This window comes from Symphalangus syndactylus, chromosome 17, assembly GCF_028878055.3.
Source record: "Symphalangus syndactylus isolate Jambi chromosome 17, NHGRI_mSymSyn1-v2.1_pri, whole genome shotgun sequence".
NCBI classification, from domain to species: Eukaryota; Metazoa; Chordata; class Mammalia; order Primates; family Hylobatidae; genus Symphalangus; species Symphalangus syndactylus.
Window position 1 is genome coordinate 68610360 of NC_072439.2, and position 463114 is coordinate 69073473.

At 36.6% G+C, this 463114-nt stretch overlaps 2 protein-coding genes, 1 long non-coding RNA gene and 1 pseudogene across 16 annotated transcripts; 2 read left to right on the top strand and 2 right to left on the bottom strand.

Annotated features, from left to right (window-relative positions):
* The first annotated feature begins 58054 nt into the window (after positions 1-58054).
* LOC134732837 (peptidyl-prolyl cis-trans isomerase A-like) lies at positions 58055-58820 on the top strand (annotated as a pseudogene).
* Positions 58821-95125: 36305 nt separating this feature from the next.
* Positions 95126-365542, bottom strand: ZBBX (zinc finger B-box domain containing). Of its 11 annotated transcripts, none has more exons than XR_010116494.1 (21): positions 364878-365024; positions 357698-357814; positions 353327-353440; positions 350851-350941; positions 345641-345689; positions 344839-344948; positions 341822-341917; positions 325042-325200; positions 319274-319448; positions 313446-313566; positions 306767-306876; positions 306284-306384; positions 304715-304794; positions 302903-303045; positions 294297-294604; positions 287749-287902; positions 271694-271951; positions 228810-228879; positions 112351-112429; positions 99552-99632; positions 95126-95297 (listed from the first exon to the last, which is right to left on the bottom strand). XR_010116494.1 is itself a non-coding variant. In XM_063620433.1 (19 exons), the coding sequence occupies exons 2-18, from the start codon at positions 357763-357765 to the stop codon at positions 228815-228817; spliced, it is 2202 nt and encodes a 733-aa protein (XP_063476503.1). In that variant the 5' UTR covers positions 357766-357814; positions 364878-365024; the 3' UTR covers positions 105648-105680; positions 228810-228814. The 11 variants fall into 11 exon arrangements, 7 of the variants coding, with proteins under 7 accessions (XP_063476503.1, XP_063476504.1, XP_063476501.1 ...); XR_010116496.1 differs by lacking the exons at positions 95126-95297; positions 99552-99632 and adding exons at positions 105648-105680; positions 110471-110519; XR_010116495.1 differs by lacking the exon at positions 112351-112429 and having other exon boundaries at positions 95127-95297.
* Positions 365539-459352, top strand: LOC134732958 (uncharacterized). 3 transcript variants are annotated; one of them, XR_010116499.1, is made up of 6 exons: positions 365539-365744; positions 384512-384594; positions 453870-453988; positions 456248-456429; positions 457868-457929; positions 459189-459352. It is a non-coding gene; the product is annotated as an uncharacterized lncRNA (long non-coding RNA). The 3 variants fall into 3 exon arrangements; XR_010116500.1 differs by lacking the exon at positions 459189-459352 and having other exon boundaries at positions 365544-365744; positions 457868-458004; XR_010116498.1 differs by lacking the exons at positions 453870-453988; positions 456248-456429; positions 457868-457929; positions 459189-459352 and adding an exon at positions 395083-395334 and having other exon boundaries at positions 365550-365744.
* Positions 428522-460941, bottom strand: SERPINI2 (serpin family I member 2). 2 transcript variants are annotated; one of them, XM_063620436.1, is made up of 9 exons: positions 460549-460941; positions 458388-458644; positions 453847-454077; positions 452271-452465; positions 451998-452190; positions 439764-439861; positions 436171-436257; positions 433276-433365; positions 428522-428761 (listed from the first exon to the last, which is right to left on the bottom strand). In XM_063620436.1, the coding sequence occupies exons 1-9, from the start codon at positions 460566-460568 to the stop codon at positions 428685-428687; spliced, it is 1248 nt and encodes a 415-aa protein (XP_063476506.1). In that variant the 5' UTR covers positions 460569-460941; the 3' UTR covers positions 428522-428684. The 2 variants fall into 2 exon arrangements, with proteins under 2 accessions (XP_063476506.1, XP_063476507.1); XM_063620437.1 differs by lacking the exon at positions 428522-428761 and adding an exon at positions 431564-431767.
* Between the last annotated feature and the right edge of the window lie 2173 nt (positions 460942-463114).

A 463114-nucleotide genomic window follows, 5' to 3' on the forward strand; every position in this document is an offset into this window, starting at 1 on the left:
AATAGGCTGAAGGTTGAGTTGATCATGAATGGCCAATAATTTAATCAATCATGCCTACATAATGAAGCTTCCACAACAAACCAAAAGAACAAGGTTTGGACAGCTTCTGGGTTACTGAAGACATTGACAGGGGCACATGTGAAGAAGGCATGGAAGCTCCAAAGTCCTTCCTCATATCTAGCCCTATGTATCTTTTCATCTGGCTATTCTGTTGTATCATTTAAAATAACCTTTGCAATAAATTGGCATTACTAAGTAAAGTGTTCTCTTGAGTTCTGTGAACTGAACTGCTCTAACAAATTATTGAACCTTGGGAATGGGGTCATGGGAACCTCAGGTTTGTAGCCAAGTAAGACAAAAATTGTGGGTAGCCCTGAAACCTACTACTTGTGATTGACATTCAAAGTGGGACTCAGTCTTGTGAGAGAAATATACAGATATCAGATAGAACTGTGCTTATATATTGTGTGTTGTGCACATTTATACAGATATATAAAAAACAGATAAAACTGATCACAACAGTTTTATCTATAGATGAGACTGAGAATTGAGAGAACTTTGATGTTATATATCGTTGTGCTGTTTAAATTTTTATTACAAACATCTATTGATTTTATAATTTATAAAAGATAAAGCTTTAGGCAAAAAAAAAAAAAATCAGATCCACCCATTCTAAAAGGGAAAGACTCAATACTCAGTGATAACTTTTGCCATAACTTTGTCTAGACCTCATCAATGTTAGCTCAAAGATATATTAATCAATATTGATCTCATTATTTTGCATTCTGAACTATTATTATGGACTTGATATTTTGTAGTTTAAAATAAGCCTTTAGTTCTGAAATTTTGCCTATGCCTTAATTTCAATTACAGTTAATTAATGAATAAAATATATACATTTCATAGGCTAGAAAACACTCAGAAAAGAATTATGGTGTTGTACAGTAATTCAGAAAATATATATAATTTTATATTTACCTGAATAAGTATTGTGAAAATTAAACTGTCAATATTCCAAATTGTCCAATAAATGGAGTGGCATAATGTTCCAATTCTACCTGTTATTTTTATTTTTAAATTAAACGATGTAAATTAAATTTTCAGATAAAGTTTTCTTTAAATTCTCAATTTATTTATGTAAAAATATCTTGGATGAAAGAGTCCCTGTGGAAATTTACATAAATGATCATATCTTTAGGCTGAAAGCAATATAAGGGATGATATAGTTTAGGTATTAATCCCCTCCAAATCTCATGTTGAATCAGATCTCCAGTGTCTGACATGGGGCCAACCTACTGAATGGTGCTGGGTCATGGGGGAAGATCCCTCATGAATGGCTTGGTACTGCCCCACAGCTCTCTTAGTTCATGATAGAACTGATTCTTAAAAATGGCCTGGCATCTTCTTCCCTCTCTCTTGCTCTGTTTCTCTCTCACTGTGTGATATGCTGGCTCTCCACAGCTTTTTGCTGTGAGTAAAAGCTTTTTGAAGCCCTCACCAGAAGCAGATGCTGGAGTCATACTTCTTGTACAGCCTGCAGAACCATAAGCCAAATAAACCTCTTTTCTTTATAAATTACCTTGTCTTAGGAATTCCTTTATAGAAATGCAGAACAGACTAATACAAGGGGTAAATTACAACTTTTCGATTTTATGAAATTTTGAGATTATAATTCAAATCATATTAATATTGCAGGTAAAGCTACTACATAGCCCATAGATGATCAGCAGTAATTTAATACAAAAATATAAAATTGTATTTAGTGACAATGGCCTATATTTCAGCATGAGAATAATTAAAGGAATTGAATAATGAACTTGGGATTTGGGAAGACATGGACCAGGGCTGAAGTTCTAGCTTTATCAGCTAGAAATTTTTGAGCCCATTTTTCCTCATGAGAAATTACTTTATAGCTTGATCTGTCATTGAAGGTGTTTAGTTATGTAATAGATGCTCAGTGCAAAATACATGCAGTACTTATTCAGTAATTAAAGTCATGGTAGTAACAGTTTTAAAAATACTTAATAAACATATGAAAAATGTAAATTTGGCTTACAGTTTCATGAAAAATGAGTTCTGCTTCATTCCTCCTTTTTAGCAAGATGCTTACATCTCTTTGATACATTTCTGGTGTTTTTACTAAGGGTATACCATTATACTTAATTGGTTTTACAAGTACTAAATAATGCCTATTAGGACATCATTTTGTTGATGAGGTAAGTTGAAATTTTAATGTGGCCTTAATCACCTTCTTCTTAGAAAGTTTTCCCAAATCCTTTAGCTTTGTTGCGGTGACACTAGGTAATTAGTAGGAAAGAAGATGGGGAGGTGTATATTGATACCAATTAACCCTGGCTTTTGGTGAATTTAGTAGTTCCATAGAAAATCTAGAAAATAAGAGTAGCCAATTTAAAGAGCAAAATCTTTCCAAATTCCAGGATATTTTAAATTGAATTATTAATTCATCTTATAAATAGTTACTGAGACTTATGTTTTCTTCTTAGAATTTCTGTTTAATGGGAAAGTAAAGTGTTACCTAAATAAATATAATTACAATTTTTTATAAATGCTAGAAAACAAATCTTGAAGTTCTATGTGAGAGTAAAATGGGTCAATTCTATGTGAGTAAAATGGGTGAGTAAAATGGGTGAATTCTATGTGAGAGTAAAATGGGTGAGTTCAGGAAAAGGCTTTCCAGAGTAACTTCTATTTAAGCTGAGATCTGGAGGGAGATTAGCCAGGAGAAGGGTATGGAGAGCATTCCAGATAAAGAAAATAGCACATGCAAAGTCCCTGCTGTGGGAAAGATTTTGGCTCTGGATAAATTTTGGGAAGACTAGCAAGTTAGGAGTGTGGCAAGAAAAGAGGCTGAAGATAGTGGCACAGTAAAGGACATACAAGGATGGTAAATAGGGTATTCAGTAAAATGGAAAGCCGTTGGAGAATTTTAAGTAGAAAGAGTAATAGTATCTAATGATTTAAATTTGAAATATAACACTCTAGCTGCTCTGTGGAAAAATGGTAATAAAATGGCAAGAGTAGAGGCAGGAAACCGTTTTTGGAGGCTGTTGCAGTAATCTAAGCAAAAGATGACTTAGTCTTTTTCTCTTTAAGAGTTAATACATCTTTACATGAATGAATGCTCTTTTTTGGCCCACAGCACCAGAATAAATGCCAAACTAATAAGACCTTGGACGGGCTTCTGAAAACCTCCTCCTCCTCCTCCTCCTCCTCCAGCTTCTCCAGCTGTGTCTTGAGCAGTGAAGAATTTAAGGATGTTCTTCTGTATCCCTATCTTTAGTTCAAAGAACTTTCCTCTTTTTTTTTTTTTTTTTTTTGAGATGGAGTTTCAGTCTTGTTGCCCAGGCTAGAATGCAATGGTGCAATCTCGGCTCCCTGCAACCTCTGCCTCTCAGGTTCAACCTCTGCCTCTCGGGTTCTCTTGTCTCAGCCTCCTGAGTAGCTGGAATTACAGGTGTCCACCGCCACGCCTGGCTAATTTTTTGTATTTTTAGTAGAGATGGGGTTTCACCATGTTGACCAGGCTGGTCTTGAACTCCTGACCTCAAGTGATCCACCCACCTAGGCCTCCCAGAGTGCTGGGATTACAGGCATGAGCTACCAAGCCCTGCCAGAACTTTACTTTTTAGAGTGGGAATAAAGCAAAAAAGGAAAACAAAACAAAACAAAACAAACAAACAAAAAACCTGCATCTTGAGCCACATTCACAGATAGAGATATATACCTCTGTGAATGTGTTCTAATGAAAAGTTATTGCTTTTTTATATTGTGATCTCAAGGTGTTCATTTCAGTTATACTTAAAATGCAAGATGTCTCATCCTGTTCTCTTTTACCTCTATTGATATATATTTTTAGAAGATGTAGGCTCTAGTTTTGGTTCTTTACCTGAATCATACGACAAAATCTTTTGGGGTTTTCACTTTAGTTAGTAATGTGAAATATAGATTTTAGTATTGTTTATTATTTTTGTGACACTGGAATTGCCATTTAAGTCCTCTAAGGCCTCCCTTCCCTCATTTGCGATAGGAAGATAATATCTACCTTTGAAGATTCTTCTGAGGAACATCACACACACACACACACACACACACACACACGTGTGATCAACTCATAACATCAGATCCTCAAAATTTAGTATCTGCCAATATTGTTTTAAATAAAAACAGTATATTTTCTCCTGCCTTGGAAGAATGTTTGTGAAATCACTTTGAGATACCAATATTTTAGATTAACATTTCATTCATTCATTTGTTCATTCAATCATCTTACATTTAACTAGTCATCAGTTAGTCGGGATGCAATACATATGAAGCATGCATTGTGAGAGATGCATTGTGTTAGGCTCTGTGGAAAAAAAATGGAAGTCAATCACCTCCAGAGCCTCAACCTAGCAAAGTTTGCAAAATGAAGATATTAGAAATGAAGATGAAGAATTGGGCATTTCCTCTCTGGAGCAATCAGTGGTAGCCACTTAGAAGAAATGAGTACTAGAGATAGACGGTAGAATACAGATATTCCAGCCAAAGGAAAAGGTCCAAAGAAAAGTGAAAGGGCTGTTTGTTACCAGTAGGTTATGTTTTGGAAGGCAGAAAAGAGGCAAATAGCAGCCTATTTTATATCTTACATAAAAGAAAAGTTATAATCAGAAACAAATCCTTACAATCATGTTTCCATATAATTCTTTATCTATTAAGCATTAAATGAATTAAAAGCCTTTCTCATTTTTTGTAGATGTTTCTTAAAATTAACTGCATTAGATGACTGGTAAAGGTGTCACTACTTAGGATCATACCCTACAAATAAGTTAGGATGCCTCAATACAATCTGTCTGTTCTATTTTGGTGTTATGGAGAAATCATTCATTATATCCTCAAGTCTATCCTCTTGAAAGACACACTTGGCCCAGTACAATGGCTCCTTAACACACTCCAGATTAACCCTGAAGAAATGAATTGGGTTTCCCCAAGACAGCTCTGTCTCATTGCTTACCCTAAATGAAGTATGAGGAATGTAAAGCAGCACGCTGCCTCTTGATTCTCCCTTTGCTAATATGGCATATAAATTCTCATGGCTCTGTGCCACAGTGTTAGAGGAAGAGCTTTGATATTCTAGGGTTCTCAAGACTATGCCAGCTCTTTGTGTTTTGTTGAATTGTTACTCAACTTCAAAAAGATAGTTTATGATATGATTATGAGTTAAATTATCATCACCATTGCCACCCTGTCTATCCTTTCATAGATATATAAAAAAAAAAAACGTTTAAGTCATCCTTTCTATGAGAAGTCAGAGGAGCACAGGGAAAATGCAGCTCATTGGAGCCATTTGAACAATGACTGTAAAAATAACATCTGCTCCTTGTTTTCATGCTAAATGTATTTTTTAATTCACTGCAGGGGACACCATTGGCAACAGTCAGTGTAATTTATCTAAGTCTTTCATATGGCATATTTTATGCAGGAACAGAAATATATTTGCTTTCTAAAGAGCATCAAGAGTAAATGTTAAGGGATTCTTTTTAATATTGTAGGATTATGAGCAGGTATTGAAGCAATCCATTGTGAATGTGTAACTATCCATCATTGCCATCATTAAATGAAATTGCCTCTGCCATATAAAAAGGGGCTTATATGAATGTGAGGGATATCTGTGGGTATGGATGTACATAGGTACATGTGGACATTAGTTGGTTGTAATATATAAGAAACATTAAAGACACTGCCTGATATAAAAGGAACCATTTAAAAATCTAAAATTCAACAAATACATGGGATATAAAGTTTGGATGTGAAAAAATGATTCATTTTATATCGAACTCATGCAAAAGAAGTCTACTCACTTTTTTCTTAGCTCAGTGAAGTTTACCAATAGAAGAGGAAGAGTTTTCAGAGATGTTTCTATTTCACTAGAATTTTAGGCTTTTTTTTTTAGCTTCTCAAGCCCCTCTATTCAACTATTTTTATGTGATCTTTTTTTCAACACAAAATCTCCTAAAGGAAACCTTTCTCTTTACAGTGACATGAACATTAACGTCAAATCTAAATGACTCATTTTCTCTTGTTCTACAATGTCTTTTTTACTTTTCACTATCAACTAAACTCTACCTATCTTTTATTATTCAGTTCATGAATCAAATGACTCATTCGTTTCTTCACTGACACAAACAATATACATTAAGTAATTACTATATTCCAGGTGTTGAGACTTGAAGAACAAACTTTTCTTGGCAGTTAAGCATAACAAAGAGAAAGAACTATTAATAGTAAAAGTTAAGCTACAAAAGCATAAGGAAGAAAGGCTGGCTAGAGAAGACAAATAGTGTGACAGGAATGACTGGAATGGGGCTTTCAAATTAGTTACATGAGGATCAGAAACACATGTTTGTTATTTTTAATTTGTGATCATATTTTTTTGTTAATTTCCCTGTTGTTAATCCTATACGTTTGAAAACTGTCATTGTTTTGATTAGTATTACACATAAATGTAGTTTATGTATGTAAAGTTACAGGCAAGCAAAAAGAAAAATGGCAAAAATCAACCAAGGAAAGCCACTGTTAGTTAACACTGTAGAAGATATTATTTTCCATGCATGTACTTGTATATATGTACATACTTGGTTGTTTTACAGACACAATATCCTATTTTCCAAACTTTTTAAACCTGTATTTTTTTTTTTTTTTTTTTTTTTGAGACAGAGTCTCGCTCTGTTGCCCAGGCTGGAGTGCAGTGGCACGATCTCGGCTCACTGTAAGCTCCGCCTCCCGAGTTCATGCCATTCTCCTGCCTCAGCCTCCCGAGTAGCTGGGACTACAGGTGCCCGCCAACACGCCCGGCTAATTTTTTTGTATTTTTAGTAGAGACGGGGTTTCACCGTGTTAGCCAGGATGGTCTCGATCTCCTGACCTTGTGATCCGCCCGCCTCGGCCTCCCAAAGTGCTGGGATTACAGGCTTGAGCCACTGCGCCCGGCCTAAACCTGTATTTTTTAATTTAACATTTTGTACCTAGTTTACAATATGATTAAGTAGTCTTTTATATCTGGTCCTTGTATTAGTCTGTTTTCATACTGCTATGAAGACACTACCTGAGACTGGGTAATTTATAAAGGAAAGAGATTTAATTGATTCACAGTTCTGCATGGCTGGGAAGGCTTCAAGAAACATACATTATGGCAGAAGGCAAAAGGGAAGCAAGGAATGTCTTACATGGTGGCAGTAGAGAGGGAGTGAATGAAGGGGGAACTGCCAGCACTTTTAAAATCATCAGCTCCTGCGAGAACTCACTCACTATGAGAACAGAATGAGGGAAACAGTCCTCATGATACAAACACCTCCCACCAGGTCTGTCCCCCAACATGTGGGGATTACAATTCAAGATGAGATTTGGGTGGGGCCATAGAGTCACCCATATCATGCCACCTTTGGCCCCTCCCAAATCTCACATCTTTCTCACAGTTCAAAACCAATCATGGCTTCCCAACAATCCCCCAAAGTCTTAACTCATTTCATCATTAACTCAAAAGTCCAAGTCCAAAGTCTCATCTGAGACAAGACAAGTCACTTCTTCAGCCTATGAGCCTGTGAAATTAAAAGCAAGTTAGTTACTTCCAATATACAGTGGAGGTACAGGCATGCATAAATGTTTATATTCCAAGTGGGAGAAATTGGCCAAAATGAAGGGGCTATAGGCCCAGTGCAAGTAAAAACCACAGCAAGGAAGTAATTAAATCTTAAAACCCCAAAATCTCTTTTGACTCCATGTCTCACATCTAGTGCACCCTGATGTAAGGGGTGGGCTCCCACAGGCTTGGGCAGCTCTGCCCCTGTGGCTATGCAGGATACAGTACCAGCCATTGTTTTCACTAGCTGGCATTGAATGCCTGTGGCTTTTCCAGGTGTATGGTGCAAGCTGTTTATGGATCTACCTTTCTGGCATTTGGAGGACAGTGGCTCTCTTCTCACAGCTCCACTAGGCAGTGCCCCTAGTGGGGACTCTGTGTGGAGTCTCCAACCCTAACATTTCTCTTCCTCACTGCCTTAGCAGAGGTTCTACATGAGGGCTCTCCACCCCTGAAGCAGACATCTGCCTGGACATCCAGGCATTTCCCTGCATCCTCTGAAATCTAGGTACAGGTCCCCAAACCTCAATTATTGCCTTCTGCAAATCTGCAGGTCCAACACCATGTGGAAGCCACCATGGCTTGGGACTTTCACCCTTTGAAGCAACAGTCAGAGCTATACCTTGGCCCATTTTAGCCATGGCTGGAGCTAAGCAACTGGGATGCAAGGCACCAAATCTGCAAAGCTGTGCAGAGCAGTGGGGCCCTGGGCCTAGTTCACAAAACCATTTTTCTTCCTAGGCCTCAGGACCTATGATGGGAGGAGTGCTGTAAAGGTCTCTGACATGCCCTGGAGACATTTTCTCCATTATCTTGGCTATTAACATTCAATTCCTCATTACTTATGCAAATTTTTGCAACCAGCTTGAATTTCTCCTAAGAAAATGGGTTTTTTCTTTTCTACCACAGGTTCAGGCTGCAAATTTTCCAGACCATTATGCTCTGCTTCCCTTTTAAACCATAAGTTGCAATTTCAAACCATCTCTTTGTTAATGCATATAACTGAACACTTTCCAAATTACCCAGGTCACCTCTTGAATGCTTTGCTGCTTAGAAATTTCTTCAGCCAGATACCCTAAATCGTCTCTCCTCTCTCAAGTTCAAAGTTCCATAGATCTCTAGGGCAGAGGCAAAATGCCACCAGTCACTCTGATAAAGCATAGCATGAGTTACTTTTACTTCAGTTCACAGTAGGTTCCTCATCTCCATCTGAGACCGCCTGAGCCTGGATTTCACTGTGCATATCACTATCAGCATGTTGGTCAAAACCATTCAACAAGTCTCTAGGAAGTTCCAAACTTTCTCACATCTTCCTGTCTTCTTCTGAGCTCTCCAAACGCTTTGAATCTCTGCCTGTTACCACTTCCACAGTTGCTTAAATATTTTCAGATTATCTTTATAGCAGTACCCCACTCTGCTGGTACCAATTCTCTGCGTTAATCCATTTTCACACTGCTATAAAGATACTACCTGAGACTGGGTAATTTCCAAAGGAAAGAGGTTTAATTGACTCACAGTGTCCCATGGCTGGGGATGCCTCAGGAAATTTACAGTCATGACGGAAGGTGAAGGGGAAGCAAGGCATGTCTTACATGGTGGAAGCAGAGAGAGAGCAAGCAAAGGGTGAACCACCAAACACTTTTAAAACCATCAGATCTTAAGAGAACTCACTCAATAGCACAAGAAAAGGGGAAACCATTCCCATGATCCAATGACCTCCTACCTGGTCCCTCCCCCGATGCATGGGGATTACAATTTGAGATGAGATTTGGGTGGGGATGCAGAGTCAAACCACATTAGCCATGTTACCTTTTAAGAAATTGATATTTTAAAGTAGTGTGTCCCATTCCCCTTTAAAAATAATATACAACACAAATATTTATGCACAAATAATGTATAGCTTAAAGAGGTATAATCCCTAATAATATCAATTCTTGAATTCCTACATAAAACCCATGATTGCCCAATACCATTCTTAGTGATTGCTCAATATTCTGCAGACACACACACATATGTACATATGTTCATACACACATACTGTACTTGACTTTTATGAGGCCACATATTTGTATACTTTACATATGGATATAACATATTTATACATATTTATGGTGAATAGAAACCCTCAAATAACACTGAAACTGGATTAAATGCACCTGCCTTTTCAACTCAGTTGCTAAGAATCTCAGAGCCATATTGAATGGCCTCAAATTGCAAATTTATGGTGTTAGAATCTCACAAGTCCACTCTTTTCACTAGCTTTAAACAGAAGATATTACCTTAGGTTCACATGGATGGGTTTCATAAAGTTGGTGAAATCCCTGAAATTCTACGTATATACATTCTCAAAAAAGGTCTAAAACTTTAATAAGATTCTCAAAGGGGTATATAACTACCCATCATTAAGAAATAGAAATTTAGAGTGAGGTACAGTGGTGCACACCTGTAGTCCCAGCTACTTGGGAGGCTGAAGTAGGAGGATCACTTGATCCCAGGAGTTCAAGGCTGTAGTGCACTATGGCCAAACCTATGAATAGCCACTACACTCTAGTCTGAGCAACATAGCAAGACCCCATCTCAGTAATAATAATAATAATAGAGCTTTAGTTGGTCTCTGTTCTGGCTGCATTGCTAATTGCTTTATTTTACATTATCTTCAATTTTGGAACCTAACGTAAATATATCAGAGAAGAAATAAAATTCACATTTTAAATAAATTAGTTAAATGTTTAGAGTAAACTGTCATATTACAAACTTTTTTTATTTTCTATATAACATATTATTTCCATTTGAAATGGTAACTAAAATTTCAGATCTCCCTAATTTCTTACCAGTATCAAGCCACTGATATTTAAATATTGGCATGTTTGTTACACTATCTCTAGATTCTTTCCACCCATAATTGCATGGAAAATCCTGTGTAGTTTATTCGGTATTCATGGCAATGAGGAGCTGCTGAAATAATTGTAATACTCAGCATTCACTTAACTATACTCAATAATTTTAAAATTAGACTTAATTGGCTGGGATCCAGTAGCACTTATTAAAGAAGCTGATTATGCTTATGATCTGTATTATGTTTTCAATTTAATTATTTATTTATTTAATGGTTGACATAATTTTATCAAGGAATATGGTCTCAGTTCAATAGGTTTCTAGAAATAACAGAGTGAGGTTATAATGCTCTTCTGTAATCTCAAACTCCACTTTGTATACCTAATTGCCTGTTTTCTGTACTCTGGTCACTAAAGTAGTTTCAATCATAGTGTTTCTGTCTCTGGTGTTTTTTTCCCTACTATTCTTTGCTAAAAATTATTTTTGTTTTCAAAATAGGACAGCATCAGGTATTTATATCTTCATTTATTTGAGCTTAGACCAAAATATCTGCTGTTGTACCACAGTAGTCCCTGTTTCTCCATCTTCATTTTTCCATTGAGTTTACTCTTTTTGACATTCAGAGAGAAAAAGCTTTAGCATAGTTATGTAATGAGAAATATATTTCCAGATAAAGTTTAAATTCTATATTGAGATTTCCAGGCACTAAAACCTTCCCCTACTACCTTCCCATTTATCATTCTACATGACAAATTCTTAGAAATACAGTTAAAAAAACATTTCAGATATTTGGAGTGGTTTCAACAAACCCCACATTGGGTAGATAAGTTTAAGAAAGAAAAAAAAAGATAAAGATAGGATTAAGAAAGCTCAAACTAATGGCTTCCTTAAACTAAAACCATATGTCTCAATGAGAAATATTGGTCACATACACAGATAGCCCTCAGTTAAGAGGCATTGAAGGCACGCAATCAGCGAAATAGAGCTGGACTGGTCAGAGAGATGGTAGAAGTTAGAGGAGGATGAAAAGAGCGAACAAAATGAGCAACATATAGTAGAGATGCCATATGGGATGAAGAGCAATAAAAAAAGATAAGCAGCAGGGACAGGGAAGAGAACCATTTGAGATGCACAAGTATACAATACCAGGAAATAAACTGCTGATGGCAGAAAGAGAATCTAGGTCAAGGCCTTATATTGATACTTATAATTGTACTTGATACTTGTGCTTGAGTATTCTTTAGGCATTTTTTTTTTTTTTTTTTTTTTTTTTTTTTTGAGACGGAGTCTTGCTCTATCACCCAGGCTGGAGTGCAGTGGCCCGATCTCGGCTCACTGCAAGCTCCGCCTCCCGGGTTCACGCCATTCTCCTGCCTCAGCCTCTCCGAGTAGCTGGGACTACAGGCGCCCGCCACCACGCCCGGCTAATTTTTTTGTATTTTTAGTAGAGACGGGGTTTCACTGTGGTCTCGATCTCCTGACCTCGTGATCCGCCCGCCTCGGCCTCCCAAAGTGCTGGGATTACAAGCGTGAGCCACCGCGCCCGGCCTCTTTAGGCATTTTTTACTTGTGGTGCAAAGTACCAGAGCTTGCATGAATCAGCCTTAGGTCTGCTGATCTTACTTTATATTGCTTAGGTTAGAGCCCCAGAGCAAGAAGGTTTTTCTGTTTCAAATATCGTACCTACTGAAAATCAAGAAGTGTGAAATACTAAACAAATGACTCTAACTTCCAGTTCCGTGTCAGAAATGAAGATTCCATCAACACGGGTTCGCTGGGGGAGCTGAGGATAATCCATGCTCTCTAACTTCACATTAAGTCTGTTAAAGTTCTTTGGGCAAAATTAGACACACATACTTTTTTCTTCGGTCCTAGTTTGTTTTGTTTTAATCAGCATAATACCCAAAGGAAAAAAGTGTGAAAAATGACAAAATTAGAGATAATGGGGATACCTAGAATAAAACAGGTGTCTTTGTAATGAAAACTTTTAGAAAATATTGTTTTATGTGTCAATAAAATACAATTTTCAATGTAATGGATAGCTCTGTAGAAACTAGAAATTACCAAAATTTCCAAAACAAAAAATTTAAAATTTGAATAAAACCCAATGTTAAAAGAAAATCTTTAGATAAGTTAAATTTAGCAAAGTTTATTTGAGCAAAGAAATGATTCATGAAATGGCCAGCACCCTGAACCAGTAAAAGTTCAGACAACTCCACCCAGCAATGTAGGTAGGTATTTTAAGACAAAAAAGAAAAGTGACATACCATAATAGCCTGATTGGTTACAGCTCTACCTTTGCCTTATTTAGACACATATGAGAAGTTTGCAGTCTGTAGTTGGCTGAATTTCAACTACTGTGATTGACCAACAAGAACACTTAAAACCTCAAGCTAAGTTGCAGTTTGTTCACATATTGTTATTTTATAGTTTGCTATGTAAAGAGGCTGTTTTAGACCTAATTTAACTTAAATTTAACGCCAGTAACAAGGAAGGAAATTGAGAAAGTCACTGAAGGATTATTCTTTAAAACTTGTTCTGTGTTTAGAAGGTTTTATCCATAAATGCTCCTAAATAATGAGTTTTCAAAATGAATGAATTTTCAAATATTCAAAATATTTTGAATTTGAAAATATTCAAAAATGCAAATAATGAATTTTCAAATATGAGCTTTCAAGAACATAGAAATAGCTCAAAACCTATTCTATTCTGCTCATATAGCATACACAATAGATTATAAGAACTAACAGTTGTAGCACAGAAAAGTAAGTTACAGACAGGATAATTTTAGGCACAAAATGTGAAACTAAAACAAAAATTAGAAAACATCAATGGGTATGAAATTTCAGTTATATAAGATAAGTGGGATATAGAAATCTGCTGTATAACGTTGTACCTACAGTTAACAATACTATCCAGTCTACTTAAACTTTTGTTGAAAGTAAAGCTCATGTTAAGCATTCTTACCACGATAGAAACAAAGCAGAAAGCAGCATTCAATAGTGCATTTTAAAAGTCACTATTATCATGCAACTTTTATGTGATGAATAAAACTGTAAAGAAAATTTTAGGAAATGTAATACTATAACTCATCACATCAAATAGTAATACAAATATATTAATAACAAAAATAATGTGAACAGTTGAAAGACATCAAGGAATCATTTAACCAATTTTAATATTATTGCTGAAAAAATAATGTTAATTAGAATTTGAAGGAAACATCTGTTATTATTAACTTTTTTCCTACTCATTAATTTGTGATACCTTCTTTATTACTTATTATTACATATCAGAGATTATATTTTGGTGATATAGACTTTTTTACTCATTAATTTGTCCTTCCTTAAATAAGATATTGTTATAGATGCATATAGTATACATATTTGGAAAAGGTGTTTATTTTTTAGGCATTTCATATAATTGGAAGTATAATTTTTATTATGATGATTTAGGAAAAATATCCTAAGTTTTTATTTGCTTCTTTCTTAAAACAATATCTTTTGGAGACTTTGGTGTGTGTGTGTGTGTGTGTGTGTGTGTGTACAACATTGAATAAAAGTATGTATTTAAAAATTCCTAGAATTAATTTTAGAGTACTAAATATTTCTTTCTAGGAATATAGTATTGCATAGTATTAAAAATTGTTTTCAGACCTTAAAATGGTTTGGTATTTGATTTTCTATTAGTTATACTTTTTTACTTCTAGGTATTTTAAATGTTTTTCCTATTAGTGGCATTTCTTTGGCACAGCATTTTAAAAAATTGGAATAAAATTTTCTACTGAATAGGTTTTAAATATCCATATTTTGTCTGGCCCTTTTACATTCTACTTTGCTTTTAATTCACATTAAAAAATATTATGATTTCTTATTTATTTCATTTTTTAAATCATCCACTAATCTGGCGTTTGTTGGTGTATAGTGAGGGATCTAAACTGATTTTCTAAAAATCTAATTTGTTATCAGTTATCCCGCTATTTATATATAAAAATATATATAATATATATAATATACTATTTACATATATATTGATGCAAACTGGAAAGTAAATATAACAAAACAGAATGGATGACTGTCTTAATCAAAAAGGTATTAAAATGAAATAACCACAGTTCATAAATAAAACATTTCAAATATACAGTACAAAAAGAGAATGACTAAATTATTGTAGCTAGACTAGACAGGAGAGAGCTGCCAACAAAGGCAGGGTAGTCAGAGAGAGCATCAATGAGGTCAGCTGCTCAGGTTTGCCAGTCATTGAACAAGAGACTGATGATCAAAGAAGAATACAGTTTATCAATTTATTAAACAAATAAGACTAGTGAAATAATCAGAAATATATAAATGGCTACATTTTACGTTAAAAGTGATACAAAATATCGACTTGCATTGTGGTTATGATAGAATAGTTTGTACTCAGCTAACATTCCTAAAAAGAAAAAGCAAAAAAATCATTAAAATTTTACAGGCCGAGCGCGGTGGCTCATGCTTGTAATCCCAGCACTTTGGGAGGCCGAGGCAGGCAGATCACGAGGTCAGGAGATCGAGACCACGGTGAAACCCCATCTCTACTAAAAATACAAAAAAAATCAGCTGGGTGTGGTGGCGGGCGCCTGTAGTCCCAGCTACTCGGAGAGGCTGAGGCAGGAGAATGGCGTGAACCCGGGAGGCGGAGCTTGCAGTGAGCCGAGATTGCGCCACTGCACTCCAGCCTGGGCGACAGAGCGAGACTCCATCTCAAAAAAAAAAAAAAAAAAAAAAAATTTTTTACAAATTTTGTTGGAATGCATCAGAAATTGATAAAGCAACTATGGCTTAAGATGAAGCTTACTGAGATGATCTCCATTTTTTGCCTCATCTTTCCCCTGAGGACAATGGTTAATTATTGGAAGATAGCAGGAGATCAAGAGCTAGACAACAAGTTTCTACTAAGATTAGAATAGACTACAGAGCTATCAGTATCACTAACTCACACAGCCAGAAAGAAAAAAAAAAAAAAGAAATCTATGGTGCTATGGGAGCCTGGATTTGAAGTGATAGAATCCAGAGAGAAGACAGACTTAGAGAAGTCAGCTCAACATTGGGCATTGGTTCTTCCCACAAGACATTTATGGAGTAAGATGCACAAGACGAGGATAAAAAGGGGCAAGGTAACTAAAAATCAATGCACAACTGTTATGCTGCATTGCTTGGGAATCAGAAGTTATATTTCAGGTCCTAGCAATGAGGGTATATCTTAAGAAACCCCCAACTCTTAGTTTGAAACCTTTGAGAGCTGTAAACTAGGAGTGGGAAAAATTAGAGAATAATCATTACAAAGATGGTCATATATTCTGGCTCTACGTCCTCACCCAAATCTCATCTTGAATAGTAATCCAAATTGTAATCACCACATGTTGGGGGAGGGAGCTCACTGGAGGTGATTAGATCATGAGGGTGGTTGCCCCATGCTGTTCTCATGAAAATGAGTGAGTTCTCATGAGATCTGATGGTTTTATAAGGTGTTTTTCCCTCTTTGCTGGGCACTCATTCTCTCTCCTGCTGCCCTGTGAAGAGTTGCCTTCAGCCTTGATTGTAAGTCTCCTGAGGCCTCTTGAGCCAGGTGGAACTGTGAGTAAATTAAACCTCTTTTCTTTGTAAATTACCCAGTCTTGGGTATTTCTTCTCAGCAGTGTGACAACAGACTAATACAGATTGTAACTCAGCCCAGAGTCAATTCAGACTAGAGCCAATTCAGTCTCTGATTGAATTGAAGTGCTCTGCTCCTCTGCTTCCTGCTGGAGAACAGGGTAAACCTGCTCTGCAGGAAGATGGCATTATTTAAAGTATATTCAATGTTTTATACAGATGGCTATTAATTTAAGCCAAAGTTGACAAGCATACCTAAGAATACCTAAGAATAAGACTAAAAGAAAATACAAAAAAAGAAACCATAAGTGACAAAGGTTTTGAAATTTTAGTCATGAACTTTAAAATAACTGTAACTAAGATCATTTTAAAAATGGAAAGTTTTACCAGAGAACTAGAATCAATAAAAAAGAAAAAAGTGGAATTTCTAGAATTGTAGTGATTGAGCTTAGGAACTGAATAAGTTGGATAGTGCTAAAAATAAGACTAGTGTGTGGGACTATATGAGTTCATGGAATATATCCAAATTTAAACATGAAGAGGAAAGAGAAAGGGTGAACAGTACACAAAGATTGTAAGGTCTTGTAAGGTCTACCATAAATGCAACTTTATTCACAGAAGGAGAAGAGATAAATAATAGGGCAAAAGCAATTTTTGAGGAGACAATGGGCCTAAAATTTCATAACTGATAAAATATACTAATCTACAGATACAGAAAGTTCTAAGAACTCCAAGCAATATAAATATAAAGAAAATTCATTTAGCTACATTATAACATAACTGACCAAGGAGAATAAGGAGAGTAAACAATGTGTTTTTAAATCTTAAAAATATTGAGAGAAACAAGACACATTACAGCCAAAGGGGCAGCAACAAGACTGAAAGCTTACTTTGCAAGAGAAATGATGAAAACCAAAAGATATTAAGTTGATGCTTTTAATGTGCTGGGGGAAAACAAAAACAAATATTACGAGCCTCACATTCTACAGCTACCAAAAATATTCTTTAAAAGTGAAAGCAATTTGAAGACATTCCAGTGCAAACATAAACTGAGAAAATATGTTGTCAGCTAGACCCACACTGAAGACAAATCACAGTAAAGAGAAGTCTTTGGATGGGAAGAAAATGATACCAGAAATGTGAAACGTAATGAAGGTCAATAAAAGGGTAAATATGTGGTAAATAAATAAAATATGTCTGATTTTCTATTTGTAGATATTTTATACATGGTATGATAAAAATTGTAAATTCATATTTGCAAGAAAAACAGGAAATAAACCAGTATCACCACACATTGCAATACAGGTTTGGTGAAGTTACACAGATGATGCAAGGGAGACAAGAGAAGGGCTTGTCTTAATCAATATCTATTGATTAAATGTTTTAATCCCTATGTAGATTCAAATGGTAACTATGCACCCAATCAATTCTTGCTTGTAGCCGCCCTAGGAGCAGATGTTAGAATTTTGTTTATATGAATTTAGGTACAAACTAAAAAGTCGTTTACTCTTTCTGTCACTTTTAAGGAGGACTGAAGGTTATTGTGATTGAGTCAAACAAGCCTCAACTTGCAGTCTTTTAAATCCAACTCCCAATGTCTAATGCTGAGCAGGCAAAATCTCTCAATACTGTGTGTCAAATGTCAAGAATAAGAAAAAATAATACACTCAAAATTACTTTTTCCTTTAACATGAGTCACAGGGGAATTCCAAACAATTATACTTTTTTTTGATATTAATCTTCCTATTCAGATATCTATTAAATACAAGAAAAACACTACTAAAATTGAAATTATATTCCAGCCATGTACATTCTCTGTTCTATAGAGCATGTGTCCTAAATCTTTTTATTGTTTCTTGTCCTGAAGAATTGAAGTTGGCAATCTAGAATGCACAAAATAATTTCTCTTGATGATAACCCTTAATCATAAAACAATAATTATCACCAGTGTTGTTACTTTTTGTTTCAATCAAGGCTCAACTTAAAAAATATTTAATGTTAAATAAATGTAGTAATGTAATAAATCACTACATGTTTACCATAACCATTAATGCAACAAATATATATAAATTAAAAACAATATTCCTCCACATTCTATGTTATTACACTGACATGTATCCTTTTACACCTTTATCTATGCTCACTCAAAAATATTTACACATATGTAAAATCCTGTAATTTTCTCTTTCAAACGTGGGGTTATACAGAGTAAGCTGTCAAAGATTTCTACATGCACACTTGCACCCAGAATCTTCCATATTGCATCTGGCTGTAATTTGATGATCTCTTTATTCCTTTCACCAAAAGTTTCAAACTCTCTTTTGAATTTTAAATCTTCACTAGTCATCTAAAGGGAAAATATACAAGTTCATACTTGTCAGCATTTATTTAATGAAAACAAGTTGAGATTTTATCCCATATTTACTGGAGGACAATCAATACTTTTAAACAGAACACCAACATGATTTCATCTGTGTCTTACTGGGATATATTTGTTAGAAAGGGGATAATCTAGGCCAGGCACGGTGGCTCACGCCTGTAATCCCAGCACTTTGGGAGGCCGAGGCGGACGGATCACGAGGTCAGGAGATCGAGACCATGGTGAAACCCCATCTCTACTAAAAAGACAAAAAATTAGCTGGGTGCGGTAGTGGGCACCTGTTGTCCCAGCTACTCGGGAGGCTGAGGGAGGAGAATGGCGTGAACCAGGGAGGCTGAGCTTGCAGTGAGCAGAGAGCTCGCCACTGCACTCCAGCCTGGGCGACAGAGCAAGACTCTGTCTCAAAAAAAAAAAAAAGAAAGAAAAAGAAAAAAAGAAAGACTAGAGGAAGAAAGATGAGACATTAATATGGCAACATTGAGTGACAAGTCATGATATGGTGAAGGCCAGGCCAAGTAGGGTAAAAGCTATGGGAAGGAAGAACAGAGATGGCAGATATTTTCAGAGAAGGAAATATGAAGGACAAATACGAGTGTTTTAGATTCTCAGTTTAGAGTTTATAGTGATAAAGTTCAACAGGCTAAAGAATACAGAAAGGGGATTGGTTTTGAAGTGGAAATTGAGGTCCTGTGTATGTTGTATTTGAGCGTCTATGGAGCATCCCAGTGAATAGTGACTTACGAGGAAATGCAAAATTGTATAATTATCTCTTCTTCTCCAACACTTAACATTTTAGCTTAAAGATTTTCCAATTTTGCTTTATATTCTTCACAATTTTGGTTTATGGCTGAAGACAAATTTTACAGAGTAATATCAACAAAATTTACATTTTTAAATTGTTGGACATTCGGACAGCTTCCAAGATTTTTTATCATAGTAAGAAACCAACGAATATCTTAATATGTATAACATTTTCTTCTTTTAATTACTTTCTCAGATTATATATTCCCAGAGGTTTTATTTACCCAAATCATAAGAATATTGAAAGTCATTGTTCAAAATGTTTTTAAAAAAACTTTTATACATATGTGTGTGTGTGTATACATGTATATATGTGTGTGAATGCATAGTGCATACATAGTGTAAATATATGTACATATATGCAATACATAGTGAATGTGCATATATGTATACACACACACACATGAATATACACAGTTGGCTCTATATATCCTGGGTCCCGCACCTATGGATTCAATCAATCACCAATTGAAAATACTAGAAAAAAATGGCATCTGCACTCAAAATGTACAGTTTTTTTGTCATTATTCCCTTAACAATATAGTATAACAACTATTAACATAGCATTTACATTGTATTAGATATTATAAGTAATCTAGAGATGATTTAGAGTATACAGGAAGATATGTGTAGGTTATATGAAAATACTATACCACTTTATGGATTTTGGTATCTATAAGAGGTCCTGGAACCAATCTCCCGCTGCCCCCACCTCTCTCTCATTCTCTCTCTCTTTCTTTCTGTCTCTATAAATATACTCTTTTTCTCTCTCTACACACACACATACATATACACATACACACACATATATACACATACACATATGTATATGCATTTGAAATGCTTAAAATATAAATATATAGGTAATTATATCTATAGGTATATATAACTTTTAAAAATACTAAATATTAAATATTAAATACTGATGCTTTATTCTGCAGCATAAAGCAGGTCTCCAAATAACTATGCACACACAGATATATGTTCCAGGACCACATAGATTCCAAGAAAAAAAATGTAATGAAGCATTTCAAGATTCCTTTTTACTAATTTATAGCTCCTCTTGCAAAATGATGAATAAAGAGAAAACAAGTGCAAAACAGCAGTTTACCTACTTCAGCTACTGAGTGCCGTATGTTCCCCTTTCCCTCTGCATGGACTTCCTCAGAGGCAAATTAACAAAATCACAGGTGCCTTCTGGAAAAAGTGATTAGACTATTCAGAACTCCCTTGTGTTCTCTTAAAGGCAGTTTAAAGTTAACTGAACATTCCACTGTGTTGTCAGATTTACAATTGATTCATTTCCAGTGTGCAACATATTCGACAGACTGCTGGAAAACAGATACCCCTTTCACTCGGCATATGATTCTGAAGAAAAGCTATAAGAAGAAAACACATCAGCTGCAGCAAGAACATTACAATTCCAGTGGCTGGTTTCAAAAATGGTTTCTAATGTGATATACACTGAAAATAAGGGACTGGAATAAAATGATATTTGTCTCATATCACACTAATACTGTACATACTTCTACCAATTTCTTTTCATTCTTCTAAGTTGGAATTAAAATCACCTCACTAGAGATTTTTTTCTGATCTCCTTAAGTGGCTTCCAGATTCACTTCTTATTATTCAAGCCATTTCAGTCATTGGTGGCATAAGACACTATGTAATTATATATGCATTTTTGCTTACTTGTTATTTTTCTGTAATTCCCACCATCCATAATCTCCTTGAGAGGAGAAGCTGTGTCGATTTCTTATGCAAAATATTTCCAGTTCTGAACCAAGTATCTGACACATAGTAGGTATTTTTTAAATATCTGGTTAATGAATAAACTAAGTGAATAAAACCTTAAGTAAAACTCACAAGAACCAACCCCAGATTAGAAAACATCGTCCATTTGACAGTAGTAGTTTTTGGCTACCTAAGTGAAGAATATCTGTTTATCTGAAAATATTTCAATATAGACATTCATATAGTAGTTGTTTTCAAGAACGGCATCTACTCTTAAACTGAAAAGAACCTTAGAATCAAAGGTGATAATTCTATCTTAAACAACAATTACAAGACATGGCAACTTGAACCTACATCTTATGAGAATAGGTGTCTACTGTAAAACTCAATCAGAGTGATGGATATGAAGATACATGACATGAATATAGATGCTGAAAGTCAACATAAAATATATCATCTGTAATCTTTTCTGTGTTCAATTAGTGTTAACACTTATTAATTGCCTAATAAATGTAATGCTCTGTTCTAGTCATTTGTAATACAATTGCATGACAAAATTTCCATTAAATATATTAGTATGATAAGTATAAATAATGATAAATACTTTGAGAAAGATGGCCTAATGAAGATAAACAGGTATTGAGAAAGGAGAGGTTTTTTTAAGATACGGAGTAACCAAGAAAGACCTTATTGAAGAGGTACCATTTGAACTAGGTCCTGAAAGATAATGAGGCAGCCCTGTCAAGTTCTGGTGGAAGAGTGTCCCAGGCACAGAAAAGGTACAAAGGCCAACTGTGGAAATAGGTTATCATACTAATAATTAGTCTTGTTGAGAGATGATAAAAAATTAAAAACGTAATTAACTAATCACCACTAACTTACTAATAAACATCACATTTATCTTTTGCCACTACTGCCCTAGAATATTTTACTTCAGTAGTTCTGCCTTTTGCTATAGCAATGTTTGCATTAAAAACAAAGGACTGCTAGATAATCCCAACTGAAATTTCAAGTGGAGTCAAATAAAAGTTCCATAGCTAAACATTTTATATCTTTACATCTGAAAGAAACCTGAAAAGGTCATGCAATCTCTATGACTCAAATATCTGAACAGCATCAAATAAAATTTATCACATTTTATGACTTTTCCAATGTAGTTTGAATGAAATCACATTTGACCAAGGTTAGAGATTCTTGTGCTAGAGCCACAATCATTATTTTGTATCAAAATCAAACCATGGGATGTTCAATTAGGACTTCTGTCCTTACTGTAGCTTTTTACATTTTATTATTCTTAAAAAAGATCTTAAACACCAAGGGTTAATGTTACATAACTATTGGGGGGATTTTATTCACCAAATAAGATAAATAATTCAGCAAATAGTGCTAATTTAATTATTCAAATTTGTATCTCTCTCATGCCTTAAATGATACTTGCAACCTACAAAGAACGTAGAACATATACCAACAGTTCTCCTAAAACAAAATAATTTCTTTTTGCCTGTATTATGCTTACAATAAAGAATTTTGCTGAATTATTAGGCTATTTTTTCTTGCTTTAAAAATATACAGTAGCCTTGGGCTCCAGGTCTTATCAGCCATTGGTCAAGAACCTGATTAGAATTTTGCATCAAAAATAGACAAGAGAACATGATACAACTCTTTATCCTCCAGAGATAAAACATAGAAGGATTATTCAGATGAAGTTGTAAAGTAACAATTTTTTCTGAGAGTACTTTTGAAAAGAAGGAGGGAAGAGGTCCTTAGGTAGGTTAGCACTAGCTCTGTGCCAATGTCTGTGCCAGGCTCTGAGCATAGAGGTGGGATCCAGTACTTGCCAGTCATTCCCTTCACTACCATTATTTGATTTTAAAATTAATTTTACTATGTTAAGAGGAGGTCAGCTCTTATGGCACCTGTAGAACGATGTATGTCATAGCTAAAAGGTATACTTTTTGTTAACCACAGAAGTAGCAGTATAGGGTAACAGAAGAACTTTGAGCAGAAACTTGGTGTATTAGCTCTGGCTGCCCTAACAAAATACCACAGCATGGGTGGCTTAAATAACAAATTTTTTTTTCTCACAGTTGTGGAGGCTAGCAGTTCAAGATGAAGGTGCCGGGAGGGTTGGTTTATTGTGAGCTCTTTCTTCTTGGTTTGCAGATGGCCGCCTTCTCTCTGTGTCCTCACATGGCTTTTCTTCTGTGCATTTTACTTCTGATGTTCATATAAGGATTTTAGTCCTTTGGGATTAGGACCCCACTCATGATTTTGTTTAACCTTAATTACCTCCTCAAAAGCCCTGTCTTCAAATACAGTGACATTGGAGGTTAGTGTTTCAATATACAAATTTTTGGCGTGTGGGACAAAATTAATTTCACAACGTTGAGAGACCTTGGTGTCATCTCTTGGTTATAATACTATCTTGCTTGGAAGATCTTTCCCTCTTTATGCCTCTTGTTTTTTCTTTCTTTACTTTTTTTTTTTCCATGTGTAAAATGAAGTTGAAGTACATGATCTCCATATATCTGACAAAAGAAACCTGGCTTTTTCTCCAAGAAAACAAATTTAATGACCACTATTTCAAGTAATAAATAAGACAAAAATGACTCCTTGCAGAACTTGAGTACTAGAATGGTTTATAATTATTAACTAATATTTAGTGTTTATTTTATTCTATTAAATTGTCTCCTAAATTGTCTTAATCCACAGAGGAATACAAACTAAAAGGTTGTATTAAAAGACACTCTATGAGCCTGTAATCGACTTCTCTCACTCTCAAAAACCAACATCTTAAATAATGCATCATAAAGTAAAACTAGCAATGCATTCTAAGATCCAGCCTATTTAAACATTTCAGACGCATTATTTGTTGACATGATGGTTCATCGTAAAACATTAATATGGTAAATGCCTAGGGAATTTATAAATGCATACACATCAAAATGTTAATTAATTAAAATGAATTAAATTTAGTAAAACTATTATTATCCATGCCTGGCAATTTAGGCAAAGAAAGAATTAGGTCCTGTTCACACTGCTGCTTGATGAGTAGAACACTGGATTAATTATCAAGAATCACAGACAGATTGTTGTTGTTTACAAATATTACTTAGAACGTCAGATTTCTGGGCACAATAGATATGAACTTCAGCTATAATGTTAAGGTAGCAGGTGATTAAGCATGATTAGAAGTCAGGCTTCATCTGCAATCCAGGGTTCACATGAAAGCACAGTACATATTTTCTAGCATGAAGTAAGGTAGGAATGGAGGCAGAAATAAGATTAAGATTCAGAGACAGGAAAGGAGATACACAGAAAATGAATCAAAGAGCTGCCAAACCCATTTCCATCACTCCTTTTGACTACAAATGCAGCAGCTGTCTTCTTGGGATGTTTGAAATGTGCTCCTTCAGCCTCTGTCAAAGAACATTAGGTACCATAATTTTGCTAATATATGCTCATGACTTTGCTGCCTGAACTTAAGTAGCACATTCCAGTCTATAATTTCAACTAAGAGCAAAATGAACAAGAGCCCCACAGACTCAATCCTTACCCTTTAGAAGCTCGTAATTGGAAAAAGTGGCCATAATGAAGAGCCCAAAAGAGGAAAATGTAATTAACCAGGAGCTGTGTATAGTGTCTAATTTGATTTTCTTGGCTTGTTAGCTCAGCTGGTTGGAGTGTGGTGTTAATAACGTCAAGACTGCAAGTTCAATTGCCATATGGGCCAGTTAGTTTCATTCAATTCTATGGCTACGGACCAAATGAGTTCTATTGGTCACAAGAGGAAATAGATAAGAGAGGGTGGATTGGAGAAAATCTATTAATACCACTGTCAAACAAACTCAAAACACTACTGTCAAGGGCAGGGTTGCAGTGAAGACTGCATTTTAATTATTTAAAATTGAGAAAATGTAAAATTCTGAGAGGTGAAAATTGAGACAAAAATTTAGACTTTCTGAACCCTGTAATTAGTGTCCTTTATCAAATCAGGAGAAGTTTGCTTGATAAATATATTTTAGTTGCTTCTTAACTGAGTTCTCAGACATCTAAATTCTAATGTGACTGGGAATATGGATTTCAGCTGAAGTGGATTAGGTATGTAAGATGAGAGAGATTCACAACAGAGAGAGAAATAGTCTTTAGGGCTGACTGGGGAGGAAAGCAGAAATAAGGAAAATAAGGTTGGCAATAGAAACACAACGTTAAAGAATAGGAAATTGCTTTGTCATTTACTCAATCTGAAATAGGTCCAGTGTCTGGACAGACTCACCCAATCTTATGATTGGGCTCTAATCCCCTCTTAGAACTGTGATCTATTTTAAGTTAAGCAAAGGTGAAGTCCTAAACAAACCCTGGCATAAACCAATTACAAAAGATTGCAAAGTACATCTACATAACTACCTTAGCCCAGGGGAAAATGTGCAGGCAATTCCTCTTTATCCTAAGATCTTAAAACCACAGACACACATCTACAACTGAGTGCTATCATACTTAACACATATGTAACATGCAATAGTCACTTTGCTATATGAAACCAACATGTCTGGAACTGTTTTATAATACTCCCAGAGAAATATGAGAGAAAAAGTTTGACCTAAATTAATTTGCTAGCAAATCCTTATCATAATGACACAGCTGATAATCTGGAGTATGAGTATTGAATAAATCAGCTCTGGGGAGAGGAGCAGTTTCTTTAAGAACCAAGAGCAAGTATGCAGCACCGTTTGCAGGTCACCTGTTCCCCCTTTAACCCACAAATCTGACTTCTCCCCTCTTTCTATCTTACTTCAGCCACAAGGAAAATCATTCATATCTTTGGTCTTTCCATTCTTAAGCAAAACAAGACCTTTCTGGCACGTTTTGTGAGAATCCCAGATAAAAGTCATATTTGTAAAGTTCTACAACTTGCCTGAAAGTTCTGAGGACTCTTAAATTTCCTGGTGGGAAGCAGGGAAAAAACCAAGTACAACTTCCCTCCTCAGTCTCTCCCAATAAATGCACCAGTAAGCAACATTTGATAGAAAATTAAAGACATAATTCTCTATTTGACATTATATGAGTAAAAACAACTGGCATACTATTAGGTTTCTTTTGAATGGTGATTCATTCTAGAATTCAGCCCCAAACTTTCTTGTACTCTCCTCTTTAAACGTTTTCTTTCATAATAAATAGCAGAGACTAAAGTGTTTCTATTGTGAAGTGTGAGAGTGAAGAGATATACAATTAACTAGTGGTCTACTCAGTTACAGGAAAAATGCCTGACCAGCATTGTTATCTTGCAATAATGGGGCCATTTATGTGCGTCACATTTTCATTTTCAGCTCTGTGTTCATTTAAATTATTTTCATTTGAATTCCCAATCTTAACTTTTTCCCCTACACATGCCTGGCTAATCAAAATGCTTGATTTATTAATATTGCAAAGAGTTACAGCACTTTATTAATAAACTAAATTTCAGCAACTAGATCTAGTAAGGCAATTACAAATACTACAGCCAGCTAGAATGATATTTTAAGTGTCTTAGAAATGTCAGATGAAAACTGTTGTTATACCAGACAAGCACCAATGACAGTTAACTGTAGTGTTCTCATGCCCCCTATTGGTTACTTACTTGAGAATCGCATTGAAGCTAAGTCATTTTGCAGCCGGAGAAAAAATGTCCAATGTTTTCACTTGAATCTGGTTTAGATCATAAACTAAAAGGTATTTACACACACACACACACACACACACACACACACACACACACACAGACGAATGTATCCCTCTGGTTTCATGTTTGAATTGAAGCTAAAAAAAAAAGTGAGATTTAAAGAGAGGGTGAATTTTGCATTGGGTGTGAAAAACTCCCACATCCACTTACACTCAGAATTGGTGGTGCCCTCCATGTACTAAGTATTTTCTCATGAGATTTTAACATTTTGGTATAGCACAAAGAGCATGAACTTTTAAACTATATAGTCCTGAGTTCGAACCAAGTGAATTTATCTTCCTTATCAATCATATTAAACCATATAAACATGGAAAGTTATGTTTTTGTCTTGAAAATGATTTGAGTTATAATTCTTATTACACATGGTTGGTTTGAAGATTAAAAGATAAATGATTTGTCTGAAAGTGCCTACTAAGTATATGTTAAATGCTAAGTAAATGTTCGTTTTTTTTTTTACAACTCTCTGATGTAAACATTATCTATATCTCATTTTTTAGATAGAATAATTGAGGTTCAGGCAGATAGAAAAAAGCGGCCAAGCTTTTGCAGCTAGTGAATGATAATGCTGGCATCAAAACCCAGAACATTTTGCCTCTAATGCAAACACATTTTGTGATATTGTTTATGCAACTTTATTATAACTCAGTGTTACAAAATCAGGTCTATATAAGCTACTGTACCTTGATTTACATCTTATAAAATTTAATAAGCAAAATGCAGAAAAAGAAGGAGTGGTCTTATTTAAAAGGTGTCCTGAACAATATTCTAACAAAGATTTGACTTTTGAAAAATAAAATCAGAGTATTCTCAAAATAATCACTGACTAATGCTAAAATATTATTTGACAACAGTTTACTCTCTTTGTGAACATAATATACTATCTCTTTGCATTTTGCTACTACTTCTCCTATTAGAAATACCAGCTTCCAGGAAGATCTCATGGGTTTTTATATCTGCTCTATAAATGAATGAAAAGTTCTTACAGATTTTGATTACCACATGGATGTCTATAAGCAGAATTAAATATTAATGTAAGTATAGATGTTTAATTATCAAGTAGAATTGATAATATTCTCAACACAAGACACCTAAAATAATTTTATTTTATACTCAGAAATTAACTGTCATCATTTATTAATTGGTCAGACTTTTTTTTTTTTTTTTGACGGAGTCTCGCTCTGTCGCCCAGGCTGGAGTGCAGTGTGGTCAGACTTTTAAAATAATATAATTAGAAATAAATTTGTGTTTTCCACCAGTGATTTAGGTTGCAAATTATTCAAAGTTACTGAATCATGTCCAGATTTCTAATTGTTATAATAATTCTGTTATAACAGAAGAGGAGCCACATATGTGAGTCATTAAATACACACTTGTTTCTATTTTAGGGTAATGTGGAAAAGCCTAGGGACTTAAATGTCTGCCCACTCGTGTAATTTCCTGGGTAGATCATAAATCAACGTTAATAAGGCCAAAGTATCCATTTTTGATGGATCTGGAATTTGTACATATATATTTAATAATGAATCAGTGTAGGTCATTTCTTTATCAGCAAAGACATGTGCCATTATAATTGTACTAATCGTAGTGTAAAGTGCTAAGTTAAGGTCATACAAGTCAATTAAGCTTTGTTGAATGGGATAAACTAAAACAAATAATTATATACTGGTACTACAATGATGCGTTGGATACAGAGTTACATCATTCTTCTAAGTCCATTTCTTGATCTATTCATTAATAAGTATTTACTGGTAAAAGACAACTAGGTGTAAATCTGTTTAACTACTTGCTAACTAACAGGCATACGGCAAGTACCTCATAGCTTCAAATCTCTCTTATCTTTAAATTAGTGATAAAAAATGCCCAACTTCACAAGATTGCTGTAGAATTCAAAATACAGTAAAAGTGGCATTTAATATCTCTGCAGTAAATATTATCTCAGTCTAAACACCTCTCTATAAAGGGTTTCTTGAACCATAAATTACTGGACAAGAATACGTTTTACATCCTTTCTAAATCTAACCTTTGATAGTACTACAAATTCACCATGCCTAAATGTCAGAACTAGATATTGGGGTATTGTTCCAGATTCTTCTTTGCAATGGATGTTTCTAGAATAAAATGTGTATCAACCTTATTCCATAATTTTAATCAAAGTAGTGTGTGGAAACAGATAATGTTTCTTAAAAAACTTTTATATTAAGTTCAGGGGTACAAGTGCAAGTTTGTTACATAGGTAAACTTGTGTCATGGGGGTTTGTTGTATAGATTATTTCGTCACCCAGGTATTAAGCCTAGTACCCATTGTTTTTCTTGATCCTCTCCCTCTTCCCAACCTTCACCCTCCAAAAGGCCCTAGTGTGTGTTTTTCCCCTCTATGTGTCCATGTGTACTCATCATTTATCTCTCACTTATAAGTGAGAAAGTCTGGTGTTTGATTTTCTGTTTCTGTGTTAGTTTGCTAGGGATAAGGGCCTCCAGCTCCATCCAAGTCCCTGCAAAGGACATGATTTCATTCTATTTTATCACTGCGTAGTATTCCATGGTCTACATTACTACATTTTCCTTAGTCTATCATTGATAAGTATTTAGATTGATTCCATGTCTTTGCTATTGTGAATACTACTGCAATGAACATACACATGCATGTGTCTTTATAATAGAATGATTTATATTCCTTTGGGTATATACCTAGTAATGGGGTTGCTGGGTCAAATGGTATTTCTGTCTTTAGGTGTTTGAGGAATCACCATAGTGTCTTCCACAATGGTTGAACTAATTTACACTCCCACTAGCAGTGTAGAAGTGTTCTTTGTTCTCCACAATCTTGCTAGTGTCTATTATTTTATTGACTTTTTAATAATAGCCATTCTGACTACTGTGAGATGGTATCTCACTGTCATTTTGACTTCATTTCTCTAATGATCAGTGATGTTGAGATTTTTCATGATTGTTGGCTGCATGCATGTCTTCTTCACAAAGAGTCTGTTCATGTCCTTTGCCCACTTTTTAATGGGGTTGTTTTTTATTTAAATTTGTTTAAGTTCCTTATAGATGCTGGATATTTGTCAGATGGATAGACTGCAAAAATTTTCTCTCATTCTGTAGGTAGTCTGTTTATTCTGTAGATAGTTTCTTTTGCTGTGCAGAAGCTCTTTAGTTTAATTGGATCCCATTTGTCAATTTTTTCTTTTGTTGCAATTGCTTTTGGTGTCTTTGTCATGAAATCTTTCCCCATACATATGTCCTGAATTGTACTGCTTAGGTTGTCTTTCAGGGTTTTTATAGTTTTGGGTTTTACATTTAAGTCTTTAATCCACCTTGAGTTAATTTTTGTATATGGTGTAAGAAAGGGGTCCAGTTTCAATCTTCTGCATATGGCTAACCAGTTATCCCAGCACCATTTATTGAAGAGGGAATCCTTTCCCCATTGCTTGGTTTTGTCAGGTTTGTCAAAGATTAGATATTTGTAAGTATGTGGTCTCATTTCCAGATTTTCTATTCTGTTCCATTGCCTTATGTGTCCATTTTGGACCAGTACCATGCTGTTTTGGTTACTGTAGCCCTACAGTATAGTTTGAAGTTGGATAGCTTAGTGCCTCCAGCTTTGTTCTTTTTGCTTAGGATTGCCTTGGCTATTTGGGCTCTTTTTTGGTTCCATATGAATTTTAAAATAGTTTGGAAACAGATAATGTCTTACAAGAAAAAAAAAAAAAAAAACAGCCAAGGCTTTAGCTTCAATTCAACTATTCTGGTCTACTTACAAGAAATTTTCCATATATGTATCTTTTTTTTTTTTTTTGAGACAGGGTCTCACTTTGTCACTCAGGTTGGAGTATGATGGCATCATCTCTGCTAACTGCAGCCTCTTCCTCCTGGGCTCAAGTGATGGTCTCACCTTACCCTCCTGAGTTGCTGGTACTACAAGCTCATACACCTATGCCCAGCTAATTTTTGGTAGGGAAGAAATTTCACCATGTTGCTCAGGCTGACCTTGAATGCCTACCTCAAGTGATCAGCCTGCCTCAGCCTCCCAAAGTGGTGAGATTACAGGCGTGAGCCACAGTGCCCAGCCCATATGTGTATCTCAAAATGTTTCATAACAGTGCATAAACAATAGGAAAGGAAAAAATGTAAATGAAAAACATGTAGTGTTGTTTGAAAATGCCCCCTTCATGCAGTAACCTTGAAATAAATTTTGGTTCATGCCTAAATCTGATAAAAAGAAAACAAATCTCTAATAAATGTAAAAATGAAAGCAGACCAAGCACCATGACTTACGCCTGTAATCTAAGCACTTTGAGAGTCTGAGACCAGCAGATGGCTTGAGCCCATTTGTTTAAGACCAGCCTGGGCAACATGGTGAAATCCCATCTCTACAAAAATACAAAACATTAGCTGGAGGTAGTGGAATGCACCTGTAGTCCCAGGTACTCAGGAGGCTGAGGTGGGAGGATCACCTGAGCCTGGGAGGTTGAGGCCGCTGTGAGCCATGATTTCATCTGGGTGAAGGAGTGAGACCCTGCCTCAAAATTAATTAATTAATTAATTAAAATTAAAAAGTAAAGAAAGTGGACAGTAATACCATAAAACTGAGAATGTTCTACTCACAAAAATCATCCTATAAATAGTTGTTTCCAAGATGCTGCATTTTCCTCACTGAAAGCTGTATCTTATTTATTTATTTATTTTTACAGACATATAAGCAGTGCAAGTGCTAATGATTGTAGAGATAGAAAGAAATAGATAGAAAGAGATAGATAGAAAGAAAAGAGTGTTATACAACTTTTAAACCTTGTAGGAGTCTTAATTTTGAGGGTGCTTAGGCTGCATTGAAGAACTCTGGAAATAGTTTTGACAGAAGTTTCTTCTTTGTGTCTTCTAGATCAAGGAGGCCAAAACTTGTTAGATTTCTGATTGTACAGCATTCAAATGTCCTGAAAAATTCTCAGGAAATGACCCTCCTTAAAGTTGCTTTACTGAGGGTCAACTGAAGTAAAGAAGAAGTGTCTTGAATGTCAATTCCTTTAGTTGGGCCCACCTCTTAGTGGCAAAATGGCTGTGATAGGCTGGCAGCAGGGATGAGGAAAAGAAGAGGAAAAATAGACAAAGATAAAAAGAGTTCCTCTATATTAATGTTTTAAGGACATTGAGGATACTGCCCATATACTTTCAATCTTATTAAGACCTCAGCCTCAGCCTTTCCTACAAATTTGCCTTTTTGTCTTCTGTTTGCTACAAGTTGAAAAAAAAAAAAAAACACACCAAAACCAGCTATCAGAGGCAGGAGGAAAAGCAGCAGCATAAATGTACAGATTCCTTCAACAAACAATTAGAAAGCATATGCTGCAGTTTCTTCAAAAAGGGTAAGAGGAAAATGAATGAGTGGAGCTCAGAGACTAGGATAATCAGTCAATATCATGTTATTTTAGGTATATCCACCTAACAAAATATATTATTTTGGTGATGTCAATAAATATTCAAGATTCTTACTGTAAAATATCCGTTTCAAGATTAAATTTGAAATGACATCTTCCTCATCTGTTAAAATTAGACCTTAAATAAATACTATGTACAGTCAAATGAGGGTAAAATCAAAATGCTCTGATTTACATACTAGGAAGTAGAGATTAATTGCAACTAGTGGAAGAGATGGAGAAAGCGGGTATGGCTATTAGAGTCATTTGGAGATTTTACCAGGTATATACACGTTCCCTGGAGACGTTAGGAATCACTACCATAGTAGACCATTATCTATCCCTCAGACATGTCAGAGGAAAAACTACATTGAGCACCACAGATCCTGATCATCCATCCAAATAACTTTTAGTTTAAAAGATAGAATGATACATATCTATAGCAATAGCATCTGAATTACTTTACCAGAATGCTGTACAGTTTGCTATAATTCTGTAAGCATCTACGATTAGCCTGCCACTGCCTTCAGCAGCTACTTATGTCTTATTTACAAATATCTTATTTAATATTATCCAGAAGAAAGAACAATAGTAGGACAAAACCTCTTTATCAGGTGACAAAATGGAGTCTTAGAGAATTAGAATAGTTTATTCAAGTCCACACAGCTTGTAAAAATCAGAGAAGAATTAGGACCCAGATGTGTTTAACATCAAATTTTACACATTATTACCACAGAGGACTTCCCATCCTGGGCATTGTTTGTCAATTTGATCCAAGGATGTGGTCAGAATGAGACTTAATGTTCTTTATAACAGTGCATGGAAATATACTCACTTATTTCCTCTCCTTATTTTAAATATCTCTCAATTAATTAGGATTCACATTACTTCCCTACATGTAATTTTTCTCAACTCTGCAGTAATTTTAGTCACTTGCCCTGTTTCATAACAAAGCACAATGTTCTTGAAAGATCTGCATTCTTTATTAACAGGATGTTATGAGAAAACATCCCCTAAGTTGGAATGTACTTTATGAAGGCAATCGTCATACTGACTTTCAATGATTTTAGTTTCATCATTCTCATAATAAGTTTCTCTATACCTATAAAAGCAAGTATCCGCTTAATTTCCCAAGTTCTATTATGTGATTGCAATGTATGCAGTGCAAAAAGCTAGGTAGACAATGTGTTACAAAATAAAGCGAAAAAGGAGAGAGAGAGGTTCACACTGGTAAAGATCGGTGTTTCCAAATTCTAAAAGAAAAATGACTAGTCTCTGCAAACATTTATTTTTTCTAGCAGACATACTTTAGCCATGAAATCTCAAGTCTATATTTAACTATAAAGGTTTTTTTTATATACATCAAGTTCAAAGAGAACAATCTGTGCCTGGCACTGCAGATTTGAAAACATTCCAATATGATATTAAATGATAATGATCAAATCCTAAGAGCATACTCAACCTAAATAACTAGTTGAATTACATGTGGTTTCCTTTTTAAAATATGATATGCCGCATACTTTTTATACCTGGTCCTCCACCCAACTACCACATTGCATCTAGCTATCTGAAATAAAATATTTAAGTCTTTATGTCTACTTATCCTAATAATGAAAGGTAATTCCGTTGGTATTTTGCATGTTAATTCTGACAATCTCCAAATAGAATTATACAAAATTCAAATTAAATACATTTAAATTAAAGAATAAGACATTTTAATCTTTTAAAAAATTTAGGAGCCCCAGAATGTTATCTGGCATATTCATGTTATAACAGAAATATAACAGGATTATTTCCCGAAATGGAGGCTAAATTTTCTGGGAGCAAAGCTTTTAATCAAGCTTACTGTATTCATACAAAGAGATTTCTGAGAGAGAAAGGAGGCAGCATTTTTATTACTAAAATAAATGACTTTTTCTTAGTTATAAAATTGATTAATGGAATTTTATTTGAGAAACCTGGCCATTATTAAAGAATATAAGAATTAAATCTCAATGGTGGTTGTACAACATTATGAACGTATTCATTGCCACTAAATTGTTCACTATAAAATAGTTAATTTTATGTTATGTGAATTTAATTTCAATTTTTAAAAGTGAATAAATGTTATGTTTAATTTTGAAAAATGAGGTAACTTTACATAGACATATTATATTATTGTTGAGTTAAAAGAAAGTTTCAGGGCTGTGTATCTCATATATACTTTCTGTGTATAGACAACCACAAACCTTCACACACTTGAGTCTTCCTTATTGACAGAGTTTATGTTTCAACTTTTGGTGTGCAGAGTTAAGAGGATCCCTTCCTCAGCCCAGTAGAGAGACACGATTGATATATTTAAATTATAGACATTCTCATTCTCCTTAATAATGATTGAGAAGCAAGTTTGTTTGTAGGCTTCTAGGAAAGCTTTTCCTTACTAGTAAAAGGAGACACATAAAAAGAAAAGCCTTTTTCTTCCTTGCTGGATTCTGTGATATCTGTTTGTGGCACTTGGAACTGTTTCAATCATTCTGCGGCCATGAAGGGAGACGTTGTACCATGCTAAAGAAAGCATAGTGTTAAAGGCATTACTGTGCCATTCACTTAACTTCCAATCTACTGGAAAATGCTAAATCTAGATCTTTCTTATGTGAATTAGTAAATTTTTCTCAATGTCAAAGACAGTTTAATTTGGGTATTTTATTACTTGTAGCTGAAAACTTCCTCCTATTCGATACAGTGCAATTCTAATTTCCTTTTTTTTTGCATATGGGAAAATCATGGTATGAAAACTATCTGATTAAACATTACACAGTTTTATATGTATATAAAAATACATATCTCGGTCAACTGGTATTTCTGGTTCTAGATCCTTGAGGAATCGCCATACTGTCTTCCACAATGGTTGAACTAATTTACACTCCCACCAACAGTGTAAAAGCATTTCTATTTGTCCACATCCTCTCCAGCATCTGTTGGTTCCTGACGTTTTAATGATCACCATTCTAACTGGTGTGAGATGGTATCTCATTGTGGTTTTGATTTTCATTTCTCTAATGACCAGTGATGATGAGCTTTTTCTCATATGTTTGTTGGCCACATATATGTCTTCTTTTGAGAAGTGTCTGTTCACATCCTTCACCCACCTTTTGATGGGTTTTTTTTTTTTTTTCTCGTAAATTTGTTCCTTGTAGATTCTGGATATTAGCCCTTTGTCCGATGGATAGATTGCAGAAAGTTTCTCCCTTTCTGTAGGTTGCCTGTTCATTCTGATAATAGTTTCTTCTGCTGTGCAGAAGCTCTTTGGTTTAATTACATCTAATTTGTCAATTCTGGCTTTTGTTACCATTGCTTTTGATGTTTTAGTCATGACGTCTTTGCCCATGCCTATGTCCTGAATGGTATTGCCTATGTTTTCTGCTGGGGTTTTTATGGTTTTAGGTCTTACGTTTAAATATTTAATCCATCTTGAGTTATATACCCAAAGGATGATAAATCATTCTACTATAAAGACACATGCACACTTAGGTTTATTTCAGCACTGCTCACAATAGCAAAGACTTAGAACCAACCCAAATGTTCATGAATGACAGACTGGATAAAGAAAATGTGGCACATATACACCATGGAATTCTGTGCAGCCATAAAAAAGGATGAGTCCATGTCCTTTGCGGGAACGTGGATGAAGCTGGAAACCATCATTCACAGCAAACTGACGCAGGAACAGAAAACTAAACACCACATATTCTCACTCATAAGTGGGAGCTGAACAATGAGAACACATGGACACAGGGAGGGGAACATCATGCACGGGGTCCTGTTGGGGGGTTGAGGGCTATGGGAGGGATAGCATTAGGAGAAGTACCTAATGCAGATGATGGGTTGCTGGATGCAGCAAACCACCATGGCACATGTATACCTACGTAACAAACCTACACATTCTGCACATGTATCCCAGAACTTAAAATTACATAAAAAAAGTTTTCCTGATAATTTAAAACAAACTTGTTGTGGCTTCTGAATTGCAGAGCATTCCAGAGTAGCCATAGCTAGTAATGAAAGGGAGCCTTCTGCCATATACACTTTAAATTTTGTATTTGTACATGAATTATGTATGCTAAAAGAAATAATAATTACATAAAGCAAATATATATATATGGAGATATGCTAAAAATTTCTTAAAGATTACACACATCATTTGGTAATGACAGCCTAATGAATGAGAGAAGGTATAAGGAAAAGGACATCACTTATTAATTCATAGAATTCTTGTTTGAATTTGTTTTACAGTAAATGTATTTTACTTATTCGGATTTAATAATAGATGTGACATGGTTTCGCTGTGTCCCCACCCAAATCTCATCTTTAATTGTAGCTTCCGTAATTCCCATATGTCATGGGAGGGGCCTGATAGGAGGTAATTGAATCATGGGGGCATGTTCTCCCCATGACGTTTTTGTGATAGCGAATAAGTTTCATAAGATATGATGGTTTTCTAAAGGGCAGCTCCCCCACACAAGCTCTCTCTTTGCCTTCCACCATGTAAAATGTGACTTTGCTCTTCCTTTGCCTTTGCCATGATTGTGAGGCCTCCCCATCCCTGTGGAACTGTGAGTCAATTAAACCTCTTTCTTTTATAAGTTACCCAGTCTTGGGTATGCCTTTATTAGCAGGGTGAGAATGAACTAATACAAGATGAAAAAAGAAAAAGTATATATTAACTACCATTCATAATAGGGGAAAATGGCATACTCATGTTTTGGGAGATAAATATGCGTTTATTAGAATTTTTACATTTTTTCAAAAATTTTGTTCACCTTCTGTACTAATTAAGACTTTCTTGATTGCAAATAAGTATATCTTTCTCAAAGTAACCAATCCAAGATGGGTAGGATTAGAGCTTACTTTGTAAAATACTAAAACCAGGAACAAATAGAGTCAGCCCTCTTCGTTTTCTTATCTCGTCATGTTGCTTCTCTGCTGATACTGGCCCATCCCCATGGAAAGGGTAACTGGCAATTCTGATCAACTCCAATACCAATTTGAAATGTCTTGTAAGCTTGGGTGATGTGCCCATCACTTTGACCAATCTTGGTGACAGGGAGTAAGGCAAAATTACTGCCCTAACTTATATTTTGGGCCTTCTTATATCTAAGACACTTTCAACAGACCTGGCTCTTGGATTGTCACTGTGAGGAGAAGACTGCTTACACGTCATCTGCCATAGGGAGTGGTAGTTCTCTGGCACTTCCCCATGCCTACCATGGGCCAGAGAGTGTGAGAGTAATTTTCCTGTATTCATTGGTTAATCATCCTGATAAACTTCCCATTTTAGTTATTATGAATGCCAAAATCAAGGTCTTAGGATTTAAAATAATTTGTCAAAATCACAAAGATAAGAGACAAAGCCAGGATTTGAACAAATGTCTATATTTCACTACAGTCTGGGATATCTTCAGCAAGCCACTCAAACCACTCAGAATAAGAATTGGCTTTTAAAAAATGTTAATCACATACAGTTCATTATAATTGTCTTTCTGCATTAAATGACAGAAGTCATATGTATATAAATAAAGAGTTTTTCATGAGAACTGGAATAGCAGCTACACTGGCTGCACTTAGGGACAACTCAATGAAGAAACTCTCCGGGCCTCAGAGGGTTTTTCAATGGATATCTTTGGGAGAAATATGCGTTCATTCTGATCTGAAAATGTTCCCATTTTCCAGACGTCTAGGTGAAGCTGAGAGAGCCTAATTAATTGCCTAAAGTCACATAAGAAGTTCAGCTGAGGTCTGGTACCAAGTGTCTGATTTTTTCCCTGAACCAAGCAGTTATCTTCCTGTGACACAGGAAGACCATTTACCATGACTGGGGCCTCTGGTGCTGAGCTGCTGGCACAAGGGATAAAATCCCACATATTGGGAGAGCTTTACAAAGTGCATTTTCCCCCTCACATTAACTTCAGACATGTGATAAGGGAAGCATTAGTATCCATATCTAAACAAGCAAGGTGAAAAGATCAGCCCAAGTTCTCGCTGCTGGTTTGAGACTGAGTCAAAACGAACACAGATATCCTGCACTAGGGCTGCTTATGTTGGAGAAATCACATCCAATGGGAGGAAAGGACCCAACAGCCCTGAAGTAGCCCAAACATAACTTTCCCAGATAGAGCAGTGGTTTGGAAACATTCCTGCTGTTTTTAATTATTAGATTTGAAAAGCACATTTTTCCCAATTTGCTATTAACTTTTAATTTAAGCATTTTATCTTTTTCCCTTTACAATGAAGGTCAAATTCAAACTCCATAAAGGTGAATTAAGCACTTCTTATTTCTTAGGCACTTTTACATACCGTGTGCCAGTTAACCCTCTTAATAATTCCATGGTACCAGAACCATGAAATGGAAACATGAAGGTTGAGTTCCTTTTTGTTTCCAATAAACCTAGGTCACTGGGGTTGACATGGTTCACAGTATAAATATTTACTAATCTGTAATGTTATGGGATTTAAACACAGATCTCAAACTACAAACAGAAAGGGAATAGGTACAGTGTTAAGGAGCTCAAATAATTTAGATACGTGTCTCACCAATTTAAAACATAAACTACCCATTTCCCCATCAAGAAAAGTTGTGCACTGTAAATCATATGAAGTTTCTAGCGATGCCCTTATATAATTTATAATAGAGTACTTACAATACACCAGGCATGGTTCCAATACATGTATATCTATGAATTTACTTAGTCATCACTGCAATCCTATGATATAGGTATTAATGTTTTATATATGAAGAAACTGAATCATGATCACAGAGAATTTAGGTAACTTGCATGAAGTCCCCACAGCTAGTAATAGTAGAACTAGTATTCAAACCCAGGTTTAAGAACAAAGCCTTTCATAACGACTCTTTACTACTTTTCTATGTAGAAAATGTGGTAAACATATAACAACATAATAGCCCCAAATTGCTTTTTGTATTCCTTTTTTTTTTCTGTACTAGTTTTCCCTTACTTCAGTGTTTCATAGTGCAGCTGAAGAAATTATCATTCTAAAACACAGATCTAAACGCAAGACTTAATTGTGTAAAAGTAATTTAATGGCTCTTATAACTAACTCCTTAATATGTAAACAGTTCCTTTCACAATCTGACCCAGTATACCTGTCTTGCTACATCCCTTTGAGAGGTGGTGCTATTCACTATCCCAGAAGCAAATTAAGGAAGTAAATGATACAAGCCCAGTAAATTGAGAACCTATTTGTTCCAATGCTGGGCTGAGAACTTGCAGATCTGAAGATATTCCAGCTCTAAAACTTCACTTTGATTTTGTTACAGGGAAAGACACACAGCCTTTCTGTTTTCTCCACCACGGCAAAGATTTGCTGTTTCTATCTAGTGCAGTTTAGACTCCTAATGATTTTCAAATACATTTAGATTAACTCTCAAAATTAACCAGACCCAGTCACCCAGTTGCTGATAAGTTTTTGTGTTGTAAATTTCCAAAACGGCAGTGTGTGTGTGTGTGTATGTGTGCGTGCGCACATGTGTGTGTATACCTGTGTATTTGTGTTTGAAACAGTGAATCCAATAACTGGAATGCTTACCACATTCCCAGCACACTGCTAAGGCTTCACTTACTGTATTCCTTCACAGCAACCCAATAAAGTATCATTATTCTGATTTTATGAATAAAAAAAAGTAAAGCTCTGAGTTTCTGAGATAATACAGAGAAGACAAAAATGTTACATGCCAAAGACTTAAAAATGTTCACAGTCTTTAAATTATACACAGGTTCGTTAGTGATGACTAAAAGTGTCAAATGATGTTGTTAGCAACTAATAGTTTCCCAGAGACTTTCGGTCACCTCAAACAAACATTCTTATCACAAAATTTGGTAATGTAATATTAAAGCAGCAAGACAATACTCAAACAAAAGGCATCTAAAGATGCTGAGGTAAACATCTGTATTTTAAGCAAGCTTGAGATTTGCCATTAATAATTGACAGAGCAAGTAATTTTACTGTTTAATAATTTAATTTAGAGTGCATTTCTGTTTTTAGGTTTTTCTATTTTGTCAAACAGTTCTGTAGTCTTTTAACGACTTCCATTAAAACTATTTCTGTGCACATAATAGGCAGAGGGTTTTTCAAAATGTGCAAAGTAAAGCACCCCTCTACCTGTTATTTAAGCCGGTATGTTCTAAAGCACCTCTCATTCTCTTTGATGCTACACTGCAGTGTATCTCATAGAACAACCTTTTAAAAACCTTCAGTTTCTTTGGTCAGAGATTAGAGCATTTGATGTCATATATAAACAATAAAATCCTTTTTATCTCAGTGGTATTTCATTATACTTTGTGACTTAGAAACAAAACGGGCTTATATCAAGCCAAGACACATCTTAAAGATTGCTATGATAATGCTAATATGCCCTTTAAAATTGAGGCCAGCTGGGAAATTGAAAGGGTGACAAGTGGAACCAACTTGCATCAAACTGGCATGACACCAGACATTGGCATGGCCTACATGACAGCTGCAGCATCTGGGGAGAGCTTGATAAGAAAATCCTGTTATAATGCGGAGCTGGTTTCCCTTAAATTATATCTTATACAATTTCATAGGTGCTATATTTTATTTTAGAACAAAATGCATTCCTTTTTGAAACAGAAATACTCTTGTCCTTAAGCAAATGTGAAGGAAGTGGTATTTGGCTGTCCTTTGGCAAAGGGAAAAACCCATGTATATTTAATTAGCCCCTTTACCTGAGGGATTTTCGTTATGAGAACAGAGTGTGAGACCATAACTTTGAGTAGCAATGTAAATGCTATCAGGGCATTCAAAGCAAAGAGTTCAACAAAAGAGCTGCTGTCTGTGTCAGTTGTAACAACACACTGAGAGCTCTTGGGCAGCAAATGGATGAAGCAGAACCTGATCTCAGTTTCATTCCCAATTGAGTGTTGTCTTTGGACAGAAAATCAAGAGGATAACTACCCAGGTGTTCCAGTTTATTGAGCATGACAAGGAGGCCCTCTGCCATCCTAACTAAATTGCAGGGGGAAATACTCTAAGCAAAGACTGCTGTCCTGTCATCTTAGCCTACAGCATCAGCCTGTGGATTTGAGATGAAGGACGTGGTTCCTGTTTAGCCTATTTTCCAGGGGACATAAAGGACAAATTGTCTGTTCTCTATTCTTCATTCATTCAATACATTCTTATCAAACAAACACTTTATGACAGTCATTGTGTTTCTGTGATTTGTGCTTCTAAGATATAAAAATAATGTGATATAGACCCTTCCTCAGCTCACAGACTAATAAAAAGACACCTGTATAAACAAACAATTGAAAACTGGCATGAGAGCATAAGAAATGTACAAAGAATTATTACCATCACAGCCCCTCTTGGCTTTCCTGCCATGTGGAAAAATGCGTACTCTAATTTTTGAAGATTTCAAATCTCTTTCCAAATTTCAGAGTGAGTGACTTTTCCTTAAAAGCATGCAAGCAACTATGGTCTGTGACTCTCTTTAATTTTGACGGATCCTCTAGAAACATTAAGATTTGATCTATCACTTCTATAAAACAGTCCAAACTCAGAAATTAGGAGCCATGCAACTAAAAGAGGAAATAAAAAAGAGCCTGGAAAACTTCTACTCAGTGACATGACATATTTTATAAATTTTTAAAATTACAAATTAAGTCATAAAAGAGAAGTCATACTGTTGAGAACACATCAATTTATGTTAGCTTTCTTAAATATTTTCTGAAATAAGGTGGAGCATACAAAAAAATCAATGGTTACAGGGTTAAGGTATGATCATTGCACTCGTGGAAAAATGATAAATAAGGAAAAGAATGTAATAGGAAAGAAAGGTTAAAAATGAATTTTTAGATACGGTGTATGATATTGGCAACAAATTATCAGCTTCTAGCAGCAGTTTACCCCAAAACCAGAATTGATACTAATTTCTGATACAAATAATAGCATTTAACAATGACAATATCATAGACATATTATCATTCAAAGAACTATAAGTGTACAAAGCTGGTGTCATGTTGGTCATTTAGTATAATGTCCCAGTGAGGATCCCAAAAATTATAGCCTCAGAGGTGAGTGTCACCTTCTCCTCTTGGCTCTGCTTCTTCCCCTCTACTGTCTTGGCAAAGATGCAAAATTTCAAACAAGGTTCCCTATCTGCTCTACATCCTCCATTTTTAAAAAGTTTAATGATGCTTACCCAACTAACTAGTTGATCCAAAAATACAGTACAGCAATTAGAACCAACTCAGAAAGAAAAACTGCTGTCCATCTGCTGGCCTCCACCACCACCTGAAAGGAAGCCCCTCTGCATTGTAGCTATTATACTCAAAGGATAAAGGAGCATTTTCTAGACACTTTGCTAAAAAGCCTGATATTTAAACCTATTTCACAGATGACTAACTAGGAATACTCCCCTATAAAGTATTCATCATCTACTGCAGAAATTTATTCATTTTAGTATGTCATAAAGGTATTGCAATTAGACATTTTTCTTTTACTAATATTTCCTGTTTTTATACTGTGGACTTGAAAAAAAAGAAACAGCCTTATAGAAAGAGAAATAGAGAGGCTTCTTGCCATCTCAATATTTATAAATTCCTGACTGTTAAATTCTGCTTCCGACTTTAATTAAGGCATCTTCTAGATTGCATATTTTGTCAGCTAGCTTGGACATCCCAGCTCGGCCACGAGTGGGTCATAATGCGTCCCAGGGCTTGCATTAAATTGCATGCTGAGAAAATGAAATTCTTGGCACCTGAAGTTTTTCTCTGCCCTCACCATTCTCATTTTTTCTTTGTTATTTTTATTTTTATTAAAGAATCGTCTTGTTATACCACCAATGGGACTTTTACATTGGAACAGCAAAGGAAGTACCTATAAGATAATGCACACTGGCTAAGCATGAAAAAAGCATCAGCTGAGTTAGGGATATTATCCTGATCCCTCACTGTGACTTAGTCTCATTCATTCTTTTGTCCTGAGCCAATTACACCCTGCCTGAGCTTATGACCAACTTGCTCTCTTGACCAAGCTCAATGCATATTGCATGACTCCAACCAATTTTAGCTGGTTGTGTCCCCAGGCAGAATCACATATTATTTGTTCCTTTGGATGAATGGCCATTCAGCAATCATTACCCAGTGCTTTAGTAGTGCCCGAGGACAGGAATTACATCCAGAAATAAGTATGGACATCCCACACGCTGCCAGCTGTTTATTCACTACATGATTACAACACTGCATGCTCCAATCTACCATGCCAATTCTAAAAGAGTTTAGTCATTTTAATAAGAAAAAAAAGAAAAAAACGCTGGTTTAATGATTGTTAGCTAGCTAGCTAGAGATTAGAGATTATAGATTTTATATATATTTAAGTCCCAGTGTGGCATTATTTGTTGCCTAATCAACAGCCATTCCCAATTATTCTCTCTAATGGGCCCAAATTCTTTTCTGTGATCAAGTAGCTATGACCTTATGAGAATTCAAGGTTTCCCAAGATCCTGGACAGGAATGTGATTGGTTCATGTCAGTCATGGTGACGTTTGCCTTGATTATGAGTATTTGAGTCATGGGCACCATATTAGTCCAATCTCACACTGCTGTGAAGAGATACCCGAGACTGGGTAATTTTTAAAGGAAAGAAGTTTAATTCACTCACAGTTCACCATGGCTGGCAAGGCTTCAGGAAAATTACAATCATGGTGGCAGAGGAAACAAACACATCCTTCCTCATATGGCAGCAGGAAGGAGAAGTTCAAGCAGGGGAAATGCCAGACACTCATAAAATGATCAGATCTCATGAGAACTCACTCATTATCCTGAGAACAGTGTGGGGGAACCACCACCATGATTCAGTTATCTCTACCTGGTTCTGCCCTTGACATGTGGGGATTATTACAATTCAAGATGAGATTTGGTTGAGGACACAGCCAAACCATATCATTTCACCCCTAGCTCCTCCAAAACCTCGTATCATCACATTTCAAAATACAGTCATGCCTTTCTGAGTGTCTCCCAAAGTCTTAGCTCATTCCAGAATTAATCCAAAAGTCCAAGGTCAAAATCTCACCTGAGACAAGCTAAGTTCCTTCTGCCTATGAGCCTGTAAAATCAAAAGCAAGTTAGTTACTTCCTTCATACGATGGGGATACAAGCATTGGGTAGATACACCCATTCCAAATAGGAGAAATTGGCCAAAACAAAGAGGCTACAGGCCCCATGCAAGTCCAAAATCCAACAGGGCAGTAACTAAACCTTAAAGTTCCCAAAATGATCTCCTTTGACTCCATGTCTCACATCCAGGGCACGCTCGTGTAAATGGTGGGCTCCCACGGCCTTAGGCAGCCCTGCCCCTGTGGCTTTGCAGAGTACAGGCTCCAGACCCAGCTGCTTTCATGGCTAGCATTGAATGTCTGCAGGTTTTTCAGGTGCATGGTGCAAGCTCTCAGTGGATCTACTACAATTCTGGGGCCTGGAGGATGGTGGCCCTCTTCTTACAACTCCATTAGGCAGTGCCGCAGTGGGAACTCTGTGTGGGGGCTCCAATCCCACATTTCCCTTCCACACTGCCCTAGCAGAGGTTCTCCATGAGGGCTCCACCCCTGCAGTAGACTTCTGACTAGACATCAAGGCATTTTCATACATCCTCTGAAATCTAGGCAAAGGTTCCCAAACCTCAATTCTTGACTTCTGCATACCCACAGAACCAAACCATATGGAAGCTGCCAATGCTTCAGGCTTGCACCCTCTGAAGTGATGTCCTAAGCTGTACCTTGGCCCCTTTTAGCCATGGCTGGAGCAGCTGGGACACAGGGCACCAAGTCCCTAGGCTGCACACAGCAGGGGAATCCTGGTCCCACCCCACGAAACCATGTTTCCCTCCTAGGCTTCCAGGCCAGAGATGGGAGGGACTGCCGTGAAGACCTCTGACAAGCCCTCAAGACATTTTCCCAATGGTCTTGGTGATTAACATTCAGTTCCACATTACTTACACAAATTTCTGCAGCTGGTTTGAATTTCTCTCAGAAAATGAGATTTTCATTTCTATCATATCATCAGCCTGCAAATTTTCCAAACTTTAATGCTCCAATTCCTCTTGAATGCTTTGCTGCTTAGAAATTTCTTCCATCAGATGCCCCAAGTCATTTTTCCCCAAGTTCAAAATTCCACCAATCTCTAGGGCAGGGGCAAAATGCCACCAGTCTCTTTGCATAGCAAGAGTGATATTTACTCCAATTTCCAACAAGTTCCTCATCTCCATCTGAGACCACCTCAGCCTGGTCTTCATTGTCCTTATCACTATCAGCATTTTGGTCAAAGCCATTCAACAAGTCTCTAGGAAGTTCCAAGTTTCCCATATTTTCCTGTCTTCTTCTGAGCCCTCCATACTATTCTAACCTCTGCCTGTTTCCAAGTTCCAAAGTTGCTTCCACATTTTCAGGTATGCTCATAGCAGTCCCCCACTATCTTGGTACCAATTTACTGTATTAATTCATTCTCATGCCGCTATAAAGACATTCCCAACACTAGGAAATTTATAAAGGAAAGAGGTTTAATTGACTCACAGTTCTGCAGGGTTTTGGAGGCCTCAGGAAACTTACAATCATGAAAGAAGGGGAAGCAAACACATCCTTCCTCATATGGCAGCAGGAAGGAAAAGTACAAGCAAGAGAAATGCCAAATGCTTATAAAACCATCAGCTCTCATGAGTACTCACTCACTATCACAAGAACTGCATAAACGAACTGCCGCCATAATTCCATAGTCTCCACCTGGTCCCATCCTGGACACATGGGGATTATTACAATTAAAGATGAGACTTGGATGGGGACACTGCCAAACCTTATCAAGCACATAACACAATTCTGGTTAATTGAAGCTGAGGGCTCTGCTGTGGGGTTTTTGAGAAAGAGTTCCTGGTTGAGAAGATGAGCTGTATAGAAAGAAAAGTTTCTCTTCTAAGTATATGTCATCCAGTCTTCATGGGATGCCTGGAAGCACTTCACCCATTATCTAATCATAAGGAGAAGCTTACTGACACACTGATAAGGGAGAGTGGAAAATATGGATACTGCCAGCACTAGGATCCCTGATGAGGTCCTTGAACTGCTGAGTTAACCAACCATGGATTCTGCTGACCTCTGATTTTCTTATTACATAAGACGATAGATGGCCTATTTTGAGTCACTTTTAGTGGGATTTTCCATTACTTGCAGCTAGAAGCATCCTAACAGGCATAGCCTACATTTCTAATTTACACTACATTTTATTCTTTGATATAGAGTCTATTCCCCTTCAAATCTCATGTCAAAAATGGATCCCAAATGTTGGAGGTGGGGTCAGCTGAGTGGGAGGTATTTGAGTCATGAGAGTAGATCGCTGATGAATTGCTCAGTGCCATCCTCAAAGCAATGCATGAGTTCTCAGGCTATTAATTACTGTAGGATCTGATTTGCTAAAAAAGAGCCTAACACCTCTTCCTCCTCTCTTTCTTCCTCTCTGTCACACACGTGGCATGCTTGCTTCCCTTCCCTTTCACCATGAGTGAAATCTTCCTGAGGCACCACAGAAGCAGATGATGGCACCATGCTTCTTGTCCAGCTTGTGGAACTGTGGGCCAAATAAATCTTTTTTCTTTACTCAGCATCAGGTATTCCTTTGTAGCAATGCAAAACAGACAAATACATTTTCCTATTTTCAAAATCCAATCATTCTCATGGTAATGAGAGTAAATTTGATCAATTGCCTACTCCTCTAAATTTTATTAAAGAAACACTATGTTTATATCTCCTCTCATATTATGACAGCTAGAATTTTTTAAAAATCTTATTCATGATAGTATTTTATGAAATCAGAGTATGAAAAATAGAATAAATCACTAGGGAAAATGCAATAACTGTGTCAGAAAAAATTATCAAAATAAGCCATTTAAACAAGAATATCTGAAAAAATTGCTAAAGAAAAATATCCTAGAGGGGTCAGAGAAGTCATAATTACAAAGAACAGCAAGGTGAGAATATCATAATAGCTAGAACATAAAAGGTGCTCTGATACTGAAATGGGGAACTGAGAAGGATTAGCTACATACTTTATTGGTCTTCATGTAAAGTGAAAAGCTTGGACCTCTTGTTCAAAACTTAAGAGTTTTAAGACAGAGACAGTGGGGCGCTAAACCAATGTGGTCTTAAAAGTACCCTCAGAAAGGGTGGGTCCTGAGCAACTGCATGTGTTGCATACCCATGAAGCCAGCCTGACATCCAAGAATTATGATTTTTCCAGTCCACATATAAAGATTGGAATGGAGTGGACATGGTAATGAGGCTATTGATACAAAGTGAGGCTGGGTCCCAATAAGACCTCCCTGGACAGAGTTTAATTTCAGTCCAGAGCAAAACCTAAAGAGATTGTGGGAAGAAACCATTCTAGAGTTAACCCTACAATACACCTCTTCATATTTCAGATGAAAATAATAATACAGAATATTATTTAAATAACAGGGAAATGCTTAATGTATAATTTTTTTTTTTTTTGAGACTGAGTCTTACCCCAGGCTGGAGTGCAGTGGTGCAATCTTGGCTCACTGCAACCTCCCCCTCCCCGTTCAAGCGATTCACCTGCCTCAACCTCCCAAGTAACTGGGACTACAGGCACATGCCACCATGTCCGGCTAAATTTTGTATCTTTAGTAGAGATGGAGTTTCATCATATTGACCAGGCTGGTCTCGAACTCTTGAACTCCAGTGATCTGTCCACCTCAGCCTGCCAAAGTTCTGGGATTATGGGTGTGAGCCACTGTGCCCGGCCTTAATGTATAATGTTTACAAAGATAGTTGTACATAAAATTATGCACATATAGATGTACATATGGGGTATATATATAGACTTAAATGAAGTACTTCAAAATATATCATGTGTATTACTGGATGCTATAGTAAAGTACCACAAACTGAGAGGCTTAAATAATAGAAATTATTGTCTCACACTTCTGGAAGCCAGAAGTCCAAAGTCAATGTACTGGGAAGGTTGGTTTCTTCTGATGGCTGTGAGAGAAGGATCTGTTTCTGGTATCTCTCTTTGGCTTGTAGAAGGCTGTCTTCATGTTCACATGGCATTTTCCCTATATGCATGCCTCTTTCTAATTATCTTTTCAAAGATAAGGACACCAGTTGTGATATTAGGGCCAATCCACTGACCTCATCTAACCTTGATTATCTCTGTAAAGACTATCTCCAAATAAGGTCACATTCTAAGGTACTGGGGTTTAGGAATTTAACATATAAATTCTGGTGTGGGAGAGGAAATAATTTAGCCCATATAATAGGTTAACTCTATGGTGGAATATCATATTTTCTTTATATATTTTCATAGTTTCTACAGCTCAATCAGTTTTATAATCAGAAAAAATAGGAAAATATGAGTTTAATAATACTCTAAATTATAGGCTAAAGAAAATGACAATAATGAGATACTGTACTGATAGAAGAGTCTTGGGAAAATAACATTTGAGGCATAAGAAAAGTCTGTATCGTGCAGGAAAAATCATACTTGCTCTGCCTACATAAGTAGAACCTCAAAGTAAAGGATTTTTACTGAAATAATGTCACACCCTTAAAAATAAAGGTCCCAACTCCCAACCTTTACCATTTCCCACACAACTTCCCTTCCTATAATATTGATTTAGGATTCCAGGTCTACACACAAAACTACACCAAACACTCATCCATTCCAGTTTCAGCAACCCAAACTAAGTGCATCCAACAAATTCTAAGGGACAGCCTCAAACTCTGTTTAGACTAAAACTGACAGGACCCACATCCATTCAGAATTATATCTTATTCTTTACTATGTTTTACTAGTCTGATAAACCTATATTTTCACAGAACTTTTTCACTTTGGAGCTATAGATTCGTAATAACTACTCTGCACGATTGTTGCAAAAACAATATCAATTATCATTATTTCCATGTTTTATTCATCCTGTCAAATTCATTTTTATTCAGAACCCACAATGTGAACAAGACAATACAGGATGTATTTGTTTATGAGGTTTTGAGTGAGGCAACCTGTGACTATATTCAAGGCAGTGGCTCAAAAGTTAGGGAAACTGGCCGGGCGCTGTGGCTCACACTTGTAATCCCAGCACATTGGGAGGCCAAGGCAGGAGGATCACGAGGTCAGGAGATCGAGACCATGGTGAAACCCCATCTCTACTAAAAATACAAAAAATTAGCTAGGCGTGGTGGTGGGCGCCTGTAGTCCCAGCTACTAGGAGAGGCTGAGGTAGGAGAATGGCGTGAACCCGGGAGGTGGAGCTTACAGTGAGCCGAGATGGCACCACTGCACTCCAGCCTGGGTGACAGAGTGAGACTCCGTCTCAAAAAAAAAAAAAAAAAGTTAGGGAAACTAAGTAAGTTTTACTCTATTCCATTTATACAAACTCAATACCTCAATCCCCTGTTGACCATGTGGAATCTTAAGGAAACCAACAACATGACCCAAGAACATAAGATACTCTGTCAGCTCACTATTATAAGCCCTAGGAAGAATTAAGCACACACACGTAAATATACCAGATATATGAAGTTTCAACCAATATCAAGATCACTAAAAAGCATTTTGGATACATTTCAAAGGAAGTAACAAGAATATGTTAACCATCAAAATCAAAACACTTAGCCATCACTAAAATTTCATAAGACAAATTGGAGCTGCCAAAATCTAGAAATTTCATTCACTTCATGGATGAATATAGTGTTTGCATTCCTGCTTCACTTAACAACAAAAATATAGATGGAAATTATAAACACAAAGTTAGACTCTTCTAAGAGCTTAATTGCTCAGCATTATGATTTTCTAGATATTATATATTTTAGCTGACAACAACAGTTTACTTGAAATTGTAATTTGTAATACAAAGCAGCAATTATAGTTTTAGGTATCATATATTAAATCATATCCTGACAAATGGCAGACTTATTTGTTTGCCATCATGAAAGATTATGTTTGCTTATTATGATTTTTTTACAAATATGAGAATAGGAGAGACAATGTATATTCTTCATAGCAATGTGGTAATAAAGAGGTTGAGGTGCCTCCTATATAGATTTTCAATACTTATAAAGTCAGAAAATGCTATTGTCTTTAGAGTCTGAAGTTGGCTGACATATTCATTTTGAATCAATATAATTTACTTTTCAATGAGGTTTAAGTGGCTACCATGTATAAAGCACTGTTAAATATTCTGCATGACTTAAAAATACACAGTCAGTCTCCATTCTTCAATAAAATCATAATCTAAGAGCATGAATAAGATACAAGGAATTTACATGACCAGATAATATAATTGGTATGCAATTGATGCAAATAAATAAGAAGATTTAAATGATGGCGAGCACTTCTCCATACAGTGCGATTGAGAAAACCTTCACACAGTCCTAGGTGACACTGATCTTCAACTCCTAACAAATGGAATATTTTTAGCCAATTCATAGGGGGAGCAAAGTACAAAAGTGTTTGAGAAAACACCAGAATTATACTTGAACTAGAAGGAAAGGAGGCTAAAAATTAGGAAAACCAAAATCACAGGATAGGAAAATAGGAGAGAAAGTGAAAGGCCAAGGAATGGCCAAAGCAAAGGTAGACATACACACACACACACAAAATGTGTCTAGCCTGAGCACTCTTCGTTCTAGTATTTGGTATATTTGCATCTTGGTTTTCAAGGGAGACTGGGGCTGGTCGGAAGAAGTACTGTTGACAATTACTTATGCCTTATGTTTTTTGAAAAACAAGGAATCTACATGCAAATACCCAAAACTTCTCCACACATATCTTCCTCAGAAGCACACAGATTTCTGAAATTTAAAAACTGTGATTGCTTTATTCTCTAATAAAAACATTCCATAACAAAACAACATTTTATTGGTCATCTTGGTGAAAATCAATATACTAGTCATTTGTTTTTAGAAATGGGATTTTGATCTATATTATAAACGAGATAATAATTGAAATAGCATAAGTTAAAACATCTGCTCACTTTTATTAGCTCTGATTTTAGAGAGAAAATCTTACATCTAATCTTCTAGACTTAAAATAAGATTTTCAGAATTTTAATTATGTCCTCTGTCTCTCTCTCACACACACACACACAGAGAGAGAGAGAGAGAGAGAGAGAGAGAGAGAGAGAGGAAGTACTGCTGTTACCATTAATTTGTTTAAGAGTTGAACAGGGCTTAAGAAAATAAAGAGGTTGAGCCCTATTGCCAAGATGGCCGAATAGGAACAGCTCCGGTCTACAGCTCCCAGCATGAGCGGCACAGAAGACGGGTGATTTCTGCATTTCCATTTGAGGTACTGGGTTCATCTCACTAGGGAGTGCCAAACAGTGGGTGCAGGACAGTTGGTGCAGCGCACTGTGCATGAGCCGAAGCAGGGCAAGGCATTGCCTCACTCGGGAAGTGCAAGGGGTCAGGGAGTTCGCTCTCCTAATCAAAGAAAGGGGTAACAGATGGCACCTGGAAAATCGGGTCAGTCCCACCCTAATACTGCGCTTTTCCAATGGGCTTGGAAAACGGCACACCAGGAGATTGTGTCCCGCACCTGGCTCGGAGGGTCCTATGCCCACGGAATCTCGCTGATTGCTAGCACAGCAGTCTGAGATCAAACTGCAGGGTGGCAGCGAGGCTGGGGGAGGGGCACCCGCCATTGCCAAGGCTTGCTTAGGTAAACAAAGCAGCCAGGAAGCTCGAACTGGGTGGAGCCCACCACAGCTCAAGGAGTCCTGCCTGCCTCTGTAGGCTTCACCTCTGGGGGCAGGGCACAGACAAACAAAAATTCAGCAGGAAACTCTGCAGACTTAAATGTCCCTGACAGCTTTGAAGAGAGTAGTGGTTCTCCCAACATGCAGCTGGAGATCTGAGAACGGAGAGACTGCCTCCTAAAGTGGGTCCCTGACCCCCAAGCAGCCTAACTGGGGGGCACCCCCCAGTAGGGATAGACTGACACCTCACTCGGCCAGGTACTCCTCTGAGACAAAACTTCCAGAGGAACTATCAGACAGCTGAATTTGTGGTCTCACAAAAATCCGCTGTTCTGCAGCCACCGCTGCTGACACTCAGCCAAACAGGGTCTGGAGTGGACCTCTAGCAAACTCCAACAGACCTGCAGCTGAGGGTCCTGTCTGGTAGAAGGAAAACTAACAAACAGAAAGGACATCCACACCAAAAACCCATCTGTACATCACCATCATCAAAGACCAAAAGTAGATAAAACCACCAAGATGGGGAAAAAACAGAGCAGAAAAACTGGAAACTCTAAAAAGGAGAGCACCTCTCCTCCTCCAAAGAAACGCAGTTCCTCACCAGCAACGGAACAAAGCTGGATGGAGAATGACTTGACGAGTTGAGAGAAGAAGGCATCAGATGATCAAACTACTCTGAGCTACGGGAGGAAATTCAAAACAATAGAAAAGAAGTTAAAAACTTTGAAAAAAAATTAGATGAATGGATAACTAGAATAACCAGTGGAGAGAAGGGCTTAAAGGAGCTGACGGAGCTGAAAGCCAAGTTTCGAGAACTATTCGAAGATTGCAGAAGCCTCGGGAGCCGATGCGATCAATTGGAAGAAAGGGTATCAGTGATGGAAGATGAAATGAATGAAATGAAGTGAGAAGGGAAGTTTAGAGAAAAGAGAATAAAAAGAAATGAACAAAGCCTCCAAGAAATTTGGGACTATGTGAAAAGACCAAATCTACATCTGATTGGTGTACCTGAAAATGACAGGGAGAATGGAACCAAGTTGGAAAACACTCTGCAAGATATTATCCAGAACTTCCCCAATCTAGCAAGGCAGGCCAACATTCAGATTCAGGAAATACAGAGAACACCACAAAGATACTCCTTGAGAAGAGCAACTCCAAGACACATAATTGTCAGATTCAGCAAAGTTGAAATGAAGGAAAAAATGTTAAAGGCGGCCAGAGAGAAAGGTCGGGTTACCCACAAAAGGAAGCCCATCAGACTAACAGCTGATCTCTCGGCAGAAACTCTACAAGCCAGAAGAGAGTGGGGGCCGATATTCAACATTATTAAAGCAAGGAATTTTCAACCCAGAATTTCATATCCAGCCAAACTAAGCTTCATAAGTGAAGGAGAAATAAAATACTTTACAGACAAGCAAATGCTGAGAGATTTTGTTACCACCAGGCCTGCCCTAAAAGAGCTCCTGAAAGAAGCACTAAACATGGAAAGGAACAACTGCTACCAGCCACTGCAAAAACATGCCAAATTGTAAAGACCATCGACGCTAGGAAGAAACTGCATCAACTAATGAGCAAAATAACCAACTAACATCATAATGACAGGATCAGATTCACACATAACAATATTAACTTTAAATGTAAATGGGCTAAATGCTCCAATTAAAAGACACAGACTGGCAAACTGGATAAGGAGTCAAGACCCATCAGTGTGCTGTATTCAGGAAACCCATCTCATGTGCAGAGACACACATAGACTCAAAATAAAGGAATGGAGGAAGATCTATCAAGCAAATGGAAAACAAAAAAAGCAGGGGTTGCAATCCTAGTCTCTGATAAAATAGACTTTAAACCAATAAAGATCAAAAGAGACAAAGAAGGCCATTACATAATGGTAAAGGGATCAATTCAACAAGAAGAGCTAACTATCCTAAATATATATGCACACAACACAGGAGCACCCAGATTCATAAAACAAGTCCTGAGTGACCTACAAAGGGACTTAAACTCCCACACAGTAATAATGGGAGATTTTAACACCCCACTGTCAACGTTAGACAGATCAACCTGACAGAAAGTTAACAAGGATATCCAGGAATTGAACTCAGCTCTGCACAAAGTGGACCTAATAGACATCTACAGAACTCTCCACTCCAAATCAACAGAATATACATTTTTTTCAGCACCACACCACACCTATTCCAAAATTGACCACATAGTTGGAAGTAAAGCTCTCCTCAGCAAATGTAAAACAACAGAAATTATAACAAACTGTCTCTCAGACCACAGTGCAATCAAACTAGAACTCAGGATTAAGAAACTCACTCAAAACTGCTCAACTACATGGAAACTGAACAACCTGCTCCTGAATGACTACTGGGTACATAATGATATGAAGGCAGAAATAAAGATGTTCTTTGAAACCAACGAGAACAAAGACACAACATACCAGAATCTCTGGGACACATTCAAAGCAGTGTGTAGAGGGAAATTTATAGCACTAAACGCCCACAAGAGAAAGCAGGAAAGATCCAAAATTGACAACCTAACATCACAATTAAAAGAACTAGAAAAGCAAGAGCAAACACATTCAAAAGCTAGCAGAAGGCAAGAAATAACAAAATCAGAGCAGAACTAAAGGAAATAGAGACACAAAAAACCCTTCAAAAAATTAATGAATCCAGGAGCTGGTTTTTTGAAAAGATCAACAAAATTGATAGACTGCTTGCAAGACTAATAAAGAAGAAAAGAGAGAAGAATCAAATAGATGCAATAAAAAATGAAAAAGGAGTTATCACCACTGATCTCACAGAAATACAATCTACCATCAGAGAATACTACAAACACCTCTACGCAAACAAACTAGAAAATCTAGAAGAAATGGATAAATTCCTCGACAAATACACTCTCCCAAGACTGAACCAGGAAGAAGTTGAATCTCTGAATGGACCAATAACAGGCTCTGAAATTGTGGCAATAATCAATAGCTTACCAACCAAAAAGAGTCCAGGACCTGATGGATTCACAGCCGAATTCTAGCAGAGGTACAAGGAGGAACTGGTACCATTCCTTCTGAAACTATTCCAATCAATAGAAAAAGAGGGAATCCTCCCTAACACATTTGATGAGGCCAGCATCATCCTGATACCAAAGCCTGGCAGAGACATAACCAAAAAAAGAGAATTTCAGACCAATATCCTTGATGAACATTGATGCAAAAATCCTCAATAAAATACTGGCAAACCGAATCTAGCCGCACATCAAAAAGCTTATACACCATGATCAAGTGGGCTTCATCCCTGGGATGCAAGGCTGTTTCAACATATGCAAATCAATAAATGTAATCCAGCATATAAACAGAACCAAAGACAAAAACCACATGATTATCTCAACAGATGCAGAAAAGGCTTTTGACAAAATTCAACAACTTTTCATGCTAAAAACTCTCAATAAATTAGGTATTGATGGGAAGTATCTCAAAATAATAAGAGCTATCTATGACAAACCCACAGCCAATATCATACTGAATGGGCAAAAACTGGAAGCATTTCCTTTGAAAACTGGCACAAGACAGGGATGCCCTCTCTCACCACTCCTATTCAACATAGTGTTGGAAGTTCTGGCCAGGGCAATCAGGCAGGAGAAGGAAATAAAGGGTATTCAGTTAGGAAAAGAGGAAGTCAAACTGTCCCTGTTTGCAGATGACATGCTTGTATATCTAGAAAACCCCATTGTCTCAGCCCAAAATCTCCTCAAGCTGATAAGCAACTTCAGCAAAGTCTCAGGATACAAAATCAATGTACAAAAATCACAAGCATTCTTGTACACCAATCACAGACAAACAGAGAGCCAAATCATGAGTGAACTCCCATTCACAATTGCTTCAAAGACAATAAAATACCTAGGAATCCAACTTACAAGGGACGTGAAGGACCTCTTCAAGGATAACTACAAACCACTGCTCAGTGAAATAAAAGAGGTTACAAACAAACGGAAGAACATTCCATGCTCATGGGTTGGAAGAATCAATATCGTGAAAATGGCCATACTGCCCAAGGTAATTTATAGATTCAATGCCATCCCCATCAAGCTACCAATGACTTTCTTCACAGAATTGGAAAAAACTACTTTAAAGTTCATATGGAACCAAAAAAGAGCCCGCATTGCCAAGTCAATCCTAAGCCAAAAGAACAAAACTGGAGGCATCACGCTACCTGACTTCAAACTATACTACAAGGCTACAGTAACCAAAACAGCATGGTACTGGTAACACAACAGAGACATAGATCAATGGAACAGAACAGAGCCCTCAGAAATAATGCTGCATATCTACAACTATCTGATCTTTGACAAACCTGACAAAAACAAGCAATGGGGAAAGGATTCCCTATTTAATACATGGTGCTGGGAAAACTGGCTAGCCATATGGAGAAAGCTAAAACTGGATCCCTTCCTTACACCTTATATAAAAATTAATTCAAGATGGATTAAAGACTTACATGTTAGACCTAAAACCATAAAAACCCTAGAAGAAAGCCTAGGCAATACCATTCAGGACATAGGCATGGGCAAGGACTTCATGTCTAAACACCAAAAGCAATGGCAACAAAAGCCAAAATTGATAAATGGGATCTAATTAAACTAAAGAGCTTCTGCACAGCAAAAGAAACTACCATCAGAGTGAACAGGCAACCTACAGAATGGGAGAAAATTTTCACAACTTACTCATCTGACAAAGGGCTAATATCCAGAATCTACAATGAACTCAAACAAATTTACAAGAAAAAAACAAACAACCCCATGAAAAAGTGGGCAAAGGACATGAACAGACACTTCTCAAAAGAAGACATTTATGCAGCCAAAAAACACATGAAAAAATGCTCATCATCACTGCCATCAGAGAAATGCAAATCAAAACCACAATGAGATACCATCTCACACCAGTTAGAATGGCCATCATTAAAAAGTCAGGAAACAACAGGTGCTGGAGAGGATGTGGAGAAATAGGAACACTTTTACACTCTTGGTGGGACTGTAAACTAGTTCAACCATTGTGGAAGTCAGCGTGGTGATTCCTCAGGGATCTAGAACTAGAAATATCATTTGACCCAGCCATCCCATTACTGGGTATATACCCAAAGGACTATAAATCACGCTGCTATAAAGACACATGCACACGTATGTTTGTTGCGGCACTATTCACAATAGCAAAGACTTGGAACCAACCCAAATGTCCAACAACAATAGACTGGATTAAGAAAATGTGGCACATATACAGCATGGAATACTATGCAGCCATAAAAAATGATGAGTTCATGTCGTTTGTAGGGACATGGATGAAACTGGAAAACATCATTCTTAGTAAACTATCGCAAGGACCAAAAAACCAAACACTGCATGTTCTCACTCATAGGTGAGAATTGAACAATGAGAACTCATGGACACAGGAAGGGGAACATCACACTCCGGGGCCTGTTCTGGGTTGTGGGGAGGGGGGAGGGACAGCATTAGGAGATATACCTAATGCTAAATGATGAGTTAATGGGTGCAGCAAACCAACACAGCACATGGATACATGTGTAACAAACCTGTACATTGTGCACATGTACCCTAAAACCTAAAGTATAATTAAAAAAAAAAAAAAAAAAGAAAAAAGAAATTTAACACAGACCGGGCACGGTGGCTCACGCCTGTAATCCCAGCACTTTGGGAGGCCAAGACGGGCGGATCACGAGGTCAGGAGATCAAGACCATCCTGGCTAACACGGTGAAACCCCGTCTCTACTAAAAATACAAAAAATTAGCCAGGCATCGGGGCAGGCGCCTGTAGTCCCAGCTACTTGAGAGGCTGAGGCAGGAGAATGGCATGAACCTGGGAGGTGGAGTTTGCAGTGAGCTGAGATCGCACCACTGCACTCCACCTGGGGGACAGAATGAGACTCCGTCTCAAAAAAACCAAAAAAAAAAAAAAAAAAAAAGAAATTTAACACAAATAAAGTAAGCAGTTAAGTTACAATGAAGGATACAAAATATTCACACTTCTCTACTGTACTACCTTTAAATCAATATGACAAAGTCATTTTGTCTTTATGCAAACAATTAACTTGATATTTTCATACAGTAACAGAAAAAATGGGCTTTGCAGACGCCGCTGCCGCCAGGAGCCCTCTACTATCAGCTATTGTCAACCCCACCGTGTTCTTCGACATCGCTGTTGACGGTGAGCCCTTGGGTGGCATCCCCTTCGGGCTGTTTGCAGACAAGATGCCAAAGACACCAGAAAACTTTCATGCTCTAAGCACTGGAGAAAAAGGATTTGGTTATAAGGGTTCCTCCTTTCACAGAATTATTCCAGGGGTTATGTGTCAGCGTGGTGACTTCATAGATCATAATGGCACTGGTGGCAATTCCATCTAAGGGGAGAAATTTGATGACAAGAACTTCATCCTAAAGCATGCAGGTCCTGGCATCTTGTCCATGGCAAATGCTGGACCCAACACAAACAGTTTCCAGTGTTTCATCTGCAGTGCCGAGGCTGAGTGGTTGGATGGCAAGCATGTGGGCTTTGGCAAGGTGAAAGAAGGCAAAAATATCGTCGAGGCCATGGAGCGCGCTGGGTCCAGGAATGGCAAGACCAGCAAGAAGATCACCATTGCTGACTGTGGGCAACTCTAATATGTTTGACTTGTGTATGATATTTTATCTTAACCACCAGACCATTCCTTTTGTAGCTCAGGAGAGCACCTCTCCACCCCATTTGCTCCCAGTATCCTGGAATCTTTGTGCTCTCGCTGCAGTTCCCTTTGGGTGCCATGTTTTCCTTGTTCCCTTCCATGTCTAGCTGGATTGCAAAGTTAAGTTTATGACTATGAAATAAAAACTAAATAACAATAAAAAAGAGCAGAAGAAATGATTGGTAATTGACTAGGGACTTTAGAAAAATGTTTAAACTCTGTAACATTTCATTCTTTATCTTGCATTCTTATTAGATATCACTTCTACCAGATACCATTAACAGAATTAAGGATAAAAAGCATATGATCCTATATTCCTAATACTCTTTATACCAAATTAGTTACTTAGAAAGAGCTCTATGACCTTGGGAAGTTATATAAGTTTTCTCAGCCTTGGTTTTCCTATTTGCAAAAAAAATAGCAATACTATTTAAATGAGCCATTCCATGTATCATTGCATGATTCTGAATTTCCATATTTTATCTTCCTTCTATGAAAAATGACAATCTCAGTTGCTCCTTTTAGTATCAGATTGTGCCATTTTGTACATTATGATAATTAAAGTAATGATCAGAGACTAGATTTTCAAGTGCACATTTTGGTGTGAATACATTTCTCAGTCGTCCCCTTCTGGCTTGGTAGGATGCACCAGCCCACTCATGCCAGCCACTGAGGTTAGGATGCATTCTGCCTGTGAAGATCCCAGATTTTCACATCACATTGGCTTTATCAGCTTCCACAGCTGCTGGAGAGTGCAAGGTCCTAAGAGGCTCTAAGAGACACTTAGACACCTGTCAAACCAGGTGCACTGGGACAGCAACTGCCCACTAAACATCCAGGCTGGCATGCAGCCAACTCCTTCTCTACCCTAATAATTTTTTTTAAAGGCCAACATAATCACATTTAAATAACACAACACTTTCCCATACAGAAATTTTTACAGGCACTGAAAAGAGAGAAAAGTGTGCTTTTTAAAAAATCTGAAGCAAAGTTAGGACAGAATCCAGAAATGAAGCTTACTCAGCCTGTTCTGAAATGTAACCTGCTTGTTAATCATTAATGAGACGTTAAATTTATGAAACCTTGAAGTGAAACACAAGACTAAGATTTTGGCATCAGGTTTCATTTGAATCAACTTTCTGGAGAAAAAAAACAGCTCAGTAAGTTGAACTGCAGGCTGCAGGGGCTACCCCAGGGCATCAGTGTTGTTCTGTAAAATCACACTATATCATCAGCACACATGTGCACAAGGGAGAAAACACATTAGACTGTAAGATAATCGTCAAGCAGAGAAAATAAAATATGCCCTCAGGCGTCCCATTTGTAATTCCCTTGAATCCATGTTCACAAGGCTTTCTTTTCTATACAATTTGACAAGTTAATGCAAACCACTTTATGTAGTCACTACAAGGCCCCAAATCCCTGAAGTTTTGTAGGGATAATTTATGGTCAGCTAAAGCAAATGCCTTAGAGAGGTCAATAGAAATTGCTTCTATCACACAGTCTTCATCTATTGCATTGGAGATAGTGTGGGTACCGTATCCTGGGTGATTGGTTTGCTGTGAAGCCTGACAAGAAAGGAGTCAGCAAGTCCTTTGGCTGTAGATAGTTTGAAATGTATACGTGTACATTTTTTTTAACAGGTAGAGCCAAAATAGCTTTCTGCTGAATCAAACCTCTTAATTTCCTTTTTGTGGAGGTGAACTATACTGGCAATGTCTTCAGACTTGAATGAGGGGAAGACCTCAGAACGGAGATATTTTCTTTGCTATTACCAGAATTGGCAAGTGAAGAAATGCAGGCTCTTCATAGATACTGTATTACAATTTAGTATTCACCAGGAAATAACTCCAAATTTTCCAGTGCATAAATGAATCTCTCTCGTAAAAATCCACATTAATCCCTCTGAGTGCATTTATTTGTTTGAAGGCAAATCCCTCACCACCATCACCAAAAGACATTGGTAAAAAAGATAATGACATTAAGAATCTGGTGTTTGTCAGTCTTACTGTTTTAAATCTTTACCGTTGAAATGGTTACAGTTAAGTATTTTAAAATATTTTTCACATATATGTATGTGTGAATAAGGTATATATATATATTAGGAATGATCTCTATTCTCAGAAAAAATTCCAGATGTTTCCAGAGATTAATTTCCTAGTTTTTTTATATATGTATATATTTCATATATATAAAAAATATATTATTAAATTAAAGAGCAGGCAGATCACAAAGTATTTCTCAAAGAACAATATAACATTTTTAAATTTTATTTTTTATTTGTTCATTTTAATCTGAGTGTTTCTCTCTTTGACTCTGTAGTACCTCTGGTCTACCAGCACAGGAGAATAGAAAGTAGGGTGGCCTACCATTCAAGAAAGAGTACTGGATAGGTTCTCTAACTTATCCAAAGCATATAACAATCTTGTCTTCTACACATCTATCATGTATAGATTCTATCATGTATATTTGCTCTCAAATAAGGGGAAAGATTTTTGTAATAGTCAATGTTTGGTCATGAAAATAGAAGCTATTTTATTATTCTAAGTATGAAGGATTTCAATAGAAGAAACTAAAAGTTTTACAAAACCATTGTATGGATCAGAGAGTAAAGAAAGGGAAGCTCTCACCAATATTTCCAGCCTATGGCACTAAAGTAGATGGTTCTTAAAAATTCCTCCAGAAGTCACTGAAATCTCAAGAACTGCTGAGTGGCTTCCACTGACTATTTGAATCTGCAATACCAAGGAGAACAATTCTCCAGAAGTCACCATGAGCTATCTAAGCTATACAAAGCCTAAAGCAGGTGAGATGTAGGATGTTGTCAGCAAGCTGCTGTGAACTTCTTGTCTGTTATCTATCCACACCCTTGGCTTCAAAGGCTTCTCAAGAATAATTCTCTTTTTTCTTCTACCTTCCAAATCTCAATTTAGTTCATCTCATTGGCAGACTGTGACCTAAACTATGGGGAAAAGATAGATTGAAGAAATGCATATTCAGGCTTTCTTTCTGTAATAGAAGTTAATAGTGATTAATTTTATAATACCCTAATCAGATGTGTGTTACAACTGAAAAATATCAGCAATGCAACTTTAAAAACTTTATTAAAACAAATCACATTTGTGTATGATTAATAAAATGGTAGGCAGTCACTTAAGTCATGGCTTTCATCTTTACAAGAGGAAAAAGCCGAACCAACTGAAAATATCCCACTTTTCTTGGACTCTTCAGAGAAGTGAGGTCACTAGGAAAATTACTCCCTCAAAATCTGAAAAGACAGGTGAATCTGAAGAATTACAGCTGGATTTGCTTATCTGGAGCAGAAGCCATGGAAGCCATAAGCCCATAGGAACACATAAATGGTAATTCTGATGAGTAACTACAGGCAGAGTGAAGACTTGTGTGATGGGAGAAACACCTGAGGATGCAGTCTTGAGGGGCCCCACACTTCCATGAGGGCCTCACCATGTTGTCCAGTAAAGAGCTGGGAAAGTTCCTTTCATGAACCTTACTGGGGGCAAGGAAGAATAATCACTGTGAAACATACCAAGCAGGCCGGGCATGGTGGCTCACGCCTATAATCCCAGTACTTTGGGAGACCGAGCAGGTGGATCATTTGAGGTCAGGAGTTCGAGACCAGCCTGACCTATGCAGTGAAACCCCATCTCTACTAAAAATAAAAATAAAAATAAAAATAAATTAGCCAGGCATGGTAGTGGATGCCTGTAGTCCCAGCTACTGGGGAGGCTGAGAGAGGAGAATTGCTTGAACCTGGAAAGCAGAAGTTGCAGTGAGCCAAGATCATGCCACTGCACTCCATCCTGAGCGACAGAGCAAGACTCCATCACAATAAAATAAAATTTTATATATATACATATATACATACACACACACACACACACACACACACACACGTATATATATAGAGAGAGAGAGAAAGAGAGAGAGAGAGCACATTCTTCCTAAAGGGCTTTATAATCTAAAAACAAAAAAGACTTTACCAGAGCCTTTTCCCACTTGGCGGAAGGGCATAGTTTTCCCACCACAGTCCCTTCTAGCCTTCCTATTTCACCCAAGGAAGGAAAATAAAAGCTAAGACATGTTTGTGAAAGTTAAAGTTCAGAGATACCTATTTCCTAAAACACTGAGATTAAATCATAAAATGCTGAAGCATGTCCCCCCCCTCCACGATTTAGCACCACACCAACAGAGGATATAAACAAAGGATTATAGCTGAAAGAGTTGCAAGATCCAGACTCTTAGGAGGAGCAGTTAAGGAATTCCAAAGTCAACAGGAGATACGAAAATAGGACACAAGAGGAATTTGAAACCCCTGGCACCTATAAATGCAGCAAACATTAAGCGCAGCCTAAATTCTGATCAGAATAACATAAAGTCTCATGTTAAAAGCCAATTAGGCCAGACACACTGGCTCACATCTTTAATCTCCACAACGCAGGAGACTGAGGCTGGGAGAACACTTGAGGCTGAGAGTTCCAGACCAGCCTGCAGCCTGGGCAACATAGTGAAACCCTCTCTCTAAAATAAATAAATAAATAAAATAAATTTGCCAGGCATGATGGCATGTGTCTATAGTCAGGTACTTAGGAGGCTGAGGCAGGAGGATCAATTGAGTCCAGAGATTTGCGGATGTAGTGAGCTATGGTTGTGCCACTACACTCCAGCCTGGAACACTAAGTGAGACCCTGTCTCAAGGAAAATAAAAGCCAATTTATCTCAGTTTCTCTTACTTGATACATTATGCCTGGCCTTCATCAAAAATATTAAAAGACATGCTAAAAGGCAAAAAAAAAATAGTTTGAAAAGACAAAGCTAGCATCAGAATCAAACTCAGAAATAACACAATTTTGGAATTATGAGAGAATTTAAAATAACTATGATTAATATGTAATTCCTCTAATGGAAATGAAAGCAATGTGAAGAAACAGAAGGGTAATGTAAGGCTCATTGTAGACTGGTCATGCCATAAGAAAGAATCAGTGATATTGAATATAGGTCAATAGAAGCTTCCCAAACTACAAAGAGAAGAAATAAAGGAAGGGAGGAAGAGAGAGAGAAAGAGAGAAAAGAGATTTCAAGACTAGTAGGACAATTTCAGAGGTGTAACATAAATGTAGTTGGAATACCAGAAGGAGAAGAGAGAATGGAGAAGAATAAATATTTAAAGTAATAATGACTGAGAACTTTCCAAAATTAAAAAAAGACACTAAAACCTCTTGGTTGCTTCCAGTTCGGGACAATTATTAATAAAACTGCTATACAGTTTCACATTCTAGTTTTTGTGTGGATATCAGTTTCTACCATGTTCTGTTTTGTAAGAAATTGCCCAAATGTTTTCCAAAATGGTTGAAGATAATTGAGATATTTATATATTATATAATGTATAGTTATTTTGTTTTTATATTGTAAGTCATCTGGAATTTTATTTACATATTCAGGGTGTGTACACATGCACAACTTTATTACAGATTTTTAAATATCTGATCGATTCTTACTTTATTGTATCAACCATATTAAATAGTCTTCCTCACTTCCAACTTTTTAATTTTAAAATTTTGGTATGTGTAGACACAGTCCCAGGTGTGACTTATTTTGCCAGTACATTTGTTTTATAGATCAAAACGGAGTTTTAATCAGAATTTCCCCTTTTATATAAATAAGATGAGATGGTTTCTTCTACATTCCAAGTCTACTGTGTTTGCTTTTTCATTTCATTTGAAATTTATGGAAGTTAACATAGTATCTTTTCCTTCCTTCAATCACCCTCCAGTTTCATAGATATTTTGGTAAACTCTATAGCGGATTTAATTCTACGAGATGTCAAGAATTCTTTCAGGATAGCCCCAGTATCCATAATTTCTTCTCGACAATTTACGCCAAATTTTACCATCTTTAACTTTTCTCTCACCACCTCAAGCATCTAGAAGTTTTCTTCATATATTAAAAAAAAAGAAGTGCCATGTAGTTTTCTTATAGCAGGAAAGCTATAGGAAATACTATATCCTTCAGAAGCAGACAATTAGCTCACCCAACTTTATTCATAACAAGAAGATAAATAGTATGAACATCAATTTTATTCCTCACTAAAGTTGTAGCTTAGAGAGATATAAATAATAATATGTTGTTTTTATATAGTAGACACCTATAGTATTTCCAACTAAATATCTTATGAAATGAACAGCGAAATATTATTAGGCTCATAAATAAATGTGCCAGAGAGAATGATAAATGAAACTGGGAAATGTACACCATTTACAATATCAAAGCAATGTGCCAGGTATTCATCATTAAGACAATGTGGATTATGATAAAGCTGAACAACAAAATGTTTAAATAATCACTCAAAACAACTATAAGAGATGACATTTGAAATGTACACATGAAGACTGCTGTAAGAAAATTATAGAAGGAAATTATCACTTCAGGCTAAGGTCATCAAGAGGAGGGCCAAGAATTTGAATTTGAGCTTATTCTTGTATAACATTAAATTTATACAGAAGCCAAAGTAAACAAGGAAGTGGAAATAAAGAAAAATGATGGCTATATACAAGATTTATTTACAAAAAACAACACAATATGATAGATGTAGAAATGGAGTCAGATGATAAAAATCATATATAAGTGGTGGAAGTAACTGGTTATAATAGCTCCAAACAAAGTCACTTAAGTAGATAAATGGGTATTAGGAAATTTAAAACAAAAAAATACAGAAGCAACTTGAAAAAGATTAAAAGCTTGACAATCATTAATAATTTTAAGAAGGGAGGGGGGAGGGACAGCATTAGGAGATATACCTAATGCTAAGTGACGAGTTAATGGGTGCAGTACACCAATATGGCACATGTATACATATGTAAAAAACCTGCACATTGTGCACATGTATCCTAAAACTTAAAGTATAATAATAATAAAATTTAAAAAAAGAAAATAATTTTAAGAATTCCAAGCAAAATCTTCAATGAATTTTCTTATTTTTTATACAACCCTTGCAGTTTCAGTGGGACTGTGTTGCCCATAAGAAGCGGAGGCTACATCAATTATTCCTTAGCTAATATTCTTCTTCTCTATTATTTCAGAAATTGATTTCTATAGAATTGCATTAATAATTCTATCTATCAGTTCAGTAAGGAATCAAAACTCTAACTCCAGTTTCACCTAGAATAGTATTTCACTTTAATTAAAATACTAGAGCAGCAAGCAGATTTTATAGTTTCACACATCTGGCTATTTCAAAGCTAGATTGTTCTTTGCATATTGCTTTTGGACACTTTGAATAGCATCCTTTTCCAAAGGAAACTTGTTTTCTCAAGTTTCTGTAATTGGTATTTTGAATCACAGGATGTAGAACTCTCAAACCCAATATTGGAAATTCAGCTCTCTAAACTGGTATTGACTTTTGTTGTAATCCTACAGTGTAGAAAGCTTGCTGAAATTACCTCATGAGGACAGTACTTTGAGAATCTGAGCATAACTTTATTTTTCTTCATTTACTGTATTTTTCCAAAGAAATTATGCATTTAATTTAATAATATCTCAGCACCATTCACATATATTCAACAATTTTCAACAACACGCATGCAGACAAGAAAAGCATAAAATATATTGACTCTTGGACACGCATTGCTTTTTACCAGTTTAAAGAAGTAAATTATCAGTTCAAATTAATATGTACAATTGCTTAGAACACAATATAGTGTATACCATAAGTCATCACAATGGGCTATATCTCATATTATATTAAAAAAAAGTTTATCTTTAAATCACTCTATATTTTAAAATATTACCAATTACATTAAATTGGAAATATACAGTGAGATTGATTGATTGTAGGGGATGTTCAACATTAGTAACGAATGTTTGAATAGTGTTTGTTTTTACATACAATTTTCAAAGTATTTCCCGCATCAGAAAATTCGCAACAAGTTCTTCAGCTGTTTTGTGTACAGGTGATATCTCCATCTTAAACAATATTACTGAAGAAAGACACTATTTTTAGTCCTGATTCTCTTCTACCATCAAAATTATAGACTTTAAAATATCATAGAGATATATATCTTTTAAACCCAGAATCGCTCAGACCACTTATTTCGATAGAATATTTTATCTTTTCTTATAAGAAGCAAAGTTCAAATCTACTTGGGTTTATCTGAATAGAATCAAGGCATCTGGACCTCAATGGCCCTGGAAATACCACAAAAAAGTAAATTTTACAGCATATACATGAAAAGATAGAACTATTGTCTAGGGGTTTCTTTAAAGTAGAAAACATCATGTTCTTTGTTAGCATCAGATACTGCCATAAGTGTGTCAAATAGTCATTATATGTTTTGTGATTTATCTATATTTTTATTGATAGCCTCAAAATATAACTCCTTAATTTCTAGTGAAGGCAGAAAGGTCTGAATAGGAATATAAGCCAGATAAAAAACAAAACAACAACAAAAAACACTAATCATTCTCTGCATGCATCTGTATTAAATCTCCTGAATACAGTGAAGCAAATAATCATAATACATTATAATAAATAAGCAATCCATCACCTGTTTATTGTTATTATTTATAAAATGCTAAAAATTAAATCACTCTCAGCATAAACATTAGTGAAATTTTATAAAGGCAAAAACCATTTCAGAACTCTCATATATTTTTGGTTGGAGTGTAAAATGGCATAATTACATTGCAAGATAGTTTGACAGGTTTTTATAAGGCTAAATAAACACCTGATTGACTAGTATATTTAAAATGAGATCATCTTAGTGTATTTAAACTATTTCTCGATAAAGTTAATTTTAAAAGTTTAAATTCAATTTTTCAAATAGATTTTGGTTTCTTTTCTTTTCTTTTTTTTTGTTTTTTGTTTTTTGCTTTTTTCTTTTGAGACGGAGTCTCTCTCTGTCGCCCAGGCTAGAGTGCAGTGGCGCAACCTCGGCTCACTGCAAGCTCCGCCTCCCGGGTTCACGCCATTCTCCCGCCTCAGCTTCCAGAGTAGCTGGGACTATAGGCGCCTGCCACCACGCCCGGCTAATTTTTTGTAATTTTAGTAGAGACGGGGTTTCACAATTCACAGGATGGTCTCGATCTCCTGACCTTGTGATCCGCCTGCCTCGGCCCCCCAAAGTGCTGGAATTACAGGCGTGAGCCACCGCACCTGGCCAGATTTTGGTTTCTAACAACTATTTTCCAATAAATAGTTTAGGAGAGCTGGTTGATTTCAAGTTTGGAATATCTCATAGGACCAGAAAATAAGAAAAGTTCAAAAAGAAAGAAAGAGATAAAGAAGGAAGGGAGGAAGAAAGAAAAAAAAGAAAGAGGAATAAAAAACAACCTGAAATATTTCATGGTAAAAGTTTGAATTTAAGCAAGAAAATAAATATCATTTTGAATACAGCCCAAATAATTTTTTAAGATTGACTCCATGTTGAAATAAATAAACAATAGACAAATAAGTGGGCTATATGTGGCAGCTCTTTCCTACAGAAGAATTCCAATTTATAAATATAAAAGGAACAGGGGAAATAAAAAATATTTATTAGACTATCACTGTAATAATTGTCATAGGCACTATAAAGTGGTAAACTCTAAAACAAGATAACAAAAATGTAAGATATTTGCATAGCCCAAATATAATAGAAACCAGATATTTGCATAGTCCTAAATTCTGTCTTCAAAATATTTACTAATTCCAAAGGGAAAATTTGTGTTTATAGCTAAGAATTCTGGCGGAGACCATCCTAGCCAAAGAATCAAGAATAACATCGTTGGGATAAAGAGATTCCAACATCATATGCCTTCTTATGTGATACACTGAGAAAAGCATCTCACCTCTGTAATATCCTTCCCAATAATGAATAACTTCCATCTAAATGCAGTAAATCATAAAACAAGCACAAATTGAAGAGCATTCTATGTAATAACTGACCAGTACTCTTCAAAAATATCAAGGTCGTGAAAGACAGGGAAAAGCTAAGGAACTGCCAGAGATCAGAAAAGACGAATGAGACATGACAACTAAATGCAGGAATCTGAATTGGATCCTGGAACAGAACAGAGGTATTAGAAGAACTGATGAAATCTGAATAAATTTTGTACTTCAGTTAATAGTATTGTTCCAAGGCTAATTTCCTAGTTTTGTTAAATTTTCTATGGTTATGTTAAGAAGTTGACATAAGGACAAGCTGGGCGAGAACATAAGAAAATTCTCTATATTATTTTTGCAACTCTTCTGAAAGACTAAAATTACCTCCAAGTATTTGTTTAAAAGTTTAAAGTATTATTGATGATATTTTATGTTTCCAAAAATATGCAGAGAACTGGATCCCAAGCAGTGTTGGAATTTTTATCTTTGAGTCAAAAATTAATCAAATTAAAATTATAAACTGAATTATTGCTCTATGCTAAGCACAGACCCAATTTCCCATGGAAAGGAAGTAAAACACCCAAATTTAAAGAATATTCTACTAAAGTCCATTCATTCAAAAGTTATCAAACATTTACTATGAAAAAGTACTAGGTGAAAATATATATAGCAAAGCTAGTTTAAAACATTAACAAGTACAATAGGACTTGCTGTGTCCCATGTATGTCATTAAAAAATAGCCATAAAAATATTTTTTCCTATAATGTTTTCCTGTTGCTTTAAGAAAACTGGTTTTTAAGTTTATATAAAATTGTTATTAAAATCATTGTTTTACTCTAAACAAATGCTTGGCCATATACATAGTGAATTATTATTATTATTCTCACCAATTTATACTACTTGAAAGAATTTCCACTTGCTAGGAATTAATTTTTAGAAATACCTTGACATTTTATGTAGCTTTAGTTAGAAAACATCAACCTGACAAAAATAATAACTGCAGAAGAAAAAAAAAGTAGGGCAAAGGTGAGTGCTATTAGCTCTTTTAAAATCAATAAACTTGAAGTGTCACGGAAACTCAACTGCTTCTTTTAAGTGCTTTTTTCTAAGTGTATTTCTTGTATGTAATAGATAATTGGATTTTATTTTTTAATCCAAACTTACAGTCTCTGTCTTTCAATAGAGGATTTCAGACCATTTGTATTTAGTATAACAACTAATCTATTTCTTTCAAGTAAAAGTATTTTATCCTTTTTTGTTATTTCTTCTTTTTAAATGTTTACTTTTATGACTTCTTGAATGTTGAGTTCTTTGCCAATGAAACGTGAATACAACAACAACAACAACAAATAAAATGAAAAACCACTTTGTATCTATACACAGCTATTTTTAAAATTTTGAGCAATAAGAAGGCTTGAATTAAACAGCTTGGAATTTTACTTTTTGATTTGTTCAAAACAAAAGCATCCTCACTGCAGTGTCCCATTATGCTGTTTACTCTATTATCAAACAAAAGAAATAACACCCTATGTTATGTACCCTGGGAATAAGTTGAATTTGTTCATGTCTTTGAGCAGAGTAAAACAGAAGCAGCTATGTCTCTGTATAATGCCATCCGTGTTAATATCTCTAAAGTTTCTTCAATAACTCTAAAGCAAATTACCAAGGAAGATGGTAACTGCCGTTTTTCTACATTGGACAATAATTTGAATCTACTGGTTTCTCTCAGTCCATCTGTTACTGGTTGAAGGTGCCCAGGTTCTTGGCATCTTGAACAAAGAATTGGACAACACTCACAAAAAAAAAAAAAAGCCAGGAGAGTGAAGCAACAAAAGCAGAGATTTAAGATTTTCTTTTTGAAAATGAAAGTACTTTCCATAGTGTGGGAGTGGGCCCAAGCATAGGGGCTCAAGAGTCCTGGTTACAGAATTTTCTGGGGTTTCAATACTCTCTCGAGGTTTCTCATTGGTTACTTGCTGTATGCCCTATGTAAATGAAGAGAATGAAGTCAAGTTACAAAGTCATTTACTTAGTAGGTGCCCTATGTAAATGGAGAGGATGTTGCTTGGTGCCTGTGGCCTACGTAAATGGAGAGGATGTAACATGGTGCATGTGGCCTTTGTAAATGGAGAGGATGAAGTGAAGTTGCAAAGCCATTCACATTTATGTCATTGCTGAAGTGTTTCCATTTGATTTCGTTCTAGTAAGTCAGCATGAACCAGACTCATGTTGCCTGCCTCCAGACCCTATTCTCCTGCATCACATCCACTTCCTGAGTTTAGTGCATTATGTGCTGCTGATGCAGTCACAAAAGCCTGACTACTTTTAGGGCTCCTGTTTGAAATTTTAGATTGTCAACCTCTTCAAAATTGTCATTTGTGTGTGTTAGTGTTAGCAGCCACATTTGACTAGGAAAAAATTCTCAGTACTCTGTAAAGACAGGTCTCTGTAATAACATCTGTTTTTTCTGGTTTGGTAAAAAAAGAAGCTTCATGCTTCATTATTTCTCGATTTCATGCTTTGGTACCAAAGACTCTGCCAACATTTCTGAATCAAATTTATACACTGCTCAGAAAGGATCCAACTTTATTGAAAGCAGAGCTTACCCAAATCACTTTTTCAAGTTTTGTCTAGAAATCATAATATGAAGATCTTCCCTACCACATGAAAGTGTATCATTAAACTATTATCAGAAATAGTATTGCAATGGGAGAAAAGGGGAACCCACTTTCAAAGCAATTTGAAACAGAGGGATTGATTCATGACCTAATTTTCTTAGTAGATATTTAGTAAGATCTTATATAATTCAAAGTGAAATTATTAAATCAAATTTCTGAAATCATTTGAGACATTGAGAAATCATAAGATTATTGGCTATATTGCTCTAATGTATTAAATATTGCAGGCAAACAGTTATGTGAAATTCCCAAAGCTCAAAAAAATTTTTTTCTGATAGGTTGATATGTAGGGTGACAAAGCAGTGTCCATTTCTCCCCAAGTGAAAATACATAGAACTTATAAATGCTGAAGAAATTTTACTTCTGTTCAAACAAAATTAAAATTGAAATATGGATTTACAATCATTTTCTTCTTGATCTAGAAAGTCCCAAGACTTTCTAAACATAATGTCATTGGCTTACAGCCAAAGAGAATTGTTTAACATAAATTCATGGCTGAGAATTAAAACCCAATGTCCATTAGCACAAGTCTCTTCGTCTAGCAAAGTGGGCCATGTGAAATTTGGGGGACATTTTTTCCCTATATATGTAAGGGTTTACAACAGTGCTTGTTATAATCAAAATGCCAAGTTAAAATTTATGTGATTTCAAAAATGCTAGATAAAAGATTGGTAAAGAATTTTGACTCTCTGTGTCACTTTCTCCAACGCCAGGTGTCTCAATCTTCCCTGATACCTCTAAGGAATGTGAGTTCTCTAATCTTACGTAGGAATTAGTTTCCAGTCAATCACAGGTATTGCAAATCTTGATTTATTTATACTGGAATGACAAAGTAGTCAGTGGAAGAAGAAACAGGCCTAGAGTAACCCAGAAGTTACTCAAATACACAAACTTGGATATACATACTTATACAATTTTTTAAAACTCTGCCTTCTCTTTTAATTTAGACAAGCCACATCAGAACACCTGTATTTTAATCATTTCTCTTTTTATTTGCTACTCCCTTAGGGTCATATTTCTCTCCTACCATGCAACTGCCTCCATGTTGTCTCACCATGGTCTAAAAGTTCGTATCAAATTACACTCATAGGTCTATACCTTTGTTACCACATGATTAAGGAAATGAAGAATAATTTGCTGTCTTCTTCATTTAACGCCTGCGTAATCCTTAATAATGGTAACCATAAAGCTACTTGATTTTCTTCCCTAAAGCTCTTGATCTTCTGTATAAACAGTGATTCTATTTATTTGTAATATATATTCAAATTCAAACGTTATTAAAATTTTAAAAATAAATGAAAGTATGCTTTAAGTAACTTATTGTCATTTTATCTGATAGACAATTTGTATTAAATCAAACTGCCCATTTTTTTCACTTAAATATTTTATTCTGTTTTGTGCAAACTATAAGTCTACTTTTTAAAGTAATTCACATTGTATGAATATTATTATATTACATGAACATATTCATGCTGTCTTAGTCCAGTCAGGGCATAAAATTGGTCGCAACAGATGCCATACAATTGGTCGCTTATAGGCAGCAGAAATTTATTTCTCACTGTTCTGGAGGGTAGGAAGTAGAAAATCAAGGCAGATTTGGTACCTTGTGAGGGCCTGTTCTCTGGCTGATACATGGCACCTTCCGGCTGTGTCCTCACAAGAGGCAAACTGGCTCTCTGGCATCTTTTTTATAAGGGCAGTAATCCTAATCATGAGGGTTTTGTCCTTAGGACAAAATCAACTCCCAAAGGCCTTGCCACTTAATTTCATCACATTGAAGGCTAGGATTTCAATATATGAATTTTGGAGGGACACATTCAGACCATAGCACATGCCAATATACAATGTTGTTAAATTATGCTCCTGACCATTTTACTGACCCCAAATTCCATATTCTCTTCATGCTAAATAACAATATCTTTATTATTGTAATTTACTTTTGAGTAGAATTAATGTTTAGGTTTTGGCTTGTTTTCACAGTTTGAATTTAATTTTATTCAAAGAATTCCCATTGTACTTTCCTTGAAAAGTGAGAGAAATCTAATTCTTTGTATTTCTTTTATACCCTACCTGTACAATGGAAAATATATTTTAGTTTTGTTATGAGAATTTTTTAAGTCAAACCTTTTTATTTTACTATTTACCATGACAGATATGTCACTGTTTTTTAAAATTTATAATTTTAATTGGATGTATTTTCTTATTTCTCTTAGAAAAAGTTAACCTCCATCAATAGAAAAAGAGAGAATCCTCCCTAACACATTTTATGAGGCCAGCATCATCCTGGTACCAAAGCCTGGCAGAGACACAACCAAAAAAGAGAATTTCAGACCAATATCCTTGATGAACATTGATGCAAAAATCCTCAATAAAATACTGGCAAACCGGATCCAGCAGCACTTCAAAAAGCTTATCCACCATGATCAAGTGGGCTTCATCCCTGGGATGCAAGGCTGGTTCAACACACGTAAATCAATAAATGTAATCCAGCATATAAACAGAACCAAAGACAAAAACCACATGATTATCTCAATAGATGCAGAAAAGGCCTTTGACAAAATTCAACAACCCTCCATGCTAAAAACTCTCAATAAATTAGGTATTGATGGGACATACCTGAAAATAATAAGAGCTATCTATGACAAACCCACAGCCAATATCATACTGAATGGGCAAAAACTGGAAGCATTTCCTTTGAAAACTGGCACAAGATAGGGATGCCCTCTCTCACCACTCCTATTCAACATAGTGTTGGAAGTTCTGGCCAGGGCAATCAGGCAGGAGAAGGAAATAAAGGGTATTCAATTAGGAAAAGAGGAAGTCAAACTGTCCCTGTTTGCAGGTGACATGATTGTATATCTAGAAAACCCCACTGTCTCAGCCCAAAATCTCCTCAAGCTGATAAGCAACTTCAGCAAAGTCTCAAGATACAAAATCAATGTACAAAAATCACAAGCATTCTTGTACACCAATCACAGACAAACAGAGAGCCAAATCATGAGTGAATTCCCATTCACAATTGCTTCAAAGACAATAAAATACCTAGGAATCCAACTTACAAGGGATGTGAAGGACTTCTTCAAGGAGAACTACAAACCACTGCTCAATGAAATAAAAGAGGATACAAACAAATGGAAGAACATTCCATGCTCATGGGTAGGAAGAATCAATATTGTGAAAATGGCCATACTGCCCAAGGTAATTTATAGATTCAATGCCGTCCCCATCAAGCTACCAATGACTTTCTTCACAGAATTGGAAAAAACTACTTTAAAGTTCATATGGAACCAAAAAAGAGCCCGCATCACCAAGTCAATCCTAAGCCAAAAGAACAAAGCTGGAGGCATCACGCTACCTGACTTCAAACTATACTACAAGGCTACAGTAACCAAAACAGCATGCTACTGGTACCAAAACAGAGATACAGATCAATGGAACAGAACAGAGCCCTCAGAAATAATGCCGCATATCTACAACTATCTGATCTTTGACAAACCTGACAAAAACAAGCAATGGGGAAAGGATTCCCTATTTAATACATGGTGCTGGGAAAACTGGCTAGCCATATGTAGAAAGCTGAAACTGGATCCCTTCCTTAAACCTTATACAAAAATTAATTCAAGATGGATTAAAGACTTACATGTTATACCTAAAACCATAAAAACCCTAGAAGAAAACCTAGGCAATACCATTCAGGATATAGGCATGGGCAAAGACTTCATGTTTAAAACATCAAAAGCAATGGCAACAAAAGCCAAAATTGACAAATGGGATCTAATTAAACTAAAGAGCTTCTGCACAGCAAAAGAAACTACCATCAGAGTGAACAGGCAACCTACAAAATGGGAGAAAATGTTCCCAACCTACTCATCTGACAAAGGGCTAATATCCAGAATCTACAATGAACTCAAACAAATTTACAAGAAAGAAACAAACAACCCCATCAAAAAGTGGGCAAAGGACATGAACAAACACTTCTCAAAAGAAGACATTTATGCAGCCAAAAAACACATGAAGAAATGCTCCCCATCACTGGCCATCAGAGAAATGCAAATCAAAACCACAATGAGATACCATCTCACACCAGTTAGAATGGCCATCATTAAAAAGTCAGGAAACAACAGGTGCTGGAGAGGATGTGGAGAAATAGGAACACTTTTACACTCTTGGTGGGACTGTAAACTAGTTCACCCATTGTGGAAGTCAGTGTGGCGATTCCTCAGGGATCTAGAACTAGAAATATCATTTGACCCAGCCATCCCATTACTGGGTATATACCCAAAGGACTATAAATCATGCCGCTATAAAGACACATCCACACATATGTTTACTGTGGCACTATTCACAATAGCAAAGACTTGGAACCAACCCAAATGTCCAACAACAATAGACTGGATTAAGAAAATGTGGCACATATATACCATGGAATACTATGCAGCCATAAAAAATCATGAATTCATGTCCTTTGTAGGGACATGGATGAAACTGGAAACCATCATTCTCAGTAAACTATCACAAGGACAAAAAACCAAACACCACATGTTCTCATTCATAGTGGGAATTGAACAATGAGAACTCATGGACACAGGAAGGGAAACATCACACTCTGGGGACTGTTGTGGGGTGGGGGGAGGGGGGAGGGACAGCATTAGGAGACATACCTAATGCTAAATGACGAGTTAATGGGTGCAGCACACCAACATGGCACATGGATACATATGTAATGAACCTGCACATCGTGCACATGTACCCTAAAACTTAAAGTATAATAATAATAAAAATAAAATAAAATAAAATAAAATAAAACAAAATAAAATAAAATAAAGAAAAAGTTAACCTCCTATATTTATGTATACTTTTTAAAGTAATTTCACTTGCATTATTTCATTTGATATTGACAGTGAACCGATAATAGAGTGGACCAGTCCTTCACTTGATCAACCCTTCCCTCTGCATCCCCCAACTCTCCAACTTAAAATTGATGTCACAAAATCAAGGATACTAAGAAGTTTGTTTTATGGGTATGCAGCTTCTAAAAGAGGAGATAAAACTAATGTTTATCCTCTTGAGATAGAATATTCCCTCCCTCATGCCCTTTGTTATTCTGTGGGAAAAGAGAAGGAATAGGGTTCTTTTTTTTTTTTTTTTTTCAGACAGTCTTGCTCTGTTGCCCAGGCTGGAGTGCAGTGGCGCAATCTCGGCTCACTGCAAGCTCCGCCTCCTGGGTTCACGCCATTCTCCTGCCTCAGCCTCTCCAAGTAGCTGGGACTACAGGCGCCCGCCACCACGCCCAGCTAATTTTTTTGTATTTTTAGTAGAGACGGGGTTTCACCGTGGTCTCGATCTCCTGACCTCATGATCCGCCCGCCTCAGCCTCCCAAAGCACTGGGATTACAAGCGTGAGCCACCGCGCCCGGCCGGGTTCTTTTATTCATTAATTGACTCAGCATATCAAATACTTCCCCAGAGTGAATAAATTAATTACTCTTGATATCTATTAAAAATCTACCAGTACTACAAATTAAGGAACTAGAAGGGCCATAAGATGCATTTTTAAAGTTTTAAAATTCTAATATATTTCATACATAAAGTCAAAATCCTTACTTTTCCTCTTCTCTGGAAGATAAAAACTATTTTGCATTTAAATTATCAAAATTAGGTCAAATCTTTATTTCCCCAGCCTACATATGTGATTTAGTTAAGATAATGTTTCCGCAAGAAACATTTCATCCTCTAGATACTTTATCTGATTGAAAATATTTTATTGATTCTTAAACTATACAAAACCATTGAAGACCAAGTCCAGAAGATCATTCTAAGAAGATTTTTTGAAGTCTCTGCTATCAGGCTGCATTTACATTTTGATTCTTTGGTATTTAATAATATTTTGCATTAATATATAGCTAATTCTTGGAGGTTATTTTTGTTGGTTAGAGAATGAGAGGTTTGTTCTATTGACTGGCTGAGTTGTTTTGGAAGTGGAATGAACAGACGACTTTTATCCTATCATTTTCACTTATTATTGACAGGCTGCAGAGGTCAACAAACTTTTTCTGTAAAGTCAGTAGTAGGCTTTGAGAACGGAAAGGGAAAATCAACAATATTATGTAAGTACTTATACAATCATTTAAATGTAACCATGTATTTACAAATGTAAACACCATTCTTAGCTTTCAGATACAAACAGTAAGCTGAACTTGGCCCACAGTCACAGTTGGCTGGCCCCTGCCTTAGTCAACTGAGTAAATCTCTCTGACCCCAGTTTTCTAATATGTAAAATAAAAGGATGAATAAGGACCCTCTGAAAGGAAGGTGGGAATTTGAAAGGAGCAGGAGATTAAATACTGCTTCCACAGATTAATAGCTAACCTATTCTCAATAAAGACTCCTGAATTCTCCCAAATTCTCCTTGTTACTAAATCCAGGGCTTGCTTCCACTTCCAGTCTGATCTCTAGGCAGGTTTGTTTTTGTTGTTGTTGTTGTCGTTTTGTTTGTTTGTTTCTTTTTAGACAGGGGTCTTGCTGTGTCATCCAGGCTAGAGTGCAGTTTCACATAGTTCACGTCAGCCTCAAACTTCACATGATCATCCTACTTCGGCCTCCTAAGTAGCTGAGACTACAGACACATGCCAACCTGCCTGGCTAACTTTTGTAGTTTATTTTTTGTCGACATGAGGTCTCACTGTGTTGCTCAGGCTGGTCTCAAACTTCTGGCCTCAAGCTCTAGGCAGCTTCTCAGTCCACTGATACACCTTTTTATCCTTTAAGAGCATTCCTGGCCGGGCGCAGTGGCTCATGCCTGTAATCCCAGCACTTTGGGAGGCCGAGGCGGGCGGATCACGAGGTCAGGAGATCGAGACCATCCTGGCTAACACGGTGAAACCCCGCCTCTACTAAAAATACAAAAAATTAGCCGGGCGTAGTGGCGGGCACCTGTAGTCTCAGCTGCTCAGGAGGCTGAGGCAGGAGAATGGCGTGAACCCGGGAGGCGGAGCTTGCAGTGAGCCGAGATGGCGCCACTGCACTCCAGCCTGCGCTAAAGAGCCAGACTCCGTCTCAAAAAAAAAAAAAAAAAAAAAAAAAAAAAGAGCATTCCTTTTGTGGAGTCTAAGTCACTTTCTTCTATATCCATAGAAACCCATTTACACACCCCACCGTAGGCCCCTCTTCCGATACCCAGCCCTTAAATAGTGGTGTTTCTCCATGTTACTTTCATCCCAGAGCCTCTCTACAGTCCCTCCTTCCTTAACAATCTTACCTACTTCTCACAGCAACAGTCATCATCCTTATGTCTACTGGTGACTTCTAAGTTTTGTTCCTCTGTCCGGGTGCCAGGCACTGGACCACCAAGATGTCCCAACAGGCTATCAAGTTTTGCTTAGGACTGAAATTGTTTCTATTTCTGCCTCCCAAATTACTTCCCACTACTTTCTCAAGTTGAAAACTTTTCTCCTTTATTCAATCACCCCTTAACCATTTGGCTTCTTTACTCCTGATAGCTAGTTAATTACTGTATTAGTCTGTTCTCATGCTGCTAATAAAGACATACCCAAGACTGGGTAATTTATAAAGGAAAGAGGTTTAATTTACTCACAGTTCCACGTGGCTGGGGAGGCCTCACAATCATGGCTGAGGGTGAATGAGGAGCAAAGTCACATCTTACACAGCAGCAGGCAAGAGAGTGTGTGCAGGGGAACTCCCATTTATAAAACCATCGAATCTCGTGAGACTTAATCACTACCATGAGAACAGTATGTGGGAAACCACCCCCATGATTCAATTATCTCCACCTGGCCCCATCCTTGGCATGTGGGGGTTATTACAATTCAAGGTGAGATTTGGATGGAGACACAACCAAATGATATCAATCACCAAATCTGGGGACTCTTCTTCCTGATTATTACTCCATCTCAAGGTTCTTGGATCAGGACACATCTTCATTGGAGCTGCAGCTTGAATTTTAATTAATACAGTTAGATTTACAGTCTCTTTTTAATTTCCTGTAAAATTAGCTCTGCAGTTAAAAGACATTAGTGAAATTTTCTTCAGGCTTCTCATATATATTGTAGAAAGAGCATTTTTGTTTATTTTTCCATATTATTTGATATGTCAAGTTTCCTGAAACAGAATCTCTGTATTCATTTTCTTATCATTGAAAAGTATATTTCATTTATTGCACATAAATTATTGCCACCCTTTTCACCCTATAATACCCTTTTATTCTCTTTAACTATGTACTTATTTACTTATTCAAGGAGGCTCAATCTGAGTGGTCTCCATAAATTAACTTAGTCCTTAGGAAAATTCACAATTTTTGCCACTGCAAACTTTGGAAATTAAGCTTCTCCCACCACTGCCCTCCTTTTACAGGCTGTCATTTTAAGTTCTTTCACCAGCCTGTATGACACAGGCACAGGAACTCCAAACAAGTATCCATGCAAAGTTCTTCCAAAAATCTCTAGTCCTGCACTGACAATAACAAGAAGCAGGTCCGAATTGGAGTTTTAGAAGAAAAGCATTTTCTGTTTGAATGCACTTTCACTTGAGGCTGAGTACAGAAAGAGGACCTCATCCCATTTCCCAGAGCACTCGCTACTCCTAAAAATTCTCTTTAAAGAAATCTCTTCTGGTCTGAACTTCTAGGCTTCTGTAATACAGGCTGAATATGGGCTAATGATGATTCAAGATCCAACTTATTAGCTTTTAGTAAATCTCATGGGGATGCCATGACCTTTGGAACTTTGTGTCTCCCTCTTATAGAGACGCAGTAAAGCATCTTCATATGACACAGAAGACTTACGTCATTTTAGTCAGAAACATAGTGTTGTAATTGCAGTTATGTTGAAGTTCGCGTATCTGTAGAAGAGTGTGTGTGCCCGCTCAGTAGCCAGACATTTGACTGTAGGTACTTGCTATCAACTCAGTTGCCTCCCGCTTTAAACTCACCCATCTAGGCTGAGGCTTGGGCTGGAACTCTGCAAACTATTTCTCTTTGGACTGCTGGCTTTCTGTCAGGCTCTGACAATGGAGAGCACTGAAGGAAGACATGAAGCAATAGCAGCCGTTGATTGCAGGCTTCAGCTTCTTTGCTATTCTCAGAACCAGCCTCACTGCAAAATCTCTAACAGCACCATCAGCCAGCAGTACTCCTCCTCAAAGGTCTGAGGTCAAGCTCCACTGGAATCTTCCTCTAAAACTAGGTTCTAAGAATTACAGTCTGTTTCCTGGGGGTGACAGTTGCTTCCTGCTATTATTACCCTCATGTTCCCTTTTCACCCTTTCAGCTCTCCATACCTATGTTTCTATAGTTCCTTCTATAAAAGTTCTTTGTTGAAATGTCCAGTGTGGTTTTTATTTTCCTGTCACAACCTTGGCTGATAGAAAGAAAAGGATAGACTTTAGTTTAATTAAGGTTGTAAGCAGATTACTAATGGAAAATATCAAAACCATAGTAGATATTTTGAAAGTAAAGAAGCTCAGAGCAATAATCATAATTTCAAAAATAAGCTACACTGTTGAGTGTCTGTGATGTCCAGCGTTGTAATAAGAACTTTATTAAATCCTCACAAAACCCTTGCAAAGTACCATCACTATCTCCACTTCATAGGTGAAGAAACTGAGGATCAGAGAGTTAAGTGACTTGCACAAAATCACAAAGCAAGTATGTGGCGGAGTGAATATGAAAACCCTATATTATGTGATTCCAAATTATTCCACTCTGCCTCTCATTAGATGGATAGGCAGAAGGGCTATGAATGTGCTTAGTAAATAATACCACATAGCTAAATAGGATGGAAGACTAAAGATAAATGTCAATTTAAAAGGTTTGCTTCAGAATAATAATAAAGGAGGAGAGAGGGGCTTTGGAAGGTGAGAGATATGTTTATGATCTTGATGGTGGTGATAGTTTGAAAGGTGTATACATTTCCTCAAACTCACTGAGATGTATACATTAAATACGCACAGCTTTTTATATGTTAATTACACTTAAATAGTTTAAATAAATGATTTTGCTTCTATGACAGTATGTATATATAACACGTTTGGAAAAAGCAAAAAAATGTACCAGTGGAGACTGTGAGAATAGAATTCTGAAAATGCAAGGAAAACACTTGAGATCAAAGGGACATATCCTATTTGGGACATCTATTTGAGTCAATTTGAACAAGTAATTTTGATTTTAATATTGGCTACCTCTGGCAAATTCACTTTAAGTCATATATTCACGTTACATTAGAAATAATTTAATTTTTAGGTGATTTCTCCAACTATTTAGAGCTCCAACTATTTGGTCAAAAGAGCTGAATTAATCAAGAGAGAAATGTAATTCCTAACCTGAGATCTAGGATTTGAAACTTGGACGCAGAATTTGGGCATCAGTTGTGGTGACAATAGTAGGAGAACCAAACAGGATAATGGTTATCAAAAATAATGGCTGTGGAAGAGCCATTGTAGGGCCATTGGAAGTGGAAAGAATCAGAGCATTTTCCAGAATTGTCACTGCATTGGATGGCAGTATGTTTGACATTTAAGGACTTGGTTATTCCATTGTCTACTGTGCTTCACAAGATGTGATATAATAGGAGTTATTTTCGAGTCTAGATAAAGCCTGTTATACTGTCACACATCCTGTACTCTGGCTGTATTTGACCTTGCCCCTAAGTATCTGATGCATCATGGGCTCACTGTAAGCACTCTCTAAATAGGATGCTATTACCAAATCCTCCATCTGAAAAACTTTTACTCATCCTAAATGCCAATTCAAATTGTATCTGTTTGATGAAACAGTTTTAGGAGCTATCAAAGAAGTTAATGACTCACTTCTGTGATTCCCTAGCATGTTATCTAAGTCTCTCTTATTCTGCTTACTTCTGTGTGCATGCTCAATTATTCCTATATCTTCTTCCAACATCTCAGCTATGGACAGAAAATTTGTTTTTTTTTTTCACTTTCTAAAACCATTTAAAATGGTGGCTTAAAATAGGTGCAAAATAAGGCAGGTGCAGTGGCTCACACCTGTAATACTAGCACTTTGGGAGACTGAGGCAGGAGGATCCTTTGAGCTCAGGAGTTCAAGACAAGCCTCAGCAACATAGAGAGACCTCTGTCTTTAAGAAAAAAAAATAAAGGCCGGGCGCGGTGGCTCACGCTTGTAATCCCAGCACTTTGGAAGGCCGAGGCCGGCGGATCACGAGGTCAGGAGATTGAGACCACGGTGAAACCCCGTCTCTACTAAAAATACAAAAAAAAATTAGCCGGGCGTGGTGGCGGGCGCCTGTAGTCCCAGCTACTCAGAGAGGCTGAGGCAGGAGAATGGCGTGAACCCGGGAGGCGGAGCTTGCAGTGAGCCGAGATCGCGCCACTGCACTCCAGCCTGGGTGACAGAGCGAGACTCTGTCTCAAAAGAAAAAAAAAGAAAAATTAGGGGATGTGGCGGCATGTGCCTATGGTCCCAGCTATTCAGAAGGCTGAGGTGGGAGGACTGCTTGAGCTGGGGTGGGGGGAGGCTGCAGTGAGCTGTGATCATGCCACTGCACTCCAGCCTGGGTGACAGAACCAGATCCTGTCTCCAAAATGAAATAAAATAAAAGCCCAAAATAAGGTAGAACTTTTCCTTCACCAACAGTTATTGAGCAAATTAATAAGAAAAATTAATGTTAATTAAATACACAAATATAAGTTGATTATTTGATGAGGAAGAACAAACTATTCTACTGTCAAGTAAACATAAAGTTAAATACAAAGGAGTATGAATAATCACCAAAACCAGAAACAATTACTCTAAATGTCATAATTTTATAGTTTTAAAATATATCAATTAAAGCAGTGCTATACATTAATGATTTCTGGTAAATTAAACAACTTAGATATTCAGCCATGCTGTTTAATTACCTGTGTTCTTAAGTGTTACCAATTATCTATCCTTTTTATATAGAAAAAATATGGCTGTAAGTCAGTAATGCATTACTCTGGACACGAAAAGTGGGTAATTAGTGAAGAAGATAAAAATGTTTCTTTTTGGATGAGCAAAGTGGCATTCTGCAGCACCTAGAGTATGGACTGAGAAATAAAACTGAGTAAATCTAATAAGTTAGATTAAAAGTCTCTTGCACTAGCGAATTCTATAAATTAATAACAAAAAATGTAGGCTAATATATACTTGGAGATGGGGGTAGACAGTGTAGGAAACCAAACAATTCTCAACTAAATGTAGTTTATATGTATGACTTTTGCAACAACTAAATATCCTTTCTTCCAAGTTTTTAACAATATTATGGAATGCCAGTGTTCTTGTTACTCCCAGTAACTAATGTATGGAAACCATGAAGTTTGTTCAGTGATTCTTCCTCAGTTAATTCTTCTTTAATTTTGAATAATTTGGCCCTATTCACATATTTTAGTTAGCAATATTTCCCCTTTTCTTGAAAGCTTAGATTATAAAGTTTATCAAACACAAAGAAAATAGGCTGAATAATTAACTTTTTTTGACATTTACAAATAAAAATAAGCTTTAAACTACCAACCCTTTCTTCCTCTTTGTTCTCCTGCGTCCTAAATCTTTTGGCTTCTAATTTAGCAGTAAGAAATTTGTGAGATTAAAGGTTTTCCTTTCATAATAATGATGTATGAGTGAAGAGGCAAATATTCTGACAACTAGTTATTAAGTTGATGTTTAGCTAGAAACTATGAAGTTCTCAGATGCAATTAAACTCTTACCTTGCAATCTTGTCCAATGATGCATCCATACACGAAGCTTTTGTTGAGCATCTAAAAAGCTTAAGAGCCAGTCGCTGCCAGAAAGGAGCAGCATGGTAGTGCAAAAAGAGACAGAGTGGTAAAAAGCACCAAATGTTGGCTGAAGAGAATGAAGTGGTAGAATCGTTTACCCTCTCCCAGGATGTTTGTTTTAGCATCTAAACATAGGAGTATTAGCATAACTTTTACAGGGTGTTTTGTGGGGGTTAAAGATGATAGTATTTGTAAAACACTTTATTTGGCAGATATTGTAACATCATAGTAGCCATTTCCTCCTGGGCATTCTACCTGTCCCAGCTTTCTATGGAGTTAGGTGTGGCCACATGCTTATGTTCTGGCCAATGATGTTAAGCAGAAATACTGTGTATGATTTATGGAAAATGTCCTTTCAAGAGGTATACTTACATTTTCCTAACATGTTAAGTGATACACTGTTAACTGTTAATGTAAACATATTGAATAAGTTCAAGCAGCCTCTTGGATCATCAGGTTGCTCATGAGGGAGAGCAGAACAACAAAATGGAAAGAATCTAGTTCTCCATAGGCATGAGATTGCCAAACCATCCCAGTGGATGGATCCCTTATATGTTGGATGGATCCCCTACTTCTGGACCCCTTATATGTTTAAGAATTAAAAAAAACCTTTATTTTTATATTTGCATGCTTTTATATGCTCATTTCTTTGTCCCTATATGTTCAGCATAACCTAATCTGAATTGATGCAACTGACTACTATTATTTCAGGGTGATATTAAAAGAACAGAAATTGAAGGCATGGAGAACAGATATGAGACTCCTACTCTTTTTTTTTTTTTTTTTTTTTTTTTTTTTTGAGACGGAGTCTTGCTCTGTCACCCAGGCTGGAGTGCAGTGGCGCAATCTCGGCTCACTGCAAGCTCCGCCTCCCGGGTTCACGCCATTCTCCTGCCTCAGCCTCTCCGAGTAGCTGGGACTACAGGCGCCCGCCACCACGCCCGGCTAATTTTTTTGTATTTTTAGTAGAGACGGGGTTTCACCGTGGTCTCGATCTCCTGACCTCGTGATCCACCCGCCTCAGCCTCCCAAAGTGCTGGGATTACAGGCGTGAGCCACCGCGCCCGGCTCGAGACTCCTACTCTTGTTGGAAATACCTAACCTAAATACTTAAATAAATAAATAAATAAATAAATAAATAAATAAATAGATAACCTAAGTCTGCAAATTGTAACAGTGGCAGTGGAATTAGAAGGTATGTAGCAAATGAAAAAAATATTGAAAAGTGAGAAGAGACCCACATTTCCCTTTAAAGAGGCTAAAATGATGATATGGAGCAACATATAACTGAGATTTTATCCAGAGTGTCAGGAAATATATGGTAATATTAATCAGAATAGGGAATTAACATTAATGAAGCTGTTGTGGAAGAAAATAATAAGTTTGATTTTAGACATTTTGAGTTTGGTGCCCTGGCACACTATCTTGGGGAAATGTAAAGCAAATATTACAACAGTCTTATACTTCTGCCTGCTGTGAACATAGCTTCTAGTGGGTTTATTATAATTTTTCCTTAATTTATTCAAAAGATTTTCTTAAGCATCTACTTTATACCAGATACTGTTTGCGGCCTTTGGTATTCAGCAGTGGATAATACAAAGTCCTTGTCTTTATTCTAATAAAGAACACATTTTATCCTCTTCTAGGACATGAAAAAGGTAACTTCGCTCTACAGATTTCTTCCGTGTTATGATAGCACAGTAATTGAATTGATACCTTAGCATTATCCAGTATCTTAGCCAAAACTTTACTTTTTAATGTAATTTCATTTTATTGTATTATACAATAAAAGAGCTAGCTGCTTAACCTTGAAATTTTCAAAATGAAAGAGTAATAGAAATAAGGTATAGAACAGAAACTAAAGGAAAACAGTCTTACGCATTCCACTGATTCTAAGCAATAATTTTCTGAGTAAAATCTGGAGCAGCACTTTGAAATTGTAGACATTAATAAAGCCCATTTCTTCCCCTTGCCAGCAATTTGGAGAGTATACCTGTATTATTGCAAGCATAAATTCAGCTACAGAACCATGTAAACAGCTCTATTAATATTTATTACCTTCTTTCTTTGTTTCATGAGGCTTCAGCAAAGGTCCTTATTTTGGTCATGGGAAAAATACTAAAAGTATATAATTCTGAGATTACTGAAAAGCCAATGATTATTCTTCAGTAAGATGCACATGTTTATATGGATTTTATTAATCACCTCTAACAATTTTTACATTCTTTAACTATTTCAGCTATACAGAATTCTTCAAACTGAGAATCACTAATATTATTTTGCTGAAATTGTACAACAGAAATATTAAACTATAGTTTAGGACTAGCTTCTGACTAGATAAATGGTTTTGAACCAAGTCATAAACTTCAGATGACTGAGCAGCTCAGTTCTAAAATACTTATGTCTGGCATTAAATGTTCCATAAAAATACCAACTTTGGTTTCCCGAACTCTTCTAACATTTTAAAGGTTTACATACCAGTTGCTTTGGGGAGCTTTCAGCAAACTTTTTTTGGTAATGATCTAAGTTGCTTATTTCACACACAAAGCACAGGTCATCAGGTTCACTTATATTAATATAATACTATCTCACTATTAAGTTGCCTGTCTTGGGTTTGAACAATTAGGAGCAAGTTTAAGATGAATGGACTCTATTCACTGATTTAGATCGGCAAGAAATCTCATCATCTGTGGAAGGACATCATATAAGTTTGCATTACATTATATAATTGTAATTGCAATACCTGCCATTTATAGGACAAACAGCTACAGTCACAGACATAACTAAGAACTTCATTCTTAAAAATCTAAAAATCTTATTCATTATATAATATTTTATATTACTTATGCAAATAAGGATGTGGAACCTATTTTTACTTAAATATGTTTTCTGGGATACATAATTTAGGTTATAATGATCCTTTATATCTACTTGATATGTCCATTCAGCAGTTAGAGGCTTTAAAGCAAGTGTATAAATTATGCATAAGCAATATCGACTTTTAAAAAACTTCAAAATGTAGGATCACAAGTCAAAAATCATTAATTTGTGTATATGTTTGCTTAAGATTGATTTGCTTTATAATAATTTACTGAATTTGAGGGGGCATGATTATGATAAAATAGTCTGTATTTTGTGAAGTCTGAATAATAGATCAGGCTTGAGTCATGAGGGTAATTAACACATAAGACACTGAATGAAGGGCTGGTAACTTTTGTTCAAGTCTCAGCTTTGCCGTTTACTAGCTAAATGACCTTGAGCAATCTTTCAATAATTAGGGGCACCGGTTTTCTTCTTTGAAAATACATTTCTGCCTATATCCAGGAAAAATATAGGATTCACATGTGATAATTTATATCAAAGCACCTTAATTTTACTCAGATGAAAAAAATAAATGCTTAATATTGGTGGTGTGTTGTCACTACTGCTTTGTGGATCGCTGGAGAGTGATTATATACCATGTGTTCCAAGAAGGACAGTAAAGCTCATCTCTACTCATTGCTCTGTAAACTGAATCTCCTCATCCATGACATCTCATCCTACTTATCTTCTGTTCACACATTCCTGGCCTGTCTTTATAGTACTTGTCAGGAAGATGACAAGTAAGTCAACTTCCATGGATCCTAACAGTGATTCTGCTCCAAAACTTCAGTTCTAAGGTTTGGGGTGGCATATCTGAAGCTGTTTTCTGGAATATATTCTCTAGAAGCCTATCAAGGAAATTAGAAATAGACTTAAAAACTGAGATGGGTTTACAACCCAGCTGTGATTCACCGTATCCGTTTTGTCTTTTGCTATTCTCCTCATATTGCTGCTAGAAGTTCCCTTTTATTGCCATCATTTTTTGATATATATCTGTGCTTGTGTTAATCGTGAAGGAAAAGTTAAGACGTCCATAAATTCTAAATATATTCTCTTCATTAGTTGTCTCACTACTTCTGCTTAAAAGAAAAATAACTTCAAGAGAATTGTCCAACATTGTTAAAGAACATTTAGTTAACATTATATTTATTAAGTATGTCATATGTACCTCATAAAGATGTACAAACATTAATATTATGTACCAATAACATTTTTAATTAAAAAATGGCTTTGGCCCGTTTTTTTTTCATCTTTGTTGTTGAGAAAATATCAGAATTTCAGTTCTTATACAAACTTTCAGATCTTAGATTTCTTCAAGGTATTCCTATCCAGGATTTTTCTGAAGGATGTGTTTATCAACTGATTGTTTAACAAGAAATCAATAACATCTATAGAAATAGTCAAATCATTTTTTAATTTATTTTTATTGTTTTGTAATCGTATATCACTTAACTGTCATTTTTTTCTACCTTAATTTTTTTCTACTCAGCTCCTCCACTCTCTTCCTGAACCAAGAGCTCTCGTGTGTGTGTGTGTGTGTGTGTGTGTGTGTGTGTGTGTGTGTGTTTGTGTGTGTGTTTAAACAGCAGACATATATTTCTCAGTTCTGGAGGCTGAGAAGTCTAAGATCGAGATGCTGGCAGATTTAGTTCCCGAGGGCGCTCTTTCTGGCACAGATGGCCACCTTCTCACTGTGTCCTCACATGGCAGAGAAAGAAAGAGAGAGAGAGAGATACAGAGAGAGAGATTGAGAGAGAGAAAAAAACACACACACTCTGGTGTCTCTTTTCTAATAAGGGACACTAGTCCCGTCCCCGGGCCCCACCCTCATAATCTCATCTAAACCTAATCACTTCCCAAAGGTTCCACCTTGAAATATCATCACATTGGGTATTAGGGCTTCAAAATATGAGTTTTGGGTGGACACAAACATTCAGTTCAACAGCTCTTTTAATTCATTCCAGTGCCTATACCTTTATCATGTTCCTTAGGCCTTTAATGCAAGATGGCAGTAACCATTTTAAAAAAATTAATGAAAGTGCACAATACATAAAACATTTTTTCTTTATTAGCACTAAAATAATTTGGGAATGCTGAAGGATAATAAAAGACTGGTTTGTGAATTATTTAAGATATTTCTATTTAAACATATGAATGTATTCTTTAAGCATATTTATGTTCCTTACGTATTTGTTTCAAGGAAAATCCAAAAATATTCATTCAATATTTTTATAACATAGCTTTGGAACATTTAATATTTTATGGGGCTGTACTGCTTAGGGAATAAAACGGATATAGCAAAACTGCAAAATATGACCCTTGCCATTTGAAATGTGCAATATAAATGGAGATAATACACAAGCAGACACATTCACTCACATAAGATACAGGAACTATGACTTTTAGTTACTACTTCCTAACGTGATGCCCAAAAAATAGTAAATATTCAGTAATGATTTTGAATTGAGTAAATACATAAACGTCACAAAAGAGTGGGGTTAACTGTGTGGGATCTACAAAGAAAGAAAAAGGAAAATGTTAGTTATAGCAATTAAAGCCACAAAATGCTACATGCAGAAGGTGAAACACTCAATTTTAAAGGCAGATAGTCTTTGTCTAGGTGCAAAAAGGCAAAATGCATTTCAAGTGAAAAGTGCTTCAGAATCTTGGGAGATGGCAAAGTGTTCCTATCCCATTTGTATCAGTCAATGAAGTTTTACCCCACCCCAAATAATTATTTATGATAAAAAAGGTGAGGAGCCATTGGAATATTTTATGAAAAGCAATTATATGTTGTAAAAACCAAGAATAGTGACTGATTTAAAAGATTGTTGACAATGCTCATCTTATCACGAGACTAACAGCCTTGTTGTTTCGGACTTTATTCTTTCCATAGAGAAGGAAGGAAAGAAGAAAGAGAGGAAGAAAAAGTTATTAAAGTTTATGAAATCTTTTTTCTAGTGATCTTAGTCACAAGTGTGGCATCTGAAGGGGAAAAATAAATTATATTTAGAGATGTTTTAGAACTGTCAAAAAAAGATATAAACTACATTGTGAAGCAGATGTTATAATTCTGTATTATGTGATGGTGATGAAATCACTATTTTCCCTTCAAAATGGAACATTTCAAAAAATGTTTATTGGGGGAATTTCTGTGAGGCACTATCCTGTATAGAAATCAAAATAGTTAAGTCAAAGTTTCTGTGCCTACATTCCCTCTACTGACCAGCTGACCCACACGCTTTTAAAAAAAAAAATAAACGTTGTGCCTATATCTAAGAGACAGAATCGTTTCCTCAAGTTTTTCCTAAAATGACCCATATGACATTTTGGTACAATACAAATAATATAACCCCATAGAAAGCCAGTCAGAGCCACAAAGGACAGTCATGTTTTCTGTTACATACTCTTTTTTTGAAATTGGAAGTGTGATTGGCATCATATGCTATGATCCATATGATATGTATTCCTCCAGAGACATGTTCAACAATAGCTAGAAAGCAAATACCTAAAGAAAACTATGTACAAATGTCTTAGTTGGTCCTTTTCTCAATGTAAACACGAAAGCATTGCTGCTTAAAAAGAAGCATTTTTATGTTGTGTAAAGTTGGTACCATCTGAGAGTAAAATATAGTGCCCATAAAAACTCAGTAATTATCCTTATCTCAATTTCCTCCAGCAGTCATGAAAAATAATATTGCTTGAGATAATCCATGTCACAATCACAGCAGGATATCCAGGTGCTCACTTTTCACTTTCTCTGTCATAGCAGAACATTAATAATATAAGATAAATAATTCTTAAATGTTGATATGCCTCTAATGTAAGTCAGGTATAGATGAAGCTTACTCTCTTCTCATTCACAACAAAAGCACTTTAAATCTCCCATGAGAAAAAATTGCAAATAATTTATGTAGACATTTCATCCTTAAGTAGAACATAACTCCCTACTCTAAGTCTATACTGTGCATAGTGACTTTCACCCAGAAAGGACAGTATTAAGAAGGAAAAAGATGTAGTAACTTTATAGTAGAGAAACTTGCAAGTTATCTTTGCCACGTAATTAACGTTTTTATCAACAGTACCCTTGACATGATGGAATCAGAGTGGCACTTTCCCTCTGTGGTCTTTCTCTCAAAAACGTACACTCTAACTATGAGAAAAAAAAAAAAAAAACACATTAGAAAATTCCCAAGTGAGGGACAGTCTGCAAAATACCTGACTAATACCCTTCAAAACTGTCAAGGTCGTTAAAAACAAAGAACACCTGGCAAACTGTCACAATCAAGATGAGCCTAAGGAGACGTGACTAACGAATCTAATGTGCTAACCAGGATTGTATCCTGAAATAGAAAAAGGACATTTGTGAAAAACTGAGGAAATCTGAATATAGTACAGACTTCAGTTAAAGATTTTGCATCAGTATTTGTTCATTGCTTGTAACAGATACATCGTATTACTAAGATGTTAACAATAGGGGAAGCTGAGTGTGTGGTATATGAGAATTCTTGTACTCTCTTTGCAATAATTTTGTATGTCTACATAAGACTGTTGTAAAATTAAAAGTTTATTTTAAAATTAGGTATAGTTTATCTTAAGCCCATACTAATTATGACAAAAGACCTGGAGACAGGCATATGAGGGATGTGTTCTTTGAATATCCAAAGATTAGGTTACTTGGGAATATATACTGCTTAAGGAATCATCAGTATATTCAAATGAGAATTTCAGGATAAGATTCACAATTTGGGAGTGATAATTAAACCAGAAGTAAAGATTAGAGTTATAGAATTTGAAATATTGAGAATAGAGAAGAATTAGGGATAAATGAGATAATAAGGAAGTTCAATGAGCAAAGAAAAGAGAATGAATGACATAGTCTGGGAATTGCACTCATTGGGCCAGCAGAAGAAAGAAGAGAGACTGAAGAATTTCAGAAAAGAAGGAAAGAAAGGCATGCTAGAATAATATATAGGCACAGAAGTAAAGACAAGAAGAATGCTAATCAGGATCACGAGCTGAATAATCAAGGAGTTATGTTAAGGATCATGAAAAGCTGCTAATTCAAAAGTCATTGCTATATTCAAAAGACTGGTAGAGAGGACACTTGATGCAAAGGGCTGAAAAGTGAAGAGAAAATAGAAAAGATTAGGCAGTAATTTAGTGAAGTAGTGTCTTAGTTAGGACCACTATAAAAACAACAACAACAAATACAAAAACACTATATCCTGGGGTGGGGGAAGAGGGAATTTGGGAGGCTTAAACAGCAAACATTTATTTATTATGATTCTAGAAGCTGGGAGGTCTAAGTTCAAGGTGACAGTTGACTCTGTGTAAGGTGAAGGCCCTCTTCCTGGTTTACAGATAGGCCCTTTCTTGCTGTATTCTCACATGAAGAAGAAGCGAGATCTATCTCATGTTTCTTTTTCTCTTTATAAAGGCATTAACTCCATCTTGAGGGTCCCACCTTCATAAACTAACCTAACCCTAATTACCCCCCAAAGGCCTCACTTCCAAATCCCATTATGTAGGGTATTAAATCTTCAAAATTTGAATTTTACAGGTACACATTCAGTCCATAGTACATTGTGAGAGTTTTGTCAATAATAACTTGAATTTTTCTATGCGCACTGTACCATGGACCAGCTGCATCAATGTCACCTGGGAGCCTGATACAAATGTGGAAATTCAGACCCATCTTATACATCTGTGGTCAGGATCCGCATTTTAGCAAGATCCCCTGCTGATCCGAATGCACTTCAAAGGCTGAGAAACATTGGATTATATTATTATTTCAAGAATTTGGCAATACCAAGATGGGGGAAAATAATAGTTTAAGTAAGAACGGCATTTTAAGATTTTTTTTTTTTTTTTTTTTTACTGGAAGAAAGGGCACATGAGTATATATACAGGTGAGAAGAAGCAGAAACAAGTGAGGAAGCAGACATATAAAGAAATGAATACTGGGCTTAAAATAAGGCTTATGATATTGCTCATCATAACTGTCCTTTTCCATCTTTATTCATCATATCACGACCTGTGACTTTGCTATTTACAGTAACTGAAACTGGGGATTCTGAGGGAAAGGGGGGATCCACCAAATCTTTTGACAGGTCATCCAGGATCTGTTAATTCCCTTTAGCTTTGGTTTCCCTTCCACTCTCCTAAAAATGAGAACACTGAACAAGAATCTGTATAAGGAATTAAAGTTCAATAAAAAAGTTTTCTAACTTCGATGGCACTTAGTTAGCATTAACTAAAGAAGCATAAAAAAGACAGCTATTCTGTTTGAACTCTCCTTATAGAATGTACTTTATGGACTGACTTTCCCAATTAATTGTAATCTTTTATGAGTCCCCCAAGAGATACACAGAACTGTCCTAATCCGCTAATTAGGAGGCCAGCAATGTACTGCTAGGCTTTTTGGAGTACATTCCCTGAGGAAGTGTTACTACCAAGTGTTTCTCTTGGGATGGTCTGTAAATAATTTTTAATGAACAAGATATTATTCTTAATGATCTTCTGGAGACTTGACAAGCACTAAGATACTTTAAGAAAAAGCACATTTCCATCAATAGCCATTGATATGCCATTGGTTTGACTTAGAAAAAGGAGCAAGAATCTTTGCATCAACAATTGAGAAACCAAAGTTATCAGCTTAATTCTATGGCTGTGCCCTTTTATTTTCTTTAAGATACAATGTTCTCATCTGTAAAATGGGAAAATGAAACTAACATGAATTAGCAAGTTGGAAACTCTGGAATTAGATGTGGCCCACATGGGTATTTGCTATTGTTTGCATGTTTATGTCTAGCGTAGCACACAGGCCAGTTTAGTTGGCCGTATAAGATTTGCTTTGTAAGCTCTATAGCACTGTTTAAATATAAGGCCTTATTATTAGCACTGTTGCTAATCTGCTCAAAATAAACTAATAAGAGTCAGCTCCAGGAAATTTATTCTAGAAGCAAACTCATTGTGTGGAATCAGTAATATTGTCCCTATATTTTCAGCAGAGTTTAAAAAGAAACATCTGAGCCAAAAAAAGAGTCAGAAGCTCCCTCTGCAATGGAACTTACATACACTGTGATTTTGAGTATTCAAAATTGAATATATATATACACATATATGTATATATGGATAAGGAAATAAGTTTAGATTGTGCTACCCCCAAAAAATGTTCATCACCAGAATAGTGAAAAAGATAAAATGACCCAAATCTTTAGCATAAGAGAATCAGTTTGGTAAATTATGTCTCTCCCACAAAATGAATTTTTATGTAGCCCTTGAAGTTATATTTATAAAGAAAACTTCATGACATAAGCAAAGAAAAAATAAGATTAAAAATTGTAATTTGTGCTATATGATTTCAACTTGTTAAAATAATAATTCAGAAGAAGCTGGTACAAAATGTGCCAAGCTTTTAAAACCTTTGTATCCTTACCTTTAAAGTGTTATAATAACATATTTTTCAGGGCTACTGAGAGAACCAAATGAACCAGAAAGCCAATACAGCACAGAGGATGTATCCTCAGAGCCCTAACAGGAAACAGATGGCACACTCAAATTGGACAATCAGAGACAATTTGATAAAGGAACTATTTACCAAAGTGTGGCAAGGGTACAGAAAAACATAAAAGAAAGAATAATGCAGGACTAATAAAAATTGGGGTATGATTATCTACCCTGGATATGAAGGGGCAGTTAGTTAATCCCAGAAGCAGAGAGCTCTCTGTGAAAAGGATTGGTTCACAGAAAGCTCTGATCTTCTGTCCAGAATGGAAGTCAGGCTATAGCAACCCAGCAGAAAGGAAGTCAGGGGTGTAAAGACTCCAGTAATACTCTATCCCTTCTTTCCATATAAGTCTGCCTATCAGAGTAGAAAGTAGGATGGAGAATGGTGGAAGGAGGCCTGGTGGGATCAATGAGTTATTCTACCCAGTTGATCTCCTTTGTCCTTTTGCTTCCACTCTTGTCCTTCCACCAGAAAACATGTATCCACAACACAGGGATCATACTAAGTTCTATCAGGTAATTTATCTGTAGACGAGATCCAAACTGAAAGTTAAGGTATATGAATGGTTACATTGAAAAAAAATGAACAAAAAAGGCAATTTCATATTTGAAATACATGTCCATCCCTGGAATAAAGGAAGGGTTCCAATATAATCAATGTGCAACCAGTTGTTTGGGGAAGATAAAAAAGCTTAGCAAACAAGCGATAATGAGATTTGAGGAAGGGAAAAATGTGAAATACCTTGACTCTCCCAACAGAGTTGGCATGGCACGGCTGAGTCACTTGCCTAAGGCCACAGGTCCTGTTACACAGCTCTATCCACTGGGCACTCCCAGTTTTCAGATTCCAATAACCATTCTTTTTTCTTATTTCTTCAGCCCCAGTAATGACATGAACCATCTCTTGTGAGTTCTCAAATGCCCTGTGCAGATGACATTAAATAGACTTTTAATCAAACTCCTCTCAAATTACCTAATTTGAGTTTAACATCTGATTATCTTTTACAGTGCTAACTGATAGAATAATTGGAATCATCACTTGCCTCAGGAAAGAGTGTCAAAATGCAATTCTGGGATTGAGTTGCTTGTATGTTCAAGGAGTGAAGGGATATTCTTTCTGGTAGAAGGAAATGAATAATGAATAATCCATGGCAGGTGGTAGTATGGATAATAATTCAAATTACCACTAGTGGTGGCTTTATGTCTTGGTCTGCTTAGGCTGCCATAATAAAATACCACAAGCTGGGTGGTTTAAACAACAGAAATTAATTTTCTTACAGTTCTTGAGGCTTGGAAGTCCAAGACCAAGATGTCAGCACGGTCAGTTTCCAGTGAAGCTCTCTTCCTGGTTTGCAGACAGCCACCTTCTCACTGCGTGCTCACATGACCTTTCCTTGGTGGTATGCACAGAAGGAGAGAGAACTCTGGTTTCTCTTCCTCTTCTTATAAGGACATTAGACCTATGGATTAAGGACTTTATGGCCTCATTTAACTTTACTCACTGCCTCACAGGATCTATCTGTAAACACAGTCACAGGCCCTATCCTCCAATACAGTTAGGACTTCAATATATGGAACAGGGGTGGTGGGGGAGCACATTCAATCTGTAACTTTTGGAATGAAGTGCACAGTGAATGCAAGAAGTAATGAAATCAAATATCTGTGGCTCTGAGTTGCTACTGCAACAACAATAACCAAAATATTGATTACAAAGATGCCAATGATGATGTTATGATCTAACTTTTGAACTCCTGGAAAATGTATAAGAGATAACAGAGAACTTGAGATGTCTGACTGTCCAACAGAGAATGAAAGTGGACAATTGGAAAGCTTCTTCACGAGCTTTGAAAAGCCCTTTATTTCCTATAGTTGGGAAGCTGACATGGCTGAGAACCAAGCCCAATGCCTGATTATAATTGCTTTTTTATTATAATCTTGTGAATATTAAATGTGGTAATACGTGCGAAGATTGTATTATCATCTGGAAAACAATATAGGCTGTTCTTGATAACTATTAGCTACTATTATCATGTATATGAAATGTACAGTGGGTATAACATCACAACAATTTTGCCATTGATAAGTTATGGTAGAAAATGTCTCGTACCATTGCTATAGTAAAAATGCAACTTTTAATATAAATTATTAATATATTGAAAATTGGTAGAAATATTGAACTCTAAAAATTTAGTCAAGACATTTTGTCTTCTTAAGTCTACTATTAAAAATAAACTTAAAATAGGTGGCCATTAAAATTATGTATATTGATAAAGAAAGATGATTATGAAGTACTGTTTGGGAGGAAAAATGCAAGTTGCACATTTGCAATGATAATATGATTACATTTATATAAATATATAGGTATACAGAGAAGGAGTGAGAGATTGTACATATCTGCATCTATATGTAGAAAATAGTCTCGACCCTTTTCAAAACATGCAGCCAACAATCATATGAAAAAAAGCTCAACATCACTGGTTATTAGAGAAATGCAAATCAAAACCACAATGACATATCTCACAGCAGTCAGAATGGTTATTATTAAAAAGGCAAAAAATAACAGATGCTGGCAAGGTTGTGGAGAAAAAGGAACACTTACACGCTGTTGGTGGGAGTGTAAATTAGTTCAACCATTATGGGAGACAGTGTGGCAATTCCTCAAAGATGTAAAGACAGAATCACCATTTGATCCAGCAATCCCATTACTAGGCATGAAGCCAAATGAGTATAAATTGTTCTGTTATAAAGATATATGCATGCTCATATTCATTGCAGCACTATTCACAATAGCAAAGACATGAAATCAACTCAAATGCCCGTCAGTGGTAGATTGGATAAAGAAAATGTGTGACATATACACCATGGAATGCTATGAAACCTTAAAAAGAAATGAGATTATGTCCTTTGCAGGGACATGGATGGAGCTAGAAGCCATTATCCTCAGCTAACTAACACAGGAACAGAAAACCAAATACCACATGTTCTCGCTTATAAGTAGGATCCAAATGATCAGAACACATGGACACATAGAGGGGAACAACACACACTAAGGCCTATCAGAGGGTGGAGAGTGAGAGGAGGGAGAGAATCAAGAAAAATTACTCATGGGGACTAGACTTATAACCTGGGTTACCAAGTAATCTGTCCAAAAAAAAAAAAAAGAAACCATGACACAAGTTTACCTATGTAACAAAAATAAAAGTTTTTTTAAAAGAAAATCATCTAGAAAAATGCACTGTAAATTTTAATTATGTCTATCTCTGGGGATTAAATTAAGAAATATTTGTATTTTGTTTGATATATTTCTGTACTCTTTAAATACATTGAAACAATTATGGTTTATGTGCATAAAAACATATGATTTCTTCTGTTGTAGAATAGGTACATTTTTATTTAGCACAAAACTCTGAAAATCAAAGTGAGCAGATAACTGAGCTGATATGTGCACAGTGTATTATACTTTGATATTTCTATTGTTTAAAAAATAGTTTTTATATATAACCTACCAAAAGTTTTGTAAATACTAAAAGACCCAGAAGTATTATATTCCAAGACCTTTATTTTAATTAATCCTCAAAACACATCCTATCTGTTTGGTTGGTTCTTGTCAACAATTTTTCAGAGTTCTAGGTAAACAGAATAATAATATTGACTAACAGAAAGATCTTTGTCCATGGAATGTTCTTTACAGGATGGCTCTGGCTTAGGATCCCTTATAGTCAATAAAACTAGAATAAATAAATAAAACTAGAATAAAACTAGCTTCATAAATAAAGCTTTGCTCCATGGACAATGTTACATAAGCTGTGGCATAAAATGGAGATAACTAAAATTCTCCTGCTGTGTGAGGGAATAATCTCTCATTTGAAGACATGTCAACTCTTGGCCAGGAAGAGCACGTCCACTGCAGGAGGAAGAACTTAGGGAACTGCCTTTAATGCCCCAGACAACTGCCCATTTTCCTTCAACAAACCAATGGCCTTTAATAACAGGGGAGAATTTTGATTCATGTGAGTCAGATTTAAGGATATAATCTTTTGTATTAGCTCAAAAACAGAGTAAACAAAAGAAGAAAACAACAAAATTACATGCTTATTAATGCATTTCTCCAAATAATAGTGATTTTAAAATGCAAAAGTTAATGAATATTTATGTAGAACTTACCATGTACCAGGTGCTTTCCCTATGTTATTTTGCTCTACTATCTACCATGCGAGGTATATAGAAACACTCTCATTTTCAAATAAAATTAGTAAGACACGAAGAGATTTTTTTACGTGCAAACTTACCCAGCTACTAAGTGAGGGATCTGGCATTTCAACCTAGATCCATCTCCTTACCACCTACTACTACATATGAGGAATTTAAGTCTTTGACATTCTTTCCATGGGTTGAATTCAAGAACCAGTTCTCTACTTTAGAACCTGATGTGAAATTCCAAGTGTATTAGAAAGCATTACTTTCTATATTTGCAGCCCTGAATCTATCCCCCTCTAAGCCTTATATATCCAACAAATAACTTAATTGCCTTTGGTTAGATGTCCAGAGCTAAGGTCTGAGACTCAGATGAAATGATTCTCCATCTAATAAAAGTTTCTTTGAATGGCACTCAGGACCCACTCTTGAAAAGTCACTTCTAATTACACTTTGACATTTGTTTTGCTTCACAACAAAGAAAGAAATAAATAAACCCAATGACTTTTAATAAAATGGATATGAGTTTTGCCCTGGGAGTAGGTCAAAATTGAAAGAAGTCATCTATAAAGCTTTTGAAAGAGTTTGAATGGAATTACTTCATTTTTTTTCATCTAAAACTAAAGCGATACTTCTGTGCTCCATAGGCAGAAATATTTATTCTTTTTTGACATATGATCCAGGGATTTTTAATGCTTCTCTAGAAAAATGAATTCTAGAGAGGCTAAGATGATGAATAATTACAAATAACAGAGTTCTCTTCTTTTGATGTTATTCCCAGTTACTTTTTATTTTGAATAAATGAATATTCCTGTGAAAGAAGGGCAGTTGAGGAGTAGGTGCAGGTAGAAGTGTGTCGTGTTATACAACCCTAGGATTCATCAGCAGGTGGGCATCATGACATGAAACCAAAACTCAGGTGAATAGATGGCATCCCCCCAAAAGCAAGGTCATTTGGGCCACACATTTATAATTACACTCACCATATATACTTCACATAAGAAAAAAGATAATTCTTTTGTTGCTCCATGATTTTCACTATTTTTCCAGCATTCACAGAGTCCCTTGGTGAAAGAAAAAAAAGTCAAAATATCACAAATGACAGAAAATTAAAGCAGAGGTGAAAAAAATATATAAACGCCGGATGAAGTAGTCTAGATCCTTTAACAAGAACTGTTTCTATGACAAAAGTAATTGTTTTTGCTGATGTTGTTGTTTTCACATGAATTAATAGTGTTAATAGTGCCAGTCATTTCATTCAGAACAAGCTAATTTGTTTATTGATATGGTTCTTTTAGTGAAAAGTGGTAAGAGAAGAAGTTCCTGGTTTCATAACTTCCTACCCCAAGGGTATGATGGAATGCATTCACATGCTGTAAATTATTTTAGAAAGATCAAAGTAATTGACTCAATTAGCTATGATAGCATGTATGACTTGCTTTTATAAATTGAGGAAGAAAGTGTCTCTGCACTTCAGAAGCTGAGCAGAGCACTATTGGGGCAGATACACAAGTGTCTTCCCTGTAGTAATCTACCTTTTATAGTTTTTTCCTTGTATAGATCCTTAAAGTGTGGTATTTTCTCCAAATTGTTTTTATCACAATCCATTCTAAATTTGCGCCAAGTTGAAAAATGATGAAGAAATACACGTTGCTCATATTTGTCAAATTAATATAAGTAAAGTTATATAGATGTGAAGTTATGTGTGTGCATACACACACATATATGCAGAAAGGGATAGAGAAAGAGAGAGAGAAAGACTGAATCTTGTTCAGTGCTTTTCTTGGTAAATCAAAGAAAATTCAGGCCACACTTCTCTCAGGCAATGTGGTCAATCTCTCAACATGCCTTTTTCTGTATTCCCTGATTTTCCTGCTGCCTCAGTCCCTATTTGGAAATAAAATTAGCTACTACTGAACGTAAATATCAGCAACCAGATAATCAGGCTTTCCCACTGCTTTTCTGGGGACCCATCTTAGACCAGAAATGCAAGAAAAAAATTGATACACATGCTGAAATAAAGTTTCTATGTGAGTTGTCTGGTTTGAAGAGAGCAAGTGAAGAGACCATAGAGATTGAGGATAATGGGAGAAAATGATGGAACAGGTATTTTATTATAAAAGTCTGAATAATGCTATTTATTTTTTATGAAAATTAAACAATCTAGAAGCCTTCGCGTTTCTAATATACTAGTCAAATCAGACTCTCCTCTCTCTTTCAAAATCACTCCATTCTCCCTAAGTATTTTTTGTTGAAATTCAGGGAGTCTAAGACTGATTTATCTTACTCCCATAGTCTATTTCTTCCTCAGTTATCACAACCCAGTGAAGGATATAACCATTGACTCAGACAACCAAAGGATCTAGAAATTTCTAAATACCCTTTGATTCTTCTTTCTTCCTCACATGTAACATTCAGTCACCAGCTAAGTCCTGTGTGTCTAGTTCCTCCATGGCTCTTCATATTTCTCCTTTCAGCCCCCACTGCGTAATCTGTCTTTCAGCCCTTACCACTTCTCACCTGGACTAAAACAACAGCCCCTGAACATGTATCTCTGTATCTTTGCAATCTCTCTTTCCCTTGGTTGCAAGAATAATTTTTCTAAAATCATATTCTGTTACTTTCTTTAAAATAATGTAGAAGTATTAGAGCACTCTCTCCCTAAAGTACAGATTGTCTTATATGGTATGAATTATCTTCTGGGCTCTGGCTATCCTCACAGGCTCCATTGCTCGAGGGAAAATATCACTGTAAATTGGCTTATCTTTGTAGCAAACATACACTGTAAAGAAAAGTTGATTCTATATATGTGAATCTTAGCCCTCTTTCATAGGTTGTATGAAACAGATTTTGAGACTGTAAGATTTTCACACAGGAGGTACTAGGGATGGAGAAACAACATGTATGAAGGATGAATTTAGCAGGAGGAGAGGTTGAATTATAATGCTATCACAATAGAGCCTTAGCCAATCCTACAGAGAGTTTTGTCCTTCAAAGATTTCATACTAAGGTGAGAGGTCAAGTTTAGATCCCCCTACATGGACCAGTCATTGGAATATTGGCTGCACTGGGGAGAGTTATGGCCTGGGTAAAGCAGTTTTCTTCCAACGAAGGTAATTCATGGAAAATAATTCAGCTTTAAGTCATCAGCTGTCCATACTCCCAACAGCTAAAAAATGAGTGCCTAGGTCCCAAAGGGGCACCTGGGTGGAGCATCCCAGTGATTACAACTTTTACCAGAATGTGTTTATTTCAGCAGTCATTGTTATTTAAACTTATTCCTAACAGGATATTAATGAGAGCCAAATTCTAAATTTAAAAAATTAGGATACATGATAAAGATGATTATCCTAAAGCTTTATATAGCTTGACAATGATTTCCAAAATAAACATTAAGAAAATAAAAGTGTAAATTGAAGAAACAATATATTCATGTTCAGCTGTGTTGACCTCTGGATGTCGCTTGTTAAATAGGTAAATTATTTCCTAATTTCCTCTTTTGGTAGGATTTCTATAAATGTAGAATAAAAACTTGGACTTTCAAAAGGTAATTGAGAAATCGGAACATCTTCATTCTTTGGTCGATCTCATTACGGTTACATAACCCCGTTATTGCGCTCCACAAGATATTTTCTGAGTTAGTTAATGTTACTTTTAAGTTACAAAAATTAGCCTGGGCAATACAATGAGACCTCTTCTCTGGAAAAAATAAACAAAAATCTGCTGGGTGTTGTGACATGCACCTGTGATACTAGCTACTTGGGAAACCGAAGTGGAAGGATCACTTGAACCCAGGGCGTTGAGGCTGCAGTAAGCTCTAATTGTGCCACCACACTCCAGCCTGGGCAACAGAGCAAGACTCGGTCCAATAATAATAATAATAATTAAAATAAATAAATTACAGAAATTGATCAATATTTTAAAGGTAATTTTTATTTTCTGTGCTGAAGTATTAGCTGAAAATTAACAAATAAATATGACATATTGATAGTTATTAACTATTATAATAATTAACATTATATTATTATTATACCCATTGAAGTAAATGCAATTAGAATTTAGGTAGATTTATTCACCATTCATATAACTTAAGCTAAACAGACTTACAAAGAATGCAGAGAATTGTCCCTAGATGATTGTGCAAAAGACAGCGTGAATGAGGGAAGCCCCCTCACACACACACCATGCTCTTACAAAGAGGAAATGCATAGTTAGTCCCCAGTACTATAAGTGACATAGAAAGTAAAGACTGCTTAGAGTCTCTATGTAAAGACAGTTACTAATGAAAATGAGTGCTATAAAACTGCAGCAAAGGAATTTCAGAAAGCAGAATTTGTGCAGATTTTCTAAAGGTCTGTCATCAGAGCTGACACGATATTCTCTAATTTTTTTAAATAAGGGCAAAAAAATACCTTAAAAAATTTTCAACCTATTCTAACACTCACAGTCAAACATACATTTTTACCACAATATTTAACTTATATTTGTCCATCCCTCATTAGCCTATATTTCCATCCTTTTATTGTCTGCTGACTTCTTCCTCACAGTGTATAAATACCGTAAAATCCTTCTCAGATAAAGAAGCCTTCCTTACTCTTTTGTCTCTACGTGCCTTTCTTAACCAAGATCTTCAAAAGAGTAGTCCACAATTGATAGACTCACTTGTTCTCTTCCTATTCACTCATTACATTATTAAAATCAGGATCTCATTCCACGTACTTAGTATAGCCATTCAGACAAAAGTCACCAGTGACAACCTAACTTGTAAATCCAATGAGCTTTTCTACACGTTCATCTTATTTTACCTCTCTAGGGAATTCAACACTATGAATGTACATATAAACACACTTATTCACATCCAGGCACACATAATATATGTGTTTTGGAAAGAATATATAACAATGAAACTTTTAAATTAAATGTAATATTTGAGTAATGAGCATGTTTTACTTTTGTAATTTAAAAAAATTTAAAAGCACCCCAAACAGATTTTAAACCCTGGGGAAAATGTTATAACCTCATGTTCTGCTGTGAGGACTGAGCTATTTTATTACTGTATTTAGTTTGAGCTTGACCTCCACATCTTTCACAATTAGATCAAACTTTCAAAGAAAGCTGCACCACAGTCAGTGATGAAAAAAGAGAAAGGCACTCGATTTGATGTTATATACCCAGAAGTTCTTATTCACTCTATGGATCACTGACCGAAGGCCACAAAATTTCCAATTTGAAACCATGAATGAGAAGAAAAGTTAGCCGCTGACTGGAGCACCTTCGTCCTGATTCACAGCAGCCCCTGCCTCTCGGGTTTGATGTGCCTCAGCAATGTTATTTTGGGTTAGTTACTAGGCAACTACATCTGTGAGTCATAGGAGAGCACTCGGCAGCACCATCATCTGTGTCATCTTTCAATAGATTTCACACAATAGCTAAACACTAGTCACCTTTTTCTCACAAAGGCCCATGTCAGAAATCAGGACGGGAACCTGGGCTGCGTAGGATGGTTTTATACTGTAGGACTCATAATCAGCTTCCATGTAATTTCAGAAATAAACACCATTACAATTTTTTAAATAAATGGCTTACTAAAAGGGAGTCAATAATAAGGAGTATAAAGTAAAAATAAATATCATTCCCTAAGGTGGGATGGTCAATAAATAAGACACCTCTGGAAGATTTATTATCTCTCTCAAGTCTCCTCCAGGTTACAGCTCGAGCAATCCATTACTGTTTTCAGTGTACTAAAATAGACAGCTAGATTCTTCTCTTCTCAGTGTTCAGGACAACATACCCTATAATCTGGTGGAGACAAAAGCCTTCTCTCTATTACTTTTAAGGGACTCAATTATTCTTTTGGCTTAAAATTTTGTTCCATCCCAAAATATAAAAGTTACTAGAGACTAGGGTGTGCACCTGAGATGAAGCAGGTGGATAATGAAGGAAATAAATACAGGTTCTTCACAAGCAAATATTCAACTACACACTGAACTCTTCTGATCAATATCCCTCATATACGTGAATATCAACATTTCAAAGTTTACCTAATTCTGCTCTTCTTTCCAGATCACTTTTTTGTTCACTGAGGGTATCTGCCACCATCTAACCACTCAGGCTGAAAATAACCCTGATCTCCTCCCTCTGCCTTCATCAGGGCCAGCTTCATGGGCATGTAACTTATGCACTCACACAAGACTCCATTCACTGAAGGACCTCATACTTCATTAAAAACTTAATAATTTATAAACAATGTGTCCTGTGTTTTCATTTTGCAATAGACTCCAAAATTATGTAGCCTGCTCTGCCTTACATTTTTCATGTCAAATTAGCCATTAATTCTGTCCATTCTACCTACTAAACTAACCTAAAAACCTATCAATACTGTATCTCACTTTCATGGTTTAGGCCTTCAGCCTCCTAATAATGAAATCTGATTTTGGAAACGATTTTAAGGAACCTGTCTCATTGGCAGTAAACAGGGTCATGAGTAGGAGTTAGTAGAGAAGAGTTGTAAAAGAATATTCCAGGCAGCAGCAACAGCAGTGGACCATTCTGAAGTGGGAAAGAGGATGGTAGGTGGATAGAGTGAGGTGTAGAAATCCTAGATGTCCTCTGTTTATTCTTGCTCCACTTCTCTGAGTCTGCCCCTACGTGTTATCCAAGCCTAGGACTTCTGGTTATTATTTCTCACACCTGGCCCAGTGCACATTTGGATCTAACATGAGATTTTATTACTGTTGTTTTTAATCTGTTGCACTGTCTCTTACAAACAGTTCATCAGGTATCCTCAGGATCGCTCTGTCTAAACACTTTACTGTTAGGCCTACCTTATCCTCTATAGTAGAGGCTGGAGGTTGGACAGTTTCATTTCTTAGCACTTTTATATACATTCTCTGTAATATGATCCAACCACAACAACCTATGTGTCTCTGTACCTTTGAACAGGGTGCTCTCTTGGCCTATAACTCCTTACCTACTCAATTACCCAGAAGAAAAACCAGCACATTTCCAGCAATCTTTTCAGATAAATTTTATCACCATTTCTTGGAAAGGCTGAAGCTCTGGATAGTATTATCCTCTTCCTCCTCATCTTCATGTAGCTGCTTTGCTTGTTTCTACAATAGAACAAGTCACATGTGTTGGATGTTTAAGGGAAGGAAAGAAAAGAGAGAAGGGGCTGGGCGTGGTGGCTCATGCCTGTAATTCCAGCACTTTGGGAGGCCGAGGCTGGCGGATCATGAGATCAAGAGATTGAGACCATCCTGGCCAACATGGTGAAATCCTGTCTCTACTACAAATACAAAAATTAGCCGGATGTGGTGGTGCGCACCTGTAGTCCCAGCTACTTGGGGGAGCTGAGGCAGGAGAATCACTTGAACCTGGGAAGTGGAGGTTTCAGTGAGCCGAGATTGTGCCGCTGCACTCCAATCTAGCGACAGGGCAAAGACTATGTCTCAAAAATAAATAAATAAATAAATAAATAAATAAATAAATAAATAAATATATAAAATAAGAGAAGGATGAAACAACAGTTCTGGACTCGTCAGGAAAAAGTCTACAAATTAGCAAGTGAGGGCATTTGAAACAAAAACACGAAAGTCACCAAAGACGGCTCACCTACTTCTTAATTTTCTCTACATTTTTTCACCTCTGGAAATCACTAAGGTTTCCTTAAATGGGTTGGTGCCAGTTTGAACTGTGCCAGCTTTCTCAAGACAACAGCCTGAATGCTTTCCTTTCAGCCCTATGAGAGGTAATAAACCAGAAGTCAGTGAGCTCATCTACCCTAGCCTCCTGCATTCCTATATGCTCTCTGCATGCATAAAGGAAGTCTCAGTGTTATCCCTTCCTTTCCCACTGGAAACAGTGCATTGGCATTTATGCCGGTTCACTGATTCTAAAGGGTCAGGATAAGAAAGCCACAACTTCCTCCAATTACCTAGAATAGCTGAACTCAGCAGACACTGGAAGACTCCCTCCACAAACCCTTTTTCAAGCAGCTGCTGTAATCTAGCCATCTATTTATGTACAAAAGACTAAGTTATTTTCAGAAAAACAAAAACAATACAGGTTACACATGAAAGATCTCTCTATTCCTTACCCCTTCCAAGTAAACTAATTCCAACTAGATAAGCTGCTCTGGAATCAGGAATTCAGATGTATGATCAAATAACATCAAAATAATATGTTATAAATTTACTCACTGAGTCAATACATGAATACTTTATTTCTAATCACATTGAAATGCATAAGAAAAATAATTTCACATTATTTCCACATTTATTTCATAATATAATATATATGAGAATGTTCATAAAATTCCAAAAAATAATATTGGGAAGAAAAGACAGGGTAATTACTTCTCCCTATTTAATTTTTACTCTGAATTTATAAATATAAAATATTAATACATCTGGCATGTTAACATTCAATGTCAGTAACAACATTACCAGACTTCTGTTATGTCGGTGTTCTTTTAATTTCTAATTCACTTTCAAATTATTTTTATTTTATTATCTCTACTCAGTTTAAATTTTTGATTTTCATTTCCTGTTTTCAATTTGTTTCTTCTGCCAGACTTTATTATTATACAATTTATAAACCATGGCATTCTGTGGCTGATAAGTAAGTACAGCCAGAAGCCAGTTTTATTTTTCAGAAATGAAGTAATACACTTATTACAAAAAAAAGACCTTAATCATACTTTCCTTTATTTTTATGGTCATACCACTTTTGACAACGCAAAGTGTGTTAAAATGCAACTGCAGTATCATATACCATTAATGATTTAATATTAGAAATGTATTCCAAAGAAACAGAAATACTTTCATCAAGTGCAACTGCTTTTGAAATTTCCTTGACATTTAACATGTGCTAGTGTTAGGAGAACTTTGGGGTGTCACCTTTCTGGCCGCAAACCTGTGGCCAGTGGCACCTTTGCTCGAGTTTTGCTCCAAACCACTGGGCTCATTCTGCCCACTGGGCCTGGCAGGCTGTGCTAACTCACCTTACCTGCCTGGATCCCACACCTCCAAGGGAGATTGCAAGTCTGGCTTTGAGCAGCAAAGGGTTGTGACCCAGCATGGGGTCAGGCCACTGTGCAGTCAGACAAGCCAGCTGCTGCTATGAGGCAGGCAGCTCCAGGTGCTAGCATGGGCGCTGGCTCTCTGCAAAGCTGCAGCTGGACCAGGCCCACCACAAGCAGCTTCCCTGGCTGGCACCGGGGAATTCAGTGACACCTGGTAACTTGGAGATGTCAGCAACTGCAGGGTCCCAAAGAGGGAGTCACAACCCTGGCTGGGGGAGCTCCCAGGTCTAAGCTTCCTGAAGGGCCACAGTTCTTTTCTCCTTCTCTTCACCTGCAATGTGATGAGCAAGGGGCATGTTTTTTTTTTTTTTTTTTTTTTTTTTTTTTGAGACGGAGTCTCGCTCTGTCGCCCAGGCTGGAGTGCAGTGGCGCGATCTCGGCTCACTGAAAGCTCCACCTCCCGGGTTCACGCCATTCTCCTGCCTCAGCCTCCCAAGCAGCTGGGACTACAGGCGCCCGCCACCACGCCCGGCTAATTTTTTTTTTTGTATTTTTAGTAGAGACGGGGTTTCACCGTGGTCTTGATCTCCTGACCTCGTGATCCGCCCGCCTTGGCCTCCCAAAGTGCTGGGATTACAAGCGTGAGCCACCCTGTTTATGTTTCAGCTGTCTTAGCCTGGCGACAGGGCCTAAATTCTTGTGCTGCGACCAGGAAGAATGAGGAACACAGACAAGTGGAAGGTGAGTAAGATGAAGAGGAGCTTTATTGAGTGATAGAAGAGCTCAGAGGAAACCTGCAGGGGGGTAGCTCCTTTCTGCAGCAAGGGTGAGCTGATGAGGCAAATCGTCCTGACAAGTGTTCAGCTACCAGCAGAGAAGGTGGCTCCTCTCTGCGGCTTGTCCTCCCGACATCTTCAACTATCAGTGGAGAGGGCAGCTCCTCTCTACAGCTGGTCATTGGTTGTCTGTTCTGCTCTAGCTGAGCCAGGGACTTTTATGGGTCTCTTAAGTGAAGAAGTGCTTGCCGATTGGTCCATGGGCGGTGGAAAAGGCACCAGGTTTCCACTCGGACTGTGGGACTGCTGCCTTCAGGACCTCCCTGGTCTGAAGATGAGGACTCACTGGGGACTGTCCCCTTCCACCCAAGAGCCTGTCTGTCTCCTGCCATCGTCCATGGCGCCCAGGCTGCTTGCACCAAGGGGCACCTGCAAGTCAGCACCCCCACTGTCTTTCCCGCCATCCTTATTGGAGCCCAGAGTTTGGAGGGGGGCTGAGGTGGCAGAGGGCTAGTGTGTCAGCACTGCCCGGAGTTTGCACACACCCCGCCAGGCTGTGTCAGCCTGGAGCTCAGCCCTAACCCTGTTTGGAGATCGGAGTGGGCATGGGGAGCAGGAAGAGGCCAGATGGTGGGAGCAGACATCCCTGATCCTGTAGGGGAAGAGGGAATCTTTCCAGGCTCCCAAGAGTGCAGAGTGCAGAGACCCCTGGCAGTTCCAGCCATGCTTCCCTGAAGCAGCAAGAGCAAAGACGCTGCAAGCTCCCTCCGTGGCCTCCGTGCCCAGGGGCAGCCCAGGGCTCCCCTTTGCCCAGCTCGTGACCCTGTCAGTAGCGGGGGCGCCTCTGGGAGTGAATCCTGAACCCTGGCCTGGCTGTCAGGAGTGTCAGACTCGGTGATCAGCCTGATGCAGGGACGGGGTCCCAGGCGCCCTGCGCAGAGCCACCTCCCAAAGCAAAGGAACTCAGTGCCCTTGGTGGGGTGAGCCCGGAGCCCGCACCACTCCCACTTCCTGCCCCGGGCCCTCAAAGCATAGACCCAGCTCTGTGCCCTGGGCCTCTCTTTGTCCGACCACACTCCCCGGCTGGTGGGCAGCTCTGCGTGGCCCCATGGCAGCAGCTCCCAGGGCGGCGGGCTCTGGGGGCTCCCGCTTGTCCCTGGATCCCGCCAGCTCCATGGAGTGCAGCACTGCCCCTGGCCCAGCTGTGCCTCCTCCCCGCACCCTCCCTGTAGGGTGGTGAGTGATAGTAGTGACGTGGATTCACGGTCTGGAGCAATGAAGGCTCTCGGCCTGGGAGCAGGCTTCAGCCTGCTGCGGGAGGATGGCCAGCTGCACAGTAGGCCACCTCAGGGACGTGGCACACAGGGGACCCACCGCTGCCACTGCCACTCTCACAGACCCTCCTGCCACCACCGCCCGCGCCTCCCCGCCACTGCCATCACCAGTAACTTCTGTGAAGACAATGTGCACACTAGTTTTAATGGCATCATTAATTCAGGATGATTGAAATAAGCACCACACCATGCTCAGCATATAATAGTGTATGCCTTATACTAACTCCTGTCCTTATCCATGTGGGGCAGCATAATGTCTATATTATCTAAATTCTCCTAAAATTAATAAAATAACTCAGTTAATGATAGCTTAAATTATTTATAGAAAAGCTAACTCTCATATAGATAACTTGCAAAGTTAGATTTAAAGAACTGAGATGTAAAATTTTATCTTTTTTTCTACTTTGTACTTTCATGAAGAAAAATGACTTCAGTAACACTGCACTAATTTCCTTATTACTAGTGTTCTTTAAAGCTCATCCACAGCGCCCAAAACTCCAAAGCGTATTCATTTTGCCTTTTTTTTTTTTTTACAAACAGAATGCTTAACTTAATTCTAAAGTATAAAGAAATAAAGTGATGGTAGTACTAAAAAATATAGCAATAATAATGTCAATAAGATAGCAATTAACATTTATATAGAATTAAGTATGTGCCAGACATTGATCTAATCCTTTTACAGGTATTAACACATTCACTTGGCACCATAGATACTTATAGAGTTTCCTGATCAAATTTCACTCTTTAAGGAACAATTAAAAACTCACCACAGAAGGTCTGCTATTTCTTCCACAATCTCACCACAAAAATCAATGCCTGCAATCAAGATTTCAAATGGTTCTGCAGTTTTACAAGTATTGCTCATCACGTTGCACCTGTTAGAATGCCCATTCTCAACAAGCCAAAAGATTACAAGTATTGACAAGGATGAGGAAAAAAGGAAACCCTTGCACACTGTTAATGGGAATATAAATTAGTACAACCATTATGGAAAGCAGTATGGAGGTTTTCAAAAAATTTAAAGTAGAACTGACATATGACCCAGCAATCCAACTACTAGTTATGCATCCAAAGAAATGAAATCAGTATATAGAGAGATACTGGCACTACCATGGTCATTGTCACATTATTCATAATAGACAAATATGAAAATGACTCATAGTTATTACCACATTATTCGCAATAGACAAATATGAAAGCAACCTAAGTGTCTATCAACAGATAAATGAATAGCAGTGCATATACACAAAATGGAATACTATTCCATCATAATAAAAGAAGAAAATCCTCTCATTTATGACAACATGAATGAACCTGGAGGATATCATGTTAAGTGAAATTAGCCAGGCACAGAAAGAAAAATATCACATGATTTCACTTATATGTGGAATCTAAAAAAGTTGATCTTTTAGAAGTAGAGAGGAGAATGGCAATTATCAGGGGCTGGAAATTGTTGGGAGGGTGGGGATGTTGGGAAGATATTGGTCAAAGAATATAAAATTTCAGTTAGATAGAAGGAATGAGTTCAATATATCTTTTATACAACATAGTGACTATATTTAATGATATACTGTATTCTTGAAAAATGCTGAGAGAATGGATATAAAGTATTCTCACCACAGAAATGATAAATATGTGAGGTAATACATATGTTAATTAGCTAGATCTTATCATTGCAAAATGTATATATACTGTAAGACATCATAGTGTACATGGTAAATACATATAATTTTATCTGTCAATTTTTTTAAATGAAAGGTATCTCTCTGTGGCCAAATACAGCTATTTCCCATTAGACATGGCTAACTCTACTCAGTTTTACCCTCATCCGCACTATGCACCACACCCCATGCAGACACAGTTCTCCTGAGAACATTTACTTTCACTAGGACAGTTACTTCTCTCAGATACCTCTGCCCCTGTGTTGGAACTGCGGGCTCCCTTAGAACATTAGCAGTGGAAAGTTACATAAGACTACATGAACTGCCAGAATTCATATGTTGAATTTGTGTCTAATTATATCTACACATATATTATTCTGGACATAGGGTTTATTTTATTAAAGGTTAAGAAATATTGCACAGTATAGTGGCAAAATGGGTAAAATTCTTTTCTCCTGCCTTCTTTGTAGTCCCTTAGCAGAAAGCCAAAGTATGGTAGCTTGTACCCCAATATTTTACAGGGTATTGATACAAAAAAGTCTTTTCGGTTTCTGTGTATATTTTCCCTCCTTCCCGCAGATCATAAATATTAGCATAGGCAACCCTTAGATGACAGTCAAATTTGAGAAAAAACCTTTGCTCTTCTCCTAGAAGCTCCTCCTTCTGAAGCTAAAAGTTTCTTTATTTGGCCAGATTTGCAGATTTATTCCCTCTCCCCTTAGGGTTATTTCTCAGGAAGTTTCCAGGTCCTTTGGAAAACATCATCCCAGAAGAACTATCTCATCAGTTCACAGTATATGATCACACATCTTCAGCCAAGAGGTAGCTGTGAATTAGGTCTCAGTTAATTTCATTGTATCCAAATATTTATTACTCATTATTATAAGAATGGTTTTCTCAAAGCCAGTTAGAATCTATGCCTACAAATTAAGAGTTATTTAATTTGACATTTAACCACTCTCCCTGGCATGAACTATGGAGCTCACCAAATATGCCTTCTGCTCCCCATTATTTCCTTGTTCTCTTGCATTTAAGCTCAGTTGTTCAATTACTTCTGGACAATGCCTATGAGTAGAAGCAAAGGCATAGAGGAGTTATGCACAACCTTCTAGATTCTCTTTACCTGCCATTAATTGAAGTACTATGGTACAGGTAAAAGATAGTAGAATTTGCATCAGAATAGAAACCTGATTTGTAGGATTTGCTGATTTCCATGGTGTAAATACTCCCAACATGTCCCATGTCAAGCTATTCATGTGAAATTACAAAATGGAGAGGTGGGACGATCCACAAAGAATTGGTTCTCATCAACCACTATACACCATCTCTAGCACACCACTGTAAGCTCCAAAAGAAGAGGACATACGTATAATTTACAGACAGAGGCAGAAAATATTGCCTTGTGTAATTGAAGTACATAATATTCAATGTATGCTTGGTTGAGCTCGGACATCTACATATGTAACACTGTCTAAGGAATTAAGATGGTATGAAAATGCGTTACATTTAGACAGGGAATCTATTAAGGAGGTGTTTCATAAATTCATTTAAGGATGACAGGTAATCCCACATCCTGCCAAAGTAACCAGTGTAAACTCAGATTCAACCAACATTTTCCTGAATGAACGTTATACACCAAGAAGAATGTTAGTTATTTTTACACATGTTGCCCCATTTCACCGCAAACTCCTTTATCTTAGTTCTATTTTGCAGATGAGAAAAATGAAGTGTATGCAATTAGCAAGAAATGAAAGGAAAATTTGAATCCAAGCACTCTGACTTCAAGCTCAACGTGATGATTCTGGATCATATGGCATAGTCTCCAAAATAAATAAATAAAAGTAACTAGAAGAAATAAAGCTTTATTCTGCTTAAGAATCTCATAACTTCCTGAAGACAAACATGGCCAAAGAGGCTAGAGGTCACAAAAAGGTAATTAAATATTTGAGGTATTTTATTTCTTTCTCTAAATTCAGTGAAGTCAGTAAATATTTCAGAAGCTACTACATGCCGCATGAGGAAGTTGACTCTCAATAGACAATATTTATTTTTAATTATAGATACCTCTAGCTTGAAGAATGATTTTTCTAGTCATTGCAGTTTAATAGAAACATCTCTTTTAAAAATATAAATTTGTTCCATGTTCATTCTAAATTCATGGGATGCTAATTATACTGCCCGACAGAAAGGAGATTTCCTTAGCAAATATCAAATATAGGTAATCTTGCAAGATATATGTCCCATTACAATCTAATAATCTGTAGGGCTATTTATACAACATCTTATCTCTTTAAGATGTTTCTGTTGTATACATAATCCGAAAAGTGATAATATCCAGAATACTTTAACAAAATAGATTTTCAGATGTTCGAAAATTTGGAAGCCAGTTCCTAGAATTACTCTGGCCCACCAAAGGTCTCTTTTTTCCTATATATCCCATTAGCAGTAACTAAAGTTTAACAATAGCTAACTATAAAGACATGCTAAAAGTTAATTTAAATTTAATTAACTTAATTTATTTTTAAGTTAAACATAGCCAATTCACAGAATTAAACTGACAACTGAATTAAATTTTCTGGAAGAATAGCTGATTTTATTCACCCCTGGTATTAGAGACATTTTCACAATGTCTACCAAGAGCATCATTTTACAATTTGCAGAAGTGCCCTAAACTAGTTTCATTTTCAAATGCAAACAGATGAAGTTTTCCTATTCCCCAAACTTTTTAACTTCAGCACACCAAATAGAAAATTAGTCTCACATATAGGCAAGAAGACAGAATGAGCAGTGGAAACTTCATTAAATTGTTCTTTTTAAAGTTCTTCAAGGTAAAGATTATACAAGCCTGCCTGAAAGTAGGATGACTTGATATTAAGTTGAAACTGAATTTAACAAAAGAATGTAAAAATCCCTTTGCCATCTATTCAGAGTTTATATCAGATGTTGCTTCTGAATTATCTCTTCCAAAATTTTTTCAGGCTTTAAGGACTCCAACCTACGATCCCTTTCAAAAGATTACTGTCATAACCAAATATTTTTTTTTGAATGGCCACTTACTTTCTGTTTACATGTTTCCAATAGGGACTTCCTCAGGTTGAAAAACAACTCACCTAGAACAAAACTGATATTCAGCCTCTTAGATCCCTGATCAAATACATCTTAACATCTCTCCATCTTGAGCAGAAGGTTTTACTCTTTAAATAACTTTTAATAATAGCAAATGCCATCAGAGCAACAATTCTGCTATTGTCAAGCTACCCTAAGAGGGTATATATGAATGAGAACATAATCTAATTTCCAAATAGAGTTGAAGGCTTGAGATTATTAAAAATACGAGGATTAACAATCAAGAGTTTTTTTATTTTTGGTCTCGATTTTGGCATCATTTATTCCCTGAGCTTATCTAATGTATTCATCTTTCTAAGACTCAGAGAGTTCCCCGACATACAAAATAAGAAGGTTGAATTGAAATTTCTTTCATACCTGAAATGCTAGTAGTTAAAAAAAAAACGATAAAGGGGAAACAAATGATTTATCTAGGAGTGAATTAGACCAAAGAATTCTAATCCATTTGTTAACTGAGAAAGAGCACCAGCTACCAACCTACTCCTCAACCATGCACCCTTCATGAATACATTTTATTCACTCTCACCAAACCCACAGTAACCCTCACATTCAGTAGAAAGGACCAATAAGTGGACAAATCACCATACTGTGGAGGAAAATCTCATGTACTAACCAAACTAGTTCATCATAATCATAAATATAATAAACAAATATAGATCACTGGACATTTGAAGAGACTCAGTATCATGTTAGAAAAAGACCAGGATGAGCAAACAAAATTCATGACACTGAAGGAAACAAGGCTAATCTAGAAGTGGAGGAAATTTTCATAAATTCTAGTTTAATAATTTTAAAGATGTTACAGAAAATAGTCTATTAATGAAAATATAAACTTTTAAAAAGAATGTTATATAACAGAAGTAATTCATTAAAACAGAGAAAGAAGTATTTTCTCCTTCTCATTTACCTCCCTGCCCTACCCAATAATTCCTTTCTACCTAGTTTTGAATATTTGATAAAAGTGTCTTAAATCCCTTACTGGATAGCAATCTCCTGTTGGTACGTTTTGTTAAACATTCTTTTCACTCATCTATAACCTCCAATTCCAGCAAGTGGAAAAAGTTTAATCTATAATAGGAAATATTTATTGAATAATAATTAAATAATTTAAGGAAAAATTTTAGAGCCAAAAAGACACAAGTGTTCAGACTTATTAAACATACCCATTATCAAACACAGTAAGTGGTGGGTTAGAAAAGATTATACGAGGAAATATTTTGGTAGAGATTCATAGTTTATAATTCAAAATATAAAAAGGTATTTTAATAATTAATAAATTATTGGCTATATCATGAACAACATTCAGAATGATAAATAAAATCAATTTGTCACTAAGAACTTATCTCAAAAAAATTATCAGGCATATATGAGAGCATTTTCAGGCATGTAGTAAAATTATAAAATTTCCTGTAACAATAAATTGCTCAAATATATATTCCAGAATAAAGAACAAGAAACCCATATATAGACATGACATGAGATACAAAAATTAGTGGCAATATGACATCAAAGATATGTATAAAGTTTTATTTCTTTGATTTTTTTTCTGATCAGCAGGTTCTGTTGGAACAATACTTAGACTATTATTTTAAAGAAAAATAATAACACAAGAATATTTTATCCATCTAATCATCCTACTAGAGTGAAAAATATGTATATAATCATAACATTACAAGTAATATGTTGAAGTTTTCTATTTTCAGAATTTCTTTACACATGAAGGACATAATAATTCATTCAAATTATAGAACACAATGTCACGTCCACAGCTTTGACCAACTAAAAAATAATAATATAACAAAAGTTAGAATAGGAAGCAGAAGAGTTAAAAAAGATGGTAGATGTGTTCGTTACTTTATGTTTCAAAATAGGAGTCAATAAGGACTATCTAAATTAGACAAATCAAGAAATAAAGATTTAGAAAAATTTGGTAAACAACCTCAAAAAAACTAAAACTAAAAATACATACATCAAGAATCATGCTCATGGATAGGAAGAATCAATATCATGAAAATGCTGTCCCCATCAAGCTACCATTGACTTTCTTCACAGAATTAGAAAAAAATACTTTAAATTTCATATGGAACCAAAAAATAGCCTGTATAACAAAGAAAATCCTAAGCAAAAATAACTAAGCTAGAGGCATCACACTACCTGACTTCAAACTATACTACAAGGCTACAGTAACCAAAACAGCATGGGACTGGTAGCAAAACAGATATATACACCAATGGAATGGAACAGAGGCCTCAAAAATAATGCCACACATCTACAACCATTTGATCTTTGACAAACCTGACACAAACAAACAATGGAGAAATGATTCCCTATTTAATAAGTGGCGCTGGGAAAACAGCCTAGCTATATGCAGAAAAATGAAGCTGAACCCCTTCCCTACACCTTATACAAAAATTAACTCAAGATGCATTAAAGACTTAAACATAAGACCTACAACCATAAAAATCCTAGAAGAAAACCTAGGCAATACCATTTAGGATATAGGCATGGGCAAAGACGTCATGACTAAAACACCAAAAGCAACGGCAAAAAAAGCCAAAATTGACAAATGGGATCTAATTAAACTAAAGAGTTTCTGCACAGCAAAAGAAACTCATTAGAGTGAACAGGCAACCTACAGAATGGGAGAAAAATTTTGCAATCTATCTGACATAGGGCTAATATCCAGAATCTACAAGGAACTTAAACAAATTTACAAGAAAGAAAGAAACAACCTCATCAAAAAGTGGGCGTAGAATATGAAGAGACACCTCTCAAAAGAAGACATTTATGCAGCCAACAAACATGTGAAAAAAAGCTCATCATCGTTGGTCATTAGAGAAATTCAAATTAAAACCACAATGAGGTACCATCTCACGCCAGTTAGAATGGTGATAATTAAAAAGTCAGGAAATAAGAGATGCTGGAGAGGATGTGGAGAAACAGGAAAGCTTTTACACTGTTGGTGAGAGTGTAAATTAGTTCAACCATTGTGGAAGACAGTGTGGTGATTCCTCAGGGATCTAGAACCAGAAATACCATTTGACCCAGCAATCTCATTACTGGGTATATACCCAAAGGATTATAAATCATTCTCCTATAAAGACACATCCATACATATGTTTATTGCAGCACTATTCACAATAGCAAAGACTTGGAACCAACCCAAATGTCCATCAGTGATAGACTGGATAATGAAAATGTGGCACATATACACTATGGGATACTATGCAGTCATAAAAAGGATGAGTTCATGTTCTTTGCAGGGACATAGATGGGGCTGGAAACCATCATACTCAGCAAACTAAGGCAGGAACAGAAAACTAAACACCTCATGTTCTCATTCATAAGTGGGATTTGAACAATGAGAACACAAGGACAGAGGGAGGGGAACATCACAAACTGGCGCTTGTTGGGGGGTGGGGGACTATGGGAGGGATAGCATTAAGAGAAATACCTAATGTAGATGATAGGTTGATGGGTGCATCAAACCATCATGACACGTGTATACCTATGTAACAAAATGGCACATTCTGCACACGTATCCCAGAACATAAACTGTAATTTAAAAATAAATAAATAAACAAACAAATAAAAAAAATCATGTACTCAAGAGGAGTATGGTATATAATCGAAAGATACCAAATTTCTCATATTTCATGGTGAAGAGTCAATAGATGAGATCAAAGTTGATCAATCACAGTGCATGTCTATTATCAAATTAATGATAATCACTAGAAGCACTCAGTTCAGAAATTCTTGAAAATAGTTGCATCTGAAAACTTGGGAGAGGAAGTATGAATGGGAAAGTGGGGAGTATGATCACTCTTATTTACCCACTTTTAAACTGTTTGGTATTTCTTTAACATACTTTATTTCACAGTGTATTTTGAGTAAATGAATATCCATGATAGGAGAAATCTAACATGATTTTGATAATCTTAATAGCTTATATTAGTGAATTACTTAGAGTTTATAAAAATACTTTCAATGAATTATTTTATTCATGCCTAACAATTTTTAAGAAAGTTTTTATTATGTACAATTGAAGAAGAAATGATTGATTAGAGGGAAAAAAATGGACTTGCCCAAAGTCACACAGCTATTAACTAACATGCTGAAGCATGAATCCAGGTCTCTCCTACTGTCAACATTTTTTTTCCATTCTAATTTGAATCAGGCTAACCACCATTTGAATGAATTGTTTTATTTTAGTTGTTTTGTTTTGTTTTCAAATTTACAACATAATTTATTGTAACTCTTTCTTATTTGTGTTCCCTCAGAATCAAATTCCGGGGCAATGACTCAAGTACAAGTAGTTTATTAGAAAGGAGATTCCAGAAAGCAGCAGTGCTGGTAGGGAACTGAGACAGAGAAGGAAAACAAGAAAATAAATGATGTGTTATCAAGCAAGTTATTACTGTGGAAAACTAGAGAGGATTTTTTGAGAGGCTTAGGAAAGAGTGAAATACCCACTTAAGACTTCCTCCACCTCAGGGGCAAACTAACTTTCTTCATTCTTTGGTTTGGTGCCCTTAGTGAGGGAGGTTAGGTTGGAGACAAAACTTGGCCATTTTCTTTAGACCCTTCTTGCAGAACAGGTTTCAGTGACTTCAGGTGGAAGCTGGGGTTGCATGCATAGAAATGGTAGTGAGAAGGGCATATTGGTGGGACATTGACAGGATTGACTACAAATCCCCAACTAAATTGTAGCATTCCTTATAAGCAGAATTCATACTTTGCTCTTTATTTTTACCACCTGTTATGGAACTGACTTTGAGTAAATATATCATATTTCATTCGGTTTAGAATATCCAAGCATTGTGAACACATGACTGGTTTAGCATGCAATCTCATTTTAGAAAAAGCGAAGTTTTGTACATATTCTGCCACCAAATAAAAAAATTTTACTTATAGCATTGATTCCCCAAGTGCTGATTTACAGACCAGTGCTGACCTAGAAACAATTATTTAACAATCTATGGCAAATAAGAAAACATGATAAATTTCAAACTTTTGTGAGATATGTAATTGTTGGATTAAAGAACTGTGATTTGAAATTATCTCTATTCTGTATTTTTCATAATAAAGTATTATTTGTCTTATGAAACTATAGCATGAATAAATTATGCTCTATTTTCCCCTTTCTATGCCTATGTGTTCCCTTTATTTTCACTTTATATCTTTGGTAATTTTGCGCAGGTGATCAGATGTTGTGATCAATTGCTAATTAAAATCACACTACTTTACAATATAAAAACATGTAAAATCACTGAACTATAAGCTACTTCTTAATAGCATTTGGTGGATCCAAATTACCCCATGAGTGATTTTCCAAACTTAAAATAGCCTTAATATAATAGATGTGATTTAACAAGGCAAATAAATTTACTAGCACCTCTAAAAACAATAAATGTCATACTTGTTTACTCATAAAGAAACAAAAAAATGAACATCTGCTTAGCTATGCTAAGATTACATGGTTAACAAAGTAATTCTGTTTACTTTGTGATTATCTTTACTTCCATACCATGTAAATAAAATATTTCATTTCAAACATGTTACATACACATCTATCGAGGGAATGATTTACAAAATAGGGCATACATTTCTTTGAGGAAAAATTATCTTTATTATGTAGTCTTACTTAAAACGTTCATATGTGCAATATAAGATTAAAATAGCCATATTTTCTAAGTATAATAAAACCATTAATGACTGTAGTTTTGTCAACATTTATCAATCTTCCTGTAGATAGTTAAATTCTTATTTAGTTTATTTTTATTCATTAAATGATGAATAACGTTTAAATAACTTGGCTGAACAATTTGGAAAAGTTATTAATAACAATTTGTGTAATATTTGGGAATCTGGCAGAGCCATTTCTAGGTAAGTGATGAAGCCAGGACCATCCACAGATGTAGGCAAGTCACACCATGAGGCTCTGGCCAAACACACACAGGTAGATTTAGGTTAACGTAACAAACAAAAATAAATTTTGAAAGAAGAAGATCACCACAGGGTAATATATAGCTTAGGAATATGTCTTAAAAGGCAGGAAAAAAGAAGCCCAATTTTGTGTTTGTAAAGGGACATACTCAAAATCTCCTTTTCATTTATTGTTAATATTCTTGATTTACTACTAAACATTCAATCCAGGTTTTGTCATCTTTTAGCAAATGTTTCATAACTTGTCTGATGTGCCTTCTTTCTATATTTTCTATGTCTCTATAACTTAACCACAAGGCAGTGAGGAGATATTTTTGTCAGGCAGAGCTTTAAGGGCATATGATGACTTGGCATCACTTCTGTTTGTCTTTCAAATATCTACAGATATCCTTTTCTTTATACCTCGTATTTGCTATGAACTCACTGAGTAACATCAATGACTGAGAACAGTCACTGAATTGTGTCTAAGCCACTTCCATATAATAATGTTAATGTACAAATTGACATGTGGCCTTATTTGTATGGGGGTGTAGAGTCCACTATTGTTATTATTCTTACACTAATTGGCAAAGTCATCTAAAAGATTTAATTATCTTTCTAATACATACCTTACTGCAAAGATAAAAAATTTAGAGACTATTTAGTTGTAAAATAATGGATTTTTAAACCCACAAAAAAGTACTTGAATAAATAGATATTTCTTATGAATATTCTAATAAGAAATTATGCTAATAGCAATTGCTAAAGCTAAAAATGGTTGATAAGATTAATTACTTATATGCCATGAGCAACATGAGACAAAAATAGACGATTCTTCAATCTTTAATTCTCAACTATCTTATTGATATATTCTTGATGAGAAAGGAAATAAAGATTAACCTTCTAAAGTTTAGAAAATTATTTATTTTAAGAAGAAGCAATTAAATAATTTTTAATATGTGTATAAATGTATGGTTTATCTGTAACAAGTGCTATATGATCTATGAGATGCTTTTGTGGAAAATCATGAGTTGGTTGTAAGCCATAAACATTAAGAAGAAACAGGGGACTTTACTAGATATCAAGATTAATTATAAAGCTGATTTAATATATAAGGTATTGTTGCAAAGATAGATAAATAGACTAACAGAACAGAAAAAAGCGGTTCAGAAACAGACTCACACTTGATACTTGGTTGATGATAAAGACAACACTTGATTGACTAGGCAATAGCAAAGAATGACCTTTTCAAAAGATGGCATTGGGCCAAACGTATATACACATGTAATAAAAAATAAAATTGGCTCCTGCTTTTGAACACACATAAAAATTAATTCCAGGTAGATTGCCATTCTAAATATAATAGATGAAACATTAAATCTTCCTTAAGTTAGCATTTAAGAATATTTTCATGAAATGAACTGGGAGCAGGCAAGATTCTCTTTCTTTATTATCATCATAATGGACAAAATTGAAATTATACTATATTAAATCAGAACTTTTCATGTAAATACACTATTAAAGAAAATGCAAGCCACAAAGTGGAAGAAAATATTTGCAACACATGAAATCAACAAAGGGCTTGTATCTAGCATATATATTGGAAAAAATCTTCAATAAGTCAATAAGAAAAGACAGGTAATAAAATAAAATGGACAAGAGACTTGAACAGGCATTTCAAAAAAGAAGATATTTAAATGACCAATCAGCATATGAAAATGTGATTGACATCACTATTCATCATGAATATGCAAATTAAAATCACAACTACATATACACCAGACTACATCTACATCAAAATGGCTAAAATTTAAAGCAGACAATGATACTCAAAGGTTAGTGTTGCTATACCTGTCATATATTGCTTGTGAGAGGAGTAAGAGAAAACTGAATTCTTAAAACCACTATATAAAATTGTTTGGTAGGGGGTGGTTCCAAGATGGCCAAATAGGAACATCTCCAATCTACAGCTTCCAGTGTGAGTGACGAAGAAGACGGGTGATTTCTGCATTTCCAACTGAGGTACCAGGTTCATCTCACTGGGGCTTGTGGGACAGTGGGTGCAGGACAGTGGGTGCAGTGCACCGAGCATGAGCTGAAGCAGAGCGAGGCATTGCCTCACCCAGGGAGCACAAGGGGTCAGGGAATTCCCTTTCCTAGCCAAGGGAAGCTGTGACAGATGGCACCTGGAAATCGGGTCACTCCCACCCTAATACTGTGCTTTGGTCTTAGCAAACTGCACACCAGGAGATTATATCCTGCGCCTGGCTTGGAGGGTCCCACACCCATGGAGCCTCACTCATTGCTAGCACAGCAGTCTGAGATTGAACTGCAAGGCGGCAGCAAGGCTCAGGGAAGGGGTGCCTGCCATTGCTGATGCCTAAGTAGGTAAACAAAGTGGCCGGGAAGCTCGAACTGGGTGGAGTCCACCGCAGCTCGAGGAGGCCTGCCTGCCTCTGTAGACTCCACCTCTGAGGGCAGGGAATAGCCAAGCAAAAGGCAGCAGAAACCTCTGCAGACTTAAATGTCCCTGTGTGACAGCTTTGAAGAGAGTAGTGCTTCTCCCAGCACACAGCTTGAGATCTGAGAACGGACAGACTGCCTCCTCAAGTAGGTCCCTGACCCCCGAGTAGCCTAACTGGGAGGCATCCCCCAATAGGGGCAGACTGACACCTCACACGGCTGGGTATCCCTCTGAGACAAAACTTCCAGAGGAACGATCAGGCAGTAACATTTGCTGTTCAGCAATATTCGCTGTTCTGCAGCCTCCACTGCTGATACCCAGGCAAACACGGTCTGGAGTGGACCTCCAGCAAATACCAACAGACCTGCAGCTGAGGGTCCTGACTGTTACAAGGAAAACTAACAAACAGAAAGGACATCCACACCAAAACCCCATCTGTATGTCACCATCATCAAAGACTAAAGGTAGATAAAGCCACAAAGATGGGGAAAAAACAGAGCAGAAAGGTGAAAATTCTAAAAATCAGAGGACCTCTCCCCCTCCAAAGGAACACAGCTCCTCACCAGCAATGGAACAAAGCTGGACAGAGAATGACTTTGACGAGTTGAGAGAAGAAGGTGTCAGACGATCAAATTTCTCCAAGCTAAAGGAGGAAGTTCAAACCCATTGCAAAGAAGCTAAAAATCTTGAAAAAAGATTAGACGAGTGGCTAACTAGGATAATCAGTGTAGAGAAGTCCTTAAATGACCTGATGGAGTGGAAAACCATGGCACAAGAACTACATGAAGAATGCACAAGCTTCAGTAGCCAATTCAATCAACTGGAAGAAAGGGTGTCAGTGCTTGAAGATCAAATGAATGAAATGAAGTGAGAAGAGGAGTTTAGAGTAAAAAGAGTAAAAAGAAATGAACAAAGGCTCCAAGAAATATGGGACTATGTGAAAAGGCAAAATCTATGTCTGATTGGTGTACCTGAAATTGACAGGGAGAATAGAACCAAGTTGGAAAATACTCTGCAGGATATTATCCAGGAGAACTTCCCCAACCTACCAAAGGAGGCCAACATTCAAATTCAGGAAATACAGAGAATGCCACAAAGATACTCCTTGAGAAGAGCAACTCCAAGACACATAATCATCAGATTCACCAAAGTTGAAATGAAGGAAAAAATGTTAAGGGCAGCCAGAGAGAAATGTCAGGTTACCAACAAAGGGAAGCCCATCAGACTAACAGCTGATCTCTTGGCAGGAACTCTACAAGCCAGAAGAGAGTGGGGGCCAATATTCAACATTCTTAAAGAAAAGAATTTTCAACCCAGAATTTCATATCCAGCCAACCTAAGCTTCGTAAGTGAAGGAGAAATAAAATACTTTACAGACAAGCAAATGCTGAGAGATTTTGTCACCACCAGGCCTGCCCTAAAAGAGCTCCTGAAGGAAGCACTAAACATGGAAAGGAACAACTGCTACCAGCCACTGCAAAAACATGCCAAATTGTAAAGACCATCGATGCTAGGAAGAAACTGCATCAACTAATGAGCAAAATAACCAGCTAACATCATAATGACAGGATCGAATTCACACATAACAATATTAACCTTAAATGTAAATGGGCTAAATGCTCCAATTAAGAGACACAGACTGGAAAATAGGATAAGGAGTCAAGACCCATCAGTGTGCCGTATTCAGGAGACCCATCTCACATGCAGAGACACACATAGGCTCAAAATAAAGGGATGGAGGAAGATCTACCAAGCAAATGGAAAACAAAAAAAGGCAGGGGTTGCAATCCTAGTCTCTGATAAAACAGACTTTAAACCAACAATGATCAAAAGAGACAAAGAAGGCCATTACATAATGGTAAAGAGATCAATCGAACAAGAAGAGCTAACTATCCTAAATATATATGCACCCAATACAGGAGCACCCAGATTCATAAAGCAAGTCTTTAGAGACCTACAAAGAGACTTAGACTCCCACACAATAATAATGGGAGATTTTAACACCTCACTGTCAACATTAGACAGATCAATGAGACAGAAAGCTAATAAAGATATCCAGGAATTGAACTCAGCTCTGCACCAAGTGGACCTAATAGACATCTACAGAACTCTCCACCCCAAATCAACAGATTATACATTCTTCTCAGCACCATATCCCACTTATTCCAAAATTGACCAATAGTTGGAAGTAAAGCACTCCTCAGCAAATGTAAAAGAATAAAAATTATAACAAACTGTCTCTCAGACCACAGTGCAATCAAAGTAGAACTCAGCATTAAGAAACAGGGCGACAGAGCAAGACTCCGAATCAAAAAAAAAAAAAAAAGAAACTCACTCAAAACCACTCAACTACATGGAAACTGAACAACCTGCTCCTGAATGACTACTGGGTACATAACGAAATGAAGGGAGAAATAAAGATGTTCTTTGAAACCAATAAGAACAATGGATTAAACTGGAAAACATCATTCTCAGTAAACTATCGCAAGGACAAAAAACCAAACACCGCATGTTCTCACTCATAGGTGGGAATTGAGCAATGAGAACTCATGGACACAGGAAGGGGAACATCACACTCCAGGGACTGTTGTGGGGTGGGGGGAGGGGGGAGGGACAGCATTAGGAGATATACCTAATGCTAAATGACAAGTTAATGGGTACAGGAAATCAACATGGCACATGGATACATATGTAACAAACCTGCACATTGTGCACATGTACCCTAAAACCTAAATTATAAAAAGAAAAAAAAAAGAACAAAGACACAACATATCAGAATCCCTGGGACACATTTAAAGCAGTGTGTAGAGGGAAATTTATAGCACTAAATGCCCACAAGAGAAAGCAGGAAAGATCTAAAATCAACACCCTAACATCACAATTAAAAGAACTAGAGAAGCAAGAGCAAACACATTCAAAAGCTAGCAGAAGGCAAGAAATAACTAAGATCAGAGCAGAACTGAAGGAGATAGAGACACAAAAAGTCCTTCAAAAAAATCAATGAATCCAAGAGGTGGTTTTTTGAAAAAAACAACAAAATTGATAGACCACTAGCAAGACTAATAAAGAAGAGAGAAGATTCAAATAGACACAATAAAAAATGAAAAAGGGGATATCACCACCGATCCCACAGAAATACAAACTACCATCAGAGAATACTCTAAACAACTCTATGCAAATAAACTAGAAAATCTAGAAGAAATGGATAAATTCCTTGACACATACACCCTCCTAAGATTAAACCAGGAAGAAGTTGAATCCCTGAATAGACCAATAACAGGCTCTGAAATTGAGGCAATAATTGATAGCCTACCAACCAAAAAATGTCCAGGACCGGACGGATTCACAGCTGAATTCTACCAGAGGTACAAGGAGGAGCTGGCACCTTACCTTCTGAAACTATTCCAATCAATAAAAAAAGAGGGAATCCTTCCTAACTCATTTTATGAGGCCAGCATCATCCTGATACCAAAGCCTGGCAGAGACACAACCAAAAAGTAGAATTTTAGACCCATATGCCTAATGAACATCAATGCAAAAATCCTCAAGAAAATACTGGCAAACCAAATCCAGCAGCACATCAAAAAGCCCATCCACCATGATCAAGTGGGATTCATCCCTGGGATGCAAGGCTGGTTCAACATATGCAAATCAATAAACGTAATCCAACATATAAACAGAACCAAAGACAACAATCACATGATTATCTCAATAGATGCAGAAAAGGCCTTTGATAAAATTCAACAGCCCTTCATGCTAAAAACTCTCAATAAATTAGGTATTGATGGGACATATCCAAAAATAATCAGAGCTATTTATGACAAACCCACAGCCAATATCATACTGAATGGACAAAAACTGGAAGCATTCCCTTTGAAAACTGGCACAAGACAGGGATGCCCTCTCTCACCACTCCTATTCAACATAGTGTTGGAAGTTCTGGCCAGGGAAATCAGGCAGGAGAAAGAAATAAATGGTATTCGATTAGGAAAAGAGGAAGTCAAATTGTCCCTGTTTGCAGATGACATGATTGTATATCTAGAAAACCCCATCATCTCAGCCCCAAATCTCCTTAAGCTGATAAGCAACTTCAGCAAAGTCTTAGTATACAACATCAGTGTGCAAAAATCACAAGCATTCTTATACACCAATCACAGACAAACAGAGAGCCAAATCATGAGTGAACTCCCATTCACAATTGCTTCAAAGACAATAAAATACCTAGGAATCCAACTTAGGGATGTGAAGGACCTCTTCAAGGAGAACAACAAACCACTGCTCAGTGAAATAAAAGAGGATACAAACAAATGGAAGAACATTCCATGCTCATGGGCAGGAAGAATCAATATCATGAAAATGACCATACTGCCTAAGGTAATTTACAGATTCAATGCCATCCCCATCAAGCTACCAATGACTTTCTTCACAGAATTGGAAAAAATACTACTTTAAAGTTCATATGGAACCAAAAAAGAGCCCGCATCACCAAGTCAATCCTAAGCCAAAAGAACAAAGCTGGAGGCATCACACTACCTGACTTCAAACTATACTACAAGGCTACAGTAACCAAAACAGCATGGTACTGGTACCAAAACAGAGATGCAGACCAATGGAACAGAACAGAGCCCTCAGAAATAATGCCACACATCTACAACCATCTGATCTTTGACAAACCTGATAAAAACAAGAAATGGGGAAAGGATTCCCTATTTAATAAATGGTGCTGGGAAAACTGGCTAGCCATATGTAGAAAGCTGAAACTAGATCCCTTCCTTACACCTTATACAAAAATTAATTCAAGATGGATTAAAGACTTACATGCTAGACCTAAAACCATAAAAATCCTAGAAGAAAATCTAGGCAATATCATTCAGGACACAGGCATGGGCAAGGACTTCATGTCTAAAGTACCAAAAGCAATGGCAACAAAAGCCAAAATTGACAAATGGGATCTAATTAAACTAAAGAGCTTCTGCATAGCAAAAGAAACTACCATCAGAGTGAACAGGCAATCTACAGAATGGGAGAAAATTTTTGCAATCTACTCATCTGACAAAGGGCTAATATCCAGAATCTACAATGAACTCAAACAAATTTACAAGAAGAAAACAAACAATCCCATCAAAGGATATGAACAAAGGATTTATGGGCAAAGGATATGAACAGACACTTCTCAAAAGAAGACATTTATGCAGCCAACAGACACATGAAAAAATGCTCATCATCACTGACCATCAGGGAAATGCAAATCAAAACTACAATGAGATACCATCTCACACAAGTTAGAATGGCCATCATTAAAAAGTCAGGAAACAATAGGTGCTGGAGAGGATGTGGAGAAATGGGAACGCTTTTACAATGTTGGTAGGACTCTAAACTAGTTCAACCATTGTGGAAGACAGTGTGGTGATTCCTCAAGGATCTAGAACTAGAAATACCATTTGACCCAGCCATCCCATTACTGGGTATATACCCAAAGGATTATAAATCATGCTGCTATAAAGACACATGCACATTTATGTTTATTGCAGTACTATTCACAATAGCAAAGACTTGGAACCAACCCATATGTCCAACAACGATAGACTGGATTAAGAAAATGTAGCACATATACACCATGGAATACTATGCAGCCATAAAAAGTGATAAGTTCATGTCCTTTGTAGGGACATGGATGAAGCTGGAAACCATCATTCTCAGCAAACTATCACAAGGACAAAAAACCAAACACCGCATGTTCTCGCTCATAGGTAGGAAATGAACAATGAGAACACTTGGACAGAGGAAGGGGAATATCACACACTGGGGCCTGTCCTGGGGTGGGGGGAGAGGGGAGGGATAGCATTAGGAGATATACCTAATGTAAATGACGAGTTAATGGGTGCAGCATACCAACATGGCACATGTATACGTATGTAACAAACCTGCACGTTATGCACATGTATGTACCCTATAACTTAAAGTATAATAAAAAATAATAATAATAATGTCAAAGGGAAAAGTCCAATTAAAAAAGATAAAATCTGAAAAAAAATAAAGTAAAATTGTTTGGTAATATTGACTAAAACTTAACATACACAAACCCAGGGACCAAAAATTCCATTCGAAACTAAATATCCAAAATTGTGTGTGTGTTTGTGTGTGTTCACGTGTGTAACAATCCAAGTGTTCTCCAACTGAAAAACAAATTATGCCATATTCATACAGTAAAATACAACAATGAAAATATATGAACTGCTATATGAAACCACATGGATAAATATAACAGCCATAATGCTGAACAAAAAGCTAGATATAAAATGCATACATAAAGATTTCATTTATATAAAGTTATATGAAATTATAGTATTATAACTCAGGATATTTTTTCTTTTGCCTTGTTTTGCTTTGTTTTGTTTAAGGAGGAGAGGGAAGGAAAGTTATTAGGTATCAGTAATGTTCTTTATTTTTACTTTATTAGTGGTTACATATATATGATTATATTATAACTCATCGAACCGTACACTTAACATTTTATGTTTTTTTATTGCGCTTTGTATGTCAACAATAAAATTCATTTAAAAAAATAGAGCCTTTGACTTTTCTGTCTCTGGTCAAAATATGGCAACAGGGACAGTATTTACCCTTCTATTTGAAATGCATGAAAACAGACAAAATAAGTGAAACAACAATTTTCAAGGCACCACACATCAGGCAATGAAGTACTATGATCCCTGAAAGAGAGCAAATAAGGTGAGCCCTACAATTGGCACAACTTACTAACTGAACAGAGCTTCCAAAAAGGGAGAATGCAGCAGATGCCCTGAGTTGAAGAGTTGAATGTGTGGGGAAACCAAAATGGCTATAACTGATATCCAGAGTACCAGAGAGGAGAGAGCAATACCAAAACAGAACCACAGATATCTGTAAAGGATTACACTATAGTATTCAATAGAGTATGGAACAGAGTGTAGTATTTAATAGAGTATGCAAAGAAACTAAGGCCAGAAAGAGAATCATCTGTGAAGATTGGGGTTTGGTCAGGCATGGTGGCTCACACCTGTAACCCCAGCACATTGGGAGGCAGAGGTGGGCAGATCACTTGAGGTCAGGAGTTCGAGACCAGCTTGGCCAACATGGCAAAACTCCAACTCTACTAAAAGTACAAAAAAATTAGCCCAGAATGGTGGTGTACACCTGTAATCCCAGCTCCTCAGGAGGCCGAGCAGGAGAATTGCTTGAACCTGGGAGGAAGAGGTTGTGGTGAGTGGAGATCCTGTCTGCCACTGAACTCCAGCCTGGGCAACAAAATGAGACTCTGTCTCAAAAAAAAAAAAAAAAAAAAAGAAGAAGAAGAAGAAGATTGAGGTTAACAAGGTGCTCAAGAAGACCCTGGGAATAATGCCTGTTTCCACCAGTCAGAATGGAAACTCTCAGGATTCATAGGATATTGCTGCGATGTTCAAGAGTCTTGCCTCAGTAGTGGGAATAGTTATACTTAAAGTTAACGCAATTTTGATCCTTAAGTATTAAAATTAAGATTTAAAATAATCAAACTGTTTATAAGTAACTTAAGATAATTCAAGAACAAATCTCAAAAAAAGATTTAGGAATATAATAATACAATACCCAGGAACCAACAAGGTAAAATTTAAAAAGTTTGGCATCCAATTAAAGATTATCAGGCATGCCAAGAAGTAGTAATGCAACCCATAATGGGGAGAACTGAATGTAATCAATTGAAACTATTTAGAACTGATCCATATGTGAGAATTAGCACACAAGGATACTAATGAAAACAATTATTACTATAAAAACATGTGTCAACAGTTCAATGGAGATATAAAATACATAGAAAAGACTCAAATTGTACTTAAATAGATGAGAATGACAATATCTGAGATGAAAAATATAGTGGATGGGATGGGATCAAGATATATTAGACATGGGATAGAAGGTATTAAGGAACTTGAAAACAGAGCAATAGAAACTATCCAAAATGAACGGCAAAAAGGAAGAGCATCAATGGCCTGTGGGAGACAACTTCAAGACTCATAAAATATGTGTAATTGGAGTACCCAAAAAGGGCAAGAATAGAGAAACAAAATATGAAAAGAAATAAAGACCGACACTTTTCCAACTTTGACAAAACCTATAAACTCGCAGATACAAGAAGCTCAATGATCCCCTAGCACAAGAAGTATGAAGAAAACTGCAAGGCATATCGGACTCAAATTGTTCAAAACCAGATAAAGAGAATATCTAAAAAGTAGTCATAAAAATAAGACATGTAATTTAGCAATCTCGCTGCCGAATATTTAGCCAAAAGATTTGAAATCAGTAATGTCAAAGAGATGTCAGCACTCCTGTGTTGATTATAGTATACTGTTCACAATAGCCAAGATGTGTAATCAACCTAAGTGTATATCAACAGATGAATGGATAAAGACAACGTGATATGTATACACAACAGAACACCATTCAGCTTTAAAGAAATTTTGTCACTGGCAAAAACATAGATGAAATTGGAGAACATTATGCTAAGTGAAATAAGCCAGGCACAGAAACACAAATACTGCATGAGAGAACAGATAAATAGTTAAAATTTAAAATACTTGAACTCAAAGAAGCAGAATAGAATTGTGGTTAACACAGGCTAGGGGTGGGAGGAAATGGGGAGATGACAGTGAAAAGGGATCATTAGACAGGAGGCATAAGGGTTTATTTTTTCTTTGAGGTATATTGCACAACATGGTGAATATAGCAAACAATACTATATCATACATTTTATTTCAAAATTGATAAAATTTCAAATTTTCTCACCACAAAAACATGGCAAGTATTTGAGTGATGAATAGGTTAATTAGTTTGATTTCATTATTCAAGATTATATTTATAAATCAAAGCATTACTTTGTGTGTGTATATATATATACACAACTTAATTTATCAATTTACAATTTCAAAAATTATTTTAAAACACATGCATATTCACCAAAACAAAGATAAGAATGGTAGCATATTACTTCTTATAAACAATGTAAGCAAAAAGATACTGGAACAATATCTTTAAAATACCAAAAGAAAAAAATTTTCAAGCTAGAGTTATATAAGAGTAAAAATAACTTTCAGAAAAGAGGGCAAAATCGACAAAGGAATTTTTTGAGGGAGTGAAGAAAATATTCTGAATAGATAATGTTTACAGTTATATCATTTTGTGACTATACTAAAATCCATTGAATTGTACACTTTAAAAGTGTGGCCTTTATGGTATATGAATTGTAGTGAGTTGGTAATGACTCCCCAAAAGATATAGCCAAGTCCCAACTCTGATATTTGTGAACATGACATTATTTGGAAATAAGACTTTTGCAGATGTAACTAAGTTAAGCATCTCATGATGAGAGCATTCTCAGTTGAGAGTGTGCCTTGCATCCAAAGACTGGTGTTTTCATATGATAAAGGAAAGAAAGATTTGAGACACTTGTATGCCCAAGGTAGAAGGCCATATGAAGAAGATGGAGGCGGAGACTAGAGTTACAGTGCAATAAGCCAACAAATGCCAAGGGACGTTCAGCAGCCAAGAGAAGCTAGGAGGGAGACAGGAAACAGATTTTCCCTTAGAACCTACAGAGGAACCAAACCTGTTCACAATTCATTATGAACTTCTGACATCCAAAATTATGACAGCATAAATTCTGTTTTTTTGTTTTTTGTTTGTTTTTTGAGATGAAGTTTCACTCTTGTTGCCCAGGCTGGAATACAGGTATGATCTCAGCTCACTGCAACCTCCATCTCCTGAGTTCAAGGATTCTCTTGCCTCAGCCTCCCAAGTAGCTGGGATTATGGGAGACTGCAACCATGCCCAGCTAATTTTTTGTATTTTTAGTAGAGATGGGGTCTCACCACATTGGCCAGGCTGGTCTTGAACTCCTGACTTCAGGTGAACCACTCATCTCAGCCTCCCAAAGTGCTGGGATTACAGGCATGAGCCACCAACCCCGGCCAATTCTGGTTGTTTTAAGCAATAGTTTGTGGTAATTTATTACGGCAGTCCTAGGAAGCTAATATATCACTTAGATATCAATTTAAAATATTATGTTTAATAAAATTATCCAAGTAAAATAACAGTATAATGGGATTGGATTATAACATATAAAAGTAAATGTATGAGAACAATACCACAAGGTCTATAAGGGAGAAACGGAAGTATACTAGAATAGATTCTTTAAAAGTTCCATGTCCTTTCTGGAACCTCAGATTATGACCTTATTTGAAAATTGGATTATTAAAGTTTTAATTACTTAAGATAAGATGAGATCATATTAAAATAGAGTATAGCCTTAACACTATATGACTGATGACTTTATAAGCAGAAAAGATATACAAGGACAGACGTATTGGAAGAATGTCATATGACAACAGAGAATGGAAGGATGCAGCTACAGAACAGGAAACAGCAAGCATCTAGGGCCATCACCAGAAGCTAGAAGGAAGCAAGGAAGGATTTGACCCAGAGTGTCAGAGGAAGCATAGCCCTACTGACAATCTGATTTTAGAATCCTAGCCTTTAGAAATGCAAGAAAAGAAATTTCTATGTGTTAAGACAGTTTATGGTACTTTTGTTAGAAAGTCCCTAGAAAACGAAATACAGTTCTTATACTAGATGTGAAATGATATAATATCACCTGAAAGTAGACTGTGGTAAGTTAAAGATGCATTCTATAAACTTTAAACCTCCCTCAGAAAAGAAAAGCATTTGATAAAAATTTAACATTTATTCCTGTTAAAAACCCTCGGAAAACTAAGAAGGGAACAAAAACATTCTCAGTCTAATAAAGGTCATACATGATAAACCTACTGCTTTCATCACGCTCATGGGTGAAAGACTAAAAACTTTCCCCCTAAGATCAGAGACAAGTAAAATATGCCTGCTATTACTGCTTCTATATTTTTATTTTTCAACTTTTACTTTAAGTTATTGTAATCAACATTATACTGGACAGTCTGGCCAGTGGCATAGGGGGATAAAAAAGCCCCCTACTTACATAATAAAGGAAGTATTGAAAATATCCTTATTCACAGACAATAAGATCATGTATGCAGAAAACTGATAAAAACTATAACAAAAAAGCTACTCAAACTAACAAGTGGGTTTAGCAACTTAGCAAAGTTCGTTGGGTTTCTTGGTTGTAGACACAAGATGAATATACACAGATTAGGTGCATTTCTTTATACAAACATCAATTGGAAACTGAGGATCAAAAAAGAAAAAATATTTAAAATAGCACCATAATTTGAAATACTTAGGGATAAATATGAAAAAACATGTTAAAGATCTGTATACTGAAAACTACAAAATGTTGCTGAGAGAAATTTTAAAAGACCTAAGTAAATGGAGAAATATACCTCATCATGGGGTATATATTAATATTAATAACAACTATACTCAATATTAAAGTCAATTCTTCTCAAATTGACTATAGGTTCAATATAGTACCAATCAAAATTATAACAGACTTTTTATAGAAATTGACAAGCTGATTCTAAAATTCACATAAAAATTTAAAGTACCTAGAATAGTCAAAATAAATTTGGAAAAAAGAAGTTGAAGAACAATCATTACTTGATTTCAGGACTTATCAAAAGAATACAGGAATCAAGAAGTTCCAGATATTGCCATTATGAAAAACAGTATGGAGATATCTCAAAAAATTAAAGATCGAACTACCATAAGCTGCAAAAATCCAACTTATATAGCCTAATAAAATAAAATCAGTGCCTTGAAAAGATATCTGCACCCACATTCACTGCAACGTTATTAACAATAGCCAAGATACAGAAACAACCTAAATGTCTATTGACAGATGAATAGCTAAGGAAAATATTATACACACGCATACACATGCACGCACACATACATACATATACACACAATTAAATATTATTCTGACATAAAAAGAAGGAAGTCTTGCCAGTTGTAACAACATGGATGAACCTGAACGACCTACGTTAGGTGAAATAAGCCAGACACAAAAGGACAAGTACTATATAATATAACTTATATTTGAAATCTTAAGCAAAAGTCGGCCGGCTGGGTGGCTCACGCCTGTAATTCCAGTACTTTGGGAGGCCGGGGCAGGCGGATCACGAGGTCAGGAGATCGAGACCATCCTGGCTAACACGGTGAAACCCCGCCTCTACTAAAAATACAAAAAATTAGCCAGCCATGGTGGCGGGCGCCTGTAGTCCCAGCTACTTGGGAGGCTGAGGCAAGAGAATGGCGTGAACCCGGGAAGCAGAGCTTGCAGTGAGCTGAGATCGCATCACTGCACTCCAGCCTGGGCAACAGAGCGAGACTCTGTCTCAAAAAAAAAAAAAAAAAGCAAAAGTCAAACTTCCGTAGAAGCAGAGAGTATAACGGTGGTTGCCACGGGCTGGAAAGATATTGGTCAAAAGGTACAAAGTTTCATTTAGATGGGATAAGTCTGGAGATCTACTATATAGCATGGTGACTATAGTTAATACTACCAGTGTATGCCTGAAATTTGCTGAGAGTAGATTTTAAATATTCTCACACACACACACGGTAACCATGTGAGGTAATGGATGTGTTAATTAACTTGACTGTGATAATCATTTCATTATATATATAATATAGATACTGATTTCTGAAAAAAATGAAAGTCAGTTCAGTGGAGAAAGAATAGGTTTTTTCAATAAATCATGAATTTGATATGCACATGCAAAAAATTCAATTTAATTCATACATTACACCATGTAAAAATTAACAAAATTGACCAAATCTCTAGATACGAAATTATGAAAATAAAACCATAAAATTCTAAAAGAAAGAGAAAATCATGATAAATTTGGGTTAGATATCACAAGCATAAAATATAAAAGGAAATAATTGATAAATTTTATTTTAACAAAATTAAAAACTTTTGCTCTTCAAAAGATACTTTTTTTTTTTTTTTGAGACAGAGTCTCGCTCTGTTGCCCAGGCTGGAGTGCAGTGGCGCGATCTCGGCTCACTGCAAGCTCCTCCTCCCGGGTTCACGCCATTCTCCTGCCTCAGCCTCTCCGAGTAGCTGGGACTACAGGCACCCGCCACCACGCCCGGCTAATTTTTTTGTATTTTTAGTAGAGACGGGGTTTCACCGTGGTCTCGATCTCCTGACCTCGTGATCTGTCCGCCTCGGCCTCCCAAAGTGCTGGGATTACAAGCGTGAGCCACCGCGCCGGGCTCAAAAGATACTTTTAAGAGATGGAAATGACAGTCCATAGAGAGAGAAACAATAATTTCAAAACGACTTTTAAATACATATGAATAACTTTAAAAACTCAATCTTAAGAAATGACAATCTTTTTAAAGAATAAAAAATGTAAATGAACATCTCAGTAAAGAAGATATATCGGCAAATAAGCATATGAAAAAATGCTCAAAATCATTAATAATTTGGGAACTGCAAATTCAAATTATAATGAAATGTCACTACAAACCTATTAAAATGACTAACATTAAAAACACTGGCAAATATGTGAAGAAAATGAAATTCTCATACACGGCTCATGAGAATGTTACTCACTACACCCGCTTTGGAAAAGAGTTTGGCTTCTCAAAAAGTTAAACCTATACCTACTTCATGAACCAGCCATTCTCTTTTTTTTATTTTTGGCATTTATTTACCGAAGAGAAAGAAACTATATGTCTATGCAAACTATACAAAAACTTACACACAAATGTTCATAGCAGCTTTACTTGTAAAAATTCAAACTGCAAAAAAAAAAAATGCCCAAAACAGGTAAAAGGATAAACAAACTCTAGTATATTCACATCATGGAATATAGCTCAATGATAAAAAGTAATGAACTACTAATACATACTACAAGATAGACTTGCTAAGTGGAAAAAAAATACAAATGAGACGAATGCATACTAGAGTATGCCATTTATATGATATTCTAGAAGATGCAAACATTCGTAATAATAGAAAACAGATAAGCAATTGCCTAGTTGGGGAGGGAGGAGAAAGAAGGGATTATAAGGAGCATAATGAAAACTTTAGTGGTGATCAATATGTTTACTCTCTATTGTGGTGATGGTTTCATGGATGTATACATATGTCAAAACATTAAATTGTGTAATTTAAACATGAACACTATAATGTATGTCATTATGCCTCAATTTTAAAAAGACTTTCTTAGTTATATCTATGTAAATCTGCATCTATATTCTCTAGGGTTGATTTGTTTATCTGGGCTATTGCCTGCTTCTTTATATGACCATATGTTCTGAGACTATATATTCAGTTGCCGAAAATAATTTCCTATTTGTAGCTGTACTCTTCTTCAACCAGTTATAAGTAGCTTCCTTCCTCAATCAGAGCTACTACTCATTCAAAATATTGTGCTCCTATCCAATAGATGTACCTTAAATATTTGAATTGAGAATGTTATTGGACCCTTCAGTCTCTATTCTTGAATTCTATACCAGCTACTCTTGCCCATCAATGGGAATAAATTGTTCATTCTAAGAGACAGTCTGAGTAACAGAAAAAATATCACATCAGGCAGACAAAATTCCGCATTTCCTCGGCTCAATTTATTAAGTAAACATGGACAGCCCTTTAACTGCTCTGATATTCAGTTGCCTATTGGAAAAATTAGGACATCAATTTCTGTTAGAACTATTGCAGATGCAGATGATTTGTTAGGAACACTTTCAGTTTAAACAGCCACAACACTGTATATCACCATCAATTTAAAATTGAACTTTTTAATAAGTCAAAATCATACAAACAATTATTTTAGGAATAACTTAAAATAGACATCAATTATGTGAAGGTCCATGGAAAATGCTTTCTATTTAGGAAACCTCTTTCTTTTATTAAAAGACTATAATTTCTCTTAATGTTTATTTTTGTGCTTCTTTCAGTGAAATTATATAGGAGACATATGCATTTTAATTTTTAATTTTTGTGGAATATACATGCATTGAAAAAATATTGACTAAGAATTTTTCCCTGGTAACATTTCTAAAAACCACTATTCTGCCAAAAAACACACACACATATTTAGCAAACATTTTCAGTTGATATCCATAGATTTTATAGCATTTTGGACAGCACAGGACCTTGGAGATCATGCTGTTTCAGCCTTCTCATTTTAATGTAGAGAAAAAGCCTGAATCCCAGAGGACTAAAATGACAAATCAGAGGTACTCTGCTATATGGCAGAATTTGGCGTGATGTCCTAATATAGAGAGAATTCATAGAGCAATGAAAACCCCTATTCGTCCTGAAGACATGTTCAGATAAAGATATTTAATTTTCCTCCCCTCTAAAATAAAAAAACTGCCTCACAGAAATGATCAAATTAGAATTGTTTCCATGGCCATATTTGACTATTCAATAGAGATTCATATTTGAAATATATGATCTATTGTTAGATCTGGCCAAAAATTTCCTAAATGCATCTTTTCACTGTTGTCTTTGTAAATAGTTTAAATCCCATGCATTGGTATCTATGAGAACAGAGAGATATCACCCACATCAATCCAATACAGGCAGATAATCTTTTAAACTAATACCATACCATTGTATCCAATACTTTTTCATGTATTTCCTGGAAGCTATTAGTAATTACAGTATTTTATTCTGTCATATTGAAAAAAAGCATTTAATACAAACACTAAATATGTTAATGTGCTGTAAAATACTAGGAATGATAGCTAGTTCGATTTTTCCAAGATATACTCATATATTTCTGATTAATGACTCTAACCTGACTAGTATTTAATGTCTTATGAGATGACCAGAGATAAAGTAATCATGGATAACCATTAATTGCTCTGTTGCTTTCAAGACCCTTAGAAAAAATCAAGTTACTTGGATCACTGCTTCTCATAAATTTTGTTAAGCCAAAATAGTCGTGCACAAATTCAGTACCTAATGCATGGTCAATTTTTTAAAACACAAATGGCACTACTGTCCATCACATGTCGGGTAGTCCAGCAGACATTTTGTCTTTATTTTTCTGTGCAAATGTAAATGCCACAAAGATCTCAGTATTTGCCTGAAAAGCAGAGCCTTGTCTGTTTCTGTCAAGTTCCACAACAGAAAATCTTTTGATATAGTGAAAAAGGGGAAATAGTCTCCTCCTAAATTGCTTTGAAGATATCTGCTCTATTATGCCTGATGTAATTTGTGATATTCACCGTGAGGTCCACTGTAATGAGACAACAACGTTGTTGAATTATTAAGCAAACATGCCGCATGACAACTGTATTCTGAGCCTACAAAAAGCTTGGATTGCAAAATCATCTCAAACTTAAAAATAATCAACATAATTATCTTTTCAAAAGAGTAAATAGATTTTGTTTTACTCTATCTTTTTAAGTTCAGGGGTCCATGTGCAGGTTTGTTACATAGGTAAACTCGTATCATGGGGGCTTGTTGTACATGTTTCACCACCCAGATATTAAGCCTAGTATCCATTAGTTATTTTTCCTGATCCTCTCCGTCCTCCCACCCTCCAACCTCTGATAGGCCTCAGCGTGTGTTGTTCCCCTCTATGTATCCGTGTGTTATTATCATTTAGCTCCCATTTATAAGTGAGAACATGTGGTATTTGGTTTTCTGTTTCTGTGTTAGTTTGCTAAGAATAATGGCCTCCAGCTCTATTCAAGTTCCTGCAAAGGACATGATCTCGTTCTTTGCAAAGGCTACAGAGTATTCCATGGTATATATGTACCACCAATTCTTTATTCAGTCTATCATTGATAAGCATGTAGGTTGATTTTATGTCTTTGCTCTTGTGAATAGTGCTGCAATGAACAATGCATGCATGTATCTTAATAATAGAATCACTTATATTCCTTTGGGTATATACCCAGTAATGCGATTGCTGGGTCAAATGATATTTCTGTCTTTAGGTCTTTGTGGAATCACCACATTGTCTTCCACAACGTTTGAACTAATTTACACTTCTACCAATAGTGTGAAATTGTTCCTTTTTATCCACAACCTTGCCAGCATCTATTATTTTTTGACTTTTTAATAACATCCATTCTGACTCTTGTGTGATGGTGTCTCATTTTGATTTTGATTTGCGTTTATTGCTCTAATGATCCCTGATGTTGAGCCTTTTCTCATATGATTGTTGGACGCATGTATATCTTCTTTAGAAAAGTGTCTTTTTCATGCCATTTTCCCACATTTTATTGTTTTTTTTTTCCTTTTAAATTTGTTTGAGTTCCTTGTAAATGCTGGATATTAGACCTTTGTCAGATTCATAGTTTGCAAAACTTGTCTTCCCATTGTGTAGGTTACCTTTACAAGATTAAATATATTTTAGATTCACATAGTTTTACCAGTGTACAAAAAAGTTTTGTCTTTTTGAAAAGCAATTATACCAATTTCCCAACTCAATTCCCACCCTCAATTCTACAACATAGTATTCTATTTTTCTTCCACCACAGCAGAAAGATCTTTTCATATGTCCTTTCTGTTTAAAACCTAAGATCAGTGAGGGCAGATATGTCTGGCTTAGTCACTTATGAATAAACAAGAAGACAAATGAATCCATGGAGCATGGCTAAATTGATGTTTTAGTAATATGCATTTTATTACAAAGCTAAACTAGACATAAATGTGTGTGCATGTGTGTGTATTTAATTATAAATCACACCTTCACTTTGTAGATGAGAAAATTAAAATACAAAAGCCTAATGTGGTTAATTCTAGTTCATTCTGGTGAAAATGGTCGCCTTCTTAGTACCATTTCCATTAAGTAGCTATTATGCAATCACCTCCCTAATCATCACTAAGAAACTCAAAAAGAGGAATGAGCTTGGTTTCTTTTTTGCAGATTCAAAAATAGAAATCTGAAAGTAGTAATATGTGAAAGGAACATAATCAATAAACAACAGAGAAATGAAGAACACATTTTACAGTGATAAAATGCTATTCATTCTCCAAACACTAGCATCATTCCTACTAATTGATGGAAACTTTTTGCAGAGTTCCAACACTGCATGAAATCCCATTATATTTGTTTTCTGTAGAACCAATATGACAATCATACACTTTCTGCCACATATTGTTACTTAATATGTTTCTTCAGAAACTGTAAGCTGCTTCAGGGTAGAAGCAATGAATTTTATTTACTGGAATATTACTCTCTCTCAACCCACTAGAGTTTAAAACAATGCTAAGTTTGTAGTTGGCATTGAAGAAATTTTCATTGATTAAATTAATTAATAAATGGACTGCACTGGGTTGAGCTAGGCCAAAATTAAATACAAAATACCAGAATAGATTTAGTGGAAGAAGAGCTATTAAAAATGAGAATAAGCTTTATATTTTGCTGTTATGATTCAAACAAACTAAGCTAATTAATTATAATTAGGCAGAAAAGTCTATATCTACTCCAAACTCTATTTTCCTTCCTGTTTTTTCTTTATCAATATTATATAAATAAAAGCTCTGCCTCTTGACTTCAGCAAATTTATGGGTACGTTATTTAATCCTCTCCATATTTCTAAAATTCATACTTACACAATTCTCACAGCAAAAAACTTTTATACAAAGTTTCTTAAGAACTCATCTGGTTTATTTTAAGTTAAATATAAAAAAGCCTAAGGTATTAGACATAAGATAAACTCCATCTCTATAAAAGAGCAAGACATGTTGATTTCTGCATTTCTTTGCATAGAAGAGTAATCTTAAATCAAAATACATGCGGGACCAAGGAGAATTTTTTTATCATCCCCCACCACCCCCTATAAGTTACTGAATCTTATTGTAAGTCACTGGACCTTATTTTGTTGTAGTCATAAGTCCATTTAAGAATCTATTGAAAATTATAGATTTTCTTCATAGCGAAATGCACCTACATACCCAAGTTTTGCTACAATTTGGAAGCATATTCTGATATCTCTGAAGCTCAAGTTAAGCTTCTTCCTTATTCCTTTGGAAAGTCATTCATTTGTAATTGCCAAATATGTGTGGCTCAACATGTTTCTGTCTGAGGCTGACTTGGTCTTATTTTGAAACTTTTCTTTGTTTTCCTTCCCTGTTCCTGTTCCTCCCTGGAAAGCCCTTCTATTTTTTTTTTTTTTTTTTTTTTTTTGAGACGGAGTCTTGCTCTGTCGCCCAGGCTGAAGTGCAGTGGCACGATCTCGGCTCACTGCAAGCTCCGCCTCCCGGGTTCACGCCATTCTCCTGCCCCAGCCTCCCGCGTAGCTGGGACTACAGGCGCCCGCCGTCACTTCTTTAGCATTGCTTTAAGGCTGTATGTCTCTGTTCCCACTCGCCAAAATCCTTTCTTCCTTCCGTCTTTACTCATGATACCTCACGACCCAGGTGCATAACTTCTTATTAACGATAACAAACAAATCATTTACCTTTGAAACGTCAATCTCTTATTAACCTTCATTTCCAGATAGTTACTGGTGAATGGACAAATGCCAACTATCAAAGGTCCCTGGATGCAGAGTCCTAAAATATCCCATGCAGCACAGCCAGTTTCCACTGACCACCCTTAATGTTCTGAAGGGGATATATATTGAATAACAAGGGCCCCAACTTTAGTAGAAAACATTAGAAATGGGAGAAAGAATCAGCCATAGATTCTCCTCATTTCAGAAGTTTTTTTTTTTAAAATGGCAGGGTTTTCTTGAAGTCACTGAGAAAAACATTCATGCCTTTATATTACTGCTTTTTCCCTGCCAGCAAAATGAATCATGAAAGAAAATTAATTGCTGCACCATCAATGTCTAAACCCATCTGTTTTATTGCACTTATTTTACTATTGGAAAGCTCATATTTAAAAAAAAAAGCTTATATTAAAACATAATGAAGATCTCCTGGTGTTAAAATGTTCCTGCGTTTGCTATAAAATAATTTGTCATTACTCTAAGATTAATTTGCTTAATTTCCCCAAACCTCTGCCTCTCAGATTAAAGGAAAATGATAGGTTTGAGCTTTTAAAATATTATGCTTCAATTGTCTTCTATGTTAATTTTATTGATAAATAAACATGGGAATTTTCATGATAAGAAAAGAATCTTAATTCACTTATACAGAGAAGTGAAACTGGAACTGGTTTCAAGCAGAGGGAAATTGGCATCATCCATCTCTTTATGTAAACTGCACAGAAAAATACATAGCCACTTTTGTTTTGGGACACTTAAGTTCTAGATTGATAGAATAATAACTGGAAAAAGACATTTGATATGTCCGTTCAGTACTCATGTTTCAGCTTCTTCATCTGCAAGGTGGAAATATTTGAGGATCTTCCGACTCAATGAGTAGTGTGCAGATTAGTACCATAGGCATAACCTGAGTGCTGGGATTTCAGGCCCAGACCCTTCCAAGACTTGCAGATTCAGAACAGACCTTGATACAAGATCCACAGGTGATTTTAATGTACATTCAAGTTTGACAAGCACTAGTCAAGATGGTTTCACCAAGATTTAAGGGAAATTATACTTAAGAAAAAAAAAAAAAGGAAACCCTTCTTCTGCATTTTAAATCTCCCACCTAATTTTCTGAAGTAATTACAAACTTCATTGTCTGCTTACAGGAAAACACATGTGATCGCTTATGAGTTCCGTTGAGAAATCAAAGACACAGTTTTACAAACAAAATTTTATGTAAAAAAGTAAAGAGGAAAAAATCTGTCCACTTGTTTTTTATGATAGGAGAAGATACAAATAGATTGACTTCCCCAGAACGATAATAAGAAAATTTGCGCCGGGCGCGGTGGCTCACGCCTGTAATCCCAGCACTTTGGGAGGCCGAGGCAGGCAGATCACGAGGTCAGGAGATCGAGACCATCCTGGCTAATACGGTGAAACCCCATCTCTACTAAAAATACAAAATTTAGCCAGGCGTGGTGGCGGGCGCCTGTAGTCCCAGCTACTCGGGAGGCTGAGGCAGGAGAATGGTGTGAACCTGGGAGGCAGAGGTTGCAGTGAGCCGAGATTGCGCCACTGCCTCCAGCCTGGGTGACGGAGCAAGACTCCGTCTAAAAAAAAAAAAAAAAAGAAAAATTTGCTTAAGAGCACAATGTTGAGAATAAGATACAGAAGCAATGAAGCAGAGCATTGACAGGTAACAAGAAAACAAGCACAGTATAGGAAGAATGTTTATTGTAATGCCTGGGAATATGCAGCACTGGTGAGAATCTCAAAATTGATTTTCCTTTCTTCTGAGGCAATAGTGACTTGAGAAGAAAAACAAATAAAAAGGAAGAAAATATCCACAGTCTAAGTTGGACTAAGTACCAGAAACAGCACTACTTGGCAATTGTGTTGCAAGCATAATAATATAAGGACAATGTCCTTTGAAGGATGAAATATTTTCCTTCCACTTGCTGACTCTCTGAAATGTCTATAGGGCTATAAAAGATGTTGTTAATAATGGAGCAGATGCATCTGAATTGGTCAGAGAAAACGTCCCACTACATGTAGCTTGGAAAATTTCAGTTATTTTTTGTCAATATTTTAAATAGAAAAATTCAGTTGAATGCTGTGGTTTGGTTACTAATTCTTTAATATAAGTGTTTTTTATTAATTCTTTAGCTATGTACAGCCTTTGGGCCTCTGAAAAAATAATACTTCCAGAAGCAACCAAAGTGAAAGAAAAAAGCATCCTTGCCAAAGCAAAGGAAAGGGATGCTTTCTATAGGCAGTATTAATTTTCTCTGTCAACAAATATGTTTGTGATAGATGGATGCAAAATACCTTGTCCCAGGATTGCATGCAGATTTTTGCTTCATTTGCCTAAGAAGTTTGGTAAACGTGTTTATACACACACACACACACACACACACACACACACATCAGCAATCTGAGCAAATAAAAAACCTTGGAGAAAGTTCTAAGAAAAGGAAAGTACAAAAGACTAGCTCTGCTACATGTAGGTCAGGCTTTTCCCAAGTAGAGACATAAGCAGCACCTCAAAAATAGCAATGAAAATGTTTAAACTACATAAGAGATGTTTTGGGAATATGGACTGGGAATGTCTAACAAGCCTCTAACATCCCCAGGGGCAATTTCTTAAAAAAATCAATGCTTCATTTTCTAATAAGTTTAGTAACTTTTTGGAAGTCTTTTTAAGAACTGGTACAGGTCATTTGCATAAGTAGAGGATTCTAAGCAGTACGTCTAATAGAATGAGCACCAGGGTTCTATAAGGAGGTTATTCTGAAGAGTGTTTAAAGGGCATAATAGTGAAAACTGCATATGTTAGCCTCTTGGAACAATGAAATTGGAACCATTTTACTCAAATCATTGGTATAGACCCTGGAAACCAATTATCGAAAATATATAAACATGAAACAACAATGCTTTCTTGTAAGCAGGAAATCTTCATTAAGTCTTTTGGCATTGATTACATTCACATGATTCATTTTGAACTCTTCTTAGTAATGTGAATTTAATGCATAATTTCTATGTAATGACTTTTTTTAATTACCACATAATCACGGGTGAAAAAACTGTCTTCCATTTGGTCCATTTTATGAGGTTAAGCAAATAAATCTATAAAATAATTTATTCTGCTAGTTGCTTGGAAACTGTATTGTTGATATGACAACCATGGCACAATAAATCAAATCACTACTTTCTTTCACTTGCATGTAGAAGTCATATATTTTCAAAAGAAAAGAAGTCCTCTTGCTTTTCCCTATGCTACAGTGACATCTACAGAAGGGAATGAAGAAAAATTGAGAGGAAAAATCTTTCTTACTTTCTTTTTTAAGAATACTCTAACATAAAGTGCACTAAAACTCTCGGCTTTCAGAAATAGGTTCAATGTTTCCTATATAGAATATTTTATAAATATATTTAAAATCTCAGAAGGCCTAATTTATAGAAGTTTATAACTTGTGCTTCCTAGAGATCTAGGTAATAACAACTTTGCAAATACATTTTGTCATGATAATTCCAAAAAGAAGTAATTATTGCCTTCATGAAGTTCAGTGAATACTTGTAGTTAGAGGATCAGCACTTGCAGTTACCTATAAATATTCCTTTATCTCTCTAGCTTCTTTTAAAGTGCTCCATCATACATTTTGCCACCCATTGCTGTATATTGCTACAGATGTTTTAAAATTTTTCTACCAATAATATAATTTTAACAAGTGAGTCTTTGTCCTTGGAAGTGGAAGATAATATGAGTTTCACACTAAGCATGCCGATAGTTGTACCAGATCAATTATAAATGAGACATTTTATTTCTAATTCACCAAATATCCATCTCTTCTCTGACAACAGATTGACTTGAAAGAAAAAAGATCTTAATTCCCATGTTCTAGTGTCCGTAAGTTATTCTGCCTGCACCTCATTAAAAAGAACAAGAATAGAAATTATCCTCCTTTTTTTGTCAGGGTCACAATCACAATGGAGACTTTTAAGAGAAAAATGTCATTTTTAGTAGAAACTATTAAAACATCTCCCTTTCCCACAGGGCTTCAACGTGTTCCACAATGACAGATCTCAGCATGACTTCTAAAAGGTAGTAAAGTTATGCAAAGCAGCATGACAGAGTTTTTATATGCATGGAAGGGAATTATTCAAAGATGATGCCAGGGATACTTTCTCATTGACTGTATTTCATTTAAAAACCAAATCAAGGGGCAAGGGGATGATGCCATTATCATCAGCAGCATCAGCAGCATCAGCAGCAGCATCATGTTATATATGGCAGGGAATGTAACTGAATGTTATGGCAGTGATTATTACTCTAAAAACAGAATAGGGTAGTGAGGAGGCTGGTAACTTTGGCATAATCAATTGAGAAATAAAAAAATTAGTTCAAGAAAACAAATTAAATTAATTCAACTGACACTTACAAAACACCTGCTATGTACTGAACCCTGGGTTCACTGGCAGAGGTACAAAGGAAAAAGAAAATGGTGACATTAAACATTAAAAGACATAAAAATTATTCTAAGACATGGTGATATCCTAGAGGACTCAATGCAGATTTGTCCTAAAGAGAGAGAGAAAGAACATTTTTCCTCCACAAAAAAAGCATTTTTTTCTGTGCTTTGTATTTTGTATTTAGCTTTGTAGAAACACATGTAATTCTTAGGAACAGATAGGCTTCATGTTGTTTTATTATTTTAAATGTATAGAATTGGTATTTCTTAGAAAGGATATTGCTTCACCAAAGCAACGTCCTTGGTTTTCTGTCCCTGGCATCACACATTTTAAAAGGGCAAGATTCAATGTCAGAGGCTCTTTCTTTTGAAGAAAATCCCTTAATTCTGCCTTCATCTAAGAGGCAATATGCTCATTTCAGTAAACCCTTCTGGAGTATTCTGAACAATACAGAAAGAAGTCCCACTTTGACATGGCCTCACCACTGCACATTTAGCATTGGTCACAGCAAACATCCCAATGTTTGAAAGACAGTACTAATGAAACTATTAAACAAAGCAAGAATGACAGAATGTGAATAAGTATTGAAGCTGAGGATGAATACATGCGGGATCCATTAAACTATAGCATACATTAGACACTTAAAATTTCTAGAGGACTGTTAACTTCACAAAAACGACTAAGATTCTGATTCTATGATAATTGATCTACCTCACTATTCACTACAAAATTTAAAACACGTTTATAATTAACTTGTACCATTTCTTTTTCTAAGATCACTAGATATTAAATCCAAACTGTAATTCTATATCCAGGTCACACCTGAAAAAAGGAGCTGGTAAATCATGTAGAAATTAGGAATTATCTGTGTGATTGAACTTCTTTTCCAATGACTATCCAACATAACATAGAAAATGGGCTCTAGCACATAGCTGGGAGCATAGGTGTGAGGAAGGTCTAGAACTAGGATAATTCAATAGATATGACCCCACAGGAAATAAACAAAATCAAAATTTTAAACTTAAAATCTTTCCAAAACCTACCCATGCCTGCTTTTTCCTTATTGGCTGTATATAGACTCCTTATTTCCTCACTTCTGTCTCTTCTTGCCTGACCTGCCAATTTGTCACACCAGTTGATCAAGTCCTCTGACCTTTGAACTTGCTATTTCCTTTCTAGTTTATGATCTTAACCTGAATCTTTGCTACATGTTTAGATTTGCACTTGCATATGGGGAGCCCCTGGGACCTCCTTCTCTGAACTGCCTCCTCTTTCATTTCTCTGATGTAAGACCCTGCATTCTGGACTTGCTCCAGTCCTGGCCAAGAACACAGTGGTAGGGCTCTGACAAGTGGCATTATCTTTCCTGAGCACTGCATAAATCAGAAATGTGAACTAATACTGGAGATCTGAATTGTTTTCCTACACTGTCCCTGCACCTTGTTAATTTATCTGACAAGGTCAGCAAACCTCTCTGAATATCAGATCCTCACTTGTGACCCCCAAAAATCAATTTTACTATATATTATACATATTCTAAGCATAAGAGAAGAGCTTTGAAAAAACACAAAAGTAAATATGAGTTAGCAACAAAAGACATCACGTAGAAAGCCACTGTTGAATTCCTACAGAGTTTCTATCAGGTTTGTGGAACAGTCATGGTCTTTGACCTCACTTAGTTATTCTTCAGTTAGACAATTTAAATACATAAGTACAATGTGATGGAGTGCAGTTATAACAAAACAATAGCATATTTAGGCATTCAGATACCATAGCTTGGATTCTGAAATTCATTCATACAGTTATCCAACAAACAGTTATTCAATGCTGATGATCTGCCAGGAACTGTATCCTAGGCATCTGGGATAAGCAGGTGAGCCTGACAGTCAGGGGCACTGCCTTCCTGGAGCTTACTTTCTCTCACTGAGGAGTGGAAAACTGGCTGTGATAAAATGAACATCAGATGAATAACTTAAAGATAATCACTATAAAGGAAAATTATAAGAAGCTATAAGGCTAGAATAAGTGGACCTGATTTTGTCTGAGATAACCTACAAAGACTTTCTAAGGAAAGTGACACTTTTGCTAAGATTTGAAAGGTGAGCAAGATTTAATTAGGTAGGGAGAATAATTGTAGACAAGTTATTTTCCTGGCAGGGGATATCAGCCTGTACAAATGCACTGAAGGAACAATAGGCCTTTGAGGAACTTAAAGAAGACCGCTGTGGCTCGAACACCAAAGACAAAGAGTGTGTCTCATGGTAATTACATATTCCCAGTTGAGATGGCTACAAAAATGATTGAGTGATCAAAGAATCACTGTTTGTGTATAACTTGTGATTGTCTGTATATAGTTACTAAATGTTTTTCGTATCACTACTATTCTAAAATTTAGCTATATGTAGGTCAATTTATATCACCTAAAAACTTGTCTATCAGCAAAATAATTTATTTTCTCATTATGTTATTGATTTTCAAAATCACCTTGAAGTGACTGAAGAATATTTCACCTTGTTTATCACTTTATAATAAGTTACATGTTCTCTAGTTATCAGTACTCTACACTGTCCACTTATTTCCCATAGGCTCCTTGATTTATTGAAAAGAGTTACAGCATTTTAGTTAGTGAAGTAAAATTTATCTTTTTGCAGACAAGTGACCCAATTATAATAGTAACGATAATTCATTGTTTACTTTGTGTTTAGAATAGTGATGTTATCTGAGTACCTTTCTCAACCCAAAACTATAATCCACATTTTCCAAGAGCCTATTTGGTGCTTTTTCCAGCACACCATGCTTCTCTCTCCATCATTAACCTTCATTAAATATTCACTTAGTATTAGTAGAGCTGGACTACCTACAAGACCTAGATGTCAGAGATGGGTCAGAGTGGTGGGAAAAGTTATAAAAATTATAGGGAAAGATGCAAATGTTATTGGAAGGCCAAAAGATTTTGCAAAAGCTTCAGAAGAGGATTTAGCTGAAGGCAGTTAAATTATCTTAAGAGCAAGGGTTAGATAACAAGGGAATGTAAAGGAACTTATCTAGATAAATTCGTTTACTCCTGTCTCCAGAAACCAACCTTTGATCATTCATGCACAATATTGCTCTCTACTCAGGGGGTTGACAATGTTTATTACCCACAAATTGTGTTTGCTCTAAGCCTTTGTCATTAAATCTGTACTAAATAAATGCAAGCGGCCGGGCATGGTGGCTCACGCTTGTAATCCCAGCACTTTGGGAGGCTGAGGCGGGTGGATCACAAGATCAGGAGATCGAGACCATGATGAAACTCCATCTCTACTAAAAATACAAAAATATTAGCTGGGTGTGGTGGTGGGCACCTGTAGTCCCAGCTACTCGGAGAGGCTGAGGCAGGAGAATGGCGTGAACCCAGGAGGCAGAGCTTGCAGTGAGCCGAGATCACGCCACTGCACTCCAGCCTGGGCAACAGAGCGAGACTCCGTCTCAAAAATAAAATAAAATAAAAATAAAAATAAATGCGAGCATTACCAGCTTATCGGTGCTGCACTCTCTCGGCAGCTGCCGGACTCTCTCAATGGCAGTGCGGAGCCGTGTGGTCTCCTAGCCGTGCTGCCAGGCAAAATACCTGTGTCAGTGTACTTCTTTCATCTGTCACTCAGCCAGAGTGTGCAGGACAGACTCGGCACCTAGGAATTTATTTAGCGCCTACTTGTGTGAATTTCAAGTACAAAGTAGAGGCCCACAAGTATGGGGCTTATTCATGAGGGAGACTCCTCGGGGCAGGGCAGCTGGCTCTTTTGTTCTGCAGTTAGCAATACCAAACAGAGATGTTCTGAGACAAATAAAATGCATCCTCTGAAAAATAAAACTGAGCTGCACTATGGCTGTGAGGATCCCAGGAGCCTTTACAAGAAATATATTCTTATTGAAAAGACAAGAAAAAAAAATCATTATTCAGGACTGAATATTTATTCAGTAAATCTAACATTCATGCATATTTCAGACTAGGTTTGCCACAAGAATTTAGGAGAACATAAGTCAAGGTAAATGATTCCTCCAAACAACTCCCCTCTCTGTAAGGAAAACAGAACTGTGGTTATAACTGGTGACATTATTTTTAATTTTAGTTTTAGTTGACAAGTAATAATTGTGTATATCTGCTATGGTTTGAATGTCCCCTCCAAAACTCATTTTGAAATTTAATTGCCATTGTATAGAGAGGTGGGAACTTTAAGAGGTGATTAAGTCATGGGGACATTGCCCTTACAAATGGATTAAGGCCATTACTGTGGGAGTAAGCTAGGTATTGCAATTATTTAGTTATGAACAGGAAAAGTTTAGCACAAATTTTGTCTGTATTTCACACACTCTCACCCTGTCACCCTTCCATATCCTGTGATGTTTTCCACCATGTTACGATGCAGGAAATAAAGGCCCTCGCCAGATGTAGCCCCTAGATCTTGAACTTCCCATCCTTCAGAATCATGTGCCAAATAAAGCTCTTTGCTTTATAATTTATCCAGTCTGTTGTGTTCACTTATGACAAAAAGTAAGACAATATTTTTGGGGTATAATGTTTTGAAGTGTGTATACATTGTTGAAAGACTAAAGCTAAACATATCCATCACCTACAAAATTATCATTTTTTTTGTAGTGAGATTATTTTTGCTTTGTGATATAAGGCAAAGATAGGAAGAAAGTCAGTGCCTCCGATCTCTGTAACAAAAGAAAACAATATCCCACTTGACCTAGAAATGGAGGGGCATATTTATTTGGCAAAAAAGTATGATTTTCATTGAGTAAAAATGTGTCTTATATGTGTTGCACAATGTCATGTCTGAATTGTCATTTGTGCTTCGGATGTAATCATAAAATCAGAAATACAATTTCAACAAGACAGAACACCAAACATGAAGAATTTTCTGTTTCAACTATATGACACACTCTAGAAAGAAGATGAAAATGGACTATAAAATTGTCATTACACCTACAAGAAGCACTTGAAGGGAGAGAAGGTGTTTTTTTTTTCTTTCTTAAAGCAGGTGATGTGCCCTAACACTGTAGATTTAACTGACAAGTAAACAACTTACTTTCCTTTTCTGTGCTAATTAACTACACATCAACTGAAAACTAGCTATTTATTTATTTATTTATTTGTTTATTTATTTTGGAGATGGAGTCTCACTCAGTAGCCCAGTCTGAAGTGCAGTGGCGTGATCTCGGCTCACTGCAGCCTCTGCCTCCTGGGTCCCAGTTCAAGCAATTCTCCTGACTCAGCCTCCCAAGTAGCTGCGATTAAAGGCATGCACCACCATGCCCAGCTAATTTTTGTACTTTTAGTAGAGAAGGGAATTTCACCATGTTGGCCAGGCTGGTCTTTAACTCCTGACCTCATGATCCGCCAGCCTCAGCCTCCCAAAGTGCTGGGATTACAGGTGTGAGCCACTGCACCCAGCCAAAAACTAGTTATTTTAATGAAGTTCTTCCTAAATCTTATGCTTACTGAATCACCTATATAATGACTATTCTACGATCCCGTTTGCATTTTTTCAAACATACCATACTACACATACTTCTATTCATTCATTCATTTTTCAACCAATATATTAGAATAGCATTCAGTAGGCAGTAGAGACACAGTTCTCATAGAGCTTAGAATCTAGAGTAGAATTTCAAGGAGAATTCTATCTAGAGATATCAAATGAATTAAGTAATCATGGAAATACATGTCAAATTGCATCTATGGCAAGCATTTCTAAGCATTAAAATGAAAGATTTTGAGAAAAGAGATTGACTTTCTCAATGAGGCAAGGAGAAATCTTCAGCTTGTACAAGGGCAGAGGATGAAACGTTCCTGGCAGAAGAAGACATCCAGTACAAACACCCTAAGAAGGGAAAACTAAGGGAAATTATGAAAGATGGAGAAGTCAGAAAGGTTGAAAAGAAAAGAGGCAAGGTGAGTTTAGTCACAGATGAGAATGGAGAAGATAGTAGGAGACCAAACTGTTTTGTAAGCCATGTTAACAGAATGAATTTACCCTACGAGAAGCAAGGAAATGACCAGATTTTCACTTTCAAAACTTATCTCCATATACACTATAAATTATATGTAGAACAGAATAGATGCAAGATGAACAACTGTGGCTTGGAGTAGTATGGTTCTTCCCATGATGGAAGAACGGAAACTTTAATGAAATTGTATTCTGGTGACTTAAAAATTTCTGTATCATATTACTCTCAACTAGTAAACTGTGAACTTTTAGGAATTCTTGAAATTTTTCTGAGCCACCACCAGCTTCCCATCTCCTTATCTTCATACATTGGAACTCTCAGCCCAAATAGCTGGCTGCTTTGAGCAGAAATTTTTCTCCTGCTGTTCCCCTTAAATAATCTCAGCTAAAATCATGTAATTCAAACTGGGGATTCTATAACTGCTTTTGCCCACTTTGTAATTTCGCTGTCAGACCTTTTTCATTAAGTGTCCTTAATTCTTCAAGTGAACTGAAATTAAATCATTCTTACATGAAAAGTTGTGGAAATGTGCTTTAAACAATCACGAAATCTGCTTATTACTAATTTCCAAATACTGCTATACATACTAATATACATTCATTTAAAAGTTCTAACCAGTCAAAAGAAAAATGAGAAAAATAAGCATAATAGATAATATGATAAAAGTGAAGTGATAGACCGGGCATGGTGGTGGCTCATGCCTATAATCCCAGCACTTTAGGAGACCGAGGTGGGTGGATCACGAGGTCAGGAGTTTGAGACCATCCTGGCCAACATGGTGAAACCCCATCTCTAATAAAAATACAAAAATTAGCTGGGCGTGGTGGTGTGTGCCTGTAATCCCAGCTACCTGGGAGTCTGAGGGAGGAGAACCACTTGAACCTGGGAGGCGGAGGTTGCAGTGAGCTGAGATTGTGCCACTGTGCTCCAGCCTGGCGACAGAGCTAGACAGTGTCTAAAAAAAAAAAAAAAAAAAAAAAAAAAGTAAAGTGATAAAGTAGCTGTTGGTTTGCTGTGGGACACTTTAAAATATTCCTTTATAGTAAAATAAAACAGTCAACTCCTTGTCAGTCCCCTATTACAGGGATTTTAATGTTTTCCTCTAAAGTTTAAATGCCTAGAAGTCACTGTTTTTGCCCAACTAGTTGACTCATAAGGTTAATCGGTAACTTAGGAATACACAACCTTAAAAATGTTTCTCAACCCAAATTTTGTTCTTAAACTGTTACTGGAAAATATAAAAAGGAAAGAGAGAGTTGAGTCTCATTATTTGTTAAAATTAGCAAAATTTTATTTGTAGAGCTTCTTGGCCCTGAAATAACTGCACGTTTCCAAAGTTAGTCCTCACTCTGTATCCCTATCTGGTTCTGTGGCCTTAGACAGGCAGAGATCCATGGTGTCCCCATGGGAATGCTGGCCCTTCTATATCAAAGAAGCATCATACAGAATAAAAGGTCCCTCAATGTGACACTCGGAAAGTCTGCATGTTGGTTGACTCTCAGGCAAAAACCATCTTGTAATGCATGTGATTTGAATTTCCAGTGTCACCAATTATTTTTCTCTAGTTCCATTTACTTGGCATTCCAATGTTTCCAGTGTAGGTATGAAAAAAATAAGAACAATTAATTTTTACTCTCTCATACTGATGGTAGACTTTTCTACCTGGGAACTGTGTTTGTTCTTGTCATCTGTGTGATATGGAAGTGCAAAATTTTCTTAAAGTGGTACCATGGAAAATAATAGGTTACCCTTTTCTATGAGCTTTATTTGCTTATTTTCCTTGTTCGAAAATATATATTTTAATTTTAATAATTTTAAAAATGTATAGCACATAATTTATTAAATATTTAAGTATCATGTATTTATGTATATATTTATATCTATATTAACACATGCCAAATATACCCACAAAGGCAGATTCTAGCAGTACAAAATTACCCCCACCTTCTCCCAGCAAAAAGTGAATGTCAAACAATGTTCGTGTCACGAGAGAGTCTAACAAAAAATTTATTATATTTCTATGAGTTACAATTGTCATTAAGATCAAACCATTAGCATGTAGAATTTACAAGCTGTATATGTTTTTATGTGAGACAAAAGTATCTCACCAGAATATTTCAAATGCATACACTCTTGAACAATGTTTTGTAATTCATTTACTTAGGAAATCACAGCTCAGATGCAGCATCTGGTTTTCAGTGAGTTCTGGCTTTTTCCCCATTTTTCCATCTGGATTGACTGAGGTACAAGTCAATCAAGTGTGGAGCCATAGGTCTCACAGCAAGATAGAATCTGGTCCAGGAACAAAGTCCAAGAGTTCTCCTTGCAAGCACTGTAGACATAAGTCTTCTTTATATAGAAACATTATTTTATTAATTCTATTTTTAAGGCATAGATGACTGCAATCCTGCTACTGTTAAAGTTGTACATTTGACTAAAGATTGCAGTCATAATAGCCATCATTTTAGAGCATCTGTTATACCACGCGTCCAAGTTAGCAGTTTTAATATTCAGCAGCATGGCTTTATTTGGTAAGCATACCTACTGTTTGGAAGAACTTGCTATGTAATCTAACACTAAAAAAGAGTGACCAGCAAAATATATTCTTCACAAATCAAAAAGCACAGGATTTTGAGAAAGATGGCTTAAACTTAAGACTCAATTTTGCCACTACCTTGCTCTGTGATCTGAGCAGCATCTTGAACCCCTCCAGGCTTGTTCAACATTGATAAAATCGGTAAAAATAATACTACATAAATACTGCATAAATAAAGTAGTGTTATGGGAGAATAAAATTTAGATGGTAGTGTGTTAATATGAAAATATTTTAAATATCATATACAGACAATGACGTTCATTAGATTGGATTAACTTTATGATGTTGCTGAAAATAGATTAGATAAAAAATCATTGGCCAGTGATTGTAACAAGTTGTTACCTGGATGGTTACATGTGGGGTTAGTATTAGGCCAAGAATATATGCATTAAAAATTCAGTGTGTGTGGTGCTTTTTTTATGCATCTGTGGCAGAGAAAGCATTGCATACCAGACAGTTTACAGGTTTTCCTGCATGTCCTAGTCTTCTTGCATTTAAATGGGCCTTTGAGACGAGTTCTGCAAAAAGGGCTTTCAGTAGACATAGCCTTTGACATTTCCAGATGGAAGCATTTAAGATCTGGAACTTCATGTTTCAGGAATGTTTTCCCTTTCTATACTGGTTACCTATTGTTACATTAAAAATTACCCCAAAATCTAGCAACTTAAAATAACACACATTATCTCCCAGTTTCTCTAGGTGATTAATCCCCCTGAAACTGGGTCCTCTACTTCAGAGCCTTTCAAAAGGCTGCAATAAAGGCGTCAGATGGAGCTGGCATCTCATCTAAAAGTTTAACTGGTAATGGATTTACTTCTTATACACTTACATTGTTGTTGGCTAGGTTCAGTTTCTTTAGGGTTGTTGCATAGAGAGTCTCAGATCCTTGCTGGCCATTAGCTAGAGGCCACCCTTAGTTTCTTGTTGCATCAGACTTTCAACATAATGGCTTCCTTCATCAAAGCCAATAAGGGAGGAAGTCGGCCAATAAGACTGAAGCCACAGCATTTTGCAACCCAAGAACAAACATGGCCTTCAATGTTGTAGTCTGTAGGTTAGAGGCAAGTTAATTGAGGGAAGGGAATTGCTAAGGCCATGAGTACCAGGCAATGAATTTTCTAGTGGACTACCTTAGAAGCTGCCTGCAACATCCACCAAAATTTTGTCTAAAAGATGAAATAATCACTGTCAGCTTGACTCCTGAATGACTATGTGGAGCAGAGCCTCCACTCACCTGTGCTGGATACATAGCACAGAGATGTTAGAGTTACATTGTCATCATGACTAATATAACATATATTCAATTTGAACCTTACGGCAAGGATCATTAAATTAGGCAGTAAACTATTCCAAAATACAGCTAAGAGACTAAATTCATAGAGATGAGGTAGTTCATTCCAAGGTAATAAATTAAGTTATAGCAAAATGCATATTCAGAATGTGAGCTTAAAACTAGCGTCACTTTCTTTTTTATTTTTCTCTAATAATGTGTTTGTTAGAATTCCTTTCTCTCCACTATACTGTCACTATGGTTATTTTAAATAGTTTTTAAAAGACATATAGCATTTTTGTTATCTTTCAGAAAACTCCTCCCTTGGCTGTGCTTGCCTAAATAATGAAATGCAAATTTACAGTACAAAGTAATTGTTTTGTAATTCTGTTTCTGATTTGCCCAAGAAAAGTTAGTTGGTGTATCCTCTCCATAGTCCGGAAGTCCATGGCCTATGGGCTTCCACCTTATATCTCTTAACCTTATATACCTCTTAACATCTAATATTACTGAGATAGAGCTTTGTTTATATCTTCCTTTCATCTGGATACTAAACCCCTTGTATTCAGAGGACCTAACTCCTCTTTGTACTCCCAGAAAAAAAGACATAATTCATAAAATGCTGTTTATCTAATCAATACAATATATAGAATACCATAACTTGGATATTTTGGAAGTTACATATCAAGTTCTAACATCAGAATGCACTTTTAACTAAATTTGAAAATAGCAACCTGTGTTGTTAGATCAATCCATGGAGAAAGTAAAAGCTACTTGAGAAACTAGGAAAGATCAAAATAAGTTTTGTTGACTGAAATTTCCTATTGAAGTGCCCTGGTATTTAGTGGATTTCATATAAATTGTTCAGATTTCTTTTCCTCTCAGATGAATCCCCCAATAAAATTGTATTGCTCCTGTAGGATTTACAAATTTTTACTTGCTGATAGTAATAATGATAATGGTACCACAACCTGACATTTATTCAGCACCTACCATGTGCCAGGCATTGTTCTAAGACTATAAAATGTGTTATTTCATTTAATCCCTACTAAATATATGAAGTAACATTATTTACTCCCCTTTATCTCCGGCTTAGAAAAATGAAGAAAATTGCTCAAGGTCAGACTGCTGGTAAAGGCTGAGCAGCACCCTGAGCCAAGTGTGTTTGACAGTAAAACCAATGTTCTTAATCCCATTCTGTGTGGTCGCCACTGCAACATGCAGACCCAAACATCACCTCCACCCATGCATGTTCCTTCTTTCTGATCTAACCTCTGCGTTGAATCAGCAATTCTACCTAACCTAAGTACATTTTTCACACTTAAGCTACATATTCTAAAACAATGTAGTAAAGTATATAAAATTATGATTCTCCAGAATATTCCAAAATTAAAATTTTCATGCCTGATCCTTCTCTCAAGCCACTATCCTAAGCAAGCCCATGTCTTAGTCTGTCTGTGCTACTGTAACTTCACATACCACAAACTATGTAATTTATAAAGAACAGGAATTTATGTCTCATAGTTCTGAAGGCTAAGAAGTCCAAGATCAAGGTGCTGGCAACTGCTGAGGACTGTTCTCTGCTTCCAGGATGCTGCTTTGAAATTCTTTGTCCTCACATGGCAGAAAGTAGAATCTGCCAGAGCCTTGATCTTGGAGTTCCTGGCCTCCAGAGCTGTGAGAAATAAATTTCTGTTATTTACAAGCTACCCATTTTTGGTATTTTGTTATAGCAGCCCAAATGGACTAAGACAGATGTGTTAATAAATACAAACACATTTCCTTCCTAACCATATGTTTTTTTTTCTCATGTATTCCTGTTGTGGCTAGGCAGAGGGCTAAATAAGTAAAAGTGACCTATTGTGGCACTTGAGGGTTATTATTCACCCTCAGTGAGAAAGTAAAGTTGCCTCGTAGGGCTAATCTGGTATGTTAATCTGTTTTTAAGCAGAATCAGAGCAGTAAGAATATTCAATGGCCACCAGCTGGCAGGTAAGAATTTATCCTGCCCTTAAAACTTCCAGCTAAAGAGATCATTTGTGTCCTTCAATATCCTTTAAGGTAAAAATGCTACTTATATAAATGGCTAAATTTTAAATCCATAACTTCCTTTTCAATGTTTAGCGTTTTAGCAAAAGTGTAATATTATGCTCACAATTCCAATGTAACATTCTTTCATAAATGATATACAAATGTAATAATAAAAGCAACAAGCAATAATAATGGCTAACATTTAATGAGTGTTTATTGTTTGCCAGGAACCATACAAAGGACTTCACATGTATTATCTAATTTAATCTACATAATGTATTCTTAAGATAGGCAACCTTACTAGCCCAGTTTTTCAGACAGAGGAATCCAAGCTGAGGGAAGTTAGATAACTTGCCCAAAACAAAAAAATACAGCTCATGGATAAAATTATGATCCAATCACTGGCTCTCAGATTCCAGTCCCTAGTACTAAGTTGCTGTGCAATACCCCTTTCCAAATAAAATATACACTTAAATTTCATGACATTTCCAAAAATATTAGAGCCAGACTAATTTTATGAACTCAGAGATCACATGTTAGAAAGAGACTAGAGATCTCCTAATTGGCCTCCTGCCTTCTCTATTGCACATCTATAGTTATTGGCAACCAGAAGCCAGAATGATCCCTTCACATATAAGCCTGATCATGCCAGTCCTTTGGTTCAAATACTCTCACTTCTTCTTCAGAGTAAAAGTCAAAGTCCTTACAGTGTCACACAAAGCTTTGTGCAGGCTGCTGCCCACCTCCTACACTCCCTCTAATCTCATCTTCTACCTCCCCCCTCCTTCACACCACAGAGAAAGACTGGCCTCTTTGTTGTCCAGAGAACATTGTTCCTCCTCAGGTTGAATTTGCTGTTCCCTCCTTGTGATCACCTGATTTGATATTTCAACTTTTTGAGGCTTTTGCTCAAATATGACTTTCTCAATGAGACCTTCTCTGACCCTCTGTTTAAATTATAACCCACCTATGACTTTTCTTGGCACTCACCGTACCCTCTATTGGATTTCACTTATTATCTATCTCTCTCCACAATAACTAAGATCCGTGAAAGAAAAGATTTTGTGTATTTCGTTTGCTGTTAAATCTGTAGGGCCTTGAACAGTGGCACATAGTAGGTGTTACATAAATACTTAAAGACATAAAGGAGAAAAACTGAGCGAATGGTGCTAATAAGGCTAAAATGCACACCGTGATACCACTACTGACTACATTCTATTAGCAAACTGAGAAATCGATATACATTTGAACTGCAAATTGGAGATTTCATCTATAAATCTATGCAAAATTGAACAGAGACTAAGCTCAAAGTAATTTTAAATAAAAAGGGCAGGAAGATCTCACAAACCCACATTTTTAATTATTAACAGGACAAATTGAAAGTTTACACAAGAATAAAGACACAGGATGAGCCACACAGATACCTCAAATATGAAGTGCTGCAAAAAGAGTAACTAATAAAGTTACTAACACAAAATGTCATATTCAGAAAAATCAAGATTACAATGTCCTGGCTTCATTGTTCCTGTCAACTGAGAAGTGTAGGAAATGAAGTAAAATGTAACCAGTGACACCAATGAACAGAGTGACAAGAAGACAGAGGAATAATAGCTCCACAGTAATGACTCATGCACATTTTAATTCATCTTTACTTTTTACCAGTTTCACGTTAAAACCTGATGGAGAAAAATGAGGCAGTAAAGTAAAGCCACACAACACCTTTAGGAGCTTTTAATATGAACATCAGAGAAATCAAGTCAGAAAGAAGAGAGTGATCCTTAAAGAATTTTGAACAGTCATTAATTCCTTACAGTGCCAGAACTGGCAAGGAAGGCAAACAAAAATGTGACCTGGGGTTGTGAAAAGATTTTTGAAGAAGCTTCATTTTCCCAAACACTCATAGATTTGCTTTTGAACTATCTTTCCTTGGCATCCAAACTAGCCAAACTTTGTAAACTCAGCTCTCTCACCAGATGGAATGTTCTCAAGTTCCTCTCTAATGCTATCTTCTCCAAGTGTAGTTGAAAAAGGCAAATAAATAAATAAATATATATATAAAAATAAATAAAGCAAAAGCTCGGCAGAGGGAACCATTCTTTTTATTTTGGCAGTGATACGCAGCTCCTTGGCAGGCGGCACTGTTAGTTAACATTGTTAGCACTTTGGAATTGTCTGACTTTTGTCATGTGTTTAAGCTGATTAGCCCCCTGGGTGACTTTGGTTTCCAAGGCAGCATTTCTTTTGACAGCTTGCTGAGGGTACAGATGTCTGGACAACAGATAAAGTTCTTAACCCTTATTTCTCATTTGGTTTCCGCTCAACTATTTTAATAGTGCCTGCAGACTTACAAACAGAAGGCGATGGTTTATAAGGTTTTAAGATGTTCACTTAGGGGCTAACCCACTATCGGCTATGGCAAACTTACATCAGGAGCAGCACTTGTGACTCCTCCTTCACTCTCTAACTCCTTTCACATATTGAACTTTGTAGATTGTATCTTTGCAATCTTAAATTAGCTAGAGCCATTTCATTTTCATTGCTACTATCCTTTCCCCAGTTCTATTATTAATGCCTAAGAATGAAACTAGCTTTCTACCTCATTCCTCATGATAGGATCTCATTTTCAGCTTTATATTTCATTATTTCCTTCGATATGGCCAGTGTTCCATCCAAACTAGGATTCTTTTTACTTCCTGGTTATGCCCATGAATTCCAGGCTCTGTGCCTTTGTTCGTGATCTATCCTCCTGATATATTTTTACCTAATCCATTATTCAAAATCTATGTTATAGCCACTATTTTTTGAGAGATCGTAGATAATTTGGGGTTCTAGTACCAGAGCAGCTAGCAATCCAAAAATGAAGGGGAGCTAGACAGGGGTGTTTTTGGCGTGCCTTTCACTGGATAGATACTCCATTTACCTGGCAGATAGCCTAATGCCTGATTAGTTGTCTGGCCTGTGATCCAGGGCCCCTCATACAGAAAACTTGTTTATACTGTCAGATGCCCTTGTAGCTCCTATCTGACCCATGTCCGGTTTACACATGCCTGACCATCTCTCTGGCATTCCAAACCCAACCTGCTGTTCTCTCTGGCATCCCGGGTGAAAATCTTGGCCTGGGACAGCCCCTAGTCCCTGAGATGGAAGGCACAAATGCCATAAAGTACCACAATAGTAAACAAGTTCAAAGATTTTTACCTGTAGATCTGGGCAGGAAGGGTGAAATGAGCACAGTTCTTTATCTCTGGGTCACGTGAGGTCAGAATGAATAGTCAGGCAGAGAAAGAGAGATGAGCACGTGGCAGCTAGTAGTACATATAAGGAAATGTGGTGTGGGTCACTTCTAGTTCACAGGCAAATTCCTGAGTGGTCCATTTAAAGGAAGCAGTGAGAAGGCCAGAAGCCTAGTCTGCCAGGCAGGAGAGATGCCTCTGAGGTTTTATCTCTGACCACTTGCATGAGCCATTTGCCTGTGGTTTAGAACTAGAAGCTGTGTCAAGGGTAACTGAGCCCTATGTCTGGTATGAGAAAGGTAAACTTGTATTCAAAGTGGATGCTAAGGTAACATAAAATTACAAGAATTCACTGAGCACTACTAGCCATCATGATATACCTGATTTATCTTAATGATTCTACCATTTTTAACAAATAACGCCTAGGTGTGTTTTTCAAACACCTTAAGTTATTTCCAAAATATAATCTCCATAAAATCGACCTTATACTCTGCTAACAAAATTCATCTTCCTGGAAAACAAATGCTGATTGTCCATAAAATCATTCAAATAGGCTATATTAAACTCTTTTTTTCCATAATGCTTGTGGTGGCTTTGTTTTCCTGATTGAGCGATGGCTGATACAATATGCAAATTTAAAAGCACATGTTCTTTGACCCTATTATTTTTCTTCTTGTATTCCTTGTATCTATTATAAACAATATTAACCCACATACATGAAGAAAGTAAATAGTATTGATCAATGTTTCATTGTAATAGGAAAAACAAGATAACATTGAAATATCCATCAATAATGAGGTAGTACTATGCAACAATAAAAAATATGTCTACATCTATCAGTGATATTGAAAGTCTATGAGTCTGCATCAGTCAATGACATTGAAGTTTTGTCAATATATGTTGTAAGTGAGAAATAGCAAATTTCCAAAAATACATAAGTGTGTGAAACAACACATAATAAAAACAAACGCATTGAAAAAAGTCTAGAAGAATTTTCTGTAAATTGTTACTTCTTGAGAAGGATGTGTGTTTGAGTGATGGGATGAAATAACTCTTTCTTTTTACTCACTTTACCAATGTATTGTTTAACTTTTTTCAGAGAGAATGCATTCACATGCTATGTACTTATTTTAAACAACATACAGAATGGCAAATATTGATCTCATAGTGGATTGCATAATGGTGACCTGATGTGTTACTGTTTATGTTTATCTTTAGCTTCATAACCACATCAGAGCAAACAGCTTGAGGAGTCTGTTAGAATGCTAATGTAATTTTTAAAAGCGCTGTCAAAAATAGAAAGATCTTCTCAAGCAGTGTTGGTCAGAGTCCTGAACAGGGTATAATCTTCAATTTAGGGTATCATATTTCATGAGAGAAATTAATAACGACTGTGGCTCTGCAGTATAATCAGGGTATAGAATCCATGTGATATTAAGCACTTTAAATACTGAGGATATTCACAATGAACCAGAAAAGAATATGTCATTTAGGAAGATGTTAGCTTGAAAGCAGCAGACTGCTTGCTTAAAAAAAAAAAAGTCTAATATAACAAGATAGCCCGTGGTAAGCACTTTCAGGGTAACTCAGCCAGCTCTCTATGATTATCTTATATTTTCCTCTCATAATTGCAAAATGACCTCGAGAATCATATGCTTTCATGGAAATACCAAAGGCTGAGATGAAGGGTGGAAAAGATCATTTATCCTGCATCACTGGTCAGGTGTCATCAAGCATAACTTCCACCTGTCTACTTGTCAGTCGCTGTGGAGAGAAAATGGCCACACGGCAACACCATATGAACTAATAACCTCTAAAAGCCATTCCAACTCTAAGAGTATCTCCACAAATGAGCCTAATCCACACAAGAAGCAACAATCCAACACTGTTAGAGAAGTAGAGTACAACCAAATTAAAAACAAAAATTAAAGTCCAAAACTTAAAGTCAGGTTATCTAGCTGGTTTAAAAAAAAAAGCAGGTTGTGTACAGGTTGTGTACAGTCATGGAATCAAAATATTATACCTATTTCCTAAGCCACCTGTAATACCAGTGGTGTTTTATTCAAGGTAGAGAAAACATTAATCATTTCATATGGTTGCAAATGTCACTTGGAAAAATAAAATTGCTGAGGACTTTCCATGTAAGTTTTTTGATATGCCAGTCTAAATGTACTGTTACTATAACCTGAGATATAAAATATGTCCTCATAGGAAAAAAAATTTCTGTGTGTTTTGTAAGAACACTTACCCTAAAAAATGGTAAATGTATAATGCACTATTGCTAACTATTGTTACAATGCTGCACAGCAGATTGTTAGAACAAATTCATCTTGCTATTATTTTAAATTATAATCTTTAACATTCAGTACCATATTCTCAGATTCTGTTGTTTCTCTATGTGCTCAGTCAATTCCTTTCTGTCATCATTACCTACTAAGTCGCCTCACTATATGGAGCACTTCATTATTTTCAATTCATATCCACTGAGAAGATGGATTTAGGAGCCAGGTAGTGATTATACCAGAGTAATTTATAAAGGTCTTCTTAGAATTTGTCCATCTTGCATGTGCTAGTGACCAGCCCACTGAGTTTTACATTACTCACTATTATTAAACCTGCAGGGATGTTTCACAAGGCTTCAGCCTTAATAACAATAAAAAGGCAAATGGAGGCACCTATTTATTACACCTCAACATCTAGTTTATTCACTAAGCAATAAGTACTGGCCATTACATTGAGTCACTATCCTTCACCTTACCAAACTCCCAAGACTATCTAATCATTTCTTCATTATTTGCTTATTAATTTTAAATCTAATCATTAGATTTACACTGCACTATTACCACTTCTTAAATCTAAAATGTTGTATTTATTTATTTTCATTCTTTCTATTGCTGTATGCATTATCTGTCACCTGTAAATTAACATGCACTTTCTAACACATTCTTTATGAAGTGACCAGCTTTCTGATTTAATAAAAAAACCACATCTGTCCCTCAGACATTAACACTAATCAACAGCTAGCCTATGACAATTGGTTTGACTTAAATGAAGTGTCTGAGTGATATATGGAGGAGAATATGTTGGGATGAAAACCATTTCTTCTATACCTAATTTAAAGCCTGCTAACAAAATATGCTTCATATTATAATTTTAATTATATTTTTAAATTAAATGGATTTTATTCATTTTTACAGCCTTTATCCAAAATGCTATATTGTTGAATATATCTTTATTCTTGAGTTTTCATTATGAAGTGAAGATTGGGTTCGTGGCATGCAATAATTTCTGATACCAACCACCCAGAAACAGGTCAAACTCTACAGGTTAAGAGAACAATCTTCCACATTGCCCTTATTTCAGACACCAGATGCAAGTTTTGGGGTCCCCAAGCCATTTTCACTTGTAATCTGTCAGCTACAAATTCAGGGGTTCCCACTACCCCCTTAGTTTCAATAATTCACTAGAACAAAACAGAGAACACAATAAAACATTATACTTAATGATTAAGGTTATACTATTGCAAAAGGATAGAAATCAGAACGGGGAGACATGCATAGAGTGAGGTCTTAGAGGGTTCTAAACACAAAGCTTTTATTGTCTCCAGAGATGCATTAACCACTTAGCACATGAAGTGTGATAATATGCAGAGTACTGCCATCCAAGGAAGTTCACCTGAGCTTGGTGTTCAGATTTTTATTGGGATTTTATTACATAAGCATAATTGATTGAATCATTGGCCACCTGGTTGAACTCAACCCCTACCGCCCTAACTCTCCCCAGATGTTAGGCTGGTAGCATGTGGGTCAAAGTCTCAACTCTCTAATCACGTGTTTGGGCTTTCTAGTATGGACAGTTCTTATCCGACTTCATCTAAATCGCATAAACTATCTAGGAGTCCACCTTGAATTATCTAATTGCCTAAACTATTAGGTATTGTTCAGAAAGCACACCAGGAATAACAAAGACATTCCTATCACTAAGAAAATTCTAAGAATCTAGAAATTACTACTCAACTGGCAACAAAATCCAGCAAAATTTTGTATTACAAGAGTTTGGAGGTTACTTCTCAGAAACCAGAGAGAGAGTCCAGCCAAATTCTTGACAAGAAAGGGCAAAAAATTAAATATATATGTAGAGATTTTGTTATGCACATATTTCTCTATTTTACATGAAATTCAAAATTTCTTAGACACATAGAGGAAAGTGTCCTCATAGTACACTAAATGTAGTAAAATAGACTTGATGTTCAACACTCATCACTTTTTCTTATATCACCCATTTCCCAGTAGTCAATAGCTCAGTTTGAAGTCATCCTCACTAGTTTAACAAAAATTCTGGACAGAAATATAGTTATACTTAACCATCATCAGGCTGCATTTTAACCCACTTCCTTGTTGCTGAAAGCCACATAGAACCAGATGCAGATCATTACATTCCCATTGTTCCTATAGATAGAATTTCTGAGGTTAGGGTCATAAGAATTTTGTTTAAGAATTGATTTGCATCCCCATTGTTCCTACAGATATATTATCTAACATTAGAATATTAAGGCTTTTGTTTAAGAATTACTTAAGATGTTTTTCAGATCCCAAATTTCAGCAAAATAGTTGACACCAGAAGAACCAAATCAGCATGAGAATAGAGTTTATTTCCCTGTCTCATGACATCACCCTGTACTCTTTGGCCAATCAATAACTTTATACTTTGACCCACTCCAAAACCCTTTAAAACACTAGCCCCATACTCTTCAGGGAGATGGAGTTGAGATTTCCTCTTGTCTCTTTGTTCAGCGGCTCTATGATTAAACCTCTTTTTCTGCTGCAACTTGGTGTCTCAGTGTATTGATTTGATGCACATATCAGGCAACATATCTATTATGTTTGCAAGTTGGAAGAGGGTAAAAATAAAGGAGGTTTGTGTATAACATGCATTCATTAGCTGGAAAAGCGGCAGAGCAGGGCAAAATATTAGCCCAGCATACATATACCTGCAAAGAGTTCTTTTCCACTGACTTAGTCAAACCTAACTCTTCTCAGGACTTATGTTTTGATAAACTATGCAGGTTTTCCTTACTGTAACAATAGACTATGTTTTAATCCTGTTTATGGAACACACCTCTACCTTCTTTTTTTACTTTTGATTTTTATTCAATGTATTTTCTTCTGGCTTTATGTAAACATTTGAAACATGCCTATCCTAGACATAATAGCCCCCTTCTCCTGCCAAAATAGTCCCCCCAAAACACCATCAAATAACTACAAAAAATTGATCAAATACAAAATATATAGTTTATATAAAATATATTTGTCTTTATTTTTTCAGAAACATTATAGAGCTATGGTTTTTCATGCAATGTATTGTTCCCTAAAAGTATACCCTACAATTTGGAGAGAGCTATCAGTAATTTTATGATCTATATAATGAAAGCCATGGAGATTAGCTTATTTAGACAAATGCTCTTAATAGCTTAGCTGGGTGAACTAACAAGAGTGTTATTCTCTATAATTACAGGGATAGGAAAAACAAAGAGGCATCAAATAATTTATTTGCTGTTTCATTGAATATTCATATTTTGAAATAAACCAAAATACTTTAAGGTTTATACAACTCTAATATTAGACAACCTATAAAAAGTATTAAGAGTGAAGTAAGGCATATTAAGCTGACATTTCTATTGAAATACAATCACTTGAAGAGAAGTAACTCACAAATCTGCATAATTTTTCTTGAAAACTGAAACCCAACTTTTGAAAAAGTCAGCAAGATAAAGACTCTTATCTGAGTGACTATGAGACACATGATTCACACACACAAACACACACACACAGGCACACACACACCCTTGTCAGGCAAATGGAAATGCATTAATGTGGTTCTTTAAGTTATACTTTATATTTGCTAGTCATCACCAATTTAGATGTCTAAGGCCATTTCATTTATTGAATTATTTAAATAAATCCATTTTAAATAGTCATTTATGTTTGGGTCAAATCCCAAGCTGAAGTGATCCTCCACGCTCTCCTTTGAGAATGATGACTTTCATCTACTACAAACAGACTTGTTGGTGGCATATAATGAGAATAAGAATATATTACATTCAGAAATGTTTTTACTTCATGAACTCTCTATTTCACGTTGTTTTTGCTTTCTCATCCCAAAGTGGATCTTATGGCAATTTGTACATACAAATTAATAGAATACTGTGGTTCCTTAATAAATTATAGAATTTTGCTAAAGGAAGAAAATTATGTAGATATGGTCAACATAACTGAAATTATAGAACAAATCTATTTCAGGAAGAGAAAACTCATCATCCAAAATACACAGTGGCTAAAGGGAATTATGACTTTCCAAAGAGACACATTTCAGTTAGCATATGAAATTTAAGTTGGTGATTCTTATCTAACACAGGAGAATTTTAATCCATATTCAAAAGTGAATTTCACTTGCAAACACCATTGTATATTCAACTCTTGCAAATTGTAATTGTTTTTTAAATAGTCAAAAATATACTTCTTGAGAATTACCTGATGTAATATGCAACAATTACCTTTATATTAGGTTTTAATTAGTTTATAGCATTTTCTTCAAAATTATCAGTCGTAAAGAAAAGGCTTCAGCAAAGATTAAACCTAAAAATAGTTGCATTCACATTTACTCAGAAATATGGAAAAATAATTCATTTATGTTTTTCATTCGTCTATATCCAGATGGTTTTCTTGACCTCATTTCCTATGTTGTCTCTAAAGCAATATATCTGAATATTTCCTGATGTTTTATTTAATTTTTACAACACAAAGCTTTCAGTGGTGAACACAGATAGGTAATTATCTAAAAGATATCATTGCATTTGCTTGCCAAAGTCATTTTTCAGAGGTGCTTTGTTGTTACAAATGATAGCCCATTGGAACACTATTCTCTTTTAATTAAAGAGCAGTCTGATTTCTGTGAGACTTCATGATAAGCTTAAGTTAAATAAGACCAGATTTCAAAACTTAACGGCTAAACTGGCAGAAAATATCTAAAACTCTAGAAGATTAAAAATTGTGCCCAGAGTGAAGGGACCAGTTTTGTGGACCCTAAAATTTATACAATTTGTGAGAGGTGGAGTTCTAAGAAAATACAATATAACAAATACATAATTAGGTCAAGGAAGGGGTCAATGAGCGTCCTTAAAACTATATTCTTTAGCTTTACGGTAAACTTACTCTGACCGCCCATTAAAAACATACCTAATATGTTTGTTTTGAAACAGGTAAAATCACTGAATCTATTAATATATTAAATCTTCTATCATATTTCAACAGATAGAAAATTAAGAATTACAACCATTTCTTTTTTTTTTTTTTTTTTTTTTTTTGAGACGGAGTCTTGCTCTGTCGCCCAGGCTGGAGTGCAGTGGCGCAATCTCGGCTCACTGCAAGCTCCGCCTCCCGGGTTCACGCCATTCTCCTGCCTCAGCCTCTCTGAGTAGCTGGGACTACAGGTGCCCGCCACCACGCCCGGCTAATTTTTTGTATTTTTAGTAGAGACGGGGTTTCACTGTGGTCTCGATCTCCTGACCTCGTGATCCGCCCGCTTCGGCCTCCCAAAGTGCTGGGATTACAAGCGTGAGCCACCGCGCCCGGCTGAATTACAACCATTTCTAAGATGAAAAATATGCTAAGTGCTGACAGAGGCCATGTTGAAAAATAAAATTTTATTATGAACCAAAAATCTCCAACTATCATCTCCTCCTTTCAAATCCTTAGGTAAGGGAAGACCAAATAGCAATTTTTAATTTTTGTTGTTGCTTTGTTTTAAAACTAGTCAAGGAAATTAAAATCCACTGGTCCTTCCAAGTGTCAGTAAGTCTATAATCGTACAGTAAAATCTGAGGTAGGCCAGGTGTGGTGACTCACGCCTGTAATCCCAGCATTTTGGGAGGCCAAGGTGGGTGGATCACAAGGTCAAGAGTTTGAGACCAGCCCGGCCAATATGGTGAAACCCCATCTGTACTAAAAAACACAAAAATTAGCCAGGCATGGTGGCATGCTCCTGTAGCCCCAGCTACTCAGGAGGCTGAGGCAGGAGAATCACCTGACCCGGGAAGCAGAGGTTGCAGTGAGCTGAGATCGCACCACTGCACTCCAGCCTGTGTGACAAAGTGAGACTCTGTCAAAAAAAAAAAAAATCTGACGTTACACAAATTTTGAAGTTGTAAAGAAAAAAAGGACTTGTCCCGGAGCTAATTAAACTTAGAGTCAAATTATGATTCTGCTTTTTATTACCTCTATTACCTGGGATATAATTTAATCTTCTTTAAGTTCAGTTGTCTCATCTGTAGAGGGCTCTAAGATCTGTCAACATTCTCCATTTACCTGATTTTTTTCTTAATAACAAAGACTGGAGAATTCCAGGGGGAATATGTTGGAACTATGTGTCCTTTTTCTAATTGTTCAGTAAGTAAGTCCTCTAAAGCCTCCAGTTTCTCTTTACTTAGTGGCTATTGTTCTATCCAAATTGGCTTATCTGTTAACCATTTTAAAAGTATAGGTTCTGGAGACTTAACAACTGCCGCCATCAAAAATGATATCCTAAACCTTGGCAGGAACTTTGTCTTTCCACTTGAAGCAGTGCCTTCAAACCTTGCAAATTTTTTCCTAGTCTCATACCAGGGACATGCCCGATTTCATGAATCATATGTTGAATTTGAGGGCTGTATAATTGCTCTGGAATTAGAACTTGTGCTCTCCATTGTTGTAATAAATCTCTTCCCCATAAATTTATAGGTACAGAAGTTACAATTGGTTGAACGGTCCCAGGTTGTCCATCAGGCCCTTCACAATACAAAATATAACTACTTTGATATACTTCAGGGGCTTTACCAACTCCAACTATGTTAAATTGAGCAGGTTGAATTGACCATGTGGAAGGCTAATGCTGTAGAGAAATAATTGAAATGTTCACTCCTGTATCTAATAAACCTTTAAATTTCTTTCCCTGAATAGTTATTTCACAGATAGGACGTTTTTCAGTAATTTGATTCACCCAATAAGCTGCTTTGCCTTATTTGTGCTTCGAAATCCTCCTGTTCGTTTAGTTTCACTTTTCCCCATTTCCACATACAGCACAATCAGGAGCTGTGCTGTATGCTCTCCTGGCTCTGCTTTCCAGGGAACAGAAGGAGATATAACAATTTGAATTTCCCCATTGTAATCTGAATCAATAACTCCTGTATGTACTTGCACTCCTTTTAAATTTAAACTAGACCTACCTAGAAGTAATCCTACCATCCCCACTGGCAAGGGTCTACAGACTCCTGTTGGCACTTTTTGTAGGGGTTCCCCAGGCAGAAGGCTCACAGCTTTTGTGCAGCATAAATCTACTGTGGCACTACCAGCTGTGGTGGGGGACAGGCCTGGGACGGGCCCCTCATGGTGTTTCCCGAAATCGGGGTCCCATCTTTATCAAACTTAGAATGACACTGATTAGCCCAATGTTTTCCTTTTTTGCATTTTGGACATATTCCAGATTCAGCAGTTTTCTTTTTTCCCCCAACTGGCAGCCTGACTCGCCGATTTTTTTTTACAGTCTTTTTTAGTGTGACCATGCTTCCCACAGTTAAAACAAGCTCCAGGAAACAGAGTAAATCCTTTACCCACTTTCAGTCCTGCCATGGCTTGTGCCAACAAAGTAGCATTATGCAGATTACCTCCAATACCATCACAGGCCTTGACATAATCAACTAAATGCACTTTCCCCCTAATAGGTGGCAGAGCAAACTGGCACTCGGTATTAGCATTGTCAAAAGCTAGTAACCGCAACACTCTATCCTGAGCAGCCAAATCTGCAATCACCTTTTTAAGAGACTCCTGTAACCGAGCTATAAAATCTGCATACGGTTCTTTTGGTCCCTGCTTTACAGCACTAAAGGAAGGGTATTGCTCTCCTCCTGAAGTGATTTTTTCCTAAGCTCTAACACACACTCCTCTAAGCTCTTCTATGGCATCATCCTGCATGACCACTTCTGCATCTAAACCAGCCCAGTCACCAACCCCCAAAAGTTGGTCTGCAGTTATATTAATTTGAGGTTGGGCCTGGACATTGCAAGCAGCCTGAATGGAAGCTTCATCTGCCCACCAAGTTTTAAATTGTAAGAACTGAGCAGGAGTCAGGCAAGCTTGAGTAAGAGCATCCCAGTCAGTAGGAATCATCTGACTGGAAACAGCAACATTCTTTAACAGTCCCATTACAAAAGGAGAACCTGGTCCATATTGATTAATAGCTTGTTTAAATTCTTCGAGTAATTTAAAAGGAAAAGGCTCAAATGTAGCTATATTATTTCCCTGTTGATCTGGGGGGGTGTATCCTAACAGGGAACTGCTATGCCTCTGTATCACCCTCTCATCTAGCTTGCTGAATTCCTGTCTGAATAGAACTGAGAGTGGTCACTCTAGGGGCTGCCCAAACAGTCACTGGGGCCACTACTTTTCACCCAGTGTTCTCTGGAAAAGAAAGATCTGGAGGGTCAGCCACTCTTTTTCTTCAAAATAATGACAGAGTGCAGAAGGGTAGGGACAAACCTCTCCCTCCTTTGCTGCTTTAGCTTTAGCTGGCAAACAAACCTGCTCTGTCACCTCTTCTGTTACTTCATTATACTCTCCTTCCTCCTCATCATCAGTGTGAAAAGGTTCCAAGGTGGAACCAACCAGAGCCCACACTTGTCCCACTGTTACCCTAATGTTTCCAAGCTCCCCTTCTTACTCACCACAGGGATTGCTTAAGAGTACTCGGGTGTCCTCCAGCATAGTTCCACGTTCTCCAACCATTGCTCTGGCGACCCTTTGACCCGGGTTCAAGCCCCACGTATGGGCACCACTTGCCAAGACCAGCTCAATCAGGGAGACCCTAACCCAGCGGCACTAGAGGAATTAAAGACACACACATAGAAATATAGAGTGTGGAGTGGGAATCAGGAGCTGACAGCCTTCAGAGCTGAGAGCCACGAACAGAGTTTTACCCACATATTTATTGACAGGAAGCCAGTGATAAGCATTGTTCCTATAGATTATAATTTAACTAAAATGGGAAACTGGCCAGGCGCGGTGGCTCATGCTTGTAATTCCAGCACTTTGGGAGGCCGAGGCGGGTGGATCACGAGGTCAGGAGATCGAGACCACAGTGAAACCCCGTCTCTACTAAAAATACAAAAAAAAAAATTAGCCAGGTGTGGTGGTGGGCACCTGTAGTCCCAGCTACTTGGAGATGCTGAGGCAGGAGAATGGCATGAACCTGGGAGGCGGAGCTTGCAGTGAGCTGAGATCGCGCCACTGCACTCCAGCCTGGGCGACAGAGTGAGACTCCGTCTCAAAAAAGAAAAAAAAAAAAAACGGGAAACTAAGGGATGGGCTCTGGCTAGTAATCCGCAGCAGGAACATGTCCATAAGGCACAGATCGCTCACGCTATTGTTTGTGGTTCAGGAACACCTTAAGCGGTTTTCCACCCCCGGTGGGCCAGGTGTTCCTTGCCCTTGTTCTCGTAAACCAACAACCTTCAGCATGGGCATCATAGCCATCATGAGCATGTCACAGTGCTGCAGAGATTATTTTTTATGGCCAGAGCTGGGGACCTGTTTATGGCCAGAGTTAGGGGCCTGTTCCCAACAAAAAAGGAAAGTCTGAGGAAACATGAGAACTGATTCTTGGACTTATTTTTAATCTACAGTAAAGACGATTCTGTGTTGTAAAAAGGATACATCTATAGACTAATGAAAATGAATGACGAGTTCAGAAATAGACCATTTTTCTTGCAATTCTATGTTTAATTGATTATCAACAAACACGTGAAGAAATTCAGCGAAAGGGATTGTCTTTTCAACAAATGGTACTAAAAACAAATTGAATATCCATAGGAGAAACATAAATAACTTTCATTTATGCATATGTAAAAAGAAAATAAAATTTCAGAATTTTTCAAATGTATTATGCCAGGAGAAAAAGTTAAGACTTGAAAACTGATTCACGTAACATGGCTGTTTTCCTTTGGTGCATGCCTGTTGCTTCTTGACCTTTGTGTTGAGATGTTATGCACTATCTAGGCTCCCTATTCTTTATTCAAACCTAGGCCAAATGATAGGGATAGTTGGCCAGGCTGGTGTCAAACTCCTTCAAGTGATCTGCCCAAGCCACCCCGCTTGGCCTTGGCAGTTCTTTATAATGCTAAATATGCCCTCATGATATGACCCAGAAACCTTACTCCTTGGTATCTACCCAAGTGAAATGAAAACTTATTTTCACATAAAAACCTATATATAAAGGATGGGCTCAAGGAATAGTCAACAGGAAACCAGTTACATTAAGCAGCCAGGTCCAGGAGTCCTCATAATTCCAACAGGCCTGAGATCCATCTCTGCTACCCAGAGACACCCAGTGTCCTAGCCTGGGAATGTCCTTGCACCCCCAAAGCAGTACCAGCAGGAACCAGTGGGAGCCGCAGCGGCAACAGGTAAACCAAGCAGAACAAAGTAACCAGGCAATTTAAATTTGGTAATACAGCCCATAAAAGTAGGCCAGAATGTGCATGCTACACCTAAACAGGCTGTGTGCCTGCCAAAATAAAGAATTTATATAAGAACCCAAATTATTGTCAGTATCATCAACAATATTGTCAACAATACTCTTTGTGGTATTATACTGTAACTTCATAAAATGTTACAATTAGGGGACACTAGGTATTATTTCTTACAAATGCATGTGAATCTAAATTTATTTCAATTAAAATGCAAAACAAATACCCTATACATTAACGTATATGTAGAAACTTGGTTTGTAATTGTTCCAAACTGGAGCAAACCTAAATGTTTCTCCACTGTAGAATGGATTAAAATAATGTGGTACATCTATGCAATGAAAAATCAATTAGCAATAAAAAGAAAAAAATACTAATACATGCAACAGCATTTTAAAATCTCAAATCTATTATGCTGAGTGAAAGAAGCCAGACCCAAGAAGCTATGTATATAATTCCAGTTATATAACATCCTTTTGGAAGTAAAACTATAGGTCAATAAAAACCAAAGCTGAGGATGGGGACAGTGGTTGATTATTAGAGGCACAGTAAAATTTGGAGGAATAGGAATGGAACTTTTGTGATATTTCATTCCATATTTTGATTGTGGTTCCAGTTACATAAATTTATACTTTTTCAACACTTTTATAATTATAAAATAAAAATTGTGGATTTTTCTATATATAAATTTTACCTTAAATAAAATGAAAAATAGAAAAGAGGTTATATTATTTTGCTTGCTGAATACTGAAGTCCCATTATTATCATCAAATAGATTATTTTTCAGCTTTTTGATAGCACATAAAAACATTGAAACTGCAGTTCCAGCATTCTTTAATATCATTCACAACCTTGCCATTCCAGAATGTTACATTTTTTCATCTTTCCATGTACGGCCTATATATGTTATAATTCTATGACTGAATTCAACACATACTGCTTTTCCACCTACAAGTAAGTATTTTTAATAGAAACATATTCATAATGACAATTTTCCATCTGTACATTAATCTAGGTAGTTAAGATATAATTGGCTTAACCTTTCCTCATTGGTGGACATTTGGGCTATATTAATTTTGTTAGCATTATAAAGAAAACTCCATTGAACATCTTGATACACAGCCAAATTTTCCTTTTTTCCTCTTGGGGTAAATTTCAATATGCAGCATTATAGCAAAGGGGATAAATATTTTATTTTCCTTCATAAATACTACTCATGTTTTTCCAGAAAGATTTTTGCTTATGTTTCTGCTCACAATTGAAATTTTAATAACTTTATTATATCTTATACTTACTGGTAGATAAAAATGGTATATATAATATTTTTAATTAATATATGAGTAATAGAGTATTTTGTTTTAATTTCCATTTTTCTTGCATATTACTGATTATTTTATTTCAAAAGGGGGTTTCCAATTTTATATCCATTTGAAGCATGGTCTATCCATGTCCTTTGTACACAGACAACTAAATAAAATGAAACTAGGGACCAAGAGTTGTTCATAAGCAGCTAACATACTGGCTGCCATAGTGCTATGTACTCAAATATTTGTAGGAAGGAAAGAAAGGAAGGGAGGGAAGGAGGGATGGAAAAAGCTAATTCTCATTGGAAAAGCAGTTATAAACAAGGAGTAATAATTTTAAGAGGCAGATCTGAAAGGATTCTTTCTGAGATAATGCTTAACTTTTGTGCTTCTTATTTCATTTTGGATCCCCTTGGTTTTACTCCCATATTACTTCCATTAGGTACCAGCAACTACATTGCTTAATTCCTTTGCTTCAGAAGGACATTACAAAGAGAAGCACAGATTCAAAATAAATGACAGACCTCAGTAAATTTACATTATAACAGTCAAATATATACATAAAGGGTTTCTGCAACCAACAAAATCAATAAAATGAGCAGAGAAGTTTAAGCTGAAGATTTAAAAAGAAATACTCATGTTCAAATATATTGCTGATACAAATAGAGGAATGAACTCACATTGAATAGGTTGCCATAGTCACAAAGCTTCCGTAGCCTGTTATATTTTGCTGATTTTTGTTGCAGGTATTAAAATGTGTGTCATATTTTTCTCATTTTAAATTTTACCTATTCAGTTTTAAAATGTACTTTTATTTCCAAGGTGAGGATGAAGCATCACCTGCAATAGGAATACTATATTTCTATACAGGAAAAAGTGACAACCCTGAAGTATTTGGCTTTGGGGGCTTTGACCATTTATTTTGCAGAGTAAAAAATTCTAAAATAGGGGAGGTTTGCTACTATAGACCCAAGCAAATCAGCTTTATTTTGTTTGGTTTTGTTTAATTTCCCCTCTCCTATCATTATACTATATAAGATACCAGCCTTGTTAAAATGAAGAATTCTTGTTTGCCAAGTGAAATGGCAAAAGTAACAAGTACCTATCTAGCAGAATAGTGGTAATAGTGAGAAATCCATCTTTGACAAGGAGCAGCAAAATCACAGATTGGTGATTCTATGTGAGAATTTTACTATGCAAAATCTTCTCCCTTCACCCTACCCCAGAAAGAGTAGCTCATGGGATATTGGTGGCCCATCTGGAGTGCTCAGAGCCAATTCTGCTAATGCCAGATAATAGCCTGTGCATCAGAGCAAAGCTGGAATAATCCTGGCAAGTAGAAAAGTGGTAATTTGTGACTGACATTGAAGGTTTTCAGAGGAGCTGGAATCAAACAACGTATTTCTTTTTACTAGGAGTGACAGCACCTTCCATTGTCACACTAAATTCCCTTGTGCTGTAGCTTAGTAAAATGAAAGCAAACATTATTTGGAACATTAGCTGTAAGTCATGCAAAATTCGGCAGCTCCAATTAGCATTTGAATAATAAATTGAAATGAGCCCAATAAATAACATGTCTGAAGCAGATTACTCATGGAAAATATATACTTAAGTATATTACTATCCAAAGTGGCAAGGGATACAAAATGAATGTTGGAGTTGGACATAAAACTGCCCACCTTTTGATTAAACAATATTTATGAAAACTTACATATGGTTTACGATTTTCATTTCCTGAACTGAATCACACAACAGGAACTTACCAGATGAAACAGTTAATATTTGCAATGCATTCTATTGTTATAATAATTGGTAGAATGGCTTGAACTAGCAAACTCTGGAATCCTAGGAATTTCCAGAATTACATATTTTCCAAAGTCTACATTAAAGACAAACAGGAAAATTTGGGATTGTAAGAAAGAAATCACAATAGAGAAAAAATCTTGCTCAGATTAAAGGCAACGTAATTAAACTCCATGGGATCAGTGGAATTACCATAAAAACAATTATTTGGAAGGAAAACATGGGGAAAGAAACCAGATAATTTTTTAACATAGTATTGGTGTTCAGGGAAGATTTTGTTTATTCATTCATTCATAGTTTCAATTATCAAAACATTCATTGAGTATCTACTGCTTCTGACCCTTTAGTAAAATCTTCAGATAAAAGATAGATATAAAATATGTATTTTTAAAGAATCTCACCAATCAGTGGGAGAAGATGACACTTAGATAGTGTAAAACGATGTGAAAATTCTGTAATGGAATTATGTACAAGGGAAACATTTATAACACTTGAAGGGGGGCACTAAAATTTTCTGATAGGCTATGATGTCTAAAATAAATCTTAAAGGATAAATAAATATTATAAATGTGATCATTTTGTGATCAGCATAAGAAAAAAATCTACAATGTAATTTAAAATATTTATCACCATGATACTGAGAGTGAGACACACATCTAATATTTATGATAAGAGGTGTTAAGACCACAAACAAACTTATTTCCTTTTCCTTTTGCTGACTTCAAAGACCTGATGACTTTGATTTGTCATTTATCTACATAATAAGTTTCCTTTATTCATTTACTGCCAGTTGTTTTAGTTAAAACACCTGAATAAGCAAGTCTGATTCTTGACCTTGTCCTAGGTGAGAGTGTCCCAGGTAAACAAAGCTGTGGTGGAAAAGGTAAAGGGTGTAGGCTTCTTCGGATCTGGCATATTACAACAAAGCTGGGGCTTTTTGGCAAAAAGCCTTAAAAGAAGTTATTGAGGAAACCCTGAGATTTTAAAAGACACAATAAGAATCTTCTGGACAAAAGCTACAGATAATTTTCATACTTTACCTATCTTATGAAGGTGAATTGTTGCATTTTGGGATTGAGAGATGTATAGACATGGGAGTGAACTTGGAAAATTCCTACAATTTGGGAGTTGATAAAATATTTGAGAATGTCTCTTTCTCAGAATTAAGTTTGGTCTAGAGTATCATCTGAAATGCAAATTATGTTAAATTGCCAAAAATTTAACACAATAGGACAAAGTCCCTGTCCGCTATATCCTCAGATTACATGACTCTAGAAGACTGAAAGTCATACAAAGCCTTCAGATATTGGAGGAGAAAATAGATCTCTGTTATCTGAACAAAATATACCCAGTTCAGAAAATCTGTCTTCATATTGGCATCTGGAGACTCTTTCTTACACTCACTCCAGTTAATATGAAAATATGTGCCTCCCAAGTTGTGACGGATGTCAGCAAGCCCAGGACAAGTGTGTGGTGCTTCTCAGAAGTTTGAAAAATAATTCTGAAGTATGCTTAAGTGAAGGCTAGACACGTACACACTCATGTGTACACAAACACACACACACACACACAAACACACCCACACACCAGATTCCCATGAATTCCACATCCCAGAGTAATAACTACCAATAGTTAGGTACAATTCTTTTTCAGAATATTGTCTACTTCATACAGACGTATACATTTTTTAAAATAGACTTCTATTTTAGAACAGATTTATGTCCACAGCAAAATTTAGAGGAACATACAGACTTCCCATATAACCCCATCACAAGGGAATAGCCTATGCCACAATCAATATCCCACACCAGAGTGATACATTTATTATGAGCTGTGAAATTGCACTGATATATTATCACCCAAAATTCACAGTTTACATTATGTTCACTCTTAATGCTCTACACTCAGTGGGTTTTGGGATAAATATATAATGACATATCCACCATTGCAGCAGATAGACAATTTGAACAGATTTTTCATATTTTACATAGTTATTTGAAACTTCCTTTTTCACTAAACATCTTTCTGTCAGGGTCCAGGTAGAGCTACCTTACTTTTTCATAATGTCTTAGAATCACATGGACATATGTATTTTAGTTAGAAATACGTTATTGATAGACATTTAGTTTTCTATTTTCCTTTTTATCACAAACAAGGCTGAAATTACATCCTTTTTCATAAATATTGTCATGTCTTGTATATGCATATGTTTTGGACATTATATGCATAATGTCTAGATAGTACAGAGGAAAGATCATCGTCTTCAGAATCATAAAAAAGGTTTTGTTCAACTACAGTTACATCATTTGCAATTTTAAGAACTTTGACAGAGTGAAACCATAATTTCATCATCAATAAAATAATCTATGGAATTGTGAAGATGAAATAATATAAAATATATAACATTTCTCTTAGGAACTAAAACTTATGTACTTTTTTTTTTTTTTGAGGCGGAGTCTCGCTCTGTCTCCCAGGCTGGAGTGCAGTGGCGCAATCTCGGCTCACTGCAAGCTCCACCTCCCGGGTTCACGCCATTCTCCCCCCGCCTCATTCTCCCGAGTAGCTGGGACTACAAGCGCCCGCCACCACGCCCGGCTAATTTTTTGTATTTTTAGTAGAGGCAGGGTTTCACTGTGTTAGTCGGGATAGTGTCGATCTCCTGACCTCGTGATCCACCCACCTTGGCCTCCCAAAGTGCTGGGATTACAGGCGTGAGCCACCGTGCCCCGCCCATGTTTTTATCACTAGAGATTTTGTGTGGTCATGAGATTATCAACTCGGTTAGCTGTTATCACTCCTCTGACGCAGGCCCATTCACTGGAATTCACACCAAAATGAGTTGAGGTGGGGGCACAGAGTGCTGACAAGAGGATGCCAGTGAGCTGAACAGTCTTTGAGGTGAACTTTGGAACATCTTGGTGCAAAAAGGCTACTAGGGCTCCGAAGCCAGGTATAGGAATTAGGGTCTATGCTTATCTTCACTAAGGCATGGCTCAGTCCCGGCCTGAAAGCTTTAGGACAGCTCCCAGCATTGTCCTGGAGGCAGTGAACACCAAGGGGAATATAGACCCTGCTGGTTCCATCCTGAAAGGGCAAGAGACTTGCAGAGACCTACCAACCTTTCTCTGTTTCAACCAAGTTACTAAAGTAGAAACCCCATTCTAGAGATCTAGGAGCATCCACCCTAAAAGTAAGAATTGGGGAAATCTCAAACAGGTTTTGTCACATCCAGTCTCTAAAGAATCAAGAGAAACAATCTGTCTTTGCTGACCAGGGCACAGGCAATGCGTGTGGCTAACTGTGGAGGCAACAGCAAATTTATAAATTAAGAGCCTCCATGAGCTTCGCCAGTCTGGATGGAATCATCTTTCTCCATTGCCATATTTCTGGATCTTCCACCATCTCAGGAATTGATATTCTTTTCTCTGATATGGTTTGGCTGTGTCCCCACCCAAATCTCATCTTGAATTGTAACTCCCACAATTCCCACATGTTGTGGGAGGAACCCAGTGGGAGGTGATTAAATTATGAGAGTGTTTCTTTCTGGTTCTGTTCTCCTGTTCTCCTGAGAGTGAATGAATCTCACGAGATCTGATGGTTTTAAAAATGGGAGTTTCTCTGCACAAGCTCTGTCTTTGCCTGCCCCCATCCACGTAAGATGTGACTTGCTCCTCCTTGGCTTCCACCATGAGGGTGAAGCCTCCCCAGCCACGTGGAACTGTGAGTCCAATTAAACCTCTTTCTTCTGCCCATTCTCTGGTATATCTTTATCAGCAGTGTGAAAACAGACTAATACAGAAGTACTAGTAAGAGCTCTTGTGATCTTGTTGTGAAGGCCCTCATTTTTCTCTCCTCAAGAGTGATTTTCTCTAGTAGTACGCTTTACTTGTTCTTTTTCATTTCAGTGCATGTATTACTGGTTTTTGCAGTGTGGTTATCATGAAGCTTACAAAAATCATATATATATATGTATATATATAGCATTATATATATAGCATATATATAGCTTATATATATAGCATATATATAGCATATATATAGCTTATATATATAGAATATATATAGCATAGATATATAGCATATATATATAGCATAGATATATAGCAAGCTATTTTGATCAAATGTCAGCTTATCTTAGATAACAAAAAAAAAATCTCTTCATTTTATCTCAATCTCCACATAGTTTGGTTTTACCTTTTATCAACTTACATATTTTTATATTGCTTGTCTCTTGACAGGTTACTGTAGGTACTTTTGATAGTTTTATATTTTCAGCTTCATACTTTTAGTTATGAGTGGATTGCACATATTTATAGTACTAGAATGTTCTGAGTTTGTCTGTGTAACTTAATTTTCCCAGTGGGTTTTATACTTTCAAATGTTTTATTTTCACATTGTTTATTTGTTTTCACATTGTTATTTACTTCTTTCAGATTGAAGGGCCCCCTTTAGCATTTCTTGTAAGATATCTGGTGGTAGTAAATTCTCTCAACTTTTGTTTGTCTAGGAAAGACTTTATTTCTCATGTTTCAATGAGACCTTGCTGGGTATAGCATTCTTGAATAAAAGAATTTTCCTCTTTCAGGACTTTGAAAATGTCCTTTTAATCCCTCCTGGCCTGTATAGTTTCTGTTGAAAAGTCTGTATGCATTTGAGCTCCTTTATATGTTATTTGCTTGTTTGCTGTTGTTACTTTTAGGATGTTCTCTTTAATCATATCCCTTCCTCTTGCTCAGCTCCTTTTTGAACACCAATAATTCTTAGATTTGCACTTTTGAGGTCATTTTCTATATCTTATAGGTAATATTCACTCCTTTTCATTCTTTTTTCCTTTTTTCTCTGACTATGCATTTTCAAATAGCCTGTTTTCAAGCTCACTGATTCTTTTCTCTGCCTGATCTATTTTGCTGTTAACAGCCGCTATCAAATTTTTTAGTTCAGCAAATGTATTTCTCAGCTTTAAGATTTCTCTTTGATTTTTAAAATTATTTTAATCTCTTCATTACATTTCTTTGGAAAATGTTTGAATTACTTTTCTGTGTTATCTCAGAGATCACAGAGTTTACTTTAAACTGCTTTTTTAGATTCTTGGTCAGAGAATTCACATGTCACCATTTTTTCAGAGTCACTCACTGGTTCCTTGCTCTGACCCTTTGAGGAGGTCATGGTTTCCTGCTTGCTGTTCGTTTTTGTGGGTGTACACCTATGTCTTTGCATTGAAGTATTTATTATTTATTCCAGTCTTCTCTGTCTGGCTTGTTTTGGCTTTTATTGTCTAGGTTGGCTCAGAGATTCTCTGTAATTTACCTGTTGGTTGTCTTTCTTTTTTCCCCACTAGGTTATTGTCTACATTTTGGAATTAGATGGCACCTTAAACCCAGATTTGCCTCAGTTCTAGTAAACAATCAAAGTATCACGTGTCCTGAATGGGAGTGGTTCCAAAGGGGCTAACCTGGTAGTGTGGGAAGGCTGTCTAGTAGTTGTGCCCAGGAAATCTGTGAAAACAAACCTTTCACCACATTCTGTTGCTGAACAGCCATTCTGATTTTTCTTCTTTTTGACAGAGTTACAGAGCAGAGATATCAGGGTTAGAGATGTTCATCCTGCCTCCCCTCTTTGTCTCTGGCTCTCCTCAGTGGTATTTCTCCATCTATGTACTCTTAATGCTTCTATTGAGATTGAGACAGGAACAATTGTAGTTCCCTACAATCTTGGGTTCCCTGGCAATGCATGTTTGTTTTTGGTTTTCTGTGGTGAGTAATAAAGTCAGCTTGCTTCTCCACCACCATTTTGGCGGTTCTCCCATGTTCTCCCATGCGAGAATTCCAAAGTTGTCTCATGTTTATTGCAGCACTATTCACAATAGCCAAAATATGGAATTAACCTAAGTGTTCATCGACAAATGAATGGATAAAGAAAATGTGACCTATATAATCAGTGGAAAACTATTCAGCCATAAAAATGAATAAAATCTGGTCATTTGCATCAACACGGGTGAAACTGCAGGTTATTATGTTAAATGAAATAAGCCAGACACAGAAACACAAATATTGCATTTTCTCACTCATATGTGAGAGGTAAAATGGTTGATTTCATGGAAGTAGAGAATAGATTAATGGTTGCCAGAAGCTCGAAAGGTTGGGGGAAGATGAAGAGAGGTTGGTAATGGGTACAAACATAAAGTTAGATAGAAAGAATAAGTTTTAGTGTTCAATAACATGGTAGCGTGACTAGATTTTGTAATAATTTACTGTATATTTCAAAATAGCTAGATGAAAAGATTCAAAATGTTCACAACACAAAGAAATGGTGAATGTTTGAGGTAATGGCTATCCCAAATACCCCAATTTAATTATTACTATGTTTCAAAATAACACATGTCCCATAAATATGTACTAAATATATATGTGTATATATATATGTATGTATATCCATTTTTAAAACTGATTCATGGAGCACAAAACTGTGAAAGCTCAGTTTACTTGCATCACCCCTTGGAATTCAGTCCTCCACACTAGACATAGCCTATGCAAGGTTAGAAGGGAAGATCTGCATTATCTAGTATCTTGTCTATGACTGGGTGAATGAATGAATTCATGGCAAAGGAAGCAGGATGTATTTCAATTTCAAGTCTGAGGTTAACTCCCCAAACTATTTCACAGAGTGAAAGTAGTGTTTTGATCTTGGACTCCTGTGTGTATTTCAGAATTTGGAAGTGAGAAGTATGTAAAACTGAGCAAATATAAAAAAATATGGCAATGATCAGCCAGAGAGCTGTCAATGACAAAATTCTGGGGGCTAAAGCAGAAGATAAACAATGACTTTTTCATTAGACTTGTTTGGTTTCCACTGTCACCACTAGTCCTCATTTTCCTCAAGTGGACAGTTTTGACTATCCCAACTGCTGGCTTGGGGTCCTTAGAGCCACCAGGACTTATCCTTACCTTAGGTAGAAAGAATTTAAGGAACTGTAGTTTGACCTACATGACTAGAGGCTGGTTCACCAAGAAGCTAACGAAGCTCAAGCTTGAGGCCTTTCCCTTGTATAGGAACTTCCCAAGGCTCGGTGTATTCTCTTTCTGGACCACCAGGAGGAAGCAATGACCCTTGACAAGCACCAGAAGCATTGAGTGCTCCTGCCTTCCTGGAAATTACCCTTTAAGGTTTCAGGCCATGAGAAAGATAAGCAAGTTTCCAGCACTATCTTCTACACAGTCCCAGAAACAACCTGTGCCATCATATCTCTCTTAGCAACCAGATTCCATGTTTTACCCCAAGAAGAAAAATTGGTATTAGATGCAACTTCCTCCCTGAAGAATGGTCCAAGTTGAGGAGAAGGTAGTCTTGGGAGGATAATCAGTGACAGCAAAGACCTGGCTGAGATGGAGCAAATGTAGCATCAAAGGTCTTCCCAAGGAACACTAAAGGCCTACAATTCTCTGAGGGTTTTTTCTCAGAGTTAATTTATCACTAACTCAGCTTAACCATTCAAATTTACTCTGGCAATAAGAAATTAGTGTAACTTTCGAGTAATTATAAACAGGAAGGCTTTCTTACTATAGAATAAAATAAAGTATCCCAAAAATCAACATGAAATATACTTTAAAACCTGGAAACAAAACATATGCCAAACTAACCCTTTTCCAAACAATCTTTTACATAGAAATTCAAGATGTGTAGCTGTATTGAACTTACATTTAATCAGCATCAGTCTTTATCAGACTGAAATTAAACGAAACCATTTTTCTTCCTGGTAGGCACAGTAATTCTTATATTGCAGAGTCACACCATCTGCTCTAACATTAACATTTTGGGGATTTCTTTGAGAACAAACATATTTATAAAATCATTGTATATGCTGTTAAAATTGAAGCCAACGGTAGCCTTTAAATGCATCAAATCTGACGTTTATAATGGCCTAAAGAAAGCCCCAAGCCATTTCTACCTGCCAGAATCTATAGCAGTGTTTCCTAGCATAAACTAATCAAAAACTGTCACAAGAGTTTACACCGTCTGGCATCACATAAACCCAAGTCTTCATTTAATGTTGAAGTTCAAGAGTTTCATAATCTCTGTGTTAAATCACTTTGGGATTTCACAGTGAATTCAATAGTAAAACAACATATACACACAGAAATATTTGGGGTATATCTGAAATCAGTAAAGCCATTCCCAGGTATCTTCTCATCCCATTAATTGTTAAAATTATTATGGCCACTATACATTCTTCTGCATGACATATATCACATAGTGATATCATTAAATACCCTAATGATGAGTTTTGCCTCCCCACAACCCATTTCTTTAGCTATTACAAAGGCCCCTTTGATACTGATGTATCACTGTCTGTGGTATGATCAAGAGAACAGCCCTTTAGAACAAACTGAGGACTAGTTCACAAAGAGTCTTGATAAGAATCTACATGCTATCATGTGAAACCAATTCTATTTCATCAAGATTCAAACATCACACTGGTTGTGAAAGAAATAAATGCAATTTATGGAGCAAGAGGAAAATTTAAAATAAGTCTAATCACCTTACAAAAGGTTTTTTACTACTTAAATACTAAAATATACCAATCATTGTATTGGCATTAGAAAAGCTGCTTAGACATGAGTCCATCCCGGCTATATTTAAAATCATCTATAAAACATTCAATAAAATCAATGTGTGGGATTTATATCCCATATTATTCTTATTTAAGCAGATGATTCTTAAGTGAATACATAACTTAAGTGGACTTTTATCTGTAGCCCAGACTTATCAACTGTTAATAATTACTGAGGTAGCAATATTGTGGATGGTAAAATGACTTGTTTGTTCAGTAATACTTCAATTTTAACATCATTCATTTACTAATACTACTGACAATAGAAGCTTCTAGGGTATTAGGATTTCAGGCATTTGCTAAAATATTTTAATTGCTGGCTTAATACAGGACAAACTTATTTAAAACTTATTTAAGCATAAAGAAGTTGTGTTTGGGTACCTAAGTTTTAAAAAAAAAAAATGTATCCCTCTCCTATGCTAACACATAGATATTATCCAATTCATTCAACAAAAAGAATCTCTGGTGAAATAGTACCAAAATGAAAGTAGCCACTCCAAGCATGCTAAAAGTTACACGATTTCTACCATAATTTCTTCCTTCGAGGACAATGACAGCAAAGGGAGAAAATGCCAAAACATCAAGCAGATATTGACATACAGTATATGAGCAGAAACTGCTGGTATATGGAAATGATTGCAATGCACTATTTCTTATCAGTGATGCCTTCCATTTGGTGACAAAGAGGCATTCAACCAAAAGCTGTCTTGGGAGGCACCAGTTGCAAACCACTCAAAAAATGATAATATCCACAGAATAGAATTATAGAAAAATCTACTAGAGCTCTTCTCATTAAGGATTTAAGAATTTAAAATGTAGGCCAGGTGCGGTGGCTCATGCCTGTAATCCCAGCACTTTGGGAGGTCAAGGCAGGCGGATCACGAGGTCAGGAGATCGAGACCATCCTGGCTAATACGGTGAAACCCCATCTCTACTAAAAATACAAAAAATTAGCCGGGTGTGGTGGTGGGCGCCTGTAGTCCCAGCTACTCAGGAGGCTGAGGCAGGAGAATGGTGTGAACCCAGGAGGTGGAGCTTGCAGTGAGCCGAGATTGCGCCACTGCACTCCAGCCTGGGCAACAGAGTGAGACTCCGTCTCAAAAAAATAAATAAATAAAAATAAGAATTTAAAATGTAACTTGTCACTTCAGCATATTAAATTACATAGTTAGCTGCATGAAAATCTAGATTGACAGATATCTTTGAGAGCATATACAATAAGAAAAATTCCAAAAAATACTGTGCTATTGACATGCTGTCAGAATGAGTCATATTCCGAAAGTTGACTATTTTATTTAAAAAATTAAGTTGTTATTAAAGATAATAGTCATCAAATCTTGCTATTCTTGCTACATTATATAGAAAATTGTATTACCTTCTAATGTTGTTTGCACAAAAATTGTATGAAATAATATTGACATATAAGGACTATAGTATGTGTCCAGATATTTGATCCAACAAAATATACAGTCCCTATCTTATCATAGGAAATAGATAAGAAGCCTTGGTCTGAACTGTAAGTACCATATAAGTATCAATGTGCTTACAGGCTATTTTACAAAAATCTATTGATCAACAATGAAGAAATTATTTCCAGGATTCATTCCTTAACAAAAATCAGTTTATTTGTAGGATCTCTTTTAGAAGATTGACATTGATTTTTTTAAATTATCATTTGAGAATTAGCAAGTACCTAAAATAGACAAAACCATAATAACCCTTCTCCATGCATCTTGGTTACTTGAAGAGGTATGTTCTGATAGTGTTATATCTAGTGTGACAGAAACAGCTTCTCAGAATCATACCTATGCTTTCCTTTTTGGTTTACAATATTTTTATAAGCTTAAGTGAATTTGAGTAGAGTTGTTATAAGGGCTTTATTAAACTTAAGGAGCCCTCCTTTTCCTTGACTGTTTTATTGTCACAGACACATGAATATCCTAATATGATAATGTAAAAATATTATTTGTAAAATTCTTGAAACATAGTGTGGCAGAGACAAGAAAATCAACAGTACTTTCACCTGTTAAATTTCTGGATGGTACATTTCTTTTAAAAGTCAATTAAAAATATATTAATATAGATCATGTGGCTATTTCAAACAGAAAAATAAATTAAATTTAAGCCATATAATAGTGATTGTGAAAGAGTCTTGTCTAAATGTTCCCATTTAAAATTGTGCCAAATTTCCAGTCAAATAAAAGAGAAGAAAATACTTATCAGATATGAATGGAAACACAAAGCTTTAAAACCACTGAGTAAATATATAGCTGTTTTTTGAGTTAGGAATTTTGAACAACTCATTACAAGTAAAGCCACTGGATTTGTTAATAACAAACGCACCTGCAAAAGTGCTTTGTAACTATCAGGCATCCAAGTATTATCTTTGTCACACAGGATTCAGAAGTTTGGGTAGGTCTTTAATTCAGTTTAAAAATGAAAGTAAAGGTCATTTGGTAAGAGTGCATGTGGATTTAACCTTTCTGGAAAGCAATTCAATGATATTTATTTTAAAACATAAAGTTTTAAAAATGTACATTCACTTTGTTTTTGTTTGTGTTCTCCCAAAAGTAACAGGAGAGAAAGAAAAACAAATCACTGAAATGAAATTTTAGACAAAAATTGTTGGGTAGGTGATTTCAGGAAACACATAAGAGAATGGGGAAGTGAGATAGAGAAGCAGGAGAAGGCATTAAAGGGTGAGTTGATGAACAGATCACATTTGTGGGCAACTGGGACTCAATCCTGTTGGGGACATCTGAGAGATTGTGAAATATGCCTTGTAATTGAATTGTACCAGTGAGAGCTGATGAATTCACCAGCTCTCATCTTTTGTTGGTTGAGGGTCACTGCAAAGGCATGAACTTTCCAGTTCATCTGGCCCTATTTTGTCAAGTATATCAGCTGCAGCATCTGGGGAATACTTTAGGCAGTGAGACTCTCAGGCAAGTAATCATCAAGCCACATGGGAATTGTGGGCAGGAGACCTCCCTCCTAGGAATTATACGTAGGTCCATAGAAATTCACATACATACATGGAATTGTATGCACATGACTCAGGAAATCACATGTGAAAACTTATTCTTCCATCATGATTCTCACAGTAAGTAGAGGTATACTAGCAGGGAAATTTTTAAAAGGTCTTGTTACATGCACATGGTAATGCAAGAGACCAGTGGATTTTTGTTTAATGTTGGATTCTCTCGAAAAGCCATCTCCTACCACAATCAATTCAAATGTCTATTGAGATTATGGTCACAATACATTCTACGACCATTAGATGTCTAGTAATATGGCTAAATACATATTTTTAGGAGATTGAAGATATCCTCCATAGGGTTTACAGATTTGGCAAATAAAAATACAGAATACCCAGCATGTACATTTTCAAGAGTTACCATTAAAAACTACTACAAACGGAGTGCTTAAAATAACACAAATTCATTTTCTTACAGTTCTGGAGATTTAAAATTTGAAATCAATGTGTCAGGAGGGCTGTGGTCTCTCCAAAGTTTCTACAGAAGGATCCTTCCTTGATTTTTCTAGCTTTTAGTGGTTGTAAGCAATCCTTTTTGTACCTTGGCTTACAGATACATCAATTTAATCTCTGCCTCTGTCTTCATATGGCCCTGTGTGTCTGTCTGTCTATGTCTCTTCTTCTAAGGACATGAGTTAGTTATGAAATTTAAGTCCTACTCTTACCCAGCATAACTTCATTTCAACTTGATTACATCTGCAAAGACCCATTTCCAAATAAGGGTCACATTCTCAGAGTCTAGGTGGCATGAATTTGGCAGAGCAGAGGGAAGCATCATTCAACCCACTACACCTAGTTAAATTTGAATATCAGATAAACAATGAATATTGCCCCAAATGTTACATGAGACATAATTATACTAAATATTTCTATTTGAAATTAAAATTTAACTAGGTGTCAGGTATTTTTATCTGTAAAGCTTTCTGCTAGAGGGCATTTAGTCTTCAGCATCATCTCATTTATACATGCTTTTTGAAGATGCTCAGGTTTTGAAACTGGAGCCTGAAATTAAAGAAAAGTGTCAAAGACTCCCAGAGTGTCCTGAGGCTTGAATTCTAATCTACTTTCTTTTTTTTTTTTTTTTTTTTTTTTTATAGGAAAATCATGATATATTTCAATGGCTAAGGGATAAGACATTTTACATAACTCCATAAAGCAAAAATACGATACAAATTTCAGATAGATAATTCCAAAGATATTTCTAACACTCATAGGCATTTTATGTCTATAAAATATTAAGTTTGTAGTCAACACTCTTCATCAAACACTCTTCTCTTAGCTTCAAGCCATTATATGTATTACAATATTTTGTATATACAAATATAGTATTTTCTACATTTTATTCTTTTGTTACTAACACTTTAAAATCATATCCAATTATAGATTACTTATGTAATGACCTATTTTTTTCACTGATTCAAAAATACCTATTTAGTATCATTTGCAGGTGACTAATATTTAGTATTTTCTTTCATTATATTCTAAGATCTGGAATGAACATCTATGTTTTTCCCCAAAGAATTAAGCAGTTACCTTGGTAGCTTTTTTTTTTTTAAGATATGCACAACCAAGATTAGAACTTATTCTGCAAAAGCTGGGTTTGGTAGACTATTTTATCACATTTCGGCAGCAAAAAGCATTATAAAGTAGATAGGGTTAGCTTGGGAAGAATCCATCCAGACTTTGCTTCATTTACTCACAGAGGTGCTCTCCTCTTGAAATACAGACTTTCAAAAGAAGAAAGGAATGGGAAGGAAGGAAGGAAGGAAGGAAGGAAGGAAGGAAGGAAGGAAGGAAGGAAGGAGAAAAACAAGGCAAGGCAAGAAAAGGAAAGGAAAGGAAAAGGGAAGGAAAGGAAAGGAAAGGAAGAGTGAAGGAAAGGAAAGGAAAGGAAGAGGGAAGGAAAGGAAAGGAAGAGGGAAGGATAGAGGGAAAGGAGGGACGGAGTGGAGGGGAGGGGAGGAGAGTGAAGGGGAGGAGATTGGAGGGGAGTGGAGAGGACTGGAGGGGAAGGGGAGGGGACTGGAGGGGAGGGGACTGGAGGGGAGGGAAAAGCCCAAACTAGAGAAAAGCAGGACAAAAAAGAATAGCATATCTGGCTTCACCCACTGCACGCATCTTTAGAGTTCCATAAAAATCAGTCACCAATAGGATATACGCTGCTTTTTCAGGTGTTGATAGAAATAATTTTTTACATGGTTTTTTTGTGTGTTGGGGGGGCGTAGGGGTTGGGAGCAAAGGCACATAGGGTAGAGAACAGAGAAGAATTTGGTGGGTTTAAATACATTTACCTAGATGATGACTAATGATGTTTTCTTTATCATTACAATAGATTACAACTCCTAGTATGTGTTTTCTGTTCACATTTTCTTTTCTATTTCCATCACTTTTTCTTTCCCTATATGTACTGTTTTATTCTTTTTTTTTTTTTTTTTTATACTTTAGGGTTTTAGGGTACATGTGCACAATGTGCAGGTTTGTTACATATGTATCCATGTGCCATGTTGCTAATCTGCTTTCTCTAAGTAACTGCATAAGCATCTGGATCAACCTTCTTTCTTCTTTATCCCATTCCTCATGGAGTCTGAAGTCATTATTTGAATTCCACTTGATAAATATTTATTCAGTTATTCACAATATATGAGAATATGTGTGAATAATGAGTACAGGCACTTATGTAATAAAGAAAGAGAAGTAAATACGCTCTGTTTCCCCAAAGAGTCTACAGATTAGTTCTAGTAATGAGGATGACATCTCCCAAATAATTACTGTGAGGTAGACAAAGTATGTGCCATCAAAGTGTGCCACAAAAGTGGAAGGAATCTCAACTAATTGATATCCCACCCATTTGGAAGGCTCAGGTCAGATATCATGGAGAGGTAGCTTTGGAATTGGGCCTTACAAGATGGATAAGATGGAAACATGAAATTGCTGGTAAAGAATATCCTAAGTAGAGAGAATAACTTGACCAATGATAGGCATCATGAGCCTGGGTAAGGATGAATGAATCACCTAATTCAGTTGTTCTCAAATTTCTTTATGCTTCAAAATCCCCTGTATGTTGAATTCCTGCAGTTCATCCCAAAGAGTGCTGATTTGATAGACCCAAGATGATTAACGTTTTGAAAAGTTTCCCAGGTATTACAAAGTAAAATGTAGATCCAAATGTACAGTAGGTGAAAGACAGTCGAAGTTTATATTTTGTTCATACAGCAGTCCAAGGTTAATGTGTTAGACTAGGGTTGGGTTAGGTAGGAGTAGACTGAGAACAGAAATCCATCTGGTATATCTACAACATATGTTGTTTTAAATCTATTCAGTGATCTGAAAATTTTATAGCCAAGAAGTTTTTTTATTAACACAAGACCATTCTATCCTTCTTTCCACAATATAAAATGTTTTGCATGTTACTTATTCCTCATTGAACAGTTAAAAAGTCAAAGACTAATTCCCTTGTTCAAACTAATATGTAAATGCCCCATTACCGATGGTTTCCATTAGTCACCTAAAATGAATAATACTGAACTAATCTCCACTAATTGGTTATTTGTTTTAGGTTATACTGATGTAAACAAACCAGAAACTCATGAGGTAAATTGCACTAAAATAGAACTGGCTAACTTTTCATATAAATCACCAATTTCTAGAAATAATCATTCAAATAACTAAAAATAACAGGGCGCGTCAAACTCCAGGAAATGCAGATTACTGCTTGTTGTGTCTCTGCATTTTAAATAATCTTAAAGAAAAAGCTATTCCTCAAAACAGTCAAAATAGAAATGCGAACGTATACAGATACATTGCCTGACAGGATGGAAAATGCTCAAGTTCTTTAAGAAATTTCTTGTTCTCTTTATTTTAGAAAAACCTCACAACAGTTTCATGCCATACACCATCTTCATCTAAACAGACCACCAATGTATGCCTTATATTTTTTAAATGATCAACATAGTTCTCACCTATATGCTAAGTAACAATAATTTCTACCACTTGCAGTTTATAAAGTGCATGTTCCTGCTCTGTTTCATTTGGTCCCTATGAGTCATGGATGGGTAGAGTAGGGGCTACAGGTGGCATTACATTCACCATGTCAGTAGTCAACCTGAGGCATAATCATGTTACTGGAGATATCCAAGGTCACACAGACTCTTAGTGAGAGAAGGGCTTGAACCTGAGGCTCTTGATTAAATATCCAGTGGTCTTCATATAATGGTATAAAGTTCCATTGTTTCAGGAAAAGTTTAGTTTTATTAAATAATGTACAAGAGCAGAGTACTGAGCCACTGTTCTCTTTGCCTTATATTTGTGAGAGGCATTATCAGAATGTGTGTTAAATCGCTGAGAAACAGCTATTAGATATGCAACCTTCATTAGAGTTTAATATCTCTGTGACTTTGTTTTAAAATAATTTAGTAAACTAAACTAATCGATATGATCAAGTAATGGTCTATGAAATTCTATTTTAAAGCAAAGCTATTAGATTTAAAGAATCTAAAGACAATATCTGAAACTAGTAAGTTTCTGCTAGTAATCTCCTTTATTGCTTGAATGAAATGCAAACCCAGTCACAAGTTCAGAAATAAAACCTTTAAAAAGGAAAACTTGAAAGTTGATTATGCAGTTTTGTTTCAAATCAAGTCTTAATAGCTGTGTTTTAAAACCCTGAAAATGGAAGTTTATAATGCACATGCTGTCATAGCAGTTATGAGGTACCACTGCAATGAGCAGCATGTTTCAGTGGAAAAGGTAAAACCTGTTTCACCACTCTTGGTAGAAATAAAATGTCAGCATAATTGCACCCCCAGATTATCAACCCAATAGCTTCCTATTCAGACCATCTGAGGGGCCCATCATTTCATTAAGTCTCAACTTTGAAGGTTCTTTTAGCAAACAGGAACAAAAGCCGAATATCTTACAATAGGGAATAGTTCATTAAAGTGTGATGTTGCCCCATATTGTCATATTACTTCATGAAGAATTTTTATTGACATGGCAAAATGATCATGATCTAATATAAAATGTGGGAAAAGCATGATGCCAATTATATTAGTTTACTAGAACTAACATAACAAAATACCACAAACTAGGTGACTTAACAAAAATTTCTCATAATTTTGGAGGCTAGAAGTTCAAGATTAAAGTGTTGGCGGGCCTTGTTTCTCCTGAGACCGTTGTCTTTGGTTTGGACGTGGCCACCTTCTCAATGTGTCCTTACATGACCTCTCCTCTGTGTGCATTCACCCTTGATGTCTTTTCTTCTTCTGTTTATAGAAACATCAGTCATATTAAGATAGGGCCCCACCCTAACATGCGCGTTTTAATCTTATCACCTGTTTAAAGACCTTATCCTCAAATATGCTTACATTTCAAGGTACTAGAGGTTGAGACTTCAACATATGAATTTTGAGGGGACATAATGTAGCCCATAACACCAATTATATGCAGAAAAAATGTTCTCTGGCTGTATGTGTACGTATGCTAAGACAAAATTGAAGGATGTATACAGAAAAGTTAACAAACAAATAAGCAGGTTAAGTGAAGTATTTTCTCCTTATATTCTTCTTAATTTTAAGATAATGTATGTTTATTTAAAAAGAAATGAATAAAATTACTAGTCATAAAATATCAGGGCTGCTTAAGGAAGCATATAATGGTGAGCCAAAGAAATTCTACAATAACCTATCTTTATAAGCAATTATCTTCCTGTTGTATTTATTTTGTTTCTTTTTATTTTATTTTGTTAAAATTAGAAACTATTTATTTAATAAAAATCTTAGACCATAGCCCAAATGTAATATTGGCAAGAGCAGAACTACTCTAGTTGATGCAAGGTTATTTTCCTTGTAACCCGTAAAGCATTCAGTTGCCCACAATAAATTTTTAAGTACTCTGAGAACACAGACTAAGTCTTATTCATCTTTGAAACTTTTAATCTCTAGCATAATGCTGTCAACTGAACACATAATAAATATGTCAAAAGATAAGACACTAAAATATCTCATAGCTGTTTCTTAAATAAGAAGACAACAGACAATGTACTGAATTTAGTTCAAGGAATTCAATTTAAGTCCTTGTTCTGTTGATTATCACATGGAAAACTCCCAGTCATCCACAGAAGTTCTCTTAAGTGCCTTGGTTTACTTGTAAGTTTATAATGCAGAAGAAAAATCAATTTTTTTAACAGCTGATCCAGATTCAGGGAGAGAATGTCTTTGTTTAGAAAAGGTCTGTGATAAGTACTTGAGATAGAAGATAAGATATTGAGGACAGCAACTCAGACCAAAAAAAAAGTAAGGCTTAGTTTTCTTGCATGAGAAAATGAGATAAATTTGGTTCTTACTATTGATGGAGAGGATGAGAAGAGAAGGAAAAAAATAATGAAGAAATAGGAGGAGGCAGAGAGAGAAGACATGGTGACAGTATGGGGGCACAACATGAGAGATAATCCAGGCATTAGAAATTTCTGTGGCAGAGCAGGAGAAAGATCTAAAATACAATTCAATTTTAAGTTGCTTGTTATGTAGGGTGCAATTTGACCCCTCATCAAAACTGTCAACTTTTCCATAGAAGGTCTATTACACTGAAGAGCTTTATAATGACAGTTGATGGTAATAGTGGGAGATGCAGAGGGAGAAGGAATGACACTATGAGGAGGAAGGAGGAATTACTCAATGGGAAACAGCAAGTTCTCAAGATTGGGGTGAAGTAACTGAGGCCACCATGAGAATGTAAGCCATGAAGAATTCGAAAAGAAAAAAAAAAATAAAACCCTTAAGAAGAGCTTTAGTCTTCCATTATCCATGATCAATCATATAAAGATCTTAAGTGGTTTTGTGATCTCAAGTGATATCTGGGTCATGTGTTAAATGGGATAATTATGTACTACTGCTGACTTTATAGAGTTACTGAATCAATCAAATGAGATAATAACAGCTAACATTTATGCAGGACTTACTATATGCCAAGCACTTTTGGAAGCACTTTAGATAGTTTTACTCTTTCAGCCCTCACAAGAATGTCATGACATTCCTATTGCATATTTTGTATGCATTTTACAGGAGAAGAAATGAAGGCACAGAGAAATAACTTGCCCTTTTTCACAAACCTAATAAGTAATTAATTGGTGGAGCCAAGATTTAAAACCTGTAATAACTACACTATTACATCTCAGAATAAAATAGTAATTTATGTTAATTAATCTGTATTGTAAGCAAATGTAAAGTATTACTTTCTGGCAGTTAGACAGATTGAGCAGTTAGAGTTAGAAAAAAATATATAGTAATTGTTCCACCTCTCTATCTCTCTCTCTCTGCTATATATATATATATATAGCAAAATGAATAATTAATGATCTATCATCTGTATCTTTGTGTGCATGTGTTTGTTAAGAACACCTAAAATCTGCTCTCTTAGGAAATTTCCAGTGTATAGTACAATATTATTATTTCTAGTCCTTATTCGGTTTATCAGATTTTTAGATATATTTATCTTATTTACCTGCAAATTTGTTCCCTTTGACCTACTTCTCATTCTTACTCTTCCCTCCAGTGACCACCATTCTATTATCCATTTCTATGTATTTGACTCTTTTAGATTTTATACATAAGTTAGATCATGTAGTATTTTTCTTTCTGTGTCTGGATTATATCAGTTAGCAAAATATCCTCCAGTTTCATCCATGTTATCACAAATGGCAGTATCTCCTTTTTAAAGGCAGAATAATATGAATATATACATACACACATACATACTATAATTTATGTATTCATTCATCTGTTGATAGATGCTGAATTTTTCATATTGTGGCTATTGTGAATAATGCTACAATGAACATAAATGAACAGATATCTCTACAAAATGCTGATTTCATTTCCTAGGAAAATTGAAGAAGACAAAAATAAATGGAAAAAATGTCATAATTTGGACTGGAAGTATTAATACTGTTAAAATCCCCACATTATACAAAGCAATATGCAGATTCAATGTAATCCTTATCAAAATTTTAATGGCATTTTTCACTGCCAAAAAAAATCTAAAATTTGCATTAAATTGTAAAAGACCCCTAATAGCAAAACAGTCCAGAGAAAAAAAAGTTGGAGGCATCACATTTTCTGATTTCATATTATATCACAATGCTATAGTAAAATATTATGGTACTGGCATAAAATTAAACACGTAGACAAATGAAACAGAATAGAGCACTCATAAATAAATCCAAACATATATAGTTAACTAATTTTCAACAAGATCACCAAGAAGACACAATGGGGAAAGGACAGCCTCTTCAATAAACAGTTTTGAGAAAACTGGATATCCACATACAAAAGAATGAAATGGATCCATCCTGTACCACACAGAAAAATCGACATAAAATGGATTAAAGACCTAAACATAACACTTAAACCAATAATACTTAATAGAAGAAACATAGGAAAAAAAGCTTCCTGATATTTGCATTGGCAATAATTTTTTGGATATCACACTAAAAGTTCATGCAACAAAAACAGATATAAAGTAGGACTGTATCAAAGTATCTGCACAGCAAAGGAGACAATCACTGAAATGAAAAGGCAGCCTATTTGTGAATATTTGCAAATCACGTCTGATAAGGGTCTAATATCCAAAATATGTAAGGAATTCGCACAGCTCAATAGCAAAGAAACAAATAACCTGATTTAAAAATGGTTCAAGGTCCTGAACAGACATTTTTCTACCTTTCTTAAATTAATAATAACTCACAGATGTAAGATAATGTGTTTTCTCCTAGTGTGGTCCCCTCCACTTGAAATATTCTTTAGCTTATTCTATCTCAGATAGTGATTCAGACTGAAATCCAGTGCTGCCTCTATTATCCAAGCCATAGATCTATGTGGCTATATATCCAAAGAAGGCACCTTTTAAAATACCACACTTTTAAAAAATGTGGTGTATATATACACAATGGAGTTCTGTTCATCCACAAAAATGAATGAAATTATGTCATTTACAGCAACATGGATGGAACTGGAAGTCATTATTAAATGAAATAAGCCAGGCACAGAAAGACAATTATTACATGTTCTCACACATAAGTAGGAGCTAAAAAACTTAATCTCATAGATGAAGAGAATAGAATAATAGGAACCAAGGGAGAGTCGGGGGAGCAAGGTAGCCAAATAGAGGTCTTCACCAGTCACCCTCCCCACAGAACAGCAAGCTGAACAACAATCCACACCAAAAAGCAAGTTCATAAGAACCAAAAATCAGTTGAGCAATCACAGTACCTGGGTTAAACTTTATGTCACTGAAAGAGGGACAGAACTGGGTAGGAAAGACACTCTTGAATTGCCTACACCACCCCTCTACCATCGTCAAAAGTGGCCTCATGGTACTGAGAATCTGTGCATTTGGGGGAGGGAGAGTACAGTGATTGTGATACTTAGCATTGGAACTCAGTGCTTCCCTGTCACAGTAGAAAACAACATCACACAGAACTCAGCCAGTGCCCATGAAGGAAGCATTTATACCAGCCCTAGGCACAGGGGAGTCACCCATCCCAGTGGTTGAAACTTAAGTTCTAGCAAGCCAAGCCACTGTGTGTTAAAGTGCTCTGGGGTACCAAAGAAACTTGAAAGGCAGTCTAGGCCACAAGGACTGCAAATCCTGGGCCAGTTCTGGTGCTCTGTTGGGCTCACAGCCAGTGGACTTGGGGACATGTGACCCAGTGAGAAACCAGCTGAGGTGGCTAAGGAAGGGAGGCCACTGCATTAAAGGGAGAGTCCCAGGCCTGACAGCATTCACCACAAGCTGGCTGAAGAGCTCTTGGGTCTTGAGTTAACACAGGTAGTAGCCAAGCAGTACTTGCCATGGGCCTGGGATGGTGGTAGCTATGGGAACAGAATCCTCTGCTTGTAGAAAGAGAAGGGAGGAGTGGGAAGGACTTTGTCTTTTGACTTGGGCCAGTTCAGCCTTAGAAGAATAGAGCACCAGGTAGATTCCTAAGGTTTCTGACTTCAGGCCTTAGCTCTCAGACAGCATCTCTGGACTCAACTGGGGATAGGAGAACTCACCATTCTGAAGGGAAAGACACAAGCCTTGCTGACATTGCTACCTGGTGACTGTAGAGCCCTACAGCCTTGAGTAAACTGAGGTGTTAGCCAGGCATTAGTTCTCACGGGTCTTGGGTGAGATGCAATGCTGTGTTGGCTTCTGGCCTGATCCAGCACAGTCCCAGTGGTGGTGGCCACAGGGGTCCTTGTGTCACCCTCCTCCTCCAGTTCCAGAAAGCTCAGCACAGAGAGACTCCATTTATTTGAGAGAAAGTTAGGGAAGAAAATGAGAGGCTCTGTCTGATAATCCAGAAAATTCTTCTGGATCTTATCCAAGACCACCAAGGCAGTACCTCTATGAGTCTGCAAGAGATAGCGTTACTAATGCACATATAGTTGCAATGACTAAAAACTTAGATTATAAGACCCAAGTCCCTTTGAATACCTAGAAAGCCTTCCCAAGAGGGATAGGTACAAACAAGCCCAGATAGCAAAGACTACAATAAATACTTAACTCTTTAATGTCCAGACACCAATGAACATCCACAAGCATTAAGACTATCTAGGAAATCATGACATCAACAAACAAACTAAATAAGGCACCAGGGAACAATCATGGAAAAACAGAGATGTATGATCTTCCAGACACAGAATTCAAAATAGCTGGCTGGGAGTGGCGGCTCACACCTGTAATCCCAGCACGTTGGGAGGCCAAGGCGGGTGGATCACTTGAGCCCAGGAGTTCAAGACCAGACTGGCCAACATGGCAAAAACCCATCTCTACTAAAAATACAAAAATCAGCTAGGCATGGTGGCATGTGCTTGTAGTCCCAACTACTCAGGAGGCTGAGGCATGAGAATTGCTTGAACCTGGGAGGTGGAGGTTGCAGTGAGCTAAGATCATGCCACTGCACTCCAGCCTAGGTGACAGAGTGAGACTTGGTCTTAAAATAAAATAAAATAAATAAAATTATCTGTTTTGAGAAAATGTAATGGAATTCGAGATAATACAGAGAAGGAATTCAGAATACTATCAGATAAATTTAACAAAGAGATTGAAATCATTTAAAAGAATTAAGCAGAAATTATGGAGTTGAAAAATGCAATTGTCATGCTAAAGAATGCATCAGCATCCCTTACCAGCAGAATTGATTAAAAAGAAGAAAAAATTAGTGAACTTGAAAGCAGACTATTCAAAAAGACACCATCAGAGTAGACACAAGAAAAAAGAATAAAGCATTCCTGTAAGACCTAGAAAACACTCTTAAAAGGGCAAATCTAAGAATTATTTGACTTACAGAGGAGCTAGAGAAAGGAATAGGGGTAGAAAGCTTATTCAAAGGGATAATAACAAAGAACTTTCCAGAAAGATATCAATGTTCAAGTATGAGAAAGCTATAGAACACCAAGCATATTTAATCCAAGGAAGGCTACCCCAAAACATTTAATAATCAAACTCCCAAAGGTCAAGATTAAAGAAAGGATGTTAAAAGCAGCAAGAGAAAAAAAAAAATACAATGGAGCTCCAATACATCTGGCAGAAGACTTTTCAGTGTAAACCTTATAGGCCAGGAGAGAATGAAATGACATATTTAAAGTGCTGAAGGAAAAAAAAAAAACTAAATCTGGAAAAGGCTGAATATTAGAATAGTATATTCAATAAAAATAACCTTCAAATATGAAGGAGAAATACTTTCCCACTCAAACAAAAGCTGACAGATTTCATCAACTCCAGCTCTGTCCTACAAGAAACACTAAAGAGAGTCATCAGTATGAAAGAAAAAGAGTTTAATAAGCAATAATAAATCATCTGGGGGGAGTGGCCAAGATGTCCAGTTAGAAGCAGCTAGTGTGTGTGATTCTCACAGAAAGGAACAGAAGGGGTGAGTAAATAGAACACCTTCAACGGAAACATCCAGGTATATGCATTGGAATTAACCGAGGAAACAACTTGACCCACAAGACAAGACAATGGCCCATCTGGAGACATAATTGAGCCAGGAGATCTTCCCCAGCCCAGGAAAGTGGTAAGAGAATGAGTGGCTCCAGGAAACCATGCGTCTCTTGCAGATCATTGCAACTCTCTAGTTAGGAGATCTTGTGAACCCACTCGCTAGGGCCTTCAGTCTTCATTCAGCCTGACAGACAGAGCTGCGTGGAGTTTCGCAGAGCAGCCACTCAGGCTTGTGTGGAGATTCTGGAGACAGATGCTTGGGCTTTCTGGCAAAAGTAGCTGCAGCTCTGGCAAAGTGGGAGGTCAGACTCCTGTACATACCCCTAGGCAAAAGGTGAATCCAGGGGCCTGAGCAGCAGTAGCCTGCAGGCTCCAATTCCATAGCCCCTCACAAGATAAGACCCACTGGCTTGGAATTCCAGCTAGCTAGCAGTAGCGGCATTGCACCTGCCTAAGAAGGAGTTCCCAGGGGGAGGGACAGGCTGCCATCTTTGCTGTTTGGGTACCTGAACCATTCCAGCCTTCAGGCTTTGGAGAGTCTGAACTGACCCAGGGCAGAAGGAATCCCCCAGCACAGCACAGTTGCTCTACAAAAACATGGCCATACTGCTGCTTTAAGCAGGTGCCTGATCTGTTCCTCCTCACTGGGCAGGACCTCCAAACCAGGACCTCCAGCCACCCTCACCCAAACTCTCCAGCCAACAGAGATCTGAATTCCCTGGGAGAGATGGCTTTCCCAGAGGGAGGGGTGGGCCACCATCTTTGTTGTATGGGTGAGTTAGCCATTCCAGCCTTTGGGCTTTGGAGAGTCTGAGCCAACCGGAGGTGGAAGGGATCTCCTAGCACAGCACAGCTGCGCTACAAAAATGTAGTCAGACTGCTTTTTTAAGTGGGTTCTGATCCCATTCCTCCTCACTGGGTGGGATCTACAAACCAGGGTATCCAGCCACTTCCTACAGGTGCCTTTGGGCCAACAACAGGTTTGTACCTCCCTGGGACAAAGCTCCCAGGGGAAGAAACAGGCTGCCATCTTTGCTGTTTTGCAGCCTTCACTGGTTACACCTTCAAGTTCTGGAAAATCCGATGTGACTAAGGACTGGAGGTGGTCCCAAGCATACCACAGCAGCTCTACAGAAAAGTTGCCAGACTGTTACCTGAGTGTCCATTCCCATATCTTCTCGCTGAGCAGCTCTTCCAGGCCTGGGCCTCCAGCCACCTCCCACCAGAGCCGTTGAGCCAGTACCAACTCAGCACCTCCCTGGACAAAGACTGTAGGAACAACTGAAAGCCTCTCTGCCACTGCCTCTGCAATGGAACTGCCCTTGCCATCCTGGGACTAGTGAAGGAGCAAAGACCTTAAGCCTTATCCACAGCTCCAAAAAGCTGCAGTTGACCCAAGGAGAGGAGGCCAGTCCATCTCCCATGGGACCCACATACCCCCACAGCTTGTTACCAGACAAGGAACCCCTGGCATGGACCCACAGCACAAACCCTTCATCTTGGGCTAACTGCACTGAGAAATTGCTGATCTGCATTTCTCTGGGGTGGAGCCCCCAGGAGTCAAGCAAATGACCCTTGGCTACAACCACTACTAAGATCTCTTCCTCTGCTGCCTCTAAGCTGGGGCAGGAACATAAACACTGAGATTGTTCTAGAGCTGCAGTGGGCAATCCAGAAGTGCCAAGTCAAGAACTACAGCCAGCACTCAAAGGGAAGAGGAACCCACAATTTTAGAGCACTGACGGGGACAATGCCTACAATTGTGAGGAAATATAGAGGAGTCACAGAACTGAGCAAGAGTCTACCACCTGACCAATAAGCCTAAGTGTCACCTGCTGGATCACACCCCAGAGCAGCAACACCAAAAGTATCTCACCAACATACCACCCCTCTGAAACCAGAGACAAGAAGTCAGTTTCAAATAAAGACCCTACACAAAGCCTCAGCCAGGTGAAAACATCAAGATTATATGTCTATTGACTGTGCTCAATCTACACTGCAGTTAAAGGAAAACCCATACACAGGGATGAGAAAGAATCAACGCAGGAATTCCAGTAACTCAAATGGCCAGAGTGTCATATATCCTACAAATGATCACACAAGTTTTTCAACAAGGTTCTTAACCAGGCCAAAGAGGCTAGAATGACAGAAATAGAATTCAGAATATGAACAAGAACAAAGATCACTGAGATTCAAGAAGATGGCAAAACCCAATCTGAGGAAAATAAGAATCACAATAAAGTGATATAGGAGCTGAAGGAGGAAATAGCCTGTAGAAAAAGAACCTAATGGGGGTGTGACCGAGATGAATAACACAATACAAGAATTTCACAATGCAATCACACGTACTAACAGCAGAATAAGCCAAGCTGAGGAAAGAATCTCAGAACTTGATGACTGGTTCTCTGAAATAAGAAGTCAGACAAAAATAAAGAAAAAATAATAAAAACCAATGAACAAAACCTCCAACAATTATGGGGTTACATAAAGAGACCAAATCTATGAATCACTGGCAGCCCTGAAAGGGAGGGGGAGAAAACAACTTGAAAAACATATTTCAGGATATCATCCATGAAAACTTCCCCAACTTTGCTAGAGAGGCTAACAGTCAAATTCAGGAAGTACAGTGAACTCCTGCAAGATTCTACATCATCCCAAGACACATAATCAGATTTTCCAAGGTCGAAATGAAAGAATGTTATAAAGGCAGCTAGAAAGAAAAAGCAGGTCACCTACAAAGGGCTTCCTATCAGGCTAATAGCAGACCTCTCAGCTGAAACCTTACAAGCCAGAAGAGACTGAGGGCCTACAATCAATATACTTAAAGAAAAAGAAAATCTTCAACCAAGAATCTTATATCCAGCCAAACTAAGTTTCCTAAGTGAAGAAGAAATAAGATCCTTTTCAGATAAGGAAATTTTGAGGGACTTCATTACCAGAAGACCTGTTTCACAAGAGATCTTGAAAGAAGCACTAAATGTAGAAAGAAAAGATGGTTACCAGCTAATACAAAACCACACTTCAACACACAGACTAGTGTCACTGTAAAGCAACCACACAAGTAAGCCAACATAATAACCAGCTAAGGGCACAATGACATATTAACTTTGAATGTAAATGCACTAAATGCCCCACTTAGAAGACACAGAGTGGCAAGCAGCACCCAGACCCATCTTACACATAATGACACCCATAGGCTAAAAATAAAGTGTTGGAGAAAAATCAACCAAGCAAATGGAAAACAGAAAAAAGCAGGTGTTGCTATCCTAATTTCAGACAAAACAGACTTCAAACCAGCAAAGATAAAAAAAGACAAAGGACATCACATATTGGTAAAGGTCTCAATTCAACAAGACCTAATTTAAATACATATGCTCTCAACACAAGAGCACCCAGATTCATTAAGCAAGTTCTTAGAGACCTACAAAGAGAAATAGACACCCAAATAAATAATAGTGTGAGACTTCAATATTTCACTGACAGTATTAGACAGATTATCAAGGCAGAAAATTAACAAAGATGTTTAGGACCTGAACTCAACATTAGAACAAATGGATCTGATAGACCTCTGCAGAACTCTCCACATGAAATAACAGAATGCACATTATTCTTATCATCAGAGGGCACATACTCTAAAATCAAACATGTATTTGGACATAAAAAAATCCTCAGCAAATGTAAAAGGACCAAAATCATAGCAAACACAATCTCAGACCAGTGCAATAAAAATAGAAGTCAAGACTAAGAAAATTGCTCAAAATCATGCAATTACGTGGAAAGTAAAACAACATTTTCCTGAATGACTTTTGAGTAAATGACAAAATTAAAGCAGAAATAAAAAAGTTTTTCAAAAATAATGAGAACAAAAACACATTTCAAAATCTCTGGGACACAGTTAAGACAGTGTTAAGAGGAAAATTCATAACAGTAAACGCCCACATCAAAAACTTAGAAAGGTCTCAATTTAACAACCTAACTTCACAATGGAAAAAAATAGAGATGCAATACCAAACCAATCCCAAAGCTAGCAGAAGACAAGAAACAACAAAAATCAGAGAAGAACTGAACGAAACTGAGACATGAAAAGTAATTCAAAAGATCAACAAATCCAGGAACTGTAAAAAATCAGGAAACAACAGGTGCTGGACAGGATGTGGAGAAATAGGAACACTTTTACACTGTTGGTGGGACTGTAAACTAGTTCAACCATTGTGGAAGTCAGTGTGGCAATTCCTCAGGGATCTAGAACTAGAAATACCATTTGACCCAGCCATCCCATTACTGGGTATATACCCAAAGGACTATAAATCATGCTGCTATAAAGACACATGCACACATATGTTTATTGCAGCACTATTCACAATAGCAAAGACTTGGAGCCAACCCAAATGTCCAACAATGATAGACTGGATTAAGAAAATGTGGCACATATACACCATGGAATACTATGCAGCCATAAAAAATGATGAGTTCATGTCCTTTGTAGGGACATGGATGAAACTGGAAACCATCATTCTCAGTAAACTATCACAAGGACAAAAAACCAAACACCGCATGTTCTCACTCATAGGTGGGAACTGAACAATGAGAACACATGGACACAGGAAGGGGAACATCACACTCCAGGGACTGTTGTGGGGTGGGGGTAGCAGGGAGGGATAGCATTAGGTTATATACCTAATGTAAATGACAAGTTAATGGGTGCAGCACAACAACATGGCACATGGATACATATGTAACAAACCTGCACATTGTGCACATGTACCCTAAAACTTAAAGTATAATAATAATAATAATAATAAATGGAAATAAAAAAAAGAAAATGTGGCACATATACACCATGGAATACTATGCAGCCATAAAAATGATGAGTTTATGTCCTTTGTAGGGACATGGATGAAACTGGAAACCATCATTCTCAGCAAACTATCTCAAGGACAAAAAACCAAACACCGCATATTCTCACTCATAGGTGGGAATTGAACAATGAGAACACATGGACACAGGAAGGGGAACATCACACTCTGGGGACTGTTGTGGGGTCGGGGGAGGGGGGAGGGATAGCATTAGGAGACACACCTAATGCTAAATGACAAGTTAATGGGTGCAGCACACCAACATGGCACATGGATACATAGGTAACAAACCTGCACATTGTGCGCATGTACCCTGAAACTTAAAGTATAATAATAATAAAATTTAAAAAAAAGATTAGTAAAATAGGCCACTAGCTAGATTAATTAAAAATAAAAGAGAGAAGATCCAAATAAACACAATTAGAAATAACAAAGGGTGTGTTACTACTGACCCCATAGAAATAAAAACAATCATCAGAAACTACTATGAACACCTCTATGCACACAAACTAGAAAACATAGAAGATATGGGTATATTCCTGGACACATACACCCTCCCAAGACTGAGCCAGGAAGAAATTAATTTCCTGAACACATCAATAATGAGCTCCAAAACTGAAATAGTAATAAACAGCATAACAACCAAAAAAATCCCAGGACCTGATGGATTCACACTCAAATTATACCACACGTACAAAGAAGAACTGGTGCCATTCCTACTGAAAGTATTCCAATAAATGGAGTAGGAGAGACTTCTCCCCAACTCTTTCTGTGAGGCCAGCATCGTCTTGATACCAAACCCTGGCAGAGACCCAAGACAAAAAGAAAACTTCAGGCCAATATTCTTCATGAACATCAGTGCAAAAATCCTCAACAAAATACTTGCAAACTGAATCCAGCAGCGCATCACAAAGCTAATTTACCATGATCAAGTAGGCTTCATCCCTGGGATGCAATGTTGTTTCAACATACAAAAATCAATAAGTGTGATTCATCACATAAACAGAACTAAGGGAAAAAAACATATGATTATATCAGTACAAGCAGAAAAGGGTTTTGACAAAATTCAACATTGATTCATGTTAAAAACTCTCAGTAAACTAGGTATTGAAGAAACATATCTCAAAATAATCTGTCATCTATGACAAACCCACAGCCAACATTATACTGAGTGGGGAAAAGCTAGAAGCATTTCCCTTGAAAACTGGTACAAGACAAGGATGCCCTCTTTCATCACTTCTATTCAGCATAATACTGGAAGTTCTAGCCAGAGCAATCAGGCAAGAGAAAGAAGGGGCATCCAAACAAAAACAGAGGAAGTCAAACTATCTCTGTTTGCATATGACATGATTCTATACCTATAAAACCTCATAGTCTTCATCTAAAAGCTCCTTCACCTGATAAACAACTTCAGCTAAGTTGCAAAATACAAAATCAATGTACAAAAATCACTAGCATTCCTATACACTACCGACAACCAAACTGAGAGCCAAATTAAATAGGCAATCCCATTCACAATTACCACAAAAATAATATATCTAGAATACAGCTAGCCAGGGAGGTGAGAGATCTTTACAATGAGAATTACAAAACACTACTCAAAGAAATCAGAGAAGACACACACAAACGGAAAAACAACCATGCTTATGGATAGGAAGAATCAATGTTACTAAAATGGCTATCCCGCCCAAAGCATTTTACAGATGCAATGCTATTCCTCTCAAGCTACCAACAATATTCTTCACAGAACTAGAAAAAATTCTTTTAAAATTTATATGGAACAAAAAAGGAGCCTGAATAGCCAAGGCAATCCTAAGCAAAACGAAGTTAGAGAAGTCATGTTACCTGACTTCAAACTATACTACAAGGCTACAGTGACCAAAATAGCATGGTACTGGTACAGAAACAGGGATATAGACCAATGGAACAGAATAAAGCACCCAGAAATAAGGCTGAACATCTATGATCATCTGATCTTTGATAAAGCTAACAAAAACAAGCAATGGGAAAAAGATTCCCTGTTCAATAAATGGTGCTGGGATAACTGGTTAGCCATATGCAGAAGATTGAAGCTGGACCCCTTCTTTATATCACGTACAAAAATCAACTCAAAATGTATTAAAGACTTAAATGTAAAATCAAAACCTATAAAAATCCTAAAAGACAGCCTTGGTAACACAGTCCTGGACCTAGGAATGGGCAAAGGTTTCACGACGAAGATGCCAAAAGCAATTGCAACAAAAGCAAAAATTGACAAGTGGGATCTAATTAAACCTAAGAACTTCTACACATCAAAATAAGCTATCAACAGAGTAAACAGACAACATATAGAATAGGAGAAAATTTTTGAAAACTATGCATCTGATAGAGGTCTAATATTCAGCATCTATAAGGAACTTAAATTTAAAAGAGTAAAACAACCTCATTAAAAACTGGGTAAAGAACATGAACAGACACTTCTCAAAGGAAGACATACATGAAAGCCAACAAGCATAGGAGAAAAAGTTCAATATCACTGATCATTAAAGAAATGCAAATCAAAACCACAATGAGATACCATCTCACATCAGTCAGAATGTCTATTACTAAAAAGTTAAAAAATAACAGATGCTGGCAAGGTTACAGAGGAAAGAGAACACTTATACATAGTAGGAGTGTAAATTAGTTCAATCTTTGTGAAAAGTAGTATGGTGATTCCTCTAAGAGCGAAAAGCAGAACTACCATTCAACCCAGCAATCCCATTACTGGACATATACCCAGAGGAATATAAAGCATTATACCATAAAGACACATGCACGTGAATGCTCACTGTAGCACTATTCACAGTAGCAAAGACATAAAATCAACCTAAATGCCCATCGATGTCACAGTGGATTTAAAAACTGTGGTACATATACACCATGGAATATTACATAGCCACAAAAAGAATGAGATCATGTCTTTGGTGAGAACATGGATGGAGCTGGAGCCTAACATCTTTAACAAACTAATGCAGGAACAGAAAACCAAATCTCACATGTTCTATTTTTTTTTTTTTTTTTTTTTTTTTTTTTTTTTTTTTTTTTTTTTTTGAGATACAGTCTCGCTCTGTCGCCCAGGCTGGAGTGCAGTTAGCCAGGATGGTCCCAATCTCCTGACCTTGTGATCCACTCGCCTTGGCCTCCCAAAGTGCTGAGATTACAGGCATGAGCCACCATGCCCGGCCCCTTTGTCACTTTTAACTGGGAGCTAGATGATAAGAACTTGTGAACACAAAGGTGTCTTCTTGAAGCGAGAGGGTGGGAGGAGGGAAAGCAGCAGAAAAGATAACTATTGAGTGCTGAGCTTAGTACCTGGGTGATGTAATAATATGTACAACAAACCCCCATAACATGTGTTTATCTATGTAACAAACCTTTACATGAACTCCCAAACGTAAAATAATAATTTAAAAAATCATCTGTAAGTGAAAACTCACTGGTAAGAGTAAGTACACAGTAAAACACGGAATATTATAACACTGTAATTGGGTTGTATAAATTAATCATATCTTCAGTAGAAAGATTAAAAAATCAACTAATCAAAAATAATAAATACAATCTTTCAAGACATAGTACATTAAAAAATATTAATATAAACAACAATAAGTTAAAATGCCAGGGAATTGAGTTAAAGTGTAAAGTTTTTACTGGTTTTCTTTTTGCTTGTTTGTTTATGCAAACATTCTTAAGTCATCATCAGTTTAAAATAACGGGTTATAAGATATTATCTGCAAGCCTCTTGGTAACCTCAAATAAAAAAATAGAACAGATACACAAAAAAATAAAAAGCAAGAACGTAAAGCATACCACCAGAGAAAATCGTCTTCACTAAAAAAAAGAGAGTGAGAGAAAAGAATAAAAAGAAGACCACAAAACAACCAGAACACAAATAACTAAATGGCAAGATGAAGTTCTCAATTACCACTAATAAGATTGCATATAAATGGACTGAGCTCTCCAATCAAAAGACATAGAATAGCTGAATGAATATAAAAACAAAACTGAACAAACTTTTGCCTAAAAGAAACATACTTCCTCTATAGACACACATGGACTGAAAAATCAACATATGGAGAAAAGATATTACATACAAACAGAAACCAAAAAGAGAAGGAGTAGCTATACCTGTATCAAAAAAAAATAGATTTCAAAACAAAAACTATAAAAGAGAGACAGAGACACAGGTGGTCATTATATAATGATGAAGGAGTCAATACAGCAAGAGGATATAACAAGTTTAATATGCTCACAACACTGGAGCACCCGGATATATAAAACAAATATTAGAGCTAAAGAGAGAAATAGACCCCAATACAATAATACCTGGAGACTTCAACACCCCACTTTCAGCATTACACAGATTATCCAGACAGGAAATCCACAAAAAAATGGACTTAATCTTCTTTATACACCAAATGGATCTAATAGATATCTACGGAACATTTCATCCAAAGGTTACAGAATACAGATTCTTCTACCACATAAATTATTTTCAAGGATAGATCATAAGTTAGGCCACAAAGCAAGTCTTTAAAAGTTCAAAAAAATTGAAATTATATCAAGTATCTTCCCTAACCGTGATGGAATAAAACTAGAGATCAATAACAAGAAGAATTTTGGAAACTACACAAACATGGAAATTAAACAATATGTTCCTTAATTACTAGTAGGTCAATGAAGAAATAAAGAAATTTTAAAATGTCTTGAAACAAATTAAAATAGAAAGAAAACATACCAAAACATATTAGATACAGCAAAGGCAGTACTAAGAGGAAAGTTTATAGCTATAAGTGCCTACATCATAAAAGTAAAAACAATGTAATGATGCATCCTAAAGAGCTAGAAAAGAAAGCACAAACTAAACCCACAATTAGTAGAATAAAATAAATAGTAATGATTAGAGAAGAAATAAATGAAACTGGATTTGAAAAAAATACAAAAGATCAATGAATGAAAGATTGTTTATTAAAAGGTAAACAAAATCAATAAAACTTTATCCAGACTAACTAAAGACCCAAATAAATGAAATCAGAAATAAAGAAGTAACATTACAGCTGATACTGCAGAAATTCAAAGAATTATTAGAGGCTACTATGAGGAACAATGTGCCAATAAATTGAAAAACACAGAAGAATTGGATAAATTTCTTTTTTTTTTTTTTTTTTTGAGACGGAGTCTCGCTCTGTCACCCCAGCTGGAGTGCAGCGGCGCAATTTTGGCTCACTGCAAGCTCCGCTTCCCGGGTTCAGGCCATTCTCCTGCCTCAGCCTCTCCGAGTAGCTGGGACTACAGACGCCCGCCACCACGCCTGGCTAATTTTTTTTTTTTTTTTGTATTTTTAGTAGAGACGGAGTTTCACCGTGGTCTCAATCTCCTGACCTCGTGATCCGCCCGCCTCGGCCTCCCAAAGTGCTGGGATTACAAGCATGAGCCACCGCACCCGGCCGAATTGGATAAATTTCTAGATACATTCAACCTACCAAGATTGAGCCATGAAAAACTCCAAAACTGAACAGACCAATAATAAGTAATGAGTTCGAAGTTATAATAAAAAGAAAAGCCCAGGACACAATGGCTTTACTGCTGAATTTTACCAAACATTTAACTAAGAATGAATACCAATTCTGCTCAAACTACTCTGTAAAACAGAGAAGTAAGGAACACTTTCACACTTATTCTATGAGGCCAGTTTTACCATGCCAAAATCAGATGAAGACACATCAAAAAAAAGAAACTACAGGCCAGTATCTCTGATGAACATTGATGTAAAAATCCTCAACAAAATACTCACAAACTAAACTTAAAAACACATTAAAAAGATCATTTTTCAAGACTAAGTGGGATGTATTGCAGAAATGCAGCAATGGTTCAACATACACAAATTCATCAATGTGATATATCATATTAGCAGAATGAAGGACAAAAACCATATGATCACTTCAACTGATGCAGAAAAAGCATTGGATAAAATTCAACATCCCATTATAATAAAAACCCTCAAAAAGTTAGGTATAGAGGGAGCATACCTCAACACAATAAAAGCCATCTATGACAGACTCACAGCTGGTATCTATACTGAATGAGGAAAACCTTTCCTCTAAGATCTAGAACATAACAAAAATGCCCACTTTACCACTGTTAATAAACATAGTACTAGCAGGCCTAGCTAGAGCAATTAGAAAAGAGAAAGAAATAAAGGGCATTCAAACTGCAAAGGAAGAAGTCAAATTGCCCTTGTTTTCATATAATATCATCTTAAATTTGGAAAAACCTAAAGACTACCAAAAAACTATTAGAACTGATAAACACATTTAGAATACAAAGTCAACATATAAAAATCGGTAGCATTTCTGTATGCCAACAATGAACAATCTGAAAAAGAAATCAAGAAAGTAATCCTACTTACAATAACTATGAATAAAATACCTAGGAATTAACTTAACCAAAGAAGTGAAAGGTTTCCACCATGAAAACTACAAAATACTGATGAAAGAAATGGAAAACAACACAAAAAATAGAAAGATATTGTATGTTCATGGATGAAAAGAATCAATATTATTAATATGTTCATACTATGTAAAGCAATCTACAGATTAAATACAATTCTTTTTTTTTTTTTTGAGACAGAGTCTCGCTGTGTCCCCCAGGTTAACAATTCTTATCAATTTACCAATGACATTTTTCACAGAGATAGAAAAAAGATCCTAAAATTGTTAAAAGAACAAAACTGGAGGAATCACATTACTTGATTTCAAGTTACACTACAGTGCTATAGTAACAAAAACAGCATGGTACTGGCATAGAAACAGACACATAGACCAATGGAATGGAAAAGAGAACTCAGAAACAAATCTCTACATCTAGAATGAACTCATTTTTGACAAATTTATCAAGAACATACATTGGAGAAAGCAATAAACGGTGCTGGGCAAACTGAATATCCATATGCAGAAGAATGAAATTAGACTCGTATCTCTTGTTGACTACGAAAATCAAAAAATGAAGTAAAGACTTAAATCTAAGACCTCAAAATATGAAACTACTACAATCAGAGATTACGAAAAGTCTCTAGGACATTGTACTGGCAAAGATTTCTTGAGTAACATCCCACAAGCACCAGCAATGAAAGGAAAAATGGACAAATGGGATCACATCAATTTGAAAAGTCTCACACAGAAGAGGAAACAATCAATAAAGTAAAAAGACAACCCAAAATTAAAAATAGGCTAAAGATCTGAATAGACATTTTTCAAAAGAAGACATACATATGGCAAAAGGGTATGTAAAAAGATATTCAAAATCACTGATTATCAGAGAAATGCAAATCAAAACTACAATGAAATATCATATCACCCCAATTAAAATGGTTTTTATCCAAAAGACAGGCAATAACAAAGGCTGGTGGGGATGTGGAGAAAAGGGAACCTTCATACATTGTTGGTGAGAATGTAAATTAGTACAACCACTATCGAGAACAGTTTGGAGGTTCCTCAAAAAACTAAAAATAGAGCTACCATATGAGCCATCAATTCCACTGCTGGGTATATACCTAAAAGAAAGGAAACCAGTATATTCAAGAGATAGCTGCACTTCTATGTTAATTGAAGCACTATTCACAATAGACAAGATTTGAAAGCAATCTAAGTGTCCGTCAACAGATGAATAAAGAAAATGTGGCACAGATACATAATGGAGTACTATTCAGCCAAAAAAAAATGAAATTCTATCATTTACAACAACATTGATGGAACTGGAGGTCATCATGTTAACTGGAATAAGCCAGGCACAGAAAGGCAAACTTCATATGTTCATACTTATTTATGAGATCTAAAAATTAAAACAATTGAACTTAAGGAGATAGAGGGTAGAACAATGGTTACCAGAAGCCAGGAAGGGTAGTGGAGGGTAGGAGGTGGGGTGGAGGAAGATGGTTAATGTGGACAAAAAAAAAATAGGTACAATACAATGAATAAGATCTAGTATTTGATAGCACAACAGGGTGACTATGTCAACAACAATTTATTGTACATTTTAAAATACTAAAGGCATATAATTATATTGTTTGTAACACCGAGGAAGAAGAAATGATAGAGGTGATGAACATATTTACCCTGATATATTATTCATTGTATGCCTGTATCAAAATATCTCATGTACCTCATAAATATATACACCTACTATATAACCGCAGAAATTTAAAATTTTAAAAATAATAAAAATGAAACATAAAAAATTTTAGAAAAGGAATGACAGACACCAGAGGCTGACAAGGGTGTGTTTTTGGTGGGGTAGTGGGATAGAGAGAGATTGGTAATGGGTACCAACATATAGTTAGAATAAAGTCTAATGTTTTATAGCACTGTAGGGTGACTATATTTAACAACAATGTGTCGTGTATTTCAAAATAGCTACAAGACATAGAATGTTGCCAACACATAGAAATGATAAATAGTCAAGGTGATGGACAGCCAAATACACTGACTTGATCATTACACACTCTATGCATGTCACATAATATCATATGTACCCCATAAATATGTACAAATATTCATATCAATTAAAAAAAGTCTCATAGCCCAGCAGTAGGTCCTGATTTCTATCTTCCTGACCTGTCAGTCACCTACTTATCATTAGAGACTCCACTTGACTTCCCTGACCACCCACCAGTTAGGCCTTCCCCTCAGAGTCCTCACCCCATACCAATTTCTGGCCTTTTGCTTGAGTTAATCATTATATTATCCACCCATCTTTTATCTAAGCCCCTTGAAGTGAAGGTCTTATTTCTTCTTAAATCTAAAATTCTCTGCATAGTGCTGCAAACATAGTAGGTCTTCAAGAAAATGTTTTTGTTTCTTTCAATAAAGGAATAAAAAGCCAAATAGACTTTTGTTGGGATAGATATTCTGGAAAACTATAAGTCAAACATCCTGGGAGGGATTTTGTGTCAGAGTCTTAAGGGCTGGAATTTAGTTTTAGCTCTGCCTCTAGCTCTATGACTTTGGGCAAATCACTTAACCTTCCTGGACCTCAGGTTTCCTTTATAAAATCATTGAGTTGGGTTAAATTGATCTTTCATGTCAATTCTAGCTTTTAACTTTCTATTAACACTGTTTCTCTGCTGTCAGAAGTATGACTAATGAACAAGAACCCCTTATAAATGATTAGTCAACTTGGAAATTCAGGCAAAAGTTTTGCCTTAAAATCATTATTTTATGGTTTTTTTCGGTCCAGGTTCAAGTATTTTTGTTCTTAAGAATTCATAGCTTTTATGTTGTACTCTTATTTAAGGTGTTCTTAGCGAGCCCCAAGATTCAATTTTTATGTCCTTATTGCTCCACATATAAACTGTGTGGCATTAAAACAGAATGATTTCTCTATGGTAGTTAATTGTTCCTACTTTCCTTTTTTGAAATGTTAAAAAGAAATTAGCAGTAGATGAGAGTGAAATGACTGGGGATTTTAATGCCTGAAGCACTTTAACCTTACCCAACAGCTCAGGTCGATCTGCTTGGCAGACATGCCAACAGGAGGGAACATAGCGGGTGGGAAACAAGATATTAACAGGCTCAACTGCATGCCAATTAGCAGTCCATTATTCCCATATCAGGGCTAGATTGGTTTCCCAATAAGCCTCTGAATTAACCAGCCATCACATTCTAATACATATCAGTTAAAGACATTTTACTGTATTATTTTCAGACTTCTCATAAATAGATTTATACGTGCTTACTTCCATGTATTTTTTTATAAACTGGCATACTAAAGGCTTTATCTTTCTATAAACATGATATATATTACAAAGATGCTGATCAAGGGATACAAAATTACGGTTAGATAAAAGGTGTAAGTTAGGAAATCTCTTGCACAATATGATGACTATAGTTAATGATATATTCTTGAAAAATGCTAAGAGAATGGATGTTGTGTTCTCAAAACAATATGATAACTATGTGAGATAATAAACAGGTTAATTAGCCAAATTTAGCCCATCTACAAGGTATATTCAATACATTTTATGGTATATAATAAATATGTACAATTTTATCTGTCAATAAATAAGTAAATACATTTGGAAAACATGCCATAGTTAATAGTAAAATAAGTTAAAATCATCATTAAAATGGTGAGAGTGGGTAGTTTTAACTCTGACAAAAATATATTTGGAAAATAGTATGGCATAAATTAAATATACAATCATGTGTAATATTTGTTTTGAAGTTTGTCCCTTGTTATAAAAAATCTTGCAAATGGCAGTATTATCTCCCAATTTAACTTAAAACTTGAGTGCCATTTTCCACTGTTCTCTCTCTCATCCACCATAGTCAAGCTCTTCCCAGTCTAGCCTAATATCTCCTTCTTTTTACCACCAGAGATAATGATATCCTCTACAGAATTTACATTTTATCACCTCCCTACAAAAATAACTTCAACAAAATGGCACCCCTCACAACGTTTCTTGTTGCAGGAGGACCCTTTTTGGTTCTTCCACAATTGCAACTTAGCAGGAGGAACTGAAGCAGTGTGTGTTGATATGGAATAGACACAACGAAAGGACAAAGGCAGTAAATTCCAGCAAGTTAGAGAAACTGTGGAATACCATAAAGGTGAGATTGGAGTTTCAGCCAAGTTTAGCCAAATATCAGAAAGAAAGAAGGCCCCAGCTCAAAATTGAGTTTCCAGTAGACATGCGTTTACTGCTGCTGCCGTGAGTTATTTTCTTCTGCACTGCTCCTACCCTTATTTCTTAATGTTTTAAATACTTGCTATGTATTGAGCATTTTGCAAAACACTAAGAAAATAGTGTCTCTTGTCTTCACCATCATCACGAATGGTAGGAATAACAACTAGTTTCCTAAATTATACATGGGATAAACAGTTTAACAGAGAATAAGATGGCTCCAACACATTCTCTACTTTCAGCTCATACCCAGACCCTAAAGCCCCTTGTTGATGGGCTCTCACTTGTTTTGTGATCACTGAAAACACAGTGACTAAGCCTCATTATGTACTAAATAGATAGAAAAGTAATCTGACTTGGATCATAACCATCCCACTAGTCACCAAGACTGATTTGACTATCGGGGGCTCGGATTGTCTTTCTTTTCTCTATATACTATGCATCTTCCTACTCAAACTACTTCCTCAGTCAGGACCAATATTACCAGGGAACAGGGTGCTCTGCAAGTCTTAAACTCATGCAAACTGGGTAACTTTCGATGCTACCACAATACTCCATCACCTGGGATCTTCCTCTGATGGCTGAGGATCCAGACAGCACACTGGAGATTTCATGGAAGAGTGCAGTTTTTCAGGTGCTTTATTACTAAGATCAGTTGCTTTTCTTGTTGCCTGAATTCAGGTGCACAGGGTTCTAGTTATCCACAGGGTTCCTTTCAGTTATAAAAGGCTATTCAGGTGGATATAGGTCCCTCATGAGGGCATGTAGCTTGTCAGAGTACAGGCTGGATTTTAGCCCATACTCATTCCCTTGGTCCAGCACAAACTGCACAACTATAAATAGTAGCCTTGCCAGTGACTGTGATTAAAAAAAAAAAAAAAAACTCAGAGAAGCCAAGCCTTGTTAGATAATAATGATAAAACTAATAACATCAACAACAATAATAAAAGAGAGCCAGATTTTCAGACTTCCTAAATTTCCAATGTGTGATTCCTTTCTGCAAGACCAGTATGACTGGGCATGTTTCAATTAGACATATACTTAACATACATTTATAGGTCTTTTGTAACCCCCATATAAATACCATTTTATTATATGGGCATGTAAAATGCCATGATAGCATTTTTCTAGACTCTCAGAAACAAATGAGTGATGACATCTTGTCCCTCCCCTTATTATTAAGCAAAGAGTAGTTAATCTGTAGAGTTGTGAGAAAGTTCTTCTCCAGAGACCCATATAACCCAAGGAAACCTGGAAAGGAACATTGTTACCACTTTCTAGTGAAGAATATTGTGGCAGAACTAGCATTTACCACACAAATTTTCTATATAGAAAATCTGTTGGAAACAGATTTTAGATGACATCAATCTTCTTACGTTCCTAGAAAATTCCAAGCTCAATCTTGGCAATGAATGTTATCTCTGAATAGATGCTTTTTTCCTCCTCACCTGATTATCTTTTTCATATAGTCTTTTCTCATGCTTCAGATCTCAACTGAAATACATCTTTACAGAAAACTTTATTTACTCCCTAATGACTACTTTAGTAGCTCCCCAACCATCATGTATCTTTACTTAACCAAAGAAATATGAATGGAAGTGGCATGCCTCTTCTTGTCAGAAGTTTAGAGAGTATGTACTTGCCTTATTCTCTTTCCCTATGCGTAATAATCAACAATGTTACAGGTGGAAGGGATTTCATCAGCCCGTATCTTTGTGTGATGCCAATGTGGAAGCCCCAATCAGGCGACAATGGATATATGATATGAGTTGTGTCTATCCACAAATTTCAGGAAGATGTTTACAATTTTAACATAACCCAGTATGTCCTAACTAATGCAATCTCAGAAGCCAGTTTATTTCTTTAGTATCTCTAACTACAATCTATAAATACTTATTATATTCTTTATAGTCAGAAAATTTTACTAGAATATATGTTTCATAAGAGCTAGAAACTACCATATTCCTGTGCAGAGTCTAGTACATTGTAGGTGCTAAATAAGCATTTGATGAACATAGGAATGAATCCAAGTCCTAGACTATTATAGATGGTGTTTATTGGAAAAGAAGCATCCAGATACCCCATTAGTAAGTCTGGGAGTAAAACTTCTTAGAAATTTCCCTAATTCTGAATAAGAAGAGAAGCCTTTAGGAAGGACAAAGCATTTCATTTTACCTGATTTCCTCTACCTCTCCCCGAAGCAGGAGCCAGCTAACTCTACTGGTAGGCTGATCCCTGCATACATTCTGGGTCTCTCTTATCCTTCCTTGGGAAGCAAGTTTGCTATTCAGATATATCAGCATCAAGTCCCTCTTGGTCTTACTCAAATCTAACCTTTAGTTTCATAAAAAAAATTTTGAAACATTTTCATAGGTGGTCACCTTTAAAACTCTGAAGAAAGGCATGGCCTCTTTCCACAGTACAAAATTATGCAAGTTTACAATTTTACAGGATTCACAAACCCCCTGAAAGTTCTTCAGGGACCCCTTTTCCCAATATTCCAAAGACCTCAAGCTAAGAAATGGACTTCTACCCAGTTCTCTGACCAAGCCTACATGTATCCCATTATTTCTGAGCCCTGATTTGATGACTACATACCCCTGATCTTATCTTGCTGTAGTCCTGCCTTGATCTTACTTTATTTGCTGTCCTGAATATTAGGAACATGGCAGGGGCTCACCAACATTTTCAGTGTGTTGCCTGTAAAGATAGAACAATTTCCTTGTCTATAGCTGGATAATGACTCCTTCCCTGAGCCCCAGTGCCAGTCCCACTCAAGGGAATATATCTTAGGTCTAGATTCTGGGCCCTCTTGATCTCTACAGTTTCACCCCCAAAATACCTTCAAACATGCTCTCTAAAACTAAAAAGAATCCTCTGATATGGAGTATTTTTAAATGAAAAGACTTAAAAATTCTTTTATTTGTTCAGCTTCCTATAACTATGAGTGGATAAAAAGAGGTTGTAGAGTCACTTCATATATTAAAGTGTTTCCTCTTAAATTTCTTTTCAGCAGAGGCCAAAGAGTTAAAGTGCTTCTTAAATTGATAAAAGTGCATCATCAGAACAATGAGTCAGTTTCTGAGTCAAGCTGAGTTTTTCCACCACAAAGTGCTCTGCAGTCCATTTTCTGCATTTGTGCATTATGCTGCACTAAACATGTGCACGGTAGTATTCCACTCAATTAAAATAGCAGTCTCAAGAAGACTCATTTCTCATTATAGTGGACTTAGAACAGTGCTATTTAAACATTTCAGATGAAATATCTTTGATGGACAAAATCTCACACAAAAGAATGACAGGGAAGAGATAGAAGTCGTTTCTGTGACCAAAACTTGAATAGTTGTGGTCCCACAATGCGTTTGCATTCCCTGATGACCTCCACTCCTAGGGGGCTTCTTGGAACCACTAATCCTTTGTGTAGTTTGAAAAGCATTGACATAAAGTATTTATCTGTGTTGAATTCTAAGCTGCATTTGACAATACAGTAGTTAAATATTTCTGAAACAGTTTAGATAATCCTTCCTATCTTCCAAAATACCAAAAAGAAAGACAGCCCATGACCACATCATTCATTTTGCTGTGAGTTCCTCGTGATTGTTTTTCCAGGAATTTGAGAAGCTGAAGAGTTCATCATTGTTTGAACAACATGGGGCTGGCTTCAGCTTGCTCCCATGAATCAGTGGAACTCTAGCTTGCTCTTTTTCCACCCTGTTACCACTATCTAATGTACAACTTGAAAAAATAGACTATGTTGCTTCCTGTTCCTATAGAACAGAAAGGTAAATCCCTAGAGGTTAGAAGGATCTGCTAATCCCTGATGGCAAACCTTAAGATAAACTTAGCAGGTGGAATTGTGCATGAATTCAGTATCTTTCGTCTTCAGTTTACAAATTGCCTAATCATAAAACTAAATGATCATTAATGAACTTATTAATGAGAAGGCCCCAAAGACAATGGATGCCCTCTTCATTTGAGCTATTTCTGCTACATAAGTTTTGTCAGGAGTGATTTTCATTCCCCACCCATCTATCCCAATTGAGAGGACAAAATTTAACTCATTCTTAAGACCCGAATTAAACATCACTTCTTCTGTGAAGCTTTCCTTAATACAAATCTCACAGAGATGAGGTCAATCTGCATTCATTTGTGCAATTACTTTTGTCTCTATTGTCTCTATCAGACTATAAATTGCTTGAGGCAGAATTCATATTTTATTATTTATGCCCCAAAGTCTCCCTCAGGGCCTAACACATAATGAATTGTCAAAAATGTTTATTAGGTGGATGACACTGACTATTGATATAAATAAAGTATCTCATAGAATTATTTTGTGAGTAGGCATACTTCGGAAATATGATGATCCAAATGCTACCTGAGCCTACGGTCAAGGACAGAAAGGCCGCATGCTGGCTTTAGCTTTCTCACCGCCACCTCCCATCCATCAACAAAATTACATCTTCTACCTCTGGAAGAAAAATGACCACTATAATAATAAGAGTATAAAAATTACCACATGCTTAGGTTTTGCTTTTGATATTTTATTCAATCAAGACTTATTGAATATCTACTGGGTTGAGGACAATGCAGGAGATGTATTTAAACAATGTTTTTCAAGGAAACATACTTTAAATAATTAAACCATGACTCACCTGTAATAAGGCCATATTCAGAAATTTTACGAAGACAACCCTAAGTTCAGTTCAAGCAGCTAAAGTTTATATCTTTTCTATAAATCAATAGTAAGCTATCTTTTAAACATTCATTGAAGTGGAAATTATTGCTTATGTTGGCAAGTATAAAATCTGGAATTTGAATGCCTATATTTGTATTGCAGCATCCCCACTTACTGCTCACTAAACTTGGGCATATTATTTAAGCATTTGGTGCCTCAGTTTTTTCATATGTAAAACGAGGACTAATAAACAGTATCTACCATATGAAATTATTGTGAGGCACACGAGAAATGCTTACAACATATTGTAGGTGCTCTACATATGATATGGAAGTTACTATAGAAAACCTTGTCTAGCAGCTGCCCTCTCTAAATCTTTGCAAAGAAAAACAACATTTCTTTATTAAGTTGATATTCAATAAATACCTTCTCTGTGCCAAACACCCATTAGTGACATAGTTATTAATGAGACAACATATCCCATCAGGAAACATATTCCAATAATGGAAAGCACTAGTAAAAAGGTGAACAAATACTTTCTGTAGTAATATTGTAAAAAAAGATGCAAGAGGAGAGAGTGAAACAGTGAATGTCTCCTTTATATATAGTGGCCAGTAAAGACTTATTTGAGAAATATTTAAGATGAAACAAGAACAGTATAAAGGGACATTCATTCAAGAATCTAGGGGGAGAGTGCTAAAGAAGGGAGTCAGTATAAAGGTCCTGAAGCTAGAACCACTTTGACTCCAAACAACAACAAGCAGGCAATGGTGCTCAGAGCAGGGTGAGCTCAAGAAAGAGGAGCAAGTTATGAGGCCCTAGAGTTAGGCAGTGACCTGATCAAGTGAGCTTTGGTAGCGATTGGGATAAAGTAGGCATTAGTTCTAATTGTAATGCAAGGCCAGTGGAGGAGTTTGCACCATGGTGGAATATGATCTTATCTTCATTTTTAAAAGATAACTCTGTTGTATGAAGTGGAGATTTTGGATCAGTGTGAGAAGAATGAATCAGGTCAGGTGGGAGTGGTGGAGGCAGTTAGAAAAGCCAATATTTCACATGTATTTTAAAATAGAGTTAACGAGACTCACTGTAAAATGTATATGGGCCTGTGAAGAAAAAGAGGATTCAAAGGAAACTCCTAGAGTCTTTGGCCTGAGCAATTAGGTAAATAGTGTTGTCAATTATAAAATGGAGAAGACCAAAGGAAAAGCCAGTTTGCCAATGAAAATTTACAGTTCTGTTTTGGGTATGTCAGTACACTAACCCGGAGTTAAGCGTTAAGTGGTGATGTTTAAGGTGAAATATGCATTAGAGGTTTGACAGAATCAGCCAGAGAGATTGTCAGTCTCTAAGAGGACAAAGACTCTTCCCTGAGCATAGCACAGTCAGAGGCTGTAAAAAAGGAGAAGAAATTTCAGACAACACTGAAAAGGAGCAGTCAGTGAAATAAAAACAAAATCATGAGGGTGTGGTGTCCTTAAGAATATGTGAAGCACAATTTTAAGGACAACAGACTGGTCGACCACTTTAAATAATGCTGAGACCCTGACTAAGATGACCTCTGAGAAATATGAAGGTCATTGTTGACAAGATCATTGCAATCAAACAGTGGGAACAAGAGCCTAATTTGAATGTGTCAAATAGAACACAGCCAGTGAAAAAAATCAAAGTGTGTATAGACTTTCTTTTGAGAAATTTTACTAATGAGGTGAGCAAAAATATTTGTGAGAGGAAAAGCTAAAGATACTATTCAAAGAAATCTATTTTGCAGTGGAAGACATGACAGTATGCTGTCCCCTTACTAAGAGGGGCTTTTTGGATTAAGCGAGAGATTGGAATTCTGCCTCCTTTTTAAACAAGTTTTCCCAAATCTGTGGTGGGTATTTTAATAAGGCATTCATTCCAAGAAATTAGATGTTTAACCTGAATTTAAACTTTGTACAGTTGGGAATCCATAAAGAAAATGGAAATACACTTTCATTCTTCTGACATCGCATTTATATTGACCGGTATAGAATGATATAGAATAATTTCTCTAAATCTAATCAGAAACTGAAGCATTTTTACTTCCACATTCCAGAGAAGAAAATACCATACAATGAAAAATTGGCCATTTGATATGATTGTAGTCTGTCATTCCTGTTTGTAGAGAAAGAAAATAAAATTCCATTTACTCAAAGAAGTCTCAGTGAGTCGGATACTTTAATTCATGAAAAGATGGGACATACTTTTTAGAAATATGAAAAATTAAATTGAGGCTGCTTTTTTATTAACTTTATGTCAAAATTGTCTTTTACATAACAGCGCAATGAACTGTGTTTCACTAATACCAAGTAAATGTGTTTTTAATGATGTTATAATAAACCTAAAATCTTAAGAGGAGAGTGATGCAGTCAAAGAATAATTGTTTCCAACTTGGAAAATAAACCATTTACTCCTAGTGCAATGTTTATTTGCAGATAAATGGCTCGTTTTCACCTTGGCATGTATCTGATAGCAGGAAGAGGCACATCCTTGGTAAAAGTTCCATTATCATTATCACTTATTTTAATCACAAGCATCTGTTGGATTTAGTTCCTCCTCCATAAAGAAGAAAATGGGTCCATTTCAAGAGCCAATAAAGGGGAATTTGTGTGAGACAGACTTGAGCTCCCATCAGAATCATCTGGCCCTGGATGTCAGACAAGTTGAGAAAAAGCACCTGCCACATCTGTAATGCCACTTCTGGAAGTCTCTTAGGACTCTCATAGAATGCTTTGCCTAGAGGGGAATTAGGTGTAAAATTTCACTTCAGAGCTTGTTAAATAGACCAGTCCTTGGAAATTAAGAAGCGTCTATGATGATAACTTAGAGAACAAAATCAGAATAAAGCTCCAGGCTATTCATGTCCACCAATGGCTCTTTGAGGATAAAGTGAGAATTATACCCAAATTACATGTGAAAGAATGTCCTTGAAGAGGTCTAGTGAGAACACTACCCTGTTGGGTTGATGTTGGTTTGGGACTAGAGGTATGACCCGAATGGTTACCGTATAGCCAGAGTGGTCCTGAATTGTCACCTTTCCCCTTTTATAAAATGAAAGCCTTTAATACTCTTTTTCCTTGATGTCCCTTTCCTCACATCTACCTTAACGCTTAGCACTCTGCCTTATAAACCTTCCTTTGAGTCCCTTCCCTGAGAATCTTTCAGAGGAGACTATGGCATACCAGACCCACTGCAATATTTAAAAAAAAAAAAAAAAAAAAAACTGCCTTAAGTCATAACCCTGGGCCTGCTGAGGCCATGTTTCAACAACACAAATTACCCATCCTTCTCTCTTCCCCTTCCCTCACCATGGCCTGGCAACAACTGTTTGGAACTGAACCAACTCTGGGCCCTCCTTAGGCTACCATGTTGCTTGGCTCAAAAACTTGAACCGGGAGGCGGAGGTTGCAGTGAGCCGAGACCGTGCCACTGCAGTCCAGCCTGGGTGACAGAGCAAGACTCCATCTCAAAAAAAGAAAAAAAAGAAAAGAAACTAATTACTGTGATGGAGGCTGCAAAGAACACCACTAAGAATTCAAAACCAGCTGGGTGCGGTGGCTCACGCCTGTAATCCCAGCACTTTGGGAGGCCGAGGCAGGTGGATCACAAGGTCAGGAGTTCGAGAACAGCCTGGCCAACATAGTGAAACCCCGTCTCTACTAAAAATACAAAAAAATTAGCCGGGCGTGGTGGCAGGCGCCTGTAATCCCAGCTACTTGGGAGGCTGAGGCAAGGAGAATCGCTTGAACCTGGGAGGCAGAGGTTGCAGTGAGTCGAGATTGCACTGCTGCACTCCAGCCCAGGCAACAGTCTGAGACTCCGTCTCAAAAAATACATATAAAATAAAATAATTCAAAATCGAGGCCTGTGGCATGGGAGGGAGGCTGCTTTACACATGCCTATTTTTAAATGCTCCTGGAGGCATTTAGGCATTTAGATCAGTCTAAATATAGCTCCATTCAGTTCGTGCAGATGACATTTATTGGGCAATACCTGTCTGTGTAACACCCAGAAAACACGTCTGTGGAGGGGCCCATGGTCCCGACAGTAAATGCGTGAGAGGGTCCCGTAGAGCTGGAGTTTTCAAGCTTTAGGGGTTCCCGTGCCGCTTGGGACAGGCCGATTTAGCGGGTCTGGTTGAATGATTTCCAGGTGATTTTAAGACTGTGCTGAGAAATAGGGCTTTTGGGGCCTTGTCCTTCAGGATGAAAGCATGATGTGCTGTGTGGCAATGCAGGCCACCCAGGAACCATCCCAGGAGACAAGCTCTTTGCACCTCATTGTCTTTTTCTGCTTACGTTGGAGCAGGATGCTGGGGGCTGTCCTGGGATGGGGTGTGGGACCTTGTGCTAGTTAAATACTTTTGCACTTGGCCTTCTGCTGAGTGGAGTGATGGTATGCCATCAGCTCAGTTCCAGTGGAGCTGAAGAGACATCTGGTTTGAGTAGTTTTAGGGCCACCATGGCTATCTCTTCAGTGCAGGATTGGCTCTTTCCATCTACTCTTTCATTCATTTGTTTTTGACAGATAGTATTAAATGTTTACCATGTTCCAGGCACTGTGAGGCTCTGAAAATACAGGGGTGAGCAAATCCAGATATCCTCCCTGCCCTCATGAAGCTTGGAATCTATGAGATAGGACTCCCTCCCTATGGAGAAGCCACCAAATGCAGTACAGGGTGACCTGGGGTCAGAGACAGGACAAATGTCACCTCCTCACATTTGTCAGGAGATACTGTCCATGAGATACTGTCACTAGTCATATTGTGGGCAAGAATGTGGCTTACACCCCTAGGGTTAGCAGGATGCCACCCAAGCTTATGGAGGAAGTTGAATCTTAAGTTCCCTTGAAACTTTCTACCTTGGTGGCTTTTCTATAATTTTTTTTTTTTTTTTTTTTTTTTGAGACTGAGTTTTGCTATGGTTGCCCAGGCTAGAGTGCAGTGGCACCATCTTGGCTCACCGCAACCTCTGCCTCCTGGGTTCAAGTGATTCTCCTGCCTCAGCTTCCCGAGTAGCTGGGATTACAGGCATGTCCCACCATGCTCAACTAGTTTTTGTATTTTTAGTAGAGTTGGGGTTTCTCCCTGTTGGTCAGGCTGGTCTCGAACTCCCGACCTCAGGTGATCCGCCCAACCTCAGCCTTCCAAAGTGCTGGGATTATGGGCATGAGCCACTGCACCCGGCCTTCTATAATTTTCTGGTAGTCACAATGGAAACAAACAAAACAGCTTAGAACCAGAGATCGACCCCCTCAAGCAATACATCAATTCCCTTCCCAAGAAACGTCAGGGCTACGTGAGTATCTGTGTTGAATGCAGTCTGAAATGATCCTATGGATTTTCCCGGCTGGTTGCCACTACTGTACAACATTCAGTGCCCACATCCACCCGTGCCATTAAGCTTTTTGGAGACATGAGAGATGCCTCTTCCCTGCTGTATGACATGCATTTGGGAAGTTGGAAAGAAATGACAACATCAGGGAGGAAACATCCAAGCTTCTTACCTGTAGGTAGAATCAGGCCTCACTTGGTGCTTATTACCAGTTATTCAAGAACAATAACAACAACAAAATTAGTCGACATCCAAGAAGCAAATATTAGGACCAAAGATAGCATCAACTGTATTTGAAGGAACTGTAGTTTGCGCATTTTATGACATTTTTATAAAGTACTGTAATTCTTTCATTGAGGGGCTATGTGATGGAGACAGACTAACTCATTGTGTTATTTGCATTAAAATTATTTTGGGTCTCTGTTCAAAAAAAAAAAAAAAAAAAAAAAAAACATGAACTAGAACAATCCAGCTTCTAGAATTAAATATAGAATTAAAAAACAAACTCAGGGGACCTAAATATCTGTCAGAGTGAAGCTGAGAGGAAGGCTCTGAGATAGAGTTAGAGACCTGAATGAAACCAGATGAATGGCTCAGGAGTGAGCAAAAGGTAGAAATGAGCCTAAGAAGCCAGCTAGTAGAAAAAGAAATAGAGCCAGTGAGCCAAGAAAAGCACCCATGATCATCAACGGCCATCCTTAAAAGCCGCTCCAGGTCCCAGAAACTCTTATTTCCCCTTGAGGCCGGCTCGTCTATGGTTCCTTTTCTGAGATTTCTATACAATTTTACTTCTCACTACAATAACCCCCCTTTAAGTATCTCTAGTGGGTATCTGTACTTGAGGAAACAAAAATCTAAATAGAAGTCAGTTAGAAATATAAACAGCTCTCTAAATTTGGGTTATTTCTTGGAACAGTTTTAATGAATTGTGAAGAGGTTATCTTCTCTGTGTGGCTCCCTGGAGTCTGGTTTTATAGCAAAAGGGTGTATATCCAATCACATATCTCAACAATCCTGTGACAACATAAATTCCAGGATATCAGCCTGAGAAGGGGGCCCAGAGACTTCCCAGGGCTTTAGGCCACAGATCTCAAACTGTTATGGTAGAATTCTTTCTTCTGTCTTATAAAGAATCCCTTTATATAAAATATATCCAGGCATTCATGCTTTTGTTCAGCCATTCAGTCTTTCTTCATACTCCTTTCCCTAATCAGGAAACCCTAAGTGTCCCTAGAATTCAGTTAGAAAGCAATTAATCTCTCATTTTTACACAAGGAGTTTAAAAGATTTAAATACTGCTTTATGGGAACAGAATAGTGAGGCTTTATCTCTGAGACCATCTGTAATTCCTGGCTCTACTGTACTAATATTTAACGTTCCTATAAAATGTATTATTTTATATTTGTTCTCTATCTATTTTTGTGAAAATTTCCATCACAGGTTACAAAATACCCTAAATGTTGGAACATTCATTTGAAACAACTATGTTGTATCATACCATTTTTTTACACAGTGCATTGAAAGTCTTTGCAAAAGCAGATTGGATTTGGGCCTTAGCCCAAAGACTGAACTTTAAAGAGATGTGCAATGTGTTTCGAGAAGTCCTAAGGTGAAAACTTGAAGCTGAATAATGAGGAGGTCTCTGTTTGTATCACTAAAAGATGCTTTTATAGAAACATAAAAAGACTAAAAAAGAGGAATTGACTATATAAGAAACTGGATAATTTAAGTGTAATAGCATCTCTTAAATGTGACTTATTTAAATCTCAAAAGAATTGGTTTTACCACATAATTCAAACCACATTAATGGAAAATTCTTGTATACTGGAAACAAGTAGCTATTGATCAGTAATAAGGATAACAGTAGAGACTGTGACAAAGATGCCAGTTGCCTTCAGTATCCACTTTCCTCATCTTCTCTAGGAATACAACCCTAATTTTACTCTAAGAACCAATGTGTCCACTTAATCAACCACATTTTCAAATTCCCTTGCATCTAGACATCGCTAAGTTCTAGACAATAAGATGCAAGAAGTGTTGTTTAAAGAAAGCTACCTTAGCTAGGAGACGCCCATTTTACTCTTCCCACTTCTTCCTTCTTGATGCCTGGAACTCATTGTGATAGCTAAAAAATAACAAACAAAACAAATTTACAGTGAGGTAATCTTGAAGTTTGAAATAACACAGTAATATGTAATTGCTGTAGTAGTCCATGACTGTCTACTACCAGACTTAATTTCCTTACCAGAGAAATACGCTTTTTAAATTTCACTACTCTTTAGTGTTTCTTGGAATATACAATTAAAACAAAACAAATCCTAACTTATCCAGTAGCCTAACCTACAAAGTATTCTTATAGGGCTATGACATAGAAGGTCAGAGGAGAAAGTAAATGTGATAAATATTTTTAAAATAAAATGTGCATTTGCTCATTTCCTGCCTGCACCTCCAGAAGCTGCTTAAGAATACTCATCAACAGAAAGAACAACAACAAAATGTTATCCTATAAAAATTTGACAATATAAAACAATGTGAAATTATATAACAGTTTACTCAAAGACTTATTTCATATTTAAGTATATAAGGCTTAATTAATTATAAAATATGGATGAAGTCTATTTTCCCCCTGGAAATCTTTAAAAGCATTTGTAACTAGAATGTGTAGATATATATAATTTTTCTGGATAAAAATGTGTGTATGTGTATATATATATATATATATTCTTCTGGATAGAAAGCAATACACATATTGATTCCTTCTGGCAGAAGTAAGAGCATATAGATAGTCTTTTCAGAACTATGTTTTCATAACTGTTACTATACATTTGAAAAAAATAAACCCCATCAATCAATTAATTCTTTTCATTTTAAACATAACTGTCACCTTATGGAGGAACATTAAAAATATCATCTCCTTTTGCTTAACTATAGTAGACATTTGCATTAAAATAGGAGGATCTTTATTTCTTTAGAGTTCATCTATGCCTGCTGGTTATTCCCCAGCTAAACTCATAATCCTGTTTGCAACGTCATAATCATTTACCCAACAAACAATCATGGTGTCACTAACAAAGAATTATGTCTTTAGGTAGGGGATAAACTACAGGCACAGATGAACTATGAGGAAATAAACATTGTTTTCATGCAAATGTGGCTAGTAATAAATAACCAGGGGTGAAAATTATGATGAAACAGAATATCCTATAATAACGTATTTTAGGAGGCATAAATAGTATATACGTTTTTAAAATTTCTCCTGTCTGAAAGAATGATGCATAAGGTGTTCATAAAATGCTGGTAAAATTTTAGTATTTAAAACAGCTTTGAATTTACACAGAATAGAAGAAAGCTATAAACAGATGGGACAATGTTTCAGAAATATTTTTTAAAAATTAATTTATATATCTAGCTTTTAACATAAACACCGGCTTTTTACATCATTCAATCTAATTATCCATCTCACTGCAAGCATTCTGTACTTTTGATATTGAATGATTTTTGTGGATCATTTATGTCAACCTGCACCTAAATTCATTTATTTATCCAACATTAGTTTGTCTGTATATTCAAAGATTATAGCATAAGCTCATAAAAAGTGATGATAATACGCATAGCAAAGCACTTTCCAGTTGCAAAAGTGTTTTTGCATTCATTACTTCATTTGATTTTCAACAACGTTCCTTTGAGCTAAGGAAAGTCAGTATCTTTTTCTCCATTTCATAATTAAGAAATATATTCATATTGGTCATTTTCCAGTTAGTAAGTAGTGTAATCTGATAATGTGAATATATACCCTGTTTTTCTCACTACATATGTCATCTTCCTTTGGGAAAATGTAGGGACTGACAGGGCTTTTAAATTGGATCCTGCATGTTCACTTATTTATTCATTCCCCTACTAATGACCTCCTATTCTGAGCGAGGCATCTGCTGGAGGCTGAGTTCTGTGGCAATCAATGTGAACATGATCTGTACTCTGTTGAAATGTATAGTCTAGTTAAGAGGCATACCTTCAAAAATCATGTTTGTATATTAATAATTATAAGTTTTATGAAGCAAAAAGCAGGATGCAACGAGAAAGAATGAAGAAAAAAGGGACAAAAGGAATTAATTTGGATAGAGATTAGATAAATCCTCTTTGAGAAGATACATTTTGAGACTTAAGAGATGAAAAATAGCATGTGCCAAAACAAGGATAAGATGAGCATTGCTCAAGGTCTTTTCAAAAACTGAATAAAGGGACAGAGAGAATTGCTTTTTTCTGAATCAAGATATTATTTAAAATAGCTCAGAAGCCATTTCATAACATTTATTTTTTTCAAGAAATATTTTCTGTGCACTTCACATATAATGCCCAGCATTAAGTGATCTTTAAGGTAACAGACACCACTGGCCTGTGTTATGTGACATACTCAGCATGCATTAGATATGAATTACTTCAATGGATATAAAACATATTAAAACTATTAAATAAAATTTAATGTTAATTTGTCTGCAGCATGTGCATGTCCAGAGCTGTAAAATCATAGAATTTCACATGACTATTACAGCACTAGACAAGTCTGGGTATACACTACAAATTTCAACAAGCATGTAAAATCAGGTGGTCATTTATCCAATAGTTGTTAAAGGCACACTGTACTGACTCCACTATTAGTAATATGGCTGAGGTTCTTGTGGAATATCTGTAACTCTCTCAGTTCCATAGTTAGAACCAGGCCCGTAGCAGCAATTTTAAGCATGAGCTTTAAAATGAGAGAACATATTGAAGCTGCTTCAGGCAAAGGCTCTAATTTTACTTAGTTTTTATTTCCTCATTAGACTAATGGCAATGGAATTAAAGAACTTTCTACATGTGTGGTTATTGGAAGCAAATAAAGGCAGAAGGGGGTCTGGTCTACGCTGCCACAGAGGACCCTCATGTTTAATTTCAATGTCATATTGGAAGTCAAATGACAAATTTTTTATCTCAGATTTGGCCAGAGATGTACTGATGACAATTAATTATCAGCTTAATATTTATTTCAAAATTCTTATATTGTGAAAGGTAGCAGCATCATATAAAATGGTCTTCTGAGCTAGTTCACAAAAGACTCAAGCTACGGCTGAATACACAAGAGAAAACAGTAGTTGTCCAGTCCTTCCCTAACAAGAATAGGACAACACCACATTCCTTGTATCTGAAAGAAGCACTGGTATAAATCACACCCAGAGGAACAATTTGTTTCTTCATCAGAAGGGAAAAGGAAGATGTCTTAGAGCAAAGGAGGGTAGAAAGAGTCATGAACATTAAACCTGAGCAGATATGCTAAAATATGTACATATATTTTTTTCTATGTTAAAAGATGAACAGTAATCCTCATTTTAACTATAGATACTAAAATTCAGAAAGCCAGCAGTGTCAGGACAAGATGCCAAAAGGGCTTTGGACACAAATGATGAAGATTCATTGGTGACTCACTGTTGTCTGTCTACAGGATTGTGACAGAGGACGTGTTAAGAGGGCAGTAAAAATTGTGGAGGAGTCATACTCTTTTAAAAATTATATCTTTTGCAACATTTTATTCTGATAATATTACTTGCTTTCTTGATTGCTTATTGTCCACGTTTGTTAATCAGTTTCAATAGAATGCATTTTTGTATTAAAAGACATGGAAATGGCTACAGGTCTCTTCTTCATAATTTTATATTCTGTCAGTAGACGATGTGTGTGAATTTAGTACAGTTTATTAATGCCACAGAAAAAGTATCAAAGGTAAATTTACACTAAACAACCATCAGTCTTGTATAAGAAGTTACTACCCAGACTCATAGAGAAGACAAAAGAGTTTGAATCTGGAGTCATGGCTACATTGTTGTCAGAGGGTGGCCAACTTTCAGGGATATTTTTCTGTTAAGTCAACAAACTCAAGAGGAAACTGTCCTAAAATGTCACAAAGTGATGACCACAAAATTATCATCCCATGTTTTCTCCTCTTTCTTAAGCCTCGAGTTATAAGATTATAAATAACCATGGACTCCCACCAATATCAAAATCTACAACCACTCAACACCAGCAAAATACTTCCCTTTGTCTTCTTTCTTTTGACTATCACAACAGTCCTTCAAACTGGCTGTATCGGGTTCTCCAGAGAAATAGAACAAATAAGATGTGTGTGTCTATACACGTCTATATCTATATATCTACATCTATCTATATATCTATCTACCTATCAATTGATCTATCTATAGAAAAAGAGAGATTTTCAAGAATTGCCTCATGCAATTGTGGGATTAGCAAGTCCAAAATCCACAGGGCTGGCCTGCAGGCTGGAGACCCAGGGAAGATATGATGCTGCAGCTCAAGCCTGAAGTCAGTCTGAAGAAAGAACTTCCTCTCCCTTGGAGGACCTCAGCTATTTTATTTTTCTTAAGGCCTTTAAACTGATTTCACGAGGCCCACCCACGTCACGTAAACTAATTTGCTTTACTCAATGTCTACTTATTTAAATGTTAATCTAATCTAAAAAATACTCTCACAGAAACATCTAGAATATAATTGACTGTTGAAAAACATAGGTTTGAACTGTGAGGGCCTGCTTATACATGGATTTTCTTCTGCCTCTGTCACTCCTGAGACACAAAACTCATATCCTCTTTTTTCTCGCCCTTCTCAGCCTGCTCAATATGAAGACAATGGTGAAGATTTTATAATAATCCATTTCTATATAATGAATATTAAATATATTTTCTCTTCCTGATGATTTTCTTAGTAACATTTTCTTTTCTCTGACTTACTTTATTGTAAGAATACAGTATATAATACATATAACATACAAAATATGTGTTGACTATTTATATTATAGGTAAGGCTTCCAGTCAACCATAGGCTATTAGTTACATTTGAGGGGAGTGAAAAGTAATACACAGATTTTTGGCTGTGCAAAGGGATGGTGCCCCAAGTCCCTGTATTATTCATGAATCAATTATAAGGTCTGACAAAGTATATGGTGTATTAGTCTGTTCTCACGTTGCTAATAAAGACATATTCAAGACTGGGTAATTTATAAAGGAAAGAGGTTTAATTGACTCACAGTTCAGCATGGTGGGGGAGGCCTCAGGAAATCATGGTGAAAGGGGGAAGCAAACACATTCTTCTTCAAGTGGAAGCAGCAAAGAGAAGTCCTGAGCAAAAGGGGGGACAGCCCCTTATAAAACCATCAGATCCATGAGAACTCACTATCACGAGAACAGCAGCATAGGGGTAACTGCCCCCATAATTCAATTACTTCCCACCAGGTCCCTCCCAGGACACCTGGAGATTATAGAAACTACAACTCGAGATGAGATCTGGGTGGGGACACAGCCAACCCATATCATTTGGGTATTGTAGACCAGTCACGTTTTCACATAAAGCTAATCACTACATTGACCTTCTAAAAAAAAAAAAAAAGATGCTTAGAGGTCTTTACTGTGTTTTGCTAGAGCACAGTATGAAAAGTTTCACATCCATTTTATTTTTGGTCCTCTTTTTTTTCTTTTATTGCAAACTTTTGAAGATACCAGAACTTCTATAAATGTCAAAAACCAGAAAATAAACAGTGTAACTACAGGTTCAATTGATGATACTGACTAGTGTGACTTGGCTGTCAAATGCACACTCTTGTTGATGACATAATTGTTTAAAATATAATTGGACAATGAAATATTACTTTAAGTATAATCATGTTCTGCCCTATAGTAGGTTTTATAGACACAGTTACAACAGTTATTTCTTCAAATTCACCATGTTTTACTAACATAATCTGCAATATAGATTCGTGGTTGACATATAATGTATCATTAGAAGAATAAGCCCTTGAACTTATAATTTTATTTTTATTAGTTTGTTGCCTTGAAACATCAAAGACATTAATAATCAAAATCTCCAGCACTTGGACAGGTAATCACTTGGTTACTTTTCTCAGTTGTTTGCTTTACTCTGGGTACAAAATGGAAAAAGTAATGTACAAATAATCATTAAGTACTCTTTGACCACGGTAGTGTGATGACATGTTGCTTGTTGAGAAAATCTTCCTCCTCCTCATCTGTACTGCTCTCAGAAAGTGACAGCAAAGACTGAATTTCAGTATCTCTTCCGGAACAGCTGAAAATACGTAACAAGATCAATACACAATATACAGAACCAGGTTTCAACTCTTCATTTATCTTCTGATCAATACTACATATGCTGGAGTTGCTGGAGGCAAGCAGATGTGAGGGGGCTGTATCAGACTGGGGCCATAATTTTCAATGTGCCCAATATACCAAGCCTCCTTTTAATGAGAAATTCTCATCATTCTCCCTCTCCCAAGAAACAAAGCCACAGTGGAATCAAGGAGAGACTTTATGGTCTCTGATTGTGTCTTTTGTTGATGATTCAGAGGCACTTTAGAAACCTGCAGAGCCTCAGGGTCATCATTAAGAACATTCATCATCGCATTGGCTGTTTAATAGAATCCCAGTGAATAGACTGCCAGATAAATCACCTCTTTTGTGTACTGTAAATTAGGACTATGTAGATAGCCAGTCAAGATATGCTGAAGCAAAAATTAATGACAGCATTTGTTTGCTATTTTATTTTGTTGCATTTTATTGGTGGCAGCAGCGACACCTTATTCTGTTAGTAAGGTCCCCTTATATTTTTAGTATTGAATGTCATTTGTTTTATGAATGATGAGAATACTTGTAGGTGTAGTTTGTTTTTAATGATTTATCTAAGGGAAGAAAATATCAATCTTATATTGATTCTTTAAACAAATATAAATGATAATAGAAATGCAAAAATCCAGGCTGAGTGCAGTGGCCTGGGTCGTCCCAGCTGTTTAAGTGGCTGAAGCAGGAGGATAGCCTGAGCCCGGGAGTTTGAGACCTACCTAGGCAACATGTTGATACCCTGTCTTAAAAAATTTTTTAAAAAGAGAAAGAAATGCAAAAACCAAGAACAACAACTCAATGATTTCCTCCTCTAGAAAGAATAAAATACTCTTGATTCCCTTTTTACTGCAGTATCAGATTTCAATTAAATTTCAATCAAAGAAATTTACAATACAAATAACTTACTTTATACTTATTTTAGTCTTTCTAGAAGAAATCCTGCTCCTTCTTCAAGGAATTGCAGTGTGTCAATAATAGTCTGAAACAATAGACTACTTTTCTGAAACATTTACTAGTATAACCTACATTCCTTATAAGCTGATCTGACCATCCCTAAATGTATTTTATGCGAGGAAAGAATGATATGATACAAATTAAAATACATTATTATTAATTATCTAGACTTGATTTCAAGAAAGAAACTTACTATTTGATTTTAAAAACCTTATTCACATTGGGTAGGATTCTATTAATGCAAAGTTTTGACATTTATTAGGTTAATTAATTCAAGTAAGGCAATTGTTTTTCAATATAATAAGAAATGCTGAAGGATTATTACATTCCAAATATCTTTTCATTTTTATGATACATATTGTACAGTAGAGAATGATCTCTTCACATTAAAGTAACAACTTTATAAGCCTTTTATTAAATCTTGATAATAGATCAGCAAAGGACCTAAACATTCTATAAAGAATGATCATATAAAGTACACACATGAGGACAATCTTTCTATATGTAATAAAGATAACTAGTTGGAGCTTGTCAAAATTTTACTACATACTATATTAATATATAAACTGCAGGCTTAACTTACCTCAATTCCTCAACTCCACAGGGACCCCTCACATGTGAGGTCTTAAGGAAATCTGTGGAAGTCTGACTTATATTCAGTGATTGACTGCTGAAATCTGGGAACTCTTCTGAGGTTAAGCTGTAAAGCTTTTCTGAAGTATCTGAAATATTTTATTTCATGCATTGTCAAAACATAAATTCAAGAAACAAATATACAGTATATGGTGCTGAATGTTTACCCGGAGTAAATTACAGGCAATACAAAGAAGGTCAGCATAGATTTTTAATTATTCCTCAATTTTCTAACGCTTGTGGAGTAAGTTTGATTTGAGATTCCAAATTGGGGCATGGGTAGCAAGTCATTTTTATCATATTGATTTGTAAATAGACATTACATTTACAACATGTGTCAAATGTCCTGAGACCTCATAAAATTTCAAAAAAAAACCAAATGACCCCCTTTAAAGCTAGAATATTTTGCAGCCACTCAACCTGTTGGACATTTTGTTATCTTTTTTCTTATAAGAAATAAAAGCTTTACTCCCACACAGTCTAAGGGAAAGATTAGCCTTGGCAAAGTTGCTCTTTCTTTTTTGACTTCCTTGCTTTGTTTGAATAGATAATAACTGTTCATATTTGAAAGCAGTGAAGCCTTAAATTTTTCTTTTCATGAAGCTGGCTTACGATTTAGCCTAGCTAAGGACAAATACTGCAAGTTAAATAAACAAAATCTTTAGGCAAAGTATCTTCATATAAACTACCAAAAATTCAAGTATGTAACTAAATATCATTGTATATTAGAAAGGCTACAATGCCTTCTTTTTTCACTGCTGAAATTATAATGAGCCATCTAACTTATACATAAAATTATACTATGATGACTGCTAAAACTGTCAAAATTACTGCTTGCTATTCTTCCCTTTTTTTTTTTTTTTTTTTTAGACAGAATTTCGATCTTGTTGCCCAGGCTGGAGTGCAATGGTGTGATCTTGGCTCACTGCAACCTCCGCCTCCCGGGTTCAAATGATTCTCTCGCCTCAGCCTCCCGAGTAGCTGGGATTACAGGCATGTGCCACCACACCCGGCTAATTTTGTATTTTTAGTAGACACAGGGTTTCTCCATGTTGGTCAGGCTGCTCTCGAACTCCTGACCTCGTGATCCACCCACCTCGGCCTTCCAAAGCCCTTTACTTTTATGACAGGACCAAATAAACCTCCTCCTGGTCACAAGAACCAAACATCAACATACATGTATTCTACAGTGGACTTAACGTTTTTTTTGTTTTTTTTTTGTTTTTTTTTGGTGGTTAGTATCAATTTGACATTTTTGAGCAAATAGAGATTTCCCTACCGAAAGTAAATCAGATTATTCCCACTGAAAAATAGACCTCAATAAATTTACACATGGAAGTGTCCCTAAAATTGTTTACCTCAGTAACTTTGAAATCATGATGCATGGGTACATTCAATAAGCTTGGGATTTGGTTCCTGCTCCCACCATATCCTCAGCAATCAGGACTTTACCTGATCTAAATTTAGGGGCTCTATATAAGATTAATTTTGAAAAAGACAAAAGATTTTTTAGTTAAAATTTTTTAAAACTCCTAATTACTTCCATCTTCACTTAGAGATCAGGGAATTGGGTGCCCATGGAGAACTAATAACTTGCTGAAAGTCACACAGCCATATAGTGGAAGAGCTGAAACTAGAACTGATCTCTGGTAGCTCACCAATATTGTAAATCACTCTGTTCCAGAATTTAATTCTTTAGCTTTAAGCTATTATCTTCTCTCCTATTTTTCCATATGGTAAAAGAAGACCCAAGGCACATTTACATGCCCTAATGAAAGGGAATGCTCCCACAAGAAAGCAGTAAATTCAGGATTTGGAATTGGTAGAATTATAGTACTGAAACCCAATAGCAATGCTTTGATCTAAAGAATACCACCAGGTGAGATATCCAAACTCTATTACGCATTTGAGCTAATTGAATGAGCATAAAGCTAATTCAAGTTGTGCAAATATATTGAGTCTATTTTTCTAGAACTATTTATTCTCAAAATTATATTTCAGAATACCTGTAAAGTTAACAGGAACAAAGGTAATACCACTTGATTTTAGGTAACAGAAAAATCAAGGCAGAGAAAAATAAAACTGCTTATAACAACCCTATTGTAGGTTAGCATTAAACTCAAAAGGTCAATTGTACAAAAATCTGTCTGCTAATTTTTCTAATACAGGACCAGGTAAGACAGGATTAACATTTATATTAGAAAATTTACAACTGGCAAGTCAGCTGATTGTTGAGAAATAAATTATAGTTAAACCTTTTCTATCCCTGGAGTAAAAGTACCTTCTCTGATCATTGAGGAATCTCTTTAAAAACAATAATAAACAATTAGACTAAGGAGAAAAAAATGGATAAAATATACAGTTCTAAGGTGCATTTCTAAAACTGAAGTCATTTAAAACACATACATAAAACTATATTCCATAGATAAATAAGCACTTATTTAAATAAATGAAAGAAAACACTAAAGAAAGAAATATAAAAACTTCAAAGAATGAGAACCAATCAGAGAGGCTATTTCCCAATAAGGAACAACAACAACTCTAAAGGACTCTCTAGAATAGCTACGTATCTACATCCTAATATTAAAGACAGTGTAGGCCGGGCGCGGTGGCTCACGCCTGTAATCCCAGCACTTTGGGAGGCCAAGGCGGGCGGATCACAAGGTCAGGAGATCCAGACCATCCTGGCTAACACAGTGAAACCCGTCTCTACTAAAAATACAAAAAATTAGCCAGGCGTGATAGCGGACCCGGGAGGCGGAGCTTGCAGTAAGCGGAGATCACACCACTGCACTCCAGCCTGGGCGACAGAGCCCTATTTCTAACCTATTTCTAACACTTCAGCCTCCTTAATTTTTATTCTTTCCATCTTCTCTCCCCTCTGCACTATGTCTTGTTTATTTCTCCTTTCCCTATTCTCTCCATGCTTGCATCCCTTTACCTTCACTCTGCCCACACCCTGCCCTTCTTAAGTGGTGATACAGTTTGGATTTGTGTCCCCACCCAAATCTCATGTCGAATTATAATCCCCAATGTTGGAGAAGGGGTCTGATGAATGGTGACATGATCATGGGAGAAGATTTCCTCCTTGCTGTTCTCGTGATAGAGAGTTCTCATGAGATCTGGTTGTTTAAAAGTGTGTAGCACCTCTCACCCACCCCTTCCTCCTGCTCTGGCCATGTGAAGATGTGCCTGCTTCCCCTTCTGCCATGATTATAAGTTTCCTGAGGCCTCCCCAGCCATACTTCCTGTACACCCTGCAGAACTGAGTCAATTAAACCTCTTTTTGTTTTTATAAGTTACCCAATCTCAGGTATTTCTTATAGCAGTGTAAGAATTGACTAATACCAGTGATCACAAAATTGGTATGAAGGTTTCAAATTATTTATGTGGCATTGTTATACAGTGGCAAGACAAAGAAATGTGGGAGTAGCTTTGCCTGGGGTTGTGCCTTGCCTCTGCTATACATTTCGGGGAGACCATGGGCAATTACTGCATTGCCCGGAGCCTCAGTTATTGAATATGAAGAAAGGAAATTAAGAGTAGCATCTGCCCCATCTACTTCACCAAATAGCTGTTAAGATCAAATGGAGCAACATCACATACAAAAGCAACCAGTAATTAGTATTACTGATTAAATGGTGTCATATTCCTTTTATTAACTTTTGAATATCTTTTCACTTCCATGTGCACCCAATTTGTTTTCTGCAATTCAAAGACACACTAAAGCAAAAAGACTGTCATTCTATCTCTTTGTAATTTGGCTGCCTTTTCAAAGGTTATCTAGTTAATTTGTGAACTATAAATCCTGATTAGATTAGCACTTTTACAGTTTAATACATTACTTAATGGTCAACCTATGAACAGAGACTCCAGTTACTCAGAAAGCCACTGCCTCACTGTTTTATTTCACTGACAGTATGGCCTATTGTCTAGTATCTGGTATATTTTTATTATTTCTTATATAAGAAAAAGTGCTTTCGTCTCTTTTACTTGGCTCAGTTAATTACCTGTGAAGTCATACAAACACAAATTGTTGTGGGAACTTAAAGACCACGAAGATTCTTAAACCACAAATCAGATTGAGTTTGAAACAAATAAATCATTTTTAACTATTGAAGAAGTAAGTGCTTTAAAGTACATTATTACTAATACTTTTTCACAATGTGTATTTCCTAAATTTCTTCAGGCTACAGCAACATCCAAAAACTGACAAAGTGTCTTTATAAGTAAGTTATACCAGTATGTTCAGCTCATTAAGGAAGTGGTTATAATGTTATTTATATAAAGCTATTTGTGGAAGGAATAGTAAGTGGCATGAACTACAGCTAACTATAATCCTCAAAGCAGTACAGATGATAACTAGTTCTAGAATGGAAACAGCTTTTAGAGTTTATTAAAAATCGGGTTTACCAAGAACATCTTACTGTATGTAGGAAGTGATACGGACGTATGGCAGGGAAGTGCTGGATAGAGAAAGGCAGGTCCCTGGCTAAGGCTCCACACCACAGACCGAGGTGAGGACAGGTACTCCTGCTTTTGTGCACAAATGTCGCATTTTCTAAGACCACCCTGACCCACCACACCCCCATCCTGGGCCTATAAAAACCTGAGACACTAGCAGACATACAGGTGGCCAGATGTCGAGAGCAGCACATCAGCAGAAGAAGACATGAGTGGTTGGACGGCAAGAGGACGTCAAGGGGTCCTGCTGGTAAAAGAGCACACTGACAGACTCTGGCACACTGGCAGCCCATCAACCAGCGGGTTGAGGCGGAGTTTGGCTAGGGCAGTCGGAGGACAGCTGGGGCCGCCGAGCAGCCCAACTCTAGGGGAAAACTATCTCCCTTCTCGCTTCCCCATCAGTGGAGAGCTACTTCCACTCAATAAAACTTTGCACTCATTCTCAAAGACCACATGTGATTCAATTCTTCTGGTACACCAAGGCAAGAACCTGGGATACAGAAAGTCCTCTGTCCTTGTGACAAGCTAGAGGGTCTAATTGAGCTGGTTAACACAAGCCACCTACAGAGGGCAAACTAAAATGTCACCCTGTAACACATGCCCACTGGGGTTTCAAGAGCTATAAACATTCACCCCTAGACACTGCCGTAAGATTGGAGCCCCACAGCCTGCCTATCTGTATGCTCCCCTAGAGGTTAGAACAGTGGGGTACTGAAGAAGCAAGCCACACCCTCATTGCATGCCCTGCAAGGGGGACTAGGGAACCTTTCCCATTTCAAATGGGAGTTCTGCCAGGATCCTGGAAGAGGAGTGTGAATGAGTGTGAAACTGTCCAGTCTGCCTCTCTTCCAAAACCTCCCACTTCTCTCTCTTTCCTGTGGGTAAGAAGCTCTGTTTCCCTTCAAAATTCTGCCCTTATCAGCCAGTCAAAATCCCCAGACGTCATATCTTTTCTCTCTCATATGGTTTGAAATGACTTTTATCTCTTTCTTTACAATGTTAAGAGTTTTGCTACAGGCTATGGCAATGTTACTAAGTAAAATGAGCAGTAGGTTCAGCTGCCAAAGGTGCAAATCAGATCAATTTTTCCTAGAGGTGCCATGTATGCCTCCACCTTCACAGCCGCAGGCACACACGGCTCAGGGCACCTCTTCTTACCCTTTCCCCTCCCAGCTCGGGTGCCTAGGCATGCCAGCAGCAGGCAAAGGCCAAGCCCAGCAGCCACGAGTGGGTATGGGACAAAGCTGCGATGGTAACCGTGACTCCACAGGGTCAACGGATGGGTGCTTCTCACCCACCGCGCTAATGGAACCTTTCTTTCCCTGGCCAAGGAATTCAGCCTAGTCTGAAGTTGGGTAAAAATATCAGGATTAGAGGGGTCCAGTTGTACTAAGCAAGGGCTTCTTCCCCCAGAATCTTCCCCTTTTTCCTCTTAAACTGTTTTTCTTTTTTTTCCTTTTCTAAGTGAGAGGCGTTCCCCACCAACTCTGTTTCTAATAGGCAAGTTAACAGAGTAATGGCCCCTGCTGACTGATAACTGCAAATTCGACAGGGCACATTTGAGACACTCTAAACAGATATAAACAGCCTCTAAAATACCTTTTCAGTCCCGAACTGGACTCCAAGCTTCAGGCTGAGGCCCTAGAAAGAAAAACAAGGTCTGAAGGATTCAAAGCCAGGCAACAGGTATAATGTAAATGGGCAGAACCAATTCCTGCCAACTAAACCCCCCACCTCACGGAAGGAGGTGATGCTTCATGGCATAAACAGGCTCAGGAGACTCAAGCTTTGCTGAAAGCAGGGAGAAACGGGGGCAAAGTTGAGGGTGATTAATTCCTATTCTCCAGGTTTTCCCTGCTTCGTGGGTACATACTGCATCAGTATCCATGGCCGGCACCTGCCAAGGTCATCGGGCTCAGGGATAAGCAGTGGAGAGTGAAACGAGGACATTCACTTTCTGAGTCTTTGTTGAAAGAAGAAAGGGAATGAGGGATACCTCTATTCACTGTCTTTCAGAATGGGCAACCAGTTATTTTCACCACCCCCAGCTCATACTCCTCTGGAGTGTATTCTGAACCACTGGGACTGCTTTGAGCCTCAGAATCTGGAGGAAAAGTGCCTCTTAGCCCTCTACAAAAAGGTTTGGCCAAATTATGATTTACAGGAAAGAGTGGCTTGGCCTCAGGAAGGAATCATTCATTTCTATACCATCTGGCATTTGGAACTTTTCTATACAGGTGAGGACAGATGACCTGAGACCCCATAAGTGTAGGCTTTCTATAGCTTGCAAGGCAATCCAGACCTTTGCTGACTGTGTAGGATTGCCCTCCTGTTTGCCATCTCAGGGAAGGTTGCAAGGGGCAAGCTCAAGCAATTAAAGATATGAGTCCCAGGGGCAACCCCAGCAGAGGATCCAGCTACCTCTGACCCTGTTACTCGGGGTCCACCCAGACCACCCTATACAGCTTCAGCTTCCCACTTGCCCCCTTCTAAAAACCTTTGCTCTAGACAAACTCCAGTCTCACTCTTAACCCTCCAACAAATGCCCAGTAAATTTGGGCCCAGTAAGGTCCAGGTCCCCTTCTCCCTATAGGACTTAAAGCAAATTAAGGGGGATCTTGGCAAGTTTTCAGATGACCCTGATAGATAAATAGAGGCTTTCCAGAATTACACCCAAATATTTGAGCTCTCCTGGAGAGATGTTATGTTACTTTTGAATCAAACCCCGATGGACACTCAGAAGCAGGCTGCTCTGTCAGCAGCAGAGAGATTTGGAGATGAACTTCCTTTCATATACAGCGTCAGAGAAGGGGGTGAATAGTATCCAACTGGAAGAGAAGCAATACCAGTAAATAACCCTAAATGGGATCCCAATGATGAGATGGAAGACTGGAAAAGGAGACACTTTCAGGTGTGCAAATGGAGGGCTTATGTAAGACTAAGACTAAGCCTCTCAATTATATTCAGTTGTCCATGATCGACTAAGGATTTGATGAAAATCCCGCTGCCTTCCTGGAAAGGCTAAGAGCAGCCTTGATAAAGCACACCTCTATCTCCTGATTCAGTCAAGAACAGCTAATCCTAAAGGATAAATGTATTACCCAGGTAGCTCCTGACATCAGGAGGAAGTTGCAGAAATGGGCCCTGGGACCAGATAGTACATTAGAAGACCTCCTGCAAGTGGCCACCTGAGTCTTTTATAATAGAGACAGGAGGCCTAGAAAAGTGAGAGGAGATGCAGGAAAGAGATAAAAGCTTTGATGACCACCATGTAAGCCCACAAACCCCAAAATTCCCAGGATGTGCCTGCTAACTGCTAAAAGATATGGCAAGAACAGTTATTTATCTTCTAAAGTTTAACCGCTCCCATAAAACATTTAATTTCTTTCACCAGGGTGAAACAGCTCAGGGTAGAATGTTGGTGTTAGTATATTTCACTTCTTATCTCTGTAATCTCTGGCACTAAATTCTTTCCTTGTATAATACACATGTTTAACCAATGCATACTTAATCTTATAAAACTTTTTTTTTTTTTTTTTTTTTTACTCTCAAGCCTAGAAGCCATCAAAATCCAAATGGTCAACCTAAGCCTCGGAAGATGGCTCCCCTTGTCTAGGAACCCTTAGACCTCTAGGAGTCTGACTGCCATTTTCCCCAGAACAATGCCCCCTGTTAGCAGGAAGCAGCTAAGACAGGTCATCATCCATATTCTAAAGGTAGTTAGATGCACTTCTTCAGAGGGGAGAATGATACCGGAGGGGTCGAGGAAGTGCTGAGTACAGAAAGGCAGGTCCCTGGCTAGGGCTCCACTCCCTTGGACCTAGGTGACGACAGGCACTCCTGCTTTCATGCCCAAATGTTGCATTTTCCAAGACCACTCTGGCCCACCATGCCCTCATTCTGGGCCTATAAAAACCCGAGACTTGAGTGGACAGACACACAGGCAGCCAGATGTCGAGAGGAGTACACCAGCGGAAAAAGACACAAGCAGCTGGATAGCGAGAGGACGTTGAGGCAGCACACCAGCAGAAGAGCACACTGACAGAAACCAGCACACCAGCAGGCCACTGACCAGCAGGATGGCATGGAGTTTGGCCAGAGCAGTTGGAGGAGAGCTGGGGCTGCTGAGTGGCCCAACTCCAGGGGAATACCATCTCCCTTCTGGCTCCTCCAGTGGTGGTGTGCTACTTCTACTCAATAAGACTTTGCACTCATTCTCCAAGACCACGTGTGATCCGATTCTTCTGGTACCCCAAGGCAAGAACCTGGGATACAGAAAGCCCTCCATCCTTGTGACAAGGTAGAGGGTCTAATTGAGCTGGTTAACACAAGCCACCTATAGATGGCAAACTAAAAGGGCACCCTGTAACACACACCCACTGGGGACTTAGCATCTGTAAACATTCACCCCTGACACTGTTGTGGAGTCGGACGCCACAGTCAGCCTGTCTGTATGCTCCCTAAAGGTTTGAGCAGTGGGGTACTGAAGAAGCGAGCCACACCCCCATCACACGCCCTATGAGGGGGACGGGGGAATATTTCCGGTATCAAAAGCACTACCTGTTGGTTTCTTATATAACTTAACAGTTTTCTGAGGACTTACTATGTGCTAGGCACTGTTAATTGTGTGTGTGGAGAGAGAGATAAGTTTTCATAAATATAATATATATATAATTTTAATTAATGATCAAATAATTTTATTAGATAGGTTCTATTATTATGCTCATCTTTCATATATAGAATCTGATGCAATGACAGATTAAGGAAGTAATTTGCCCAATATTATGAAGCTAGTAAGCGGTGGTATCATTTCAAACCACACGCCCTGGCAGGGGAACCTGGTTATCAACCAATCTGCTTTCTGTCTCTTGTCTCTTGATTCACCATGATGCTGTGCCTGCAACACACACACACACACACACCTCTGTCCATCCTAGGTACTTCTAGAATGGCACTCTGATATCAGCCACAGCAATCAGAATCCAAGGAGAAACTGTTTCCTTAAACACCTCTGCCCTCCTCAGGTACTTCTAGCATGGCAGTCTGATATCAGTCACAGCAATTTCAATCAAAGGAGAAACTGTTTACCTAATATAGTTATTTTCTGTCTTATTCTCCCAGCTCCTTAACATGGTTATTTTTCATAAAACTTAGAAAGAAGAAGTGGATGCATCCTAGAAATAGCAGAAAACAAGTCAGAGAGGTTGCTGTACACAATAATGCAGCTTTCACAGAGATTTGAACATATTTACATTTGTATAAGCATCCAGGGGTGTGGAGGTGTATGTCTGAGAGAAAACCTCATGAAGTTTTTCCAGACTGCACCATGAGTAGTGAAAGGTGAATGGAATTTTTCTGTCCATTGATGCAAAACAGGGCAAAAAGGCCTTGTGCAGAATCAGTGAATTTTCTACAATGAAGCCTTATGTCACTGTAGCACTTGTCACCTCACTGACTGTTGGTTTGATTAGCCTGATGTGTCATCGTCTTCCTTTCTCAGAGAGACCCTATTCATGAATGGTGCACTCATACAAAGCCAATCTTCCCCAAAAAAAAAAAAAAAAAAAAAATCCATGTGTGAGCTAAGTGTGAAAGTGGTTGCCTTCTGCTGCTGGACCATCAGCAAAGCCCTGGCAGTTCACAGGCTACCGAGTGTGTGCTTGCTTTTGTATATAAAAAGTTATGTGTTCTAGTGAAAATACTGATGTTAGTGTATGAAAAAATAAGTGAACCAGGAAAAAACTGAAGCACATAGGAACAAAGATAATTTTAAAAAATGGAAAAGCTGGAATGGTTGAAAAAAAGACTAGTGTTTGTACACTATTGCATTTCATTTGTAAATAATAAAATGTATCAATTTTTTAAATTACAAAGCTCTTTTTAAAATTAAAAACTGTATGGTTGTCCTTTTAGATGTAGTTCAGACTTCACATACTTTATTTCAGAATTGGCCTGTAATGTAAGAATTATCTCTAGGAAGATTTATGTTTGATTTTTAATAATTCAAGCAAGGTAAATGAATGATGGGTAAATATGGATTATTGATTTTTTTCTCTAACCCCTATTAAATAAATAGAAAAAGCAGAATAATTAAACTCATAAAAAGAGCTAAACAAAGGGACACAACTGACATAATAATTTTGAGAAGAGTCAACCAGATAAAATTTATTGAGGTGTGGCTGGGTGTTATTCCAATACACAGTGTGTACCCAACACACAGACACCAAATGAAGAACAGGAAAGAGACAGTCATAAAAAGAACAGGCAAGTCTCACCAATACCATGTCAATAGGGAGAAAAGTAGGTGAAAAGAAGTAAGGAGGAGACATCTAAAATCCTTATTAAAGCCGCTAATCACCTACCTCAAAATCTTAGCAGAGACAAGAAAATTGCAAATCTGAAGGTTTCCCCACAGAGACAGAACACGGGAAACCAGGTCGATAGAAATTTGGCATTTAATAAAATCCAGAAAAAGACAAGCAAGCCCAGATCTTTCAACAGAGAAAGCTGAGCTCCCCAGTCCTATGCTCCTCCCCATGCCTTGGAGCTAGCAGGATACAGAAAAGAGTACAGTACAGAACTCACAAACAGTAGCTCCACAGAAAAGACTGATAGAGCTCAGTAAGAGTGAAGAGAATTTCAGGAAGAATTTAGTTTCACTATATCGGAAAAGATGGAAGATAGTAACAAAGCCACTCATAATAAGCATAGGCAAGTGAAATCCAAAGAAATGACACAACTAGATATATAAACAAACTAGAATCTTTAGCATGTAACGCGTGAAAAAAATAAAAAAATAAAATTTGGTGGAAAACATAGATCAGGACCATAAGATTTTCCACAAGTCCTTTGGCTACAAAAGAAGTAATGAAAGCAAACTTTTTGAAAAGAGCAAAATTAACCTCAAAGATCGAGCAACAACATGCCAGGCATCAAAGGAAAACTAATTAAATGGTCATCTGTCCCTGGATTGAATCCTATACCAGAAAAAAACAAGCTGTAACAAACATCAATGGGGTAATTTTAAAAAATTAAATATGCCCTGTGGATTAGAAAATCACATTGTATCTTGTAATGTGAGCTTCCTGATTTTGATCATTGTGCTATGGTTATATAAGAGAAAGCAGTTTTTCTGGGACATGCACACTGACATATTTTTTTGTAAAGTGTTACAATGTTTATAACTTCCCCTCACACTGTTCAGAACGAAAGGAGGTACAAAAGGAGGTGTGTATGTGCATGTGTGTGCACACGTGTGTGTATGCAAATAGGACAAAACATAGCTAGTGAACCAGGTAGAATGTATTTGGGGGAAGAGTTCTTTGTACTATACTTGTATTTTGCAAATTTTCTGTTTTAACTTATATCAAAATAGAAAACTACCAAAAAATGTCAAAGTTACAACATCTTTAGAGAACTACTTTTTAAAAAGTCAAGTGATAAAGAGTGCACTATAACTAGGTGAAAATTAAAATCCTGACATGTAGGCAAGCTTGAGAGAATGATAGCAAATACAAAGGGAAATTAAAAACTAGCTAAAACAATTGAAGAAATATAAGTAATACATTTTTAAAGAGGCGCCAACATAAAGAAAATAGGTTTCTCAGCAGGAGAAAGCCTAATGGAACAAAAAGCAATTCAAAGATACAAAAACAGAAAATTTCTTTGAAAAGAAGGGGTAACATACTCTACAGACAGAGAGAGAACCCTGTGTTTAAAAAAAAAAAATGCTGAATTATTGACACTGAAACAAAATCCTGGACCAGTTACTGACTTTCAAGGATTAAGAAAAATTTCTCCAAGCATTCAGTCAGGAAAGAAGCCTGTCACATGTGACAGAGAGAGAGAGAGAATGAGAGAGAGAGAGAGAATGAGAGAGAGAGAGAGAATGAGAGAGAGAGAATGAGAGAGAGAGAAAGAGAGAGAGAGACAGAGACAGAGAATCTAGGAGGCTTCAGATTACTTCACAGCATTCGGAGCCAGAAAATGCCAAATCAGTATATACAAGGTTTAAGACAAAGGCGACCAAATGATATTATCCTCAGCCAATTTGCCAACTAAATAGAAATGTAGCAGGTATTCTCAAATATAAAGAAAACTCAGGTAATAAAACTTCTATAAATTCTACCTGCAGGGAAAAATTATTTGATAATTAAACTGAACTAAACAAAAGTTTAATGGAAAAAACTGTGATAAAGGCCTAACTAGCACCATATTCAGGGTCAGACGACAACAGGAAAATGTCTACTACATGCAGAGGAGAGGAAATTGTGACCTAATAAATACATCTAATGTGCCATTTGGCAATAAGACAAAAAGCAGACGTTATCAAGAATGCTATAATAAAACCATCAAGAGATGAAATCAAGATAAAAGGCTCAGGATTTGGAAGTCATAGAAGAAAATGCTGGTACTAAACATTTAATCCATATTGATTTTCACTAAGAAAAAAACAAAAGGAAAACTTTACAAAATAAGAAACTGTAACTACAACAAGGGATGTATTCAGTATGATCTAGATTAGCATGTGGTTTTAAAAAATAAATGAGCTCTCATCTTTTATTATAGGGAATTATTACTATCTGAAACTAAAGCATATAGTTAGAAATGGCCTCCATTACTCTTTATTTTTACCTTTTCTCTCAATTTTTAAATTTATTTTAAATTTTTGTGAGTACAAAGTAGATATATATATTTATGGGGTACATGAGATATTTTGATACAGGCATGCAATGTGTGATGACTAAATCATGAAAAATTTGGAATACATCTCCCCAGGCATTACGCTTTTGTGTTTCAAACAATCCAATTACATTCTTTATTTTTAAATGTATAATTAAATTATAATTGAGTATAGTCTCTGGGTTGTTCTATCTGACACTAGGTCTTATTCATTCTTTCTATTTTCAGTACCCATTAGCCATTCCCACCACTCCACCCACACTCCCCACTATACTTCCCAGCCTCTGGTAACCATTCTTCTATTTTCTGTCTCCATGAGTTTAATTGTTTTGATTTTTAGATCCCACAAATAAGTGAGAACATGCAAAGTTCATCTTGCCGTGCCTGGCTTATTTCACTTGACAAAACAATCTCCAGTTCCATCCATGTTGTTGCAAATGACAGAATCTTATTCTTTTTATGGCTGAATAGTACTTCATTACGTGTATGTACCACATTTTCTTTATCCATTCATCTGCTAATGAATACTTAGGTTATGCTGTAACAAACATAAGAGGGCAGATATCTCTTGGATACATGGATTTCTTCTTTTACTTTTTAAATTTTTGTGGGCACATCGTAAGTGTATGTATTTATGAGGTACATGAAATGTTTTGATGTAGACATGCAATGTGAAATAAGCACATCATGGAGAATGGAGTATCCATCCCTTCAAGCATTTATTATTTGAGCTATAAATAATCCAATAACATTCTTTAAGTTATTTTAAAATGTACAATTAAAGTTATTATTGACTATAGTAACCCTGTTGTGCTATCAAATAGTAGGTCTTATTTATTATTTCTAACTATTTTTTGGACCCATTAACCATCCCACCTCCACCCCACCCCACCCTACTCCACTACCCTTTCGAGCCTCTGGTAATTATCCTTCTATTTTCTATCTCAATGAGTTCAATTGTTTTGATTTTTAGATCCCACAAATAAGCAAGAATGTGCTATAATTGTCTTTCTGTACCTAGCTTATTTAACTTAATGTAATGATATCCAGCTCCATCCAAATTGCTGCACATGACTGGATCTCATTCTCTTTTATGGCTGAATGGTACTCCACTGTGTATATGTATCACATTTTACTTTCCATTCATCTGTTGATGGACCCTTAGGTTGCTTCTGAATCTTAGCTATTGTAAACAGTACTACAACAAACATAAGAGTGCAGATGGCCGGGCGCAGTGGCTCACGCTTGTAATCCCAGCACTTTGGGAGGCCGAGGCGGGTGGATCACGGGGTCAGGAGATGGAGACCACGGTGAAACCCCGTCTCTACTAAAAATACAAAAAATTAGCCGGGCGTGGTGGCGGGCGCCTGTAGTCCCAGCTACTCAGAGAGGCTGAGGCAGGAGAATGGCGTGAACCCGGGAGGCGGAGCTTGCAGTGAGCGGAGATTGCGCCACTGCACTCCAGCCAGGGCGACAGAGCAAGACTCCATCTCAAAAAAAAAAAAAAAAAAAAACAGTGCAGGTATCTCTTCAATATACTGATTTCCTTTCTTTTGGGTATACACCCAGCAGTGGGATTAATGGGTTGTATTGTAGCTCTATTTTTAATTTTTTAAGGAACCTCCAAAATGTTCTCCATAGTGTTTGAACTAACTTATGTTCCCACCAACAGTGTGCAAGGGTTCCCTTTTCTCCACATCCTTGCCAGCGGGCTTTATTGCCTGTCTTTTGTATAAAAATTTTATTTGTGGCTATTATAAATGGAATTAGTTTTTTATTTCTTTTTCAGATTGTTCACTGTTGGCACATAGTAATGCTAGTGATTTTTGTATGTTGATTTTGTATCCTGCAACTTACTGAATTTGTTTATCAGTTCTAATAGTATTTTGGTGGTCTTCAGGTTTTTCTAAATTTAACATCATTTATCCACAAACAAGGATAATTTAACTTCTTCCTTTCCAATTTGGATGCCCTTTACTTCTTTATCTTTTTTAATTGCTCTAAAACATATAGTACTATGTTGATTAACAGTGGTGAAAGTGGGCATCCTTGTCGTGTTCCAGGTTTAAGAGGACAGGCTTTTAGGTTCTCCTTATTCAGTTTAATACTAGCTGTGGGTCTTTCATAGATGGCTTTTATTATGTTAAGGCCTTCTATACCCAGTTTTTTAAAGGTTTTCATCATGGAGGGACGTTAACTTTATCAAATGGTTTTTCAGCATCAGTTGGAATGATCATATGGTTATCGTCCTTCATTCTGTTTATATGATGTATCACATTGATTATGGCCATTCTTTCAGGAGGTGGTATCACATTGTGGTTTTGATTTGCATTTACCTGATCATTAGTGATATTGAGCATTTTTTCATGTTTGTTGACCATCTGTGTATCTTCTTTTGAGCATTGTCTATTCATGTCCTTAGCACACTTTTTGATGGGATTGTTTGGTTTTTTTTGTTGTTGTTGTTGTTTTACTGATTTGAGTTCATTGTAGATTCTGGATATTAGTCCTTTGTCACATATATAGATTGTGAAGATTTTCTCCCACTCTGTGGGATATCTGTTTGCTCTGCTGACTGTTCCTTCTGCAGTGCAAAAACTCTTTAGTTTAATTAGGGCTCAGCTATTTATCTTTGTTTTTATTGCATTTGCTTTTGGGTTCTTGGTCATGAAATGCTTGTCTAAGCCAGTGTCTAGAAGGGTTTTTCCAGTGGCCCCAGTGGGTTTTGATTATGGCTATAATCATAAAACTGTAGATGTTGGCATGGACGCGTTGAACAGCGAACACTTCTACACTGCTGGTGGGAATGTAAACTAGTACAGCTATTATGGAAAACAGTGTGAAGATTCCTTTAAGAACTAAAAGTAGAACTACCATTTGATCAAGAAATCCCACTACTGGGTATCAATCTTCTAGGGTTTTTATAGTTTCCCATCTTAGATTTAAGTTCTTAATCCATTTTGATTTGATTTTTGTATAAGGTGAGAAATGAGGATCCAGTTTTATTCTCCAACATGTGGCTAGCCAATTATCCCAGCACCATTTGATGAAAAGGGTGACAGTGATAGTTTGCCTTTGTCTTTACTGATTTGGATGCCCTTTATTTCTTTCTATTGTCTTATTACTCTGGCTAGGACTTCAGTACTATATTGAAGAAGAGTGGTAAGAGTGGACATCCTTGTCTTGTTCCAGTTCTCAGAGGAAATGCTTTCAACTTTTCCCCAGATGGCTTTTATTACATTAAGGTCCCTTGTTTGCTGATTTCGCCAAGAGTTTTAATCATAAAGGGATGCTGGATTTTGTTGAATGCTTTTTCTGCATCTATTGAAATGATCATGTGATTTTTGTTTTAATTCTGTTTATGTGGTGTATCACGTTTATTGACTTGATTATGGTAAACCATCCCTCCATCCCTGGTGTAAAATCTATTTGATCATGGTGGATTATCTTTTTGATGTATTGTTGAATTTGATTAGCTAGTATTTTGTTAAGGATTTTAGCATCTATATTCATCAAGGATATCAGTCTGTAGTTTTCTTTTTTCGTTATGTCCTTCCCTGGTTTTGGTATTAGGGTGATGCTGGCTTCATAGAATGAACTAGAGAGGTTCCTTCTTTCTCTATCTTGTGGAAGAGTGGCAAAAGGATTGGTACCAATTCTTCTTCAAATGTCTGGTAGAATTCTGCTGTGAATCCACCTGGTCATGGACCCTTAATTTTTTGATAATTTTTTAATTACCATTTCAATCTCACTGCTTATTATTGGTCTGTTCATGGTATCTAATTCTTCCTGATTTAAGCTAGGAGGGTTATATTTTTCCAGGAATTTATCCATGTATTCTAGGTTTTCTAGTTTATGTGGGTAAAACTATTCTTAGTAGCCTTGAATGATCTTTTGTATTTCAGTGGTGTCAGTTGTAATATCTCCTGCCTCATTTCTTAGTGAGGTTATTTGGATTTTCTCTCTCCTTTTCTTGGTTAATCTTGTCAACGGTCTATCAATTTTATTTTTTTCAAAGAACCAGCTTTTTGTTTCATTTATCTTTTGTATTTTGTTCATTTGTTTGTTTCGATTTCATTTAGTTCTGCTCTGATCTTGGTTATTTCCTTTCTTCTGCTGGGTTTGGGTTTGGTTTGTTCCTGTTTCCTTAGTTCCTTGAGGTGTGACCTTAGAATGTCAGTTTGTGCTCTTTCAGTCTTTTTGATATAGGCATTTAGGGCTATGAACTTTCCTCTTAGCACTGCTTTTGCCTTACCCCAGAGGTTTTGATAGGTTGTGTCATTATTGTCATTCAGTTTGAAGAAATTTTAAATTTCCACCTGGATTTCATTTTTAACCCAATGCTCACTCAGGAGCAGTTATTTAATTTCCATGTATTTGTATGGTTTTTAAGTTTTATTCCACTGTGGTCTGAGAGAGTGCTTGATATAATTTCAATTTTTAAAAAATTTATTGAGGTTCATTTTATGGCCTATTTTGCTTTTTAACTTGTATTTTTGTTTTCTAGGTCCTGTGTGAATTAAGCTTTAAAGAGGTTCTGTTTTGATGTGTTTCTAGGATTTGTTTCAAGATTTAGAGCTCTTTTTAGCAGTTCTTACAGTGGTGGCTTGGTAATGGTAAATTCTCTCAGCATTTGTTTGTCTCAAAAAGTTTGTATCTTTCCTTCATATATGATGCTTAGTTTCATTGGATACAAAATTCTTCTCTGGCAATTGTTTTGTTTGAGGAGGCTGATGATAGAGCCCCAATCCCTTCTAGCTTATAAGGTTTCTGCTGAGAAATCTGCTGTTAATCTGATAGGTTTTCCTTTATAGGTTACCTGGTGCTTCTGTCTTACAGCTCTTAAGATTCTTCCCTTTGTCTTAACTTTGGATAACCTCATGACAATGTACCTAGGTGAAGATCTTTTTGCAGTGAATTTCCCAGGTGTTCTTTCTGCTTCTTGTATTTGGATGTCTACATCTCTAGCAAGGCAGGGAAGTTTTCCTCGATTATTCCCCCAAACATGTTTTTCAAGCTCTTAGAATTCTCTTCTTTCTCAGGAACACCAATTATTCTTAGGTTTAGTCGTTTAACATAATCCCAGACTTCTTGGAGGCTTTGTTCATATTTTCTTATTCTTTTTGCTTTGTCTTTGTTGGATTGGGTTAATTTAAAGACCTTGTCTTTGAGCTTCAAATTTCTTCTACTTGTTCAGTTCTATTGCTGAGACTTTCTAGAGCATTTTGCATTTCTAAAAGTGTGTCCAAAGTTTCCTGAATTTTTTATTGTTTTGTCTTTAAGCTATCCATGTCCTTGAATATTTCTCCCTTCACTTCTTGTATCATATTTTGAATTTCCTTGCATTAGGCTTTGTATTTCTCTGGTTCCTCCCTGATTAGCTTAATAACTGATCCCCTGAATTCTTTTTCAGGTAAATCAGGGATTTCTTCTTGGCTTGGATCAATTGCTGTGAGCATGTGTGTTTTCTGGGGGGTGTTGAAGAGCCTTGTTTTGTCATATTACCAGGCAAGGTTTTCTGGTTCCTTCTCATTTGGGTAGGCTCTATCAGAGGGAAGGTCTAAGGCTAAAGCCTGTTGTTCAGATTCTTTTGTCCCACAGGGTGTTCCCTTGATGTAGTACTCTCCCCCTTTTCCCATGGATGTGGATTCCTCTGAGCTGAACTGCAGTGATTGTTGTCTCTCTTCCGGGTCTAGCCACCCAGTGAGTCTACCTGGCTCTGGACTGGTAATGGGTGTTGGTCTGCCTAGAGTCCTGTGATGTGAACCATCTATGGGTCTCTCAGCCATGGATACCAGCACCTGTTCCAGTGGAGGTGGCGGAGGGGTGCAATAGACTCTGTGAGGTTCTTAGCTTTGGTGGTTTAATGCTCTATTTTTGTACTGGTTGGCCTCCTGCCAGGAGGTGGTGCTTTCCAGAGAGCATCAGGTGTGGTAGTATGGGGAGGAACTGGCCCTAGAACTCCCAAGATTATATGCCCGTTGTCTTCCACTACTAGGGTGGGTAGGAAAGGACCATTAGGCGGGGGTGGGGCTAGGCGTGTCTGAGCTCAGACTGTCCTTGGGCAGGTCTTGCTGCAGCTGCTGTGGGGAATGGGAGTGAGGGTCTCAGTTCACTGGAGTTGTGTACCTAGAAGGATTATGACTGCCTCTGCTGAGTCATGCAGGTTGTCAGGGAAGTGGGAGAAAGCCAGCAGTCAAAAGCCTCATCCAGCTCCCACACAAACTGAAGGGCCTGTCTCACTCCCACCATGCCCCACCACCCAACAGCCCTCAGACCCAGATCATTTCCAGGTGTGGAGCTATATGGGCTTGAAAACATGCCCCAGGCTACCCGCCTCCCAACTGCAAAAAAAAAAAAAAAAAACGGTGGGGGCTTGGTTCTTCCCCTGCCTGTGGAGTCTGCACACCGGGATTTGCACCCTCCCCCAAGTTCTGGACAGAAGGCTTCTCACCCCATTCAAATGGTTACAAAGTTCAGCTAGAGATTTGCTTATCCCTGTGTAGTTTTACCCCTTGCTCTTTTGGATCCCTGTGGTGCCAGGCAGGAATGGCCTGCTAGGGGACCCAACAAGCTCCCAGGGCCTTTCTGCTTCTTCCTCTACCCCTGTATGTTGCTCGGCTCTCCAAATTAACTCAGCTCCAAGTAAAGTCAGACACTTCTCACGCAAACAGAACTTCAGCTTCTCCAGCGGGGGTGTATGTTTGGAAGAGGGGGTCTCTCTTTCCCACTTCCACAGTTGGGGCACTCAGTTTTGCAGGGGAGTCTCCCAGGTCCTGCAGGAGCAGTCTGCTTTCTTCAGAGGGTCTGTGGGTCCTCTCAGGATTCCTGGTTTGCTCTTGCGGTCCATCTGGAACTAAAATTCACAATGCGAGCCAGCCCCTGCCTGTTGCTCTTTCTGGAGCTGCAATCTAGTCCTGCCTCCAGTCTGCCATAATCTCCCGCATTCTCTAACTCTTTTTGTTGGAACACTTTGAATAGCATTGGTATATGTTCTTCATTAAGTGTTTAGTAGAATTCATCAGTGAAGCCATCAGGTTCTGGGCTTTTTTTATATTGGGAGACATTTTTGGTTTGTTTGTTTGTTTTGAGACAGAGTTTCGCTCTTGTTACCCAGGCTGGAGTGGAGAGGCACGGTCTCAGCTCACTGCAACCTCTCCCTAGGAGACATTTTTATTATGGCTTCAATCTCATTTTTATTGGTATGTTCAGGTTTTGGACTTCTTCATGGTTCAATCTTGGCAAGTTGTATGTGCCTAGGCATTTATCCATTTATTCTAGATTTTCCAATTTATTGGCATATAATTGCCATAGTAGCCACTAATGATCCTCTGAAATTCTGAAGTATCAGTTGTAATGTCTTTTTTTCATCGTTGATTTTATTTATTTGCCTCTTCTCTCATTTTTCCTTAGTCTGGCTAAAGGTTTGTCAATTTTCTTTGTCTTTTTAAGAAACCAAATTTTTGTTTCATTGATCTTTTGTTTTGTTTCCTTCCATTCAAATTCATTTATTTCTGTTCTGATCATTAGTATTTCTTTTCTTCCACTAATTTGAGGTTTGGCTTGTGCTTGCTTTTCTAGTTCCTTTTTTTTTGAGATGGAGTCTCGTTCTGTTGCCCAGGCTTGAATGCAGTGGTGTAATCTCAGCTCACTGCAAACTTCACCTCCTGGCTCAAGCAATTCTCCTGCTTCAGCCTCCCAAGTAGCTGGAATTATAGGCACGCACCACTGCACCCAACTAATTTTTGTATTTTTAGTAGAGACGCGGTTTCACCCACCTCAGCATCCCAAAGTGCTAGGATTACAGGCATGAGCTATCATGCCTGGCCTCTGGTTCTTTATGATACAGGTTTTATTTATTTGAAGTTATGTTGTTTTTATTTTATTTCATGTAGGCACATATTGCTACAATTTCTCTCCTACTGCTTTCACTGTATCCTATAGGTTTTGGTATATGGTGTTTCCGTTATCATTTGTTTCAAGAAATTTTTCAATTTCCTTCTTAATTTATACATTGATACACTGGTTATTTGGGAGCATACTGTTTAATTTACATATGTTTTCCAAAATTTCTCGTTACTGATTTATAGTTTTATTTCACTGTGGTCAGAGAATATTCTTGATATTATTTCCAATTTTTGGATATTTTATGACTTGTTTTGTAACCTTACATATAGTCTATCTTTGAGAATAATCCATGTGCACAGGAGAATATGTATTCTGCAGCTGTTGGATGAAATGTTCTGTAAATATCTATTAGGTCCAGTTGTTCTATAGTGCAGATTACATATGGTGTTTCTTCATTGATTTTCTGTCTTCAAGATTTGTCCAATGCAGAAAGTGGAGTGTTGAAGTCTCCAGCTGTTATTATATTGAGGTCTATCTCTCTCTTTAGTTCTAATAATATTTGTGTTATATATCTGGGTACTCCCGTGTTGGTACATATATATTTATCACCATTATACCCTCTTGCTGAATTGACCCCTTTATCATTATATAATGACCTTCTTCTTACAGTTTTTGTCTTGAAATCTATTGTGTCTGATAAAGTATAGCTACTCCTGCTCTTTTTTGCTTTCCATTGTCATAGAATATCTTTTTTTCCATTCCTTTATTTTCAGTTCATGTGTATCTTTTAGGTAAAGTAAGTTTCTTATGGGCAACACATCACTGGGCTTTATTTTTCCATCCAGTCAGCCATTCTGTCTTTTGATTGGAGAGTTTAGTCCATTTACATTCAATGTTGTTGTTGATAAGGACTTACTCCTGCCATTTCATTATTTGTTTTCTGGTTGTTTTGTAGTCTTCTGTCTTTCCTTCCTTCCTCTCTTCCTTTTAGTGAAGGTGATTTTCTCTGCTGGTATGCTTTAATTTATTGCCTTTTATTTTTTTATATCTCTTGTATGTTTTTCAATTTGATGTTCCCATGAGACTTGCAAGTAATATGTAATAACCCATCATTTTAAACTGATGGCAACTTAACACTGATTGCATAAACAAAGAAATGCACAACATGAAAACTAATAAAAACTCTATACTTTAAACTATGAACCTGCTTTTTAACTTTTTATTGTTTCTCTTTATGTCTTACTGTACGGTCTGTGTCTTGAAAAGTTGTTATAGTTACTACTTTTGGTTGATTCATCATTTAGTCTTTCTACTTAAGTCAGGAAAAGTTTAAACACCACCATTACAGTGTTATACTATTCTGTGCTTTTTTCTGTGTTTATACCAGTGAGCTTTATACTTTCACAGTCAACAATCTCAGCAGTTTACCTGAGGTTCCATTCTACTGCAGCTAAGTTGGCACTCAGACCACAAGACAAAGTCCTTCCCACTCTTCTCTTCCCACAGAGGTCTCTGTGGCCTTGACCACCCCTAGTCCATGGGGATTTCTACTCGGCCACCACCAATGTTTGCTTAAAGCCCAAGGGCTCTTCCATCGGCTTATGATGAATGCTGTCAGGCCTGGGACTCACCCTTCAGGATACTGGGCTCCCATCTGGCCCATGCCAGGCCAAGTCTAGAAATACTGTTCAAGAATCTAGGACTGGACTTGAGGTCCCCACGAACCTGCTTGTTGCTCTATTCCACTGTGGCCAAGCTGGTAGCCAGGGTACAAGACAAAGTCCCCTTTACTTTTCCCTCTGCTTTTGCAAAATGCAATTTTTCATCATTTTCACTGTAGTTGCCACAGCTGAGAATGTGCTGGGTCTCCCCTGAAGCCAGCACATCTTAGAACCCAAGGCCTGTGATGTAATCCCTTGGTATCACTGGAGATTATTCAGAGTCTGAGGGCTCTTCAGTTAGCAGGTGATGAATCCTGCCAGGACTGGGTTCTCGTCCCTTCAAGGCAGCAGATTCCCTTTTGGCTCAGGTTGTGTCAAGAAATATCATCTAGGAGCTAGGACCTGAAATGGGGGACTCACAACTCTGTTCAGTGCCCTCTCCTACTGTGGCTGAGCTGGTAGCCAAGATGCAAGAAAAGCCCTTCTTGCTCTTCACTCTCCTTTCATGATGCAGAAGGAAGGAGTCACTTTTGTTGCTATGAGCTGCATAGCCTGGGGTTGGGGGAGGGATGGTGCAAGCTCTCCCTTAGCTGTGCCAGGTGGTCTCTCTAGGTCATGTGCCATGCTTGTTCACTGACTCTAAGCCCAGCCTAGCACTAGCTGCTGCCTAAGAATTGTAGTCCTTGTGTCCTAGATTGCCTTTCAAGTTTACCTGTGGCATGGCTTGCCAAGGAAGTCAAGTTCTGACCACTGGAATGGATGATTCCCCTCTGGAATGTGGCTGGTCCAAATGCTTCCTCCATGCATGGGCGCTGGCTGAGCCCAGCACAGCTTTATTCTCTGCTGTAACCAGGTAGCACTAAGTTGAATGTGAAGTCCTCTAGTTGATGTGCTCTCCCTCCCCAGAGAGTACAGATTCTCTCTACACGCTCCAGGGTTGCTGCCAGGAGGTGGGGGAGGGGTGGCATTGGTAATTCAATATGTCTCTCTTGCCCTTTTCAATACCTCTTTCCATGACATGAAGTTAAAACCAGGTACTGTGATTACTCACTTGAGTTTTGGTTCCTGCCACAGTGCTTTCCTATGTGTAGACAGTTGTTAAAATTTGGTGTTCCAGTGTTGGGGAGGATAGGGAAATGAATGATGTAGGCTTCTGTTTTGCCATGTTTCTCCTCCCCTTTTTTCTCAACTTTTAAAGGTATATTTGTAAAAACAATGGATTAAACCATATAAAGTTGCCAATATTCTACTGTTTTTGGTCTACAAAAGGGTAATTTCGTACGGTTTGTAAGATACAATGAATCTTTGTGAGTCTCTCTTCAAAAGATTTAGCCTGTTAACTTCCTTACCCTTTGTTCTACAACTTAACTTTCTTGTTTCTCCTTGCCAATAGTTACTATAAACAGCTTACCCCCTTCCCATCAGTTCTAATCAATAACTCACATCTGTTCCCTTGGTTACCTGTACCCATTTTTCCCTTGAAACTGCACATCTCACAAGCTCCACCACTGTACCTCACGTCATCCTCCCTTCCATACTTAGAAAAATATTTACAAGTAGCCAATTGGATCAGCTCAGATTTTGTGGTCCAACCCCAGCCCATGGGGGAAGAACACAGAAATAGGGATCACGTTAAGGGTACAAAAAACTCCCGGTCTCCTGTGTTCAGTGTGCACTTGCAATCCTGGTTGACATGAGTAGCACCCTTTTGCAAAAGTAAATTGCCTTGCTGAGGAAACTAAATTTATATTTGAGTGCTTTTTCTTTTGAGGCATCAGAAATTCATTTATAACAACTTGGTGGCTCGTACAGGGAGCCCATTCTCCTCTGGGGAGGGATCTCCGGTCCTTTCCCATGAGAAGGCGCGCACCACCACCTCACTGCGGTGGCTTCAGGGTGAGGGATCGAGACCCACCCAGTGTGATGAATAAACCTGGACTTTCAGCAACCCGGGAAAGGAACAAGCCAGCAGCTTGGGAAAAGGGGGCTCACATACCGCAGCAACCAGGTAAACTCCGTGCACAGACCAAGATAAGAAAAGTCACAGGGGCGACAGTATTTCCTTGGTGGTCAGGATTCTGGAAGTTGAAAGTGTGTGAATGGTAACAAGTACTACTGCTGTGCAGAGTGAGTAAGTCCAATCTGCGGTTCCACGGTCACCTCATATGGCTTAGGGTGGCCCTTTGGGGGTCCCGTCAGGGGTTTATACTGACCCACCATCCATGCTAAGAGGGACCTGAAATATTCCTGCAAGGGAAGCATCCAGAGTGGATGAAGCTAAAGAAGGGTGCAAGGAACCTTCAGCAGGTGGGGCTAAAGGATAGGCAAGAGATTTGTCGTACAAGGGAATTGAGCCTTAATACGCTGCCAGGGAAGGATAGGCAAGAGACTCCTCATACGAGGGAATTGAGCCTTAATAAGCCTCCAGGGAAAGATAGGCAAGAAATTTCTAATACGAGAAATTGAGCCTAACTAGGACCCAACATGGGAAATATCCCAAGTATTATGAGAAGTGAAAAGGATAAAAATAGCAATAAATATATCCCCCCAGATAGTCCCCTAGGTCTCATGATAAAATATTGGAAAGGTATTGAGAGAACTAAACATAAGAAAAAGCAACAAATGATAAAATATTGCTGTTCTGTTTGGACCCAGAGTCCCCTCCTCAAGCCCTCAATCTTCTGGCCAGTTTGGGTCGAATGAGGATGTAATGTATCAACTCCTAATTCAACATGTAAATGATAAAAGTTCAGTGTTCTCAAGAGAAACTGGACTATGCTCTTTGTTAGAGACAGGGATATGTTCTCCTCTATCCCTTAAAAACAACTAGGGAAAAGCCCGATCTGGCATTCGACAATGAAGACTCAGAAAAGCCGGTTCCCACGGCTAAGGACTCCAGCGCATGGGATCCCCTAGGCCACCTTCCCCCACTCATTGCCCCCAATCCTTCCCCTCAGGCAGCTGCTGCTGCCCCGGATCCTGCCCCAGATCCTTCTTCTGCTTACATTATTCCTCCTTGTTACAATCCTGATTCTTGGGAATCATCATCCCATAAAACTGTTCCCTCTCAGCCTAAGTGTCCCTCCCTGAAGGAACTCCAACATGAAGTAGAACAATGTAAAAGAGATATCCAAAATTTCTCATTTCCCTCCACATCTATGGAGTCAGCTCTGACTCTCTTCCCCTTGAGAGAGGTACCACAAGGAGGAGGTGCTATTGGCTTTGTAAGTGCTCCCTTAACTAGTTCACAAGTCCGGAATTTAAAGAAGGAACTTAAGCCATTATTAGATGACCCTTATGGGGTAGCAGATCAAGTTGATAAATCCCTGGGACCTCAGTTATACACCCTGGGTTGAGTTAATGTCCATTCTAGGCATTCTCTTCTTGGGGGAAGAAAGAGGGATGATCAGTAGGGCTGCTATGGTAATTTGGGACTGTGAACACCCTCCCAGTCAAGACGTTCCTACCGCAGATCAAAAGCTTCCTGGCCAAGACCCCTGGTGGGACAATAATAACCCAGCTCACTGGGAAAATATACAAGACCTAAGGGAGATGATAATAAAGAGAATTAAGGAATCAGTACCTTGAACTTACAACCTCTCTAAAGCACTTGATATATAACAGGAAAAAGATGAGGGGCCTATGAAATTTCTAAACAGATTGAAGGACCAAATTATTCAGGCCTAAACTTAGAAGACCCCCTTGGACAAGGAATGTTAAAACTCCACTTTGTCACTAAGAGTTGGCCAGATATTTCAAATAAGTTACAAAAATTAGAAAATTGGGAAGACCGACCTCTGAGTGAACTTCTCAGAGAAGCTCAATAAGTATATGTTAGAAGAGATGAAGAGAAACAAAAACAAAAGGCAAAACTTGGTAGAACCAAATCCACATACTTCTAAACAAAGCTTCCAGGGGGCCGGAAACTATACAGGGTCCAGACCCCCGTTTAAAAGACCCAAGCCTCCACCTAGAGGACCCAGACCCTCGTCTACCAGACTCTCTAAAGAGTATGGGGGAACAACATTGCAAAGTCCTAGAGCTGGGAGAGAAGAAGGACAAGAGAGGTGTTACAGATGTGGAAGGGCAGGCCACTTCAAAAGAGAATGTCCCAAATTAGAAAGGGAGAAACAAGCCCTTTCCCTCATTACCTCTGAGGAGGAGTAGGGGGCTCAGGGGCTCTGTCTCTTTTACTTCAAGTCCCACTAGGAGCCCTTGATACATTTAGAAGTGGGACCCAATCATGAGCTTATCACCTTTCTAGTCGATTCAGGGGCTGCTCGCTCCTCTGTTTCCCTCTGTCTGACATTGCCTGCTCTTCAGAAGACCTTTGAGTCTCTGGGATAAAAGGGGAAGGGTTTAAAACAGAAGTCTTAGAAAGTACAGCAGTTAAATTCTAAGATTGATTGACTCATATCCAATTTTTATTGATCCCTGAGGCAGGAACTAGCTTATTAGGAAGAGACTTAATGTTGAAGTTAGGCATAGTCTTACAAGTTAGCCCAAAAGGATTCCTTGCCTCATTAAATTTACTCACCACTACAGATGAGAAATGTATTCACTCAATGTGAAGTAAACCAAGGAAACCTTCAGATTCCCACAATCCACATCAAGCTAAAAACCCCAGAAGAAGTGGTGAGGAGGAAGCAATTCTCTATCCCTTTAGAAGGACAGATAGGGTTAAAGCCCATAATTGAAAGTCTCATGAAAGATGGGCTTCTTGAGCCTTGTATGTCTCTTTATAATACCCCAATACTTCCCGTCAAGAAATCAGATGGGTCATACCGGTTAGTACAAAATCTTAGAGCTATCAACCAAATAGTACAAACTATTCACCCTGTTGTCCCTAACCCTTACACTATTCTCAGTAAAATTCCATATACTCATCAATGGTTTACTGTAACAGACTCAAAGGATGCTTTCTGGGCATGTCCCCTAGCTGAAGATAGCCGAGGCACATTCACTTTTAAGTGGGAAGACACCCAGTCAAGGTAAAAACAACAGTGTTGGTTGATAGTTTTGCCCCAAGGGTTCACAGACTCACCCAACCTCTTTAGTCAGGTTTTAGAACAAGTGCTAGGAAAGGTTTCTGTTCCAAAGCACACATGCATGCTCCAGTATGTTGATGATATCCTCATATCAGGAGAGGATGTAGAAAAAGTAACCAGTTTTTCCACACATATCCTTGATCATCTACATTCTGAGGGGTTACAAGTCTCAAAGAAAAAGCTTCAGTATATAGAACCTGAGGTCAAATATTTAGGCCATTTCATAAGTGCAGGCAAACGGAGAATAGGGCCGGAGCAAGTTGAAGGCATCGTGTATTTACCCTTGCCTCAAACTAAGCATGAGCTCAGAAAATTTCTAGGATTAGTTGGATACTGCCACTTATGGATTGACTCATATGCCTTACACAGTAAGCTGCTATACTAGAAGCCTACTCCAGAAAAACCTGACCATCTCCTGTGGACTTCTGAGGAAGTCGACCAAATTGAGGAATTAAAAGAAAGACTTATGACTGCCCTAGTTTTAGCTTCGCCTTCTCTAGAAAAGCCCTTTCACCTTTTTGTCAATGTAAATAATGGAGTGGCTATAGGAGTGCTTACCCAAGAGCACGGTGGCTGCCGGCAGCCTGTAGCCTTCTTATCAAAGGTTTTAGACCCAGTCACTTGTGGATGGCCTCAATGCATCCAATCTGTTGCTGCTACGGCAATATTAGTTGAAGAAAGCAGAAAGTTAACTTTTGGGGGAAAGTTGACTGCAAGCACATCCCACGAAATTAGAGCAATACTAAATCCAAAAGCTGGGAAGTGGCTTACTGACTCCAGAATCCTGAAATATGAAGCTATTTTGCTAGAAAAAGATGATCTAACCTTAACTACTGATAATTCACTCAACCCAGCAGGTTTCTTAACAGGAGATCCAACTCTAAACAGGGAGCACCTATGTCTCAATTTAATTGACTACCAAACAAAGGTCAGACCAGACCTACGGGATACCACCTTGAAAACAGGATGACACTTATTCATAGACGGTTTCTCCTGGGTGATTGAGGGAAAAAGACACAATGGGTATTCAGTAATTGATGGGGAAACTCTTGAAGAAATAGAGTCAGGCAAATTGCCTAATAATTGGTCTGCCCAAACTTGTGAGTTGTTTGCACTCATCCAAGCTTTAAAGTAATTGCAGGAAGTAACCATCTATATTGATTCTAAATATGCCTTTGGCGTGGCCCATACATTTGGAAAAATTTGGACTAAACAAGGTCTTATTAATAGCAAAAGCCAAGACCTTGTTCACAAGGAGTTAATCACCCAAATATTAGATAACCTTCAGTTTCCCAAAGAAATAGGTATTGTTCATGTTCCCAGACAACAGAAAAGCCTTTCTTTTGAAAGCTAGGGAAACAACTTAGCAGATCAGATAGCCAAGCAGGCTGCCGTTTCATCTGGAACACCTGTCTTTCACTTAACCCCTTGTCTTCCTCTACTGCAATCCCTCTCTTCCCAGCCATGGAAAAAGAAAAATTAATAAAAATAGGGGCCAAAGAAAACTCAGAAGGAAAATGGGTATTACCAGGCCAAAGGGAAATGCTATCCAAACCTCTCCTGAGAGAAATCCTGTCTCACCTGCATCAAGGGACCCACTGGGGACCCAAAGCCATGTATGACATAGTTCTCAGAGTTCATGGGTGTATAGGAATTTATATCTTGGCCAAACAAGTCACGGACAGTTGCTTAATATGTAAAAAAACCAACAAACAAGTTATAAAGAAATCTCCCTTGGTGGGGAGGAATCCAGGGCTAAGACCATTCCAAAGTATTCAGAGTGACTACACTGAAATGCCCCTAATTGCTCATCTAAAGTATTTGTTATTACAAATAGTACAAACTACTCACCCTGTTGTCCCTAACTGGATTGAAGCTATTCCCTTTTCAAATGCAACGACCAATAATGTAGTAAAAGCACTAATTGAAAATATAGTGCCTAGATTGGGACTAACAGAGAACACTGACTCAGACAATGGAACCCATTTCACAGCACACATCATTTAAAAGTTGTCCCAAGACCTAGACATTAAATGGGAATATCATACACCTTGGCATCCATCTTCATCATGGAGAGTAGAAAAGATGAATCAAACTTTAAAAAAATCACTTAACCAAATTAGTTCTAGAGACTTGGTTACCATGGACCAAATGTCTTCCTATTTATTGCCCTGTTAAGAATCCAAACTGCACCTCGGAAGGATATAGGCCTTTCTCCTTATGAAATGCCCTATGGACTGCCCTATTTACACTCCACTACCTATATCCCTACATTTGAGACAAAAGATCAATTCCTCAGGAATTACATATTTAGTCTCTCCTTTACCTTCTCTTCTCTTAAAGCCAAAGGTCTCATGGTACAGGTGCCACTCCTAGAGTTCCTGGTCCATTAGCACCAGCCCAGGGATCACATCCTCATCAAAAGCTGGAAAGAATGAAAACCTAAGCCAGCCTGGGAAGGACCCTATCTAGTGCTCCTGACCACTGAAACTGCAGTCCGGACAGCAGAGAAAGGATGGACCCATCACACTCGAGTCAAGAAAGCACTGTCCACCCCGAAGTCATGGGCCATTATTCCAGGGGAAAACCCCCTCAAACTAAAGCTAAGAAAAATTTAACTCTCTTCCATTCTTCTTTTCTCCTTCCAATGCTGACCACCTTGTTATTAATACAACTAAATCAAACACACCCCAAGTTATTACATTTGATGCTTGTCTAGTCATACCCTGTAGAGATATCCAAAGTCAGAGGCAACTCTCAGCCTCAGAAAAGTATCTCTGCCCCTTTAAAGTGAAAGGCACCCCCTACCAAGACTCTTGTTCCTTAACAAATATAGGAAAACAAGTCTGTCACAGCTGGAATGATGTCCTGTGGACAACCGAATATCAAGGCTGGATCTCATCAGCAAGTGGTTGTATATCCTTAAAACCATATATTCGTTTCACTAAGGGGAGCACCGCCCCCAATTGCCAGTATAACCAATGTAATCCCATATAAATTTCTATTCTCATTTCCACCTCTACTGATCCTAAACCTACTTTAAGTCGCTTCTATGACATAGGAGCCAACTTGGCTACACAGACCTCACAGGGTCTTTTGAAATGCGTTTTATTAATCCTTCATTCTCTTCACCCCCTTCCTTCTCTTCTCCTTCTGAGCTTTATTCTAATCAGACTGCCATCTCTTCTATACCTAATGATAATACTAAAGTAGATATTGTAGCAGTAGATGATCTAAAGCAAACTTTAGCAATTGAAACAGGATATCAAGATGTAAACGCCTGGTTGGAATTGATCAAATATTCTGTCTCACATTAAATAAAAGCAATTGTTATGCTTGTGCACAGGCCCTTTCCACTCGGATGGTCACCCAGTCAACTGGACATGGGCTGCATGGTAGCTCTTTTCGAAGATTCCATGGCTTGGGGCAACAAATCGTGGCAAGCTCTCTCTCTGCTATATCCCAAAGTCCAACACCCTGCGGGTCAGCCCCCTAGGGCCATTCAGCTTCAGTCTTCTGCTCATTTCACTTCCTGTCTCTCATGACGGGGAGAACTTAGTGTTCCTTGGAAGCTTAGCAGGATGCAGTGAGCTTAAGCCTTTCCAGGAGCTTACCCATCAGTCTGCCCTTAGTCATCCTCAAGCAGATGTATGGTGGTGTTGTGGTGGTCCCTTACTGGAAACTCTGCCAGGTAACTGGAGTGGTACTTGTGCTCTTGTCCAATTGGCTATCCCTTTCACCCTGGCAGTTCATCAACCAGAAAAGGAAAAAAAACACAATGCCACAAAATAAGAGAAGCTCCTTATGGGTCTTTTGACTCTGAAGTTTATTTAGATGCAAATGGAGTCCTACAGGGGGTACCTGATAGATTCAAAGCCTGAGATCAAATAGCTGCAGGATTTGAATCATTATTTCCATGGGTAACTATTAATAAAAATGTAGATTGGATAAATTATATCTACTATAATCAGCAATGATTTATTAATTACACTAGATATGCTGTCAAAGGAATACTTGAGCAATTAGGACCTACTAGCCAAATGGCTTGGGAAAACAGAATGGCCCTAGACATCATGTTAGCTGAAAAAGGTGGAGTTTGTATTATGATCAAAACCCAATGTTGTGCCTTTATCCCAAACAATACTGCCCTCAACAAAAGCATAACAAAGGCCTTACAGAGATTGACTGCTTTGTCCAATGAACTAGCTAAAAATTCTGGAATTGATAGCCCTCTTTCAGGATGGCTAGAAAGATGCTTTGGTAAATGGAAAGGAGTCATGGCCCCAATCTTCACTTCTCTTGCAGTCATGATAGGTGTGTTTATTCTTGTTGGGTGTTGCATCATACCATGCATCTGTGGGCTAGTACAAAGGCTTATAAAGACAACACTCACTAAAACCTCTCTTAGCTCTCCTCCACTCTATTCAGATAAGCTTTTCCTTTTAGAAGACCAAGTTGAAGAGCAAAGCCAGAACATGTTAAAGAGGTTTGAAGAGAAGAGATTATAAAAATTTTAAGGGGAGGAATTGTAAGATACAATGAATCTTTCTGAGTTTTTTTTCAAAAGGTTTAGCCTGTTAACTTCCTTACCGTATTGTTTGCTGACTTTTTAATGATGGCCATTCAAACTGGTGTGAGATGGTATCTCATTGTGGTTTTGATTTGCATTTCTCTGATGGCCAGTGATGATGAGCATTTTTTCATGTGTTTTTTGGCTGCAAAAATGTCTTCTTTTGAGAAGTGTCTGTTCACATCCTTCGCCCACTTTTTGATGGGGTTGTTTTTTTCTTGTAAATTTGTTTGAGTTCATTGTAGATTGTGGATATTAGCCCTTTGTCAGATGAGTAGGTTGCGAAAATTTTCTCCCATTTTGTAGGTTGCCTGTTCACTCTGATGGTACTTTCTTTTGCTGTGCAGAAGCTCTTTAGTTTAATTAGATCCCATTTGTCAATTTGGGCTTTTGTTGCCATTGCTTTTGGTGTTTTAGACATGAAGTCCTTGCCCATGCCTATTTCCTGAATGGTATTGCCTAGGTTTTCTTCTAGGTTTTTATGGTTTTAGGTCTAACATGTAAGTCTTTAATCCATCTTGAATTAATTTTTGTATAAGGTGTTAGGAAGGGATCCAGTTTCAGCTTTCTACATATGGCTAGCCAGTTTTCCCAGGTGCTGGAGAGGATGTGGAGAAATAGGAACGCTTTTACACTGTTGGTGGGATTGTAACTAGTTCAACCATTGTGGAAGTCATTGTGGTGAGTCCTCAGGGATCTAGAACTAGAAATACCATTTGACCCAGCCATCCCATTACTGGGTATATACCCAAAGGACTATAAATCATGCTGCTACAAAAACACATGCACACGTATGTTTATTGTGGCACTATTCACAATAGCAAAGACTTGGAACCAACCCAAATATCCAACAATGATAGACTGGATTAAGAAAATGTGGCACCTATACACCATGGAATACTATGCAGCCATAAAAAATGATGAGTTCATTTCCTTTGTAGGGACATGGATGAAACTGGAAACCATCATTCTCAGTAAACTATCGCAAGGACAAAAAACCAAACACCGCATGTTCTCACTCACAGGTGGTAATTGAACAATGAGAACACATGGACACAGGAAGGGGAACATCACACTCCGGGGACTGTTGTGGGGTGGGGGGAGAGGGGAGGGACAGCATTAGGAGATATACCTAATGCTAAATGATGAGTTAATGGGTGCAGCACACCAACATGGCACATGGATACATATGTAACAAACCTACACATTGTGCACATGTACCCTAAAACTTAAAGTGTAACAATAATAAATAAATAAATAAAACTTCCTTACCCTTTGTTCTCCAACTCAACTTTCTTGTTTCTCCTTGCCAACAGTTACTGTAAACAGCCTACCCCCTTCCTGTCAGTCCTAATCAATAACTCACATCTGTTCCCTTGGTTACCTGTACCCGTCGTTCCCTTGAAACTGCACGTCTCACACGCTCCACCACTGTACCTTACGTCCCCCTCCCTTCTATATTTAGAAAAATATTTACAAGTAGCCAATCAGATGAGCTCAGAAGGTGCAGTCTGACCCCAGCCCATGGGGGAAGGACACAGAAATAGGGATTGTGTTAAGGATATAAAAACCCCCTGGTGTCCTTTGTTCAGTGTGCACTTGTAATCTTGATTGACACAAGTGGCACCCTTTTGCAAAAGTAAATTGCCTTGATGAGGAAACTAAATTTATATTCGAGTGCTGTTTCTTTTGCGGCATCGGAAATTCATTTATAATAAGTTCAACTTAATATTTTTGTGGTGGAAAAACATTTATTTGAAATGTACAACTAATTTTAATTTTATTTTGATTTTCCTTTTATTAAGTTGGCTAAATATATACTTAAAATATATATTATGGAGTGCATAAACCTATTTCTGTACAATTTTTATCACGTTCCTTCAATCTGTTCATTCTACTAAATATATATTCTTCTATGTATACTTATGATATAAACAGTAATGTTTAAAATGATTCTCACTAAATGTTAATAATGGTTATTTTAAGAGTAGTTAGAACTTGTGGTGGGTTTTTATTTCTTTTTTTGTAATTTTGTATTGCTTTAATTTTTCAAAACAAAGATGTATAATTTATAGAACAATAGCAAATCATTATTCTAAGATCAATAAAGGAAGAGACCACTAACAGGAAAAACAATGGAAAAGCAAGTGGGGAATATATGGGATCAAAGAATTTTCTAGCCTGTCTCATGGATCTGCAGCTGGCTTCTTCCAAACTGTGTGACTGCCTTTATGATGCAAATAAAAGGATTCATTCCCCTGATGTTTTGCTACTGAGCCAGACCTTCACATGTTCAAGAATATGGTCACTATATTGCTGACTATGTCCACTGAAGTTGGAAATAAAATGCACAAGTACAATTTTTGAAGACATGGTTTGCCAACTAGCAGCACTGGCATCACCGGGGTATTTGTTGGATACGCAGAATCTCACCTTACCTGACATACTCAATGAGAATTTGCATTGTGACAAGATCCCTTGAAAGATCTGTATAAACATTTAAGCTTGAAAAGCACTGCTTTAAAAGATTTAATGGCTCAGTTTTCCAATAAGTATATCGAACAGTGGCTTACATAAAGCTATAGAGATTAATCCTATAGTGGGTTTGCAGAAAGGAGAAAAAAATATTTTTTTCGTGCACATGAAATTATTCATTCCACAATTTAGCTGTGTTTTATAGGCTATGGGGACCATCTTTGGTGTGGCTGGGCATCCACACATTTTTAAACATATTCAGAGTGATATCAGGGGATTTCCAGGAAAACAGACACAATGGTTGATGGTTAAAGAAGAAAAGGGAAAGCTTTCTTGTTTGCTGGCTTGTTTTGTTAGAGCAAGATATGAAGAATTAGGCTGAGGGCAGAGTTAATTAGCATTATCTAAAGTGGAAAAAAAATAGCATTACCTGCAAGAGTTCTCAGCACTTGTAATTCTTTTTCCAAACTGTCTAAGGTATGTTGATCAGTAGTGTCATCTAAGGAAAGCTCATTCTGGTCAGTGATATCAATATATTCAATTTCTGAAATTTCAGAAGCAGCTCTAGATAATGATTGAGCAGCTGCACTTCTTGATCGAGGATGAGAGGATGAAAGGCAACTGGAACTTTCTTTAACAGAGTTGGAAAGTGGAAAATTTGCTGTTGAAGGTCTCTGTGATTTCTGACCTAAAATTAAAAGTAAAAAGTTTTTAAATCAACTTTTAAAAATTTGAATGAGTACTTAAAGATACAAAATACCAGGTCCCTGCACACAGAGAAGTTAAGTTCATGTAACAGTTTATGAAAAATTAACTTTGACTATCACCCTTTCTAGCTAACCACATCTTCTTAATCTCAAATTACTTTTCCAATGTCATAAAGGACACTTCTGGGTATTGTTTTTCCTAATTTTCCTACATTCAGAGAAAAACAAACTAATTTTAATATTCACAAAGGAAAATATCTATAAACTAAGTCAACTTCATAGAGAAACAACACACAATTTTATTCCAAAGCCAAGCACCACGACATGTGTCTTAAATTCCAGGACAATACCACACTATACCTTGTAAGAAAAAAACCCTTAGAAAAAGCATCGTGCCACTTCCTAGTGAACCAATTTTACTTGATGATGTGTAATTTATTCTTACATTTAAAAATATGGTAACAAAAGAGACTAATTTACAAAATCTATATGAATATTTGGAAAAACACAGGCTTTAAAGAAATGGAGATCACATCTCTAATTTTCCTAAGGATGAGCTCACTCTCTTCTGGAAAAGTTCCAGAAGCACCCATCTAAGTCAGATTATTACAATTGTTCCTCTAGGACAGTCGCTTCTTTGTCTTCATGTGTTTTGAAAGTTGACTTAGCTGGTTTCTTCAACATGTTTGCTTCTTTCACAGTAGGAAAAAAAAAATCTCTTCAAATCTTACACTAACACAACATAACTAATTTCTAATTTGGTATTTCTCACAAAATATTACTTAATAAGGCCAAGACAGTTTTCAAGGTACATATTTAAAAAGTCATAGGGCAGATAAATGCTTTAATGTAATAAATTATTGTTCTGATTTAGGTAAATATATTTATAGTAAACATAATTATAAGATAACTTTGCACTCCCTTAACACAAACTGGCTTTTTAAAACTATTAGGTGAGTTAATGTGCAATTGTCATTATCATAAGAACCCTAATTTGATGGAACCTATGCCATATAACATTGTTCTCACTCTAGTGACTCAACGAAAAATATAAAATTCAAAAAAGTGACTACAGGTGGTAATCATGTATTAAATATTTAATGACTATTGAGTTCTTTTTGGGGGGTTTGGGGTTTTTTTTTTGAGATGGAGTCTTGCTCTGTCGCTAGGCTGGAGTGCAGTGGCACGATCTCGGCTCACTGCAACCTTTGCCTCCCAGGTTCAAGCGATTCTCCTGCCTCAGCCTCCGAAGCTGGGATTACAGGCGCACACCACCACACCCAGCTAATTTTTGTATTTTTAGTAAAGACGGAGTTTCATCATGTTGGCCAGGATGGTCTTGATCTCCAGACCTCATGATCCGCCTGCCTCAGCCTACCAAAGTGGAGTTTGTCTTTTTTTAACTTAAAAAAAAATCTACTTTGAATGTGTCTAACACCTCAAGAAGACTCTGAATACAGTATGTAATTATTTAAGCAATTAAAATTGGCCAAGGTAAGTCTCAAAGGGTACCAACTTTAGTGAAAATTTCAGAAATCAATTTTTAAAATAATTTTTATTGAAATAAAATTATGAATAAGATAAAATAAGACTGATCTTTTGTGTCTATTTGTGCTCAGATAAAAATAACAGGCTAAAATATGCCTAAGTGTTAAAAACATATATAAATATACATATATATATATAAAATTATCCCTGATAATTATTTTTTATTTTTCTACTATAAGTTAGAAATGATTTCCTCTTTTATCTATAATATGTAAAGAACCATATTTATAGCAATCAAGAACCAAACTCTCCATGTCTACATAAGGAAGCAATTACAGGCAATAACAGTAGCTGCACAAGTCAGTGAGTGTAACAATTATTCACAATATAAATCAAAAGTTCTACTCTATGGGGTAAACCACACTTTAGTATCTGTACTATGATATGTCTCAGTCAAGGTAAAATTTAAAGGAATTTACAACTCTTACTTTAAAAACAAACCAAAGGAAAATGCTATGAGTAAGGACTGGACTTCTGCCAATTCACAGAAATGAAGAAAGAAAAATTTAATATAATGTAGATGCCCTTCAGAAAATCTAGAAGAGTACAAACACTTATAAGAACATTTGATTGCCACAGTATTTAAAGGTAATTGATCCCTATTGAGAAAAAATACACAAAGGACAGGTGAGACTTATGCTTAGCACACAGCAAAGAAACAGACCATCTTTCTTACTGGAAATATGCTCAAAGTGTAATTTAAAGTAACTAAAACACAGAAGGAGATAGAAGAGGCCCAAATTTGGTTCTTTTTTATTATTATTATTATACTTTAAGTTTTAGGTTACATGTGCACAATGTGCAGGTTTGTTACATATGTATTCATGTGACATGTTGGTGTGCTGCACCCATTAACTCATCATTTAGCATTAGGTATATCTCCTAATGCTGTCCCTCCCCCCTCCCACCACCACACAACAGTCCCCGGACTGTGATGTTCCCCTTCCTGTGTCCATGCGTTCTCATTGTTCAATTCCCACCTATGAGTGAGAATATGCGGTGTTTGGTTTTATGTCCTTGCGATAGTTTACTGAGAATGATGGTTTCCAGTTTCATCCATGTCCCTACAAAGGACATGAATTCATCAATTTTTATGGCTGCATAGTATTCCATGGTGTATAGGTGCCACATTTTCTTAATCCAGTCTATCATTGTTGGACATTTGGGTTGGTTCCAAGTCTTTGCTATTGTGAATAGTGCCACAATAAACATACGTGTGCATGTGTCTTTATAGCAGCATGATTTATAGTCCTTTGGGTTTATACCCAGTAATGGGATGGCTGGGTCAAATGGTATTTCTAGTTCTAGATCCCTGAGGAATCGCCACACTGACTTCCACAACGGTTGAACAAGTTTACAGTCCCACCAACGGTGTAAAAGTATTCCTATTTCTCCACATCCTCTCCAGCACCTGTTGTTTCCTGACTTTTTAATGATCACCATTCTAACTGGTGTGAGATGGTATCTCATTGTGGTTTTGATTTGCATTTCTCTGATGGCCAGTGATGATGAGCATTTATTCATGTGTTTTTTGGCTGCATAAATGTCTTCTTTTGAGAAGTGTCTGTTCATGTCCTTCACCCACTTTTTGATGGGGTTGTTTTTTTCTTGTAAATTAGTTTGAGTTCATTGTAGATTCTGGATATTAGCCCTTTGTCAGATGAGTAGGTTGTGAAAATTTTCTCCCATTTTGTAGGTTGCCTGTTCATTCTGATGGTAATTTCTTTTGCTGTGCAGAAGCTCTTTAGTTTAGTTAGATCCCATTTGTCAATTTTGGCTTTTGTTGCCATTGCTTTTGGTGTTTTAGACATGAAGTCCTTGCCCATGCCTATGTACTGCATGATATTGCCTAGGTTTTCTTCTAGGGTTTTTATGGTTTTAGGTCTAACATGTAAGTCTTTAATCCATCTTGAATTAATTTTTGTATAAGGTGTTAGGAAGGGATCCAGTTTCAGCTTTCTACATATGGCTAGCCAGTTTTCCCAGCACCATTTATTAAATAGGGAATCCTTTTCCCATTGCTTGTTTTTGTCAGGTTTGTCAAAGATCAGATAGTTGTAGATATGCAGCATTATTTCTGAGGGCTCTGTTCTGTTCCATTGATCTATGTCTCTGTTTTGGTACCAACACCATGCTGTTTTGGTTACTGTAAGCTTGTAGTATAGTTTGAAGTCAGGTAGCGTGATGCCTGCACCTTTGTTCTGTTGGCCTAGGATTGACTTGGCGATGCGGGCTCTTTTTTGGTTCCATATGAACTTCAAAATAGTTTTTTCCAATTCTGTGAAGAAAGTCATTGGTAGCTTGATGGGGATGACATGATATTCATTCTTCCAACCCATGAGAATGGAATGTTCTTCCATTTGTTTGTATCCTCTTTTATTTCATTGAGCAGTGGTTTGTAGTTCTCCTTGAAGAGGTCCTTCACATCCCTTGTAAGTTGGATTCTTAGGTATTTTATTCTCTTTGAAGCAATTGTGAATGGGAGTTCACTCATGATTTCGCTCTCTGTCTGTTATTGGTGTATAAGAATGCTTGCGATTTTTGCACATTGATGTTGTATACTAAGACTTTGCTGAAGTTGCCTATCAGCTTAAGGAGATTTTGGGCTGAGACGATGGGGTTTTCTAGATATACAATCATGTCATCTGCAAACAGGGACAATTTGACTTCCTCTTTTCCTAATCGAATACCATTTATTTCTTTCTCCTGCCTGATTTCCCTGGCCAGAACTTCCAACACTATGTTGAATAGGAGTGGTGAGAGAGGGCATCCCTGTCTTGTGCCAGTTTTCAAAGGGAATGCTTCCAGTTTTTGCCCATTCAGTATGATATTGGCTGTGGGTTTGTCATAGATAGCTCTTATTATTTTGAGATACGTCCCATCAATACCTAATTTATTGAGAGTTTTTAGCATGAAGGGTTGTTGAATTCTGTCAAAGGCCTTTTCTGCATCTATTGAGATAATCATGTCGTTTTTCTCTTTGGTTCTGTTTATATGCTGGATTACACTGATCGATTTGCATATGTTGAACCACCCTTGCATCCCAGGGATGAAGCCCACTTGATCATGGTGGATAAGCTTTTTGATGTGCTGCTGGATTCGGTTTGCCAGTATTTTACTGAGGATTTTTGCATCAATGTTCATCAAGGATATTAGTCTGAAATTCTCTTTTTTGGTTGTGTCTCTGCCAGGCTTTGGTATCAGGATGATGCTGGCTTCATAAAATGTGTTAGGGAGGATTCCCTCTTTTTCTATTGATTGGAATAGTTTCAGAAGGAATGGTACCAGCTCCTCCTTGTACCTCTGGTAGGATTCCGCTGTGAATCCATCAGGTCCTGGACTCTTTTTGGTTGGTAAGCTATTGATTATTGCCACAATTTCAGAGCCTGTTATTAGTCTATTCAGAGATTCAACTTCTTCCTGGTTTAGTCTTGGGAGGGTGTATTTGTCAAGGAATTTATCTATTTCTTCTAGATTTTCTAGTTTATTTGCACAGAGGTGCTTGTAGTATTCTCTGATGGTAAATTGTTTTTCTGTGGGATTGGTGGTGATATCCCCTTTATCATTTTTTATTGCATCTATTTGATTCTTCTCTCTTGTCTTCTTTATTAGTCTTGCTAGCAGTCTATCAATTTTGTTGATCTTTTCAAAAAACCAGCTCCTGGATTCATTAATTTTTTGAAGGGTTTTTTGTGTCTCTATTTCCTTCAGTTCTGCTCTGATTTTAGTTATTTCTTGCCTTCTGCTAGCTTTTGAATATATTTGCTCTTGCTTTTCTAGTTCTTTTAATTGTGATGTTAGGGTGTCAATTTTGGATCTTTCCTGCTTTCTCTTGTGGGCATTTAGTGCTATAAATTTCCCTCTACACACTGCTTTGAACGTGTCCCAGAGATTCTGGTATGTTGTGTCGTTGTTCTCGCTGGTTTCAAAGAACATCTTTATTTCTGCCTTCATTTCATTATGTACCCCATAGTCATTCAGGAGCAGGTTGTTCAGTTTCCATGTAGTTGAGCGGTTTTGAGTGAGTTTCTTGATCCTGAGTTCTAGTTTGATTGCACTGTGGTCTGGGAGACAGTCTGTTATAATTTATGTTCTTTTACATTTGCTGAGGAGAGCTTTACTTCCAACTATGTGGTCAATTTTGGAATAGGTGTGGTGTGGTGCTGAAAAAAATGTATATTCTGTTGATTTGGGGTGGAGAGTTCTATAGATGTCTATTAGGTCTGCTTGGTGCAGAGCTGAGTTCAATTCCTGGGTATCCTTGTTAACTTTCTGTCTGGTTGATCTGTCTATGATTGTTATTTGCAGGAGGTCAATTCAATAAGAGCCACTTTATCATTTTTAAAACTACAACACATACACTAATTTTTATTTGCATAAAAATTTTAATTAACACTTCAAGAAGATAATATAAAGTTTAAAAAGAAGAAAATCCATTTTATTAGTTTTATATTTATGTCTTAATGGACAATATTTAACTGAATAAAGAATATCTATAACTGATATATATTATGAAATACAAAATCTTATTACAAAATAAAAATCATTAATATATTTTAATTTTAAAAATTTAAAAAGTATATAACAATGCAATATAAAGTATAATTATTTCTACATGAATAAACACATTTGAATACATAAGATGCCTAAGAATATAGGTGACACCAAGATCTAGCTTTCAAAATGGAAACCAAAAAATCATGAAGAGAAGACGGCCGAATAGGAACAGCTCCAGTCTGCAGCTCCCAGTGATATCGACGCAGAAGGCGGGTGATTTCTGCACTTCCAACTGAGGTACATCTCACTGGGACTGGTTCATCTCATTGGGACTGGTTGGACAGTGGGTGCAGCCCAAGGAGGGCAAGCCGAAGAAGGGTGTGGTGTCACCTCACCCAGGAAGGCAAGGGGTCGAGGAACTCCCTCTCCTAGCCAAGGGAAGCCATTAGGGACTGTACCGTGCACTCTGGCTCAGATACTGCGCTTCTCCCATGGTCTTTGCAACCCTCAGACCAGGAGATCCCCTCCGGTGCCTACACCACCAGGGACCTGGGTTTCCAGCACAAAACTGGGTGGCCACTTGAGCAGACACTGAGCTAGCAGCAGGAGTTTATTTCTCATACCCCAGTGGCACCTGGAACACCAGCGAGACAGAAGCCAGGGGGGTGAAGCCAGGGAGCCAAGTGGTCTGGCTCATCGGTTCCCACCCCCATGGAGTCCAGGAAGCTAAGATCCACTGGCTAGAAAGTCTCACTGCCAGCACAGCAGTCTGAGCTCGACCTGGGATGCTCGAGCTTGGTGAGGGGAGAGGTGTCTGTCATTACTGAGGCTTGAGTGGGTGGTTTTATCCTCACAGTGTAAACAAAGCTGCTGGGAAGTCCAAACTGGGCAGAGCCCACCACAGCTCAGCAAGGCCACTGTGGCCAGATTGCCTTCTCAAGAGTCCCTCTCTGAAAAAAAAGGCAGCAGCCCCAGTCAGAGACTTATAGATAAAACCTCCACCTCCCTGGGACAGAGCACTGGGGGAAAGGGCGGTTGTAGGTGCAGTTTCAGCAGACTTAAATGTCCCTGCCTGGCAGCTCTGAAGAGAACAGCAGATCTCCCAGCACAGCATTTGAGCTCTGATAAGGAACAGACTGCCTCCTCAAGTGTATCCTGACTGGGAGACAACTCCCAGTAGAGGCCAACAGACACCTCTTACAGGAGAGCTCTGGCTGGCATCTGGTCCCCTCTGGGATGAAGCTTCCAGAGGAAGGAACAGGCAGCAATCTTTGCTGTTCTGCAGCCTCCGCTGGTGATACCCAGGCAAACAGGGTCTGGAGTGGACCTCCAGCAAACTTCAGCAGACCTGCAGCAGAGGAGCCGGACTGTTAGAAGGAAAACTAACAAACAGAAAGGAATAGTAACAACATCAACAAAAAGAACATCCACTCAGAAACCCCATCTGAAGGTCATCAACTTCAAAGACCAAAGGTAGATATGTCCGCGAAGATGGGGAGAAACCAGTGCAAAAGGGCTGAAAATTCCAAAAACCTGAATGCCTCCTCTCCTCCAAAGGATCACAACTCCTCACCACCAATGGAACAAAACCGGATGGAGAATGAGTTTGACAAATTGACAGAAGTAGGCTTCAGAAGGTGGGTAATAACAAACTCCTCTGAGCTAAAGGAGCATGTTCTATCCCAAAGCAAGGAAGCTAAGAACCTTGAGAAAAGGTTAGTCAAATTGCTAACTGGAATAAATAGTTTAGAGAAGAACATAAATGACCTGCTGGAGTGGAAAAACACAACACAAGAACTTCATGAAGCATACACAAGCGTCAATAGCCGAATAGATCAAGTGGAAGAAAGTATATCAGAGATTAAAGATGAACTCAGTGAAATAAAGCGAGAAGACAAGATTAGAGAAAAAAGAGTGAAAAGAAATGAACAAAGCGTCCAAGAAATAAGGGACTATGTGAAAAGACCAAATCTACGTTTTATTGGTGTACCTCAAAGTGATGGGGAGAATGGAACCAAGTTGGGAAGCACTCTTCAGGATATTATCCAAGAGAACTTCCCCAACCTACCAAGACAGGCCAACATTCAAATTCAGGAAACACACAGAACACCAAAAAGATATTCCTTGAGAAGAGCAACCCCATGACACATAATCATCAGATTCACCAAGCTTTAAATGAAGGAAAAAATGTTAAGGGCAGCCAGAGAGAAAGGTCGGGTTACCCACAAAGGGAGGCCCATCAGACTAACAGCAGATCTCTCAGCAGATACCCTACAAGCCAAAAGACAGTGGGGATCAATATTCAACATACTTAAAGAAAATAATTTTCAACCCAGTATTTCACATCCAGCCAAACTAAGCTTCATAAGCAAAAGAGAAATAAAATCATTTACAGACAAGAAAATGCTGAGAGATTTTGTCACCACCAGGCCTGCCTTACAAGAGCTTCTGAAGGAAGCACTAAACATGGAAAGGAACAAATGGTACCAGCCACTGCAAAAACCTACCAAATTGTAAAGACCATTGACACTATGAAGAAACTGCATCAACTAACGGGCAAAATAAACAGCTAGCATCATAATGGCAGGATCATATTCACACATAACAACATTAACCTTAAATGTAAATGGACTAAATGCCCCAATTAAAAGACACATACTCGCAAATTGGATAAAGAGTCAAGACCCATTAGTGTGCTGCATTCAGGAGACCCATCTCAAATGCAAAGACATACATAGGCTGAAAATAAAAGAAAGGAGGAAATTTTACCAACTAAATGAAAAGCAGAAAAAAGCAGGGGTTGCAATCCTAGTCTCTAATAAAACAGACTTTAAACCAACAAAGATCAAAAGAGACAAAGAAGGCCATTACATAATGGTAAAGGGATCAATGCAACAAGAAGAGCTAACTATCCTAAATATGTATGCACTCAATACAGGAGCACCCAGATTCATAAAGCAAGTTCTTGGAGACTACAAAGACATGTGGACTCCTATAAAATAATAGTGGGAGACTTTAACACCCCACTGTCAATATTAGACAGATCAACGAGACAGAAAATTAACAAGGATATCCAGGACTCAGCTCTGGACCAAGCAGACCTAATAGACATCTACAGAACTATCCACCCCAAATCAACAGGATATACATTCTTCTCAGCTCCACATCACACTTATTCTAAAATTGACCACATAATTGGAAGTAAAACACCTCAGCAAATGCAAAAGAATGAAAAGCATAACAAACAGTCTCTCAGACCACAGTGCAATCAAATTAGAACTCAGGATTAAGAAACTCACTCAAAACTGCACAACTACATGAAAACTGAACAACCTGCTCCTGAATGACCACTGGGTAAATAATGAAATGAAGGCAGAAATGAAGATGTTCTTTGAAACCAATGAGAACAAAGACACAATGTACCAGAATCTCTGGGACACATTTAAAGCAGTGTGTAGAGGGAAATATATAGCACTAAATGCCCACAAGAGAAAGCTGGAAAGATCTAAAATCGACATGCTAACATCACAATTAAAAGAATTAGAAAAGCAAGAGCAAACAAATTCAAAAGCTAGCAAAGGCAAGAAATAACTAAGATCAGAGCACAACTGAAGGAGATAGAGACATGAAAAACCCTTCAAAAAACCAATGAATCCGGGAGCTGTTTATTTGAAAAGATCAACAAAGTAGATAGACCACTAGCCAGACTAGTAAAGAAGAAAAGAGGGAAGAACCAAATAGATAAAATAAAAATGATAATGGGGATATCACCACCGATCCCACAGAAATACAAACTACCATCAGAGAATACTATAAACACATCTATGGAGATAAACTAGAAAATCTAGAAGAAATAGATAAATTCCTGGACACATACACCCTCCCAAGATTAAACCAGGAAGAAGTCAAATCCCCGAATAGACCAAAAACAAATTCTGAAATTGAGGCAGCAATTAATAGCCTACCAACCAAAAAAAGTCCAGGACCAGATGTATTCATAGCCAAATTCTACCAGAGGTACAAAGAGGAGCTGGTACCATTCCTTCTGAAACTATTTCAAACAATAGAAAAAGAGGGACTCCTCCCTAACCTATTTCATGAGGCCAGCATCATCCTGATACCAAAACCTGGCAGAGACAAAACAAAAAAAGAAAATTTCAAGCCAATATCCCTGATGAACATCTATGCGAAAATCCTCAATAACACTGGCAAACCAAATCCAGCAGCACATCCAAAAGTTTATCCATGATGAAGTCAGCTTCATCCCTGGATGCAAGGCTGGTTCGACAAATGCAAATCAATAAATGTAATCCATCACATAAACACAACTAATGACAAAAAACATATGATTATCTTAATAGATGCAGAAAAGGCCTTCGACAAAATTCAACAGCACTTCATGATAAAAACTCTCAATAAAACTAGCTATTGATGAAACATATCTCAAAATAATAAGAGATATTTATAACAAACCCACAGCCAATGTCATACAGAATGGGCAAAACCTGGAAGCATTCCCTTTGAAAACCAGCACAAGACAAGGATGCCCTCTCTCACCACTCCTATTCAACATAGTATTGGAAGTTCTGGCCAGGGCAATCAGGCAAGAGAAAGAAATAAAGAGTATTCGATTAGGAAAAGAGGAAGTCAAATTGTCTCTGTTTGCATACAACATGATTGTATATTTGGAAAACCCCATTGTCTCAGCCCAAACCTCCTTAAGCTGATAAGCAACTTCAGCAAAGTCTCAGGATACAAAATCAATGTGCAAAAATCACAAGCATTCCTATACACCTATAACAGACAAACAGAGAGCCAAATAATGAGTGAACTCCCATTCACAATTACTACAAAGAGAATAAAATACCTAGGAATGCAATTTACAAGGGATGTGAAGAACCTCTTCAAGGAGAACTACAAACCACTGCTCAAGGAAATAAGAGAGGACACAAACAAATGGAAAAACATTTCATGCTCATGGATAGGAAGAATCAGTATCATGAAAATTGTCACATTGCTGAAAGTAATTTATAGATTCAATCCTATCCCTGTCAAGCTACCACTGACTTCTTCACAAGATTTGAAAAAAATTACTTTAAATTTCATATGGAACCAAAAAAGAGCCTGCATGGCCAAGACAATCCTAAGCAAAAAGAACAAAGCTGGAGGCATCACACTACCTCACTTTAAACTATACTACAAGGCTACAGTAACCCAAAACAGCATTGTACTGGTACCAAAACAGATATGTAGACCAATGGAATAGAACAGAGCCCTCAGAAATTATGCCACACATCTACAACCATCTGATCTTTGACAAACATGGCAAAAACAACTAAAAGAAAAGGATTCCCTATTTAATAAATGGTGTTGGGAAAACTGGCTAGCCATAGGCATAAAACTAAAACTGGATCCCTTCCTTACACCTTATACAAAAATTAACTCAAGATAGGTTAAAGACTTACATGTAAGAACGAAAACCATAAAAACCCTAGAAGAAAACCTGGCAATACCATTCAGGACATAGGCATAGGCAAAGGCTTCATGACTAAAACACCAAAAGCAATGGCAACAAAAGCTAAAATAGACAAATGGGATCTAATCAAACTAAAGAGCTTCTGCACAGCAAAAGAAACTATCATCAGAGTGAACAGACAGCCTACAGAATGGGAGAAAATTTTGGCAATCCATCCATTGGACAAAGGGCTAATATTCAGAATCTAAAAGGAACTTCAATTTACAAGAAAAAAAAACCCCATCCAAAAGTAGGCAAAGGATATGAACAGACACTTCTCAAAAGAAGACATTTATGCAGCCAACAAACAAACAAAAAAAAGCTCATCATCACTGGTCATTAGAGAAATGCAAATCAAAACCACAATGAGATACCATCTCACACCAGTTAGAATGGCGATCATTAAAAATTCAGGAAACAACAGATGCTGGAGAGGATGTGGAGAAATAGGAATGCTTTTACACTGTTGGTGGGAGTGTAAATTAGTTCAACCATTGTGGAAAACAGTGTGGTAATTCTTCAAGGATCTAGAACTAGAAATACCATTTGACCCAGCAATCCCATTACTGGGTATATACCCAAAGGATTATAAATCATTCTATTATAAAGACACATGCACACATATGTTTATTGCAGCACTGTTCACAATAGCAGACTTGGAACCAACCCAAATGCCCATCAGTGATAGACAGGATAAAGCAAGTGTGGTACATATACACCATGGAATACTATACAGCCATAAAAAAGGAGGAGTTCATGTCCTTTGCAGGCACATGGATGACACTGGAAACCATCATTCTCAGCAAACTATCCCAAGAACAGAAAACCAAACACCACATGTTCCCACTCATAAGTAGGAGTTGAACAATGAGAACACATGGACACATCAAACACTGGGGCCTGTCGGGGGGTGGTGGGATAAGGGAGGGATAGCATTAGGAGAAATACCTAATGCAGTGATGGGTTGATGGATGCAGCAAACCACCATGGCACATGTATACCTATGTAACAAACCTGCATGTTCTGCATATGTACCCAGAACTTAAAGTAAAATTAAAAAAAAAATCATGAAGAAACAAAAAATTGGAATATATAAAACTAGTAAGGAGATTAAATCCATAAGGAAAATTTGCCAATAATGAAATGTCCTGGACCTAACTGCATCACTGGTGAGTTCTATCACACATTTGAAGAAATAACACCAGTCCTCAAACTTTTCCAAAAGATTGAAGAGGAGGGACATCAACTCACTGATGCTAATGCCAAACAAAGACACTACAAGTAAAGAAAACATCAGAACAATATCATTTATAATCAGTGATGTAAAAATCTTCAAAGTACTAGCAAACCAAATTCGGCAGCACATTAAAAACAGTTATACATCATGATCAAATAAAATTTATTTCTGAAATGTAAGGATGGTTGGGCATATGAAAATCCATCAGTGTAATACACCACATTTATAGAATGAAAGAAAAAAAACACATAATCATCTCAATTTATGCAGAAAAAGCATTTGACAAAATCCAACACACTTTTATGATAAGAACACCCAACAAACTAGGAATAAAAGGGAAATGCCTCTACATAATAAAAGTAATATGTTAATAACCCACAGCAAACATCAAACTCAATGGTGAAAAATAGAACAATTTCTAAGATCTAGAGCAAGGCAGGGATGCCTGCTTTTGCTACTTCTATTCAATATAAGTAGCCAGAACAGACAAGAAAAAAAAAAAATAAAAGATATTTGAATTAGAAAGGAAGAAGTAAAATTATCTTTGTTCACAGATAATGTGATCTTATATGTAGAAAACACTAAAGATTCCACAAAAATATGTCAGAATAAATGAAATCAGCAAAGTAGTAGGATACAAAGTCAACAGGCAAATACCAATTGTATTTCTATACGCTAACAATGAACAATCTGAAAAGGAAATTAAAGAAACAATTCCAGGCCGGGCGCGGTGGCTCACGCCTGTAATCCCAGCACTTTCAGAGGCCGAGGCAGGCGGATCACGAGGTGAGGAGATAAGAGACCATCCTGGCTAACACGGTGAAACCCCGTCTCTACTAAAAACACAAAAAATTAGCCGGGCGAGGTGGCGGGCGCCTGTAGTCCCAGCTACTCGGGAGGCTGAGGCAGGAGAATGGCGTGAACCTCAGGGGGCAGAGCCTGCAGTGAGCAGAGATCGTGCCACTGCACTCCAGCCTGGGCGACAGCAAGACTCCGTCTCAAAAAAAAAAAAGAAACAATTCCATTCACAATAGCATAAAAAAGAAACAAACTTAGAAATCAACATAACCAAGGAGGTGAAAGACTTGTGCAATGAAAACTATAAAACATTGCTGAAAGAAATTAAAGGCCGGGCTCAGTGGCTCAAGCCTGTAATCCCAGCACTTTGGGAGGCCGAGACGGGTGGATCACGAGGTCAGGAGATTGAGACCATCCTGGCTAACACAGTGAAAACCCGTCTCTACTAAAAACACAAAAAAATTAGCCGGGTGTCGTGGCGGGCACCTGTAGTCCCAGCTACTCAGGAGGCTGAGGCAAGAGAATGGTGTGAACCTGGGAGGCAGAGCTTGCAGTGAGCCGAGATCGCGCCACTGCACTCCAGCCTGGGTGACACAGTGAGACTCCGTCTCAAAAAAATAAAAAATAAATAAAAAATAAAAGAAAGAAATTAAAGAAGACATACATAAAGAGAAACATATCTCATGTTCATGAACTACACATTCAATGTGATCCCTATCAAAAGCTCAATGACATTTTTCACAGAAATAAAAAAAACCCATCATAAAATTCACATGCAATCACCAGGGACCCTGAATAGCCAAAACAATATTAAAAACAAGAGTAAAGCTGGAAGAATCACACTTTCTGATTTCAAAACTTATTACAAAGATGCTGTAATCAAGAGTGTGGTACTGGTACAAAGACAGACATATATACCAATGAAATGGGATAAACAACCCAGAAATATATCCTCACATATACAATCAAATTATAATGATTTGAAAAAAAATATCCTTATGGTATAAAACTTATTTTGAAATATGTATATATTGTGGAATTGCTAAATCAAGTTAATTAACATATGTATTATCTCACCAATCATTTTGTGTGTGTGTGGTGAGAACACTTAAAATTCACTCTCTTAGCCAAATAATTTTTGACAAGAGTGCCTAGACCATTCAATGGAGGAAAGAAACGTCTTTTCAACAAATGGTGCTGGAAAACTTGATATCCATAGGCAAAATAATGAATCTGGACCTTTAATACCACGTACAAAAATAAACTCAAATCAATCAAAGACCTATATGTAAAACCTAAAACTACAAATACCTTAGAAGAAAGTATAGGCCCATGACACTGGCTTTGGAAATGAATTCTTAAATATGACACTGAAGGAACAGGCAAGAGCAATCACAAAAGTAGACAAATTGGACTTTATAAAAACTGGAAGAAAAATGCATCCAAAGACACTATCAACAGAGTAAAAAGGCAATCCACAAAATGGGAGGAAATAGTTGCAAATAATATATCTTATGAAGAAGCAGTATCCAGAATATAATAAGGAACACCTACTATTCAACAATGAAAAAACAAATAACCCAACTAAAATAAGAGCTAAGGAACTGAATAGACATTTCTCCAGAGTATATACAAATTATTTATTAAGCACATGAAAAGATGCTCAACATTATTAATCATTAGGAAAATGCAAATCTAAGCTACAATATTGTACCACCTCAGACCCATGAGGATGACTATTCTCCCCCCAACCCTGCCAAAAAAATAAAAGAACAAGTATTGTCAAGAATATGTAATAATCGGAACTTTTGTGCCCTATTGGCAGTAATGTAAAACACCAACCAGACGCTGGCACCATACTACTTATACAGTTTGCAGAACTCTGAGCCAAATAAACTTCTTTTATTTATAAATTATGTAGCCTTGGTTATTCCTTTATAGCAACACTAAAAGGTCTAAAATAACCACACTTCTAAATGCTAAAAATAATCTTTCCTAGTTTCATTATAAGTCATAGCTTCTCACATTCTGATAGTAACCTTAAATGTAAATATATGGCAACTGATACAAGGTTAATAATTTTAGGTTGGCAAGAAGAAAATGATTTTATCCATTGAACAGAATTGCTCAGTATTTCCTAAGATAGGAACAGACTGTTTTGGAAAAATGAGCTAGAAATTTACCTGCAAGTGTATTCCTAGTACTGGAATTGTTGCATTCTAAACGATGAGAAGGAAGTAAGTTGAGTCTTTCACTTGTATCAAAAATAAAGAATCTCTCAGGTCCTTGATATTGGCTTGTTATAGGCTTACTTCTGCAGGCTATTTCTTGTAACAACTAAGAAACAAAATATTCAACAATATGAAGTTTATTTTCTAACTCATTAACACAAACAAGCATATTCATTTATCAGATGCCTACTATATACTTGGCACAAATTCTTCCCTCATCAAGTTTAGTTTCTAACAGTGGAGACAAATAATAACACAGCATTTATATATAGTAAGTTCTAACTACAGTTATAGTAATTCTCTGAAAGTTGATATTAATCCAAAGAGGACAGAAGTTCATGAAATAAACTTTTTTTCTCTTTCCTCCTTTATTTTCATCCCTCAGTGTCTTTGCACATAAATTATACTGGAATACAGAGTTACTTTCACATGCAGTGGCTTTGAACTAGTGTCTTTGTCTATATATAAAATAATTTCAAAATTGAAGGTGAAATACCAATGGGAAATATCTAACCTGACAATGGTCATGGAAAAAAAAAATGTAAGTTAACAAAGCACTCATCATGAAGCAAATACAAAATAGGAAACTGTGGCAAGAGGAAGATAGGTAATTTATGAAGTTTATATAGCTAGAAACTAGCAGACCTAGGCTTTGAATATAGGTCTGCCTGATTTGAAACCTAGACTTATCCTGCCACCCTATAATTCATTTTTACATGTTCTTATTCTAGGATTGAATATAACTGGGATTTTAAAAAACGTGAATCCAGCAGAAACAGATTAGGAATTCATTAGTAAGAGCTCTAGATGACGTTATAGTATAATCAGAGTAGCTATCAGTTTTTAACAATTCCCTAATGAATCTAATGCCCAAATATAGTCTGTTCCGATAAATCAATGTAAAGCAAATTGCTTTAATTTTATATAAATTTATAAATTATATAAATGAGATCATATTAAAGAACAAAACTAGTGACCAATAAAGCATGTCATTCAAAGACAAATCCAAATCCAAAATTCTCAGCACATACTCCCTGGCCCTCCCAGACACTGATAAACAATTACAGAATTCTTTCCACTCTACTGAAGCTTATATTTGAATTATGCAGTTGCAAATCTGGAAGAGTTTTGAATGTCTTGGTTTACAGATAAAAATCCTAAAATAGTTAGGTTTTGTTTACTTTTAGCACAAACTTACAAAGTTAACTATTGATAGGTTTAGAGCCAGAACAAAGGACCCCTGACTAGCCCATTGTTTTCCTAACCATTGCCCTACAAATTAGTACTTAATTCCATAGGAAGTCCCACCTTACACAGAAATCATTTTCTGAAAACTGAAGTACAGAATGAACAATTTTATACTCAATTTGGATGGAGCATAATAGATTTCTAAGTAGTTTCTCCTGATGGAATGACTTCTACTAGGACAGAAAAAGAGTAAAATAGGTTCAACTACAGTTCTTAGGAATGAAAAGAAAGTAGATTCAACCACTTTATTCAGAAGCAGGAACTCAGTCTGCAAACTGTGAAGTACCAATTATGATGGCCACTTTAGAAAGCTCTATTTTACAGCTCCCCTCCACCTGCGTTTCACCTTTTGTTTTGCAACTCTTCAAATTCTCTTGTGATCCAACAACTTAATTCTTTACAGAGATTGGCCATCTCCTGTAATAAGATGCTCAGGGAGAACCTTTGGCACTCAGCTTAAGTCCTGTCTTACCAGTGGTGGAAAACTTCTGTGAAACTATTTACACTTTTTTATTCCTCAGATATAATTACCTAGGAATGGATTAAAACATTCCTTATTTTATTTATAAAAGGGGCAATCCTGGAGTCAGAAACCCACTAGTTTGCTGAGAATTCTTTCAAAATCCTATGACAGATTATTCCTGAAAAAACTTCAAATCTCTCAATCCAATATTCCCCATGAGGAAAAGGCAAGCTTTACATAACACTATTTTATTACTGTCCAGGACTACATTTAGTCTCATCTCATTGAAAAAAACAATAACCATGTAAGCCATTTTACAACAGTCACTGGCTTTTGATTATGTCAGCAGCTTTGAGCTGCTGAGAACTTTATGGATCCTATGCACTTAAATACTCATTCAGATTGTTTCCTGAACTAGCTCTGTCAGAACTATTTTATACTGAGCAATATTTTATACTGAGCAATGGATAGTCTTAAATTGAATAAAACAAGAATGTATCCCAGCCACACACATATTCCCCCCACTTTTTTTTTTTTTTTTTTGAGATGGAGTCTCACCCTGTTACCCAGGCTGGAACGCAATGGCGCGATCTCAGCTCACTACAACCTCTGCCTCCCGGGTTCAATCTATTCTCCTGCCTCAGCCTCCTGAGTAGTTGGGATTACAGGCGCCTAACACCACACCCAGCTAATTTTTGTATTTTTAATAGAGACGGGGGTTTCACCATGTTGGCCAGGCTGGACTCCTGATCTTGTGATCCATCCACCTCGGCCTCCCAAAGTGCTGGGATTACAGGCGTGAGCCACCGCGCCCGGCCTTTTTTTTTTTTAAGTTCAGGGGTACTTGTGCAGGTCTGTTACATAGGTAAATTTGTGTCATGGAAATCTGTTGTACAGAGTATTTCATCACCCAGGTATTAAGCCTAGTACCCACTAGTTATTTTTTCTAATTCTCTCTCTCCTCCCACTCATCACCCTCTGATAAGCCCCATTGTATGCTGTTCTATATGTTCATGTCACACACCTTCCTTTTAAGAAACATCTAAACTTAGTGACACATCTGTTACATTAATTAAATAGGGTAGTATGTATTCACATATAAAATAAGTAAAGGAACCCTGCTGTAAATTATTGGTGCTATGTAAGTCACAGCTATCCTGACAGACTCTGATCAGTTGAGAGTAGACCAGGAAGTCGATGGGATGCAAATCATCAGACTATCTAACTAAACGAAAAGTTCCCTGAGAAAGTGGATTGGATAAATAGGCAGGGCCTGAGGGCAATACATGTTTCCTTATCCTCTCCTACTGAATTGAAGAGAATGGCAGGAAAGAGTTTTCCCAGTGAATTCCTTTGAGTTTATTATTGCTTTGAGTCAGATTCATAGTTCATTAGTTTTTACTTTTTGCTTGCATTTGGGATTATAAATTTCCCAGTAAGTAGTATTTGAGTTTCATCCTATACATTATTTATCTGTGATGTTTTTGCTTACATTCAGTTCCAAATATTTCTACCTTCTATTTTAATTTTTTCATTAACCCAGACATATTTGAATTGTATTAATTTTGTTAGCATTTTGCTATCAATTTATAATTTATTATATTATGGTTGGAAAACACAGTGTGTAATATGATTTCTTTAGCATTTGTTGAAACTTCCTTTGTGGATTTATTTTTGTAATGTGTTGTAACATATATTTTGTAAATGTTCCATGTGTTGTTGCAAAGAACACACATTCTCTAATTATTGGGTATGTGGTTCAAAATATGTTCTTTAAGCCTATTTGTATTGATCAAATCTTCTCTATCTATCTTTACTAATAGAAAATCTTACTGGGTTGATGGATCTGTCAATAATACCATGTGGTTTTGTCCATTTTTGCTACCATATATCTGAGGCTATATTGATAGGTACATACGAATTCAGATTTTCTTTACTCTTCCTATTTAATAGTTGATTTTATCATCTGCATAATGGTCCCCTTTAGCCTGATAATGTTTTATTACCTTAAATTTTCATTTTTTTTTTAAATTAGTGCTTGCCTTTACTCTGAAATTCCTCCCCCACCCCATGTTTTAAGCAGGTTTCTGGTAAAGTAACTATACACACACACACCGTCCACATTTATTCTAATTACTTATATGATTGGATTTATTCCTGTCGGCTTTACTCTTTCTACTTGCTATCAAAAACTGTGAAGCGTCTGGGATTTTACCCTACGTGCAAGCCTGTTATAGTTTCATGGATGCTGGAAGAAGACACAAGACTCCTTGGTCAGAGACAAAGGACTTTATCACTCACAACAATAGCAGTTACCAGAGTATCATCATTTGCACCGATTCCCAGAACCCAGTTTTCACAGGACATCATAAAGAGAGCCACGTGACATCTGCACATACCCTGAGCTGTGTCACAGGAGAGAAATCCTGACCTTAGGAAATCCGATTATTTTATACTGGGCAGTAAGCCTGCCTGACCTTTGCCAGAGGAAAACATTATTTTTATTACACCAGACGGTAAACAAACCTAGTCTTTGCTCTGAAGAGGGACACAATCTGTATCTTTCAAGGCTGTTATCTATACAAGCACCCTTGAAAATATACTTTGGAACAAATAGAGTCAGTGGTTTTGCTCAAAAGATGTGCAAAAACAACATGAGAGACCCAAGAGGAACTGTACACCCAACACTTAACCATACTATTTTTCCTTTGATGCATTTATTTCCTGACTGTTTTAATTAATTGGGTTTTCTATATTCCCCTTTTCCTTTAGTGTTTTGGATGATATACATTGCGTCTGTAACATTTTAATTGTTAAAGTATTTAACATGTTTAACTAAAACACTAAGTCAACAATCTCTACAATGATCTCTACCTTCCTTTATAATACAGAATCTTAGTACTTTTAACTCTAATCATACATATCTAACAGTATTACAAGTTATGGTACATATTATTCAAATTTCTTCTTTTATAATTCTTAAATTGGGCATTATAATAATTATTTTGTAATACATCTAATATATTTGCCATTTTTCCCTCACATCATTATTTCTTGCATCCTACTTCTTCCTTCTGGGTTTAATTTCTTTCTTTTTGAAGTATATCATTCAGATGTTCATCCAAGAGGGGAAATAACTAAATTACCTGAACTTTTGTCTAAACTTGTCATTATTTTATTCCTGGTCTTGAATGACAGTTCTTTAAGCCTTAGAATTCTAGATTATTAGTCAGTTCTATTAGAAGTTTAAATATAATGTTCCACTGTGTTACACTGTTGAGGCTCTTTGTTGCTGTGCATGAGAATTTTACTGTCAATCTAGTAATTGCTCTTTGGAGATAATTTTCTATTGCCTTTTATTGCTTTTAAGATTGTCTATGAGGTAGCTAAAAAATAAGTCATAGTGTGGATTTGTTTTTATTTATTTTGTTCCGGAATTGTACTTTGTTATTTCACAAGCTGTCATATTACTAACTCTTCATATGTCTTTGCTGCAATACAAGCAATTTTTTAAACTTATCTTCCAGGGTAATATTTCTCTCCTTATTTGTATTTAATATGCTGTTTAGTATCCATTTTGTTATAATTTGAATAAATATATTTTGAATGTTAGAACTTTTTATTGGCCTTCATAAATGGAGCAGTTCATACTGTCTTATTCTTAAGTTCTTTTTATTTCTTCCTTTCTATTTTTAAACATTTCAAACATTTTATTTCTTCCTTTCTATTTTTAAACATTTTAAATCTCACAGGATAGAGATTGAGTCTCTCTCTCTAGAGTAAAGAGCAGGTTTGTTTACTGTCTAGTGTAATAAAGATAGTCTTCTTCTAGGACAAAGGTCTGGCAGGCTTACTGCCCAGTGTAAAAGATCGGGTTTCTTAAGGTCAGGATTCCTCACTTATTACACAGCTCACTGTATATATAGATGTCACCTGGTACTCTTCATGTTGCCCTGTGGAAATCTGGAAATTGAAGTTCTTGTTTTCTCTGCTGAAATTCATGCTATGATCAATCGTTTTCTTCACTGGGGGAACGAGAAGATAGGCCCATCTGAAGTGGAGCTTTATCCCACAATAGTGGAATCTATTGTGGGACAAGGTGTAAGCATGTCCTTTTATAAAGTGTTAGTATTTACTTCATTTTAAATGACTTTTAAGCATTGTTAAAAATGTTTGCCTCACTTAAATTCCAGAGAATGTATTATTAATAATTACAATTAGTAAATATTTCTAGTATATAGAATGAAATTCAAATATAGTTTTAAAACTTGGTAACAATGCAATAATGGGCTACTTTACCTTTCCTATGAGAAGAAACAAAAACTACGCCTCTATTTCTTTATTAGCCATCTTCCTGAAAGAATCACCTTCTTCATCTTATACTTACATTAAACCACAGTAACTGGTTCTGTCTAGATATCTGCATTTATTTCATTTTGACCATTGACTATACTATCGTAAAAAACTAGAAATGATTTATTATACTGTATTATTCATAATGAATATCATTTGGAAAAGTAACAGCGCTCTTACTATGCTGCATAAGGTGGGCCTTAAAGTATTATTTATCACAGAAAGCCATTTATTAAAATGGCATTCCTCATATTAGAATTTGTCCTAGAAGTCATTAATGTTCTCTCCCATATGAGTCACTCTTCAACTATCTCATAATAATATAAGGCAGCACATTTTAACTTTAATAGGAAGTAACTTGAGAATGTATTGAGTAACTAAGACATTTTCTCATGAGGTTTCTTATAAAATTTTAATAAACATAATAGAGATTTACCAGTGATGACTTTGTAGTTTTTGAGTCTTCAAAGCTTGGCCTCTTATGCAGATTGCTGAATTCCAAGGATTCTTTGATGTCTTGAGATAATTTCTCCTCAATGGGAGCTTTTTCTAAATCTATACTTAGCAAAGTGTCCTTGCTTTCAAGTGATATACAGGACTCATCAGACTTTTGATTACTTTCTAAACCTATACTTTTCTCTTTTAAATTTCTTTCAAAGGAGGTGCTTTCCTCAATTTTTTCAATGTCAGGAGAATACACATCAGTATCCACAATGTTGTCAAAATCTGTGTTTGAAGTTTCTGCTGTTAAAAACACACAGTTACAAAAGGTACGTAAATAAATTTAAACAAACAAACTGTTAATAAACCAAAAGTTCTGTGGTAAAAAGACTTTATCAATAAACACTATTTCACAAATTCCTTTACTGATGTTTTAGTATTAAAACACTTTTACTATGCTTATATTCATAAATGGTAATCATAATTCACTTATACAGCCAAACAATGAGCTAAACTAGTAAAAGAAGGTAATATTTTATTTTGCAATGAAATCTTAAAATGGATGCAAATTTTATTTCAGCCTGTGGTTCAATTCTCACTTTCCCACCTCCTCCTCCCACTCAAATTTTACAACGGTAATTCATGAGAAGTAACACAGAGGGAACATTTTTTCATTTTGCCATTTTTCCCTAGCATGCCTAGCAATAAAGAGAGGGCACAGGGAAATGTGCCAGATGAAAGAAGAGCAGCAGTTGGGGGCACAGAAAATGTGTAGCAGGGACACCTGCCTCTAGAAAGCTACAAAGTGAACAAGATTGTATTAGTCATCCACCTCATTATGTCTGCTTTAAATAAATCATTTGGTTTACATCACTGTTTTTTAACCTGGTTGCACAGTAGAATCATCTGAAGGCGCTCTTTAAAATTGTCAGTGTATGGGCCTGACCCCAAACCAATTAAATCAGATCCTGAGAGTGAAACTCAGGCATTGGTCTTTTGAACTTCCCCTTGCTAAGTTCTCCAGGTGATTACAGTGGGTAACATAGTACTGAAACACTGGTCTAGATTTTCTGAAAAATAAAAGTTCTTTGAATGTTTTACCATACTACCTTCATTTTAAATAAATGTACACCATTATCCAGATTGAATATAGCTTCTTCTGGTTATCCCTTACTCTGTTCCAAAAACAAATATCTCTATAAGTAGACTACGTAAAATAGTAGAAACTTTGAATAAAACTGTCTCCAGTGATATAAATGCTTTACAGCTTTACAGAGGACTTGCTTGTTACAATCAAATGTTTACATAACTCAACAATTTCAGATAGTATTTAGAACTTCTTTCAACTTCTGCTACCTCTTCGATAGTATATATATTTGGAAAAATAAAATAATCTCTTTTTCAGAGAAACATCTTTAGAAGAAAACCTTTATAAAGGCTATTCAATACAATAAAACTCCCACAATAATGTTGTACTTCCCTCTTAAACCTGAATGGAAATTATCCAATTTGGGGGGAGAAAAAAATGCCATTTCCTATATTAAAATGTCTACAACTGAAGTAGAAGGCAGGATTTGACTCCAGAGGCAGGGCCTGGGCTCCAGACTAGATTGAAGACTAGTGGAAACAAGGAAGTCAAAAATACCTCTCTCCATAATAAGACACACCCACATAGGTGCAGAAAAGTCTTTCGACAAAATTCAACATTCATTCATGTTAAAATCTCTTAATAAACTAGGTATTGAAGGAACATATCTCAAAATAATAAGAACCGTATATAACAAACCCAGAGCCAACATCATACTGAAAGGGCAAAAGTATTCCCCTTGAAAACTGGCACAAGATGAGGATGCCCTCTCTCACAACTCCTATTCAACATAATATTGGAAGTCCTAGCAAGGGCAACCAGGAAAGAGAAAGAAATAAAAGGCATCCAAATAGTAGGAGAGGAAGTCAAACTATCTCTGTTTGCAGACTACCTGATGCTAAATCCAGAAAACCCCATAGGTTGAGCCCAGAAGCTTCTTAAGCTGATAATTTTGGCAAAGTCTCAGAATACAAAATCAATGTGCAAAAATCACTAGCATTCTTATACACCAATGACAGTCAAGCTGAGAGCCAAAAGAGCTCCAATAGCTAAGGCAATCCTAAGCAAAAAGAGCAAAACTGGAGGCATCATGCTACCCAACTTCAAGCTATACTGAAAAGTTACGGTAACTAAAATAGCACGGTACTGGTACAAAAACAGACACACAGACCAGTGGAACAGCATAGAAAACCCAGAAAATAGACCACACCCCTACAGCTATCTGATCTTCAACAAACCTGACAAAAACAAGCAATGGGGAAAGAATTCCCTATTCAAAAAATGATGGTGGGATAACTGGATAGCCGTATGCTGAAGATTGAAGCTGGACCCCTTCCCTATACCATATACAAAAATTAACTCAAGATAGATTAAATACTTAAATGTAAATCCAAAAACTATGAAAACCCTGGAAGACAATCTAGGCAATAACATTCAGGACACGGGCACAGGCAAAGATTTCATGACAAAGATGCCAAAAGCAATAGCAGCAAAGCAAAAATTGACAAATAGGATCCAATTAAACTAAAGAGCTTCTGTACAGTGAAAGAAACTATCAACAGAATAAACAGACAAACTACAGAATAGGGGGAAATCTTTTGCAAACCATGAATTCAACAAAGGTCTAATAACCAGCTTCTATAAGGAACTTAAAGAAATTTACAAGAAAAAAACAACCTCAATAAAAAGTGAGCAAAGACATGAGCAGACACTTTCGTAAAAGGGACATACATGTGGCCACAATCCTATGAGAAGAAGCTCAACATCACTCATCATTAGAGAAATGCAAATCAAAACCACAATGAGATACCATCTCGCACCACTCAGAATGGATATTATTAAAAATTAAAAAAAAAAAAACAGATGCTGGTGAGGTTGTGGAGAGAAAGGGACACTTATATACTGTTGATAGGAATGTAAATTAGTTCAACCATTGTGGAAGACAGTGTGGTGATTTTCAAAGATGTAAAGAAAGAAATATCATTCAATCCAGCAATCTCATTACTGGGTATATACCCAAAGGAATATAAATCATTCTATTATAAAGATACATGTACATGTATGTTCAATGCAGCACTATTTACAATAGCACAGACAGGGAATCAACCCAAATGCTCATTAATGACAGCCTGGATAAAGAAAATGTGGTACATATACACCGTGGAATACTATGAAGAAAAACAAGATCATGTACTTTGCATGGACATGGATGGAGCTGGAGGCCATTATCCTTAGCAAACTAACAAAAGAACAGAAAACTAAGCACTAGTTTATAATTTATAAGAAGAAGCTAAATGGTGAGAACACATGGACACTTTAGAGGGGAACAATACGCACTGGAGCCTATTGAAGGGTGGAGGGTAGTAGGAGGGAGAGGAGCAGGAAAAATCACTAATGGGTACATGGCTTAATAAATGGATGATGAAATAATATGTACAACAAACCCCCATGACACAAGTTTACCTATGTAACAAACCTACACGTGTATCCCTGAACTTAAAAGTTAAAAAAAGGCATGCCTACCAGTGACATGTCAGTTTACCACTGCTATGGCAACATCTGGAAGTTACCACCTGTTTCCCCAGCAACAACCTGATGACCCAGAAGTTGCCACCCCTTTTCTAGAAATTTCTGAATAACTCGTCTTTAATTTGCATGTAATTAGAAGTGGCTAAAAATATTACTGCAGAGCCACCTCTGAGATGCTACTCTAGGTACAGTGCTTATGGGGTAAACCTGTTACAAAACGAACACTGCCTTTGCTGCTGCTGTACACTGCCACTTTAATAAAACTTGCTGTCTAACACCACTGGCTTGCATGGTGCAAGCTGTCAGTGGATCTACCATTCTGTGGTCTGGAGGATGGTGGCCCTCTTCTCACAGCTGCATTAGGAAGTGCCCCAGTGGTTCCTCTGTGTGGGGGCTCCTACCACACATTTCCCCTTTGCACCACTCTAGAAGAGGTTCTCCATGAGTGCTCTGCCTCTGCAACAGACTTCTACCTGGACATTTAGGCATTTCTGTACATCCTCTGATATCTAGACAGAGGTTTCCAAACCTCAAGTCTTATCTTCTGTGACCCACAGGCCCAACACCGTGTGGAAGCCACCAAGGCTTGGGGCTTGCACTCTCTGAATCCAAGGTCCAAGCTGTATCTTGGCCCCTTTTAACCTTGACTGCACTTGGAGCCACTGGGACAGAGTACCATGTCTGGAGGGTGAACAGAGCAGTGAGTCCCTGAGCCTGGCCCATGAAACCATTTTTCCCTTCTAGGCCTATAGGCCAGTAATGGGAGGGGATGCTGTGAGGATCTCAGGAATGCGCTAGAGACATTTTCCCCATTGTCTTGGCAATCAATAGTTGGTTCCTCTTTATTTATGCAAATTTCTGCAGCTTGTGGCTCGAATTTCTCCCCAAAGAATGGGTGTTTCTTTTCCACCACATGGTCAGGCTGCAAATTTTCCAAGCTTTTATGCTCTGCTTCCCTTTTAAACATAGTTTCCAATTTCATACCATTTCTTTGTGAATGCATATGACTATATGCTTTTTGAAACAGCCAGGTCACATCTTGAATGCTTTGTTTTGCTGCTTAGAAATTTCTTCTGCCAGATGCTGTAAATCATCTCTCTGAAGTTCAAATTCCATAGATGTCTAGGTGGAGGAGGGGGGCAAAATTCTGCCAGTCTCTTTGCTAAAGCATAGCAAAAGTGACCATTACTTCAGTTTCCGATAAGTTCCTCATTTCCATCCGAAACCATCTCGGCCTAGACTTCATTGTCCATTATCACTAGCAGCATTTTGGTCAAAACCATTCAGGAAGTCTCTAGGAAGTCCCAAGCTTTCCCACATCTCTTTTCTTCTTCTGAGCCCTCCAAACTGTTCCAACCTCTGCCTGTTACTGAGTTCTAAACTCCACTTCCACATTTTCAGGTATCTTTATAGCAGTTCTTCACTCTTCTGGCACCAATTTTCTGTATTAGTCCATTTTTAAACTGCTATAAAGAACTACCTAAGACTGGGTACTTTATTAAGGAAAGAGGCTTAATTGACTCACAGTTCCACATGGCTGGGAGATCTCAGGAGTCTTAAAATCATGGCAGAAGGTGAAGGGGAAGCAAAGCATGTCTTATGTGTTGGCAAGGGCTGGGGATCTGCCATACACTTTTAAATCATCAGAGCTCATGAGGACTCACTCACTATCATGAGAACAACATGGGGGAAACCACTCCTATGATCCAATCGCCTCCCACCAGGTCCCTCCCTTGACACATGGGGATTACAGTTTGAGATGAGATTTGGTTGGGAACACAGAGCCAAGCCATATCATAGATAGAAATCTAAAAATTATGTACAAGATCTGTATGAGGAATTCTACAAATTCTGATTAAAGAAATCAAAATTCTAAATAAATAGAGAAATATTCCATGTTCATGGATGGGAAGATTTAATATTGTCAAGATATTTTTTCCCAATTTGTTCTATAGATTCATTGCAATCCCGATCAAAATCCCTGCCTTTTTATAGAGAAACGAATGACCCAGGATAGTGAACACAATATCAAAGAAGAGCAAAGTCAGAAGACTTGATACTACCTTACATCAAGATTACTATAAATCTATAACAAGAGAGTGTGTGGTATGGGAATAAATGTAGACAAATGAAACAGAATAGAGAGTCCTGAGTAGACCTATATAAATATAGTCAACTGATCTTTGACAGAGGAACAAAGGCAATACAACAAAGAAAATATAATCTGTTAAGCAAATGATTCTGGAACAACTAGATATCCACATGTGAAACAATACATATAGACACAGACCTTACACCTTCACAAAAATTAACTCAAACTAGGTTACACACCTGAATATAAAATGCAAAGTTATAAATCTCTCAAAAGATAACATAGGATAAAACATAGATGACATTGGGTTTGACAATAACTTTCTAGATACAACATCAAAGAAAAAATTGATAAGCTAAACTTTATTAAAATAAAAGCTTATACTCTGTGAAAAATAGTCCAGAGAATAAAGGGGCATCCATACACTGAAAGAAAATATTTGGAAAAGATATTTGATAAAAGAGTGTTATGCAAAATATACAAAAAACTCTTAAACCTCAACAATAACAAAATAAACAACCCAATCAAAACATTAGCTAAAAACCTGAACAGATATTTTAACAAAGATATACAGTTGGCAAATAAGCATATTAAAAGATTCTCGATATCATATGTCAACAGAGAATTGCAAATTAAAAAAAAATGAAATATCACTACATAATTGCTAGAATGGAAAAAATCTGAAACACTGACACCAGCTGATGGTGAGGATATGGAGCAACAGGAACTTTCATTAATTGCTGGTGGGAATGTAAAATAGTATAGCCACTTTGGTAAGACAGTTTGGCAATTATTAAAACAAAACTAAACATACCTGTACCATATGATCCAATAGCTATGCTCCTTGGTATTTACCCAAGTAAGTTGAAAACTTAAGTCCCAGTAAAAACCCATACATGAATATTTATAGTAGTTTTGTTCATAATTGCTAAAGCTTGGAACAACCAAAGTATTCTTCAATAGGTGAATGGATAAATAAACTATTGTACAGCCATACAATTGAATATTATTTAGCGCTAAAAGAAATGAGAAATCAAGCTACAAAAAGACATGGAGAAACCTCAAATGCATATTACTAAGTTAAATAATCCAATTATTAAAGGCTATGTACTGTATGATTCTAACTATATGACATTCTGGAAAGGCAAAACTATGAGGACAGTAAAAAAAATCAGTGGTTGCCAGGAGTTGCTCAGAGAGAGGGATAAACAGGTGGGGCACAGAGAATTTTTAGGGCAAGAAGGTATTCTGTATGAAACTATAAGTGGTGAATACATCTCACATTCTACTTTTGTCAAAACTCCTAGCATGTACAATACCAAGAGTGAACTCTAATGTAAACTATGGACACTGAGTTACAATAATGTATCAAAGTAGATTCATCCATTGTAGCAAATGTACCAGTCTGGTTGCAGAAGTTGATAATGGGGGAGGCTATGTATGTGTATGGAGCAAAGGGTTTATAGGAACTCTCTGTACTTTCTGCTCAGTTTTGCTGTGAACCTAAAACTGTTCTAAAAAGTAAACATTTCAAAAATGTGTCTTTAAAGTAACAATTACATGGGCATTTACGTGCATCATTTTCTTAGAGGCAACAGGAACACCACGCACTAGCTTGATCAAACTATACTCATCTTCAGGACAAGATTGGAGTACTGTAAAGTCTTAAATTCCCATGTGGCTGTAGTTTATATTTGGCCATAATAATTTAGTGGTTTAGTATTTGAAAATGTCAAGACCTGCAGGATTTACACAAATCTACCACTGCTTTCTATCTTCTGCTGCCCAATCAGAATGTAATCATCAGTTTTACAACTATTTATTTCAAATATGCCCTCCGATATCTCTCAAAAATCTTATCTTCACATACGATATATTTATTAATTTTTCTTAAAATTCTAGGTAGATCAAATCTAATAGTTAAAAGGAGGCTTGAAAATGATCTAGTTCCTACATTTTTGCTTAGGAAAATGAAGTCTAAGCAAGTAAGTGAGATGTTCAAGGTCAGACAGTGATTTAAAGGCACAAATGGAAACAAAATCTGACTTCTAGGTCAGGATACTTTTTTGTAACTCTCTTTAAATGATCTCACAATCTGGAAATTGAAACCACACATATGCACACAGCATTCTAATCTACAGGTACCTAGGGAACTACTAGTAATAGCAACATAGATATATAAGCAAGATGATTTGTTTTGCTTTGTTTTTTTGAGACAGAGTTTTGCTCTTGTCGCCTAGGCTGGAGTGCAGTGGCATGATCTCGCCTCACTGCAGCCTCTGTCTCCTGGGCTCAAGCGATTCTCCTGCCTCAGCCTTCTGAGTAGCTGGGATTATAGGCACCTGCCACCATGCCAGGCTAATTTTTTTATTTTTATTTTTAGTAGAGATGGGGTTTTGCTGTGTTGGCCAGGCTGGTCTCAAACTCCTGACTTCAAGTGATCCACCCACCTCGGCCTCCCAAAATGCTGGGATTACAGGCGTGAGCCACCGAGCCTGGCCGGTCATTTGTTTTATTTTGGTTCATCTCTCATGTGAAACTTTATATCAGATTTGAATATTTTTGAAAAATATTTAGTGCAAGTGAGGGCAAGAGGGTGCCAGTCAGACTTTTGTCACTAAAAGGCCTTCCATGTAATCTTTTAAATGCTAGCTGAGTCTATAATAACTTTTAGAGTGCCCTATATTGGCTGATTTTTCTTACACATACAAACACTGTTGTCCATTGACTAAATTGCATATTTACTAGAAAATTATATTTTCAACTAATTTTCATTTTAGTACTGAGCTTTTTTTGGTTTTAAAATGAACAGCATAACAAAGCTTTTGTAGACTGCAATAGTAAATTACCAGCATGCACTGTTAATAATATCCAGCAACAAGAAAAATGTTACCTTTTGAATTATCTTTATAATAAGTAGAGCTGTTTCTCAGACAAAGATTTAAGAAGTCTCTCTTTCCCTTATTGAAAACATGATGTTGATGGATGCCATTTTCATATGGAAAGTTATTCTTCTGATAATCATGAAAAGCACAACTTTCACGTGTAGGAACAAACAAAATAATAGAGTTGAAAAAATGATTTTAAAAAGAAAATTTTAAAAGTCCCAAGTCATTAAAACAAATATGGTAAAACCTTAATAAAATAGGGTTATTTACATTAATTTAATATTTATTTTAACCTTACTGTGAACACATTCTCAACTGTAAGTAACTAATAACATTCCAGATTTAAGATGAATAGGTAGCTGGATCAAATCTAATTTAACTGCAAAATTTCAGTTGAAAGTTTGTTTTCCCAAATATCTTGAAATAAGTTTGATTTCTTATATTTTCTTCTAAAAAGGGAGTGCTATCTTTCAAGCTCATTAAAATCTGACGAAATCAAGGCTTTACTACTAGATAAATATATTATTTGTTCATCAATAAGATATGAGTTTAAAAGCACTATGTGATATTTAGGTTTCAAATTTTAATAATGATTACTATCTATATGAATAGTTACAATTTAAATAACATTCTTTATGAACTGAATAATATATTTAGTAATACCTGATATTTATATAAGCTGTACAGAATACCATTATAAAACTTATGGATTATATTCAACCAAAAAGGCCCTCTTGTGTCACTCATGATCCCCAGGAGAGAGAGAAAATTAATGTAGTTCTATGGGCACCTCCAAAACAAAGCTGTAAAACTACTGCCAAACCATGATCAGTAACTTTCTCTGCCTTCTCTGACACCTTACATAGGAGTCAAAGCAAAGACATGTGGTAAGATATATAAAAGAATCAAATTAGACAACAGAAATGCTATTCATTTCCTTAGAGATAGGGTGGTGGATATAAACCTCTTATCTGCTGAACAGAAGGTTGTCTCCTGCCAAAACCCCACTTCCAAAAGCACATTTGCTGCTAGATAGCTGGTTCTGTGTGTCTAAACATGGGATTTTTCTGTTCAGGGGAATCACTCAGGCCCATAGCTATTGCAAAATGCGGACAGGGACCTAAACTGATCTGAATCAAGCATTGGTAGAGGGGATACTTGACAGGAATTTCATTCCACTGTTTATAAATCCTAAAGTTTCAACAGCAAAAAGGACTGAATCCTAAAGTCTCAACAGCAGAAAGTAACGGTTTTAACATTACTAACAGATACAGTTAGATATTATTTTTCATTTGGAAACGAGAAAATTCTACAACACAATTACAAAGTGAACCATTATACTTCATTTGTTTACTTTATTATACATTAAAATCTACCTAGGAAGTAATCTATAGTACAGGAGCTCTTTTAGTCTCTCAGCCTCATCATTTATAAAACCTTTTATTTAGGGTTCATAGAAAACTGAAGAAAATCCAGACCATCTTTAGAGAAAGAAGAAAGCTCATATGAAACATATCAAAGCTGATCAACCATTTCAGAGGATAACAACCCCTAAGTTCAGAAGAATTTATTAAATTATCCAAATATTAGGTGAGAGTACAAACCTATCACTATAGACAGTTTTCTAGTTGCTGAATGTTATTAAATATTAGCAATATTGTATACAAATTTAAGCATGGGTTAAGTAAAATATACTCTAACATTAATGTCACATGTTTTTTCACACCACATATTTCACATTTAAAAAGACAGTTGATTTTGTGTGTGTGTTAGGAGGGGGCTCAATATGCACACAAAGTTAATTAGAAAGGTTTTACCTTTGTTGACTGTCTGCATCAGGTAATTCAACTTTGTAAGGCACAATATTTTCTGGTTCTTCAAATTCCTCTTCATAAGTCTTATTAAATTAATGTTATATAATATTAGTAAGTTCACAAAAATTTATTACACATTAACCAACTTACTTATGGGTGATATTTAGAGTACATTTTTCCTACAAATGATGTTATGAAATCTCTAATTATATTTTATAACACATAAGTTCTAGGAGAACTAAACAAATTCAACTGACATTGGTTGATATGTCAATTACTTTATCACTATTATAATACCCCAATCCAACAATAATAACTTATATTTAAATATGTAACTATTACCAGCCAAGTAGATTAGTGACTAGGAAGTTTTCAGTTCTCTGACTGGCTCATCATAAACTTACTCTGTGTATCAACAATGTAATGAATGGCATGCCCACATGTATGTAGTGTGTGTGTTTTTGTCCAGTCTCTCAAATTTATCCAGAGGAGAAATAAAAATGTTGCTAGCCAAAAAACACAAATAATAAAAATAGCAGAAGCTTTCAACCTAAAGAAGAAAGGAAGAAAGCAGTATTTAAAAGAGGTAAGTTCTCCATTCTAGTCATTTTCTGTAACAACCACAGTAAGAGAAATATCTAGGACAAGCGGCACATTCAGCTACTATATTACTAGAAAGTCAGAAATGCACTGAATGTATCACACCCTAAACCTTCAATCCAGAGCTCTAGCTCTTACTGGGTCTGGCTCTAGTTGATGCCATTGCTGTCTTCTATATATATCTTCAAGTTATGTTCAAGTTATTTTATGAACTTCTTAAGTCTTAAACACTATTTCTACCTTTAAACAGAAAATAATATTAAATGACATTCAAGAAACTAAATTTACACTTAAATTTTAATAGGTGCCATGTAATGAGATTGATATTTGTTTACAAACCTGATAACATAAAGAACTAAACTAACAAAATATCAAACTACATTTCTTTTTTTTTTTTTTTTTTTTTTGAGACGGAGTCTTGCTCTGTCGCCCAGGCTGAAGTGCAGTGGTGCAATCTCGGCTCACTGCAAGCTCCGCCTCCTGGGTTCACGCCATTCTCCTGCCTCAGCCTCTCCGAGTAGCTGGGACTACAGGCGCCCGCCACCACGCCCGGCTAATTTTTTGTATTTTTAGTAGAGACGGGGTTTCACCGTGGTCTCGATCTCCTGACCTCGTGATCCGCCCGCCTCGGCCTCCCAAAGTGCTGGGATTACAAGCGTGAGCCACCGCGCCCGGCCCAAACTACATTTCTATAAGTTAAAATAGTGAAATGTCTTCTTATCTCCCACAATACATTCATCCAAAAAAATGGCAATACCAGTTTAGCTCATAAATTTACTCTTTACATTCAGAATAATATTGTTTTATTCTTATAAGCATATCTAAACCCAAACACTTGTAAATTTCCTATTAAACTATGTTAGTTATTTGAGAAATCTTATTTAAAATAATATGCAGATGTAACTACACATTATGAATTCCCTGTTAAAAAGCATGAATGGTCGTTATGCACTTATGCACTTACGCACTTACATCATCCAGTTCGACTATCTTTAGAGATGGTTCAGGTCTGTCTATGTTTAATGTTTCTACTGGCAATAAAAGAGCTGTGTGTTGTACTTTGGTCTCCTCACCTAGGAAATAAGATTCACAAATAATATCATCAAAGAATATATCTTACTTTATAATTTCTTCAAATAAGATAGCCACCAAAAAAGAAGAGTGTTCTCATGTGTATCTACACAAAAATACAAATACTGTCAATTTTCCCAGTTCAAGTGAAATACACATTTATTAGCATTCAGTTTTTAAATGAAACTATCTAAATCAAGGCAAAGTATATTTAGGGAAAGGGAAAGAAGTGAGTGTACATGATTTTAATCTGAAGATAAAAGATTACATGGTACAACTGAGAATAATCTATTAAAGAAAACCAAAAGCAGATTCTGATTTATGCTTAGTGTATATAACTTGAGATAATACATTTTAAAAATATCTAATCAAGTATGAACTAACCATCACTATCTTCATCGTTTTCATTTTGAGAACACTGTGCATCACCAGTGGTTTCACATGGATATGGGAATGTATCTGGTAGCAGGTTAAAAACTTGCTCCTGTGGAGTTCTACAAAATAAGAAAGAAGCAATTAAGAGACTGAAATATATTACCTGAAACTTTCCCAGAGAAGCTCTTGATTTATTTATCAAATGAGTGAGTATACAAAATTAATGATGAAACCATAACTGTACCTTTAATTCAAAGATAAGTACAATTGTATAACAGAATCTTAATGTACTAAAAAAAACTGTGTAAATCAACTTGACATCACAGAAGATTTTTAAATTGCATATCCTACTGAGTTTTGTTTAAGCTAAAAATCAAAGTTATGCTACAAGTCAGTGTTCTCTCAAAAGCCACATGGAGTCCATTAGAAACACCATGCTACTTAAAAAGCTAATTTATGAATGTGAGTTTTAGTTCACAGTCTTGGCATTGTGTTGATGAGTTCTAAGGGAACCCGAGGGCATTTGTCTAAACTTCCATCATACCAGCAGGGTGGTAACATAGGCTCGTACAATAAAAACGTAAGGAGTTCAGGCTGTGGTATCTATTACTTAATTAACAATGAAGACCACTGCAGCCCATTTCATATGGAAGGCAGTGAAGCCCAGGAATTCACAGAGGTCAAGAGTGTATATTTGGTTTCATAGTATATAACCAAATTATTGGAGAAAAGGGTCACTTTTTAGCCAAGACTACGACCAACTGCATAGCCCTTCCATACCATGCAAGCTCATGAAGTCCCCATGTAAAAGGCAGAGCCTTCTTAATGATATTTGTAGTTAATATGGATACAAAACTTAAAATATACCAGGCTCACTCTAACTAATTTTGGTACATTAAATTTTATTAGATATTAAATAGGCAATAGTATGATCTTAATTTAACAGAGGATGAGAATGAGACACAGAGGGGTGTACCAACTTGTTGAGTCATTCAGGTAGTGAATGCAGAAGAGGAATTTGAACTCAAGCAGTCTGCCTCCCAAAGACCACGTTCTTAACCATGTACTTCCTTTATAATGCCTCTTCTGCAACTTCCAAAGGCATTAAAATTTTGATAATCTTCTGGTAGTCTATGATTATGTGTGTTTTCCCAATAGATGTAATGTATATATAAGATGACTATACAAAATTTATGTATTATTTAACTTTGTGTCTTAACAAATTTGATGAGTATGGCATCCTACATCCATAATTTAATTCAGTGACAGATGAAAATATTGAGTTATATCAAAGACAAACTAGCATCTGCCTACAAGAAACCTCTTTCCAGTTTGACATGGATCTACCAAACTAAAATTCATCATACATACACATAAATATACTGTTCTTTAGACATTCTTTCTTTATGAAGCTTTTTGCTTCATAAGATCACTCAATCAAAGATTTATAGAGGCTAGATAATGAATTATTGGAGCTTACAGGGTTGTATAAATTGTTTGTTCTAAACTCAATATTTTGCAAATGAGAAAACTTGGGCCACAAGAATTGAAGTGATTTTTCCCATTTTTCCCATGAATAAACAACTAGTTAGTCACAGAACTAATTCTGGATTCTGGATATTTAAACCCCAGCACCCGTGTTTTTTTTTTTAAAGATGATGTCACATAAATAAATGATAAAATATATTTCAGATAGCATTTACTTCACCATATCTTCCTCTCTCAAAATTTAGGAAATATTTCTTGAGCATTGACCCATTCAGTTGGTTAAATGTGTGATGAGTGGTTCTAAATCTATTATGTGAAGCAGTGTTAGGCTGTTTGCATCCAAATGGCCAAGGAATACTTTTTTTTATGCTAGGTGTCACACCTATTCTTAAAGACACTAATTTTTAGATCATTCTGGGGTCCAGGAATCAGTAGTGTGAAAACTTGTCCCAGCTGCTACTGATGATTAGCTAGACGTGAGAAGCACACACAATGAAAAGAGTAAGGGAATTGGAATCAGAATATCAGCTAGTTGCTAACATCTGTCTTTAAAATACTCTTAATCCAAAACTTCTGCACTCCTTCTTTAAGCTTTCCCATATCCAAAAGAGCCACACTAGGTGTTGCTACTAAGATCTATCAACACTTTTATGTTATTACAAATGGTAGGATTTTCTTCTTTTTAAGGCCCAATAATATTCCATTATACATATATGATATTTTTAATCTATCCATCCATTGATGAATATTTAGGTTGTTGCCATATCTTAGAGAACATTATGCTATGTAAAATAGGCCAGACACAGAAAGACAAATATTGCGTGATCTCACTGATATAAAAGTCAAACTCAAAAGTAGAGAGTAAAATGGTAGTTGCCAGGGGCTGGAGGTTGGGAGAAATGAAAACATGTTGGGCAAAGGTTATAAAGTTCCAGTTATGCAAGATGAATGAATTCTGGATATCTAATGTACAGCATAATAACTATAGCTAATAGTAGATCTTCAGTGTCACACACAAAAAACTGAAATTATGAATATATTAATTAGCTTAATTAAGGTAATTATTGTGCAATGTATACATATATCAAAATATTGCATTGTAAACCTTAAATATATACAATTTTTATTTGTTATTTATACCTCAATAAAGCTAGGGGATAAAAGGTCTGTCAACATGTCTGTATTGATTGCAGGTAAAATTTTAAAAAACTTTTACTGTCCAAGTCAGTAAAATATTAAAAAAGCAATAGAACATATATTTATAAGCCTATTATATAAAACACAACAATAGGCACAAGTAAAGTCAAAATCATGATCATGGTTATTTACATGAGAAACTTTTCTGAAGCAAAACATCAGAAATGCATCAGAAACCTGTGAATTGCTAATAGATTGCCCTACACTGACATCTATAATCAAGACATAAAGTATTAGCTCAAAAAAAAAGATTACCATTAAAAATAACCATGTAAATAACACCCTAGTGAACATGAATATATTCGCTAAGTATTCTTTTCTGCTAAGGAAACTGGCCAACATGCAGCATTGAGCATAGCTCAGGACCTTGATGTTCCTGTGATGAAACTTTCTTGTATGTGTTCAAGCTCAAATGATAGTTGTCATTTAATAACAAAATTGTGCTTCTTTTATTATATAAGAAACCCGAAATGACCCAACATTGAAAGGTAGCCACCAAAATGACAAGTGACTTTGGAATTACATTTATATGCTAATTGCTAAATTAGAAAAAGGCAATTAACAGATACACACTACTGTTACACATATCCTCACTGACTTTTAAAATTTGAATAAATTTGTGGTGTACAGTTCTGTGGGTTTTTACCAATGCATAAAGTCATATGTCTACCACAGTACCCCCCACAAAAAAATAGCCTGAAGACCTATTATGGGCAACATACTTTAAAAAATATATACAGCCTGGACATTAGTTATAAATGAATTAGCTTAAACCTCTGCCATGTAAGCTACTACAATGAGATACAACTACACACCTTATTAAAATGTCAACCAAAAGAAAAAAAACTGAAAATACCAAGTGCTGACAAGGATTTGGAGCAGCCAGAACTCTCATACATTGCTGGAGCAAATGTAAAATGGTACAATTTAGAAAAGAGTTTGGTGGTTTCTTATAAAAATAAACATGCACTTACCATATAGCCCACCTATCACAGTCCCGGGTATTTACCCAAGGAATTAAAAACCTATATTCAAGAAAAATCTGTCAGGAAAATATTTTTAAAGGACCTAGTGATAATTGCCAAAAACTGGAAACCAGCCAGAACAAATATTGATTCATACAAGAACATGGATGAATCTTAAATGCATTCTGCTAAGTGAAGGACATGAAAGGACACATACTGTATGATTTCATTTATATGACCTTCAAAAAAAGGCATATTTGTAAGGGTGGACAACAGATGAATGGTTGTTATGGACTAAGAAAGGGAAGAGGAGAAAGAGGAAGCTCAAGGGAATTTTTGTGGTTGTGAAACTGTTTTTTGGGGGGGCGGGGGTACTGTGGTAGACACATGACTTTATACATTGGTAAAAACCCATAGAACTGTATACCACAAGTTTATTCAAATTTTAAAAATCAATGAGGATATGGGCAGAACCCAATGAAAGCCATACCAACCTTAAAGGGGGTGAGAAAGAAATGAGCACTATGGCCAAAGTGATGTTGGAAAATATGGTTTGGCCTAGATACCGTAGGCTACAGATAGAAAGTATGACACACAAAGACCATACTCTAGGTGGAAAATTTGTTTCTTTCAGTGATATTATTAATAGTAATTTTGAAACTAATTTTCCCTTGTTTCTCTCAGTGATATTAGTGATTCTGAAACTACTGTATGTATACATACCTATATATTTTAGGGTTAATTAATAAATATAGATAATGAAAGCCAAGTTTCTCACTGTAGGTGAAATAAATTTGTCAAATAAGCAAAGGGAGAATGGAAATGAATCATGTGATGCTGGTTTGGATTCGGAATGCCTGAGTGTGAATGCATGTTACTTTAATAGATATCCAGATGGATAGATACAGAAAAAAATTTATATGTGTGTATGTGGATGTGTGTGTGTGTGTGTGTGTGTGTGTGTGTGTGTGTACTTCCCGGTTTCTTCCTCTGAGAAGGCCTAGAATCGTGGCACCAGAATAGTAATGACCACACCTAGAGTCCAGATCTTTGTTTCTGAGCACCATTCTCCAATAAAGGGAATCAGTATTTTTTTTGGAAAAACAATTCCTTGGCTGGGGCAGGGAAAATGCATCTTGAGTTCCAGAAAAAAAGAGATGTTCAAAGCAAACTAACCAAAAAAAAAAAAAAAAAAAAATGATGACGACAAGTCAAAAGGATGAAGTGTCAACCTGAGAGAGTCCACAATGGCCAAAGCAGAAATAATTTGAGTTGCAAATAACAATAATATTAGATATCAATCCCCAAAATAAAATAAATATTCATGAGTTCACATAAATAACGAATAAAAGTGGGTGAAGGAACACTTCTTTTAAGAAGAATTCCAACTAATAAATTTAGAAGGAACAAAGGAAATAGAATATCAGCAATAGAGCAGGAGAGTAGTAACTGCTGCAGGCAAAATTCACTCACAAATTCTAAAATTAGGAGGTGAAAGTTTAAGGGAAAACAGAGTTGATGTATCATCTCAATGTGTCTCCTCTAAAATATTTATCAATTATAAAGGGGAAGTAGTGATTTTACAGTGGAGAAACTTAGCACCACCTTAACTATGTGATCAAGGTTAATATCATCTGTAATAAGATATATTGACATCATGATCCCAGAATGTCATGCACTGAGAAGGACACATACTCTCTGTGGTATTTTTCCTCACAGTGTATAACCTCAATCTAATTATGAAAAAACATCAGACAGGCCCAAATTGAGTACATTCTATGAAAACCTGGCACTCTTCAAAAGTGTTAAGGTCATGAAAGGCAAGGAAAGACTGAAGAACTGTAATGGATAAGGAGATATGACAAAAAATACAATGTGTAATCCTGGACTGGATCCTGGAATGGGGTAAGTATAACAGTGAAAACACTGATGATAAAATTAAAGTAAAATGTACAGTTGTCAATAATATTGTCCCTACGTCAATTTCCTGGTTTTGATATGCACTATGTTTATGTAAGATGTTACCATTAGAGAAAGCTGAGTGAATGTTATTTGGGAATTCTTTGTGTTATTTTGAAACCCATCTGTATATCTTCTTTTCAAAATAATCCAAAAGAAAAAAATCTAGCACATTAAAAACAGTTGAAGGTGAGTGGTGGTGCAGGTATTAACCTATCTAGCAGAGGCTTCACAGGAAACATGGGGGCTGATTTCAAAAATCTGAAGAGATACCATGGAGAAGAGAAATTAGATTTTATCTGTATGGGCTTAATAGATAGAATTAGAACCAAGTTTAGAAATGAGCTGGAAACAGATTACAGTTCAATGAATATCTCTTCCACAGATGGAATGGGCCACCTCGGGAGACGGTTTTGCATAACTGAAGGTGAAGCAAGGGTGTGATGACCACTTCTCAGGCAAATTCTAGAGAGCTCCTCCACCAACTTGCACCTCAAAAAAAGACCAGAGACCAGCCTCATCCAATCATTATCACCTGGGAGCTATTAGAAATTCAGAAATACAGAATCTCAGGCCTCACTTCAGATCCACGAAAAAATAACCTATATTTTGCCACAGTTTCTAGCTGATTGTATCTGGTGATAGCTCTTTGAATAAAGTATATTTAATTACTATTTAAAAAATTAGAAAAAGGTTTAATTAATTTAAAACTAGATTCTCAAAATTATAGTCTCAAATGTTAATGCTAATGTAAAAAGCTGGTGTCTTCTCAAAGTAGTCTTTCATTTATCACATTATTTTTATTACTATTCTTAAATTCTTTTCTGCATTTGTGCCTTTTCCTCATATACACACTTCCATTTCTCAAGGAAAACCCTAAATTAATGATGCATCATATACATAAATAGAATTAAAATTCTTACTGGAACAGCAACTTCACAGGGATTTAATCTTGCTTTAAAATTATGTATGCAAATATGAAATATACATATAAAATTGCTATAGGAAGGCATGTCATACAAGAAAGAAACATAAATAACTTCCATATTTCCTAATAGTATTATAATTTCAGAAAATACCTCCTGTGTTTTTTAAGCCATAATTTTTCCATATAGGATAGAATGTCTTCTTTAAGTTCAATATTAAGTGGTTCTCTCCAAATTTTCAGATTAGTCTGTACTTCACATTCTTCCAATGAATCTGTAAAAATAAATACAATGTGCATAATTAATATAAGCAAGTTTACAAATTACCATATCTTCTCTTAAGATGTAGAGCTCATTTTTGAGGCATACATGCTTTAATATTTACCTATACAATCAATAGGTTAAAGTTTAAATAATACAAAAGTATTAAATATTGGTAATTTATTAAGTGACTGGACAGACAGTTTTCTTCAACAATCTCTTGAAGGGATCTTATGATTCAGAAGGTTTGTTAAAGCAACTCATTCTTTTAAATAAAAATTATAAACACAAACATTCATTGTACATTATATAAACACATACATAAAGGTATAATACACAGATGTAGAAAGTATTATAGCCACTGACAATAATATTTACACATCATGAGAAATAGGAAATAATTCATAATGACATCTGGAGGAGACAATTTTCTTCATATATTTATATCTACATGGTAATTTACTTCCAGATGTTTTAAGATATTTCTGAAGCACTACTAAATTAAAATCACTATTCAGAGATATTTAAAACTGATGAAGATATCTGGCGAAGAAAGCAGTGTAAATCCAGGATTACTAGTCTCTCCACCCTCCCATGTATCGCTCCTGTCTCCAAACTGAACAACACAGGGGGAAAAAATGTAGGAGAATCAAGGGAAATAGTAAAGATGGGAAAAACATTTTTTTATAAACTAAGACTAGAGGGTGTCCCAGCCTCATATTGTAGACTTTAATGATTAACTGCCAGAAACAGCCATGGGCCAGTAATGGAAACAAATTAAAGTAAAAATAAAGTAAGGAATCCCACTTCTATTCTTCCCAAAGAGTAGAGCAGTGTTGAAGAAAGCCATTGGAAAAAGTTTGGGAAAACACTGATTGGAATCCCTTGAACTGAAAGAGCAGAGTTAAGGACATGAGCAAGTCATGAGAGAAAAGAAATGCCTCCACTATGAGTCCCCCTTTTCATTTTGAAACAAGATTTCTTGACAGGAGAGCTAAAAAGGGAAAAAAAGAAAAAAAGAACTCTTTTCTTTTTTCTGTCTAGATGTTAGAGAAGAGCCACTGTGCTTGAGATACAAACTCTAAACACAGAAGGGTGATGGAGGAAGAAGAAGATAAAGCAGCTGGCCTGTGTTTCACTTTTCTCTTACCAATGGCACAATCCCAAGAAATAAAGATGGCAGGTGACCTGGATTAATTTGTTTGTGAATATGTTGATAACTAGACCTACAGGCAAATGAATTAATAATATTTGCTGGGAGAAGACTCTTTAGCTATATGGTGTATTTAAAATGCTAGCTCTTGTTTAGAATTGCTTGTTGTAAACAAACTTACAGATTTATGAGGCATGGCTCCCTGGGAAATGCCAAATAAGGTATGTAACTTATGTTTTTATTTGCTCCCTTCTTTCATGGTTCACTGGCTACATTGTATAAGAATGTGCATAAGATTCTCCACCCTCAAATTGATGGGATCATGGGTGTTTTCCTTAATAGATAGTGCAAAACTCCTGATGAGAAAGTATGCCTGAAGTGTGTGAAGAACGGCCAGAAGTTAAGAGTGGCTGAAACTAAACTAGCCATGCCTGCAGGAGAGTAACAGGAGATGAGATCTCTGAGATAATGGACTTCAGATCACATAGAACTTTCTAGGCCATTGAAAGTACCTGCCTTTCACATAGAAGGAAATGAGATTTTAGAATACTAAAATAAAACCAAGTTAAAAATCAGTAACAGAAATAACTAGAAAACTAGAAATTTAAAGCATACTACTAAGCTGAATGGTCAAGAAATGTGTGAAAAGATGTTTCATGTAATTTGTAATAAGAGGTACACAAAATCATCTCTACTAGACAAGCAAAAAGTTTTAAATCTCACAATATTAAATGTTAGTGATAATGGAAAGCAAACAAAATCCTTTTTTTTTTCTTTGTGATAGGCTCTCACATTGTCACACAGGGTGGAGTGCAGTGGCGTGATCATAGCTCACTATAACTTTGAAATTCTGAGCTCAGGTCATTGTTGACCCTCAGACTCCCACGTAGCTAGGACTATAGGTTCACATTATCATGTATGACTTTGCTTTAAATTTTGTGTAGAGATGAGGTCTCACTACATTGCCCAGGTTGGTCTTAACCTCCTGGCCTCCTAAAGTGCTGAAATTACAGACATAAGCTAGCAGACCCAGTCTCTTTCTCAATCAAGGGATTCCAGAGCTGTGACCTGCCTTAGGTCTGGGGATTTCATAAAAAACTGAATCCCCAATATGGTGGCTGAAGCTGGCTCTCTGCCCATTAAACAGAAATTTTCTTCTACTATAGGTAAAACAGTAGGCTGCATGACTTTTTCATTCCTAGGTACACCAATTATCATCAGAAATCTCTGTGAATTGAAACACTGATCACTACTCTTCCTTGACCCTTACTTCGGTAATTTTTTCACCATAATTTTGAAGATTGTGTGCCAACACCTGGCCTCTATCATTTCCATTCTTTGAAATCAAGATGCTTGGTCCCATTGAAGCATTCCCCTCCAGTCATCTTCAGCCTATAGAGGAAGGCCACAACAAACCTTTTTAAGTATTACGGTGCTTAATGCCTTGGTAATGACCGCTAAGTAGGTTGCACATTATCGGTTCCAAAATTCCTATCTCCCAAAGCCTTCCAACTTCTTCTTCTACAAAATGGCAGGGAAATTACAGCATCGCAATCTCATAAACTTTAAAACCAAGTCCAGTTTTCAATTAACCAACCCGCCCAATTGTTACTGCCATTCCTGAAGTGCTTGAGACAAAACACTAAGATCCAAATCCTGTGTGAGTACATCTATATTGATAAACACAATCTTATCTAATCTGATTTGTTTTTTATTTCTTAATCTAACACTGTTAAATGTCTTCTTCTACTTGCTTTCCAAACTCGTGTGATACAGTTGAAAAGAGGCAGTGCCTGCTATTTTCACTTGGTATATTAATCTGTTCTCACGATGCTAATGAAGACATACCCGAGACTGGGTCATTTATAAAGAAAAGAGGTTTAATTGATTCACAGTTCCACATGGCTGGGGAGGCCTCGTAATCATGACAGAAGACAAAGGAAGAGCAAAGAGACTTCTTACATGGTGGTGGGCAAGAGAGAGCTTGTGCAGGGAACTCCCATTTATGAAACCATCATATCTTGTGAGACGTATTCACTATCACGAGAACAGCACAGGAAAGACCCGCTCCCATGATTCAATTACCTCTCACCGGGTCCCTCCCACAACAGGTGGAAATTATGGGAATTATGGGAACTACCATTCAAGATGAGATTTCGGTGGGGACACAGCCAAACCATAACACCTGGTATGGATGTGGGCACTGCACTTCTTCATCCAAATTATACTAATCATTTGACTGATTTTTTTGACCTCCACTTAGGCTGTAAGTTCCAGACGAGGTTGCTATTGCTTTTGCACATCATTTGCCCCCCACCACACAGCGTTTACTCAATATTCACTGACAGAATTATTATTGATAGTAATGTTGTATACCTCTAATATGTAAAACATTACTTGTGCCCAAATATTAGCAAATAATAAAAACAAAAGGTAATGACAAAAATAGCCAATATTGTCTACTTCATAAATAACGGTAAAAAGCCAGCTATAATGATAACAATTTATTGTCAACAAAACTGGCTAAAGTTAAAGAACTAGAAAATGTGGGCAAATAGTCATGTCACACTCTACCAGTGAGAGTACAACCAACACAGTAATCTTTTTGGAGGACAGTTTGACAATATTCATTACAATTTTATAAAACAAGTCACCACTGAGGCAACATTTCTATATTTAGAAATTTATTTTAAGGTAACTATGTAAGTACGCAAATAGCTAAGATGCCCATCATAATATCTTTTAACTACTGGGAATTAAAAATAAAATATCCATCAATAAATGTCTGATTAAATCATGTCATATAGAATACTCTACAAGAGTTACAAATGATTGTGTATACCTCTATTTAGACGGCCAGTTGCCCATTACAGAATCTCAGTGAAAATGCAAGTTAACTAATAGTATTTAGTGTTACCTCATTTTTTTGTGTGAGCATGTGTGTATACATAACTATGTTTATTGAAAAACATGTACCAAAATGTTGACATGGATTTTCTCTATATGATGAGACTGAGCTATTTTCATTTTCTTCTTGGTAACTTTTTGTTATAACCAAGTCTTTTAAAATAAGCATTCATTATTTTATCATATGGTTATTTCCATTATGGAGAACAAATTTTAAAAGAGTTACACTTCTGATCTGGTGACTTTTCAACTCGGTACAGTATTATTTTAAATACTATGGCTTTCAAAGTAGACAAAGAAGTATTTCTATAGAATAATTAGTACTTTTCAGGGTTGACAAGTAAACAAAAATTGCATGAAGTAGCAAGTATAAAGCACATAAAATAACACAGCCAATGAGAAATGAGGTGTATACTGAGATATAAACTACTAAGAAGACAGAATACAAATAATGTCCTGAAAATGTCAATGAAATTGATGTGTAATAAAGAAATGTAGAAAAATACTTGAAGAAAATTTATTTAAAAGTTTAATTATAATTAGAAGACAATGTGTGATACTTTGAGATTAGAAATTACACTGTGTAATAAAAGTGTAATAATCAGAAGAGTTTCTCCACTGGAAAAGAATGAAATAAAAATAGTAAAATTGGCAAGTAAGATACATGACTGAAATTTATTATCTAACATTTTATATTAAATGAAAAGCAATTGGAAGACACTACAAGATTCTGAGTAATAAAATTATTAAATTTAATACTTTTAAAACTTATGTTTTCCTCAAGACATACTGGGAAACTTAAACACACCGTTCAGTCATCTAGATCATCAATGTCTAGAATGCAGAGCGAAATTATAAAACAAACAAAAAAAAAAGTAGTTCAAAAAGAAACAAAAACAATGAGAACACAAATCAATTCTCCTCCTGAAGTTCATAGTGGTCCTTAAAATTGTATTTTTAAGTCAAATATTCTAAAAAAAAAAAAAAAATTCTTCTTTATCTCACAGACTCTCCCATTTTATGTGTTACAATTACTGCTCAAAAAAGCAATAGTTGTCCTGGCAAAAATTTCTACCAGAAGAAGAACTGAAAGAATCCAATTATCCATTCATTTGACAGTCTGAATTTACATAGAAAACAAATGCAAATCCCCCTAGTGCCCAATTCAGGGCCTATAAATATTAAACCACTCACCAATGATCACACAGTGCACACTCCTCTGAGGAGTTATAGCAAACTGCTGTCCCAGTGTTTATAGATTTTGAACATCACATTTATATTCACAGAGAATGGAGGTAAATAAAGTCAGCTTCATTTTAAAACATTCATGTTATAAAAATAGCCATACCGGCTGGGCACGGTGGCTCCTGTCTGTAATCCCAGCACTTTGGGAGGCTGAGGCAGGTGGGTCAGGAGGTCAGGAGTTTGAGACCAGCCTGCCCAACATGGCAAAACCCCGTCTCTACTAAAAATACAAAAATTAGCCAGGCATGGTGGCACACACTTGTAATCCCAGCTACTCAGAAGGCCGAGGCAAGAGAATTACTTGAAACTGGAAGGCGGAGGTTGCAGTAAGCCAAGATCACACCACTGCACTCCAGCCTGGGCAACCAAGTGAGACTCTGTCTCAAAAAAAAAATAAAATAAAATAAAGCCATACCTTTTACTGCTGCGTATAAATTCTGTTTCTTGTTGTCATCATGATTTCCGGTTCTCCATTGACTTAACACTTCCTGAAAGGACTGTGCAGAAGCTTCCTCATCGAATGTCCCTTCACACAACAGACTCTCTCTTGGTTTTGTACATTCTGCTCTTTTCGTCATTGTAATTTCTACCTAATTAAAAGGATATATAGGCATGCTTTATTAAATTTTCTGTATTTACCCACAAAAATTGTTTTAATCAAAAAATTTCTGTTTTAAAATACATGTAGAACGAATTATTAGTCATTACAAATCAGACTTTTTTAACTTAGAATATTTTTAAGTTGTGCTTATTTATATGCTTTACTCTGTTCTTTAAAACTCTATTGGCAATTATAAATGGTCTCTTCAGAAATTATGAAGATGAGAGCCTACAGAACTAATGACTTATTATTATGCTGTTCACCAGTGTTCTCTCTGTAAAGGTGCAATTGCCTTGTATCCATTCTCCCTATGCCCCCAATCTCCTACTCCCCGCAACCTTCTCATATCAAAAAAACAGGTTTTTTTTTTTAAATGTAAATCTGATCAGACATTCCCCTGCTCGAAACTTTCTGTTGACTCTCTATGAAACCCCAAGTTCCTACTAGGACCTACACTGCCCTACACAACCTTGTATTTCCTTGCCTTTTACTTTACCTCCTTCTATTCTCCTTTCATTCACCCTGCACCAGCTAGTCTCACATTCTTGCAGTTCTGAGAACCCATCAAGCACATTTCCTCTTCAAGGCCTTGTATTAGCTATACCCAATGCCTGGAATGAGCCTTCTCCATATCTTTACATAGCCATTCCCTCATTTCGTTGACTCAATGAAATGCTCAGATATCGCCTACGCAGAGAGTTCCTTACTACCAATTCTAAAACTAATAGACTCCCTTTCCCCAATTTAATAATTCCTTAACTGTTTTATTCTTCTTCCCATTACTTACTCCCATGTGACTTTACTCTATATGTTTATTTATTGCCTGTCTTTCCCCATTAGTATATAATGAAGTTGTGGATTTTGTCTTTTTTCTTAGTGCCAAGAGCAGTGCCTGGCACAAAGTAGGTGCTCATTAAAGTTAGTGAAATGCATGAAGAAAGTTCATCGATGCATGTAATACAATGCATGCTCTTCAGATTAATGATGGTTGTGGAGAGATGAATTCAGTACAAAATATAAATCCAGTCCAAGCACACAAGAAAATGAAGGTAGTATTTGGAAGCTATGCACTGAATCAGAGAGAACAGCCACATTAGGAAACCCAAGCAAAGTAAAACCCACACCAGTGGCTGAATTATCAAATGTGGATTACCCACAGTGGTCAAATTGCTAAATGTCCATGTGTATCTTTAAAGACATGAGAGTATAAATCTCTATGTTCAGCCCACAATTGAAAAATAAACAGGCAGTTTTTTAGAGTACAATTCAGGGTATATTGCTAAAGATGTATATAAAAAATTTTAAATATGAGCAAAAAGTATCTGAGGACCTGTCGGACGCTAGACACTATGCTAACCGTTGGCCACAGAAACACAGGTTAATAAGTCCACAACAGAAAAAGGTGCAAGAAGCAGGTAAAACTCAGGGGAAATGATGTCTGAATTGGATTTTGAAAGATAAAACAAGAATCCCATAAGCAAAAAGTGCCAAAGGCAGCATTCCAGAGAAAGGAAATGATATGTATGCTAGGACATGGGAGTCAAACTGCATTGGTGGCATGGAACTATAAGCAGTTTGCATTGATGTAGCAAAAAGTAAAGAATGAGAAAATATAAAGGGTAGAAAGGAAGAAGGGGAAGAATATAAAGGGCTCTGCCTGCTGCACAGAGGAACTTAAACCCATTGGACATGTAAAACCATTGTAAAGTCCCACATACCAGTATGTCAAAGAGAGGGAAATTAGAAAATAGTGTCTTTGGCTGCAAGGAAATCAATTGAAATGTTACAGACATTGTCCTATTTGGCCCACATTGACCAACATTACAAATGCATAATTTTTTATCTAGGAGTTTCAGGATTTTATCATACTGATATACTTTTATCTGTGCAAAACCACATTATTCAAAATTATACTTTATATTTTAGCATACACTGGCAAAAGACTCAAACAGCATAAATGCTTATGAGTGGAAGATAGATTTTTAGAATTCTTTTCACATTCAGTAAATGGAATATTTTACAGCCACTACATAGAATGAGAAGGTTGTAGAATGTACTTCTATGGATATAAAAACTACAAAGTTAAGTGAAAAAAATGCAGAGCAAACATGTTTGTAGAGCAAACATATTAACATTTGTGTAAAAAAATACATACAAAACCTGACTCCTAGAAGAGAATGAAATGCACTTTCCATTTACAAACCTTTTTTTAAAGAAGAAATTGCAGTATCTAAAACAGCAATACGGATAGAATAAACGACCAAACATTCAAGAGTTTTTAGCTGGTAGCGTATATGGGACATGATAACTATTGTGGACTGAATTACATCTCCCTGCACAAATTCATATGTTGAAGCCCTAACCCCCAATGTGACTACATTTTGAGATAGGGCCTGTAAGGAGGTAATTGAGGTTAAATGAGATCATGAAGTTGAGGCCTTAATCTAATAGGACTGGTATCCTGTTAAGAAGAGGGAGATAGTTGGACATGGTAGGATGCACTTGTGGTCCCAGCTACACAGGAGGCTGTGGTGGGAGGAACGTTTGAGCATGGGAGGAGGTTGCAGTGAGCTGAGTTCACACCACTGCACTCTAGCCTGGGCAACAGAGCAAGACTCTGTGTCAAATAAATAAATAATAATAAGAAGAAAAGGCATCATATATCTCTTCTCTCTCCTCTCTTTTTTTTTCTCTCTCTCTCTCTGTCTGTCTCCCCCTTCTATATGCATGTGCATACAGAAGAAAGGCCATATAAGAACACAGCAAGAAGGCAGCCATCTACAAGCCAGGAAGTAAAGCCTCACCAGAAACCAATATTGCCAGCACCTTTATCTGGGACTTCTAGACTACAGAACTGTGGAAAATAAATTTCTGTCATTTAAACCACTCAGTTGGAGGTATTTTGTTATGGCAGCCTGAGAAGACTAATACAGTAACCAATTGGATGTGCAGAGCAGGAAGTGAAAATACTATAGAAAATAACTGGCTTTGTTGTCTTGGAAAGCTAGGTAGGGCGCCTCCAACAATAACATTTATAGGTTTTGGAAAAGACAGGAACAATTTAGTTTAAAGATAGAGTCTTAGGAGTATTTGTGAGAAGGTACTTATTGGTATCCAGTAAGCAATATGTCAGTGTATCTATGTATACATGCTACACTAATGAACAAGCATTGAAAACTCAGTGGCTTAATACAAAATGATTTCAACATGCAGCAATTTCAGCAGCTCTCCAGGGAAGCTTCCTTCCAAGCAATGAATCAGAGATGTCAGACATTTGCATATTGGAGTTACACCATTGGAATACCTGGCTTCCACATAGCTGTGGCAGGGTAGAAAAAGCTGGAGGGTTGTATATTAGCTCTTAAATGTTTCAGCTCAAAACTGTGATATATCATGTCCACTCAGAGTCCAATATGACCTTGCCCAATTCTAAAAGAAATTTGAAGACGCACATAGAAATTCAATGCTTTACATTCATTACCCTGTAAGTAGTACATGATATCCCTGTAAGATGCTGTGTTTTAATATCCCCACTTTCCAAAGGAGAAAACAGATCAAAAAAGCTAAGTAACTTGTCCAATATTACAATGCTATAAGAAAAATAGCATCATTATTTCAAACCAGGTTTCAGCTTATAAGATGTAAGCTCTTTCATGAACTCTACCTCTTTCCAAGGATGTGCCATTGGCTTTGATCCATTAAAAAGGCCATAAGAGAGGCATCAGCCATTGGTACTATTTGGCTCTTCTAGCCATTAAATTAAAAATCAGACTCTTGAGCCCTAACCCAGATGTAAATATTTTTAAAAATCCAAATTTGGTGACAGACCCAGGAATGCAAGTTTTTAACAATCTCCAATTCTTATGATGCTTATTACAGTTTGAGGAGCATTGCTCTTTGGCACAGAGGAACACTAAGCCTATGAAGGGGTTAGTCTTCATTGTGTACTCTGTCATCTACAGCAGTGACTCCCAACAAGAACACTCACCAGAATCACTGAGGAGTTAAACACACACACACACATACACACACACACACATACACACACACACACACACACACACCTGAACCCCACCCACGGAGATACTGAACTCAATCATATGTATTTCTTTCATGTTTCTCCAGTTGATTTTAATACACACTCCTGGATGAAATCATTGAATTAATGGTTTTTAAGTTAAGACAATGACACAGACAATGTATACAGCATGCACAGTTACCTATGAAGACAAGAAGAAACATCTAGTGTAAAGATTAATAAATAGCACAGAGGAGGCTACTCTATCACTTTCTGGTAAGGCTAGTTACTTAACCTCTCATCTTTCTTATCTGTTAAATTGGGGTAATAATAGCACAAACCTTACATGGTTATTGTGATTATTGGATAAGGCAAGTAAAGCATTAAGCACAATGCCTAGCATAAGGTGTTCAATAAAAGTTAGCTGCTGATTTATTTTTGATAGGATAAATTAGATGAAAAGGCAGGCATGAAGAAGAAACTTTTAAAACCACAGTCTCTGCAGAGTGGTTAAATGCAGGATATTTGAAGTCAGAAGGTCTGAGCTGAAATCTAAGTTCCATTATCAATTCTACCTTTGGCAATTTATAAAAACTATTCCTTGCCACTATTCTCTCATTTGAAAAAGAGGAATAATTAAGAAAAGACAAAAGGAGATAATGTGTAAAATATTTAGGGCAGTGTCTGGTCTTCAATACATTATTATTATAATTAGAAGGCAGTGATTCTTCACAAAACGTCCTTGACAGGTCTATTAGAAAGCGAAATCCACACAAATATGCTGACACTCCTGAAAAATTCAAGCACACTTCCTCTGCTGAAAATAGGTCCTACTAGCATAGAACACATTTTCTTTTAGGTCTATGAGTGTGGGTTTGGAACGCAACAGATTTAACTTCAACCCAGACTTGGTCAACACATAACAAGCAGCATGACTTCAGCTAAGTTACAGTTTTTGAACTGCAGGGAAAAGGTGACTGGCATCTAAAAGAATGAGGATTATAACATAGATCAAAATTTGAAGTTCATTTCTTGCTAAAGAATCAATATGTCTATTATAAATATATAGACATGAGTTGATAAAAGCTTATCTAGCACATTGTCAGATCAGCAGTCAATCTGAATAACTACCAGAATTTGGTATAAATCTGGTTTTATATAACTGTGCAATTGCCTGTCACTTAAAACTCTGGGCAAGATTTTGTATTTTTAGCTTCTCTGAATGAAGTCCTGACTAACATAAAATTGTTAGGTTGCATTGTGGTTTTTAAAAAAATGTTTTCCCCAAATACTCATCCAATTCCTGACATGGATAAAAATGTCCAGGAAGACATATGGTCAAAAGATCATTCAACAAAAAGAGTAGTGTTCAGTGGAATCAAAGCAATCTTCTTCGAAAGATTTTTATAGTCAAGATGTATTTGGTTAATAAAGAACAAATCCATATGAAATAATAATGTGATGAAATTATCGGCGAAATTCTATAGCTCAAGTTAAGTACATGAATAGCACCTGCCATAGGTACGTATGTCACAAAATGTCTACTATATTTTCCTCAGTTTACCTCAGAGCTGCTCCTTTGGAGAAGTACAGATTTGGGTTTATGCTGAATTTTACTGGTTTCCTTTGTAGAATTATTTTCCTCTTTGGGTTCATCTGGATTAACATCCTTTATAAACTGATGGGCAACATCCAATACACTGAATAATATTTGAGATTTTTCCTATTAAAAAGGTAACAAAATATAATTAAAGAGCCTCATATGTAAACTTAAATAATTTATATACATTAACTCATATTTGTGTTATTCTATGACTCCCAGAATTAAATAAATTCAATTTAATATTTAAAAAGACAAATTGGCATTTGTATCAACCAGAATAATAGTGACAGCTGCCATCTACTGAGGGAACTAGTTTGGGCTCATACAATTCAAACCATCTTAAAAACAATATATCACTTAATCATCAAGGCAATTCTAAAACATAACTATTTTTATCTGTTTTAGGAATTAAGAAAACTAAAGCTCAGGCCAGACATGGTGGCTCACTCCTGTAATCCCAGCACTTTGGGAGGCTGAGGCGGGCGGATCATTTGGAGGTCAGGAGTTCCAGGACAGCCTGGCCAACATGGTGAAACCACATCTCTACTAAAAACAAAGTAATTAGCTAGGCATGATGGTGCGTGCCTGTAGTCGCCGCTACTCGGGAGGCTGAGACAAGAGAATCGCCTAAACCTGGGAGGGGGAGGTTGCAGTGAGCTGAGATCGTGCCACTGCACTCCAGCCTTGGCGACAGAATGGCACTCCATCTCAAAAAAAAAAAAAAAAAAAAAAAAGGAAAAAAACTAAAGCTCAGAGAGTTTAAATAACTTGCCCTTGGTCACAGTGGTGAGTGGGTTGCAGAAGTAGGAAATGACCTCAGGTGTGTATAAGTCTAATGACTCATAAACTTTCCACTATGCACACCCCAAATAGATAGATGTGATATTTTGTGCACATCATAACTAAAGAACTAAATATAGCTAACCTAGTAGGACACTGAATAAGCAGTAATGAGTATTCCTTGGTGATAAAACATCTTTAGAAAGCATTCACTATCCAAAAGGGCACATCAGGAACCACTTCTCTCTGTAGTTCGTTAATAAACTCCAAGTCATTTCTCATTTTGTGCCTTGCTCATGAGGTTCACTCACTAGGAAGGCTTTCTCTCCTCTACCATAATCTTTACCTGGCAGGCTTTTGCTTCTCCTTCTGTATTAATGCCATTACTCCTACAAGTCTAGGAACCCTTCCTTGTACACTGCACTACCCAACTGTACACGGTATTTACCCTCTTTACCCTCTTAATATCCTGCGTAGATCTCTACCAGGCCTAACTATATTGATTTCAGATTTCATCATACCACATAAGCTCACAAAAGGAAAAAACCGTATATATTTTAATGATTTTATGGCCACTACAGTTCCTGGAAAAATAGCATATGGTAAAAATAAGGTGTCAGGGAGGGAAAAGAGCTACAGAATTAAAATAAGTAATTTAGAAAAGGGATTTAAAGAAAAACTTTCCACATGCTGTCAGAGTGACTGACAAAGAACTGGCAAATTTGGGAAGGCCCCATTCTCTGAAGGGTTTTCTATCAGAAACTACCAGAGTCTGCCTAGGGACTGCAGGATTTAGGATCCCATCTGAGTTTGAATTAAACTCCAGGGGAAGATTCAGAATCATCAGATGCTCTATGAGAACTTGGCATGAGGAAGACAGGAAGTAGCTCTTATTTCTCAGCAAATATCCTCCAAACAAGAAAAATTTAGCAGGGATCAGATATAATTATTTTGTACTTTGCCATGAAAATGTTCCTATTTTTAAATTTTCATCTAGTTGCCAATTTAGATAGCTAATATTACATTGAAACTTTTTCAGTTATGACCTTTTGTAAATCTATTAAGATTCATTGCAGTCAGATTCTGGAATATATCAGTGAACATCAAATTAACTAGTGTTATTTCATACTGAATTAATAAAATACCTATGAAAAATGACGAACGTGACCTATGCATACATACTGCTGTCTGTATGCAAACCTGTGGAATCTGCTCCAAATTTTCCCAATGATTCTCAGAAAACCTATATAGGCCTATATAGTCCTTTTATTTTTAAAAGAAATTCAAGCCAATAGTAATGCTTCACTCTTTCAGAAACATCTGTAGTTTTACCAACATTTTTAAAACAGAATAATCCAACCTAAGCCTGATTTAAAATGTCCTAGAATAAAGGTCTGTAGATTTCAGAGGCAGTTAGTCCCATGTTTGGTTTTCATTCTATGTTTTTTAAATATCAAAATCTATAGGATTAATTTTATATAGAATTATTCAAATATATGTTTATTTAAATAACACAAAACAAAGATTATTTCTGCCCTAAAATGAATCCTGCTATCAATGTTACAATAATTGTTATAACATTTTTAGGTAGCATATTAAGAGAATCAGAAATAGTGAAAAGCCTCAAGTTTTATGCTAAAAAATAAGATAAACATCATAGGTAACTGATAAAATAGAATTCCATATTTGAATATCTTAAAGTTCTGCTAATTTAGTACATAACTGAAATCAATACAATGCAAATAAATGGAAATGTTCTTTTCTAGAACATCATACATTTAAACATTACTTTTCTCCATTGTAAGGCTGTGTGTGTATATCTTACTTTTCTTAATCTTAGAACAATCATACAAAGAAAGAGAGCAGATATTATGATCCCCATTACATAGACAAGGAATTTCAAGTTCAGAAAGCTTAGGCCAAAGTCAAATGGCTACAAAATTTCGTGACTTGAAATAGAGTCAAATTATCTATTCTAGCTTAATTAACCTTTTTCCCTACTAGATTTATGTTAGTCTTTGTGATACAGAAAATGTGTTTTACCTTTGATTTCCTGAAACTGAAAATATTAAATTTTGTCTCTAACAGACTTGAACATTGTTCTTTGCTTTAAAAACTCACAAAACTTTAATTCTGTATTCAATTGCATATACAAGGATTAAGGGGTTTAGTTTTGTTTGTTTCTTTGTTTTTAACTTATTTTTGCCTGTTTATTTTATATTTGACCAAGTATATAGAAATAAATCATAGTCATAACATATAAAAAATGTAATAAGTGGAGGTTCCTCCTGTTTTCAAGCATACTTTCTCTTCTGAAAATAGGTCCTACCAGCATAGAGTACGTTATATTTTATACCTATGAGCATGGGTTTGGAACTCAACAGACTTAATTTCAACCCAGACTTGGTCACCACATAACAAGCTGTGTGACTCTGGCTAACTTACAGTTTTTGAACTGCAGGAAAAAGGTGAGTGGTATCTAAAAGAATGAGGATTATAACATAGATTAAAATTTGAAGTTCATTTATTGCTGAAGAATCAATATAACTATAGTTTAACTATATTGACATGAGCTGATAAAAGTTTATCTAGGCTGGGCATGGTGGCTCATGCCTGTAATCCCAACACTTTGTGAGGCCGAGCTGGGAGGATCACTTGAGGTTAGGAGTTCAAGACCAGCATGGCTAAAATGGTGAAACCCCATCCCTACTAAAAATACAAAAAATTAGCTGAACATGGTGTTGCACACCTGTAGTCCCAGCTATTCGGGAGGCTGGGGCAGGAGAGTCGCTTGCACTGGGGTGGCGGAGGTTGCAGTGAGCTGAGATTGTGCCACCACACTGCATCCTGGGTGACAGAGTGAGACTCCATCTCAGAAAGAAAAAAAGTTTATCTAGGACATTGTCAGACTCAGATCAGTAGTCAATCTAAATAACTGCCGATATTTGGTACAAATCGGTTTATAGCAAAATAGTACTCCCCCGAGTAACTACCGTTAACAGTTTTTATCCTGTTGTCTTTTCTTAAATGGGCATATCCTATAATCTTTATCTTTTCTTAAAAGAGCATATCTAGATTTACAACAGAAAACACACTGCCTTTCACTTGATAAGGTAACAATAATCATTTTGAGTAACAACCAGTGAATAAGAATATGAAGGTTATTTTTAGAAAATATTTAAAATAGATAACTATACATATTAAGTATCATAACACTGTACCATATATTAATAAAATATTTTCAAATGTTAAAACTCAACCTAAAGATAGTTTTCCTTCCATTTTCTAAGTATAAAAATTTAAATGTGAAGTACTAATAGGTAACAATAGGAGCAGGAGGAGAAAGAAAATGTATAAAATTACCTGTGCAACTGCTCTATATGCTAAAAATGTTTTAAAATCAAACCAAAACAGCCTTCAAGGCACATAGTAAATCATATATCTCACTCTAGGATAGAAACTAAACTAAAGCCAAAAGATGTGATTTACTGCCAGCATTTCCAGATTCCCCCACATCCTTCACTACACTGTATGATGGTAGGATTTCATCTGGTAACTGTTCTAAATTCTCACCTAAACTTTTTTTCTGCCTAGAATGATATTATCTTTCAAATTACACTCTAGAAGAATTCATCACTCTGACAATGTATCATTAATCAAAGTAAAGAGGGTAGATATTTTATAGCATTTTGGAATGGATGGCACCTTGTAGAAGTTAAAGTCCAAGAATAAAAGTTTTAGTTTAGTTAGAAAAATGATACACTTTATGGTATAGTCAGTGCTTCAAAACTCTAACTACCATCATCATCCAAAACTCTGGCTATCCAGCAATAAATATTAATAATCATGTTGACATAGCCACATCTCCTTAAGTGATCCAGAAGTTCCAGATCAAAAAAAAAGTTCACACATAGTTTAGACATATATTACTTTGCAAGTTTGAGGGGGGAAAGAATGAGAATGTCTCCTTTCCTAGTGTTAACTTGCATTGATTTCTCAGTCACAAAATTTTAGAAGAGATTTATTGTAACCACAGCCTTGAATTAAAAACTGAAAACTCTAAAACTCTGCAGAAGAGTTCTGTTATTTCATTTGAGTTTGTTAGACAAAGTGATATAGAGGTAGAGAGAGAGATACACACATATACACACAGAGAGAAAAAATTGTGTTATAGCAGAACTCAAGTAACATAAACTTATTGGTTGCAGTGATTGTTCAATATGATTGGAACTTGGAAGGCTTTATTTACAAAATCATTTCAGGATGATCAAGTTATGGACTAATGGGAATTTAAAAATTGTTATATATATTATATGAATCTTTTTTGGACTGACTTTTGGAAAACACTTCCTTCTCATATCAAGAATATTTTCCAAAGTACAATTTGTTCTGATTTCTTTGATGTGAATTACCTCATATGCAGTTGGTAAATAGGACAATGATGTCTGTATTAACTGCAGAGTGTTATTGATTCTTAAGGTTTTTTTTTTCCCAACATGTTATTGTTTTGAAGCAATCAGGGGCAAGCTTTCTTACAACTAAAGCCAAAATCTTAACAACATATGAAAACCATAAGAAAAAAACCTGAAAAATATATAAAAATGCCTCCCCTTAGCTTAAGTTCTGACTGTTTTAGGGACTTCAACAACCCTGCATTTCACTACGTTAAGCCATCTAGAAAAACTCTGAGCACAAAGAAGCTGTAAAGACACCTCCTTTGACTTTAAAGCAACAGATAAATAAAGGAGGCTATATCTTGACTTAGATTTTTCATTTTGGTAAAAACAATATCTCTTAGAATTGAATTACTACTGGGAACTACATCACCAAGAAGGAAGAACAAGTCCTCAAGAAGTATGCATTACTGTTTTAACTAGATTTGTTAACTGTTTTTGTTCGGGTTTTGGTTACAAAGCACCATAGGATTTGAGTGGCCTTCTCCTAGCCCTAATCTTCCCTCAAGCCCTGTTAATCAGGTGGGCGATTTTCCAGATGAGAAATGGTTTTTTTGTTTTGTTTTGTTTTTATTTTAAGTTCCAGGATACATGCGCAGAATGTGCAGGTTTGTTACATAGGTGTATGTGTGCCACGGTGGTTTGCTGCACCTCTCAACCCATCATCTAGGTTTTAAGCCCTGCATGCATTAGGTATGTGTCCTAATGTTCTCCCTCACCTTGCCTCTCACGCATTGAAAGGCTCCGGTGTGTGTTGTTTCCCTCCCTGTGTCCATGTGTTGTCATAGTTCAACTCCCACTTACGAGTGAGAGTTGATTGGTTTTCTGTTCCTGTGTTAGTTTGCTGAGAATGATAGCTTCTGGCTTCATCTATCAGGAATCATATATTGTGTTGTGGCAGCAACACATGTATACTGAAGAATTATGCTTTAATTTATAGTAAAATAAATTCTTTTATTAGAAGTCATCAAAACATTTGCTAAGGTTTATTTATCCAAAGAAACCTGCACAGATTATTTTGCCAGGATATTTCTGTTTCCACATTACATGGAATACATTGCATTATGAGTATGAGGATCCTATTATCTAAAATAAATAATAACAAATTCGATTAAATCTCTCTAAGTTTGGAGCTATAAGGAAATTACTACACCAAGTAGATAAATTACTCATATTATCATAGACCTAACTACACCAAGCAGGTACTAGCTACACCAAGCAAATAAATTCCTCAAAGTATCGTGGACCTATGGCAGGATGCAATAAATCCATCAAATTTCCACTTAGTAAAAATATCTTTGCAAAATAAAAGTAATTTTCTTATAAAAATACATAATTTTGAACATCTTAATCCATTAAACAAGAATGAAAAAGATGAGCATTACGTCTCAATTTTTTTACATTATTAAAATATGTTTTCTATTCTTAAAGCAAACCATTATTTTGCTTTTCTTATGGGTCCATCTTTATACTCTTAGACCGAATTTATTCCCTAAAAATAGGCTTTATCATAGTCAAGCCTGAATTCTCTCTGAAAATTGAAGGAAGCTATCCATAAATGATTAGATCAAAGACTACTGTTAGAACCAAAAGAAAGGGTTGGGGGGTGCAGGGGAGTAAACTTTGGGCCAACTGGAAAACGTAGAGAAGCAAAGGGAAGAAATTTCTATATAGAAGACAACTGGAAAAGAAAAGCAGAATTTCAGGAAAAGCCCCCATCTAAATACATAGAGAAACAAGAGGAAAATAAATATTTACTAGATGAAATAAAATTGCAACGGAAGAACTAACAGTAGAATCATGTTCTTAAATCCCGCTCTGCTCATCATATTTCTAAAAACAGATATGGTATTTGCATGAGTAGTGGTACAGAAATATCAAGGGTATAAAAAACTACTTATTGCAAGCTAGACAGAAATCAAATCCTGCAAATGTGAAATTCATGTGGCTGAAATTTATTGCTTATTCCAACATCATATAAGTATTACTTTAAGTAGCACTTAAAAGACTCTTAGATTAACGTTTCCTCTAAAGGTCTGATTTCTATCTGGTTTTATTAATTAAAGATTTATGTATTATTATTCCTCCTTGACCCACAGAGCGGCAAAAAAAAAGCAAGGACCTGGACACATGCTCCTGCTTATGAATGCACCTTATTATTTAATAGATAGATTAAATAAAACTGGACTCAATATATAGTACTTTACAAAATGACACGAAATCTGGACTCAATCTGGACTCAGTATTTAGTACTTTATAAAATAACATGAAAATAATGAAACAAAACATATCTAATCCAGTTAAAATATTTTAAAATAAGACGACATATAAATGTAATAGCTGAAAAAGTAACATATTGTCAAAATGTTTAAAGCACCTGGTCTCAGGAAACATAACAACATTGGATTTTGGTTAAAAAACTGTGCCTTTCAATTTTCATTACATTACAAAATTCTACTTAGAAAGCAATCTCAAAAGTGAGGCAGAATAGCAAAAAGAAAATAACATAAGAAACTCACACCTGTAATTTTGCTTTCCATTTGCAGTTTTGATGCCATATAATTATGCACTATGTTAATTATCTTAGCAAGTACTTGCAATTGTTTTCAAATAATATTACAAGTACATTGCATCCAGATGAGTTAACTGCTTTCAGCAATTATTCATATTTGAGCTACACAAGGAAGAAATTTTATATGCAATGAAATGAACAACATTTTTAGGCATAACAGAATAAACTTACTAACAAATGGCAACAAATAATTTGTCATATTTGGTTTTTAAATATAGTATTGCTGTGATATCACAATTAGATAATTGGTATCCCATAAAGACCAATGAACACAACGTATATTATAGCAAGCAAAACTACTGTAAAATTTGTCAGATTCCATGAAAAAAATCATGAGCTTATTTGAGCTACATAAGGAAGAAATTTTATATGCAATGAAATAAACAACATCTTTAGGTATAGAAGAATAAACTTACTAACAAGTAGCAATCAATAATTTGTTATATTTGGTTTTTAAATATAGTATTGCTGTTATATGACAATTAGATAATTGGTATCCCATAAAGACCAATGAACATAACATATAGCAAAAAAACTACTGTAAAAATTTGTCAGGTTCCATGAAAGAAATCATGAGATAACATAGGTAGCACCTACAAATTACAAAAGTCTCTCAAATATTCTGCATCAACATGATTGACTAAAGGTTCAGAGAGTGGGTTAGACTAATGATCTTTATGGTCCCCTCCAAAACTGAGATTATATTATCCTCTATGTGTGAATAAATTGGAAGACTGTATTTTTATATATACTCTGATAAATTGAGCTCTAAAACTTTTACTGCATGGGTTTTTTAAATACAAAACCCTTCCAAAATATGTATAACTATAATGCTTTTAAAAACACCCCACATGCATGCATCTGTATTATTAACTATAGGTACTATGTTGTACAACAGGTACCTAGAACTCATTTATATTACTAACTGTAACTTTGTACCCATTGAGCAATATCTATTTCCCCTATCCACTAACTACCACTATTCTAATTTCTGCTTCTATAAATCTGACTGTTTAAAATATCTCATATAAGCAGAGTTATGTAGTATTTGTCCTTCTGTGATTTACTTATTTCAATTATCATAATATCTTCCTGGTCCATGGTAAGTGTTATTACCACAAAAAACGAACAACAACAAGGGACACAGGAAACTTTTGGAGGTGACGGATGGGTGTATTACCATTATTCTGGTGATTATATAATGGGTATATGTACATGTCCAAATCCATCAAATTGTGTACATTAAAGATGTGCAATTTTTGTCTATCAATAATACCTCAATAGAGCTGTAATAAAAAAGAAAACAGCCCTCAATACAAAATTAATCTTTTTGTTAATCCTTTGGACTCATCATTAATATTACATTGTTTTCTGGGCTTTAAATGTAGATAGTATAGGAATAGGGTTGAATTTCTACTAATACTGTATCCTGACTGATAAAACCTAATGTATGGAGCACCTTCTATGAGCAGAATACTTTTATAATTGTTGGCATTTAATGTGATTTTCACAATAGCCCCGCAAGCTTCTGAGCTTGCATATATAAATATGATCTTTCAAAATTTCCTCAGCATAAACATCACAGAAACACCCACCTCTCCCTTTAAGGTTGATTCATGCCATCTCTGGGTTAAGCCCCTGTACTTCCGCTACCCTCTCTACCGTGTCAGTTGCTCTGTCATTTGCTGCTGTGATATACTCACTAAGCCACTTACATTCTCCCAACTCTTCATTAACTCTACTTTCCGTTCTCCCTACCCCTTTCAATTGTCTTTATTTCCCCTTCCCTAGCTTTTCTTAGAACTGGCATCTAAAAGTAATTACCACAGATATAACTTCACTAAAGTGCAGGCTACTGAACTGTCCCACATCTAGGTCTTCTAAAAATTCTTGTCAAAATTTATCCCAGGAAGATAATACAAATGGCTACCAAGTACATGAAAAGATGTCTGACATCATCAGTCATCAAAATGCAAACCAAACCAAGATGTGCTACTGCTTCATATTACTAGGATGCTAGACCAAAAAGTCAGATAGTAACAAGTAGTGGCTAGGAGGTAGAGAAATCAGAACTCTCGTACATGGCTGATTGGAATGCAATATACTGCAGCCACGTTGAAAAACAGTCTGGCAGTTCTTCAAACAATTAAAAATGGAGTTACCATATGATCCAGCAATTCCACCACTAGATATCTAGCCAAGAGAAATAAAAACATATGTCCGCACAAAAACTTGTACACAAATGTTCATGGAAGCATTATTTATAATAGCCAAAAGGTGGAAACAACCCAAATATCCATCAAATGATGAACGAATAAACAAAATGTTCTATATCAAACAATGAAATGTTATTCAACCATAAAAATAAATGAAATGCTGATAGATGGCACAACATGGATGAACATTGAAAACATTATGCAAGTAAAAGAAGCCAGTCATAAAAGGCCACATATGACATGATTCCATTTATTTGAAATGTCCAGAATAGGCTAATCTAGAGAGAGAGAAAGTAGTATTGGTCTCCAGAATATAGGGAGACAGGAGGAGGATAGAGCAAAAGGGTATGGGGTTTCTTTTTGAGGTGACAAAAATGTTCTAAAATCAATTATGCTGATAGTTGCACTTAGCTGTAAATATACTAAAATTCATTGAATTGTGCACTTCAAATGAATGAATTGTGTGGTATATGAATTATATCACAATAAAGCTGTTCTTAAAAACTTTTTGTCAATGATTCCTGGACAAGTGTTTTTCATTTGTCTTTTGGCTATCCCACCATTCTATGTTTGAAATTCTGACTCATCAAGGACTTAAATGGCATGCTCACCACAGAGTCTGCCTGTGTTAACTAAACCTTCAAAATCTCAAGACTGCCATCAAATCACTCTTGGCATCAGTCTATTCAGAAGGATGAGGACAGGAATAATAGTTTGCCAGCAGGACAGCATCAGCTTTTCCTTTTTGGTGGTAGTCTTGCAAGAGTTCAAGCAGAAGCACAGCTCAGGTAGATAAGGAATACACCTGATTTAGAAACCTTACTTTCCACCAGAGCCAATCCTCACCTCATAGCTCCAGAGCTAGTTCCACAGTGGATGTTTCAGTTACCAAGCCCATTGCACTCAGGGAGCTGTATCTTCCTTCAAGTATGTATAGTTCCCCTTGTTTAGATGTAATTTGCCAAGTAGAGGTTACACTTACCATAAGTATGTTGCCTAGGAACGTAGTTGACATGACTATCTTTATCTGTTTCCCAGGGAAAGGGCAAGAAAGTTAATTAAAGGTCAAATTCTCACATTTAGGAAGAAAAACTTTTGTTAACCCTTCAGTAATATAACAACTTAGCATACCATAAATCCTTTGAATTATCCAATCCTTGGTTTAAAAATTCCCTTGCTTTCAAAATTCAGAGAAAAATAAATTTGGCCCTAAAATACAGTTTTAAGTTATCCAGGAACTTAATCAAACCACTAAGGACTCATTCACATTTCTATTCATTAAAAAATTGATTTATACAGAACAGGTACAATGTTAAGCACTGAGGATACAGTGATGAACAAAAAAGAGTCCTTCTCACAAGGTCCTAAAATTTATCAGAAGATATGATAGTCGATAGCAACATAGTTTTTAAAATCTTTTGATGGAAGAAATGCCAGGTGATAACAGTCATTGAAGGGCAATGAACATGCACTTGTAGTATAAGGAATATGCATTATTCATATTTAAGAAATAGGTTAAAAATATGACAATATTCAATTGTTCACATATATTTAAAATATTTTATTTTTCTTAAGTATAACATTAACTAATACTTACAAATAGAAAATTCATACATTTTTTCAAAATATTTACATACCTAGACTCTAAAATCATGTGACTTTATGATAATTCCTTTTTGAGAGAACATTTGCTTGTCATCCACATATTTCAATCTTATTGGTAACTCTGAGAGAAGGAACTGTGTGTTCTCAACTCTGCCCCTTCTGTGGTCTCCCATCAAGCTACCATTGACTTTCTTCACAAAACTAGAAAAAACTTCTTTAAATTTCATATGGAACCAAGAAAGAGCCCATATAGCCAAGACAATCCTAAGCAAAAAGAACAAAGCTGGAGGCATCATGCTACCTGACTTCAAGCTACACTACAAGGCTACAGTAACCAAAACTGCATGGAAATTCTACCTCAATTATCTTTTATTTCATTAATACCACCCACCTTCCCAAGGTTTCTCCTTTTCAGTTAAGAAAATTTCCATTCCAATTAAGAAAACATATTTACCATAATCTATTAATGATTTACTTAATCTAACCCCCCTTGTGCATGTCATACTTCACAAATAGAATGCCTTTTGTTTGTTTTCCCTCATCTTCTATTCTCTCTGATTAACATTGTCTCTTCTGTCTGATCTTACGTTGTTAAAAGGAAACAGGAACGCCTGATGTATTAAGACCTCATTTCTCATCTAAAAATAACTTTTGTTTCAACCCTTAGTGTTGAAAATCTTTCTACATGTAGAATTAAAATTTTAATTCTTAGTAATTGCCTCTCATGCATTTATGCTTCATTTTCCAGTTAATTAAATATTTAACAAAGGTTGGAAAAGGCAAAGAAACTTGAAGTGTTTTGAATCACTGCCAAGTACAAATCAATCATAAATCAAAGGAAAGGTCCTTTGAAATTACAATACTAGTCAACATGTAAATATTTGCCTTCAATTTTTCAGTGATCTTAAATAAAACAAAGTATGCTCGTACAAAATGATCCCTATTGACTAAACTCACAGGACCTACTGGGCTGTTGGATAAAGGCTGAAATAGTTTACAACTATCAAAGTTGGCTACACTTTATATTAAGCACAAATGACAGCATAGGTTAAAGAATATAAAGTATAATTACCGTTAGCCTAGAATACTTGCTTTTTATATAGCAATGCTTAATATTTATCTATCGGATGTCTTCCCTAACTTCTCAAATTAGGAATGGATTCAGCAGTCAACAAAGCCTCATGACTTTAATGGTTAACAAAACAATAAAAAACTAAAACCACTACTACATGATTAGTTAATGAGAGCTAAGCAAAAAGAGATATCTGATCAAATGGCCATCAAAGCCAAAGCACAACAACAACAACAACAACAACAACAACTTAATGCATAGGAAAATGATAAAAACAATAAGAGAAAAAAGCACATTGACTGAAAAAAGAAGTGAAAGGTTAAACAGAGACTAGAGATAGAAAGAAAATAGCAGATAGCTACAAGACAATTGATTAAAGTCAAGAAATGATGACAGAGAATGAGCAAGACCAGAATGAAGGAGAAAAATTAAGTACTAATCAGAACAGTGAATTTCTGAGGGGGAATAATAATCATAAACACTATATCAGCTATTTGAGGCCTCTTTCTTATTCTATTTCTTATAATAAAGGTGGTTATTATAATGTGCATGAGTCACTCACACATAGTGAAACTGTTCACTGTGCTCTATTTACAGGAGGGAGTATGTAGTACAATTTGAAATAGTTTCTTTCAAAAAACATCTATCTAATTTATTTATCATTGTATATATTTAAAGTATAAAAAATGTACATGATGTTTTGGTATGCATATACATGCACATGACATACATATACATGTAAAATGATAACTACCATCAAGCATATTAACATATCCATCACCTCACACAGTTGCTTTTTTTTAAGTACTAAAAGCACCTATATACAAAAAATGCATTATTCAGCCTTTAAAAAGAAGATATGTTTAACTATGACAACATAGATAAAACTGGAGGACATTACGGTTAATGAAATAAGCCAGACACAGAAAGAAAAATACTACATGAAACCACATACGTGCAGAATCTAAATTTTTTTAAAAAACTTTTAATTTAAAATTTTTGTTTTATGAATAAATGGACAAATTCACTTTAAGAATTAGCTGAACAAAAAAGCTGTCTCCTTCAAAGTACTTTATTCCTTAGCAATTCCGTTAGGTGAAATCATGTTATGAAAAAAGAGAATAACATCATTATAGGTTTAGCTCCCAGCACAGGAGGTCTGTGTATGCTCTTTGCTAGGTGCCAACCTCACAATTCCACTTCCCTAGTAGACAATACACTTCCTAGGACTCTCCCCAACAACAGCACCAAGTAGCAACTTTGGTCTCCACAGACAGTGTGGAAACATAAAGGAGTAACATGAACAAGGAAGAGACATAGTTCTTTATTGCATTTAACTTTAAATTTATATACATAAAAGGATCCCAATATTTGAAGGAACTTTTAAAAGATTCATGGTTCCTTGCCAAGCTCTTTGATTTGTATACATATTACGGAATCCATGTATGCTAACTTTTAGAGATAAATGTATATTCTACAATGAGATGTATTAGAAACTTATATACCATTTTACTATTTGTGGCTTACCAATCTTCCCTCCTCTGCAATCAAAACCAAAGAATGTGATGCTGGCAGTATCTTAAATGTTCTTACCATGAAAGAAGGAAAGAGAGAAAGAGAGAAAAAGAAGGAAAGAGAAGGAAGGAAGGAAGGAAGGAAGGAAGGAAGGAAGGAAGGAAGGAAGGAAGGAAAGAAAGAAAGAAAGAAAGAAAGAAAGAAAGAAAGAAAGAGAAAGAGGGAGAAAAAATGAAGAAAGAAAGAAAGAGGAAAGAAAGAAAGAGAAAAAAGGAAGAAAGAGGAAAGAAAGAAAGAAGAGAAAGAAAGAACGAAAGAAAGAACGAAAGAAAGAACGAACGAACGAAAGAAAGAAAGAAAGAAAGAAAGAAAAGAAAGAAAGAAGGGAGGAAGGAAGAAAGGGAGGGAGGGAGAGGAGAGAGAAAGAGAAAGAGAAAAAGAAGAGAGAAAGAGAGAAGAGGGAGAGAGAAAGAGAAAGAGAAAGAAAGAAAGAGGAAAAGAAAGAGAAAGAAAGAAAGAGAAAGAAAAAAGAAAGAAAGAAAGAAAGAAAAAAGAAAGAAAAAAGAAAGAGGAAATTGTAATGTGAAGTGATAGAAACATTCATTATGTTGAATTTGGAGATTATTTCAAAATGTGTATACATATATGTCAAAACATCAAATTATGCACCTTAATTGTACACATTTTTTACTTGTCACTTATGGCTCAATAAAGATGGAAAGGGAGTAGAGGGAGTCTATAGATTGCCATAAATGTTCTGTGCAAAAGAACTATGTAACCTGAAGGAAGTTGTACAAAATAAACAGTAAACATACTATATATATATATATACACACACACACACACACACACACACATATAAAATGAAGTCTACATTTGGTAGATATTTTCTCACTAATTTAATCCAATCTACATTTGGAATTTTATAAATTTCCAACCTACAATTGTCACTTTTTTCTGTTAAGATATAGGATACATACACTTTAATAATATTAACATAAAACAAAATAATGCTCAATGTTTAGAAAGCATATTGTATCATGTTGCTTTCAGTAACTATGATTTGACTGGTGTCGTATCTGCATCTGGATCACAATAAGCCATATCACAGCAAAGTCTATCTTTTGAAATTATGTGGGAGGGAGAGGAGAAGACAGGGAGGGAGAGCAAGAAGAAGAAAATCAAATTTGGACAAATCTTGAAGCTCAGATACTGAAGGAATGGAGCCACGTCTCATTCTTCTTTGTATCTCCTATATCAGCTAGCACAGGGCTTAACGTCACTGAGTGATAACTCAGAAAATGTGCTCAATAAATCATTGAATGAAAAATTCCTAATGTGAACTCATCTGTGATAATTATATTACAGTATTTATCTACAAAGTAGAATGCCTTTTGTTAAATTCTGTATTATTCATATATTAACAATTAGACTCACTTCTATGTCAATTAATTTTCATTTCTTATGACTATCTGATTGTAATACCATAAGAGAGAGAAGCAGCAGGTTGGCTTTTGTTTTGTTTTCCCTCCATCCTTTCTGCCCAGAAGCTCTAAACATTGAGTGGTCACTCAAAAGTCACTGACTTTGGTGAATATTAGTTAGGTATATTTTATGTTTTGTGGTTATCATTATTTGGGTCATCAGCACCCTTGATGGCTACTGATATTTATCAGTATGTTGAGGTAAACATAAAGATTGAAATCTACCAGTAATCTTTCTAAACACAGGTCCAATTATCTCCATTCCTTTGCCTACAGATAATATTAAAACCCTTAACTAATTAGGAGTAGGATCCTACCATTATTCATCTCTCTAAGGTCACTGCCTAGCACACACCCTGCCTTCTGGAAGGTACTCAATAAATATTTGTTAAATAAATTACCATAAAATGAATAAAATCTATGACAAAGCAATGCATCATTAACTGTAACTAGTGTAATGCCATGTCTATATCTAACCCTATTTATAGCTTAAGTATTAGAATCTTAAAGCCACTTGACAGGGTTTGAGTTTAGGCATTTCCAAAATCAATGATTATATAAGGATAAACAAAAGGTCCTTATATGTACAGAAGGAAAAACAGAAACATGAGAGATAAGCTTTCCTAAATAATAATGGGCAAAGATAAATGAGAAGTAATTTTTTAAAAAACTTGAAAAAATAAGAGATTTATAGCTAAAAACTATAGAAATAATATTTAAAATAACCTATGCGTTCAGTTGAAACCACAATAGATAAAAATATTGTCTAATTTTTAAGTGTCAAGTTCACAGTCAGAATACATAATCTGAAGACTCTAAGCTGTTTCTGCAACTACATTAAAACAGTTTAAATAGTAAAATAGTCTAGATTAGTATTCAATAAAATAATTTTAAGATATACATCAGGCTTGCCTGCATATAATAGAATTTTAGAAATTAGCATAAATCATCCTGAGTTCTAGATAACTAAACACATTTTAAATGTCTTTATGTGGAAACATTTTATAAACACACTACAAGTAAATCATTTTAGAAAGCCATACCTGCAAAAGAGTTGTTCTGTGGAGCTTTAGTGCCCCTTTCTGGTGAATTTTAGCAAAGCATCCTGAACAATAATCTTCTCCACATTCAAGGCATACCTAAAAAGATATTTTTAAAAAAATTATACAATCTTATAAAATGGTATGATTTTTAGAAAGTGTTTGCATAAAGATGTCATGTTTTTAATATTTATTTCTCTAATTAAATACCTATATCATCAGAATTGAGAAGCCTGTCCCAGGCTTCTCAACTAGTCCCTTAACTGGGACTTCTCAACTAGTCCCTTAACTAGTCCCTTAACTGTCCCAGTTAAGACTTAACTCTTTGAAGAAAACTAATTTGAAAACGCTAATTATTCTCATATCAAAATAAATGTAGTAGTTTTAATGTAGGTTTTAGGTGTATATTTTAGATGCATGGATGTATGTGTAGTTTCTGAATAAATTATAAAACAACCAGTAGGCTCAGGTCAAACTTCTTGACCTGGTAAAAACTAAACAGCATTATCTCTGGGTGAATACTCCTTCATTTGTATGAGTTATTTTATCTTTCTGTATGGATTTACATGACATAATTAGTTTCAAGTGATATGCATACTCTTTGCCCTCCAAAATGCCTATACACTTCCCTGGAAGGTACTCCTTTATTGGTGGTTCTCAAAGTATGGCTTTAAAATTTTTCTTGCAAGCATCTCCAAAGGAAAAAAAAAGTATAAGAAGAAAATACTAGATGGAAATACATTACCATGTCTGTGATGTTAATAACTGATAAAATGATTATGGGCAAGTTTATATTTAACTTCCAAATTATGATGTTTAAAAATGTAATTTTAAAATTGTTGGACAAGTTAAATAATATAAAATACTTGTACCTATGATGGTGCCAAGCAAAACTGAAAGTAAAGAGAAAAGGAAATGGAAATTGGATGTCAGATTCAAGAAATCATAGTGTCCCAGAGGAAGCCAACTGAACTGAAGAAAGTCATAGATAAGGAGAGGGATACTGTACTATAAAATATTCCTAATACATTAAGAACTGAGAATTGATCACTGTACATGACAATGTGGAAGTCACTGGTTCACCTTGACAGAAACAGTTCCTGGATAGTAGTGGAGACCCAAGACTGAATGGAGAGAATTCAAGAAAGAATGGGAACCCAGTGATTCCAGTTCTGGGTATACACCCAAAAGAAGTGAAAGCAGGGTCTTAAGGAGGTATTTGTACACTCATGTTCATAGCAGCATTACTCACAATAGCCAAAAGGGGGAAGCAACCCAAGTGTCCACCAATGGATGAATAGTTAAACAAAATGTGGCACATACATACAAAGGCATATTATTCAACCTTAAAAAATAAAGAAATCCTGTCTTTCCACAATATGAATAAGCCTTGAGGATATTATGCTAAGTGAAATAAGCCAGTAACTAAAAGGCAAATAGTGTATGATTTTACTTATATGAGGTAGAGTAGTCAAATTCTCAGAGACAGAAAGTAAAATACCATTTACTAGTGGATGGGGGAAATGGGGATGGGGAAGTGATTGTTTAATGGATACTGAGTTTCAGTTTTGCAAGATGAAAACAGTTCTGTGAATGAAGCATAGCAATGTTAATAATATACTTAATGCTACTAAACTGTATACTTAAAATAGCTAAGTTGACACATTTTATGCTATACGTATTTCACTATAATTTTTTAAATGTTCATGAAATTGGTACCAATGAGAAGTTAAAGAGCAGTCAGAAGTCATAATTTTCTGTAATTTTTTCATTTCACATTATAGCTTTTAAGAGAAGGATATACAGCTTAGGCGCGATGCCTCACACCTGTAATCCCAGCACTTTGGGAGGCAGAGGCGGGCGGATCATGAGGTCAGGAGATCGAGACCATCCTGGCTAACATGGTGAAACCCCATTTCTACTAAAAATACAAAAAATTAGCCAGGCTTGGTGACGCGTGCCTGTAATCCCAGCTACTTGGGAGGTTGAGGCAGGAGAATTGCTTGAACTCGGGAGGCGGAGGTTGCAGTGAGCCAAGATTGCACCACTGCACTCCAGCCTGGGCAACAGAGCGAGACTCCGTCTCAAAAAAAAAAAAAAAAAACAAAAAAGAGAGAATATATGACACTTGTGAGAAAAGAAAAAAAAGACATACACAAATGTCCATAACAGCCTTAAACATAATAGCAAAAATATTGAAACAACCCAAATGTCATTCAATGTATGAATGGATAAACAAATTGTGTTATAACTGTACAATGGAATACTACTCCATAATACAAATGAACACATTACCAATAAATTTAACATGGATGAATCACCATGTGGAGCAAAAGAAGCCAAAAATATATACTATATCATTCCATTTACATAAAGTTCAAGAACAGATATCACTAAATCAATAGTGTTAAAAATCAGGACAGTAGTTGCCTTGGTGTTGGGGACTGATTGGAAAAGGCACATGAGAACTTTCCAGGGTAAAGGTAATCTTCTAGGTCTTGATAGAGGTGGACACATTAATCAAAAGGCATCTGACTGTACATTTAAGTCCATCCATTTCATAGTAAATTATGCCTCAATATTAAAAAATAGACAACAGGTGGATAGAATATGATGACAGCAAGTATAGACAACTCTTTAGTAGAGTTTTACAATAATGGGGTGCAGACTTGGAGGTCAAAAAGAATTGTTGTTGTAGTTTTGGTTTGGTTTTGGTTTTGGATGGGATATACTGCAACATGTTTGTGTGCTAATAGGTATGATTCAAAGGAGCGGGAACAAGGTCTAAGGTGATGTCTTTAAACAAGAATGAGAGGATGAGATTCAGAGAATAAGTACAGGTGTCGGCTGTCCCCAGCAGCATGCATGCTCAACCCACAGTAACAGTAATGAAGAAAAAGTATATGGCTACCAAGCAAGTTAAGTTGGGAGAGGTGTATGAGGCCATGTGAAAGTTCTATTCTAACTGCTTAATATACCTACTATACACTACATGTATATATACTATATAATGCACATACCAGTAGAGCAGCTTTGTTCTCACACTGTCCACAAACTTTCCCATTTATCTTGGGTTTTTCACATTCTGAAGAATTTGCCATTTTATAATTAACTTTTGGTTTCACTGGCTCTGCAAGATAAAAAATAATATTACTCCAATCATTTAAAAATATGTTAAATTGTCCAATTGATAAATTAATGAAACTATGCATACTTCCCATCTCTGTATCAAACTGAAGCCCACATAGAACAAATTCTAAACATTTATAATTATATATATTCATAATAAATATATGTATATAAATATATAATATATATTTCTAAATTTTTTCTACCAAACTATATTAATCATGCAACATTAAATGTGTTTACTATTCTCCAGAAAAACATCTTATTTCCTTGGGAATTATTATAAATTCAAATTATATTTTTGGTTTTGCTATTATTAAATAATTTATTAAAATATAAAGTAATTTTTCTATTTTTAAAATTTTTCTAAAGTGAAATTTTAATTTATAATTTACACTGCTAAATTATCTTCCTTATTAAAACATTACATCAATAAAATTTAAGGAACAGTGCCGTAAAAGTCCTCACTTTTGAAAAATACTATTATTATAATCATGTACTAAGTTTACATTTTTTGACACAAAAGCCCCCCAAACTACCCGAATAAAATTTATGTTGAAAATCAATGTGTCATGATTTGGGGATTTAGAATCTTTATACTGCACGGACAATTCTAAAACTTTAACTTTATTTGTAATTAAAATGTAAAAGGGATGTCTTTAGCATTTAATAACACGGTGATAAATTATTTACCTTGAATCTGTTCCTTCAGCAATTTTAATTTCACTTTTCCAGCAGAAAACTGTATTAATAAAATAGATACTGTTTGTCAGGCATATATTATCTTATTCAATGAAAGTTTAAGTTGCTAACAAAAATATTAGAAAGCTGTAGCTTTGGTGCTTTTTGAACAAAAATTTATTTTTAAAGAATAATATAAAATTAATAGGAGATTATCATTAAAGCATATATGTACCTTTTAATTAATCTAATAGAAATTCATAAAAAAGAAAATAAATTTTAAAAATATATGTAAACCAGTTTTTGAAAACATAATTTGGCTTTTAAACAAAAACCATTATATGTCGTCATGAAATTATTTGCCAGTGTTCAAATATTGTAAAGGTTTAATACATCTTTTCTATTTCTGCTCTTTCTGAGACACACAGTCTAATATTTGTGTAAGCTGAATCTAAACTGAATTGTGACTAAACTATTCTGCTTACATTACTATAGAAACCCATATTATTTTATTCGCCCAATTTAGAGAACTACATGTGTAAGCATCACAGACTTATCCTTCAAAAGTATTATTTGTGATCCCTGACTTTCCTAAATATTAGCCAAAAAAAAATGAATAAATAAGATTCACTGCTAGATATTTCAAATAAATCATCACTTAAAATTTTGGGATTTTAATATTTTAGGAAATAAAATACACTTGCCAACTGAACTTGATTGCCTTGATCTTATTAAAACCAACATTTAAAGTACACAAACGAGAATGAAGGATGGTGTGCATTTATATAGATACTGTCAATTCAGGCCTAGTTTTCAATTTGCAATTTGCATGCTCAATTGCTCAATTTGTACATGAGAATATGAGAACAATGACTGCCTCTATATCTACGGCTGTACCAACTGCAGTCATCTGAAAATGTAGGCATAATTATTCTCAGTGAATCTAGTGGTTTTGCTTCAAAGGGGCAGTTATTTTTCACATTCTTCAAAGTAACTGCTTAGATGCTATGTACCAAACATAGCAGAAAAGAAAATACGATTGAAATCATCAATTTTTCTATGAACCACACTTTCATTTTTAAACTGCTAATGTTATACAAGTTACAGATAATCTCATTTTTCATAACCAAATTATCCAGTATGACTACCTTAATGATACATCTGAATTGAAACATGATCAGTGTGGTTATAGGCTACCCTGGATGGAATGGATAGATATGCCCAAGCAAAATGAACCCATTATTAGGGAAATTGTATAATTTGTTTTTATTATTATGAATAATATTGCTCTGCTCTATGAATACAGTGATATTTATTTCAAGTGATTCAAATTGCATAAAAATATTTCAGTGAACAAACCTCTAGCTGCTATTTTTAGACAAATAGAATTTCCTCATAGGTCTGATTTTTATCTGTTTGGGAAAAGGTTGGAGGTAGGGTTGAACCAAGGATACACATGCTTACACAAACACACATATACACATATAGATGCATGTACATACACATATATAATACATGCATATGTATAAATACATATAGATAGAAAGATGGATATCTGTATATGTTTGTATATACAAATGTCATGAACTTAATATACTAAAGCCTATGCCTTATTAATATGCTGACTCCTCCACCAGTAGGTATTGAAGGGGTGCTATCAGGGGCCAGGAAAGCTTAGTGGATTTACCACACAGACATATTATCTATGCCACTGGGGTCAGAATATGCTGTCATCATCAGCCTCCCTGGCATTCACAAATACCTCCGAACTCCCACCAATACCTTCATCTGCCACACTGAGCCCAAACTTCTCCCACAGTCATCATTCAGACCTTCTCACTGTCAACCCAATTAGCTACTGAAACTTCACAATTCTTTACTAATTGTCCTTCCTTCCAAGCCCCCACTGCCATTCCGTGGAATTTCTATTAAATAGTCACTTAGGTATCTTATGCTTTAAACCTTTCCCAAAAATGTTTCATCAAAAGTTTACATCAACTGAAAGCCACCTTTGCTTAGACACAATCTTCACCAAAGCACTTCCCACAGGACCTAGCTCCTTTCCACTTCCTTTCACATACCAGGAGAGAGAAAATTTTTCTATTTGCTCTTCAGTGCTGCTTCCAGAATATTACTGTGCTACCATGGTTCAGCAAAGGTGCCTCTACTATAGGTCCCCAACATCCATTTATTGCTTGTTCAATATCTAGGGTCTCTTCCACCTGAACTTCAGCAATCTGCTCAGTATTTCTCTCCATCACAATTCTGCTTGACAATCTTAGAGACTTCAATGTACATGTTCACCTGACATCCTCGTTTGAAGACCCTCCAACATGCTGGTTACTGTGAACATCTAAATGCCTCTTCAGCCACCTCACCATTATAACCAAATCTGGCATGTAAGCAGCATTCTGAATAGCCACACCTTCAAAACCTCAGACTCGAAAGTTTTTCAGTGCCAACCTCAATCATCTTATCTCTTCCGTCTGATGCCTCCAATATCTATGTACCATTGTGATAAAAATAATACTATAGAGTCTTCTACAAATCCATGCTGATCAACCTCAATGGGCTCTATGGCTCTTTGGCAATCCATTTACTCATTTGCTGCTAATCCCCAGCCACAATTCCCACAGTGGCTACTCCAAACCTCTTCATTCCCAAGAACTCAAATTCATCCCATTTCCTTTAATTCACCTGAGCAGACGATATTGTCTTCAACTGTCCTAAGAAAGTTGCGGTCTTCCCATTAAAATTTTTCAAAGTCCTACCTCATCACTTGTCAAAAACAATCTCTAAAATTTATTTTCATTGCCACCTGTTTTGTCTTCCACCTTTCTTGTCTCACACACACAAAAAAATATGTCTTCCTTTCCTTGGTGAAGGCCTCTTTAATGAACCACCTCTTCAAAGACCACACACCCAGCAACTGGCACCTTTTTCATCTACATTTTTACTCTTTCCTCTACTAGGATGTCCATCTTTCATTCTACAAACTGGCTCACATCATCTTGACAATTCTAGAAAAGAATATAATAAAGTCTTTCCTTGATTCTATTAAACCCTTGAAAGGTCACCGTCTGCTTTCATGCTGGCTGCAACAATAGTCTTTACTCATTGCTTCCCACCGTTTTCTTTTCAACCAGTTGAAATCTACTCTCTTATTTAATATTGACACAATCATCAAATTTAAGGCTTTTAAATATTTTCATTATCCAGAAATAGACATTTTAATGTAATGTTTAGGTATCATTACAAAGTGGTTTCACATATTTCAGAGTTTTTCACATTGCTCAAAAGCTCTTTGAAGTGGTTAGTAGGTATTATTATGCATGTTTACAAATGTGGTAATAGAGGCTTGGAAAGGTTAAGTGAATGTTAACCTATATAATCTAATACAGAGTTTCTAGACCTCAGCATCACTGACATTTGGGGCCGAATAATTCTTTGTCGTGGGGGTTGTCAAGTGCATTGTAGAATGTTTGCCAGCACCCCTGGCCTTTACTCACTATATATCTTTAGCAAAAAAAAAAAAAATACACAAAAACAACAACAAAAAAAATATACCTCTCAATGTTAACAACTGAAAATGTCTCCAGACATTGTCAAATGTCTCCTGGGAAGCAAAATTGCCCCCTTCAGAAACACTAGTCTAAATAGATACTCAAAACGTTTTTCACTACACAATATATTGGACATTATTGACTTCATATTTTCTAAAAATGTTCTTCTTTACTTTTGTCCTTGTAACATTGAACTACTTCGATTTTACTTCTGCCATCCTTTTTCTTCTCAATCTCTCTTCACTAGAGAGCTGGCAAATTATCTTAGACAAGCCTAAGAGCTTACATATCAAATCTTGGCCCTGACTTTTGACCTTGAGTGAGTTATTTAGTTTTTTTTATGTTAAGTTATTTCATCTGTGAAACTGGAATAATAATAACATCCTCTTAGGAGTGATATAAGCACTTAATGAGATAAGAAAGGAAAAGAAGCGAAACTGTTGACTGGTATTAAAACTTACTGAGCTTATTGAGTGAATATTAAAGTTCTCTTTGCCAATATAGTTTACATGCTGGCTTTCTTTGAGCTTTATTCTTTACAGCTCTCCATGTTTTACAAATCTCTAGGGAGTACATTTACTCCCTTAACTTCAACTATCACTTGAAAATTCAAACAAAACTCTAAATGTATGCCCCGTACTTTTCTAAGTCCTTTCTTTATGCTGTCTCTTAGTCAATCCAGCCTGTAATATCAATTATATGTTTGACTTCCTCTTCTCCTTTCTCACTGTTTTATGGTTCCATATTTTTCTTTATATATGTTTTCCTACCCTTTTAATTTAGCCTCCTTTCATCTGACCTCTAGATTCTTTTAATAGTCTTACAAATAGCCTGTTTCTAGTGAGATAAGTTTTTTTAAATGTTGGGGTCAAAACTTTTATAATTGATTTTTCCCTAAGATAGGGAATGACACTAGAGAATAAAATGCTTTCTCAAAGCCAAAAACCTTAGAAGTGCCAAGTAAGATCTTTGTAGATTCCAACTGACCCAATGAAAGTTTAATGATAGGTACATAAAAAATAAAAACTGTGTAAGTTAATACTTACAAAGTCACGAATCTTGCACTAAAGAATCCAGAAGCAAAACTGTTTTCTTTACGTAAAGACACTTATCTGATTTTTGTCTTAAATATAATATTATATTTTATAGCACACAGTAAAGGAACAGCAACTCTATAGCTGGGAAACTGAAAAGTATTTTTTTCTTGGGCATCTTTACACATGGAATCAACAGTATATGAATAATAAATTATTATTGAAGCAGAATATAAAACATCAAATAAATGTGATATAAAAGTAGGAATAAAGTCTCTCATTTGTTATATTAAATAATATTAGCTTTCACCTTAGTTTAGAAGTATTTAGTTCTATTTTATATACTTTAAACCAGATCCACACTGAATGGAAAAATTCAGTTTGGGATATGGGAAAATTCACTGCAAGGTAAAATTTTGAAATCAGTTTGTAGCTGAAAAACAAAAACATAATTGAATAACGAAAGTTGCATATTACCCTACAAAATAAACCAAAAAGTGAATAATATGTAAAGTTGTTAAAATAAGAAGTGTATATTCCTGAGTATAGAAGAAAATGTAAGACCTAAAAAAGAATATCTTCTTGCTTAGCAAAATGCATAAGAATCAAATAAGAATCTTCTTACCTTAACAACATTTCCTTTATTTTGTGACATCATATATGATTGATTGCCCAATTTGCCCACTTTTCCAGATTTCCAGTAATATTCGCTTGACCTTTAATATATATAAACAAGACAAGATGTAATTACTAAATACATTTCTCCCTTTAATGAAAAGAAATACAGTGTTCCTGTTTCAGAAAATGGAAATTCAGTTGTTAACATGCAACAAACAAGCAAAAAATAAAAAAGAAATATCAATAATGTCACAATATCCTCAGTAATTTTAAAATATAGCTTTATCATATTTGTGACTTTTGTGGAGAAATGAATAAAATGAAATGTCCAAACACAAATGAAGAATTCTATTTCCTTGATATTCACAATGACTAAAGATAGCTTTATTGATTTATAGGAAACTTTACAGGTCTTTATGCAATTTTAAAAGCTAAATGTCCACAAATGTAAAGAAGAAAAGCAAGCAAATCAATACCCCGATATATTCAGTGGATCTTGTAAGTGATGAATTCCTTCTTAAAACCTCTAATGATCTCCCACTTTGAAGCATAACAGAAATTACAAAGGCATACTTTAGCTGTACAGTTTTTAAAGCACATTTACTTGAGCATAACAAAATATTTTGAAGTTATCAAGGCAGAGAGTCCAATTATAACTAAAAATAAGACAAAAAGTTGCTCAACATCACACAGAATAAATAATTAAGATTGGAGCACTAGACTTCTATCTTCCTGGCTAGTGACTGGCAGGTTCTCATTCTGGCTATGACATTTAATAGCTGTGTGACCTCAGAAAACAATGTAACTATTCTAAAAACTCAGTCAAGCTTTAGAATGTTAAGAATCATCTAGAAAAGCTTCCACAGCTAAGAAAAACTCACTCATGAGGGCTGATTCCAGCAACTCTGATTCTCAGATGAGTATCATGATCCATTTAGAAGTCCAAACTAAGTCCAAATCAATGAAGGTAAAAGAATTGGCCACTGGGTCATTAAAAGCATCAAGACACATAATAAACTTTGTCATCCTGGATGACGTACAACATGAGAAGCTCTGATTAAACCAATGCTCTATTCGAGGGAGTATGTATGAGTTATGCATATTTTTCAAAGAATTGGACTTTAAAGATAAATACTACTGAAAGTATAATGAACATATTTGAATTTTCATTAAAGGTTAAGAAGGTACTTCTAGGTATTTGATGGTCATCACTTTGAGGACTAAACAAAAGTTAATTTAATATACAAACAGTTTGGTGATATTTAGTACCAACAAACGGACATGAAACATGCACTCTCATACACTGTAAGAAAAAATTATAAACTTTCGACACCTATTCATAAGACAATTTCTCAATGTCTATCACAATGTAAAATGCAAATAACACATTGACCTAAAATTACAGAGGTAGGAATTTATCCCACAAATAGCTTTGCATATGTAAGCGAAAATACATGAAGAAGCATGTTCATGGCAGCATTTATAATCATAAGATACTAAAAACATAATAAAGATCCAAAAAATAAATACTATTATATCCACACAAAAAATACTGTGTAGCCACTAAGAAAATTAGGCTAATTTTTTTATCACATCAATGCATTCTGATGTGATAAGAGCACTAAGATATATTAAGTAAAATAGTAGGATATGAATTAATTCCCATATTTTTAGATGAACTCATTTGTTAAAAAAAAAAAGGAAAAGACACAATATATTCAACAGATATACTCACTGAAAGCAAAATATGTTCATACACATGTATATACATGCTAGAAAATGGGCTGGGAGTTAGCCTAGAGCTAAGAAGAGAGAATTTCCATCACATAATTGTTAGTGCTGTTTGTTATCATTTATATTATTTTTATAACAAAACAACAAATTCAGTAAAATTAGTACAAATATATAAGCATAATATTAGAAAGTTCTCATTAATAAAATTTCAGCTAACTAGCATTTGCTAAAAATATTTTAAATATACTTAAGAGTTTGAGCAATTCTGATTATATATATATATATATGTAATAGCACTTATTTTTCAGATCTTCATTATGTATATATATGTGAACTCTTGCTCCCAAAAAGCCTTTGAATAAATAAAAATGGCTCTAAACATAAACTGGTGTTTATTTGCTATTGATGGCAATTTTCTGAGAGCAAAAGGTAAAGTGTGCACTGCTGTCGTAAACATTCCAGACCATAAATCAATGAGAAGCAAAAAGTTAAATAAAAAGGAAATAAGAAAGGATAAGACCCAATAATGTTCAGAAACAACAAAAGTAATGGTAATTTTAAAAAGCAACATGCCTCATCTAAGTGGCACAAAAACAAAAAATAGAAGGCCTTTGCTATTGCTCGTTCATCAGGAAAAGTCAGAAATTATCCATCCATTAAATGCTTTTATTGGAATGACAATAGTATATAAAATAGTTCTTTATATAATTTAGTTGATTCATCTAAAATTCTCTAAGAGTTTCACTCACTCTCTTTCTTCCTTTTCTTTGCTTCTTGTGGATCGGAATTCTTGCAGTTTCTTCTCCATCTCTTGGTTCTCAAACTCTAACTGTACTTTCTGCATTCTCAGTTCTTGAGCATTTCTGAAGACATAAGATTTAAATGGAGGAAGCAGAAAAACAAGAAAAGCCAAAATAATTTTATAATTTTGTAATCTTTTCCTGTTAAATTAGAATCATGAATAATAAATAAAATATTTTACCTATTTCTTTTGTACTTCTCTGAAATCTGGTTTTTGAAGTTAGCATTTGCCTTCCATCGAAATCCTGAAGCAAATTATCTCTTCAAATCTTAGACTTTTGTTTTAATTATTACATTGCTAGGGGCTCAAAATTATAATTAACTTCATATATAAGGCATGTTTTTATATATGCACAAATATCTATGACATACAAACAGAAAAAAAAATAAAAATATTTTCTAATTTTCATATTGTTTTGCCTCCAATGTCGTCAAGTAGCTTGAAGCACAGTATTTAAAACAACAGACAAAATACACATTTTTGCTGAACTGGTCACCTCCAAAATTTTAAATCTCTACCTTTATGTCATATATGTATGATGAGGGGGGAAAGGTAGTACGTGTTTCAGACCTATTAAGAAGAAAGCCCCTATTAACGGTTTTGGTACAGGAGATTCCTGTACGAGAGATTTTGATAATATCTGAAACTCACTAAGCTTTTGACAAAAGACATTTTCTTCATTTTACAAAGTCTGGTTATCAGTATTAGCCACCGACTCTTTCTTTCACAGATCTAACCCAAACTAATTCTCTAGCTTTTACTATTGTAAGTCCAAATCTCTTCCTTCAATATTACATTAGTGTTTTACTACAATCAAGCAGTGTGGGCACCCATGGATGCTATGGCACAGAACAAAATCAAGGCATAATGAAGCTCATAAAGGAGAAATCTTTCTAGAGGTAGCAAGCAATTACCAAAAAGCAAGCGGGCCAAGGATATGTCCCAAGTGGACACAATCCAGAAAGATATACAGAAAGTGATAGGAAGGGCTGTCCAGAGGGTTCAGAAAAGCTGGCTAAGATACAGAAAGAGAGGCATTTATTTTCATTGTATCTACTCCACAATGAGTAATGCAGCTACTACCCCAAACAAACACTGCTAGGTGATAGGATGTGAAATACAATGGAGCTTCCGGTATTGAGAGGAATAGACGAGCATAAAGGTATTTGAAATATAGTGGAATAGTGCTGTCATTGGGGAAGTACAGGGGGCTACCTGGGCACAAAGAAAGAGCACATACCCCAGCTCTGTGAATGCGGGAACAGTTCCTGGAGAAGGTGAAGTATGAGCTGAGACCTAAAGGATGAAAGGACTTAGCCAGTCAAAGGGAAGCGCTGAGTGCAGTGTTCCAGAAAGAAAGCAGTGTGGACATAGGTAGGAAAGAGTAATGGGTCAGTCAAGGAACTAGAAGTTCTCTGTGACCAGACATTAAGTGCAGAATAGGAAAAGTAGCAAAAAATCAAACTGCTGAAGTGGACAGGATCATGAAGAGCCTTGTAAGCCATGATGAGAAATTGGGATTTATATTTTATGAACAATGAGGATCATTAAAGGGTTTTAAGAGAATTGATCAGACTTGCATTTAGAAAGATCACTCAGGCTGTATCAAAGGAAATCAGTTAGAGGGTGCAAGGCTAGAAGCAAGACAACCAATTAGTAGACTATTCCAGTAATCCAAATAATAAGAGAATTTGGGCTAGTCTGACTGAGCAGGGGCAATGGAGAGAAAAATGGAGCTTTTGAGAAATTTAAGAAGATATAATTAACAAGTTGGAAACTGACCAGAAGTAGGTGATTGATTAGAGAGGGAACAAGGAAGAAATCTAAAATAATCCCATGTTTCTTATTTGAGCTGTCAGGAGGGCAATGGTGTCTTTTCCTGAAACAGACCATTCTGAAATGGGCCACAGGTACAGTTCAGGATGAGTAACAGTTTTTCTCCCTGCCTAAAGTCTTGACAGCCTACTACACTTCACAAACTGCTTACAGGAAAAGAGTTAAAAGAACAAATATGATTGTGTCACTCATTTGCTTAGAAGACTTCTGACGTTTTTGAAGTCCCACTGTGGTAGAGGAAAAGGTTAAGGCTGAAGAAAAAGAGTGGCCTACTGACCAAGTGGTCAAGTTTATGTAAGGGTGGATTGTATGGATCTCACACATAACAGAGGATTCCTCCTGAAGACAATGTTATACACAGAGCCATAAAGGGAAAGCAAGGCCACTGAGGAAAGCTAAAGTTGATCCTTAGCTTTATTTATTTAATTTATTGTTTAAGAGATTTCTTTAAGATTTCCAAAATGATCAGTTCAGCAAAAATATGTGTGTTGCCTATATAGAAAAAAAAATTGTTATTTTAAATATTATGCATCAAACTACTTGAATATATTAGAGGCAATACAGATGGTATGAAAATTAGAAAATAATTTCTAATCAACAGAACAAATCCAAGGGCTAGAAATAAGACTGAAATGGTTTAGGGGCTAAGAAAGAGGTCAAGAGGACTGGAAGAACACCAGAATGTCAGACAATGTAAAGACAATGTCCAATGAGAACAGGCTTGGAACACGGAAAAAGTGAGAAAGAGAACTCTATGGTAATTACTGTGAGTGGGTATTCCTGTCCTGGTTTTTAATGGTTTGTGGATCAGGGAGACATACAGGCCAGGGAATAGTGATTCCAACTTATTTCCAAACTCTTTACTATGACATACAAGTTAGTCATCATCTAGACCCTGCCTTTTTCTCCACCTTTCTTGTTAGACGGTTGGATATGCCTGAGAAGTCCCCAAAATCATGTGGTCTCTGTGTCTTTGCGTAAGTTTCACCCAATAACTACACAACTAACTGCATCTCTCACTCAGAACTTGGGTACCTCCTCACTCCTGCTCTAGCAGTTTGAGCCATGTTCTCTCCTAGTCCCTTGCCTGTACACATCACACCATGCTTCATTCTATGTTGTCAGTGTAACTGTACTCATTCATATTCTCTGTAAGCTTTTGGAGTGCCAGGACTATGACTTCCTGCTTTTGTAGCCATCATTCCCTAGCACAGTATATAGAAAATGCACGCTTAATAAATGTTTGTTGGCTGAATGTGTATAGGTATAGACACATGGCCCTGAAATATGTCACTAAAATCAAATAATGCATGCCCCTTTTTCTTTTTCTATTAACAAAATTGGTAGTCCTGGCAGTTAGATAGCTCCCCTCCCCATCAAAAACATGGTATACCTAAAAAGGATAATGCCATATATTTTTATAACATTTCCAGTTTACACAATGCTTTTATACCCCATATCTCAAAGGTGAAGAGAGCATTAGAATAGCTTTGAAGACACCAAATAACCACAAAACTATTGATCTGGATCAAAAACTCAGAAACTCAAATTAAAAATGATAATCTGGGCCGGGTGCAGTGGCTCACGCTTGTAATCCCAGGACTTTGGGAGGTAGAGGCAGGAGGATTACTTAAGGTCAGGAGTAAACCAGCCTGGCCAACATGGCCAAGCACTGTCTCTATTAAAAATGCAAACATTAGCCAGGTATGGTGGCGTGCACCTGTAATCCCAGCTACTCCGGCAGCTGAGGCAGGAGAATAGCCTGAGCCCGGGAGGTGGAGGTTGCATTGGAGGTTGCAGTGAGCCGAGACTGTGCCAGTGCACTCCAGCCTAGATGAGGGAGCAAGACTTCATCTAAAAAAAAAAAAGTCTGTCCTCATCCTATGCTGGCTGGCTCTTACTGATATTTATGAGGAAAGCCCTAAGTATTTCCAGTTACTGTAGGTGACATCAAAGACAAACAGGGAGCTATACTCTCCCATACCCCTGCAAGGTCATAAAATTCCCAGGATGCCAGTAATTGTTTGGTTCTGGCTGAATGCATCTCCCAGTCATCTAGGACAGACCTCTCCTGGAAAAGTTCAATTCAACATAATGTCCTTTATGTAAAGGGCTAAAGTATGTAGTGCTTTCTATTTCCTGGTTAGGGGTCTCTCATCCTAATAGTCTCCCTGAATTTCAGGCTAATCCTTACTTAACTTTGAATAAGGGCCATGAAAAATATGTTTGACATTCTGTTGTATTACTTTAATAGGCAATGAACCAAACCTTTATAACTTGTCACATTGGTTCTTGTGGAATAAATATTTTTAATCCTCATTTTTAAACTATTATAGATTTATAGTATTTCAAAGCTATATTCTTATAGATAAAAATACAGGAATGTGAAAAATGAAGATAAGAATTCACAAAATAGTCAAAATTACAATATACAGAAGCTTTGCAGCTATTCCTATTAAGAAATAAATATATATGAACTCACCTATATTTTAGCTTTACAGAATTTCCAGGTTTTCCCCATGGAAGAACTACAAAATCTTTTGTGTTCATGATTACCACCTTAATATTGTCTAAAAGTTATTCTGATTTGTAAACACTTCTGTAAAAGTAACAAAGACAAAAGAATTATGGCAGAGGTGAAGCAGTATAAGTTACAAATGCAAAACTCCATATAATTCAGGAATGTTTTTAAAACTTTATGAGCAAAAAGGCTGAATCAAAATTTAAACAGCAAAAATTATACACTGTTAGCCTTTTGTCCCCTTCAGCCACATATCAACCAGATAATCAAAAATATTAGAATAAAAAAATACAAAAAAAGTACAACTATTTACATAGCATTTACATTGTATTAAGTATTATAAGTAAGCAAGAGCTGATTTAAAGTATACAGTAGGTTATGTGTAGGCTATATGCAAATACTATGCCATTTTATATAAGGAACCTGAGCATCCTTGGATTTTGGTGTTTGCAGGGTGTGAGGGAGTTACTGGAACCAGACTCCTGTGGAAACCCAGAAATGACTGTATTTTAAGTTATGTAACTATTTATGTACTAATAAAGTTAGAAATGTAACATGTCTGATGGAATTAAAATTTCACCAATATTTATGTACAGCTGACCCTTCAACAACATAAGGGTTAGGGGCACCAATCCCTCAAAAATCTGTGTACAACTTCTAATTTCCCCCAAATTTTACTATTAACCTATTGTTCATCAGAAGCCTTACTGATAACATAATCAATGAATACATTATGCACGTTATATGTATGTACATACTATATTCTTTTAAAAAGTAAGCTAGATAATAGAAAACGTTATTGAGAAAATCATAAAGAAGAGAATATATATTTACTATTTATTAAGTGGAAGTGAATCATGATCAGGCGCTTCACATTGAGTAGGCTGAGAAAGACGAAGAAGAAGAGGAGTCGGTCCTGTCTCAGGAGTGGCAGAGATGGAAGTGGTAGACGACATGGAAGGGAAAGCAAGAGGGACAGGCACACAAGTGTAACTATTATTTTTTAAAAAAATATTTATAAGTGGATCTGTGCAGTGCAAACCTATGTTGTTCAAGGGTAAACTGTATAGCAAAAGACTAGGGAAATATTCAACTAAAAGTGAAGGATGCATTCATTAAAACAAACTAAAGCACATATTCTGGCTCTTTCTAGTGCTAAGGCTATAAAAGTATACCAAGTATTTGTTCTATCTAAAAATAATATCCAAGGCCGTGCACAGAGAAATGAAAATAATCTTTGAGATACAATCTAAACCCAATATCCTTTTTATATATATATGGCAATATAAAATGAAAATTAAGGTATGTAATAATTACCCAAAGGCATTCTAATATCCTCATTTATCAAAGAAAGTTTTAATGATGCTCTTTGGCTCAGATCAGAAATTAGCATATTTTAGAAAGAATTTTTCAACAAGAAATGAAACAAAAAGGATTTTCTGCTTAACTTTGAGTTAACCAGAAAATTAAATTATTCAGAACACCCTGTTTCCCAAGTATCCCAATTATTCATGGTTCTATAATAATTTACTCTGTAATGCTGAATTACTAAATCACATGAACAACTATTAGATTTTTATGGGAATAAAAATTTCCAAGTTCTAAGAGCTTTTAAAGAAATATGACTCAATATTATAGTGACCATAGACTTAAATGCCCACACCATTTGATGCTGTCATTTATGTATGTGTTCCTATGTGTGTGCTCATAACCACAATAAACATTTATTAAGGTTTTGCTATATACAAGGCAATGTGCTGAGAGGTATGGAGAGGAGTCAAGGCCCAGGGAGGTTTCTTTTCTGAGCTCAAATGGCTTAGAGTCAAATAGGGCATATAAGACCCTAAATATAAAAGCCATAAAACAAGGTAAAAATTATAAGGGCTATAAAATTTATACATGTGATAATATAGGAAGTGAAAGAAAAGAGAGAATTCAGCTGGCTAGCATTTAAGTAAAGCTTTGAAGGACAAAGGAGGCTTACAGATAAAGACATGGATTAGATGAGCAATCCATACTGTTGGAAAGAATAGCTCTTGAATAAGGGACTAATGAATAGTTACACTTGCTTGGTGTGCGGGTTACATGGAAGAAAAAAATAAACATGAGTTTAGATATAGTGGCTGAGACCCAATAATGAGTGGCTTTAAATGTCAAGTTTATAGCATTTGGAATTTATTCTGTAGCTAATAAGAGTCTAATGGGGATTTAGCAGGGAAAACATAAGTCTAGAAGCTTTGCTCTAAGACTTAAGGAAGGACAGCACCAAAATTGGAGTTACCTAATAAAAGGCTATTGCGACATCAGAGTCTACACAACCAAATGAGTGGTTTTTCATCTTTGTTCCTTTGGGAGACTATCTTATATTTCAACGATGTGACCACTGATTGAAAACATTTTTGGGACGCCTCTTTTGAAACTGTCTAGAGAATCCATTTTATGGCTGGGTGCGGTGGCTGATGCCTGTAATCCCAGCACTTTGGGAGGCCAAGGTGGGCAGATGACTTGAGGTCAGGAGTTCAAGACCAGCCTGACCAACATGGGGAAACCCCATCTCTACTGAAAATACAAAACTTAGCCAGGCATGGTGGCATACACTTGTAATCCCAGCTACTCAGGAGGCTGAGGCATGAGAATCGCTTGAACCCAGGAGGTCGAGATTGCAGTGAGCCAAGATCACACCACTGCACTCCAGTCTAGGTGACAGAGCGAGACTCTGTCTCAAAAAAAAAAAAAAAAAAAGAATCCATTATACACCAACAAACACACAAATCCATTTTGTTGTGCCTCATTTGAAATTAAAAATGATTGTGCAATAGGAGCAACTATTTTTTTTTTTCACTCAAACCTACCTCCAAATTACTTGGACTATCTCCAAAAATTAAATCTAATCTGAAAGGGTAGATCTTCACCATTTCGGAGGAAATTCTCTAAGAATTTATTCTCCGAATATAATTGCAAAATAAAATTACACAAAACAATTACTACATTTTAAATAAGGTAGTGGTTGCATCATGGGACTAGTTATGTTTGTACCTTCAATCCACAAACATGTATTTAACTGTTCCTTTGTGATCCCTATTAGTGGTCCCAGGTATTGAAGTCATGATGGCAAATAAGCCATGGTGTCTTCCCTTGAGGCCCTCACAATCAAGGGGAAATCCACACAAGCAACCACAATATCATGGGGCATTTTGATAGAAGGAAGAATCTACAGGAGGCGTCTCACTCAGACTCAATTTTCAACCACCAAGTCCTGTCTCTCAAAGCTAAATTGAGTGTCAAGGAGAAATAAAGATACCATAGGAATGGCAAACTAAGATTTGGTTTGCTTTTTGGGAGGGAGGTGGTAGCATTTTCAAATGTAATTCTCTTTTTCTCCCTCATTTTTGTAGATAGTATGTTTGTCCCATTTTTATCAAACAGCAGCTACCAAAGGCACCTTTCAAAAACCTCCAGGAATAATCCTGCTTCATAACATGGAATCTGTATTGCTTTCTGATCATATTCAGGGAATCCAAATACTGGCCTCCTGCCTACAATTGATAACTTTGTCACAAAAACTTCCATAATGTTATTATCATTAAAGAGATAAAGTAATTCCCAAAGTTAATCTGTCTGATTATCAAAATAATCTAAATTGCTATAATTTTGCTTACACATTGAGATATATAATTTTATGTGTGTGTACATATATAAAGCTAAACTGATATATGATTGATTTTACTGATACAAAAAATGAACGAACATCTGTAAATCTCATTACAATAAGATGACTCAGATTTATAGCTCTGCTGATAATGTTATTTAACCAATAAATGGTCTTATTTAAGGGGGATTTCACTTCACTGAAAGCAATTAGTAAGGCTTCTTCCCAATTACATATTTTATCTAGTCACCTACATAAGCTAATTTCTTTGTATGAAGAAAAAGGGGAGATTGTAATTCTGAGTCATGTTATTCTGCCTGTTTCCTTTTGTAAAGCCAACAGAGAATTTAGTCACCTTTCATGGGATAGCAAGGATATAACAATGTCAGCAGCAAGAATAGCAAAGCACAAAATTTTGGACACCTAATAAAACCAGAGGAATACAGATAAACTCCTTATTATGCAATACTTATACTTCCTTGTGTCTTTTGGTCATTCAATTTTTTTATAACTAAATACCAAAAATTTAGTAGTGATTTGGAAAAATTTCTAGTTACCTGATTTATTAAACTACATTATTTTTCTGTCTACAACCCCATTTTTCCTCACACATAATACCCAATATAACCCAAAATTGTCCATGATGGTTTGATGATCCTTCTATACATGTTCCTATTTTGAGAAAGCAACCCATACATCAAAACCTACTGCCACAGAATGGAAACAAGGAACGTACAATGCTCTATACAGCTAGAAACTCAGAGCATTCGGCCAGAGGTGCAAGAGAACACCATTGGCAGAATGGGAGGTTTGGGAAACCACTGTTTACAAGATGGGCCACTTTTTGTAATTGAAAACTTATCTAAGGTTAGTTAATTCTTCTAATGACTGAGATCATTTTAGGCACAAGACTTAAAAACCATACCATAAATAGGGATTTTCCCTTACTGTAGCAATATTTTGAAAGGGTCTAATTAGCAAGCAACTTTGGGTGAATTAACATGTTTAGGCATTTAGTACCATAGCACTTAGAAATCAGAGACCCAAGAAAGAAATGTTAAATGAGAATTTAAAATAGTTGCTTTTAATAATTAAAATAATTTTACTTTTAACATTTCCTCTATCTGTAATTATCCTTATTTTAAATATATATATATTTTAAAATATTTAAAAAATTATAAGGCAAGAACTGATAATACACGATTCCTAGAATAGTATCTTGTGCTGGAGTGTCCTACTAAATAAATGTGTGCCACATTCTCATAGCAAAAGCTCTAAAAGTAAAGCAGGTACTGATGTGGTTTGGCTGTGTCCCCACCCAAATCTCATCTTGAATTGTAATCCTCATAATTCCCACATGTGGTGGGAGGGCCCTGGTAGGAGATAACTGAATCATGGGGACTGTTTCCCCCATGCTATTTTCGTGATAGTAAGTTCTCAGGAGATCTGATGGTTTTATAAGGGCCATCCCCTTTCACTTAGCTGTCATCCTTCTCTTTCCTGCCACCATGTGAAGAAGGATCTGTTTGCTTTCCTTTCTGCCATGATTATAAGTTTCCTGAGGCCTCCCCAGCCCTGCAGAACTGTGAGTCAAACCTCTTTCCTTTGTAAATAACCCAGTCTTGGGTATTTCTTCATAGCAGTGTGAGAATGGACTAATATAGGTATTGACTTCAGGTTGCATTCAATCGTTCAGCCAAACAAGATATTTGATAATAAAATACTGCTTCAAGGTGCTAAATGGTACCCAAGTTGCCCATTTTTTACCCTCTATAGGCAGGTTCTCTTGAGAACAACTGAGAAACTTTGCCTTTAGATATCAAGGGACAAGATACCATTTTAAAATACTTTCAATTAAAAATAATAAGCAATATTAAAAGGTACTGAATTGAAGGTCAGAAAACCTAGGTATCCTAAATTCACTGGATTTAAAGTCAGAAGACCTTTGCATGATAGAAATCTCTGAGCTTCAGCTTATCCATGTAGAAAATAGAAACATGAAAAATACAACAGACAAACCAACCAACCAACCCAGCGACAACAAAACAGATCTACCCTGGAGTCATACTTTAATTTTTTCTATTTTCCTCCCTTTCTGATCCTTTATCCCACTTTCTCTTTCTTCCTCTTCCTGCTCCTTCTTCTTTGTCAAATAGACGATTGAGTTATTATCATTGATCCATACAAAGTCCCTCTCTCATTTATTTTCTTTAATTTCCACCCCTCATTTCTATTCCCCGTCTTCCCATGTGCAACCTTCCTAATATGTTTGATATGCATCTTTTTGTTTGTATGTATTTTTAGAAAATGTTTATTGTTTTGTGTGCAAAAAAAAAATTAATAAAAAAAAAGAAAAAAAAAAGAAAATGGTAAGGATCCTCTCCCCCTCTAATTTGCAGGATATTAAACAAAAGGTGTCTGATTTGTGACTTGACTTGTCAAGCTGTGGGCTCCTATAAGACCTATAAGACCCCCAGAGAGCTCATGGTTCAGGGAAAGGGGCAGCCTTAGAAACTACTTAGAGAAGGAATAGCCTTAGAAACTACCTAGAGAAGAAAATGGAGCATCAAGGTTCTGCTTTACCCTTAGCATCTCTGCTTTCATCTTTTTTACATAATGAGCTTTAGTGTTTACCTCTCTGCTCACCAAGTTTTATTCTACTCAATGCTCAATTCGAAGGCCACCTGTATCATGAAGATTTCCTCCATTGAAACCGAGCTTCTCCTCGTATAGAAAGACCATGTTTATTAAACGCATTTGCTATTGTATGTTACCTTGTGTTATTTTTTGCATCTTTGTTTATATAGATTTTGTTTCCCTAAGTAGCCCAAATATTTGAGAGTGGTCCTACCATTGACCTTTGAAACCCCAGCAATCAGTACAGTCCCTACACATAATGTAGTGCCAATAATAATGTGCTAAGTATGTAATTTTTTTCTACTGCTTTTAGTTTTTTGCACAACCTATCCTATGGAAAAAATTAAACACGCCCTCTTTCCCAATTCAACTAACTTTTTGTTTTCTTTTTTCCATGTTTCCTAACGATCTTGATGAGCAATCAACAAATATACATTGAACACTCTCCCTGCCAGGTATCAGGTTAAGCACTGAGGAACAAGGTCAACCAGACAGGTATAATACCAGTCTTCACTGAACTTACACTCTGGTGAAGGAAGTAGGTAAAAATGAAAAAGCAAATAAAATAATTGCAAGAATTATTAAGTGTCTTGAAAGACATAAAGGAACCACTTTCAAACAATTCATTTGTAATACAATTGGTAAAATTATGACAGGTCAGGGCAGCCCTCTGTGTAGACCATAAGATAAGCTAAATTGGAGAAAGGAGGAAGGAGTCGTTACGTTTGCATAAGCATATAGTTTGTGTAATTTTAATCCTGTGTAGTTTCAACTTTACTATATTTTTTTAATGAGCCTTGCTAACTTTAGATTTTAAGTCAAGCTATAAAATATATATAACTGAACCTTATATACCTGAGTTCCTCTACTGCTGATTTTGGGAAGAAAAAATAAACTTCCACATCTTCAGATTTCTCAGGAATCAGGCACCCCGCACCATAGCCTTTACTTGTGAGGAGTAGACTTCAAGAAGGAAGTGGGTGCATGTGAACACGCAGGCAGACTAAAGGCTACAAAAGGGGATGAAAAATATGGTTTCTCAGGGTGCCAAATTTTTCATAAGGTGCAAACGACTTCAAAGGATAAAAGGGGCTAGTATTTGAAAGGGTTGGGCTACAGAAGGGGTACAACTGATTAAGTCCCAAATTTCGCTGTCTGGGGTTCACTCTTGATTCATTTATTCATTAGCATTTTGGGCTGGGAAGTCTTTGGTGTATACCAAAGGCTTTCAACTCCTGAGGCCAGGGCCCCGTCCTGCTGCCTGCAGACCTGGCACTATGTCAGCATATGGCAGGGGCTCAGCAAACACTTGCTGGGCCGGTGCCTCCAGTTCCACCAGAGCTGAGTCTGCTTTCCAGCCGCGCTGCCCGCTCTGCTCCCCGCACCAACTAGCCCGGGCTTGCTGCCCGCTAGGCGGACTCAGAGACCCTCCTCCCTTCTCATCCACCCGCAGCCAGACGACCCACCTGGAGACCCCAGCCTCTCGCGTCACCACCGCCGGATGGCCGCGGATAGCTGCCGGGAGTTTCCGTCTTGGTCTCCTTGGTTACCGCGTTACCTCGGTACCCATAGCAACCAGAAAACTGGGTTCTGCCACTGTCCGCCGGCAGAGGGCGAAAAGGAGCCTGCGAAATGAGAGAGAAGGGTGATCACAGAAAGGAAAGGGCGGAAAAACTCAACAGGCTCTGGAAGCTTTCTGCCAGAGAGGATCTTGGAGATTAGGTATGTGCTAAACCTGAGCACGTGTCATATTCCAAGCACGAATGAGAGACTTATATGTCATATTTGATTCTTCCTCATAGTAAACCAGCTTAAATCTAAAAAAATTAAGGCACAAAAAATTTGACTATCTTAATCTAAAATTACAAAGCTAGCAAATGGCAGACCCACAAATTAACTCAAGGAGTTTAGTCTCAGAACTCCCACATTTATGCTATGTTAAGTGATTTATCAAAGGCTACCATAGGCAAAGTCAATAGAGATTCCAGGTCTCTTCAAAAGTCCAGAACTCTCTTTTCTTTGTACCGAATACATGACCCGTGGAGTCTAATGTATATAAAACAAAAAGCAAAAGCAAATATAAGCACACACACACACACACACACACACACACACACACACATAGTTAACCCACAATTCTCAGCTCAACTCTTCTCTTCCGAACAAAGCTGCACCTGTAGTGAATTTATCTTTGGCTTCCTAAATATGCTGTTTTTTATCTCCCTTTTTAAATACTGCAAGTAGGATGTGTGGTTGGTACTGCACTGTATAGGCTTCTATACTTGACCACATTGCATCTATCTCGGTACCAGACTAACAATCCTAACTATTACAGTTAATGTACTAATCTTTGCACCATTACTTTTGACATTACTATGCCTACCAATACTCACTTAAAAAAAAAGTAATGATTTCACTTGGCATATTCAATTATCTAAGATTATACCCACTATGGATAAGAGAAGACAATGGTAGTCTTCTGGTTATGAGTCTGGGTTTTGGAGTCAGGCAAATTCGAGATTGAGTGTTAGTACTGCCACAACTTACCTGCTGTGTGACCATGAGCAAATAACAAAGCTCAGTCTAACTGCTTAAATGAGATAACAGTACACTTAGTCCATATGTAATGTAGTGTCTAAGAGTAAATGAAACAATAAATATTAGGTATTTAGCTCTAAGCCAGGCCCATATTGAGTGCTTAATAAACAGTAAGAAACAGTGGTGCTGGTGTGGCTATGATGGTTGCTATTATCATGTTCATGGTATAACTTTACCAAGTCCTTCCTTTAACTCTAATACAAGAACGAGTTTCAAGTGGATGTGCGATACTACTGGTTTTCTTGCGCAGGCTATTTCCCATACAGGTGTGCTCTTCAAATTACCAAAGATATTTTCAGCTTTCGTCCATTCACTGATCTATTCATTTATTTATTTATTCGACAAATATTTATTGAAAGTCCATTTCCTAGATCCCAAAAATATTGGAGTGAAGAAATCGTCGAAGCCCCTCCTATTTTCAAACACGTTTTAACAGGAGCAGAAAGGCAATAAACAAATATAAATGCATGTCAGCTGCTATGAAGAAAACTAAAGCCAAATAAAGAAATAGAAAATAATTGAGTTCTATTTTAGGGTAGATGGCCAGAGAAGTGTCTGAATGCAAGGAAAGAGAAAGACATGGGCCATTAGAGCAAGAAACATTCCAGAGAGAACAGTAAACACACGTCAATTATGTCCCAGTAAAGATTATTTTGCAAATAACCTCTCCTCCCTTCTACAAAGGACTTTTACTTCAAAAAATGATTCTTAAAATGCATTTACTTGCACAATAGTAAAATTAAACTCATAAAAATAATGTATAAAATATCCTTGCCCTTTTTGAAAGCATTAAAAGAACATTATCTTATATTTAGAAAAATAGCTTATGCACAGTTATGAAAAGGCAAAGCAGAGACAAAAACTAAGCCACATAGTAAAACAAGAAGTATGAAGTGCTTGTCTTTCAGAATGATGATTAGTGACAAAATGAAATGAAACATGTCAAAACAATTACAGCTCTAGAGAGATGATATTCTCTCCACTGAAGCAAAATGTGTTTAACTGGCACACCAGCAATGCCGCACACAGTTTACCACAACTATATCAAGAGCACGGTATTCCTGAGGGTTTTTCCAAACTCATGCCTCATTGTGCCACTGTGGAGACAAGTTTTGAATACAAGTTTTCTGAACTGGAGATATTCAATTTACAGAGATAAAAATTACCTGCAATGCAGAAATTAAGAGCACAGATTTACATGACTCATTTTACTAAGCTTGAAATAAGGGTCAGGGACTGTAAACAAGTATTATCCAAAACTTAGAAATAAAGTAAAGCCAAAAACGGCATGTCTTTTCAATGCCATACTAGAATACTCTTTAAGATAATCTGAGCATTACATGATTTTCTAAAAAAAAAAAAAAGTGTTGCTTTTCTTATTAACTATTGATAAAGTCTCTGTGTAATGTTATATGTTTATTTGAAGATTTTTTCACCTGCATTTTTCATATCATTTGTATCTAGATATGTAAATAATGTATTTCCTTTAAATAAAATAATTTCAAAGCTAATGGTTTTATTGCACTATACAACTTTAACCAGTTTTGTATCTAACCTAGAAATCTCATACTAATATTTTATCTCAATTCCTGTATACAGTCAGCTACCAAATTTTCTTTGAACCAGCTTTACCATTCTAATAATTCCTTCCTTAATGAATTAAACTGTGTCACATGTATATTCTCCACTTAAAGAATATCTTGTTTTTAAGTATTGCAATTATATTTTGATAATACCAAACCTTTGGAAGAAAATGGGACAAATATCATATCTGCAGCTTTCCAGAAGCATTCTCTCAATTTCCATTTGCTCTTTGGCCCTTCAGATTCTTTTATAGGCAAAAGTTTGTGGGCATTTCAAGGTAGCAAAACCAAATTCCTACCATCTCCTTTTTCACAAGCCCTGAAATGTGGTCTTACTTTTACATGAAGCATCTACTTTCTTTATGCCTTGGTAAATGCTAAATATAACATCCTATTACATATGTATGGGGTTTTTCAACTTGTCAAGAAAACTGAGCTTTAGAGGCAACATAAAATTACAAAAAAGCTTTAGCCAAAACCTGAATTAGTATGATATAAATATATTTAAATGCATCCGAATGGCTAAACTTGAGGAAGAATAAAAAGAAACTTAGAGTTAAGAGGTGACATTGGCCTTTTATAATTTTTCTCGGCTTTGTAATTTCTGCCTATAATCCATGACACAGAATTTCTCAGCAAATAAATTTTCATAACACAAGGCAATTATTACTGATGCATCTCAGTATGTGTATAGCAGCATCTTTCAAGGGTAATTCTGGTGGCAATGTAAAAATAGAGCAAATGGGAAAGAGGAAGACAACAGATACTTTTAAAATATGGTTATATTAGTCCAAGATAGAAATAATAAGTCTTGAATAAATCAAGGCAGAGGGCAGGGGCCAAGTGAAACAGATTCAAAGGATTTTGTAAACTCCCAATAGGGCTTGGAAACCACAGATACGTGGTTAGCTAGGAATATAGAACAGAGCTGCTGATCACTACATTTGGTAGCTTGGTAAATAAGTAGATGATACTGATAACCGGCCCTGGAAGAGCAAGAGAATAAATAAGCTCACAGAGAGTGGGGTCAAGAAGGCGGGGCAGACTGAATTTTTACTTTTGCAATAGCAGTAGGGAGGAATACAAAAATATAACATAGCTCTAGTTACTTAGGAGATAACCATATATATTAGGTTACCATCAGCATGTAATCAGATAGTAACCAGAGCCAAAAGAAAAGTTTAAATTGTCTAAGGAGTCCTCAGAGAAACTACAGAAGACATAGTATTAAGAGAGGCATTCATTCAGCATTCCTAAAATAGACCAATATAAAACTCATATGTGACCTCCTTTATCCAGCAGTGTTTTTACTGCAGGGTCTCTGCAAATGAGGTTGGCAACCTGAATGAATTTATTACCGTAATCATCAATTCTTCTCAGTGTTCTCATGCATTTACCGCAGACAAGCATGCACTACATCAGCTGGTAAAAAAGAACTAGCACTGGTCATTGAAGCTTGCATTGCCAATATCAACATTCCCAATACAAAACTTTTTAAATTGTTAGTGTATATATGGGTCCAGAGAAGGTGAAGATACAATTCACATGATGGAGTCTTTAGAAAGTCAGTTTCAAAAAAACAGAACACTTTATTTGAACATAAATAACATTGTTTTCACTATAACCTCAATTTAATACAATCATATGTTTCTTAATGATGAGGATATGTTCCAAGAAATGTGTGATTAGGTTATTTTGTCATTGTGCAAACATCAAAGAGTGAACTGACACAAACCTAGATGTTATACACCTAGGCTATTTGGTACAGCCTATTGCTTCTAGACTATAAGCCCTTACAGCATGCTACTGTACTGAATACTATACACGACTATAACACAATGGTCAGTATTTGTGTATCTAAGCATATGTAAACGCAGAAAAAGGACTGTCAAAATGCAGTATAAAAGACAAAAAAATGGAATACCTATATAGGGCACGTACCACGATTGGAGTTGGCAGAACTGGAAGCTGCTTTGGGTGAGTGAGTAGATACTATAGACTTTATAAACACTATAAACTTAGGCTACACTAAATTTAAAAAAAAAATTCTTTTTTTAATATAAATTAGCCTTACCTTCCTGTAACTTTTTTACTTTATAAACTTATAATTTTTTTAAACTTTTTGACCCTTTTGTAATGACAAAACAAACACATCGTACAGATGTACACAAAATTTTTTTCCTTATATCCTTATCTATAAGCCTTTTTCTATTTATTCCTTCTAATTTTAAAACTGTTTTTGTTAAAAACTAAGACACAAACACATGTATTACCCAAGGCCTACACAGAGTCAGGATCATCAAGACACCCCCAGGCGATAAGGAATTTTTCAGCTCCATTATAATCATATGAGGCCACCATTGTGTATGTCGTCTGTCATTGACTGAAACTTACGTGGTGCATAACTGTATAAGGTTAGTGTTTCTTAGTTCCACACAAGGATTGATAAGCAGATATGGTGGACAACAATAATCTGCCACTCTTCCTCCTGCCTTCGCCTGCCAACAATCTGTCAGTCTTGGCAGCCGTGTTTCATTATGTGACCCAACCTACCCTTGTAATGGTTTATTGGTCAGGAGTCCAAACTGAACCAGTCAGATACTTTCCTGTGAGAATAAGAGATTCCGATTGAGAGAGAAAATCATGGGGCAAAAATATCCTGTCATTTGGACAGAAGAAAGAAAGAAAGGATAAAAGGTAAAAGGAAAAAAAAAGGAGGGAAGTAGAGGCAGGGAGGGAAGTAGAGGCAGGGAGAGAAGGAAGCAAAGATGAGAGACAGATTTCAGGTTTTCTGGAAATTTTCCCCTTCCTGAAGACTAGCTACATCCAAAAACGATACACTCCTGCATCTTTAAAATAAAATTCCCTTATTAATTACTTAAACTAGAATGGATTGTTTTGGTTGTGCAGAACAGAGAACCTTGACTTAAATGACTACCAGAAGACTCATAAAGTAAAACCAAAGTAACTTTCTTTATAAGGAAACCCCAAAGTATAGATTTCCAGAGAATTCTTTTAAATAGCAGTAGAGCATTGATCTGTAACTCTCATAATTGTAAATTAATATTCTTACATAGGCATATATAGGGGAGTTGTTCTAGCATGCTCTTGAAGTCATCTCCTCAAAAAAAGCTAAAATCTCTTGTTTATTTTTTAATCACTTAAGTTTCCTAGATTATTTGCTTTAAGTTTAGCTGTACCGGTTTTGCTAGCAAACAATAATTTATAATTGATATAGCTTTAGGGAAAAGCTAATCTTAAAAAGAAAAAAGCTGGAATTTCAGAGAAAAAGTCATTTATTTCTGATCCTTGCCAAGTTTCAATAAGTGTATCATACTGTCTTCTTGAGATTTATGCACTGTTTGCTGTACTTCTTTTGGAAAATTTGCATTTTTCTCTTATGCACTCAAGCTGGGAGGCACAAAACAAGAGTTACAAGGTTTGTTTGACATGAGATGTCTAACAGTAATTTTCTTTCATCAACTTTATTCTCTTACAGTTCCAGTCCCCAAGGGCAGATTTTTCATTAGATTTTGTAAAATATTTTATAATAACTGCCTTACCTTTTGGAAAGTTACTGCCACAATATTTCAAAAGATTTGTCGGCCGGGCGCGGTGGCTCACGCTTGTAATCCCAGCACTTTGGGAGGCCGAGGCGGGCGGATCACGAGGTCAGGAGATCGAGACCACGGTGAAACCCCGTCTCTACTAAAAATACAAAAAATTAGCCGGGCGTGGTGGCGGGCGCCTGTAGTCCCAGCTACTCGGAGAGGCTGAGGCAGGAGAATGGCGTGAACCCAGGAGGCGGAGCTTGCAGTGAGCCGAGATTGCGCCACTGCACTCCAGCCTGGGCGACAGAGCAAGACTCTGTCTCAAAAAAAAAAAAAAAAAAAAAAAGATTTGTCACAACTTTGTCCATAAGAAAGGTATCATTCTTATGCCCATTGTGAGTTAATATTACCCATGTACCCATTTTCACATTAATTCAGAAAATTATAATGCTAGCTTTGGTGAAGGTCATGCTCATTCAGACATTCACCAAACACTTATTGAGGACCTACTGTGCTTTAGGCATTCTTACAGATAATGGGCATAACTATGAACAAGAAAGATTTGTATTCTGTACTTGTGAAAAATATAGGCTAGATGAGAGACACAGACAAAAATTCAGAATAATAACTGCTAAAACTGTGAGATTATTATCAGAGAAAGGATACTTGCTCAATAGTTGGGGCTTAAGAAAGACTTCTTAGCATAATCTATAATGATGTTCAATGTAGCATAATGATTTTCAGTCACAAGGATGTTCAATGTTGGCCTAGTCTGTTGCGTAGGAACATCATACTGGTATGGAGTGTGGGTGAAATTAGTGTTCTGGATAGGAAAAAGAATATACAAATTTCCCTGCAGTGAGTTAGAATACAAGCATAGAGAATCTAAAAATTTCTAGCATTACTGAAACATACAAGGGACTCAAGAGAAGTGGAGAAAGACAGAAGAGGTGGAAGGAAGTCATACAATTCCGCGAAGGGAAGATTCATTAAGAGGTCATCGCTGTTGTGTAGGAGATACTAATGGACTAGGCCAAAGCAGAGGAAGCAAAGCTGAAGGAAAGTGAAAGGAGCTATTAGTTATCAAAATCTTATCAATGGACTTGGAATTAACTAGATGAGAGGCTGAGGAGTGAAGGATGACCCACGGGTATTTATGGGTCTGAAGATACAATTTAAAATGATTCAAACTACGCTGAATTAAGGAACATTCATTTATTAATGTAAACATGACATTGGATACCTACCATATGCCAGGTATTGTTTTGGAAGCTGGTGCCTTGAACACAAGTGACAACCTATTTGTTTTCATTAAGTTTCTATTTTAATGGAAAGAAAAATATACACCGGTTTTGGTTTATTTCATCAAAAGAATAAAACAGATCAACAGAGACCTTTCTAGGATGAGATCCTATTTTAGGTAGAATAGTCACAGAAAACCTCTCTGACGAAGTGACATTTGCAAAGAGCCATGTTAAACGAGGAGCAAGCCATGCGAAAATCTGGAATGTTTCTAGAAGAGGAACATCAATATCCTAGGGTGGAACAAATGAGAGTGTGGTTTAAATGTGGTGAAAATGTTAGGATATAAGACTATATGGAGGGATAGGCAGTAAGATAGGAGATGAAGGCCAAAATAAGGGGTTTGTATCCCATGCCAACTAATATAGGCAGTTATGAACAAGCTTTAAACAGAAGAGTGATGACTGATTTATATTTTTATAAGATAACACTGGCAATCAGAGGACATTGTCTATAGAGAGTTAAAGACAAGGAGATCAGTGAGAATATTAATGCAATCTTCCAGAAAAGACAATCACTAAGTTATGGTATTAAGGACTCAATTACTGCATTAGAATGCAGGATGGCTACTATGACAAGATCCAATATAGCAATAGATTAAATAAAATAAACATTGACCTCTCTCTCACTTAGCATGTAAGTGAACACAGTCCAGAATTTAGTTGTGTCCAGAGGGTAAAAGGTACCTAGGATCCTTCCATTGTGCTGCTCTGCCTTTCTCAACATGTCACTTTGTATTTACTGGTCTAAGATAAATGACCCAGCTCCTGCCATCAAGCTAGTGTTCAAGCCAATGAGACTCAAAGAAGAAAGACAGAAAATGAAAGCACACCCTTGTTTGTTCATTTAATAATTAATATGTGAAGATCATGTCTTAAATTTGTATTTCTTTTATAATAAGCTTCAACATTTTCTAATGACCATTTGTATTTCTATTTTTGTTTTCTTTTTTATTTGATGTTCTGGAATACATGTGCAGAACATGCAGGTTTGTTACATAGGTATACATGTAGCATGGTAGTTTGCTGCGCCTTTCAACCCACCATCTAGGTTTTAAGCCCCACATGCCTTAGGTATTGGACCTAATGTTCTCCCTCCCCTTGCCCTTGACCACCTGACAGTCCTCAGTGTGTGATGTTCCCCTCCCTGTGCCCATGTGTTCTCATCGTTTAACTCCCATTTGTGAGTGAGAACATGCAGTGTTTGGTTTTCTGTTCCTATGTTACTTTGCTGAAAATGATGGTTTCCAGCTTCATCCATGTCCCTGCAAAGGACATGAACTTATTCTTTTTTATGGCTGCATAGTACTCCATGGTGTATATGTGCCACATGTTCTTTATCCAATCTATCATTGATGGGCATTTTGGTTGGTTCCAAATCTTTGCTATTGTAAATAGTGCTGCAATAAGCATATGTGTACATGTGTCTTTATAGTAGAATGATTTATAATCCTTTGGGTATATACTCAGTAATGGGATTGCTGGGTCAAATGGTATTTCTGACTGGGTATATACTCAGTCATGGGACTGCTGGGTCAAATGGTATTTCTGATTCTAGATCCTTGAGGAGTTGCCACACTGTCTTCCACAATGGTTGAACTAATTTACACTCCCACAAATAGTGTAAAAGTGTTCCTATGTCTCCAAAGCCTTGCCAGAATCTGTCATTTCCTGACTTTTTAATGATCGCCATTCTAACTGGTGAGAGATGGTATCTCATTTGGTTTTGATTTGCATTTCTCTAATGTCTAGTGATGATGAGCTTATTTTCATGTTTTTGGCCACACAAATATCTTCTGTTGAGAAGTGTCTGTTCATATCCTTCACCCACTTTTTGATGTTTTTTTTTTTCTTGTAAATTTAAGTTCCTTGTAGATTCTGGATATTAGACCTTTGTTGGATGGATAGATTGCAAAAATTTTCTCACATTCTGTAGGTTGCCTGTTCACTCTGATGATAGTTTCTTTTGCTGTGCAGAAGCTCTTTAGTTTAATTAAATCCCATTAGTCAATTTTGGCTTTTGTTGCTATTCCTTTTTGTGTTTTAGTCATGAAGTCTTTGCCCATGCCTATGTCGTGAATGGTACTGCCTAGGTTTCTTCTAGGGTTTTTATGGCTTTGGATCTTATGTTTAAGTCTTTAATCCATCTTGAGTTAATTTTTATATAAGGTGTAAGGAAAGGGTCTAGTTTCAGTTTCCTGTGTATGGCTAGCCAGTTTTCCTAGCACCATTTATTAAATAGGGAATTCTTTCCCCATTGCTTGTTTTTGTCAGATTTGTCAAAGATCAGATGGTTGTAGATACGTGGCGTTACTTCTGAGGCCTCTTTTCTGTTCCATTGGTCTATATATCTGTTTTGGTACCAGTGCCATGCTGTTTTGGTTACCATAGCCTTGTAGTGTAGTTTGAAGTCAGGTAGTATGATGTCTCCAGCTTTGTTCTTTTTGCTTAGGATTATCTTGGCTATACGGGCTCTTTTTTGGTTCCATATGAAATTTAAAGTAGTTTTTTTTTTTTTTTCTATTTCTGTGAAGAAAGCCAATGGTAGCTTGATGGGAGTAACATTGAATCTTTAAATTAATTTGGGCAGTATGGCCATTTTCATGATATTGATTCTTCCTATTCATGAGCATGGAATATTTTTCCATTTGTTGTATCCTCTCTTATTTCCTTGAGCAGTGGTTTGTAGCTTTCATTGAAGAGGTCCTTCACATCCCTTGTAAGTGGTATTCCTAGGTATTTTATTTTCTTTGTAGCAATTGTGAATGGGAGTTCACTCATGATTTGGCTCTCTGTTTGTCTGTTATTGGTGTATAGGAACGCTTGTGATTTTTGCACATTGATTTTGCATCCTGAGACTTTGCTGAATTTGCTCATCAGCTTAAGCAGTTTTGGGGCTGAGACTATGGGGTTTTCTATATATACAATTATGTCATCTACAAATAAAGACAATTTGACTTCCTCTCTTCCTATTTGAATACCTTTACTTATTTCTCTTGCCTGATTGCCCTGACCAGAACTTCCAATACTATGTTGAATAGGAGTGGTGAGAGAGAGCATCCTTGTCTTGTGCCAGTTTTCAAAGGGAATGCTTCCAGCTTGTGCCCATTCAGTATGATATTGGCTATGGGTTTGTCAACAGTAGCTTTTATTATTTTGAGATATGTTCCATGAATACCTAGTTTATTGAGAGTCATTTGCAGGAAAGGATGTTGAATTTTGTTGAAGGCCTTTTCTGCATCTATTGACGTAATCATGTCGTTTTTGTCATTGGTTTTGTTTATGTGATGGATCACATTTATTGATTTACATATGCTGACCCAGTCTTGCATCCCAGGGATGAAGCCGACTTGATCGTGGTGCATAAACTTTTTGATGTGCTGCTGGATTTGGTTTGCCAGTATTTTATTGAGGATTTTTGCATCAATGTTCATCAGGGATATTGGCCTGAAATTTTCTTTTTTTATTGTGTTTCTGCCAGGTTTTGGTATCAGGATGATGCTGGCCTCATAAAATGAGCTAGAGATTAGCCCCTCTTTTTCTATTGTTTGGAATAATTTCAGAAGGAATGGTACCAGCTCCTCTTTGTACCTCTGGTAGAATTTGGCTGGAAATCCATTTGATCTTGGGCTTTTTTTGGTTGGTAGGCTGAGAATTGCCTTTTTGGAACATGATTGATTTTTAATTGTTACCATTGGTCTGTACTGTAAATAAAGTCATCTTTCTTTTAATCAAATTTATTCAGATATATATACTTGACATACAATAAATCACAAATATGTTAAATTTTACATTTCAATGACTTTGATAAATATATGCTGTATATCTGTGTAACTACTACTAGAATGAAGATATATTAGAATTTTATATATAGATAAATCAAGTATATAAATATATAAATCAAGATTTATCTATATCTAAAATCCTATAAAGTTTCTGCCTATCCCATCCAATTGAAATCAATACTCTCACCTACATGAAGCTCCAAGATAAATATAGATATATTTATCTATACATAAAATTTCCAAAAAGTTTCTGCCTACCCTATGCACTTACAATCAATACCCTCACCTACCTGAAGCTCCAAGAAACCACTGATCTGCTTTTAGCCACTAAGGAATAATTTTTCTGGTTTTAGAATCCACTATAAATGGAATCACACAATTTGTACTCTCCCATGTAAGTCTTCTTTAATTCAGCATAATGTTTTTGTGATTTACCCATGTTAATATGTGTATCACCAGTTTGTTCCCTGTCATTACTGAGGACTATTCTATTGGATAAATATAACATAATTTATATAATTACTCTTTAATGAACATTTAATTGTATCCAGTTCGTGTCTATTATTAATAAATATGCTGTAAACATTTATGTGCAAGTCTTTGTGTGGAAGCATTGTCATTTCCTTTGGATGAATTGTTAATTTCTCTTGAGTAAACGTCTAGTAACAGAATTGCTGAGTAGTATGGTAAGTTTATATTTAACTTTATAAGAAACTGTCAAACTGTTTTCCAAAGCATTTCCATCAGCTATGTATAAAGTTCTAGTTGCTGCTCCACTTTTTTAATAAGTATGATCTGAAAGTTGCATGATGGCTTCAGCCTGTATCCCACTGAAAAGAGATTAGTCACTGAACCCCATCTGCCTCCTACAAAAGGAGCTAGAGATATGGTCTGTAGCTGAGATGCCAGGTGCTCATCTAAAACTCATGGTTTCTATTACACAGAAAGAAAGACAAAAAGAAAGTCTTGGTGATTGACTTCATTTGAAGCAGAGGAATTAAAACGGGCTTCTAGATTTTAGGTGGATGTTAATGCTGTTAACTGATTTGACATGTTAAATTTGAGATGTTAGACATCCAAGTGAATGGGTAAGTAAACTGTTTAGTGCACCAATCTGAAGTTCAAGGCAGAGATTAAAGCTGGAAATATAAACTTGGGAATAATCATCATATGAAAGGAACTTAAAGCCATGGGAGGGAATGAGGAATAAATGTAGGATATTGTTTCCATCCAATGATGCAATGATTTCATGAACTCTTTTCAGAGACCAAGATATAAGTATAACTAGAAGAATGTTAGCTAGCCTAAAACAAAACAAAACCCCTTTTTCCCTCTCTTCCCCTGGGCAATGGAGTACACCACTTAAGGATTACATTTTTCAGCCTCCCTTGCAGCAAAGTCTAGCTATATGAATAAATTCTCACCAGTGAAATTTGAGTGACATAGTCTCCGTGCCAATCTGGATGCTCATCTTCAGAGAAACCCTATGTAAAAGGAAAAATTAACTTCTATGTTATTTAAGCCACTATATTTAGATTTTGTTTAGCAGCTTAAGCCCCTTTTAGCATCTTAACCAATTCATGAGGCATATCAAATAATTTCTTATGCTCAAGTAACAAATTTCCATTGCTACTTATTTTATTCATTTTTATTGATTTTAGCAGGATCTTGCTTATTTTTTAGCAAAAATTGCTTATTTGGGTTTATTTTTCAAAGAGTGGGTTAAGTTGCTAGTATTTATAAACTGCTCCAAGAAATAAATAATGTTATCTTGTAGAATGTTAATATTTTCTTCACGTACTTGTGATTCTTTCCAGTCATTGCCTCAATTAGTTCTCGATGCTAGAGTGAAAATAAAAGTTAATGTAGTTGTTTGTGTTTCACTGAAGAAGAAACTAGAGATATTAAATTATTTGTCCATAATAGCAAACCAAGTTAATGGAAAAGGTGGAAGTAAAATGCAATTATCTCATTTCTATTTTATTGAACTATTAGATTACAAGTCACAACTAATTAAAAACATGATACAAGAGCTAAAGCCGCATAACCTTTTTATGGTGAAGATAGCCTAAAAATTGCCCTTCCACATGTTTCACATTTTACATCCATAAAATGTTTCTTGTAAAATTATGCTTATTGAACTTTTTCACTAAGTTTAAATAGATGTAAAATAGATATAGATAAATTAAAATGTAGAGAGTATTTTAAAAGTAGAATATATATTTTATCCAGATTTTCCACACATGCCAAAATCTGTTTATATCTGGATGTATTCTCTTCCAGTCCTTTATTTATATAACTAATACTTTACTTTTTACATAACTATAATTAATTAAGTATAAATTCAGATGGCATTTAGTATATACAGTGTTTCTCAACACAAGTGAAATTCAGCAGAAATCCATTGGGTGGAGTTGTACTATAACTTAACATTTCAAAGGGTTTTTCAGTGTTCTCTTTTTTAGTTTTTCCTCAATCTTTACATAGCTAATGGCTAAGCAACATTCGCTATTTGAAGACTTTAAAAATGTTTTATCCCCACTGGAAATAGTTGGAGATTGTTGGCTTAGTTGTTATTTTCTTTCTAATTGTACCAAGTAGAAGCCACATACATATGGACACAATTTAGGATTTAATAATCTTGACAAAGAATGCAGTTGCTTATTTTCCCCCAAAATAAGCAGATTAGAGAGGTTAAGTAGAAAATAACAATTGGCTTGATAAAAAATGCCGTTCTGTCCTTTCATCTCTCAAACTCATTGTTTTTTCTGCCATTGGGGAGAGGTAAGAATCTAATATTCCAAATCCTCTGAGACAAAATGTTACACGCCCCAAGGAAGCAAGCCTTCATTAATGTTGATTCATTCTAATAGATGCTACAGAAAGCTGCCAAAAACTTGACATATTGAGAAATTAGTTCCTCAATAAAAGGTTTATTCCTGTATGCAAAATCAGGTTAATCCCTCTCTAGCAGTATTTCTGACTTAAGTGCTCATAAATATCAAGGGTCCAATCGTGGAAATTCTGATTTAGTCGATCCGAGGTGGACCTCAAGAATCTGTTCATTTCAGGAACACCTGCAATGGTCCAATGATCATATATGGAGGCACCACCCTGATGGAAGGACAAATTAGATGAGTGAGTTAGCTCTGTCTTGAGAACCATGGAAGGAAATAGAGGCATATTAAAACCAACCTCTGGTTCAAGCATCCCAATTAACTCTAATACACTTATCCTCTGAGAGGAGACCTAACATTTTCTCTTTTACTTTCTAAAGCTCGTTCCCTAACCCTCTCAGAAATGCTCCAGTTATTTATGCCACTAGAAGAATGAAGGCCAAGATTGAGATGGAAAAAAATAATATGGGGATTTATAGATCAAACTAGATGGGTGTTTCCTTTGGCTTTTTAAGAATGACTAAAGTTATTTTTTAGAAGGAAATAATGTTCTTGAATATCCCATGCTTTAATTTCAAGTTTTATGAATAAGAGTTATAGGTTTTGGTACTAACTGGTTTTACTTGCAATACTTTTTTTTTTATGCAGAAATGAGGAGGTGAATGCACTTTTACTGTGTGTACAATAACGGGCAGGTGTGCCAGAATTAGAAAAGCAGCCTAGTACCATGGAAAAATTATAAATAATTCTGAGAACTGAAGTGGAATCCTAGCTCCTCATGCAGCAACAATGGACAGATTCTTAGCATTGATTTATAAAATATCAGCAATAGTGATTTCTAACCTTGTCAGGTTGTGACGAGGTTTACAAGAGTGCACATAATAAAAATACTTTGCAAACTGTGAAGTGTTTTGTAAATCACAATAACCTTGTTTCTAGGTGATGCATTCTCACTTCCAAGTCACTATCAAAAGTACCACTCACCAAAAACTGTGCATATGGATTGAAGGCTGAGGGTTGCCTTCAATTTTAGCTTATTTTGCCTTTTTGTCTATGCATATCATAAACTGCAAATTTGGAAGAGCTAATGCAAGAATAGAGAATTAAGAGAGAAAGCCATGTAGCCTACTTTGGTTTGAGGAATTAGCTTACCTGGCATATAAGGAAACTTCTGCATGACATATACGGAACCTTCTCCCTCTAGCTTCCTGGAGTCTACTTTAAGGCTTGGGTACAAACCTCAGTGAAAGTATTTCTGTGTTTTGTTTTGCCTCCATTGTACCTTACTCAAAAATCACTTGAGGAAGAAGACAGTTGTCATGGCATGATTGCGGAATTCATTGTCTTCCTGGCAAAATTTCTCCTTACTAGTGCTCAGTCTAATCCATGCAAAAATATAGTTCCTGAATAGATCTAAGTTATGCTGATTGTATGTTTGTTTGCCCTCATAACCATCTTTATCTGCCCTACAGTCTTGCAGTGGAGCTGACTGTTGCAGGATACATTTCCCTGGCTCTGTGTCAGCTACTCCTACGTGGGTTCTGTTGTTGAATGTATAAATGAATGACAATGGAAATCTCTTTGCATAGTTGTAAGCCTGGGTGATTGAGAGAATCAGGATTTCTATGCTGTGCAACTCCAAGGGGCAACATTGACCTTGAAGCACACTTGAGTGGCGCATAGAATGGCACAGAATGTAGCTCCTGTAGCCATGTGTAGCAACAAGACATGTGGCAGAAGGTTGCTGGCATTAGATTGAGCACTAGTAAGGAGAAATTAGCAGTAAAAATGGGTAGGTACTTTTTTACCCAGATTGGGCTTATTTTTAAGTTGTAGCACTTCATTTTGTATTGCTTTGTTTTGTTGAAACTAAGCATGAATACTTTGGCATGTGATAAATGTTTATGGTTTATGAATGACAGTATGTAATTGATTAAGTAAAAATAAACTTCTAAAATAGACTTGATGATAATGATACCCTAATGTCTTTAAAGTTTTGTTAATGAACATTTGAATTGAACAAAGTTACTTTAGAAATTTTTCTTGCCCTTTTCTTCCTAAGAGCAAAAATCTGAGGAAGAGAGAGATAGGGAAAAATTACTTCAGGAATATTTTATTTAAGTCCTGTGAAAAGCAGAGACCATTTGTGTCTCCTTTAAAAAATGCTTTTATATGTTTTTCTTTTCACAGGTCTTAAATAAAATATTGCCACAATGTCATATCTGGTTATTGTTATCGGAAAAGAAAGACCAGGGAGTAATGCCCAATGCTCTTGTCTGACATGGAAAGTATGGCATTGCTCACTTTTTTCCCTTTTTTAAATTGAAACCTTGAGTATTTAATTTATAAACATAAAGCATTCAACTGCTTACCTTAAGAATTGCTAAGATATTAGTCGTGAAGAAGAGGTTCTTGGTGGTTTAAAAAAAAAAGAAAATCTGGCTCCTTTCTACAAAATGCTTTCTCTTACATCTCATTTGTCTTCCCTGATTGCATTTTCTTTGCATTTTTCTGGGTTTTCCTTACAGCCATCAACTGACTTGCTAAGTTTTGTTTGAATGAAGAAGCCCACCTTGAGTTTGTCAATGTTCACAAGTCACCTCACATACACTGTATGGATGGCCCATGACGTTCTTTTAAAAATAAATAAAATTTTATTTCTATCCCATTCCAGCATATGCACATGCACAAAAACACACTTTTTTCTTTTTCATGTCATGAAAAATATTATCAGAATGGATTATTCCCTTACTTTATCTTCTTTGAAAGATTGCCTGGTCTCATATATTAATATTTCATTCCCAAATGTAACATGTCAAAGTAGAGAGTTGTGTTGACCAGCAAGAAGTCAGAAGGTAAGAAATTTTTCTGCTTCCAGGAAAACTATTGTTAGTACAGTAGTCAATAAATAAGAGAGAAAGGCAGGAGAGAGCCTTTTATGCTGAGAGAAACGCAGACGATGACAAAACTCATAAGGCTGAGAAAAAACAAATCATCTTTGGGAGAACTTTCACTTGAAATGGCTTTGCCTTTCAAAAGGAAAAATGTCCTGCTGAATCAGCTTCATTTGGAGAAATTAAAAAAAAAAAACTCTTACACGATTTTCAAAATACTAAACAAACTCACTCGCAAAAAAAAAAGAGGTTACATGTGTTTGCTTGTAAAAATAACTTTAAGCTCAGCAAATTGCAAATTAAGGAGACAACAATCAAGCAGAGAGGATGGGGGTAAAGAAACAAAGCATGTTTGGGCTGGCAGCATCCTGACATCTAAAAGAAAAATGCACACAGTTGGTAGTGTGCCCATTTTGTTCTGGCACTTTGCTTCATGAATGTGCTACAAGAAGAGAAAAAAAAAATGAACGAGCCTCAATTCTTGTTCAGTCATAGAGCTGTTCAGTCAAGCAAGATTACAGATAATGAATCTCTACAATGGAAAATTGATTTATGGGCTCCCGAATTTTTCATTTTGTTTATGTTTCAGAAATGTGTAGCTGTGTCAGAATGTCTTACCCATTTTTAAGAATATTTTATCACAGCAAAAAAAGGGATAACTTGACTTTAACTGTGAAATGCAAATTCGTTTTATCTTGAAGTGTCAGAGATAGTATTGTTCAGTCTACAACAAATATAAAAAGGCATAAGATTCTTTAAAGGGCCCGATAACATAGTCAATAATGCGCTTTTATTATGGAAAATAAAATATCTTCACTACTTCAGAAAATTATTCAGTCTGGATTTTTATGAACTTTAGAATTACAGGCCTTAAATTATTATATGTATGTTCTATTAGCTAGAAAATATTTTCTATACCTAGTGAATTTTATTATGTAATATATATAAACCTACTATATAAATATTTAATGAGCATTTATTATCACTAACTGGTTGGATTTATTACCTAAAGAATGATGATAGCACATGAAAAAAATTCTTGGATATCTGATATTTGCAACCTCTTAGCAGAATTTTAGGACATGTGTTATACCAGAAGTAAATTGTTCTTAAGTAGTCAGGGCATTATCACAAGATGCTATGATTTGAATATGTGTCCCCTCCAAAACTCATGTTAAATATTAATCCCCTATGTGACAGTGTCGAGGGATGGAGCCAGATTTTTAAGAGGTAATTGTGTTATTAAGGCTCTGCCCTCATGAATGGGTTAATCTATTCATGGAATAATAGATTAATGAAATACTGGATTAATGGGTTATCATGAGCATGGAACTGGTGGCTTTATAAGAAGAGTAAGAAAGAACTGAGCTAACAATTAGCATGCTCAGCCCCCTCACCATGTGATGCCCTATGCTACCTTGAGACTCTTTGGAGTCCCCACCACCAAGAAGGCTCTCACGGAATGCAGATACTGGGGACCTTAAACTTCTCAGCCTCTATTTTGTAAGGAAAAAAAAAAAAATTCTCACTTACTCACTCATGCACTCACTCATTCATTCACTAAACATTTTGTAAATACTTTGTAGCAATAAATTTCTAATACTACACAATAACAACTCCCATTTATAGAGTACCAATTGTATGTCAGGGATTGTACCTTTTCAGTTTCAGAAAATTTAATAAACTTGCTAAAGATTTCAGAACTACTAAGTACAAGCCCAGTCCATTTAAATCCCAGTACATCTACAACTGAAACTAGCGGTCTTTCAACCACTCTAAGCTGCTTCCCTTCTACTATTGTCTACTATTTTCAGTAGCTTGCACTCTGGTGCTAGAGGTAGGGAACATAATTAAAATTAACATACACTGTTATGTGGTAGGTACTCTGGAAGAGCATCAAGAAAATCTGACTGAAAAAAGATTGACTGAGCTGGGTGTTGGAGTATAAGCCAGAGTTTCACAGGTAAAGGAAGGATGGGAATTTTATGCCATGGGGGGAGACTTTAGCATGTACAAGGTCATGGAGGTATGAGAAAATATGGTATACTCAACAAGATTATTATGTATTCATAGTGACACAGAATCTACACCATTGAACTTTTATTTTAGACTCATGGATACACATGCTTGTTTGTTACAAGGGTATATTGCATGATGCTGAGGCTTGAGGTATGATTAAACCTATCACCCAGGTAGTGAACATATTACCCAATAGGTAAATTTCAAGCCCTATTCCCCCTCCCTCCCTTTCTCCTCTAGTAGTCCTCAGCATCTACTGTTCCTGTGTGTCCATGTGCACTCAGTGTTGAGTTTTTTATAACTGTGAATATTCAGTATTTGGTTTTCTGTTTCTGCATTAATTCGTTTAGGATAACTGTCTCCAGCTACAATCATGTTGCTGCAGAGGAAATGATTTCATTCTTCATAGCTGCATAGTATTCCATAGTGTATATGTACTACATTTTCTTTATTCAATCCACCATTCATGGGACCCTAAGTTGATTCCATGTCTTTTTTATTGTGAATAATGCTGCGGTGAACATACACATGCATGTGTCTTTTTGGTAAAATGATTTGTTTTCCTTTGGGTATATACCCAGTAGTGGGATTTCTGGGTCAAATAGTAGTTATCTTTGTGGTTTTTTTTAGAAATCTCCAAACTGCCTTCTACAGTGGCTAAACTAATTTACATTTCCAACAACAGTATATAAGCATTCCCTTTTCTCCGCAGCCTCACCAACATCTGTAATTTTTTGACTTTTTAATAATAGGCATTCTTACTGATGTGAGATGATATCTCATTGTGGTTTTGATTTACATTTCTCTGATGATTGGTGATAAGCATTTTTTTCATATTCTGGTTGGCCACTTGTATGTCTTGAATTGTCTGTTCATGTCCTTTGCTCACTTTTTAATGGAGTTATTTCATTTTTCTTGTTGATTTCTTGCTGTTTAAATTCCTTATAGTACTGTGAACTCCAAATATCTAAGACAGGTATCAGTTAATTTAGAAAGTTTATTTTGCCAAGGTTGAGGGCCCGTACCCATGACACAGCCTCAGGAGGTCCTGACGACACATGCACCAGAGCACAGCTTGGTTTTATACATTTCAGAGAGACATGAGACATCAGTTAACATATGTAAGATGAACATTGATTGGTCCAGAAAAGCGGACCAACTCCAAGCAGGGAAGGGGCTTCCAGGTATAGGTAGGTAAAAGACAAATGGTTGCACTTTTTTGAGTTTCTGAATAGCCTCTCCAAAGAAGGCAATAACATATGCATTTATAAGTGAGCAGAGGGGTGACTTCAAATAGAATGGGAGGGAGGTTTGCCCTAAGCAGTTCCCAGCTTGACTTTTCCCTTTAGCTTAGTGATTTTGGGATCCCCAAGATTTATTTTCATTTCACAACACAATCTACCACTACTTATTGACACTAAATGGATGAATAAAATGTGGTCCTTGGACTCAAATATTGTATTGTCTTTTAGAAAATAAATCCAATAAACAACTAGTTATTTTAAACTAATATAGATAATATTCTAAGATTGTATATCAGGGCCACAACAGAAGAATTAGTTTCAAATGAGAATTTTAATAAAAAACTCCTAAGAAGTAACATTTGAAATGAGTCTCCAAAAATGTTTAAAAGTTCACTAGGCACTTTCTGCTTCCAATTAGGACACAAAAGACCTTAGCTCTCATTGTTACAGGAAAGGGGTGCAGACCCAGACCTCAAGAAAGGGCTCTTGGATCTCATGTAAGAAGGAATTCAGGGCGAGTCCATAGAGAAAAGTGAAAGCAAGTTTATTAGGAAAGTAAAGGAACCAATAAATGGCTACCCTATAGACAGAGCAGCCCAGAGGGCTGCTGGTTGCTTATTTTTATGCCCATTTCTTGATTATATGCTAAACAAGGGGTGGATTATTTATGCCTCCCCTTTTTAGACCATATAGGGTAAGTTCCTGATGTTGCCATGGCATTCGTACACTGTCGTGGCACTGGTGGGAGTGTAGCAGTGAGGACAACCAGAGGTCACTCGTCACCATCTTGGTTTTGGTCAGTTTTAGCTGGCTTCTTTGAAGTAAACTGTTTATCAGCAAGGTCTTTATGACCTGTATCTTCTGCCAACCTCCTATACTTAGAATGCCTTAACTGTCTGGGAATGCAGCCTCATTTTACCCAGCTCCTATTCTGGATGGAGTGGCTCTGGTTCACACACCTCTGACATTATGAGGGCATCAAAAGATAAAATAAAAATCATACTTACATATGGGACTGTCAATGAACCATGAAAGGCTTGATGAATTGATTTCCAGAGAAAGGTGCCCATTATAAGTAAGCAGTGAGATCTGGCAGGTCTGGATGCAGGACAAGCAGAAGAATGCTCAAGACCCAGGACTTTACTGAGTGGAAATGAAGCCATCTGAGCTATTGGCAACAGTGGAGATCATGGGCTACATTACAGTCTGAAAGACTGCCAAGCACAGTAATAATCTGCTCAACACAGTCATTCTCTCTACCTTATCCCAAGTTTGCTGAAAACAATGAAATTGAAGTAAGAACTGATAAGCAGACAGAAATCATTCAATCTGCTGCATCTCCCATATTCTCCCCATACCTGAAATTTAAAAATTCAAAGGTATTACAAGGAATCCCAAATAAAATCCTGATAAGCTCCATTAGACTAGCCCTTCCTTGGAAAACTGAATGTTGGCGATTGGGTTAACAACAGGGAAGCTTCATCTCACTCCCAGATAAATAAACCCTTGGTGAAATCTGAACAATCAACTCCAACTTTAGCCAACAGATGAAAAAAATAACTTGAAATTTCTTGGCAAAAAGAAAATAAAAACCCACTGTTAATCCTCTATCCCTACTTTTCTTCTGTACTTAATTTCTACTATGCAATAACAAATTACAAGACCTATGTAGAGGCAGAAATAGGAGTCACACGCAAGGAAAAAAATCACCAAAAGCAAACCACAGATGATCCAGATACTGGAATTAGCAGAAAATAATTTAAAAGATCTATCTTCAATAGGAAAATATGAGAAGAATAGGTGGATAGGTGGGTAATCTCAGCAGAGAATAAGTAAGAAAAATTAGTTAAAAATTATATACCTGTAAACTACAATATGTAAAAAAAAAAAAAAAAACAGATGAAATATTCAGAAAAATCACTAAAAAATCAAATGGTGAGTGACCTTGAAGACAGGTCAAGAGAACTTATCCAAAGTAAAGCATAGAAAAAAAGACATAAACAAACAAACAAACAAACAAAAACAGAGTATTAGTTGAACTGTTAAACATCAAGCAGTCAAATATACCTGTAATTAGAAGAACAGAAGGGTAAGAGAGGGAATAAGTCAAGGGACAAAAGATCTTGGAGAAAAAATGACTGAAAAGTTTCCTTATATGTTTGAAAATATATACATCTACAAATCCAGGAAGGTCAGTGAATCTCCGGTGGAATAAATTTATACAAAATGCACATAAGTATATTATTGTCAAACTGAAATCCAAAGGGAAAGGAAAAATTCTAATGGGTACCAGAGTAAAGAATGCATCACGTAAGAGGGAGTAACAATCTCATTAACCCAACACGTTGACATTTTAAAGTGCTAAAAGAAAACACCTAAAAAATGATTGTCAACTTAGAATCCTACATCCAGCAAAAATCGCCTTCAAAACTAAAGGTAAAATACATACTTTTTCAGATAAATGAATAAATAATAAATCAAAGCTGAGAGAATTTGTTGCCATCATATCTGCACTATAAGAAATGTCAAAACTTCTTCAATCTGAAGAGAAATAATACCAGTAGGAAATTCAGATCTGCAAAAATAATTGAAGAATGCTAACAATGGTAAATAATAAGGTGAATATGCAAGCATTTTTTCTCCTAATTTGTTTGAAAGACATTTCACTATTTAAAAAAAACATTTATATTGTGAGGTTAATAATATATGAAAAAGTAAAATGCTTAAGAGCATTAAAAAACATGAAATGGGAATAAATAGAATTATAATTTGATGAGTATCCTCTATTATATGTGAGGTGGAGTACATTAATTCAGTATAGAATATGGTAGGTTAAATGTGCACACTTTAGTCCCTAAAGCAACTACTTAAAAATAAAATGAAGTATAATAAAAATATTACAGGTTATATAAAATAGAATGCTACCTTAATACTACTTTAAACTAATACTAGATTAAAAGAAGGCAGGAAAGTAAGATCAAGGAAACAAAAGAAGAACAAAAAATTAAAAATATAAATAAGATGTTAAATTTCAAGTAAATCATATCAATAATTGCATTAAATGTAGAATGACTACACATTCTGAAGAAAAAGCAATATTGTCAGAGGCGAAAAAAATGTCAGTATACTAACAGTATACAGTACACTCTCTACAGAAATTGCATTTTAAATGCAACATGGATAGGTTGAAAGCAAACTCCCAATTGTAAGAGACCTGGTTCAGCTATATGAATAGCCAACAAAGTAAACTTCAAAACAAGTAGTACTACCAAAGATAAAGAGATATTTCATAATGATAAATGGAATTCATTAAAAAAATACATAATATTTCTAAGTGTGCATGCTACTTATAATAGAGCTTAAAAGTAAGCTAAGCAAAACTTTACAGAAGCAAAAAAATAAGCGAATCTACAGAAAACATTAACATTTCTGCAAGTAGAAATAGACAAATTCACAGTTATTGTAAGAAATTGTATTACGAATAACCAGAGGTTTTCTCTAGGTCCCATTGCTCACCACACAGAAAACCAATCACTGAGACAACGAGTATTGTCAGAGAAGAAGCCTTTATTTGGGTGATGTCAGCTGGAGAGGCGGGAGACAAACCCTAAATCCACTCTTCACTCTCCCACTCTCCCCCTTTCTCCACTCCCACTCAAGGGTTTATATAGCTGGGAAGGACAATAGAAGGGACAAGGAAAAGAAGTTGGTCAACAGACAGCAGGTGCATTTCATTATACAAATGTAAGTTTCTCAAGCTTCAGTTCTATAGACACCTGGCTTGTTGGAAAATTGGACTGACTTCAATTTTAGCATTCCTCTGTCAATAATTAATAGAACAATCATTTAGCATGGAAATAACATGACCAGATTTGCTTTTTTCCCCCTCTGGTAGCATTGTTAAAAAGATATTGAAGAATGGAGAGAGAGACAGAGAGAGGGTCTACAAATTAGCAGCCATAACAAGTCTAGTGAAACAAGATGATGGCCTTAATTAATGCAGAAACTGGGGAGGGGGGGTGTAGAATGAAGCTAATAAACTGGAGATATATTTGGTGTTTGAAAATAATAGAAACTGGTCACTTAGATGTTTGATACAGGGGAGAGGTGGCAATAGGAAGACATCTAAAATTGTTAAGGGTTCTTGCTAGAAGACTGGATAGATGCTTTTTATTAAAAACGTTGTGAAGAAGAGGAAGCACATCCGAGAAGAAAGGAAATGAGCTCTCTTTTGGACACCTTTGAAATGTCTGTGAGACATTGCTGAAAATGTCTACAGGGCAATTCAATATGTGCGTATGACATCAGGAAAGAGGTCAGGTTAGAGGTAACTGTAGTGGCTGAAGTCATTGAAATGGTAGGAATACTCCAGTGAGGATAGACAGAAGGCCAAATGCAGAACCCTTGACCTCTGACATAAACAGTGCAGACAGCAGAAGAAGAAACTGCAATGAAGACAAAGAAGAAAAGCATGAGATAATGAGACAGGAACCAGAAAAAGTGTGTCATAAAAACCAAAGAGAGATAGGAATTTAAGAAGATAATGTCAAAGCGAGATAAGTGGTACAGAAAAGGTGAAGACTGAAGCAGTCATTGCATTTGGTGAATAAGAAGTTACTCCTGACTCCAGTAGTTTTCATGAAGAAGTGTGACAGGAACATGGCTGCATTAAATTGAAAACAATAACAATATGAAGGTGAAGAAAAACTTAGTATAGGTTATTCTTTCAGGGAGCTTGATATTTAAGCTAAATAGGAAGTCTTAACCTGATATTAGTAATTGAAGAAGGTATTCCTGGTAAGTTGGTATCACCAGTAATTTAAAAGCCTATTGCTTGAGTTGTAAGAAAGAAGCAGTAGGTACTCTCTTCAGGTTAAGAAACCAACAGGCCGAGCGTGGTGGCTGACGCCTGTAATCCCAGCACTTTGTGAGGCCGAGGGGTGGATCACTTGAGGTCAGGAGTTCAAGGCCAGCCTGGCCAACATGGTGAAACCCCGTCTCTACTAAAAATACAAAGCCCTGGAGTGGTGGCAGGTGCCTGTAATCCCAGCTGCTTGGGAGGCTAAGGCAGGAGAATCACTTGAATCCGGGAGGCAGAGGTTGCAGTGAGCTGAGATAGTGCCATTGCTCTCCAGCCTGGGTTGCAAGAACAAGACTCAGTCAAAAAAACAATTAATAAATTCTTCCCAAATAGATTATTGTAATTTCTTTCATTATTGTAGTTTGGTTGATTTTCAACCTAAGTTACATCTTCAGAGACAACAGTGTTCAATAACATTTTTTATAAGCAGTACTGTCTGTGTGAATGGTATAGGTAAAATGTAAATCTATAAAGAAGATGTGATAAGCACTTAAAGGCAATTTGGACAAAAGCCTACTTATATTTTTCACCACAAACAGTGGTAAGGTTTGGCACAGCGTTCTTAGTAATTTATATACTTGGAGACACTCCCCAGGGAACTTATGAGATTAAACAGTATGTGGAAAAAATGTAAATGGTAGAGAAATCTAAATCACAGTCTTGTAAGATATTTCCAGCTGGGTACAGTGGTTCATGCCTGTGATCCCAACACTTTGGGAGGCTAAGGCAGGTGGATCGCTTGAGCCTGAGTTCAAAACCAGCCTCGGCAACATGGCGAAATCCCATCTCTACCCAAAATACAAAAAAATTAGCCAGTCACGAAACCCAGTCTGAAACAAATAAATAGATAAAAGTTAAAAATAAAAGAAATTTTAAAAACATTTTCTCCTTAGAATAATTCCCTGTTTGAGCACCATGGACATAGCTAGGAAAGTAGGTTACAATTCAAATTTGATCTCAAACGAATCAGCCCTCTCAGTTCTCTACCCATCTCCAGAAATGTGGGTGAAGGGATTGGAAAGGATCAGGGAAGTTGCAAACAAAGAGCCAAATCCTAATTCTATTCTTGAAAATCGGGGAAGAAATGGAAATAGGGCAAACTGGGAAAAATTTTTAATTTGTATGTAGGATTTGGCATTTGAAAAAATAATCTAACTTGAAAGATCAGTTTTGTTTTTTGTTTTTTTTTTCTTTTTTTTTTTTTTTTATTATACTTTAGGGTTTTAGGGTACATGTGCACAATGTGCAGGTTTGTTACATATGTATCCATGTGCCATGTTGATTTCCTGCACCCATTAACTCGTCATTTAGCATTAGATGTATCTCCTAATGCTGTCCCTCCCCTCTCCCCCCACCCCACAACAGTCCCCGGAGCGTGATGTTCCCCTTCCTGTGTCCATGAGTTCTCATTGTTCAATTCCCACCTATGAGTGAGAACATGCGGTGTTTGGTTTTTTGTCCTTGCGATAGTTTACTGAGAATGATGTTTTCCAGTTTCATCCATGTCCCTACAAAGGACACGAACTCATCCTTTTTTATGGCTGCATAGTATTCCATGGTGTATATGTGCCACATTTTCTTAATCCAGTCTATCGTTGTTGGACATTTGGGTTGGTTCCAACTCTTTGCTATTGTGAATAGTGCCGCAATAAACATACGTGTGCATGTGTCTTTATAGCAGCATGATTTATAGTCCTTTGGGTATATACCCAGTAATGGGATGGCTGGGTCAAATGGTATTTCTAGTTCGAGATCCCTGAGGAATCGCCACACTGACTTCCACAATGGTTGAACTAGTTTACAGTCCCACCAACAGTGTAAAAGTGTTCCTATTTCTCCACATCCTCTCCAGCACCTGTTGTTTCCTGACTTTTTAATGATGGCCATTCTAACTGGTGTGAGATGGTATCTCACTGTGGTTTTGTACACCAATAACAGAAAAACAGAGAGCCAAATCATGAGTGAACTCCCATTCACAATTGCTTCAAAGAGAATAAAATACCTAGGAATCCAACTTACAAGGGATGTGAAGGACCTCTTCAAGGAGAACTACAAACCACTGCTCAATGAAATAAAAGAGGATACAAACAAATGGAAGAACATTCCATGCTCATGGGTTGGAAGAATCAATATCGTGAAAATGGCCATACTGCCCAAGGTAATTTATAGATTCAATGCCATCCCCATCAAGCTACCAATGACTTTCTTCACAGAATTGGAAAAAACTACTTTAAAGTTCATATGGAACCAAAAAAGAGCCCGCATCGCCAAGTCAATCCTAAGCCAAAAGAACAAAGCTGGAGGCATCACGCTACCTGACTTTAAACTATACTACAAGGCTACAGTAACCAAAACAGCATGGTACTGGTACCACAACAGAGACATAGATCAATGGAACAGAACAGAGCCCTCAGAAATGATGTCGCATAGCTACAACTATCTGATCTTTGACAAACCTGACAAAAACAAGAAATGGGGAAAGGATTCCCTATTTAATAAATGGTGCTGGGAAAACTGGCTAGCCATATGTAGAAAGCTGCAACTGGATCCCTTCCTTACACCTTATACAAAAATTAATTCAAGATGGATTAAAGACTTATATGTTAGACCTAAAACCATTAAAATCCTACAAGAAAACCTAGGCAATACCATTCAGGACATAGGCGTGGGCAAGGACTTCATGTCTAAAACACCAAAAGCAATGGCAACAAAAGCCAAAATCGACAAATGGGATCTCATTAAACTAAAGAGCTTCTGCACAGCAAAAGAAACTATCATCAGAGTGAACAGGCAACCTACACAATGGGAGAAAATTTTTGCAACCTACTCATCTGACAAAGGGCTAATATCCAGAATCTACAATGAACTCAAACAAATTTACAAGAAAAAAACAAACAACCCCATCAAAAAGTGGGCAGAGGACATGAACAGACACTTCTCAAAAGAAGACATTTATGCAGCCAAAAAACACATGAAGAAATGCTCCTCATCACTGGCCATCAGAGAAAGATCAGTTTTATCCATGTAGCTCCTGATTAGACTGACTGCCTCCTGAAAAAGAACTGGGAGAACAGTCTATTGTTTGGGAAGACTGACTCACCACTGTGAAAGCCACTCTCAGCCCTTGTTTTTCAAGTGGCCACAAAGTCAATGCTTGCCCAGTCTGCTGGGTGGCGCCAGATCATCATATAACTAAAGAATCTCAGCTCCATCCAGCATTTCAAAAACCTCAAATGAATAAGTATAAATATGTGCTTATCACCCTCACCATGCATTTTAAATTTATCTAACAAAATCCAAATAAGGATGTGAAAAATTAAAAAGCATAAAATATCTCAAGTGTAAATATATTAATTTTAAATGATTTTTTGATATTAATTCTAAAATATTTTATATGTAGAAATGTCCAGTGCTAATGTCCATACCTCTATGCCTTTTCCAGTTGGAGAAACAAAAATAGGTGCAATACTGTTTGCAAAAACTGAATATGTAAGTACAGTTGGCCCTTGAACAATGTGGGGATTAGGGCTGCCAATCCCCTGCACAGCCAAAAATTTTCATATAATTTTTGACTCCCCCAAAACTTAAGTACTAATAGCCTACTGTTGAATGGAAGCATTACCAATAACAAAATGTCAATTAACACATTTTTTATTAATACAAAATACAGTATACACTGTATTCTTACCCACAAAAGTTAGGGAAAGGAAAATGTTATTAAGAAAATCATGAGAAAGAAAAAATATGTTTATTATTCATCAAGTAAGTAGGTAATTGTAAGGGTCTTCATTTTTGTCTTTACCTTGAGTAGGCTGAGGAGGAAGAGGAAGAGGAGGGGTTGGTCTTGCTGACTCAGGGGTGGCAGAGGTGAAAGAAAATCTGCCTGTAAGTGGACTCATGCAGTCAACTCTGTGTTGCTCGAGGGTCAATTGTATTCTAATTACTGATGTGCTCACAGACAGCTCTGAGACGATTTTGACTTTGTTATATCACCAGTTCAGTATATCTCTAATGTGTTGCAAGATGATTCCTCATTGTGCCTTCGAGTTTATCTTTAGCTACCAAATTCTTCTCCAAGTTTATTTGAGGTGACTACTGTTTCCATTCTGCACCCAATTCACAATCAGGCCCAATTATCCTGCAGAGTGCCTACCGACTCTCACCCTTTTAAGAATATTCCATTGTGTGTCTCATAACCTTGAGATTTTACTAGAACAATAGCTAATTTATTAAATGGACTATGCAGAAAATGCTGACGTTTTGAGTGATTCTATAGTGGAGACTGCTAGTTGGTTTTCTATCAAAATCCATACTGCTATTCTTCCAGAATACTAGAGTTCAAACAAGGTATGGGGCCACCCAGCTACAGACTCCATTTTCCAGACTCCTTTGCAGCTGTCTCTGGAATGTGACCTAATTATCACCAAGGGACTATGAATGGAAATGATAAGCGCAATTTCTGCTTCATCGGTTTAAAAGCAAATTGCTTGCCCTCAACATCTGTTCTTTTCCCCCGCTGTAAGCCAGAACATGGACATGCCTGCAATTCAACTTTTGATCATGCAGATGAAAACATTTGCTAAGAAATTAAAGATCTTTTAAAACCACCGTATTTGGGATCTACTTTTTTCTTAAATAGCAGCTTAAGCTTTACCTAACTAATACAGATTTTAACAGACCAGTGAGCTTCACCTCCCATGTTTGCATTTTTAACACAGGCAGCATGGAGACCTAGTTACTTAATGACAAGGAGCTCCTCCACTATGAGAATTCTCCACAACATAGCAAGCCAGTCATGTCTGGCACTTTCATCACTCTAATGACTTGGAAGGCCAACACTATGTCTTTCTAGCAGTAGCATTTAGCACAGGTTTTAGTACAATGGTAGATGCAGAATAGATGTTTAAAAATATTAGGAATAGAAAAGGTTTGCAAGCTCTGAAATCAGGTCACAGAAGTAGCCACCTAACCTGCTTACGCAGAGGGTGAGCCCCGGAAACATTAAGCTTTATGAGCACTAACGTTGCTGTGTAGCAAGATATAATATCAAGCTTGAAAGTAGACCACGTGGATAATGCTTAAACTTGGCTTCGACATTTTGGCCTGCCGGAAAATATGGCAGTTCATTAAAAGATCAGTAGTGAGTAATACTGACTTTGCTAACTTTATTGACATCTGAACTGTGCCTTAATATTGGGTGTCATAATATTGCAGAATGGTGAGATATCTCAAGGTTTAATTAATAAAAAAAGACTGGAATTAATTTACCAGATGAAGGATAATAAGAAATTTGAATCTGTAGTATTCATGTTGCTGCTTGAATGCTGTGCAATAGCAAACCTAGCTCTCCCTGTGGCATCATCCCAGACTGTGTTTGTGTAAGTTTGGATGCATCTGGGTTGACACTGACTTCATTGAAGCATTATTTTGTAAAGGGCACTGCTTGAGAGCATTTCTTGGCCTGCTCTACACATAAGAATCTTAGCTGTAGTTGTATGTTTGTCTGCCAAGTGTAGATACCCATGTAGAAGAAGGAACTCAACCTATAGCTTTTTTAACCAAATAAACACCCAAGAAATACAAATAATACCTCAGTGACAATATTTAATGCCTCTTCACTAAGAAATCATAGTCAAGTGTAGACAGAGGACATATCTATCAGGAACCAGCGTAGGTCTTAGACAAGAAATCCTAGAATAATTGGGTTTTATCTCCTGTTCTCTAAGTCTTCAAGTGAACCTTTTCTCCACCATGCTTGTTTGGCAGGCATCTCTTTAGATTTGCCTCCCCTTGCTTTTGAAGATTGAATATAAAGGGATAAAATGTAGGTCTGGGCTTGAGAGAGACATAAACAAGCTGCTCTGCTTGATTTCGTTCCAGTTTAGGCTGCCCTATCACAGGCTGGAAAATGTTTCTCTCTCTTTCTGTCCAGCTTACCCTACGACACAAATACTTTAGAGTCAGGGCAAAAGTTGTATATTAACAAAGCATTTGAATTTTCCTGGAAACTCTTAAGAATCTGGGTGTGCTGATCTCGAACATTTGTGAGTTACTGGGCAAGAGTACAAATGGAGGCCCACATATCATGTATCTAAGTATTTAAAAGTTACAAATCAAGCCAAAAATTTAAAAGAAATATGTCTATTCTTCTATTTCAATAAATAAATCTTTATAATACCTAGAAGGCCAAGTTTGAATTTAGAATTCTTGTATTTGTTGAGTTTCTGAAAAAAAAAAAAAATGGTATCATAATAAGAACCAATTCTTAATCCTCAGTAAGGAATAACTCACCTCCCTTGTCTTCCATCCCTACCTCCATCCCACACAGGAAAAGGCCTGGTTGCATGCCCACCCCAAACTGCAAGTCCAAGTTCTATCTCTGCCACTGTAAACATTAGTCCTTTGCCTATTTCTTGAATCTTGGGATGGGTCCTCTCATAGTACAGTATTTCCTAAAGAGGATGTCCTCTAGGAAATGCCCTACATAAACCTCGGAAGCTGGTTTGGTGCTGTTTTGGAAGCAAATTTTAGTGTTCCATGTATCCAAAGAATGGTTAAAGAGAGAGAGTCCCAAATTCTGAATAGACACAATTCCCTTGACTTTGCAGACTTTTAACTCTTCGGAGAGAGGACATGGCTGGAGGAGGGCCTGCAGAGATTTATAATATGGAACACAGACTCACTTGCTTTGGTCTGAGGGAGACACTGAATCCAGAGCAGCAGCAGGCAGCCAGGAGAAGATTTAAGAGATTTGAGTTCTTGTCCTATATTCTATTACCACCACCTGATGTCAACATTTGAAATAGTATTCTTTTGGGAACACCACTTGTTAGCTGTGTTATACAATGGTATGGAGGTTATCCCCATCAGATCAAGTCCCTAGATCTGTGAAAGACCAGAAAGATATGATTTCTGCGCACAGCTATGATAAGCATTGAGAAGGGATTTTCAATGAATTTTTTTATAAAAAGAACTATCACTGCAGCATATGTCATATTGCCCTAGTTACTAAGTTAGTCTGATTAAGATCAACTTTCCAGTTTCAAAAGTGGAGCTATAGAAATGATTATTCCCCTTTAAATAAGTGAGTATTCACATAGAGACACATATGCACAGATGTTGGCAAGACACAGGCAAGCTTTAATGCCACTTCCAATTTCTCCCATTAACTATAAGGACAAAAGATATGGTGCATGACCAAAAAAGAACAAATGTTACATTTTCTCAGCATTTTCTTATCAGGGTTGAAAGGGAGCAGACTGCATTTCCAAGAAAATAGGCCCATCTTATGGCTGTTCCAGGAAAGTCCTGTTGTTGCATGTGAGAACTGGTGGTGTATGCCTCATGAACTCAGGCTGTTGGGGAGGGATAGCATTTAGGCCTTCCATTGTATGGACGCAATTGGATATGGTTGTAATGTACCAGTAGTGATTAGGTCTTCAAGGAACACTCCAGAGACAGTACTTCAAAATGAATCTCAATGCTAAGCCAACTGCGAGATTCCATTACAGACCTATGCATATCCACAGTTATTTTCTCAGGTCATATCAGCTCCCATTTATATATAGGTTAATTTAGGTGAGTCTATTGCCCAAAGAAATACAGTTTATTACAATATAGCAATTGCTTTGGAGCCCAAGTTTCATAAAGAGAATTGTCCAGGGGACTGCTATCAAGACAGTTTCCTAGAGTTATATGTAAAGAGAGTGTTTACACCAATCACTAAAGCTGTGGTGATTACGTGCTAAAATTACGTTGGCTGAGACACTGAGTAAGGTGACTAAATTATCTAGAGATAACTAGAAATTTGTTGGGTATACTTACATATCTTTTATTGCTACTGAGATGCAATGTTTGTCTAGCTCACAAGTCACTTCTTTGAGAGCTAACACAGTCCTTCATGAGCTTCAGTGTCCCAACACTTCTAGGCAGTAACTACCTTGATCAAGGTTGGACATATACCCTAAATTGGGCCAGTCCGACTATTCTAACCATTTGGAGTCAGAATTAATGATGCTAGCCAACCTCTGCTGGTGGCTTGCCTTGTAAACATGAGAACTTACATGGGTCATATTCAGTCATATGCATGGAGTAGCAAAATAGGCAATCTACAAAAGCAAATGAATTTATCAGGATCCCAGAGAGAAACCAAGATGTTTTTTAAAATCTAGTTTTCCAAAAAGAAGGACAATAACTTAATAACCTTCTGAGGACTTGATGTTGGTCACCTCCAGGTACTGATCCCTCCTGAAGCTTGGTTGTACTTTCTCCCTTGGTAATCAAACACCCCTGTATCCTCAAACAAATTTTTCTTTCTTGTTTAGGTGTGAGTGAGTTTCTGTAACCAAAAAGCCTTCACTAAACATTACTTGAACTTCTTATTTACTCTGTAAAGATTTTTGTAAACACTGGGAAAATGAAATATGTCTTGCTGTTTTCTTAATTTGTGTTCTCTAAAAACAATTTCTATGATTTTATATTCCCAAATGAATTTTTTTTTCAAATTTGCATTGATTCTCTGTGGACCTTCCTATGGCTATATTCTGCTTTCACCCATCTGTCTGTAGTCATATGAAGAATTTTATAGTTATTCTGCCTTCTTTTCTGGTGTGAGGAAAAAAAAGGTTTTGATGCTGTAGTATCTGATATAGTTATCCACATTGCACAGATATCTTCTGTGATGTGCCTGTTTCAGTGTCATACACTCCCAGTTTCGCAGAAGCATGCTTCCACTTTTCCCCCTAGTTACTCATTAAGATTATTCTTTTAATGTTTAACTATTTAATGTCAATGTGGCAGATACATATGTATGTGTGTGTGTGTGTGTGTGTATATATATATATAAAAAATCAGGGTTTCACCAACTTTTTGGTATCAGGATACCTTTCCACACTTAAAAATTACTGGGCATGCCAATTAGTTAAATATTTGTCATATTAGATAATAAAACTGAACGATTAATATTTATATTAATCCATTTTAAAATAACAGTAATAAATTCAATGTGTGTTAACATAAGTAATATATTTTTAAACTGTGTTTTTCAAATAAAAAATCACAGAGTAGCATTTCTTAATACTTTTCATATCTCTTTAATGTCATGTTTAATAGAAAATAGCTACAGAGTCCTATCTGTCTCTGCATTCAGTCTGTTGCGATTTTACACATCTTGTAGCCCATGGAAACTGCACTGCACACTCATGAAAGACTGAAGGTGAAATAGGCAAAAACTTTTTAATATTATGTGAACAGAGAGTCTCAGCCCCCACCAGAAATCCTCAAGCTATACTTCAATAAGTGCTGTACATTATACAGTCACAACTTTAACAACTGAGAAGTAAAAAATATTTTTACCAAAAGAAAATATTTTCTGTTGTGACATTTAACTGAACTGACCAAATTTAGATATTTTGGGCATCCTGTGCCAAAAAAAAATTTGAAGAGGAAATCACATTCCTCTTTTAAGATTGCTAGTGTATAAAACACTGTGGTGAAATTTAAATTGAATCTGAAAGTACCTATCAACCATGCAGTAGACTGGTTTAATTTTTCATCATACTGTATATCACTATGTATCTACTTATAGTATAGACATACTTAATAAATTAGCAACTGACTTTACTTAAATGCCTTATATTCCTAACATTACATTTTCCTTTGAATGCCCACATGTACGATGGGACTATTCTAGCATTTTTCAATTTTAATATTTTTTATCCTAACTTACTGGTCTAATAAAATCTAGTCAAAATCAAATTACAGAATTCTACTTACCTATAAAAGAAAAAGAAGGTATGCAATAATTCGGTATATTTGAGATAGCTCAAATACTCCAACTTACAAATTATCTTTCTTCAATAATCTCTAGATGGTTTGATCAAGTAAAAATTTCTTTTTATAATCTCTTGAAAATGCACCAGAGTAGCACTCATTTAATCATATTCTGTCTGTTCTTAGATTATTAGTTCCATGTCAAATTCAGTGTTTCCCATGATATTTAAAGTTATCTCCTTGCTCTTTTCTCTATTATGGTCATTCACAAACTTCTAAGGTAATATTAAAGATAGGAAAAGCAACTCAAAGAGTTTGCCTGAATTGCACAGGGTGCTGGGAGAGAGTATGTAGCTAATTTTTCCTAGCTGGGGTCTAGATTTTTGCTGTTTTCCATCAAGGAATGATGCTAATGTGAAGACATAATGAAAAAAATGTGTATGTAAAACTAAGTAAGGGACTATTTATACTGACTTTAATAATCAGCGGGAAAAGAAATTGATCAGTAGTTCCCAGAAGTCCTCTCAAGACTTCACCCTTTTACATACAAATCATATCCTTTCATTTCATGTTATCATTTTTTGTATATAGGTGAATTTTTTATCTTTGGCTTTGAAAAGATCAAGTTGATCTGAAAGTAATTTCACTAGCTGCTAAAATAAAACTCAACTTTCTTTAAAGGCAATCAATAAAATTCAGAATCACAATATAATAATAATAGTAATAATGTCCAGCATCCAGACAAAATTCCTACGTATACAAAGAAGTAAAACACGTGATCCACAAATAACAGAGAAATCAGTAAATAGGAAGACACACCTCAAAATGACATTGTTAGTAGATTTAGCTGACAAGAAATTAAAATAGATACTGTAACTATATTCAAAAATGTAAAGGATAACCTTAAAAAAATTGAAGAAAAGGGAAATATATTTTTAAAATAAACCTTCTAGAACTCAAAAATACAATATCTAAAGTGAAAATTTTACTGGATGAAATTAAACAGAAATTAGAACCCACTAACTTAAGGTGAATGAACTTAAAGGCACTACGAAAGAAACTCTACAAACTCATGTACAGAGAAAAACACAAACAAACTACAGTGTTCTGTGGAGGAATGCAATATAATGTATCATACAAGTAATTGAAGACCAGAGAGATGAAGAGAGAAGAAAAATATTTGGAAAAATAAAAGTCAAAATACTCCAAATTTTATTTTAACTAGTTACCCAAATTTTAACTATTTACTATTTATAAATCCAATAAAGACAATAAACCCCAAGCAGAGTAAACACAATGAAAATAACACTGTAGCACATTGTAATCAAATTGATGAAAAGCAGGTAGAAACTGGGCCACATCACCCAAAGGGGAATAAAGTACCCCACCACACAGAACATAGTGCAACAATGTCTTTGAAGTGCTAAATTATCAACCAAGAATTCTATATCCACAAAATAAAATTTCAAAAATTTAGGCCAAAAAAAAGTTATTTTAAGAAGCTGAAAGAATCTGTCATCAGTAAACCTTCACTATAAGAAAAATTTTTTTTAAATTTGGGTGGAAGAAATGTTATACCAAAATGTAAATACACATCTAAATAAAGAAAAGAGCTTTGGAAATGGTAAATACATAGGTAAATATAAAATATTTTCTTATTTTTAAATTCTTAACAAAGTTAATTGACAGCTTAAGGCAAACATTTAACCATATATTATAGGGTTTATATTATACGTGGAAGTAAAATGTATTAGCGTTATTCACAAATAATGGTGAGAGTGAATGGAAGTATACTGTTGTTAAGTTGTTATATTATACATCAAGAGAGAATATTGGTACGTGACAGATGAATGTTGTAAAGTAGAGTAACCACAGAAAAAAATAAATTAAAGAGGTATAGCTAATTAATCTAGACAATAATGTCTGCACAGGCAGGCATGCATCTAACCAATATGCCATATCTGGTGTTCTTTGCTCTTGCTATGTACTGGTCTGGATTCTTCTGGTCTCAGGTAATGGAAAAAAAATGAAGCTTAAATAGAAAGAGAAATGACTGTCTCCTAACTTAAAGAAGATATTGGGTCCTCCACACAGCCAACATTTTTTCCCCAACAATCTCACATCTGTACTTGGCTATATTCTACAGAGGTGCCTTTAGCGGATAGAAATGGCCATTATGGAATCTCAGCCTCACATGCTCTCTATTTAGAAATCTCAGAAGAATGATATTATTTCTTGTTCAACATCCATATAACAATCCAAAGGAAGGAATTTGTTTGGTCCCGCCTAGAATTATTATTTCCTCTGAACCAATCTCTGTGTTTAGGAAACTATGACTGGCTGGGCCTTTTTTTAACTTTTGTTTTAGGTTTAGGGGTACATGTAAAGGTTTCTTACATAGGTAAACACATGTCATGGGGGTTTGTTGTACATACTATTTCACCACTCAGGTAGTAAGCCCAGAGCCCAATAGTTATCTTTTCTGCTCCTCTGCCTCCTCCATCCTCCCTCCCTCCCTCCTCAAGTAGACTTATTTTAAAAAGTCAAAAAATAACAGATAGATGCTGGCAAGGTTGTGAAGAAAAGGGAACCAGTGTCTGTTGTTTCCTTGTGTCTACAAGTTCTTATCATTTAGCTCCTACTTATAAGTGAGAACATGCAGTATTTGGTTTTCTGTTCCTGCATTAGTTTGCTAAGGAAAATAGCCTCCAGCTCCATCCATGTTCCCATGAAAGACGTGATCTCATTCATTTTTATGGCTGCATAGTATTCTGTGGTATATATATAGCACATTTTCTTTATCCAATCTGTCATTTTTGGGCATTTAGGTTGATTCCATGTCTTTGCTATTGTGAATACTGCTGCAATGAACATTCACGTGCATGTGTCTTTATGGTAGAATGATTTATATTCCTCTGAGTATATAACCAGTAACAGGATTGATGGGTTGAATGGTAGTTCTGTTTTTAGCTCTTTAGGGAATTGCCATACTGCTTTCCACAATGTTTGAACTAATTTACACTCCTATCAACAGTATGTAAGTGTTCCCTTTTCTTCACAACCTCGCCAGCATCTATTATTTTTTGACTTTTTAAGAATAGCCATTCTGACTGGTGTGAGATGGTATCTCGTGGTTTTGATTTTCATTTTTCTAATGATCAGTGATATTGAACTTATTTTCATATGCTTGCTGGCCGCATGTATGTCTTCTTTTGAGAAGTGTCTGTTTAGGTCCTTTGCCCATTTTTTAATGGGTTTTTTCTTGTAAATTTGTTAAAGTTCCTTATAGATGCTGGATATGACACCTTTGTCAGATGAATACTTTGCAAATATTTTCTCCCATTCTTAGGTTGTCTGTTTACTCTGTTGATAGCTTCTTTTGCTGTGCAGAAGCTCTTAAGTTTAGTTAGATTACACTGATCAATTTTGCTTTTGTTGTGATTTCTTTTGGTGTCTTTGTCTTGAAATCTTTGCTCATTCCTATGTCCAGGACAGTATTACGTTTTGTCAGCTTTGTCAATCAGATGGTGTAGATGTGTAGTCTTATTTCTGGGCTCTTTATTCTGCATTTTAATCAGTACCTTCTAGCCTTATAACACTCACCAAATTTGAAGAGCATTATCTTAAAGTAGTAAAACTCTAAGAAATATTGCTTTTCCCATTATTACAATTAAACTGTAAAAAAAAGGGTAAGAGAGATTGAAAATAAAAAGTCTTGATAAATTGTGCTGCGCTAAAGATAGAATATGGTTTTGTTGAAGAAAATTCAAATACATTAAATTATGATTCTCTAAATATTCCCTAAATATTGACAAGTAGGTAGAACATTAACTTTAAACCAAGGAAATATAGACCATGACTAGAATTTTGATGATATCATGGCATATTATACTCCAAGGTTGAAATACAAAAATCATTTTTATGGTTACATCTTGAAAAGAACGTTAGAAAATTTCTTCTATTCTTTACTTTGGTAAAGTAAGGATTTGAATATTGTGTCAGAGATTATTTGGCATGTTGCCTATCAAATCCCCATCCTTGCATTATCTCAAGTTAAACCCCAATTATTTTCAGCTTTGTACATTGCCTAGCTCTCCCCACACCCCACGAAATTTAGGAGTAAAGATGTGACTAGAAATTGCCAATGTGTTGTAAGGGCAGGTTTTGTATGGGATGTTTTGAAATCTCCTAAAGGAAGGGTATGAACCTTTCTCTTCTGCTTCCACATTGCTTCTTAGAATATTGATTTGATGACTGGTAATCCAAAGACAACCTCAGATCATGAGCATAAAAACAACACCACAGGGATAGTGTTACTAAAGGGGATTGAGTCTCTGATAACTGCCAAACCACTGTACTGAGACTTCTTTTACTTGACAAAGTAAACTTTTATCATTTTTAAGCCATTTTGGGGATCACTTTTGAGTCACTGTTACAGTTGAAAGATGTCCTAACTTATACAGTGATCTATAACTTTTGGGCCCTTATACAGACTAATAAGGCAAACATGTACCTGAATTGGTAAACAAAGTTTTTTATTTACTTTTTTTTTAATTTTACTTTAAGTTCTGGGATACATGTGCTGAACATGCAGTTTACATAGATATACATGTGCCATGGTAGTTTGCTGCACCCATCAACCCGTCATCTAGGTTTTAAGCTCCACATGCATTAGGTATTTGTCCTAATACTCTCCTTCCCCCTGCTCCCCAACCCCAATAGGCCCCAGTGTGTGATTTTTCCCTCCCTGTGTCCATGTGTTCTCGTTTTTCAGTCCCCACTTATGAGTGAGAACATGTAGTGTTTGGTTTTCTGTTCCTGTGTTAGTTTGCTGGGGATGGTGGTTTCCAGCTTCATCCATGTCCCTGCAAAGGATATGAACTCATTCTTTTTTATGGCTGCATAGTATTCCATGGAGTATATATGGCACATTTTCTTTATTTACTTTGTTAAAGAAAAATAAAAATGGAAGCCACAGTTTAGATATACCTCAAAGTCAACTTCCTATAACCATGTAGCCAAAATTTAAGTCAATCTGATTCTCCAAAATGGTATCTTAAATTATAAACACAAAACATAAGCTTTGCATCCTTATCAGCATGATTCAGTGAAACTAAACAGCCCTGTTTGCCTTAAAAAGAATGTTAATGTATAAGTCTATCACAAAAAAACAGTCAAAAATAGTTTTTCCTTTATACTGTAAAAACTGTGCTGTAATTGCCATAAGGCAAGCCTCTTATCAAGTCGTTTGAAATCTCCCAGATCATGATGTATACTTTCTGTCTGACAATAAACTAAGTTTTTCCTAACTTGATCTGATTTTGTTTTTGACAACTTCAATTTGGTAACCCGCTGGTGAACAGTATTTCCAGGATGCATCAGAGTCCTAGATCTTATGGGAAATGTAAAGATGATAAGATCTCATTATGATGTAGTTAAAAAGAAGATATTATTCATTCTTGTCTCATTGTGATATGAGCAGCTCAAAAAATAACTATTATGAAAGAGAGGGAAGTGTTAGAAGAGGTAAAGTTGACAACACCTTGGATGGCTTATTTGGAAAGGAAATATTTAAATTAGGTCTTGAACCCAAATTAGAGTTTTTTCCGACAAATTTTGTAGAACAGGAAAGAAAAGGATCCCAAGGCAGAGGAAGCAGCTTAAACAGTCATCCAACGTGGGAGATTGGGGGTGTGCTGTATACCAAGCACAGATGAGTGAAGATGAGGTCTAGAAATGTGGGATAAAATTATAGAAGGCTTTGAATATTGGCTAAAGAGTCTTGCTTTTATTCTTCATACAATGAGTAATCATCGTCTTCATCATTTATTTACATTCTTTCATATGGATTTTTTTTGGAGACATGATGTCACTCTATTGCTCAGGCTAGAATGCAGTGGTACAAACATGGCTCACCACAGCCTCAACTTACCAGGATCAAGCAATCTTCTCACCTCAGATTCCCAAACAGCTGGGACTATACATGTGAAACACCACACCTGGATAATTTGGGGGGTTTTTTTGGTAGAGACGAGGTCTCACTATGTTGCACAGGCTGGTTTCAAACTTCCAGACTCAAGCAAACCTCTCGCCTAGGCCTCCCAAAATGCTGGGATTACAGGCATGAGCAACCATGCCTGGCCTTATATAGATTTTTAATGCAATCGTTTCTAATTAAATTTGTTTTCATTAGATTTTGTGCTCTGGTGGCTTTTTTTCTATCACTGATTATTAGATCATTTTGAGTGTAGCAAAAAAATTTATATATATATGTGTGTGTATATATGTGTGTGTGTCTGTGTATATATATATATATATATATATATATGATCAGATAAGAGAAGCAGTATACCTCATTTCAGTTGTTCTCAAAGTGTGGTTCCCAAACCAGTAGTACAAGCATCTCCTAGAAACTTTTTAGAAATGCAGATTCTTAGGACACATCCCAGACAGGCCAAATGAGAAATGTGGGGATTGGGGAATAGCAATCTGTGGGTTTTGTTTTTTTTTTTTTGATGGAGTCTTGCTCTGTGGCCCAGGCTGGAGCACAGTGGTGCCATCTCCAGTCTCTGCAACCTCTGCCTCCCGGGTTCGAGCAATTATCCCTGCCTCAGCCTCCCGAGTAGCTGGGATTACAGGCACCCACCACCACGCCTGGCTAAATTTTGTATTTTTTAGTAGAGACGGGGTTTTGCCATGTTGCAAGCCCTCCAAGTGACTCTGATACACAGCAAAGGGTGAGAACTACTGACTTAGTGATTGGAGATGAGATCTTGAGACAAAGAACCAGAGTTCAATGACCAATTCTACCGTTTGTCCTGAAGCAAATTTCCATAGCCTTGTGGAAAATCAATCTCCTCATTTTATAAAGGGTGACAGAGATGTGAAGTTTGTGTAAGACAGTGTATATATTACTCAGAAATGGTAAGTCTCTCAAATTTTAGCTATTGTTAATTACTAAAAAGGAAGCTTATTGCAGAAAATTTGCTCTGTATGTTTTCATGGATATAAGAATATGTATAATGTGATACAAATCATGACACATCAAATGATTCAAATCTAATATGTGAATATAATCTAACAGAAAATCTGTTTTGGTCTCCACAGATGCCAGATGAGAACTTGCTCAGATCAGCTTTTCTTCTGTAATTTTCTGTAGAGCACCAAGCACATGATTTTAAATATCATTGGCAAAACAATGTCTTTATTCCTTGCAAAATTTTTTATATTAGTCAAAAATTTGTTCAAGACAAATATTTTTAAAAGATGCCACTTCACTTCCACAACACACACACACACAGACATACACAGCGAGAGAAAGAGAGAGAGAGAGAGAGAGAGAAATGAGAAGGTAAATGTTGCTTTTTTCTTATGGAAAGAATTTCAACCAAGAGACCTATATGGGGGTAGCCAGCAAAGCATCCCATTAGTGGGGCTATGTTCTGTTTTTTCTTCTCTTTTGATGCAGATACATTATTATTATGGATCTGAGTGATTTTCATAGGCAAATACACTGAAATATCATTCCTGACCTTCTTTCACAGAATTAGGCAAATTTAATAAGCATTCCAGAACTTTGTTTTACCATATCCAGAACTAGGATAACACACACAACATGCTAATATATTTAAAACATGTATAAAGAATATAATTGTGTTACTTATATGAATACTAGCTATCTAGTTCCTATAGCCTAACACCATATGGTGTTTTTCTTGCTGGAATCCTTGGTCAGTGGTGGTGACACAGGGGATAGGATGGATGTTATCCATGCAAACATTCAGGGACCATGGCTAGTGCAGCCTCTGCCACCTTCCATACAGGGCTTCTACTATCACCCTTAATGCTGAAATCCAGCTAATGGAATGGACAAAAGAAAAAGAAAAGTAGGCAAATTCTCTTCCTAACCACTACAACCAGAAGTAACAAATGCCATTTCTGTTTATACTTCATTGGTGAGAACTGGTCAAGCAGTCCACCAGGTTCAAGGGAGATGGGAAATGCAGTCTCTGGCTGGATACTGGGTCAGTATTCACATGGTGTGTTTCCAAATTATCACAGGCAAAAATTTTACCAAATATCTCCACAACTAAATAAACTTTCCTGCCTTCTAGCCTGCTATTTCTTTGTTTTTGTTCTTGTCATGGCTGTCCAACTTCAAATTATGCCACATATTTTGCATTTGTGTATAGAAGCCCCTATTTAAAATATCAAATTACCATCCACTACTGTCACCAAAACAGCTCCCAAAATACCAATGAAAATATAACTTTCTCAGATTAAAGTCCAATGCAGGTATGACTGATTCACTTCAGCCAAAGCTGCATAGCAGCTTTGTGACACACAGAACTAGTAAAAAAAATTCTGTCATCTTCTAACTATGGCTTACAGGGTCACCTTGAGCACTGGCATCAAGCTGGTACCAGAGAAGGGAACAATTAGGGAAGCACACTTGTTTCTTAATCATTTGGGCTCACAAGTGACACATTCATCTCTACTACATTCCATTGATGAGAACCAATTATAAGGTTCCACTTGCATAAAGGCAAATGTAGATTAATAGAATTTCCTGGTGCGCCCACCACTGCCCAGCAACAGCTCTACATTGCAAAACGGCAGTCAAAAAGCTTTACTAGATATAGGTCTCTGACACAAAAGTAAAATTGTATATACATATGTGTGTGTGTATACATATACACATATATGTCAGGCCTCTGAGCCCAAGCTAAGCCACCATATCCCCTGTGACCTGCACATATATATGTCCAGATGACCTGAAGCAAGTGAAGATCACAAAAGGAGTGAAAATGGCCAGTTCCTGCCTTAACTGATGACATTACCTTGTGAAATGCCTTCTCCTGGCTCATCCTGGCTCAAAAGCTCCCCTACTGAGCACCTTGTGATCCCCACCCCTGCCAGCCAGAGAACAACCCCCTTTGACTGTAATTTTCTACTACCTACACAAATCTTACAAAACGGCCCCACTTGTATCTCCCTTCGCTGACTCTCTTTTCGGACTCAGCCTGCCTGCACCCAGGCGGTTAAAAAGCTTTATTGCTCACACAAAGCCTGTTTGGTGGTCTCTTCACATGGACGTGAGTGAAATTTGGTGCCGTGATTCAGATTGGGGGACCTCCCTTGGGAGACCAATCCCCTGTCCTCCTGCTCTTTGCTCCATGAGAAAGATCCACCTACGACCTCTGGTCCTCAGATCAACCAGCCCAAGGAACATCTCACCAATTTTAAATTGGGTAAGTGGCCTCTTTTTACTCTCTTCTCCAACCTCTCTCATTGTCCCTCAACCTCTTTCTCCTTTCAATCTTGGCGCCATCCTTCAATCTCTCCCTTCTCTTAATTTTAGTTCCTTTCCTTTTGTGGTAGCATCAGAGGAGACGCATTTTATCCATCAATCCAAAACTCTGGCACCAGTCACGGACTTGGGAAGACAGTCTTCCCTTGATGTTTAATCACTGTGGGGACACCTGCTTGATTATTCACCCACATTTCAGAGGTGTCTGATCACCACAGGGATGCCTGCCTTGGTCCTTCACCCTTAGTGGCAAGCATTTTTTGGGGGGGCAAGCACCCCCGCCTCTTCTCTCTGTGTCTCTACCCTCTCTTTTCCCTTCACTTTCCTGGGGGACAAGAACCCCCCACCCCTTCTCTCCATGTCTCTACCCTCTCTTTTCTCAAGGCTTGCCTCCTTCACTATGGGCGAACTTCCACTCTCTATTCCTCCCTCTTCTCCCTTAGCCTGTGTTCTCAAAAACTTAAAACCTCTTCAACTCACACCTGACCTAAAACCTAAATGCCTTACTTTCTTCTGCAACACCGCTTAGCCCCAATACAAACTTGACAATGGCTCTAAATGGCCAGAAAACGGCACTTTCGATTTCTCCATCCTATAAGACCTAGCTAATTTTTGTTGAAAAATGGGCAAATGGTCTGAGGTGACTTACATCTAGGCATTTTTCACACTTTGTTCCCTCCCTAGTCCCTGTTCCCAATGCGATTCCTCCCAAATCCTCCTTCTTTCCCTCCCGCCTGTCCCCTCAGTCCCAACCCCAAGTGTAGCTGAGTCTTTCCAATCTTCCTTTTCTACAGACCCATCTGACCTTTCCCCTCCTCCCCAGGCTGCTCATTGCCAGGCCGAGCAAGGTCCCAATTCTTCCTTAGTCTCTGCTCCTCCACCCTATAATCCTTCTATCACCTCCCCTCCTCACACCCGGTCCAGCTTACAGTTTGGTTCTGTGACTAGCTGTTCCCCACCTGCCCCAAAATTTCCTTTTAGAGAGGTGGCTGGAGCTGAAGGCATAGTCAGGGTACATGTGCCTTTTTCTCTATCAGACCTCTCTCAGATCAGTCAGAGTTTAGGCTCTTTCTCATCAGACTCCACTAAACATATACAGGAATTCCAACATCTAACTCTGTCCTACAATTTAACCTGGAGTGACTTAAATGTCATCCTAACTTCTACCCTCTCCCCAGATGAATGGGAAAGAGTTTTTTCTCTGGCCCAATCTCGCGCTGACAACTGCCAGCTACATGAGCCAGACCTCCAGGAAGGCATTAGAGCAGTTCCCCAAGAGGATCCCCAATAGAACTATCAGGCAGATTCCCCAGGTATAGCTAGGCAAGATTACATGATTTCCTGCCTAGTTGAAGGGCTTTAAAAGGCAGCTTACAAAGCTGTTAATTATGACAAGCTTAAAGAAACTACCCAAGGTAAAGATGAAAACCCAGCCTAGTTCACGGCTCATTTGGCAGCAACCCTGAGATGCTTTACAGCCCTAGACCCTGAAGGGTCAGAAGGCCGTCTCATTCTAAATATGCATTTTATCACCCAGTCAGCTCCTGACATTTGAAAAAAGCTTCAAAAATTAGAATCCAGCCCTCAGACCCCACGACAGGAATTAATCAACCTCACCCTCAAGGGGTACAATAATAGAGAGGAGGCAGCCAGACAGCAATGCATTTCTGAGTTACAATTACTTGCCTCTGCTGTGAGACAAAACCAAGCCACACCTCCAGCACATGAGAACTTCAAAATGCCTAAGCTGAATGTGCCTAAGCTGCAGCAGTCAAGCATTCCTACAGGACTTCCTCCATCAGGATCTTGCTTCGGGTGCCAGAAATCTGGCCACTGGGCCAAAGAATGCCTGCAGCCCGGGATTCCTTCCAAGCTGTATCTCATCTGTGCAGGGACCCACTCGAAATCAGACTGCCTACCTCACCCAGCAGCCACTGCTAGAGCCTCTAAAACTCTAGCCCAAGGCTTTCTGACTGACTTCTTCACAGATCTGCTTGGCTTAGTGGCTGAAGACTATGCTGTCCGATCACCTTGGAAGCCCCCTGGACCATCACGGATGCCAAGCTTTGGGTAACTCTCACAGTGGAGGGTAAGTCCATCCCCTGTTTAATTGCTATGGGGGCTACCACTCCACATTACCTTCTTTTCAAGGGCCTGTTTCCCTTGCCCCCATAACTGTTGTGGGTATTGACGGCCAAGCTTCAAAATCCCTTAAAACTCCCCCACTCTAGTGCCAACTTGGACAACATTCTTTTATGCACTCTTTTTTAGTTATCCCCACCTGCCCAGTTCCCTTATTAGGCTGAGACATTTTAACCAAATTATCTGCTTTCCTGACTATTCCTGGACTACAGCTACATCTCATTGTCACCCTTCTTCCCAACCCAAAGCCTCCTTTGCGTCTTCCTCTTATATCCCCCCACCTTAACCCACAAGTATGGGACACCTCTACTCCCTCCCTGGCAACTGATCACATGCCCATTACTATCCCATTAAAACCTAATCATCATTACCCTCCTCAATGCCAATATCCCATCCGGCAGCACACTTTAAAAGGATTAAAGCCTGTGATTACTCGCCTGCTACAGCATGGGCTTCTAAAACCTATAAACTCTCCTTACAATTCCATTTTACCTGTCCAAAAACTGGACAAGTCTTACAGGTTAGTTCAGGATCTGCACCTTATCAACCAAATTGTTTTGCCTATCCACCTTGTAGTGCCCATCCACTCTGTAGTGCCCAACCCGTACACTCTTTTGTCCTCAATACCTTCCTCCACAACTCACTATTCCATTCTTGATCTTAAAGATGCTTTTTTCACTATTCCCCTGCACCCCTCATCCCAGCTGCTCTTTGCTTTTACCTGGACTGACCCTGACACCCATCAGTCCCAGCAGCTTACCTGGGCTGTGCTGCTGCAAGGCTTCAGGGACAGCCCTCATTACTTCAGTCAAGCTCTTTCTCATGGCTTACTTTCTTTCCACCCTTCCACTTCTCACCTTATTCAATATATTGATGAGCTTCTACTTTGTATCCCCTCCTTTGATTCTTCTCAACAAGACACCTTCCTGCTCCTTCAATATTTATTCTCCAAAAGATATCGGGTATCCCGCTCCAAAGCTCAAATTTCTTCTCCATCCGTTACCTACCTTGGCAAAATTCTTCATAAAAACACACTGCTCTGCCTGCCAATTGTGTCCTACTGATCTCTCAAACCCCAGCACCTTCTACAAAACAACAACTCCTTTCCTTCCTAGGCATGGTTGGATACTTTCGCCTTTGGGTACCTGCTTTTGCCATCCTAACAAAACCATTATATAAACTCACAAAAGGAAACCTAGCTGACCCCATAGATCCTAAATCCTTTCCCCACTCCTCTTTCCATTCCTTGAAGACAGCTTTAGAGACTGCTGCCACACTAGCTCTCCCTGACTCATCCCAAACCTTTTCATTACACACAGCTGAAGTGCAGGGCTGTGGGTTAGAATTCTTACACAAGGACTGGGACCATGCCCTGTAGACTTTTTGTCCAAACAACTTGACCTTACTGTTTTAGGCTGGCCATCATGTCTCCGTGCAGCAGCTGCTGCCACCCTAATACTTTTAGAGGCCCTCAAAATCACAAACTATGCTCAACTCACTCTCTACGGCTCTCATAACTTCCAAAATCTATTTTCTTCCTCACACCTGATGCATATACTTTCTGCTTCCTGGCTCCTTCAGCTGTACTCACTCTTTGTTGAGTCTCCCACAATTACCATTGTTCCTGCCCTGGACTTCAATCCGGCCTCCCACATTATTCTGGATACCACACCTGACCCCCATGACTGTATCTCTCTGATTCACCTGACATTCACCCCATTTCCCCATATTTCCTTCTTTCCTGTTCCTCACCCTGATCACACTTGGTTTATTGATGGCAGTTCCACCAGGCCTAATCGCCACACACCAGCAAAGGCAGGCTATGCTATAGTATCTTCCACATCTATCATTGAGGCTACCACTCTGCCCCGCTCCACTACCACTCAGCAAGCCAAACTCATTGCCTTAACTTGGGCCCTCACTCTTGCAAAGGGACTACACATCAATATTTGTACTGACTCTAAATATGCCTTCCATATTCTGCACCACCATGCTGTTATATGGGAAGAAAGAGGTTTCCTCACTACACAAGGGTCCTCCATCATTAATGCCTCTTTAATAAAAACTCTTCTCAAAGCTGCTTTACTTCCAAAGGAAGCTGGAGTCGTTCACTGCAAGGGCCGTCCAAAGGCATCAGATCCCACTGCTCTAGGCAACGCTTATGCTGATAAGGTAGCTAAAGAAGCAGCTAGCATTTCAACTTCTGTCCCTCATGGCCAGTTTTTCTCCTTCTCATCAATCACTCACACCTACTGCCCCACTGAAACTTCCACCTATCATTCTCTTCCCACAAAAGGCAAATGGTTCTTGGATCAAGGAAAATATCTCCTTCTAGGCTCACAGGCCCATTCTATTCTGTCGTCATTTCATAACCTTTTCTATGTAGGTTACAAGCCGCTAGCCTGCCCCTTAGAACCTCTCACTTCCTTTCCATCATGGAAATCTATCCTCAAGGAAATCACTTCTCAGTGTTCCATCTGCTATTCTGCTACCCCTCAGGGATTGTTCAGTTCCCCCTCCCATCCCTACACATCAAGCTCAGAGATTTGCCCCTGCCCAGGACTGGCAAATTGACTTTACTCACATGCCCCGAGTCAGGAAACTAAAATATCTCTTAGTCTGGGTAGAAACTTTCACTGGATGGGTAGAGGCCTTTCCCACAGGGACACTGTGGTCATTTCTTCCCTTCTGTCAGACATCATTCTTTGGTTTGGCATTCCCACCTCTATAGAGTCTGATAATGGACTGGCCTTTACTAGTCAAATCACCTAAGCAGTTTCTCAGACTCTTGGTATTCAGTGGAACCTTCATATCCCTTACTGTCCTCAATCTTCAGGAAAGGTAGAATGAACTAATGGTCTTTTAAAGAAACACCTCACCATGCTCAGCCTCCAGTTTAAAAAGGGCTGGACAGTACTTTTACCTCTTGCCCTTCTCAGAATTAGAGCCTGTCCTCGAGGTGCTACAGGGTACAGTCCATTTGAACTTTTATACGGATGCACTTTCTTGCTCAGCCCCACCCTCGTCCCAGACACCAGCCCTCTAGGTGACTATATTCCAGTCCTCCAGCAGGCTAGACAGGAAATTCTCCAGGCTGCTAATCTTCTCTTGCCTACTCCAGATTCTCAGCCATATGAAGACACTCTAGCTGGACGATCAGTTCTTCTTAAGAATCTGACCCCTCAAACTCTACAACCTTGATGGACCGGACCCTACTTAGTCATCTATAGTACCCCAACTGCCTTCCGCCTGCAGGATCCTCCCCACTGGGTTCACCATTCCAGAATAAAGCCGTGTCCATCAGACAGCCAGCCTAATTTCTCCTCTTGCTCCTGGAAGTCGCAAGTACTCTCCCCTACTTCCCTTAAACTCACTCGCATTTCTGAAGAACAGTAATAACACTTATGAGCCTAATACATTCCTTCATTCTATTAGGTCTGTTTGTCCTTACCCTACTTTTTGCAACAGGGCTTTATCCAGTCACCCCCGCTACTTGGACTGAGCCCCAAAAGCTAGTCATCCCTACTATCTTCTGTCTAGTCATACTCCTATTCACCATTCTCAACTACTCATAAATGCCCTACTCTTGTTTACACTGCCAGTTTATGCTGTTTCTCCAAGCCATCACAGCTGATATCTCCTGGTGCTATCCCCAACCACCACTCTTAACTCCCTCTTAGAGTAGATAGATGATCTTTGCTGGCAGGGCACCCTCCAATACTTTCACCTTGATAAAGTTCTATTCTTTACTTTTATACTCATTCTTATTCTCATTCTCATGCCACCCTCTACCTCTCCCCAGCTATCTCCACCACCCTATCAACCTTACTCACTCTCTCCTAGCCATTTCTAATCCCTCTTTAGTGAACAATTGCTGGCTTTGCCTTTCCCTTTCTTCCAGCATCTACACAGCTGTCTCTGCCTAACATACAGACTGGGCAACATCTCCTGTCACCCTATACCTCCGAACTTCCTTTAACAGCCCTCACCTTTACCCTCCTGAAGAACTCATTTACTTTCTAGACAGGTCCAGCAAGACTTCCCCAGACATTTCACATCAGCAAGCTGCAGCTCTTCTCTGCACTTACTTAAAAAACTTTCTCCTTATATCAACTCTACTCCCCCCATATTTGGACCCCTCACAACACAAACTACTATTCCTGTGGCCACTCCTTTATGTATCTCTTGGCAAAGACCCACTGGAATTCCCCTGGGTAACCTTTCATCTTCTTGATGTTCCTTCACTCTTCATCTCCAAGGCCCAACTACACACATCACTGAAACAATTGGAGCCTTCCAGCTCCATATTACAGACAAGCCCTCCATCAATACTGACAAACTTAAAAACATTAGCAGTAATTATTGCTTAGGAAGACACTTACCCTGTATTTCACTCCATCCTTGGCTATCTTCCCCTTGCTCATCAGACTCTCCTCCCAGGCCCACTTCTTGTTTACTTATACCCAGCCCCATAAATAACAGTGAAAGGTTGCTCGTAGACACTCAGCGTTTTCTCACACACCACGAAAATCGAACCTCCCCCTCTATGCAGTTACCCCATCAGTCCCCATTACAACCTCTGACAGCTGCCGCCCTAGCTGCATCCCTAGAAGTCTGGGTACAAGACGCCCCTTTCAGCACTCCTTCTCATCTTTTTACTTTGCATTTCCAGTTTTGCCTTGCACAAGGTCTCTTCTTCCTCTGTGGATCCTCTACCTACATGTGTCTACCTGCTAATTGGACAGGCACATGCACACTAGTTTTCCATACTCCCAAAATTCAATTTGAAAATGGGACTGAAGAGCTCCCTGTTCCCCTCATGACACCGACATGACAAAAAATGGTTATTCCACTAATTCCCTTGCTTGTCAGTTTAGGACTTCCTGCCTCCACTATTGCTCTCGGTACTGGAATCGCAGGCATTTCAACCTCTGTCACGACCTTCAGTAGCCTCTCTAATGACTTTTCTGCTAGCATCACAGACATATCACAAACTTTTATCAGTCCTCCAGGCCCAAGTTGACTCTTTAGCTGCAGTTGTCCTCCAAAACTGCCGAGGCCTTGACTTACTCACTGCTGAAAAAGGAGGACACTGTATATTTTTAAATGAAGAGTGTTGTTTTTACCTAAATAAATCTGGCCTGGTGTATGACAACAGGAAAAAACTCAAGGATAGAGCCCAAAAACTCACCAACCAAGCAAGTAATTACGCTGAACCCCCTTGGGCACTCTCTGATTGGATGTCTTGGGTCCTCCCAATTCTTAGTCCTTTAATACCTATTTTTTCCTTCTTTTATTCGGACCCTGTATCTTCCGTTTAGTTTCTCAATTCATCCAAAACCATATCCAGGCCATCACCAATCATTCTATACGACAAATGCTCCTTCTAACAACCCCACAATATCTCCCCTTACACAAAAAATCCTCCTTCAACTTGACCACTCCCACTCTAGGTTCCCAGGCTGCTCCTAACCCCGCTTGAAGCAGCCCTGAGACACATCGTCCATTATCTCTCCATACCACCCCCCCACCAAAAAATATTTTTTTGCTGCCCCAACACTTCAATACTATTTTATGTTATTTTACTTATTAATATAAGAAGGCAGGAATGCAGGCCTCTGAGCCCAAGCTAAGCCATCGTATCCCCTATGACCTGCACATATATGTCCAGATGCCCCAAAGCAAGTGAAGAATCACAAAAGAACTGAAAATGGCCCTTTCCTGCCTTAACTGATGACATTCCACCACAAAAGAAGTGAAAATGGCCAGTTCCTGCCTTAACTGATAACATTACCTTATGAAATTCCTTCTCCTGGCTCTTCCTGGCTCAAAAGCTCCCCCGCTGAGCACCTTGTGACCCCCACCCCTGCCAGCCAGAGAACCCCCTTTGACTGTAATTTTCCACTACCTACCCAAATCTTATAAAACAGCCCCACCCCTATCTCCCTTTGCTGACTCCCTTTTCAGGCTCAGCCTCCTGCACCCAGGAGATTAAAAAGCTTTATTGCTCACACAAAGCCTGTTCGGTGGTCTCTTCACATGGACGCGAGTGAAAATATACATAGGCTGTTTTTAACAAATAAATCTCAAACATATAAAGAGAACTATTAATAAAGAATGTAAAAGATCAAGATCTTTGTGAGAAAAACATCTGGAATGTGTCAGGCCTCTGAGCCCAAGCTAAGCCATCATATCCCCTGTGACCTGCATGTACACATCCAGATGGCTGGTTCCTGCCTTAACTGATGACATTCCACCACAAAAGAAATGAAAATGGCCTGTTCCTGCCTTAACTGATGGCATTATCTTGTGAAATTCCTTCTCCTGGCTCATCCTGGCTCAAAAGCTCCCCTACTGAGCACTTTGTGACCCCCATGCCTGCCTGCCAGAGAACAACCCCCCTTTTTCCTTTACCTACCCAAATCCTATAAAACAGTCCCACCCCTATCTCCCTTCACTGACTCTCTTTTTGGACTCAGCCCACCTGCACCCAGGTGAAACAAACAGCTTTATTGCTCACACAAAGCCTGTTTAGTGGTCTCTTCACACGGACGCCAGTGAAATTTGGTGCCGTGATTCAGATTGGGGGACCTCCCTTGGGAGATCAATCCCCTGTCCTCCTGCTCTTTGCTCCATGAGAAAGATCCACTTACGACCTCTGGTCCTCAGACCAACCAGCCCAAGGAACATCTCACCAATTTTAAATCCTGTAAGTGGCCTGTTTTTACTCTCTTCTCCAACCTCTCTCACTATCCCTCAACCTCTTTCTCCTTTCAATCTTGGTGCCACACTTCAATCTCTCCCTTCTTTTAATTTCAATTCCTTTCATTTTCTGGTAGAGACAAAGGAGACACGTTTTATCCATGGACCCAAAACTCTGGCGCTGGTCACTGACTATGGAAGGCAGCCTTCCCTTGGTGTTTAATCATTGCAGGGATGCCTCTCTGATTATTCACCCAGGTTTCAGAGGTGTCAGACCATGCAGGGACACCTGCCTTGGTCCTTCACTCTTAGCGGCAAGTCCCGCTTTTCTGGGGGAGAGGCAGGAACTCCAACCTCTTATCTCTGTGCCCTGATCCCTTATTTCTGCACCTGGACTTCTTATCTTTGCACCCCAACCCCTTATTTCCATGCCCCAACCCATTCTCTGGTTTTCTGGAGGGCAAGAACCCCCCACCCCTTCTCCGTGTCTCTACTCTCTTTTCTCTGGGCTTGCCTCCTTCACTATGGGCAAGCTTTCACCTTCTACCTTCCATTCCTCCTCCTTCTCCCTTAGCCTGTGTTCTTAAGAACTTAAAACCTCTTCAACTCTCACCTGACCTACAATCTAAGCATCTTATTTTCTTCTGCAATGCCACTTGACCCCAATACAAACTCGACAGTAGTTCCAAATAGCTGGAAAATGGCACTTTCAATTTTTCCATCCTGCAAGATCTAAATAATTCTTGTCATAAAATAGGCAAACGGTCTGAGGTGCCTGACGTCCAGGCATTCTTTTACATATCGGTCCCTCCTGAGTCTCTGTTCCCAATGCAACTGATCCCAAATCTTCCTTCTTTCCTTCCCACCTGTCCCCTCAGTCCCAACCCCAAGCGTCGCTGAGTCTTTCTAATCTTCCTTTTCTACAGACCCATCTGACCTCTCCCCTCCTCGCCAGGCTGAGCTAGGTCCTAATTCTTCCTCAGTCTCCTCACACCCGGTCCAGCTTACAGTTTCATTCTGTGACTAGCCCTCCCCCACTGGCCCAGCAATTTACTCTTAAAAAGGTGGCTGGAGCTAAAGTCATAGTCAAGGTTAATGCTTTTTCTTTATCCCAAATCAGATAGCGTTTAGGCCCTTTTTCATCAAATATAAAAATCCAGCCCAGTTCATGGCTCGTTTGGCAGCAACCCTGAGACGCTTTACAGCCCTAGACCCTAAAAGGTCAAAAGGCTGTCTTATTGTCAATATACATTTTATTACCCAATCTGCTCCTGATATTAAATAAAATTCCGAAAATTAAATTCCAGCCCTCAAACCCCCCAACAGGACTTAATTAACCTCACCTTCAAGGTGTACAATAATAGAGTAGAGGCAGCCAAGTAGCAACATATTTCTGAGTTGCAAATCTTTGCCTCCACTGTGAGACAAACCCCAGCCACATCTCCAGCACACAAGAACTTCCATACGCCTAAACTGCAGTGGCCAGTGTTCCTCCAGAACCGCCTCCCCCAGGAGCCTTCTACAAGTGCCAGAAATCTGGCCACCAGGCCAAGGAATGCCCGCAGCCCAGGATTCCTCCTAAGCCATGTCCCATCTGTGCAGGACCCCACTGGAAATCAGACTCTTCAACTCACCTGGCAGCCACTCCCAGAGCCCCTGGAACTCTGGCCCAAGGCTCTCTGACTCCTTCCCAGATCTTCTCGGCTTAGCGGCTGAAGACTGACGCTGCCCGACGGCCTCAGAAGCCCCGTAGACCATCACAGATGCCAAGCTTTAGGTAACTCTCACAGTGGAGGGTAAGTCTGTCCCCTTCTTAATCAGTACGGAGGCTACCCACTCCACATTACCTTCTTTTCAAGGGCCTGTTTCCCTTGCGTCCGTAACTGTGGTAGGTATTGACAGCCAGGCTTCTAAACCTCTTAAAACTCCCCAACTCTGGTGCCAACTGAGACAATACTCTTTTAAGCACTCCTTTTTAGTTATCCTCACCTGCCCAGTTCCCTTATTAGGCTGAGACACTTTAACTAAATTATCTGCTTCCCTGACTATTCCTGGCCTACAGCTACATCTCATTGCCGCCCTTCTTCCCAATCCAAAGCCTCCTTTGTGTCCTCCTCTTGTATCCCCCCACCTTAACCCACAAGTATAAGATACCTCTACTCCCTCCTTGGCAACCGATCATGCACCCTTTACCATCTCATTAAAACCTAATCACCCTTACCCCGCTCAATGCCAATATCCCATCCCACACCATGCTTTGAAAAGATTAAAGCCTGTTATCACTCGCCTGCTACAGCATGGCCTTTTAAAGCCTATAAACTCTCCTAATTCCCCCATTTTACCTGTCCTAAAACCAGACAAGCCTTACAAGTTAGTTCAGGATCTATGCCCTATCAACCAAATTGTTTTGCCTATCCACCCCATGGTGCCAAACCCATATACTCTCCTATCCTCAATACCTCCCTCCACAATCTGTTATTCTGTTCTGGATCTCAAGCATGCTTTACTATTCCTTTGCACTCTTCATCCCAGCCTCTCTTTGCTTTAACCTGGACTGACCCTGACACCCACCAAGCTCAGCAAATTACCTGGGCTGTACTGCCGCAAAGCTTCACAGACAGCCCCCATTACTTCAGTCAAGCGCAAGTTACTTCCTCATCTGTTACCTATCTCAGCATAATTCTCATAAAAACACACGTGCTCTCCCCGCTGATCGTGTCTGGCTAATCTCCCAAACCCCAATCCCTTCTACAAAACAACAAGTCCTTTCCTTCCTAGGCATGGTTGGATACTTTCGCCTTTGGATACCTGCTTTTGCCATCCTAACAAAACCATTATATAAACTCACAAAAGGAAACCTAGCTGACCCCATAGATCCTAAATCCTTTCCCCACTCCTCTTTCCATTCTTTGAAGACAGCTTTAGAGACTGCCCCCACCCTAGATCTCCCTGACTCATCCGAACCCTTTTCATTACACACAGCTGAAGTGCAGGGCTGTGCAGTCGGAATTCTTACACAAGGACCGGGATCGCGTCCTGTAGCCTTTTTGTCCAAACAACTTGACCTTACTGTTTTAGGCTGGCCATCATGTCTCTGTGCAGCAGCTGCTGCCGCCCTAATACTTTTAGAGGCCCTTAAAATCACAAACTATGCTCAACTCACTCTCTACAGCTCTCATAATTTCCAAAATCTATTTTCTTCCTCACACCTGATGCATATACTTTCTGCTTCCTGGCTCCTTCAGCTGTACTCACTCTTTGTTGAGTCTCCCACAATTACCATTGTTCCTGGCCCAGACTTCAATCCGGCCTCCCACATTATTCCTGATACCACACCTGACCCTCATGACTGCATCTCTCTGATCCACCTGATGTTCACCCCATTTCCCCACATTTCCTTCTTCCCTGTTTCTCACTCTGATCACACTTGGTTTATTGATGGCAGTTCCACCAGGCCTAATCACCACACACCAGCAAAGGCAGGCTATGCTATAGTACAAGCCACTAGCCTGCCTCTTAGAACCTCTCATTTCCTTTCCATCATGTAAATCTATCCTCAAAGAAATAACTTCTCAGTGTTCCATCTGCTATTCTACTACTTCTCAGGGATTATTCAGGCCCCCTCCCTTCCCTATACATCAAGCTCAAGGATTTGCCCCCGCCCAGGACTGGCAAATTAGCTTGACTCAACATGCCGTGAGTCAGGAAACTAAATAACTCTTGGTCTAGGTAGACACTTTCACTGGATATGTAGAGGCCTTTCCTACAGGGTCTAAGAAGGCCACCACGGTCATTTCTTCCCTTCTGTCAGACACAATTACTCGGTTTGGCCTTCCTACCTCTACGCAGTCTGATAGTAGACCGGCCTTTATCAGTCAAATCAGCCAAGCAGTTTTTCAGGCTCTTGGTATTCAGTGAAGCCTTTATATCCCTTACAGTCCTCAGTCTTCAGGAAAGGTAGAATGGACTAATGGTCTTTTAAAAACACACCTCACTAAGCTCAGCCACCAACTTAAAAAGGACTGGACAATACTTTTACCTCTTTCTTCTCTCAGAATTCAGGCCTGTCCTTGGAATGCTACAGGGTACAGCCCATTTGAGCTCCTGTATGGAGGCTCCTTTTTATTAAGCCCTAGTCTCATTTCAGACACCAGACCAACTTAGACTGTGCCCCAAAAAACTTGTCATCCCTACTATTTTCTGTCTAGTCATACTCCTATTCACCATTCTCAACTACTCATACATGCCCTGCTCTTGTTTACATTGCCGGTTTACACTGTTTCTCCAAGCCATCACAGCTGATATCTCCTGTTGCTATCCCCAAACTGCCACTCTTAACTCTTGAAGTAAATAAATAATCTTTGCTGACAGTACTATGCTGAATCTCCTTAGGCACTCTCTAATTAGATGTCCTGCCTGGGTCCTCCCAATTCTTAGACCTTTAATACCTGTTTTTCTCCTTCTCTTATTCCATTTAGTTTTTCAATTCTCACAAAACTGTATCCAGGCCATCACCAATAATTCTAAATGACAAATGTTTCTTCTAACAGTCCCACAATGTCACCCCTTACCACAAAATCTTCCTTCAGCTTAATCTCTCCCACTCTATGTTCCCATGCTGCCCCAATCCTGCTCGAAGCAGCCCTGAGAAACATTGCCCATTATCTCTCCATACCATCCCCCAAAATTTTTGCTGTCCCAACACCTTGCCATTATTTCATTTTATTTTTCTTATTAATATAAGAAGACAGGAATGTCAGGCCTCTGAGCCCAAGCTAAGCCATCATATCCCCTGTGACCTGCATGTACACATCCAGATGGCCTGTTCCTGCCTTAACTGATGGCATTATCTTGTGAAATTCCTTCTCTTGGCTCATCCTGGCTCTAAAGCTCCCCTACTGAGCACCTTGTGACCCCCACTCCTGCCTACCAGAGAACAACCCCCCTTTTTCCTTTACCTACCCAAATCCTATAAAACGGCCCCACCCCTATCTCCCTTCACTGACTCTTTTTGGACTCAGCCCACCTGCACCCAGGTGAAATAAACAGCTTTATTGCTCACACAAAGCCTGTAGTGGTCTCTTCACACGGACGCCAGTGAAAGAATGTACTTTTGTTTTTTGTAAAATAACTGCTTATAGACAATAAAAACTCAAAAGACATTATTTCAAAGATATGTCTTTGAGGAGAAGCCCAAGGTTTCCCAAGATAGAACTTTGGAATAAAGACTTGAGATAGGATTAGTCCAACCAACCCTTCATTTTATAGGTGAGGGCATTGAAGCTCCAGAGAATTGATGTGACAAGCCAAAAATTATAATGTTGGACAGTGAAAAATATCTCATCTTTTAATTCCTTTATATCATCAGGGTTGTCACTTGAGGAATCAAAAGGAGAAAGAAACTAAATTATTGACATTTAGAATTTCAGGCTTCAGATTTAGAGATTATCATATGAGGAGCCATGAAAATAACGGGAGGAGGGAATCACAAAACCAAGTGCTCTTGCAAGCAAACAAATTAAGTAGGCCCACGCTTCTCCCATATGCTTGTAGTCAGACTCAGGCCAATCCATGGCTCAGGGGGTTGGTCCTTCATAGAGTATGCTTCAATGATATAATGCTACACAGTGAGGAAGTATCTTATTTCCAGAGGTCCAAGGCACAGACTTTTAATGAAACCTGCCTAAAGTTTTCTCTGTACCTTTGAAGGTTTCCATGTCATCATTACCCAATTCAGGAGATTTTATAAGCCTCTCCAAAGAAAGAAATTGTTCCTTTTCTTGGGTCTTTGGCCTTTCAGTTGTGCTGTGTGATGTGGCAGACTCTGAGATGAAGCAGGGATCCCTCCTATGGGCCTGCCACCCCCAAAGCATGGAAATAAAGGAAAAGTTTGAGTTCCTTCCAGGGAAATTCCAGGCACCAACCTAGCCCTGAGAAGTAAATGAGCAACCTGATAAGCAAGAATGCAGTAATAGCTGAAAACAATAGCCAAGGAAGCTAGAGCCACAGAGTTTGCTTCTCTATAGAACTTAAAGGTAAAGTCTTCACATATGTCCCTGAGTTGTTTTTCAGAAACCTGGACCCCTCACCACATGGAAAAGCCATCTGCTGGCACATAGATCTCAGATAGGGTGGAACCGAGGGCTAAATTCTGTCATTCTTTGTTCTAAATTTCTTCCTGAGGGCCCTGAAGGAAATTATGCTCACAGGCCAGAGCTCAACTCTCCTTTCTGCTGACGCACACTTTTAGACAAAGCCAAACCAATCACAAGTCAGAAAATATTTGAATCCACCTATGATCTGTGGGCCATGCCACCCTCCCCACTCACCTGCTTTGAGATGTCCCACCTTTTTAAGCCAAACCAACGTATAGCCTCCATGTATTGATTTATAGCTTTGCCTGTAACCTCTGCCTCCCTGCCTTTAAAAACTCTTACAGTTAAGCCACTGGGTAGTTCAGATCTTAAGCATGAGCTGCCTGATTCTCCTTGCTTGCCGCCCTACAATAAATGCCTCACTTTTTCTTCTTGCAAATCCCAATGTCATTGTTTGGCCCTGCTGTGCCAGGCAGGCAGACCCAAGTTCAGTCCGGTAACAACTCCTCTAGAATAGGCCATGAATTATAGCTACGTGAAGTCAATAAAACCCAAAGTTTCCAAAAGAAATACTACTATTTTAATAATTATTTTGCCTCCATGAGGAATAAAAATATTTCCTATATATGATGTACTGGAGTTTTACAAGGGGTATTGACAGTAATTTTATCCCGTATTGATTATGGACTGTTGTGAATTCTACAGATTTCATATAGTTTAGCGAAAAAAATTATTTCATACTTATTTTCCTTCATAAATAGATATATGTTTTGTAAATGTATTCCAGACACTTGTAACCTTTATGATACAAACTTGTAATAACTACTGAGTTACTTATAATTGAAGGTAAAAATTAAATGTTTTAATTTTGGAAGTGGTTTGGCAACTGTATTTCCAAAACATGGTAGAAAATGGTGTTTTTTAGCTTGAATCCACACCAGAAGGCTACTCATTCTTCCACAAAGAGCTTATGGAAGACACTCCCATTTTTAAGCCAAATGGAAGAAGAACATGAAATCAGAAAAATAAATTACCCAACTTCTGTATAATGCTTTCAGGATCCTCAGTAGGGAACTCACAGCAGACTTTTAGCAAATCTTATTAAAGAAAACAAATACATTAGGAACACATTGTAAGAATATGTACTTAAAGTGAAACTTGGGTAGTGATCTTATTACATTATCTCAATTATTGAATCCCTCTTATTTTCTTCTTCTGCTTTATTAATGTCATCAGTTATTACCATTTGAAATTACCTTATTTTTGTATTTGTTCACTGGTTTACTGCTACCAGTAAAATGTCAGCTCTATGAAGACAAGGACCTGTCAGATTTGCTCACTAATATATCCCTTGTGCTTAGAAAACTACCTGGAACATAGTGGAAGCTCAATTAATATTTGTAGAATGAATGAATGAATCCCCAGAGCATGACATTTAATGCATGAAAGAGGATCAGAAGAATTCAGCCAACCCAAGAGAAACAGGAATCTGGACCACACCTGAATAAAACTACTATCCTCTTAACTCATTATTCTCTCCTTCCTGAATCAAAGACTCATATTTTTAAAACAGATATGTTGTGAGGAATTTATGCCACACATGCATATTGCTAACATATAGATTAGTATTTACTGTGTTATATCTAAGTATGTTCAAATTGAAAGTAGAGTAATGAACATTGCTTTCAATTATGTTATGATTTTTAAGCAATCACAATTCATTCTAAAGTTGGCTTCATAATGTCTTGAGTATTGCTGTAGGTTTTGCTGTAGATGGATACCTAGACTTTGAAAATTAAAATAGAAGGTGAAGGGCAGCAGCATATGCCACCCCAAAAGATGGCACTTTAGCATAAGGATTATTTTGAACTAAAGACAACTGAGAAGAAGTAGATACAGGAAAAGTTATTTGCCTTGCCTAAACGATTTGCCTAAAAACAGAATACAAATTCACAAAGTTATCCCTCCTCCTCTCTCTACCAAGTAGGACAGAATTTGATCACTGAAGATGACTTAAGACGCTTATCATCCTGGAGAGATCACCACAGGAATCTACACAACAAATTTTACAAAATAGCCTTTATCTACCATATATTTGCCTTCCTACAATTTACTGCCCTTATAAATCCAAGGTCCTTTCCTTTGTCATTTCTTCAACCACGTATTGTTCTTTGTCGAAGATGCTATATAAGCCAGAGTTCTAAGCCACTTGTTTGAGATTTACTCATTTTTTCCTGGGTATCTTCTATGTGTACATGTGGTATACATGTTAACAAATATCTGTTTTTCTCTTGTGAATCTTTTGTTTTTTGAGAAAGGACTCACTCTGTTGTCCAGACTACAGCAGAGTAGCATAATCATAGTTCACTGCAGCCTCAACCTCCTGGACTCACGTGATCCTCATGCCTTATCTTCTCAAGTAGCTGGGACCACAGGCATGCGCCACCACACCTGGCTATTATTTTTAATTTTTTTTAGACAGGATCTCACTATGTTGCCCAAGCTGGTCTTGAACCCCTGGCCTCAAGCGATCCTCCCACCTAAGCCTCTCAAAGTGCTGAGATTACAGATGTGAGCGACCACACCTGGCTATCCTGTCTTTTATTACAAGGGATACTAGCTCAAAGCTATGAGAAGTAGAGAGAAAATTACTTTTTCCTTCCCTGCAAAGGGAATATAACTCAGTAATTAAGGTCACAGACTTCTAGCTTGAGTAGTTCTGAGTTCAAATCTACCCACCATATTTATCAGTTATGTGTCTTTGACTAATTTTGTAACATTTTTGAATGTCAGTCTCGAGTAGTTCTGAGTTCAAATCTACCCACCATATTTATCAGTTATGTGTCTTTGACTAATTTTATAACATTTTTGAATCTCAGTTTCTTTATCAGGAAGTTAGGTAATGCTGTTTCATAAAAATTTTAGTACATTTAACATAAGGTAAAAAGTGCTTACTTCAGTGAGCCCAACACAAAATTAGGGCTCAATGAGGTGTAGCCATTATCATTAAGCTCTCTGCCAAAATTGCCAAGACAAACAAACAAAAAGGAATTTTACATCATTAGCTTGAAAGTGGAAAAACTGTGAAACATGCTATATGAAGTAATATTGGAATGTAGTTTTAGCTTTTGATATTTAGACGTGATGTTTCGGAGTATTCAAGGGAAGGGATCTGCATTTAATCTTTATAGTGCACAATCTTAACTCTAACACTTCCTTGGCTCAGTATTGTAACATTGTGGAAGTTCAGCTTCCTGAGTCACACTAATTATGCTGCCACTTTCACCTATAAAAGGAGGAATGCTTTACAAAAGTGCTCAGCATTTCTATGTTGTGTACATTTTAAAACCATAAATCAGTAGAAAAAAAAACCTGGTATGTTTCAAAAGGTACTGAAACAACATAAATATTAAATGTAACATGTCAAATAACAAGTGAAGATTAATGAAATACCCAAAGCTCCTCTACTGCAAGGAATACTGGATCTCTGTGTCTTAAGTGACACCCCAGAGAGGCATGTATCATGGCCACGGTCTCTTGACCTTACTTCCCCATGGCTAGATAATGGTGCTATGCCTGAGTCTAATAGTCCAGTATTTTAGGGAATAATAAATTTGATATCTAAGACAAGAATTTGATATTTAAGATATTATAGACAGGATTATTCTAACATACGAATGGTAATATTTTATGTACGCTCAAGGTTTTAGATGCATATAGATTTTCTAAAACATACAGAAGGAACAGAAACAAATGCATACCTAATTTTACTTATTCATCAAGACAGATATCTATTACTACAGGCACAGTTTAAAACAGAAAAGACATAAGATATAGAGCAAATATTGTCAAGATGATGATATTTTGCCAATCAACTATTTTTGAGAAATCATCTTTTATTCTTTTCATTCACAGTGAATCTAAATCTCTTCCTTTAATCTCCTGGGTGTCAGGATTTGTCACTCTTCCCATAAACAAAATTGATTCTAGGGAAAAAAACAGATATACTTTAGGAATTTCAGGAGAAAACAACTGACAATAGTTAGTTTTCCTTAATACTTAACATGTCATTTGGTCTTTTTTCTCTGTAAGATAAATAGGCAGTGTCTAATAGCAAAGCCTTCTCCTTTGTCTCAAATTCATAATTATATCATTATTAATCATTTTCTGGTAATTTATGAAGTAAATTAACACCCACTACAGCTTGTCATGGAAAAAGCATTAATCCTGTTTTTCACAGAGGGAAGCAAAAATAAAGTGACAGAGAGGTGTTCTTCTAAACATAGTGACCCAGTCCGGAGACCATAGCATAATAAAATGGTGATGAGCATGGTAGAGTTTTAAATTTAAGGCATTAGCAATCATCATTTTATGGATGTAATGTAAGCCTTCAGGGTTAAAAGTGCAACTTCCCAGTTCTCCTTTATCAGCTCTGAATCAAAGCTTACTTTACTGCCAAAGACAGTATTTTTATATCTCTAGTACTTTCAAATCCTCACCAAGGTGATACAGTATACAGCATAAATGCAAATACCTGTTTTTAACCATTGTGTGTTTGCAAGTGAAAAGGAACTAAGAACTAAAGGACAAAACAGAAAGAATGATGTGCCAAAATCTATTCACCTTTCTTTCCAGCTGGGTTAAGAGAAGTGGCCTCAATCAATCAATGTCAAATGTTGCCTTAAGTTCCTTATGCTTGGATGTAATAAAGGTTAATTTCAAAGGTGATAAATTTTGCATAATTTTAAAGCTAATAAAATGATATTTAAATGTATTTGAAATAATAGCGGGACGGCCCTTTTTTATTAACTCTGCTATTCAGTCCAAAGACACACTCTTTGAAGAACAAATAACATGGAAATAGACATAAACTCCGGCACATTTTTATTTTTTTTGTTTGTTTTGTTTTGTTTTTTGAGACGGAGTCTCACTCTGTCACCCAGGCTGGAGTGCAGTGGCGGGATCTCCGCTCATCGCAAGCTCCGCCTCCCGGGTTCACGCCATTCTCCTGCCTCAGCCTCCCTAGTAGCTGGGACTACAGGTGCCCACCACCACGCCCAGCTAATTTTTTGTATTTTTAGTAGAGACAGGGTTTCACCATGTTAGCCAAGATGGTCTCGATCTCCTGACCTCGTGATCTGCCCGCCTCAGCCTCCCAAAGTGCTGGGATTACAGGCGTGAGCCACCACGCCCGGCCCAGATTTTACTTTTTATTATGAATAATTATAGCCAACAATGTTTTGTTTCAAAATATTAAAATAATTCTGGAAAAAAACCAAATACCCCAATATTTCAGATAGATAAAGATACATAAATACATTTCTCAGAATAGATATTACATTTAGTCACAATAGGAATAAGCAGCGACTCCTACATCTTCATAATACTAATGCCATAATGCTATGGCATTAAAATGCTCATCAGAATAATTTGTCTGGAAAAATTTTAAAGTAACTTCTATAAACACTAACTTATAATTGAAGACAATATCTTAAAATTTTAAATACCTAGAAGTGTAGAATGTTACATAAAACCCATTAGTCCCAGCCTTTTCAATCTGTCTTTTTCTCCAGGAAGAATCACACTTTGAATTGAGTCTTCATGCCATCATCAATCTACTCACTACTAAATTGGGCAGATTAATAAAATCTCCCTTGACATAATAGTGAAGAATTTAGAGGCAGACTGAAGCAAAAATTATTATTTTTTTATCTTCATCTTTCCTTCCTAAATAGGTACCCCCATATTTAATCAATATATTTATACAACATCTTCATCAGATGGAAGCAACTTTTACCTCCTAATATTACAATACAATAGCATTACCAAGCTAATTGTTTGTTAGGCAAGAAAAAAATTCTTAATGGATATTCTGCAATCTGCTTCTCCCCTCAACACACGACCCAAAAGAGTTCTAAACGCAGTAACTTTCATTATGTCTGGAGTCCTGTCAATTTCAAAATCATAATTCACTATTCTTTCAGGAATGGTACCTTTCATGAGTATCTTTCACAATTTTCTTCTCAAAGCCTATAAAGTTGGCCTACATCCCCAACCTTAAAAAGGTGCTTTATTGTCCTAGAAGTTTAGCTTAGTAAGGGCTTTAGAGGAACATACTGCAATATAAAATTCATCTGATAGGAAAATCCAAATAATGGATAGATTTTGCACAAAAGGACTGTTTGGATCAAAGAAAATTTCCAAGCTATGTAAAAATTGATTGTACTAAACCTAAAATCATTCATCCTTATACTTCAGAAATCAACAGAGGCCGGGCGCAGTGGCTCAAGCCTGTAATCCCAGCACTTTGGGAGGCTGAGGTGGGTGGATCACGAGGTCAGGAGATCGAGACCATCCTGGCTAACATAGTGAAACCCCATCTCTACTAAAAATACAAAAAAATTAGCTGGGAGTGGTGGCAGGTGCCTGTAGTCCCAGCTACTCGGGAGGCTGAGACAGGAGAATGGCGTGAACCCAGGAGGTGGAGCTTGCAGTGAGCCGAGATCGCGCCACTCCAGACTGGGGGATAGAGCAAGATCCGTCTCAAAAAAAAAAAAAAAAAAAAAGAAATCATCAACAGAATACACTTTATGTATACTATGAAGCCATTTAATAGTTCACTATAGTGATGCTAAATCACTATCTTCATTAATCTCAATGATTTCTTGAGTTCATTTGTGAGAGAAAAATTGATAAATCACTAAATATGTATTGTCTTAAGATAACAGCCCTTTCTACATTTTATACGACAACAATGGACAGTCCCTGATAAATGAGTGGCCATTTATTTTAAACAATACTTTAAAGGAGTAACCCTAGTTTAGAAAGTATCATTACAATAAAGAACATAAAACAGTTCAAACTGTCATTAAGATCTGCTAGTTAAGCATTATCACAAATAAACAGATAAGTGGGTTATTTTGGGTTTTGAATTTTTGCTGCTGTTTTACTGATAGCTGTTACTTGGCCTTTGCACATAACAAGTCATCAACCTGGAAAATAGAGTAAAACATAATTATTCTAAATGCCATTATTTACTTGTGCGTTGATGCCCAATGCAGCTTTTTTTCTTTCTGTCTCCACACTACATAATTATATATTAATTGTAAAAAATTAGAATTATCTAAAGATTAGACAAACATATAGATCAAATGACATACGTAGAATACATTTGAACACTGACACATCCATTACTAGAATTGAAGTTGTGTTAATGCAATCTCATCAATTCTGAAACTGTTTCATTGTCTTTAAGATATGACTTTCAAAAGGGTCACTCAGCATTAGTTTCATGGAGCCAAAAAAAAGAGTGATGTATCCCTTACTGGGCCAATAACATCAGTATTGCTAGTTAATCTAATAGATTCAGATTCTGCGATTAACTATGTTTCTTCTCCCTGTAAATGACTTTAAACTTTTTCACTTGCTTTTCTTCTTTTATTCACTCACTCATTCATATTTCTTAATTTATTCATAATGAATCCTTAGTATGTGCCAGTCACAGTGTTACAGGCTTCAAAAATTCTTTTATTTGACTCTATGAGATGAGTACTACTATTATGTTCAAATAAGATATAGGGAAAATGTGGCTTAGAAAGGACAAGCAACTTTTTTCACAACTGTTAGTGAATTCAGCTGGAACTTGAGCCCAACCCAATTTCACACCCTCTGTCTATATGGAAACTGATATTACGTGCAAGACATTTTGCCAAATACTGGCCTGAATACAGAGATGAGTAAAATATAATTTCTACTATCCTGTGGTTTGTAACTCTTGCATGAGCATTATGACTGCTGAAGGATCCTAAACATAAACTTGACAATTTTCCCACTGTGTTCACATTTCTGGCTTCTCTTATTCACAGGAGAAAGTGCTGAAGCATCCATCCAGACAATCTGAATTTCCCTGTGTTGACACTGTGCCCAGTGCCAATCCAATCCACTACTTCTACACTCCCTTTACCTAACTGCATCATCTTTCACTAGTTGCCCAAGTTGGAGATTTGAAATTACCTTTGACTCCTTCCTATCCCTTAGAACCTATGTTAGTCACTTACTGTTTTGGTATCCACCTCTGAATTCTTTCACAACTCCACACCTCTCAATTTCCATCCCCAATGTGGCATCATACACAGACAGTTGACCTTTATTCCCACTCTGACACTTTCTAGTTATGTAACCTGAGACAAACTATACAATCTTTCTCTGAGCTTTTGTTCTTTACTAGTCAAATATCTAATCTTTTGGAGTGGTTTTAGCTTTAGTGATGGTTATATGAAATGGCTACTACATATAGTAGCCATGATGGCAGCTATTATTACCACTGCCCTATTTTAGGCCTCTGTCATCTCTTAAAATACAATACCTGGTATATAAAATGCGCTTAACAAATATCCATTCAAAGAACAAATGACTTCAGATATGTACATTGCAATTAGAAGCTGGAACTAGTTCTGCTTAACATAATCAGTTCCCCCAAATAATTCTCAAAAAAAGGTACCTGTTGGGTTATGCTTCATAATAAACAGAAATGGATGATTTGCTATAAACTGGCTTTGAGCCAGACTCATGATCACAGGGCTGTGTATGCCTATAAAATAGAGACAACAGTTATTTAGATACTTGCGTTAAAAGATCAGTAAAGAAAGTATATTCATAATACATTTTGTAATAGGAAAAGTCATTTTGTGTGAGGAGTTAACATGTGGAAAAATAACTATTTTCTAAATACAGAGGAATTTGCAATAAATTTAAAAACCAAAGTACTGAAGAATAAATATTAGGTCACTCACAGAATAATTCTAACTTTATATTTATGCTCGATGAAGAAGCAAGCCAGATACCAGATTCAATTTAGTGAAAGCAGTTGAAAAAATTTATCTTTTAAACAGTAATTTTCTGTTCACTTTTTATTTGCATTATATGATTTATTTCTACAATGTTTGTAATTCCTAATTCCTATTTAGGTATGTTTGCACTTCGGTTTTATACTTCGGGTTTGTGGTAATCACATCTGAGCTCAAATTAATTTTTTTTTAACTTACTCTTTCAAAATTATTCTGTGAGCTCAGAGCTTTTAGGATTTGTGCAGTGAATGTGTGTGAGATTTTTATTATGAGATTTGAAGCAGAAATTTGCTGCCTTAAAAATTACTTTCTATGATAATTTATATTATGTTGCTCCATTACAGTATTTGTCAATGTTTAGAATGGGAAAATATAAAAAGTTAGATATTTTTCCTATCTAGATTAAATGTTTTATGCTTAATTCAGATACTGTATTTACCAATAATATAATTATTTTGTACTGTTATTTTCAGACCCCAGGAAAAATAAAATCACTATGTATCATTAGAATTACACAACAGTCAAATATAATCTTAGTATGATAACATGATTGGCACTCTCCTATCCAGAATATCAAGGGTATGCTACCTAAATAACCAGTGAATATAGGCTTATGTCTGAATTATTAAGATAAATCCAAAAGCAAGGTCAGTTTTACTCCCATTTCCATTTACAGTGAATACTTGGACTTTTTTGCTTTTGAGCAGTACCTGAGTGGATTTCTGAAAGTCAAAATACTATTCTGAGGAGTTTTACTGTTGATTCATCTGCCTTCTCTTAATGATTGTTACAGAATCCTAGAAAATTTTAGACTTAAAATGAGAGACAGTGGGCAATAACAAAGAGCTCAGAACTTAAAGTCAGGGAACATGAACTGTGTTCAAATTCTGCTGTCAATAATATGGCCTCAGGTAAGCCACTTTACATTGCTGGGCCTGTTTCTTCACCTATATAATGAGATCAAACAATAATCTGTAAGGACTCTCTCAGTACTGTTTGAAAGCAGCTGGAAAATTTGTCTACATGATCCAACCATTTCATCCAAATATAACCTTTTGACTTCTTCACAGATTAATATAGCTCATCCCCTACAATCCAAGTTCCTTGAGCACAGCAATGCAAAATCCTTCAGGAGATGACAAAATTGTAATGGAGTCCAGTGTGTTTCATCCAGGTGTCAAAATCCATTGGCCCAATGCAGCATTGCAAATTAATCAAGAAATTAATAAATATCAATTTTTATATATTTATCAGTAAGACATTTTAATGATAGCTTTTAAATGTTGATTAAAATCCAAATAGTATGAGGAATTAAAATAGACTTACGAGGATTTCATTAAAGTTGCTTGTCCGTTTATAATTGATTTTAGGGCTTTTTTCTAATTATTTTTCAAGCATTATTTATATGCAGCACAGATGCTATTTAAAATGTCATTTGTTCAAGGAAATATGGCCTAGAAGAGTGGTTCTCAAACTAGAATGTACATACAAATTTCCTAGTGATCTTGCAAAATACAGATTCTGATTCAGTCGGTCTAGGGTTTGGATCTGAGATTTTGCATTTCTAACAAGTTCCCAAGTGGTGCTGTCGTTGGTCTATGCACTACATTTGTAATAAAAAAGGCAAGCTGCAAACCACTATGGAGCACTAGTTCTTCGATGCACGTTGGTATCGCTTAGGAAAACCTAAGAAAATTTTGGAGTCTGGATTTCACTTCCAGAAATACTGATTTAATTATTTTGGGGTGTGGACTGGGCATAGGAGTTTTGTTTTGTTTTGTTTGAGACGGAGTCTCGCTCTGTCGCCCAGGCTGGAGTGCAGTGTGACGCAATCTCGGCTCACTGCAAGCTCCGCCTCCCGGGTTCACGCCATTCTCCTGCCTCAGCCTCTCCGAATAGCTGGGACTACAGGCGCCCGCCACCACGCCCAGCTAATTTTTTGTATTTTTAGTAGAGACAGGGTTTCATCGTGGTCTCGATCTCCTGACCTCATGATCCGCCCTCCTCGGCCTCCCAAAGTGCTGGGATTACAGGCGTGAGCCACTGCGCCCAGCTGACTGGGCATAGGAGTTTTTAAAGCTTCCCGGGTGATTTTTACGTGCAGGTTAAGTTTGAGAGCCACTGCCACAGAGATAATAACAAGAATCAAATTAGCAAAGTGGGGACTAACTTGGTGTAGTGAAAGAATGAAATAAAATACAATTATGTAAGGGTGAGCATTCCTAAAAAATAATGATTTTATATTTGAGCCCTAAAGTTTTCTCCACAAGTCCTATCTGCTAATTCGCAGGTAATCCAATTCACAAGTGAGCAAGTATCAGTAGATAGGCCTCAACTCCTAATCAAACCCATTCCCTTCCTTTTTGTATCATGCTGTGACTGAAGAGAAATATGAAGAGCGTATGCAACCATTTCCTTTTTTTCCTCCTGAAGTGTATTAGACAGCAGAAGAGAAAAAGAAGGTTACAATACTTCAAAAGGGTCAGCACCGTAATGTTCATCCCCTCCCCATCTTTCCTTCTAGCTTGGCCAGAAATCATTCACCCTACCAGTTGATGTTGCAGCTTCACTGCCATCTTCATTTATCTCAAAGAAAACTTTTTGCATGACTTGGGAAACATACACTTCAGATGAATCTGGTTAAAAAAAAAATACATAAAAGTGTATTTAAGAGTTAAAATCAAAAGCCATTACCTATTAGATCCCATATTAATTACTTTTTTTTTTTTTTTGAGATGGAGTCTTCTCTGTCACCCAGGCTGACGATCTCAGCTCACTGCAACCTCTGCCTCCCAGATTCAAAAGATTCTACCATCTCAGCCTCCCAAGTAGTTGGGATTATAGGCTCCTGCCATCACACCTGGCTAATTTTTGTATTTTTAGTAGAGATGGGGTTTTGGCATGTTGGCCAGGCTGGTCCTGAACTCCTGACCTCAGGTGATCCACCCGCCTTGGCCTCCCAAAGTTCCGGGATTACAGGTGTGAGCCACCATGCCCAGCATCATTACATTTTCAAATGATCAAAGACAAGGAAACAAATAAATGAACTTTTTCCTATTTAGTCAATTTGCTACAGATAAAGGTTATTTAGGTTTAGCTCTTCCAGAGATGACATATATGCAGAGAAAGAGAGATCAAGTTTTTCTGTGATATAAAAGGTAAATGATGTAAGCCTCAAATCAGGTATCCAACTAAGTGAACTATTTGAAGGGACAGAGAGCTTTTCCTCCTTTAGCCATTGTCTATAGACAGAATGAAAGAGGCTTTCCAGATTTGAATTAATCCCACCCTATATATTTAACCTCAAAGCCAAAGTGCCTTTTATATTGTGTATTTAGTTTTGATCTTAGTTTAAAATAAAATGTACTTGCCTTCAAATCTGGGGAAGCTATGAAATTCTAAGGAACTTCTGTGTCACCTGTTACAAAATCACTTCAGAGATACACTTTAAAACCTGTTAAAATTTTCAGCATAAGATCGTGTCTTACAACGTTTTGTTCTGGTGTGGATACAAGCTGAGAGTGAATGCACCTTTTTCTCCCCTTGGTGGAACTGATGTATACGTGAAGTGTTTCTGGTAGAGTGACTTGCAAGTATAGTCTCCTCAAGAAGGAAGAAGTGAAACCGGGAGCCCAGAAGCCATGTCAAGCTGGTCTTGCAAGACAAGATAGATCTGACAATGTTCCTCAGAAGACAAAGGAAGCATGCTCTAGAAAACTGCCTGGCTCATAATTGGCTTGCAATAAATATTTGTAATATATAAGTCAATAATAAATAAGTCAATGCATTTGAGTATGCCTAGTGATAGAAACCTGTAAAGTGGAGAGAGATGGGCATCCACACTATTAGTGTGAATTAACTGAAATGCAAGAGAATGTTCTCTCAAGGTCCAGCAAATAAGCACCTTCTTCTCCCAGGATTGCCTGGAATAAGACAAATAAACACAGAGGGAATGACCTAGTGGCCCACACCAAGAGGAAAGACCAAAAAGCAGGTTAGGAAGGAGTGAAGAATTTCACCCAGTTTAGCAATGGCGCCAGCCCAAATGACTCCCTGGCTATTAGACTAAACCACTTAGTCTTCTTAGTTCCATCTCACTGCAGACAAAACCCAGTCTTAGGAAAAGAACAGGCCCTGAAATATGATAGGTTAGAAGTAAGAACGTGGACTCTACAAACTCATTCATCATGCCTTCATAATCATTATTTCTCTTAATTTTTAAATGAAAATTCTAAGTACATTGTTATTAAATTAAGAGAACAAGAAAACAATACATTTGCTAGATGTGCAAGTAATATTAATGTGATACTTCTCCCACTTGCTGTTTTATATTTAACTATGCGCCAAATGTTAAACTAGATGATTTACATACATTCTTTTATTTATTTCCCCAGTCACTATATTATCTCACTTAACAGATTAGAATGCTTACACTCAGAAAGGTTAAATATTTTACTACAGGTTACACAAGGAGTAGTAACTGAGTGAGAAGTCAAATATTTTTCTAACAGTTTCCAAAGTAACTCTATAAAAACATTTCATTCAAAACTTATGAACTATATAAATATAAGGTAGTGTCCCTTTCACACAGATGTCCCATAAGACTGTGTTGGGCTGCTTCATAGTAGCCTTTAGTGAATGTTTATTGTACAAATGATAAGTAGAGATAGCAGAGAATTTACTGTGCTCTTAGCTACCAGCAGGGGTATCAGCATTGGCTATGACTATTGTATTCTAGGCAATAAGACAGAACCAAAATGGTTAAAACAGCTCAAATAAGTAACTCAAGAGGGAAAGAACAGAAAATGCTGGACATTTATTCTTATCTGCACTGGGTTATTTTCCTGAATAAAGTCCTTTATGAAACATTTTGGAAGTATTTTCTTTAAAAATCTGCCTGTAACAGGAGATTTTTTAGAAGTCACAAATTACTGGGAATTTGCAGAGCAAGTGGCTGTTTGAAGTGTCTGAGGCATATTGAGTGATCTCTCTATGGCCGGAAAGAAGTTTAAGAAAAGGAAGTGCATGAAAAATAGTTTGGATTATTGAAGGTTGAAGAGGTGGTTGTGTCTCAGGGCACACTTACAGAGCATCCTGTTGCAGTATTTAATGTTGACTATCTCATACCTAGTGCTGACAAAATTGTCAGAAAAGTCAGATCTATTTGTCAGTGTGAGAACGAGTAGCTACCTCATGTGTGAAGGTGATAATGAACATTTTGATATTTGTGACCTCATTCACCTCCTCCATCAGGAAAGTTTTTCATTCTGTTCATTTGCCCACATAACTGATGGGTGATGACTAAATTAACAACACATTTCCAAAGCCCAGATAGCTATATAGAAATAAATACATAAAACACTTCTGCACTATTTCATGTTATGATTTACAACCCCATTAGACAGACAAGCTTAGGCCCCTTTTTATAGAACAGAAGACTGAATTTAAAAGAGGGTAAGTAACTTGGGACAAATTGGCTCTCTTCATCCATTTTTTTTAGCTAGTTATTTTTGAACTAGTGAGCACCACTGAGACTCGAAGAATTCAAAGACTATCTTGGCTTCGTTGTACAAGTGAACGTGTTAACCATGCAGGATTCCCCCGGTGCGAGTTAGCATAACAGCTCCATCTTCTCAGATATGTTGTCAGCCCAAAAGACTCTGTTGCTAAATCTGCAAGCTGTAGCGTTACAATTTCTTGATTGTGTTCATCATCCAGCAGCTTATGGATGACTATTTCATGTGTTCTCATATTAGTGAATTAACATTTGCAAATTGGTTTATAAGAGTTGTATTAGCTCTGCTTAGATGAGAGACTCAAAGTTGTAATTCCCATTATTCAGATGAGGAGATCCAAACAGGGCAGAAATAAAAACCCATATAATACTTTGACTTATGTAGTTTTATTAGAAGTATAGCCAGAGTGCTTATCTAACATTCTAAAATGCTTTTTGACTTTCATTAAGAAAAACTACTTAAACATAAAGTGCTTGTTTACAGACAGCTCAACATGACTATGACATTTATTCACTGTGCGTAGATTTATCAGAGCTGAATACTCTTTCAGTTTTAAGCTCAGCTAGTTAATGTAGTCCTAACAAAACAAATTAACATGATAATATAAGAATTATTTATCATATTACCTGTTATTCCAGAAAGGTCGCAGCCACCACTAAATATCTCGGTTATGTTCAAAGAATACAAAACATCTTTGAAGTCTACTTTTTGTTCTACTTTAAATCTGTTATTTAAAAAGAAAAAGAAAAGTCTTGAAACACTGCACATTTTTGCTATCAATTTTTTAATGGATGACTTGGAGGATAATATATTGTAAAATCTTTTGTTTTTATTATCTCAATTACATTTTCTCACATTTCACACCATTTTCCCTAGCTCCAACAATCAGCTCTGGGTTGCCAATAACTTGCTTCCCAGATAAATGGTTGGAGGAGGCCGGGCGCGGTGGCTCACGCTTGTAATCCCAGCACTTTGGGAGGCCGAGGCGGGCGGATCACGAGGTCAGGAGATCGAGACCACGGTGAAACCCCGTCTCTACTAAAAAATACAAAAAATTAGCCGGGCGCGGTGGCGGGCGCCTGTAGTCCCAGCTACTCGGAGGCTGAGGCAGGAGAATGGCGTGAACCCGGGAGGCGGAGCTTGCAGTGAGCCGAGATTGCGCCACTGCACTCCAGCCCGGGCGACAGAGCGAGACTCTGTCTCAAAAAAAAAACAAAAAAAAACAAAACAAAAACAAATGGTTGGAGGAAAGAGGGAACAGAAATTGCATTTTTTTTTTTTTGAAGTAACAATTACCCAACAAAACTAGGTGAGAATTCTATCTAAGGTCTCAATTGCTTGGCTCCTTTCTAACAAGTCTAAAATTTCCCTCTTATGTATTCAAGATTTTTACACCATCAAAGATGGTTCCTGGCAGATGCCCATGACATGATGAGCAGGGAACAGGAGTCCACAGTCCTTGAAAAAGACTGTTAGCTATTAAGGAACAGAGAAATATTTATAACCCATCATTCATCTCGCCCATTGTCACAGTCAATGAGATGTTCTTCAGTTTATAGACGGCCTAATATCTTCTGAATAGGTCCTATAAAAGGATAAAGGAAGGGGAACCAGATTTCTTCCAAAGGAGATAAAAGACAAAAATTACAGGAGAGGTGGAAAAGAAAAAAAAAAAAAGGAGCTAGCCAGTGCTTCCAACACCGAGCCATAAGTTAGGAGACTAGTGTCTGGCTCACCTGTCTGTGCCTTAATTTGCCTCACCTGTGAAAAGGGAACTTAACCAGATAATCCCAAAAGATTTTCTCAGCCACTGAACTTCTATGATTCCAAGTCAAAAGCAATCACTGAACCTCACTTTCCCATTTAAATAAAAGAGGAGGTGGGGGGAAGCTAGTACTTACTGACTTCATAGATGCTGAAAGCATTAATTTGCATTTTAAATACAGATCAGAAACTTGGTTTATGAAAGAAAAGACACATGTAATAATCTTAAACAGGGAGCTATATATATTTCCTACATCAGCAAAATTCCAGGCAATTCCCACTGAGGAGCTTTGTCTATGCCCTCTGGGCATTGACCCCGGTGCTCCCCAGTTAGAATGCATACACTAGTGCTCAAGGATCCTTGTTCATTCAGCAGGTAGGCCCACATCTGGAGCTAGAAATTAGGTGGGGCAATCAGTCTAATTAGATCACTGTTTTAATTGGCAAATACTGAATGAGCTTCTTAATTATAATTCTCCAAAGCAATGAACATGCTGTGGCAGAACTCTACTGGGACTAAATTATTTCTTGGTAAAATAACATGTTTTTTTTGGAAGATGGTAACTCATTCAGAACCCTATCTACCTGGGAATGGACATAACATGCACATTAAAATCAGCTGATAAAGAAAATAGCTCATTCTATGCCAACTGCTTTCACCTTCTTCCTTGTAACTTCCTACTAAGAAAGATAATATGCAGCATGATGGTTTGGGAGATTGGCTTTTTTCTTGTTTTTATTACCACAGCCTTTAAACTGAATGGAGTATGGGCTTTTAAAGGGTGGAGAATATATGTTCTAATCTACCTATAAATGAGCTATAATAGTCCAATAATTTTAGGATAATGACAAGAATACTGCAAGACTTATTACAACTTCTAATAATGCCTAATTATCACTGGAGAGTCATTTAAGTAACAGACCTGCTCATAATATAGTCCAATGAAACCTACAGCAATAGAAACACATTCAGCCATCTCATGAAAGTATAATCTACAGCCAATTCCTAATTATCCAGAATTATTGGAGCCATGAATAGCCAGGTGTGAAGAAGCACTGCCATGTGTTAGGTACTTAATATAAATTATAGTTTTTAATCTTTACAAAAATCTAAGGAAGTTGGCATTATTATTTCCATTAACGTATAAGAAAATAGAAGCCTGAGGAGGTTAATGTTCAGGCTCAAGGTTAAGGTAGGTTCCAGAGGTATGATTTAAACTCAGGTCTATTTGAAGTCAAAGCTAATGTGCTAACTGCCACTACCTTCTAATCAAAATGTAATTCAACACCACCATATTGGTCAATATATATAATGTCCCTCTTCCAAAGTTTATGAGTCTTCATATTTCTCCCAGTTGTGGTTCATTTTCCCTTTTCCTTAATCCTCCTCTAAAATTGTCAAAAGAACAGCAGGCAAAGGTAAAAGAATGAGCAGCAAAATGCTAGATAAACAATTAGCAACTAAATCATGAATGGCATTTTTAGCATATACAAATAATATCTATTTGTTTAAAAGAGAGTAATTCACTCCCAAATGTAACCACTGTGCTGAAACAGATCTCACATAGGGAAAAGCTGCAGAAAAATGAAAAACAATCCCAATTTTTGTTTTAAGAATGACCTACTTCTGGCCTCCAGGCCCTGTTGGGGAATGGTATTGGCCCTTCCTTTCCCCTTATCCCCAGAGTTCTTGTTTAATGAAAAAAAGTCTTGGATCAATTTCCCTCTGGGTTTGTGTTATCATCTGAAATCCCAGCTTTGGTACAGTGGGCTTGAATCATTCTTGGTGTATTAGGCTATTCTCACACTGCTATAAAGAAATGCGAGTCTCAAAAAAAAAAAAAAAAAAAAGAAAGAAAAGAAAAGAAAAAAGAAATATCTGAGACTGGGTAATTTATAAAGAAAGGAAGTTTAATTGGCTCACAGTTCCAAAGGCTGTACAGGGAGCATGATGCTGGCATTTGTTGGTTACCGGGGAAGTATCAGGAAACTTACAATCATGGCTGAAGACAAAGAGGAATGGGCACATCTTACATGGCTGAAACAGGAGGAAGAGAAACAGGGGGCAGGGGCTATACACTTTTGAACAACCAAATCTTGTGAGAACTCTACCATGAGCACAGCACTGAAGGGGGAAATTTGCCCCATGATCCCATCACCTTCCACCAGGCCCCATCTCCAACACTGGGAATTGCAATTTGACATGAGATTTGGGCGGGGACATAAATCCAAACCATACCACTTGTACTGTTCATAGCTGGAACCAACCAAACCAAATCTTAGGGTTGCTCATGAGGAGAAAAATACAACACAATCTTTGACAATGGTGGCCCTAGATGGTTATGTGAGTACACAGTAAATTCAGGTCACTTTCCAATCAATTACCTCTGTGTGTGTGTGTGTATGTGTGTGTGTGTGTGTGTGTGTAAAATAATTAAAATAATCTATTAACCTCACAGGCTGAATTTAAAATACTTTCACATATGAAACATCTGGATAATGTTTAATGTATGCTTAGTATTCCCATTTTTATCCATGTCCAATAGGTCAAAGTAAATGAACATTTTGTAATCACTACTGCAGCTGGTCACAACGTATCTATTTTCATATCCAGTCTCATTTTCCTTGCCTTCCTCCCACCCACACACAATTTACATTCACCCACTTATAGATCCAAGGCTGGCCAAGCCTAGAATTAATTTCTAGCCAGCAAAAAGATGATCCTTTATGTCCTGTGGTAAGTGTTACATCTTTTGAAAAGTCTCCTTGGTACAGCTACTCCAGATCTCTCATCCTGCTGCTCACCCGATCACTGACTGCTTGTTCTGTTCTGTGCTCCCTCTCTTGCTTGCCCTACAGTCACCTGTTTTCAGACGTCTGGCTGACCTCTTCTAGTATTGGCTCAGCCATTAATTAGCTGTGTGACCACAGGCAAGGTATTTACCTGTCTCCATCTTGTCTGTAACCTTAACATAAAACTAAATCTTTATCAAATTGATTAAGGAATTCAATGAGATATGGGGGGGCCACCTATTACAATGTTGGCATTATAATATATGGCCACTGTTAGAATTAAATAAGTAATAATACAAATAATATTTAGCTAATATTGAGCACTAAAAATTGTATACACATTATCTCATGGAATCCTCACAACACTAAGATGCAAGTATTATCATTACTGCATTTAACAGTACAAGAAAAATCTTAGAAAAGTAATTTGCTTAAAGTTATATAGCAAGAAAGTGGCAGGGCTCTGGGTCTTCAATATTATTTTCAGTAATCTGGTTTCAACAATTGACAAAAGATACTGTGAGGTGCCACATCAGTCAATATTTTTAAAGAATGATACCTCTCACAAAGACTATGGTAATTATTAAGATAATACTATACTTTTGAATAGAATTGTGGTGCTTAACAAGTTTAAAGGCCAAGACTTTCAAAAATTCAGTGAGAACTATAAAGCCTCTCCCAAGGAAAATAACATACATAACCTTACATGCATAAACTTGCAAATAATTTCAGGGCTTCAAGGACTCTTGGAAGTATATTCTAGACCTCTCTAGAAGGCCATGGTGCCCAGGTAAGGACTACTACAACAGAGCAAGAATTCACAGCCCTCTCATTTTCTAGTAAGTTGAGCCTGGAACCCCCAAACAACCTATTTCTTCTTAACCCATATCTAGTTAGTCACACATTTCAATAACTTCACCAGTTCCTTACTATTCCCAGTGAGGCTGCTCCCTTTAAACACTCTACTTAATGTCTGAGTTGTTGCAGTGGTTTTTTAACTAATCTTTTAGGCTTTAGTCTTTCCCTCTTTAACAAATCCGGGATATCACCACTACTCAGTTTAAAGCAACAAATGCTCATTGAATAGCTACTATTTTTTATATACGTGCTTTTTGCTGCAGTCACAGAGAGGAAACATGCATAGCTCTTTCTTAAGTAGCTTATGGGTCAGAGGGGAAGACACACAATTCATTTTACTATAACTGCTATGCAGAAATAAACACAAGGTACCAGGAGAACTTTCCCAATGGGGAGAAGGGAAGATGCTTGTATGATATTGCATGGAGAGATCAGAAAGGCTTTCTAAAACCCAAACTTAATTTTAAGGACAAATAGAAGTTATATAGAAAAATAGGGACCGCTGGCAGCGGTCCAGGGTAAATGAGAAAGAGGGAAATTTTTCAGACAAGTTATCCAGGGTGAACAATTCTGACTACTACATATATCTTTCTAAAACACTGACTTAATCATTTCATTGTCTTACTTGGACATATTCAACAATTCTTCATTGCATATCGGATTTATTCCTCAACTCTTTTAAAACCCAACTCAAGTCCTTCTTTCATGAAGCCTTTATTTACAATTCGTTTCCTGTGCACTCTCCCTTTTTGTGAACCTTCTAATGCTTACTGATTATATCATTATTTAAGTACTTACTGTACATTGCTGTGTAGTCTTAGTGAATTTCTTTTTTTTTTTTGAGACAGAGTCTCACTCTGTCGCCCAGGCTGGAGTGCAGTGGCACGATCTGGGCTCACTGCAAGCTCTGCCTCCCAGGTTCACACCATTTTCCTGCCTCAGCCTCCCGAGTAGCTGGGACTATAGGTGCCCGCCACCACGCCCGGCTAATTTTTTGTATTTTTTTTTTTTTTTTTTTAGTAGAGATGGGGTTTCACCGTGTGAGCCAGGATGGTCTCAATCTCCTGACCTCGTGATCCACCCACCTCGGCCTCCCAAAGTGCTGGAACTACAGGTGTGAGCCACCGCGCGCGGCCGTCTTAGTGACTTTCTTGCGCAAATCTTGTACTATTCCATTTTATCAATAGGTGGTAACCATCTTATCAATAAGGAACCTATTGCTTTACATCTGTCCCAGCCTCTTGCCCACAGTAGAATCCCAATCAATGTTTCTGAACAGGAAATACACTTTCTAATAAGTATCAAACTAATAAGGCTGTGACCCAATAGAAATGAGCGCTAATCCTTCTCTGTCAATACTCATTGAATGGCAATCAATTTATCTTCTCAGTGCCTCAGTTTTCTTATCTGTGAAATGGGAGAATAAGTCAGATGATAAAATCACAACATTTGCTATTAAAATATAAATGCTAACACTTCACAAAGTTAAAAGTTACTTGTTTATTTACCTTATATGTATTAAATTATTATTTTTGCCCATACACACAATTTTTGTACTATATTTTCAGAATGTTTCTTCTACAGAGAAGAATCTGGCGTATAGCAATTACATTTTAGATTCTTCAACCAAAGGAAGTTTTATTACTAAAATATTTAAAGATTCTCATACTACATTTAGACAAAGTAATATGATTATTTTAGCTAACATTCAATTGCCAGATTATGCCCAAAATTATGTATCTAGTATATTACAGAAAATAAATAATGGAAAGCACTCGACTATTTTTAGATGATATCTTATTGGCCTCGATTCTAAACTAGTTATACACAAAAGAGGGGAAGGAGAAGTATTTCTTAAGCAGTAACTATAATCTAAATAGTCACTCACATGCTCCTTTCTACTGTAGCTTAAATATAAACATTCTTATGAGTTTTTTTTTTTTTGCATGTACTAACTTTGCTACCAAAGAGAGATTTTGTTTTACAACAATATAGAATTTATTACAGTTGGTGTTATGGGTTGAATTGTGCATATCCCCTTTCCCAAATTCTTGTGTTGAAGCCCTAACCCCCAGTATCTTTTAATGTCACCTTATTTGGAAATAGGAATGGGCCTTAATCCAGTATGATTGGTGTCGTTATAAGATATGAGAACACCACAAGAAGACAGATGGCTACGTGACAACAGAATAAATAATTGGAGTGATTTATCTATAAGTAAAGGAAGACCAAGGACTTCCAGCCACTACCAGAAGGTAGGAAGAGGCAAGGAAGGATTCTCCTAACGGTCTCAGTGAAAGCATGTTGTGCTGACACCTTGATTTTGACATTTAGCCTCCAGACTGTGAGAGAATAAATTTCTGTTGTTCTAAGCCACCTACTCTGTTGTGTTGTGCTGTTATAGCAGCTCTAGGAAATTAATGAAGTTGATTAAGCTGTTCCAATTTTATCAAAATATTTAGTTATCAGTTTGAAAACCATTACACATTTATTCAGATGTAAAAGAACCACAGCATTCAGTAATAAAATATAAATCTGCCAGTCTACCCCAAACATGTATTGAGCCTACATCGTTTTCTCTCTTCTCTACCAAACACATATTTTAAATGGGTATTTTTCTATTGTAAGGAAATTGTTCCTTTTGGGAGAAATGTATTTCAGAACTTTTAATCCATGATTTTGGTGCTGAGGAAACTTAATTCATAAACGGGTTCTGATAAGTTAAAATTGTTAATGAACTAAATACATAAGCAAATTGTTCCTTTAACAAATCAGAAGACATTAATTTAGTAAAAAAATGAATGCATTTTACATGTAATGCTGTATTAGTGCGATTAAACAATAACAAATTTCTGTCCCCTGAATTTAGAAAAAAAAATCTCACTTCTCCTTCTCCAGAGAGAAATTTTGAAGTAAATGGCTAATGTCCTATTTTTCATGATGCTATGTGTATGGAAAAGAGGGAAAGCTTCATCAGGGTCCCCAAAGAGAATAAATTAGAGTGACTGGAAAGTTGAATTCTGGTTTTTAAGATATTTAAAATTCAATAAAAAGAAATAACATAGGATTTCTTTCCTTGAAAACATTTGTGTAATTTAATTCAATAGCACATGCTATATACCATGAAGCGTGCTATGAACAACAGAAACTAAAATGAACAAGACCTAACCCGCTGTCCCAGACATCACATTTTAATAGGACAGACAGGAATGTGAGCCAGAAATAAAAATGCAATGTGATAAGTGCTATGATGTAAATTTCCCTGAAGTGTTCTAGAAATATAGATAAGGAATGGTTCACTCTAACTAGGCATGTTTGAGTGTGATAACTTCAAGGGAAACCATAGAGGATTAATGGGAACTTATTGGTCAGACACCACAGAGAAGGGCCTGCCACACAGAAGAGAAAGGAGTGGAGTCTGAGAATTCAGGGAAGACAATGTTTCTAGTTTGGTACCGACTGGGCAGGGATCTTCTTAACAAACAAAAAAATAAAATAAAGCCGTCATTTATTTAGCACCTTCTAGTTGCCAGACTTTGTGCTATGAATAGAAGTATGTAATGAGATACTGTAACTGAAACTGCCAAGTTTTTAAATATCATTGGTGGCTGGAATTTGTATGGAAAAGGGGAATACAACTGCCAACTATTGTTTTTGTTTCTATAAAAACGAAGATTCAAATTCAGTTTTTAAGGCAAATTGTTCTTTTGTTTGGGGAAAGCAATACAATGGGCTTTTTCATTTTGCAAGTAGAACCAGTGGGATGGAGATGGAGAAGTTTGAGATGACGAGGGCGTAAGCTATTTTATATGATATGAAAATATTGTTTTCACTGAAATCTCCTGCTATAGATGCTTGTTTTTTTTTGGAGATAGGGTCTTGCTTTGCTGCCCAGGCTGGAGTGCAGTGGCAGGATCACAGCTCACTGAAGCCGAACGCATGGGCTCAAGTGATCCTCCTGCCTTATCCTCCACAGTAGCTGGGACTACAGGCACACACCACCATGTCCAACTAATGTTTTTTGCTTGTTTTGTTTTTTTCTAAAGACAGGGTCTTTCTTTGTTGCTCCTGCTGGTCTTGAACTCCTGGGCTCAAGAGATCCTCCTGCCTTGGCCTCCCAAAGTGCTGGGATTACAGGCATAAGCCACCACATCTGGCAACTATAGATTCTTGTCACAACTGGGAAGCTGGCCTTAGAGAGCATGGAAGAAAATCTGGGTCACCTTCTCTTTATACTGGGAAATGTTGGAGGACTCTGAATGCTGAATAGGAGGGAGGTGTAAAGAAGACTCTTTTGGGTCAAGGTGGGTGCTAGCACTGTTGCAGTGGTAGGCTAAGTATAACAACGGACAGAAGGAGACTCTTTGGTACAAGAAATAGTCTACACTGAAGGAACTATCATGATTGGTACCTGGTTTTAAATTACTTGTTATGTTGTAAGTCCCTTTCACTATCACCAAGATTTCAGTAAAATTTGCTTAAACATTGAAGTTGTTCTTCTTGTGTTAGTTTGCTAGGGCTGCCATAACAAAGTGCCACAAACTGGCTATCAAATAACAAATAGATTGTTTTACAGTTGCAGAGGCTAGAGGTCTTAAATGAAGATGTCAGCAGTGTCGGATTCTTCAGAAGGCTGTAAGGGAAAAATTTGTTCTATGCCTCTCTTGTTGATTTGTAGATGGCTATTTTTTCCCTGTGTCTCTTCACATCATCTTCCCTCCATGTATATCTCTTGTCTAAATTTTCCTTTTTAGATGACACCAGTCATGTTGGATTAGAGCCCGGCCTAATGACCTCACTTTCATTACTCTGTAAAATCTTGTCTCCAAATAAGGAAACATTCTGAATTACTGATTAGAACTTCATCATATGAATTTGGGAGGCGGGGGGATGCAATTCAACCCGTAACAGTTGTGCTTGGAAGAATTAAGAGAGAAGTCTATGTCTACACTGTGGGAGTAGTTGCATGGGAAGTGTGGAGTGCGGCCCTGGAGTGGAGATGCTGATAATAAGGCCAAACAGTTAAAAGTTGTCTACACTGTGGGAATAGTTGTATGGGAAGTGTGGCCCTGGAGTGGAGATGCTGAGAAGAAGACCAAACAGTTTGAAGTTGTCTACACTGTGACAGCTTGGACAGATTTTTGAACTGTGAAACATTCCTCTAAGGATTCCTAAAAATGCTGTCAAAGGAAATTCTGGTGAAAGCCTGTATTTCTTCTTGTCAACTGAGGTTGGGGCTTATGCATTATTATTTAGACTGAAAAATCTGGCAATAAGTATCATTATCCATATTTTATATTGATAAAACCACAACTCAAAATGGTCAAGTGACTCTCCTGAGACCCCACTGGTGGTACATGTCACAGACAGTTTTCAAACTCAGTAATTTTTTTTTGTCTCCAAGAAAGTGATCATTTCAAAGCTAAGAGAAGTAAATTTGAAAATAATTTAATTTCAAAAAATATTATTTCATTATTAGAAGGTAAACCATCTGTCATACACACAATTATACCTCAGTGTTTGGCACAGTAGGTGCTAGAAAAAAATTCTTTGAAAAAAAGAATAATATCAAGTAGAGATATTCAAATGGCTGGGAAATGAAAGAGAAGTTGGGGAGACTCAGACTTTAAAAACCAGAATAACAGGGGATAAATATTTCTCAGAGAGAATAAGAAGAGGAAAATTCTGAAGATAAAACTCTGATAAATATTTTTGCTTGGGAACAGAAGCAAAATAAAAGTCAGTCAAGGAGCAGGGAAAATTTCCAGAAAGAAAGAAATAAGTCAGTAGTGTCCTGGGGACTAAAGGAAGAAAGCTTTTCCAGAAAAGAAGAGATGGTTAATAATACTTTGATCAAGATCCCAGAGTTAGGATGAGAGAAGTAGAGGACACTTCTTTCTCCACAATTATCAAAGAAGGTAAAGAAAGAGAAGATTAATAAAAATTTACATAAATTTTGAGGTGATTTCTATAAATAGAGAGGAGGAAGTTTACCTGATGATAGGTTTTCTTTAGGATATAGGAGACTGGCACACTTGTTGGAAGTAAGAGAAATCAACCTAGAGTAGTAAGTGAAGGAGAGAAGTAATGTCCTGGTATGGTGTGGGTAGGAGTAAAGAAAGTTCTCAAGAGTAAGCAAGGAGTGCTGAACTCTAGTCTTGGTAAGGCCAGAAGTGACTCCTTTCCAGGTTTTTGCTCCAACAAAATCAACAGTTGCAGTAGTTGCAGTAGTTGAAGAACAGGAGCGGCTTTTTTTTTTTTTTTTTTGAGACTGGGTCTCACTCTGTCGCCAAGCTGGAGCACAGTGGCACAGTCTCAGCTCACTAAACACCTCCACCTCCCAGGTTCAACTGATTCTCTTGCCTCAGCCTCCCAAGTAGCTGGGATTACAGGCACCTGCCACCACCCGCAGCTAATTTTTGTAGTTTTAGTAAAGACAGAATTTCACCACATTGGCCAGTCTGGTCTTGAACTCCTGACCTCAGATGATCTGCCCGCCTCGGCCTCCCAAAGTGCTGGGATTACAGTCATGAGCCACCATGCCTGGCCAGGAGTGGCTTGTTGAGTGGACTCAGAATTGAGGGTAGTTGAGAAGAGAATTAAGAAAGGGATAAAGACGAGGAGACAGAAACATTAAAAATGTTAATGAGACTATGACTGAAATAACTAATGACTAGATCCTGGCTGAGTGGAAAAGGAAGTAAAAACCAAGAGGTTTAAGAGACCAATGGCCAGAAACAGAAGAGCACAAAACAATTGGGGCCTGATGAGTTTGAAAGGCAATTTAGAAATAAAACAACAGTATATAATCTATTAGACATAAATCTCTTTTTAAAAGTTTGGGTAAAGTGTGAATTGAGTCATTTGGGCACACCTTTCTCTTTGAAGTTTCTCCTGTCCCTTAGAAGCATGACGTTAAAAAATTAGTTCATAATTATTGCTTCCTGAGACAACCCTTTGCAATTTCCATTTTGTACTAACTACCTAAAATTGACTATAGGATTCTGTTTATAATTCAATGATTGTTAGAGCACTGTCAAAGTGATATAACATATCTTTCAATTATATAAAACATACCATTATAATTATTTTTTTCTTAATAAGAGATAAATATTAAAAATTCCAATCAGGAAAAAAGTGGAGAAAGATAAATTAGCATAACAAAAAGACAATAATTCCTTCTAGTCCCAACATTTTAATTTTAAGACATATACTTATCTTTTACAGAGAAAACTAAGCACTTAAATTCAGTTCTCATGGTAAAGCAATGCTAGCACAGGTAAGCCCTGCTTTAGTATCTAAAAGTAGAGTAAAATTTCCAAATACATTTGTATTTTCATTTGTGTTAACAGACTTTTCAAGTATTTGTTACCTTTCAGCTGACTGCTCAAATTCCTACGTAAGTGGAAACGTAAGAACTCATATAATAAAATAACATCACCAACCTAGGGAGGCGTATTTCCACTTCCTCTTCTTGCATCTCAGAGAGCCATTTTAGGATTTGTTGAGCAGTAATTAGTTTTTCCACTTCTTCTATATCCATACCTTCTGCAGGAAGTATGATAATTAAGCTAAATTCATCACCTTTATAGGACAATTCTAAAACTTGGTAGTTCACGGAAGACTCAGAAAAATAACCTGGAATAGACAAAATAAAATATCAAATATACTTGGCAATTCTCAAGACTATGCTTAGGAACTGTGGTTTCTCACATTACCATATTTTGTTCTCAGAAGAGCCTTCATCATTGGAATTTTGACAGTTGAACCATTTTGCTTAGTAAAATTTATCAGCTGTGTGTCCTCTTTTCTGAATTTCTGTTTCCAATCTCCTTTGAAATAAATAGCATTCACCAGGACAAGCCGAGTCAGAGGGCCAAATTCTTCCCCTGAAAACATGTCTTTAATTTTTCCTAGGAAGTGGGTGGAGGAGGAGGTAAGAAGAAATGTGCAATAGTGATTCAGTGGAATTGCTTTGAATAGAATTAAAGCAAAACTGTCTTTTGCAGATCAGTTTTGGATAGGGCATGTTATCATCTAAATATGGTAATTTTGAGAATAGACGGGATTGCTGTTAAATATTTCATGAAGAAACAGGTGCAAATGGAATTTCACTACAAAATTAGAAATATGAGACTGTTTTAGGCAAACTCGGATATACCTAGACTCTCCAATAAGATCGTTTGTAACCACTGTATGTCAGACATAAAGAATAAAAATATTTCTTCTTCCATATTTACTGGTATTATTCCATCTATTTCAAGGTCTTCTAAAATGTCAGTCATCATAAATAAGTTAATGGTACACCCAAACTTGCCATTCTGACAGCTGCGTCCACTGACCATTGGAAAGGGAAAAGAATGGAGGATACTAGCATGATTCTTTTCCTCCAAATAACTGGTCTCCTATTTCTATGTCCAGTGAGTTTTTCCAAGTTATGAGAAACAGGCATGACTGGGTGCCATGGAACTGTCTAGTGATGTCCTCATTTCCTACAGCTGTGAACATGGCTCACCACGCTTATCTCACACTTTCAACTTATGCTTCCCCATATAAGGCTTCCTATAAGGCATATGTCTTATAACATCATATTTTTCATAGCTGATTAAATAAAGGAACAAAGTACTATTAATTGAGGGCTTGGTATATGCTTGTCACTTCACATACATTATTATTAAAACTCCAAAGAATTCTGAAATATTTTAATAATATCCTCATTTTTAAATGGAGCATAGCTTATAACTTTCCAAGATTTCAACTCAGATTTGTATGAATTTGAATTTACTATATCCCCCTGTAGTCAACTATGAAATTTTTTGCTAGCTTGCATTTAAAGTTTACACTACCTGTTTATGATAGAAATATTAACATTTATTATTAAATATTAACACATTCAACTAAAATGTGTTAATCATTTTCAGCATCTGTGGGAAAGAAGGCATTTGGGATTGACAGATTTAACTTCTACCTGGCCAAAGAGATTATTTCTGCTTTTATGCCTGAAAAATCTATGTTTTAACAAAAATTATTATTAAAATTATTTCATTAAAAATTCTATAAGCAGGTATCTCTCAAAAGAAAATAAAAGAATCAGTATACTTTTCAAAGCAGCTTATAATTTCTTTCCAGTTTTACAATTTAGTATTAATTTAAATAGCTATGAAATGAAATATGATATTTGATTCCTCTGATCCATAGTGCAATAGGAAAATATTCAGCCATTCTTTACTTTAGGATATTAAAAACCATGAATACAATGGCAAATAATAATTTTACGAAAATGGGAAACTTTACCATCTGTTTTTCTTTCTACCCAGGTACTTATCATCTCTGCACAAGCCTTTGCATCTTGAAAATCCACCAGTTTTATAGCACTCTGAAAAAATTCCTTGTTGCCATGGAGATACTGTTCTTTCACAGTGAATCCTTCTTGAAGGTAGAGGGCATTGGCAAGATTAAATGTAAATTCTTGTTTTTTCTCTGAGATGGCAGAGAAAAATGACTTCAGTACGAAAAATTCTTCCCCTAGAAAATAATTTTAATGTATATTGGCATATTGAACAACATAAAAACAACAGCTTTTCAGCTTTGCTATCTAAGTACTCTGATTCATATCACCATTTTTTGCACCCTTAGGTATAACTAACGATCCCTTCAAAGTTAGTATAAATATTTTAAGGATGTATCTCCTGTAGAATATGCATTTTGTAGAGAAATCATCTTTTATGTAGAAAAAAGAATGTCCACGCAAATTTGAAATTTGTCAAAAACAAGAATATGCATTTATAGAAGCTGAAGGAAAGTCCCTCTTGATAGTCACATTTAGCTCATTTTTAGTTATTGAAATTTATGTTTAGAATCTTATTCTTTGCATAATGTGAGCATGTGATACCTATGAAAAGGGAATGCTAATGAATGCTGATGAGGGCATGACAGTGATGAGCAATCCTTTTCAATATTACTTTTATTTCAGCTGAAGGAAAAATTGTTCTCTTATAAGCAACTGCACCTGTACAGGTTTTAAATTTTACAAGGCAAGCTCTGCAATCATCTCTAGAGATGCATAAGAATCAGAATTGCCTATTTGTACAAGTTCATGAATTTATATACTTTGGCTGTCGACATCAACAATAAAAATCTTTAACCATTTTAACTCTAACCACTAGCCAAAATAAGTCAGTCAGAGTCAACTGAAAGAATCACTTTAGGCCTACTATTTATTTTTGGACTGTTCTGACTGCAGTGTTGTCCAGAAGCTACATATGCCTATGAAAGAACTCTACCCTGATATTTGGTTCAATAGCTTCCTGTTCATTGCCAAAGTGTACCAACAGTTTTCATTTCCTTCTGGCTTAATCTTAGAACTCAATCATTAAGTCTTGTAACTCTATTTCAAATAGATTCCTTCTGGACCTTCATTATATTTTCAGATACATACTGCAAATGCCACTTTCATAACCTAAAATTGATATATTCAATTAATCTTTATTCAAGAAAACCGGGTATTACTAAGAGGGACTTACTACTAGATTTCTATTGGAAATAAGGAGGATGTGAGTGTGTGTGTACCTAAGCTTGTGTAAATACATTTTTTTTTTTAATCAGAAAGCTAGCAGCCCATAGGGCATCTTTGTGCAAATAAAAATAGTTCCCTCTGTGGGGGCTGGGCAGCTCCATGGCCTCTCATCTTGTCCAGCTGGGTTACAGAGGCTACATTTCAGTCCCTACTTGCCTTTTTGGCCTGGCATTCTCACAATCTCACAGGAGGCTCTATGAAGTATACTGCATTATATTTCAAACTCCAGGATTCTCTGTTCACTGGTACATAGATATAGGTATAAACAATTTCAGATATAAAAAAACTTACTTCCATATGATTAGATCTGAAGAATTTCAGTAATTCTTTATAACTCTGAAATCCCTTACATAAGGAAGGGAAGAAAGTTAAGTCATTTTACTTATTTGTGTAATGATTTCAGATGTAACCATTTATTGCTATCTGAAGCCTGAAACAAATATCTCAATAGCTGGGAGACTACAGAAAAGGCTTTCTGAGTAAAGACACGAGAGCTTTTCCAAAAGAATTAAGGTCAGAAATGAAGTGACAGAATCTGAAACCAATTTTCAGAAATCTGAAATACATGAACATCTTTAAAGGAATAAAAAAAGAGAGAAAGGGAGAAAAAGTAGTTCCAAATCATTTGTCAAAGCAAATAGATTTATGTCATGTACTTAAGGTCTAAGTCTATGTGACAAACAGCTGCCCTTTGATAAATCGTTGAACTCAGAAGTCAATGAAAAAACTGTCACCAAGTAGTACCAGTTTGGAGAAGAATATAACATTATCTGCCCTATAAATTTTATTTGGTTTCTAGATTAATGACATTTTTAGCACAGATCAAAAATTATGTATCTTCTAATAAGGAATGAGAACAAGTTTATTTCATTTTCTAAAATAGAGCCATGGATAACCCACAGGTCATGGGTGAATGTGGCTCTTGATTTGATTGTACCAGACCTCCAGAAAATGTTCTAAACTTCAGTGCATGTTCTCTTCTGCTAGTAAAAGTCTAAAAACCAATTTTGTGTGCATATGGGAGATCCAAAGATGAAAACAAAGGTAGTCATAGAATTATAGATTATTTCAGCCAAAAGGTCCAAATAAATCACCTAACCTCAACTTTTCTTTTTACAGTGAGGAATCTGAGGCCCAGAGAGATTAAGAAGCTTCACAAGTGACATGACTTGTGCCAAATCACAAGGTCATTTAGTTGCAGAACTGGGACAGGAATTCATGCCCAGTTCTCTTTTCAAAACCCTGTGGAAAAAAGAAGCACATTCAATTTAGCCTTTGATTCGTCATCAGCATTATCAGAGGTAAAGCAAAAAGGAGTATTAACAGATGTTCAGCAAAATGGAGGAGGTAAATTCAGAGCAGATGTTTTGACAATGAAGTAAAGAAGGTGAACTGAGGACACTGAGAGCCTTACATAATATATGAGAATTAATATTCTCATTAATAGATTAGTGAGAATATATTGCTCTTATATTCTTAATCCTCACTGAATTATTTTAGGAATTAGCACTGATCAAATTATTTAATCTTTCTTTGCCTCAGTTTTCTCAGGTTTATTACAAGGTTGTTTACTTAACAAAGTAATTATAAATATTAAATGAGAGAATATATATTAAGCACATGAAACAGTGGCTGATATGCTATCTATATTTTTGATAGTGCATTATTACTATTACTTCATCATGTTCAAAATTCACACTTGTTAAAACTTGTGTTTCTCTATATCATGCATCCATTTAAAGTAATTTAGTTTTCACAGACTCTAATTTATGTATCTTCACAAATATTGCATTACTTTTTCAAAGCTATAACATGTGATTTAAACGTTTCTGGGAGTGGTGTAGTGGGATTTGCTGAAATTAATCAAGACTAAATCTGGAATACATTGGCTTCAGTATGCACTATTTGCAAAGAAAAATTCTTACAATTAACTTCACTTCACTATCACCAACTTCTTTTCTGTATAAAATTGTATTTATTTAAAAGGAAGCAAATAAAATCTTGTAAATAGTATTTTCAGGAAAGCAAATTTCTAAATACTGCCACTCTGTGATAAGAAAAATACACTGAAATTACAGTTGTAGCAACTAAATTCCCAAATCAAAAATCTGTATTTAGAACACAGTATCTCAGAGTAATCCAAAAGCTGAAAATTAAAACAACTATGGAAACTGAGAGCATGAGATAGCTAAGGAGATGAGCAACAACTTTTCTTTTTTTTTTTTTTTTTTTGCCCTGGCTGGAGTTGCCTTGGCTGGAGTGCAGTGGCACGGATCTCAGTTCACTGCAACCTCCGCCTCCTGGGTTCAAGCACTTCTCCTGCCTCAGCCTCTCGAGTAGCTGAGACTATAGGCACATGCCACCATGCCCTGCAAATTTTTGTATTTTTAGTACAGACAGGGTTTCACCATGTTGGCCGGCCTGGTCTCGAACTCCTGACCTCAAGTGATCCACCTGCCTCAGCCTCCCAAAGTGCTGAGATTACAGGTGTGAGCCACCATGCCAGCCGAGCAACAATTCTTTCAAATGGGATGACAGCACAAAAGCACAGTATCCCAGTAAGAGGGATAGACACTATCCCAGACAAACCATGAGGAGACTCCAACAAAACAATCATCATTCACAAGCACAAAGGCCTCTGATTATTTAAATACTTTTTTTTCATTTTCCTTTTAAAACTAGTAACAAATAAGCTCTTAAAATGAACAAATTAATATTTTTTTCTTGGTCTCGTTACAGATGGGGTGCATTTTTTTTTAAGAGAAATGTTGGAAACAACCTACTGAAGAAAGGCTAAATAAGTAATGGTATTTCTATAGGAGGCAATAAGATACAATAATTAAAAATTGTATTTTGAATCAGTTCCATGACATGGGAAAATGTTCACAACATAGTGATAGTGGAAGAATATGTATGTGCATAGATGTATATTTTATGAGTATGTATATACACACAAACACATGCATGCCCAATATAATCTCAAGTAATTAAAACTGGCTAAAACAAACTAAAAGAACATGTACAAATATTTACTTAATTTTACATTTATATAGATGTCAATTTCTTAATAATTTTTGTAACTTTTTAAAAGAATTATAAATGAATGAAAATTACATTTACAATTCTCCATTTTATTACAATTTTGTACTTTTCATGACATTTTCACTTACTAAATTTTCTTTATCCTGAACTTCTAATATTAAAAAATGAATGTGTCCATATCTTATCCAGTATAAGTAAGGAGATGTAAGAGTCTCACCAGCTGAGGTTTCCTGTTGTTTTAAAGTTTGTCTTATCTGCTGCTGTGCTTTTCCTTTGGCTCCCAGTTGTACCATCTCAAGAACCAAAGTTATTCCAAGGGGTGAAAATACAATGTTGTCCTTATGAGATAAGGAAACCTCTTGATAAAGATCCACTGCAAATTCGGTATTTTTTTGAGCTGAGCATCTTGAGGCTTGACTTGCAAAAAACAGCAATAGAAGACTCCACAAGAAGATTGTGTCCATTTTGACTTCTCTGTATTGTTTAAATCAAAATGTATTCATTTTCAAAATAGAGTTTTCCATAGAGAGCTCAACAGAAAACGTTCTACCTATTGTAGCTTTCTATCTTAATAGAACTTACTACCACGAGTGAACTCTATCCAATTAGATTTCTAAGTATCATCTATTTAGAAAAATAGTTCATGTGTTAATGGTATTTCTTACATTATCTTCAAGAACCAGTAGAAAATATACTTGTAGTTTTGTAACAAAAATCAAAAAAGACACTGCAGTGTTGGAATGTTATCAATGGCAATGGTATCTCCAAATAGTTATACAATAGTTTTTTTCTATCTTTTCTCATGGTTTTTAAGTGGGATAACTGTAACTCTGACATCAGGTAAAGCTTCTGTGCAGTCTACTCTACAGTAATTTATAGCTCAAGAGGAAGAAATGGAATAAAAACAGACTTACTCCAGTGTGGTTTTAGACCTATAATATTAGAAAATTAATGTATTCTAAAGTAACTGAGTAATCTGGCTAAGTTTTTACAATTTTCCTTACGCTTTATTTCTTAGGACAAAATAACCCAAAGCCCTCTTCCTGCTTTTCCAAAAGAAGAAAAATGCAACCCAGAAAACCTGCAAAGTTTGAAACAAAATGGCAATCAAATATAAATGATACAATAAAGTACTATGCTCACTACCTGGGTGATGAGATCATTTATACCCCAAACCTTAGTGTCAGGCCATATACCCATGTAGCAAACCTGCACATGTACCTTTTAATCTGTAATAAAAGTTGAAATTATAAAAGAAAATATATAAATAAAATGAAATATAATATCAAAGAATTGACAAAAATACTAACAAACATAAAAGTAGCAGCAATTAAAAACCATAAACAATTCACAAGACTAATAATACCCTATTAAAGTGCTCTCCACTAAAATTGCAGGAAATTCAACCATTTGATTATATCTCAAGCAGAATTAATTTTGCAATATTACCACATATTTGGTAGAATGCTGACTCCAAGGCCTCATAAATTTTAGTAACAATAATTTTACCTTATAAATAATACATGTTAGTAATCCTTAAAAACTTATCCATCAGTAAGTTACAAGGAAGTAACCCTTAATTAGGGGTAAAGATGAAAGCCTTCAGAATAGTGTGTTGTCAGCCTTAAGTAGAGACTTACATTTCTAGAGTGTTTTGTAGATCATTAAGGGTACCATAAATGGTAGGAGTCCCTAAGAACAACAATATTTATATATAAAGATTACTAATAGTCAAATATTCTTCCCAATTAAACTATGGAGTCATTATTTAGATATTTCAAATTATCTTTCAATGTATTTTGTTAAACTGTATTTGTTTAGATATGCATTTGCAAAAGACAAAAACCTCAAAAAACAATCCAAAGCAATTGTTAGAAAATGTGTTGGTAAACTTTAGATCTAGACCTACGTTATTAATATCAAGCAAATGTTTCATTAGGGATTAATTTAGCATATGAGCTTGTAAATGAGAGTGCAACAATAGTTAAAAACCAGTGAGTAAGAGAAGTTTTACGTGCAAAATAAATGTCTACGTATCATTATCTTCTAATACATTCAATTTCTCAGAAGACTTCTGACCAAAATATGTGTTTGTAGATATGTAGTCAAAATGTTATTAGTACCTTTAAGTTATCAAGTGGAAATACATTAGATATAGCTTTATGTATTTGGTTTATATTAGAATAATGAACAGTATTATTAAAAATGTAATTTTTTTCTTTGTGGTAGAATCTCAGTATTAGAGTTTCCTTCTCATTATTATTAATAATCTTAATAATTAAATTTGTATTATTTGAGCATCCATTTTTTCTAGAAAATTTCTAAGCACTTAATAAATTATAACCTCGGACAAATATTGGTTTTAAAAATTCACTTACCTCATTGGGTTTTGGATCATATCTTATCAGAAAGCACAAAGTACTGCTGAACTAAACAACCTGACGAATAGTCCTATAAGAACTGGATCTTCTGATTTGTAGTGAAATCATTTAGGGAGAATAAAAGTGATATGTTAGTTAAATAAATTCAAATGATTTTTACACCAAAGTAAATTGAAATGCCATTCCTTACTTTACTAAACACTCATAGGCAATGTTATTGCATACATATTCAAAAGCTATTTATTTCTAAGGTACTTACCCCAAACTGACTTCTGATTATTCACTGGAATGTTACAACTAAAATATGCTTGCTCGAAAACCCTTGTACATAAATACCTGAGCGATCAAGGCCAACTCCATTTATCTTGAACATTGCTTGATTAATTCCTCTAGAACCAAAGCAGGTGTTCACTACATTTGTATTAAGAACTAACACGATCAGGTTAATGATCAACTGATGAAATGTGCAAGAATTGAGAAATAAAACAATTATGGAATTTTTAAAAATTATTAAGTTTATATTATTATTTTACCTCTTTTAAAAGTTGCACAGAATTTGAAAGGATGTGCCAGTGGTTGTAAATTTGCTAGTAATTAGTTCTTTTTGTTTCTCACAGGACTCCCACATCAGATTACCAATGCACTTTGTCATAAATATTTCAGAATGCCTGTGAGAAAAAGAATAAAGCTAAATCAAGTCCAGAATACAGAGACAAGTTACTGCTGCATTTACAGAGTTCTCAACATTCATCAAATTATACAATAGTCAGAGGAGTTTCCTGTGGATATAAGGTCCATTTGAATCCTTAAGAAAAAGAGTGGATATTGAAGAAATATGTTCTTTATTTTGAGCAAAAAGGCCAGCAAAAAAGATAATGGATTTGCCAAAATATATCAGGATAATACTATTAGCCATAGGTAATTTGATGATAAAAATTGGTGTTACCTTTATGTGATTTTAAAACTCTACATGATTTTCTTTGCAAAAAGGTCATTAATAAAAAATTGCGTAATTTAATGGGTTTCATCTCATTTTTGTAGTTCAAATCAATCACCTCAATGGCAATCAGATATTAAGCACATTGTATTATTTACCTATAGCCTTTGAGAAGAGAAAAAATTTAGTCCAGTTTTAATTAAATATCTGTTGATCCCCAAATTCAATACTATTTCTGATAAACTCATGTAAAAGAAATAAAGTGAGTGTAGATAGCTTTAAATGGAATTCATTTTTAAAAACCTGTCAGAGGACCCTGTTAACATCTTTCCATGTCCTAATATGGCTATAACTTAAAAATAGGCCTGAGAATAGATCATTATAGGCCATAATCTACTAATTAACTAAAATTTTTCATTTCCCATATAGGCATCTCCAAATGTTTTCTAGATCTTGAGTTTTATTCTAATATTACCTACTCAGCATAAGCATACTCTAGTGTAGCTTTAACTTAACACAGAGATAATTTTCCAAAAAGAGTTGTGCAACACAAGAATACTATCATTCTACTTGCTTCACACTGCAATACATAAATATTAAGTCTGAATGTCAAGACTATCATTCAGTCAATGCTTTTCTACCCATTTACTGACACCAGCAAACATATATCACCAGTACCCTTGGCTACCACATTATTATGTCTGTACACTGCTCAGATCACAATGTGATTTATCCAGAAATAGGCCATTACTTTTTGTACCAATGGCAGAGACTATCACTCTGTCCTACTAAGACCATTTAATGAAATTGTTCTGTAAGGACCTTATATTAAAGCAGTTCAGGCAGAATGTTCATTTTCCTGTCTCGAGGAGTAAAAAAGCAATAGCCATAAATTTATTCTCCCTGGTTTAAACTCTTTTAATAGACATTGAAGACAATACAATTGTCCATAAAATATTACTACAAATTTTTAAAATATTTTCCCAAACTGCTTCTTTCTACAATTCTATTTTGCTCCTAGAAAATCAGGGTGGGGGGAGAATTATTCATTAATGAGAGCCAAGGTGTCTCGGTATAAGGTTGATCGCCATTACTGTCCCACTGTAAAGTATAAACCTGGGCATATATATAAAAACCACAGCAAGGGGTTACAGTTATCATCTCATCATTTTTCTTATCCTTTTATGGTTTTTTCAAGTAAAAATGCACTTAATTCCAAACTTTAAAAATGTATAAGCAAATGCCCTCATCAGTAAAGAACTTAAAAGTTAATTCTTCCATTGAAACATGGACTCATTTCAGACAATTTTTTTTTTTGGTGAAGATTGTTTCTAAATTTTGAGTGATAATAGGAAAATGTTCTGACAAAAGAAAACGTTAAATTATATTTAGTGTAAATATAAGTAATACAAACAAGGTAGCCTATTGGAGATTATGACATATCCTATTTTAATGTGACCAATTCCTTTTACCATAGAAAAATGGACAATAAGTAATTGAATCTGAATGTTAATTTGAGAAACAGTTTATAATGCCTTCAGTTCTGTTAAGAGTTGATAGGTGAGATCCTGCTACCTGCCTAGACAATTAGATGCTGTGAGTTACAAAAGAAGAGTAAGACATAGA

What these genes read in the sequence shown, in the direction of transcription:
- ZBBX (XM_063620431.1), bottom strand. Translation starts at nt 357,765, where the DNA reads ATGAACACAAAAGATTTTGTAGTTCTTCCATGGGGAAAACCTGGAAAT. An exon ending in AGAACAAAGCTGCTCTACTG is followed by an intron (nt 341,918 to 344,838) that starts GTATGTGCATTA and finishes ATATCTTTTTAG; the next exon opens with GTATGCCTTGAATGTGGAGA. An exon ending in TGTGGAGTTGAGGAATTGAG is followed by an intron (nt 234,879 to 236,465) that starts GTAAGTTAAGCC and finishes ACGTATTTTCAG; the next exon opens with CTGTTCCGGAAGAGATACTG.
- SERPINI2 (XM_063620436.1), bottom strand. Translation starts at nt 460,568, where the DNA reads ATGATCCAAAACCCAATGAG. An exon ending in ATGATCCAAAACCCAATGAG is followed by an intron (nt 458,645 to 460,548) that starts GTAAGTGAATTT and finishes TAAACAATACAG; the next exon opens with AGAAGTCAAAATGGACACAA. An exon ending in GGTAGAAAGAAAAACAGATG is followed by an intron (nt 452,466 to 453,846) that starts GTAAAGTTTCCC and finishes CCCACTTCCTAG; the next exon opens with GAAAAATTAAAGACATGTTT.